The sequence below is a fragment of the Urocampus carinirostris genome, chromosome 7, assembly GCF_059441175.1.
Source record: "Urocampus carinirostris isolate Australia breed hairy pipefish chromosome 7, RoL_Ucar_1.0, whole genome shotgun sequence".
Classification (NCBI taxonomy): domain Eukaryota; kingdom Metazoa; phylum Chordata; class Actinopteri; order Syngnathiformes; family Syngnathidae; genus Urocampus; species Urocampus carinirostris.
In genome coordinates, this window is record NC_142355.1 from 35,138,481 (window position 1) to 35,715,113 (window position 576,633).

The 576,633-nt window shown below is 40.7% G+C and overlaps 21 protein-coding genes, 1 long non-coding RNA gene, 1 other non-coding gene and 1 pseudogene across 43 annotated transcripts; 15 read left to right on the top strand and 9 right to left on the bottom strand.

Annotated features, from left to right (window-relative positions):
- Positions 1-839: 839 nt before the first annotated feature.
- Positions 840-29,590, bottom strand: snx33 (sorting nexin 33). Its single transcript, XM_088340689.1, has 2 exons — positions 27,349-29,590; positions 840-4,280 (listed from the first exon to the last, which is right to left on the bottom strand). Exons 1-2 carry the CDS (start codon positions 28,769-28,771, stop codon positions 4,027-4,029), a joined length of 1,677 nt encoding a protein of 558 aa, XP_088196815.1. The 5' UTR covers positions 28,772-29,590; the 3' UTR covers positions 840-4,026.
- A 1,243-nt stretch (positions 29,591-30,833) lies between these two features.
- On the top strand, positions 30,834-39,980 carry snupn (snurportin 1). Its single transcript, XM_088340690.1, has 9 exons — positions 30,834-30,933; positions 33,095-33,271; positions 33,366-33,564; positions 33,843-33,947; positions 35,383-35,479; positions 35,546-35,643; positions 35,715-35,792; positions 35,859-35,939; positions 39,369-39,980. The coding sequence occupies exons 2-9, from the start codon at positions 33,114-33,116 to the stop codon at positions 39,672-39,674; spliced, it is 1,122 nt and encodes a 373-aa protein (XP_088196816.1). The 5' UTR covers positions 30,834-30,933; positions 33,095-33,113; the 3' UTR covers positions 39,675-39,980.
- A 3,402-nt stretch (positions 39,981-43,382) lies between these two features.
- Positions 43,383-77,927, top strand: ptpn9a (protein tyrosine phosphatase non-receptor type 9a). The gene is made up of 13 exons (XM_088340693.1): positions 43,383-43,742; positions 54,661-54,804; positions 54,883-54,972; positions 57,824-57,948; positions 59,109-59,214; positions 59,310-59,417; positions 61,744-62,060; positions 65,213-65,300; positions 65,616-65,685; positions 67,395-67,473; positions 67,542-67,692; positions 67,769-67,976; positions 73,974-77,927. Exons 1-13 carry the CDS (start codon positions 43,710-43,712, stop codon positions 74,162-74,164), a joined length of 1,710 nt encoding a protein of 569 aa, XP_088196819.1. The 5' UTR covers positions 43,383-43,709; the 3' UTR covers positions 74,165-77,927.
- Positions 77,928-89,092: 11,165 nt separating this feature from the next.
- sin3aa (SIN3 transcription regulator family member Aa) lies at positions 89,093-119,783 on the top strand. 2 transcript variants are annotated; one of them, XM_088340692.1, is made up of 21 exons: positions 89,093-89,183; positions 94,753-94,966; positions 98,672-98,845; positions 100,745-100,851; positions 100,945-101,242; positions 102,437-102,685; positions 102,757-102,909; positions 104,227-104,382; positions 104,463-104,552; positions 104,656-104,774; positions 105,604-105,814; positions 105,904-106,020; positions 106,097-106,335; positions 106,685-106,868; positions 107,304-107,892; positions 111,481-111,650; positions 111,724-111,897; positions 112,018-112,110; positions 115,077-115,171; positions 115,442-115,634; positions 117,615-119,783. In XM_088340692.1, exons 2-21 carry the CDS (start codon positions 94,781-94,783, stop codon positions 117,828-117,830), a joined length of 3,813 nt encoding a protein of 1,270 aa, XP_088196818.1. In that variant the 5' UTR covers positions 89,093-89,183; positions 94,753-94,780; the 3' UTR covers positions 117,831-119,783. The 2 variants fall into 2 exon arrangements, with proteins under 2 accessions (XP_088196818.1, XP_088196817.1); XM_088340691.1 differs by lacking the exon at positions 89,093-89,183 and adding an exon at positions 91,886-92,065.
- On the bottom strand, positions 90,156-92,794 carry LOC148363137 (uncharacterized). The gene is made up of 3 exons (XR_015850961.1): positions 92,642-92,794; positions 92,379-92,505; positions 90,156-90,580 (listed from the first exon to the last, which is right to left on the bottom strand). It is a non-coding gene; the product is annotated as an uncharacterized LOC148363137 (long non-coding RNA).
- A 9,705-nt stretch (positions 119,784-129,488) lies between the features above and the next one.
- Positions 129,489-144,267, bottom strand: crabp1a (cellular retinoic acid binding protein 1a). Its single transcript, XM_088340698.1, has 4 exons — positions 144,081-144,267; positions 142,531-142,709; positions 134,279-134,392; positions 129,489-129,655 (listed from the first exon to the last, which is right to left on the bottom strand). Exons 1-4 carry the CDS (start codon positions 144,148-144,150, stop codon positions 129,605-129,607), a joined length of 414 nt encoding a protein of 137 aa, XP_088196824.1. The 5' UTR covers positions 144,151-144,267; the 3' UTR covers positions 129,489-129,604.
- Positions 144,268-146,028: 1,761 nt separating this feature from the next.
- skic8 (SKI8 subunit of superkiller complex) lies at positions 146,029-154,290 on the top strand. Of its 3 annotated transcripts, none has more exons than XM_088340695.1 (12): positions 146,029-146,194; positions 146,438-146,480; positions 146,601-146,628; positions 147,966-148,071; positions 148,842-149,014; positions 149,090-149,238; positions 149,891-149,984; positions 150,061-150,154; positions 150,227-150,319; positions 153,109-153,187; positions 153,278-153,363; positions 153,890-154,290. In XM_088340695.1, exons 2-12 carry the CDS (start codon positions 146,469-146,471, stop codon positions 154,095-154,097), a joined length of 1,122 nt encoding a protein of 373 aa, XP_088196821.1. In that variant the 5' UTR covers positions 146,029-146,194; positions 146,438-146,468; the 3' UTR covers positions 154,098-154,290. The 3 variants fall into 3 exon arrangements, with proteins under 3 accessions (XP_088196821.1, XP_088196823.1, XP_088196822.1); XM_088340697.1 differs by lacking the exon at positions 153,890-154,290 and adding an exon at positions 153,531-153,855; XM_088340696.1 differs by lacking the exon at positions 153,890-154,290 and having other exon boundaries at positions 153,278-153,415.
- A 1,107-nt stretch (positions 154,291-155,397) lies between these two features.
- On the bottom strand, positions 155,398-164,578 carry slc25a44a (solute carrier family 25 member 44a). The gene is made up of 4 exons (XM_088340699.1): positions 164,270-164,578; positions 161,643-162,351; positions 159,263-159,390; positions 155,398-157,747 (listed from the first exon to the last, which is right to left on the bottom strand). Exons 2-4 carry the CDS (start codon positions 162,274-162,276, stop codon positions 157,556-157,558), a joined length of 954 nt encoding a protein of 317 aa, XP_088196825.1. The 5' UTR covers positions 162,277-162,351; positions 164,270-164,578; the 3' UTR covers positions 155,398-157,555.
- A 1,134-nt stretch (positions 164,579-165,712) lies between these two features.
- ireb2 (iron-responsive element binding protein 2) lies at positions 165,713-189,395 on the top strand. The gene is made up of 21 exons (XM_088340700.1): positions 165,713-165,846; positions 169,092-169,181; positions 169,253-169,418; positions 171,415-171,552; positions 171,635-171,856; positions 172,990-173,059; positions 173,123-173,306; positions 176,860-176,999; positions 177,066-177,237; positions 177,304-177,404; positions 178,292-178,408; positions 178,466-178,625; positions 179,082-179,217; positions 181,027-181,111; positions 181,179-181,460; positions 185,593-185,697; positions 185,762-185,904; positions 185,980-186,127; positions 187,492-187,614; positions 187,904-188,089; positions 188,963-189,395. Exons 1-21 carry the CDS (start codon positions 165,822-165,824, stop codon positions 189,071-189,073), a joined length of 2,904 nt encoding a protein of 967 aa, XP_088196826.1. The 5' UTR covers positions 165,713-165,821; the 3' UTR covers positions 189,074-189,395.
- A 2,823-nt stretch (positions 189,396-192,218) lies between these two features.
- Positions 192,219-209,368, bottom strand: LOC148363142 (sorting nexin-1-like). Its single transcript, XM_088340730.1, has 15 exons — positions 208,991-209,368; positions 205,121-205,955; positions 204,515-204,651; positions 204,284-204,359; positions 204,150-204,193; positions 203,940-204,081; positions 203,803-203,881; positions 203,319-203,394; positions 203,129-203,242; positions 198,153-198,246; positions 197,870-198,075; positions 195,682-195,825; positions 195,530-195,610; positions 195,396-195,467; positions 192,219-193,176 (listed from the first exon to the last, which is right to left on the bottom strand). Exons 1-15 carry the CDS (start codon positions 209,093-209,095, stop codon positions 193,126-193,128), a joined length of 2,256 nt encoding a protein of 751 aa, XP_088196856.1. The 5' UTR covers positions 209,096-209,368; the 3' UTR covers positions 192,219-193,125.
- Positions 209,280-231,482, top strand: sv2 (synaptic vesicle glycoprotein 2). 3 transcript variants are annotated; one of them, XM_088340732.1, is made up of 13 exons: positions 209,280-211,802; positions 213,185-213,283; positions 216,295-216,456; positions 217,027-217,189; positions 218,422-218,543; positions 221,485-221,648; positions 221,757-221,837; positions 223,948-224,034; positions 224,102-224,190; positions 227,619-227,746; positions 229,535-229,630; positions 229,717-229,876; positions 231,122-231,482. In XM_088340732.1, the coding sequence occupies exons 1-13, from the start codon at positions 211,718-211,720 to the stop codon at positions 231,303-231,305; spliced, it is 1,620 nt and encodes a 539-aa protein (XP_088196858.1). In that variant the 5' UTR covers positions 209,280-211,717; the 3' UTR covers positions 231,306-231,482. The 3 variants fall into 3 exon arrangements, with proteins under 3 accessions (XP_088196858.1, XP_088196857.1, XP_088196859.1); XM_088340731.1 differs by having other exon boundaries at positions 209,281-211,802; positions 223,945-224,034; XM_088340733.1 differs by having other exon boundaries at positions 209,281-211,802; positions 213,202-213,283; positions 223,945-224,034.
- A 1,740-nt stretch (positions 231,483-233,222) lies between these two features.
- ap3b2 (adaptor related protein complex 3 subunit beta 2) lies at positions 233,223-298,729 on the bottom strand. Of its 12 annotated transcripts, none has more exons than XM_088340721.1 (29): positions 298,471-298,729; positions 283,223-283,298; positions 280,951-281,025; positions 280,658-280,753; positions 278,233-278,393; positions 278,074-278,140; positions 275,287-275,469; positions 274,088-274,123; positions 272,668-272,871; positions 272,450-272,547; positions 271,760-271,814; positions 271,613-271,684; positions 271,460-271,522; positions 270,340-270,472; positions 269,959-270,245; positions 266,869-267,055; positions 266,681-266,799; positions 256,377-256,424; positions 253,126-253,240; positions 249,196-249,346; positions 248,966-249,131; positions 248,768-248,852; positions 245,478-245,587; positions 245,158-245,386; positions 242,826-242,910; positions 241,498-241,595; positions 238,888-238,908; positions 238,333-238,471; positions 233,223-236,342 (listed from the first exon to the last, which is right to left on the bottom strand). In XM_088340721.1, the coding sequence occupies exons 1-29, from the start codon at positions 298,581-298,583 to the stop codon at positions 236,183-236,185; spliced, it is 3,432 nt and encodes a 1,143-aa protein (XP_088196847.1). In that variant the 5' UTR covers positions 298,584-298,729; the 3' UTR covers positions 233,223-236,182. The 12 variants fall into 12 exon arrangements, with proteins under 12 accessions (XP_088196847.1, XP_088196842.1, XP_088196848.1 ...); XM_088340716.1 differs by lacking the exon at positions 298,471-298,729 and adding an exon at positions 292,851-293,385; XM_088340722.1 differs by lacking the exon at positions 274,088-274,123.
- Positions 298,730-299,988: 1,259 nt separating this feature from the next.
- dnai4 (dynein axonemal intermediate chain 4) lies at positions 299,989-327,147 on the top strand. The gene is made up of 17 exons (XM_088340729.1): positions 299,989-300,139; positions 300,233-300,392; positions 303,305-303,462; positions 303,531-303,634; positions 303,717-303,864; positions 305,345-305,484; positions 305,545-305,694; positions 309,064-309,249; positions 311,216-311,493; positions 311,562-311,642; positions 314,646-314,800; positions 315,798-315,958; positions 317,377-317,498; positions 317,554-317,652; positions 320,006-320,232; positions 323,912-324,065; positions 324,144-327,147. The coding sequence occupies exons 1-17, from the start codon at positions 300,111-300,113 to the stop codon at positions 324,189-324,191; spliced, it is 2,400 nt and encodes a 799-aa protein (XP_088196855.1). The 5' UTR covers positions 299,989-300,110; the 3' UTR covers positions 324,192-327,147.
- An 848-nt stretch (positions 327,148-327,995) lies between these two features.
- snx22 (sorting nexin 22) lies at positions 327,996-341,490 on the top strand. The gene is made up of 7 exons (XM_088339375.1): positions 327,996-328,234; positions 334,609-334,692; positions 334,775-334,879; positions 338,663-338,757; positions 338,831-338,863; positions 340,998-341,065; positions 341,149-341,490. The coding sequence occupies exons 1-7, from the start codon at positions 328,172-328,174 to the stop codon at positions 341,253-341,255; spliced, it is 555 nt and encodes a 184-aa protein (XP_088195501.1). The 5' UTR covers positions 327,996-328,171; the 3' UTR covers positions 341,256-341,490.
- Positions 341,491-355,828: 14,338 nt separating this feature from the next.
- Positions 355,829-376,468, top strand: adpgk (ADP dependent glucokinase). Of its 2 annotated transcripts, none has more exons than XM_088340707.1 (8): positions 355,829-356,066; positions 360,687-360,910; positions 362,834-363,059; positions 363,133-363,195; positions 365,227-365,347; positions 367,284-367,480; positions 368,815-368,913; positions 371,853-376,468. In XM_088340707.1, the coding sequence occupies exons 2-8, from the start codon at positions 360,693-360,695 to the stop codon at positions 372,414-372,416; spliced, it is 1,488 nt and encodes a 495-aa protein (XP_088196833.1). In that variant the 5' UTR covers positions 355,829-356,066; positions 360,687-360,692; the 3' UTR covers positions 372,417-376,468. The 2 variants fall into 2 exon arrangements, with proteins under 2 accessions (XP_088196833.1, XP_088196834.1); XM_088340708.1 differs by having other exon boundaries at positions 371,856-376,468.
- Positions 376,469-377,824: 1,356 nt separating this feature from the next.
- On the bottom strand, positions 377,825-390,868 carry gtse1 (G-2 and S-phase expressed 1). Of its 2 annotated transcripts, none has more exons than XM_088340705.1 (10): positions 390,476-390,868; positions 390,311-390,402; positions 388,483-389,020; positions 386,582-386,870; positions 385,058-385,387; positions 384,915-384,987; positions 383,436-383,639; positions 381,336-381,489; positions 381,144-381,263; positions 377,825-378,472 (listed from the first exon to the last, which is right to left on the bottom strand). In XM_088340705.1, the coding sequence occupies exons 2-10, from the start codon at positions 390,364-390,366 to the stop codon at positions 378,383-378,385; spliced, it is 1,854 nt and encodes a 617-aa protein (XP_088196831.1). In that variant the 5' UTR covers positions 390,367-390,402; positions 390,476-390,868; the 3' UTR covers positions 377,825-378,382. The 2 variants fall into 2 exon arrangements, with proteins under 2 accessions (XP_088196831.1, XP_088196830.1); XM_088340704.1 differs by having other exon boundaries at positions 390,351-390,402; positions 390,476-390,867.
- A 2,093-nt stretch (positions 390,869-392,961) lies between these two features.
- On the top strand, positions 392,962-434,107 carry LOC148363149 (plasma membrane calcium-transporting ATPase 1-like). The gene is made up of 21 exons (XM_088340709.1): positions 392,962-393,185; positions 396,769-397,026; positions 402,228-402,425; positions 402,491-402,748; positions 404,353-404,478; positions 404,540-404,710; positions 404,780-404,806; positions 408,182-408,328; positions 408,400-408,614; positions 410,181-410,423; positions 413,723-413,964; positions 415,384-415,618; positions 418,662-418,841; positions 418,910-418,997; positions 421,180-421,286; positions 425,024-425,215; positions 426,303-426,516; positions 428,634-428,845; positions 431,102-431,209; positions 431,270-431,458; positions 432,861-434,107. Exons 2-21 carry the CDS (start codon positions 396,837-396,839, stop codon positions 433,239-433,241), a joined length of 3,723 nt encoding a protein of 1,240 aa, XP_088196835.1. The 5' UTR covers positions 392,962-393,185; positions 396,769-396,836; the 3' UTR covers positions 433,242-434,107.
- LOC148363150 (U2 spliceosomal RNA) lies at positions 413,428-413,519 on the top strand (annotated as a pseudogene).
- A 1,130-nt stretch (positions 434,108-435,237) lies between the features above and the next one.
- Positions 435,238-435,325, bottom strand: trnay-gua (transfer RNA tyrosine (anticodon GUA)). The gene is given in 2 exon segments: positions 435,238-435,273; positions 435,289-435,325. It is a non-coding gene; the product is annotated as a tRNA-Tyr (tRNA).
- Positions 435,326-436,039: 714 nt separating this feature from the next.
- On the bottom strand, positions 436,040-454,006 carry LOC148363152 (methionine aminopeptidase 2-like; the record flags this gene model as incomplete). The annotated part of the gene is given in 12 exon segments (XM_088340603.1): positions 436,040-437,901; positions 437,904-438,081; positions 441,140-441,243; positions 441,301-441,397; positions 441,465-441,559; positions 444,111-444,292; positions 446,070-446,231; positions 446,308-446,410; positions 448,562-448,621; positions 448,692-448,873; positions 451,530-451,602; positions 453,880-454,006. Coding segments are annotated over 12 exon segments (1,617 nt in total), but the record flags the coding sequence as incomplete, so codon positions are not given.
- Positions 453,912-467,638, top strand: LOC148363153 (uncharacterized protein C3orf20-like). The gene is made up of 17 exons (XM_088340712.1): positions 453,912-454,080; positions 454,146-454,219; positions 455,773-456,107; positions 456,414-456,437; positions 456,539-456,592; positions 456,666-456,768; positions 458,355-458,555; positions 458,745-458,894; positions 458,966-459,083; positions 460,207-460,326; positions 461,086-461,251; positions 461,345-461,537; positions 463,128-463,205; positions 463,354-463,711; positions 463,779-463,895; positions 467,090-467,232; positions 467,296-467,638. The coding sequence occupies exons 1-17, from the start codon at positions 454,027-454,029 to the stop codon at positions 467,432-467,434; spliced, it is 2,427 nt and encodes an 808-aa protein (XP_088196838.1). The 5' UTR covers positions 453,912-454,026; the 3' UTR covers positions 467,435-467,638.
- Positions 467,639-468,075: 437 nt separating this feature from the next.
- Positions 468,076-507,698, top strand: LOC148363154 (FYVE, RhoGEF and PH domain-containing protein 6-like). Of its 2 annotated transcripts, XM_088340711.1 has the most exons (22): positions 468,076-468,180; positions 468,843-469,020; positions 471,072-472,707; positions 480,268-480,403; positions 483,331-483,398; positions 483,500-483,530; positions 484,188-484,339; positions 487,757-487,913; positions 489,371-489,458; positions 493,602-493,652; positions 493,721-493,779; positions 496,923-496,994; positions 497,066-497,134; positions 497,209-497,292; positions 497,366-497,445; positions 497,525-497,627; positions 499,647-499,790; positions 501,648-501,753; positions 501,826-501,914; positions 501,978-502,106; positions 503,759-503,898; positions 503,971-507,698. In XM_088340711.1, the coding sequence occupies exons 2-22, from the start codon at positions 469,008-469,010 to the stop codon at positions 504,005-504,007; spliced, it is 3,444 nt and encodes a 1,147-aa protein (XP_088196837.1). In that variant the 5' UTR covers positions 468,076-468,180; positions 468,843-469,007; the 3' UTR covers positions 504,008-507,698. The 2 variants fall into 2 exon arrangements, with proteins under 2 accessions (XP_088196837.1, XP_088196836.1); XM_088340710.1 differs by having other exon boundaries at positions 501,648-501,914.
- A 695-nt stretch (positions 507,699-508,393) lies between these two features.
- nr2c1 (nuclear receptor subfamily 2, group C, member 1) lies at positions 508,394-525,501 on the top strand. 2 transcript variants are annotated; one of them, XM_088340714.1, is made up of 14 exons: positions 508,394-508,461; positions 510,435-510,547; positions 510,615-510,848; positions 512,950-513,028; positions 513,872-514,051; positions 514,125-514,275; positions 516,374-516,470; positions 516,534-516,715; positions 519,028-519,181; positions 519,250-519,371; positions 520,475-520,620; positions 520,717-520,854; positions 520,925-521,030; positions 524,390-525,501. In XM_088340714.1, exons 2-14 carry the CDS (start codon positions 510,479-510,481, stop codon positions 524,559-524,561), a joined length of 1,830 nt encoding a protein of 609 aa, XP_088196840.1. In that variant the 5' UTR covers positions 508,394-508,461; positions 510,435-510,478; the 3' UTR covers positions 524,562-525,501. The 2 variants fall into 2 exon arrangements, with proteins under 2 accessions (XP_088196840.1, XP_088196839.1); XM_088340713.1 differs by lacking the exon at positions 508,394-508,461 and adding an exon at positions 508,559-508,810.
- An 8,541-nt stretch (positions 525,502-534,042) lies between these two features.
- LOC148363156 (transmembrane and coiled-coil domain protein 3-like) lies at positions 534,043-562,733 on the top strand. The gene is made up of 5 exons (XM_088340734.1): positions 534,043-534,255; positions 553,412-554,264; positions 554,772-554,871; positions 557,080-557,215; positions 558,034-562,733. The coding sequence occupies exons 1-5, from the start codon at positions 534,190-534,192 to the stop codon at positions 558,334-558,336; spliced, it is 1,458 nt and encodes a 485-aa protein (XP_088196860.1). The 5' UTR covers positions 534,043-534,189; the 3' UTR covers positions 558,337-562,733.
- The last annotated feature ends 13,900 nt before the right edge of the window (positions 562,734-576,633 follow it).

The window sequence follows — 576,633 nt, forward strand, 5'->3', positions numbered from 1 at the left end:
CAGGCTGGCATTGGCTAAAACGGTGAAACAAAGCCTGCAATTGGCCGAAAAAGATGAATGTGTATAGCACGTGGCTGACGGCATAGAGAAAGCATTTTTTTCTATTCTGTATTTGTAAATATTTTATTCTCCTGGATTTACTACCCTCACGGATATAAGAGGACATTGGCTGCACATTATTATGAACACAACGACTTCGGTGAGCTACTCCGGGTTTTATATTGTCCCTGTATCTTGTTTCAGACTGAACTCGATGTTTCTGTGATAATGGATGGAATGGGGTGTCTATTTTTAAATTAAACTCAATTCCAAGTGTTTATTGTCATATGCACAGTAAAGTTGCGAGCGAAAAAGAAAATACAAACTAAGGAAAGGTTGGCATTTCTTTAATCCCAAGACTTTAACCTTCCGAATGATGGAACGATGCATTTGAGTGACATCGTACGGACACCGCATTCGCACGTGTTCTTGACACGTATTTGCGTCTTTGCAAGCTTTAGGAATGTTAAGGGGGTAAGAAGTTTGACTGAACTATCTGACAGTTTTGTCGACGTTCCTATTGTAGCGTCTTATAATCCGGTGCGTCTTATGTATGTCAAAAATAGGACCAAAAACGATTTTTTCGGGGTGCGCCCTATAACCCGGTGAGCCTTATAATAATAATAATTTCCTTGTATTGTCATTCTGTGTAACAATGTACACAGAACGAAATGTCGATTGCACCTGACCCGTTGTAGCGAGCCGATGCAGCCGCAGCCAACAGAGGGCGCCGCCGACCACTTTTTAAGTCTTAGGAATGACTCGGCCGGGGCGCGAACCCGAACCTCCCAGTCATAGTGCGGAAAATACGGTAAGAATTATAAACATTGCTGAATAAGTGCGCCCGTGATTAAAATCCTTTATTGACAACTTAAGACAACAAAGAGTTCTTGCCTTTGTTGTGCTTTCTTGCGTTTATTCATCTATTTCGGGACGACTTTCAGTTTTCCCCATTCTCGGACTTTTGTCTGTTAGTGTAAATAAAACTAGTTGTCACGATTACTGACTAGCTTTACCTGTGCCCGCTCATAGGGCACCAGCCGCTGATTGGTTCCCTGTCCTGTTTTAAGTACAGTCCTTTCACTCTCCGGTTGTCAGTCCGTCAGCGAACCTCTGTTGTTACAAGGCAAGCATTTTGACCCTGACTCCCGCCTGTCCCGTTTTTGCACTTGTTTTTCCATCTGACCGTTCCTGATCTCCCTGTTTGTCTCCGGCTACGACCTGTTTTTGACCCCGACCACGTCTGCTCTCCCGTCCCGGCTTACGACCCGTTTTTGATCTCGACCATGTTTTTACTCTCCTGTCCTGGCTATCAACCTGTTTTTCCGTCCTTGATACCGCCATTTCCCACTACGGAAAAAACACTTCCGTATTCGGATCAAGATCCTCTTTCTATCAATAAAACTTGTGGTTAACAAATGCCTTTTCATAGCTGGTGGTCTAATGGTTAGGATACAGCACTCTCACTGAAGCGACCTGGTTTTAATTCCCATACTATGTTTTGTAATTGATAGATCCGACAGCGCTGTATTCAGCCAATCAGAAGGCGAGGCAGACGACAGCCCTGCCCCTTTTGTATCACACACAATGAATGCCATACTAGTGGCTTCACCAACTCAACGTGCAAAGGATCGATGGGTTCCACAAAAAGTGTTTTATTTTTATGACGCTGCTGTTGTTGTCAGTGAGAGAAGTTTGTAAGTTACTGCGGACGCTTCACTTGCACTCTCTTTGGGTAATTAAAGTAAAACTTGTAAATTATGGGATAGAGGCGATGTGCAGTTCGTGATCCGGTGTATCGAATTTGTGAGGCTTTGGATGTAGTTTCCATTTGTTCCTCACTGGAGACTCGGAACAGATGGGGATGGTGCAGCTCATTTTGGGAATTTGATGTTCTGCGTCACTCATTTGTATATCCTCTTTAAACCATTATTCCTCACAAATTTGAATCAAATTCTTTGTGTGGTAGGTACAGGGGTTCTGACTTCCTCATAGTTTGCCAACATTTTGCATCCACCCTTAAAAGATTGTTAGCGTCCTTGGACACCTTGATGCCATGAATATAACTCTGTATATAATAATAGAGACCCTTTTCTACTGTCTTTTAAGATAAATTAGCTCAACAAGGAAGAAATTATACGGCTATGCTATTAGCAATAGCGACTAAACAGTTGCTCGCTGTTGTTTCCGCCACTCTATTTGCTCCTCGTGTAATACATGGATACGTAACTTCGGTAAGGGTGGCTTACCGCCCTCTGTCTCTGTTGTTATTAGCGACTGATCAGTCATTGCACAAATTCGGTACACGGATAAATAGGGTAATTGAATGACTAATGATTTAGTTTTTACATGGCCTTAATACTTACCCCCCCTTAATAACTCCCTCTGTCAATGAACTTTGGTTTGGTTCCCCGATGATACAGGACTTAAACTGGATATCTATTGGAAAACTTTCAGGCACTCAAGCAATTTTGGATGAAAAATCAGAAACAGAAATTAATCCATTTTTAAACGGTATATTTTGAGTTCATTTTGATTGGTTGAAAAAGAAGACATTCTTGTTGTATTTCTTTACCTGATAACAAAAAGGGGAGAACCCAACCCATTTGATGGCTTTAGTGCAGGGGTGGGCAAACTACGACCCGGGAGCCACATCCTGGGCTGTTAGGCTTCTTAACAAGGCCTCCCAAATGAAGATGGTTACAAATAACATGAAAATATCGTTAAAGGTTGAAAAAAGGTACTAGAAAATTAAATTTTGTGGACACTCTTGTCCCCAGTTTGCCTTAAAGTGGGTCTACCATCCATATCAATATATATCTTTTACATGAAACATTTTTCTGTACTTTTTTTGATAACTTACTTTAATCCCTCACTACTTTGCCCTTTGTCCTCTGCAGACTTAGTGCATTGCGGGCTGGAAAATATCCCACGATTCATTTTCCCCTATTGCATTGTACTACGAACGGTGGCCAGTAGGCAGCAATTTTGTCGCGTCTGATGTTTGCTTTTGCTGTCCTGTCCCCCAGAAAGTAACCTGCACTCTTAAGCCAGCTATCCATTATCCCTGATTGCATAATGCTGCGAGTGCGGACATGCAAAGCGCACTTTTGTCACGGCCAGCGTGCTGTTATGTCCACTGAAAAAGAATTGCGTTAATGCAACCGAGATCCAATATCCCCAATCCCATTTGCTGCAAGAGAGGACCGGCATAAGGCACTTTTGTTGGCAGGGTTTAGACAGCAAGTTTGTCAGGCCGCTCTTTCCATTTGTCCCGCCTTAAATGAGCAGTGCATGTGAAGCTGCGATCCATTATCCCCAGTCAACTATTGCTGTGAGCAAGGACAGGCGGAGTGCAAGTTATGCATGTGGGAGGGGCTTCTTCACGATTTTTTGCGTATTGCAGAGGGGTTCTGGTCCCCATTTACTGCAGTAAACGAGGGGTTACAGTATTTATTTTATTATGTAAAAAACTGTTGTAAACTAGCCTATTGCATCTGGAGTTTTTCAATTCATCTTAGGAAAGTTAGTACTTAAAAAGGGACATATTATATAACTTTGCTTTTATCCTGAATGTTTAAAAACATTTTGATTACGTTTTCTATTTCTAAAAAAAATATTCAAAATGTCTGCAAGAATAGAGGCTAGCAGCAACCATAGCCTGCGGCCAAGCAGCTAACATGAGTGGCTAGAGAAGGAAACATTAGAACATTCGATAGAATGATATAATTTTTCTTCCCTCGAGTATTGCAGAGGCATCGTAATTGAGACTCTATCAGCAGATCATCAGAATTTAATCTTTTTTAACCCAATGTGGCCCGATACGCGAAAAATCGTCCCACCCCTGCTTTTGTGCGAACAATCCACTTCAAAAATGGTTAAGAACTATAAAACCTAAGCACGGTGTAATAAATCTTAAATTACATAAAAAACAATCCATGGTTCATTACAGAGAGCCGTGAATGGTCAGTTTTCCCGGCCCCAGCCCTAAAGACACTCATACATGCGCAAGGTACGCTCCAGTTGTTGGACCACGCGCTGGTAGAAGGCGATCTGTTCCCTGAGGTACGCCTGCATCATGTCCCTGAAGTCCACCTCGCGTTGGCGATGAAAATGGCTCATCTCGGCCTGCAGAGCGAAGCCGACCGTCCGGCAGCGCTTTCGGATGCCGTCCGCCTCCGATTGGTCCATTTTGCCTTCGTCCGTCATGCGCTGGCTCTCCTTCACCTTGGCAAAGGCACCTGAGGGGGCGACACCATACGGATTGAAGGACCAAATCCGGAGAAACGTTTCGATATTTGATTGACGGATTCCAAAATGGTACATAAATCCAATTTTGTGGGTCTACTGAGATTGTTTTTTGGACCAGAGTTTGCCTTTTTCTCTCTCAGAACATGAAAGTGCTAATGCATGCTTATCTCCTATGTTTCTTTGGTCTCCAGATGGCTAACAGTTAAATAAGTCAAGCATCAGGATACTGAATCACAGAACTTGGTGACATTGACTTACATGAGCACCTGTAGAAAGCGACAGACTGTAAGAAAATATAAAGAGATGCTCGTGACAAGCCATAAGCAACAGACAAGAGGCTGAAATGAGTGGCTAGAGAAAAGAAACAGTGGAAACAATTACCGTAAATTCCGGACTATAGAGCGCACCTGATTATAAGCGGCACGCACCACATTTCAAGAGGAAAACCGATTTTGTACTTACACAAGCCGCACCTGTATATACGCCGCATGCGCCCACATTAATAAAATGTAACACAAAATTAACCCAGACCCGACTTTAAGTCTCGCGATTGTAACTGAATATCCTTCATTAAAGTACGCAGTCCAAAAATCACAGCCGACTAAATGTACGTAAAATGATAACCTAAACTTCTTATATGTAATAACTTGTGAAGCCCTTAGAGACAAATAAAAATGACTTGACTTGACTTGACTACTTAAGGTTTGATGCAGACCGGCAGAGTCCGGTTCCCGTTGAAAGTAATCCAAAGAAAAAAGTGTATATTTCCAAAGGTAAGGGTGGGGAAAAATATATATCCACTATTGTCTGCCGTGTCCACAAACACTCACCTTTACCGGTCCCCACTTCCCGTCAGCCCGCGTTTGTTACGCCCCTTCTTTTTAATTCGCCCATCCAAAACATATCAGAATAAGTGTCCAAAATAAATACAAATAAATGCATTACAAAAATATAGAGTTGCAAATACATATTATACATGGTTACACATATTTACAAAAAAAGACGGTACACCGAGAGAGTTTTCAAACCTTTAATAATAATAATTTAACTTTAATCCCAAACAGTGCCTGTCACAGGTAGCAACACGCTAGCAACACGCTCGCAACACATTAAACTGGTCTGTTAAAAAACATACCGTACTTGTAAAAATCACGGTAAACCGGCCTCATCTTCCTCCTTAAAACTGAAGCCATCAAAGTCGTCTTCCTCGGTGTCGGAAAGAAACAGTGTCCTATAGACGTCGTCCCACGCTCCCGCAGCCTTACTCGCTGTCACTGTCGCTGATGTGCCCTCCTCTCCGTCACGGCTTTTCGGAACCTGTTGGTGATGGCGGATTTTTTGATGCTGCCCCACGCTGTCAGAATCCACTGGCAGACTTGCGAAAAAGGTGCCTTTCGCATGCGGCCAGTTTTAGTGAAAGATTTCTCGCCGCTAGTCAAGCCAAGAAGTTGCAGTCTTCCTTGGCGCATATGTTCCACCGGTGTAAATCTTACCTTTTGTACTCGAGCGCCGCTCGATTACATAAATTGGCCGCATCACTGAATAAGCCGCAGGGTTGAACGTTTGGGGGAAAAGTAGCAGCTTATAGTCCGGAATTTACGGTAAATGACTGATTCATGAGATTGCTGAATGTGAGTGACACTGAAACACTAGGCAGAAGCAGATAACAAAAACAATAGTAGTTAGTGGCGAGCCATTTTCTGCAGCAAAGTGGCAATCTTGATTGACTCGAGAGGGAAACAACAGAAAAATAAGTGTAAGACGCCCGAATCATGGTGCTAGGCTCCGTTTGCTCGAATGACCATAAGGGCAAGGGACACTAAAGGTTTAAGCAGGAGAAGTCAACAATAACAATAGTGGCTAGCGACAAGCCATAGCCTGCCACCAAGTGGCTGAGAGAAGTGGCTAGAGAAGGAAACATTGGGTAAAAAAAAAAATCGCCAAATACCTAAATCATGTGATTTATCCGTGGAAGCCAAGCAACACTAAAGGACAACTTAATTTACATGGAGCAACAACAATAGTGGCTAGAGGGAAGCCATAGCCTGCAGCTAAGTGGCTAACATGAGAGGATAGAGAAGGAAACCGTCGCAAAAAAAGTGTAAGATACCTGAATCATGGAGCTAGGCTACGTTTGCTCGAATGACCAGAAGGGCGAGGGACACTAAAGGTTGAAGCAGGAGAAGTCAACAATAACAATAGTGGCTAGCGACAAGCCATAGCCTGTCACCAAGTGGCTGAGAGAAGTGGCTAGAGAAGGAAGCCTTGGGTAAAAAAAAAAATCACCAAATACCTTAATCATGTGATTAATCTGTGGAAGCCAAGCGGCAGTAAAGGACAAACGATCTTAATTTACATAGAGCCACAACAATTGCAGCTACAGGTAAGCCATAGCCTGCAGCTAAGTGGGAGGATAGAGCAGGAAACAGTTGCAAAAAAATGAAATATGCCTGAATCATAGGAGTCAAATGTGGAAGGTAAGGGGCATTATGTGATGAATCAAATCAAATGGAATATATTTGTATAGTAAGTATTTGTAAAGGCGATTTACAATTTAAATTTCTGTACAACAAGACAATAAAATCCCCTCTCTCCTCCCAACCCAACAACCCGAAATACCTCATACGGACACACACAATGATTAAAATACGATATGTAATATATAATGTAATTAATTGCAAGGCACAGACTAAGCATGTGAGGAAAGGGATCTGAGGGAGGCTTATCCATACTCATAGGGATGGCAGAAAACCTTATTTACATGAAGCAGCTAACAATAGCAAAAACAGCTACAGCCAAGTGGATAACATGAGTGGCTAGAGAAGGAAATAGTTGTAAAAATAGTGGGAAAACAAGACACAGGTATTGGGCCTAGTTTTGTGCGGTAAGTGTAACTGTTACAAGCTAGCTATGTGTAATGGCCACCCAGGCTTCTGTAGTAGTAAGATGGCTGCCAATTATGTTAACTTTGTCAAGTTGTGTAATATCATTAGAAATGTCCAAGTGTAACATCATGTACACGATACAGTAAATGTTTTTTGCGAGGTAATTGAAACAATAACGTTTTATTTAACCCACTAGGGGTCTAAATAACACAAATTAGGGCTTTAAACTTGAATGAGATAAATCAGGACAGGAAAGAATGACTATTTTAAAGTTTAGCACCTAAACTGAAACTGTCTCCTTTCTTTTCTGGCATGGAATTCCAGAAAGCAAACTCCTTCATACCAAAACGTCTGTGGGCAAGTTTTCATGTCACTTTTCCACGGGCACGTCGCCACCTCACACTTCCTGATGACTATTCCAGCCTGGCCAAACGGTTGAGCGCTAACGCGAAAAAGAAGAAAAAAAACAGGACGCGAGAAACATTCAAAATGTTATGTCGCTGGCGTGCCGGGACGGGCCCCGCACCCGCGGTCGTCAGGGGCGACGGCATCTCTGGTCGATTCCTGAGCTCAGGAATTTGAGGCAAATTCCTGGCAGGCGGGTGGGAAATGGCGTGGAGGTGACCTACATTCGAGCGCTCCCTTTTCCACATGGGGGGAGAATGTGCATCATCACCAAGATTTGCCGCAGGCGTCGGGGAGGGTGCTCGCTGGAGCCTTGGTGTGGTTAGAACAGCTGTGGAATTTTTCATTTTCTTGACTTTTTTAAATCTGTTTCAATTCTTTTTTCAAATCTTCTGAGTTGGTTGTTATTTATTGATAAGTATAAAGTTTAGTACCAGCTCAGCGGCCTTGGGGGTGAGGCGCCCGCCCCGAGACTGGGAGGTTGCTGGTTCGAGCCTAAGACTTACTACATTGGTACCCATTGCCTCCCTGCTTGGCGTTCGGCATTTAGGGGTTGGAATTGGGGGATTCGGTCACCTAGTGACTCCCAACGATATGTTGCAAAACATCAGTTGGGTTGTGCGAGGGGGCTGGGAACCCCCTCCTCTGAATCAATCTCCCAGAAAGAGTCAGAGTCTAGCCACCTCCCTCAGGGGGGGATATGGCTATATAAGATACAGTTTAGTAGACACTCAAAATACGGAGAGAAGACAGCCGTGGAAACTAAACATTTAAGGAGAACCGGGAGAGAAGCCTTGAGATAGGAAAGTCCAACCTGCTTTCTTAATTCTCCTAGGTTACAAAAGCAGATCTGCCCTAAACTGCAACATGATTGGCTGATATTGACAATGATGTAATCGTAAAATAACAACAACATAAAATATCATACATTATGAATATGTAAGGACCAGAACGGAAACAGGACCAAATTGTGTTATGTTTCTCACAAGTTGAATTAAAGGAAAGAGGAAGGACTGCGCCCATGATCCGGTGTTCGCTAGGCGCGGGAAGCCGGTCGCTCTGAACGCGGAAGCGGATCGTCCGTGGCGAGCGATGGCGGTGTCGGGGATGGGAAAACAGGTCGATAGCAAAAACGTGGTCGGGTCGGAAATGGGTCGTAAGCCGGGATGGGGGAGCAGACGTAGTCGGGATCAAAACGGGTCGTAAATCGGGACGGGAGAGCAGACGTGGTCAACGCGGGTCGCAGCCGGTGACAGACGGGAGCAAAAACGGAACAGGTGGGAGTCAGGGTCGAAAAGGCTTGCCTAGTATTCACTGAGGTACACAGAAAATATTCCTGTATCAGGAAAAAAGTATATTAATAGGCTGTAAGACATACCAGCAATATTGAAATAATATTTTAGTCGATTTGTACTTCATTCTGACGGATTGTGGGCGCAGCCCTTCCTCTTTCCTTTAGTAAAACTTGTGATAAACGTAACGCAATTGGGTCCTGTTTCCGTTCTGGTAATGGCAAATTTGTATTCGTTTTACTTTTTTTGTAGTTAAATTACAAAAATATTCAAAATGAGCAAACCTGTACAATTAGTCAAATAAATGTGCTCATTTGAAGTATTGTTTTTTTTTTTTTATGTAAGTAATAAAAGAGAAGAAGTGCCATGGTTTCCATGGCGCCCAATTGGCCTGGCCCATGTGTGTCACGGTTGCCATGGTGCCCAATTGGCCTGGCCCATGTGTGTCACGGTTGCCATGGTGCCCAATTGGCCACGCCCGTGTGTGTCTCTGTTGATATGTTGCCCAATTGGCCCCGCCCGTGTGGCGCCAGCTGCGGCTCGTTGAGAGATTGGCTTTCTGTCTATATAAAGCTCAGCGCTCTCTTGCTTCCTTTGTCAGCCCGTCAAACAAACTTCTGCCCCACAAGACGTGGGTTCTGACTCGGTCCTCTCTTGCTGTTGGTATTTTAAGTCCGGTATTATTCCCGTTTATTTTTGTCCTGTTTAATTTCGGGTTCCAGTTTTGTTTCAGTCTGTTTTTGTCCTGTTTGTTAGTTTCTCCGGTTTTTGTTTCCCGTCTCGTTTCTCCTGTTCATTTTTCTTTATCCTGATTCATTATCAATCTCGTCGGTCTCTGGCTTCCCGTCTTTCCACGACAGACCGTCTGCCTAACGTGCATGACTCCCCATTTCCCGTAAAATAAAGGCTTGTGTGAGAATGTCACGCAATTGGGTCCTGTATCTGTTCTGGTTCTGACAAGAAGTATCTGCCATATCATATCATTCTGCATATTTTGTGGAATATTCATTATTTTACTTACCTGGCAAGAGAAATACGCTAATAAAGGAGAACATATTGCTTTAATTTGTTGTCAATGGTTCAGTATTTAATAAAATCGCCCCTTATTTCTCCTGCTCCTCTGAGGCTTGTGGAAAAAGAAAACTAAGCAGACGCCAAATTTGAGCCGGTATGCCGGATTGTGGTCACAGTTAATCAGACCGTCCTGCTTCTTCTGCTTCCCCGAGCGTTTCTTTGCGCACGCGCGACTGTAAAGTCCGACGCATACGCTTTGCCGGTGTTCAGACGGCAAGCCAGGGGGGGGCAACTCCTTTCTAATTCCTCGCAGACCGACTAGCAGCCGCGAGGTCATTAAACTGACACTCGGCGGCCGTAAAACATCTTGCTGCATGAGATAGGCCAAGGCGGCAAGACACGATTGAAAAGACGTATGAAATATGTGTAAAAATGTGAAAAAGACGTAAAAAAAAGTAGAAAAGAAGTCAGTGAAACCTGGTTGAAAGACATAGAAATGACAGAGGAAAAATGTAGAAAAGACATAAAAAGGATGTGAAAAAAGAGGTCACAACGAAAACCAAATTACATCAAAAAACACATAAAAAAGAAGTCAACTAGGATGAAAAGACAGAAAAGTGAACCGGAACAGGAGGAGAACCCAAATGCGTGACGTTTCTCACACAAGCTTTAATTTTACAGGAAATGGGGCAGTCAAGCACGTTAACCCAAAACGCCAGTAATTCGGCGATCGCTGGGCAAAAGAAGAAAGACAGAAGTCTGGCGTGGAACAACAGAAAGCAAGACACCAACGAGATCGATACCATTTACACGAGCCGATACCGAACAGATGATGTCGATACCGTACAGAACGAAATTGAAAGGATTGCTAACAGATATGAGGAGAGTGGAGACAGATATCAGACAGGACGAGAATGACGGGCACGATACCAGACACTGGAGACCTGAGACTGAAATCAAAACAGGACAAAACCAACGGGGTCGAAACCGGACAGGATACACAAACGGGAAACCGGACAGAGTCAAAACCCACGTCTAGCGGGTGCAGAGGTTCGTTGACGGACTGACAAAGGGTGAGTGAGAGCACTGAGCTTAAATACAAGGGACGCCAATCTGTCAAAGAGCCGCAGCTGGAGCCAATTGGGCGCCATGGCAACCGTGACAGAAAAGACGGGGAAAAGATGCGGGAGAAACATGGAAAAGAAGTTGACAAAGGACATAGAAGACATGGAAAATATGTAAAAAGGACGTGGAAAAGACATGGAAAAGATGTGGAAAAGACGTGAAATCTTATGGAAAGAATGTCAAAAAGACGTTGAAAAAACATCAAAAAGAAATCAAAAAGATGTCAAAATACTAGCAAACTCTGGTTGAAAAGAAGTAGAAAATACCTTTGAAAAAAAGTGGAAAATACATGGAAAAAATTTGTCCAAGGGTATGAAAAAGACATGGAAAAGACGTGAAAAGGACATGGCAATGACATGGAAAAGACGAGGAAAACACTTGGAAAGGATGTGGAAAAGAACACCAAAAACATGTCAAAAGGACGTATAAAAGAAGTCTAAAAGCTGTTAATACTTGAAAAATACCTTAAAGAACATAAAAAATACATGGAGAAGATGTGTAAAAAGATATGAAATAGACGAGGAAAGGAGGTTGGAACGATGTGTGAAGATGTGTAAAAAAAGTTTAAAAAAAACGCGTAGAAAAGACATGAAAAAAGAGAAAAAGACGTCAAATAGACGTGGGAAAGACATGCAACAGACATGGAAATTGGGTGAAAAAGACGTAGAAAAGACATGAAAAAAAAGAGAAAAAGGCGTCAATATGTGGTAAAGATGCTAAAAATGTCAAGACCAGAACAGAGACAGGACCCACTTGCTTTGCGTTTCTCACAAGTTTTATTGGAAGAAAGAGAAAGGATTGCGCCCACAATCCGGTGATTGCTGGACGCGGGAAGCAGGTTGCTCTGAATACGGAAGTGGATGGCGGTGTCGGGAACGGAACACAGGTCAGTAGCCGGGACAGGAGACAGGAGGGCGGGGTCGGAAGCGAGTCGGAAGCCAGGACGGGAGAGCAGACGTGGTCAAACACTTCATAGACAAACGGGAGCAAAAAGGGGACAGGTGGGAGTCAAGGTCGAAAAAGGCTTGCCTTGTATAAACAGAGGTTCACAGACAGACTGACAACAGGGGATTGACAGGACTGGGTTCAAATAAGGACAGGGAGCCAATCAGAGTCCGAGGCAGTTGGCGCCAAATGAGCGGGCACAGCTGAGTCACATCAGTAATCATGACGAAAACGTGGCGTGGATCATCATTTGGTCAAAGCAGTAAAAAGCAGTGTAATCGTAATTGTTGTGATTATCTAATAAGAGTTACGATCTGATGAGTTCATCATTTGGGCAAGCAAAAACAATAACAGAGAACTGGGAAGGAAGCATGAGAATGCAAAAGAGGCCCGCACTGAAAAACATTTGTAGCAGCCAACGTTGCACAATTTATCTCCGAGATCCGACGTGCTGCTACGGAACACTGACCCACAATACTTGCGATTCTTTTGCTTCGTTTTTTTTCTCACAGCCCGAGGAAGAAAAACAAAAACGGCTTCTCTCATCTTGGCACTGATCTCAAAGGGAAGACGGCATAGGTCATCAAAGCCTAGCCCTAACCCTTAACCCCCCCTCAACCCTTTAGGGGTCCCTTATACCGAACCCTAACCCTCTAGACTAGCCTGAAAATAACTTATTCCTCTAACCCGAGCCCTAATCGCCTAAACCAGGAGTGTCAAACACGCGGCCCGGAGGCTGGATCAGGCCCACCGAGGATTTTAATCCGGCCCGCGAGACATTGCCAAGAGAAGTGTAAGAGAAAAACGAGCTGGAGTTTGAAATATGTCCACGTGATGTCGCCGCTCCCAAAGCAACTAGATCTGTATTTCTTTCTCTCTCTCCCTCTTTTGAGTTTAGGTCACTTATTCTTTCTTTCTTTCCCTCTTATTCTATCATCTCTCTCTTTGTCTCTTCTCTTGTTCTCTTATTTTCTTTCTCTCTCTTTGTCCCTCTCTTTTTCTTTTTCGCTCTCTTTGTCTATTTCTCTATCTTTCTTTCTCTGTCTCGCTCACTTTGTCTCTTTTCGTCTCTTTTCAGTTTATTTCTTGATTTTATTCACTCTCCTTTTTTACTCTCATTCTTATTTCCCTCAATCTATATCCCTCGCTATTTCTCTAATGTTCTTTCTCTCTTTTTTTTCTCCCTCTCTCTCTCTTTGTGTCTCTCTCTATCTCTCCATTTTTGTCTCTATTTCTTTTTTTTCCTCTTTGACTGTCACTCTTCTTTTTGCTCTCTTTTTGCTCCTTTTCTCTGTTTCTCTATCCCTCTCTATCCATTTCTCTCTCACTTTATTTCTCTCTCTCCCTATTTTTCTCTTTTTTTTCTTTCTCTTTAATCCACTACTCTGACCATCGTGAGAGTTTTTCCTACTATGTGGTCTCGACCTAAAATGAGTTTGACACCGCTGCCCTAAACCCACCATAGCCCTAACTTTAACCCACCCTAAATCCTAACCCCTAGCTTAACCCCATAACCAGATCCCTAACTCCAACCCCTAACCCCTTAACCCAAAGCCCAGGCCGCTAACCCTCTAACCCTGCTAAAAACATGGATCAGGTTTCACTCAGACAATATAAGATCTTGTTTTGAAAAAATGTAAAGATTGTTAGATTCAAGCGGCTCTTCCAGTTCTTGGCCTGAAATTGGCGGTTCTTTTTTTAAATGAATAGCAATGTTATGGTGCGCTTGCTTTGTTTTAGCTGCTAGCGTCACTTTAGCACCTGAACAATTTAGCAGATAAAAACAGTTTCATGGACCTTAGCAGTCGCTAATGCTAGCATTGTGGACACGGCCGCAAGATACCAGCCAATGCTAGCGTCTTCGCAGTAATGCCTTCATTTGACACTAAATAACTGATGCTAATACTACAAAATGATATTTTCAAACTCGACGTGATTTTTACCGCGACTATTATTTTCATCTGATCTAATCCAGTCCCTGGCCTGGGTTTATCTCTTATTTTCGGGTAATTCAGTTGCTAGTCGGATTACCAAATCGCTTCACTTTGGTGACTATCCTAGCTTTAGCTGTTAGCATCATGCAACCACTTACCATTGTTGACCCGATTGAGAGATGCTAATGCTAGCTGTCAAAAAGGACAGATTGCTTAATGGTCTATACTGAATGAAGTTTTTTTTAAAGCAACGTGGTCTATGCCAAACAGCCGGACGATCCAAACATAAACAAAAACATCTGCGCACAGCTGCTATTTCCTGCGTGTGCGTGACACGGCATTTTTCTTCCTGCATCAGCAAAATTCTGCCAACCTTTTTCAATAAAACTCATAGCGTACACATGCCAAGCACCAATTTCGGGCTCTGTTTTTTCTTCCAAGTAGGACTGAAGTGAAAATTTAGTCTTTTGAATGTTTTGTAACTCTAACCTCTAGAACTCTATCCTATCTTAGTCTGTTTTTACAAAATTTAGTCCAGAAAATAGACATATAAATTTGGTTTTGTAAAACCGGGCCAACATGGACCTAAGAGTCCATAGTTATTGTTGTTTTATCTCAAGGGCCCGGTCACACAGCCGTTTGCGTCTGTATCAAGGCTGAATCACGGCCAGAAATTTCTGCCCGTGAAGCGGACGCTATTGAACGCTTTGAGATCGCCATACAGACGGGATACAGCAGTGCTTTACACGCGGTCGGAAATTCACACGCGGTTGGCAGCGCGAAAAAGTTTTGCGCTGCTCAAAACTTTAGGGCCCGGTCACACAGCCTTTCACGGGCGTATCGAGGCTGAATCACGGCCAGAAATTTCTGCCAGTGAAGCAAACGCTGTTGGACGCTTTGAGATCGCCATATAGACGAGATACAGCAGTGCTTTACTCGCGGTCGGAAATTCACACGCGGTTGGCCGCGCGAAAAAGTTTTGCGCTGCTCAAAACTTTAGACCACGTGTTAACCGCGGGCGGCACACGTGGTACACACGAGGTAATGACGCGGAAATGACGCGGAACGACGTGCTATGGCCGCGGCAAGGGCGTGGTTACACGCGGGTAGGACGCGAAATTTCAGCGGGTAATCGTGGGTGGAGCACGGTCATAGCATGTCCTGCGCCTGCATCGCGGTGTTATTACGTGAAATTAGCATTTATACGGCGTGCATTACCGTTCAATTAAATTCACAGCAAATACAAAGACGGAATGGTTTAAGTTGTATTACATTCCCAACAAATGCAAGACGAAGTGGTTTTGGTTATATGTTCGCCGTTACATTCCCTAAAAGTGAGATAAAACGAGGTAAAAGTGGTTGTAGTAGCGAGGGGATGCAAATCTCGGCAAGGATGCATTTCTCGGCATAACGCCGGCTCGGCAGCTTTTATACCCGTGGTCCACACGAGAAAATGACGCGGAAATGACGCGATGAGGAAGCGGAACAGTAGCCGGCGTCTGTTTTGCGGGCATACCACCGATGAGCGGCGGGTTGGCCAATTTTGCGCATTTTCCATCGCGGGCAAAAAAAAAAAAACGCAAAATTTTACCCGCGATACAGACGCAAACGGCTGTGTGACCGGGCCCTTATCTAGTGTGGTCCAAATGTAGCCCCCAAAAGGACGTATTTCCAACTCTTGTAACTATTACCCTAACAACCATGGCCCACTAACCCTCTAATCCTATCCCACCTTCCCTAACCCCTTACTCCAAGCCCTAATTCCTAACCCCTAACTACTAGCCTTAACCCAACCACTTTCACCTTTTTATAAACAGAACCTTAGTGTGTCAAAAACCAGAACAGGATCAGGACCCAACGTTCTCACACAAGATTTTATTTTACAGGAAATGGGAAATCATGCACGTTAGGCAGCGGTCTGGCGTGGAAAGACAGGAAGCCAGAGACCGACAAGATCAATACCAATTGCCCGAGCAGATATCGGACAGATGGGGTCGATACCTGACAGGTCGGAACAGACAGGGTTGATATAGAAACAGGATATCAAAATTAAACAGGACAAGGTAGACGGGAACGAAAACTGGAGAGAATAATAAACAGGACAAAAATAGACGGGAACAAAACTGGAAACCGATATTAAACAGGACAAAATAAACGGGAACAATACCGAACAGGAAATACCAACAGGAACAGGAAACCCAGGTCTTGCGGGGCAGAGGTTCGTTGACGAACTGACAAAGGAAGAGTGAGAGCACTGAGCTTAAATAGACGGAAAGCCAATCTGTCAACGAGCCACAGCTGGGGCCACACGGGCGGGGCCAATTGGGCGCCATGGCAACCGTGACATTTATATGGCGCTTTTCAAGTCAATGAAGACCTCCCAAAGCGCTCTTTTTCATGTATTTTTTATCTATTTAACGTTTATTTACACATATTTTACACAAACCGATAATAAACAGCACAAAATAAACAGGAAAAATACTGGACAGGAAATACCAACAGGAAACACGACCGAGTCAGAACCCACGTCTTAAGGGGCAGAGGTTCGTTGACGGACTGACCAAGGTTAAGCGAGAGCACTGAGCTTAAATAGACGGGGAGCCAATCTGTCAACGAACCGCAGCTAGCGCCAATTGGGCGCCATGGAAACTGTGACATAATGTCTTTTCAATGTATTTTCAACCTATTATAACCAATCGTACCAGTGGATTAGCTTTATGCCCAATTTCTTAAAACCTCAAATAGAAGAATGTACAAGTTCCCTCCAATTACCGTAACAATCCCAGCCGACAAAGGACGTCTGTTGGACGTCAGATCATGGCCTAAACCCAAACCTATATGACCCTGAAAAATGGGTTTTCTAAACTCTACTTTGTGGAAGGGAACCATTGGGTTATTTTCAACATTTTCCAACCAGTTTTTGTTCAATGGGTAAGCATTAAGCTAGCAACCTTCTGTAGGGCTTCATCACATTGTAGGCAACGAAATTTAAAGAAATCCGTCGCCGTTTTGAGAAACTCAAGGGCTTTCAGGTTCTCTTTCAGCGCTCCGCCAGAGCTAACACGTTATAAATCCTTTGTTGCCAGGCTCCACTGCAGTTTTTTTCACACTTATCAACAACAACCGAAACCAGAGGGTCAATTTCCTGAGTCGAAGAGTGTCACTGCAAACACGTCTGGTGTGTGGAATCTTAGAACAATAAGAAAAAGGACATTTTGGGCTTGGTCCACTGTAGCGCGCCACTGTCAAATATTAGCCCCCTGGAGAAAAACACCGCGGTTGCCGTGGACACGGTAATGACAGGAACTGATGGTTAAGTTGGTGCCGCCCACTCAGCAGTCTTGTGTTTTCTAAAAACCAGCAACATTCAAGTGAGAATTGTTATTTCTATGGTTAAAACCAGAAGTTTATATCTCTAAAAAATGTTCCTATAATGTCATACTGTGCAAACAAAAGCTGAATCTTTAAAAGAGATAGCTCGAGTGGAAAATTTTGGGACGAACGGGGAACTAAAGGAGGGGTTTGGAGTGGGTGAACTTGGAGCAAGGAGGTAACTGACGGAGGAGGTCGTGGGAGAAGAAGCTTGTAGTTTTGGCAGGAAAGTTTTCAGGAATCAAAACGAGTCAGCAACGTGAGGTGGGAGCCTGGTAGAGGGGGTCTAATTGGAAACAACTGGGGAAAGGAAAAGCCTGGGCGCCTTGGAAATGGGGTAATGCTGCCATGTTTGAAGAAGAGGGACTGCGGGCACCAAACCATGACACCGTTGCGCTTTTCATACTTTTACGGTATATATTAGTGCAATGATCGGTCAGTCGACGCAAAGCATTGTATGCAGAAGGCATCGAACCCTGGTCACGCCGGTGAGAGCACCGCAACCTAACTACTAGACTATCGGGGTCACAGATGACATATCAAAAGACATTCGATTTTATTTCATTTTTACAGTGCCAGAAACAAATGTTAAAGGACAGAAAAAACTGAAATTTTGTCCTGAAAGATTCACATAAAGGCACCACGAGGGGAAGAATCTTTGTAAGGGTTTAATGAACTCAGGATTGTCTAAACTTTATCCTACCAGGAAACATAAACATGGAAAGTATCAACGGGATAGTTCAGTAGCGGTTGATGGTGGACGCATCAGGTTAGCACTGCTCGTTCTATGCGTTTATACTGTCATTGGCGTCGGTTTTAAGAGTATTGTTAATTATTAATTTTACAATTCTAACCATTTTAACATAGTTAGAAGTAAAGCAGCCGAGTCCTGCCATGGCCGGGCATTATACCGGCGGGCGGAGACGTAACTGCGTGAGATTCTTGCTCAAAGATGTTGTGGCAATTTCAGAGGGAATGTCAAGGACGGATTTTATTAACAAGTTTGTTGAAAAGATTCTGAAGTTTAAAAAGGAGGAGGTACATGCTGTCATAAAAATGACTTCTGGCAAAGGCTTTGATGTGAGTTTTGAAACGGCAGCTCTTTATCAAGAGTTTTGGAATCGCTTTGAGGGAGTGAGGTCCCAGTTTTCAGGATTTACAGTGGAGAAGCTGACTGATAATGCTAACAAGATTGTCGTTGTTAGAATGTTTAGTGAAATAATCAGTGCTGATGACGTCTGTTATTGGTTGAGTAGATACTGCTCAGTAAAAGGCCAGGCTATGAAGGTGAGGTGTGAGAAAGGCTATTGGAATGGTGCCTGGAGGGTACCAGTCCAACTACGGCAAGATCCTCAGGGCTTTCAGGGTCTGAAACAAATTCCGTCGACTATATTCCTGGGGGAAAACCGTGGCTTTATCCACTATCAAGGGCAACCGAAACTCTGTCGCAAATGTGGTGAGCATGGGCATCTGGCTGAGGTATGTGATCAAATTTTTTGTGGAAAGTGCAGAACAATTGGACATTCCTTTGAGGAATGTAGCAATAGCAGAAAATGCAATCTCTGTGGAGAAACGAATCACCTCTTTAGAAACTGCCCGAATTCGTTTGCTAACAAATTGAAAGCTAGGAAGGCAGTTAACAAAGACAACAAAGACAATGAAATGATGTCAGACAACATAGATAATGAAATGAATAAATGTCACAAAGACAATGAAGTGAATAAAGATAACAAAGACAATGAAATTAATAAAGTCATTGAAATACAAAATGAAAATGAACAAGAAATTAATGAAGTTATAGAAATACCCAATGAAGATGAACAGGAAATGAATAAAGTTATGGAAATACCCAATGAAATTGATCAAGAAATGCACAAAGAAATTGGACAAGACAAACAAATTGAAAAAACAGATGTACCTACCAAAACCCCTGGAGCAGAGACTAGAGAATCAAAATTGAAACAGGAAGAACCTGGAAATTCTAATTCGATTTCTCATAAAATACCTGAATTTGGACATGACAAACGAATAGAAAAAGCAACTGCCACTCCGAAAACACATATTAATCAGGAAGGGCCTGGAAGAGAGTTCAAATTAGCAAATTTGTTTGCTACGCCATTGCCGGGATTTGGAGAAGACAAACAAATCGAAAAGGCGAATGACTCTGCAAAAACCCATACGGGCACTGGAAAGAGGAGTAAAAGTAAGACAAAATTGGGAGTGGTGAAAAAACCAGAAACAAAGATAAGAGATTTAGAAGAAAGCCGATTGCCGGTGAATAAGCCCACAAGGGAACTGTATGAAGTTGAGACGGAGGAAGTCGGGGAGGGAAAAAATCTGACCCTTAGTGGGCAAGGAAGTAAGAGACCCCTTGATAGGTCCTCTGGCTCACCCCCTAACCCAGAAAAAAGGGGAAGACCTGGAACCACAGACAGAGAGTCAGAGGGTCCCAGAGTTTTCCCCGGTGAGTCTCAAAATGAGGTACTACTCTTAAGTGATGTGTCTGACACAGGTGACACTCTCGATGATCTCGATGATCACCAAAGAATGGACTCAGATCCCCCGGTTTTGTCTAACTAGTTTAAATACTTTAACAACTATTATGAACATTACATTCTCTACTATCAATGTGAGAAGTGTGAGATCAAAGGTTAAGGCTCACATTGTTTTATCGTTCTTAAAAACTATCAGAACAGATGTGTTTTTACTACAGGAATGCTGCATCCCCTTTCTAAAAAATTATAAACAGTGGGAAGAGATTTGGCCATATCCGTCATTATGGAGTGGCTCGAATGAAAACCGTAACGATGGGGTAGCCATTTTAATAAACAACCCTCAACTCATCATAAAGGGGAGTACTGTGATGAGAGACGGACGCGCAATCTTAGCAAGACTTTCTTATATAGGGAATGATTTTAACCTCATTAACATATACGGCCATGCCGACAGACAACTCAGGTACGAACTTTTAGAGGACATCCAGTCGCATATGCTAGGCCATCAACCACTAATCGTGGGAGGAGATTTTAATTGCATCCTAAGTAGGAAGGATAGAAAGAGGAACGATGAGGAGTTTAAAGTAGATAAAACATCAACTTTATTACAAGACATGTGCCGGACATTTAAACTGGTGGACTGTTTCAAATCCATACATCCAGGAGAGGAGGGCTTCACCTGGTTCAGTAGTGACAATGCCAGAGCCTCTCGAATAGACTACATATTTACGAGGGGTTTAGCACAGAGTGATGCAAGATTAATTCCAGTTTTTTTTTCGGATCACTTGCTACTGTCCTGCTCTTTCTCATTTCCTTCAGGTATGACTGTTGGGAAGGGTTTGTGGAAGTTAAACTGCTCCCTGCTGGAGGATGAGGCTCTAGCCGCACAATACAGGGAGCTGTACAAAGACTGGCAGACCCTTCAAGACTCGTATGATTCACGAGCACAATGGTGGGAAATGACAAAGAAACGAACACAGACCTTTTTTAAAAATGCAGGGAAAAACAAGAAACTCAAAGAGATGAAACGCATGTCGGGACTACAAAGAAGACTCCAACGCTATTTCATCCTAACAGAAAAGGGGATGGACTTTAATGATGAAATCAAAGAGACCAAACAAGAACTAAACGCTTTGGCGGAAATAAAGAGCAAAGGCATCATAATAAGAAGCAGAGAAAGAGAAATAGAAGAAGGGGAAAAATGTACACGCTACTTTTTAAAAAAAATTATGGGCAAAAATGAGGGGATTTTTAAACTTCAAAACGAAAACGGGCAAATAACAAAGGAAAGTAGTGAAATAACCAGATTGGTCGAAGACTACTACAAAAAATTATTTGAAAAGAAAGAAACATATGAGAATGAAATGGGGCATGTATTAGATCATATTTCAAGATCAGTGCGTCAAGACCCCTTTTTAACATCGGACTTTACCCAAGACCAACTGAATGATTGCATAAAGACTATGAAAAAAGGCAAATCACCCGGGGAGGACGGACTCAACCTCGAATTTTACCGGACTTTTTGGGATATTTTAGCACCAGATCTGTTAACTGTTTTTAACGAATTTTCCAGTCGAGACCATATGCCAGACAGTTTCAGAATCGGGATAGTTACTCTATTGCACAAAAAAGGAGACAAAATTGACTTAAAAAACTGGCGACCCATAACGCTTTTAAACGTGGACTGTAAAATTTTCAGCAAGCTTCTAGCAACACGAATGTCTGTTGTCTTGGGAGACTTGGTCGATCCAGACCAAACCTGTGCCATTGTGGGAAGGAAGATCAGCGACAGTCTCATGCTGATCCGTGACACCATTTGTTATGCAAGAGACAGAAACATGCGACTAGCGGTCCTAAACCTAGACTTTGAAAAAGCCTTAGATCGAGTCTCGCACCAATACCTCTTCAGGGTATTGCAAAAATGTGGTTTTCCCCAAAAATACATCAATTGGGTAGGACTGCTATACCGAGACATCTACAGCAAATTCATGATTAACGGGAATTTATCGGAAGCAATCGAGATCAACTGCGGTGTACGTCAAGGTTGCCCTATGTCTCCCCTTCTCTATGTTCTTTGCATTGAACCTTTGGCACAAATGTTAAGAAAAGATAGATTTGTCGAAGGCATCAATATCCCAGGAAGTGGGGGACAAATTACCAAGTGTGTTTTGTACATGGATGATTTTAATATTTTGTGTACTGACCGCGCATCTGTTGAAAGAGCCCTTGACTTGACTGACCTGTTTGGGAGGGCGTCTGGGTCAAGGCTAAATAGAGAAAAATCACAAGTGAAGTTTTATGGAATGTGGAAAGAGACAGAAAAGGCAGGACTCCCGCTGACGGTGTTAAAGACAGACCAGAAAATCCTAGGGATAAAATTCAATGCGGATGGAGGAGGCGAGACCAACTGGGATGACGTGACAAGGAAAGTTAAGCAAAAACTTGTTTTTTGGTCACTAAGAAAACTGACAATAGAGGGGAAGGTCCTAATCATCAAAGCGATCATCCTCCCAATGCTTTTGTCAATCAATTTTTGTGCCTAAAAGAAACGTGCTGTTACAACTGGACCGAGCCATCTTTCGCTTTGTCTGGGGCTCAAAGTGGGAAAGGATAAAAAGAGATACAATGAAAAAGAAAAAGGAAAAAGGGGGGAAAGGAGTGCCTGACCTCCAGCTTTTCCTGGGAAGCAAATATGTCTCTCTCCACTTCCAAAACGCTGTGGGCCCACCCAACAACCCGAAAAGTCAAGCAATGACCCGTTTTTGGATGGGCTCATATTTGCGGAAGCTAAAGCTTGTACCAGACAATCGTTTGATTCCAGTTTCGTTTAAATTGCCACCAACACATCTCTTTATTCGGGATTTTTTGAAAAAGTTTGATTTGGAAACACAAGAATGTCACACTTTACAAAACCACAGGGCCCTTATTGCTATTGTGCAAGAGCGAGCTACAGTAAGCCCTGTGCGGGGGCTTGCGTTTGGCGAATCCCCAACGGTTTGGAGCAACGTCAATCATCCTGCCCTCCCAAACAGACTACGAGACTTGTCATGGATGGTGGCTCATGAAGTTCTCCCAGTCAGAGCTGTAATGCACCACCGAGGAATGTCAGCGACTTCGACGTGCCCTCGACCTGGCTGTGGCGCCCAGGAGTCGGTGAGGCACCTTTTTTGTGAGTGCAGCGCTGCCCAGGTCTTGTGGACAATGGCCGAACAACTAGGAAAGTTCCCGGACTTGCCAGCAGGAGAGGTCCCTGATGCACAGTACGTGCTTTACGGGGTGAGTCGGTCGAGGGGGCATCGGAACGACTTTGCCAGGGACTGGCTCACTCTCGCCGCCATCAAGGACGCCATCTGGACCTCCAGAAACCTGCTGGTAGGGAGGTGCAGGCAGATCCCCCCCGTGGCTGTGCTCCAAATGGCTGCAGATACCATACAATCTGCGAGCGGCGGGCCTAGGACGCAGCCATAAAGAAGACTCGTCTGCACCCACCCGGAGGGGGGAGCCGGAGCTACACTGTGGGAGTCCCGGCAGCAACGGCCTGGGTTTTGGAACCCAGAAGGGAGAGGACCCACGCAGAAGGGAAAGGACCCACACAGAGGACTGGAAGAATGCTGCTTGGGAGGGTGGGATGGCAGAGCTATGCCCTTGCACAATAGTATTGCCTTTTACACGCTGGTTAACTACTGTTAAAAGAAAATAACTCTGAAATTGTTTAATTGATGTTGAAAATGTCAGGAAAAAATGTTAAAACGTCATATCGTCACGTCATATTGTCAAATATAAAAAAATTGTGAATATGCTTGATGGCTGTGTTTTGCTGCTGTTGGTGTCGGTGGATTTGTTCAGACCGAGGACAATCGACTTTGGCCTGGACGGATCTATTGACACTAACAAAGATGTTATATAATGAAATTGTGAATATGTTTGATTTTCGAGAAGGTTTGTTCAAACCTCACTTTGTGTTTGCTGTTAAAAACGTAATATTGGAATATAATATTGTGAATGTGCTTAATTGCTGTTGAGATTGTCATGATTGTTTTCTGTTTTTAGTGTCAATAAATTTGTTCAAACCACTTTCAATTTGGACCTTTTCAAAGAGGAAGAGGTTCACTGAACCTTATTTTCTATTTTAAATAGTTAATTTGCATTCATTAGCATGTCGTATTCAACTGTACATTAAACAAATTTATTGTTCGTATATGTAGTTTTGCGTATGCACCTTAAAGGTATTTTAGACATTGGAATATGGGCTAAATCTGCTCTTGACAGGTAGTTTTCCTCAAGAATTCTGGTTTTGAAGAACATCTTATATATTGTAAATTTATTGACATACAGACATAAACCCTAACACCCTCGACAAGCTTCTATTGTCACGACCAGAACAGAATCAGGACGCAATTGCATAACGTTTACCACAAATGTATTGAAAAAAGAGAAAAGGCTGCGACCACGATAGGGTGTTCGCTGGATGCGGGAAGCAAGTCGCTCTCGCACTCGGATTGTGATCCCAACACGGAAGTGGTTCTTCCGTAGCGAGCAATGGCGGTGTCAGGGACGGTAAAACAGGTCGGTAGCCGGGACAGAGAGAGCAAAAATGTGGTCAGGGTCGGAAACGAGTCGTAAGCCCGGATGGCAGAGTAGACGTAGTCGGGATCAAAAATGGTTCGTAAGCCGGGACGGGGGAGCAGACGTGGTCAGGATCCAAACAGGTCATAGCCGGACACAAACGGGAGCAAAAACGGGACAGGCAGGAATCAGGGACAAAAAAAGGCTTGCCTTGTATCAACAGAGGTTCGCAGACGGACTGACAGAAGGAGAGTGACAGGACTGGGTTTAAATAGGGACAGGGAGCCAATCAGTTGGCGCCAAATGAGCAGGCACAGGTGATTCACATCGGTAATCATGACATCTATGCTAGAAAACCTACAACTTAAGCTAGTCTCCAAGCACTACAACAGAAATATTTTTGCCTGTGTATCCTAACATTCTTCTTCAATCTTATTTTTCCCGTTTTAAGTCTTCCATGTTTATCCTTGAATATCACGTCTAATCCCTTTGAAAACAATGTTCACTACGTTGTTATCAATGACAGTAAAGACAATTCGAATTTTACTTCTGAAATCCTAAAAACATATAACTAGTTTGTTAGTTATTGAGTTAGAGGAGTAAATTTGACTGAGATTGTTTGATTCTTGGACAGGTAAATTGTTCACTATGTTCAGGGATGGAATTGCAGGTAATACCCCATAGTTGTCACGATTACCAATGTGATGCACCTGTGCCCGCGCCTTTGGCGCCAACTGCCTCGGACGCTGATTGGCTCCATGTCCTTAGTTAAACCCGCTCCTTTCTGTCACCTGTTGTCAGTCCGTCTGCAAACCTCAGTTAACACTAGGCAAGCCTTTTCTTGACCCTGACTCCAACCTGTTTTTTGTTCCTGTCTTTCCCCCGGCTTCGACCCGTTTTTGATCCTGATCACGTCTACTCTCCCGTCCTGGCTTTCGACCTTTTTTGTCCTCGACCACGTCTAATCTCCTTTCCTGGCTTACGATTCGCTACGACCACGTTTTTGCTCTCCTGTCCCGGCTACTAACCCGTTTTTCCGTTCCCGACACCGCTATTGCTCGCCACGGAAGTCCCACTTCCGCGTTCAGAGTGACCTGCTTCCCGTGCCCAGCGATCACCAGATCGTGTGGGCAACCCCTTCTCTTTCTTTCAATAAAACTTGTGAGAGACGCAACGCAAGTGGGTCCTGTCTCTGTTCTGGTCCTGACAGTAGTCTGATGTCAATTTTGTGGTTCTTCATCAATACTGGCCCATGTTTTTATTAGCCTCAACTTTTCCTTGTATCTACTATCTAGTCTTAGTTAGCAGATCGATTTGTACTTATATTATTATATTCTTGCCTGTTATCTAATTTGGTGTCCACTTAAAGTCACATGTCGCTCGGAAGGCTCCATAGTTGATGACATGCTCGACGTCAACCACTACTGAACAATCTGGTCTTTCAAAGTCAACTATATAGCCGCTGGAAAAGTACTTTGGGATGTAAACAGCTGCTTATGGTATGCAAAACATATTTCAGAAAAAAATGTACACCCTTATGGTTTTTCTAATCGGTTCAAGATCTTGACGGCATGTCGGGTTTAATTTTTCGTATGATGAATAATTTGAATCAGATTGTCCTGGTGTGATTTCTAGGCACATAAATGATCTCTCTCTCTCTCTCTCTCTCTCTCGCTCCCATTCTCTCTCTCTCTCTCTCTCTCTCTCGCTTTCTCTTTGTTCCTCTTTGTCCCTTTCTCTCTTTGTCTTTTTACCTTATTTTGCTCTCTCTTCCTTTTTTCCTTTCCTCTCTCTTCTCTTCTCTCTTCTTCTCTCTTTCCATTTCTCTTTGGATGTCATTCTTTCTCTCTCTTTCTTTACCCCTATATCACTAAATCACTTTTTATCTCTTCTGTTTCTCTCTCTCTCCATATATATATATATATATGTATATATATATACCGTTACACACACACACACATTATATATATTATATATTTATAATGTATATATCTTTCGCTTTCTCTCTCTTTTTCTCTATGTTCCTCTTTGTCCCTTTCTCTCTTTGTCTTTTTACCTTATTTTGTTCTCCCTCTCCCTTTTTTCCTTTCCTCTCTCTTTTTTCTCTCTTCTCTCTCTTTTGTCCCTCTCTTCTCTCTTTTCTACCCTTCTCTCTTTCCATTTCTCTTTGGAGGTCATTCTTTCTCTCTCTTTCTTTCCCTCTCTCACGATATAACTTTTTATCTCTTTTGTCTCTCTCTCTCTCTCTCTCTCTCTCTCTCTCTCATAAACATTTAAATTACTCCCTTTTTGGAAAACATATTTATCGATAAGTAAAGCCATTTCAGTTTTTGAAAAACGTTCTTCCTTTCTCAAAACCCTAACCCTAACCTACGCATCCAACAACAGAGACATGTTCAGACATTTACAAGAACCATACAAACCTCGGGTGGTTTCCTGGTTCAGCTTACACTTACCCTTCCCATAGCAACTATCTCGTATTTTAACAAAAACTTAGATTAAATGGTTCTGCAAGTCCATACTTGCATCCAAGAGTTGCATCCTTTAGAGAGCCAAGTCAAGACTTTTCAAACCCTTTCCTGTTTGCCGGTACACTAGATGATCACAAAACCACCCGCAAGATTGCTTTGAGCTAAGAACTGAACCCCTTTATTTTAATCAATCAAAGAGATGGAGGAAAACAGACTTAGTAGACTAAACTAGACTAGTAGAGGACCATACAAAATATTACTGTTCGTCAATATTTCGAAGTGACTCATACTCCTACTGCAGGTGTCCTTCTACAAAGCCGCTGCGGAGAACCAACTGGTATATGATATCAAAGTGTAGCAAAAGACAGGAAAACCTAACAAAGTCAGCAACACAGCCCAGAAAATCATCGGCTGCTCTCTGCCCAGTCTGGAGAATATTGCCAGCCACGTCTAAGCTTGTCGTCAACAATTTACACTAGGTGGTTATCAATGACCACGAAGACCATTCTATTTTATTTTAAAGGACAGAATGAGTACTCTTAAACCGTTCCTACCTTTTTGAAGATGAATAATGTCCGGGAAGTTAGCAAGCAGGCCTTGGTACAGCGACAGAGTATCCAGCATGTGGAAAAGGTCGTACTTGGGTTGCTCGGCAAACAGCTCGCCGATGTTCTCGTAGGTGCGGCCAGTGTGAGATATGGCGTTGTTGAGGGCATCGGATGAATGCGGAGGGTCCAGGGTGAACGACTGGCTGATGGATTGGAAAGAGTTGCCCAGTCGCTGGAACTCTTTCCTAAAACCCCCTAGGTGCTTGCGAACCAGCTCCGAGGCCACGTGGGTGAGCTGCAGGACGCTGTCGTCCATCTTCTTGGCGAAATTCTTAAAGGTATCTACCCTTTCCTCCACATCTTGGAGGTCCTGATGCTCGTTGGGGATCTGCAGGGTCAGCATAAAGTGCCCCCCCACCATCTCGTCCTTCTCGGCCCGCCGCTTGCCCAGCTTCCACTGCTTGTCGTCGCCGCACATCAGGAAGTGCTCGAAGCCTTCGTACTGAGAGAGCACGGGGTGGCTGGTCATGTGGTTCATCCACAGGATCAACCGCCGCTTGCGCTTCTCGATGAAGTCCTCCTCGAAGCGCCCCGTGGCCTGCTTCTCCGGCAAGTGGGGCACCGAGATGACGGTGAACTTGTGCAACAGGCGGTTGTAAAGCCAGTCGAAGTGCTTGTAGCGCCGGTACACGGGTCGGCCGGTGTGGCTCGGCGTCACGCGGTAGGATATATACGTCTTGATGCCTTTGAACTTGGTCTGCTTGGTGGGGTCTTCGATGGAACAAGAAAAAGGTTGCGGGTTCTCTTTCCATCTAGGACCGAGAGGGTTCATCTCGATGGTGTAGGATTCAGCGATCTTGGCCATCATGGGCACATCACCCAGTACAAATGCCTCCACACCGGAACGGACAAAACTGGAAAAACGATTTAGATTACGGCCCACCATGCTACCTTTCCTGTTGCCGGTCATGCTGTCTTGCCTCTCCATCGGCGGCTTTGTACGGTAGTGGACGTTGGGGTTGCCGGGCGGCAGGCTCCGAGGAGGGTGACCATTGGGGCTTCCGCCGACCACCACCTCCCCCACCACGGTGGAGCGGTCGTCCCAATCGTCCCAGTCGTCGTCATCGTCGATGTCGTAGTAAGTAGGTTGCGAGTTGATGGTGGAGGCCGAGGGCAGGTAATAGGAGTCGTTCCCCAAAGAACCCGCCGGGCTGATGGAACAGTCAGTGTGGTCGGAGTTGGAACGCGTCCGGATGACCTCCACGTAGGAGGCGGGGAAAAGACCCCGTTGACCCCTGCTGTTCTCCCCCTGGAACCACCCATCCACGGAGTTCTCGTCAAAGATTATCAGTTCCTCGTTCTCCTGGATGCTGATTTCCTCTTCGTTTTCGCTTTGGAACGTATAGAGAGCTTTGGCTTTCACCGACATTTTTACGGTATCTGGTTACACAATTATATTAGTCTACACTCAGCTTTAACAGAAGGAATCTAGGACACTTTGATGAATATTTCAACTCATCTCACATGACATGGATCAGGTGTGCAACAGCACCGGCCAGTCAAAATCTGTTTACCATACACTCTACTAACCCATTGGAGCACTTTTCCCCGAAACTTCAGGTTCACCTCCAGAATTCAACTTCCCTCTGATGAATCAGTTTCAAAACCGGTTTCAGCAACCAGTTTCAGCAACAAGGTTTTTAAAGAATCCACAACAAGAGAAACAGTACTTCTTTAGTCACATTACAGATCCCAATACCGGTCCCGGCTGTGAATAAATCCAAAAGAGACATCCACTTTGGTAGTTTGCGAAAATATCCGCGGACATTGTTGCATGGTTTGTTTCTCCTCACACGCAAACTTGCTCCGTCTGCAGGTTCCTGCGCATCTTCGCTGGAATCACAAAAGCCTTCTGCGGATAATCGCGAGCCGGTATTGTTTGCGTGTCTCGATTTCCTCGCAGTCCCGATACAAAGTAACTCTTTCCATGACGTTGGACTGAGACAATTGGAGAAGGCGAGACTGCCTGTTCTCTCTTTCAAGGCGCCTCTCCGTGGGAGAAGTGGGGGAAGGTTTCGGCTCGAGGGCGCCCTCTACATGGATGTATTGTGTCATCGCAACAACAAATATTTATTTTAAAGATGGTGTCTATGGTGGTTAAGATTTGAACCATAAATTAAAAACAACATTTAAAACACGCAGATCAAAATAAATATATCAAAACTTCCAAATAAATTACAGAACAAGCAAACAAGTGTCAAATCTATCAAAAGTAATACATATGAAACTAAGCAATCTTTTATAATGATAAAAATGCAAAATAAATTTAGAAAATGGCACCTAAAGAAAGAAACCTGTAAGAAAATGCTAAAAACATTATTCTGTGAGTTGTACACTGATTAAAAACGTCCAAAAATCGATTTAAAACCGTAAACACGTTCATTATACGCTAATTGAAAATACTGAAACAAGCGAAATTAAATAACATTGAATGTGATCATGCATCTAAAATAAAACAATTAGAGTAAAATGTATAATTGATAAACGGCAAAACATAAATTAAATACTTAAAATAGATCTATAAAATGAAGGAGCAAAAATATACCAAAATAATCATTAAAGTTTGAAACGTTGCATAATGTTCAAATGGACTTGTTGAAAAGATATATTCTCCAGTTCTAAATTATTATTATAATGATCAAGATTTCGTAAGGTGTTTTTGTATTTCATTTGTAGTTTGTTCTGTCTGCTTTTGTTTTCAAACCAGGGGCCTCAAACAGGCGGCCCGCGGGCCGATCAGGCCGCTATGGGATTGAATCCAGCCCGCGGGACAATGCTTGGAGAAGCACAAGAGAAAAACGAGCTGCAGGTTGAGATATGTCCACTTGATGTTGCCAAAGCAGGGTCCCTCTCACAAAAACTGCACTCGTCTCTCTCTCTCTCTCTTTTCTCACTCTTGATCTCTCCCTTTCTCTTTGTTCCTATTTGTCTTTTTATCTCTTTCTCTTTTTACCTTATTTTGCCCTCTCATCCTTTTCCCCTTCCCTCTCTCCTTTCTCTCTCTCTCTCTTTCTCTCTCTCTCTCTCTCTCTCCCTCTTGCTCTCTCTCTCCCATTCTCTCTTTTTGCCCTACTCTCTTTCTCTTTCTTCTCCTTCTCTTTTCTCGCCTTCTCTCTTTCCATTTCTCTTTGGATGTAATTCTTTCTCTCTCTTTCTTTCTCCCCTCTCACTATACCTCTTTTTATCTCTTTTATTTCTCTCTCTCCTTCTCTCTCTTTCTCCCTTTCTATCTTTCTTTGTCCCACCCGCTCTACTTTTCTTACCCTCTCTTTATCGTATTTCTTTCTCTCACTCTTGTTCTTTCCTTCTATCTAATCTACTAGCCCGGTCCCTGACAAAATGTTTATTCTATCGCGTGGCCCCCGAGTTAAAATGAGTTTGACACCCCTGTTTTGAACAATTTATTTCCTTCAAAAACATCATCAAAATAGCCGACAGATGGCGATCATGTAAAGTAATGGATGATAACCGCCGCTAAACACCAGAGAGAGGAAGACGTCACCGTCTTCGCCGTGGTTCTCAATGTCCTAGGTAAACTAATCAATTTCATCTTCTTTTTTTACTGTCGCTGTTCTACTGTTGGATAAATTCCACTTTTTAGCAATGACCTTTAGGAAATCTAAATATTTACATCGTATATCGTCACTGTGGTAGGCTACCGGTTGGCGCGAAGGAATGCTAGCTTCGCCTCGTTGCTAACATAAACCGGTGAGCTAATTTGCGAATCCTGAAAAAAATATGTCTTTTTTGAATGTTTAAAAATGTCATCTCGTTTGAATCTGTTCGTTGTGTCCGTGTGATACTACTTTCAAATTGATGCTGGTATGACGATTTTAGTTTGAGTTGTCCATCATAAGTAGATTTATGTTAAATACTGTCTGAGATGTCAACAATCAACATTATGGTCAGGATGCTTGAAGTGAATGTGCAAGATACGTTGTTCTGGAGTTTATTTTAAAGCAAATCAAAACAAATGTATATTCTCTCACGATCCCTTTCTTAACCTAGCAGTATTAACATTTAAAATGTTCTCTAATGACAGGTGCTTGGTTGTTTGGATCCCTTAACCATTAGGGTGATATGGGCACTACATTCAGTCTTATAGATCAGGAGAATTTTTTTTTAAAGTTCCAGCCATATTGGATTACAAGTGAAAATTGAAGTAGATGCAACTAAAAATCAATCCGCATACTTTGTAAGTTCAGAATGCCATCCATCCATTGTCTTCCGCTTATCCGGGGTCGGGTCGCGGGGGCCAGCTGTCTTAAAAGGGAAGCTCAGACATCCCTATCCCCAGCCACCACCTCCAGCTCATCCGACGGGATCTCGAGGCGTTCCCAGGCCAGCCTAGAGACATAGTCTCTCCAGCGTGTCCTGGGTCGCCCCCAGGGCCTCCCGCCGGTGGGACATGCCCAGAACACCTGCAGAGGGAGGCATCCTTATCAGAAGCCCGAGCCACCTTAACTGGCTCCTCTCAATGCGGAGTAGCAGTGGCTCTACATAGAGTCCATCCCGGATGACTGAGCTTCTCATCTTATCTCTAATGGAGAACCCAGACACCCTGCGGGGGAAACTCATTTCGGCCACTTGAATACGGGATTGTGTTCTTTCGGTCATAACCCTCATGATCATAGGTGAGGGTAGGAACGTAGTTTGACCGGTAAGTTTAGAATGGTGTTCGAAAAATGAAGAACGGTGGGATGCTGTCAAGCTGAAGGAGTCTTATCGGGCTCTCCTGGCTTCTGGGACTCTGGAAGCAGCCGGCAGGTATCAGCTGGCCAACAGGAATGCAGCTTCGGCGGTTGCCGAGGCAAAAACTCTGCATGGGAGGAGTTTGGCGAGGCCATGGAAGGCGATTTCCGAAGGGCTTTTAGAAAATTCTGGTCCACCATTTGCCGTCTTAGGGTGGTGTGCCATCGACACTGTGACTAGTGGCGATGGGGCACTGCTGACCTCAACCCAGGGACGTTGTGAATCGGTGGCCAGAGTACCTCGAAGACCTCCTCAATCCCACCAACTCTGAGGAAGCAGAGCCAGGGGACCCTGAGGTGGGCTCTCTGGGTTTGAAGTCACTGAGGTGGTTCAAAAAGTTCCTCATTGGCAAGGCCCATTGGGCTGATGAGATCCGGGCGTGTTATGGTTGGCATGCCTTTGCAACATCGCGTGGACATCGGGGACAGTGCCTCTGGACTGGCAGAAAAAGGCTGCAATGATGACTTGAGCCAGAAGATGGCTTCACTAGTACACCATTTTCAAATTCCAGACAGCACTTTTAACTTGTCAAATACATGGATTGGTTTGTAGTTGCATCTTCATCCATTTTCGCTTTCAATTAAATATGATTGGCGATTAAAAAGTCATGTGACCCTCAGTGAGAGCTGAGCACTACGTAGTTAGCTACGAGCTAACTAAAAACATGTTCATCAAGTGTTCTCAGAAACAACACAATAGGTAATCATCTGGAGGGATGAAAGCATGACCAACTTGGGTGCCGAGGTGCCTAACTTGTTTGGGTGTTTGGGCAATTGGGTTGGCCATGGTCCAAAAATGTTTGTGTTTTTTTTATGCTATTTATTTCCCTTTTATTTTCTTTGTTATTGTATGTGTGTGTCTTGCTGTCGGTCACCCCTCTTGAGGGATATGACCAAGGTAGATAGATAGATAAATGAAATCATCCATATTTTGTTTTTAGCCCACCTCCAGAGTCCGCTATGGATGACCTGACTCTCGCCCTCTCGGCCAGCTTTGCTGTGTCCAAGGAACCCAACAGTACATCTGCCCCCCACCCTCGGCTGGCCCAGTACAAGAAGAAGTTCAGCGTGCTGGAGCAGAACGAGCGACGCAGGCGCTTCCTTGAGCTGCAGAAAATGTGCGGCACTATGCGTTTTATCTGAGCTGCACACGAGTCTGTCTAACAAGAAATAACAGACACGGTCCTCATCTTAACTTTTTTTCCATCTTAGTAAAAGATTAAACTACATCGATCATGTACGGCGCCTGGCTGACGGCGACTGGACAGGGATGGACAGTGATGGAGAGCAGGACATGGATAAGCAAGAAGACGAAGAAGAGGGAAAGGGCAAACAACAGCATGAGGGGGAAGATGATGAAGAGCAAATGGAAATCGAGAGGAGAAAGCTGCCCAAGCATTACGCCAACCAGGTCAGTAAAAACAGACTAACAGACAAAATTGAAAACAAAAAGTAAGTTTGAGTTGTAGAAATTTACTCTGGGTCAAACTGCGGTTGAAATGTTTCCTGATCATTTTTGTAGTAAATACCCTGAGCCGTTAATGGTCCGCCGGGCCATAGTTTGGACACCAATTCTTTAGAAGAAAGGCCATGGATAATAATAATTAAAAGAAAACAACTTATGGTAATGTTAGCTTATGAGTAACAACGCTTTCACCGAATAAGCAACTTACCAATGTTCCCCCACAGCTCATGCTGTCTGAGTGGTTGGTGGATGTCCCAGCAGAGCTCGACTCTGATTGGCTGATGGTGGTCTGCCCAGTGGGGAAAAGGTCCCTCATCATTGCCTCTAAGGTAGGAAATTAACAGTCAAGTCATGTTTATTTGTATAGCCTTTAATCACAAAGAGTCTCAAAGGGCTTCACAGATCAAAAACTTGCAAACTGCAGACAATTATGACACCATCCCCTGATCTAAAACCTACATGAGGGCAAATAATACACAGATATTGTCAACATAAAATATAGGTTATTCATATGCTATAGAATAGAAGTGTGTTTTAAGCTTAGATTTAAACATTTCCACTGAGTTTGCAGATCGAATCTCAGGGAGAAGAGCATTCCACAGCACCGGGACTCAAATTGAGAATGCTCTTTAGCCTGCCGATCTCTTCTTGGCTCTTGGGATCACTAGTAGACCAGCGTTTTCAGGGACAGATTGGGGTCAAATATGACACCTACATTTTTGACTGAGTCACTCTGGGTGGTATTTATTACATTTGTCAATGTTCAGAGCTGTTTTTAAGGGAAAAGTCACAGCATTTAGATGGACCAATAACTAACATTTCGGTCTTCTCAAAGTTAAGGCGCAAGAAGTTGAGTGACATCCATTGTTTTATCTCAGTGAGGCAGGCCTCCAAATTTCCACAGTTTAGTGTGGCAGATTCCTCCATCGGAAGATAGAGTTGAGTGTCATCTGCGTAGCAATGAAAACTGATATGATACTTGCAAATAATATCACCTAATGGGAGCATGTAAATGCTGAAAAGAAGGGGGCCAAGTATTGAAACCTGTGGAACACCACAGGTAACACTAAAGGGCTCAGATTTCATTTCACCATATTTAACAAAGCACGTTCTATCTGAGAGGTAGGATCCGAACCATAAGAGGACGGTTCCTGAGAGACAATACATTTTTCCAACCGTTCTAGTAAGATATTGTGGTCCACAGTGTCAAAGGCAGCACTAAGGTCCAGCAGCAGCAGCAGCAGCAAGAGTGATGAAGCGCCGGAGTCCATTGCCAGTAGAAGATCATTGTTTACCTTAATCAGGGCTGTCTCAGTAGAGTGGTTAGCCTTGAATCCTGATTGCAGTCAAAATTAGAAAAATACATTTACAGTTTAAAGCTTTCTTTAGACAGAACCGCTAACATTAACAATAGTAGTTAGTGACAGGCGATAAACTCCAGCCAAGTGCTTAGCACAAGTGGTTAGAGATGAAAACAGTGGAAAAAAAGTGGAAGATGCTTAAACCAGGGGACTTGGTGACCCCTCATTTTGAGTGCACAGTTGTGGAAGCTAAGCGTGTTTTAAGGGCTTAAAGCTTAACAAGCTAACTTTTGCAAAATGATCAGTCAGGCGTTCGTGATGCTAAGACGTTGGCCTAATATGTCAGTTTTTTTTCAACTCGCGTAATATCGTTATAATTTCTAAACTTAAAATCGTGTTAATGAGATCATATATATGGAGGAGGCCTGCAACATTCATTGGTTGTGTCTAATGTTGCGTTTAGGGTTCCACCGCAGCGTACACCAAAAGTGGCTACTGCGTCAACCGTTTTCCCTCCCTGCTGCCGGGTGGAAACCGCCACAATTCAGCCAGGGGAAAAGGTAGTCGGATCCACAAATGCTTCAAAGAAAAAAACAAACTCTGACCTGCCTCTCATGACGTTTTAGATTACACCATCCTGGACTGCATTTACAGCGAGCTGGACCGGACTTTCTACATCCTGGACGTCATGTGTTGGAGAGGTCACCCGGTTTATGACTGCCCGGTGAGACTGACGAAGACTTTCCGAAAACCTCAGATTTTGCCCACTTACTTTTCTTTGTTGCTCTTTTCCAGACTGATTTCCGTTTCTACTGGCTCCAGTCCAAAGTGCAGGAGACTGAAGGCCTGGCAGAAATTGCCAAACGTAACCCTGTGAGTGACATTTTCTTTACTACATGAAAAACGTCAACCTTGAAAACCTTTTCTTCACTTGGACAGTTCCGCTTCGTGTGCCTCCAGAGCAGCGACTGCACGGCGGCGGCCATCCACGTAGCCCTGGCAGCCGACTACAGCTTCAGCGTGAGAGAAACTTTAATACTTACTAGACTTTTACAAGTATTTGTGCTTTTACTTAAGTAAAGAACGAGTACCTTACCCTACTTGGTAGAAAAATCAAGATGCTGAGAGAAGTCCTTTATAATGTTGTCAGCTTTGCTGTCGTAGCGCAAGCTGGTAATGTCCCACAAACTGGGCAGAGAAAAGCCAAATATTTTCTGGGCTGTGCTGATGACCCTCTGCTGCGGACTGGCTGACAAATAGGTCCTCTCAAAAGGGAGACTAACCGGCTCAGAGGCAGTTTCCTCCCCAGACCCATCATCACCTAATGAAGCACACAAAACGGTGATGCTGTTTTTTTTTTTTAAAACCTTCCCAAATTACCTAGGTTGTTTAAAACAACTCTCAAAAACAGGGGTATTTTGTTTGTAAAATTTAAAAAAATGTCACATAAAACCGCCCCAATTTTATTTGTACTGTTTTCATTAAAGATTAGTTCGTTTTGTTCAAAATGTTTCCCAAAAACTGGGTCCTTTTGTTTGGAACGCACAAAATTGTCTCCCTAAAACATCTCAAAGTGTTAAGATGAATGTATGAATGAAAACTTTATTTTGAACATTAGAAAATAAAAACAGAACAAAAACAATGACTCAACAACAAAAATAATGTTAACCTAACATGTTCGAAAAGGGGTAGTCAGAAGCAGACACTTATTTTCTCTACATCTTCATCTCCCCTATTAATTAAATTTTACATATAGCTCCTCTTTTGTATCTAAATATAACAAAATCTCACGGATATACATATTACATAGGTCAGATAGCAATAATTATAATAATAACAATAGTCAGATATGTTATACACTAATCATCGTAGTACCCAGCTATTAACATTATAATGCTACTAGTCACTAAATATCATTGTGACACCAATAATAATAACAACAATAGCAATAATAACAGTTTTGATATAATAGTAACAATAACAACAAGGTTAACTATAGTTGTACGCAGTATTTCCAATCTCTCGTATCACTCATACCCCATTTTCTTCGTATTTGTATTCTGCCAGTAATGCTTTTTTTTTTTAATTTAAATTTGAACACGTGAATATTTGGACTTGATCTCGTCTTGTAAATTGTTCCAAAGTTTGACTCTGCACACAGACACACACATACTTTTCCTGGTGGTTCTCACCTTTGGGATTTTGAATTTACTACAGCCCCTTAAGTTATAACTTCCCTCTTTCCGAGTAAATAATTTTTTGATGTTTTCTAGCACTATGTTTTTGTTGACCTTAAATAAATGATATATATTTGTATATAAAATAAAAAACATTGAGTCATTTAGTAATGAACACACAAAAAATTGTCTTTGTAAAACTTTCCAAATTTTTCCAATTTTTTGTGTGGATTTATTGTCTTTTTTTTTTTTTTTTTTTTTTTCAATATGAATTTTTTTTTTAAAAAGTCATGTCGGCTAAAACGACACAAAAGAACCGGGTAACTTTGAAACCACCCAATAAAACTATCATTCTAAAACCTCCCCAATTTAATGATTTTTATAAAGCTCAAAATTTGGGTAATGTCCAAAAAGAAGGGCAGCACAGTGGTTAGCGGGTCCGCAGAAAGGTTCTGACTTCATGTGATCGAATCCTCCTGTGCGGAGTTTGCATGTTCTCCCTGTGCTTGTGTGGGTTTCCTCCTGGCACTCCGGTTCCCTCCCACATTCCAAAAACATGCATGTCAGGATAATTGGCCGGTCCAAATTGTCCCTAGGTGTGAATGAGCGAGTGAGTTGTCTGTCTCTGTGTGTCCTGTCGTGTTGCTTGACGAAAGTGTGTCATTTTGGTCAACATGCAAATGGCTCACCCTAAAACATCCCAAAAATATGTGATTATTTTTTTTTCCAATTGGGTTACGTCAACTTTGCCCCCAACAAAAATGTCTTTACGTTTGGGATTTTTTAAAAATTGTCATCCTTATACCACCCCGATATATAGTATATAATCTGCAAAAATTTGGTTGTTCAAAACAACTTAAAAAGCTGGGTCAGTTTGTCCTTCTGAAACCAAAAACATGTGGTTTTGTATTAAAGCAACCCAAAAGGTTGTATCGAATCTTTTCAAGTCGAGCTTGCGAAACTATTTGGCCCCCTTGAACTTTGTGACCTTTTACCACATTTCAGACTTCAAACATAAAGATATAAAACTGTAATTTCTTGTGAAGAATCAACTATAAGTGGGACACAATAATGAAGTGGAACACACTTAATTGGTTATTTTAGACTTTCCCAAGCTTTAAACATCCCAAGGAGTACTGTGCAAGCAATAATATTGAAATGGAAGGAGTATCAGATCACTGCAAATCTAGTATCGGGCCGTCCCGTAAACTTTCAGCTCATGCAAGGAGAAAACTGATCAGAGATGCAGCCAAGAGGCCCATGATCACTCTGGATGAACTGCAGAGGTCTACAGCTGAGGTGGGAGAATCTGTCCATAGGACAACAATCAGTCGTATACTGCACAAATCTGGCCTTTAAGGAAGAGTGGCGAGAAGGAAGCCATTTCTTAAAGATATCCATAAAAAGTGTTGTTTAACGTTTGCCACAAGCCACCTGGGAAACACACCAAACATGTGGAAGAAGGTGCTCTGGTCAGATGAGACCAAAATCAAACTTTTTGGCAAAAATGCGAGACGTTATGTTTGGCGTGAAAGCAGCAAAGTTCATCACCCTCAACACTCCATCCTTACAGTCAAACATGGTGGTGGCAGCATCGTGCTTTCTTCAGCAGGGGCAGCTTAAATGGTTAAAATTGATGGGAAGGTGGATGGAGCCAAACACAGGACCATTCTAGAAGAAAACCTGATGAAGTCCGCAAAAGACCTGAGACTAAGACGGAGATTTGTCTTCCAACAAGACCATGATCCAAAACAAAGCAAAAGCTACAATGGAACGGTTCACCAAAAAAACATATCAAGGTGTTAGAATGGCCAGGTCAAAGTCCAGACCTAAATCCAATTGAAAATCTATGGAAAGAACTGAAAACTGACGCTCACAAACTCTTTCCATCCAACCTCACTGAGCTCGAGCTGTTTTGCAAGGAGGAATGGGCCAAAATATCAGTTTCTCGATGTGCAAAGCTGATAGAGCGACTTGCAGCAGTAATCGCAGCAAAAGGTGGTGCTGAAACACTTTACACACCCACTTTTTCGTTTTTTATTGGTTAAAAAGTTTAAAATACCCAATAAAGCGTGTTCCACTTCATGATTGTGTCCCACTTATTGTTGATGCTTCACAAGAAGTTACAGTTTTATATCTTTGTTTGAAGTCTGAAATGTGGCAAAAGGTCACAAAGTTCAAGGGGGCCAAATAGTTTCACAAGCCACTGTAGAGACCTGTCTGTCCGCTTCTTCAGTCCTACACCAGAACCGACCATCTTCTTACCCTCCAGGTGGACGGCCTCCTGTTCTACCACCGTCAGAGCCACTACACGCCAGGCAGCACCCCATTGGTGGGCTGGTTGCGCCCCTACATGGTATCCGACATCCTGGGTTTGGAAGTGCCCCGGGGACCCCTCACCGACAAGCCCCACTACGCCGAACACCAGCTGCAGCAGATTCGGGAGCACAAAAAGACGTCCAACGAAGTCCGACCGGCGAGCAGGGACGGCGGATACGAGCTGGAACACCTGTCCACTCCCGCGACAGAAGCCTGCCCCGAGAAAACACGCATCCTGGAAGCGCAAATGGAGGATTGATAGCATTTGTACCTAACTCATCAGAACTGTCTACGAATGGACCTTTACGAGCGTCATATAATCCAAAACATACCCTTTGAGTAAATACAAATTTTCAGTATTCCTATACTCCATGAGTAATAATTCCAAAGATCAAAAAACATGTCATATTTCCAACCCTATTTACAAAGTTTCCATTTCCGGTTCTCCTGATCAGTTGATAAACACAAGTTTTTGTTTCTAATACTCACCTGTATCACCAATTGTTCTTAGTTCTTCATTTAAATATTTTTAATCTATTACTAAATAAATTTTATTTTTAAGGGTTGCTGTTGTGCTTGCTGTCTCACATCAAATATCGCTGAGTAGACCCCAGGTTACAGTGACCCCGCCTTGCGAGGTTTTCACGTTGCGATGGGGATTCAAATATTTTTCGGCATTTTCCCTGTGATACGACATCAACCAATTATCTTGTGTGTCCAAAAATATATAAGATTAAAACGTTACGGTGTCTGTGCGTATGACATGCCTGTTGACCTTGTATAAAATGCTGGTCTGCAATTGGTTTGCGACATTTTTTCTTATTGGCTGAACTCCCTTCCCACAATGCCTTTCTCTTTGTGCGGTTCAGAATCTCGAGTTTTTGAGAGCCTATTATGAAAACTGTATTTGTGGTCCTCTATCAGCTTTATTTCCCAAAAGGGCGGCATTAGCTCAGGAGGTAGAGCGCTCGTCTTGGGATCAAAAGGTCCCAGGTTCCTGCTCCTCCGTGTTAAATGTTGAAGTTTCCTTGGGCAAGACACTGAATTCCTAATGCCCCCAATAAGCAGTAGTAGGGGCCTTGCATGGCTGATTCCCTATTGGTGTGTGAATGGGTAAGTGGGAAGCACACTGAAAAGCGCTTCGGGAGGTCTTCATTGACTTGAAAAACGCTATATAAATGCAGACCATTTACAAAGCTTGCAGTGATTCTAAAAGGGGAAGTAAAAACATGCTATGCATGAAAACGAAGCTTGAGATTAGATAGATAGATAGATAGATACTTTGTTCATCCCCGAAGGGAAATTCACATTTCCAGCAGCATCCCTGAGCTGAGAACAATCGAGAACAATCGAAAATAACACGGGAGCTGCTGGAGTGGCTGCCATTCGTGACGGCGCCGGAAGAAAAGATGTAATTTGAATCATGTACAAACAAACAAAATATTCATGTTTCAATAAGTGGAGTGTTAATAAAATGGGGGGAAAATAATTTCTGATACTGATATAACCAGGTAAAACTAATTATTAAGAAATACAAAAAATACACACACATTGCTGCTCTTGCAAAGGAATAATGCTTTACCCAATTGACATTTGGTATTATTAGGTTTGTTGTACTTTTAATAAATGTATTCTCTCCTAATTTTGCGTTTTTGCTACACTTTAAACTTAACAGGGGCAATCATCGATATAAAAGTCTTCAATTAACTCTTCAAAGGGCATGACAATCCTCGCAAGTGGAAGACTTATATTTTTCATTTGTATCCGTTGTCGTTCTCTCCATGTCCCTCTGCATCCACCCGCTGCTCCACTTTACCAGCTCTAGTCACCTCAAACCAAATGAATTCATGCATATTACAAAACGAATGGTACTTATTATAAAGAATACATTAGTTTATTACCAAAGGTTTCTATCTCCAGCCATACGGCAATTTTCACATGACAATCCTCGGAATGAATTAAGGTCGTGTAACGAAAGCAGATCATTCTAAGGATTCGCAGCCTCGAGTGAAGGAATACGACCACGCGAATGTATGACTAACCGAATTTCTGAGAATCTGCCCCAGCTCTGGCATGTCTGCAGGAATCCAGGAATTAGTCAGCACCCCCGGGAACGTCTCCTTCCAGGAAACATTGCGCTCAATTGTGGTTCAGATGATTCTACCACGCAGGAGATTAAAGACTGCAGAAATTGATGAACAGAAAATTGTGTGTAGAGAGAGAACCCGTGTTGGAATATTTCTCAACCTTTTCAGAGCCGATGTACACGTTTTTGATGATGGGAATCTCAAGGCTCTTGTTGTTTTTGGCTGTTTTTATTTGTTGCTACTAAACACAAAAGCTACAATCGTGTTCAATATGAATCAAGGTTTGTTTTTGTTTTTTATGTACTTTAATAGAATTTATTTTTATTTGATTGATTACTCATATTTTTATTTTTTATTATTCATTATTATTTATTGATTACATTTATCTTATAATTTATCAACATTTGTCTTTTGTTATTTCATTTATCATTATTTTTAAATATTTAGTCTTATATATGTTTTATATGAATCATTTTTATTTCTTTATTCAATGTATTTCATTATAATTAAATGTATAACACTATTTTCTTATTTTAAATGTATTTGTGTATTATTCATTATCTAATATTTCAACTATTTGTAAATCATTTATTTTATAGGTCGCTGGTTCGCGCCTCGGCCGAGACATACCTAATTGGTATAATGGCGGCGCCCTCTGTTGGCTGCGGCTGCATCGACTCGCTACAACGGGTCAGGTGTATCGACATTTCGTTCTGTGTACATTGTTACAAAGAATGACAATACAAAGGAAATTATTATTATTATTATTATTATATTTAATGTATTTCTTAACAATTAATTACATGAATTTATATTTATTGCTGTTTTTTATTTCTTATTTTTATATAGTATTTAGTAAATGTATTTATTAGTTTTTCCATTTTATTAGATACATGTTTTACCATTTATTTTTATTTTTTCTTATTTATTTTTGGTTATTTTATACTATTCATTATGTATCTAGTTAATGTATTTTTATTATTATTATTAATATACTTTATTTAAATTATTATGATTACAATTACTACCCAGTGTTTGTTCTTTACTATTCATTATTTGATAATTATTAATTTGTGTATATTAATTCAATTAATTTCATTAGAATCATCTTTTTTATTTTATTTATTACAAATTTTTATTTTCTTGTTTTTTTATAAATTACTATGACTAAATACACATATTTTTTTCTTATTTTTGTACAAAATAAATTGTATTTGTCGTTCAGAGCGACCTGTTTCCCGCGACCAGCGGTCACCGGAATGTGTGTGCAATCCTTTCCCTTCTTACCAATAAAACTGTGAGAAACGTTACGTGAGTGAGTCCTGTTTCCATTCTGGTCCTGACATATTTATTTTATTCTGAATTTATTATTCATTGTTTTTCTGTATCTTTGTATGGATTATGAATTATGTTTTATGTAATTGTTAAATGATAAATGGACTGCATTTCTATAGCGTTGTTCAAGTCACTGAAGACATCCCAAAGCACTTTACAATTTATTTTACGCTTACCCATTCACACACACACTCCAACACCGATAGCGGCGTCAGCCATGCAGGGCGCCTACCTGCATATCAGGGGCAATAGGGGTTCAGTGTCTTGCCCAAGGACACTTCGACACTTACCCTCAAGGAGCCGGGAATCGAACCTGCGACCTCATGGTCCCAAGACGAGGACTTTTAAAATTTAATTATTATTCATTATTTAGTCTGATTTAATTCAGTCTTCATTGTTTAGTTTTTCTGTATTTATTACAATAGTTTTGTTTTTAATTTTCTATTATATTTATGAATGAACGCCTAGTGGGCGTGGTTATTTTTTTTCCTGCAGTTTCAGCACCGACCACCAGGGGCAAGAGTCGAGCACAGGAAACAGGCAAGCATAAAAGAGACGTTCAGGGCTCTCTGGAAGGAAAAAAAAGAAAAAAAAACCTCGATGGCCGGAAGAAGTCGACAGCAATCCGCGCGGCTAGGCTAAAAAGCTAAAGCTGGGCTTGGCTGAGGAGACGGTTCCAAACCTCTCCGTGACTGGGCCCCGTTTGGATTCTATTTTACTTTTTTGGGTGGAACAAAACGCACCCAAGAACCGAACCGCTCAGTTGCCTTTTTTCATGGAACGTTCGCGGTAACGAGGAAAGCAGGACAAACGAGCCCCCCAGAAGCTTCTTCTTCCCCTGCCTCCTGTTCGGTTCTGACCGAATCTGAACCATGTCAGCGACTTTGTCAACCGAGGAAGAACAGGTAAGGCCCATTTTTGGACATATTTGTACTCCACTGAACTTAAATTCTACCTGAAAATCGAGCGGGATTGCAGTTTTGGGATTTTTCGTGGCGCATTGTTGCATCACCGACAGTCGTATGTCGAGTAATAACCCCACCTTACACCCCCTCCCCCCTACGCATGCGAATGACCCACCCGAACCCCTCTTGGGTTGGTGGAAATACGCAGCAGCTGTGAAAAACGTGTGCATAAAATGCACGAGTCGTCTCTCGAAGAAAAGTGTTTTTTCCTACCACGTTGTTGACTCTAAACGCACCATTTAGGTGCACTAAACAAGTTATTTTTTAACTGCTAAAGAGGGGAGGGTGTGTGCGTGAGTTAATGTTATGCATAATGCATCTCATATGATCGATAATCTTTGTCTATAGTGATAGTTTATCTGAAATATAGTGTACTATCATGTATTTCATCCAAAGAAAACATGCAAATAAAGTAAGAAGCGGATTATTTTTAGATTAAAAAATGCCAACACAGTATTGGGCTAAATAAAGTAATATAGTTAGCAAGTAAAATTAGCTCATTTGAAGTACTATTACTCTTTATTAAGCTTTGTACCGTGTTTGATTTTTTTCTATTTTTGTTGGAAAGCAGTCAAGTCGAAAATGTATTGTTGTATTAGGTATACTTTTATGGTTAAAAAAAATACGTACATATAACGCAGTATTTTCCATGTTAAGTACTATTTTTCTTTATTAGTGAAAAAAAGTTACAGTTACAGAAATATATAAAAATAATATAACCGGAAAAAGAACAGTAGCTCAATGTGAGTGAAAGAAATAAATCAGTCGCTCAATGCAAGCTAAAAAAAGAGCGTGAGAAAGAATAAAGAAAGGAAAAATGACTTAAAGAAAAAAGACGAGGAACAAAAAACACAAGAGTAAGTAAAAAAGGAAAGAAACGAAAAACAAGAAAGAAAAAAGAAACTAACAGTAAGAACAACAAAGAAAGTAACAAAAAAGAAGGAAGAAATGGAAGGAAGAAACAAGAAGGAAAGAAAATAACAAAGAGAAAGAAACACAAAAAGGAAAAACTATAATGTAACAAAAAAGAAAACGAGAAAAGAAAAAACAATAATGTAACATAGAAAGTAAAAAAGAAAAAGGAAACAAGATAGTAAGAAAGAAACACGACAGAGAAAAAGGAGAAAAACAAAGGCAAAAGAAAAAACTAAGAGATAGAAAGGAAGAAACAATAATGTAATGAGTCTCCTTGTGATCAAGGGCCAAACAAATACACACGACTTGACAAAGTAAGACAATTACAGAAAGGAAAAAAACAAAGATAATTAAAGGAAAAATAATAACGTAACAGAATAAAGAAAAAACAAGAAGAGGAAAAACTAATGTAAGAAAAAAAGAAAAAACAAAGTAAAAAGAAACAAGAGAGCTTTTTGAGATTTCACTTGCCCTCATGTTGGTTTTAGATCAGGGGATGGTGTCAAATAGTCTGTCTTTTGCAATAATCTGAGGTCTTTGAGTCTCCTTGTGATTAAGGGCCAAACAAATAAACGTGACTTGACAAAGTAAGAGAATTACAAGAAGAAAAACAAGAAAGGGGGGAAAAAGAAGGGGAAAACAACAAATAAAAAAAAAAGGAACTCTAGCTCAACCCAAGCAAAATGCCTTTGAAACAATACATTTTGGTACCTACTCCCAATTTGAAATGTGAAAAGTTTCTGGATCCAGGTCCACGTTTAAGATTTTTCACAAATCTTATAAAGAAAAAACATTTGTCAGACTTGAAAGGAGAATCGAGTTCAGCGAGCGCGATCATCTCAATTATGCCATTTTGGCTCGCATGTGGCCCTGACTCCGAACAATTATCTCAGATGAGTAAGAAGCAAGAAATGATGTCCGCAAACGCCCTCACAGATCTGCCTCACACATTGTTTCCAATCGGGCCTATCCTTTTATAATTCAAGTTTAAGATGTTTTCAACCTTGTACATTTTGTCGTTTTCCCATTTTCGTACGGAAAAGTAAATTAAAGTACTTCTTCCGTTTCAATAAAACACTGTTCATTTATGATTAAAAATACCCACTATGTTGGTCTACTAGTGATCCCAAGATCCAAGAAGAAATCAGCGGATTCCAGAGCGTTCTCCATTTGGGCCCTGGTGCTGTGGAATGCTCTTCCCCCTGAGATTCGATCTGCAACCTCAGTAGAAATGTTTAAATCTAAGCTTAAAACACACTTCTTCTCTATAGCATATGAATAACCTATATTTTATGCAGATAATCTGTGTATTATTTGCCCTCGTGTAGGTTTTAGATGAGGGGATGTGTCAAAATAGTCGGTAGTTTGCAATAATCTTTGATCTGTGCTTGCCATCTTTGGTTTTCTTTCCAATATTTCCTTCTCTATCCAATTGTGTTAGTCACGTGGCTACAAGTTATGAATCGCGGCTATTGTTATTGTCAGCTGCTCCGTATAAATAAATTCTGCTTCCAGGAATCCAAGTTTTTTTTTTTGTAGCTTTTTCGACTAGCCTATATCAACACGTTACATTGGGTATTTATGTATTATATTCCTTTTACTTAATTATTGTTTTATTTTCAACACAAGGATACTGCTGAAAGTGAGAATTTCCCTACGGGGATTAATAAAGTATCTATCTATCTACTAAATTTAGCCCTTTACACAGGCTTTGACCAACTCCAGCTATTGGCTTGAGAAACTCTGTTTTTGCTAGCCTTTTAGTCCCTTTTCCCTAGCTGCTAAAGGTTAGCCACTTACTCAAGTTCTGACCAACTGGGGGGTTAGCTTAAAATCATTTTTTTCAATTCCAGTCTTCACTCGCTTTTTAGTAGCTTCCCATGCTAGCTGCTAAAGATGGCTACTTACACCAGCTCTGACCTGCTAATGGCTTGACAAATTCAGTTTTTTTTTTCTTGCAACCTTTTTAGGCCTTTAGTAGGGGGTCCTGCTAGTTGCTAATGTTAGCCTCTTACCCCAGCTTTGGCCAACTCCAGTTAATGGCTTAACAAATTCTGTTTTTGCCTTGAAATCTTTTACCGGCCTTTTTTAAAAGCTTATCCCACAAAATGCTGAAGATAGCCACTTACACTAGCTCTGACCAATTCCGGTTATTCACTCTTTTCAACTGCTCCGGATGTGTCCGGCTAGCTGGGTCTTTTTACATTTTTTTGCTAGTCAAGATTGACAGCAGATTTCATGCCTGTTTCTGGCTAAAATTCAGCTTTACATGCTCAAGGGAATCTGGGAGTTTGCCACTAAATTTTGCAGGGTGGTCTCCTTTGGGCTTCCGTAGTCAATCGTAGTCTAATGCACAGGCTTTTAAAGTACAGCGATTTCTAGTGGGGAATTGTTACACGCTGTTACTTGAAAGTTTTTTGTGTATTTTTGCGTGTGTGTCTCATGGGAATCGACGCGCGTAGTATAATTTCATTCAGGCATCTGTTAAAAGCATTTCCAAGGGATTGTGTTGGAAGGGCGGGGCTTGCTGCCGCGTGCACGTTTGTGTCGATCATGTGCTTGTGTGTGTTTGTGTTCACGTGTTTTTTGGTCCCAGGAAGCAGAAAAAGTGGGGAGAAATGTCCTTCACACTTACCCATTCACACACACACACACACACACACCAATAGGTAGTCAGCCATACCTGCTTATTGGGGGCATTAGGGATTCAGTGTCTTGCCCAAGGACACTTCGACATATAACGCAGAGGAGCCAGGAATCGTGCCAGCAACCTCTTGATCCCAAGACGAGCGCTCTACCTCCTGAGCTAATGCCGCCCCAGGATGCGTGATGATTGTTTGTTTTTTTCCTGTTGTGATGGCTAAAATCCTGCTTCATCCAATTCTTTTCATTTATGCCTTTAATTTTGTCAAAATTTCCCAAAAAACTTGACACAGCTTTGGTAAACACGTCTGCAAGAAATAGACTACAGCCTACCTGAATCAATCAAATTACAATACTAAATGTTGTTTGGCGACTTCTTCTTAAAAATCAAAATTTATTCTAAAAATTGGGAGGTAGAGAGGAGAAATAACCATATTTTCTATTCCACCTATAGAAAATGAAAAATCTAATTACAGAAATATAGAGGGGGGACACAATCAAGGGTTGCTACTACTTTTTAAAAAAATCATTATATATTCAAATTCCAGAGAGGTACAGAAGAGACACGACCATTTCGTGTTAGTACTTCTATATAAATTCAAAATATATTCTCATTACAGCGAGGTCGAGGGGAGACACAACCACGTTGTGCTACTACTTATATATAATTTCAAAATATGTATATATACTTATTACAGAGAGACGGAGAGGGGTCACAACCAAGTTGTGCTACTATTTCTATAGAAATTCAAAATGGATTAATAACTGTGAGAAATAGAGAAGAAATAACCAAGTTGTGCTACTACCTCTATGGACGGTCTAAATGTATTTCAATTGCAGTGAGAGATAAGTAAGCACCACGTTGTGCTACTACTTCTAAAGAAATTGTAAATATATTTTCATTACAGAGAGGTAGAGGGGAGACACGACCAAGTTGTGCTACTACTTCTATAAAAATCAAATTTGAATTACAGTGAGATAGAGAGAAGACACAACCATGTTGTGCTACTACTTCTATATAAATTCAAAATATCTATTCTCATGACAGAGGGGGCACAACCAAGTTGTTCTACTACTTCTATAGAAAATCTATCCATCCATCCATCCATTATCTTCCGCTTATCTGAGGTCAGGTCGCGGGGCAGCAGCCTTAAAAGGGAAGCGCAGACGTCCCTATCCCAAGCCGCCTCCTCCAGCTCATCTGGCGGGATCCTGAGGTTTTCCCAAGCCAGCCAAGAGACCTAGGCTGAGTCCCATTCTTCGCACTTTCACTCGCTATGTGCCCTAGTCACTCGGTTTGCGCGTTCACGTGAAAATGGGGTGTGTCCCGATACTCTCAAGACCGAGGCAGAAGTGCCCTCAAACCATGTCGTAGCCACTTCAAGACCGAGGGGGCTCTCGACCTCCCTTGGCAGCGAAGTGACTACCCAGAAGGCTTTGCGAATTCTCAATATCAACAAACATGCCCGGAAAGGAACCGCACAAATGTAAGTAGTTTTCCACAACCACGCATGTATTTGCAACAAAATGTATTGAGATATCTTAGTTGGAAGTAAATGCAATAGAAAATCGTATTTTCGCGTTAAAACATGAACATTGCAAAATCGCTACTTTACGAAGTGCACAAATCTACCAAGGGAGCTGCCAAAAAATAATCTTCACGCTACAAACTCTAAAGTAGGATAACTGCAGAAAATCACGGTTCAGCCCATCCCTGTTTGTATCTTAAACGAGTCGTGCTTTTACATGTACATGGCCAGTCGCTAAAGGAGCATAGTCAGAATAACGTTCTGGACATACGCGCTTGTTTACTGCACACAATTTCGGGTGTCGTGTTTTATTTACAATATGATTATTTCATGTGAGATCAGAATGCATTAGTTTTCATCATGCATTATGAGTAATGTCTCCGAATTTCACGTGGAAATACAGTTGAAACAAATTACTATCACACAGTCCACTGCCTTCTCTGTAAACACATATTAAGTAAACTAATTACCTTTTCAAAATGTTGTCCAAATGTGGAGACAATTCTAAAGCATATGTGATGCTGGCCAATAGAAGGCTCTTACAGCCATAAGAATAACATGTCAATTTTGTGTATCTATTCACTATCAAATAATTATCCAGAACACATCCTATAATTTCTCACATCAACTTGTTGAGCATCCTATACACAGTTGTTTTTGTGCAATACACAAGCATTAAGTAATTCTTGTTTTTTCCACCCAACCTAAAGGCCAATGTAGAACGTCCCGTGGAAGAGCTGGCCACCATCACAGCTACCACGCCATCCACACCGACGGGCACGTCGTTGGCATCTTCTAATCCGGCGCCAAACCCCAAATCACCCAGAAAAAAAAGGAAGCACGATACACTCCTTGACTTTTTGAAAGCGGAGTCTGCCGGAGTGAGGAAAAGGCTCGAGGAAACTGTGGCCAAAACTGAGCGGTTCCCGTCCTTTTTGGGAAGCTCGTGGACAAATTTCCAGAACAGTGACATCCCTGCAATGTTTCCCTTTGTTTTATAAAAGGAAAATATTTTATTTTATTAAAAACTCAATGAAGTTCCAGTTTGTGTTTTCCAGCTTTATGGAAGTATTGGTATATTTTTGTTACAATTTGTGACATATTATTTATTTACTATTATGTATTTCGGCCCAATGTGATTTTGTTTTTCTGAAAGTAAACTATTATTTAAACTGGAGTGATTTGTAGTTGTTTTCTGTCCAACAGTCACATAGTTCACACACAGTATCTCACATCATTATGAAATAAACCACCAAGGTGTTACTCAAAATAAAGATGTTTATTGAATAGTAATGCAGAAAAGCACGGAATGCAAATGTGGGTCTGACTTCCAAAGCCTAAAACATGGCTTTTGGGCAATTTATTCCATATTAACTGTGGACAATTCTGTGTATCGTGGACCTGGGAACCCTGAAGACCCGTGACACCACACGGTAGGACAGACCGTGGGCCAGCCAGTATAGGCCCTCCAGCCATGGCCCTGTTCCCTCTTTAGCAGCTCCTGCAGGGCCCACATGACCTTCTTGCTCAACCTTAAGTCCTGAATGAGTTTTGACTTCACATCGAACCATAAGCACAGGATGGGAACATTCCTGTCCAACCTGTCCACGCTTATGGGACAGCCACTCTGGAACACAATAGATAACAGACAATTTAGACATAAATGTGGGCATAGATGATGTAAGCATCATGAAAACATGTTGAAATGAGCTTTTTTATATCCAATGACAACTCTTTTGAATTAAATTCCTTATGAACCAAGGTTTTTGGGTCGTACAGGGAAGTTTGGTGACGATATTATGTCAGCTTAAGGGTCAGGTGGACTGTTCTTGTGTTTGTTTACTTTTCATCATGTCACACACTAAAGACCCCTACTATATGTCATAAAATGGCATTAAGATACTAATAAGTAGATTGCCATTTATGTCTACACAAACATAAGGTATTATGTGAACGTGCATTGTATGTTAACTTTTACTGTATTTGACCGAACGGGTCATTTTTTTAATGAGTGTACGTACCTTGTAAAGATGAATCAGCACTACATAGCGCCGAAGCTGTCTTCAGTATAGCACATTTCTCCTCCGTTTATTGGAGACACGGAAAAGATGATGAGCTTTCAGGCAATCGGTAATAACACAGCAGTAGCGGGCATTTTTAACATTGCACGAACTCTCCAACTGACACACTACAAGTTGAGACTCGAGTTGTTTACATGTGACGTAGACCAATACGTCACTGAGGTCTACAGCCAATTAATATTACCGCCATCTCCTGGACAGGGGTGGAACCTTGCAAGTCTTGTCCAAACCTTTTCCGCTTTGCACTTCACTCGCGGAGGGCACTCCTCTATCGAGGGACCTCACTGGAGGGTCCTCAGGGCCGAGTGAGAGAAATGGGATTGGGCCATAGTCTCTCCAGCGTGTCTTGGGTCGCCCCCGGGGCCTCCTGTCGATGGGACATGCCCAGAACACCTCCCGAGGGAGGCTTCCAGAAGGCATCCTTATCAGATGCCCGAGCCACCTCAACTGGCTCTTCTCAATGCGCAGGAGCAGTGGCTCTACACAGACTCCCTCCTGGATGACTGAACTTCTCACCTTATCTCTAAGGGAGAACCCAGACACCCTGCGGAGGAAACTCATTTCGGGCCACTTGTATCTGGGATCGTGTTCTTTTGGTCATAACCCAAAGTTCATGACTATAGGTGAAGGTAGATCGTCCGGTAGATCGAGAGCTTTTCCTTTCGGCTCAGCTCCCTCTTCACCACGACGGACCGGTACAGGGTCCGAATGACTGCAGACGCTGCACCGACCTGTCTGTCCATCTCCCGTTCCATCCTACCCTCACTCGTGAACAAGACCCCAAGATACTTGAACTCCTCCACTTAAGGCAAGATCCCACCCTTTTCCGACTGAGTACCATGGTCTGGAGTTAGAGGTTCTGATCCTCATACCGGCCGCTTCACACTCTGCTGCGAATCGCTCCTGCGAGAGCTGAAGAACACTGCCTGAGGAAGCCAATAGCACCACGTCATCAGCAAATAGCAGTGACGCAATGCTGAGGCCCCTAAACCGGACTCTATCCCCACCAAGGCTGCGCCTAGAGATTCTGTCCATAAAAGTTATGAACAGAATCGGTGACAAAGGGCAGCCCTGGCGGAGTTCAACCCTCACAGGAAACAAATCAGACTTACTGCCGACAATGCGGACCAGACTCTGGCACCGGGCATACAGGGACCGCACCGCCCGGATAGGACTGTCCGGTACCCCATACTCCCGAATCACCCCCCCACAGGGCCTTCTGAGGAACCCGGTCAAATGCCTTCTCCAAGTCCACAAAACACATGTAAACCGGACAGGCAAACTTCCATGCCCCCTCAAGGACCCTGTAGAGTGTGTAGAGCTGGTCCAGTGATCCACGGCCAGGACGAAAACCACACTGTTCCTCCTGAATCCGAGATTCGACCTCCTGGCGGACCCTCCTCTCCAGTACCCCTGAATAGACTTCAAAGAAGTGTGATTCCCCTGTAGTTGGAACACACTCTCCGGCCCCCCTTCTTAAAGAGGGGAACCACCACCCCAGTCTGCCAGTCCAGAGGCACTGTCCCCGATGTCCACACGATGTTGCAGAGGCGTGTCAACCATGACACGCCCACAACATCCAGAGCCTTAATGAACTCCAGGCGTGTCTCATCGACCCCCGGGGCCCTAACACCGATGGGCTCTTTGACCACCTCGGTGACTTCAACTCCAGAGATACGAGAGCCCAACTCAGAGTCCTCCGACTCTGCTTCCCCAGAGGAAGACGTGTCGGCGGGATTGAGGAGGTCATCGAAGTACTCTGGCCACCAATTCACAACGTCCCTGGGTCAAGGTCAGCAGGGCCCCATCGGCACTATACACAGTGTCGATGGCACACAGCTTCCCCCTAAGACGCCATCAAAATTAATAAACATCTGCTTTCTTGTACAAGCAGCTCTGGAGCTGGATGCAGCCATGCGGCTCTTTGGCACTTCCTAGTGGCTCGCTGGTGCTTATTCAACAAACCACATCCCCAAGAACCACACCTAAGTTGCATGCCCGGCAACGCCAGGCCATTATGCTTGTATATTCTAATTACGAAGAGGTAAAGAGGAGACGCAAGCAAGTTGTGCTGCTGCTTCTACACAAAATCAAAATATATTCTAGTAACAGAGCGGTAGAGAGGATTCCCAAACATGGTGGAAAACCAAATTATATTCTAAAGATGAATATAAATGCTTTAAATTATTCTAACAAGTAGTAAAAGCTGGTCGCATATTTCAGCATGGCGTCTACTGATGAATTACCAGCCTTTCTTTTTGCGCTTGCTAACGGATTCCACGAGAAGATCATTAGCATATCCCGACGCAGCTGCTGGAAGCTCATTGATAAACTGGAGCAGCACACTTAAGACTCAAAAGAGGATGAAGAAGCTCACTCGTCTATGGGTTACTAAAGTAAATGAGAGTTTGAGCTAAACCATGGATTTGAAACTCCTTGGTATGCTCGCATTGTTCTACAACCGAACGGAGACCATGAGATGATGCTAGAAAAATAACAGCTTGATTTTTCTCAATTTTAAATCCAGTAGGGTTTTTTCATAGAACGCGTCCACAATCCCACTATCCTTTCACAACACCTCTCCACTCGTTCCTATCACCAACAAGAGCGCTAGCTTCAACTAGATTTAGACCACTTTCCTGCAGTGCCTCTTCAACATTCGCTCCTCAGCCATCAACATTCATTTGGACAGGTAACTTAAAATTAGTTTTACCTGGTTATATCAGTATCAGAAATTATTTTCCCCCCATTTTATTAACACTCCACTTATTGAAACATGAATATTTTGTTTGTTTGTACATGACTCAAATTGAATCTTTTCTTCCGGCGCCGTCACGAATGGCAGCCACTCCAGCAGCTCCCGTGTTATTTTCGATTGTTCTCGATTGTTCTCAGCTCAGGGATGCTGCTGGAAATGTGAATTTCCCTTCGGGGATGAACAAATTATCTATCTATCTATCCTCTCCATGTGTCCAAACCAACAGAGTACTCTTATCAACACGCTTGCTCAGTTCCACGACTACTCCAGTTCTGTCTCTCACAATTTCATTTCTCAATTTATCCAATCTCGTCACTCCTAACATACTCCTCAAACACTTCATCTCAAAAACCTTCTCAAATCTGCTTTCAGGCTCCAAGTCTCTGCACCATACAACACAGTCTGCACAATCACACTCTCATAAGGTCCCCTCTTAACATCCATACTCATACTCTTGTTGCTCATCACTCTCCTCAGAGCACCCAAAACCCTGCTTCCCTGATTCACTCTGTGCAATATCTCGCACTCCATTCCACCAAATGCAGCCACATTAAAACCCAGGTACCTAAAGCTTTCAACTTCTTCCAGCACCGTTCTAAGGGATGGGTAGCGCACCTGTATGATGCGGCAGGGGTAAACCAGTGAAAGCTGCCGGGCCCTGCTGTTGCACAGAAGTGACATGGCTGCTTTCTTGGGTCCCGTTTCATCTGGAGGGACGAAAGCATGACCAACTTGGGTGCCGAGGTGCCTAACTTGTTTGGGTATTCGGGTTGGCCATGGTCCCAAAAATATTTGTGGTTTTTTTTGCAATTTTTTCACCTTTATTTTACTAGTAGATTAAAAAAAGGGAGATAGAGGAAGAAGGGAAGAGAGTGCTTGAATTTGACCATGAAAGAGGTCTACAAGCTCTGCATTTGTCCAATTTCTTCCAGGCCATCAGACAGTTCCTGGAAGAAACCACCAAGTGGACCAACCAGCATGGAGTATCGCCGCTTTCCCGGGAACTGGCCGTCAAGTTCCTCATGGCGCGAAAGTTCGACGTTCTCAGAGCTATCGAACTGTTCCACAGTTACCGGGTAAGGGGGCGCCTTTTCCGTTTTCGTGACCTTTTGTGTTTTACATCACATTTTAGCGAAATATTACGCTTTCTCCAGGAAACGCGTCTCAAAGAAGGAATCGTCAGACTGCAGCCTCAGGAAGAACCTCTGCGGTCTGAGCTACTCAGCGGGAAATTCACCGTGCTCGTGAGTTCATGTGCCGCTTTTGAAATCATAAAAATGCAGTAGACCCCCGGAAGACAACATGAATCTGTCAGGACCAGAACGGAAACAGGACCCACTTGCGTGACGTTTACCACATGTTTTATTGAAAGAGAGAGGAAGGGCTGCGCCCACGATCCGGTGTTCCCGGGGCGCGGGAAGCAAGTCGTCCTTGTAACCGGATTGTGACCTGAACGCGGAATTGGATCTTCCGTGGCGAGCAATGGCGGTGTCAGGGGTGGAAAACTGGTCGGTAGCCGGGAAAGTGAGAGGAAGACGTGGTCGGAAACGAGTTGTAAGCCGGGACGGGAGAGCAGACGTGGTTGGGATCAAAACAGGTCGTAGCGGGATACAAACTGGAGCAAAAAACGGGACAGGCGTGAGTCAGGGTCAAAAAAGGCTTGCCTAGTATACACGGAGATTCGCAGACGGACTGACGACAGGGGATTGACAGGACAGGGTTCAAATAGTGACAGGGAGCCAATAAGAACCCGCGGCGGTTGGCGGCAAATGAGCGGGCACAGGTGAATCGCATCGGTAATCATGACAGAATCCTTTCTGAGCTGGGGATCGCCTCAGCATGAGGAAAATGAAGAAACCTTGAGAAGGAGTAGCACATGAGGTAATCCCCCTTCCAGGATGACCAGGCTGCAATGAAAAAAAATCAAACAAAATAGAATATAGAAAGTACTACATATGTGTAATAAAGTGGGACCTCGCTACTTCGTGGTTCGACGTTCGCAGGTTCAGAGCTTCGCAGGTCTAAATAAATAATAATAATAAAATGATTTAAAATTTTTTTTAAAGCATTTTTGAAGGGGCGTCGCTACTTCGCGGATTTTCACTTTTCAAGGGTGGTTTTGGTCTCCATTAACCGCGATAACCGAGGGATTACTGTATACAGGTATATGATTAAATAAATGTATAAATAAGTATATGTGTAAAGGAAAAATGAAATTTACTTTGGATGTGACAAAATTTGAGCTGGCACAGTGGAGTAGCAGGTCAATGCAGAAGGGAACTGAAAAATGAAAACTGATTTTAGAACTTCCACTTACAGGGATTGTCTTGCCCCTAAAATATGTCCTGCCTTAACGGCCTTCTATTGTTAATAACAGTCCTAATCATTGATTGGTTTCAGCTATATTCGTTATGTAGGGTTTCAATGTGTTTTGCTTCTCCCTTTAGCATCACTGCAACCTTTAGGACTCATAGACAACAAATACAGTACAAAACTTTAAGTATTTTATCACAAACTCGCAAACCCTTTACGAAACAGACATGATTCTGAACTAAATAATGTGAAAGGCTTAGTGGGAAGTAGTTCAGCCAATAGCATTTTAACATTTTCAGGTGGGTGTGACTCAAACCAATAACAGACCACATTTTTATCTGACTTCGACCAATGGCAGACGGACATCTTAGAGACGTAATTGGTCATACACATGAACAGTAAAGGGAAAAGTCACAAGTTGGTAATGCAGTGTCCCCGAAACCAACTGCTCTAATAAAATTGGAATAATAGGCATTGTTCCTTAATGTTACCTGTTAATTCAAGAACCATGCTTAAATAATCAAACAATTTCAAGTAAGGTAGAAGTGAAGCTATATTTACTCTACTTTTTGTAATACACCCCCCATCCCCTACCCCTGTCGCCAAATACTCAGCTCTTCCCTTCCCTGCTGATGCGAGCAATTGACATTGTTCATATCCTGTCTGCGGTATTTTTAGCTGCACTACCGAGCATCATAAAAGAAATCCAGTAAAAAAAATTGGACTGCCCCCATGTGGCTGATTATATTGGCAATTTTACAGTACATTCTTGCGTTCAGAACAGAAAACCCCAGTGTGTGTTATATAGTGACCCCTAGTGGTGTAAAAATACTACATTCACATGGATTCAAATCATTAGAAAAGTACATATGTACTATTTCCTACACATGTATTTAATGCTTGTAGAATTTGAACTATGTAATTATACAACACAACCTGAAGAAGCTAACATTTCTGGCTGCCATCTTGCTGCTACAGAAGCCCAAATGACCATTTTGAAATGTTAGCTTGCTCCAGTAGGTGCTTTTAGCACACAGCTGAGCACTGAACGTGATGGTCCCTGACCCATAAATCCGGCATCTTTTATTTTTTTCACACAGTTTCCTTCTCTAGCCATATGTGTTATTCACACATTTATTGGCTGCAGGCTATTACCTGCTGCTAGCAATTATTGTGAGCTGATCCTGCTTGATCCTGTATGTGTATGATTCAGGTTCCCGATTTTTGTCTTGCAATCCTTTACTGGCGGTTCTAGTAGCTCCCCCCACCTGCTGCTAAAGTTAACCACTGACATCGGTTCTGAGCAACTACATCGAGTCGCTCTTTTCAACCAACCCAGTCTTTTTTTTTAATCCATCTGCTTCCTTTTCTAGCCACTCATGTAACCCACTTGGCTGCAGGCTATAGCTGGTATAGCTGCTATTGTTTTTGTAATTGCTCCGTGTAAATATAGCTAACTTTGTCTTTCAGTTTCACTCGCCTTCCTTAGCTGCGTTCCGTGATTCAGCTTTCTGACATTTGAAAAAATTTCTGCTCGGCTCTTGCAATCGTTAGTCAGTTGCGTCTCTCACTAGAGAGTTGAGTTATCCGCTTACACCAGCTCAAGTAGGCTTCCAAATGCCAAGTGGTATCCTTCGAGCTTCCATAGTGTGTGTCTTCTTTAAACGTGTTTTCCATCTCGATTTAAAGTTATGACGACATCTTGTGGTGAAATATAACACACTGTCACTTTAAATGGAAAATATGGGAATGTGATGCAAAACGTGTTTTTGGTGATCGCAGAATGCCCGCGATCCGTCGGGGGCCTCCATCGCCTTGTACACTGCCAAACATCATCACCCGAACAAGACGGGCCACCACGTAGTTCTGCAGGCTCTTTTCTACCTCCTGGATCGTGCGGTGGAAAGGTGAGTTTCTTTAGCTTCTATGCCATCTCATTTTGTTCTTTATTGCAAGTGTAATTCAAAATCTATCAAGTTTTCGAAGTCTTGCATTTTGGAAGACCAAGGTTTGAAAGAATGGCAGATGAAACGGAAGTTTTCACTGCAATGCACAGAGGCTAAAATCTGATTGGACGAAAAAGTCAATGCAGCCATAGCTTTGCCTCTATTTAATCTCTCCCTCCTTCAACACTGCTGATGTTCTGCATAAAATGATCGATCATTATAGTACTTTTAAATGACTGTGTGTAATAATTCCCCACTAGAGTTCGTTGTAGCTTAGAACAGAGCTGAAGTGTCCTTTCAAAGAAGACAAACCGCGTAAGCCCAAAAAAATAATAAGTTTGAAACTCTTGAGCAAGGCTGGTGTTAATCCCTGCCTGAGAAAACGAAAGACTGAATGAGCATTATACACATGGACGGCTGAAAAGGGAGGACCGTTGGAGTTGCTCAGAGCTCGTGTTGAGATGCTAACTTCTGCCAAGAAGCTACCAAAAAGGGAAATACATATTGCAAGAGCAAGCTTTATTTTCATGGAGTACCTAACAATAGCGGCCTATGGCGAGCCAGCAGCCAAGTGGATGATTAGCTAGAGAAGGAAACGGTGGAAATAAAAGCATCAGATGCCTGAAATAAAGAACTCTGTGACATTTGCTTGCATGACCAGCTGAAGGTGAGTGACACTAAAGGACCAATCAGGAGCATCCGATAATAACATTAGCGGCTAGCGCGGAGCCATAGCCAGCTGCCAAATGGTGAATATAAATGGCTGTAGAAGCAAAAGGGGGACAAGACTCTGCGACAAACACAATCGGGGCTCAGCTGTTGGTGTCCCTTAAGTGCTATAGGCAGCATCGGACAAGTTATCTAGGCAAAAATTGGAATATTTGAATCTCCAGTGTTTTATTTAAGTGTATTTACATTTTACACCACTAGGGGTCGCTATATAATACACACTGCAGCTTTAAGTCGCTTGTCAATATGCTGAAGCTGTGTTGGAGGTGGGAAGACTGAAAAACAGGCAAGACTATTGTTTATCAAGAACTAGGGTCCCCTTCCCCTGTCCTAGGTCAAGACTTTAAGGATTGCAACAAAATGGATGTATAAGTATATTTTGTGTTTTGCAGTTTTGAGACCCAAAGGAACGGCCTGGTGTTTATATACGACATGGCCGGTTCCACTTTCACAAACTTCGAGCTGGACCTGAGCAAGAAGATTCTGAACACACTGAAGGTTCGTCTTTTTCCTTTTTAGCCAAATCAATAATATTAAAATGAATACCCTACGCTTTTTCCAAGTGAAAATTATTTTCCCATTTTCACCATTAGGGGGCATTCCCCGCTAGATTGAAGAAGGTGTTGATTGTTGGGGCGCCGGTTTGGTTTCGGCTGCCCTACAACCTGCTTAGCCTGTTGAAGGAGAAACTTCGGGAGCGGGTAAGTTCATAATCTTGGGATAGGAAGTTCTGATTCTGGGATCGCATTGGTGAAATTGTCATATGCCAGGGGATTAGAGGAAAGATCGGGGCTAAAAAAATCCAGCCTGACCCGACCCGTAGGTATTCAAGCCTGAACCAGACCAAACCTGAAGCTTTACTTCGTCTCCATGCATGTTTTGGCTAAAGTACCCAGTTTCGGGTTTCATTGGGGTCTAAAAAAATGACCTGAATGAGTGACATTCTAAGCTCGATTGAGTTCGGGCCAGGTCCAAGATCTTACCTCTACGGGGGATAATTGGCTAATCCTTGCAAACCCCGGTACTCCAGATAAAAGCATATTCAGGCAAAGCAAAAATAACATTTTATTTACCTTTGTTGTGACCTGACTTAAGATGGTACAGTGGGATTAGTACGTGGATGCAGAGAGAGGGAGTTGGTAGATTAAAATTGACATTGATTTTTGAACTTCCATTTGCAAAGATTGTTGTTGCCCTTAAAATACTTTTTAGCTTTAATTGCCCCTTATTCTTAATACACCCCAAAACTTGATTTTTGTAAATTTATTCATCTATTTATTCAGGTTTTTTGCTCATTTTGGTAAAAAAAAACATTGACAAATAATTATTCTTTTTTAGATTTTTTTAAAATAAATCTATAAATATTTCAAATTAACCAGGAATATAAGTTACTTTAAGGAGCTGTACGGAATTTGGAACATTTTACCTGCTGCCGCTACCTCCCAGCTTGTGTCATCCTTTTAGCCTCTGCTAAGCCTATGTCGCGCGTGCAAGTATGTGCAGATCTAAGACACACTCAAAAAACTTCCTTTTTCATGTTTTTGGGAGTTTGGGTTTGCGTTTAAACTGTACTTGAAACAGGACTGTTCTTAATTTTTCCATTTAATGTTACACTAACAAATACAGACAAAAAGACCCACAAGGATGAGCATTACATCACTCATTAGAATAAAAACAGAACAAAAACAATAACTCAACAACAAAATAATGTTACTTAATATGTTTGAAAAGGGGTAGTAAGAAGCAAATGCTTATATTCCCTACCCCTTCATCTTTCCTATGAAATACACCAATGATCCAACAACAATTGTAATAATATTAATAGTAACAGTTATGATATAACAATAGCAACAATAACACAAAGTTAACCACAGTTCTAGACACAATATTCCCAATCTTTCGTATCACTCATACCCCATTTTCTTTATCTCTGTAGTCCACCAGGAATGTTTTTTTTGTATTTAAATTTGAACAAGTGAATAGTTGGACATTGTTTGATCTCGTCTTGTAAATTATTCCAAAGTTTGACTCCACACACAGACACACGCATACTTTTCCTGGTGGTTCTCACCTTTGGGATTATGAATTTACTACAGCCCCTTAAATTATAATTTCCTTCTTTCCGAATGAATAATTTATGGATGTTTTCTGGCACTATGTTTTTGTTGACCTTAAATAGCAGTTGTGCAGCGAAAAATTTTACTTAATCCTCTAATTTTGATAATTTGGACTGCCGGAATAAAATATTAGTATGATCTCGATATCCTACCCCAATGCAGTTTACCAACATGCCAGCCCACCTGCACCTCAGGTCAGACTCAAATTTACGCTAAATCCCACAAGTGACATTTCTGAGTGTGTAGCTAAACAGACATGAAATACAATTTTATTAAAAAATGCAAGTAATAAAAGAATTCCACTAATATGTACATCTCTGGGCAGTGGGCAGGGGACACCCTGAACTGGTTGCCAGCCAGTCCCAGGGCACACAGGGATAGTCAACTCATATGCTCATTCACACCAATTTGGACCAGCCAATTAACCTGACATGCATGTTTTTGGCATGTGGGAGGAAACCGGAGTGCCCGAAGGAAACCCACGCAGGCACGGGGAGAACATGCAAACTCCACACGCGGAGGCTGCGGTAGCTGGACTTAAACCATGAATCTCTGCACCGTGCTAACCACCCGGCCACTGACTACCCATCTGCTGTGTATAATTATAATATCTATTAAAATACTATTATACTTTCAACTTCTTAAGAACACTTCGAATGACGTACCCCGCCTTTAATGGGATAAATTTTCATCCATTTCAATAACAATTAAGCTTTTTCAGTGTACATCTACTTTTCTCTGGTGATTGGGAGAGTTTAAGAGAAGGGGACAAGAAACTTGTTGTCATTTAGTGCCGTTGACTGCAATAGATGTCATTTCTCCATTTGGAAGTAAATTATATAAAGACTGAATACATATATAGGAGCTGCTATTGTTTAAAATCTGGGCTTTGTTCCAACATATCCTCCAGGTCCAAATGGTGAAGATGGCCGAGCTGCGCCAGCACCTCCCCAGAGACTGCCTCCCCGAGCACCTAGGAGGCTTGCTTCCCCTGGACGTCTTCAGCTGGAACCAGCAGCTGCTGGCCGGCCAGAACGGCAGGGTGGACCCGGTGGATGAGCTAGTGGGCATACCCCTGGAGGACTCTTCCGTTCACGTCCCCGGACCCGAGTCCATGCGGCCGCAGGAGCTGCTGACGCACCTTGGCAACCTTCAACGCTCGGGCATCCATTTGGAGTATGAGGAGCTCCGAAGAGAAGCGCCGCCCGGGACCTTCCACTGTTCACAGTGAGCTCGTTCGAATATTGATCGTCCTCACCCTATGATGTGGGATATGATGTTTTTTTGTGCATTTTCCCCATCACACAACATCAACAAAAGCTTATTCTGCGTGCCCAAAAACCTATATTTACTTTGCCGTGTTGGTGCGTATGCGGAATTAGGTTTCTAAGATGCCTGTCATTTATTAGTCAACGTCATATGAAATGCTGGTCTGCTATTAGGTTGAGTCACGGGCTCATGAAATTGTTGAAATAACATTGGCTGAACTACCTCCCACAATGCCTTTCTCTTGACTTGGTTTAAGACAATGTGTGTTCTGTAAAGACTTTGCCAGTCGGCGATACAAAATTCTATTTTTTTGTACTCTATTTATTGTCTATGGGTCTGAAGACTTGCAGTGATGTTAGAGGGAGAATCAAATACTTGATACCTATGGAAACGCAGCTTGTGACTATTAAGAAATAAGAAGACAAATGAGGCCTTACACGCGTTATTTATTCTTACAAAATAATCTTACACCATATTTATATTTTCAAATTTATTCATGTCCATAGTCAGACATTTTAAAATAGAATACAGTTTTAACAATTCGTATTTTACACTTGTTTCACTATACAGGACTGTCTCAGAAAATTAGAATATTGTGATAAAGTTCTTTATTTTCTGGAATGCAATTAAAAAAACAAAAATGTCATACATTCTGGATTCATTACTCATCAACTGAACTATTTCAAGCCTTTTATTATTTGAATATTGCTGATTTTGGCTTACTGCTGAAAAAAACTCAAAAATCCTACCTCAAAATATTAGAATACTTCCTCAGACCAAGTAAAAAATATAATTTTATAACAGCAAAACTAAATCAAACATTTGAAAATGTCCATTGATGCACTCAGTACTTGGTTGGGAGTCCTTTTGCACGGATTACTGCATCAATCCGGCGTGGCATGGAGGCAATCAGCCTGTGGCATTGCTGAGGTGTTATTGATGCCCAGGATGCTTCGATAGCGGCCTTCAGCTCATTTGCATCTGTAGGTCTGGTGTCTTTCATCTTCTTCTTAACTATACCCCAAAAATTCTCGATGGGGTTCTTGTCAGGGGAATTAGCAGGCCAATCAAGGACAGTGATGCCATGGTCAGTGCACCAGTTACTGGTGGTTTTGGCACTGTGGGCAGGTGCCAGATCATGCTGGAAAATGAAATCCTCATCTCCATAGAGCTTTTCAGCAGATGGAAGCATGTAGTGCTCTAAAATCTCTTGGTACACAGTTGCATTTACTCTGGACTTGATGAAACACAGTGGACCAACACCAGCAGCTGACATGGCTCCCCAAACCATTGCTGACTGTGGGAACTTCACACTGGATTTCAAGCAACTTGGATTTTGCTCCTCTCCAGCCTTTCTCCAGACTCTGGCGCCTTGACTTCCAAATGAAATGCAAAACTTGCTTTCGTCTGAAAAGAGGACTTTGGACCACTCTGCAACTGTCCAGTGCTTCTTCTCCATAGCCCAAGTCAGACGCTTCTTCCGTTGTCTTGAGTTCAGAAGTGGCTTGACCATGGGAATACGGCTATCGTAGCCCATTTCCCGGACACGTCTGTGAACTGTGGCTTTTGATACCTGGACTCCAGCTTCAGCCCACTGTCTTTGAAGCTCCCCCAAATTCTGGAAGCGGCTCTTCTTCACAATTTTGTTAAGGCTGCGGTCATCTCTCTTGGTTGTGCAGCGTTTCCGGCCACATTTTTCCCTTCCAACAGACTTTTTGTGGATATGCTTTGAAACTGCACTCTGTGAACAGCCTGCTCTTTGAGAAATGTCTTTTTGTGTCTTACCCTCCTGATGGAGGGTATCAATGATGGTCCTCTGGACAGCAGTCAGATCAGCAGTCTTCCCCATACTTGTGATTTAGTTTACTGAACCAAGCTGAGTGTTTTTAAGGCTCAGGAAACCCTCGCAAGGTGTTTCGAGTTAATTACATGATTCAGGTGATTAGTTGAATAGCCTACTTGTATACTTTTTCATGATATTCTAATATTTTGAGATAGGATTTTTGAGTTTTTTTCAGCTGTAAGCCAAAATCAGCAATATTCAAATAATAAAAGGCTTGAAATAGTTCAGTTGATGTGTAATGAATGTATGACATTTTTGTTTTTTTAATTGCATTACAGAAAATAAAGAACTTTATCACAATATTCTAATTTTCTGAGACAGTCCTGTATTCTTTGATACACACGAAGTACATGCTGGATGTACATTGTGTTCTGCAGCTGTGGAGGAATCCTTCGATCGATAGGTTTTTAATACATCTAGTTTTTAGCGTGGCTCTTTGTATTAAAGTGCGTCTCTAAATCATAGACACTGAGGGCAGCTATTTTCAAGGCTTTTCAGAGTCTTATTTTTTTTTTTTTTTCAAGCAACACAATACTAATTTTCCACACCTTTCTTGAAAGCTTGTATCAATCTCTTATGTCCTCTTGACATTTGCCTTTTCCTATTTTCTATTGGCTGAGCTCTTTCCCACAATGCCTTCATTTCCCTTTGTTGAGTTGTGCAACAGACTTTAATTTGTTTAGCTATGGGTCCCAAAACTTGCAGTGATGCTAAAGGGAAAAGCAAAAGAATGATAACCATGGAAAAATAGCTTGCGATTATCAAAACGAATAAGGCACACGCATCGCTACCCTTGCTAAGGAATAAATAGGGCTGTAACTAAATGTCAATCGAGACCAATATTAAGTATAGGTCACGAATCAAAGGAAGTAAATCTTGGAAGAGCAAGTTAAATCGATTCATTTTTAATATGCTGTCGTCGTCTTTTCCCCCTCTGCGTCCACCCACTAACTCTACTGTACCAGCTCATGTCACGTCACACCATAGGTAAATTAAATCACATTTCTCCTTTGAGTGTTTATGTATTTATAATGTTATGTAATCATATACACATATAACACGTAAGAAGTACCTACAATATTGTTGTGTTAATGTTTTTATCTGCGGTAACAGAGCATGGCAAAACATCAGCGAATTACCAACGGTTCCTATTCCCCATCATACTGCAATTTCACTCTATGAACCCCACCTAAGAACAGATAAATGTTGTATCCTAAAATGTTCAGCAGTTGCTAAACCTTTGTGAAATATTCTTGATATTTTACAGAGCGGTCTTCAATCTAGAGAGGAATCGATATGGAGACGTCCTTTGTCTTGATCAAACGAGAGTCCGCCTGAAACCCAGAAAGAACGAGGTTCGACACGCTCTGCTCTGAGCTAATCGACGCTGGTGATAGACTGATATCATTTTTACAAAACTAATTTTTAGTGGTTGACTAATATTTAAAGCCGATATACGCTCAGGATTTTGAATATTACAAACATATATAGTGTATAAATAATTACTTAAAATAAGAAACATTTTCTACTGATTGGTTGAAATTAAATTTTTTCCACCAACACATTGAGTGTTGGCATCAATAAACGCATTTGTTAATTATCTGTCTATCTCCAGTTGCTGTGTCGTTGAAAGTGTACAGTATAACTGATTTAATAAAATCTCCCAACAGAGATCTGACTATATCAATGCCAGCTTCATGGACGGCTATAAACAGAAGCATGCATATATTGGTACTCAAGGTATGGCAGCAGTTTTATACATGTTAGATTCATCTTCTGTATGATTGTCAATGTTGCTATCCTATTAAGGGGAGCATTGGGAATATGATTTTTGTGTTGTTTTTAATTTTTTTAATTTTATTTTTTTATATGAATTATGGATGCATTATAACTGTTTTTTTTTCTACCGATGCAGATATCCTTTTATGATTATGGGTGTGTTCATCTTGTGGAAACACGTCAATTTTAAACATACAAGTGCTCCAATAATCAATAACGGTGTCTGAAATAACGTCTGCCCGGACGCCCGGGGCGTGCATCTTTTACGTCGGACGTACAACTTACACAACGTCTCTGCCCGGGTGGCTGACAACTTTTTCAAGAAAAAAAAAACAAAAGATTTGCATACTCTGTAACCAATGAGAAGTCTGCATCGAATAATTTTGTGCTTCCGGACTTTCCCGAGCGTTATAAGGTCGCTCATTTGCTTATCATTTAGACGCACAGAGAACACAAAAAAAATCGATGAGTGGTTAGGAATCAAGCCAAAACCTCAACCCCAGAAGAAAGATTCAAAAGAAGCTAACAAAATTTATGACACTGCAAAACGTAAACCTACATTAAAAGCAGGTGGCTTGTAGCAGACGCTGCAACGCAAAGATTGCATGAATGAAGATGAGGAAATACAGGTACATACTGATGGCAGATGGAAAAAATGCAATGAATGTTATCAGTAGATTTATAATAAACTCAATTTTAAAGTGTTGTTCTGTTATGTATTCTGATTATCCTTAATACTTTGCAACAATGTTTTTTTTTTTTTTTTTTTTTTACGACTAGTCGTCTTATTGTGTTTCAAGTTGTGAAAAATGGGGCAGGCAACTTTTCAGAGTTGGCTGCCCTTGTGTCCGCTAACTTTTTGTCACGAGTTTCAGACACTGTCAATAATATTAAAAATGATCACTTATTCTTGTTAATTGGCATTAACTTAGCTGTACACATTTGTTATTATAATCAATCAGTTGAATTATCTAACCAGGCCCATCAGAGTATGTCAAAAAAGAAGCGAGTCTCAAGGTTATTTTTTAAAATAAATGCAGACCAAATGCTCTCTCTGGCCGCTAGAGGACAGTAAATGTGTAAAAGAACTAGGTCTAGAATGTGGACTAAAGGAGTCCGTACCAGGAAGCTGGAACATTTGGCCGAAAAAGGTAATGGAGGTCAATCATAGCTGTCCGCTTGATTCACATTTATTGAAGCAATAATTTGCCAAAGTATTTAAATATGTACACTACACTTTGAGAAAAAAGTACACTTTGTGTCGCGATTAAGACTCTTATTGCAGACTTTGCCTAACGATCCTTTTTACCATACAAACGTATGCAGGAGTGCGAATAAATAAAGGAAAAATAATGTTTTAAAGACATCCAATCAGCTTGAACACATGCGACTGATCATAGCCAAGCTCTCAGGTGCCTTGGGCACCTTAAGAGGAGACACAACCAAGTTGAGCTACTACTTCAACAGAAAATCAAAACATATTCTGATGTCGAATATAAATGATTCGAATCCTTCCAAAAAGTAATGTCAGCCGATTGTATATTACATCATGGCATCAGGTGACTATGTTGAGTTTGTTTTCAATCGGACTGATAACTGTTCGATAATTATTGTGCATCCTTTATTTATATGTATAGAATTGGTTTAATTTTGATTGTGTCGCCCTCTAGGTCCCCTTGAAAAGACCTACGCTGACTTTTGGAGAATGGTTTGGGAGCAAAATGTGCTTGTGGTCGTCATGACGACCAGGTAGTGCTTTTATTTTCTTGTCTATTTTCAAGTCGCACCTGTTAGAATCCCTTTCGTCCCGGTTTCAGGACTGAGGAAGGCAGTCGAAGGAAGTGCGGACAGTACTGGCCCTTGGACCAAGGTGGGCAAGAGGTTTACGGCCACATCGCTGTGGTCAACCAAAAAGTGGAGCACCACACCCACTATAACCACACCACCCTGGAGCTGCACAACACTGAGGCAAGGCAGTTTTGCTCAAATATTGCCATCCAGGGCCGGGCAATATACTGAAATAAATTCTGTATGGTCCAAGCAGACGTGCGAACAGAGACAAGTGAGTCATTTCCAGTACCTGAGCTGGCCGGACTACGGTGTCCCCACCTCGGCCGTGACTCTCATCGACTTCCTGGCGGCGGTGAAGAGACAGCAGGCCACCATGTGCAAATCATTGGGACCTCGGTGGACGGGACACCCGCAGGGACCTCCCATGGTGGTTCACTGTAGCGCAGGAATCGGGAGGACAGGTGAGATCGCGAAACTCACGTGGGTTAATTTTTTTTGGGTTAGTTTGCCATCGGCCATATTTACATAAAATTATGGGAAGCGGTGTGTTAAATGAGTTCTGTCTAGGACTGAACTACTGAGGTGGCGTAGCGCCGGGAGGAGCTAGGCAGACGTGCTAGTTGTTATCTTAAGCGACTGGAGCTTTTACCGCGTTGATTTAATGTGATCTAAAGTAAAAACCCTTAAAACGGTCTTTATGTGAACTAAAAACGATCTCCCTTATGTCACCTAAAATACGCCTATTATAAAAGAAATACAAAGCCAAAGGTACAAAAATAAGCCAGCTTCCGCATTAGCATAGTGTAGTCAGTTCAAGTCACGTTTATTTGTACAGTATAGTTGGCGCCAAAGGAGCGGGCACAGATGATTCACATTGGTAATCATGACAGTAGTGGCCTAAACCCTTTACCCTTTTGGTGTCTGATATACATGACAGAAAAAACAAGCCTTGCTACCTTTATATACGTCCAAATTTAAATGTGCCACCCCATGTGTAAAACAAGAATAACAATCAATGAAAACATACAATTTGGCTCCTACGAGGTGTATAATTTTGATGAACTCAAAACGTCCTGGAAATAATGTTGTTCTAGTATAGGTAGTGTACATTAGAGGTAAGATCGGGCCAAAAAAAAGCACCCGAGCCCGACGCAGGCCCGAGGGGTATTAAACCCGACCCGGACCGAGCCCGACTAATTAACTGGATTTGCTGGCCCGGCCCGAAAGGGGCCCGAAATTACATATTTTATTTATAAGGAGGGGTGATTTATGATAACAAATTAAACTCTGCCTTTTGTTACAACATCTAGGCCTAAGTTAAATAAAACTGTATGAACATTTACATCTTTTATATTTCTGTGTCTGCACTGCAGATGTTACATTAAGCGACAATCTGTCATTGACGGTTTTTTTTTTTTTGAGGTAGCGAAAACATTTAAGGGCGTCCGTCATTTTGACGACTTGATCATTGGGCCATAATCCACAGCAGCAGTAGTAGTACGTCCTTAAGATTTTAGCGCAGCACTTTCATTGCGTGTTGTGCCCTTTTCCGACTCCTATGCAAATCCCCCCCCCCCTGATCGTATTCTATATAAGTCGCTTATTAAAACAATAAAGCGAGCTAATTATAATAATTGGGAGATCCTAGTCTATATAACGCGTTTATTTAAACAATAAAGCGTGATTTTATTCTGCAAATTGCGTTTTTTAACGCGGATGAAAATGTCACCAACGTCAATGTACGCTTCCGACAAAAGCGATCGTATTCTATATAAAACGCTTATTAAAACAATAAAGCGAGCTAATTATAATAATTGGGAGATCCTAGTCTATATAACGCGTTTATTTAAACAATAAAGCGTGATTTTATTCTGCAAATTGCGTTTTTTAACGCGGATGAAAATGTCACCAACGTCAATGTACGCTTCCGACAAAAGCGATCGTATTCTATATAAAACGCTTATTAAAACAATAAAGCGAGCTAATTATAACAATTGGGAGATCCTAGTCTATATAACGCGTTTATTTAAACAATAAAGCGCGATCGTATTCTACAAATTGCGTTTTTTAACGCGGATGAAAATGTCACCAACGTCAATGTACGCTTCCGACAAAAGCGATCGTATTCTATATAATACGCTTTAAAACAAAATAAAGCGAGCTAATTATAATAATTGGGAGATTCTAGTCTATATAACGCGTTTATTTAAACAATAAAGCGCTATCGTATTTTACAAAATGCGTTTGTTAATGCGGATGGAAAAGTCACCAACGTCACTGTACGCTATGATTTCCGCAATCACAACTAATTGTACACAAATAATATTTATTTGATTTACTATAATATCCGTATGTAATGTCTTTTTTATTGTGAATGAAACCCTGGTTGCATTGGATCCCGCGGTGTAAACAAATTGTTGTTTTTTTCATTTAAAATCGGAGGGGGGGAGGAATTTGCATAGGAGTCGGAAAAGGGCACAACAGGGGCAGAGCGACAAAGAACAATGGCATGTGTATAATATATTATATTATTCTTGTTGGTCCGACTCCATATCGGGGATACCAGGCCAAAATCACGCGAATTTGCGGAGGGGAAGATTATTAAGAGGACAGCATTCACGTCACGTCACGTGCACAGAGCATGCTCTGGCTCCGTTAAAAGCAATTACAGCTCCTTCTCCGTTTTATCCAAATTATTTATTTTATAACAAGTATTCCTTGGTCTAGTATCCATACATAGTTTAAGTATATATTTTTAATGAACATATATTTATAATTATTAATTAATTTAAAAAAAAAAAAAAAAAAAGCAGGACCGAACCCGACACGACCCGACCGTATGACTGACATTTCAGGCCCGACCCGGCCCGAAATTGCCTCGGGTTCGGGCTCGGGCCATAAATCTTAGGTCTAGTGTACATTACTTAGAATGTTCTGTAAAGCAACAGTGTGTGTTATTTACTGCCTCCTAGTGGTAAAAATGTAAAGTACAATACAATGCGGGAGAGACTAATCGGGAAGAACGGGAGATTTCCCCATGGACTGGCTCATGTCAAGGTCGAGTTGGGCTGGCTAGATGAGAAAATTAATTTTAACAAGTATCCAACCTTATTCGTACATTCATTCTCTAATCAGGTATTTGGCCACATTCAGCGCAGCCCAAAACATCGTAGCAAATGATCTTTCTCCTCCCAAATTTAAAGTTGGTTTGGCCCACCACCATTATTCTTTTCTGTTGTGGTTAAATTAACACAGGACAGCGCGAATTATGAGTCAGGTGTAGAAAGGTGCTAGTTTGATTTTAAAAAAAGCCAGGAAAAGAAACGTGTTAAAAGACAGTTATGATTAATTTCACTCATCTTGCACGTTTTGCCTGTCTTACGTGAATTTTGTGCTATGTGTTTGCAGAATTTAGCAGTTAACTACCTTTACAGGTAGCTCCTCTTACTCAAAATATCTCGTAGTGATGGGAAGTCTGTCTGTTTTTCGAAAAGTGGCTCTTTTGGCTTGGCTCACTAAAAAGAGCAGGCCTTTTTGGCTCCCAAAATCCTCTACAGATTGTTTTTGATGCTTGTGTCCCTATATATTAAAAGTTATTATGCACTGTACTGTTACCCAATGCTAAATCTATGGTCTCCTGGACATCCCGGAAGGGGAATTACCACTTGTGAGGCCCCTTCTCAAGGTTTCTTATTTTCCTCGTTTTGAGTTTTTCCTTGCCCGCATGTTGGTTTAAGATCAGGGGGTGGTGTAAATGTAACCTGTGCATTCCTTTGCAACATCTTATGATTAAGGGCTATACAAATAAATGTATACTTGACTTTTCGGGACAAATAAAGCTCGCGGGGGTGCTGGAGCCCATCCCAGCCATCTTCGGGCATTGGGCAGGGGACACCCTGAACTGGTTGCCAGACAGTGTTAGGGCACACAGGGAAAGACAATTGGCTCGCTCATTCAAACCTAGGGGACTATTTAGACCTGCCACTTAACCTAATATGCATGTTTTTGGAACGTGGGAGGAAACAGGAGTGCCCAGAGGAAACCCACGCAAGCACGAGGAGAACATGGAAACTCCACACAGGAGACAGGAGGATCGAGCTCATGACCCCAGAACTGTGCCACACACGGGCTAACCACTGCGCCGCTGTGCTGTCCGGAAAAAATACAATTAAAGGCAAAAAGAGAAAAAAGAAGAAACAAATAAATAAATGAAAATAAAAGGAGTAAAGGCTAGAAGAATCAAAAGAACACCAGGAAAATAAGAAAAAGAAAAATCCTAGTAATCAGAAAAAAGCTTGGCAAAAACAAAAGAAGATGAAGGAAAATGAAAAATACATATAAAAGAAGAAAGAGCAGGTGAGCAGTAACTTCCTCACCGATGCCTACCATGTAATTGGACTGGCATATGAGCTTCTCTGCTTTAAAACTAGACCAAGAAGTGCACGGTCTCAGGAGCTTTTGGAGCCCTTCATGCTGACGCACCCTGAAAAGGAAATTCTCATGCCTATAGACATGACATTGTCACCAACAGTTGCAGAGACCACATCATGAGAGCTTGCTGCTGTTCCATTCAATTAAATTTCTCCTCCATAGCTAAGTGGGCCGACTTTGGGTATAAAACTCCCAGGCTAAAAAAGGGCCTCACTCCGGCCCACGTATAATATAGTAACCATCATATGAACATGCATTTTTCAAAATACTTTCAGGTCAAGAGATTAGAATTTTTAAGCCAAGTCATGTTTATTTGTATAGCACTTACAAAGAGTCTCAAAGGGCTGCACAGAACACAGATTATTGCAAACCACCCCAACTATTATTACACCATCCCCTGATCTAAAACCTTCATCCACCCACTACTCCAATTGACCAGTTAGTCATGTCACACAAAATGTAAAAGTACGTTTTCCTTCACATGTGTATTCAATTATAATTTTTTTTAATCATATTACATATAAGTTGTACTTCGGAACATCTACCTGTGAAAACAAAGTTTACATTTGTTGCTCATTTAGTAGTACATACTGTTTTTCAATTTTAATATTTTTATCCGAGAGGACCAGATGTCCAAAAGACATTAGCTAATGACCATAGGGTTTTATCACCTGTCATGCAGCAATTTAACTTTTCATTCAGGGAGCGGTTGAAGAGAGGGTGTAAGCGGAGAAGTTACTTAAATGGCCAGTAAAAGATTGAATTTGTCAAGCCAAGTCGCTAACATAATTGACTAGAGAAGGAAACAATGGAAAAGGTATGGATAACTGATGCTTGAACCACAGAACTCCGCATCGTTCACCCTCATGACAAATTTTGGACAGCAAGCGGCCTTAAAAGACTACGCATGAGCAGCGAACAATAACAATAGAGGCTAGCAGCAAGCCATAACCTGCAGCCAGTGTCTAACACGAGTGGCTAGAAATGGTTGGAAAAAAGTCAAACACGCCTGAACCAATGGACTCGGCCACCATCACATACAAGGCTTAGCTGTGGAAAGCGAGTGATACTATAGGACAAATGTGTACAACGGTGCCCACCACATTTTTTTATATGGCCCGTGTGACAATGCAAGAGAAGTATTGACTTGCAGTTGTCCACAAGCTGTCACGAACGAAGGCGCAACTTGCAAAGCACCCATTGTAGCTGTATTTTCTGACTACCATTAATCAACCAGAGAACATTGAGGAAACCCGTCCTCGTGTTATTTTATTCTAAATAAAATGTGGCTCCTTAGAGGCTTATGTGAAGCTGTTTAAAGAAGCTTCAGCTCATTTCAATAAAAAATATGAAATATAACAGAGGTTCCTATATTTACGTAAACATTTTTAATGAAAAAATTAGAAGAAGCAGAAACAGTTTGAAATATTTCAATCCACCAGATGAATAAGTGTTTGTTATGCTATTTTTGTCACTTTTCAGTTTGCATGGATTTTCGCTGAGTTAAATAAACTGCAGTGGAAATGAATTAAATTGTTACATTTGCTGTTTTCCTACAAATTCACAGTTGATAAACACCATAAGAGAGGAATACCTATTAAGGAAAAAAACCCGAATTATCATGTTATAATCAAATTTTAGATCCCTCGAAAAAGACGCCCAGCCATCCAGCTAAGGCACACTTTTTATGCCATTAACGAGTCCGACCCCCGTGAGAATGTATTTTCTATTATGTGGCCACTGAGCTAATAGACTTTGGCACCACTGCTGTAGGATGAAGCAGGACCAGCTACTGTAACAATAGTGGCTAGTGGCGAGGCACAACCTGCAGCCAAGCGGCTACAATGAGTGGCTAGAAGAGGAAACGGTGAAAAGAAAAGTTGAAGATGACAAGTGCTAGAAGGTTAAATATGTATTGGTTATTATTTGAATCAACTGTGTTTTGTCGAAATTTACACCACAGTGGCGTCGCTATATAACACACACTGAAACGCTATAAGTAAGCATCCATTTTTTTGTCTCTGCAGGGACCTTCTGTGCCTTGGACATTTGTCTATCGCAGCTTCAAGACGTGGGCTCGCTCAACGTTTGCCAGACGGTTCGCCGCATGAGGACGCAAAGGGCCTTCAGTATCCAAACCCCGGACCAGTACTACTTCTGCTACAACGCCATTTTGGAGCATGCGCAAAGGCAGGGCCTGCTCCCGGCCAATCAGTGAGCTCCGTTCCATTCCGCAACTTTCCCAATTCTGCTGCCGGCCGTGTGACGCTCGTCTTAGCTTGGCCTTTTTTCTTTTCCTGGGACCAGTTGAAAGCATGTGACCTTGTGTATGTAAGTGTGTTAAAAAGAACAAGTAAGTGGATTGTCAGTTTATGGTCTCGATGCTATCGAGCCCTAGCAGCGATTAGGGGGGGGACTGTAAACGTCCGATGTTCATTTCGTTTAACAAACATTTTTTTAAACAAATACCAAATTTATAAGAGTATAACGTGGTTTTTTTTTGTTAGTTTTTTTTTTCAACCTAAAAAAGTACTCAAAGTTCGGGCCCATGTTAGACACAAGGTTTTACAGTTGCATATTACCAAAATGATTGATCAGTAAAAAACGATTTCTGACCACAATCACAAAAAATGGATGCAACGGGAATCAAACCCGGATTGCGGCGGTTACAGCAGCAAATCCTAAACACTGGACATGCAGTGATGGTAAATGGTCTGCATTTATATAGCGCTTTTCAAGTCAATGAAGACCTCTTTACAATGTGCTTCAGACTTAGCCATTCACACACACACTCACACGCCAATAGGGAGTCAGCCATGCAAGGCGCCTACCTGCTCATTGGGGGCATTAGGGATTCAGTGTCTTGCCCAAGGACACTTGGACATATAACACGAAGGAGCGTGATATAAATGACAAACAAAAAGGCATTTGGTTTTATCTTGTTATTTTTAGTACGAGAGGCGAACGTTAAAGAAAGGAGAAAACAGAAAGTCGCCCTGAAAGATCCGAATGAACACAAACAAGCACAAGGGAAACTATTCTTGGTTTAGTCTGATGATGAACATTAAATATGTTGTATATTTTACGTTGGTATTGTGTGCATAGTTTAGTGTTAATAAATTAATCATGATCACATTTATTTGACAACATGTGTCATTTACAATGCTAAGAATAGAATCAAATTTATTGTCATTGTAACGTGAAATACACAACAAAATTAACATTCATCTCTTGTACCGTAAATCTAAAGTGATGATGAGATAATATATAATGCCTTTTCACATGTCATTTATAGTGGTCCAGTGGATAAAATTCGGCACTCTCCCCGCCGCTACTTGGGTTTGATTCCCATTGCATCCAACGCAAAGTTTAAGCTGAGTAAAAGTGAAACAAAATGTTTTAATTTAAAAAATGGGTGCGCGTTATGTAATAATAATAATAATTTCCTTTGTATTGTCATTCTTTGTAACAATGTACACAGAACGAAATGTCGATACACCTGACCCGTTGTAGCGAGCCGATGCAGCCGCAGCCAATGCTCGTATAGATACAAATTTTAAAACCATGATCAATTTTTCAAACATCTCAATTTGCGCTGCAACAAACTATTATTTTAGTTATGGATTTGCAATATAATATTTTTTCAGACAAGAAATCATAATACCCAGACAACTGACAAATAAAAAGTAGATGTTTTTAATGTACAGTAAACAGGATATGATATGAATGAAATTGCCGTATTGCAGGGGATAGAAGCCTATGGCAATTGGCTCCAGATAAAAACATTAAAATAACAAAATAGTAAATAATAAGTAGTACTTGCGTGTATTTGATTAAATGTCATTATAAATTGATAAAGATGTTAAGGAAAAAGGAAATTTTATGTACCTTTGGTGTGATGTCACTTGAGTTGGTACAATGGAGTTGGAGGGTGGATGCAGAGGGGGAAGATGACGTGGAATAAAATTAGAACTGATTTATGAACTTCCCCTTTCGAAGATTGTCTTGCACTTCTATTATTTTTTGAATCGCCTCAATTATAGTTTGAGTAGTCGTTGGTCCCATCCTGTGTATAAAAATAGTTATTTTCAGAGTAATGTAAATCGCTGGCGTTGTTTGTTTGACTATTAACTTTGCATCTGGCAAAATATAAATGTATAGTAATGTAATGTATATGTATATAAATATTAGACTTTTGGGGGGTAAAAACATAATTGCCAAATTGTGACCCATAACATTTTTATGAGTCGGCGATATTATTTACTTTTGATCAAACACAAAGTGAATCCGTATTCTTTTGTAGAAGACAATAAATGTCTAAAAATTACTTGTTAGTAGCTAAAACTGAGAAATTTTGATCCAATTTTTATTAAAATGTATTTAAAAAATTCATTTGATAACAAATATGATTTCACTTTTACTGTTGACATTATAACAAACGATCCATCTCATATGAAAGTAATCCGTTTTTTGCCTTACCACAATGAAACTAATTTGGAATTCTTCTAATGATATTTTTTGACGCGAGAGACTAACATGTTTGATTTAGCTCCTCCCCCATTTTAACGTTTCAGTTTTACACTTGAGTTCTACTTTCGTAAAACTCTTTGAAAATACCATGTTGTCTCTTGGGACATCACTCAAAGAGCACAAATAAAGAAAAGGTTGCAGGAAAATAAAATAACTGTAATAAACTAATAATGGATATCACATAGTTTATGTTGTCTTATATAGTGATCCACAAATTTTAAATATTCTTATTTGTGTGGCACTTTTTTTTTTAATGGTTTTCAAAAAACACCTCCAAACAGATGCACAACTTTCCTTAAAGAGTCAATCTAGTTGTTTTAGCACAAGTACGATTGTTAGAATTATTCTTGTCACAAGCTTCCTCCAGAGGGGGCTATACTTATGGTTGAGAGACAGACAGAGGTGGCCGGATCATCTAGCTGCAGGAGGGATGTCCTTGGCACTAAAACACTATAACACGGATCTAATTTACACTCAAATCTGATTTTGTGTAGTGGAACATGCAAAATTTTGTAAAAACATTTGTAAACTGTGAAGCGAATGTGTGCGCCACATGACCAATGCATGTCTCATTATATCAGAAAAAGAAAAACAATTTTTGCAGATGAAACTTCATAAGTGGTGCAATATTCTCCCCACACATGCACAGACACTCTCATTTGAACATTGGGCTAGGGCCCGATGTGTTTTTATCTATGTATTTCTTAAACAATCCCCCCAACCCAAGAAGTATTAGTTCAGAAACCCATATAATCACAACAGCCTGTACACATGGTAAATGGTCTGCATTTATATAGCGCTTTACAATGTGCTTCACACTTACCCATTCACTCACACACCAATAGGGAGTCAGCCGTGCAAGGCCTACCTGCTTATTGGGGGCATTAGGGATTCAGTGTCCCCCCCAAGGACACTTAAACATATAACAGCCGGGAATCGAACCTGCGACCTCTTGATCCCAAGACGCGCGTTCTGCCTCCTGAGCTAATGCCGCCCATGAGATCTCCGCTGTTCCTCGCTCAAATTATGAAGCGGTAGAGAGTTGTGTAACTACTTCTATAGAAAATCAAAATATATTCTAACGAGGAACAGAAATGCTTAGAATCTTTCCAGCAAATAGTGTTGGCTAACTAAATATTATAGTGTAGCATCAAGTAACGAATTAGCATGTTTTTTTTTTTCTAAAGGGCCGGTAACTGGGACGTCATTATCAATCCTATTTTTGACGTCTTCAAATTTAAACTGTCTCCCAGAAATATTGCAAAACCTTTGAAAAACGACAACATGAATGACCTCCTTATATTCAAACCTTACACAAACAGAATCTTAGCACTTTTTATGCACTAGAGTTCCCAAATACTAAACAGTGACAACGTTGACATGCAGGCAATAGTCCGACTGGGCTCAAAATTGTAATTTTGGAGCAATCTGAATAAATCCATCCATCCATTATCTGCATCGCTTATCCTCAGTAGGGTCGCGGGGGTGCTGGAGCCCATCCCAGCTATCTCCGGGCAGTGGGCAGGGGACACCCTGAACTGATTGCCAGACAGTCTTAGGACACACAGGGAAAGACAATTCGCTCGCTCATTCACACCTAGGGACAATTTAGACCGGCCACTTAACCTAATATGCATGTTTTTGGAACGTGGGAGGAAACCGGAGTGCCCGGAGGAAACTCACGCAAGCACGGGGAGAACATGAAAACTCCACACAGGAGGTCCGATCTCGTGACCTCAGAACTGTGCCGCACACGCGCTAACCACTGCTGCCCTTTGAATATATTACATACCTAATTACAAAAGGATAACGCCGTATACATAGTGTTTGGGATTATTACGATTACAAAGATGAAGTGAGCGCGCTATTATTTAGCAAATAGACGTTTCCAAATATAACTTTTGGCATTAAATAAAGGATTATTTTCTTAATGTACTTAACAAAAACACCAAAGTATCGTACTTGTTCGCTTCAAAAGTGTACTCCATTGCTGCGTCTCTTGTGTTTACGTGGGTTAACCAAAATAAGACACTATATATGGATGGACACAACTGTTCCCTCCACTATATATAGACTGTAAAATTTTAACCTTGAAGGCATAAAATAAAATAAAAATGTCCCAGATAAATCAACCAGGATTGTGTGTATTATTCATCTCTCTTCTAAGACTCCCATAGTGCTTTGGTGCATCAAAATACCCCACATTAAGAAAACAGCGCACAAGTCGTCAGATTAGTTCCATGCATAGAATGCACCAATACGAATGAGTCGGGCAGCACGGCGGAGCAGTGGTTGGCGCGTGTGCGGCACAGTTCTGAGGTCATGAGATCGAACCTCCTGTGTGGATTTTGCATGTTCTCCCCGTGCTTGAGTGGGTTTCCACCCACATTCCAAAAACATGCATGTTAGGTTAATTGGTCGGTCCAAATTGTCCCTAGGTGTGAATGAGCGAGCGAGTTGTCTGTCCCTGTGGCTGGCAACCAGTTCAGGGTGTCCCCTGACCACTGCCCGATGATAGCTGGGATGGGCTCCAGCACCCCTGTGACCCTTTTGAGGATAAGCGGTGCAGATAATGGATGGATGGATGGAATACTAGCTCTAGTCCGTTTCCAATCTGATTATTTCCTGCATGTACCCAGTGATGTATGTAAGAGATGATATAAACACGAACGATCCATTTCCTGAACTTGAGGGTCTCCAGAACCTAAATGTGATGCGTTTGAAATATGTGTGCTTGTTGCTTGAGTGTGATTTTCAACGTATGCTTTTATCTGTTTAAAAATATATATGTATGTACAATATCAGTGTATACTGTATAACTTGTGTACGTGTGTCATACACCATATCGTTGTCAGGTCAAGATGCTTTTTTGTGTCAACTACAGAATTCATATTGAATTTACTTGTAGTGAAACATTCATTTTACGTCTTCATGGTTTTGAGCTGGAACGTGGCCTATTTTTATTTTTCTATGCTATTGGAAAAGTTGTATTCAGGCAGGATATATAATACCGTTATCGACATTAATTTTATATTTGTTTTGTTATAACCTATTATTGTATCTTTTTTGTGAATACTGAATCAAGCTATACTGTAATAAATAAACCATGTCAATGTGTTTTGTTTGTGTCATTCTTGAGAAAGATCATATTGCAAACATTATTTTTTTGCAGAAACTTACAACACAAAATAAGAGAAAGTGGTTATTGTCAAACATTTCATAACATTAGCCTCACCTAAAGGGAGCTGACATAATTGTCCGCCATCTTCCTGCTGTGGGTACCCAAAAATCTCTAAAAGGCTTGGCGACAAATTCAAAATAAAATGGTAGGTTTTATTCACTCGGAATCGCAGTAGTTGGTATTTTTCCTTGTGCTTTTGAGCACTATTGCCGGTTGCAGTACACCATACAACGACATCTAGTGGTCAAATAAAACGCACTGTCCCTTAAAATAAATGGTTCCCAGACTTTTGCAGGCTGGTGCCCACTTAGCTCCCCAGTGTATCAATTTCGCCCACAAAACCCCCACAACCCATCAAAGCGGTTCTCGTTTGTTGACTCTGTTGAGTCCGCCATGACACTCAATGAGCTCACACGGTAGGTGTGGCATACTGTGGTGTTTGCAAACTTTGAATCGCGTTTATTGGCTTGTGCTATTATTAAAACTTGCCTCTGATCAGTGCTTTTAAAACTCAAACAGTAACAATTGTGGTTGGCCAAAACTCCATCACTCACTACAAAACCTTGAAAAAAACAGTGTTTTGCAGTTTCACAACCACACTGCGTTCAAACTTCTGACTTTGGTCTGCCGCCCCCCTACCACCTTCTTCTTCCTCACCGCCCCCCCAGACCTTTCCTCCCCCCCCCTCCTCCCCCACTTTGGGATCCACTGCTTTAAATCCATGAAAATATTAATACAATATTTACCAACCATCTATTTTGTGTGCTTACGCACCAACACGACCGCTTCACACCATAGATTACCACTTTACTCACATAAAAAAAGCTTATTTTTTTATTAAACTACCACTTATTCTAATACCAACAACTACACGCACAAACTATTGACTCAAAACTAGTATTTTGGTCACACAATGTTTTATTTTAAAGTTTGTACGTGTATAAACCTCTCTCAACAATGACATTAGGTTTTGGTCATAGTCTGCGACTTCCAGTTTCAAACAAGCACGTGTTTTGTTTTATTTTCAAATGCTCTAGAAACGAATTCTATTTTGCATGTAAAAAAGTGTGCGATTAAAATCCATGCTTTTTAATGTGAAAAACTTGGAAAATATCTAAGTGTTATATCTTCTACATGCTAAATTAATGTAAGAACTGTATGTTTTTCCCATTGGTGGTTTGATGCAGTCAAGGATCTAAACGAACTTTGTGGAATGTTCAAATACAAGAGAAATGTGTAGGGTGTGTTTTGTGACATGACAATGAGTGGATGGGTCGTTAACATCTGGATGTTAGCATGACTCGTTGGCATAACTTCTTAGCATAAATTGTTAAAATGAAGCAGTTAACATTTAGCTGTTAGCCTAATATGTTAGCATGACGCCGTTAGCATGTAGCTGTTAGCATTACACATTAGCATAATTTCTTAGCATCCAGCTATTAGCATGTAGCTGTTAGCATAACTTGTTAGCATGTAGCCGTTAGCTTAATTTGTTAGTATGTAGATGTTAGCATTTAGCTGTTAGCTTATCTTTTTAGCATGTAGCCGTTAGCATCACTTGTTAGCATGTAGAATAGAATAGAATAGAACAGGGGTCGGAAACCTTTTTGACTCAAAGAGCCATAAAAGCAAAAAATATTAACTTTATTTTGGGAAAGAGCCACACCATATATTATGAGACAAATTTACTAAATTGCTAAACCCGCGCCCCAGACAAAAGCTTAGTCTTCAGCACATTTATTTTTGATGATTTGATAAAAATTACGAAAAGAGAATAATGCCAGAGCCCCTGTCCCTAAATCAACAAAAATTCCACTTTAAACTTGTCTCTTTCTTGCAATTACTCAAGATCGGTTAAACTCCTTTTGACCATTTTTTTCATACATATTGGTTTCAAAACCAGATGCAAGCAGTTATTGTGTAAAAACGTCACAACATTCTGCAAATAGGGAGCCTGATGAGCTCACTTTTGGCGCAGACTGCGTAAGGCGAGAGATGGGAGGGAGTGCTTGCACTTTTTGCATAGCTCCACCCATCCCTCCCACTCACCCAATCAAATGACTAAGTTCTCTTCCGGTGTTTTAGCGTATTTACAGTTCTGTGGATTCATCATAAGGTATCTGAACACTGAACACAGATTATACAGTGAACTTTTATATAAAGGATTCTTTAGCGTTGTACAGCCAAAACGAGTTTTTTCCCCCCCTATTTTTGTGTGACACCTTGACTGTAAATTGTAGTGAAAAACGTGCCCTATATATACTGCGAAGTATTTCTTCGTTGTCTAGCTCTGGTTCGGCTTTGCGTGTACCTGAATAGGATAGTTCGCTCAAGTTTTGAACAAGATGGAGAAATTTTGCATGCAATCAAATTTGTCTCCGAGCCACAGATACTCATAGAAATAGCCACATATGGCTCGCGACCCGACCCCTGGAATAGAATATACCTTTATTGTCATTGTTACAAAATGGGTTACATATTGTGAGAAAGAAATTGGGCATGACACTCCAGTTTTACACATTCACAGTGAGGTATGAGCCAAGAAGATAAAGGAACAGAGAAGATAAGGTTATAAAACAAGGAGGATAAGGCTATAGTTATAATTTACATGATATTTACACAAGAAATAGATAGATAGATAGATAGATAGATACTTTGTTCATCCCCGAAGGGAAATTCACATTTCCAGCAGCATCCCTGAGCTGAGAACAATCGAGAACAATCGAAAATAACACGGGAGCTGCTGGAGTGGCTGCCATTCGTGACGGCGCCGGAAGAAAAGATTCAATTTGAATCATGTACAAACAAACAAACAATTGAATCATGTACAAACAAACAAACAAAATATTTATGTTTCAATAAGTGGAGTGTTAATAAAATGGGGGAAAATAATTTCTGATACTGATATAACCAGGTAAAACTAATTTTAAGTTACCTGTCCAAATGAATGTTGTGCCATCTCACCTTTCCCACTCTCTCTCCTCTCACCTTTCCCACTCTCTCTCCTGTAGTTGACTTGCTGCTGCTCGCTCCTGAAACTAATACTTAGTGAGGTTGCCACAATCTCTATTGGATGCAAATGTTGTGTATCCTCAGGTAAAACACTAAAATTAGTAACTTTGAGCCAGATTATAATAATCTAGCTGTCTATTTTATTTGGGACCTCAAAAACAAATTAATCATTTATTTCAGACGAGTGTAAAAAAATAAAAAATAATAATTAAAAAAAAAAAAAAAAAACAATCACAACAAGAACCACCCCCACCCCGAAGCACTATTTAAAGTAAAAGCAAAGATAATTACAAATCATAAAAAAATATAAAATGATTAGAAAAACACAATAATATTCATATAAAATATATGGATGGATATAAGGGTGTATACACTCTTCCCAAAATCATTCTTACCCTCATAAGCAGATTTTTTAATTGAACTCACTTTGTATAAATTACTTTCAGAAGCATCGTCCCTGAGTACCAAAAGGAAATAAAATGTGTTTGTTTGTATTATTTGAAAAAACATTTTTTCTAAAGGCTTTAGCACTGCTGATCAGAGAGTATTAAGCCTCTGAGGATGATTTGAGTCTTCTTTCCAGTAATTGAGAGCTTGTGGGCGGGCCCCGAGTCACCAAATTCGAGTGATCACGACAACGGAAATATCGGGATATTAGAGGTATCATTAACGCAAAAAAAAGGACCATAGGGAGAGTTCTGCTTGAAATGCATGATTTCAGAAATACACACTTTTGACAAAAGTTTTTTTTTTTTTTGGAAACTAATATTTTCAAGAAAGCAATGTTTGAACATTGTTTAGCTGTAAAAGCTAGAAACATCCTTTTTTTGCTGATACAAAATGAGGGTTCAAGCATTCTTTTGATATGTACTACAGCTAGAGAACTAAATTCCCGTAGGCCTTCAATTTGAGAAAAAATGTCAAAAATTGACTGGCACCCCGCAATTCCCATTTGAGAGAAATGTCTGTCATTAATTTAGTTAAAATCAGCAAATTATTTTCCTAATGTGTACGTAATATTAGTTATTTATATCTGATTGTATTCAGTATCAGCAGGGAAAAACAGTTGTGATTCATTTAAGTAAATAAATTGATTAATACATGTATATATATATATATATATATATATATATATATATATATATATGCATGTCAGATGTCAGCATGTGGGATGTTACATACAGTGTTATTGTGATACCGTTGGTATCGTAAGGGTTGTGCAATATTGCATTTGGTGCAAAGTCATCATAGTGCAAAAAAATAGTCAGAATATGCATTGGTGCAAACATAGACATCATAGTGCAGAAAAAGGAAATGGTCAGACATTGTGCAAGGTGAGCAGTAAACGTAGCGCAGTCGACATGTGCAAGAACATAGACATGAGTACCATTATATTCGTATGAGGTAGTGTTGGCACGAGTTTTCAGTTTTTTTGTGCGGTGTGTTTTGAGCAGTGAACAAACATAGTGCAGTCAGCATGTACGTGAGTACCATTTTACATTATAGCCGTTATAATAACTCATTAGCACGTTGCCGTTAGCATAATTTGTTAAGTCAAGTCAAGTGATGTTTATTTGTTTAGCCCTTAATCACAAAAAGTCTCAAAGGGCTGCAGAGAGACTATTGCAAACTACAGACTATTATGACACCGTCCCCTCATCTAAAACATACATGAGGGCAAATAATACACATATTATCAACATAAATAAAATAGGTTATTCATATCCTATGGAGTAGAAGTGTGTTTTAAGCTTAGATTTAAACATTTCCACTGAGGTTGCAGATCGAATTTTAGGGGGAAGAGCATTCTACAGCACCGTTAGCATTAGCATAATCTTTTAGCATGTAGCAGTTAGCATTGGGCCATTAGCATCACTTTTTAGCATGTAGCCATTATCATAACTCATTGGCATGTAGCTGTTAGCATAATTGGTTAACATGTAGCCATTAGCATGAGCATACTTTTTTAGCATGAAGCAGTTAGCATTTAGATGTTAGCATCACTTTTGAGCATGTATCCAATAGCATAACTTATTAGTATGTAAACGTTAGCATAAGTTGTAAACACGTAGTTATGTGTGTGTGAATGGGTAAGTGTGAAGCACATTGTAAAGCGCTTTGGGAGGTCTTCAGTGACTTGAAAAGCGCTACATAAATGCAGACCATTAACCGTTTACCATGTATTTCTAAGTAGTGTTACCTGGTGAGTGAAGGCCAGAGCGAGAACCTCACTTGTGACACAGCCTTCAGAAATGGTGAGCGCATGGCATAAACCCTAGTCAAGTAATATACAGTATATATATATATATATATATATATACTGGACTGTCTCAGAAAATTTGAATATTGTGATAAAGTTCTTTATTTTCTGTAATGCAATTAAAAAAACAAAAATGTCATACATTCTGGATTCATTACACATCAACTGAACTATTTCAAGCCTTTTATTATTTGAATATTGCTGATTTTGGCTTACAGCTGAAAAAAACTCAAAAATCCTATCTCAAAATATTAGAATACTTCCTCAGACCAAGTAAAAAAATAATTTTATAACAGCAAAACTAAATCAAACATTTGAAAATGTCCATTGATGCACTCAGTACTTGGTTGGGAATCCTTTTGCACGGATTACTGCATCAATCCGGCGTGGCATGGAGGCAATCAGCCTGTGGCATTGCTGAGGTGTTATTGATGCCCAGGATGCTTCGATAGCGGCCTTCAGCTCATTTGCATTTGTAGGTCTGGTGTCTTTCATCTTCTTCTTAACTATACCCCACAAATTCTCAATGGGGTTCAGGTCAGGGGAATTAGCAGGCCAATCAAGGACAGTGATGCCATGGTCAGTGCACCAGTTACTGGTGGTTTTGGCACTGTGGGCAGGTGCCAGATCATGCTGGAAAATGAAATCCTCATCTCCATAGAGCTTTACAGTAGATGAAAGCATGTAGTGCTCTAAAATCTCTTGGTACACAGTTGCATTTACTCTGGACTTGATGAAACACAGTGGACCAACACCAGCAGCTGACATGGCTCCCCAAACCATTGCTGACTGTGGGAACTTCACACTGGATTTCAAGCAACTTGGATTTTGCTCCTCTCCAGCCTTTCTCCAGACTCTGGCGCCTTGACTTCCAAATTAAATGCAAAACTTGCTTTCGTCTGAAAAGAGGACTTTGGACCACTCTGCAACTGTCCAGTGCTTCTTCTCCATAGCCCAAGTCAGACGCTTCTTCCGTTGTCTTGAGTTCAGAAGTGGCTTGACCATGGGAATACGGCTATTGTAGCCCATTTCCCGGACACGTCTGTGAACTGTGGCTTTTGATACCTGGACTCCAGCTTCAGCCCACTGTCTTTGAAGCTCCCCCAAATTCTGGAAGCGGCTTTTCTTCACAATTTTGTTAAGGCTGCGGTCATCTCTCTTGGTTGTGCAGCGTTTCCGGCCACATTTTTCCCTTCCAACAGACTTTTTGTGGATATGCTTTGAAACTGCACTCTGTGAACAGCCTGCTTTTTGAGGAATCTCTTTTTGTGTCTTACCCTCCTGATGGAGGGTATCAATGATGGTCCTCTGGACAGCAGTCAGATCAGCAGTCTTCCCCATACTTGTGATTTAGTTTACTGAACCAAGCTGAGTGTTTTTAAGGCTCAGGAAACCCTCGCAAGGTGTTTCGAGTTAATTAGATGATTCAGGTGATTAGTTGAATAGCCTACTTGTATACTTTTTCATGATATTCTAATATTTTGAGATAGGATTTTTGAGTTTTCTTAAGCTGTAAGCCAAATTCAGCAATATTCAAATAATAAAAGGCTTGAAATAGTTCAGTTGATGTGTAATGAATCCAGAATGTATGACATTTTTGTTTTTTTAATTGCATTACAGAAAATAAAGAACTTTATCACAATATTCTAATTTTCTGAGACAGTCCAGTATATATATATATATATTATATATATATATATATATATATATATATTACTGGGGTAAACACTCATCCAGCATGGCTTCCACTACTCGAGTTGCCCAGATTTTGTTCACATGGTTAGGGAATTACAATAGGCTAGTACTTCTCAATTATTTTCTGCAATGCCTCCCCTCTGAAGAAAAAATCCTATCGCGGTCTGCAAACTTTGTCTCAAGAAGTGAATGGAGCAAAATCAACCAATCCCAAGCAGCATTTAGAGTCCAGGCACCAGGTACACTTGTTCGAGCTAGTCAGCAAGGGAAGAATGGCGAACAATCCAGGAGTTGCTGCTTGAAAATTGAATATATGTGAGGTTTACACATGAGTCACGACATAAAAATAAGACAGTGTAAATTGGAAGCGAAGCAAAATGTCATGATTACTGATGCGAGGCACCTGAGCTCCTTTGGCCCCAACTGCCTCGGACGCTGATTGGCTTCCTGTCACTTTTTAAATCCCCGTCTTGCTGTCACCAGTTGTCGGTTTGTGAACCTCAGCTTACGCTAGGCAAGCCTTTCGACCCTGACTCTCTCCTGTTCTGGTTCCCGTCTGATTCTCGGCTCCGACCCTTTTTCTGATCTCGACCACGATTTTTGCTCCCCCGTCCCGGCTACTGACCTGTTTTTTCCGCTCTCGACACCGCCATCGCTCGCCACGGAAATACCACTTCCACGTCTGAGCAACCTGCTCCCCGCGACCAGCGATCTATGGATCGTGTGTACTATCCTTTCCCTTTTTCCCCAATAAAACTAAGAGAAACGCACACAAGTGGGTCCTGTCCCCGTACTGGTCTTGACACAAAGAGACATTTATCTGCTCAACTGCTGTATTTATTTTAATGGTTTGTGTTAACTTTAGTTATTTTTCTTCATCTGTGCACTTAGTTCAATTCTGTACTTTATTACTGAAAAGTTGAGTCAAAGACCTTCCGACATATTACCTCACCTGTGCATTGTTCCTCAAAAGGCTGAAATCCTGCACTGTTGCAATTGTTTTAATAAAAAGAACAGATGTTAAGTTAAGGATTTCTTGATTATTTCTTGACTTGATTAATTGACCATTAAATTGCTCTTCTTTACTTTGGTGTACAGTACCGTATATTCCGCACTATAAGGCGCACCTAAAAGCCTTTATTTTTTTCAAAAGCTGACCATGCGCCTTATAATACAGTGCGCCTTATATATGGATCAATATTAAGTCGCTAGGTCTTGTAACTAATGCAAGCAGCCGCCGACTAGATTATCCCCCGAACGCGAAGTAGTCCGCAGTGTATGCTGGGATTTATATATCGGCGTTTCATTGGCTGACCAATGTGTCAATCATCATTTGAATCGATCACTATTGGCTAAAGTTATTAGGAGGTAAAGGGGGCGGATCCTTTATATCATTTACAGTCTCGCATAGGCTAAAGGGGCAAAACAAAGCCTGCAATGGGCCGAAAAAGATGTGTCAATCATCAGTTGAATCGATCACTATTGGCTGAAGTTATTCGGAGGTAAAGGGGGCGGATCCTTTTTATCATTTACAGGCTTGCATAGGCTAAAGGGGCAAAACAAAGCCTGCAATTGGCCGAAAAAGATGAATGTGAATAGCATGTTAGGTAAAACTACGGCATAGAGGAAACAGTATTTTACTATTCTGTACTGTATTTGTAAATATTTTACTCTCCTGGATTTACTACACTCACGGATATAAGAGAACCATGGTTGCACATTATTATTGAACACAACGACTTAGGTGAGCTACTCCGGCTATATATTTTCCCAGTATCTTGTTTTCAGACTGAACTCTGTGATAAGCGGTGCAGATAATGGATGGAATGGAGTGTCTATTTTTAAATTAAACTCAATTCCAAGTGTTTATTGTCATATGCACAGTAAAGTTGCGAGTGAAAAAGAAAATAAAAACTAAGGAATGGTTGGCATTTCTTGAATCCCAAGTCTTTAACCTTCCGAATGATATTTGGAACTTTGAGTGACATCGTACAGACACTGTTTCCGTACATGTCTGAGACACGTATTTGCTTCTTTGCAAGCTTTGGGGATGTTAAGGGGGTAATAAGTTTGACTGAACTATCTGACTGTTTTTGACGTTCCCATTGTAGCGCCTTATAATACGGTGCACCATATGTATGTCAAATTTAGGACCAACAACTATTTTTTCGGGGTGCGCCCTATAACTCGGTGCGCCCTATAGTGCGGAAAATACAGTATATGTAATATTAATTTTATATTATCATGGTAGCATATACTGTAAAGCAGAGGGGAAAACATTGGCGATATATTCATCAAACGCGATAACTTGTCTGACAATGATCGTCTCCATAAAGTCCTAATGGTGACAGCCCTAGATATATGTTTACGTTTAACTTCAATGTCTTGTGCGCACATTTCGCGGGTGCGCTTCAAACTCAATGACGCGTTTTGCGACGTGCGCCAATGGTGAAGAAGAAGGGGGCGGGGTGGAGTTCGAGGGGGCGTGTCCGAAGTATTTTGTTCCAAACACGAATCTCTTTAGGAGTACGTGGTATCAATCTTCGTAACACCTGCCGGGTATGTAACTATAAAACCGAGCGTTTCATGACAATCACGATCACTTTTGACGGCTTTTTGTGATGAATGAGTCAATGCTTTGGCGAGTGTTTGTGTCGGTCAGGCGATTGCATGCGTCGATGTTTTTTTTTAATGCACAAACGGCATGTGTAATGTACTACATAGTGATGTATCATTTAATTTAATATTTCGTTTTAGAGAAAGTAAACACTACGCGGAGTATTTCAGCTTTATTTTGACGGTCAGTCGAGCATGTTTGCGAATGAGCGGAGGGGACGTGTGTGGAGAAGGGATGGTCAACGTTTTTGAGGATTTAGAGTCCGAGAAATGAAAAAACAAGATTGGTTATGGTTTTATTCATCTGAGACGTTGCTGCAGGACTTCAGCTTTGTTCTATCGGGATGGAAGCCCCTTTTGTTCGGCGCGTCCATCGTGCGTCGTTTCATAACAAAACGACAAAATGTGCGCCCATTCTCTTCGACAGGGCGTGTTTATTTAATAACAAATCAGTACGTTTCGAGTCATTTGCTGTTTATATCTTTGTGTGTCGTGAAATACAAGGAGAAAAAAACAGAAGCCGAGAACAGAGGAGGAATCCCGGGCTGGCGTTTGAAGCTCCGCCTATCGTGGGCGATGCTTTAGCAGCGAGAGTGCGATGTGATTGGCTGATGCTTTTCCCAAAAGTGGGCGGAGTATAACCCGGAAAAGGTTGACCGACGAGCTGGTCAAGTGTCAAACAAAAAAAGTACAGAGTGTTTTATGATCGCACTTTCTGCACGAATTGTTTTCTTTATGAATTGAGTACAGTACACCCTGGGCTGGGGATACGACATGAGTATATTCCGAAGTGTGGATCGCAAGAAGAAATTGTCGTATGACAGGGAATATAAACCTATGGTAATAAACTTAATAAGCGACAACAAACCTTACAAACACAAGGCACTATTTATTTACTCACAGCAAGACGGACAATGATAATTTGTGTAAACAAATTTATTTTATCTACCAAATTAAAAAAGAAAAAAATATTTTTGTATCTTTCTTAGTTCTTTCCCCACTCTCAATAAATTAAGTGTTGCTTATAATTGCAGAAGTAAATGGAAGGAGACCAAGAGGAAGGCCGCGATTGACGTGGATGCATAGGGTTATGAGTGCACTGCAGGAAAGAGGTCTAAATCTAGTAGAAGCTAGAGTTCTTGTTGGTGATAGGAATGAGTGGGGAGGTATTGTAAAAGGATAGTGGGATGTTTGGGTGCGTTCTAAGGGATGGGCAGGGCACCTGTATGATGCGGCAGGGGTAAACCAGCGCAAGCTGTCGGGTCCTGCTGTTGAACAGAAGAGTGTGTTGTGTCACCCTGACCCGAGTGACATGGCCGCTTCCTTGTGTCCCGTATCATCTGGAGGGAAGAAAGCAAGACCAACTTAGGTGCCGAGGTGCCTAACTTGTTTGGGTGTTTGGGCATTTGGGTTGGTTTGTCTGTGTTTTCTGCTATTTCTTTCCCTTTATTTTTAATTTTCTTTGTTATTGTATGTGTTTGTCTTGCTGTCGATCTTGAGGGATAATAATGCTAAATGTAATTCACCCTGGAAGGGGGGTACCACTTGTGAGGTCCCTTCTCAAGGTTTCTCTTTTTCCTCACGCTGAGGTTTTGAGTTGTTCCGTTCCCGCATGTTGGTTTAAGATCAGGTAATTGTGTCATTGTAATCCTGTGCAGTCCTTTGAGACATATTTGTGATTAAGGGCTATATAAATGAGTTTGACTTGGCTTGACTTGATATGACCAAGGTAGATAGATAGATTCTTCTTATTTCTTGATAACTGCATGCTTTGTTCCCATTGTTATACAGTATATAAAACTACCATATTGTTTTGCCAACGTTCAGTCAAAGCACATACTGAACTGAATTAAAAGCAAGGTATTGTGGGATCTAGTTCAGCCAATAGCATAGCGGCATCTTTATTAACGGCATCTTTGAGCCATACGTAGCGAACAACGAAAGAGATTGAATTTTGTATGTTATCAATCCATCCATTATCTGCACCGCTTATCCTCAGTAGGGTCGCGGGGGTGCTGGAGCCCATCCCAGCCGTCTTCGGGCAGTGGGCAGGGGACACCCTGAACTGGTTGCCAACCAGTCGCAGGGCATTTTGTAATTTTTGAGGCAAGCAAAGTAATTTGCTGTTGATGTCAACAAAATATCGTAAAGAGTGGGCCGAAAAACATCATATTCCATATTGGAAAGGGAAAACCTCGTAAGGTGGGGACGCCATACCTCGGGGGTTCTATTTTATACCTTACTTACAACGTTACTTTCCTGCTTAGCACTCGGCATTAGGGGTTGGATCAACTAATGACTAGTGAAAAAATCGGGAGGGGAGGGGGACAAATATATAAATACACTTTTTTTTATTGTATATTGATTACATATACAACTGAACCGCGTTATAGCGAGGGTTCACAGTATTTTGTTTCATAGCTCATCACTCCCGTGGTCGCGCTTCCCAGTCAAAATGGGAGACCTCTCTCGGTAATCGAGAGACAGCACTAACAGCCAATCAGCATGAGCTACTAAGCCCCCTTTCCAAGAACGATCCAATAGCAACGTCCCGAGGAGGCGTCGTTATACAGTATACTCATACAACCCCGCCCACCATCCTAACGGAGATTGTTTTCCTCTGTCGGGGAAGAGTTACTCCCCCCGCCCCCTTCCACTTGAGAGCTACACATCTCTTGTTTTTATTTGTCTTTTATTTATTTTCTCTACGATCTGCAACGCCGAACTAGTTGCGTTTGACATACATGCTCCGGAACGCACCCCAGTTAGAGGCATCGCAGTTAAACCGGATTACAATAGCACCGTCGGCGAACTTAAAAGAGGGGGTGAGTTCAGCTTGGAAATTCATTCAGCAAGCTAATGCGGCTAATCTAATCGACTAAATCTGTAAAAATCAATAATCAATAAACGCAAAGAAATGTCACCGATTGTAATTATATTCGTCACCCAAATTGCTAAATTAAGACATGCTAATAGTTAGCCGCATGTGCTTCTATGTTCGTCCCCTCATGTTGTTTACATTAGCTAGGAGCTAATACCGACAAACACTTTTCCCTACTTCTGCTACGATTCAAATGGTGATTAATAAATCCAACGCATTGAAAAAAATGAGTCGTTATTTTTCTATGTTTATGTTACCTCCATTCGACTTGCGGCGTTTCGTGTCCCTCCCGCCGCACAGGCTCCACCAAATGGCGGTCACGTATGGAAATCGAGCTCGGTGCTTGAAGGCCTTTGCGTAAAGTGGGGGCGAGGGGCTGCCACGCTGGGGAGATCATTCATTACACATACGTTACAAATAAAAAACGGTTATGTTTTGTCTGCTTATTTTGGTGAATATTATAAAACTGTAATTATGTATTCCACTTCCTCATGTCGCAGTCGAGGGATGCTATGCTAACCTCGGTTAGCTCCCGCCCCTGAAGTTGCTTCTTAACATGTCAAGGCATGCCTGCGTCTTTTTTGAATTAAGTTTTGTATTCACAGTTAAACCTGTACAAATGGCGGTCTCATTTTCGAGCAAGAATTGCAAAACTTTGGCAGAGTTGGTAATGACAAGAGCGACTCTTACACGTTTGTTGCTTCGGTGACGTTGCTGGACGCGAGTTGTGATTGGTCACAGACATATTTTGAGTGTTTACTCTTTTTCTATTTCTATTTTTGTATTCGAATTAAACGAGTGGATTTGTATCCTTGAACAATAAACAATTTCCGAGAATATATTTGTATACACTAGACCCCTGTGACACAAAATGAATCAGTTATAAAGGGGATCTCTAAGCGAAATTGCCGTATAGCGGGGGATAGAAACTCAGATAAAACGATTAAATAACAAAGTAGTATCCAGTAAGTATTGCCTAAATAACAATATAAATCAATATACATCTTATGGGAAACTGAAATTGTACTTTAGTGTACAGCGACTTGATCTTGTCAAGTTGAGTAGCAGAAGAATGCACAAGGGTGAGGGGACACCAAACATTTATCTGATTTTAAAACGTCTTCTTGCAAAGATTGCCATACCGTTATTTTTTTTTTTAATTCAATAAATCTATTTATTCTTAATATCTGTCATGATCTTCAGCTGGTTTCACCAATTTCATAGCGAGGATATTTATGCATGTGTCTTCTTTATGTCAAGCTTTCTTTCCATTGTTAACATCTTTTGCACCCCTCCAAACATTGGGACTAGTTAAGAATCTTACCTTTTTAATTGTTGGTGTCGTATAGAGGAGGGGGGGGCTGCAAAGAGGTCCTAAAAAACATTTTTTCCATCTCGTGAAGTGAAAACGTCTAAAGGTGGGGACGTCGTATCCCAGGGCTCTAATGTACTGCAAACTAAGGCTGGCAGGCCACATGTGGTTTGTCTGATGTTAAAATATGATGAAATGTATAAAATGGTCAAACAAAAAGTACTACTAATATAAATGTTCTGATTTGGTGACACTCTTCTGCCCTGTGTTCTCAACATTCAAAAATCTGCGTACATTTTTCCATACATAATAAAAGAAAAATAGCAAGTGTTCATTTTAACGATCAAAAGATTTCATGCAAAAACACTTCTTAGCTACTCGTATTACATTTGGAGGATTTCAATGCTTGTGATGGAATATGGTGCTTTCAAAAAGGGATGTACTCTGCCCTCTGAGATTTGATCTGCAACCTCAGTGGAATTTGAAGTCCCTTCTCAAGGTTTCTTCATTTTCCCAATGCTTAGGTTTTTGAGTATTTCCTCGCCCTCGTGTAGGTTTTAGATCAGATTGTTTAATAATAGCCTGTAGTTTGCAATAGTCTGTGATCTGTGCAACCCTTTGTGATTAAGGGCCATACAAATAAACATGACTTGACACGTACCATATGACATTGAATATATTCAGAGTGTTTAGAATTGAATTTGATGAAATGGTCTATTGGTAAAAACAAAATATTAAATGCAGATGTCTACAAGTTTATTTATTCATGTATTTAATCTTTGCTGCTATTACAAAAAATGTCTTAATTTTAGTGTAATTTCCTATTTATTGCATTGGTTGTGATTTTACAATGAAAAAATGCTTAAACATATAGATATGTTTCTTTTAATACTTTACATGAGATGGTATGAGAAATTGGGTAGGTCTACCAAGCAATACATGTATTTAATCATTTGGAGTACAACAATGTGGCTAAATAAAATGACTAATATAAGTTATAAATGATAAAATCCTTTTCATTTTATTTACCATTTTTTTGGGAAATGTATTTTTGTAAAGCCCCTCCCCTTTTTGATCACTTCATTGAACATAAAGTATATTCTTACTAGTTTTAGCAACTTGTCAAATCAATACTGCTTTTTATAGAGAAACACAATGTTTTGCTGATTGGGGGTCACTGTCCACTATATATTCTGTTTCTCATGTCTCCCACCTGAAAAAATAATTGCCCACCGCTGTCTTAAAGGAAGGGCTTAAGTGCCACATGTAAAGAAAGGAAGGCGCTTCTCACTGAAATGTTTTCATTATGTCCATGGCAGGTCTCTCTGAACCGTCGAGCATGAGTTCATGATGAAGCGACGACTGGAAGATCAGGAAACCATTTTTGCGTCCCAGCAGCGGCGCCTCCCGGGCAACGCGGAGCCTTTCCAGCCCCGCGCCTTGGCACCGGCTCCGCCAACGGTGTACGAGGCCACTGCCGAAAACATGCAGCCCAACTCCGGCGTCCAGTACTCTGTCCCGCAGGGATACCAGGTATGCACAAATTCTGTATTTTATGGACTATAAGCCACACCCAAAAACCCTTTGATTGCCATAATCTCAGATTTCCTTTAAATGTGTCCTTTATAAGCTGGTGCACTTTATATGCGTACGTAATTGAAAATTTGTTCCCATGTTGGTGCAATTATATATACTGTAAATTTCGGACTATAGAGCGCACCTGATCATAAGCCGCACCCACCACATTTTAAGAGGAAAACCGATTTTGTACTTACACAAGCCGCACGCACCCACATTAAAAAATGTAACACAAACACAAAATTAACCCAAACCCGACTAAGTCCCGCTATTGAAACTGAATGTCCTTCATAAAAGTACACCGTCCAAAAATCAAAGCCGGCAAAATGAACGGAAAATAATACCAGTACTTAAGGTTTGATGCAGACCTGCAGAGTCCGGGTCCCGTTGAAAGTAATCCAAGGAAAAAAGTGTATATTTCCAAAGGTAACGGTGGCAAGAATATATATCCACTATTGTCTGCCGCGTCCACAAACACCTTTACCGGTTGCCACTTCCCGTCAGCCCGCGCCTTTTCTGCCCCTTCTTTTTTATTCGCCCGTGGGAAACATATCAGAATAAGTGACTGAAATTAAGACATTACAAAAATATACAGTTGCAAATACATATTATACATGGTTACACACATTTACAAAGAAAGACGGTACACTGAAAGTTTTCAAAGCTTAATAATAACTTTCATCCCAAACGGTGCCTGTGACAGGTAGCAACACAGTAAACGGGTCTGTTAAAAAAAACATACCGTACTTGTAAAAATCACGGTAAACCGTCCTCATCTTCCTCCTTAGAACTGAAGCCATCGAAAAGCAACTTTGTCATATGGACGTCGCCCCACGCTCCCTTATTCCAAAACACGCTAGCAACACGCTCGCAACACAGTAAACGGGTCTGGTAAAAAAAAACCATACTGTACTTGTAAAAATCATGGTAAACCGTCCTCATCTTCCTCCTTAGAACTGAAGCCGTCAAAGTCGTCTTCCTTAGTGTCGGAAAGAAACGTCATCATATAGACGTCGTCCCATGCTCCCTTATTCCAAAACACGCTGGCAACACGCTCGCTCCTTCTCTATCGGACTGCTCAATTGCTTTTAGCTTGAAAGCTGCGTCATGTGCGTTTCTTTTTGCATTTTGCATGATGAGGGTATGTTCACGCTAATTTAATTTACTGTATGCACAAGCCAAGAAGTTGCAGTCTTCCTCGGCGCATATATTCCACCGGTCTAAATCTTACCTTTTGTACTCGAGCGCCGCTGGAGGCCGTTAGAAAAATTACATAAATTGGCCGCATCACTGAATAAGCCGCAGGGTTGAACGTTTGGGAAAAAAGTAGCGGCTTATAGTCCGGAATTTACGGTACATTTAATCGCTGACCACAATTACATAGCATTGGAGGCCATCAGGATCGAAAAGGATAGCAATAGTAACAATGCTGATTTCCAACCACCAAGCTGCTCGTTATCACACTATTTTTACTGATGGTACCAGATATACAGGACTGTCTCAGAAAATTAGAATATTGTGATAAAGTTCTTTATTTTCTGTAATGCAATTAAAAAAACAAAAATGTCATACATTCTGGATTCATTACACATCAATTGAACTATTTCAAGCCTTTTATTATTTTAATATTGCTGAATTTGGCTTACAGCTTAAGAAAACTCAAAAATCCTATCTCAAAATATTAGAATATCATGAAAAAGTATACAAGTAGGCTTATTCAACTAATCACCTGAATCATCTAATTAACTCGAAACACCTTGCGAGGGTTTCCTGAGCCTTAAAAACACTCAACTTGGTTCAGTAAACTAAATCACAAGTATGGGGAAGACTGCTGATCTGACTGCTGTCCAGAGGACCATCATTGATACCCTCCATCAGGAGGGTAAGACACAAAAAGAAATTTCTCAAAGAGCAGGCTGTTCACAGAGTGCAGTTTCAAAGCATATCCACAAAAAGTCTGTTGGAAGGGAAAATGTGGCCGGAAACGCTGCACAACCAAGAGAGATGACCGCAGCCTTAACAAAATTGTGAAGAAGAGCCGCTTCCAGAATTTGGGGGAGCTTCAAAGACAGTGGGCTGAAGCTGGAGTCCAGGTATCAAAAGCCACAGTTCACAGACGTGTCCGGGAAATGGGCTACAATAGCCGTATTCCCATGGTCAAGCCACTTCTGAACTCAAGACAACGGAAGAAGCGTCTGACTTGGGCTATGGAGAAGAAGCACTGGACAGTTGCAGAGTGGTCCAAAGTCCTCTTTTCAGACGAAAGCAAGTTTTGCATTTCATTTGGAAGTCAAGGCGCCAGAGTCTGGAGAAAGGCTGGAGAGGAGCAAAATCCAAGTTGCTTGAAATCCAGTGTGAAGTTCCCACAGTCAGCAATGGTTTGGGGAGCCATGTCAGCTGCTGGTGTTGGTCCACTGTGTTTCATCAAGTCCAGAGTAAATGCAACTGTGTACCAAGAGATTTTAGAGCACCACATGCTTCCATCTGCTGAAAAGCTCTATGGAGATGAGGATTTCATTTTCCAGCATGATCTGGCACCTGCCCACAGTGCCAAAACCACGAGTAACTGGTGCACTGACCATGGCATCACTGTCCTTGATTGGCCTGCTAATTCCCCTGACCTGAACCCCATCGAGAATTTGTGGGGTATAGTTAAGAAGAAGATGAAAGACACCAGACCTACAAATGCAAATGAGCTGAAGGCCGCTATCGAAGCATCCTGGGCATCAATAACACCTCAGCAATGCCACAGGCTGATTGCCTCCATGCCACGCCGGATTGATGCAGTAATCCGTGCAAAAGGATTCCCAACCAAGTACTGAGTGCATCAATGGACATTTTCAAATGTTTGATTTAGTTTTGCTGTTATAAAATTATTTTTTTACTTGGTCTGAGGAAGTATTCTAATATTTTGAGATAGGATTTTTGAGTTTTTTTCAGCTGTAAGCCAAAATCAGCAATATTCAAATAATAAAAGGCTTGAAATAGTTCAGTTGATGTGTAATGAATCCAGAATGTATGACATTTTAGTTTTTTTAATTGCATTACAGAAAATAAAGAACTTTATCACAATATTCTAATTTTCTGAGACAGTCCTGTATTAGAGTAGAGAGGTTGTTTCACTTTTTCTCAGCTCAAACTAAACATTGTAAGTCACAAAAGTTTTGATTATATGCAACGGTGCATTTGTTTGTATTTTTTCAGGATGACCAAATTACCTCCCACAATGCCTTTATCATCATTTAATTCCGTAACTCATGCGCTTCTTTAAAAATTTGCAATTCGGCTGTACCGCAGACCAATTTAATGTCTGACAATATTCTCGCGGCCTGGCTGATAAAAACATTAACAATTACGCACCGTGACTAAAATAATGTGATGATTGGATCAGACCCAATGCCTCTTCATGTGTCATCTGCATCTCTTGGCGTCTAGTGGATGATATTCTAAGCAGTGATCTGGGTTCAATTACAGTTGCATTCAAAATTGTGTAATTGTGTTCAAATGTGATCAGTAATATAGATTGACGGATCAATAGATGCGCAAAACACGGCACCTTTTTGTTTTTTGTGCAACCTAACCTGGTGCGCCTTATAATGTGATAAATACGGTACTTGAAAGGACTGACACAGTCAAGCAACACTTGTGGTTTTTGTGCAGGTTCCCACTGTGGCTCAAAGCAGTGGGCATGCGCCCAGCCCGGCTGTCCATGGGGCAGCCCATCACCACAGCCCCGCCGCCGTCCAATCTCACGGAGCCTCGGTGATGCCCGCACATAGCCACGCGGCTGCGCCTCTTGCTTCGGCGCAGGGTCAGCAGTTTCAGAGGCTCAAGGTCAGTGCATGCTCATCAGCTTTTGTAAACATGTCCCCGAAAAGAAGTGTTGGAGTGACTAGATCTTGGCTCTATCATTAGATCTATCAATACTTACTTTGTTTGTTGGTATTAACTATATTGACATGGTAATGTTATGTGCACTATAACACTGACATATATATTGCAGAAAGTGCAAATACTTATGTGTGTTAATGTGAAAAAACATCACTTCTTAACATTAGACAATTGCTCCAATACTGGTTGTCACACATTCCTCAGCTAAGAAAAATAGAACAACCGTTCTTATCAAAGGGCACTATCTTAGCTGCACATGTTAGTAGCAATAATAAATACAGCATTTTCCGGACTATAGAGTAGTGAAATGCTTCTATGGTTGAACAACTGAAGTCTGTAGAAACGCTCTGGATTCCCTTTATCTTTGGAATAAATATTGTTCTAAAATAAAAATGAATAAGCACATTATCTAACCTCCTTATTTCACATTTTCACTTGTTGCATAAGCACAAACATAATAATAATAATAATAATAATTTCCTTTGTATTGTCATTCTTTGTAACAATGTACACAGAACGAAATGTCGATACACCTGACCCGTTGTAGCGAGTCGGTGCAGCCGCAGCCAGAGGGCGCCGCCATTATACCAATTAGGTATGTCTCGGTCGAGGCGCGAACCAGCGACCTCCCAGTCTCAAAGCCGGCACACTACCATCTAGGCTGCTGAGCTGGTTAGACAAAGTAACACAAAACAATTCATATATTTTCTAGTATTCTGAGCATGATTTACAATCCATAATTTTTATTGCATGCAGTATACAATTTTCTATCCCCATAAAGGCATAAACCAGGAAATTTATCATCTTGAAGCCCCTATGTGTGTTTGTATTTCCTTGCAGGCCTTGACTACTTTGTGGGGCTTCATTGCCATCACTACAAGTATAAGGCACACCTTAACACTCCGAACTGGCCATAAATTTGAACGCCTTATATACTGGAAAGTAAAGGCTGAATAACATTGAAAATGAATAGTTAAATAAATGATACTGTATAGGGGAACTGTTCTGCCTTTGAGAAACAATTAAAGTTTTTTTTTGATTGCCCTCTTGTGGTTAGCGTGTTAATTATACAAACATGCTTGTGATATTTCAACCAATTATTAAAAGAGTTCTTATAATAACCAAAACAATTTTTTGTTGCCCGCTTTGTCAATTATTTGAGAGTTTTTCATCCAACAGTTTGTATGTTTTTTTTAAATATTTGTGTTTATTCAAATACATATGAATAATGTTTGGTTTAAACCAACTTGTGGCAGTGTGTGGTCATTGTTCTGCCATTAAGAAACATGGAGTGGTTTTGGGATGTACCTTTTGGTAAACATGCTAATTGTTGCTAAAAAGTAACTTTGACTGAAGCACAAACACTGACTTTCAAATGCTCATTGCAAATCCTTTTTTGTTGTCGCATGCCGTTCACTAGCTGGCAAAAAAGGGATACTTCGGATTGAGGACGGCACAGTAACCATTTATGAATTAATTAAGTTTAGTGGTGAAAGCAGATGTGATCATGTTAAAGTATGTCCTATGAAACATATTCTTATCATTTATATGCATTTATTTATATTTTATGCAACCCTTTTTTCCTGCAGTTTAAATTTCATGCGCCTTATTTATGAAAATATCACAAAATACTATTTTGTCTAGTGTGCCTTATGGTCCTTTGTACCTTCAAGTGCGGAAAATATGTTAAATAAGAATACAAATGCTAATGGACGGTGGGGAAACTATACTATAACTAGAGGTCCTTCTAGTAAATACTGCAAAATCCCGCTTGTTAGTAATGTTTTAGTTAATTTTCCAAGTTCAGCCAATCTTTTACCCTTTTATCCTTGTCTCCTACAGGTGGAGGATGCACTGTCATACTTGGACCAAGTCAAGTTGCAGTTTGGCAACCATCCTCAGGTTTACAACGACTTCCTGGACATTATGAAAGAGTTCAAGTCTCAAAGGTGAGCGCAGAAGGACGTACATCATCCAAATGACATTTTTTTTAACAGCGTTAATAATAACATCCTGACAACCGAGCTCACTTGCGTTCGCAGCATTGACACCCCCGGCGTCATCAGCCGCGTTTCTCAGCTCTTTAAAGGACACCCGGACCTCATCATGGGCTTCAACACCTTCCTGCCGCCCGGCTACAAGATCGAAGTGCAGACCAACGATCTGGTTAACGTTACAACACCCGGCCAGATTCACCACATCACCCCGCACGGCATTTCAGTGCAAAATATCCCCATCACGGGCGCGCCCGGCCCCCCACATTTAGCTCAGATGCCGCCCGTCACAACCACAAGCACGCCAGTCCTTTCCATGCAACCTGTCCCAGCCAAGATGAGCAAAGTGAGTTCCTATTATGATTTCTGCTGCGGTCCATGCATTATTCCATGCTTTGTTATGCAAATACAGTAGACTCCACGACGCAAATCCGTTCTTAGGTGGAAATAGCAAAGTAAATTTGTCTCTTAGCGGGCGATAAAAGCCTAGGCTAATTAGCTAATGCGTTCTTAAGAGACAGATAAATACATTGAAATAACAAAATATTATATTAGGTACTAATTTGTGTAATATAAGTGTTTTTGATTCAATAACATTATAACTAAATATATATGTAAAAGGAAAAATGAAATATTATTTTGGTGTGACGTGGCCTCCTTATTTTGAAGAATTATCCAGAATGTTGATTAGTTATGGCCATGTAGGGTGGCAATTCGCATGCTTTCTTTGTATTTATTGATAATCACAAGCTTTGTTTCCATGGTTATCATGTTTTTGCTTCTCCATTTGGCATCACTGCAGATTTTGGCAACTCCAGCTGAATTAAACTTTCTCACACAAGATTCTAAATATACTAAGATACAAAAAAGGCACTGTAGGAGCTACTTCAGCCAATCTGTATTTTCTTGATGCCGCGAAGCAAACCAATAGCAGAAAGGAATCTAATAGACATAACTATTCATATGCACAAACACTGCAGTTTGAATGTTTGGGCAAGCAAAATTATTTCATATAGTAGGGAAAAAGCTGTAGTGAGGGTGCTGAAAAAAATCCTCGTATTCAAGAGTAATAGAGTGAAAATATTGATGGGGATGTTATATCCCGGGGGCCTACCGAACATCAACAGATCAATAATGGAACAAGCCCACTGTGAACAGTGGAAACAAATGATAATAAACATTCGGTATTGTAAAGGGCTGTGTAAGCTCCGACATCATCTCCAAAATTATTTCATAATATTTCTTTACGTTGACTACCTCCTCATCGGATCATTCTAAGAATAACTCTCAAATGCCACAACCCGAAGATGCAAAAATATTAGTCTGCTGATGACTGGAAGGCCGCCTAGATACGCAACAAAAGCGTTTTGTTCACCAATCTTAAGACTCTTGTTACTAATAAATGAAATACGACAATTTAATATGGCACATCGAATGATGTATCATGGCAGACTAGTGTGCCATGGTATGAGAAGTATGAGCCACTGCTGTAGCACACAGAAACATTTTCTAATTGCTCGCCATGCTGTCGTCCTTGCAGCCCCCGCAGCCGCAGGCGCCGACACCTAGCGGCCAGAGCAACCCGTCCATCCCGGCATACGGGGCGCCCCGCTCCCCACCCGTGCCCCTCCTTCCGCCACCTGGTGGGATGCCTGCCGGCCTTCCGGCGCAGAACAACCAGCCGGTGGAGTTCAACCACGCCATCAACTACGTCAACAAGATCAAGAACCGCTTCCAGGGTCAGCCCAACATCTACAAAGCCTTCTTGGAAATTTTGCACACGTACCAGGTCAGCATGAGTAGCTCACTGGCATAATAACGGGGAGATTTTGAACTTTCTCAACGTATGTTATCCCGTAGAAGGAACAGCGGAATGCAAAGGAAGCTGGGGGAAACTACACCCCAGCCCTGACGGAGCAAGAGGTCTACGCTCAGGTTGCTCGACTCTTCAAAAACCAAGAGGACTTGCTCTCGGAGTTTGGACAGTTTCTTCCAGATGCTAATAGCTCAGTGGTTAGCCAACACTTGAAATTTTTTCTCTGCTAACATGCAACTGGCCATATCGCAATTTATGTTTTTCTCGCTCATGTTGTGAAGTTTAAACTTTCGTAGACACTCTAAAAAGGCAAGAAGACATCAATGGATTTTGAACTTGCAAGTAGAACCGTGAGTGGGGCTTTTAGATAAGAGAATTTCATCCCATTCCAAAGCCCTTCTCCGAGCCCGCTCTTTTTAATAAAATCTTCAAGGTTACAAAAAAAAACAGATCAGCCCTAAAGGGGAGTGGAAATCAAAAACAACAACATGACTGGCCGATAGCGACAATGATATAATAGTCAAAACAACAGACAACAGTGACTTAAAATAAGGATCTGTCATCTCATGAAATCTCCTTTGCATTTGTCAAATGTTAAAAATAAAATGACCACATGTAAAACAAAAACATAGAGTAGTCCCCGCAGGAATACAACATTTATTCATTCTAAGGTGGGAGTCGTAAATTGCCTTATGGTGTGGGTTGGAAACCTATGGTAAAAAGCTAATGAGTTCCAATTCTGGAATAATTAATATAAAAGACAAAGTAGTATATATTAAGTAATTCTTATATGTTAAGGATTTGTAGACAATTAAATGACATAAATGACATAATTGATTAATATGTGTGGGGTGGGATGGTATAGTTGTGTAGTGGGTGGATGCAGAGATTGATGATAGCAGAATTAGAAGTTTTAGAAGATTTCTATCCTTTAATTGACTCCTTATTCTTAATAATATTCCAGACCTGTGATTTACAGCCATACACCTTGGTGAGAATAAAGTTCTGTATGCCTTTATTTTGTATTTCTTGGTAAACATAAGCTCAGTTTCAATGGTTATTATGTTTTGGCTTAAGTGGAAATTTTAGGGCCCATGGCTAAACAAATTCAATGTTGTCAGAAGAGATCTCTTCTTTGGGTAGGGATTGCTAGCAATAACATATTATGAAGCCGTGATGCAAACCAATAGCATACTTACATCTTATATGACCTCGACCATAAGCAGACAGGCGTCTTAGAAACGTTTCAAGCATTCGACTCGCACAGTCATACCCACAAACACTATAAAGTTTGGATTTTCTATGTTTTTGGTCATGTCAAGAATTTGTTGTTGACATGGTATAGTTGTGGAAAATGTCGTCTGATCTTACAGTGAGAACATCTTAAGGCGCTCTATGTTTTTCAATTTTTACCCTTTTTTTACTTTTTTGCATTTATGGAAAATAAAACATTGTGTGTATTACATAGACTTTGCCCTCAGTGTACTTGATTCAGGCTTTTCTATTCCAATTAGATGTTGAGCAAGACGACAGCCGAAAAAGCAGAGTCAGTACGGAACGATCACGGCGGCACCGCCAAGAAGCTTCAGCTCATTAACAAGCAGCGACCCAATCAGAACGGTTGCCAGATCCGCCGGCATCCTCTTCCTGGAGCCACTCCGCCCCTCAAGGTATGCAAAACGCAACTAGAATTGGAACCGGGTCTTCTATGGATATAGTTTCATTTTTTTCTCTTTTTTCACAAAAATAGAAAAAGCCCAAGTTACTTAATTTGAAAGAGTCACCCATGGCCGATCCCAGTAAGCATGGAGTTGGAACCGAGTCGCTTTTCTTTGAGAAGGTACGTTTGGATTCATGTTTCTTTTGTTGGATTCCTCCTGTCACATTCATGAATGTGTTTGTTTGGGTCATGTGTAAATCGGAAAATATGTTTCTTATAAAAGGTGCGAAAAGCCTTACGGAGTCCCGAGGCCTACGACAACTTCCTCCGATGTCTGGTCATCTTCAATCAGGAAGTGATCTCCCGGGCTGAGCTGATACAGCTGGTGCTACCATTCTTGGGGTTAGTACTTGAGTGGTCTATAAATAAAATGCTGTAAAAGCAGGACAATAGGCTGCTACTCTTTCATATAGGTTTTGTTCTATGCAGCTTATGATGATGTGGCGAATTTATGGATCAATTAGGGCGTTGTATAAAGTCCAAAAGAACAGCAACAACATAAACTGATCGTAATATATATCATTTAAAAATGTTAATAACGGTTATATATTTGCCAATGAACAAGAAAAGAAATATAATTGGGTAGGGAAATTAAAGCATTTTTCCAAAAAAACATTTATACCCGTCCAAAAAAATACCCTTTATAAATGCAATGTGATAAACAAATCGTCCACCGGAGGGCGCTCTCATTGCACAACAGTCATTCCCGCTTTTGAAACAATGTGGAAAGGCCGCGTTTATTGCCATGTTCATTTCACTTCTTTATTTCACTCTTTAATGTGAAAGAAAATAAGAGGACTAAAAGAGGTAAAAACTTGTGGTATTCACTCCTAATCCACATTAATAAAAGACAACTGTCAAAATATGTACATACATACCTACAGTGACGATTCTACACTAAATTACTCCCTGGGCAAGACCCCCTCCAAGCGCTCCCTTGCTGCAAGCCTCACCCACGCCTAAAACCGCCACTGCATCCGTTGAATAAAAAACATATATATATATATATATATATATATATATATATATATATATAACATAGCTTTGTCTATACAAAATGTTTTTTGTTTACAAAGGTAATGGGTGCAGCTTATGATCGGGTGCACCTTATAGTCAGGTTTCTATTACAAATACAGATTCATAGCAGTTATTTTCCCACTCTTCACTAAAGGAAATTCCCAGAACTGTTCATCTGGTTCAAAAACTTCCTGGGGTACCGGGAAATGTCCCACATCGAGCCGTACCACAAGGAGCGGGCCACCGAAGGCATCGCCATGGAGATTGACTATGCTTCCTGCAAAAGGCTTGGCTCCAGTTACAGAGCCCTGCCCAAAAGCTACCAGCAGCCCAAATGCACTGGAAGAACGCCACTTTGTAAAGAGGTATGAAGGAGACAGTTTAGTTCAGTGTCCGAAATGTAATGATTGTACTACCTTTAATATTCTTTTACCATTTTTTTTCTCGGTTTCAGGTACTAAACGACACCTGGGTGTCCTTACCCTCTTGGTCTGAAGACTCCACCTTTGTCAGTTCTAAGAAGACTCAATACGAGGAGAACATCTACAGGTGTGAAGACGAACGATTTGAGGTGAGTTCTATCCGGTGGTGTTTCATCATCTAGGACTATACTTGAGCTAACCGAATGTGTGTTGTCCTCTTTCCAGTTGGACGTGGTGCTGGAAACCAACTTGGCAACCATCCGAGTTCTAGAGTCAGTCCAGCGGAAAATCTCGCGGATGTCGGCGGAGGAGCAGGCCAAATTCCGATTGGACAACACACTGGGCGGTTCCTCGGAGGTTGTCCATCGAAAAGCTATCCAGAGGATATACAGCGATAAAGCCCAGGATATTATCGATGGCCTGAAGAAGAATCCTGCTGTTTCCGTCCCTATCGTTTTAAAAAGGTGCGTGCCTATTTAAATATATGATCGAATCTTCCAAAATTATTTTGAAATTAGCCTATTATTACACATTTCTTTTATACAAGGAAGAAGTCTTAGTGGTTGACTGATCCCGTTTTGACCCTACTTATATTACTTACAACCTGGTAACAGAATCATAACATAGTAAACAACATAGTTATAAAATAAGTTAGAGTTATCAGGGGATGTTGTAATGTAGTCTTTTGAGACTTTTTGTGAATAAGAGCTCTACAAATAAATGTGACTTGAAATGCATAGCAAACCGTTTTTTGGCGCATTGAAGCTCTCAGATTTGGTGGCCCCTGTCATAACGTTTCCCACTTTCACTTAGGCTAAAAACCAAGGAGGAGGAGTGGAGGGAAGCCCAGCGAGGTTTCAATAAGATTTGGCGAGAGCAGAATGAGAAGTATTACCTCAAGTCCTTAGACCACCAGGGCATCAACTTCAAGCAGAACGACACAAAAGTGCTGCGCTCCAAGTCATTACTCAATGAAATCGAAAGCATCTATGATGAAGTAAGCACTCTATACTTTTTCTATTTGGCATCTTACACTCCAATTCTATTTGCACTATATTACGGAAGACCCCAGAATACAACATTGATCCTTTTGTGTGATGTGAGTTGAGCTGGTACAGCAGAGTAACAGGAATATGCAAAGGTGTGATATCCAATAGCATGTCGGCATTTTCATGTCGTGCCGCAAACCAATAGCAGACCCGCATTTTATATGACGTTGACCAATAGCAGAAAGGCGTCTTAGAAAAGAAAGTCCTGGATGCATGAACACCACAAAGTTTGAATTGTATTAGTTTTTGGGCATGTAAAATCATTTGTTGTTGCTGTCGTAACGGGGAAAATGTAAAAAGATCTTTTTCAAGAGTACAAACATTATAAGGTGGGGACGCCATATTCCTGGGGTTTACTGAATCCTTTTTAATCATCTTTGCAGCGTCAAGAGCAAGCATCTGAGGAAAATGGGGGCCCGCCAGCTGGTCCCCACTTGACCCGGATGTACGAGGACCGGCAGATCCTAGAGGACGCGGCGTCCCTCATCATCCATCACGTCAAGCGCCAGACCAGCATCCAGAAGGACGACAAGTACAAGATCAAGCAGATCATGTACCACTTTGTCCCCGACTTGCTCTTCGCCCAGCGTGGAGAGCTCTCCGACGTGGAGGAGGAAGAAGAGGAGGAGGACGAGGAAATGGATGTGGAGGAGGGAGTTCCTTCCAAGAAGCAGAACGGCATCCCTGGCGGTGGTGGAAGCCCTTCTAAGTCAAAGCTGCTCTTCAGCAACACAGCTGCCCAGAAGTTCCGCGGCATCGACGACGCTTACAATCTTTTTTATGTCAACAACAACTGGTACATCTTCCTGAGGTTGCACCACACGCTTTGCTCGCGCCTGCTGCGTCTCTACTGGCAGGCCGAGCGGCAGATCGAGGAGGATTTGCGAGAGCGGGAATGGGAGCGGGAGGTTCTTGGACTAAAAAAAGAGAAGAACGACAATCCTGCCATCCAGCTCAGACTCAAGGAACCCAGTAAGTGGAAAAAGTTGTTTCTCAATATCATTTTTCTTCTTTTTCTTCACATCAAATATCGATTTTATCACGATTTTCTTTAAACCTGTTTTATTACAATAATTAGCTATTTTTTAATTGTATTTTTATGTTAAACTAAATGAAATGCTAAATTGTACCAAATGTCAAGTCAAGTCACGTTTATTTGTGACGCCCTTAATCACAGAGTCTCAAAGGGCTGCACAGATTAAAGACTATTGCAAACTAGACTATTATGACACCATCCCCTGTTCTAAAACCTACATGAGGGCATATAATACACATATTATCAATATAGAATATAGGTTATTCATATGCTATACAGTAGAAGTGTGTTTCAAGCTTAGATTTAAACATTTCCACTGAGGTTCTAGATCGAATCTCAGGGGGAAGAGCATTCCACAGCACCGGGGCCTGAATGGAGAACGCTCTCGAACCTGCGGATCTCTTCTTGGCTCTTGGGATCACTAGTAAATGAAATGCTAAATTATACCAAATGGAGTTCAAGCAAAACACCCAAGGAGAACAAATATACTGGTACACTATTCTACTCAGCGCTAGTATACATATGCTCAGCCTCCCTCCCTCTGGATATTCATCCATCCATCCATTATCTTCCGCTTATCCGGGGTCGGGTCGCGGGGGCAGCAGCCTTAAAAGGGAAGCCCAGACGTCCACCTCCTCCAGCTCATCCGACGGGATCCTGAGGCATTCCAAGTCAGCAGAGAGACATAGTCTCTCCAGCCTGTCCTGGGCCGTCCTCGGGGCCTCCTCCCGGTGGGACATGCCCGGAACACGTCCAGAGGGAGGCGTCCAGGAGGCATCCTTATCAGATGCCCGGATAAGTGTGTGCGGTACCCCATACTCCCGAAGCACCCCCCACAGAGCTTCCCGAGGAACACGGTCGAATGCCTTCTCCAAGTCTACAAATCACATGTAGGCAAACTCCCATACACCCTCAAAGACCCTGCAGAGTGTGTAGAGCTGGTCCAGTGTTCCACGGCCAGGACGAAAACCACACTGTTCCTCCCGAATCCATAATTCGACCTCCTGGCGGACCCTCCAGTACCCATGAATAGACTTTACCAGGGAGGCTGAGAAGTGTGATTCTCCTGTAGTTGGAACACACTCTCCAGTCTCCCTTCTTAAAGAGGGGAACCGTCACCCCAGTCTGCCAGTCCAGAGGCACTGTCCCTGATGTCCACGCAATGTTGCAGAGGCGTGTTATCATGACACGCTCACAACATCCAGAGCCTTAATGAACTCCGGGCGGATCTCATCAACCCCCGGGGCCCTGCCACCGAGGAGCTTTTTGACCACCTCGGTGACTTCAACTCCAGAGATGCAAGAGCCCAACTCAGAGTCCTCCGGCTCTGCTTCCCCAGAGGAAGACGTGTTGGCGGGATTGAGGAGGTCTTCGAAGTACTCCGCCCACCGATTCACAACGTCCCGGGTCGAGGTCAGCAGCGCCCCATCGGCACTATAAACAGGGTCGATGGCACACTGCTTCCCCCCCTAAGACGCCGGATGGTGGACCAGAATTTCCTCGAAGCCGTTCGGAAGTCGGTTTCCATGGCCTCCCCAAACTCCTCCCATGCCCAAGTTTTTGCCTCAGCAACCGCCGAAGCCGCATTCCGCTTGGCCAGCCGATACCTGCCAGCTGCTTCCAGAGTCCTACAGGCCAGGAAGGCCCGATAAGACTTCTTAGCTTGACGGCATCCCTCACCACCGGTGACCACCAACGGGTCTGAGGGTTGCCGCCGCGGCAGGCACCGACTACCTTACGGCCACAACTCCGATCAGCCGCTTCGACAATGGAGGCGCGGAACATGGTCCATTCGGACTCAATGTCCAAACCATGACGGGCACAGAAGTCCAATAACAAAACACCACTCGGGTTCAGGTCAGGGGGGCCGTTCTTCCCAATCACGTCCCTCCAGGTCTCACTGTCAGTCTCACTGTCAGTCTCCCAGCAGTACGAGGGAGTCCCTAGGGGGTGCGCTCTCAAGCACACCCTCTAAGGACTCCAAGAAGGGTGGGTACTCTGAACTGCTATTTGGTGCATAAGCACAAACAAAAGTCAGGACCCTTCCCCCCACCCGAAGGCGGAGGGAGGCTACCCTCTCGTCTACTGTGGTGAACCCCAACGTACAGGCGCCGAGCTGTGGAGCAACTAATATGCCCACACCGACTCTGCGCCTCTCACCACAGGCAACTCCAGAGTGGAAGAGAGTCCAACCCCTCTTGAGAGGACTGGTACCAGAGCCCAAGCTGTGCGTGGAGGTGAGTCCGACTATATATATAGTCAGAATTTCTCAACCTCACACACCAACTCGGGCTCCTTCCCTGCCAGAGAGGTAACGTTCCATGTCCCAAAAGTCAGTACCCTTTTGGCCCCTCCTACAGGTGGTGAGCCCATGGGAAGAGGGTCCCACATCGTCCCTTCGGGCTGTGCCCGGCCGGACCCCGTGGGTAAAGGTCCGGGCACCAGGCGCTCGCCAGCGGACCCTACCTCCAGGCCCCGGTAACACGCGTCCGGGCGGGGGAAATTGAGGACCAATGGTTTTTGTCGTCATAAGGGGTCTTCTGATCTGCGTTTTGTCTGGCCACTCACCTAGAACCTGTTTGCCATGGGTGACCCTACCAGGGGCTTAAAGCCCCCGACAACATAGCTCCTAGGATCATTGGGACACATACTCCTCCACCACGATAAGGTAGCAGATCAAGGAGGAGCCTCTGGATATCATATGTCACAATTGATGATAACATTTCTAATATGAATAATGTAATGAAATGACTGGAAAAGAGCATTGAAACCCCAAAAAGTGAATGAATGAATAAATCAATGATACTTTATTCATTGAAATAGAACACTATTGATTCTATAAGAAGCAAAAACACATGTGCTATCTCTTAAAGACTTGTAGGATTTTGTAATGATATTACTAACTTAAAGAAGCTGACGTGTGTGGCCACCATCTTGTTTAAATGGATTACCTCATGTGCAGTCCCTTTTCAAGGTTTCTTCATTTTCCTCATGTTGAGGTTTTTGAGTTTTTCCTTGCCTTCATGTAGGTTTTAGATCTGGGGATGGTGTCATAATAGTCTGTAGTTTGCAATAATCTGTGGTCTGTGCAGCCCCTTGAGACTTCTCGTGAATAAGGGCGTCACAAATAAACTTCACTTGACTTGTCCTATGAAAGCCCAAATGACCATTTTGCCAAGGTAGGTGGTTCCAGTGGTGCTTTTAACACCTAAAGGCCTTTTACTGCACACATCAGAGCGCTGCATGTGATGGTCGCCAAGTCCCGTCATTCATGCATCGTATGTGTGACTTTTTCACGACTGTTTCCTTCTTTAGCCACTCATGTTGGCCATTTGACTGAAGGCTATGGCCCACTGCTATTGTTTTTGTTAGCTGCTTTGTGTAAATAAAACCTGCTTATTTATTTTACTCTGTCACGGTCACGCACTTAACAATCAAATGGTGTCAGAGGGAAGCAGCAATATAACAAGCCAAAATGCTGACGTCGACTGAAAATCTCGATTTTGCTGTTACTTTCCCTGCAGTGGACATCGACGTGGAGATGTACTACTCGGCTTTCTTGGAGATGGTCCGTAACCTCCTCGACGGCAACATGGAGGTGTCTCAGTACGAGGACTCGCTGAGGGAAATGTTCACCATCCACGCCTACATCGCCTTCACCATGGACAAGCTCATACAAAGCATCGTCCGGCAGGTGGGGTTTAGTTTCCTTACGTTCACATTTGTGACGCTGAAGTCGTTGTTAAATTGTTGCATCTTCTCTGCAGCTCCAGCACATCGTGAGCGACGAGATCTGCATACAAGTGACGGACCTCTACCTAGCAGAAAGCGGGAACGGCGCTTGTGGCGGATCCATGTCCACACTTTCGTCACGAAGCGCTCCGGAGGCGGCCTACCAGCGTAAAGCGGAACAGCTCATGTCGGATGAGAACTGCTTTAAGGTAAAGTCAAGTAAGATCAAACGGAGTATACTTTGTTGTGAGCGATGATAATTTTTGTGTTGAGGTTCAGACAATAAATGTTTGACATCGGCGTCACCTTTGCATTTGATACCTCCCTAGGTGATGTTTGCCAGGAACAGAGGTCTGGTGCAGCTGACACTGGAGCTGCTCGACACAGAAGAGGAGAATTCTGACGAGACCATGGAAGCAGAGGTAAGAGGAACTGGGTCTGGATTTTTGAAAGTGCAACCATTGGGGGTGGGACAATAAGTGTTGTTCACTATTCGATTGTATCACGATGGCAGTGTCAGGGACGGAAAAACTGGTCGGTACCCGGAACTGGGAGAGCAAAGCGTGGTAGGGGTCGGAAACGAGTCGTAAGCCAGGACGAGAGAGTAGACGTATTCAGGATAAAAAAGTGGGTCGTAAGCCAGGACGGGAGAGCGGACGTGGTCGGGATCTAAACAGGTAGTAGCCGGAGACAAACGGTAGCAAAAACGGGACAGGCGGGAGTCAGGGTCAAAAAAGGCTTGCCTTGTATAAACAGAGGTTCGCAGAGGGACTGACAACAGGGGATTGACAGGACTGGGTATAAATAGGTACAGGGAGCCCATCAGAGCCCGCAGCGATTGGCGCCAAATGAGCGGGCACAGGTGATTCACATCGGTAATCATGACAACTACTAAAGTACTACTATGGAAATACTATAAAAATACTACAGAAATACTAAAACATACTGCTATGGAAATACTTACGTACCTGATATGACGTCACAAAAATTGCTTTCAGTGAGAAACGTCAATTTCACCAAAAATAAAATCACAATATATACATGAATCGATGTTTTTTCCCCACCCTTAGCAACCCATCTATCCTTCCATTATCTGTACCGCTTATCCTCAGTAGGGTTGCGGGGGTGGGGGGGTGTCTTGGTGCTTTAGCCCATCCCAGCTATCTTCAGGCAGTGGGCAGGGGACACCCTGAACTGGTTGCCAGCCAGTTGTGGGGCACACAGGGACAGACAATTCGCTCGCTCATTCACACCTTTGGACAATTTGGACCGGCCAATTAACCTAACATGTACCATAAATTCCGGACTATAAGCAGCTACTTTTTTCCCAAACTTTCAACCCTGCGGCTTATTCAGTGATGCAGCCAATTTATGTAATTTTTCTGACGACATGACGCAACTTTTAAGTTAAACGCAATCGGGCAGTCTGATATAGAAGGAAACCGAGCTGCCGCATGTAATCTTTACTACGTGAGCGTGATGAAGTGAGAGCGTGGGACAGCGTCTATATGACAAAGTCTCTTTCCCATACTGATGGAAGACGACTTTGATGACGTCAGTTATAAGGAGGAAGATGAGGACGGTTTACCGTGATTACTACAAGCACGGTATGTTTTTTTAACAGAGCTGTTTACTGTGTTGCGAGCGTGTTGCTAGTAGCATTTTGCTACCCTTCACAGTCACGGTTTGGGATGAAAGTTATAATATTATTATTAAAGCTTTGAAAACTCTCGGTGTACCGTCTTTCTTTGTAAATATGTGCAACCATGTATAATATGTATTTGCAACTGTATATTTTTGTAATGTATTTATTTTAGAAACTTATTCTGATATGTTTTGAACGAGCAAATGAGAAAGAAGGGGCGGGGCAAACGCGGGCTGACGGGAAGTGGAGTAAAGGTGAGACGTGTTTGTAGACGCGGCCGACAATAGTGGATATATATTTTTCCCACCCTTACCTTTGGAAATATACACTTTTTTCCTTGGATTACTTTCAACGGGCACCTGGACTCTGCAGGTCTGCATTAAATCTTAAGTACCGGTAACATTTTCCGTTTATTTTGCCAGCTGTGTTTGTTGGACTGTATCGGGTGTGGGTTAATTTCGTGTTTGTATTGCGTTTTTTCAATGTGGGCGCATGCGGCTAATATACAGGTGCGGCTTGTGTGTGTACAAAATTGATTTTCCTCCCAAAATGTGGTGGGTGCGGCTTATAGTCAGGTGCACTCTATAGTCCGGGATTTACGGTATGTTCTTGAAATGTAGGAGGAAACCCACGCAAGCACGGGGAGAACATGCAAACTCCACACAGGAGGTTCGACCTCATGACCTCAGAACTGTGCCGCACACGCGCTGACCACTGCCCCGCCATGCTGCCCCCCTTAGAAACCATATAGTTATTATCTAATTAACCTATTAAAGGACAAACATGCCTTCTCACTATGTGTCCCTCAAAACAGAGAGTGACTTTGCCCCTGCCTACAAAACTAGACATTTTCTTGGAAAGGAAACAATATTAACACCTGATCAATCATCTTTATCTCAGCCACAAGAGCACACTGAAACATTATTCCAAAAATATTTTTGACTGCATCTCCACAAAAATCCGAATTAATTATGATAAATCTAAGCCACCATATAATCTTTTAGTTCATCAAACCAAACACAAGTCAATATAATAAAACAAACAAAATAACATGTAAATTATAACGGCCATTCCACACCATTTTGTGAGATATAACGTTTATTTTATTATGTTTTATTTGAACTTTTTTCTCTCATTCTGTGAAGTTTGGCAATTTAATGAACTATATAATTTGCAAGCCAGTGCCCCAGGTATGAGTCTCTTACGTTGTCAATTATCATATAATGTTCTTTTTGTTGTCAGAGTGTCAATTGTGGTTTGCAAATGAGTTGTTTTTTTTACTCAAATTGGAATTAAAAACTGTAAGTGAGTAAAGTTCTACTGCATTATGTTCAGCCCCGAGACTTAGTCGCGCTATTTTGTCCACCAAGGAAAAAGTACAGAACAATGACATGTGTGTCGTGAATTCACAGATCCATGGAAGAACACTTTTTTATGATTTAACTCGCGGAACTACCAGGGTATTGCATACACCTGGATTTCAATATCATGTAGCTAACAATACTTACATTTAATCACACGACAGGAAGGTTTTTTTTTAAATTAAGCGAGAGAGAAACTTGATTGACATTATAGGCCCTACTCGGCCCGAATTTTGTGTATTTTTCGGGTCGGGCTCTGCCCTAAGATCTTAAATCTAGAAGCGGTGTCCTGTCCTAAATAGTACATATAAGCCAAAAAGCTCCCGTCCTTAATGAGTGTAAAGACAAATTAAGTCATACCTTTTTTATTCTGTGTCTGCAGAGGTGGTCTGATTACGTCGGACGTTACTTGAACCCGGACACCACCACCCCTGAGCTGAGGGAACATCTGGCCCAGAAGCCAGTTTTTCTTCCCAGGTGAGGTGCACACTGCTTTTATTTGAACCTTCCAGGCCATTGGTCTAAGAAATATGAAAAAAGGGTCCTTGTATATGTGAAATCCGGAAATATACAATCTATCTTGAGAGCTCACAGTTTATATTGTATAGCGACCCGTTGCAATGTTATCATACTTTATTGAACCTTGTAGAACCCATGGGTCACCATTTACTAGGACGAAAAGGGTTCTTTGGTTCTCCGGGATTAGATCAACTATTGATTCAAATACTAAGCAAAGAATCTGGGCAGGAATCTGCGACGCATCCGAAAGTACCAGAAGTGTCGCGAGCAGCTGGACAAAGAGGCTGGCGAGGGAGGAAAGAAGCCTTTGGATAAAGAGAAGATGGAGTGCATGTTCAAGCTGAATTCCTACAAAATGGTTTATGTCTTCAAGTCCGAGGACTACATGTACCGGCGCACCGCGCTGATGCGAGCACACCAGGTTCGAAACCTCTTGTTACTAAGAAAAGCTGAAGCACCTTTCTGGTGTTCAATACATTTGAGCCACCGGTTTATAACATCTTTCAGAAGTGATACTGATACTGAGATCCTGAATTAATTTTATTTTTATTCCGAAGAGTTTGACTCGATTTATCTGTCTTTTTTAACCCAGCACTATTGATTAAGAGCATTCCTATGTAGTCCTTATTTTCCTTTTACTCTAGACCCCTGGGATACGACATAAATCTGTCTTGAGGTGGGACTTTCCCTATATTGGAGGATAGAAACCTCAGTAATTAGCGAAGAGTGTAGGTTTTGTCTTGGTTCAGGGACATAGCACTTTTTTTTTCTAACTGATCACATAATTTTGGTTGGGACAAAAAAACGATTGCTTGATATTAGTGGGTACATAGGGCTTTTTTTTTTTAAAGTGATCACATAATATTGGTGTTGGTGTGGGCAAAACAATGATTGCTTGATTTTTTTGGGGGGGCATGTACCCTCCGATCATGCCAAAACTACAGCTTTCTAATTAGTTAATACCTTCCTAACCCACGCTGCCAAAGATAAAAACATTGAATTATTCGATTGGTTCCGGCCATACATCTTACAGATGCCATCTTTGTATTTCTTGATAACCGTGAGCTTTGTTCCCATGGTTTGCATCTTCTTGCTTATCCCTTTAACATCACTCCAAGCTTAAATACAGTACAAAATAATATAGTATTTTACCACCAACTCGCAAAGTCTTATGTAGCATATGAGATTCTGAAACATATGAAGAGAAAGATTTGTTGGAAGGAGCAGTGTCTGAAACTAATGACAAAAAGTTAGCTGACACCAGGGCAGACAACTCTGAAAAGTTGCCTGCCCCACTTTTCACAACTTGAAAAACAATGAGAACAACAACACTTGACAACACTTAAAAATTACGTTTATTATAAATCCTCTTATAACATTCATTGCATGTATATGACATCGCTGTTTTCCATCTGCCATTAGTATGTACCTGTATTTACTCATCTTCATTCATGCAATGTTTGAATGTTTTCATTCATGCAATGTTGCTACAAGCCACATGAACTTCTCTTTCCACGATGCTGTTAATGTACGTTTACGTTGTGTAGCGTCATAAATTTAGTTAGCTTCTTTTGAATCTTTCTTCTGGGGCTGAGGTTTAGGCTTGATTCCTAACCACTTATCCATTTTCTTTTTGTTCTCTGTGCGCCTACTTTGGAAAATAAAATGCAAATCCACACCCTTATAAGGCTCGGGAAAGTCCTGAATCAAGTTATTCAATGCAGGCTTCTGATCGGCTGCCGGGTATGCAAATTGCCAAAATAACCGAAATTTCCAAACTGAACGAAGATTTCGAAATCGGAATAAAGCAAACGTTTGATTTGCAAAAAAAGTCTTTCGTTTTTTTCTCTTGATAAAGTTGTCGGCCACCAGGGCGGAGACGTTTTGTAAGTTGTACGCCAGACGTGAAAGATGCACGCCCCGGGCGTCCGGGCAGACGTTATTTCAGACACTGGGAAGTAGTTCTGTTAATACGGTATCGACATTTTAATGTGACCGTCCACAAACCAATAGCAGAACAGCATGTTGTATGACGTTGACCAATGGCAGACAGGCATCTTGGAGATGTAACTCGCCATACGCTCGAAAACCGCAAAGTTTGAATTCTGTATATTTTGTGCAGACTGTAATTTCTGTTTGATGGCATGTTATAGTCTGGGCAATGTCCCATATATTGTTATGGTGCAGTATATTCCATTCACTGTTCTTGGGAAAGGAAAGTGCACTTACAACTAAGACCAGTCTCCAAGCACCGTCTTTTAAATAGTTTTCCCCCTTTCATTTTTACGTTTTTGTCTGTATTCCATGTTTCTCCTGGAGTGTCATGTTTAATCTTGTTGCAAAGAATGTTGTGTCTATGTTGTTATTAATGAAAATAAAGACTGTTCTGTTCTGTTTACAGTCCCACGAACGCGTGAGCACGTGCCTCCACAAGCGCTTCCAGGCATGGCTTGCCGCATGGGCCAAGGAGCATGTCAGCCCTGAAATGGGCGCCCAAACCGAAAAGTGGCTAATGGGTGAGGGCCGCGATGGTTTTTTACCCTGCAGCACCGCTCGCCATCCCGAGGTCCTCCACTTCCGCCACGTCAGCAAATATCGCGTCACGTATGACTCGTAGCCAGGTCAGGATGGAATTTTGCTCCAGGGGCGGCAGGATTAAGTCCCGCGCTCACCTAGCACCGACCCCCTGAGGAATTGGGCATTTTACGCCTACGGCTGCAGAACGTTTTCAGCGGCACCGTTTTCTGATCTCCTCCAAGTTGTTTACGTCACATGTTTTCAGATTATGTCACCATTCAAAATAGTGACTACCACATAGTCCAATGAGCACAAACTTACCATATTATCAGGACTATAAGGCACACCTAAAACCCCCATATTGCCCAGAAATTTGAACGTGCGGCTTATAATTCGCTGTACACAAAATTGGAAATGCGTTAACCTTGTTTATGCAATCATTAAACAATCGATACATTTTATCGTTGACCCACCGTATAGTAATTGTAAGAACATGGATTTTTAAAAACCGGGCTGCTAGGGTGGATAGTTGTTGCATAACATTGAATGCAAGGAAAATTAAACCCGGAACGCGGCTGGGGGAGTGCAGAACTCAGCTACTAGACCACTAGGGATACAAACCTATTGTCACACTATTTTAGTAACGCTACCATATATGTTGGAGTAGAGAGAATGTTTCACTTTTTCTAAGTTCAAAGTAAGTATTGAAAGTGTTAAACATTTTGACTACATGCGGCAATGCGTTCATTTATATATTTCAGGACAACAAAATTACTTCCCAAAATGCTTTTCTTTTCATTAAGTTCAGAAGGACGGAATTACTTCCGGCAATGCCCTTTTTGTCTTTCAGTTCAGAATCTTGTGCGCTTCCTTACGACTTTGTGAGTCTTTTGTACAATGGACCAGTAATAACATGAACAATTTGGTAGCGTGACTGAAAATAGTGTGGTGATGAGATAACATTTATTGCCTTTTCATGTGTCGTTTGTTTCCCTAGGATCCGACACACTCCAAGCCATGTTCTTGGTTGCATTCCCATAGTTTTTATTCTATACGCCTTACGTATGAAAAAAATATCCCCCAAGACTATTTTTGGGTGGTGTGCCTAAATGTGCGAAAAATACGGTACTTATGCGCTGAAAGAAAATGCGAATGGCAGCTGCATCGCGTCATTTGCCCTTGTTTTTCCTACCAAAACTCTGGAATGGTTTGATGCCGCTCACCAGCACTCAGTACATGACCATCCTGCCGTCCACACGTTCCGAACATTTAATTTTTTTAAGCCAGCCCAGTCCTGCTGGACAAGTGCACTTATTCGGGGGTTTGGGGGAGAACGGCTTCCCAGATTTTCGGCTGCCGATCACAAATCACTTCCTGATCCGGGCTGAGCTTTGTGTCGTCGGGTGACAAGCTACAAGCCTCACAACACTGTTTCAACTCAGCATTGTAAAGCTACCTACATCTTGTAAATATATACATATGAAATATAGATTATATATAACGCACACAATCCTCGCCGCCCAGGGAGACAACTTTTTTAAATACAAATATGACAAAAGCCGACACACACACACACACAGTCTTTTGTAAATACACTGTAAATAGTCCGAGACTTTTTAAGAACGTGTTGTTCTGTTTGTAGAACTTTCCGAGCTAACTTGTTAGAACGTTAAGTTAAAGAAGAGGAGATGATTTAGTACCGTTTTTACCAAAGGGACTTGATACCAAGTATGCTGTTTTTGTCGCACTTAACACCCCTTTTTTGTGTCCTTTAATGTTTTCTTTTTCTTTGTGTCCCTAAAAATGGACAAGTAGAAACGTTTCTTTGTTTTGTGTGGTTTTATTAATGACAAGCAAAAGTGAAAAGCACTGCGACCATCCGACTTTTACCCCGTTCAGTCTCTTTCTCCGCCCTGGTTTTATTTCTGCTGACCCCTTCTCTTTTTTCAGTTGTATTTTTGATATTGCAAAAAGTCCCGCCAGCATATCTTTTGTCCGTTTATTTAGACATTATTTAAAGTAAAAATAAAACTGAATTTGTAGCCTACAATTATTTAACGTCTCTTGGCTTTTATTCGTGTTCGTCTTTTTTTTCTTTTTAGGGAAAATTATACATGCCAGATATTATTTAGGTTCCCTTTTTGAGCCAAGCTTTTTTTAGGGATAATTGATTTCTTCTTCCTCTGTATTTACATTTGTAATACTTCTCACTGACAGTTTGTGGGCTTCTAGATTGGGTAAGTAGTTAATTTTCCAAACTTGAATCTAGTATGCATATTTGGGGAGTGTGGGATGTAAAAACTGGAATTTGCAGAGTAATAATTCCATACAAGGTTGCTGACGTGATGATGAACGTGAAACCTCAGGGCTGTGGCACCAACTTGGTAACCTATTACCTAGAATGCTTCACTTTGTTTTGATATTTTTTGTCATGAATTATTTTCCCATAAAGGTATTTTGTGTATTATTTTGTAACTCCATAGTGATAACAAAAACTCAACTCAAAACACTCATTTCAATAATAATCAAAGAACCTCCATCCATCCATTATCTGCACCACTTATCCTCAGTAGGGTCCCGGGGGTGCTGGAGCCTTCCCAGCTGTCTTTGGGCAGTGGGCAGGCGACACCCTGAACTGGTTGCCAGCCGGTCGCAGGGCACACAGGGACAGACTATTCGCTTGCTCATTCACACCCAGGGACAATTTGTACCGGCATATTAACCTGACATGCATGTTTTTGGAATCTGGGAGGAAACCAGAGTGCCCGGAGGAAACCCAAGCAAGCATGGGGAGAACATGCAAACACCACACAGGAAGGTTCGATAATTAATGAACCTGTAGAGTATTTTTATTCTTTTATGTTATTTATTGTTCAAGAAATGTATCGTGTTAGATTTTAAAAAAAAATTATATTCTTTATTTTGTTTCATTTTTGATTATTAAAAAAACAAAATATCGCATCAGATCAGCCAAAAAAAAGAGGAAAATCAGATTTTTTCAAACTTTTTTCTTCATGTTTTTTTTGTGCAGAATTGATTTTTTTTTTTGTACTTATTTTTTTCTAGTCCAATTCTGTTTTTTTAGTTTTTTTTGGGAAAATTCTGTGATCACAAAAAATGAAAGGAAAAAAAACTTGTTTTATTTTTAGTCTTGAGATTATTTTTAAACAATTTTCTTTCAATTTCATTCATTTATTGTTATTTTTATTCAAAGCAAATTATCAAAAATAGCAAATGAAAGGAAAAAAATATATATTTATAATTGTTTTGATTCTTATTCGTTAATTATATGTGCATTCCTTTATTTTTGTCATATATATATATATATATATATACTGGACTGTCTCAGAAAATTAGAATATTGTGATAAAGTTCTTTATTTTCTGTAATGCAATTAAAAAAACAAAAATGTCATACATTCTGGATTCATTACACATCAACTGAACTATTTCAAGCCTTTTATTATTTTAATATTTCTGAATTTGGCTTACAGCTTAAGAAAACTCAAAAATCCTATCTCAAAATATTAGAATATCATGAAAAAGTATACAAGTAGGCTATTCAACTAATCACCTGAATCATCTAATTAACTCGAAACACCTTGCGAGGGTTTCCTGAGCCTTAAAAACACTCAGCTTGGTTCAGTAAATCACAAGTATGGGGAAGACTGCTGATCTGACTGCTGTCCAGAGGACCATCATTGATACCCTCCATCAGGAGGGTAAGACACAAAAAGAAATTTCTCAAAGAGCAGGCTGTTAGTGCAGTTTCAAAGCATACCCACAAAAAGTCTGTTGGAAGGGAAAAATGTGGCCGGAAACGCTGCACAAGCAAGAGAGATGACCGCAGCCTTAACAAAATTGTGAAGAAGAGCCGCTTCCAGAATTTGGGGGAGCTTCAAAGACAGTGGGCTGAAGCTGGAATCCAGGTATCAAAAGCCACAGTTCACAGACGTGTCCGGGAAATGGGCTACACTAGCCGTATTCCCATGGTCAAGCCACTTCTGAACTCAAGACAACGGAAGAAGTGTCTGACTTGGGCTATGGAGAAGAAGCACTGGACAGTTGCAGAGTGGTCCAAAGTCCTCTTTTCAGACGAAAGCAAGTTTTGCATTTCATTTGGAAGTCAAGGCGCCAGAGTCTGGAGAAAGGCTGGAGAGGAGCAAAATCCAAGTTGCTTGAAATCCAGTGTGAAGTTCCCACAGTCAGCAATGGTTTGGGGAGCCATGTCAGCTGCTGGTGTTGGTCCACTGTGTTTCATCAAGTCCAGAGTAAATGCAACTGTGTACCAAGAGATTTTAGAGCACCACATGCTTCCATCTGCTGAAAAGCTCTATGGAGATGAGTATTTCATTTTCCAGCATGATCTGGCACCTGCCCACAGTGCCAAAACCACCAGTAACTGGTTCACTGACCATGGCATCACTGTCCTTGATTGGCCTGCTAATTCCCCTGACCTGAACCCCATCGAGAATTTGTGGGGTATAGTTAAGAAGAAGATGAAAGACACCAGACCTACAAATGCAAATGAGCTGAAAGCCGCTCTCGAAGCATCCTGGGCATCAATAACACCTCAGCAATGCCACAGGCTGATTGCCTTCATGCCACGCCGGATTAATGCAGTAATCCGTGCAAAAGGATTCCCAACCAAGTACTGAGTGCATCAATGGACATTTTCAAATGTTTGATTTAGTTTTGCTGTTATAAAATTATTTTTTTACTTGGTCTGAGGAAGTATTCTAATATTTTGAGATAGGATTTTTGAGTTTTTTTTCAGCTGTAAGTCAAAATCAGCAATATTCAAATAATAAAAGGCTTGAAATAGTTCAGTTGACGTGTAATGAATCCAGAATTTATGACATTTTAGTTTTTTTAATTGCATTACAGAAAATAAAGAACTTTATCACAATATTCTAATTTTCTGAGACAGTCCAGTATATATATATATATTTAAAAAATGTTATCTAAATCAAGCAACTGTCAAAAAACCCTGAATGTTTGTTTGATTCCGACAAGCTACCGAAAGGGGGCGACAAAGTAATCAAAATTAAGTCGTGAATCAGCAACCCCATGCAACTAGCATAATAATCTTCCAGGTATGAATCTTATTTTGACAGTGTGCATCCAAATTTTGCTACTAAAACCAAGAAAAGATATGAACGATCTATTTTTGATAGAAAGCTTTGTCCTCCGCAGGTGTCGGCAAAATACAACTCCAAAGGAAATCCTTCTGGGACAGCGGAGTCTCAAAGCATGCTGGGTAATTCAATGTGACAGCGTCTCACGCGTTTCCACACATTTGGCAGAATGTGACCTTTCTCTTGCGTGCTCTCCCTCTCTTTGCAATATGACTGATGGCAGAAACATGTTGCACTGAGGAGTACGCTTTAGTGTTTTTAGACAATATGGTCGGTAGGACTTAATCCATATTACAATTTATCCCTCAGACTAGAGATCAGCAACCCAAAATGTTGAAAGAACCATAACGGCCCAAAGAAAACAAATGGGTGATATTGAGAATTTTTTTTCCCCATGTTTATGTTAATCGTCTGCATTTCAAGTCAATGAAGACCTCCCACAGCGCGTTACAATGTGCTTCACACTTTCCCTTTTACATACACTCACCAACCGATAGCAGCGTCAGCCATGCAAGGCAACGTCCGGCTCATCGGGGGCATTAGGGAATCAACATGACACGGAGGAGCCGGGAATCGAACCTGCAACAATGCCGCCCATATTTCATGTTTTAATGACTTTTAGTACAACACTAATGTGTCCAGCATTAAGAAATACATAGTGGTCAAGCTCAGGGATGGATAGAATTACAATATTGGATTTTTTTCTTAAACAGTGTCTCTGTCATGATTACTCATGTGATTCAGTTGTGCCCGCTCCTTTGTCACCAACTGCCGCGGGTTCTGATTGGCTCCGGATCAGTATTTGAACCCAGTCCTGTCTGTCCCCTTTTGTCAGTCCGTCTGCGAACCTTAGTTAACACTAGGCAAGCCTTTTTTGACCCAGACTCCCACCTATCCAGTTTTTTGCTCCTGTCTGTCCCTGGCTTCGACCAGTTTTTGATCCTGACCATGTCTGCTCTCCCATCCTGGCTTCCGACCTCTTTTTGTCCCCGACTACGTCTTCTCTCCTTTTCTGGCTTACGACTCGCTTGCGACCGACCACGTTTTTGCTTTCCTGCTTTTCCTGCACAATCCGAGGAGCGACCTGCTTCCCGCGGATCGTGGGCGCAGCCCTTTCTCTTTCTTCCACTAAAAACTTGTGAGAAACGCAATGCAACTGGGTCCTGTCTTCGTTCTGGTCCTGACACTGATTGTTTTCCACCCCGCTATTTCTTAACAAACATGGAATCCGTTTATAGACAAAGCTCATTTTTTATAATTATTTTGATCACAAACGTACATCTTTACGAAATTAAATTAAGATTATTATTACTATGATGTTAATAATAAATGACAATATTATTATTATCACCCCCGAACCTAGTTTTGTTAGGTCCCCAACTCCATCAGAGTGCCGTGATTCAGGTATCATTGACTGTTTTTTCACTGTTTCCCTCTCTATTCACTCATTTTAGCCATTTGGCTGTCGGATCTAGCCAGCAGCTATAATTGTTAGCTGCTTCTGCTTTCACCTGTTGTGACACTCCCCTCCCACCGCTGGTCGTGCAAGGGAACGTTGCACAGTTACATGATTAAGGCATGTTTGACCTTTGTTCCATTTTTCCCTCTTTAGCCAATCATGTTAGCTATTTGGCTCTAGGCTATAGCTAGCACCTATTGTTGTTAACTACTCCTGCTGTGTTTGTCAGTGTCACCTTCCCCAGCTTGTCATGCAAGTGAACATTGCAGAGTTTCTTGATCCGGGCATCCTTGATTTCCCCCCCCCCCCCCCTGTTTCCAACTTTAGTCTCTTATGTTGGCCATTCGGCTGCATGCTATGGTTAACCTCTATTGTTATTGCTAGCTGGTCATGTAGTGAACGTTAGAGTTAGATGATTCAGGGATCTGCCTCTTGATCATCATTGTCTCCATTGCTTTCCTTCTCTATCCACTCATGTCGCTGAGTTTTTCTCGATTTAATATTTTTTCTCTTTTTAAAAAAAAAACTTTTTTTTTTATTTCCCCCATCTTTTTTTCCTGTATTTGTTTCTTCGAATTCAGCGGATTTTGCCCCAGGACTTCTTTGACTCTTCAATTTGTTTTCCATTCTTTAGCTACTCATTTTGCTGACTTTTTCCTGCTTTCTTCTTTTAGTCTTTTTTAAAAAAATTCTCTCTCTCTCTCTCTCTCTCTCTCTCTCTCTCGCTCTCTCTCTCTCTCGTTTTTCCCTTTTTCTGTTTCATCACACGTCCCTCAGTTCTGTGATTCAGGCGTCTACCACATGGTCATCTTTACGTTTTTTTTTTCCTTTTTTTTCTTCATTAGCCACTCAGGTTGCTGAGTTCCACAATTCATGACCCCGAGGTTTGGTTTTGCAATCCTTTAATGGCCTATTATTTTCTTCTTGCAAGAAAATACTTAAGTAGGCTTCCGAATTCTGCCAAGTGGTATCCTTCAAGCTTCCGTACTTTGTCTAAGCTACAATGACCTCAGTGGTGGATTATTACACTCTGCCACTTAAAATATATATATATATATATATATATATATATATATATATATATATATATATATATATTGAAGAAAATAAGTCTTTGAAAACCTGCCATTTTGCTATTTCTCCCACTTAGAAATCATGGAGGGGTCTGACATTTTCATCGTAGGTGCATGTCCACTGTGAGAGAGATAAACTAAAAAGAAAATTCCAGAAATCAAAATGCATATTTTTTTAGGAATTTATTTGTTTGATACAGCTGCTAATAGGTATTTGAACACCTGTGTATCATTTAGAATTCTGACCCTGGAAGACCTGTTAGTCCCCCATTAGAAGTCCACCTGCACTCCATGTATCATCCTCAATCAGATATCTTTGGAGGGAGCTCTAACTTCGTGTTTCTCAGCGACAGCCCAGAAACCTGACTGATCTAGAAAAGATCTGTGTGGAGAAGTGGGCCAAGATCCCTCCTGCAGTGTGTGCAAACCTGGTGAAAAACTCAAGGAAACATTTGACCTCTGTAATAGCAAACAAATGCCACAGTACCAAAGATTAACATTCATTTTCTAAGGTGTTAAAATACTTATTTGCAGCTATATCACACATAAAAATTGTTAAAAAAATCATGCATTGTGATCACTGGATTTTTCTTTTTAGATTATCTCTCTCACAGTGGACATGCACAAACGATGAAAAATTCAGACCCCTCCATGATTTCTAAGTGAGAGAAACAGCGAGATAGCAGGGTGTTCAAATACTTTTTTTATTTACTGTATATATTTCTATCAAGCTTTTTTTCCCGCATGACTCCATCAGACACTTTTTGTCCTTTTCTGCCTCCCAACATCAAAGCCCAGCAGGCAGGCGCACTGAGCCCACAGAGACTCCACTGTTTGATGCCCAACTCTAAAGCTGGCGAGGGGGGGGACGCTAGGGGCACCATTTGCCCCCCTTTGCCCCATGCTAACACAAAAACAAAAGAATGCCCTCATTAAGTGGCGCTGAGCTGCCATCCCGACCAAATTGACTCACCGGCAGGCCACAGGGCGCCTCACCAAGCCCGCTTCTTTTTAGATTCCCACAGGGATGGGGCCCCCGGGAGAAAAAATCATTGTGTGGGGGAGCAAGCGGGTGAAACGTCAGCAAGCAAACTTATTTGTTTCTGAGGGTGAGACGACCCCCACCACAGGCGGCGACCAAAGCTTTGAAAAGAAAAAGTTGGCAGTGAAACAGACACGTTTTGCTCTACGCCTTTTGACACTGTGCCCCCTTTTCTTTTGGGGTCCTCCGTAGACTTTAGTGGGGGTGCACCTGCGAGCGGGCAACATTTATTTGGGGAACTATTTGTCAATGAGCTGACTGACTTGGTGGTCTGAAATTTGTGGGAAGTTGGAGAAGTCGTTCTCAAAGCAGCATAGATGAAAATGTATGTATTATTTTTAAGTATTTTATTATATTTTTACCTCAAATTAAACTTTAAAAATCAGATAAACTCATGAATATAACTTTATATTCACCCGAAAAACTCACCGTCTTAAAATTTCTTAAAAAAAGTAATTCATGGGCTTTGTTAGAAAATACTTTTTAAACACAATCCAGTTTGGATTACAAATATTTAGTTTGTTCCATGTAGCAGGATATTTGATTTTATTCTCTGGAACTATATCGGATGTTTGTAAAACCGCATATGTCATGATTACCGATGTGAATCACCTGTGCCTGCTCATTTGGCGCCAACCGCCACAGATTCTGATTGGCTCCCTGTCACTATTTGAACCGTGTCCTGTTTGTCCCCGAATAAGTCTACTCTCTTTCGTGTTCAGATCAAAGTCAGAGAACGAGAGCGACTTGCTTCCCGCATCCAGCGAACATCGGATCGCGGGTGCCGCCCTTCCTCTTTCTTTCAATAAAATTGTGAGAAAACGTTACGCGATTGGGTCTCCCCTGTTTGCTGGTTGTGATAGTATCTGTCTTTAATTTTATTAGAATTACATTGATTTTGCAGTGAATTTCTAATTTCTGGAAAATTTGTCAATTTTCAGTGGGGGGGGGGGTGTTCCCATCAACAAAAAAAGTTTTTCATTTCATTACAATAATAACAAATGTATTTGCAGCCAAAAAATATTTGTTGAAAAGTTGACTTATTCCTGTAGAGAAAAATAGATTTTTTTCAGATGAATTTGCTGGTAATCAATTAAAGAGTATAAATAAATTAATTAAATCAAATTATTTAATTATTTCTTACTAAAAGAATGCAGCAGTTTTTTCCTCAAAATAGTTTTATTTTTGAAATATATTTTCATTTGGGGATTTCTGGGTGTAATATTGGGTATTTACCACAAGTTTCATTGAAGGAAAGAGGAAAGGCAACACCCACGATCCGGTGTTCGCTGGATGCAGGAAGCAAGTCGCTCTTGTATTTTGATTGTGATCCGAACACGTAAGTGGATCTTCCGTAGCGAGCGATAGCAGTGTCAGGGATGGAAAAAATGGTCGGTAGCCGGGACTGGGAGAGCAAGACGTGGTCGGGGTCGGAAATGAGTCATAAGCCAGAACGGGAGGGTAGACGTAGTCGTGGACAAACGAGGTTGTAAGCCGGGACGGAAGAGCAGACGTGGTCAGGAGCAAAACAGGTCGTAGCCGGAGACAGACGGGAGCAAAAAACTGGACAGGTGGAAGTCCGGGTCGAAAGAGGCTTCTTGGGGAGGCAGCGTCAAGAAGAAGGATGCCTCTCGTCTCAATAAACTGGCTAGGAAAGCGAGCTCAGTTGTGGGCAAAGAGCTGGACAGCCTAACAACAGTAGCTGAGAGACGAGCACTGAAAAAGCTGAGGTCAATCATGGACAATCCATCGCATCCACTACACAACATTATCTCCAGACAGAAGAGCAGTTTCAGCGACAGACTGCTGTCACTGTCTTGTACTACGGACAGACTGAAGAGATCTTTTCTTCCTCATGCCATGAGGCTCTTTAACTCCACCCGGCAGAGTAAAGGCCCACATTAAACCACACCACCTACATTGGATATTACCGAATCTTACTGCAATATGTATTCTGTGTAGCACTATTTAGTTACTCTATATAACACGCTACAGTGGGCATTTGCACGTCACACTGGGTATTTGTATATTGTATTATTTTGGCTTTATTATTGTACTGTTCTCAGCTCAGGGAAGCTGCTGGAAATGTGAATTTCCCTTAGGGGATGAATAAAGTATCTATCTATCTATCTATCTAGTATACACTGAGGTTGGCATACGGACTGACAACAGGGGACAGACAGGACTGGGTTCAAATAGTGACAGGGAGCCAATCGGAACCCGCGGCGGTTGGTGCCAAATGAGTGGGCACAGCTGGGTCACATCAGTAATCATGACAGTTTCCTAAAGAGAATATTATAAAAGTCTTTATATATATTTTTTATTTTTTAAAATATATTTTCTTTAGTGAAATTACTGTTTTACATTCTATTCCACACTTTTGCAGTAAATTAATTGATCTGACAGCGCTGTTTTAAGCCAATAGGAACGCGAGGCAGATGACAGCCCTGCCTCTTTTTGTATTACACACAATACATGCCATATTAGCAGCTTCACCAACTCAACATGCATGGGATTGATGAGAACCAAAACAAAGTTATTTACTCTACAGAAAGTGTTTTATTTTTATGACGCTGCCGTTGGGTCAATGAGAGAAGTTTGTAAGTTACAGCGGCCACTTAGCTTGCACTTTCTTTGAGTATATTACTGTGCCCTCGTTAGCATACCTCGTTAGCATATGACAAAAACAAATATTAGAGTAGGTGGCGTTTTCGTAGTTAAAGAGAAACTTTTAAATTATGGGATCGATAGGATGTGCAGTTCATGATCCGGTGTATCGGGTTTGTGACGCTTGCGATGCAGTTTTTATATGTTCCTCACCGGAGACTCGGAACGGATGGAGATGGCGCAGCTCATTTTGGGAATTGATGTGCTGGGTCACTCTTTTGTATATCCTCCTTTTACCATTGTCGCTCACAAATTTGAATCTATTTCTATGTGTAGTTGGTACGGGGCTTCTGACTTCCTCATAGATTGCCAAAAGTGGCTTAGCGATCTCTGTCCAATTTATTCGTTCAGATTCAGTGACACAATGAGACATGTTTTTTTTTCTTTTCCAGTTTTATTGTATGTTGCGGTTGAACATCAGCATCAAAGAATGGACGAACTGGATCGGATTTGTGTAACATAGTATTGATATAGGTTCTCCTGTGTAGGCTGAGCTTCATTCCCGTACGTAAATGCGAGTGCACAACACGTCATCTGCCCCGAAAACCTGACAAAACATTGAAAACACGTACATTAAAAAAGCCCCCTATAATAATGACACAAATGTTTTTGACATTGTTTTCCACTGTAAACTGATTAGAATGGACATGCAAATGATATGTAAATGTGTCCCACTTGTTTGCACAATCAGCTTTTTCTTTGCCTACTAAGCTGTCGGTGTTCTTTTGTTTTTACTTGTCCGTTTTTCAGGGAAATCTGTTTTTTTCAGTTGCGATGATCAGTTTCAAAATAGTTGTTTATATATATATATATATATATATATATATACAAAACTCAATTCCAATGAAGTTGGGAAAGTGTGTTAATTGCAAATAAAAATTGATCCAAGTAAATTGCAAATTCTTTTCAACCCATATTTAAATGAATGCACAGCAAAGACAACATATTTATTGTCTTCACTCATAAACTTTATTGTTTTGGGAGAAAATCATCAACTCTGTAATTTGATGACAGCAACACGTGCCAAAATAGTTGGGACAGGTGTCAATAACTACTCAGAAAGTGGATGAATGGAAATCAACCAACTATTTGCAGGTGAACAGATGAATTAGCAACAGGTGAGAGTTGTTACTGGGTATAAAAAAGGGAGACCCGAACAAGCTAAGTCATTCACATGCAAGGATGGGGCGAGGTTCACCTCTTTGTGAACAACTGCGTGAGCAAATTGTTGAACAGTTTAAAAACAACATTCCTCAAAGTACAATTGCAAGGAATTTAGGGATATCATCATCTACAGTCCATAATATTGTGAAAAGGTTCAGGGAATCTGGAGAAATCACTGTGCGTAAACGGCATGGCCGTAAACCATTATTGAATGCCCGTGACCTCCGAGCCCTCAAGCGGTACTGCATTAAGAACCGACATCAATGTGTAAAGGACATCACCACATGGGCTCAGGAACACTTTGGAAAACCACTGTCAGTCAATACAGTTCGACGCTATATCCGTAAGTGTGGGTTAAAACTTTATGTTGCAAAGCGTAAGCCATTCATCAACAACATCCAGAAACGCCGCAGGGTTCTCTGGGCCCGAGCCCATCTAAAATGGACTGATACAAAGTGGAAAAGTGTTCTGTGGTCTGATGAGTCAGTTTTCCAAATTGTGTTTGGAAATTGTGGACGTCGTGTCCTCCGGTCCAAAGAAGAACAGAACCACCCAGACTGTTATGCACGCAAAGTGCAAAAGCCAGCATCTGTGATGGTATGGGGGTGCATGAGTGGCCAAGGAATGGGTAACCTGCACATCTGTGAAGGCACCATTAATGCAGAAAAGTACATTCAGGTTTTGGAACAAAGTATGTTGCCATCCAAACAGAATCTTTACCATGGGCGCCCTTGCTTCTTCCAGCAGGATAATGCCAAGCCACACACTGCACGTCTCACGACAGCGTGGCTTCGTAGTAAGAGGGTGCGGGTGCTTGACTGGCCTGCCTGCAGTCCTGACCTGTCTCCCATTGAAAATGTGTGGCGCATTATAAAGCGCAGAATAAGACAAAGGAGACCCCGGACTGTTGAACAGCTGAAGCTGTACATAAAGCAAGAATGGGAAAGGATTCCACTATCAACGATTCAACAACTAGTCTCCTCACTTCCTAAACGTTTATTGAGTGTTATTAAAAGGAAAGGTGATGTAACACAATGGTAAAGAAGCCCCTTTCCCAACTACTTTGGCACTTGTTGCAATTATAAAATTCTAAGTTTATCATTATTTGCTTATGGAAATAAAGTTTATGAGTTTGAACATGGATAATCTTGTCTTTGTGGTGTATTCATTTAAATATGGGTTAGAAAAGGTTTGCAAGTCATTCTATTCTAATTTTACTGACATTTTAAACTTTTTCCCAACTTCAATGGAATTGACTTTTGTATATATATATTTATATATATATAATTTGTGATTCCTCTAAAATATTAAAAAATATTATAGGTTACACGTTATATGATATGTTATTACTGTATACTGTTATGTTGGCAGACATTTTTTGTTAGGGAGGCATCTTTATTAAATGCCCAAGCCATCTCAATTTGCTCTTTTCAATGCGGAGGAGCAGTAGCTTTACACTGAGTTTCTTCCAGATGCTTGAGCTTCTCACCTTATCTCTTGGGGAGATCATAACCTAGGTGAGGGTGGGAATGTAGATTGACTGGTGCATCAAGAGTTTTGCTCTTAGGCTCACCACAATGGACCGGGACAGGGTCCGCGAGATGGCAGATGCTGCCGACTGTTGATCTCCCGTTCCATCCTTCCCTCACTTGTGAACAAGACCCAGGGATACTTAAACTCCACTTGGAGAAGTATCTCATCCCAGACCCAGACAGAGCATGCCACCCTTTTCTGGCTGAGAACCATGGTCTTGGACTTTGAGGTGTTTATTCTTATCCCGATTGCTTCACACTCAGTTGCGAACTGCCCCAGTGAGAGCGGATGATCACGGCTTTAGGAAGCCAATGGCACCACATCCTGTGCAAAAAGCAGAATTGAAATGCTGAGGCCTACAAGCCGGATTATATCCCTGCCAAGGCTGCTCCTAGAAATTCTGTCCATCAAAGTTATGCACAGAATCGGTGACAAAGGGCAACCCTGGCGGAGTCTAACTCCTACTGGAAACGAATACGACTTACTGCCGGCAATGCGAATGGTGGACCAGAATTTCCTCATAGCCGTTCGGAAGTCGCTTTCCCTGTCCAAACCCCTCCCATGACCGAGTTTTAGCCTCAGCCATTGCTGAAGCTGTATTCCGCTTGGCCCGCCTATACCTGCCAGCTGCTTCCAGAGTTCCACAGGCTAGGAAGGCCTTCTTTAGTTCGACGGCATCCCTTACCGTCGGTGACTACCGACGGGTCAAAGGGTTGCAGCCACGGCAGACACCGACTACCTTTCAGCCACGGCTCCGAAGACGGAAGCACAGAACATGGTCCACTCAGACCCAATGTCTCCCGCCTTCCTCGGGACATAGGCAAAGATCTGCCAGAGGTGTGAATTGAAACTTTGACAGGGGAATCCTCTGGAGCTTCCCAACGATCCTCGCAACACGCTCGGGTCTGCCGGGTCGGATCGGCATCTTCCCCAACATCTGGAGCCAACTCACTACCAGGTGGTGATCAGTTGACAGCTCTGCCCCTCTTTCACCAAAGTGAACAAAACATGCGGCCGCGAGGCCGATGAAACGACTACAAAGTCGATCATCGAACTGCGGCCTAGGGTGTCTTGGTGACAGGTGCACATGTGGAAACCATCATGTTTGAACATGGTGTTTGTTATGGACAGAAGTCCAATAAAACTCCTCTGCTTCAGATCAAGGGGGACGTTCCTCCCAATCACGCCCCTCCAGGTCTCACTGTTGTTGCCCCTGTGAGCTGTTATGTCCCACAGCAGTACAAGGGAGTCCCTAGATAGTGTGCTCTTTAGCACACCCTCCAAGGACTCCAAGAAGGGTGGGTACTATGAATGCTGTTAGGTGTGTAAGCACACACAACAGTCAGGACCTGTCCCCCCACCTGAAGGTTACCCTCTCGTGAACCCCAGAGTACTAGCGCTAGGCCGTGGGGCATCAAATATGCCCACACCAGCTCTGGACGTCTCGCCCCGGGCAACTCCATAGGGGAAAAGAGTCCAACCCCTCCCGTGAGTCTGACTATATCCAGTCGGAACCTCTCAACCTTACACACCAGCTTGGGCTTCTTCCCCTCCTTGGAGGGGACAAAAGCCAGTTTCTGTAGCCAGGGATCGGTGCCCCTCCTTTGGCTGCTACCTGGATCTCTACGCACCCAACCTCTTTCATCTAATGGATTGTTTAATTGATATGTATTATTATATCATCTTTAATTTCATTAAATATGTATAATATATAGTCAGTTATACTTTAAATAATATAATAACTAGTTTAGTATACATTATTATTTTGTTATGTATTATCATTATGTTTTATATATTATTATGTGTTAACGATTCTAAAGAGGCAAAATAGGAACGTGTATAGTTGAAATAAGCAAAATCTTCTTAACAAGTAGATGGAAAATCGTTTTGCTCATTTAATAATATGTTTCCTAAAGCCGTTTTCTGTCACGGTTGCCATGGCGCACAATTGGCCCCGCCCGTGTGACGCCAGCTGCGGCTCATTGAGCCAAACTGCTGCCTAACGTGCATGACTCCCATTTCCCGTAAAATAAAAGGCTTGTGTAAAAAACGCCATGCATTTGGGTCCTGATCATGTTCTGGTTCATGACAGTTTTGCTTATTTTGATGGTGTTTTTAAGTCATTCTTTTAGACTATCTTTTTACAAAAAAAATTAAATTAAACCTAAAAGAACCAAAATGTTCTCACGTTTTATTTTTTAATTGTTGTACTCATCTTTCTGGGCTAGAATTTTGACTTAATTTGCCTTAGAGATTGGTTAAACAAATTATTGAATAAAAATAGTATCAAAAAACCTTCACCGCTCACCAGATTTGTCCTTGCCCAGGAAGATGTGCAGTCATTGAAGTCCCTCAGATCTTTTTATTTATTTTTCAATCCCCTCTGGGTGGCTTGTTCGGCACATTTTTGCTTTTACCACCCAGAGGTGATGACGGCCAAGCATCGTGTGGCACTAAAAAAAGCTCTGCTCACCAAAGTCAGCTCATCACCGTTGAGTTCTCGGGTCCAGAAGGTTTTTGGCCCATCCCCGTTCACTTGAGTCTGCTGACAGTGAAGCTTGTTGTCCGACTCCCAGGTAACTAAACTCTGCAGGGAAAAAAACGAGTTTTATTTTGTGTCTTTTTTGTATTTTTTTCTGGAAAGGAACTCATGAGTTAGCCTTTAAGCCTCTCATTTCCTGCCTGCTCAAGTTGGATTTCTCCAAACATTGGCCTCAAAGCTGAACGTAATACTTTCTCACACGGCCTCCCACCGTCTGTCCTGAAGGTGTCTTAAAAATGAAGTGCAAAGTGGCATATAGGCTTTATAACATACTCTTTTTTTTTATGTTGTTGACGATATAGTGATGATTTAAGTACTACAATGTCAGGACCAAAACGGAAACAGGACCCAATTGCAACACCTTTCTCACAAGTTTTATTGGAAGAAACAGAAATGGCTGCGCCCACTATCCGCTAGGCACGGGAAGCAAGTCGCTCTCGTACTCTGATTGTGATCCGTACACGGAAGTGGATCTTCCGTAGCGAGCCATGGAGGTGTCAAGGACGGAGAAACACATCAATAGCCGGGACAGGAGAGCAAAAACGTGTTCGGGGTCAGAAACGGGTCGTAAGCCGGGACGGGAGAGCAGACGTGGTCGGGATCAAAATGGGTCGTAGCCCGAGACAGACGGGTAGCAAAAACGGGACATGTGGGAGTCAGGGTCGAAAAGGGCTTGCCTAGTATACACTGAGTTTAACAGATGGACTGACAACAGGGGACAGGCAGGACTGGGTTCAAATAGTGACAGGGATCCAATCACAACCCGCGGCAGTTGGCGCCAAATAAGCGGGCACACCTGAGTCACCTCAGCAATCATGACATACACCGCCACCATGATTTAAAACCCATTGTTTAATATTTGACCACTAGATTTCATTGTATAGTCTAATGCAAATGCAAACGAGTGCCAATTCGCACAGCGTAGCTGCAAGGTGCCAGACAAACATGGCGGCAAACTTTAGCTTGGATTCCACTATGAAACGAGGACAGCAGAGAAAATAATTGGGACTACACTTCCCTCCATTCAGGACATTGGCCAGAAGCGCTGCCTATCCCATGCTAAGAACATTACCGGGGACCCCTCTCACCCCCATCATGGACTGTTCACACTGCTAGCCTCTGGGAAGAGGTTCTGCAGTGTGCGGTGCAGCCAGGCTCCGCAATAGTCTAGTCCCACTGGCCATTAGACTGTTAAATGGTCAATCTAACATATAGTTAACTTAAATCTAAGCGGCTGCTAATCTGACTTTTTGCACTACTGGCAGTTTTTTATAGCTTGCCACTCATTGCACATTGCTCTCTGCACTATGGTAATTACAGCGTTATTGTTACAGTGTTAATGTTACTGTGTACCTGACTTGTTAACCTGACTGCCCATTTTGCACATCTGGTTAGCTACTCTTCTTGTACTATCGGCACTATGGTAAAATACTATACGTAGCCAATTACAATACGACTTTATTTATATCTGTACATTCAAGGAAACTGTGGGGGTCAGATGCATCGACATTTCGTTCTGTATACACGTGTACTAGAATGACAATAAAGTAGATCTGAATCTGAATCTGAATCTGAATCTGAAAAAGAAATCCAAATTTTTTTGACCCATGATTTTTTTATTTTTTTATAAAGGATTACATTGGTGTGATAGTTCATGTATTTTTGCTTGGTATTCAAATAAGCGTTTGTTTTTTACTGAATTAAAGTTTCTTTGTACCACTATAGGGAAACTTAATATTACACTGTCCCTTTAAGGGAGGGTGTCAAAATCAAATAGACAGAGGGCAAAATAAAAAGTGTGGCTGAAAGCCGACAGCTGGACTGATGGAATGTTGAAAATGGTGCTAAGTGAAAAGCTAACAAATATATTTTTATGTGATCAGATATATAAATCAATGTTTTCCCAGGGTTCCATCAGTAATCTTGACTTTTCCACAAAAGACATTTCCTCGATATAGAAATCCCCATAACATGATTAAGTTATGGGGATTTCTATATCAAAAATCGTTTTTACCTTAGGCGGTAAAAATAAATCAAATTTGCTCTCTCTGCCCCTGCTCGCAGCAATAGTTGTCTGAAAATAATGGATTGCAGCCGCACAGGCGCTGTTTATTATAGTCGAAAAGACCAGAAAAAAAAAAAAAAAATTGATATCTCTGTTCTGTCATTGCCCTCACCTGTGCCCGCTCGTTTGGCCCCAGCTGCTGCTCGTGGCCTGATTGATTCACCTCCTATTTAAGCTAAGTACTCCAGTCACTACTTGTCAGTCCGTCAGCGAACTTCCGCATATGCAAGGCAAGAACTTTGACTCTGGCTCCCGTCGCTCCCGTCTTCATCCGTATCTTACTCCTCTGTTCCTGATTTCCTGTTTGTCTCCGGCTATTGACCTGTTTTTGCCCATCGACCGCGCTCTGATCTCCCGCTCCGGCTATCGACCCGCTTTTGCCCATTTGACCACGCCAATCTCCCACCCCGGCAAATTTACTCACTGCCTCATTCCGATTACGCTCCAATCCCGTGAGATGCGTTTGTTTCCTCAATATCCTAATAAACTTTTGTGTAAAACGTCACGCCTTTGGGTCTACCATTTGTTCTGGTTCTGACAGGTTCCTGCTCTATACAATAGTCAACTGAGGATAAAGGATCGCGAGCTGAGACAGCACACTTCGTTTCAGGCGGGCCCCAATGGCACACTTCACCGGCCCGGACCAAAAGAAATAATGCACTCTGCCGGCCCCTGTTCTCAGAAATAGTTGACTGGGGTAATGGATCACAGCCACAACCACGCATTTCATTTTAGGCGGGCCAGGACGACACGCCTACCGACAAAAGTGCCCTCCCGCTTGCAGCATTATGGGATCAGGGATAATGGATATGGCCACATGTGTGCAGTCCATTTCAGGTGAAAATAACAGCCAAAAAAAGCTTCCAGTGTGCTCAGCCTGCAGCAAAAGGCTACTAGGGGTTATGCATGGGTGCAGTTCATTTAGTGGGAATAATGGAAAGAAAAAATGGTGCCAGGCATGACATAAATTTGCTCTCTCGCCACTGCTCTCAACGATAGGATATTGGATCGCAGCCTTAGATTGAAGTTTTTCTAAGGCGGGCCACAATGGCCATTTCATTTTCTGCCCCGGTGGCGGAAATGTCAATTGTATGCAGCCATATATTCTGTAAGTCCATGCTTTTGGCAAGCCACGTACAAGCACAACTTGTAAACAGACGCAATCTTTTGTAGCATAGAAGCACGATACCTATCCTTAAAATGTTTTGGGGGAGTTGGCTGAGTCTATTTAATAATATTTTTAATAATTGACCAGATAGTAACCTAGTAACAACATAGGAATAACATGACAGGTTGTTATTTTAGGAATTTAAATAAATAACATTTCATGGTCTTCATGGACAAAAAAAAATATTTTATATATTGATTAATATTTTTAAGCAATTAAGTAAAATGAAAGTCTATGTATTATTCATCGATGTTATTGATCTATTTTACAGGAACTACAACATACCAAATTCCAATTTATGGATTGTATAAAGCAAATGATAAAAACGTTTTTTTTTTTAGCTAGCTATCTGACTTTCTTTTTAACTTTGTAGCTAGGTATCTTCCTACTATTTTAGCTAGCTTTTGACATTTGTTCCATGCTATCTAGCTAACATTTTACCCTTTTGTGCTAGTTTCTAAGCTAAATTTTGGCTATCTTTCCAGCTAGCGATCTAGCTCTATTTTTAGCTTTCTATCCAGCTATCATTCAGCTTTTTACTTTTTTAGCCAGCTATCTGGCTCCATTTTATTTTTTTCCTGTTTACCTTTCCAAGTTACGATCAAGCTACCCTTTTAGCTATTAGCAAGGCATCTAGCTAAGTTGCTATTTCAGAAATTCATATCAAACCGGGTGCCCTTTGCGCTAATTAGTAACAAAAGGTAGCGCTCAGCTCGAAAAAGGTTGGAAGCCACTGCTTTAAATGATTTTAAAACTTAAATATGTCTATTTGCGAGAAAATGTCGCTTGTGCTTAAAATGATTTATTTGATTAAAATCTAATTCAAGCATTGGCCCCTGCAGGGCTTTCTATAAAGAGATCCCGCCTGACATTCTCTGTCCAATTCAATTACTTTTTTTCGCAATGTCTCAAAAAAATGCTTTCTCGCTCATTCCCAGGGCCGAGCATTTTCGAACTAAGCCAAAGCGGCAAACTGAATGGATTTTGGTAGGGATTTTTCGACTTTACTAACTGACACAGTTCAAATTTTGGTTAAATCCAACCAAGTATTTTACTCAATTTGCTACGGTTACCCAACTATTTTTGGGCTGAATAGGGAATTAGGTCCGTTGCAACAATACTTCCTTGACACTCATAACAAATTTGTTTCATGCCGATTTGTTAGAACATCATGACCAAAAGTGCAATTTCGGTTTTGGTCGAAAGAGAAAATAAAACGGCAAAAGGTTTACGACCTTGCCACGGTGTCACGGTGAAGCAAACCATGTGAAGCTGGCTATCACTCGGTGCGGAGTTTGTATTTGACGCAACCGCTAATTTTTCTTTTGGCACACGGGACAAAGGAGGTGGAGGTCAAAGTTGGAGCTCTTTTAGGTTTTTACCTCCATTTTGTTTGCCCGATGTTTTAATATTCAAATACGTCACTGCCTATATTTAGTCGTGATGTTTTCATTTCTTCATTTATAACTTCTGCATTACTTCATTCGTCTAGTCGAAGCCAGTTTATTTGTCAATTTCTCAGATGTGCTTAATGTTCAAGGAATCAAAATACGAGACATTGCGAGACATTTATGACTTCTCTATTTATTTAGACGTAATTATGTAACTTCAGTTGTGTTTGGTTCGTAGTCAGAAGTGGCCTTGAGCATGATCATATAAGTACTTGTAAGAATGTGTTTGGACAAAGGCTCATTCCTTAAGTTTAGTTTTCCTTTGTGGACCGCCCTATCAGTATAAGAATGATTATAAGCCATTTTCCTCTTTGTACTCTCTGCTTCTATTTTCTGTGACTCATGAGTTTCCAGAATATTCTGTAATAAAATAATTTGATGGATCTGCTCATGCTTCCAGCTTTGATCTCTATAACACCTTCTCGCTACCTAGGACTCAAAAAACATGTGGAATAAGAAAACAACAACACCTTCCAACACCGCGTTTTTGTTAGCTGCTAGCTGGACTTTGGCTAATGTTTATGTCTACACGACCGAGATAATTTACTAAAGTTAAGCAATTTTCATTCGTAAACACGTACTTTCATTTGGCGCCAACCGCTGCGGGTTCTGATTGGCTCCCCGTCAATATTTAATCCCTGTCCTGTCAATCCCCTGTTGTCAGTCTGTCTGCGAATCTCCGTGTATACCAGGCAAGCCTTTTTTGATCCTGACTCATGCCTGTCCCTTTTTTTGCTCCTGTTTGTTTCCCGCTACAACCTGTTTTGATCCCGATCACGTCTGCTCTACCGTCCTGGCTTACAACTCGTTTCCGACCCCGACCACGTCTTGCTCTCCCAGTCCCGGCTAGAGACCAGTTTTCCGCCCCTGACACCGCCGTCGCTCGCTACGGAAGATCCACTCTCGCGTTTGGATCACAGCCGAGTACAAGAGCGACTTGCTTCCTGTGCCCAGTGAACACTGGATCGTGGGCGCAGCCCTTCCTCTCTCTTTCAATAAAACTTCTGGTAAACATCAAGCAAGTGGGTCCTGCTTCCGTTCTGGTCCTGACAGCCAAGGTGTGTCCGAGGAGAGTTTTATTTCAATTTTTTATTGTTTTACAATAGAAAATGTGCAAATGTGACTCGTTTGTTGCTCAGATTGCGCCAACAGTCATCAATTCCCTCCTACTCTGGTTTTCTTGTCACTGTTCACTCTCCTGTCCATGAAAGCTAAAATAGACCAAGCATATATGCTAGTTCCATTTTAAGTTAATCAAAAGAATTGATTTAAATGTTTTTATAATGTTGTGGGGCCAATTTGTTTCAATGTCGCCATTCTCGTTTTTCGGCTAACACATTTTTTTTCAGTTTATGCCCAAATTTCCGTTTTTGATGCAAGAAACAGTACGCATAGGACATGTGGAACACAGTTTTAGGTGCAATATCCCAGTTGTGTATATTTGTCATTTTAGATGTGAATACTTTACATTTTTTTCTATTTATTTATTTTAGATTTGTATATTTTTCCGACTGGAGGACAACTCCAGTAGCAACACAATGCAGTGATTCTGATAATTATTTAAAAGGGAGAATTAAGTCCATTTTCTGGCGAAAGAGGAAAAGAAAGTGAGTTGAATAGCTCATCAGAATCCGCCCTCGGGCCCACAGAATAATTCCCACCTATCTCAAGGATCACGACGGCCCTTGATCCCTACTCACATACGTGAGCTTGCTAACAATTTATCGAGGCTGCCGCATCATTTCCATCCCTCAAAAGATTCAAAGCCTTGAGCGCTAAGGTCCTCCACTTTGCATCCCAAGGATGGAAGATTTGCAAGGTCCATTGCAATTCCTCAAGTTGCCTTCTTATTCTTCTCTGATGGTTTTGCAGAATAAAGGATCCCAAAAAGCCTGCAAAATCCCCCATTTTGGTGTACGTGTCCTTTTTTGCGCTATGCTGCCTATTTCTGAGGTTTCCTAAATAGCAGTTTTTTTAGATAGATAGATAGATAGATAGATAGATAGATAGATAGATACTTTGTTCATCCCCGAAGGGAAATTCACATTTCCAGCAGCATCCCTGAGCTGAGAACAATCGAGAACAATCGAAAATAACACTGGAGCTGCTGGAGTGGCTGCCATTCGTGACGGCGCCGGAAGAAAAGATTCAATTTGAATCATGTACAAACAAACAAACAATTGAATCATGTACAAACAAACAAACAAACAAAATATTCATGTTTCAATAAGTGGAGTGTTAATAAAATGGGGGGAAAATAATTTCTGATACTGATATAACCAGGTAAAACTAATTTTAAGTTACCTGTTATTGCTATTTGAGTTCGATCTGGAGGTTTCTTCTGATACTGCTAACCATGAAAATGAGTACAATCTGTTTCATGTGGGGAAGCAAACCCCAACCCAAAAACTGGCTTGAAGTGGAATGGGGGCCGGCAGGCAGTACTTGCCCAAGACACACCACATTAAGTGGTGTCCCAATGACCCAGGCATTGAAGTATATACATCCATCGGAACTAACGACGGTCCTGCCCTTAAGAAGGCCGACGTAGGATTTGCCATGGTAACGCATTGGGGACACTAGCAGGTAATGCTAGCTTTTCAGAGTTAATGCTAGCTTTTCAGACTTAATACTAGCGTCACACACTTACCTGTATGCTAGTAATCATGCTATTAAAAACGGCGACGAGCAGCCATTCATCCATCCATTATATGCACCGCTTATCCTCAGTAGGGTCGCGGGGGTGCTGGAGCCCATCCCAGCTATCTGCGGGCAGTGGGAAGGGGACACCCTGGACTGGTTGCCAGCCAGTCGCAGGTCACATAGGGATAGACAACTCTTCTCACTTGTTCACACCTAGGGACAATTTGGACCGGCCAATTAACCTGACATGCATGTTTTTTAAATGTGGGAGGAAACCGGAGTGCCTGGAGGAACCCCACGCAGGCACGGGGAGAACATGCAAACTCTGCACAGGAAGGTTGGTAGCTGGATTTAAACCCATGACTAACAACAACTATATATATATATATATATATATATATATATATATATATATATATATATATATATATATATACTTGGCAGCAAGGCGGCGCAGTGGTTAGCGCGTGTGCAGCACAGTTCTGAGGTCATGAGATTGAACCCACCTGTGTTGCATGTTCTCTCCATGCTTGCGTGGGTTTCCTCTGGGCACTCCGGTTTCCTCCCACATTCCAAAAAATGCATGTCAGGTTAATTGGCCGGTCCAAATTGTCCCTAGGTGTGAATGAGCGAGCGAATTGTCTGTCCCTGTGTGCCCCACAACTGGCTGGCAACCAGTTCAGGGTTTCCCCTGCCCATTGCCCGAAGATGGCTGGGATGGGCTCCAGCACCCCGCGACCCTACTGAGGATAAGCGTTGCAGATAATGGATGGATGGATATACTTTATATATTTTTTTCTAGCAAGATATTTTTGACGCTAAATCTAATCCCTCAACCCCCCACAGATGTCTTCACCTTGCACTTCCTGCCGTCGACTGTCTCCTCGTCGAACTCTTCTCCGACGTGGAAGTCGATTTCGGTTGTTCTCACGCTGGTGGAGGTTTTGATGTAGAAGCGTTCGCCGTCCTGCCGGATTTCCACGTGGGGGGTGGAGGCCGCCACCACCGCCACTTTCCTCAGCATGGCGTTCACGCCTGGAAGGAGCACAATGAAATAAAGTGAGTTCGGGCAAAAACCGGCTACTCTATTGGTCCAACCTGTTGTCTTGGCAACGGGTTTGTTTTACAGTTTAGAATAAATAGACGTCAGTCATCATCTGACAGCTGGGGGGAGGCAAGGAAATTCCAGTGCAGAGGGGGCCGCCACTTCCCATTAGAATCTCCCTAATAATGCAGCCACTGGAACATTACCCCTGTACTCACATACCGGAGTTTACTTAAGGAGAACTACAGTTAGTTGAGTAAATATAGGTATTACAGAGTAAATGTTGAGTTCAATAAAAAAAGTCTCTCTCAGAAGTTGAGTATATTTATTCACCAGTAATAATTTTAACACCCTGGGGTCAGAGATTTACGCCATGCATTCCATGGTGCGTTGAGATGCGAGCATGGTCTTGAGATTTCTCACCCTTGTATCTCAAAGCAACGAATAAAGCGACATTCACACTTTGAATAGATGTGAATTTCCATGGGAATTTACTCATCTATCTAGCTTCTACTTTCTATTTTTCCTTCTCTCTTTTTTATCTTTGTCACTCTCTCTTTCACTCTTTCTCCATCCATCTATCTATCTACTGTTATATGTTCATGCATCTATCTATCTATCTATCTATCTATCTGTCTCTCTGTCTGTCTGCCTGTCTATCTTGGAGTTTTGCATGTTCTCCCCGTGCTTGCGTCGGTTTCCTCTGGGTAACCCGGTTTCCTCCCGCATTCCAAAAACATGCATGTCAGGTTAATTGGCCGGTCCAAATTGTCCCTAGGTGTGAATGAGCAAGCGAATTGTCTGTCCCAGTGTGCCCTGCGACCGTCTGGCAACCAGTTCAGGGTGTCGCCTGCCCACTGCCCGAAGACAGCTGGGATGGGCTCCAGCACCCCCGGGACCCTACTGAGGATAAGCGGTGCAGATAATGGATGGATATCTCTTTAAAAGTAAAAAATAATTCCGCAGCTCATTCCCAGTCCCTAAAATAGTGCCCTCTGTGAAGTCCCCCAGATTTGGGTCCACTCCTCAGCCCTCCCTCTTCACCCTGATCCCTCCGCCAGCACAATCGAATGACCCACTTAGTGCGTCCCAAAGCGCAAGCGGCGGCAGCCGTCACTTAAGACTATTAAAGGGTGAAGACGACGCAACACATGCTCGTCCCACTTTTAAAAAGCGCCAACGTCAACAATGGTGCGCTTGTGCCTACCCATGGAATTCACTCTGTTTTTTTTTTTTAAACATCTGTCGTCATCATCAGCATCAGCATCCTTTCCCAGGAGACGAACAATGACGCCTTGTTTTCCAGTGCCTAATCTTTTTTTATTTGTTTGTTGCTGTGGCAAATAACAAAACGTACTCACCTAAAGCTTTGAGAAGTTCTTCAAAATTCTCACTGCGCTTCATCTTCCAGGTGCCGGTAAAGTTGCTCATGATTGCTGATGGACGCGCTGTGTGAATGAGGAGGAAAACCTGTTCCACTTTCGCTCCCTCTCCTATCCCTTTCCTCCTCCTCTTTTTATCCGTTCTCACCCTCCTCCTCCTCTGCAGGGGCTCGTCTGTTGGAAAGTGTTCCATCAGCACAAGGTCAGAAATTTGGGTGCTGGCGAGCCCATGTTATGGGAATTGACACTGGCCCTGTGTCAAATAAAACTTAAAGTGACAGTATTTGTTATATGGTGAGCCCTAGTAGTGTAGAAATACAGTGGCTTGCCACCTCAGCTGTAGACCTCTGCAGTTCATCCAGAGTGATCATGGGCCTCTTGGCTGCATCTCTGATCAGTTTTCTCCTTGTTTGAGCTGAAAGTTTACAGGGACGGTCCGATCTTGGTAGATTTGCAGTAGTCTGATACTCCTTCCATTTCAATATTATTGCTTGCACAGTGCTCCTTGGGGTGTTTAAAGCTTGGGAATTATTTTTGTATCCAAATCCAGCTTTAAACTTCTCCACAACAGTATCTCGGACATGCCTGGTGTGTTCCTTGTTCTTCATGATGCTCTCAGCGCTTTAAACAGACCTCTGAGTCTATCACAGTGCAGGTGCATTTATACAGAGACTTGATTACACACAGGTGGATTCAATTTATCATTGTTAGTCATTTAGATCAACATTGAATCATTCAGAGATCCTCACTGAACTTCTGGACAGAGTTTGCAGCACTGAAAGTAAAGGGGCTGAATCGTTTTGCACACCCACTTTTCGTTTTTATTTGTTAAAAAATATTCAATAAAGTGTGCTCCACTTCATGATTGTGTCCCACTTTTTGTTAATGCTTCACAGGAAATGACAGTTTATATCTTTGTTTGAAGTCTGAAATGTGGTAAAGGGTCACAAAGTTCAAGGGGGTCAAATAGTTTCGCAAGCCACTGTACCTATTTCTTATAAACAAAACACTATTGATTAAAAAAAATAGGCGAAAACACATGTACCATCTCATAAACATGATTTTTTTTTTTTACTCATACGCAAATCATATTAGACAACTTGAGACACCCATTGAAGAGGCTGCCATTATGGAAGCTCAAATGACCATTTTGCAAAGCTAGCTTGTCCCGGTCGTGCGTTTAGCACTTAACAATCACTCATCCCGCACAACTTTCAGGTATTTTTCTACATTTATTTCCATTGTTTCCTTCTCTATTCACTCATTGATTACAGGCTATGGCTTACTGTTATTGTTAGCCTCTCATGCTTCGTCCTTCAGTGTCACTCGCCTTCCACAGCTGGTCATGCAAGAGAATGTTGCTGAGTCTGATGATTGAGGCATCTTCAACTTTTTTACACTCTTCCTTCCACTTGGCTGCAGGCTACGGATTGCAACTAGCCGCTATTGTTATTGTTAGCTGTTTTCGTCTTTCAGTGTCACGTGTGTTCAACAGCTGGTCTCGCAAGCGAATGTCGCAAAATCTAGTAATTAAGGCACCTCCAACTTTTTCTACTGTTTCTTTTTCTAGCCACTTATGTTAGCCCCTTGGTTGAAGACTAAGGGTCAACACTATCCACTATTGTTTATGTTAGCTGCTCATGCTTCGTTCTTCACTGTCACTTATGTTACTTCAGCTTATCTTATTAGTGTCAGTTGTCTTAATGTGTGTTTCATCGTCGATAGATATTTTTTTTTAATCTGGTGCTCAAATGAAGTGTTATCTTCTGGAAAACGAACATTTGCCACAAACTAGTTTTGATTCAAATTTTTAAGTTGTATTAACTTTAAGACCGTTTTTAAGTTGTTTTCGACAAGCCCGATTCGGTTCCTACATGTTTTTCAAACAAAAAATGTACAAGTGTGCATCCTGTCATGTCTGACCATTCTCCCATAGTGCCACAGGGAACACTAATGAGCAAAAAAGCTTTACAAGTTAAGCCATATAGGACACGAAGAAGAAATTGCGGTGCCAATGTTGTCATGGCTCCTCGCGTGTAATTAAATTGTTTAATCATCTAAATTATCTTAATACTCGTAGCTGACTCCATAAGGTAAGAACTGTGTTTGCAGGTATTTAAAATTTGAATATCAGACATAAATTTTCCATGCTATATTTACTTAAATTTATTTATATAGTTTTTGAGTTAGCATTAGCATTCCGGTGGCGTTAAACTACAGTTCCCAAGCTAATATCCCGTGGAGATAAACATCATTGTTGATATTATTCAATTTAAAATGAAATTCATACATTTCCCCCTTTTCTGCTTTGGTTTTGTCTGTATGTTTGTGTTTAGGTCGCTGCAATTGAACTCACTGTGAATCAAAATGTCCACCCAGGTAAGCAACAATTGCACACGTTTATTCTGTAATATTTACAATCATAATCCACCACACACACACACAACAACAACAAAACCGTCGTAATAATGAGAAAATGTGCCTATTTTTCAATTTCAGTACAGCATCCTTTTCAAACAGGAGCATGGTGAGTACTGATACGAGGATTTGGAATGTGTTCAAATAGTAATCCAATTATATTTTTTATCTCTTAGAAGCATTTTTAGCGGTTTTCTACCATGTGATAAAATATGAAAAGCAAAACCAAATCTTGCTGACTGGGGCGCTGTGTGTATGAGAAGAGGAACATGTTCCACTTTCTCTCACCTTCTTCCTCTCCTAATCCGCCTCTGTTCTAAAGATTTCCTCCAACCCAAAGGCTATTTAAACGAATAATATTTGTAAACATTTTGGTATCTCTATGTAACTCGTGCGTCCTTCCCTGACATATTTATTTATTTTTCTCTGTATTTATTTTGTTTTAAAGTTGATTAAAAGTTTTGCAATGTTGCAATGCAGTTTTTGTAGGGAAGTATGGATGTTGTGATAGATAAAGCATTAGTAATTCCAAAATCTTGACCGGAAAAGGGGGCTGAAAAGTTCTCACAAAGTTCATCATTCGTTCATGCATTAGTTCAATGTCCTTGCAATAAAATGTTATTTTGCAAGCAAAACACGTCTAACAGATTATTATTCCGTTGATTTTCTTCACTGTGTATGCTTACGTGCGGGCAATATTCTGATTGGAACGAGTACCAGTATTTTGATGATGTAAAGCCAGTTTCATTTTCAATATTTTCATATTCAATTACGGTCATAGTTCAACTGCAAGTATTGCAATTGCAATGTTTGGGTTAGTCCTTTCAGTTCCTATTCGAGTAATTAGATTGCTTTTGCTCACATGCTATTTGTGTATTTTCATGCACAAGAGCACTGTGGGACAAAGACGAATGAAACACGCAATAACGGGCTTACTTGCTAAAAAACAAAAAACAAAAAAAAACTACCGGTGTATTTATTGATATCTCTGAGACATTTCAGTTTTATTTTCTGCCCCCAAAGGGAAAATGCAACCAAATTTGTGTTTGTTAATTTAAGAGTTGTAGCAAACTATATATAGTGTATTAAGCTTGTTACATAGTTGAATTTAATGAGTGACATGAATTAAATCCTCCTTTATTTCATGCCAAAAGTTTAATGCGGAAAGAAAGTCTATTTCCAGCATGACCCTGTGTAAACTAAATACTCTTAAACAATCATCCGTTTATCTCCAAGCATGTAAACAATTCAATTGGATTGCTCCAAATATTCCCTTTCCAATCTGAATTGTAGTCTTTGACAGAATACTATCATTTTTTATCAGATTGTTAGTTGTTTAAGGTGAGACACCAAATGAAAATGCAGACTTTTATTTTCTCTCACCCAATACTGCAAAGTCAAAAGAACTCCCTTTGGTAATTCCAACAAATCATCTCATCTGTGCAGCACACGACGATGCAATCTGGACAGCAGCGTGGGGTAAAAGTGAGGCTGATGGTTCAGAAACAATCGTCACCGGCTCCCTTGACGACATGGTCAAAGTGTGGAAATGGTAAGTGATCCTGTGCATGAATGCGCAATTCTTCTCTAGTATTGATTGGTAACCTTGGCAACTGGGATGTGATTGGTACAGTTGACTATTTTTTTTTTCCGGTTACCTTCTTCACAGTGCTGCAGTATTTAATGGCATAAATTATGCAATATTTCTTTTTTACCCATTAAAGGAGAAATATTTGTTATGGGCAAATATGTACTTATTTTATCTTGACGTAAATTCCTCACACATAACTTCGGGGTAATAGCTGTGTTTGCTTTTCTTAAATGTGCATGTCTATGTCAAACTCTGAAACAAACTAGAGCAGAACCCGTTTGTCGTGAAATTATACTTCCATCTAGTGGCCGTTTGCAAAAATAACGGCGAATAAAAAAGAAAAAAAAGTGAACCCTCGTTTATTGCGGGGTTGACTCTCCTAAATAACCCGCGATTAGGCAAATCCCTAAATAAAAAAACTTTTTTTTTTTAAATTACACAATGAAATACTTAATTATACACCAAAACCATAAAACAAACCATTTTGTAGGCTCAATCATTTAACAAATAAAGTACTGTATAAACCTTTTTTATCAATAACTACTGTACTGTCAAATCATATTTTTCAGGGATAGAAGAAGAGAGACTGATAAGCCAGTCAGAATGCAGAAAAAAATTAATAATGCAATACAATGAAATTGCGATACTGTGAAAAGTTAAGTGTTATAGCGAGGGTTCGGTGTATTTTTGAACAAAAAAAGGTGACCTACAAAGTCATTTTGCCCACAAAGGTCGGATGAAAAACTGGAGCTGCAGTGGACACTGGAGGGCCATCAGCTTGGAATCGTGTCTGTAGATATCAGCCACAATGCTGCCATTGCCGCCTCCAGCTCGCTGGACGCGCACATCCGACTCTGGGATTTGGAATCCGGGAAACAGATCAGGTTTATGGATGCTGGACCAGGTAATGCCAGGCACTTTTGTATGCTTCATTATTTCTACTTTCAAATCGACATTATATATTTTGTCTCCACTCCAGTGGACGCTTGGGCAGTGGCCTTTTCGCCTGACTCCAAACACATTGCCACGGGAAGCCACCTAGGCAAGGTCAACATCTTTGGTGTGGAAAGCGGAAAGAAGGAATACTCCCTGGACACTCGAGGGAAATTCATCCTGAGCATCGCTTATGTAAGGAAATACTGGGTGCATGATAAGTTTTCCTCGTACGATAAGAGAGGAGACACGACAAAGTTGTATTACTACTTCATAGAAATCAAAACCTATTCTAATTGGGGAGAAGTTAAGAGGAGACACGACCAAGGTGTGTTACTACTTTATCAAAATCATCCATCCATCATCTGCACCGCTTATCCTCAGTAGGGTCGCGGGGGTGCTGGAGCCAATCCCAGCTATCTTTGGGCAGAGGGCAGGGGACACCCTGAACTGGTTGCCAGCCAGTCGCAGGGCACACGGAGAGAGACAACTCACTCGCTCGGTGTGAATGCGCGTGAGTGTGTTACTACTTCTTTAGAAAGTAAAAATATATTCTAATTCCAGAGAGGTACAGAGGAGACACGACCAAGCTGTGCAACAATTTCTATAGAAAACACAAATATTTACTTATAAAGAACAAAAATGCATTAAATATTTGTAACAAGTACAGACTGCTGATTGAATATTCCAGCATGACGTCAAGTAGAAAATTATTTGGTCTTTTTTTTCTTTTGGGCCGGTAACAGGGACATTATATTTGTCCGTTATTGTGCATCCCTTTAAGAAATGCAGCATCAAACAATTGACCATGATCATTTGTTATATTTTGATTTTTGTTTCTCCTTAGAGTCCTGATGGCAAATACTTGGCCAGTGGTGCAATTGACGGAATCATCAACATCTTTGACATTGCCACTGGGAAACTTCTCCACACACTTGAAGGTAGGGTCAAAGAAAAATACAAAATTGAAGTCTGTGCTAGAAAATGTAAGAACGCGTTTCCGTCTCCCACCTCTAGGACACGCCATGCCCATTCGCTCGCTCACCTTCTCCCCCGACTCTCAATTGCTTGTCACGGCATCTGACGACGGCTACATTAAGATTTATGACGTGTAGGTTTTTTATCTTAATTTTAGCATTTATTTAAAAAAATAACCAGTGCAGGTGTCTCGTTGTTTTTGCAGGCAACATGCTAACCTGGCTGCCACACTGAGTGGACACGGATCCTGGGTGCTCAACGTTGCTTTCTCGCCGGACAACACGCACTTTGTGTCCAGGTAAGCTTTCATTTCAGCTAAAGCAAAAAGCACGGAAAAACAGCTATGGTTTGAAAATATGATCATGATTAGAAACAATTTGCATATTTTAGCATAGAAGTCCCCAATCTTTTTGGAGATACTTGGTTGTCACTGATTAGCTTGCAGTGCTACAAGTTTAATATTAATTTCTGAAATAGATACAAAGATAGATAGATAGATAGATACTTAATTCATCCCCATAGGGAAATTCACACTTCCAGCAGTATCCTTGTGTTGAAAAATAAAAGACATAGAATACAGAAATACCCGATATAACGCGTTGATATAGAGTATTTAAATAGTGCTACATAAAATACACACTGTGAAATAAAAGGGTAATATGCAAATGTAGGGGTGGGGTTTAATACGAGCTTTTACTCTCCCGGGTGGAATTAAAGAGCCTCATGGCACGAGGAAGAAATGATCTCCTCAGTCTGTCAGTGGAACAAGACTGTGACAGCAGTCTGTCGTTGAAGCTGCTCTTCCGTTTGGAGATAATGCTGTGTAGTGGATGTGATGAATTGTCCATGATTGACCGCAGCTTTTTCAATGCCCGTCTCTCAGCTACAGTTATCAGGCTGTCCAGCTCTGTGCCCACAACAGAGCCCGCTTTCCTCACCAGTTTATTAGACGAGAATATCAAGTATCAAATATCAAGTAATCCTGTTATTACTATGTTATTCCCAGGTTGTTCGGATTAGAATTAGAGATAAAATAGGCTCATTCATCCACTAGAACATTGCCCGTGGTAATATATTTTAATTATAGGCCATAAAAAAAACAATTGTAAGAATTGATGACTTTAAAGACGCTCATGTCAATGATCATGCAGACCAGTTAGAAATCAAAATTCCTAGAGAACCACAATGATCCATCCATCCATTATCTGCACCGCTTATCCTCAGTAGGGTCGCGGGGGTGCTGGAGCCCATCCCAGCCATCTTCGGGCAGTGGGTACCTGAACTGGTTGCCAGCCAGTCGCAGGGCACACAGGGACAGACAATTCTCTTGCTCATTTACAACTAGGGACAATTTGGACCGGCCAATTAACCTGACATGCATGTTTTTGGAATGTGGGAGGAAACCGGAGTGCCCGGAGGAAACCCATGCAAGCACGGGGAGAACATGCAAACTTCACACAAGGGGTTTGATCTCATGACCTCAGAACTGTCGCACAACCGCTAACCACTGTGCCGCCGTGCTGCCCACAATGACCCATCACTGGTAAACTATTTCCAAAACCAGGCTAGTCAGGTGTTAAAGGGGCCACCTGGTTTCCGAAAGCACCATGTTGGGGGTCTCTGTTTTAGCAGGATGAAATAAATACATTGATCAAATGAAATAAAATGGAAAGCATGTGTGCACATTATATCAAATAAAGCAGTTATTTTTTGCAAAAACAATTTTTGACGGTGTCGAATTACAAACTTAAACATGTGTATTAGTGTATCCATTACCTCCTTGTTTTAGTTATTTCCATCCTTCAATGGTTTATTAAAGAGTTATAATAAAGAAAAAATGTTATTGAGTCTGTAGATATCAAATGTTACATTGCTTTCAAGTAAAAAATATCTTCCACTATTCGTTTTTTGGGGGAATAAGTGTTTTTTTTTTTCTTATGTTCCTGGAAAATAAAAATTGGAGGCTTTTTTTGTACGCGACAGCAACAGTTGTGTTTGAAAGCATTTTTAAAATACAAAATATTACAGCAATTTGAGTTGAAATTTGTTGTCTTTAAAGTGTTATACAAGTACATTTTGACTTGATAAGATTATTAATTGTTCTGATTATTTGAAATAAATTGTCTTTGTGGTTAGCACACAGCCCCACAATGCAGAGGTTCAGGGTTCAAGTCCAGCAACCGCAGCCTCTCTGTGTGGAGTTGGCATGCTCTGCCCGTGCCTGCGTGGGTTTTCTCCCACGTTCCAAAAACATGCATGTCAGGTTAATCGGCCGGTCCAAATTGTCCCTACGCGTGAATGAGCGTGTGAGTTGTCTGTTTGCCCAGCCACTGGCTGGCAACCAGTTCAGGGTGTCCCCTGCCCACTGCTGGGATTGGCTCCAGAAACCCCGCGACCCCACTGAGGGTAAGCGGTCCAGATAATGGATGGATGGATGGAATGGAATTGTCTTTGATAACAACGTACGGTACATTGCTTGTAATGAGATTATATAAACACATACTAAAAACAGTCTAAAAGAATGTCAGGATAGTCAAAAATATTTACAAGGTAGTGCTCGGAGACTGGCACCCACCCTTCCATTATCTGCACCGCTTATCCTCAGTAGGGTTGCGGGGGAGCTGGAGCCCATCCCAGCTATCTTCGGGCAGTGGGCAGGGAACAACCCTGAATTTGTTGCCAGTCAGTCGCAGGACACACAGGGACAGACAATGCGCTCGCTCATTCACACCTAGGGACAATTTGGACCGGGCAATTAACCTGACATGCATGTTTTTGGAATGTGGGAGGAAACCGGAGTGCCTGGAGGAAACCCACGCAAGCACGGGGAAAACATGCAAACTCCACACAGAAAGGTTTGATCTCATGACCTCGGAACTGTGCTGCACACACGCTATGGAGACTGGCACAAGTTGTAATAATAGTGCAATGAAAAACTAGTGCATCAATACAATAGTGCAAAACATTTTGCAGCAACGAAAATTCCCAAATAAGTTTTTACAGGCCTCTATATATGTTTCTGAAAAATGATCAAACAAGCTGAAATTAAATGCATATGGTTGTGTTTTCTCTTTCTCCTTTCTGTAGTTCCTCCGACAAGAGCGTGAAAGTTTGGGACGCCGGTTCTCGAGCGTGCATCAACACATTTTTCGACCATCAAGACCAGGTAAGACCTCAAAGGCCGTTGTTCTGGTCAAAATACATTAGTTTTTTTGTAGGAATTACCAAGTACAAATAGAGTTGTGTACTTCCTCAGGTGTGGAGCGTTAAGTACAACAACAACGGCTCCAAAATTATCTCGGCCGGCGACGACCGAGCCATCCATATTTACGACTGTCCCATGTGAGTTTTGTACTGGCTGTTGACAGTGCAATAAAGTTTTTACTTTCTTTTATTTTTTTTAAGACAAATGTTCTGCTTGGCTTTGCTTTTTACAACTGTTATCAGTATATCTCTAATAGGATATCAATTTATTTTTTTTCCCACCCGCGTTCATGGAAACTGTGAAGGTAAATTTAGAATGCCCTTTGAGACTCTTTGTGATTAAGGGCTATACAAATAAACATGATTTGACTGTACAAATAAATAAATATATGTACTCATTGACCCCGCGACCCTACTGAGGATAAGCGGTGCAGCTAATGAGATGTACTCATTGACTACAAAAAGGTTCGTAGAGTTTATAGCAATCTGCTGCCCAAAATACGTAGGCTCGATTTTTGTCACTCATCCTAAGTGATGTTTTAAACTTGATTAAAACGAATCAGCCCCCCTCCAACAAAAGCATTGTCACTGTCATTTGCAAATAATAATAATAATAATAATAATAATTTCCTTGTATTGTCATTCTGTGTAACAATGTACACAGAACGAAATGTCGATTGCACCTGACCCGTTGTAGCGAGCCGATGCAGCCGCAGCCAACAGAGGGCGCCGCCGACCACTTTTTAAGTCTTAGGAATGACTCGGCCGGGGCGCGAACCACCGACCTCCCAGTCTCAAAGCGGGCGCCTTACCATCTAGGCTATTTGACAAATATGTTATATATATTAAAAAATATATTTAGAGAAAGTTAGACCAGTTCAAACAAATATCCGGTCCAAAAACCCTTGAAAAGGGTTATTTTTAACGTTATTTACAGACTAAAACCGCACCTTTTGTCACCCAATTTCCAAACCTAAGACGTATCAGAGATGCAGCCAAATGGGATGTTTTTTTTCTAATTAACATAAACTGACCATCATGGAAAATAAATGTTGACGCAATCAAGCCTTTCTCCTTTTTTTGGGGGGGGGGGTAAAAATATCACGTTTCAACCTCCCTGTGTTGTTTGCATGTTCTTCCCGTGCCGGCGTGGGTGCCGTCCCACATTCCCCAAAAACATTCATGTCAGGTTAATTGGGTGGTCCAAATTGTTCCTAGGTGTGAATGAGCGAGTGAGTTGTCTCTTTGTGTACCCTGCGAGTGGCTAGCAACCAGTTCAGGGTGTCACCTGCCCGCTGCCTGAACATAGCTGGGATAGGCTCCAGCACCCCTGCAACCCGACTGAGGATAAGTGGTGCGGATGATGGATGTACAAAAATGTGTTTTACATAAAAATGTAGTGGGTACGGCTGATGGTCAAGTGCAGGTTATATAGTCTGGAAATTACAGTAAATCGGTTTCATCACAAATTTAATCTTTTTACCCTTTTTTTCTGGAAGCTCAGGGTATGTTATCAATTATTTATCACTATTGCGCCCTTTTGTATTTGTTTTAAATTAATGCAAATTTCAGAGCCTGTAGAAAAACAAACCAATTTATAGCTTGTGCGTAACCACTAATTAATATGTAAATTTTGTAAAATAACAGGGGCAGCACGGTAGCACAGTGGTTAGTGCATGTGCGGCACAGTTCTGAGGTCATGAGATCGAACCTCCTGTGTGGAGTTTGCATGTTCTCCGCGTGCTTGCGTGGGTTTCCTCCGGGAGCTGAAATTGATATATAACTGGAATGAAAAATTGACACCTCAGTGTTTTTCTTGAATACATGTCCAATTCTTCCAAAATTCTCTTTAATATTTGCCTATATTTATTATTAAAAAAATACTCAGTGCGATTGAACAATGCAGCTGTTTCATTGGTTAACTGAGCCTATTTAAACCTTCTAATAAATACGACCTGGTTATAACATAAAAACATAGAAATAACAATATCAAATGGGTAGTCATTTGCACCAATCAGTAACATAAATGCTCAGCTTCAAAAATGTTCACCCCAGATTAAGCATATTTTGAAATTGTCAATAAATAAAATGGCGAAATAATCATATTTGATGGACTTTAAACCAGCTGTGGTCTTTTCTTCTTCCCACTTCAAAATAAAACACAAAACTCGGTTTAGTTTTAAGAGTAGAGCATTACTCTTGATCAGATTTATTTAATCCGAATAATTAATAAATCCAGTATGTTCACACCCTCTAATCGAGACTTTTGACAGGTGCTTGTGTGCATCTTTATTAAAGTCTTGTTGATTTTTTTTTTCCAAATAGATTTTTGTGCCACAAATACGCACACATGATTAGGTACCAAAAACAATAAGACAACGCAAGCTCACCTGTGACTAGAATTAAGGAAGTGTTGCACATTAAAGTGACAAAAGTATGTCCTGGAACATTCATGAGTGGCCATCTTTTCATTAAATCAATCTCTTTCACTTGTGCACTTTGGAAGCTCACACTATACACACTTTGCTCCACTTGGCCCACAAAAATATAATTACTATAAGAGAGCAGAACCCCCAAAGAGGTCACAACAAACACCATATATGTAGACTCAGGAAATCAATTTTTTGTTAATTTTGACGCCAAGACAGAAAGCAAACCGAGATCTTGTTGCAACGTCAGAATAAAAATAAATGAGCATTACAAAAAAACATGTAATAGCCTTCACCTATAATCTCAAATGATTATGACTAGAACGTTAAAAAAATCTTCTGGAATGAGGCGCTTAGTGATGTGCTCTTAACAATCAAAGAGTGCTGAAAATCCCATTTCTGATATTCAAGTGGTGAGTGCCAAAACAAACGCATTTTTGGACACTAAAATAGTGCGTCTGAAAGTATTATTTTATGTCAAAATATTGTGGTTAATTTTTTTTCCCTGTCAAAAGATAATATTATTTTCTTGGATTTAATTTAATGTGATTTTCTTTTTTGAATTTGTACTATTTTGGGGGGCATCGTTTTTTTTTTGTAGTTTTTTATATATATATATATATATATATATATATATGAAATCACTTTTTTTTACATAGCTCGTAACCATCATTTAGTGAGTTAATCTAGTCAAAATATCTTAAAATCAATACATTTAGAAAGTAAAATACCAGTTTTGTTAAAAAAATTGCTTTCCTGCATTTCATGATTTAGCATGTTTTAAAATTGTCGAGCATTGAAAAGGTGGATAAATCTACTTGATTTATCGTCTTCAGACCAGGCTTTGTTCTATTAAGTGCCCAATTTGGTATTTTCTTAATGCTAGTACCCAGTAATGAAACATTATAAAAGGGTTTATTCTTAAGAGTAAATAGTCACATTTAGTCGGGTACAAACGTGGTGTCCTATTAGAGATAGGGCTAAATGCTGATATTAAGTATTTCAGGTCATAGAAGGATTTTAAGGCAAAGTTAAAATTATTTTCTTAATTTGTTTTAGTGTATAATCAAAGTGTTTTTATCTTTTGACCTTAGTTACTATCATATAAAGCACCAAATGAAATACCTGCTTTGAGTTAATTTCTCAAAAGACTGAACAAGCATAATTATGATATAGAGGGAAGCCATTGTTGAGGATTAAATTTGTGAATTATTCAATTTGATTTCTCGTCTTTAGACCAACTGAACTGCCCAAGTTATAAACGTTATAAAAAACAATATTCATTTTATTTCCAATAAATAATCACTCTTAAACGGGTGGACACTCTAAAATGCAGGAAGTATTTTACGTCAAAGATCAGTGCTACCAAATTTTACCAACCTTTAATAGTTTATTACACCAATTTATAGCAAATTAGTCATATAAGCATTTTCTATGAAAACTACCAAATATTTTGTATTGACTTTGATTGTTCCTTATTTATGGCACATTATCGGCATCTGCTGTAAATTTGCGGTAACAGCGGATTTCTATTAAAGCGTTAACATTGTCTAAGAACCAAATTCGACTGAAAATGCTACTAAAAAATCCGAAAATTCTCTTCATTCTTAAATGTTTCTCAATGTTTTTCAATCTTGCATGATTTTCTTACATCAATATCAAAAAGAATACGTCATAATTTTTCTTTTAGTAAATTTCTGTCTCTTTGGGGGTCCTGCCATAAGCATAAACTATCTACTTCTAAAAGCAAAGTCGCTTTTATTACAACAAGTCTCTCTTAACATCATAATCATTGACAGCTTTTTGGCAGTATGATTTATCATTTGTGTGGTGATCAAAGCAGTTCAACAGGCAAACTCCTTGAGGTATAATTCCAATGTTAGGCTTATAGTCCCGGTCTGCTACCAGTGTCTGGACTGCACCAGGTGGTCCTTCAGGCTGAGCCTCTTGAGGGTCTCGTAGCCCACCACGATGAGCACAGAGGTGGGCGTGGAAGACACGATTCGGGCAGAAAGACCCTTAGTGATGGCCCCAAGGCCTTCCTCCGCCAGGAGCTGCTTGAAGGTCTCAACCACTGATGAGCGGCCCTCCACCTGCAGAGGCAACAGCCAATTAAAGGGACAGTGCGTAATAATCCATCTGTAAATTCATCATAACTGATGTCACACTACCTAGATTGGTCAAGCTGCGTTACAACCATTGTTGGTCAACTGTACCATATTTTTGGGTGTCCTTAAAGTGACCGTGTTTGATAACTCACCACTAGAGGTCGTTGTAGCTTAGAATGGAGGCAAAGAGTATGAATTGGAAAAAGATGCACTACGGAAACCCAAAAGGACACCACTTGGTAAACTTTGGTCACCTTAGTCTGTATTTTCTTATGAGCTAAGATGAATTTTAGTGAATGACAGGACATGAAAACTGGTGACAATAAAAGTTAGGTACACCCGGAGCAGCTGAAAAGAACCAGTAGCTGAAGTTGGTCTAGCTTATGCAAGTTTGCAATGGTAGCTTAGTATTTAATGTATTGTTGATCTGCTTTTCAACCAACTACACTTACCCACCCATAGCTGATTTGTCAGCTTGCAAGCTAATGTTAGCGCAGTATTTTTGTCTTTTAAATAAAACGACCTTCTCGATCTTTGCTGATTTGTCAGTTAGCTAGCTAATGCAAGTCCACAAATGCTAGCTCTGTACTTGTGGTGTTCATGTGTTTTTTAACAAACCAGACTTGCTCAATATTTGCTGATTTGTAGGATAGCTAGCTCATACCAGTTTGCTAATGCTATCTCTGTAGATTTGGTGTTCATCTGCTTTTTAACAAACCAGACTTAAGCTTCGCTAATTTGTTAGCTAGCTACCTAATGCTAGTCCACAAGTAATAGTTCAGTACTTGTGTTTCTCATATTTTTACCAACCAGACTTACTTAATCTTTAGGTACTTGTCAGCTAGGTAGCTAACGCTAGTCCAAAATTGCTAGCTCTGTACTTGTGTTTTTCATCTGCTTTTTAAGAGTCCAGACTTCGAGTTGGCGTGAGCAGGGAACAGGAGAGGTTGCTCAAAAGACCATTAAAAGATTAAATACGCAGGTATAAGGAGCCTGAATCACAGAACCGCAATATGTTCAGCTGTGGAAGACAAGTGCCACTGAAAGCCTAAGAAGGAGCAGCTATCGATAACCACAAGCCATAGCCTGCAGCCATGTCACCAACATGAGTGGCTAGAGAAGAACAGGGTTGTAAAAAGCAGCAGATTCCTGAATAACAGTGACCATCAAATTTGGGGCTGAGCTGTGTTCGGTAAGTGGCTGTTCGGTGCTAAAGGCATCACCGGGACAAGCTACCTTCACTAAATTGTCATTTCAGCTTTCATAATAGTAAAATGGCCGCCAAACATCTCAGCTTCTTCAAGTTGTGTGATATCATTACACATTTGTAAACCTATAAGTCTTTAAAAAAAAACAACCCTGAACTAGTACATGTGTTTTTACTTATTATTGAACCAATATTGTTTGATTTAAAACTGTTTTTACACCACTAAGGGTTGCTACATAATACACACTGGTCTTAAAGGTGAGGGAACGGTTCTGACTGAGGAGCCAACGTACCTGCACTCTGGCCCGGACCACATCCATGGGATTGGTGATGGTGGAGGCAGTGGCGGCGGCCATGGGCCCGGCCAGGGCCTGGAGAATGAGGTGGGGGCACTCGCTAGGTGCCATTAGGGACAGCTTCTCTATGGACGGAAAAAAGGACACATGTACCCCTTTAGTAAGTGCTGAACATAATAGTAATGTGGGACAGCATTGAACAAGTGAGACAATAGCTTGAAGCCTTACCTGGTACCTTGTCAAATTTGATCCATTTGAAAAACTAACCATTGTACATTTACACATTTTTCTAAGGATAGGTAGAAGCATTTCCAAAAGTGGCCATTTGGAGATGACAAGTTTACAGCTATTAAAAACTCTGCAACAGTGTATTTTACTTTATTTTTAAACATTTGGTAAGAGTTGTAAATGTTTGACTTCTCTTGCCAGATGTCAATCAATTATTCTGCACACTTGTGCGTACAAATGGATCACAAGTGGTGTTGCGCACGTTTATCTTGGTATCAGCTAATATCTGTGTATCGTTCGATTCAGAATTTTATTGGCTAACCGATGTGTCAATCATCATTTGAATCGGTTACTATTGGCTAAAGATATTTGTAGCTAAAGAAGGCACCCCGTTTTATCAATAAAGGCTCATATAGGCTAATGTGGACTGTGAAACAAAACCTTTTATTGGCCGGGAGTGATGTTAATCAAAGTTCAGAGGCTAACGGCCATATTGGAAATAGTTTTTCAAGTCTGTTTATTTGTAAACTAACTATGTGGCGAAACAAGATTGCAACAAGGAATGTCCGATTATGGAAAAATGCTTTTGGGCAGATTTTCTCTTTAATCTGTCAGCATTACCGTGTTTTTGAGTAAGTAGTTTGCACGATCTGATTCCCTGGACGGGCCTGGATGCAACGACTCCAAATGAGTTGCAGATGTTCAACTCATTTGATAACTGCCAGGGGGCACAATTGGTACTGATCGTGATGTGTCTTTGGTTAGTACATTTTGAAAGGCTTTCCAATGATATGTGGCGTGATGTATTGTAACTGGTGACACTATACAGACAGGTAATTGTTTATCAACAGTACGCCCGCCCGCCAGCTCCTTGTTCTTGACATTTGTCTTTTCTGCCAAATGGTTACGGCCCTATTCCTTAAGGGAGGATAACGATCAGTGTTTCAAAGTATTTTTCGTAACCGCAAGTTTTGTTTCCCTTTAGCATCACTGCAAGCCTTGGGGCCCATAATGAATAAACAAAGTCTCAAAAATAGAGTATTGTATGATCACAAACTGAAGATTCTGAACTGATGAGAGACATGAGTATTGTGGGACATAGTTCAGTCATTTTTTCAGTCTTTCATGATGCCGTGATGCAAACCAATTGACCAGCATTTTAGCCGGCCAGGAATCTTGAAGATGAGAATTACCAATTTTATGAGCTTGCAAAATAATTTGTTGTTTTGTTTAGTGAGGAAGTTCCCCTAAAGAGACCCCCGGAAAATGTCTTTAGCCACCAATCAAGTGAAAACCTCCACAGGCGCAGTCGCCATATCGCGGGGCTACTGAATATGATGGAATGAAAGTTTTTGGGCACGCAAAATAATGAGGTTAATAGTGGGGGAACTGACTTAAAGAGGGACAAAAAACCCCCACCTTATTCTACACCACAATGTGAATGCCATTGAGACTGGGAGGTCGGTGGTTCGCGCCCCGGCCGAGTCATTCCTAAGACTTAAAAAGTGGTCGGCGGCGCCCTCTGTTGGCTGCGGCTGCATCGGCTCGCTACAACGGGTCAGGTGCAATCGACATTTCGTTCTGTGTACATTGTTACACAGAATGACAATACAAGGAAATTATTATTATTATTATTATTATTATAAGGCGGGGCTGCTGTAACCCGGGGTCTACTGTACTCACACTCGCCACGATGGGCAGTTTACTACGTATACAGCTTATATAAGAGCATATATCGTATTTTGAATTGGTTTTCTGTCTTTCGCAATGTTATTGATGCACAGGCGAATAAGTGGAGAAACTGTTTAACCAATCAGAATTCAGAAAAAAATGCACCATGCCAGTGTAACTGACACTGTGAGTAAAAATGTGATCATGAGATAAGCTCTGTCTTTTCAGATTTCATTGTACAACTGATGGTCTGGTGGTAAAATGTCCGTGTCCTCACTGCCACGATCCTGGTTTGAATCCTCTTTCATGCAATGTATTGCTATGATTTAGTACCGTAAAACCTTGTGTAGCAACACACCCCTATAAACACTATGCATTTCCAATCGTATCCACCGGACACTTTAGAAGGCGCACGTGCAAATGTCAGGCCTGTCGGTTTTTTAGGTACGCCGAATCGATGACAAGAAGTTGGATTTACCTGCGTAAAAGTGATAAAAAGGCCACCAGAGGGCGCTGTTGGGGATGTAGGTGAGCAGTGACGCCACGTATCCCCTGTAGAATCCCCTAAAGCCATCCGCAGCGAAAATCTGCACAGAAATATCCCGCGTTTGTCCGAAAGTGAGCCGACTCTTGCTGGATGCCAGCATCATCTTGGGCTTGGCCTTAAAACGGCTGCTGTGCTCTCCCTGGCCCTGCATCATGAGGTGTTGCGACACCACGTCGATGGGCACGGTGATGGTCTGCGCCACCAGCGAGGCCGCCCCGCCCGCCACTACCGACTTCAGGGTATTACTCGAAGAGTATCGCGACACCTGCCGGCGCGCTAGCTCGTAAGTGGTGATGTAGGCTTGTCCCGACACCAACGTGAAGGTGTTGATCAGGAAGCCGCGGTAAAGCCCCCGGACACCCTCTGCCCGCAGGATCTTGCAGAAAGCATCCACTGTTCCAGAGTAAAGCGCTTTGCCCTTTTGCACCTGCAGACGGGTGCGAATGAGGCTGGCGGGGTAAACAGTGGCCCGGGTGCCTAAAGTCATGAGCACCCCCAGGGAGTAGAACTTTCGCTTGTCCAGGTCCTCCCACTCGATGATCTGGATGGCACCTTTCTGCTGCATGGCGGGGGCGCAGTCGCTAAAGTTTCCACTCTGGAGTCTTGTGCTGCTGTTGTTGTCCCTCAGGCACCATTGCAACTGGTTAGAAAATAAATATTAGCTACTTGACAGTGACATTCCACTGAATCTACAAATTAGGAATTTGATGTTTTTAATAGGAGGGTGTTTAATAGTGCCTTTTACAGGTAGAAAAAAAACTTCATTCAGTAAAAAAAACTATTGATATGAATAATAGGCAAAATTACATTAACTATCATACCTGTCATTTTTTATAAACATTTACAGGTCAAAAAGTTTTTTTTTTTTTTTTTACATTGTGCTGTTCTGCAGGCTTCAGTAATTGCCCCCCTTCTTTTCAGCATTTACATGCTTCCATTAGGTGATATTATTCGTAAGTATAATATCAGTTTTCATTGCTATGCAGATGAAACTCAACTATATCTGGATGGAGGAATCTGCCACACTAAACTGTGGAAATTTGGAGGCCTGCCTCACTGGGATTAAAAAATGGATGTCACTGAACTTCTTGCGCCTTAGCTCTGAAAAGACCGCAATGCTAGTTATTGGTCCATCTAAATGCTGTGGCTTCTCAAAAACAGCTCTGAACATATTACATTTGTAATATCACCCAGAGTGACTTAGTCAAAAATGTAGGTGTCATATCTGACCCCGATCTGTCCTTTCAAACACACGTTAAGAATATTACTGGAACAGTTTTTTTCTATCCTCGCAACATTGCTAAAATTCGCCCTATCCTGTCTCAGTCGGATGCGGAGATTATAATTCATGCGATTGTTAACTCCCGTCTCGATGACTGTAATGCACAACTCACCGGTCTCATGAAGTCCAAAATCAAGAGCCTTTCAGATGATACAAAATGCTGCAGCGAGGCTTTTAATTAAGACAAGAAAGTTTGATCACATGACCCCAATTTTAGCTAACCTGCATTGGCTCCCTGTTAGCTTGAGATGTGATTTTAAGGTTCTGTTGGTATTATACAAAATCATGCAAGGACTTGCTCCCTCATATCTTTCAGATTTCATTTCCCCCATATGTTCCGGTCCGGAGCCTTCGCTTTAAAAATGCTGGTCTACTAGTGATCCCAAGAGCCAAGAAGAAATCCGCAGATTGGAGAGCGTTCTGCATTTGGGCCCCGGTGCTTTAAATCTAAGCTTAAAACACACTTCTATTCTAAGCATATGAATAACCTATATATTTTATGTTGACAATATCCGTGTATTATTTGCCCTCAAGTAGGTTTTAGATCAGATGATGGTGTAATAACACTCTGTGGTTAACAATAATCTGTGGTCTGTGCAGCCCTTTGAGACTCTTCGTGATCAAGGGCTATAAAAATAAACATGACTTTACATTGTGGAATCCCTACGTAGAGGTCGCCGCCATATCTGTCTGGAATCTTGCTGCCACGCTGTACCCTGTGGCACTGGTTTTCGTCAGGCAACAGTGACATCTCGTAGTCAAATCACACACTGGGGCTTTAAAGGTACATTACATATCGCACTTTATTACTTCACGGGTTTTGCCTACTACGGGACCTTTGTGGAACGTTACTCCGTGAAAAGCAAACGATTACTGTATACTATTTTGATACGTTAATGTTTTATCCGGGTTTCGGAACGCATTAGCTAATTACCGTAGGTTTCTAACCTTCGTTATACGGCAATTTTGCTTGTCGTATCCCGGGGTCGTGTTGTGTCGTGTGCGCGTGTGTGAAGCGCCGCATTGTTGGAAGTTCACATCCAGGAAACGTCCAAAAATTACACATTATACCTCGATCATTGTTTTATTCCTGCAGATCATTGACAATTTATAAAGAAATATAAGCACTGGGCCATTTTTTCACCCACCACTCAATTTCCAGGCCCGTGTTAATGTGATCCTCGAACCTGTTAGCTTAGCATGCTGCTAACGACAATAACAACCAACGGGTTCGAATTTCTACGTGGTGCAAATGCACGATGTGGCTAGAACGAACCTGATTAGAGGCCCATTGATGTGTGAACTCGGTTCCGATCACTGGTACCGATTGTCTTGCTCTTTCATTCGGTTTTTGTCTCCGAGACGAAATGGGTCACGTCTTCCGTCCATGACTGGAACGCAACCGAAGGTGAAAGGCCGTGTCAGATGATTTGGGTTCCTAGCACGGTTTTGCATTAAACATAAAATAAAAGTACGTGAAACAATATTGAATGGTGTTGGAAGAATCACATAAAAAATGTAAAAGTTATTATTTTGTAATTTTTAACTTTCTGGACAGCGTGTTCGAGTTGACGCTAGTGTTGCGTTCAAGTCCAACAGAAATCCCGCACCTTGGTAATTTATTTGTTTAGTGTTTCTCAAAACGGACATTAGTGTGACTAAATACAATAACAATATAAATTTACAATATTGTTTTAACATAAATTGAACGACTGCACAGTTGCATGTATAATTTAAAGTATTAACAAGAAAGGCCCGCGACCCCACTGAGGATAAGCAGTGTAGCTAATGAGATGAGAACAAGAAAGGATTTACAATAGTCGGACGGTTTGTGAAGACAACGAGTAATTGTTTTATGCTTAAAAAATACTGTTATTTTTAAAATCCTTTTTTACAAACAATATCATAACAAATAATATACTACTACAGTAATACTTCAATGTAGAAATACGACTACAAAAATAATACTATGGGAATACTGCGAAACCCTACTTCGGAAATATTGCAAAAAACCTACAATGGAAATACAAAAATGCCACTACAGAAATACAACTACTGTAATACTACAAAATACGTCAGAAATACAACAGAATTATACACTGGAAATACCTAAAAATGCTAATAACAAAGTACAAAGTACAAAATGCAGTACACTACTACTGCAAACCACTGAAAAACACTACTAGAAATAAATTAGTACAGACATACTACAAAATACTACTACAATAGTACTACAAAACAAAATATCAAGTGAGTGCCTAAAAGAGTGACCTGGTATATTAGCTTGCTTTCATTAAAAAAATGGCTTACAACAGAAATAAAAAAACAGAAATACCATTACCGAAGTGCTCAAAACAGGCACATACAATATTTTCTTTAATTAACAGTGTTTTGAAACCAATTTGAACAAACAAATCAAAATTAAAACGAATATAACAAGTAGATGTCTACATCTATTTTTTAATTAAGGAGGAAAAACTGGATAGGTTTCCTGGTCCGGCCCCTTGGCCACATTTTTTAACCATCTGCAGCCCGCGAGAAAGGTTTGCCCACCCCTATTTTACGTGAATAGTTGATTGCTGGGATGGGCTCCAGCACCCCCGCGACCCTACTGAGGATAAGCGGTGCAGCTAATGAGATGAGATGAGTTTTCGGCATATTTTCTTCAAATACTCTTATTTTGACGGTCTGGCATTTCCGTCCACACTTTTACCCTGAAGGCGACTAAGCTTGTAGGCGGAACCGCACCCTCCCTCGCCTTCTGATTGGTCTGTTGCTTGTCCCCACCGGTCTCCTGAGTTTGGGTCGTGATGATTTCATAAGTCATCATGGCGCTCTCGTCCATGGGCAAAGGTACAGAACTGTATTGTTAATCTTATCTCCATTTTCTTTTGTCAACAGGTCGCATTCCTTATCAAGCACACAGCTACATTTGACGTTTCTTTCTAACCATTGAATTCCTCTTAACGGAGAGTTGAAAGCACGGACAGCTTGCTTGTACATCCAAACCGAGACAGTATTGAAATGACACAATACCGCTGTTTAACTTTACCCCAACTTAGTTCATGGCGTCATGTTTTGAGTTAATTTTACGTCTAAATGCTTTTCAAGTTTGCAATTTTATCGCCCCTGCCAGTTGTCCAACCAGCCATGCGATAAGTACTTGGCAAATATAGTCATTGATAAGGCTAAGCTAACATTAGCCGCCGCCTACACTGTGTTTTCAACTAAGGGTCGTTTCCTTATTTTCTACGGGAAAATGGTCGGATATACATCGAAATAACGTTAGAATTTAACCAAAGTCTCCAACAAAAGAAGCTTTTATTGGTCTGAAAGTTGTATAAACGTCGTTTTCGAGACGTCGAAAGGACGGCGGCTACATTTGGGCCAAATTTGTTGAAGTAAACACGTTTACAATTGTTGCCAAAGTTCAGTCGTAGGAGACGTGTTTATTCTTGTTTATATGATTGTATGGCGAAAGTCGAAAAAAGCAATCCGTATTTTTCAAGATGTCAAAAAGACCGCTTTTTGTGGATACATTTAGTCCACATAAGACAAAATAAACTATATTTTGACCACATCTTCCGCCAAAGTTCTGTTCAAAAGACGTCTTAGTTTAATATTAGTTATTTATGTGGTTGAAAAGTAAAATTTGAATCGACCGGGTCCCAATAAGGACTACAGTACATGAAACAAGGCCGATTACTTTGGGTTAAAGAAACCTGACTGTTTTGTTGACGTTCCCACTGTAGCTCCTTGTAGTCCTGTGCGCTTTATTCATGGAAAATATATGACAAAAGCCATTTTGGAGGAGTGCACTTTATAACCCGGTGCATCTTGTCGTCGTGAAAATACGGTACATTAAACCCTATGCTGATTATTTTGGGTCGATAAGTGAAAGTAGAATAAACGTCTTTTTTAGATTTGGAAAAGACAACTTTTCGATGGCTACATTTGATCCACATTGAGGTAAAGACAATTCGGACCACAATTGTTGCCAAAGTTCAGTCGTAAGAGATGTGTTTATTATTTATATGGTTGTATGGTGGAAGTCGAAAAAAGCAAAACGTAATTTTAAAGATGTCAGAAAGACCCCTTCCTTGTGGATACAATTAGTCCAAATAAGTCAAAATAAACAACTATAGTTTGACTACTTTTTGTGTCATAGTTCTGTTCAAAAGACGTCTTGGTTTAGATAGATAGATAGATAGATAGATAGATAGATAGATACTTTATTCATCCCCGAAGGGAAATTCACTTTTCCAGCAGCATCCCTAAGCTGAGAACAATCGAAAATAACACGGGAGCTGCTGGAATTATTAGTTATTCATGTGGTTGAAAACTTGAGTAGACTGGGGCCAAATAAGGACTATATTAAACACAAGGCCGATTATTTTGGGTTGATAAGTGAAAGTAGAATAAACGTCTTTTTGAGACTCGGAAAAAAACACTTTTCGGTCGATACATTTGGACCACTCTATTATTTCTATGGTTGTAAGGTGAAAGTCCAATAAGTCTGATTCTAGATGTCGAAAAAGCGCTATTTGGTGAGGTTAAATTTAGTCCACATACGACCAAATAAACACAACTATGATTGGACTACATTTGGTGCCAAAGTTCAGTCCAAAAGACATCTTTATTCTGATTTGTATGGTAAAAGTTGAAAAAACTAAATTTTGAAATAAACCAATTTTTTAAGACTTAAAAAGTATGACGTTTTGGTAACTACATTTAGACCACATTAGACAAAATAAACACCAACACCTAGTGAAAGCCAGCCCCGGACATCTTAATTTACTTCTGATGATACGTCATCACTACATTCTGGGGTTTTTTTGACATCCTTTTGCTTTTTTTTTCTTTCTTTCATCCAAAAAACAAAAATGCACTACTGGTGTTTTTTTTTTTTTTTTTTGCCAAACATATTTTGATTTTATTTTTCCCTTGTGGAGATAAACGAAAATGCATTTTGGTCATTTTCGGCTACGTTTTTTTCGTTGCATCTCCATACCTGTCAACCTCCACGGCTCCATGCCCTTACAAACTGTCGTATTTTCCCTTAAAGAATACAAAGTAATCTTACACCATATTTCTTTTTCAAATGTGTTTGTTTATGTAGTTTAATATGTTGTATAGTACATGTGTTTCGTTATAGAATATATATTGTTAACATTTTGTTGTGAGATACTGAGTTGCTCGACATGAATGAGGCTTATTATAAAAAAAGTTCAAAAATTAAGTCGCTTGGACGTTCACTGTAGAAGGAGAAAATACATGCAAATATAATTAAGTAGAATAATACATTTTCTTATTCAAATTATGAATTCATTTTCTGCATTAAATTATTGTTGGTAATATACTGATTAAAGGGATAACCACAAACCTGTCCTTTTTCATTTTCTCCTTTTATACTTCCTTTTTTTCTTAACTTCTTTATACAACATGATAATTCGTAATATAATGCATCAAAGCAAGTGAGCCATTGGAGAGCCGTCTCTCTTTAATGAGTTGAGCCGAAAAAGCCGGTTCTCTAAACAGAGACGGACTTCCTTTCACTACACAACTACCACATGAAATCCGATGTTTTTTTAAGACCACATGTATTTCAAATTTACTCAATCATCCCCGCCTGTTGTTTTGAGATCAGAATGACTTACTGCGTTTTAATTCAGGTTCGGCCATTGCGACTTGATGATTGTATCCAAAGAAAATTCAAAGCTGTGTTGTAATGTAGGCCTACTGCTCTGCTTTTGCTTTGTTCACGTGTGATCGAAATGATGCATGATGGGAAATCACCAGGCGGCAGACGCATGCGCACAGTAGCATCAAACCGCTCGCTTTGTTTGCAACGGAAAAAAAACCCGATACCGAGAAAGAGGCTACCGCGGCGAACTCGTTTGACTTGATTGATTTGCCGTTTCGTGGTAGTCGGTGTATACTGATAGTACCCATAATTGACAAATTTGCGTTTTTCCAGACAGATTTTCCCTGTACGTCATACACGTCTTAAAATGCATGATAAACGTACTTTGTACTGAAAAAAACGTACAGGTTGACAGGTATGCATCTCTAATCGACACTAACTTTTTTTTCTGAAGAGCATCCATATCGCTATTTAATCGACCCGTTGCCAGATGACCAAAGCCTCAAGTTTTACAACCCGCTCAAATTAAATGATCCGAGATATGGTAAGTTTAAATAAAGCAATATTTATTGTGTGAAGAACAGATGGTCAAAAGGTACTTTGTTGTTTTTTTAGTCAAGCTCCCTGTGTCCATCCGCATCTTGCTTGAGGCGGCCATCCGAAAGTGCGATGGATTTTATGTTACAGAGGAAGATGTCGCAAATATTTTGGATTGGGAGAAGCAGCAAGCCTGCACCGAGGTGCCGTTTTTGCCAGCGAGGGTTCTCCTGCAGGATTTCACGTGAGTTAACCACAAAGATGGCTACTTCTTCCATTCAAAAGAAAACCAATAATATATGTATACACACACACATAGACGTTTGCAAAAGTTATCACCCCCGATCATTTTCAAGATTTTCCTTTATAAAGCTTTGGTTGTTCGGATCAGCAATTTCAGTTAAATATATCATATAGCAGACAAACACAGTGATATCCGAGAAGTGAAATCAAGTTCATAGGATTTCCAGAAAATGTGCAATAAATGTTTACACAAAAGTGCGCAGGTGCATAAATTTGGGCACCCCAACAGAAAAATGACATCAATATTTAATAGATCCTCCTTTTCCAGAAATAACAGCCTCTAAACGCTTCCTATAGCTTCCAATGAGTGTCTGAAGTGGTAATTTACCAAGATATATCCTTTCCCTAGCATTGGTCAACAGTACACACAACATAGTAAACATCAACAAAATAAAACAATAGGTAATATGTTAAAATTTGTCTATTATTATTTATTATATATATATATATATATATATATATATATATATAAAATTTGTGAATTTCCCTGCGGGGATGAATAAAGTATCTATCTATCTATCTAGAAAGTGCATGACAGCATCAGCGCATCAAGCCTGTAAAATAGTCTAAAAGGTCCATGACAGCAACAGTACAGGAACGGAAATGCAGGACAACCATCTAAAGAACTCATTTTACCCCTCTGCCATCAGACTCTTAAACGGCTGCTGATCGAACAATACACTGCAGATACGTTCAGCACACTAAAGACACTTCATTACACTACAGACACTTTAAACTGGACCATACTTTAACTCTTGGTGCACTACAGTTACTTTCAAATGTGTTTTATCTTTATTTTTATTTCATTGCCTTAACTCATCTTGCGTTGATCTTATGTTTTCACCTTTTAATATGCTTAATATTCTTTAATGGATACATGTACAAAGTTTCTGAGTTTCTATATTTACGCTGGCAACAGTGTGTACAGCAAAGTAAGAATTTCATTGTGCAGGGAAATGTGGTTCTTTACTGTGCATATAACAATAAACACTTTCAACTGAATTTGAAAGTAATATTTGGATGGCTCGCCGACAGGCCGCGAGACTTTTGATCAACAAATGCGTGTCTGTACAATATCACCAGTCACTGAAATATGTCACATATCATTGGAAAGCTGAAACTCTAGAGATTCAATATATGATAACCATTTCAAAATATACTTATCACAGAAACATTGCGATCAGTATGAACCCGAAAAGTATAAAGCCGAGGTAACTCATCATTACATCCACTGACCGTCTTCAACTTCTTTGAGTGTCCAGGAAAATGGCTTTTTTAAATCAAGGACAATCCATAGAACCCAACCGTGTAAAATATTCACACCAAAAAACACGATAATGCCTACAGATAAATAGGAATTCACTTTAAAGATGTCTGCCTTGTTGGACATTGCTTCTTGTAATCCGTTCGTTTCGCCACATAATTTCAGTTTACAAATAAACACACTCGTAAAATTATTCTCAATACGGTAGTGAGGGCTTCCCTTTCATTTGACACCTTTTCCATGATGAGGGTTTGTTCATGCTCGTTTTATTTATGCACAAAGCGCGACGTTACATTAAACTTGTGTCTTTCTGGACACATATATTCTACCAGTCTTTTTTTTTGTTTTGTTTTTTGTATGTGGCCTTTATTCCTCAAGTCAAGTCATGTTTATTTTTAAAGGACTGCACAGAACACATATAATTTCAAACTACAGACTATTATGACATTTCACTGAAAACAACTCCAATTTCCATTTGTCTTGGAAGCGCCAGCCCTCACAGTCAACTTTCCTTTTTCTAGTCATACCAAGAAGACGAAATTAGTCTCCGATAATGAGGATATTGGTTTTTAGAGTAGAAAAATACGCTAGTTTTCAAAAAAAATACTCTTCTTTTTTCCCAGTGAATGCCTGGACATTATGTATTCTAAGCTTTCCTTCTCTATTGGATTAGGGGTATCCCCGCCATGGTGGATCTGGCAGCCATGAGGGACGCTGTTGCCAAACATGGTGTGGACCCCGGGCTGGTCAACCCCAAATGCCCCACAGACCTTATTGTGGATCACTGCCTGCAAAAAGATTTTAGCAAGAGGTTAGCTTGCAACTCATGTTCCTGAAAATATCAGAAAGGAGGTCCATGTTTTCACTTTTTGTCTCATTCACTGGGCCACTAGCACTACGCAGAATGCCCCAAACCCTGGCGGAGGGGACACGGGGATTCGGCAAGCCCCCCTCAAGCCTCTGCCACGCGGAGGTTCCCACTGCGGGGGCCAGCGAGGCTCGTGCAGTAAAACGGCCTGCAACGACCCGCCCTTGTCAGCAGGGGGCCGAACTTCGATTCAGCAGATCGAGAACACGCCAATTCTTTGCCCCTTTCACCTCAAACCCGTTTCTGAGTGAGTTTATTGTCACTCATCAACCATATTTTCTGCACTATAAGGTTTAGCGGATTATAAGGTATAATTGTATTGTCATATATTTTTCATATACATGGTACACTGGACTACAAGGCGAATGGAACAGTAAGAGCTACCATATTTATTCGTTTTTAACCATTTTATATACTTACGCCATATATTAGTGCAATGATTGCTCATAAGCCCGTGCGACATGACAAAAACTGTTTCCACGGTAAAATATTTATCGTTCAATCTCGTTAATTATCACATCTTTTTTCCTTTTACATTTTAACTCTTAATTTTTGCACCCTAGTAAAAGTTGAAACAAAAACAGATGCTTCTTTAACACATCTTTATTGTCAGAATAGAGACACATGGTGACAAACTTCTACGCAGCAATTCACAAATATGAGGAGTATTGAATAAATAGTTAACAAAATAAGGTAATCAAAACAGAGAACATTGGACCTAATCTGAGGTATACCTGCACTCCCCAAAAAATAAATAACCATGAATACACCAACTCATTTAAATTTACATTCAGCAACATGTTAAAGACTTGTGCATAAAGCTCTTTGAATATCCCCTAGCACTCATTTGGGACTGAATTGTTTTTTCTTCAGTTTAAAATGGTGGACTATGTTTGTCATGTTGCCCGACTTGGTCGGCACATGTTGTCTGCAAAATTTGCAGTGCCGCTTTTTAAAAAAATAATTCGGGCTCTAAGTAACCAGAATACCTTCAAACACCCTGAGTGAACCATTTTACCGCTATTCCTGAGAAATTAATAGCTGGTCCTCGTCACCTTGTTTGTCTCCTAAAAGTTGGCATGACCATGGTTCAATTCCCCTTGCATACATTACTTGCGATTATGGTCATGTTTTTTGATTGATGAATTATTGCACAAATACGGTAGTGTTCTGTTAAACTTTGTCGTAATGCACACGTATAAATACTGTATGCATTTCCAATTGTTTCCACTGTATTTTGCGCAAATTTACGTAAAGCACATCGAGTTGTAAGACTCACTTTGGCCAATTTGCGTTTTTTAGATGCACCTTATAGTCTGGAAATTATGGTAGTTTATTTAAATTTTTAAGTGCTTCTAAGTAAATTGTTGTTCACTGCAGAGGCGACACGTCTGTGAGAAATCAGGAAATGGAGCTGAGCCGAAACAAAGAAAGACTTCAATTCTTTAAGGTAAGGCGATTGGTCGGAATGTTCTCCAACAGAAAACAACATTCCGCGTTTTTCTTCACCCAGTGGTGCTCAAGGGCCTTCAAGAACGTCAACGTGGTCCCCCCGGACGTTGGTGCTGTCCACCAGGTCAATCTGGAGTACCTTTCCCGAGTTGTGCAAGTGGACGGCGGCTTTATTTACCCGGACAGCGTGGTGGGAACAGACTCGCACACCACTATGATCAACGGCCTGGGCATCCTTGGATGGGGTAAGTTCACACCATTACCCAGAAGGATTCCCAGTGGTTTGCCAAATTATGATTGACTACTCCCTTTGGTGACAAGGGGAAGGAGGAACAGTTACATGGGGAAGAGGGGAGAAGGAACAAGATAAAGACATTTTCTATCTCCATTAATCAATAGGGATGCACGGTAACTGTTTTTGTCCTACCCATAACCGATGCAATCCTGGTTCTTATGACAGAAAACTGATGTTTTTTTTAAGCTGCATTAGAAGAAAAATAAGGAAAATCTGAGTGCCCTATTGTTTGAAGTCATACAAGCCTTGGCTAAGAAAATTATATCACTTTCTTTTCAAGTGCCATTCTCGTAGCTGTACACATTAGCAGCAATAATAGATGAAAATGAATGTGCAAATGCTGATATATAGAGGGAAGCCTCAAATGTAACAGTGCAAATTACTTCTGTAGAGGTCTCACAGCAACGCACTTGAAAAATTTTCACGGCAACACATTTTTGCTCAGGGAATATTGTACAAAACATTAAAATACATACACTACACTTGAGTAGGTAGAAAAGGAGACACAACCAAGTTGTGCTACTCGAAAATGAAAACATATTTTAACGGGGAACATAAGAGTTTCGACTTGTTCTAACACACTTCTATTCTATAGCATATGAATAACCTATATTTTATGTTGACAATATCTGTGTATTATTTGCCCTCATGTAGGTTTTAGATCAGGGGATGGCGTCATAATAATCTGCAGTGTTCATCTTTCCTCTGAAAAGTGATGGGTCCCTGGGACTCGCATGCTCAAAAATCTATGGGTCCCAACAGAGATCTATGGGTCCCCAAAATGTAGTGTGCTCCATGCCCTTACAAACTGTCGTATTTTCCCTTACAAAATACAAAAACATTTTTTTTTCCAAACATGTTTATTTATGTAGTTTAACATGTTATATTGTACATGTGTTTCCCTGTATCATATATATTGTTAATGAACATTTTGTTGTGAGACACTGAGTTGCTCGACATGAATGAGGTTTATTATAAAAATAAGTTCAAAAATGAAGTCGCTTGGACGTTCACTGTAGAAGGAAAAAATACATGCAAATATACAGGGATCAGAATTTTCCGCGGATCCGCGGATTTCCGCTGTTTTTGAACCCCAAAGGCATTCCGACTTTTTCACTTTTTCTCTTGCGTAGCAAACAAATTCAAAATCCGACTGTCTCACTCTTTCCTTTATTGCTCTGGCGCACCCTGGCGGCCGTTAGAAAAATTGGCTGCATTGTTGGGGTTGGCTCCGCCCTGCTTTATTCCTGGACCCTGCCTATTTCAGCTGAAAATGAAAATCTCCATTCTGATCCCTGAATATAATTAAGTACAATAATAAATTTTCTTGTTCAAATTATTAATTCATTTTCTGCATTAAATTATTGTTGGTAATATACTGATTAAAAGAGATCACTACAAACCTGTCTTTTTTCATTCTCTCCTTTTATACTTCCTTTTTTCTTAACTTCTTTATACAACATAATCATTCGTAATATAATGCGTCAAAGCAAGTGAGCCGTTTTAGAGCCGGCTCTCTTTAATGAGTTGAGCTGAAAAAGCCGGTTCTCTAAAAAGAAACGGACTTTCACTACACAACTCGAACTGGAGATCAGCGTGCAGACGAAAACTCGAACCGCGAGACCAAAACAACAATGGCGGATCTGCCTCACGAAAAGTTTGGAGTGCGGTAAATCTTTGTTAAAAAATGATAATGACAATTTCGTGTCAAAAAAAGTTGTCTCCCGGGGACGCACGTTGATTTGACACTATGTGTCCCCAGCAAAAATAATGCGTCTAGGAGGCAGGGAGGCAGGCAAATGAGAACACTAATCTGTGGTCTGTGCAGCTCTTTGAGACTCTTTGTGTGATTAGAGGCTATATAAATAAACATGACTTGACTCGACTAGGCTGGTTGAATGTTGTAGCGTGGCGTCAAGTGACAATTGTTTTTTTTATTCTATTAGGCTCATAACTGTGACATCATATTTAGTCGTTATTAGTCCAACATCTTCCCATTATAATTATTGTGCATCTCTATTTGTTAACCTTTAACCGTTTTCTACCAATATATCAATGATACATTTGGCATCGACAATATAGTTGAATTTTAAAAACAAAAGTCTGTTTCTTGGATGGATCAGTCGAAAGAGAATATTGCTGACCACAATCGCTAAACATTAATTGCAATCACATCTCTCGACCCACAATACCCTTACAGTCTATTGTTAGTAATATTTTCTAAATCACATGCGTGGACAATTTATAACAAATATGGTAATTCTTAATGGCTGGTGTGCAGAAGCGAGGTTCCTTTTCATTTCTTTCCTTGTTTCACCCACACTGAAATGTGAGTTAGAGCATTACTGTTTTGGGCAATTACTTATAACTAGAGTTATAAAGTGTTATTTTTTTTTATTCTATATTGGTACCCGTTAGATGGCAACTCAGGCTGCAATTTGCCAAACATGCTGAATTTCACAGTACCGAGACAAATGTCAGAGAATGGAGAAAACCAAAAGTCATCCTGAAATATATAAAACCTAAAAAAGCGCGATGAAGGAAAGGACTCTTTGGTGTATCTACTGAGGAATTGGACTTTGAAGGGCATTAAATAAATATTGCACATACTATTTCGGCCTTCTGTTCATACTTTATTATTTTTATCATGGCCACACGTATTAAACAACGATTCACTTGCAATGCTTAGTTTGAGCTAAGAAATAAAGTGAAACAAAAGATTTGTAATAAAAAAAAAAAATACGGGGGCGTGTTGTAAATGGATTGCATTTATATAGCGCTTTAACCAGTCACTGGGGACCTCCAAAGCGCTTAACAGTGCACTTCAAACTTCACACTTCACTCATTTACACACTCACGCCTGCTTATTGGGGGCATTAGGGGATCAGTGCCTTGCCCAAGGACACTTCGACATTTAACTCCAAGGAGTCCGGAATCGAACCTGCAACTTCTTTGGTCTGAAGATGCCAGCTCTATCTCCTGAGCAACTGCCTCACATGTGTGAATAAATACAGTAACTTGGTCTTGAATGGGTTCAAACACAAAGCCACCGCATGCGTATTAACCCCAAGTCAAGTCAAATCATGTTTATTTGTATAGCCCTTGATCACAAAGAGTCTCAAAGGGCTCCACAGACCACAGATTATTGCAAACCACGGACTATTATGACAGCATCCCCTGATCTAAAACTTTCATGAGGGCAAGGAAAAACTCAAACCTCAACATGAGGAAAATGTAGAAACCTTGAGAAGGGACCGCACATGAGGTAATCCCCCTTCCAGGATGACCAGGCTGCAATGGATGTTGCAATAACAAATAATACAAAATAGCATGTGGGTGTTTTCTATGAATATTGATTTGGTAAGATAGGTTGAAACTGGTAACAACAGTCATCTTAACTTTTACCATTTAGTACAGAGCTCTTTCAAATATTCTACATTTCTTAAAAAATAGTGTTCACTGGCACAGAATGGCCTAAGAAATCTTGCTCCCTTCCCGGCCAGGGGTGGGCGGTATCGAGTCTGAAGCGGTGATGCTGGGCCAGCCCGTGTCCCTTCCCCTCCCTCGGGTAGTGGGCTGCAAACTGGTGGGATGCATCAACCCCCTCAGCACCTCAATTGACGTCGTCCTCGGTATAACCAAGGTACGGAACACGCTTCTAATCATCTCCCTCCCAAGGGCTCACGTTTTTCTATTTTTTGCCTTGCAGCACTTGCGCCAAGCCGCCATTGACGGCAAATTTGTAGAGTTTTTCGGACCCGGATGTTTGCATTTGTCGGCGCCGGACCGGACCACCATTGCCAACATGTGCCCAGAGTATAACGCTACCATCAGCTTCTTCCCTGTAGACCAGGTCACCATTAGGCACTTTCAAAAGACACGTGAGTATCAGACCGTGTTTGAAGACAATGCTGGGTCAAAGACACTTACAATATTTTTGGTTTTAGACTTTTCCCCAGAAAAGCTCAAGCTAATAGAGTCTTACTCCAAAGCTGTTAAGCTCTTTAGAAGCTATGAAGATTCTGCAGAAGATCCTCACTATTCGGAGGTACGGTTTAACAAGCAACAGATGTGTGCTCTTTGAAAGTTATTCCACATTTGGTCATTTCAAGTATTATTTATTTTTTTATTTTTTGGGGAATTATTGGTACCAAGTGGTTATCTAATTTGAATTTTACATAAACCAAAGTAAACTAATTTTGCTAAAAATAATTCTTAAATCAAAAATTACACAGAGTATTCAAAAAGAGAAAGTATCTATTTTAAATATTAACCATATTAGTTTATTATTAAATTATATTCAAGTGATTACATTTTTTTGCAATTTTTATCCTAAAAATCTTAAATCGTGAATTTAAAAAAAGTAATGAGGACAAAGGATCTGTGTTTTTATGATTTATTGAGACAAAAAAATAAAATGCAAACTTATTTTTTCCCACGATCTAACATATTTAAATATTTATTTATAGGAATTAATTGCTTGTATTTCGTTTCCACATTCTACTATAAATTACGTTAAGTATTTGAAAACTCTTAATATTTTAAGGTTTTATGTGAATTTATTTAAATATCTATATCCATGTATTTTTCATTCTAAAAATTTTTCAAAAATTCCAAAATGTAGTTCAAATGAGGACAAATTATCTGCCTTTTTGTGTATTTTCTAATTTTGTTTTCGTAAAATTTCAAAAATATTCTTTAAAGTAATTTATCTACCAGTAGAACTCATTTTATTTTTATGATTTATTGAAATAATTATTCGTAGCAAATTATTTTCAAATGTTTTCCCTCATTCTACTAAAAATAAATCTTAGATTAACAAACTAAACTGAGTATTTAAAATGAGATAAATAGGCACTTTATTTTTCATATAGTTAAATAAATATGCCACATAATAATTCAATTTATGCAGCTAACGTTTCTGGTAAAACTCAGGTGATCGAAATCGACTTGAGCTCCATGGTGCCACACGTCAGTGGACCCAAGAGGCCGCAGGACCGCGTGGCCGTCTGCAGCATGAAGGAAGGATTCCAGAGTTGCCTCGACGAGAAGGTAAAAAAATATAAACTTTTCCATCATTCGTGTCTATGTCGCTCTCTCCTCCTCCAGCTGGGCCCCAAAGGCTTCAACATCTCCAAAGACAAGCAGGACGTGCGAGTTCCTTTCTTGCACGCTGGCCAGGAGTACCATTTGGCGCACGGCTCGGTGGTCATCGCCGCCGTCATCAGCTGCACCAACAACTGCAACCCGGCTGTCATGCTGACGGCAGGTGAGCCATGAAGAAAACTCCGGACCAGCTCTGGTGACGTCCAGTAAAATTTGTGTAAAATCCCAGTCAAAGATGTACCCAAAGTAAATGGAATGCTGTTCCTAAACCATTTTAAGAATATGGATGTGTTGGTCTCTTTTTGAAAGATAACACTCCTAAATTTAAATAATCACTGCAGGTGCTAGTAACATTGAACAATCTAGTTAGGAACACACAGAAATAGAATGTGTTTTATTGTCGCCTGTTTTTTATTTTTGTGATGTTTCTGTGATGAGTACATTTTTAAAATGGTCATCATATTATATCTTGAATCCCAAGATTCGAAGCTTTCCAATGATATGGGGCATGACTTATTTCAATGACAGGTGAAATCGTGAAGACATGACTTTGTTTATCAACAGTCTGACGGCCTGCCTATAGAACCTTAAGGGGTTAACTTTTGGGTTTGCATTTCAGGTCTCCTAGCCAAGAAGGCGGTAGAGGTGGGGCTTGTGGTCAAGCCGTACATCCGGACTAGCCTGGCGCCAGGCAGTGGCATGGCCACTCACTACCTCAATGCCAGCGGGGTACTACCCTACTTCAGTCGCCTCGGGTAAGCTTTTGTTGTTATCATGCATTTCCTAGCTCAGTGGTTGATAAAAGGCGGCTCTGGAGGCCCATGCAGCTCTTCGGCGCACCCTAGAGGCTCCCATGACCTTTTTCAAAAATGTTTCATTATGGAAACTGGTATAGTTTCTGTAGGAGGATAAACATAATACAAACATTCCTAATGTTTTCTAATGGTTATAAATTAATTATATACAATATGTGTTGCCTTCCTTATAGGGCTCATATAGCACTGAGCTCGCTCTTTGCATAATCAAATTATATAAGGTACATTGAGAGTAAGATATTTTTTAGATAACTCACAAAAGAGCATCTAAACATGAAACGAATTCATGTTGAAATTAGGTTACCATAAAACAGGAGGCATGTATTTTAAAAAACAAAGGGTAAAGGAAATAATAAACATAGTCATTTACCTTTCTGACGGTCGTTTCTTGAAAAACGGATTCAATGACGTCTGCTTTACCAGCTTTTGACAATTTGTTGGAAATGCGCGATGCAGACATAGTGATAGCCCGACTTAACACTTAAAGCGCTCGTCTTGGGATCAAGAGATTGCAAGTTCCATTATGTTTAAGTGTCCTTGGGCAAGACATTGAACCCCCAATGCCCCCGATAAGTAGGTAGTTGCCGCTGCTATCGGTATGTGTGTGTGCTATGTGAATGGGTAAGTGTGAAGCGCATTGGGAGGTCTTCAGTGACTTGAAAAGCACTATATAAAGGCAGACCATCCATCCATCCATAAAAATACATTATATCTCCATGGACAGTGTTATTTACCTTTTTCTTTAAGCCATTTCTCTTCTAAAATTAGAAGAAATGGTTGCTTTCATTTTCTTGCTTCAGAAAACAATTCTTTATACGTTGTTAGGAATAAACCTATAAATTGTTAGGGAAAAAACTATACCCACCTCGTCTGACCGGTGCATCACGAAGCCCCCCCGGCCCCCATGGGGTGGGTCGGGGTGCCAGCCTCACCTCCTCACCGAAAAGCCAATACGCCGCCATGTCTGAAGGGCTCACAAACAAGAAAGTTTATCAGCTCCAAGCAATGCCAAAAACAAGGCCTAATTCCCTCGTCAGTGCCCCGCTATCAAATTTCCCCAGCCAAAACACTACACTTCGAACGGCGCGACCTTCAGCCTTCTGTGAAAAATCCCTACTGCATTCAACAAAATTTAATTTGTATTATACTAAATCCCTTATAGTCAATTAAATAAAATGGAAAATCCTTCAACGTTCAAAATAGATTCCATCTTACTAATTACAAAATTTTGATCACTTTTATGGATTCTTTTATCTTGTTCAGTTGAAAAAGAAGTTCAGAAAACAGTGAATCAAAAAAAATCTTACCTAAAATGAGTGTTATTTCTGGTATAAAAGATGTGCAAATAAATATTTAAACATTTAGATTAAAAAATATATCCTAAATGATTAGCAATATCGTTCTAACTTTGATTTAACATTTTATTAAAGTATAAAAAATAGGCAATTGTAAATTAAATAAATTGGCGCAATAAAAATCCAAATTATATATTTTATATATATATGTATATATATATATATATATATATATATATTTAATGAAAATAAAGGAAAATAAAAAAATAAATATATTGAAATAATTAAATACATTTTTTTAAAGAGCTATTTTCTGCTTATGGCAAACTGTAGTTCCTCTGACAGAAGTTTCACGTTTCCTTTGGTACAAAAATGGGAAAAATACTTAAGCGGAGGAAAATTATTTCTTTTATTGTCTCCTGTCGAATAATTTTTTGTATCTTTTACTTCAAAGCTTTGAGGTGATCGGCTACGGCTGCGCCACCTGCGTGGGGAACACGGCGCCCCTGCCGGAAAGCGTGGTGGCCGCCATCAAACAGGTGACTCCTGTTCCCCAATTCTATTGTTTTTTTTTGTTTTTTTCTCTTTAACCCGTCGTTTTTCCAGGGCGACCTGGTAGCATGCGGCGTCCTGTCTGGCAACCGGCACTTCGAGGGGCGCCTCTGCGACTGCGTACGAGCCAACTACTTGGCCTCTCCACCCTTGGTGGTGGCATATGCCATCGCGGGCACAGTGGGCATTGACTTTGACAAAGAAGCACTCGGCGTGGCCTCGGACGGAAAGGAGGTGTATCTGCGAGACATCTGGCCTACCAGGGAGGAGGTGCAGCGGACCGAAGAGGATGCTGTCATCTCCACAGTCTTCAAGGACCTCAAGGCCAGGATGGAGGTAAAGTCATATCAGATACATATTTTTTAATGGCCAAAACCAAAAATGTAAAAAAAAGGTAACGGTCTTTATTGTCATTGATAACAACGTCAAGAGATTAGGCATTGATAAACACGTAACGAAGCTGCCCGATGAACCCAAATCTAATCGATATTGTGATAGTGTTATTGTGTAATTGCAAGACACTGCAGTTTTTTTTAAGGATTTATTGTTCCATGTTTGTTCCCCCCCCCCCTTTTTTTTTTATTTGAGTGATTGAGTGTTTGGCCAACCAGAATTGTCAGTGTTCAGGTTTAATGGCACCAGCCAATCAGAGGCAAGTTTTAAGGCGACCGCAAAGTTTGCACGCAGCAGGCTATGTCACACACCCTCGTGCGAGCAGACAGCAACCCTAACAAAGCTCCCCAGAAGAGGGTGCTGTTTGACAAAGGTGAAAGCATGTCACTCTGATTAGGTACTCACAAAAAAAAAACTAGCAGAGAAATTGCACTTTTCTTTTAAAATCGAAGATTTCATTAAAAATGCAATTCGGATCTGAAAATTTCCCCTAAAAAATGTCAGAATAAAAAGGCAAACATCTTTACAAGGTAGTGTTTGGATACTAATATTAATAATAATAATAATAATTTCCTTTGTATTGTCATTCTTTGTAACAATGTACACAGAACGAAATGTCGATACACCTGACCCATTGTAGCGAGTCGGTGCAGCCGCAGCCAGAGGGCGCCGCCATTATACCAATTAGGTATGTGTCGGTCGAGGCGCGAACCAGCGACCTCCCAGTCTCAAAGCCGGCACACTACCATCTAGGCTACTGAGCTGGTACTGGCCTAAATTGTAAGTTTCTTTTGTAAAAATAAAGCATCAAGAGTCATTAAAAAGCAGTGCAATAACATTTAGGGGCAAACAAACTAAAAGCTAAGGAGACCACAAGGCCGTTCACTCTAAAGAGCTTAATGCTCAATTTCGATTTTTGGGTGAAATCAATTGTTTTTGGGAGAACGTTCACGTTTCCAACTAAATGCAACTTGTATGCCATCCCTTTTGACTTTTATGCATCTCTTGTTTGATTGGCATCATATCCCGCTAGTGCCGTCACACGCAATCCATTGTTAGCGGAAGCACTCATGTATGCTAATGCTGTAGCTAATGTAGCAGTTTGAAAGTCAATGCTACTGAAAGCTGATGAGAGTTGTCACTCTAAATATTAATTCAATCTAAAACCTCACATTCCTTCCATTGAATGCTTTCCGTGTTTTTGTCTGCCATGGCGTGTTCATTTTTGCGCTACGCGAAATATCATGGAAACCAAGCATGTGCAATAGAAGTGAAGATTAATAAATTGAAGGAAGTTGAAAAACGAACTCCGACTTGTTTTTATCCGTGTTTTGTACTTTGTAATCAATACTTAAATGAACCATAACCAAACTAAGGCTTGCTACTGCTGTATTTTTAAACACACACACTTGTATGCTTGTCTGTTGTTGTGAGCATGAAATGCCCCCCCTCGAACAAATCTTACTAAAACGTTTTCATATCTAATTTTGGAGGAAATGTAATGGAACAGTAAGGGATGGGGCATTGGCATCTTATTTGCGCGAGGGAGGGACCTTTTATGCACGGGGGGGGTTGACATTTTTCAGAAGAACAGCAGCTCCAGCAGATGGACTCGTGCCCTATTGTGGGTTGCACCCTGTGTTGCGTTAAATACAGAAATAGATCCAGCTACGGAGAGTATGCCCTATGGTCGTGGAAATGCTGTACTATATTGAAAGTAATACAGTGGCTGCTTATAATAAAAAATGTGTAGTTTGTAGTACTTTTTCCCCTAAATGGTCAGGAGAGTGTAGATCAGGGGTCGGCAACCTATGACACGCGTGCCTTGCAAAGGAGGAAAGATCTGTGTTTTAACCCTCCAACAGAAACACCGGCGCGCGATTAACAGGGATGTGATTTTTCCGACTATAGTCGGAATTCCGACTTTTTCACTTGCGTAGCAAACAAATCCGACTGTCTCACTCTTTCCTTTATTGCTCTGGCGCACCCTGGTGGCCGTTAGAAAAATTGCATAAATTGGCCGCATCGTTGCACAAGCTGCAGGGTCTGAACTACATTTGAACTGACCTTGCAGTATTTACAAAAAAAATCAGGTATGTGGGCAAATTATTTTGTTATTTAAATCTTCTAAAGATGTTAAATTATTAATTTAAGCATGGTTTTGGACAAGTAAATTGCTTAAAACCCAGGAGCTTTGGGGGGGCATCGCCCCCCCAGTGCCCCCCCCCACTGGGCTCTGCCCTGGGCCCCCGAACCCCCGGCTAGGTTTCAGACTTTTTCTCCTCACCTCAATCACATCCCTGGATTAATGAACGAATCACGACAGCTCCCCCAGCGAAAAAATCTCGTTCTTTTAAGCCAGCAAGGACAGATGAGGGGCTTTGTGCAATAAATGACCGTGCTGTTTTGTGCATTATACCTCGAGAGCGTTGTACCTTGTACGTCAAGTGTTAAACGTCATTACGAGACAAAACATGAACATGAATTCAAGGAAGAGTCTGAAAAGGTGGATACATCAAAATGCGCTGTGTCCAGGATACGTAGTAGTGCCTAGATCCGACTCCCCAGCAAAATCCTCCCCCCCTCGCGTGAATGCGCATTCTGCTGCGCTTCGACAAATGCGGTCGTATTCTATATAACAAGTTTATTAAAACAATAAAGCGACCTAATTAAAACAATTAAGTGATCATAGTCTATATAACACGTTTATTAAAACAATAAAGCGCCATCGTATGGTACAAAATGCGTTTGTTAATGCGGAACAAAAAGTCACCAACACCATAGACGAAACAATTATATCCACGATCAACTAATTGTACACAAATTGCCTTAGTTTGATGTACTATAATAGCTATATGTAATCTATTTTTATTGTGAATGAAATCCTGGTTGCATTGGATCCTGCGGTGTAAACAAATCGTTTTTTTTTTTGTTTGTTTTTTAAATCGGACTTCTCTGCCTATACTGTTTGCAAAGTAAGACACACTTTAAACCTATGTTTTTTGGCTTTGGGATCCAACAACAGAGGAATACCTCCACTTTGTGATGTGTTACTGAATAGGTGTTCGACAAATCTAGTTCCTTTTATTACTACTATTATTATTATTAATAAACGTCTGAAACTCTTCAAAATCACAGTGCTGGCATATTTGTCACAGAAGGTTACCCTAGAAGTCACAAGTCTGTATCTCAAACAGGGTCCATTTTAGCAGGGGAGTCAGATTTTGACAGGTAAAATGCCTGCCAAACTAGCTGTCTATATCACTTCTTTTTTTGATAGTAGTTCATTGTTGATGAAGAATGGTTTAAGTCATGGATGTCAACAGGCCTTTCCACATGTTGCTCACATTCATTTTTTTAGTTTGTTGATGAACAAGAATAGTGGAAGATAAAATTGGTCAGTTATACGATTTCAATGTATATCCATGTTGTATATTTGGACTGGTATAAAATGACAGCTCTGTTGGATATAAAAAAAATGTTGTGCGAGGGATTAATCTTGGTGTGGCACACTGATTTACAAGGAAATTTGAAAGTGGCACTCCACACCGAAAAGGTTGCTGACCCCTGTCAATCTATGACAGGAAAACAGGAAGGAATTGAGAATGGTGCAATTTTATGCAACATGCGAGTCACTGTGAGATATTTGCCGTAGTAAAAACAAAAATGACTGGTGCTAAGTTAAGTACAGCAAATCCACTTTGGACACAAATGGACCGACGTTTCACAAAAAGTAAATGCTAAATAATTAAATATCATCAGTGTAGTGTAAGCATGTGAACATTAGCCAAAAGTCACATGAACTTTTGAGAAAATGTCTTGTTGGTAAAAGCTCGGCAGAGCTCCAGTCTCCATCTCCGTTTCCTCCCCTGAGGTGTGCAAATAAAAAATAAGCAACTGTCATGCACCAACTCTACCCTTAAATGAAAGGCAGCTTCACAGGGCTCGCCTTACTTTAGGTGTGACGTAGGCACATCACTACTCTTTCAGGAGCCTTTTTTCCTTTTGGTTAAAACTAAAAATGCATTATTTGTAATTGTTTGCTACAAAGTCCACTGTTTTGCCCCCCTCCCAGAAAGGAAACACGTTCTGGAACAGCGTTGAGTGTGCCGAGTCAGTGGTCTTCCCGTGGGACGCCAAATCTACGTACATCCGTTGTCCGCCCTTCTTCAACAAATTGGTGAGTTCAGGAGCCGTCAATTGAAAAAACACAACTGACACTTGTGCTTTATTTGCGTGCGAAGAGCAAAGAAGCCATGCCACTTGCGTCCATCGACAACGCCCACGCATTGCTCTTCCTGGGTGATAAGGTGACGACCGACCACATCTCGCCTGCGGGCAGCATCGCTCGGGTCAGCTCCGCAGCCAAGTACCTGATCAGCAAAAGGTTACCGTCACGACGACACTGCAATTTTGATACAAATAGACTTGGAATTTTATATATCTGGTACATAAACGACAGGCTGACCCCCCGGGAATTCAACTCGTACGGTTCTCGGCGGGGCAACGACGCCGTCATGACCAGGGGGACGTTTGCTAGCATCAAGTTGCAAAACCGACTGCTGGGCAAGGCCGGGCCCAAAACGCTTCACGTTCCTTCGGGACAAACGGTCAGTCCACAAATCCACGAAGAAATTAACGAATGCTCCGTATGCTAAGACGCACCGGATATCAACACACACCCTTTAAGAATTCGTTTTTTGTCATACCAAAGGGGCACTGGACTATAACAGGGTTCTCGCTGATCCTTGAAAAGTCCTAAAAGGAATTGAATCTATTATTCTATAATAAAGGCCTTCAATGTCTTAAATCCAATTTTCAAAAGTGAACACTTTAATAAGATTTATTTGTTTGAACTAAAATGATTTAGTAACATTTATCAATTGTCTTTTTTAATAATTCACCCATTTAATTCCATGGAAACATCGCATAAACACAATAATGGAACGATCAAAACGGTGGTGTGGTTTCAGTCGGGCCTTTTAGTGTAGATGCATGTCTTAACTCCACCCACAATATACACAGCAACTTCGAACAGAGACAACCATGAGAAAATGTCAATTCAATAAGAACTGGCTGTCCGACGAATGTTTTGTGCCAGGTCAAGTGTATGAAGCACGATGTATTCTGTGCAAGAAATAGTTGTCTTTTGTTTCAATTGTTTTTTGTCAACTTGGGTCTTAAATTTGATTTAACAAGCATTACAAAAAGTCTTGAACTGAACTTGCCTTAAGCTGTAGGAACCCTGTATAAGGCACGTGGAATTAAAACTACAGTAAGGAACTACTATATTATTCTATTTGTTTCCTACATAAAGGTATAAAGTAGTGCATTGATAAAGGACCAATATCGCTAAACATTTACACCGGCAATCCAACCTGGGTCGCGCCGATGAAGGCGCTAAAATCCTATCACTAGTGATACAGATGACATACAAAAAGGTATTAGATTTGGTCTCATTATCCTACTATTTTAGGGTATCAGAAAGGAATTTTAGTGAATGTAGAAGTCCTGAAAAATAGAAATAAACAAAAAGCATGACAAGGAAAAGAACTTTCCATTCACTAAGCTTTGTTTCCGGCATTGTTAAAATAGTGTGATGATGAAATGGAATGGAATGCCTCTATGTATGTCATGAGTATCACTGACGTTCAGTGGTTAAGTGTCTGCACTTTGACCACCGCACCTGGGGTTCGTTTCCCGTTGTATGCGATGTTCTTCGGTTTTATATTGTGAAACCTTTTATGGTAACGCACACAACTGAATTTACAATCTCATCTGTCGTATTCGAAGTATATAAGGTGCACCGGGGGGATAAGGCGCTCTTAATTTTGTGGCCCATTTGAGGTTTTCAGGTGCACCTCATAATACGGTCATTAAAAAAAAAAAGAGATCCACATAATTTCCTATCTAAATTGATGGAATTGGACACAAATAGCGCTTTTTCAAATCATCAGTTTTTTGTTCTTCCCAGTTGGACGTGTTTGAGGCGGCCGATCGCTATCAGAAGGACAGCGTTCCGCTCGTCATCCTGGCCGGAAAGGATTACGGCTCGGGAAACTCCCGGGATTGGGTGGCCAAAGGACCTTACTTACTGGTAAGAAAATGGAGAGGGGGCGGAGTTTGGGTCAAACGGGTATGCACCCAACAATATGCTGATAAAGTCATGCAATTGTTGGATTGTTTTAAACATATTGAGCCAATTTTAGCTTATATAAACAAATGGTAGATAGGATAGAGATTTCTTCTTGGCTCTTGGGATCACTAGTAGACCAGCGTTTTCAGAGCGAAGGGTCCGGACTGAAACATAGGGGGGAATTAAATCTAAAAGATATGAGGGAGCAAGTCTGCGAAGTCCAGAATCTACGATATTGTTGTGATTGCAGGGCGTCTGTGCGGTGATCGCCGAGAGCTTCGAGCGTCTGCACAAAAAGCAGCTCGTGGGCGTCGGCATCTTGCCCCTTTGCTTCCAAAACGGACAAAACGCCGACACGTTGGAGATCACCGGCATCGAAAGATTCAGCATCAGCCTGCCGGAACGCCTTTCGCCCGGCCAGCAGCTCACAGTAAAGGTAAGCTGCATTTCGTGAAGAACCGTAGAAACCTAGGATATTACGTTTGCACTTTATGGCATGGAATCAAATATTCATCTTTAGCCTCTCTTTATGGCGTTTTCTCCTGAAATGGTAAATGGTCTGCATTTATATAGCGCTTTAAGTCAATGAAGAACTCCCAAAGCGCCTTACAATGTGCTCCACACTTACCCATTCACACACACACTCACACACCAATAGGGAGTCAGCCATCCAAGACGCTTACCTGCTAATTGGGGGCATTAGGGATTCAGTGTCTTGCCCAAGTACACTTCGACACGTCAACGAATAATTTTTGCATGTCCGACAACTTATCAAATTCCGACTTTCCAGTGTAAGGGGATGTCATATAAAATATTGATTTGCTCATGATTTGTGTTGCCACTGTCACTTCCAGAAACAATGTGTCATGTGACCAAGTTAAACCAATCGACACTTAACGCCCCAAAACCTTTAAACTTAGCATTTATGAAGGGTTATATCTAAGATATCTGTCCGATATTGGCACGATTACCTCCCAACTTTGCGAGTCAGTAATATATTCTGTGTTTTGTGTTTAATCGCTGTAAGTCTTGAAGTTTGCAGTGATGCTAAAGAAAGAAGTAAAACATGATGCTTGCAATGATTGTTACTCACCAAGCTCCATGGACGCCACCAACAGGAAGTCATTAAATTTAGGAAATCTAAGGTCATGACTACTTTTGCAAGCGGAAGTTAGCAAATCAGTTTTAATTAGCCAATTACCAGAGGTGTCTATTCCCCGCTTTACAGCAATTTCACGTTGCGATCTCGGCACTTAGTATAGAATTTTGATGAGTTTGCCATTGCGCTGACTACGACCCGTTTTTTCAGACGAGCGACGGCAAAAGTTTCGCAGTGACAGCCCAGTTGGACAACGAACTGGACGTCATTTTCTTCCAACACGGAGGACACCTGAGATACGTGGCCCGGACTATGTTTTGAAACGGATGTCCGAGTATTTTTGGGGGCGACGTGTGTTGTCATGGCAACAGACTTCAAACACTGGCCATTCATTCTTTTCACTGGCTGAATATGAAACAGTTTGGATTTCCTTGAACAGTCAACGGCGATGAAACGCTGTGGAACTTCCTCGCGGATAGCTTTTTAATTGTGTCGATGTAAACCAGAAGTTATTTGTTGTGTTTGAATCATGCAAGTGTCTTATTCTCTCATTTTCCTCACCGTCCCGAATGATTTTTACGTTCGACATTGTCGTTTTGAAGCAGTTTTGAATGATTTGGAAAATAAAGTCTACTCGCTATTGGTCTGGTTTTGCTCATTTGAGTTACTATCATCATATTTGTATCTTGTACCAACCAGACGACCGATCCCGGGATACAGTAACCCCACCTTTAGACGTTTTAGTTTACAATGTAGAGGATCACGTTCTTCCAGCCACATTACCTATTTCTTCCAACTAAATGACATCAATAAACAAGACCTCTTTCTTACTCCCTAGGTATTTGACTTAAACGTAGCAGTTTTTTATTCTTTCTAATGGAGTACAATCAGCAACGCTAAAACTCAGAATTATCGCAAAATTACCTTCGACTGATGGTACAATACGAGAGTGAGCATGCATACGTGCGTGAATACCGTAGTCAACAAACATTGCTAGAAAGCTACAAGAAACACGCAGCTACGTCAAAAAAACAGCGATTTAAAAGCAACGAGAGTCAAACGAGACTAAAAATGAAAGTACCTCTTTCAATAACTCAATGTCGCTTTCAAAGACGCTTCACGTCTCGGTGGGTAGGAAGGAAATGAAAACCCGTTGACTTTACAGCGCATGCGCATATAAACAGTGGCGTCGTCATAGATACCAGTAAACAAATGCAAAAGTCGTCCGTCTCTCAAAAGAGCGTAAAATAAGACCGTAGCGTAAATAGAGAAACAACAACCGGTACTTGATGATTCGCCTTTTCCATTTTTCCTTGCTTTGTATGGTTTAATATGCAATTTTGAATCAAGATGAGCGAACAAAATGCCAAACTCGACACTCCCTCTACAGCGCATGCGCGAAAATAAATCATGTCTTTTTGTTTGGCCCTTAATCCACAAGGAGTCTCAAAGGGCAACACAGACTATTACACACCAGACTATTATGACACCATCCCCTGGTCCAAAAAACCTACACGAGGGCAAGGAAAAACTCAAAAACCTCAGCGCCGGGAAAATGAAGATACCTTGAGAAATAAGACCGTGAACGCCTCACACATACAATAGCTAGATCAAGATTCGTCACTGAACACAAGTGCCAAACTCGTCCGTCTCTCAGAGCGTTGAAGACCTAGAGGTAAGGTTCAGCCCGACTCTACCAGAGTCGTGGGTGAATCAACCCGAACCCGCCAAAACGTGACGTATGAACTTCATTTGATAACTGAGCCCGAAATAAACCTGACACTTTAATTTTCTGCCAAAATAACTACAAAGTGTGCTTCATCACCAGACCGAGCGTTTTGGCTGAACGATGCAGCTTTGGTTTTACAAGTGTGCATTGCATATGCAGCGCCTAAATGAACGATTTGGCGGTGAAGTGCAGCGAACGAAAGTGAAACTGGACAAAATAGCGGCGAAAAGAAAATAATTTTCTGCAGATTACAAGCTGCTAACAGTGAAATATTTGGCCAAAAAACTGAACGAACGTTTGTAAAGCATGTAAGCTACTGGCAAGAATCAGAACTGATGTTTGACGTGAGGGAGGTGGAAGGAGGAAGCCGCACATCTTTTACCCCAACTCAGAGGAGGATCATTTCTTTGGAATTAAGTGGTTTGAAGTTAAACTGATGGAGTGGTAAGCAAGTTCTTCATCCAAATAATTATTTGAGTAAAAGTGTGCTGGGAGAAAAAAAATGACAAGAAACAAGCCCAACCAGCCTGACTAAATGATCGACATTTTAAGCCCAGGCCCAAGGTCTTACCTCTAATAAGACCGCAGTGTAGCCAAAAAAATACAATCGACAAACTTTTTCCTTGCTCCGTATGGTTTAAATCTAAAATGTTGAAGTATTGTCAGTAAACAAAACGCAATCAACGATACAAAAGCAAAACAAGATTTGCATAACGAGGTCACAACGGCAGAAGTGCGAGAAAATAAAACACATGAGCCTTTCATTTAGGAAGTGTAAACAGTGCAACGTTTATTTCTTTCCCACGTGGATTTTCATGACAAAGACAGTAACATCTCGTTTTTGATTTCACGTTGTAGTACTTCTACTGTGATATTGTCACAGATTGGAGTAGAAGTCTGGTAACCTGAATCAATATAGCGTACGTGAGACTTGTGAAGAAAAAGAAAACAATTAGAAGTGTAGACATTTATATATATATATATATATATATATATATATGTATATTTTATAGTGTCAACAGTATGTGACATCACAGAATTGACGTTTGTTTTTCTGTTTTTAAGTATGAAAAAAAAAAAACGACCATCGCTGACAAACTGACTTCACACAAGAGTATAGGAAGAAAGCCAATAGAATGGCGTTTGATAAGAGAAAAAAAGCATAGTAATGTGCATGTTTTTATGATATGAGGACATATGTCGTTTTTGGGCTGGGGGAAATCTGGTGCCACTTATTTTTATTGTTTTTGTTTCAATCCCCCCCCCCCCAAAATTCTGAATCCTCACTTTGAGACCAAAAAAATGAGGAAAAACCTCAAGGATGCTCAATAAAAATACCCTACTTTTATTAATTGTATTATGCAAGGTAGAATATCATTATTATTATCAATTTTTCGTTTAGGAATAAGTGTATTCGAGACAAAAATGCTATATTAATTTGAATATAGTTTTGGTGCAACTTATTTCATCGTTGAATCCCCCAAATAAAAACTAAAAAAAAGTCAGATGTTTTAGTATTTGCAGCCACTTAAGAATTAGAATAAGCAGTCGCCCTCAAAAGAATATCATCAGGTTTGTCTTCCGCTTTGTCATAAATCAGTAACATCTGTAACGGTTTTTTTGTAATCAGTAGAAAAACATAAAAGGTGTTCGTTTGTTGACGCTTTCGGAACGTTTTGAGTTTTTTTGGGAAAGGATGTCGTTGGGCGTCGCCCCAAAATATACGCAGACAAAATATGGCAGAGGGAACGTTCTTTATTCAGCAACATTCATCCAAGTCCGTCCGAGAGACGCTAGGCTTTTTATACTGTGTTCTTGTGATTTTGCTTTTATCTGAACCGAAAAGTATTCTTTCTCGGTATTTTTCCGGCCCCGACTTTGCTCTTGTGATTTCTTGTATCCATTGTTTCATAATATCCTGCCAGATGTTTGTTATCAAGCTGATTTACAGTTAATCCACAACAGTTTTTGCTCAGGTTCCATTTTTAAATTTATTTTTCTTTGAATACAAACAAAAAATTGGGTGCGTTTCCCGCCCGTGTCGCTTGCATCGAAATTCTAAGTAATTAAACAAAAAAAATGTTGGGGTTTAACCTTCTCCCAAAAAATGGATCAGGGAGAAAAGGTAGCTATGAACAAAACTACACGAATTGCATTTTTCAAGTTTTCTTTGCGATTAACCGGTAAACTTTGCGATAACTCGATTTTTAGTGTACTGCAAATTCTCCTTCGTACAGAGAATAAACTGCGGCTGTCATTTGTAACCTGAACATTTCATTGCGTCCTCCATTTTGTACAAGGCACACATATGGGATTCGTTTTTTGTATATATATAAAGACGCGAGTGACGACCATGCAATCTTGCTCCTTAAGACGTTTAACCAAAAAAAGAAATGACACCGGTACTACAGATTTTTCTAAGCCAAACAAAAAGTCTTCTTCTTTATCCCTTTGGAGTCGTTTTTTTCCGGACGCCTACGCCGTGAACGACAAACACGGAAGGAAGCGGTGGCGCGTCTTGCCTTTTGTAAGAAAATCATTTGTCGGTAAAGACGTGGCAATTGGAAAGCGAGGAGCGGCTTGATTGTAAACGGGTTTTTTGAGTCCTTCCTTGGTCTTCGAACCGGGGGAGGACGGGCTCCGCTCAGGCGATGGCTTTGGCTTCAGGTAAGAAAGCCTCCCAGTACTTGATCAGCTGCGTAGAGAACACAAAATCTGAGAGGGAAGGAAGCTCCAGGGTTCCTACACCTTTTTCATAGCAAATTCAAGCACTTTCACGGCCAATTTTTCACTTTATCCAGAACCTTCAAAGGAAAAAGTCCTTTGTTCCTATCTATGATATTTAGGTGTCAATGGGCTGCGATAAACTGACACAAATTCTGCCATTCTGCATCAACAACTCAAACGCCGATTGGCTACGTCGCACTCGTCTACAAACCCAGAAAAGGGCTCTATAGGTGTTGGGTTCAATAAGGAAGACAAAGAAAATAGAAATGACTATGTATAAAAAGAAGAAAAATGAGCCTAATTTGGATTTATTTTAAAATGGTAAAATGGTAGATGGTCTGCATTTATATAGCACTTTTCTAGTCACTGAATACCTCCCAAAGCGCTTTACAATGTGCTTCACACTCACCCATTCACACACACACACCTATAGGGAGTCAGCCACGCAAGGCGCCTACCTGCTTTTTGGGGGCATAAGGGATTCAGTGTCTTGCCCAAGGACACTTCGACATATAACACTGAGGAGCCGGGACTCGAACCTGCGACTCCTTGACTGCTGTTCTTTTGCTCTTTGGTTTACGTGTGTGTTTTTCAAAAAATATCAGTGTAAATTGTTTAAAATAATTGTAACTAGTTATTTTTATCAATTATTTATAGCATTGAAGAGGTAATATTTTTAATCTATATTCAATTGTTTTGCATTTTCAGGGATTTTGTATTGTCGTTCGATTTTGAATTTGCTCAGTGTGTCAAAAGCGAGAATTGTCTTTTGTGTTTTACAAAAAAAAAATAGCTATGTGAATATTTCAATTTCTATTTCATGTGTTCTGCAATGACCCCCAGCAAAACATATGAAATCACTAATTACTAAATGATTTGGTGAATAATGTTTTATACTGTTTGGGAGCCGAAAGCTGTTCTCAGTGAGCTGAGCCAAAAGAGACGGAATTCTAATTAGAGTTGTCCTCTTGGCTGCGACCAGTAGGGGGCCGTGACGCTTCACATGACGCCATAATGACGAGCAACCAGAGCAGCCGTGTTGGTGTCATTTTCACGCACACAAAATTCAAACATTTTCCTGACCTTAAAAACACATTAAAACTCAAGGATTTCAAGAACCTGTATGAACCTTGAATCTTTGAGAAAAAAATCCCAAAAAAGGAAGACAATGGGCTAGATAATTCAGGATTTCTTTGAGATAAGCGTTTGTAAAAAATAACCACTAGAGGTCGTTGTAGATTAGAATGCAGCTCAAGCCTTGATTGCTTTGAAAGAAAACACTACGGAAGCTCAGAGGACACCACTCAAGCAAAATTCTGAAACCTACTTCCATATTTCCATGCGTGGGCAAAGATGAATTTCAATTAGCTACAGAACAAGCAGCTTTTGTTTAGCAGCATGTGAAAAAACTCAAAAGGCCAGTAAAAGATGTGTCATGCGTCAAGACCCAGAATTACAGTACTGAGCGATAAAAGTGGCTAGAGAAGGAAGCATTGGAAATAAAACAGATGCCTGAATAACAGAATTCGGCGACGTTTGCGTGCAGCTGTGGAAGGCTAGTAAGACCAAAGGACAAAGCTAGAGCAGCTAAAACAATAGTGGCTAATCATAGCATGCAGCAAAGTGGCTAACATATCTAGCTAGAGAAGGTAACAGTGGAAATAAAAGCGTCGGATGCCTGAATCACGGTTTAATTCAAGTATTTTCATACCATGGAATTGTATAATGCATCCAATAATGCTTTAATTGTATTCATCTTATTGTTTCTTCTATTTTGTGTGAGTCTGTATCTGGTGTTTCAGGTTAGTGGGTGGGGAAAAAGGATGAAATGATCTGCATTTATATAGCGTTTTTCAAGTCAATGAAGTCTTCCCAAAGTGCTTTACAATGTGCTTCACATTTACCTGTTCACACACACACACACACACTCACACACCAATAGCGGCTGTGCAGCCATGCAAGGCGCCAACCTGCTTATTGGGGGCATTAGGGGTTCAGTGTCTTACCCTAGGACACTTCAACATGTAACACGGAGCTGGGATTCGAACATGCGATCTCTTAATCCCAGGAAGAGCGCTTTACCTCCTGAGCTAATGCCGATGGGATTTGAATTCCTTATTGAACACTAAATTTTTTGAGTCAATTCAAATTTGGATTGGATTAATGTAAAAAGTGTGCCAAACTCACCTGTTGCTGAGACTTGAGCACATTCTCCAGGTATTTGACAATCTGCCTTTTGAAATTCCTGGCCTTTTCTTTCTGTTGAGAGACGGATTTCACGAGGGCCGTGTCCGAAAAGGGCCTGCGTCGAAGGCACGTACCTCGAATCTGGTGACTTCCTTGCGCACGGTGGCCGAGACGCGGTCGAAATCTCGCTCGAACTGCGTCACTTTGGCTTCCCACTGCGGACGCAGAGAGAAGAGAGTCAAGGACGGCACGCTGGTGAGAGGGATTTCTTTTGGTTCGTTCTCACTTCGGCGATCTCCTCTTTGGCCAGCTGCAGCTTGTCGGGCTTGTTGGCCCATTGGAGTTTGGCTTCGGCCTCGCGCTTTTTCTGCAGCGTGCCTTGTGCGTCCTGCCAGCGCTGCCACGCCTTCATGCGATGGTCGAATGAACCCTGAGCACACGGAGAAGCGCCGTTCACTGGCCAGGGAGGTTTTTGCGGCAGTGTTTTGGGAAATTTGCAGTCAATTCTAGTTTTATCTAGAGGCAGTGTCTGAAATAACGTCTGCCCAGACGCCCGGGGCATGCATCTTTTACGTCAGGCGTACAACTTACAAAACATTTTCGCCCCGGTGGCTGACAACATTTTCAAGGGAAAAAATAAATAGATAAATAAACAAAACCCCAAATGATTTTTTTTTTTTTTTCAACTCAAACGTTTGCTTCATTCTGATTTTGAAATCTCCGTTCGGTTTGGAAATTTCGGCGTTTCGGTTCGTTTGGCAATTTGCATACTCGGCAGCCAATCAGAAGCCCGCATCGAATAACTTCGTGCTTCCGGACATTCCCGAGCGTTATAAGGTCGCTCATTTGCATATCATTTTCCAAAGTAGACGCACAGAGAACACAAGAAAAATGGAGAAGTGGTTAGGAATCAGGACAAAACCTCAGCCCCTAGAAGAAAGATTCAAAAGAACCTAACAACATTTATGACGCTCCAAAACGTAAACGTACATTAAAAGCATCGTGGAAGAGGAGTTCACGTAACTTGTAGCAGACGACGCAACGCAAACATTGCACGAACGAAGACGAGTAAATACAGGTACATACTGATAGCAGATGGAAAACAGCGATGTCATATACATGCAATGAATGTGATCGGTAGATTTATATTAAACTTAATTTTAAAGTGTTCTGTTATATATTGTGATTATCAATCCCTAATACTTTGCAACAATGTGTTGTTTTTGGTGTTGGTCTTTTTTTTGCGATTAGTCGTCTTATTGCGTTTCAAGTTGTGAAAAATGTGGCCGGCAACTTTATGGCTGGGCAGGCAACATTTCAGAGTTGTCTGCCCTGGTGTCTAGTAATTTTTTGTCATCAGTTTCAGACACTGCTAGAGGTCAGCAATAAGGTAAAAACACTAGTCAAGTCAAGTCATATTTATTTGTTTGTTTGGCCCTTAATCACGTTTTCTCTTTGAATGAAAAAAAGCATTATAATGTACACAATATGTACCTGATGCCATGAGGATTAAACTACCATAAAAATGAAGTCATTCACGTCCACACCTGGCACCAACCGCGAGATAATTTTGCCGTTGACGCTTTTGGTTGCAGAATGCCAACGGCCGCGGCATTTTTAGTTCTGCTCCAAGTTGTTTACATCACGTGTTTTCGGATCATCGTAACGATGACAAACACAAGCACATATTTACCACACGGCAAAAGAAAGCGCAAATGAGGGTTGTGTTGCGTAAAATGTGAGCCCTATATTTTAAGACAACTCCATACGTGGAGAATAGTGCCAGATTGCATCACACGTCTGTTTGTGTTGTTGTCATTGGCAGGAGCCACGGTAATGGACCAAATCGCATTTGCTTGTGATTGTTCCTAAAGGATTAAAAGAATACTTCAGGGACCTGACATTGACGCTGATCATATGGAAAGAGAAGTGTAGCGTTTTTGGATAGATCACTTCCACTGATGTTCAATATTATATGAAGACAGATCTTCCTGCTGTCGCATTCAACTTCCCACTGTTGATTCATTTATGTCAAGTTTACGGGCAGCAGCTCGATTTCCTTCTTCAACTTAAGGAGTGATCGCCTTAAACTTAAATACTGCATCAAACGCTTTTTTTGTAGTAGTTGCCATGTTGATGAGGGTTACTACGAGTGACTGTTTTACATTAACGGTAGTTGTTAATCATGCAACTCTGAACTACTCTTTAAGTGTATTGGTTTACAGTTGCTGCGCAAAATACGGGGAAAAAAGCCGCAATGTTCAAAATGTAGCAAAAAGTAGCAGCTGGTAGTCCGGAATGTATGATATATCTCTTTGCGACCCTACCTCAGGTTAGATTATAGTCGTATTCAGAAGGTCTACAACATTGTGATTTGGGTTTCAATATTTTATTAAATTGCTTTGGGCCAGAGGAAATTCAGACTGGGTTAAAAAAAATAAAGGTCCATCAACTAAATTTAAAAACAGACGTACCCTGACGGCCCCGAGCAGCCGGATGAAATCGGCAATGAGCTCAGCAAAACAAAAGGTGTCGTTGGCCGCCTGGTCCTGATGCAGCTGCTCCATCTTGTCCTCCACCTCCGCCAATTGTGAGAGGGCGCGGGACAGAGCAGTGTTGTCCTCCGCGCTGCCCAGCATGGCGGTGCTTTTGGCAAAGCTCGCAGTGTTCATGGAAAGCTCTGAAGAAGGCAAGCCATCTTTCAAACTTCAAGCTACAAGTTGGAGCTTTATTCCAAAAGGTTAAAGAGATGATCACCTTTCCTGTGCATGACCAGCGACTCCACCAGAACGTGAAGCTTCCGGAACTGTTGGTCTGCAGCCTCCACTTCCTGCAGTTTTTCCTCAAACCACTGTGTCACAAGAAACATGGTGGTTGGATAGAGCTAAGCATGCTAACATTTACTAATTGGTCCAAAGCAAAAATGTTTCTCATGGGAAAAAAAAAAACAGATGCATGAGATTTATCGCCCCAAAAGTTAAAGAAGGCAAATCATTGCTGCCATAAATCAGCTTCAACCACTGCCATGAGAAACCTCAAAATGATAACTAATAAAACATTCCTTGAGCCTAATGTATATGTCATATTTTAATTATAGCTGCAAATATGTACAATTTAGTTATATACTATTTTATACACTTTTTTATTCCACTTATACTCAAAAATACTTTTCATACATTTGATCTCAGCCTTGAGTGCATTTCTTAAGAAGGGTGTCTAAACCCCTTTGCTTTGGAATGTGTCTTTGATTTCCGTCTGTGCAGATAAGTCATTGCCTAAGGGGGTTAGAATGTGTGTGTCGTGCCCCATTCTGTCCGGAGGGCGATGACCTATCACCCTTCTCCCAAGCTTCAAAGAACTATTGGGAAATTTGCATCGACACGGCACGGACCAATGAGCCAGAAGCTTGGTCATGGGGCGTGAACATTTCATCGGCATGGATTATAACATGGGAAGATCCTGAAACCCTGTTGTCTCGACGATACAAATACACGATTGCATTTGGAAAGGAAGAAAGATCCGATGTGTTTAACTCTTTGATTCGGCTAATAAATCAATATGTGGACTTTACTTGGCTCAATAACTTCTCCGAGTTCTGTCTTCGGAGTCAGATTTCAGTTTAAGAAATGTTAAAAAAAACAACGATGCCACTGGATAGGAATGGCTGATACATTTTAAGTATGGGAGTACTACAAGTGGCTTGTTTTCACATAAACTAATGCAGTGTGTGCAATATGTATATGACAGTGTTATTGTGCTCATAACAACATCTTGTAATTGAAGTTAACCACCATAATCTAAAAAATTGATTGGTTGATTGACATAGTCAAGCTCCAGTCACTATTTTGGAGACATTTTTATATATATATCAGGGATGTGATTTGACCAAAGTGAAATTATCTGAAAATTAGCCGGGGGTCTGGGGGCCGTGGGCACCCAGCTAGGTCCAGGGCAGTGCCCTGGTGGAGGGACAAGTGGGGCGAAGCCCCCCGGAGCTCATGGGTTTTCCGTGTTTTTAAGTACTTTCAATGCACTCAGATGACAAAGAAATGGACAAAACAACAGCATAAATTTTCAATGTATATTGAACTATCCCATATAAAATTACAGTGTAAGTCAACTCAAAATCAGTCACATTAAAAAACATTGGACTGCCTTTGCTTTTAAAAACTATCACTGAGAATATCATCATATCTAACTCATGTGATTACTAAGTTAACACATAAATCATGTTGAAGAGTTCAAATTTCATGAACAAATAATTGTATCATGACCAAATGAAAAGTAACTCATATTAGAACATACCACAAATGTCTTTGTTATAGCAGAAGATGTTATCTGTCGGAGTCATGTGCATACACAATGAACTACTAAATCACTGGCCATGCAGAAACATGAAATTCATTCAAAGTTCTGAAATTTATATTTTCTGTCACATTCTAGATGAATTATAACATCACTTAATATCACAAATATTGTTTTCTATGTTCTACTCATTAAAACATTCAACATATTTACAGGAATATACAAGTGTTCATTCTTGAGCACAATCCATTCGCATGACACAAACACTACTTCCTCCTAGACTTCATTGCTTTGGAATGGGGCTTTCTAGCCTGCTTCTGTGCAGCTTTGATGGTTCTTCTTGATGCAGCCTTGCTCATTTGGGTGTCCTGTTTCACAGCAAGTTCTGTTCCTTTTGCAGACAACATAGCTGCTTCTTTATCCTTCTCCTCCCTGTACCTTTTGGAGGATGTCCTCAGATTTAGGCACAGTTTGGACTGCACAGGATCCATCAGAATGTCTTTCCTTCCAAAATGGCTGACAGAGGTGGTCTTTCTTGCTCTTAGGGCATATTTCACAGTCTGGATAGAACTGTATGTGGCTATGTCCATTCTGCATGTTTTGGGGTTCATGGTAGAATATCATACAAGTACTTAATTTAAAAAATATAAATACTGACAATAATTTTTATTACTTATAGGCTTAATAATATTTTTAAATTTCCTAAATCATATTTTAAATGTTATAATTTATTCTTTTTAATAGCAGCGTATCGGAATATTTGATAAATGAAAATACAATAATTATAGGCCCTAAAGTAAAGTGTTGGTGTAATGTACACATGAAAATCTATTATTGTAATTGTTAAATATTTATGGCCATTTTTATTACGTTATAATATTTTCAAAAAAAAGGGGAAAACTGTCAAATAAATTTGAAAAGTTTACCACCTACCTCAAAATTCACGACTCTATCAGCAACTGGTACAGGTTGTTGGGGTGGATCACGTCTCTCTATTACCGCTTCCGATTGTGATGTCAATAAGGGATGGAGGCCGTAAAGTTTTGGAGTTTTCGTTTGGGCACCGAAACTTCCAGCGATGGAATAATTTGTTCTTCTTGACTGGAGTTCTTTCACGTGTTTTTTTGCTCTTTGCGTGACTTTCAAGAGCTTTGAAACCTCTCCCACCATAGTCAATGGTATCATAGCACCAAATGCAAAGCGCTTTCCCGGCACGATCGATCTTCCGAATAAAGTCACTGAACAAATTCGTCACAGTCTTCTTTCCAACATTTGTAGATAAGTCCTTCTCTAACCAGTCCCATCGAAACTTGTTTTTTACGATCTTATCAATTTCTTTAACTCGCGGAGCATCTTTGCGTTCGATCACGGACATCTTTCTTTAAACACCCGGCAAAAACGTGTGAGAAATGAACAATGGCATATTCCTATGCCTTTATAACCAGCGCGTTTATTGGTCAACACGGAGACTTCAACCAATCAGTTACGGAAACACTAAAATGGAATGCTGTAGAGACGAAATCGGATTTTTTACCACTTAAAAAATCGGAAATTTTAAATTTTTATTTTTGGAGATAAAAAAAGCGGAATTCCGCGAATTAGCGGAAAAATCACATCCCTGATATATATATATATATATATATATATATATATACTGGACTGTCTCAGAAAATTAGAATATTGTGATAAAGTTCTTTATTTTCTGTAATGCAATTTAAACAAAAAACAAAAATGTCATACATTCTGGATTCATTACACATGAACTGAACTATTTCAAGCCTTTTATGATTTGAATATTGCTGAATTTGGCTTACAGCTTAAGAAAACTCAAAAATCCTATCTCAAAATATTAGAATATCATGAAAAAGTATACAAGTAGGCTATTCAACTAATCACCTGAATCATCTAATTAACTCGAAACACCTTGCGAGGGTTTCCTGAGCCTTAAAAACACTCAGCTTGGTTCAGTAAACTAAATCACTGCTGATCTGACTGCTGTCCAGAGGACCATCATTGATACCCTCCTGATGGAGGGTAAGACATTTCTCAAAGAGCAGGCTGTTCACAGAGTGCAGTTTCAAAGCATATCCACAAAAAGTCTGTTGGAAGGGAAAAATGTGGCCGGAAACGCTGCACAACCAAGAGAGATGACCGCAGCCTTAACAAAATTGTGAAGAAGAGCCGCTTCCAGAATTTGAGGGAGCTTCAAAGACAGTGGGCTGAAGCTGGAGTCTAGGTATCAAAAGCCACAGTTCACAGACGTGTCCGGGAAATGGGCTACAATAGCCGTATTCCCATGGTCAAGCCACTTCTGAACTCAAGACAACGGAAGAAGCGTCTGACTTGGGCTATGGAGAAGAAGCACTGGACAGTTGCAGAGTGGTCCAAAGTCCTCTTTTCAGACTAAAGCAAGTTTTGCATTTCATTTGGAAGTCAAGGCGCCAGAGTCTGGAGAAAGGCTGGAGAGGAGCAAAATCCAAGTTGCTTGAAATCCAGTGTGAAGTTCCCACAGTCAGCAATGGTTTGGGGAGCCATGTCAGCTGCTGGTGTTGGTCCACTGTGTTTCATCAAGTCCAGAGTAAATGCAACTGTGTACCAAGAGATTTTAGAGCACTACATGCTTCCATCTGCTGAAAAGCTCTATGGAGATGAGTATTTCATTTTCCAGCATGATCTGGCACCTGCCCACAGTGCCAAAACCACCAGTAACTGGTGCACTGACCATGGCATCACTGTCCTTGATTGGCCTGCTAATTCCCCTGACCTGAACCCCATCGAGAATTTGTGGGGTATAGTTAAGAAGAAGATGAAAGACACCAGATCTACAAATGCAAATGAGCTGAAGGCCGCTATCGAAGCATCCTGGGCATCAATAACACCTCAGCAATGCCACAGGCTGATTGCCTCCATGCCACGCCGGATTGATGCAGTAATCCGTGCAAAAGGATTCCCAACCAAGTACTGAGTGCATCAATGGACATTTTCAAATGTTAGATTTAGTTTTGCTGTTATAAAATTATTTTTTTTACTTGGTCTGAGGAAGTATTCTAATATTTTGAGATAGGATTTTTGAGTTTTTTTCAGCTGTAAGCCAAAATCAGCAATATTCAAATAATAAAAGGCTTGAAATAGTTCAGTTGATGTGTAATGAATCCAGAATGTATGACATTTTTGTTTTTTTAATTGCATTACAGAAAATAAAGAACTTTATCACAATATTCTAATTTTCTGAGACAGTCCAGTATATGAGACACATATGGAGACATATCCGCCGTTTTTCCCCCTCTAAATTAAGCTTGAAGTTAAAAAAGTTATCGGTTATCCGTGTCCAGAAGTAGATTCGGATCAGTTCCTCCGTATGACAAATAAGTAATCGTGCGTGCTTAAACAAACTAACGAAATCTGGCGCGAGCAGCCTTCAGACTCACCACGTCCGACTCGTTCATCTTGATGGTCATTTTGCTGACGGCGTCAGTTGCTTTGTTGATCATTTTGAGGAATCCGGCGCCGCTCAGAGCCTGTGTGCTCACAGCTCTTGGCAACTGGACACGCAAAATGTTGCTTGGGATAAAAAGTCCTCAAGTTTCAATAAACGAGAAGCACAAAATTGGACCTGACCTCGTCTCTCTCCAGGAACTCTCGCACGTCGGGGTCTTGGATAAGAGACGGGTGCGTGACTACTCGTTGAAGGTACCTGGTCAAAGAAAAACATAAAACTTTTTTTTTTTAAATAAAATTTAAAAAAAAAAAAAAAAAAAAAAAAAAAAAAAGTTTTATACAAATTAGATATCAAAACATGCTAACATTTCTGAATATGAATTGAAAAATAACAAGTTTATCTGCCAGTGGAACAAGAACATTATAGTCAGAAAGGTGATTATTTTGATGCACGAAAATATCAAATCGATGTAAAAACAATTTTAAGCAGTAATGAAGGCGGCAGGTCCATTTGTTAGCTAACAATTTCACAATTCTCCTTTCCATTCGTTTTTGGAAAACTCCTGCTTTGTAGTTTTGCATGTATAAATTCTATATGTTGCAAATTCAATCAATGACTCTTCAAAATTAATTTCAGACAAAAGCTTTCAGTCTCATCCTTCACCTCTCAAGCGCGCCTCTCCTCCTCTCCAAAAAGTCTGCAGACGACGAGTCCTCCTTTCCCACCTTCACCTTGGTCATACCTGCAGCACACGAATTGAGAAGAGCGCCCTCCTGTGTCAGCAGTAGTGGCCAACCTACCCAGGATGCTCTTTTCCGGGGGCGGGGGCACAATGAATCCATTCGGTCCGTGCTTCTCAGAGAGCTTCTCATAGAGGCCCAGGAAGTCGCTGAAGCGTCGGCGCACCGTGAAGGTTTTGTTGCGGAACATTGGCAGCGTGGTCTGGAACCATATATTTTTAAATGGATGAAAATGACACGTGTGGCCCGTATATACAAAACTAGCTTTACCTGAGTGGACACTTTGTAGGCCATGTAGGCAGTCATTCCATCCCCTGCACATCGTAAGAATAATTACAACAAAGGTTAAATACTTTGGAAAATTTGCAAAGTAGGACGTTGAAAAAAATAAAAACAAAAAATACCTATTTTTTCTGGGTCTGTAATAGAGACAACTATGTCGAATTTGTCTTCCAGTTCTGACTCTTCCACTTCTTCAAGCTGCAATTAATGGAGAGGCAAAGTGCAAAATAATAACCACTACTGTGAAACTAACTAATGACCCAAGAGGGTTTTAGGATCCAAATATTTCCTAACATTACTTAAAATGTTATTTGTCTAACATGACGTTGCATTAATAATAATAAGAGAATTACCTCCTCCAGCACAGCAGACTGTGCCTTGACCACACAAGAGGAGCTCGGAACAGTGGAAGCTGGCGTGGAAGGTTTAGCAACATCAATCTTCTTCCTTTCACTCTGAGGACTGTCCAGGGAAAGCTCCACTGTGGCTTCTGTTTGTGGGAAGACACGATGCTAACTTTACAATCATGAGCTTCATTTCAGACACAATTTAAAGTGGGGTGCATCGTTTGAGGTGGCCTCAAAGTCTATTACTTATGTGTTGACAAAGCCTAAGTGAGTTCAAAGAGCCCTTGTACTTCAGTTTCCACTGTGCCCATCTGCTTTTTTCTTGATTTTAGCAAATCTGTTCGGGGTGAAACACATTTGAAAAAAAAAGCACATTTAAGAGCTGCGCATACTTTGACGCACATAATGAACAACCAACTAAGGCTGCAATACGACTTAATGGAAATGGCAGTGGCGAGTAAAAAGTTTTCAATTCTGTTCACCTCTTTTAAAGACAATTTTGTGTGACTGATTTAATTACCTATTAGTTGCTTAAATTATATCAAAATGTTCCAATACTGTGGAAAAAGACAAGGAATGCAGATAAAATCCGTCATCATTTGAAAAGTGCACCTGCAAATATATCTGTACCCTCCACATGAACGCCATTGGTCCTGGCACCGAGGTGGGATTGGAGGCCCGGGGAAACGGCTTCCTCTGCGAAGATGTCAGCATCGTTTTTCTCCGCCGGGTGGCCGCCGTCATCTTTTGGCGACTCGTTTGCCAGAGGCTTGTCCGGCAGTTTGTCAAATGCGGGCGTCTTCTTGGCCCCCAGCGGCTCGGAAAACAGATCTTCGTCGGGGTCGCCGAAAAGCGTCTTCTGAACCGGCTTGGGGGCTTTGGTCTTTTGCGGGTCGGCAAACGGGTCGCCGCCTTCGTCTCCGAAGAGGTCTGTGCCGGCGCTCGGCTTCAGGGGCAGAGCCTCTTGGAAAATGTCCGCCAACGGGTCGACTAGTTTGCTGGGTGGAGGCGGTTCTAGGTCCAAGCCAATATCCAAAAGCGGCGCAGTTTCTTTGACTTCTTGTTTCGCGGCGTTGACGTCATCCGAAAGACTTTCTCTGGGCCCAACTTCCTGTAAACGCGCTTCGGTTTCGTTTCCCAGTATGTCTTCAAAATCATCGTCGAGGGGGTTCCGGTTTCCTTCCGGGGCGGCCGGAGTCATCCAGTTGCCTTCCAGGTCGTCAAACTCGTCAGAAGGCTCGCTCGGAGTTTTGGATTCCGATCCGCTGCTGATGGGATCGCTGGTGGCCTCGCTGGGCGGAGACATCAGGTTTTCGCTCGAAGTTTTAGAACCGAGGCCGCTACTGAGGAGATCGCTGGTCAGCTCAACGGTGCCGTCGCTTGGGGGGCTGGCCAAATCCTCGCTTGGGTGACTTAAGGTTGGAGTTTCACTGAGTGAAGAATTGTTCTGGAAACAAGTGCAGCAGATTCAGTATTATTCATTTTATTTTTTGCAATTCCAACTGTGCAGTCCAACCAAAAGTAAGATCTCATTTTACTTCCTAGTGGGTAAAAAATATTTACTCACAGTAGTTTTTTCTGTGTTTAATATTGGACGCAGCAAAGGAGATAGCATTGGATGCCAATTTGTTGTTTTGACTAATGTTGTGCACTGATGGTTTACATCAATGTCATTATCAGCCATCGTGTTGCTGTTATTTCAGTTCCACACCCTTTAGAGCAGCTCTGCTTTTATAACCTAAACCTAGTAAATTTAATAAAATGAAAGGTCTTGGGGAGGGTGGTACTTCAGAACTGATTGGAATCGCCCATCTGAGGTCTAGGCTCTCCCTCTGTTCTTGTGAGTTGAAAATCCATTGATGTCTCCTCCCCGAATTTTTAGGGTATACTAATCGTTAAACGTATCAATATATAACTCAAAACAAATATCGGTGCGCTTCTTTGTCACCACTTCCAAATATGGGCATGATATACACTTAAAAAATGAAGAACGGTGGATTTTGTGCACAAATAGAAATGATTTTTGGTGAGTAAAATGTGGATATATTCATAAACAATAGTGACATTTTAGGTTGTTATTGGTATTTTTTATATGTGTCACAGCCATAGCTGCAGTGAATGTTTATACATGTCACTGTGTTTTCAGATTTACAATGATTTCCTGTTCCATTGCTCAATAAACAACAAAGAAGCCTTTTTTGCACTTTATTTAAAATTGATTAGCATATATCAAGTGTATAGCCAATGTCTAAAATGACGTCTGCCCGGACGCACGGGGAGCGCATCTTTTACATCGGGCGTACAACTTACAAAACGTCTCCGCCCGGGTGGCCGACAACTTTTTTAAGGGAAAAAAAAAAGAAAAAAAGAAAAAGAAAAAATGAACACTAAAAAGGTATAAGTGATTAGGAATCAAGCCAAAACCTCACCCCCAATAAAGTCAAAACCTCAGCCCCAGGGGAACTATTCAAAAGAAGCAAACAACATTTATGACGCTACAAAACGTAAACGCACATTAAAAGCATCGTGGAAAGAGGAGTTCACGTGGCTTGTAGCAGACGGCACAACGCAAACATTGCATGAATGAAGATACAGGTTCATGCTGATGGCAGATGACTGAAAACAGCGATGTCATATACATTCAATGAATGGTATAAGTAGATTTATAATAAACTTAATTTTTAAGTGTTGTTCTGTTATATATTCTGATTAGGGTTAGTAATTGTATTCATATTTAGTTTATTTTGTCATTTATTAGCATATTTGGTATTGGAGTAGTCCAAAAGTAATTGAAAGTAATCAAGTTAAAGTAACCCTACCCAACCCTGTCTATGCAGCCCTTTGAGACTCCTCGTGATAAAGGGCTATACAAATAAATATGGCTCGACATGAAACATGCTTATAAGAATCTGATTAATCGATCATCAAAATGATTGTTAGTTGCAGCCCTACTACCGACTATCAAGAAATACAAGAAGGGACACAAATCCTTACTCTCGCAGTTACATAATAATAATAATAATAATAATAATAATAGGGCAGCACGGCGGCGCAGTGGTTAGCGCTTGTGCTGCACAGTTCATGTCATGGGAACCTGTCGTGGGTTCAAATCCAGCTCCAGACTTTCTGTGCGGAGTTTGTATGTTCTCCCCGTGCTTGCGTGGGTTTCCTCCGGGCACTCCGGTTTCCTCCCACATTCCAAAAACATGCATTTCAGGTGAATTGGCCGGTCCAGATTGTCCCTAGGTGTGAATGAGCGAATGAGTTGTCTGTCCCCGTGTGCCCTGCGATTGGCTGGCAACCAGTTCAGGGTGTCCCCTGCCCACTGCCCGAAGATGGCTGGGATGGGCTCCAGCCCCCCCGCGACCCTAATGAGGATAAGCGGTACGGCTAATGAGATGAGATAATAATAATAATTTCCTTTGTATTGTCATTCTTTGTAACAATGTACACAGAACGAAATGTCGATACACCTGACCCGTTGTAGCGGGTCGATGCAGCCGCAGCCAGAGGGCGCCGCCATTATACCAATTAGGTATGTCTCGGTCGAGGCGCGAACCAGCGACCTCCCAGTCTCAAAGCACATGGCTGTAACCAATCGAAAATCGGGACAATTATTAAAAATAAGTAAGTGATTAAAGCAAGGAAGTCTAATGGCATGACAATCTTCAGAAGTGGAAATTTAAATTAGTCCACCGTCTCTCCCGGCTTCTGCATCCACCCACTCGCTCCACTCAACCAGCTCAAGTAAATTCTAACCAAAAGGTAAAGAAATGTTTTTTCCTCTGAATTTTCATTTATGAATAATATTGTTCAAAAATATGCATGAATAGTACACACAAGTTGAATGCTTTTATCTGGGGTACCAGGGCTTCGGAAGGCATGATCTCATCACGATAGGTTCCTATCCCTCGCTATATGACTGTTTCACTTTGCGATTCCACATCAGTGTCGTACCCCGAGGTTCCACTGTAATTACAAATGCAAAGCCAGGTCTGACCAGAAAAGAAAAGCAAGCTTGCACATTTACGATGCGTAAAACTGCTGACTTTTCTTTTTTTACCCCTTTTGAACTTTGAGGCGAAAACATCCGGGTTCTAACCACGTGACCGCCTCACTCTCACATGACCACTCTGCACGGGACATTTTTTTATCGCAATTCAAATTCAAATTAAAAGTACGTAAAATATGAAACCTTTCTGTATTCTCGAACAGATTGACGCAAATTGTCTATATGAGTTCTTAACGTAAAGGCTGTAAGTGTTGAAATGACGATAACAAGCATATAAAAGTCCCACTAATTGACACCTTTTACTCAAGCTTTTAGATACAATTTGTAACTTTAAAACAAAGGAGAAAGTGGCGTCTTTAGCACTTTTCCCCCCTCGCCCACGCACATTGCTATAGCTAAGCTACGACAAGAGTTTAACCGAATAGACCTAAGAAGTCGCCCGTTAACGTGGTCCATCTCGGGGGACCCACCACACTCGCGAAGAGGTCGTCGCCGTCTTCTTCGTCACTGCCTCGGCCGACGGAGTCTCCGGCGTCGGGGAACGGAGGAGGATTGCGCTCCGAGCTCGAGGCCATCTTCAAAATTGACAAAACTTGATAAGCTTTTTCAACGGTTAATCGAGACTTCCTCCGCTAGCCCGCGCGAGCGACCGCAAACCGGCGGTGGAAAGTGACGCCTGGGGGACGGTGGAAGTGCTCCAAAAGTGACAGGGAAGTTGGAGTGAGTGAAGGGGGAGAGGGAGGGCGGAGTGGGGGGCGCGACGCCAATAACCCGCTGCTGTCACTTTTTTTACTTCCTGGTTAGCTTAGCGAGCTAACGTGCTTTAGGCTAAACCCAAACGGCTTCACTTCCTGTTAAAAGTCACAATCACTTGATGGAGCAACCAATCATATCGCGTTTTTGAAAATTCCACCGCCAATCATATTATTATAGGCGCGTCTTTTCCTTAAATGCAGGAGGATGTTAGCTTAGCGTGTTAGCACGCTTATATTTGCCTAATCATTTGGCGGTAATTTTGAACAATACTATATTTTTTAACCTGTTTTACTAGATTTTAAACTCGTTTTTCTATACAAATATCAAAAAAAGAATACTAAAAACCAGCAAAGGCTGTCGCCCAGTGGAACTTTTATGACTACCTTTTTTCTTTTTTTAGTAAAACAATTATATAATTAAAATCATGTGCAGGAATTTACTTTATTTGATGCATTTATTTAGCAGTGCAACCTTGAACAGCTTTTTAAAACAAAATGAGTCACCAAATATATTTCCCTGTACTAGTGAGCAGATGATTAGTTATCAAAAAGAAAAAAAATGTAGTCTGCTGCCACCTACTGATATAGGTGAACGTTATTGTTACCAGCTGATCACCAATTTACTAATCAATGGCATGTTTTTTTTTTTGCAAATATAAAATTGGGAGATTTTCTGCAGAACCCGAGATAAGGCCCCGGCACACTCGTTTAAAAAACACTGACATAAACAATCAAGACCTGTCAATAACAGAAGTAGGATTTTAGTTTAACGAACGAAAACCAGTGCCCCCGCAAGCAACAAGACGGCAGACATACATGGCGGCCACCTGAGGTATGGATTCCACTATGTACAAGAAACACAAATTTCTCAACCGATATTTTTTTTTTATAAACATTGGTATTACAGTTGGTTGGCACTATTTCCTGTGGTGTGTCTTGGGCAAGTACAGCCTGGTGGCACCCATCCCTCTCCAGGCCAACATACTATATGTTTCCTTTTGCGTGTTAGGCAAATGTGATAACCATTACGGAAACGCAACAAATAGTCTAGTACAGAAATACTTCAAAAATACTTCTACAAAATACCACTAGAGTGATAATTTAATACAAAAATACATAAATATTAAAACTGAAAAACTACAAAAATACTTCTACAGAATTATTACAACAGATACCAAAACAACACAACTACAGTAATACTACAAAAATACTACTGTAGAACTACAACAAAAGTACAAAATAAAAGTCCCAAAATACGACACAAATACAACCAAAATGGGACTGTAGTAATACTACAAAAATAATACAAAAGAGTGGGGCTAGGGATCAAATGGACTGAACCATTCCAAGTGTCCAAGTGTTCCAAGTGTCTAGCCAAGTGTGTGAACATGAACCTGTACCACACAAATACATCATAGTTGCTGGATTTTTTCCTTTTGAAACGAACGAAAGTTTTTTGCACCTCCTAGGAGGCACTAAATATTACACACTATCACTTTAACGGAAGAAGAAATTGAAATTGACTGTTAGGTGGCACTGTATTGTCTAATGCGAATGTAAACCAGTGTCAAATGGGCACAGCGTAGCAGCAAGATGCCAGTCAAACATGGCGGCGACTACTGGGTATGGTACTACCATGTAAAAGAAAAACAAAATTATCGACCTGTGAATATTTATAAAAAATATTAATGTTATGATAGTTCCTATATTTCTGCATATTATTCAGATCAAGGTTATTTTTTACTCATTGGAAGTTTTTTGTACCGCTAGGAGACACTAAATATTACAGAATGTAACCAAAAAAACCTCTGTTCAGTAAAAATAAAACATTGATTTGAATGAAGGCAAAAACATGAACTATCATACCAATGTTATTTTTTATCCAAAAAGAAAAATCATAGGTTGAGTAATCTGTATTTATTTTACAAAGTGGAATCCCTACCTAGAAATAGACGCCATGTTTGTCTGGCATCTTGCTGCAAATGGCAGTTTTCTGTTCGCATTTGTGCCATCTAGCGGTCAAATATTACACAGTGGGGCTTTATCTACCGTTCTATACTATTCCGTTCTGTTCTATTTCAGTTTAGCAAACAAGAGCAAGCTTCACTTCCTGTTTTTTTTAGTCCAGTGGACATAAATGCAGGACGCGCCTTGCTTTTGTGTGATTGGGCAGTTGTATCTTAGTGGGCGTGACAGAACGCGCAGATTGATATGACAACCAATTGTATTTCGGTTTCTCGAATCCCACCGCCAATCATATCTTTGTAGGCGTGTCCTGCTTATAACACGAGTGGGATTTCTCGCCCGCTTGCCCTGCCAACTCATCAGCAAGCTAGCCGATCTTTTTCTTTTTTTTTGTCACGAGATACTGAAAAATGGTTCCGAGGAAGCTAAGCGGGTCGGAGCGGAAATCCTGACGGCAAATGTTCGCCCATTTCGGGTATGAAGAGTGACGATTTTACCGGAGACCAGGAGCCTCTCATTTCAGGAAAACGGCGCTTCTCTCACGAGTCGGATTCAAATGAAGGTAACACAAATACAAAAAATTAAATAACTACGAATTATTTTTAAAAACGACAATTAAGAAAACTAAGCTCGAAGTTTTCTTACATTTTGTAATAGTTAAATGACGATTTTTTTCTACATGCTAATTACTTTGTGGAGTCCAAACAAAATAACTCATTTTATTTATTATTTTCAACTTTGAATACATTTTTTACTGTTAAATGTTGCGCTTTTTCAAGATGCTAACTACTTTGTGGAGTCCAAACAAAATAACTCTCACTTGTTGTTTTTCTTTTCTTTACAACGGATTTATTGAGCAATCGGCAACTATTTCAAAACGCGTTACATTTTACGGTACACCTGATATAGAAGTACCCAGTCAGGGTGTTAAAGGGACAGTGTGTAAATAATTAGCGCCTCCCAGGGGTAAAAAAAATAATGCTATTGAATTGAATTAAATGCAAAAAAACATATGAACAATCGTACATGAGGGAGCTAATATTTATGGCCACCATCTTGCTGCTACGAGTACCCAAAAGCCTGTTTTTTCTTCCATTTCTTTCCCCCTTTCCCCTTCTCTTCTTCTCTCTATCTTTTCCTTTATTTTTCTGATTTTCTTTGTTTTATTTATTTCCCCCCTTTCACTTTTTTGTTTTCCCCATTTTGCCATGCCCCCCCACTTTTCACCATTGTTTCACTTCTTTTTTTCCTTTAGTTCCCATTTTCTTTCTTTTCTATGTTATTTTATTAGTTTGTTTTTCATCTTTCCCTTTTTTATCCACCACTTCTTTTCTATTTTTCTTTTTCTTTCCATTTTTTTCTCTTCCTATTTTCTTTATCTTTCCCTTTTCCTTTCTCCCGTTTTCATTCTTCTACCCCCTTTTACCTTACTTTGTGAAAGAATGGACAAAAAAATGTTGATTAAAAAATATCTACCGATATTTTGTTCAGAATAAAAATAATTGAACTAAAGAATTGTACGGCTATTGATAAAAAAATACACCATCTTATAGGGTAGTATTTTAAATATATTATAAATGTGAAAATTATTTTTAAAAAACTGTTTAGAATATAATTTCTTTTGTATTTGTTATATATGTGTATTTTTATTTATTTTTAATTTAATACGTGGAAATTTCTTAAGTTTGTTGTGCTCCGCTTCTCAAGAGCAGTAACAGAATATGTGTTACCAACTTCATTCAATTTTTGTATCCAATGCAGCACGGTCATCCTGGGAAAGGGGATTACCTCATGTTTTTGAGTTTTCCTGCCCTCATGTAGTTTTTAGATCAGGGGATGGTGTCATAATAGACTGTATTCTGTGCAGCCTTTTGAGACTCCTTGTGATTAAGGGCGTCACAAATAAACATGACTTGACTTGTATTTATTCCTTTTTCTTCTGAGATGAAACCTTGTTTCAGAGGGCAACGCCACTCGCCCTGGAAGACACCGGCGAGGGCGCAAGCACCCGATTGTCATATGAGGAAGCCGTGGAGGCCGCCGGTAAAAATCTTAAATTATAAAGTAAAATATAAAATGGTAAAATGGTAAATGGTCTGCATTTATATAGGGCTTTTCAAGTCAATGAAGACCTCCCAACGCGCTTTACAATGTGCTTCACACTTACCCATTCACACACACACTCACACACCAATAGGGAGTATGCCATGCAAGGCGCCTACCTGCTGGGGGAGTTAGGGATTCAGTGTCTTGCCCAAGGACACTTCAACATATAACACAGAGGAGCCGGGAATCAAACCTGCGACCTGTTAATCCCAAGAGGAGCGCTCTACCTCCTGAGCTAATGCCGCCCCAAACACATCGTCATAAGAAAAATATGTAGAAAAGATAGTTGAATTGGTTAAGGGAATTTTCACTCAAGGAAGCAGCACTTCAAGTACTCTCCTGCCTTATCGCCTGCTAACTTAGATCGGTTAGCTGAGGTGACACAGGGGGCGCCACGCCCCTGTGTGTTTGCGTATGATAATGCTTTTTTTGGCAACAACATATTTGGATGAGGGCAGCACGGCGGCGCAGTGGTTAGCGTGTGTGCGGCACAGTTCTGTCATGAGATCGAACCTTCCTGCGTGGAGTTTGCATGTTCTCCCCGTGCTTGCATGGGTTTCCTCCGGGCACTCCGGTTTCCTCCCACATTCCAAAAACGTGCATATCAGAACAATTGGCCGGTCCAAATTGTCCCTAGGTGCGAATGAGCGAGCGAATTGTCTGTCCCTGTGTGCCCTGCGACTGGCTGTCAACCAGTTGAGGCTGTCCCCTGCTCACTGCCTGAAGAAAGCTGGGATGGGCTCCAGCACCCCCGCGACCCTACTGAGGATTAGCGGTGCAGATAGAGCCAGATTTACACAGTATCGGGGCATTTTCGGAGGCACAATCATGTCTGACAGCATCCAGGTAGAAATCGATCACAATTTTTCGTTTCACCTTAAAGTGACCGTCGACAGTGTGTTTTTTAGCGCCTCCTATTTAAAAAAATAAAACTCCTTTTCATAAAAACAACAATATTGTCACTGCTGTCACTGTCTTGTACTACGGACAGACTGAAGAGATCTTTTCTTCCTCATGCCATGAGGCTCTTTAACTCCACCCGGCAGAGTAAAGGCCCACATTAAACCACACCACCTACATTGGATATTACTGAATCTTACTGCATTATGTGTTCTGTGTAGCACTATTTGGTTACTCTATATAACATGCTAAAGTGGGCATTTGCACGTCACACTGGGTATTTGTATATTGTATTCTTTTGGCTTTATTATTGTACTGTTCTCAGCTCAGGGATGCTGCTGGAAATGTGAATTTCCCTTAGGGGATGAATAAAGTATCTATCTATCTATCTATATTGATTTGAATAATAAGCAAAAGTATATGATCTATCATATAAACATGAATTTTTTTAAATACTCGTTGAGATATTGGCATTTATTTGACATAAATTGAAGCTCACCTAGAGCTGATATCATTGTCTGCCATCTTGCTGCTACGGGTACCCCAAAAACCCAAAACCTGGGCAATGAAATGAGAAGGAAAAATGTCATGGTTTGGTCGTTAGTCTTCATAGTTTGTATTCTTGTTTGTGCTTTGCAGCACTTGTTTGAGTTGCACTATTCAATACAGCATCATCTTGTGGTCAAATATTAACAAAGGGGCATCATTTATTAGTTTAAATCAATTTTGTGGGGTTCAAAACCACTTAAATTGGCCTGTCAATAAAATTATATCAAATCAATTAGAAAATGAAATAAAATTTGTACATGTAGAATTTTTTTATGTACACGCATTAATACTGTAAATGCATATTACAAAATATATATTCATAAATAATATTATTTTATAATTTATTTTTATTATAACTATTAGGAAAATAATCAAATTCAAATGTTTTTGCCCATTTATCCTGACAGTTTTCCCTTTAAAGTCTTGATTATGTGTTTGGCCTGGAGTGCCACGTCTAATCTCGTCGCACATAATGTTCTCTACGTGGTTTTCAACAGTAGAGGGCGCATTACTGAAAAACAGTAATTGGTTAGAGTTACTAGTTACTACATTTAAAATTTGACTCTGTTACCACCCAGATTACTGACACCAAACAGTAGGGCATTTCTCCAGAAGTTATAATTAAGTTACAAATTACAGTATATACTTGCTTAGAAGCCAACCACCTAAAAATATTTTAAAAGACCCACAAAATAAAAGAAAAAGATGTCTTTACTGGCTTGTGGAAGCAGTGAAGTCTTCATATTTCTTGGCTTGTGCAATCTTGAGGGTTTATGAACGAACACTAAGCTGAGACACTCCATATCCATTTTGTCTCGGGTGTAAACCACCCCAAGAACTCCTGCATTTCCGGGTACTGTACAAGACGTTTTATTTTTTTTCTCTAGGCACAGTGTATTGCAAAAAATAATTCTTTAAATAACAACATTTTTCTTGCACTCTTTTAACATAAGTTCTGTGTTCACGTTGGCCCCACTCATATAGTTGTTCCTGTTTCAGCCACGCAGCCTACCATTCGGGCCTGGTGACCCACAACCAAATAGGTGCATATAAACTGACTCCCTAATATTGAAAATGGCTTGGATGTGAGTGTTTAAAGTAGGGAGAATATAGTTAGGATAAATTACACAACCTCGTGCTCTGTGCTTGAGACAGTGCCACAATAACTGTCTTCGCTTGTACTTTGTAGGTACATATAAACATGACCACGTATTGTCTAGGTTGAGGGTTGTATGTGACAATGTGAGTGGAGCAGAATTATCTGGCATTTGGGGAACATCGCTATTCATTATCTGTGTTTGATGAGTACTGCAGTTACACTTTATACAATAATGACAGTGGAGATACATTATATTAATAACATGTTACAGTAGTCATTCCTGAGAAGTAATGGTCCCAACACTGGTTCTCAATGACACTTAAGACCATTTAATAGTAGTGCACATCCCATTTCGGACCTGGAACTTAATTCTTTTATATATATTACCCGTTTTTTACAGGCTTTGGCTTATTCCACTGGCTGCTACTGCTGGTGTGTGGCTGGGCTAACGCTAGCGATGCGGTGGAGATCCTTTGCGTGTCTTTCCTGCTGCCTACCGCCCGTTGCGACCTCCTGCTCAGCTCCTCAGACATGGGCCTGCTCACCGCCTCCATTTTCCTCGGTGGGTGCTCCTACTGTACTTTTTCATCGTTTGAATACATAGATAATTCAAATTGGGGTAGGATAAAATACAAGAGGTGAAGTTATTACCTGGACAGAGAGAATCATGTATTTTGCAGAGCCACAACTATAAGTGTTAGATAAAAATGGTAGTAATTGATTTTTTTGCATAGCCCAAAAAATTTCTTTGATTTATACGTTATCCTTGCAGTAATACACATTTCATAGTACCCTGTTAAGGTATAACGTGTACTTGAACTCATGGGCGTTACATGTAGGGGGAGACGACGCTTTATAGGATAATGCCGTACAAACTAATGCTAGCCGCCGTGTATTACGAGGGAAGAAGAAATGCAGCGGGGAAAGTAAAGCCACCAGAGAGCAGCGTCAGCATCATTTTTAAGCAGTTATTGTGTAACATGGCAACACTTGTAAGCATTTCCAAGCACCTCACCCCAAATTCAGTAACTTTTCAAATCACATTAAAATGGAAGCGTTTTCAAGGATTTCAAGCTCTTGTATGGACCCTGTCAAATTAACTGTGACCCTTTTCATGCCCCCCTCCCCTCAGGCATGATGGTAGGCGGCTACGTGTGGGGGTACCTGGCAGACCGCAGGGGGCGCCGCAGGGTCCTGGTGGTCTCCTTGTCGGTCAACGGTGTTTTTGGGGGCCTGGCTAGCACGGCACCGTGGTTCTGGTTGTTTTTGCTGCTCAGGTTCATCAGTGGTGTCGGGTGAGGACCATGTTCCCTCTAAGCTGCGCGTGTGCGCAATTGCGCACTACCCAGAGCTTTTCCGCGCACAAGAAAATCTTGCCAGCTCACAAAAATGAGGGCTCGAAATTGCTAATTAAAAAGCGAATTAAGTCAAAGTTACAGTGCATGAAGGTAAAAATACACAGGTTCCCCTGACGCTGTGTTCTAAATGCGGTATTTTGAAGTCAATGTCGAAGTAGAACGAAGTTGAATAAAGTCAGTAGAGTTTTTCGAGAACCGGCTTCTTTGGCTCGGCTCACTAATAACAACCGGCTCTTTCGGGTCCCAAACGGCTTTTCAGGTTGTTTTTGCCTTTTAATCCCTCCACGACCAAATATTATGTAAAATTGTGCACAAAATGACTTAAAGGAAGGGGGGGGGGAATAGAACAAAAACGAAAAAAATACCAAAATGAAAAAGTAGTGAAAAGCTGAGAAAAAAACGAAACAAAAGGAGAGAAAAAGAGAAAAAAAAGAGCAGGAAAAATTCTGAAAAAAGCCGGAAGAAAAGAAAGAAGCAAATAAAGGGAGAAAAAGGTAATAGAGAACAAAAAAGCAAGAAAAAAGTAACAGCTAGGAAAAAATAAACGCAATGAGATTTTTTTTTTTAAAAAAGGAGAGAAAGAACAGGGAAAAAGTGGAAAAAGTTTGTGTTGTATTCAAATAATTTCCAATTATATCAAGTTAATCTTGTTGCCAACATTGTACTTCCACTAAAAATGTAATTAAATACAGTTGTGTATCGTGCAACGGACTAAATAAGCCCCCAAAAAGGTTAGTATTATGCGACAAAAGATACCAGGAATAAAATAAATGGAAATCTTGTGAAAGAATTGTAAAAACAAATGACGTTTGTAGGCCCTGCAACCTTTGCAATCGTACATTAGTCAATTCATTCAAAAGTGAAAAATAATTTTGCATTGCCGGAAACTCAGCAAAATGTAACGTGATGTTTTGGACATGTTTGATAATGATTTAGTTGCTACACTTGGGGTTGCTGTTGCTCACTGTTGTTTCATGCATTGCTCACCGACTTTGTGTCAACGGTCAGACCCGAGGAAAATTAGAGCGAACATTGGTGAGGACATAAAGTGCTTAGATAAAGTATTGCCCTGCCCCCGCCCCAATGACTTTTAGGCATTTGCCACATTTTACTACTCATGGTTTATTTATAATGCACTAAAATATTATTTTTTTTAAATTCTTCTTCAGGGTTGGCGGGTCCATTCCGGTCATCTTTTCCTACTTCTCGGAGTTCATGCCCAGAGTGAGGCGAGGCATGATGATCAGCGCTCTAGCCACGTTTTGGATGGCAGGCAATATTCTGGCAGCAGGTGTCGAGACCACACACGACGCGCTGCAATAGAATTTAAATAGTATTCAAGATTATTTATTTATGATTGTATTATTTTCTTATATACAAGTCAAGTTTATTTATAAAGCACTGATAGGGCTGCAGGAGCCACAATTACAACATCCTGTCAGGACCAGAACGGAAACAGGACCCACTGGCTTAACGTTTCTCAAGTTTTATTAGAAGAAAGGGAGGGGGTTGCGCCCACGATCCGGGGATTGCTGGACGCCGGAAGCAGGTCGCTCTCAAGTGGGACCTCCGTGGCCAGCGATGGCGGTGTCGGGAAAGGAAAAAAACGGGTCAGTAACCGGGATAGAAGAGCAAAACTTGGTCGGGATCGGAAACAAGTCGAAAGCCATGAGAGGAGAGTTGACGTGGTCGAGATAAAAACAGGTCGTAATTCGGGACGGGAGAGCAGACGTGGTCGAGATCAAAACAGATCGTAGCGGGAGACAAACAGGAGCAAAAAACAGGACAGGTGAAAAAGGGCTTGCCATGTAAAAACAGATTCGCAGACGGACCGACGAAAGGGGACTGACAGGACAGAGTTTGAATACTGACAGGGACCCAATCTGTCAACAAGCTGCAGCTGGCCTACACGGGCGGGGCCAATTGGACGGCATGGCAACCATGACACATCCCCTATATTAGAAAAGTAGTTCTTGAAATTGTTCTTAAAGTGAGAAAAAATTAGTATTTTAATGTTTTAAAATATATATACCTTTTTGAAATATTTTAAGATATTTAAAAATGCTGCAACGGAACAGAAAAAATATTCATATTATTAATTCATGATTGTATTACTTTTCTTAAATTACTAAAAAAATCTTAGAATTAAATGTAAATTTAAAAAAATATATACATTTTTTCTTCCCAAAATATATTTAGTTAAATAGTATGTTTAGTTTTTGTTATTTAAAAACAGAAAAAAATATTCATTCATGAGTATTTTATTACTAAAATAATTGAGTCGTGAAATAATTTTAAAAAAGCTTGTTTTTTTTATTTATATGACTTTTAATATATATATATATATATATATATATATACAGGGCAGCACTGCGACACAGTGGTTAGCGCATGTGCAGCACAGTTCATGTCTTGGGAACCTCCTGCGGTTTCCTCCGGTTTCCTCCCACATTCCAAAAACATGCATTTCAGGTGAATTGGCCGGTCCAAATTGTCCCTAGGTGTGAATGAGCGAGCGAGTGAGTTGTCTGTCCCAGTGTGCCCTGCGATTGGCTGGCAAACAGTTCAGGGTGTCCCCTGTCCATTGCCCTGAGATGGCTGGGATGGGCTCCAGCCCCCCGCGACCCTAATAAGGATAAGTGGTACAGCTAATGAGATGAGATATAGATATATAGCTTTTAAAATATTTCAAAATTAGAGAAGTTATATTCCAAAATAAAGATGATCAATCAGGATTATTTATTCAATTATAGTATTATTATTATTACATTACCAAAACAAGTCTTCAAAAATATTTGATTCTGTTTTAAAAATGATTTAATTCATATGCATAATGAATTTATACAATTTATTTTATTTACTTAATTAGTAGTTAATACATAGTTCCAAAAAAATTAAAAATGTTTTTCTTTTCTTGGAAAATAAATATCAATCAGGATTATTTATTTATGCAATCACAGTATCATTTTTAGGACATTACCTACATAATTATTCGAAAATTAGTAAAATAGAAAATATAAATATGTTGTTATTTTAAAAAGGTAATTAACTTAATGATACATTTTATTATATTTTTCAAAATATAAACTTAAAAGTAAAGTGTGTATGTGTGTGTTTTATATATTTTTAAATGAGATTATCTGATAAGAGGTAATCATTCAGGATTATGTATTTATAGAATTATTGTATTATTTTTCTTATTTGAGTCAAATGTATTCTGTAAATAAATTATTCTTGAAATACAATGTTTTTGTTTTTTTATATATTGAAAAAGATTATTCCACAAAAATATAGCTCCAATAAATAATTATAAGATGATAGGAGAAAAAATACTGAATTGCATCCAAAGAACAACATTCCCACTGTTAAGCATGGGGGTGGAAACATCACGCACGGGGCTGTTTTTCTGCAAAGGGACCAGGATGACTGATCTGTGTAAAGGAAAGAACGAATGGGGCCATGCATGGAGGCATTTTGAGAGAAAATCTTCCATCAGCTAGGGCATTGAATATTAGATGTGGCTAGTTCTGTCTGTGTATTATTTGCCCTCATGTAGGTTTTAGATCAGGGGATGGTGTCATAATAGTAGTTTGCAATAGTCTGTGGTCTCTGCAGCCCTTTGAGTCTCATTGGAATTAAGGGTGTCACAAACAAACATGACTTGACTTGAGGTCTTTAGTTTTTTCCTTGCCCTCATATAGGTTTTAGATGAGGGGATAGTGTCATAATAGTCTGTAGATTGCAATAGTCTTTGATCTGTGCAGCCCTTAGAGACTCTTTGTGATTAAGGGCTATACAAATAAAAATGACTTGACTTAATCTGGTATATTGAATTATTGGAGATCGTTTTGTTGTACAAAATTATAACAATAAAAAAAACATTTACGATTCTTATTCATTAATTGTTTTAATAATATTTTTCATGTTACATAGGAAAAGTTTGCAATAGTGTAAAATAAAAAATATTAAAAAAAAATTGTCTTCTAACATATCAATGTTTTTTCTGCATTGCAACTACTTATTCATTAGCAATATTTGATTTTCCTCATTTTAATACAATACAGAGTCTACTTATAACTCTTGTCAAATACTAATACCATGGGTGAATTTGATCCATGAAATTGAGGGGGGTCCTTATTCATGGATAATTAAGAAAAGGTTCTTTACATCTCACTATAGCAGACAAGAAAAATCTTTTGGAATTCAGATCATTTTTTTGTTTTCAATTTCAGGCCTGGCCTGGCTGGTGATCCCCCGAACCTGGCTGCATTTTTCGGCGGGATCCCTGGAATTTCAGAGCTGGCGATTATTCGTCGCGCTCTGCTCTGTTCCCAGCATCACTTCGGCCGTCATCTTCAAGCTGCTCATGCCCGAGAGCCCAAAGTTCCTCATGGAGGTCTGAAGAATGATACCACGAGTATCACACGTGATGAACATGCAAAGCATTTGCAAATAAGGTTCTTTAAAACGACAAAGAAAAGGAACGAGTCTTTCTCGTTTTCAGGCCGGCCGAGAGAGAGAGGCCCTCCGAGTCTTTCGTCAGATGTTTCGATTGAACGTGCGAGGCAAAGGGGGCACTTTTCCCGTACGTATCTGTAATGTCATGGGCTTGCTAATTGGATTTACCCCATAGAATGATGTTACGCTGCAAAAAAAACAGAAGATTCGGCATGGTTACCTTATACCAGTGTCTGAAACTTATGACAAAAAGTTACAGGACACCAGGGCAGACAACTCTGATAAGTCTCATGCCCAGCCATAAAGTTGCCTGCCCTATTTTTCACAACTTGAAATACATTAAGACGACTCATCGCAAAAAAAAAAACATTGTTGCAAAGTATTAAGGATTGCTAATCAGAATATATAACAGAAAGACACTTTAAAATGAAGTTTATTATAAATCTACTTACAACATTCATTGCATGTATATGACATTGCTGTTTTCCATCTGCCATCAGTATGTACCTGTATTTACTCATCTTCATTCATGCAATGTTTGCGTTGCGTCGTCTGCTACAAGCCACGTGAACTCCTCTTTCCACAATGCTTTTAATGTACGTTCACGTTTTGTAGCGTCATCAATTTTGTTAGCTTCTTTTGAATCTTTCTTCTAGGGCTGAGGTTTTGACTTGATTCCTAACCCATCCATCCATTATCTGCACCGCTTATCCTCAATCAGGTCGCAGGGGTGCTGAAGCCCATCCTAGCTATCTTCGGGCAGTGGGCGGGGGACACCCTGAACTGGTTACCAGCCAGTCACAGGGCACACAGAGAGACAACTCACTCGCTCGCTCATTCACACCTAGGGACAATTCGGACCGGCCAATTAACCTGACATGCATGTCTTTGGAATGTGGGAGGAAACCGGAGTTCCCGGAGGAAACCCACGCATGCACGGGGAGAACATGCAAACTCCACACAGGAGGTTTGATCTCATGACCTCAGAACTGTGCCGCACACGCACTAACCACTGCGCCACTGTGGTGCCCTGATTCCTAACCACTTCTCCATTTTTCTTTTGTTCTCAGTGGGTCTACTTTAGAAAATGACATGCAAATGCATGACCATATAAGGCTCGGGAAAGTCCGGAAGCACAAAGTTATTCGATGCAGGCTTCTGATTGGCTGCCGAGTATGCAAATTACCAAACGAACTGAAATTCCGAAATTTCCAAACTGAAAGAAGATTTCAAAATCTGAATAAAGCAAACGTTTGATTTGGAAAAAAAATCTTTCAATTTGTTTTTTTTTTTCTCCCCTTGAAAAAGTTGTGCGCCCGACGTAAAAGATGAACGACCCGGGCGGACGTTATTTCAGACACTGGTTATACTGGTTTCTTATTCAAAGATGTTCGAGCTCGTTTCTCTCGTAAAATGATACATTACGCAGGGGTCTTAAACCCACGCTGGATGACAGTTAAAGGGACAGTGTGTAGTATTTGACCACTACTTGTCGTAGTATTCTGTGGTGCAACCTAAAACAAGTGTTACAAATCACAAGAATGAAAATTACAGACTCAAAGTGACCATAAAACATGTATTTTTTGGGTACCCATAGCAGCAAGATGGCAGACCGTTATATCTGCTCGTGTTATATGAGATGAATGCTTATATCTCAACCTAAAAGTATTTGGAAAAGTACATCTTTATGAAATGACATGTATTTTTGCTAATTATTTAAAATATTATATATATTTTTTTAAATAAGTGATATTTATACCTCTAGGGGGCACTGAATAATACACACTGTCCCTTTAAGTGCAGCCTAAGTGTGTTATTTTAGAATAGAAAATTTTAAAAATCTTTAGATCTTACTTTGTGTAGGAAACTAGAAAAATATATATATATATATTCGAAAACAGTAATGTTTCTATCCGAACTTTTTGAGAAAAACCCGATTTGGCCCAACCATACCCAGACCCTAGCTCGGGCGGCCCTCTGGTTAATTGAGTTTGAGACCCCTGACATACACCTAAATGAAAAAGAATTATTGGTTTACATCTATAAAAGTAGTATTTAACAAAAACAAACTAAACCATTTAACCAGTTTTTATCCTGTCATAGATATGAAGAACGTCATTTTCTCAATATATTTCTATAAATTGATATTGGATGAAATAGAAAGCTCGTGGAATTTGGAAAAACTCATCCTGAAATATTTGTTTGAATATGCGAGTCTGCTTTTGTTTTTAAAGAAGGTATCATTGCACGTGAACGTCAAGGAAATGGCTCACGAGACGGAAGCTCCACAGCCGTGCGGCCGATTTCCTTCTGTTCTAAAAAAGGTGAACCTCAATTGAAGACTTTAAGTAACGTAGCGCGTGTGACATTTTTTTTGAAATTTTTCGACAGTGTGTGCTGCCGGTCCGGCAGATGTTTGACGTCGATCTGAGGTCTAGAAGCACTGTCCTGCTCATCATTTTCTACTGCATTTCATTTGGGTGAGATGTTTACTGGTCCAGCGAGTTTCCCATTGTAATCGTAACTTCCATCCATTATCTGCACCGCTTATCCTCAGTAGGGTCACAGGGGTGCTGAAGCCCATCCTCGGGCAGTGGGCAGGGGACACCCTGAACTGGTTGCCAGCCAGTCGCAGGGCACACAGAGACAGAAGACACACTCGCTCATTCATACCTAGGGATGATATGGACCGTCCAATTAACCTGACATGCATGTTTTTGGAATGTGGGAGGAAACCGGAGTGCCCGGAGGAAATCCACGCAAGCACGGGAAGAACATGCAAACTCCACACAGGAGGTGCCCTTCATCACAAAATGTCTCATCGGGTAACAATGACACCATCCCCTGATCTTAAACCAACATCCGGGCAAGGAAAAACTCAAAAACCTCAGCATGAGGAAAATGAGAAACCTTGAGAAAGGGGCCTCAAAAGTTGTAATCCCCCTTCCAGTATGACCAGGAGACCATAAATTTAGCATTTGGTAACAATGCACAAAACATGGTGAACAGGAAGAAGAAAAATAGCCAGCGACAGTGAGAACAAGCTCAGAGCGGCTGAAGAGAGCTAATAGCTGGAGTTGGTCAAAACCTCTGTTATTGGCTAACTTTGGCATCTATCAGGTGAAGCTACTATAGAAGCAAGAACTATAATTTGTCAAGCATCTGGACCCTTGATGACAACTACAGCCAAGTTGCTAACATAATTGGCTAAAGGAGGAAACATTGGAGGAAAAGCACCAAAATCACAGGACTCTGGGACCGTCATATGCAGCTATGGAAGGCGAGTGACACTGAAGGATTATGTAGTAGCAGCTACTATAATATTAATAGAGGCTAATGGCAAGATATAGCTTGCCGCTAAGTGGCTAGAATGAGTGTCTAGAGAAGGAAACCTGGGGGGGAAAGCGCCTCAATCAAGGGACTTGACTACCATCATTTGTTGAAGTGGGAGGCAAATGACACTGAATTACGAACCAGTAGCAGCTAACGATAACAACAGCGGCTTGCAGTGAGCCATAGCCTGCAGACTAGTGGCTAACATGAGTGGCTAGAGAAGAAAACGTGTGAAAAAGGCACCAAGATGCTTTGATCATGGGACTCTTGACACCATCGCACGCAGCTGTGGCAGGCCATGACACTGAAGGACGAAGCAGGAGCAGTTGACAATAACAATAGGTGAGACATAGCTTGTGGCTAGAGAAGGAAACAGTTGGTAAAAGTGCCAAGGTGCCCGAATCACGGGAATCTGCGACCATCACAAGTGGTTGTGGAAGGCGGGGAACACCAAAGGACTAAGCTGGAGCAGCTAACGATAGCGGCTAGCAGCGAGACACAACTTGCAGCCAAGTGCGGTTGTGGAAGCCGAGTGACAATGAAGGAAGAAGCAAGCTTGATTTACACTGAGCACCTAACAATAAAAATAGTGGCTAGCCTTAGCCTGCAGCCAAAAGGGCTAACATGGGTCACTAGAGAAGGAAACAGTGAAAAAAATAAGTGAAAGTGCCTGAAATAACAGGACCCTGCGACTATCACATGCAGGGCTCAACCGTGTGGGTAAGTGTGAAAAAGAACCACTGGGACAAGCAACCTTTGTGAAATGGTCATTCGGGCTTCCGTAGTTGTGAGATGGCCGCCTAAACAAAACCTGAAATCATGTTTTTGAGATATTACATGTGTTGATCCTATTATTTGAATCAATAGTGTATATCTACTCCACTAGGGGTTGCTACGTAATACAGGGAGTGCAGAATTATTAGGCAAGTTGTATTTTTGAGGATTAATTTTATTATTGAACAACAACCATGTTCTTAATGAACCCCAAAGTCTCATTAATATCAAAGCTGAATATTTTGGAAGTTGGAGTGGGGCTTTTTTAGTTTTAGCTATTTTAGGAGGATATCTGTGTGTGCAGGTGACTATTACTGTGCATAATTATTAGGCAACTTAACAAAAAACAAATGTATACCCATTTCAATTATTTATTTTCATCAGGGAAACCAATATAACAGCTCAACATTCACAAATATACATTTCTGACATTCAAAAACAAAACAAAAACAAATCATTGACCAATATAGCCACCTTTCTTTGCAAGGACACTCAAAAGCCTGCCATCCATGGATTCTGTCAGTGCTTTGATCTGTTCACGATCAACATTGCGTGCAGCAGCAACCACAGCCTCCCAGACACTGTTCAGAGAGGTGTACTGTTTTCCCTCCTTGTAAATCTCACATTTGATGAGGGACCACAGGTTCTCTATGGGGTTCAGATCAGGTGAACAAGGAGGCCATGTCATTAGTTTTTCTTCTTTTAGACCCTTTCTTGCCAGCCACGCTGTGGAGTACTTGGATGCGTGTGATGGAGCGTTGTCCTGCATGAAAATCATGTTTTTCTTGAAGGATGCGGACTTCTTCCTGTACCACTGCTTGGAGAAGGTGTCTTCCAGAAACTGGCAGTAGGACTGGGAGTTGAGCTTGAGTCCATCCTCAACCCGTAAAGGCCCCACAAGCTCATCTTTGATGATACCAGCCCATACCAGTACCCCACCTCCACCTTGCTGGCGTCTGAGGCGGACTGGAGCTCTCTGCCCTTTACCGATCCAGCCACGGGCCCATCCATCTGGCCCATCAAGACTCACTCTCATTTCATCAGTCCATAAAACCTTAGAAAAATCCGTCTTGAGATTTTTCTTGGCCCAGTCTTGACGTTTCAGCTTGTGTGTCTTGTTCAGTGGTGGTCGTTTTTCAGCCTTTCTTACCTTGGCCATGTCTCTGAGTATTGCACACCTTGTGCTTTTGGGCACTCCAGTGATGTTGCAGCTCTGAAATATGGCAAAACTGGTGGCAAGTGGCATCTTGGCAGCTGTACGCTTGACTTTTCTCAGTTCACGGGCAGTTATTTTGCGCCTTGGTTTTTCTACACGCTTCTTGCGACCCTGTTGACTATTTTGAATGTAACGCTTGATTGTTCGATGATCACGCTTCAGAAGCTTGGCAATTTTAAGAGTGCTGCATCCCTCTGCAAGATATCTCACTATTTTTGACTTTTCAGAGCCTGTCAAGTCCCTCTTCTGACCCATTTTGCCAAAGGAAAGGAAGTTGCCTAATGATTATGCACACCTGATATAGGGTGTTGATGTCATTAGACCACACCCCTTCTCATTACAGAGATGCACATCACCTGATATGCTTAATTGGTAGTAGGCTTTCGAGCCTATACAGCTTGGAGTAAGACAACATGCATAAAGAGGATGATGTGGTCAAAATACTCATTTGCCTAATAATTCTGCACTCCCTGTACAAAACAACCCAATTAAAACATGGAAAGGTTGAAAAATGCATACATTAAAAAATAAAAGAGGAAAATTACACTCGACTACATTGATTAAAACAGACCAATTTTTGTGCAGCTATTACGGGTTGTGGATGTGGTTCCCTGAGCTTCTTTCCCGAATGGAGGCTGGCAACTCACCATGCGCCAACATTTCCGCCTCGGCAGAGAATCGCGACCATGACTGCTACCCGGTCAACACTGCTGGTGAGTGATTGTCGCTTGGTGGTACAAACTACAATCGTCTGAATTTGTTGAAGTCTTGAACATAGCAAAAAATAAGCTAATAAAAAGTACTTTTTTTCCCAACCAAAAATGTGCCATTTTGGAAAAACCTCAAACTGGTACCTTAAATTCCGGACTACAAGCCGCTACATTTCGGCTCACAATACAATGCAAGTTCTTCCTTTTTTTTACGAGGCGGACGGTCGCAAGAGTGTCAGCGGCGACTTTGCCTGCTTAGAACTGCAGTTGACCAGGAAAATCAGACCGTCTATTTCCGACAAAGCATCGCTTGGGCTTGATGACCCAATGTGATTTCTGCCAAGTGCTCTGAATGTCAAAGTAAAGAAATGTAATAAAGTCTGGGTAAACGGCGGGCGTAACTATGACTTTCTTCGGTAGCCAGATGCCTTGTATTCTAATTAGTGGAATTCATGAATGGATGAAGGAGATTCCCATTGTCCCTTTGGAGTAAGATTACAATTTTGGCAGAATCAGCGGGGAAATGTCTAGTACAGAAAAGTAACACGTTATGCTGTGTGTAAGACGCTCGTTTACATCTGTGAATCTCAATCAACTTGCGCTGCAGTCAATATATATTACATTGGTATTGACATGTACTATATTACAGAATATATTATTATTTTTCACCCGACTGTGCTATCAAATTGAATTTTTTTTAGATAAATCTTAAGGGTTCCAATAGATCCTTGAAAAGTCTTAAAAGGCATTGATTTAATTATTCTTAAAAGAAGGCCTTCATTGGCATTAAAATGTCTTAAAAATCATTTTTTTGAAAGTCTTAAAAATATGAACACATTAACCAGATTCATCTTTGTTTAAACTAAAAGATTTGGTAACATTTATCAGTTGTCTTTTTTAAATAATTGATTTACTTTGGTGGCATCATGATGCGACTTGTAGGAATGTTTCGAGCTTTAATTTTGAAAATCGTTAGGATTGAAAGAAATTATTCTTTACTGCAATCGGTAAACAAATTTGCGTCTAGTTGTTGATTGTGCTCCACCATAAATCTTTTTTTTTCTCTGAAGGATGCTAGAATTTTCTACACTGATAAAAATATTAAATTACGTTATTACTTTGAGTTCATATATAAATTACTAATCCCAAGAAAATGGAATCAATGAACCAGGCCGTTTGAAATAGAACACGCAATTTATTAACACAGATAATTATTGATAGGGAAAAAAGAGAAGGGGAAGCACCAGAGATTATGGGAGTTTGACCGCTGAAAGTCTGGAAGTTACGAGCAAAAAAAGAACGTTTCCGCTATAATGCTAACCGATTTTGGGAAATTCCCTTGTACAGAAAAAAAAGGCTCATTCCCAAGAACCAGCAAACATGGAGTTAAATCTAAAACTTACTTGTTGTTGTGGAGAGATTTGGTCTTGGCTCCGAATGGTCGCAACATGTGGCACACGTGCTGAACTCAAGGCCGCAGTGCAGGCTTGCACGTCTGCGCCAAGCGGCTGAGTCAGTCAGGTAGGAGAAAAAGAGCATAGCTATCGCTCAGCCAATTCTTTTTATGTGGACCAGTGACGCTCGACCAGATCATGCCTCTATGGCCCTGGTTTCAGATATCTGATACACTCAGTTTCGGGTGACGGTGCTTGAAATTTCTAAACTTGTTAGAAAGCCAAAGAAATGAGAAATTCGCGTAATGTTCTGTACTTGAGAATAGGGGCTTAAACATTGGTAATGACCTTCATCTCGCCATCTTGCTTTAAAACTGAAATTCGCTATTCACGACAGTATACGAGGAGGGCTTCTACATCGCGGCCGCCAACCTTCCTGGCAACGTCTTCACCATCCTGATAATGGACAGCGCTGGAGGGAAGCTGCTCCTCTGTGAGGAAGGCGCGAATGTCGCCGCGATTTGATTCGGGGTCGCTCACGTCATCGATTTTGTGTTTGTTTTGCTTTTTTGTCGTTAGCGGTCAGCTTGCTGCTGTCCAGCCTAAGCGTCTTCCTCATCTACGTTGTGCGCAGCAAAAGCCAAAGTTTGCTCTTGTCCTGCTTGTTTAGCGGGGTGTCTGTCATCGCCTGGAACGCTCTGGACGTGGTGGGCACCGAGCTCTACCCCACGCAGCTACGGTACTTACTGTCTGATTGGAGGAATAGAGAAAGAGAGAGAGAGAGGTGGGGAAGGCGGGGTAGTGGATTAGGTAGAGAGACAGGTCGTGAGAAGGAAAAGGTGGGGAGAGAAGACACAAATGAAGTGGGAGAGGTGGAGTGAGAAAACGAAAGGTAGAAAGGTCAAGTAAGGTAAAGGGGTGAGGGGGGAAAAGATACGGGCGAGGAGAGAGAGGTAGAAGAGTGGAAAAAGTCAGAAGAGACAGAAAGGAAGAGTGGGGTGAAAGAGAAAGTCAAAGAGAAAATGGATAGGTTGAGGAAGTGATAGAAAGCAAGAGGTAGAAGAATTTAAAATAAGTGGAGAAAGGTCAACAAAGGTGGAGAGAGACATAAAGGAAGAGGTGAGGAAAAGATACAGGTGTAGGTGGCGAGAGAAGATGGAGAGAGCGAACAAGGTTGAGAAAGATGTGGAGGGATATGGAAAAGGAGGGAGAGGTGGAAAGGGAAAGTCAGAGAAAGAAGAGCGAGGTTTAGGAAGAGAGAGAGAGAGGAGAGAGGACACAGATGACGGTAGAGAGAGTGAAGATGGAGAGAGAGATCGAGAAAAGTCGAGAAAGACGTGAAGAGATACAGAAAAAAGAAAAAACGAAGAAGTAGTGAGGGAGAGATTGAGAGAATACAGGTGAAGGAGAGAAAGATAGGTAGAGAGGTCTGAAAAGAGTTGAAAAAGTGAGAGAAGATAGGTTGAGGGAGAGGAAGAGAGGTGAAGAAGGATATGGAGAAGATAAAGGTGGAGAGTGAAAGTGTTTAGAGAATGGACAGGTGGGAAGAGAGAAGTGGAGAAAAATAGATGGAGAAAGCGAAGGGGAGAGAGGTTCAGAAAGGGAAAGAAAGAGATATGGATGGAGGGAGCAAGTGTGGGAGAGATATTTGGAGAGGGAAAGGTAGAAAGTCAGAGCGAGAAGAGACATTTGGAGAGAGGGAGAGATCATGGAAAAGGGGAAAGGGACGACAGGTTGATGTAGAGCGAAAGAGGGGTGTAAAATAGGCTAGAGAATGAGAGGTGAAGAATGTTGGGGACGAAGAGACCTAGAGAAAAGACGGAGAGAGAATAGTTTTGTCCATTTGTAGATTACAGTGGAAATTACACAAGTATTTAATGATCCCAACACTCTGTTCTATCTGCTTTGTCGTCAATGACAGATGGCAAAAAAAAAACCTAACCTAATACTTAATGAGCTTTTCAATCCCGTTTCCGTCTTTCAGTTCATCCGCGTTGGGCTTCTTCACGGGCGTGGGCCGAGTGGCGGCCATCGCGGGGAACGTGGTCTTCGGCACCATGGTGGACTCGGGCTGCACCGTGCCTGTCCTGACGGTGGCGGCCATGTTGCTCACCGCCGGCGTGGCCGCGTGCTTCCTTCCGCAGACAAAACAGGCCGAACTCACCTGAGATCTACCTTTACGTTCTAAATTCTTTTTTTTTTTTTTTTTAACAAACATTCCATTGCAGTAAATGTCTTCACACCCCTATCCCAGAGTGTTCATTCTAAGATGTAGCTTAAACTAGAACGGGGTGAAACCATTTGCATGTCTTTTTCCAAAAACTGCTGAGTCAGTGAACGAAAAATGAGTCATTTTCTTTCCCAGGTGCATTTTCACCTGTAGCGTGACATACCTGGTTGTTGGTTTCTGGCCGGGGAAAGTAGAAAGTCTTTCTGGAAAAGCTGCCGAGTCACCGAAACTAAAAAGGCAAAGTCATTTTTATTTGGGAAGTTCTCACATCCGGGGTGACCTACCTTGACTGCCTGTAAAAGATGGTGTTGATATTCAATGTCGTTCTGATTTGGGGCTATAGGGGAAAAATGCTGAGTCGGCTTTTTAGGCATTTTCCACATCTAGGGTCACCTGAGTGCCTGTGAAATGCTCATATCTGAACTCCTCTACACAAAAAATGGCAGTTCCTCACTTTTTTACGTTGCTCAACATTAACAATACATGTTTATTATATTCAAACAAAGGATTTTTACAAATATTTGTACTTTTTTAATGCACATTGCTAACTATTGTAAACCTTTCCAATTTTTTGCTTTCCAAAAGCTCAAAAAAATAGAGGAACTGTGTGAGATAATCTTACTTTAGTGGCAGAAGTTACTAAAATCTGTCCTGAATCACGGTACTCTGCAACATTCACTTCTACAACTAGTTGTGAGAGGCAAATGACACCACAGCCAAGTGGCTAATATAAGTGGCTAGAGAAGGAAATAGTGGAAAAAGTTTAAAAGATCTGAATCAATCATTAGACTTAACAATACATGATAGGCTTTGGAAGGTGATCGACATTGAAAGCTGGAGCAGCAAAGGATAACCATAGCAAAAAGCCATAATCTGCAGCCAGGTGGCTCGAGATGCAAACAATGGGGGAAGAAAAGAAGATGCCTGAAAGACACGGCACCCATCACGTGTAGAGAAGCTACAAAAGATTGAAAAAGCAGCTAACAATAATATTAACAACTAGCAGCGAGCCATACTCTGCAGCCAAAATGCTAACACAACTGGCTAGAGAAGGAAACAGTGGAGGACAAAGGTGAAAGTTTCCAAAATTACTGGACTCGAAGACCACTGTGTGAGGTAAGTGGCTTTCAAGAGGGAAAAGCACCACCTTTCCTAAATAGTCATTCAGGCTTCCGTGGTTACAAGATGGCAGATAAACTTTAGCGGACGTCTCAATTTTTGTAATGTGTATACCAGGTGTGTCAAACAGGCAGCCCACGGGCCAGATCAGGCCTTCTAAGGGATTGAATCCGGCCCGCGAGACAACACTGAGGGAAGCGCAAGAGAAAAACGAGCTGCAGGTTGAAATATACCCACTTGATGTTGCCAAAGCCAGGTGCCTCTCACAAACGCTTGTATTTCTTTCTCTCTCACTCTCTCTCTTTTTCTTTGTTACTCTGTCTTTTTCTCTCTGTGTCTTTTTACTTTCTTTTGCTCTCTCTTCCTTTCCCCTTCTTTTTCTCTCCTCTTTTCTCCCCTTCTCTTTCTATTTCACTTTGGATTTCTTTCTTTCCCCCTCTCTCACTATTTCTCTTTTTGTCTTGTTTCTCTCTCTCTCTCATTTTTTCCCTCTCTCTTTTTCTTTCTCTCGAATCTACAAGTCCGGCCCGAGAGAGAATGCTTGTTTCTATCGTGTGCCCCCCGAGTTAAAATGAGTATGACACCCCTGGTCTAAACCTCTCCAAGTCTTTCACATTTATGAGACAATACAAGTGTTTTTGATTAACATTTGAATCAATAGTTTATTTACTCCACTAGGGGTCGCTGCATAACACAATGACCTTAAGTCATTTAGACCCAGAAGTGAGGAAAAAAAAACGTTTTGACAATTTTATTCCACTTTAAGGCTGAAAGGGAAAACATTGAATATACAATAAAGTCATTAACAGAACATGTAACAACAATGCTACTACTTGAGTGTGTCAAGAAAAAAATAATAAAAGCGGCTCGCTTTATACATATATAAATATAGAGTGCGTTGTATAACACAAGCAAACATACTTTACAGACAGTGGCTTGCTATTTGGCCCCCTTGAATTTTGTAACCTTTTGCCACATTTCAGACTTCAAACAAAGATATAAAACTGTCATTTCTTGTGAAGGATCAACAATAAGTGGGACACAATCATGGAGTGGAACACACTTTTTGGATATTTCAAACTTTTTTAACAAATACAAAAAGGAAAAAGTGGGTGTGCAAAATGATTCAGCCCCATTGAGTTCATTCTTTGTAGCGCCACCTTTTGCTGCGATGACACCTGCAAGTCACTCGGGGTATGTCTCTATCAGTTTTGCACATCTAGAAACTAATATTTTGGCCTATTCCTCCTCGCAAAACAGCTCGAGCTCAGTGAGGTTGGATGGAAAGCGCTTGTGAACAGAAGTTTTCAGTTCTTTCCACAGATTCTCAGATGGTTTGAGGTCTGAACTTTGACTTGGCCATTCTAACACCTTGATACGTCTTTTGGTGAACCGTTCCATTGTAGCTTTTGCTTTATTTTTTGGGTCATGTTCTTGTTGGAAGATAAATATCTGTCTCAGGTCTTTTGCGGACTCCATCAGATTTTCTTCCAGAATGGTCCTGTATTTGGCTCCATCCATATTCCCATCAATTTTAACCATCTTCCCTGTCCCTGCTGAAGAAAAGCAGGCCCTTTTTGTGTCCAAATCTATCTTTAAACTTCTCCAGAACAGTATCTCGGACTTGCTTAGTGTGTTCCTCGTTCTTCATGATGCTCTCTGCGCTTTAAACGGACACCTGAGACTATTACCGTGTAGGTGCATTTATACAGAGACACACAGGTGGATTCCATTTATTATCGTTAGTCATTTAGATCAACATTGAATCATTCAGAGATCCTCACTGAACTTCTGGACAGAGTTTGCTGCACTGAAGGTAAAAGGTCTGAATAAGTTTGCATACCCATTTTTTTTATTTATTTGTTTAAAAAGTTTAAAATATCCAATAAAGTGTGTTCCACTTCATGATTGTGTTCCACTTATTGCTGATGCTTCACAAGAAATGACGGTTTTATATCTTTATGTTTGAAGTCTGAAATGTGGCAAAAGGTCACGAAGTTCAAGGGGGCCAAATAGTTTCGCAAGCCGCTGTAACATACACGGCAACATGGTCAAATGTTAAGTCCCAGTATTGTCGTGCTTCAAGTCTTGATATATTTTTCAATTATCCATAATTACATCATAAATAATGGGTGGAAAAATGGACACTTTTTTTGGGTTAAGATAATTATGAACGGCAGCAAAAACAAACTCATTTGAATATATAAATACGTCCTAATTATTTCGTCATTTCTAATTGAAATTTTTTTTTAAAGATCTGAAATGTCTTTATATAACGGCAATTTTTTTCATAAAAAATACAGTAAATAGTTTTGAGAACCAGGATACTGTATTAAATTAATTGTACATTCTCAGTACAGATAAAAACAACTGCGGTACTGGTAATAGAGGAGGGATTTGGTGGCAATATCTTTTTAATGATACATAAAACAATATTTAAAAAAAAAATCTGATGCGATTTGTAAATGTAAATCATATTAAGAAAATTATATGGAATTTGGGAGATCTTTGTAGACTCCTGATATTGAATTGAATGCAAATTTATAATAAAGATAGAAAACAACTATTATCAGTGTCTGAAACTCGTGACAAAAAGTTAGCGGACACCAGGGCAGACAACTCTGAAAAGTTGCCTGCCCAGCCAGAAAGTGGCCTGCCCCATTTTTCAAAACTTGAAACACAATAAGACAACTAATCGTGAAAAAAAAACCATTGTTGCAAAGTATTAAGGATTGATGATCAAAATATAAAACAGAACAACACTTTAAAATAAAGTTTATTAAAAATCTACTTATAACATTCATTGCATGTATATGACATCGCTGTTTTCCATCTGCCATTAGTATGTACCTGTATTTACTCATCTTCATTCATGCAATGTTTGCGTTGTGTCGTCTTATACAAGCCACGTGAACTCCTCTTTCCACGATGCTTTTAATGTACGTTTACGTTTTGTAGCATCATCAATTTTGTTAGCTTCTTTTGAATCTTTCCTCTGGGGCTGAGGTTTTGGCTTGATTCCTAACCACTTATCGATTTGTCGTGTGTTCTCTGTGCCTCTACTTTGGAAAATGATGTGCAAATGCACGACCTTGTAATGCTCGGGAGAGTCCGGAAGCACGAAGTTATCCGATGCAGGCTTCTGATTGGCTGCTGAGTATGCAAATTGCCAAACGACCCCGAAATTCCGAAACTGAATGAAGACTTTGAAATCGGAATAAAGCAGACGTTTGATTTGATAGAAAAATCTGTCTGTTTTTTTTTTTCCTTGAAAATGTTGTCAGCCAACCGCGCGGAGACATTTTGTAAGTTGTACGCCCGACGTAGAAGATGCACGCCCCGGGCGTCTGGGCAGACGTTATTTCAGACACTGATTATATACATATATGTATATATATATATATATATATATATATATATATAATTTATAAATAAAATTACTTAATTTTTGAGACTCTTTGTCATTAAAGGCTTTACAAATAAATATGACTTGACTTAAACAAGGAAATGGGCCGAAACAACAGAAAAATACTAATGTCATTTAACCCCCTTGACTATTGTGTAATTTGCTCAAAATAAATTGGATAATTAAAAACGGCTGCGAAAATAATGAGCTAGTTGTTCTGATGCTGTAGCAGTAGCGCCGATACGTTGTCATGGGAATGCTTCGTCAGAGTGCAGGACCTGGCACTGGTTTTACTGGTTTGACTGGGTGAGCGCCAGTAGCACGTCCTTGACCAGCATGGTGCCGATGACCATCTTGTCGCAATTGAGCGTTAAACGGGCGGCGCCGTCTTCCTCGCTGGCGACCGTCACCAGCACCAAACTGCCGCCGCTTACCGTCCTGCCGGCAAACCTGAGCGGTGCAAGCGGGAAGGAGGAAAAAACGAGTGGCGGACTAAAGTCAGAGCAAGAAAAGCGAAAGTCGAAGCAAAAAGGTTGCAGAGTGAAGGAGATGTGAAGGAGAGTTTAGCACAATTTGTTACGTGGAAACGTCCAACAAATGCGATCAATATCGGATCAAATCATCCTGTCAACATAAATATGGAAAATACAGTCAGCTAATACAGTGCTGTTCAAAATAATAGCAGTGTAATGTGACCACCGTATTTTCCGCACTATAAGGCGCACCTAAAAGTCTTCATTTTTTTCAAAAGCTGACCATGCGCCTTATAATACAGTGCGCCTTATATATGGATCAATATTAAGTCGCAAAGTTTTGCAACTAATGAAAGCAGACGCCGACTAGATTTTCCCCCGAACGCAAAAGTAGTCCGCGGTGTATGCTGGGATTTATATACCGGCGTTTCATTGGCTAACCAATGTGTCAATCATCATTTGAATCCATCACTATTGGCTAAAGTTATTCAGAGGTAAAGGCTAAAGGGGCAAAACAAAGCCTGCAATTGGCCGAAAAAGATATGTCAATCATCAGTTGAATCGATCCTTATTGGCTAAAGTTATCGGAGGTAAAGGGGGCGGATACTTTTTATCATTTACAGGCTGGCATAGGCTAAAGGGGCAAAACAAAGCCTGCAATTGGCCGAAAAAGATGAATGTGAATAGCATGTTGGGTTGACGGCATAGAGAAAACAGTATTTTACTTTTCTGTGCTGTATTTGTAAATATTTTACTCTCCTGGATTTACTACACTCACGGATATAAGAGGACCATGGTTGCACATTATTATTGAACACAACGACTTCGGTAAGCTACTCCGGCTATATATTTTCCCAGTATCTTGTTTCAGAGTGATATCGATGTTTCTGTGATGGGTCTTTTTTTAAAGTAAACTCAGTTCCAAGTGTTTATTGTCATATGCACAGTAAAGTTGCGAGCGAAAAAGAAAATAGAAACTAAGGAATGGTTGGCATTTCTTGAATCGCAAGACTTTAACCTTCGGATTGATATTTGGAACGATGCATTTAAGTGACATCGTACAGACACCGCATCCGCACGTGTCTGCGACACGTATTTGCTTCTTTGCAAGCTTTCGGAATGTTAAGGGGGTAATAAGTTTGACTGAACTATCTGACTGTTTTGTCGACGTTCCCATTGTAGCGCCTTATAAACCGGTGCGCCTTATGTATGGAAGATATAGGACCAAAAATTATTTTTTGGGGGTGCGCCCTATAACCCGGTGCGCCCTATAGTGCGGAAAATACGTTAACCAGAATATCTCAGGTTTTAGTTTATTTGTAATTGCTACGTGCAAAACAAGTTACCAGTAGGTACAGTAGATTCTCAGAAAACAAACCAGACCCAGTATTCATAATAAGCACGCCTTGAAGGCTGTGCAATTGGGAAAATAGTTCAAAGGGGTGTGTTCGAAAAAATACCAGTGTCTGCTGTTGACTGTACTAACTCAAAACAATTTTGTATTTCCAAAGGAAAGGTAGGATTTAGCAATCCGAATAGAATCAGCTTTCCCACGCTTTTTGGTCATATCACATTAACTGGTCCATAAAAATGTTTTATAGGACACTAATAAGTTTAGTTTGTTTTAATATTGGACAACTGCAAAGGAGATTGGTTATTTCAACTATTTTACCTCACTGTGTTTCTTATTTGAATATTATGCACTATTTACATCATTTTCACTCTCGTCCAATCATGTTTCTGTTCTCTGATCCCCGCACTCTTAAGGGGGGATTTGCTTTTGTAACCTAGGGGATTTCATCAAATAAAAACTCAGGGGGGCGCTTTTAGACCAAGTAAGAATTATCTGAGGTTTGAGTGTTCTCCTTGCAGATTCAAAATCCATAGATGTCTTCTCTTCTTAATTTGAGTGTCTACCAAAATTTAGACTTCTCAGGCACATTAAACTACCAGAAAAGAGCTTCTACCTGCACTCCTTGTCAGAACCGCAAGGCACCCTGCTGAGGTTGGCAGCTGCAGTCACCCTCTGGACGATGGCATGTTCGTTTCGGCACTTTTCATGCAGCTTTAGCTTCTCCGTGATCTCGTTCATGCCCATCAGCTGACCTGGTGGGGCACAGAAGCAAAATGTCACTTTTCAAACATCTGCCACGCCCTTTTGAGCATATTTCAGGTGCCCCAGAGGTCTTTTCAGACTAATGAACGGATAAAAAGGGAAGTTAAGTGAGGATACAGGGGGTGGCCTAGATCCTTTGAGCTGGTGCACCGGATGGGGGGTTTCAGCCCCACATCAGAAGAAAAACAAGAGGGCTTGGTTATAATCATTGGGTCAGAACCTTCTGGATTGTTTTCAAATGTTTCAATTAACACAACAGAATCCACAAAATCCATGAAGTTGAGCAGTCCCCGCTGCGGATTGCTGCTGATAAGGGGCTGAAGACTGGTGTGTGTGGTCCTGGGTTAGAGTTTTGAAAAGCTTTGGGTTGGGGTGCAGCAAAAGCAGTAGACGGAAGGCAACTCACCCAGACGCTGTAGGAGCATTTCTATGGAGAATGGTGCACAATTGAGCAAGTAAGTTAGTCACCGATGTATTCCAACCAAAAAGAACCATAAGTCAACAATTGGAATACTTGGGGTTTGACACAATTTGCCAACTTTTTGGGTTAAAAAAGTCAGTTTATTTATCTGCACCGCTTATCCTCAGTAGGGTCGCGGGGGTGCTGGAGCCCAACCCAGATATCTTTGGGCAGTGAGCAGAGGACACCCTGAACTGGTGGCCAGACAGTCGCAGGGCACACAGGGACAGACAATTCGCTCAATCCCACCTAGGGACAATGTGGACAGGAAAATTAACCTGACATGCATGTTTTAGGAATGGGGGAGGAAACTGGAGTGCCCAGAGGAAACCCACACAAGCACAGTGAGAACATGCAAACTCCACACAGGAGGTTTGATCTCATGACCTCAGAACAGTGCCGCACACGCGCTAACCAATGCGTCGCCGTGCTGCCCCCAGTTTATTTATCCATCCATCCATTATCTGCACTGCTTATCCTCAGTAGGGTCGCGGGGGTGCTGGAGCCCATCCCAGCCATCCCTGGACAGTGGCAAGGGACACCCTGAACTGGTTGCCAACCAGTCGGAGGGAACACAGAGACAGACAACTCACTCGCTCATTCACACCTAGGGACAATTTGGACCGGCCAATTAACACGCATGTTTTTGGAATGTGGGAGGAAACTGGAGTGCCCGGAGGAAACTCACACAAACACGGGGAGACCATGCAAACTCCACACAGGAGGTTTGATCTCATCACCTCAGAACTGTGCCGCACACGCGCTAACCACTGCGGCGCCGTGCTGCCCTCAGTTTATTTATGTTTATTCAAAAATAATTGGATTCAGAAAGTAATTAAAAGTTCAACGCACTAAAATGAATATATTTCTATATTTTAAGAATTTGCTTAGGTGGACAAACATTATATAGTGAACTATCTAAGCCAGGGGTCGGGAACTTGTGGTTCGCTAGCCATTAATTACTCTTTTCATGATTATAAATGACTCGGGGATAGAATAGAACTTGCCCAATAATTTAGCGCACAGTTAAATGCGCAGCTGCTTGTTGTATGTGCCAAGCCAGGGTATTACTGACCATAAGGAGGGTTTAGTCCAGTATATGTAGGACACAATTGAAATTATACCAACAGACCTTGTTTTGGCTGTAAATATCGAAACAATCCTGAATATCGAAGCTTACTAAGAATTTTATGTTTATTGTTTCAGCAATTCATAATTAAAAGACCTACAACAAACTTTAAATACCCAAAAGCTCTAGAGAAGCACCGATAGCAATTGGATTGGGTGAGTAGTAGGAATGGGCGGAGTTATACACAGGACAGAACACACGCACCCCTTTCTCCCCCAGCGCCGTCTGCACTGAAGGTAAATACGTTGGTCTCCTTGTTTGCAGTATTTTGTGACATTTTTACGCAAAAACTTTGCTTGCACCTTGTTTTAAAACCATTATCTATGACAAAAGTGACACTCTAAATGAGTTTCAACACTCTTGAGTAACTGCGGGAGGGAGACAGATTTTAAGTGATATATTTATATTGATATATTATTATTTCATAGATTTGATCAAATCATCCAACTGTCACGGTTGCCATGGCACCCAATTGGCCCCGCCCGTGTGGCGCCAGCTGCGGCTCGTTAACAGATTGGCTTTCTGTCTATTTTAAGATCAGCGCTGTCACGCTTCCTTTGTCAGCCCGTCAACGAACTTCTGCCCCGCAAGACATGGGTATATATATATATATATATATATATATATATATATATATATATATATGTATATGTGTGTGTGCGTGTGTATGTATTATATACATTCCTGATACCTGTCTAAATGGTTTTAATTTCTAATTGAAACAAGTCAATTCATTCATTCCAGACTCAAACATTCTCTCAACTTTGTTATCTTAAAGTTATCACTTCAAAAAATATTATGCAAATACTTAAACAGTGAGGTAAAATTTGAAACATGAAAAACGTGAAATGTATCATGTAGAAACCTAAAATAAAAAATGAAAAATAAAATTAACAAGTAAAGATGTGAAACGTATGCATAAAAAGGCAGTAACTTAACTTAAATTTAGGAAACATTTTGTAAATACATGAAATTATGTAAAAATTTAAATAAATAATCATTTTTATTTTATACAATTGTGACATTGTCGGCAATAAAAATAAATATCTACTATGTCGTAAGAAAAAAAAAATTACTTAAAAGGGACACTGTGCAATATTTGACCACTAAATGATGTTTTATCGTGTTGTGCCACTGAAAACATGTATGCTACAAAGCACAAGGTAGAATAAATGTACAAAAAGTTAAAGTGACCAGAAACCGCACCATATGTCTTCTCAGTTTTTTGCCCAGCCTTTCACAAGGCTTTTAGGGGTACCCGCGGCAGCAAGATGGCAGACAATCATGTCATCTCTCTCTCGATGAACCTAATGTTATGTGAAATATTCCAATCTCTCTTGTATTTTGAATAATACACAATGTTCCTTTAAAGACGATGAACTTCATCGTTTGTACTGTATCTCTTTTCCAGGTGATTTTTCGCTCACCTTGCTCCTTTTTAAACTCGTTCTCGGTCATGAAAACGGGCTTCATCAGCTCTCCGACCGGCGGCTGGATGGACACAAAAAACTTCCTGCTGTTGGTGCTGCAACAACAACAACAAAAATTGGGATTAGACTCAAGAATTGTCCACAAGATCTCTATGGGGTTTAAGTCAGGGGATTAACCCTAATTCTATCCTGATTCAGCCATTCCATTACCACTTTTGTTGTGTGTTTGGGGTCATTGTCCTGTTGGAAAACCCAACTGCGCCCAGAACCCAATCTTCGGGCTGATGACTTTAGGTTATCTTGAAGAATTTTATCCCGTTTACTCTCTGTAAAGCAGCAAAGTTCCATTTGCAGCAAAACAGCTCCACAGCATAATCCAACCACCACCATGTTTGACGGTAGGCATGGTGTACTTGGGGTTAAAGGCTTCACCTTATTCTTGGGCATTGTGGCCAAATAGCTCAATTTTTGTTTCGTCTGACCACAGAACTTTCCTCCAGAAGGTCTTATCTTTGTCCATGTGATCAGCAGCAAACTTCTGTCGAGCCTTGAGGTGCCGCTTTTGGAGCAAGGGCTTCCTTGTTGCACGGCAGCCTCTCAATCCATGGAGATGCAAAACACGCTTGACTGTGGACACTGACACCTGTGTTCCAGCAGCATCTAATTCTTGGCAGATCTGCTTTTTGTAAATTCTCAGTTGAATCTTCACCCTCCTGACGAATTTTCTCTCAGCAGCAGGTAATAACTTGCGTTTTCTTCCTGATCGTGGCAGTGACAAAACGGTACCATGCACTTTATACTTATAAACAATTGTTAGCACTGTTGCTCTTGGGACCTGCAATTGCTTTGAAATGGCTCCAAGTGACTTTCCTGACTTGTTCAAGTCAATGATTCGCTTTTTCAGATCCACGCTGAGCTCCTTTGACTCTCCCATTGTAGCATTTGCATCCAATGAGCCCCATTTAGTCAGCCTCAGAGAAGTCACAAGCTATAGTCATTCATACTCACTCACAAGAAGTCAAGAGGCCGTGCAATGAAGCTCGTTTCACTGACAACAATCTAAGTCACCAAAATTGCTAATTCAAGCTGCTGTAAGTATTTTTTTGACCCAGCAGATTTCATCACTCTTTCTGTTAACCCATAACAAAGTCATAAAAGAACCAAACCTCATGAATGTTTGTGCGACATAGAACTATCTGTTCCAATCACTCTATTAGAGAAAAGTCACAGAGTTGTAGAAATAACTGTAAAATCAAGAGAGCCATTACATTATGTTTGTGCTTTATATTTTGCATGCAGAATCAATAGAAGCCAATCATTCTTACCACAGCTGAAAATTTGCCGCTTGTGTCGAATCGCAGAAGTCAATGCCCATCACGGCGACAGCCGTCTCTCCCGGAGGAAGTGACTCTGAATACAGGAGGCGAGAAAATATTTAGATATAGTATAGAGTTTTGAATTGAATTCGATTGATTTAAATCACGGAGTCTTTGAATAAAGTGCATTTCAATTTTCTGCAACAAAGCACCACTGTCGTGTGAAAATAACGAATCTATGAGAATTGCTTCTGTTTGTCCATTATCTAACTCGACTCTTAATGGTTTATCAAAAAGTTATTTAAATGGATAGTGGGTAATAATTAACAACTAGAGGTCATTGTTACTTAAAAAAAAGCTGAAGCCTGTGCATTCGAAGAAGACACACTATGGAAGCCGGAGGGTTAACGCTTTGCAAAATCCAAAGGCATACTTCCATTCATTGTCAAGTTAGCATGGATAATTTTCAGCTAACCATAGGACAGAAAAGCTGCTGTTAATCCCCGCCAGCGACGACAAATGAGCGTGCAAGCTGAACGCACGGAGCGACTGAAAAGAGCGAATAGCTGGGGTTGGTCAGAGCTTGTGGAAGTGGTTAGTGGGAGAAGCTACTAAAAACGACAGTAAAACGAAGAAAACGTAGCGAACAATAATAATAGTGACGAGCAGCCGGCCATACCTTGCAGCCGAAATGCTAACATACGTGGCTAGAGAAGGAAACAGTGGAGGACAAAAGTTTCCAAAATCAATGGACTCTGCGATCATAACATTTGTGGCTCAACCATGTGAGGTAAGTGGCCGTAAAGAGCTAAAAGCAACACAGGGACAAGCTACCTCCACAAAATTCTTATTTGGGCTTTTGCGGTAATAAGATGGCAGCCAAACATGTCAGCTTCTTAAGAATTGTGTACAATAATTACATTTTTGAACCATAAGTCATGTTTAGGAGATAGCACGTATGTTTTTGCTTATAATTTGAATCAACACACCATCCCCACAGTCAAACATGGTGGTGGTAGCATCATGGTTTGGGCCTGCTTTTCTTCAGTAGGGACAGGGAAGATAGTTAAAATTGATGGTAAGATGGATGGAGCCAAATACAGGACCATTCTGGAAGAAAACCTGATGGAGTCTGCAAAAGACCTGAGACTGAATCAATAGTGTTTTATATAAATCAGGGTTCCTACACATTTTTCACAGCCAAATACAGGCACTTTTCAGGAATTTCCAAACCTTTTTTTTTTTTCAAATTCTCCAGTACCATGAAAAGAAAAGAAATGAGTGTGAAGTATGTATTTTCCCTATCCACAAACATATCTATGATTTACATATACTATTTTTAATCCTGCGTGTGCTTTTATCAAGACATTTGATTTTTAGATCTTGATTAAATTACGAATATATTTGTGGATCTGAACAATACGTGTGTAAAGATTTTCTAGACAAATCTTTCTTTTATAGGTGTTGGGTAAAAATTAAAGAAATATGTAGCTTACATTTTCAGTTGCAGGAAAATCTTCCCATTACAATTTACCACCGGGAAACCTTTTTTTTTTAATGGCGAATAACAAATGTTCATAATTGATATCCTTGCACTAATACATGTAAATGATGCTTCGTAGGACAATGCCATACAAACTAATGCCAGTTGCCGTTAATCACAAGGGAAAAATAAATTGTTAGATGATTAAAATAGGTCACTGGGTATGTTGTCACCATAACATGAGTGTTCCAGCTATATCAAGTTTATTATATAATCATCACATCATTACTTTGATAATTACATTACATTAATCATTTTGGTTGTAAATGCACATGATATTTATCCACAAATTTACTTGCTGAAGGTATTCTTTCATATCAGTGTACTTCTCAGCAATGGTCTTATCAGACAACCTTGAACATTTTTTACTATAAGAGAGGGGCAAAGACATTCTTGCTTGCCTTTTGGTGGGAGAACGCTTCTCCATTCATTGGTCCTGAGTGCACTCTGACTTTATCTTTATTTTAAAACTTTGTAATAAATGTCCTGAATTTCTTCTCTCCAGCTCTATATTTCCAAGGTCCTAATACTCGGTCTAGTTCCGGAAAAGAACACGCGGCGAGACATCAGAATGTCCTTTGCCTTCAAAATTCAATGGCAAAGAGAAGCCACAAGAAAGCAGTGTCGGCGTCATTTTTAAGCTTAATACCTTTAAAACTTGTTGTAAAACCTGGCAACAATTATAATCATTTACAAGCACTTCACCCAAAATTCAAGTACTTTTTACCCTTGAAATGAAAACATTGAAATCCAAATGTTCTCAAGGATTTCAAGCACCCATACAAACCCCTGACTCACCAATCTCCAGGAACTCCTTGACCCTCATGCCAGACTGCAGCTTGACGTCCTCGATGTGCAAGTTCTTGACTTCAGAGCCGGCACTGTTGGCGAACTGCATCTGCACCGCCACCATGTTGGCGTCCGGACCGAACGTCTGGCGGCTGAAGCAGTACTCCACCGATAGGCCCTCGCCAGTAATGCGGTGCAGCAGCTCGTAGCTTTTCTGCGCGCCTGATGGCGAGATGGCCTGTGTCGTGGAAAAAGAAGGATTCTGTACTCCCCGATTGTGAATAACTCCTCTCCTATTTCCTGTAAATCCAATCAAAGTATGCCATCACCGTGGGAGAGAGGACCGAGTCGGATAAAGACAAGCCCTCCAGGTCTGTCACCAGGCTGCTAGACAGTACGGAGTTGACGGGCGTCACTTGAGACGAAGGTGCCGGTTCGACTAAAGAGGTGGAAACACAAAGGGGGCCATTATTCCATTGCAACATGGCCGATTAGAAAATTAAAAATGATTTGGTTTATAAAAAAACAAACTAATATTTTGTTTCACTGCCATATAATTTGGCTCATTGTAAATCTATCCATCCATTATCTGCACCGCTTATCCTCAGTAGGGTCATGGGGTTGCTGGAGCCCATCCAGGCAGTGGGCAGGGCACACCCTGAACCGGTTTCCAGACAATTCACTCGCTCATTCAGACCTGGGGACAATTTGGACTGGCCAATTAACCTGATATGCATGTTTTTTGCAATGTGGGAGAAAACCCATGCAAGCACGGGGAGAACATGCAAACTCCACACAGGAAGGTTCGATCTCATGACCTCAGAACTGTGCCACATACGAGCTAACTACTGCGCCGCCGTGCTTCTCATTGTAAATGATTTTTTTTATAAGAATAATTTTTAGAAAGGTATTATGCACCATAGCAGATAATATAGAGTTTAATTGTTATTTTATTAGAAATATAATTTTAAAACATAATTAAAAAAGAAACTGTGCAAGGCATATGGCCAATGGGCTTGGCAAGAACATATAATCTAAAAGTATATAAATGAAAAGAAAACTATATAGAAGGAAACAGTTGGTTGGATGCCTTAACCACCCGAGTTGTAGGGGCACCATTTCTTGGGAAAGTACAGCCTGGAGGTGCCCATCGCTCTCCAGGCCAACATATGTTTCCTCCCAGTCTTAAACAGAGACCTTTTGCGTGTTAGGGGAATTTGCTAACTTCACTACGGAAAGCTTCTTGCTGTACATGCTCAAGACACACCACAGGAAATTATGCCCCTACGACCAAAGTGGTTAAGGGATCCGACCAACCAATAGAAGGAAATAAAATAGTAATCATGATGTTGGGAAAGATAATTAAAAAATAAATAAAAACATTTAAGTAAGAAAAAAGGAAACAAATGAAAATAAAACTGAATAAGAAAATATAAAGTAAATAAAATAAAGTAAATAAATAAGTGATGTTCATTCATCAACATTATAGTATGAAAAACAAGAAAAGGAAATAAATGAAAACAAAACGAGTGGAATAAAATCAAATAATAAACAAAATAATCATAATAGAGGAATAAATGATGTTTTATTAATTAACTTAAAAAGGAGGAGTAAATAAATGAAAAGAAAACTGAATATATGGAAATAAAAATAATGATTTTCTATGTATAAATAAATAGATGAACAAATTATTTAATAAACTTATATCTCATCTCATTATTATTTATTATTATCTCATTAGCCGTACCGCTTATCCGCATTAGGGTCGCGGGGGGGCTGGAGCCCATCCCGGCCATCTCCGGGCAGTGGGCAGGGGACACCCTGAACTGGTTGCCAGCCAATCGCAGGGCACACAGGGACAGACAACTCATCCACTCATTCACACCTATGGACAATTTGGACCGGCCAATTCACCTGAAATGCATGTTTTTGGAACGTGGGAGGAAACCGGAGTGCCCGGAGGAAACCCACGCAAGCACGGGAAGAACATACAAACTCCGCACAGGAAGTCTGGAGCTGGATTTGAACCCACGACAGGTTCCCATGACATGAACTGTGCCGCACAAGCGCTAACCACTGCGCCGCCCTGCTGCCCAATAAACTTTTATATTGATGATTAAATAAATAAATAAACTAATTAGGAAACATATAGAACAGAGGTGTCCAAACTTTTCAGTAAGCAGGCCAGATTTGGTAAGATCAAAATGTGTGAGGGGCGACTATTCAGCCTGGTTTACTTTAAACTGTCTTTCATAAATTCACCCTCAGTGCTTGGCGATTACCGTGGCAACCTCGTCACTCGCTTATGTATTATTTTCATCTGACTTGCAAGCTCCTGTAAAAAAGCGCTGCGGTGCCATAAAAACAGCTTCCAGTAGCTTCACCTTTCCACAGCGTTTGTTTCCTGTTAGCTTTTTGTAGTCAGTATGTTTCATCTGGCAGTGTCTCTTTATATTATATTCTTTGAAAATAGCCAAACTCTTGGCAAATTAGGGAGACAATTGTTTCAGATTTTGGTGAAAAAATACTAAAATTTCCACTTGTCCTGGAAGCGGCGGCCCTCACAGTGAACTTCCCTATTTTTCATTTACAGTCGCCATGTCGGAAATGGGGTGGGCTAAAAGTTCTTGCGGAAAGCCAAGGGCAAGTTGGCCAAAGGGCCATCATCTGGTGAAATGTAGAATTTTCTTGTTTTGTACACATTTACTTTATACTCCAGACAACATTACTGGCGGGTCACATATTAATATGTAATGAAAGAGGCCGCAGGCCAGTAAGGATTTTATCAAGGCCCTTAATTGGCTGCCGGGCCGGACCCTTGGATATGTCTGATTTTGACGAATAAACGGATAAATGAATATAATAAAGCGAATTGTTACTTGATTTGTACACATTTCTAATACTATGCTTTCAAACCTTTATTTAAATACAGACAACAATTCAGACTTTTTCAGGGTAAGCTCTGAATATTGCATAATTTGATATACTTATTAATATGTCATAATTACTGATGTGACTCACCTCGTCCGGTTCATTTGGCGCCAACCGCCACGAGTTCTGACTGGCTCCCTGTCACTATTTGAACCTAGTCCTGTCTGTTCCCTGTTGTCAGTCCATCTGTGAACCTCAGTGTACACTAGGCAAGCCTTTTTCGACCCTGACTCCCACCTGTCCTGTTTTTTTCTCCCGTCTGTTTCCAGCTACGACATGTTTTGCTCCTGGCGACGTCTGTTCTCCCGTCCCGGTTTACGACCTCTTCTTTTCTCCCGTTCTGGCTTACGACTCGTTTCCGACCCCGACCACGCCTTACTCTCCCAGTCCCGGCTACCGACCAGTTTTTCCATCCCTGACAACGCCATCGCTCGTTTTCGGATCCCAGTCCGAATCCGAGAGCGACTTGCTTCCCGCATCCAGCGAACTCCGGTTCATGGGTGCAGCCCTTCCTCTTTCTTTCAATAAAGCTTGTGGTAAATGTCACGCAACTGGGTCCTGTTTCCGTTCTGATCCTGACACAATACCTAAAATGTGCTAAATTAACTGCCAACAAATTCTTACACAGGGGATGTATACCAATTGCGATGCAATAAATACATAATGAAATAATTAGTAAGTAACTCACAGTCATCAAGGTCAAGCAGTGACATTTCTTTCTTTTCCTTCTTGTCTTTGGTGACAGGCTTGGGTGGTGCTTTTGAGTGGACTGGCTGAAAAAAATAAGCAGACCATTTTTAGTTTTTAAACCTGGCTCACCGCAGTTTAGTTGTATTTAGGCTCAAATTAAGAACAAAATCAATGTTTATCTTCATATATCATTTACTTTTTTCTTGTTTTTGACATCCGAGTCCGATTCCGATTCTTCCGATTCCGAAGGGCTGCTTTCCGAACTGCTCTCCTCGTCTTGGTCCGACTCAGATTCTGATTCGCTCTTGGGTCGTTTACTTTTCCTGGCGCTCTTCCGCTCGTCCTCGTCGCTGCTCTGCTCACTGATACATAATCATGAATAAATAGAATTCCTATCATGGCTCAGAAACCATAAAACAATCTCACCTTTCCCTTCTTCGCACAGCCTTTTTGAGTTCTTTTTTCTTCTTGTCTTCCTCGTCCGAGTCAGAAGATTCCTCGCTTTCTTCGCTCTCAGATGCGGAGGCGCTCCCGGCGCTCCCGCTTCCGCTTCCGGAGCCGCTGGAGGAATAGGACTCTGCAGGGAAAAATGTTGAATCTTATTGATTTGGAAATTGATTGCTTTTACTCTGCCAATAGGCAAAGTTCAACAGTTAAAGTGACACTGTGAAATTCACCATTAAAGGTCATTTTAACTTAAAATGGAGCTCAAGTGTGAGCGTTCGAAGAAGACGCAATCCGGAAGCACACTTGGAAAAATCCGGAAGTATAATTCTATATTTCCTATGCGAGTAACGGAATTTCAGTCACTGACAAGACATGAAAGCTGATGTTAATCCCAGAGAAGCATAACAGATGATTTTATGAGTTAAATACAACAGGAGCGGCTGAAAAGAGCAAATAGCTGGAGTTGGTCAGAGCTGATGTAAGTTGCTAACTTTATAATTCAGCACTATAACCTACTAAAAATGCCTGTAACCAGTATTTGTCAAGCATTAGGATGCTGAATTACAAAATTTAGGGACATTTGCTCTTATGTGCAGTTGTGAAAGGCGAGTGACATCAAAAGACGACGCAGGAGCAGCTAACAATAACAAGTGGTGAGCCATAGCTTCAGCAAAGTAGGTAATATCACTGACTAGAAAGGAAAACAGTGGTAAAAGATGAAAATTCCTAAATCATAACACTCAGCAACGTTCAGCTGTTAAAGATGAGTGACAATGAAGGGCAAAACAGAAGCAGCTAACAATAACAATAGCAGCTAGCAGTGAGTTATAGCCTGCACCCAAGTGGCTAACATGACCCTAGAGAGGGAAAGTGTGGAAGAAAGGTCAAATATCCTTGAATCATGGAACTAAAAACATTCACTTGCATGACCAGCTGTGCAGGACAAACCAGGACAAGCTAACAATAACGGCGAGTCATAGCCTGCAGCCAAGTGCCTACCATGGGTAGCTAGAGAAGGAAAAAGTGGAAAGATGACTGAATTATAGGACTCCATGATATGTAGGGCCAATGTTCCCTCTAATTTTCCACGGGTCTGAACAGTCACACAAAGTCGGTGAGCAATGCTTGAAAAAACAGTGAGCAACAGCAATCCCAAGTATGGCAACTAAGTCATTAGTAGTACGATACACAACTGTATTTAATCACATTTTTTAGTGGAAGTACAATGTTGGCAACAAGATTGACTTGATATCATTGGAAATTATTTGAATGCAACACAAACTTTTTCTTCTTTTTCCGTTTTTTTTCCATTTTTTTAATACCTTTAAAAATATCATTGTGTTTATTTTTTTCCTAGTTGTTACTTTTTTCTTTTTGTTCTCTATTTACTTTTTTCCTTTGTTTCTTTCTTTTCTTTTTTCCTGGCTTTTTCTGAATTTTTCTTTCTTTTTTCTCTTCCTTATGTTTCTTTTTTTTCTCAGCTTTTCACTACTTTTTCATTTTGGTATTTTTTTCTTTTTTGTTGTATTCCCCCTTCCTTTAAGTCATTCTGTGCATAATTTTACATAATATTTGGTCATATAGGGATGAAAGAAGCAAAAACAACCTGAAGAGCCGTTTAGGACCCGAAAGAGCCGGTTCCTTTTAGTGAGCCGAGCCGGTTCTCGGAAATTTCTACTGACTTTACTCAACTTCGTTCTACTTCGTACTAGACTTCCAAATCCCTCATTAAGAACACAATGTCAGGGGAACCCTTGTATTTTTACCTTCATGCACTGTAACTTTGACTTAATTCGCTTCTTAATTAGCAATTTTGAGCCCTGATTTTTGTGAGCTGGCTAGATTTTCTTGTGCGTGGAAAAGCTCTGGGTAGTGCGCATTTTAGATTTTCTTGTGCGCTGAGAATTGCGGGCAGTGCGCGATTGCGCACGCGCGCAGCTTAGAGGGAACATTGTGTAGGGCTCAGCTATGGAAGGTAGAGGGGGCTTTATGTGCTAAAAGCACCACCTGGTACAGGCTACTATTGCAAAATGGTCATTCGGGCTTCCTTAGTAGTAGGATAGCGACCAAACATGTGAATTTCTTTAGGTCATGTTATACAAAGTTCGAAACCTGCGAGTCTTTAAAAATATAATGATTATTGTGTTTTCGTATACTCCTTTAATTATCTATGTTTTATTTGAACAAATGCCGTCTTTCTACACCACTGGAGCTAAAAAAAAATCTTGGCCCACTCCTCCACACAGATCTTCTCTAGATCAGTGAGGTTTCTGGGCTGTCTCTGAGAAACACAGAGTTTGAGCTCCCTCCTAAGATTTTAAATTGGGTTCACGTCTGGAGACTGGAAAACCTTGATATGCTTCTTACGTAGCCACTCTTGGTTTTCCTGGCTGTGTGCTTGGGTTGTTGTCGTGTTGGAAGACCCAGCCACCACCCATTTTCAATGCTCTGACTGAAGCAAGGAGGTTGTTCCCCGAAATCTCACAATACACGGCCCCAGTCATCCTCTCTTTAATTCAGTGCACTCGTCCCATCCCATGTGCAGAAAAACACTCCCAAAGCATGATGCTACCACCCCCATGCTTCAAAGTAGGGATGGTGTTCTTCTGCATTCTTTTTCCTCCAAACACGCTTAGTGGAATTATGACCAAAAAGCTCTATTTTTGGTCTCAACTTTCTCCTATGATCCTCTGTATCATCCAAATGGTCATATGCAAACTTAAGACTGGCCTTGACATGTGCTTGTTTAAACAGTGTAAAGTAGATCATATTTAGTTAATTGTGTATTTCTCTGTGTTCTATGTTACAAATAATCCTGATGAATTTAACTCACATTTTAACTTGTATTTTCCTATTTGTATTTACTATTTTTGTATTTTAAACGTATAAACAATCATTAAAACACACACACATAGTCTGATTTTAATATACACAGTTATTTTTCGTTGTATGTATGGAAAGACGTATTTGTGACGTCATTGATGATTTCTGCGCATGCGCGAACCTTGAATAAAATCCGTTCGCTGCGTAGGAACGGTGTGAGACTCCACTTTTACGGTTCTCTCCTCACTGCGCAGTGAATGATTAAAACTACATTTGCCTCTCTTCCTGATCACCCCAGCTTTTAACGCTTTGAGAACATATTACCTTTAACAACTGGGGGAACCTTTCGTGCCATGCATGATTTCAAACAAAGATATCTTAGTGTTTTACCTACAGTAACCTTGGAAACGGTGGTCACAGCTCATTTCAGATCATTGACTAACTCCTGCCGTCTAGTTCCGGGCTGATTCCTCACCTTTCTTAGAATTGTTTGGACCCCACAAGGTAATATCTTGCATGGGGCTCCACTCCGATTGAGATTGACCGTCATGTTCATTGCTTCCATTTTCTAATGATTGCTCCAACAGTGGACCTTTTTTCACCAAGCTGCTTGGCAATTCCTCCGTAGCCCTTTGCGGCCTTGTACAATTTTGTCTCTGGTGTCTTTGGACAGCTCTTTGGTTTTAGCCATTTTACAAGTTAAAGTCTTTCTGATTGTATAGGGTGGACAGGTGTCTTTATGCAGCCAACGACCTCAAACACGTGCATCTGATTCAGGATGATACATGGAGTGCAGGTGGACTTCTATTGGGCGGACTAACAGGTCTTTCTGGGTCAGAATTCTAGATGATACACAGGTGTTCAAATACTTATTAGCAGCTGTATCACACAAATAAATCGTTAAAAAATCGTGCATTGTGATTTCTGGATTTTTCTTTTTAGTTTATCTCTCTCACAGTGGACATGCACCTATGATGAAAATTTAGGACCCCTTCATGATTTCTAAGTGGGAGAAATAGCAAAATAGGGTGTTCAAATACTTATTTACTTCACTGTATATATTTATATATAAATATTTGAACTTACCACTGTCTGCAGACTCGGTTGGCCCGGACTCGCCCTCGGAATCGGAATAAAATGGCTTCTCAACTTTTTTCTCCTTCCTCTTCTCTCGGCTGCTGCACTTGGTCCACTCGGGCACCTGCCGGGCGCAAAAAAGGTGAGAAAATATTTTTGAAATCAACAACCATCGACTGGAATCAAGCAGCGAGCAACGCGGGCTGAAAACGGCAACAGCTGCACGGAAGCCTCGGCCTTCAGAGCGATGCGGACGGATCAAGCCAGCCTGCCCTATTTGCCCATGTCTAGCTACAAAAGTCAACCCAGAATATTCGTAAAGATAGACATAAGCATCAGGTATTAGCTTTAGTGCATATTCTTTTAAACTTATATAGCGAACCCATTAAGAGAAGTGATGTCATTTAGGAGTGACTCTGGTAGGATGACAAAAAAATGCAAAATAATCATGTGAAAAAAGATTGTAGAATCTCTTATACGGCATGTGTATACAGTGGCTTGCGAAACTATTTGCCCCCTTTGAACTTTCTGACCTTTTGCCACATTTCAGACTTCAATCATAAAGATATAAAACTGTAATTTCTTGTGAAGCATCAATTATAAGTGGGAAACAATCCTGAAGTGGTACACACTTTATTGGATATGTTAAACTTTTTTAAAAAATAAAAAATGAAAAAGTTGGTGCGCAAAATTATTCAGCCCATTCGTATACAGCACAAATACGGCCTTTATGGAAGAGTGGCCAGAAGGAAGCCATTTTTTAAAGATATGCATAAAAAGTGTTGTTTAAGGTTTGCCACAAGCCAACTGGGAGACACACCAAACATGTGGAAGAAGGTGCTGATCAGATGATACCAAAATCAAACTTTTTGGCAATAATGCAAGACATTATGTTTGTCAAACATGGTAGTGGCAGAATCATGGTTTGGGCCTGATTTTCTTCAACAGGGACAGGGAAGATGGTTAAAATCAATGGGAGATGGATGGAGCCAAATTCAGGACCATTCTGGAAGAAAACCTGACGGAGTCCGCAAAAGACCTGGGACTGGGACGGAGATTTGTCTTCCAACAAGACAATGATCCAAAACATAAAGCAAAAGCTGCAATGGAGTGGTTCACCCAAAAACATATCAAGGTGTTAGAATGGCCAAGTCAAAGTTCAGACCTCGATCCAATTGAGAATCTGTGGAAAGAACTGGAAACTGCTGTTCACAAACGCTTTCCATCCAACCTCACTCAGCTAGAGCTGTTTTGCAAGGAGGAATGGGCAAAAATATCACTTTCTCAATGTGCAAAACTGATAGAGACATACGCCAAGCGACTTGCAGCTGTTTTGTGATTTCTTAAAAAAGTTTAAAATATCCCAAAAAAGTGTGTTCCACTTCATGATTGCGTCCCACTTGTTGTTGATACTTGACAAGAAATTACAGTTTTAAATCTTTATGTTTGAAGTCTGAAATGTGGCAAAAGGTCACAAAGTTCAAGAGGGCCAAATGGTTTCGCAAGCTGGAAATATGGCCGAAGGGCTTGTCATGGACAGGTGTCTATTCATTCATTTTATAAATGTTACTTGTCCTACTAATTTTAATGAAATTCTTTTTACAAAAGTACAATATTATCTACCACATGTGTCCCCAACCTTTTTGAAGCTAAGGGCTACTATCTGTTACGGATTCGCTTGAAGGGCTACCAGTTGGATACACATTGCTAAAACAACTTATGTTATTACTATGTTGTTAGCCCATGTACACCGGCTGAGACGCATTTGACTGATTGATTTTTGGAGTACTTAAACGCGTTCCTTTTAACTGTGCTGGGCTGGAGCGTTTGTTATACTTGTTAAACTTTGTGAACCTTCCGTGAGATTTCTGCAAGTTCTGTTTGACTCTGAGAAATGCCTAGTCTGTAAATTTGCCAGCGTTTGATCCGGTTTTGTTTTTGGTCTGATCCGTTTGTTTTTGGACATTCTTTTTCTTTTGAGTGGATTTCATCAATTCCCGGATCGATTGTGCACCCTCCTCCTCTTTCCCCAATAAATTGTGAGTATGTCTACGCGAATGGGTCCTTATTTCCTGTTACCCGCTCCGCTATGTGACACAGCTATTTTCGGGCAGTGGGCAGGGGACACCCTGAACTGGTTGCCAGCCAGTCGCAGGGCACACAGAGACGGACAACTTTATTAAAAAACTCACCCATAACAGATATTACAACTATTTTTCAAATTTAATTGTTCTCCTTATTGGACTAAAAATGGGACTAAATTGTCAAAACTTCTGAGTAGGGACACTATTAACACTTTAGACGCATTATTGCATTATTTAAGCATCTGCTTCTGACTACCCCTTTTCGAACATGTTATGTGACATTATTTTGTTGTTGACTCATTGCTTTTGTCCTGTTTTTATTTTAATGTTCGAAATAAAAGTTTTCATTCATTCATTCATTGATGGCTACAGTGGTCAGACCACTATTTTCTATTTCAGTGGGCAGGCAGTAAACAAGTATTATTAAAACTAAGGACGCCAATTGGAGCAACAATCATCGCGAGTTTGAAAATCGGTTTGATTTGTATTCAGCCCTTTCCGTCTACTTCCCCCATTGCATCCATAGCTACTCCACTTACCAGCTCAAGTGACATCACACAAAAGGTAAAATTTCTCCTTGAGTTTTACATTTCTAATGTTGTTTAATCATACACATGTATATTACACAAAGTATAACTTAGCATTTGCTATTTTAATTTAATGTTTTTATCTGGAGTACCAAGGGTTCCGACCTAATTAGTATAGGTGTCTATCCCCTGCCATAGGGCAATTTTACTTTGTGATCCCCACCCCAGAACGGACTCATATCCTATCCTAGGGGTTTACTATACTAGAATCTGAGGAAAACCAACATTTCTAAGTTAAAGTGTAAACTGGAAGGAGCTTCAATCAATCCATATAAATAACGACTAGCTAATATTGATTTCGGATGAATCTGCCTACCACTCACAATCATCTACACACACCAAATTCTTCTTGCCTCTCGAAAAGAATCACTTCTCTAATGGCAGACATTGGGGGAAAAAAGGGATAGAAGACGAGGGGCCACGGTGGGTTGTCTTGTGTTTTAGGAGGGGCTGAGAGCTAAAAGCACAGAACAGCGACCACTTCAGGCAAAGGAGCAGGGGTGTTCAGGTGGGGTGAAGCAAGAGATCATCGGGCAGCAGGGTAGGGGTAGTGTGGGCCATGAAGCCGCTACGATGCTAACTGACTCACGCTGGTCAACGTTGTGACTCGCTCAAGCAGCGAAAATACCTGGCAAGACTGAAGGGGGGAGGGCAGGAGGAGGAGAAAAGAAAGATGGGAATGGAGGTGAGATGGTTGGAAAATTCCAGAGAGTAAATTTCAAATTAAAACAAACAAAAAAAAAACATCGCGGGACAAAGCACAGGAAGGTTTCTGGATCTAGAAGGGGGGAACTTTGGCAAAAGATGAATACAGACAAAAAATGGGACGCAAAAGTCGGATAATAGAATAAAAAGAAAGTAAAACCTTTTTTATTTAGTACTCAGCAAAAGAAACCGTTTGTATCTGCCGGAAATGTTTGGGTGCGCGTTATACATGAGGTTTTACCATATTATCACAAAACATTGGGATTCGAAAAAGGGCTTAAGAGAGCAAAACCTTTAGCATTGGGCCACCAGTTACATAGATGACAGTTGAAAAGGCATTCGGTGTCATATCATTATCACACTAACTGAGGAAGTATAAGAGTTGGAAGTCGGGAGGTATATTGGCTAGCCCACACTAAGCATCACTCTGACCAATGTACACTTATTGGACACTATCATGGATTATGTTAGCCTACTCTGGACAACCTTAAGGACTGTCACAGCCTCTTCAACCTGATGAGTCTCAGAGCCAGGACCAGCAGGCTCAAGGACAGCTTCTTCCATCAGGCTGTCAGGCCTCTTAACGCCCCCCTGCTCTACCCCCTCCTACCCCTCTGCCTTCTGCAAAATAAATGGAAAACAGCTTTATTTAGATTCGGGCTATATGTTGCACATTGTTTTATTCGAAACCTTATGTACGTTTTTTTTATATGCATAAATGTTTTTCTTTTCTTTGACCCTGCTGCTATTTGTTATTTGGATTGTGTACTCATTGCATGAACGGGGAGAACATGCAGACTCTGCACAGGAAGGCTGGCAGCTCATTTTGAACCTATGACCTCAGAACTGTGCATGCAAACTCTGCAAAGGAAGGCTGGCAGCTCGATTTGAACCCATACCCCAGAACTGTGCTGCAGCCACAATAACAGCTCAGCTGCCGTGCCGCCATGCATATAGAATATTTGACAATAAAGTTGAAGCGATTTCATCTCATCTCATCTCATTGGCTGCACCAGCTCAGTAGCCTAGATGGTAAGGCGCCCGCTTTGAGACTGGGAGGTTCGGGTTCGCGCCCCGGCCGAGTCATTCCTAAGACTTAAAAAGTGGTCGGCGGCGCCCTCTCTTGGCTGCGGCTGCATCGGGTCAGATGCAATCGACATTTCGTTCTGTGTACATTGTTACACAGAATGACAATACAAGGAAATTATTATTATATATTATTATCCTCAGTAGGGTCACGGGGTGCTGGAGCCCATCCCAGCAATCATCGGGCAGTGGGCAGGGGACACCCTGAACTGGTTGCCAGCCAATCACAGGGCACACGGGGACAGACAATTCACTCGCTCATTCGCACCTAGGGACAATTTGGATGATATCTACTGCCGTTTTGTATGTCATCTATATTACTGGTGGTCCAGTGGTTCGAATGTTTTTGTTCTTCCTGCCGAGATCCGGGTTTAATCCCTGTTGGAACTAACAAAAAAATTTGAGTTAAGACAAAGTGAAACAAAATAATACACCTGACTTCTAATACAAAAAATAGGGGCGAGTGTTAAACACAAGTGTACATTATACATGAATAAATACAGTATATTAGGCGACGGACATTTTGGTACTTGACTCCATTGAGTATGACATCATCCCTGTTCTCCAACAGGTGAAAAGTCCCCGGTTTGAGACCGGGTGTAAACATATGTTGGCCTGGAGAGGGATGGGTGCCACCAGGCTGTACTTGCCCAGACGCACCACAGGAAATGGTGTCCCTACGACCCTAGTGGTTAAGGGATCCAACCAACCAATCAATAACGTATCACAGTTTACCTGCTTTCTGATTGGTCCATGAGCAACAGCGATTTCATCATCAGTAAATTTCGAAATGGTCAAAGTTTTTTCACCTGTCAGTGACATTTTATAGAACACGAATCGAAAAAAGAGCTAAATCCCCTTATTTTATCCACCTATTAAATATTATATTTTTGATTATCTCAATAAACAAGACTTACACTGTTTATCATTACTTTTTGCACAGAGCTAAGAGAAAAATACATCATATACGCACACAACAGTGTCTGAAAGTCATGACAAAAAGTTAGCGGACACCAGATCAGACAACTCTGAAAAGTTGCCTGCCCAGCCATAAAGTGGCCTGCCCCATTTTTCACAATTTGAAACCCAATAAGACGACTAATTGCAAAACAAAAAACATTATTGCAAAGTATTAAGGATTGATAATCAGAATATATAACAGAAAAACACTCAAGTTTATTATAAATCTACTTATAACATTCATTGCATGTGTATGACATCGCTGTTTTCCATCTGCCATCAGTAAGTACCTGCATTTACTCATCTTCATCAATGCTATGTTTGCGTTGCGTCGTCTGCTACAAGCCACGTGAACTCCTCTTTCCACGATGCTTTTAAAGTACGTTTACATTTTGTAGCGTCATAAATGTTGTTAGCTTCTTTTGAATCTTTCTTCTAGGGGCTGAGGTTCTGGATTGATTCCGAACCACTTCTCCATTTTTCTTGTGTTCTCTGTGCGTCTACTGTGGAAAACGATATGCAAATGCACGACCTTACAACGCTCGGGAGAGTCCAGAAGCAGGAAGTTATTCGATGCAGGCTTCTGATTGGCTGCCTAGTATGCAACTTGCCAAACCGACCAAAATTCCGAAATTTCCAAACCGAACGAAGATTTCGAAATCGGAATAAACCAAACGTTCGATTTGGGAAAAAAAAAACGAAAGATTATTTTCTTTTTTTTTTTCTTGAAAAAGTTGTCGGCCACCCGGGCGGAGACGTTTTGTAAGTTGTACGCCCGACGTAAAAGATGCACGCCCCGGGCGTCCGGGCAGACATTATTTCAGACACTAGCACATACCATTAAAAGTATAATCAACTAAGAAAAATGAGCTGAAAGATGACACAAAAGTCAGAGGATAAAACAAATGTGACCATTATGTTTCATGTGCCTTACGTAAAAATGACAACAACAATATTAGGAGTGGACACAGAAGGGAAAGTTGTCACAAGCTAGGACAGAAAGATCACATCACTCCACTCAGACAACATTCAAGAGTGACGTCAAAAATGGCATGCAAAGGAAAAGGATGCAAAGGAGGAAAGAGTGAGGTGGCTTGTCGTTTTGTTCCTTGCTTCCTTTTCATTGCCAGAAAAAACATTAAAGAATCCATATTATGTTTAACTAGTCCAGTTTTGGTTCGTCATTTGGATTTTCTGTAGAAACTGTAACATGGTCGTGTCTCCTCTTTACCTTTCCGTAATACGCACAGGATCAGTCACATAATCAGCATCAGCTTTCTATCATTTAAATTGAACCCATAAGTTCCTTTAAGTGTTTTCACTACCTAGCAAGTGTTCAAATTTTAGATTTATAAAATGATTATTGAACCTTGTCATGATTACTGATGTGACTCAGCTGTGCCCGCTCATTTGGCGCCAACCGCCGCAGGTTCTGATTGGCTCCCTGTCACTATTTGAACCCAGTCCTGTCCGTCCCCTTTTGTCAGTCCGTCTGCGAACCTCAGTGTATACTAGGCAAGCCTTTTTCGACCCGGACTCCCATCTGACCCGTTTTTGCTCCAGTCTGTCCCCGGCTACGACCTGTTTTAATCCAGACCACGTCTACTCTCCCGTCCCGGCTTTCGACCCTTTTTGTCCCCGACTATGTCTACTCTCCCGTTCTGGCTTACGACTCGTTTCCAACCCCAACCACGCCTTGCTCTCCCAGTCCCGGCTACTGACAAGTTTTTCCGTCCCTGACACTGCCATCGCTCGCTACAGTAGATCCACTTCCGTGTTCGGATCACAATCCGAGTACAAGAGCGAATTGCTTCCCGCGTCCAGCGAACACCGGATCGTGGGTACAGCCCTTCCTCTTTCCTTCGATAAAACTTGTGGTAAACGTTACGCAATTGGGTACTGTTAGGTTTTGTGTATGGGTGATTTTGAAGGAAAATATTAAAAATAACGCATTATCTGCCTTGGTGAGCTATTGACGTCAATGGCAGTGAATGAGTTAGATAAAAAGGTTTGAAGTTTTGAAAATTAAGGGGATTTTTAGCTGAGCCTTGGACAAAATTTTGAAGAAAATATTAACATAAATTTATTCACTGCCTCTGAAGGCTAAGGAAATCATGGGTAATGATTTATGGTGTCATAATAGTCTGTAATTTGCAATAATCTGTGGTCTGTGCAGCCCTTTGAGACTCCTTGCGATTTACAAATAAGCCTGACTTGACTTGATATACTGTACAGCTAAAAGAATGCCACTTGATAACAATGAGTTATATATTGTATGTACATCAATATGCCTGCCCCATTTTTCACAACTTGAAACACAATAAGACGACTAATCGTAAAAAAAAAAAAACATTGTTGCAAAGTATTAGGGATTGATGATCGGAATTTACATCATCGCTATTTTCCATCTGCCATCAGTATGTACCTGTATTTACTCATCTTCATTCATGCAATGTTTGCGTTGTGTGGTCTCCTACAAGTCCTGGGAACTCCTCTTTCCACGATGCTTTTAATGTACGTTTACGTTTTAAATGCTGTTAGCTTCTTTTGAATCTTTCTTCAAGGGGCTGAGGTTATGGCTTGATTCCTAACCACTTCTCAATTTTTCTCGTGTTCTCTGTGCGTCTACTTTGGAAAATGATATGCAAATGCACGACCTTGTAACGCTCCGGAGAATCCAGAAGCACGAAGTTATTCGATGCAGGTTTCTGATTGGCTGCCGAGTATGCAATTTTCTAAACCGGCCCAAATTCCGAAATTTCCAAACCGAACGAAGATTTCAAAATCGGAATAAAGCAAACGTTTGATTTGAAAAAAAATCTTTCGCCTTTTTCTTTTTTTTTCTTGAAAAAGTTGTCGGCCACCCGGGCGGAGCCCTTTTGTAAGTTGTACACCCGACGTAAAAGATGCACGCCCCGGTCGGCCGGGCAGACATTATTTCAGACACTGCTTTCAGCATTGGAGCACTTCTCTAATGTTTACAAATTATGTATTTTCACATAAAGAACTCTATTATATTCCCGTTCTGCATGTTTTTGTCCGTGTTATGGTGCTAATACCATTATCTTGTCAATAAGGTGATTACTGTAAGGGAAATTATAGTTTGATTGTAGTTGGAATGTGCCTTTGTATGAAGTTATCCTTAAAAGTACCTTAACGAAGCCAAAGATTATATCCAGGCTGTGTGTATTCTTGCAACAATTATATCCTCTTCGGGCCCGCTAACTATTAATAAAGATGGCCTTGGCTTTGGTGCTGGGAAGTCCAGGGAAGAGCTTACAATTGTATCCTCTTGGCACCCGTCAACTATTAATCAAGATGGCCTTCGATTTGATGCTGGGAAGTGCCGGTAGGCCTGCTCCCTACATTCATTTTTCTTTTCCTTACTGCTAATTTACTATGCTCACACGCCATTTAGCGACCAGCGTTATTCACTTCCTTAAAAGACTTGTTTTCTGTCCAAACTAATCAGATTATTTTTTTGTATTCATAAAACCTCGCTTAAGCCAATAAAATGTATTGTTCTATGCCTGTGCTTTCCAGTAAATGAGCCTCTAGCCATAGGCGGGACGTGATTTCTTCCTGATCCGATCCTAGAAGCACGATCCCCCTGATGGAAGGGGTATCAAAAACCTAAATCTCCGACTCAGAGTGTGTTCTTTTCTTCATCCTAATACAATCTCAAGTTTTAACCTTGACAATTACCTACAAATTGAGTAATATTGATTGATTGATTGATTAAGTCAAGCTCTAGTCTGTCACGGTTGCCATGGCGCCCAATTGGCCCCGCCCGCATGGGGCCAGCTGCGGCTCATTAACAGGTTGGCTTTCCGTCTTTTTAAGCTCAGTGCGCTCTCTCTTACTTTGTCGGTCCGTCATCGAACCTCTGCCCCGCAAGACGTGTGTTCTGACTCGGTCCTGTTTTCCTGTTGGATTTTCCTGTCTGGTATTGTTCCTGTTTATTTTGTCCTAGTTAATTTTGGCTTCCAGTTTTGTTTAAGTCTTTTTTGTTCCTGTTTATGATTTCCTCCAGTTTTCGTTCCCATCGAGTTTCTCCTGTTTATTTTCGATATCCTGATTCATTATCTATCCTGTCTGTCCTGTCCGGTATCGACCCCATCTGTCCGATATCATCTCGGGCAATTCGTCAGTCTCTGGCTTCCTGTCTTTCCACGCCAGACCGCTGCCTAACGTGCATGACTCACCATTTCCGGTAAAATAAAAGGCTTGTGTGAGAATGTCACGCGTTTGGGTCCTGATCCTGTTCTGGTTCCTGACATAGTCTCCCCAAAACTATTTTTTGGAGACATGTGTACTGAAGCTCTATACTGTTATTGTAATTCTAGGCATAAATAAAGACACTAAATAATCCCCCAAAAATGATTGTGTGTGTTTTTTTTCTTTTTTGAATATAGCATGTAGTAACGAAAAAGTACCCGTATCAATGTCTAGAGGCAAGATTTTGTCCGTTTTTAGCCTCAGTGGGAAAAACAGTTCTCGTGCATTTATGCTTTTTAGAATTATTTACCATACTTCCGAGTCTCTTGTCAGTCAAGTCAAGTCATGTTTATTTGTTTGTCCCTTAATCACAAGGAGTCTCAAAGGGCTTCAAAGACCACAGATGATTGCAAACTACGGACTATTATTAAGCCATCCCCTGATCTGGAACCTACACGAGGACAAAGAAAAACTCCAAAAAACCTCAACATGAGGAAAATGAAGAAAACTTGAGAAGGGACCGCACATAAATTACTTCCCCTTCCTTTAAGTGAAAAAGAAAGTTAAAGAAAGAGAGCCGTGAAACACATACAGCAAACAATCAATGCACTCCCAAATCCGACCTCTCGCCAGTCTCCCAGCAGGCCAATTCGCCCCTCGCCAGTAGTTATGACTTCCTCAGTCTGGGGGGAGGTAGGAAAACCTTTCAGAGTAAATCTTCACTTTTAAGTTTTTGTTATTTTTTTAAAATCTTGAGTCGATTCCTAACATGGAATCATGACAAACCGCCACCCTCTCTCATCTCTACAGGATAAGAGCGGGTCATGGGAGGAAAAGAAATCGGTCAAAATGCTTCATAAAAGATAAACATGACAATATACACGGTGTCCATAAAGTCTCTTCACCATTTCAAAAATGTTTTAAAAATGCAATTGATTATATATTGAAGTTATATACTATTTTATACACTGTTTTATTCCACTTATACTCAAAATACTTGTCCTAAGTTTGACCTCAGCCTTGAGTGCAACTTTTTAGAAGGATGTCGTACAACGCCTGTGCTTTGGAATGTTTTCTTTGGTTTCAGTCTGTGCATATAACAACGACTTATCACCTCGCGTGGTGGGGTAAGAATGTGTGTGTCGCGCCGTATTATGTCCGGAGGGCGATGACCTATCACCCTTCTCCCAAGCTTAGCAAGGACTATTGGGAAATTTGCATCAACAACGGCGCGGACCAATCATCCAGAGGCTTCGTCATGGGGCGAGAACATTTCATTGTCATGTGTGATAAAAGTGGGCAACCCGGAAGCCCCCGTCGTCTCCTGCACACGATTGTAAAATTGGCACAGGCAGAGACCTGATTTGTTCAACTCTTTGATTCGGCTAAAAAAATTAATATGTGGACTATATTCGGCGCTCGGCTCAATAATTCCGCTGACTTTAGAACATGCTCCAAATGCAAGGGATTACACATACACGTGAAGTGTCTTCGGAGTCAGATTTCAGTTTAGTAAATGTTAAAACCTTACAATATTTATTCAGATTTGTTCTATTATAGTCACAGTGTATTTGTGTGTTTCAGGGATTCTGTTCGCAAAAGTGATCTTGAATGAATCCCTCAAGAGAAGGCACAATGTGTTTCATGGTTTATTGAAATAAAATCGGCAGACTCAGTAAAACTACAGAACTAAGTATGGAAGAGATCCAATTTGCACATGGCACAAGAAATTTAAAAAACTTACGGAGGATTAACACGGCCCAAAAGATCACCGGTCACCCATAGCCCAGCCTGCAGGATATTGCCAGCTCTCGCTAACTCAGCAGAGCTGAACATATCCTGAGAGACCCATCCCACCCCAGCAACCATCTTTTAAAACTGCTACCATCAGGCCGACGGTTCAGATCCCACAAGGCCCGAACGAATAGACTGAGGGAATGCTATCAACACACTAAACCACAGTTTTAAAGTGCAATGTCCCGGCTCTAAGTGCAATACCAGAGTTTAAAGTGCACTTTCCCAGCGGTGTGTAGTTTTAATTTAAGATGTAAATACCAAATGAGAAACCAAGAGATACTGCTTAAAAGAAAATGATTACTGCTGCCATTACCAAAATTAATGACAAGAAATCCAGTACCATCTTCTTCGAGCAACTATTGGTGCTTGTGTAAAAGTGTGTTTAAAGAGGTTAAAATATCCTGTAATAAACTCTTAATACATTAGAGAAAGCCAAAATGAAATATCTAAAAAATTGCACTTTTTATACATTTCGAAATAGCAACGAGACTTAATGGAGGAACTGTAAATCTAAACTTGATGACGCTTGTAAATCAAGAGGGGGAAATTCGTGTTGCACCTCGATTGAGCGCTCAAGTTTGGATTTTAAGACACATTATTAGTGATGAGGAACCAATAGCACCTTGACAAGTTGGAATTATAAAACTTGGCTTTGAATAAGCCAGTAAAATTGAATATTATGATTATCATTATTATTCAATCATTTTCAGTAGTTGAATTTAAAAAGTGAAACTCATATTGTGGTTAATCGCAAATCGCGAACTGGCTAACTAGAGATAAGATCTTGGGCCCGAACTTGGCCCAAAATTTGGCATACTTCAGCTGAAGAAAGGCACTTCGCGCCTAAATGCAAATCAGGTTAATCGGTCGGGTTCGGGTCAGGCTGGATTATTTTAGGCCCGAATTTACCCCTATGCCTACCGCTGTTGGGGCATGTAAATATATAACGTTAGGATAATGAGGTGGAGACTGATAAGGTACAGGCGGGCACTCTCCAGCCACTCCACCCAGGTTTGCGTCGTCTAGGGCAATGTTGTCAAACTCATTTTAGCTCGGGGGCCACATAGTAGAAAAAACATTCTTTTGAGACTCTGTCATGTTCCTGTTGGTATTTCCTGTCCAGTATTGTTCCCGTTTTTTTCGTCCTGTTTAATTTCGGTTTCCAGTTTTCGTTTCATCTATTTTTGTCCTGTTTATTATTTTCTCCTGTTTTCATTCCCGTCTAGTTTGTCCTGTTTATTTTCGATATCCTGTTTCATGAACTATCCTGTCTGTCCCGTCCTGTCCCTTATCGACCCCATCTGCCCGATATCAACCTGGGCAATTGGTATCGATCTCGTGGGCCTCTGGCTTCCTATCATTTCACGCCAGACATGCCTAACGTGCATGATTCCCCATTTCCCGTAAAATAAAAGATTTGTGTGAGTAACATCACGCGTTTGGGTCCTGATCCCGTTCTGGTTCATGAAATAAACTTATTATTGAGGTTTTTTGTTCTTTAATATGTGTTTCTCCTTCACACAACTAGCAGACATACACTAATCTAAGTGATTAATTTAATGATTTAAATGTCTTTCTACTTTTAATGTTTTTAATGACAAGTTCCCATATTCAGGGATAGGCTAACTGTTAGATTTCATATTTATAATAGATAATAGCTAAAGCTTCTTTAAACTTTCTTTAGACTTTCATTTTTTTCAACATGGGATAGGTTTCCTCAATGTTTTTGGTTGATTTATAGTAGAAGATAGCAACTAGAGCTATATTTGGTGCTTTGGCACCAGGCTTTGGGCACATCTAGTGGACATAGTTAAAACTGAAAACCATTGTTTGACACGATGCAGCAAATTTTCCTCTTGTGCTTCTGTTAGCATTGTTTCGCGGGGGTGAATGGTGTGCCAGGTCCTGACAGTTTTGCTGCAATCTTTCAAAGAAGCCTTAAAGAAATAGTCGGTCATGTGCTATTGGCTAAAACATGGGTGACAAGACAACAGGTATGGGGAGCGAGTGAGCTGCAAATAGAGTCAATAATTGGCAACGTCAGGTAAGCAATCCTCACTCTCTCCCCCTCCTGATTCAATGGGAATCTACGTTACTGAATGCCACTGCACGCACAGACTCCTTCACCTCCACGTTGCGCACGGAGGGATCTGGGGCAGCTTCCGGCCAGTCGGGCAACTCCTGATAGCCGCCGGCCTTGGCGTTCAGTAGGTGGGATAACGAGCCCAATTGGAAGTGGTCGCGGTCTACAAACCAGGGAAAGGAGATGAGGTGCATAGACTTCCAAGTGCACCTTGGTTCTCCCTGTACTGTACCTTTAAATGGCGATTCGAGGACAGGCGCAGGCTTGAGGGCTAGGAAGAGTTTCTTGGCGTACTTGCTGAGAGCGCCGCTTTTCTCGGTGGGCACGATGAGCTGGCGGATGAAGCGTGCCCGATCCCGGATGTCGTAGTTCTGGTCGTACTTGGCCAGGTTGAGGACGTATTGTGTCAACAGTTTTGTCTGTGGGAGGCAAGAGTGACGAGAATTTGCTAAATGTTCACTCAGTTCAAGATTTCCCAAATATTATGAATTATTTTTCACGTAAAAAAAAGCTCATGGAACAAAGGAAACATTGAATCTCAAACGGTTGATGAACAAATTAATTTTAGGGTTAAAAGATGGGTGTTAAAGGTAAGAATAAGGGCAGGGTTGAAAGAATGAATGAAAACTTCATTTTAAACATAATAAAATAAAAACACGACAAAAGCAATGACTCAATAAAGAAATATTGTTAACATAACATGTTGGAAAAGGGGTAGTCAGAAGCAGACGCTTATTTACCCTATCCCTTCATCTTCCCTATTAATTACATTTTATAGATAGCTCCTCTTTTGTGTCTAAATATAACACTATCTCACGGATGTACATATTACATAGGTAAGATATCAATAATTATAATAATGACAATAGTCACATATTTTATATATTAATCATCATAGTACCCATCTATTAACGTTATAATGCTACGAGTCACTAAATATTATTGTGACACCAATGATAATAACAACAATAGCAATAATTACAGTTATGATATAATTATAGTAACAATAACAACAACTATAGTTGTAAACGCAGTATTTCCAATCTCTAGTATCACTCATACCCCATTTTCTTCATCTCTGTATTCTGCCAGTAATGTTTTTAGTATTTAAATTTGAACACGTGAATAGTTGGACAATGTTTGATCTCTTCTTGTAAATTGTTCCAAAGTTTGACTCCGCACACAGACACACACATACTTTTCCTGGTAGTTCTCCCCTTTGGGATTTTGAATTTACTGCAGCCCCTTAAGTTATAACGTCCCTCTTTCCGAGTGAATCATTTTTGGATGTTTTCTGGCACTATGTTTTTGTTGACCTTAAATAGGAATTGTGAAGTGAAATATTTTACTAAATCATCCAATTTTAATCATTTGGACTGCAGGAAGAAAATATGAGTATGATCTCGATATCCTACCCTGTGTGTGGTTCTAATTGCACGTTTTTGGAGGATAAATTGGGGCTGTAGTGAACTTTTGTAATTATTGCCCCAGACTTCTGCACAATATGTTAAATATGGCAGAACTAGAGAACAATATAATAAAAACAATGTATTTTAATTTAAAAGAAATTTGGCTTTATTAATTATAGAAATGCTTTTAGATACCTTAGTTTGTATGTGTCTGATGTGTGTTTTCCAGTTTAATTTATTGCCCATTATGACCCCTAAAAACGTAATTTCTGATACAGTGTCTATTGCAGCACCATCCATTTTTACTTCTAAATCTTGATTTGCCTTGCGATTGCCAAATAATATTACTTTGGTTTTATTTAAATTTAAAGATAATTCATCCATATCCATCCATACTTTTAGGTTAATTAATTCATGATTAATGTAGGTTACCAAATCAATATAATAATAATAATAATAATAATTTCCTTTGTATTGTCATTCTTTGTAAGAACGAAATGTCGATACACCTGACCCGTTGTAGCGAGCCGATGCAGCCGCAGCCAACAGAGGGCGCCGCCAATATAGTTATCATTTAAAAAGAAAAGGTTAGTGTTAGGGTTGGGAAGGGGTGTAAGACCGGGTTTGGGAACCTCCTGCTTTAGCCGCTTTTAAAAAAAAAATGTATAATGTAAAAATATAGGGTTTCAGTCGTAGGCCAACCATGACACAAATATTCTTAAAGTTTCCAATGAAAATAGACATGTACAGTATGTGTTGCCTTGCTTATAAGGCTTGTATTAAGTTTTTAATTTTTGTGGCTCCAGGCATACGTTTTTGTTTTTGGTCCAATATGATTTTAACATATTCGGCCGCCAACCCCTGGTTTAGGTTTAGGGGTTAAGACTAGTGGTTACGGATAAAATTAAACGTTCGCTTGCACAGATTTTTAACAAAACTAAGTTAAACTGAAGTTTTTACGATAAAAGGATACAAACTTTCTAACTAGCTTAAGTACATCCCTCAAAAACGTACCTTGATTCATGCATCTTCCACTTTCCACCGTTTCCTTCTCTAGCCGCTCATAATAGGCAGTGTACTGCATGCTATGGCTAGCTTGACAAATTCTGCTTTGGTCTTGCAATTTTTGACTTGCCTTTTAGAAACTTCTCCCTATTACCGCTAAAGTGAGCAACACCAGCTCTGACCAACGACAGCTTTTTGCTCTTTTCAGCTGCTTCGGGTGTATCCAGCTTGCTTGACTTTTGTTGTCGCTGGCAAAGATTAGCACTATCCTTCATGTTCTGTCACTAGCTGAAACTGATCCTATCTCATGCAAAAAAACATGGAAGTAGGCTAGTGTAATTAGCCAAGTGGTATCCTTTTATCAGAATACACACACTTCACTGTATATAATGCTTTTTAAGTCACTGAAGACCTCGCAAAGCACTTTACAATGTACTTCACACTTACCCTGTAACACACGCTCACACACAGATAGGGAGTCAGCCTTCTAAGGCGCCTACCTGCTTATCGGGGGCATTAGGGGTTATTTAAAGTAACCGTGTGTAATATTTAGTGCCTCCTAGTGGTACAAAAATTCAGTAAAAAAAGGCACTGCAGTGTAAAATAATAAATCAAAGTCTCACAACCTGCGACAACTGGTCAAGTAGAAATAAGCAACTGCACTTCAAATATTTTGGTTGCAACAAAAGTTAACAGTAAAACAATACAAAGTGATATATCCAATCCCTCTCTGTACCCCTCTCACTCTCCCCCCTCCCCTTCAGATCCATTTCAAGCTACAACGAGCTGTGGTGGTAAATTACATACGGTCACTTTGAGGTAAAAATGACTCGTGATTTTTTCCTATAACTACCTTTGTGTTTTCCTATTCAAGTAGAGGAAAAAAAGCCCCCCACAAAATGTCTTACTTGTTTGGAGTTGGTGAGATAGAGCTTTGCAGCCAGATTAAGTATCTGCAGTTTAACAATGTCCTCCTCATTGGTGAAGGACTTTGCCATTTTCCTCAGGACATCCGGGGCGATCTTGGGCACGTGCTCGCAGTATTCGCCGATCAGCCACAGGATGCTGGCCCGCGCCATCGGCACCTGGATGTTGTCCGTCAGCTTGGCCATGTGTTTGATGATGTCACTGTGCTTCTCGGGCTGCATCTGCAGCAGCTTCTTGATCACCACCACCGACTCGGCCACCACTAACTCTGTGAGCAAGAGACAAATGTTTAGAAGACGCTCCTCACTTGAACCTGGGGAGTATCCATGAAAACTTGGGGAAAGAGGATCCAGCAAACTCACCGTCTCTGTTGGACAACAGCTGAACTAGGCCATTCAGACACGTGTCCCTCACTTCTCCAATGTTGGTGGCACACCGACCGATGGCTTGGATGGTGGCGGCCACAAAATCTTTATCCATGCTTTTGATGTACGTCTGCTCGGAGAAGAGGGAAAAACATCATCTACCTGGTCAGACCCCCGGGACCCCCCTTACGATGTTTTTTTACTTTACAGAGTGGAATAAGATGTTTTTTGGCCTCTTTTTACTGCCTTTTCTGCACTATAAGACACTGAATCCCTAACGCCCCCAATAAGCAGGTTGGCGCCTTGCATGGCTGCATGGCCACTATTGGAGTGTGAGTGTGTGTTTGAGTGTGTGTGTGAATGGGTAAGTGTGAAGCACATTGTAAAGCGCTTTGGGAGGTCTTAATTGACTTGAAAAGCGCTGTATTTTGTTTGTATGTTTCAATTTTACTCTTTTTGGAATAAAGAGGAGCTTGAACGCTAATTCTTGACTCACACCTTTTTCTCAGAGGAGTTAAACTGCTGCTAAAATTGTGTACCAAACAAGGCAAGAAGGACAGAAAAATACTGTATATTTTGAATTGTATTTATTCAATTAGGTTCCAAAAGCTTGCAGTAATACTAAAGGAGAAGTAAAAACATGATAACAATGGAAACTAAGCTCATCGAGAAATAAGAGAAAGACTGACTAATTGCTACCAGAACGAATCGATGATCAGAATAAATATCAAGTATAAGAAAGGAATTTAAACAAGGAACTCTTCTGAGGACATGAAAATCCTCACTTGGAGTAGCATTCACCTGCTGCTCCACTCACCCAGCTCAAGTCACGTCGAACCAAGGATATATACAATCTCATTTTTACTCTATATTTATATTTGTTTATAATGCTATTTAATGTTATGCACGTTGGATGGTTGGTTGGATCCCTTAACCACTAGCTAATTGTTTTTTATCTTGGTACCAGGGTTCAGAGCTAATTATTATAGGTTCTTATCCCCCGCGATACGACCATTTCACTTTGCAATCCCCAACTTCATACGGATTCATGTCGTATGAAGGTCCACTGTATTTAGTTGCCAAAAGAAGCTTGTCAAATTGGTTCCAAAATGTATACCTGAAACTCTCTAAGAATAGTGGAGATGTTGGTCTCATTGGCAAGATTGGTGAGAACCTCCAGCTGGGTAAAAAACAAAAGCAGAACATACGTTAGCATCTTTTACACGTGTGTCTTCAATAACATTTAAATTGTATGAATGGAGAAAATAACCTTAAGAATTTTTATTTGTGTGGGGTCTGTGGAGCGGATATAGAAACTTTTCAGGTAGGGTTCAAACATCCCCTGTGGGGAGGAAAAGAATCAGATATTCACAGTCGTTTATGAACAGACAAATCAAGAGTCTAAATTAGAACTCACCCTTCTTTTGATGGTCATAGTGGCCACATTTTGAAGAACGACATACTGGACTTCACTGGTGAAAAGTAGAAAAACGAGAGCTAAACGAAATGAGGAACAACTGCAAAAAGTCCAGTTGAAAATACCAATGCTAAAATAGATATTTGAAAAATAGATTGTCCTACCTACCCCCTAAAAATGCCAATTAAGCTCAAGTCAAGTCAAGTCACGTTTATTTGTATAGCCCTTAATCACAAAAATGTCTCAAAGGACTGCACAGGATTACAATGACACCATCGCCTGATCTTAAACCAACATGCGGGCAAGGAAAAACTCAAAACCACCCATTATCATCTGCACCGCTTATCCTCAGTAGGGTCGCGGGGGTGCTGGAGCTCATCCCAGCCATCTTTGGGCAGTGGGCAGGGGATACCCTGAACTGGTTGCCAGCCAGTCGCAGGGCACACAGAGAGAGACAACTCACTCGCTCATTCACACCTAGGGACAATTCGGACCGGCCAACTAACCTGACATGCATCTTTTTTTAATGTGGGAGGAAACCCATGCAAGCACGGGAAAAACATGCAAACTCTACACAGGAGGTTCGACCTCATGACCTCAGAACTGTGCCGCACACGTGCTAACCCCTGCGCCGCCGACAAGAAAACTATCTTTTTAATTTTCTTTTTTGGGGGGAGTGTTCAAGCTTACCTGTGACTCCTTAAAAGACGCACCAAAGCTTTAGCAATCACCCCAACCTCCGCTTTAGGGGCCAGATGGAAGTAGAGCTGAGCAACAGCCATCACTACCTGTTGCACGGGAAGGGGAAAACATCACCAAAGTGTCCAGCCGCGATTATATTAATGAACTATGTTATTTTCTCAGAGAAAGTGTCTGGTTTTAAGGCACGGGTTAATATTTTGACTAACAGCTGCGTTGCGACTCTGCAGGAGAGGCTTGGTGTTCCTCAGCAGCAGCCGGTGGTCTGGATCCATCACGTAAGGCTTCCTTTTAGCTAGGGCGGCCGCCTCTGCCTTTTTCTCTTTGTCTTCCTCATCCTCATCGTCCTCGTCGTTTCCATCGGAACCGTAGAATTTCTTGTCCCCGCCACCGTCCTCCTCCAGAAGAGATTCCTAAGAAAGAATGAAGGTTGGGTTGTTCCTCGGGTGATATGATTAGTGACATCCTCTCTGTTGGCCTTTGTGCTAGTCAGATAATACCAAATTACTATAACTGGTTTATGGAATTATTCGAACACTTACAAGGGTCACTTTGAAATATTTTAAATGTCTATGACTACCACTACTGCACTGGTTTTACATGGAGTTTTTCTAGATTACCGTAAATTCCGGACTACAAAGCGCACCTGATTAAAAGACACGTGCTAAAATCCAAGAACAAAACTCAATTTTGTCTTTGTAGGAGCCAGACTGGAGTTTAAGCCCCAGGCCTGACGGCGTTGTCAGATGCATCAATTTTAGTTATGCTCCAAGTTGGTTACATCACCTGTTTTAGGATCATGTGACCATTCAAGATGGTGATTACAAAGACCAGCACATATTTACTAGTGCACCGAAAGAAAACGCAAATGAGAGCTGCATCGCATAAAATGTCAGCCCTGTATTTCTAGAAGACAGTGTCAGGGCAACCACACTGTGGAGAATAGTGCCAGATTGTAACACACGCATGTCTTTTTGTGTTGTCATTGGTGGTTGCTGTGATAATGTACTATATTCTATTCGCCTGTTATCATTCGTCGAGGATTAAAGGAAATTTCAGCGACATGACAGTGACGCGGGTGATACAGAAACGGATGTGTAGAATTTTTGTTAACTTCAATTCGGATGATACAATGAGGACTTGATTTGTGGATGAAAAAGTTGAAATATTGTGAGCAGGTTGTAAATAATGAACAACGTACTGTCAAATATCTCCAGTTATGTACTGTATCAATAAGTTGGCAAAAACATAGACTCATTTCTCTAGAGGGGAGTCATACATTTTCCAGACGTCATTTCGGAGTTTTGTATTTAGAGCGTATGCGTTATGGAAAAGAGCAGCTTGCCGTTTTCCTCTGCGCTGCCACAAAAAACAAAGAATAAGCCAAACCGTATCTAAAACCGCAATTTTTGAAATGTAACAAAAAGTATTGTCTTATAATCTGGAATTTACAGTAACTGAGACGCTAAAAAAATATATACAAGGGAAATAATACACATCTGGTCATAACACTTCTAAAAACATAAATAAAAATCAGTGACAGCAGCAGCGGGAAACGTGACTGTGCCTTCTAAAGTTATTGTCATTCTTACTGACCAGTACATGGACAGCTGTATTCTAGTGGCATACCTTAAAAAATGCTCGATGTTTTGACTGGTCATCAAGCTGTTCTTAAAAGAAATACACATCATTAAAATGATAAAGGATATAACTGTTATTAATAAATGTAAAAGCAGTGTCTGAAACTCATGACAAAAAGTTAGCGGACACCAGGGCAGACAACCCTTAAAAGTTGCCTGCCCAGCCATAAAGTTGCCTGCCCCATTTTTCACAACTTGAAACGCAATAAGACGACTAGTCGCAAAAAAACAAAACAAAAAAAAACATTATTGCAAAGTATTAAGGATTGATAATCAGAATGTATAACAGAACAACACGTTAAATTAAGTTTATTTCAAATCTACTTGTAACATTCATTGCATGTACTGTATATGATATTGCTGTTTTCCATCTGCCATCAGTATGTACCTGTATTTACTCATCTTCATTCATGCAATGTTTGCTACAAGCCACGTGAACTCCTCTTTCCACGATGCTTTTATTGTACGTTTACGTTTTGTAGCGTCATAAATTTTGTTCGCTTCTTTTGAATCTTTCTTCAGGGGCTGAAGTTTTGGCTTGATTCCTCATCACTCATCCATTTTCTTGTGTTTTCTGTGCGTCTACTTTGGAAACTGATATGCAAATGCACGACCTTACAACGCTCGGGAAAGTCCGGAAGCACAAAGTTATTCGATGCAGGCTTTTGATTGGCTGCCAAGTATGCAAATTGCTAAACGAACCGAAATTTCCAAAACGAACGAAGATTTCGAAATCGGAAGAAAGCAAACGTTTGATTTGAAAAGAAATCTGTTGCCTCTTTTTTTCCTTGAAAAAGTTGTCGGCCACCGGGGCAAACATCATTGTGTAAGTTGTACACCCGACGTAAAAGATGCACGCCCCGGGCGTCCGGACAGACGTTATTTCAAACACTGGTAAAAGGCATATGTCCACAGGGCGTGGCAAGGACAGTTTTTTCAGTTATTTAATGTGAAAACCAAGTAATTCTTTGCCAATTTATGTCAAGTCAAGTAACATTTATTTGTATAGTCTCAAAGGACTGCACAAGTCACAATTGCACCATCCCCTTATCTAAAACCTACATGCAGGCAAGGTAAAACTCAGAACCTCAACGTGAATAAATTAAAACATCAACTTAGCAATATTTATTTTAAATCCATTGTGCATGTGAGGCAAAAACTGAAACGCAAGGACAATGTGCGACTCACGTTGATGTTGGGGTTGAGGAACTGCGTCCTGGCGTAGCGCGTTAGCATGTTGATGATGACGACTTGGCCCCACTCTTCCACATCGATCAGGAGGTTGCACAACTTCCTGTAGTTTTTGTGGATCAGGTCGATGCGCTCGGGACAAACCTCCTCGAAAGCCATGACCACGCTGCCGGCCACCAGCTGTTCAGCCAAAAATGTCATTCAAACAATGCTCAACACTCACCAAGCTAATCCAGAACTATTTGCGAAACTAAAAAAAATAAAGGATGTAAATAAGACAAACTATATCGAGGGAAATGTCAACAGTTTTCACCCAAATACTTATTTTCTTTATGTATGATAATGATGCCCAACATTATTTTGAAAATATATAAAACTCGCACAAATCGATGAGTACAAGTTTATATTTTGTGGGCGGTTTGTAATGTATTTATTTAGGGAGACTTTTTCCCCCTGTTACATTGATCCCACCCCCCTCTGGATTGGTTTAAACCAGTCGACAACCTCCACGAACCAATTATTAGTAATGACGACAATAATATTAATTAACCTAAATCCACTGTGTATTCAGTAGCCCACTGCAGTTTTAGATGACATGAAAAAAATGCATTCGTTTATATTTCATCATCACACTATTTTTTTCACACGGTAAAACGGTTTACAACGTTGTTCAGCTTTTTCCCATAATTTTTCATTACAACAGTGTAAAACACGATACTGTAAGTAAAAATCGTTTGATGATGAGATAAAATCTAAAGCCTTTTCCTCGGTCACCCAGTGGACTAAAGGATTTGGCTGTCAGGACCGGAACGGAAACAGGACCCAATCGCGTAACGTTTTCTCATAATTTTATTGAAAGAAAGAGGAAGGGCAGCGCCCAAGATCCGAAGCTCACTGGACACGGCAAGCAAGCCGCTCTCGTACTTGGATTGAGATCCGAACACGGGAGTGGATCTTCCGTAGCGAGCGATGGCGGTGTCAGGGATGGAAAAACGGGTCGGTAGCCGGGACTGGGGGAGCAAGGCGTTGTCGAAAATGAGTCGTAAGCCAGAATGGGAGAATTGAATTAGTCAGGGAAAAAAAAGGTCGTAAGTCGGGACGGGAGAGCAGATGTGGTCAGGATCAAAACAGGTCGTAGCCGGAGACAGACGGGAGCAAAAATGGGACAGGTGGGAATCAGGGTCGAAAAAGGCTTGCCTAGTATACACTGAGGTTCGCAGACGGACTGACCACAGGGGATTGACATGACTGGGTTCAAATAGTGACAGGGAGCCAATCAGAACCCGCGGCGGTTGGCGCCAAATGAGCAGGCACATCTGAGTCACATCAGTAATCGTGACATTGGCGCGCTCTCCGCCGCGATCCAGGTTTGATTCCCATTGCACCCAATGCTGGTCAGCGGCCATATGTCGATGGATCAATCAAACAAAAACTAAAATGTTGAGGGTATTTTGGAGGGGGTTAAAAAAAAGCATTTTAAACACAAATAAATACGGGATAAGCACAAAATAAGGCATTTTTTTTCCTTTTTGCGTCGCCTAGTACAAAAGAATCCACGGCCCGGTACCGGTCCGCAACCCGGCAGTTGTCGACCACTAGTTAAAACTACAAAATGGAAGTTCACAGAAACACTTCGTGATCATTATGTGTATCATTTCTGAGAATTTTGCTCATCGACAACCACAGGTAAGTACATTTAGGGTTTTAAATCGTGTTATATTTTCATGTTTCATTTATTGGAGTTTGTTTTTTGCTTTTAAAATATCCCATTAGAAACACCTTTTCTTTTGAGTTGAAACGATATCTTGTTATATGATTTTGTCACGATCCTGTCAGTTGCCTGCTGATTGCCCTCACCTGCGCTCACTCCTTGAGCCCCAGCTGCCACTCGTTTCCTAATTATCCCTCTGCCTATTTAAGCGCTTCCTTTCTGGTCACTCTTGGTCAGTCAGTGAACGTCAGCACATGCAAAACAAGCACTTTTGACTCTGGCTCCTGTTTTGATTCCCACCGATTTCTGCATCCTGCGACCTGCCTGCCCACATCGTCTTCCTGCCTGATTTCTTCCCCTGATTCCTGCTATCGATCTCCTGCCCCTGGATTTCCGATCGTCTCCGGTTCCCTTACTTGCTTCCGATCCCCGACCACGCTTCAGTCTCCTGTCCCGACTACCTGACATGTTCCCGATCCCACGCCACGCATAGTTCTCCTGTCACGGCAACCCGACTTGCTCCCGATCCCCAAACACGCTTCGTTCTCCTGTCCCAGCTACCCGACTTGCTCCCGATCCCCGGCCACGCTCTGCTCTCCGGACCAGGCTGTCCGCCTTGCCACCTGTCACCGGTTGCGAGGGCTTCCTGTTCCACCTGCCCAGAGAGCACCAGATCGCAGTTTTTTTCCCTCTCTCCCTGATCCCCCCGATTCCTTAAGTAAAGTGTTGTGTGAAACGTTACGCATTTGGGTCCACTGTTTGTTCCGGTCGTGAGAGATTTGCTTGACAAAAGTTCACATGTGACCTCTGAAAAAAACAGAAAGCTTGTGACGGACCACAATAGAACCACAACAGACTGTTTCCGTTCTGGATACAGTGTTCATTAGGTGTATCTAGTTTCTCATTATTGTTTTTTTAAATTTGGCATAACAAAAACTATGAATAAACCTCCTTATTTATGCTGCAGTCGGTAAAGGACAAGAGCAAAAAAAAATTGCTCACTGTCTATATTGTGGCCATGTGTTTTGCTGGATTAATTTGAAACAAAGAAAAATGAAAAATGTCCCACTCACTGTGGTTTTGTCAGCAAGGAGTTTCTCAATGACTTCAATCAGCTGGTCCTTCTGTTCTGGATCCAGACTAAGGACACACAAAGATCAATGGCAACAACAATAATGACTAAAGGCTATGTATTTTTCTACCCAAAGCAGGTCTATGACCAGGAAACGCACCTGTAAAGTTTGGGAATGGCGTGGGCAGCGGTTTTTCGAACGTACGGGGACATGTCGGAAGCAGCCTCCTTAATGGCCAGCATCATGATGGGAACGATGATGGTGACTCGAATACTGGAAAGAACCCGGAGCGCGCTGGCTCTGATCAGCTGATTGGGATCCTGTACACATAAACGGTGTAAAGGCTTTATGCTTGGATATAAACACGTATTTTTTTCTTCAGTATTTTAGTATTACCATTTTTTTTAAATCGGATATTGTTTTTACCATATATAAGGTTGTGTGTGATATGATGCGCCAGCCATACCCTGCAGCCAAGTGGCTAAAGTGAGTGGCTAGAGAAGGAAACTGTTGATAAAGTGGAAGATGCCACTGACTATCTCATGCAGGGGCTAAACTGTGTCCTTTAAGTCAGCTTTTCTGAAGAATTACACACTTCTAAGTCTACGAGTCCTTGGAAAAAAAAGCAGTTTTATGAGATGTGTGTTTGCCTATTTTCAGTGTCTGAAAGTCATGACAAAAAGTTAGTGGACACCAGGGCAGACAACTCTGAAAAGATGCCTGCCCAGCCGTAAAGTTGCCTGCCCCATTTTTCACAACTTGAAACACAATAAGACAACTAATCGCAAAAAAAAAAAACATTGTTGCAAAGTATTAAGGATTGATGATCAAAATATAAAACAGAACAACACTTTAAAATTACGTTTATTATAAATCCACTTATAACATTCATTGCATGTACAGTGGGACCTCGGTTATCGCAGTTAATTATTGACCAAAACCACCCGCGATAAGTGAAAATACGCGAAAGAGCAGCGCACCTTAACAAAAAAAACAACAACAAAAAAAATAATATTTATTTATTTATTTATTATCTTATTATTATTATTTTTTTAGACCCGGTTAATGGGGACCAAAACCACTCGCCAAAAGTGAAAATCTGCGAAGTAGCGACGCCCCTTCAAAAATGCTTAAAAAAAAAAAAAAAAAAAAAAAGTAATTATTTTATTTTATTACTATTTTTTTTTTAGACCTGCGAAGCTCTGAACCCGCGAACATGGAACCACGGAGTAGCGACGCCCTTTCAAAAATGCTCAAAAAAAAATAAAAAATGAATGAATGAAATGAATTTCTTCTTTTTTTTTCAATTATTCTATTTCATTATTATTATTTTTTAGGCCCGCGAAGCTCTGAATCCGCGAACGTCGAAGCGCGAAGTAGCGAGGTCCCACTGTATATGACATTGTTGTTTTCCATCTGTCATCAGTATGTACCTGTATTTACTCATCCTCATTCATGCAATATTTGCTACAAGCCACGTGAACTCGTCTTTTCACGATGCTTTTAATGTACGTTTACGTTTGTAGCGTCATCAATTTAGTTAGCTTCTTTTGAATCTTTCTTCTGGGGCGGATGTTTTGGCTCAATTCCTAACCACTTATTTGTTTTCTTGTTTTCTCTGTGCGTCTACTTTGGAAAATGAAACGCAAATGTACGACCATGTAATCCAGAAGCACGAAGTTATTCGATGCAGGCTTTGATTGGCTGCCGAGTAAGCAAATTGCAAAACAAACCGAAATTCTGAAATTTCCAAACCGAGCAAAGATTTCGAACTCGGAATAAAGCAAACGTTTGATCTCAATTTTTTTTTTTTTTTTAAACTTAAAAAAAAAAATTTTTCTTTGTTGAAAAAGTTGTCGTCCACGTTTTATAAGTTGTACGCCCGACGTAAAAGATGCACGCCCCGTGCGTCCGGGCAGACCTTATTTCAAACACTGCTATTATTTAAATCAATATTGTGTAACTTAAATGAATGAAGTATTTTTGCACAGCTAGGTGTCACTATATAATACACACTGGGGCTTTTTGACCCTAATACGTTGTAACTTGTTCTGATAACAATAAATGTATTCAATTTCTGAGCTGCATGTAATTCAAATCGTAATACATAAAAACAAAAAGAAAATAGTACCTTTAAGTAAGGATTTAATACAACGAATTACAGAGGAAAAACAAGGCAAAATTTGTTTGTAGCTTTTAAAATAAAAAATGTCAATTGATATTATTAGCACGGCGAGGCGGTGGTTAGCGCGTGTGCAGCACAGTTCTGAGGTCTTGGGAACCTCCTGTGTGGGTTCAAATCCAGCTAATGGACTTTGTATGTTCTCCCCGTGCTTGCGTGGGTTTCCTCCGGGCACTCCCGCAACCCTACTGAGGATAAGCGGTGCAGCAAATGAGAGATGAAATCTTTAATATAACATTGCTTTTTTTTTTCCTTATTTTAAGTCATTTAGACGCACTGTATCTCCGTATTCAATCCATCTAATACGATGCATGCAATATTAGTGCAATGCCTAGATCTACAGTTTTTTTAATAAAAAATGTCTTTTCTAGATTTTTTTCCATTTGCAACCACTTCATGTACCTTCAAGCCTCGCTGGAATGTGGAGATGGAGAGCAGGGCGAGGTCTTGCTGCTCTTCGGCATAGCGTACCAAGTACACGTACACTAGCTTTTTGACCTGCGAGCGCAATACAAAAGAAAACTGCAATTATTTCCATTTCAAGTGAGGCGAGGAGCAAAACGGTAATGAAATGCACAACGAAGGGAACCAAATTGCTATTTCCTCCAGGTGCGATAAACTCGAACCGCAAGAGGCTGTGTAAATATGATAAGCATAAATTACAGAGAGGATGTGATTGGGTGGATGTTGCGTACCTCGATATTTTTACAAGCCACGTTTTTCACCACCGCAGGGAAGAGGTCCGACGCGTTTTTACCTCGAGCGATCATCTGTGGGGAACAAAGGAGTAAGAACCAAAGATTTTCACACGCAGGGAATCAGGAGTTCTGCAGAACAGTAGACTCCCCCAGGAAACGAGATGAGATTGTCCTGAACATGGGTTTCGCAAAGGGAAATTGCTGTTGTAAGGTTTTCAGATTAGCCTGAAATCTGACTCAGAAGACACTTCACGTGTCTTGTCTAAGCCCTTACAGTTGGAGCATGTTAAGAAGCTGGAGAAATTATTGAGCCGAGCGACCAGTATAGTCCACATATTAATTTGTTTAGCCTAATCAAAGAGTTGAACAGATCAAGTCTTTCTGCCGTGCCAAATTACAATCGTGTGTAGAAGACGAGGGGGTTCCAGGGTTTTCCCATGTTATAACACATGCCGATGAAATGTTCACGCCCCATGACCAAGCTGCTGCCGATTGGTCCATGCTGTTGCCGATGCAGATTTCCCAATCCTCTTTCGAAAAATGGGAGGAGGGGTGACAGGTCATCACCCTCGGGACAGAATGGGGCAAGACACACACTTCAACCCCTCAGGCGAGGTGATAACAATAACTTATCTGCACAGAATGGAACAAAAGGCACATTCCAACGCAAAGCGTGGTTTACGACACCCTTCTTCCATAGTTCGCACTCGAACACTGAAGTCAGATTTTAGGACAAGTATATTTGACTTTACGTAAGCTAAAACAGTGCATAAAATAGTAAATAACTTCTTTGTATAGCGAGGCATAGAAATGCGTTCCGAACCCCCAGGGCCAAAACATGAAAACAATAAAATACTGTACTGTACTTCTTAGGTGTAATATTTGTGCATGTGGTTAAATCAATAAAAATAAATAAATTACATAATTTCCAGACTATTAGCCGCATCTAACTATAAGCCGCACCCCATTGATTTTTAAAGGAAAAACGATAAAAACATACACGCCGCATGTGCCCACATTGAAACATGAGATAATCGAAAAGAAAGACAGTACACCATTTTTCAAGTTTTAATAACAAACACACAAAAAATGCACTAAGACGCAGCAACACAAGTAACAGCAACTTTGCACTTTCCACGATGAAGATCAGTTTATGCTATTTTTATTTATGAACAAAGCAAGTTACTGTACGTCAAACCTCTTCCTCTATGATGCTTTTTGCCGGTTTTGACTTATGTCTTTCTCGGCACCACCTGTCTCACCTTTTCTGCTCAAGCACTCCAGGCGGCCATTAGAAGAAAATACATCTCTGTATAAGGCCGCAGGGTTGAAATTGTGTGACAAATGTGGCAGCTTATAGTACTCAAATTACAGACATGTCAAGAAAAAATGAAATTTGATTTATCTTTTGATGTGATATGACTTGACCTGGTCAAATGGAGTAGCGGGTTGATGGAAACTGCGACGGAGGATTAAAATGAACCTGATTTTAAATCATGTGCAGATTGTCTTTCCCTTAAAGGATTTCCCTGCTTTACTTCTCTCTTTATTTTTAATGATAGTCCTGGTCAATATTCTGTGTACTTTCTACGTATTTATTGTTAATTGCAACCTTCCATTCCCTGGTTGCCATGCTTTTGATTCTCCCTTCAGCATCACTTTTAGCCTTGGGGCCCATTACCAATAAATACAGTAGAAAATGAAACAATATTTCATTGCTGAATCACAGTCTTTACAATACACATAGGATTCTGAACTGAATGATGAGAAAGGCATTGTGGGAGGGAGTTTAGGCAATAACATATCGACATTTTCATGACACCATTAGGTGAACCAATAGAAGACCAGCAGTTGATATGATATTGACCGATAGCAACGAGGCATCTTAGAGGCATAACACACAAACACCACAAGTTGGAATTATACAAGCATTTCGGTACGCAAAATAATTTATGTGGAGAAAACACTGTAAAGAGGGACCAAAAAATATCTTATTCCACACTATAAAGTGAAACTGTCATAAAGTGGGGACGACGTATCCCAGAGGTCTACTGTACATCGCTTTGCAAAACTCACTCATGGGGTATAAAGCAGCACAGTTATGAATATTGAACAGCCGACTGTATCTTTGACTCTGCAGTTTATGCATCAAAAGACTTTTACCCCCAAAAGTTTTTTGAATATTAACTGCAGTAAAGTGAGGAGCTGGTCTTCCGTGCCTTGCCCCAGTTTTTTTATGTAAAATACCAGGGAGAAAACGATTACTCACCGCCACGATGCGTTTCATGGCCTCCAGCTTCAAAGAGTCTTTGTTGCTGTCCAGCATCTCCTTCAGGTCGTCATGTCTGTGAAAAAAAAAAACAAGTTAGCTCAAGCTCTCACCTTGCAAAGTTGAGCGTTTCGTCTTTTTTAGTGCACCATCAAACTTTTGTCGCCGTGCTTTGCCCACACGAAATGAAAAATAATCTCATTAGGTACAATTTAGTGCTGTTCATTTGTCGAATGTGGCCCTGAGGCAGGGTACTGAAAAACAGAAGGAACTGCTACTGGAAGACACAGAGGGATATCTATCTATCGATCTACACTGGTCATATCCCTCGAGAGGGGTGACCGACAGCAAGACAATTACATACACAAAACAAAGAAATGAAAAAAGGGAAAAAGTAGCAAAAAACACACACAACATTTTTTGGACCATGTCCCAAATGCCCAAGTAAAGCACCTCGGCACCAAAGTCGGTCAAGCTTTCATCCCTCCAGATAAAACGGGACACAAAAAAGCGTCCATGTCACTCGGGTCAGGATGACACAACACACTCTTCTGTTCAACAACAGGGCCCGACAGCTTTCACTGGTTTACCCCTGACGCATCATATAGGTGCCCTGTCCATCCCTTAGAACGCGTCCAAACATCCCACTATCCTTTTACAACACCTCTCCACTCATTCCTATCACCAACAAGAGCACTACCTTCCACTAGATTTAAACCTCTTTCCTGCAGTGCACTCATAACACAATCCATCCACGTCAATCTTGGAACTTCTGCTCTGTATATCCTCTTCAACATTCGCTCCTCATCCATCCTCTCCATGTGTCCAAACCAACCGAGTGCTCACATATCCGCACGCTTGCTCAGATCTGCTCAGATCTGCTACTACCACTCCTCTCTATCTCCCTATGGGGCCCGTTACACAGACATTTGCGGCTAAATCACGGCCAGAGATTTCTGCCTGTGAGGCGGACGCTATTGGACGCTTTGAGATCGCCATACAGACGAGATACAGCGGTGCTTAACACACAGTCGGAAACCTTTCACGAGCGTATCGAGGCTGAACCATGGCCAGAAATTTCTGGCCGTGAAGCAGACACTGTTGGGCGCTGTTGGACGTTTAGAGACCGCCATATAGACGAGATACAGCAGTGCTTTACTCCCGGTCAGAAATTCACACGCGGTTGGCCGCGCAAAAAAGTTTTGAGCTGCTCAAAAGTTTGAGCACGTGTTAAACCGCGTGCCGCACACGTGGTCAACACGAGGTAATGACGCGGAAATGACGCGGAACAACGTGCTCTGGCCGCGGCCAGGGCGTGGTTACACATGGGTAGGACGGGAAATTTCAGCGGGTAATCGTGGGTGGAGCATGGTAATAGCATGTTCTGCGCCTGTATCGCGGTGTTATTACGTGAAACTAGCGTGTTACGCGTGTGACAGTCAAACGCCTTTCTCCGCGTATATACAGCGCGATTTGCCGAGCACACGTCAGTTGTGCTCGAGACGTCAAGGGGGTGAACATGGATCCCCGTCAGCGTAGTGACCTCGTCTTAATCCATTTTTATTTCTTGACATTTCTTTTCAAGATAATAAAATAAAAATGATGCCATAGCGGGCAGCACGGCGGCGCAGTGGTTAGCGCTTGTGCGGCACAGTTCATGTCATGGGAACCTGTCGTGGGTTCAAATCCAGCTCCAGACTTCCTGTGTGGAGTTTGTATGTTCTCCCCGTGCTTGCGTGGGTTTCCTCCGGGCACTCCGGTTTCCTCCCACGTTCCAAAAACATGCATTTCAGGTGAATTGGCCGGTCCAAATTGTCCCTAGGTGTGAATGAGCGAATGAGTTGTCTGTCCCTGTGTGCCCTGCGATTGGCTGGCAACCAGTTCAGGGTGTCCCCTGCCCACTGCCCGGAGATGGCTGGGATGGGCTCCAGCCCCCTCCGCGACCCTAATGAGGATAAGCGGTTCGGCTAATGAGATGAGATGAGATGATGCCATAGCTTGAAATCTTGATCTTCACGGGACTGTGTCTTGAGTGGTTATGATTTCTACAGCCCGGTGTTATCCGAGAAATGCATCCCTGCCGAGATTTGCATCCCCTCGCTACTACAACCACTTTTACCTCGTTTTATCTCACGTTTAGGGAATGTAATGGCGAACATATAACCAAAACCACTACGTCTTGCATTTGTTGGAAATGTAATACAACTTAAACCATTCCGTCTTTGTTTTTGTTGTGAACGTAATCGAACGGTAAATCCTCCCCCCCTCGCGTGAACGCGCATTCTGCTGCGCTTCCAACAAAAGCGATCGTATTCTATATAAAACGCTTATTAAAACAATAAAGCGAGTTAATTATAACAATTGAGAGATCCTAGTCTATATAACACGTTTATTTAAACTATAAAGTGCGATCGTATTCGACAAAATGCGTTTGTTAACGCGGATGAAAAAGTCAAAAGCGATCGCAGCAGAATGTGCGTTCACGCGAGGGGGTGGGGGGTGGGGGTGTTGCGTAGGAGTCGGATTTGGGCACAACACCGGCTCGGGAGCTTTTATACCCGTGGTCCACACGAGAAAATGACGCAGAAATGACGCGATGAGGAAGCGGAACAGTCGCTGTTTTGCGGGCATACCACCGATGAACAGCGGGTTGGCCAATTTTGCGCATTTTCCATCGCGGGCAACCACGGGCAAAAAAAAACGCAAAATTTTAGCCGTGATTCAGCCGCAAACGGCTGTGTGACCGGCCCCTAAGAGACAGCGAGGCAGAGAAAGGGGGACGGGAGATCGAAAGGTCCCGCAAACCCTAATTATAGGGTCAGTAAAAGTGAGGATGAGGAAGTAAAGCGACTGAGTGGAAGAAAGAGGAGATTGAAAGGAAGATGACTAAAAGAAAGGTTGATGTGTTAGCCTTGTGTGAAACAGAAGGATATACCTGACGCAAATAAATAATAGGAACTCGTTGAACTAGGGCTGAGGAGGAATTTAAACCTTTTTATAAAAACTAATTTGGGAATTTTTGTTGATGATAAATGTCCTTGCACTACTTTTCATTGCACTAGTGTTACAACCTAGGCCAGTCTATGCACAACCTTTTAAATATACTTTGCTCCTTTATAATGAAATCTTTTTTTTCTTAATTTTCTCGTTTAAATCTTTACTACGCATTCATCCAGGAGTGCCATGTCTAATCTCGTGGCAAACAATGTTCACTACATTATGAAGATAAAAACAATTCAATTCAAATAATCTAATTAAGAATGTCACATTGGCAGATAAATGTGCTAATTTTTAATTATTTGTCCTGATTAAATATTCTTAACTAATATAATGTAATTTTGAGTAAAAGAACATGAATAGTGCATTCATTATTTGTATTATTTATTATATGTTTATTATATATTATAATAAGTATCGGTTGTTTTCAAGTACTCACCTCATTTATTATAGTTTGTAAGATGAAACAAATGCTTGAAATCAAATAATATTGTATACAACCAATGACTTTTGAATAATGTCCTAACATGAGAAATTAAGATAAGGAAAAAAACAGGGCAATTAATCAAAATTATCTACTTGTCCTAATTAACTATATTTTGAAATTATTATTTCAAATAAAAAAATTAAAAAGTAAATCTATTTTTTCGTCATTATATACAATATGTATGCTTATTCCTTATTATATCATATTTATTGTACATTATAATATGTATTCATTTATTTTATCATTAAGAAGTCCTCTCATTTATTATATTTTTTCTAAACAAGGATTAAGAAAATGTCATGATTACTGATGTGAAACATCTGTGCCTGCTCATCTGGCGCCAACCGCTGCGGGCTCTGATTGGCTCCCTGTCCCTATTCAAACCCAGTCCTGTCACTCTCCTGTTGTCAGTCTGTCTGCAAACCTCTGTTGATACAAGGAAAGCCTTTTTGACCCTGACTCCCGCCTGTCCCGTTTTTGCTCCAGTTTGTCTCTGGCTACGACCTGTTTTGATCCCGACTACGGCTACTCTCCCGTTCTAGCTTACGACTCGTTTCCGACCCTGACCACGTTTTTGCTATCCCTGTCCCGGCTACCGACCTGTTTTTCTGTCCCTGACACTGCCATCGCTCGCCACGGAAGATCCTCTTCCGCATTCAGATCACAATCCGAGAGCAAGAGCAACTTGCTTCCCGCGTCCAGCGAACACCGGATCGTGGGCGCAACCGTTCCTCTTTCTTTCAATAAAACTGGTGGTAAACGTTACGCATATAATACATTTTTATATGTTCAAGCAAGGAACAATTCCTGAAACTTTTTCTCAATGAGAGATATTAAGAAATAATTTTTGTAAAATACAAAGATAATACTATAAAACAAGAAAATACACCATTGTACATGGGTCCAAATTGATTGCCATGAAGACATATTTCTTTAATATGTTGTTCTTCAAATAACCCCAAAAATGGAAAAAGAGACCCCCAAGTGCTAATCTTAAACCAAATCAAGATTATATTTTTGTTGAAAAAAGCTTTTAAAGAGACCTTCCCTGATCCTCAATTGTCAAAAAAGTCTCTGAACATTGAAAAATGTAATATCACCCAGGGTGACTCAGTCAAAAATTTAGGTGTCATATTTGACCCCCATCTGTCCTTTCAAACACACGTGAAGAATATTACTAGAACAGCTTTCTCCCATTTTCGCAACATTGCTAAAATTCGTCCTCCAGTCTCCCGAAGTCCAAAATCAAGAGTCTTCAGCTGGTACAAAATGCTGCAGCGAGGCTTTTAACAAAGACAAAAAAGTTTGATCACATGACCCCGATTTTAGCTAACCTGCATTGGGTCCCAGTTAGCGTGAAATGTGATTTTAAGGTTCTGTTGGTAGTATACAAAATCATGAATGGACTAGCTCCCTTATATCTTTCAGATTTAATTACCCCCTATGCTCCGGTCCGGAGCCTTCGCTCTGAAAATGCTGGTCTACCAAGGGCCAATAATGGATCCGCAGGCTCGAAAGCATTCTCCTTTCGGGCCCTGGTGCTGTGGAATGCTCTTCCCCCTGAGATTCGATCTGCAACCTCAGTGGAAATGTTGAAATCTAAGCTTAAAAGACACTTCTATTCTATAGCATACGAATAGCCTATATTGTATGTTGACAATATCTGTGTATTATTTGCCCTCATGTAGGTTTTAGATCAGGGGATGGTGTCATAATTGTCTGTAATAATAGTTTGCAATAGTCTTTGATCTGTGCAGCCCTTTGAGACTCTTTGTGATTAAGGGCATCACAAATAAACATGACTTGACTTGACTACTTTCTTTTAAACCAATCTTGTCTCAATTTCTATATCGTTACAATAACACCAAGTGCGACATGGTAACACAATGATAGTCGTCGTGATACAATATAAAAAGAGTGTAACAACACACAAGCCCGAATTGTTGTGTAAAAGCTGCACAAAGCCCATTTAATTGCATTCCACAAAGCAGTTTCCACAGCAACCAGATGTGCACAAAAACAATTTTCAATTGCCCGGCCATCCGTGGATGGAAAACGACACTGTCATAAAGCTCATTTGTATAATAGCTCCCCCTAATTTACTCACAACCATGATTGGACTTCCTATCGTCATTTAACCGTGCAGAAAAACTGGTTTTAATTCAAACAAGAAGAGCTGCAGAGTCACGCACGAGTTGCGTTTTTATGGCGGTTGCACGGCTTGAGAATGTAGCGCCGATTATTGCATGGATAGTCCAGGGAGACGTTGCGGTGGTGGAGGCAGAGTGATGCTGCGGGGCGCCGCTTCCATCACTGAGAAAATGAGGCTTGTCATCATTGAGGTGAACCTCATGCAGAGACATATGGCAGGGATGATATGTAACCAGAGTTCTGATCATCAGAACATAACATTAAAGGGAGGCGGTACAGTATTTGCTTGATTTAGTTGTTAATCCGTTCTATAAACACACATATTAGGTGAATTTCTGCAACATAGGAAACATATACAGAACACACACACACACCTTTGTCAGTCAGTCAACAAACCTCTGCCCCGCAAGACGTGGGTTTTGACTCGGTCCTGTTCCTGTTGGTATTTCCTGTCCGGTATTGTTCCCATTTATTTTGTCCTGTTTAATTTCGGTTTCCAGTTTTGTTGTCTATTGTTGTCCTGTGTATTGTTTTCCCCAGTTTTTGTTCCCGTCTAGTTTGTCCTGTTTATTTTCAATATTCTGTTTCATTATCTAGCCTGTCTGTCCCGTCCTGTCCGTTATCCACCCCATCCGACCGATATCAACTCGGGCAATTGGTATCGATCTCGTCGGCCTCTGGCTTCCTATCATTTCACGCCAGACGTCTGCCTAACGTGCATGATCCCCCATTTCCCGTGCTTGTATGAGTACGTCACGCGTTTGGGTCCTGATCCTGTTCTGGTTCTTGACAAAAACACAACCTGCTCTGTGGCTGGATCCAGACTTTCTGTTCTGAGGGGGGCCAAATCAGTAAAAGAAAACTCCAAATATTTAGCTTTTTTTTCAGTATTATGATTTTATTATTTACCCTACATGAGTAACCCACCTTAAGTATTCTCATCACTGATGACAGGGAATATTTTCCAAACACGAACAATGGTGAAAAAGTATTTTGAGAGAATGCAGTTTTACACCAGAAACAACTCACCACGCTATAGAAACAACACTGACCTCCAGCGGTCAGATCGATGATTTGGTTTGCATTTATTTAAAAAAGATAAAAACTTTTGACAGAAAATACCTAGAAATGTGTTTATTTTTTTTTGACATACTAAGAAATGTATGGAGGTCAACATTTAATCATCCAGATTCAGCCCGTGGGTCGTATTTTTGTAATGCTTGACATAATACAATTAATCCGTGCATTACTACAGCTATACGGTTAAATATGACTTGACATTACATTTTTGTTATATTTTTTTGGGTTTCATGTCTTAAATTGCTTTTTATAGGATTTGTTGTTTGGAATTTTACATAAAATATGAAATGCGTTTAAAAAATGTTACTTAAAATGTTCTAAAAACATGTACTGAATATAAATAACATTTCAAGAAATGTTTGTTTTTTAATACACTCCATTATATAGAAAATGAATGGACCTAAAATGCTTATTTGAGGAACACGAATTAAAATTGTGACAATATTATACTGTTTTCTCTTCATTATTGTAGATAATCCATTCCATAACCCTGCGTATTAAGTAAATTTTTTGCTGAGTACCCCTGCGATCCTACTGAGGATAAGCGGAGCGGAGAATGAATGGATGGATGTGTTTGTTTGTGGAACCAATGAAAAAAAAGATGGAAGAAAGAAAGATAGAAAGAAAAATATATGTGAGGATGCTAAAGTCGAACCGCAAAATGGCGTGAAGCAGAGCTTTAACAATCCAATTCCTTTAAAATGCTTCCTACACCCACGTTGCCCCCTATTGGCTACATAACAATGACAAATTGAAATCGAATTGCAATTTAGGAAAGAAAATCTCACTTTCCAAAAGCATTAGCATACTAGCATAAACTCGACACCAATCTTGCTTCTGTATCAACAAAGAGCTCTCAATTATTCAACCACGACAACATCCCCGGGTCTCTGGTTACCTGAAAAAGGAACTCAAAACCTGGAACCTCGGCACGACAAAAGGATGACTCTTTGTTGCACAGGAAATCAGCAAATATTAAAATGTATTTGCATGACTCGGATGACGTAATCAAAGTTTCTTCGATTTGAAATATACTCAAATGAGGCCGAAACGTGCATTGTTGTGCTTGGGGATATTACGCAGGTCGTCAAAGCTAACAGATCATCAGCGTACATTATTAATGAAGCTAACAGCTCCTAACAGCCCGAACAATAATAACTTGTGAGTTGAAAAAGAGAAATATCCATATGAACTTTGCAATGTTTTGGGTGAAGTTTACAACTGTAAATTTAAAACATAGAACTATAACCAAACCTGAAGAAATTATACAACACAAGGCAAAAAGAAATAAACAATAAAATTGCATTCTATGGCAGATAAAATAGAGTAAGAGCAAATCATTTGTTAAAAGACAGGGTATATAGGTTTCTACTTTTCCAGTATCCACTGTCTTTATAGTACTTAAAAAAACTGAAGACAAATCCTAATATAATATGCATATTTTCAATTTAAAATAACTAAATAAAACAATTTGGTAAAACTGCCTCCATAGTACTTAATAATTCTAAAAATATACCATGCATATCTATTATGTCATGAACCAGAACAGGATAAGGACCCAAACGCGTGACGTTTCTCACACAAGCCTTTTATTTTACAGGAAATGGGGAGTCACATTAGGCAGCAGTCCGGGCGTGAAATGATAGGAAGCCAGAGGCCGACGAGATCGGTACCAATTGCCCGAGTAGATATCGGGCAGATGGTGTCGATACCGGACAGGATGGGACAGTCAGGATTGATAATGAAACAGGATATCGAAATAACACAGGACGCACTAGAAAGGAACGAAAACTGGAGAGAATAATAAACAGGACAAAAATAAACGGGAAAAATACTGGACAGGAAATGCCACCAGGCAACAGGACCGAGTCAAAACCCACGTCTTGCGGGCCAGAGGTTTGTTGACAAAAGGAGAGTGACAGGACTGGGTTTAAATAGCAGGGAAGACAATCTGTCAATAAGCCGCAGCTGGCGCCACACGGGCGGGCCAAATAGGCGCCATGGCAAACGTGACATATTATTTAAGTAAGTCATCAAATTAAAACAATAAAAAAAATTGTTAGAATAACTTTCAAATTTCCTGATTTATTTAAGGAGTTAAATATTTAACTAACAATAAATAAACTATTTTATTGTATAATACCTAAAATTTACAAATTAAATCAATTTCATATTAAATATTAAAGTATTTTAAAATAATAGTGTTCTTATTTGAAGGTGTATTATAAAATAATAATTAAAATGAGCATAATTATCTGTGATTTAAACAAGGATAAAACAAAATTCAGCAGACACCAGTTGAGTAGCAGGAATTAATCCGTTATCTATTAAGCTTGCTTCATTAATTGGATAATTGTGTATAATAATTGAAAAATACTCTATTTACTGTAATTTTGTGTATAACACACAATCCTGTATCCCTATTTTTTGATTAAAAATCCGTAAAAAAATGTTTTATTTTTTTCTAAAAATAACTTTGCGGTTGGATGGAATGGGAATCAAACCTGAGTTGCAGCTGTTAGAGCGCCAGATCCTACTCACTACCAGTAGTATAGATGACATATGAAAAGGCATGGGATTTTATCTCATTGTCACACTATTTTTGGTTTTGGTGACAAATTATTTTTTTCTTTTCTTTTCTAAGCAAGTGACACATATATTGTCATTGTAACATGTGAAATGCACAACAAAATTGACTTTTGTGGTACTGTGACTAAAAATAGTGTGATAATGAGATAAAACATTTCAAATGTCATCTAGATCACTGGTGGTCTAGTGGTAAGGATTTTTAGAAAACGGATTGACTTCACAATGTTCAACAATCCGTCATGACGACTCACTGAGTACCAAATTCATCAACAACCGAGTTACAACTCAGCATCCATCACATTGAGGCTTTTGTGGCCCCCCTACCGCAAAGGTTGACTTTGGGAACTCCCGTTCCCACTGCCACCTTCCTCCAGTGGCGCTCGTTCCTCCTGATGTTTTCCTCCATCACCTCCTCCGGCGCTCCCAGAGCGGAGGTGGCGCAATTCGTCGGGCCTCACGGCACTGTACCAAGTCTGCTGGCCGGCATCAGGGGTCAGAACCGGGCTCTTGTCCTCCTCGTGGCCCTGAACCTGACTCTGCACAGTCTTCACCATGTTCACCGCATTCACCGGCAACTGTAGCAGCCTCTGCATGGTGGTATCTTACGATGTTATTTTCCCCACTGAAACTTTACGGGATCCCCGCCGAAGCCGGTAGCTCTTCTCCTCTCGAGCGGTTAGAGAGTCACAATTTTCCGGTCGGGTGTCCACATCTCACGACGCAACAAGGCACTCGGAAAGTGCTCCGATTCCTGCAGAGGACACGTCGCCGTGGAGACGGGCACACAGAAATCCGATGACCAAGGGGATCCTTTCCGTTTCGGTTCCTGCTTTTGTTGCCGCTGCGTTTGCCATCGGATACTGAGTGAAAAGGATGCTCGTCACAGAGGGGTGTGGAGTCCGTGGAGACCCCTCCCTCGCATGCTCGCTGTTGCAGAGCTCTTCTTTTCCATCAGCACACACGCAGACATAGGAGAGTGCCCCACCCATTGCAATCATCACCAGTCTCAACAGCTTTTTTTTAATTCCCTCATTCCCCAGCCCAGCTTTAATGCATTTTTTTTCTCTTTTCATCGAACGTGACTCAGCAGCCTCCTTGGCAGTCCCCCATCGCCGCAACCCCCCCAGAAGGATAAAAGTGGGACATCTAAAATGACGTGGCAAAGCTCAGTCAGATTTTACAGAAAGCAAATACCGGATAGCCTCCTGGCATGTGGTATGCTAAATGTACAGCAGCTGAGAGGACAAGCATACAGGGTGTCATCAACATAGCCCAGGCAATCATCAGCTGCTCTCTTCCCAGTCTGATGGACATTGCCGACAACATATTTAATGACTACCCTCCCCAGCCACCAACTCTCTGCCCTGCTGCCCTCTTACAGACCATACAAATCTCTCCAAACAGTGGTCCACGAACCGATTCAATGTCTGACAATACTCTCGCAACTTGGCCCAATAATTTGTAATAATAACAATAATCAAAGTAATACTAATACAAAACTTAAATCCACTATGTATTTACAAGACCACTAGGGACTAGATGACATAGGAAAACGCATTCGATTTTATCTCATCATACTAATTGTACTTACAGTAAAACATTGTGAAATACTTTATTGAAAATGTAAACTATGAACACAATACTAAAGGAAAAAATGTACAATGTAAAAGATTTTAATTATGGCCCTGAGTATTTATTAAACAATGTGGTACCATAATTTAAAATAGTGTGACGTTGAGATAAAATGTAGTCCCTTTGCCTAATGTGTGTCTTCTACAGGTTGTCTAGTGGTTATGGTTTGGCACTCTCACCGCCGTGATCTGGATTAAATTCCTGTTGCATCAGTAATATTTATCAATTGATCATTTGTTGCGCAAATACATTAATATACGTTATAAGCAGTGTTCCCTCTAAGCTGCGCGCGTGCGCAATTGCGCACTGCTCACACATTCTCAGCGCACAAGAAAATCTAGCCAGCGCACAAAAATGAGGGCTCGAAATTACTAATTAAGAAGCGACTTAAGTCAAAGTTACAGTGCATGAAGGTAAAAATACACAGGTTCCCCTGACGTTGTGTACTAAATGCGGTATTTTGAAGTCGAGTCGAAGTAGAGCGAAGTTGAGTAAAGTTAGTAGAGTTTGTCGAGAACCGGCTTCTTCGGCTCGGCTCACTAAAAGGAACCGGCTCTTTCGGGTCCTAAACGGCTCTTCAGGTTGTTTTTGCTTCTTTAATCCCAACATGACCAAATATTATGTAAAATTATGCACAAAATGATTTAAAAGAAAGGGGGAATAGATCAAAAAAGAAAAAAAAATCCAAAATGAAAAAGTAGTGAAAAGCTGAGAAAAAAAGAAACAAAAAGAAGAGAAAAAAGAAGGAAAAACTTAGAAAGAATTTAGAAAAAAAAGCCAGAAAAAAGAAAAGAAAGAAATTTAGGAAAAAGAGTAAATAGAGAACAAAAAGAAAAAAGTAACAGCTCGGAAAAAATAAACACAATAAGATTTTTTTTAAAGGAATTTTTAAAAAAGTAGAAAAAAAAACACGGAAAAAGGAAGAAAAAGTTTGTGTTGCATTCAAATAATTTCCAATTATATCAAGTGAATCTTGTTGCCAACATCGTACTTCTACTAAAAATGTGATTAAGTACAGTTCTGTATCTTACAACCGACTAAAAAAGCCCCCCAAAATGTTAATATTATGCGACAAAATATATCTGGAAGTAAAAAGAAATGGATATCTTGTGAAAGAATTGTAAGAACAAACGACATTTGTAGGCCGTACAACCTTTGCAATAGTACACGACTCAATTCATTCAAATGAGAAAAATAATTTTGCATTGCCGGAAACTCAGCAAAATGTAACTTAATGTCAAGTTTTGGACATGTTTGATAATTAATTATCTTGCCACATTTGGGATTATGGTTTCTGACTGTTGTTTCAGGCGTTGCTCACCGACTTTGTGTGAACGCTCAGACCCGTGGAAAATTAGAGGGAACATTGGTTATAGGTAAAAAATAAAGCTCAGTTCACACAGCATCCTAAGAGCCATTATTCAGAGCCATAAGCTACAATCCTAAACAAGGCATGGACTCCCTCTATTGGTCGACAAAAAAACCATCAAACCATTTTCTAAACTTCACATCTCTTTCAGGATCCAAAAATGGGCTGCAGCCAATTTCCACCTGACATTTGAAAGTGGGAATCAGTAATTGCAAAATATTGAGACTCACAAATGCACCCCTACCCATGAGAAATATAAGATGCATGTGTTTAGAACAATGACTAAATAAATTAAGGAATAATGAATGAAAGGGCTTACACATGCCAAATCCACACTGGTGACTTGTACACTATCTAACACTAATAATACACAAAAGTTAGTGATTTTGATTAATAAAAAGACAGTCATTTCTTTTCTACTGTTTCTGAAGGAGGAATCTATCCAATGCTTTTCCTCCCATTGCGTTTTACGTAATACAAAGCCATCTCGGACAGAAACGTTAAATAGTATTCGATACATTTTTTTTTAAAGCATTGACATTATTTGTGTCATATATGTCCTAAAGACAATATCAACCATTCAGTAGACCCTAGGATACAGCAACTCTACATTACAACGGTTTGTTTTTTTTGTCACTGCATTATTACAATGACGATATGCTACTGCAAGACGACAATTATTAGGAATAAGGAAGCAATAATTCAAGGAAATTTTATGAAGGCAGAACAATCCTTGTAAGTGGAATTTTTTATCTTAATGTGCCATCTCCTCAAACCTTTGCATGCACCAGCTACTCCACTTAACCAGCACAAGTCATGTCACAACAAAAGTAAAATTTACATTTTCCCTCTACATGCATTTACTGATAATACTATTTAATCATACACAAGTATATTACTCATAAGTATTAAGTTATATAAACGATTTTGTTATTTTACTATTTAACTATTTTTTCATACCGAGGGTTAAGAACTCAATAGCTGATTACTGTAAGTTTCTATGTCAAGTCAAGTCATGTTTATTGTGACGCCCTTAATCACAATGAGTCTCAAAGGGCCTCAAAGACCACAGATTATTGCAAACTACAGACTATTATTAAACCATCCCCTGATCTAAAACCTACATGAGGGCAAGGAAAAACTCAAAACCTCAACATGAGGAAAATGAAGAAACCTTTAGAAGGGACCGCACATTTTCTCTCTCTTTATTTCTATATTTTTTTCTGTATCTATTTCTTTCCCTCAATTTTCTCAGTTTTTTTCTCCTTTTCCCGCTTTCTCGCTTATTCTTGTCTCCTTCTTTATTTGTTTTTCTCATTTTTCCTTCTATTTTGCTCCCACACTCTTTCCTTCTCTCTTTTTTCCACCCCTGTTTGTAACAGTGTCGATCTCATTTTAATCATTGCGGAGATCTGCTGCTATTCAACGAGACCTGTCAATTTCACTTTGCAATCCCAGCCTCAGAACGGAATCGTGTCGTATCCATAGTAACCCAATTGTGTAATGTTAGCCTAGAATTAATCCACAATTGGACATCTCTGGACTGGGCGCTACTCCCTCTTTTAGCCCGGCCAGCCATAAGAATTCCTGGAGAGAGTGGGGTGGTAAGAGAAGAGGTTGCTGTCTGTGTCCTGGCACTCTAAAGTAGTAGTTGTGGCAAAAACTGCAATTTTGCACAATGTAAATAAATTATCGCCAGGATGACAGCTGGTTTGTGTAGGTCTTAGGGAAAACGTGTGTGCATGTATGCATTTGCTATTTCATAGTTCGGTGAGAATTCAGTAGGAAAGCAGTTCGTTATAAGGTAATTTCTCGAAGTGCAATTAGAATGACGTTTTTAATTTTATTGTAGTGTGCATGGAAAACTCACATTGCATGGTGAAGTTTTGAAGTAATTTGGTTGATATTCTGTTCAAGCAACATCTTGGAGGATCTTGTTTATTTTTAGGTTTATGTTAAGTGAGAGACCAGTTATCAGTTTGTTTAAGTGTTCGTAAGCACATGCATGAACACGTTTCATCAGAGTCAATATTTTGGATATTTTACAGTGAGAAAAATACTCCATTGACAGAATTATTTCCTGATTTTAAGTCTTTTTTTCTGATTTTACTGTAATTTCAATTTGTTTTCCTTGAAAATGATAAAACGGGCAAAATCAGATTTTGGAATCAATGTTTTTTTTCTCTTCTTAAGACCTATTTCTTAGTAATAAATCCAATTCTTAAAATAAGCAAAATTGTCCGGTACCTTACATATCAGACTACTTATTGAACCTATCATTTTACAAGAAATATGTGAAAGATACAGAAAAGTAACAATAAAATACAATCAAAATGAGCAATTTTTTTCAAGTCCACTTAAAAAAACAATTATTTTCAATTCTGTACAAAGTTGCTGCCCACCAGATTGGGGGATCAGTATTTTCAATGTCATGGCTGTGCTTAAAATCCTTGGAAATGATGTAGTCTGCAGTTTGCAATAATCTGTGGTCTGTGCAGCCCTTTGAGACTCCTTGTGATAAAGGGTTGTACAAATAACCATGACTTGACCTGACTTGACAATTTGTTTTAAATCGCGAATGCCGAACCGCGAGAATACGAATGTTTTACGTAAATGTGTGACGAATAACGGGGGCGCTGTCCAATAGGGAAGGTGCTGAATAAAATGAAGTCGAGGCCTGCTAAATTTTGTTTTTAAACACACTTTTCGTTCGTTTATGGATTAATTGAACCCACACTCTTCATATGACGATAAACTACCATTTACTAGTCCCGTTTTTTTAGACATCATACGTAGGGTCACAAATCACGCCAACCCGGATGGAGGACATTCAAGCTAGCAAGCTCAAATCGGGAGGGATGTTGACATTGAAAAAAAGAAAATAAAATACACTAGAAAATATTAAATAAAATCAATGTATGGTCCAAAGAGAGCATAATATACCTTTTATAGTCCGAAGAAAAAATGCCGCCACTCGCCGGGTCGTGGCCATATTCGGGCTCCCCGACGCTGGACGAGCCCCCTTTCTCGTCGTTGAAGGCCGAGCTGGCGGACATGGCGCTGCCGTTTCAGCCTCTTCGACCTCCCGCCGAGGTGACGGAGAATTTTGCTGCGGGGTATAGAGGTTGGTTTTCGGTTACTGGAGGCAGACAACCACCGTGTAATCCCTGGGAGGATAGATGAAGGATAATAGTTGGGGGGAGATGAGGGATTGAGAAGAGGGGGGTGGGTGATGATGCACTGGTCACGTGATAACAGATGGCGTGGACCCGGAAGTGTTTGGCTCAGATTGGGTGGTAATTTCAGGGTTAAACAATGACCAAATTTATATTATTGTAAATATTTTTAAATATAAAATAGTGTGGAAGTTCAAATAACCGCAAGAAAATCATGAGGATCAAATGATTAAAATACATACATTACTGTTCAAAAGTTTGAGGTCGCTTATAATTTGACAAAGCAACAGCTTAAAAGATACTTTTTTTTTTCAAGTCAAAAATATTTCTTTCTAACTTTCTCAATGTCACGACTATATTCATTTTGAATTTGATTTGATTGATAGAAAAAGTTTTGACTTTTCATGGAAAACACACTGTCTTGGTGACCTCAAACTGTTAAACGGTAGAGAATATTTGATTTGGAAATATTCCATAAGAAAAAATAAGGCAGAAGAACTCTATAAATTAGATAATCATATCCAATTTTAAGATTAAGGAAATATCAATTATAATAATTTTCACTTTTTCAAATATAATACAATAAAAACAACACTGACTTACCGGAGCTGAACATCGTACGTATGGCACCGTGAACCCGGGCAATATTTTTTTGTTTACCCATTTAATTTCAGTAAAACGTTTTTTTTTTTTTAATGAGCTTTTTCTTCTTTCTTCTTCCTATTATCATATATATATATATATATATATATATATATATATATATATATATATATATATATATATATATATATATATATATATATATATATTGTTGACAACATTTACAAAAAAGGGTCTATATTTTTAAATATTTTTTCATACATACAAGTCCAGAGGATCAATTTTTTTGAACGTTTCAGCTGTACTTCATATAACTAAAAACGAAATCATAAAGTTTAAAAATAATTTTTAAATTACCCTCAAGAAAGTATAGGACATCAATGACAATATAGACGGGTGTTATTCTATTTATTTTAATTTTTATATGATTTTTTTTAAAAATCGGTCCTCGAGCTGAAGTACTACGCATGCGCAATGTTGTCCTGGCAGCGAGTTTTAAAAGGCACTCTGCGTCCCAAATCTGGCGATTAACTTGCAATTCTACTTGAATCCTAATTTTCAGCATCATAAAATGAAATAAAAAATATAAATCGATATACAATAGTTCAACATTAACTTCGAATTGAATCCTATTGAGCTGGACATACTACGCATGCGCACTTGTGTCATGGCAACAGGAGTAACAAGTGTCTCAAAAGTAAAACAGAAGCCCTCCGCGTATGCAAATTAACGAGAAATTTAAAAAGTATATTCTATTGTTATATTTCAACAACGCAAACCAAAACCAAAACATAAGAACGAAACATGAAGCGAAATAGTTCAACTCTTACTGCGTATGTATTGTTTTGACACCACGTATTTAACCTTGCACCAACATGGCCAAACTTTCTCCTTTCTTTTTGTGTTATTCTTATTTTGTCTTGCAGCTCCTCTCGGGCGATGAGGAGATCCACTTCAGCGATGCAGAGAGGCCTCCACAGCTCCAAGTTCACGGGGAGCTTCACGGGATTTCACAGCCGGAGGGGGTCCCGGATGCTATCGGACAGTAAAATGGGAAGAAACTTCGCTCAGCGGAAACCTATTAGGGTAAGTTCAGTGGATTTTCAACGGGCTACAGAAAAAGAGGTATCTCATCTCATCTCATTAGCTGCACCGCTTATCCTCAGTAGGGTCGCGGGGTGCTGGAGCCCATCCCAGCAATCATCGGGCAGTGGACAGGGGACACCCTGAACTGGTTGCCAGCCAATTGCAGGGCACACAAGGACAGACAACTTGCTTGCTCATTCACACCTAGGGTCATTCTGAATTTGAATCCACCTGAAATGCATGTCTTTGGAATGTGGGAGGAAACCAGAGTGCCCAAAAAGAGGTATAATTAAACAAATAAATAAAGTTGAGACGAATAAAATTGCATGCAAGAATGTAAAGAAAATATATTATGGAATTATTCAAAACAATTATATAGCGACCCTTAGTGGTGTAAAATACAAAATTGAAATAAAACCCTTTTGGTTCAAAGAATAAGCAAAAGCACATGCACTCAAACATGATTTTAGGGTTAGAAATGTAAAATTAGATGACACAACTTGAGTAAGCCAATATGTTAGGCCGCGCCAGCTTACTACTGCAAATGACCATTTTGCAAAGCTAGCTTGTGTCATGATTACCGATGTGCTTCACCTGTGCCCGCTGCTTTGGCGCCAACTGCCTCGGACTCCGATTGGCTCCCGGTCATTATTTAAACCCACGTCTATCCGTCACCTGTTGTCAGTCCGTCTGCGAACCTCAGTTTACTCTAGGCAAGCTTTTCGACCCTGACTTACTCCTGTTTTGGCTCCCGTCTGTTTCCTGGCCTCGACCCATTTTTTTGATCTTGACCACGTCTACTCTCCTGTCCTGGCTTTCGACTCGTTGCTGATCTCGTTTTTTGCTCTCCTGTCCCGGTTAGTGACCTATTTTTTCTGCCCCCGACACCGCCATCGCTCGCCACAGAAGTGCCACTTCCGCGTTCAGAGCGACCTGCTCCCTGCAACCAGCGATCACCGGATCGTGTGTGCAATCCTTTCCCTTCTTCCCAATAAAACTGAGAGAAACGTTCACAAGTGGGTCCTGTCTCTGTTCTGGTCCTGACAGCTTGTACTGTTGGTGCTTTTAGCACTCAGAGGCAACTTACCATACACATTTAAGCCTTGCACGTCATTATGGCTAATTCCCATCATTTTTCCACTTTTTCCTTCTCCGGTCACTTCTGTTAGCCAATTGGCTGCAGGTTATGGCTCATGGCTAGCTGCTATTGTTATTGTTAGTTGCTCCTGTTTCGTCCATCAACGTCACTTGCCTTCCACAGCTGGTTATGTAAGCAAACTTCGCTGAGTCCTATATTTCAGGTATCTGGTGCTTTTTCACATAGTTTTCTTCTTTAGCCACTTGTTTTAGCTACTTGGCTGCAGGCTATGGCTCCCAGTTAGCCGCTGTAGTGATTGTTAGCTGCTCGTTCTGCTTCCTTCAGCGTCACTCGACTTCCACAGCTGCTCATGCGAGCAAATGTCAATGCATTTTGTGATTCAGTTTGTCGATGTTGGCTCCTGCAATCTTTTACTAGCCTTTTTAGTAGTTTCTCCCACCAACCGATAAAGTTTGTCACTTACACCTAATCTGACCAACTACAGCTTTGGCTTTTTCAGCTGCTCCAAGTGTATCCAGTTCACTCAGTCTTTTGTTGTTGCTAAAGCGGATAAGAAACAGCTTTCCTGTCCCGTCGCTGGTTTAGTAGTTTCTCCCACCAACCGATAAAGTTTGTCACTTACACCTAATCTGACCAACTACAGCTTTGGCTTTTTCAGCTGCTCCAAGTGCATCCAGTTCACTCAGTCTTTTGTTGTTGCTAAAGCGGATAAGAAACAGCTTTCCTGTCCCGTCGCTGGTTGATTCCTTCTTGCTCACGCAAGAACATATGGAAGTAGGATTGCAAGCACCAGTCAACAGTTAACACCCTACTTTTATATAAATATTGAGTTCGGATGATGTGCAGGCGTTAAGATTTATCAGGCACAGGTGGGCATTCTCCAGCCACTCCTCCTATGTTGGTGCCCTCTAGAGGGGAAATGATGTGCAAGAGCCTGACAAAATCACCAAAATTGGATTAATTTAATTTAATGTAATTAATTTTTAGAATTGCCAGGTTGAAAATTAGCTAAATATTCTCTCCTAGACTGAGATCATTTCTTCCTCATGCCATGAGGCTCTTTAACTCCACCCGGGGGAGTAAAAGCCCACATTAAACCCCACCCCCACATTTGCATGTTACCCTATTTTTATTACAGTGTGTATTTTCTGTAGCACTATTTAAATACTCTATATCGATATATTGGGTATTTTGTACTCTATATCTTTCACTTTATTATTTTATTTTTCAACACAAGGATACTGCTATCTATCTATCTATCTATCTATCTATCTATCTATCTATCTATCTATCTATCTATCTATCTATCTATCTATCTATCTATCTATCTATCTATCTATCTATCTATCTATCTATCTATCTATCTATCTATCTATCTATCTATCTATCTATCTATCTATCTATCTTTCTATCTATCTATCTATCTATCTATCTATCTATCTATCTATCTATCTATCTATCTATCTATCTATCTATCTATCTATCTATCTATCTATCTATCTATCTATCTATCTATCTATCTATCTATCTATCTATCTATCTATCTATCTATCTATCTATCTATCTATCTATCTATCTATCTATCTATCTAAATGATCAAATCAATGATTTTTAAGGCAAAGTATGGAAGAAAATATGGAAGTATGGTCTGTTTTTTTCCAAGTGGTATCCATCTAGCTAAATCCATATTGTCACTTAAAAGAATAACAATTCTTTGTCAGATTCTCATTAGTGTAGAAGAAGTTGGTACCTGCTACAAAATGAAAAAATCAGATATCTCCTCTGATCTCCACTTGCCTTTTTCAATTACCAGGTGCTAGATGATGAAGGCAACGATGTCACCCCGAAGCCCCTGTACGAACCTGAGCACAAAGACCCCCACGCCAAACCACAGAGGAACTTTTTTGAGGATTATTACTCCAGATGGGACACTTCCAAATCCTCCTCCTTCTCAATGGTGCCCTCCTCGGGGTAACTAAATATAAAAGTACATAAGATGATCACATTGGCTCATTTTTATTGTTTCTTTTTGTTTCCAGGTCCTGCAGGTGGAGCAGCAGTCTGCCTAGTGTATCAAACAAAGTCATACTTGGCTCACAAAGTGGACATCACTTTATCAAGTTGGACACCGGCCCACCACTTGGTCTTTGTTTTTTCACAATTTAACTTCAGGAATTTTATGACAAAAGGCGCTCTTACTCGTACATTCTTCGCTCCCTCCCCAGATTCGGCCAGACAACCTCAACAGACACCAGATGAGATTTCTCTGGACGAGGTGTTGAACATTTACTTGACTGAGACAGACACTATCGTTCTTCTGGATCTGCCGAGCACGTGCATGTCCGAGGAGGCTGAAAATGCTCAAGCTGTTAAGTAAGTAATAGTGGATATTGGGGTCAATTGTTCATTTGAGTAAATAATTTATGTATTATTTAATCTGAAGAGACAAATTTAATCTTTATTTTCATCTCACCATGCCTCACATGGGGCGGCATATAATGAGAACGGTTGAAAGACCTCACATTTATCAGAAAGTGGTTCATGTTACGCCACACCATCGACCCTCTGCAGTATGCCTACCAGGAGAAGGTGGGAGCGGAGGATGCTATAGTCTACATGCTACACCGATCCCTCTCTCACCTGGACAGGGGCAGGGGTGCTGCGAGGATTACTTTTCTGGACTTCTCCAGTGCCTTCAATACAATACAGCCTCTGCTACTTAGTCGTAAACTGACAGAGATGGGAGTAAGCTCACACCTTGTAGCATGGATTACGGACTATCTGACAGGCAGACCCAAGTATGTGAAACAGGGGGACTGTACATCTTACTCTGTGATCAGGAGCACGGGAGCGCCGCAGGGGACCGTGCTCTCTTCGGTCCTATTCACCCTGTATACGTCGGACTTTCATTACTACTCTGAGTCTGGTCACATGCAGAAGTTTGCTGATGAGACTGGTATCGTGGGATGTATCAGAAGTGGGCAGAAGGAGGAGTATAGAATATTGATCCAGGACTTTGTCCAATGCAGTGGCGCTAACCACCTGCACATGAACACCACCAAGACCAGGGAGATGGTGGTGGACTTCAGGAGGACTACACCTCAGACGGAACCCGTAACTATCAAAGGAGAGTGTGTAGAGTTTGTCCAAACCTACTAATACCTGGGTGAAGCTGGACAGTAAACTGGACTGGACAGCCAACACAGAAGCTCTGTGCAGGAAAGGACAAAGCCGACTGTACTTCCTCAACATCTGCAAAAAGCTCCTGCAAATGTTCTATCAGACTGTTGTGGCAATCGCCCTCTTCTATGTGGCAGTGTGTTGGAGAGGCAGCGCTAAGAATAAGGATGCCTATCATTTTAATGAACTGGTGAGGAATGCGGGCTCTGTTGTTGGCATAGAGCTGGACAGCCTGACAACTGTAGCTAAGAGACGGGCAGTAAACAAGCTGCGGTCAATCATGGACAATTTATCACATCCACTACACAGCATCATCTCCAAACAGAAGAGCAACTTCAGAGACAGACTGCTGTCAAAGTCTTGTTCCACGGACAGACTGAGGAGATCATTACTTCCTCCTGCCATGAGGCTCTTTCACTTCACCCGGGGGAGTAAAAACCCACATTAAACCCCACCCCCACATTTGCATATTACCCTATTTTTATTACAGTGTTTATTTTCCGTAGCACTATTTAAATACTATCTGTCTGTCTGTCTGTCTGTCTGTCTGTCTGTCTGTCCGTCCGTCCGTCCGTCCGTCCGTCCGTCCGTCCGTCCGTCCGTCTGTCTAATAAAACATTTTTATCTTGTCTTGATTACCTTACCCAACCTTTATTGTAATTTTTGTCTTTAGAGAGAGCAACATTCTCTATATTGAGCTCTGCAACAACAGACTGGGAAACGACAAGTACGTGGAGCGAGCCATGCAGACTTTCGTGGGCGCCGCCAAGCACAAGAAAGTCCAGAGCGAGAAAATCGTCATGCACGATCAAGGTGAGGTAGACGAAAACGTGCCTCATCGCTCACTCCATTCAAACTGAAATTCTGCCAAAGGCACCATGGCCACCATCTGGGAGATTTTCGACTCCTTCCAAAACGAGGGCCCCAAAGCGGAGAAGGCCACCTTATCGGAACACAATCTGGACCTGAGTGAAGGTCCCAAGAGGATGGACAGCTTCAGCAGTATCAGCACGGTCGGCACTGGTAAAGAGAAAATGCACAAATACAAAAACAAACCTCATCACTGTTTTGATATTTTCATAGACCTGCTAACTAAATATGTTTGATATATTGGCATTTTTTTATTCATTTAATTAAATTAATTTATAGATTATAGCCTTAAAATTATACTTGTCACAGTATGCAATGTTTTTTTAGGGGGTAAATGTTTTGAAGCCAATAATGGAATAACTGTCATGGTTGCTGATGCGAGGCACCTGAGCCTGCTCCTTTGGCGCCAACTACCTCGGACGCTGATTGGCTACCTGTCACCTTTTATATCCCCGTCTTCCTGTCACAGGGTGTCAGTCCGTCTGCGAACCTCAGCTTACGCTAGGCAAACTTTTCGCGCCTGACTCTCTCCTGTTCTGGCTCCTGTCTGTTTCCCGGCTTCTACCCATTTTTTTATCCCGACCACGATTTTTGCTCCCCCGTGCCGGTTACTGACCTGTTTTTTCCGCTCTCGACACCGCCATTGCTCGCCACGGAAATACCATTTTCACGTCTGAGCAACCTGCTCCCGGCGACCAGCAATCTCCGGATCGTGTGTACAATCCATTTCCTTCTTCCCAATAAAACTAAGAGAAACACAAGCAAGTGGGTCCTGTCTCTGTTCTGGTCCTGACAATAACAGTTAATACAGTTTTCTGTCATTTTATTTTGGTGAGCTTTGTCATCTTGCGTTTTTTTTTTATAAAGTTACGTTTTATTGAATCCCTTTTTTCTTTTTCTCAAAATGTTTTTTCTGTATTTTTTTCCTGTTTTTCAGAATAATTTTCTTCCCATTTTTCCGAAATATAATTTTACTGGTTCTAAGAATTTTTTAAGTCTTAACACATCAAGAAATAAAACTACCCCCCAAAATGAAGACATGAAACAAAAGATTCTGATTTAAAAAATGCATAACAACTAAATTACTCAGCAAAAAAGCAATTCAGAATAATAATATACATATTTGCCTGCAAAATAGTGTCATGGTTGCCATGGCGCCCAATTGGCCTTGCCCGTGTGGCGCCAGCTGCGGCTAGTTGACGGATTGTTTTGCCTTCTATTTAAGCTCAGTGCTCCCACTCTTCCTTTGTCAGTCCGTCAACAAAACTCTGCCCCGCAAGACGTGGGTTTCGACTCGGTCCTGTTTCCTGTTAGTATTTCCTGTCCGGTATTGTTCCTGTTTATTTTTGTCCTGTTTAATATCGGTTTCCAGTTTCGTTCCCGTCCAGTTTGTCCTGTTTAATTTCAATATCCTGTTTTAATATAAATCCTGTCTGTCCCGTCCTGTCCGGTATCGAGGCTATCTGTCCGATGTCTGCTCGGGCAATTGATATCGATCTCGTCGGCCTCTGGCTTCCTATCATTCCACACCAGACTGCTGCCTAACGTGCATGACTCCCCATTTCCCGTAAAATAAAAGGCTTGTGTGAGAAATGTCACATTTGGGTCCTGATCCTGTTTTGGTTCATGACAAATAGAAAACTACCCCCCAAACAATCAAGAAAATGGGAAAGAAATATTCCAAAGAACTGTTAACCTAAAAAATATATTCTCAAATCAGAAAACAATTCCAAAAAACTACCAAGAAAGACATTCAGAAGAAAAATTATTTACCAAAAATTACCCAATCTTATGTTCTGCAAAACAGATTAAAAAAATATATCACTCAAAAATGTATCACTCAAAAACTAAGAAAAATCCCTGAAACTACCTTGTATAAGATTCCAAGAGGCTGAAAACGGTATTTGAAAGAAAACGGCACAAATGTGTTAAAAAACTGAACAATTTTTTAAAGAAGCAGAAAAAAAAAATTGGAAAAGAGATTCCGAAAATATAACAAAGAACAGAAAGATATATACCATTCAACAAAAACTTTTTTTTTTTCTGAAAACAGAAAACAATTAGAAAAAAAAACTACCAATAAAGACATTCAGAAGAAAAATTGTCAGGACCCTAACCGAAACGGGACCCAATTGCGTAATGTTTACCAATGTTTATTGAAGAAAAGAGGAAGGGCTGCGCCCACGATTAGGTGTTCGCTAGACGCGGGAAGCAAGTCAATCTCGTACTCAGATTGTGATCCGAACACGGAAGTGGATCTTCCGTAGCGAGCGATGGTGGTGTTAGGGACGGAAAAACTGGTCAGTAGCTGGGACTGGGAGAGCAAAGCGTAGTCGGGGTCGGAAACGAGTCGTAAGCCAGGACGGGAGAGTAGACGTAGTCAGGAACAAAAATGGGTCGTAAGCCGGGACGGGAGAGCAGACGTGGTCGGGATCAAAACACGCCGCAGCCGGAGACAAATAGGAGCTTGCCTTGTATACACAGAGGTTTGCAGATGGACTGACAAAGGGGGATGGACAGGACAGGGTTTAAATAGGGAGAGGGAGCCAATCAGAACCCACGGCGGTTGGTGCCAAATGAGCGGGCACAGATGAGTCACATCAGTAATCATGACAAAAATAATTTCCAAGTCATGACCCAATCTTTTCTTCTGCAAAACAGGAAAAAAATCTGAAAAATTACCCCCCAAAGTATCACTCAAAAACAAAGAAAAATTACTTACCTTAAATAGGATTCAAAAAACAGAAAACTAGTATTTGAATAAAACTACACAAATGATTTTCCAAACAAACTGTTTTTTAAAGAAGCAGGAAAAAATGAAACACAGAAAAAGAGATTCCCAAAATATAACAAAAAACAGAAGAAATATACCGTTCAACAAAAAAAATGTTTTCCTGAAAAACAGAAAACAGTTATTCAGCAAAACAGAACTGTCATGACCAGAACGGAATCAGGACCCAAATGCGTAACGTTAACCACAAGTTTTATTGATAGAAAGATGAAGGGCAGCGCCCGCGATCCGGTGCTCGCTGAACGCGGGAAGCAAGTCGCTCACACAATCAGATCATGTTTCGAATACGGAAGTGGATGTTCCAGAGCGAGAGATGGCTGTGTCGAGGACGAAAAAAACAGGTCGATAGCCGGGAAAGGAGAGCAAAAACGTGGTCGGGGTCAAAAACAGGTCGTAGCCGGAGACAAACAGGGAGATCAGGAAAGGACGAGTGGAAAAATGGGTGCAAAAAGCAGGATCAACAGTAGTCAGGGTCAAAATGCTAGCCTTGTGACAACAGAGGTTCGCTGACGGACTGACAACTGGAGATTGACAGGATTGGGTTTAAAAAGGAACAGGGAACCAATCAGGTAGCCCGCAGCGGCTGGCGCCAAATGAGCGGGCACAGATGAAGCTAGTCAGCGATCATGACAAGAACAATATAATATCACATCGTGCTGTGTTTTTACAATTGATACAGCGGAATAAATGTAGACTGAATCAAATGTATTTTTCTGACTTTATGTGCCCAGCCAGCACGGGAAGCTCCCTGTTTGCTTTCAAAATGCAAGGTGGCGACATGAGCGACAAGCCGGAGCTCGAGCTCATCTTCGAATCGGACGCTTTCCAACGCAACTTGCTCATCATGGAACGATGTCTCGTCGCCAACATCTTTCAACCCAAATTGGCCTCTTACAGGAACCTTCCCGAGATCAAAGGTAAAGCACCTTCCACAGTATGTCACAAAAGTGAGCCTAGTGTCACATCCATCCATTACCTGCACCGCTTATCCTCAGTAGGGTCGCGGGGGTGCTGGAGCCCTTCCCAGCTATCTTCGGGCAGTGGGCAGGGGACACCCTCAACTGGTTGCCAGCCAGTCGCAGGGCACACAGAGACAGACAACTCACTTGCTCATTTATACCTAGGGACGATTTGGACCGGCCAACTAACCTGACATGCATGTTTTTGGAATGTGGGAGGAAACTCAAGCAAGCACGGGGAGAACATGCAAACTCCACACAGGAAGGTTCGATCTCATGACCTCAGATTTGGAAGAACATTCCAGTGGAAATTTGTGAGGCTATAAATATTTTGAGTTTTTTGAGGAGGGGAAATATATTTACACTGCTCTATAAGCTTTACACAAATTACCTTTTTATTGTGTCAAAGCATTTTTCCAGTGTTGTTCGATTAAGCATTATGATGAAATCTCTGAAAAAATGTGAGGGGTGTGCTCACTTTGGTGACATACTTTATAGTACCATCAGTTATGTATTTCTGTATATGAAATGAAATTTGGGATTCCCCAAGGTTCAATCATAGGCCCAGCACGTTTTAATTGTGACATTCTTTCCCATGGGGATGTCCTCAGGAGACACAGGCTCTGTTTCCATAGTTACGGTGATGACGCAAAGCTGTACTTTGCCGTGGTGAAACAAGTCCTATTGATACCCTTTTAGAATATATTTCAAATATAGTAATTGATGGCAGAGAGCTTCCTAAATCACAAGCATAGATCTTAATCATCTGTGCAGAAAGACAGAGAGATGAACTTTTTAGACCTTCACAATCTGTTAAGATCCAAGGGGTCATGTTTAACTCTGAGCCTAATTTCATTCCACATATCAAAAACAAGGCAGCACGGCGGCGCAGTGGTTAGCGCGTGTGCTGCACAGTTCTGAGGTCGTGAGATCAAACCTCCTGTGTGGAGTTTGTATGTTCTCCCCGTGCTTGCGTGGGTTTCTTCCGGGCACTCCGGTTTCCTCCCACATTCCAAAAACAAGAATCAGATTAATTGGCCGGGCCAAATTGTCCCTAAGTATTAATGAGCGAGCGAATTGTCTGTGTCTCTGTGTGCCCTGCGACTGTCTGGCAACCAGTTCAGGGTGTCCCCTGCCCACTGCCTGAAGATAGCTGGGATGGGCTCCAGCACACCCAAGACCCTGATGAGGATAAGTGGGACAGATGATGGGTGGATGGATGGATATCAAAAACATAATTTAGATTGCTTTTTTTAATCATTTGAATAAAATGGCACTTTTTTTACTAGTTTGGCTGCTCGTTGAGGGTGGTGACGGCCCTGGGGAAAAAACTGTCTCTGACCCTGTTAGTCCTTGTTTTAAGGGACCCGTAGTGCCTACCTCTCTCAGGCAAACACGGAGGTGCTGATGCATGCTTGTGTCTTCTCTTATTGAATTATAATCCCCTGCTTCCTGGACTCCCCCAAAAGAATGTCACCAGCGATTATTTTTTATCATTTGAAGAATATAGCCGTATTTTCTCAGGCAAAGACAGAGGTGTTGATGCTTGCTTTTATCTCCTGCCATTTTGATGATTGTAATTCCCTGCACTCTTGGTTCCCCCAAAATAATGTCACAAGCATTTGGTTTCTATGATTTGAAGTATAAAATTAGAATCCGCCAAGTCCTCCCTCTGGCAAACACGGAGGTGCTGATGCATCATTTCTGGCTTTCCATCAATTTCAGGATCGATTTGAAAGTGCTTATACTAGTTTTTGAATATCTTATCGGTCTTGGGCCTCGTCTTATCCTGATGATCTCACCCATTGCGTTAGTTTATTTTCTTGATCTACATTGAATGTCTTTATACAGCACCTTGAGTTGAATTTCATTGTCTGAACAGTCCTATAAAAATACATTTTGATTTGATCAACTGTGTTTAAAGAGCCCTCCTATGAGACGGAACCCGAACCTGAGCTCCCCAAGGAGGACGAGCAGAAAGAGGAGGAAGAGGAAGAAGATGTGGAAGAGGTGGGGAACGAAGTGCAGGAAGTAAAGAAGGAAGAGCCGGTGATGGAAGAGGAAGCCAAGGAGGAGGAGCAAGAGGAAGAAGTTGAGGAAGAGGAAGAGCCAAATCCATCTCTGGAACTTCTCTGGACCTTCAGTTGTGAGCTTACTAAAGGGTGGAACATCACGTGCTTAACTTGGAACAAGCAGAACCCTGTAGGGAAGAAATCTAAAGCTAAAATGTATACAGTATATATTTTGATATAAAATCTCTTTTTTCCTAGGATCTACTGGCAGTAGGCTACGGCGACTTCAGACCTGGGAAAAAAGGCATGATCTGCTGCTGGTCGATAAAGAACCTGAGCGTATGTAACCCATTTTATATATTTAGATGCTCTGCTAAGTCATTTTTCAAAGTTGGAATTTTTTATAATTTCACTTCGAGCAGCACGGCCGCGCAGTGGTTAGCGCGTGTGCGGCACAGTTCTGAGGTCATGAGATCAAACCTCCCTGTGTGAAGTTTACATGTTCTCCCCGTGCTCGCGTGGGTTTCCTCTGGGAACTCCGGTTTCCTCCCACAGTCCAAAAACATGCATGTTAGGTTGATTGGCCGGTCCAAATTGTGCCTTGGTGTGAATGAGCGAGTGAATTGTCTTTCCCTGTGTGCCGTGCGCCTGGCTGGCAACCAGTTCAGGGTGTCCCCTGCCCACTGCCCAAAGATAGCTGGGATGGGCTCCAGCACCCCCGCGACCCTACTGAGGATAAGCGCTGCAGTTAATGAATGGATGGATGGGTTTTCACTTCAAATCTAATATTGATTAATTCATGTCACTACATCTATGAAAGAGTTTGTGCAAATTGTGTTTTTATTTGTTAATGGCAGTGAATGTGTAAATATAATAATATTTAGGAAAGTTTTCCCTCAAAATCGTTTTTAGACGTATAACTTTCATACTGAAACATCAATAACTCTTATATCGTCAGAATAAGAAAGCTGTAAATCTCCAAATAACCCTCAAACAAACTAATCAGGGATCATTTAGTTTACCAGACAAAATACATTTTGAAGAATTTTTTACATGACAGTGAGAATATTATACACAAATATATATATATATATATATATATATATATATATATATATATATATATATATATATATATATATATATATATATATATATATGTATATATGTATATATATATATATGTATATATATATATATATATGTGTATATATACACATATGTATGTATACACATATGTATGTATGTAATATGTTTAAATCTAGATAGATAGAATTATACATTAATATATGAATAAAATATAATACATATATGTAAATATAGTAAAATAAAAAAATGGAATATGAATAAAAATACATGGTCCGAAAATAATCTTGTAGAATATATGTATACGACAATCAATTCATATTTTTATCAACCACTTTTGTCTAACCCAGTCCTAAAATTCCGAATAATATCGTCACAAATCATGTTTTATGTTGACATATTTCTGTTTGAAATTGATTTGTGTTGCGATAATGGTTTCACCATTTCTTTCATAATTGTTCAATTTCCATTCGTCCTTGGTGCGTTTTAATTGAATTGTTCTGCTTTTGTCAAGGTTGATGTTTTTCCTGCATTATGTTTCCTGATTTGTCGTCTTGAATTCTTTTTTCTACGTTTTTTTTCGATTTGAATAATGTTTTTTGTGTTTGTTTGTGGCTTTTTATTCAAAGACTGCACACAAAAAAACTGCATAGATCATTAATCAACAAAAGGAAACTATTTGCTCACAAACAGCTGTAGAATACAATACTACAGTACTTAAATGTGTGCACACAGGGTGAAGGCTGAAGCTTTTAAATGCCTACCCCTGTTCCATTTGTTTTCCCTTGCAGGGACACATATTCAAAATCAAAACGAGAAAACTGAACTTTAACCCCACAAAGCAAAATTAGAAAACAGAGAAATTACATTGCAATGTTTCAAGTCAGATTTATTTGTATAGCCCTTAATCACAAGAAGTCTTAAAGGGCTGTACAGTCTTTTATTACAGCATCCCTTGATCAAAACCAACACGAGGGCAAGGAAAAAAACTCAAAAACCTCAGCATGAGGAAATTAAGAAACCTTGAAAATGGGCTGCACTTGAGGTAAGCCCTCTTCCAGAATGACCAGGCTGCAATAGATGGTCCAAGGGCATCAACAGACAAGACACAGACATCATCAACATAAAATATAAGTCATTCAGGAGCTATAGAATATACGGGTGTTTTTGGCCTAAATTCAAAAGGTTCCACTGAAGTTGCAGACAATTCCACGGCACAAGGGCCCAAATGGAGAATGCTCTCTATTTCTTCTGGACTCCTCGGATCATTAGTAGCAATGTCTGAAACTCATGACAAATTGTTAGCAAACTCTGAAAAGTTGCCTGCCCAGCCATAAAGTTGCCTGCCACATTTTTCACAACTTGAAAAACAATAACAAGACGAATCGCAAAAAAAACCCGTTGTTGCAAAGTATTAAGGATTGATAATCAGAATATATAACAGAATACCACTTTAAAATTAAATTTATTATAAATCTACTTATAACATTCATTGCATGTATCTGACATTGCTGTTTTCCATCTGCCATCAGTTATGTACCTGTATTTACTATGCAATGTTTGCGTTGCGTCGTCTGCTACAAGCCACGTGAACTTCTTTTTCCGCGGTGCTTTTAATGTACTCTTACGTTTTGTAGCATCATAAATGTTGTTAGCTTCTTTTGAATCTTTCTTCTGGGGCTAAGATTTTGGATTGATTCCTAACCACTTCTCCATTTTTTTTGTGTTCTCTGTGCGTCTACTGTGGAAAATGATATGCAAATGCATGACCTTATAACGCTCGGGGAAAGTCCGGAAGCACGAAGCTGCCGAGTATGCAAATTGCCAACCGAACCGAAATTTCCAAACCGAAAGAAGATTTCGAAACCGGAATAAAGCAAACATTTGATTTGGAAAAAAAACAACAACAAAAAAACTTTTCTTGAATAAGTTGTCGGCCACCCGGTCAGAGACGTTTTGCAAGTTGTACGTCCGACGTAAAAGATGCACACCCCGGGCAGACGTTATTTCAGACACTGTTAGTAGTCAAGATTTTCTGAGCAAATGCTCAGAGCAGAAAGATAAGGCAAAATAAAATCTGAAAGACATGAGGGGGCAAGTCCTTGCATAAGTTTTTTTTTTGACTCGAATCACATTTATAGAATCATGTTTCTCATTTTTTGAGACTTATAAAATTTAAATTGATTGGCGTTATTGTTTTTCTGCTTGTCTCATGTTTGTTCCCAAGTCTCACATTTGTCTGATTGACCCCTTTAGTGGCCGGAGCGCGTTTATCACTGCCATAGCGGCATCACGGCATTGGATTTCTCTACAAACAACCCGGACAAGTTGGCGGTGGGGATGCATGACGGCACCGTCGCCATCTTCAGCGTGCGGAATCGGGAAAGTCGCAACTTCCTCACCAGCAGCATGTGCGGGAAAATACACTTACATTAGACCCCGGGATACGGCAACCCCGCCTTATGACCGTTTCAGCAAACGGTTTTGGATAAGATGTTTTTCAGCCCCTATTTACGGCATCATGACATCATATTTTTGCGTACCCCAAAACGTATTTGAGTTGCCTGTGGGTACGACGGCTCAATTCTCGAAGATGCTTGTTTGATATCATTTGATGTCATATAAAATGCTGGTCTGCCATTGGTTTGCGTTAAGGCATCATAAAAATGCTGATATGTTATTGGCTGAAATACTTCCCACAATGACTTTCTCTTCCATTTACAAAATACAAGAAATCTCTCGCTATAACGCAGTTTATGCTTCACATGTTTACAACTTCAGGGATTTGCATTGTCCATTGTGTCTTCTGATTGGCTAAACAGTCTCTTAGCTTATTGTTTTTTGAATCAAACGTTTATCACGGTTCACGGATTCGTTGACCAATGAGGTCGTAGGGGCACCACTTTCTGTGGTGTGTCTTGGGCAAGTACAGCCTGGCAGTGCCTATCCCTCTCTAAGCTGTTTTTGGGGTAGGAGTTGAAACGGATAGTACTGTTTTCCATGTTTACCAGTAGCAGGAGAAGCCTCCTGATCTGACCATGTTTATCATAGAAATGAAGCTCGCGATTTTCAAAAAAATGAAGGAGGCCAACCAATCAGTGACAGGGACTATTATTAAAGATAAGGCCATTAAAGTCTTCCGAGGGCCAAATGAAACATTTAAAATTAGTTTTCATTTGATCTGCCGTTTCCTCACCCTTTGCATCCACCCTCGACTCCACTGTACCATCTCAAGGCGTTCGGAATGTATTAGCTAATTTCCATAGGTTTTCTAAATTGCCATATGGCAATTTCACTTTTTGATCCCACTTCAGATTCATGTCGTATCCTGGGGGTCTAGTTTATATTAATTAAGCAATATAGAAATATTTCACATAGACAAATAATACATTTGTATTTCTTGTGAAGAGATTGCAAAAAGCGTCACGTTCATCCGGTGTGGTACGTGACTTGGGTGAAGCAGGAGATGACGCTCTCCGAGGAGGACGTTGTGGAATCCGTTGTGTCCGTTTCGGAGGATGGACGTGTCCTCAAGTGGCTCCTGTCCAGCCATGGACTCGATGGCATCGGTAGGAAACGACTCGATTGCAGCAAAATTGCCAATATTAGATGATGTCATGAGATCGAACCTTCCTGTGTGGAGTTTGCATGTTCTCCCCGTGCCTGCGTGGGCTGGAGACTGGAGGCTCGATAGGGCTTGGGCGCTGGCCCAGCAAGGTTCTCTAGTTGCTTGTTAAGCTGGCTCCGGAGAACTTTTTTTGCCATTTGTCAGCTCGCTGGCTTCTTTTAAACTGGATTGCAGTTTCTCGGGCGTCCTGACTCACGCCTCCGGTCTGGCCGGCCCCTGGAGGGGAGTCCACACGGCGACCTTTGATTTGCACATGCGAGATAATGCCCCACAAACCCACATTCATCCAGTATCTGCCGGATAGTTATATCAATGTGATTGAGTTACAACACAGTATTGAATTCTCATGTTTTCACATTTTTGATCATTTTCTGACGTTGCAAAACGGAATCCTGACCCAACGTCAAATGCGCTACAAAAGTATTATTTTATTACTTGTTTTTTAGGTTAATTAAGAACTTTATTCTTAAAACAAGCAAATCTACTTTTTATGGGAATATTACTAATTTCAAGAATTGTTTTTTAACTGAAATGTGAATAAATAATACATAAACTTCTGCCATTTTATCTGAAACTATAGTTTTATTGATTTAACTCTTTTTTTACATAACAAAAAAAGAAAATATAACTAATTTTGTGCAATTTATCTCCTTTTAATGGGAAAATATATTAATTCTAATTTAAAGCAGTAATATCAGTTGTCCTTTGCAGAGGATAAAAATTTACAAATGTTGTGTCCTATGTCATGAACCGGAACAGGATGAGAATCCAGATGCGTGACGTTTCTCACACAAGCTTTTATTTTACGGGAAATGGGGCAGTCATGCGCGTTAATCCCAAATGCCAGTGATTCGGCGACCGTTGGGCGGAAGACGTAAGCCAGCAGTCTGGAGTGGAATGACAGGAAGCCAGAGGCCGACGAGATCGATACCAATTGCACGAGCAAATATCGGACAGATGGGGTCGATACTGGACAGGACAGACAGGGTTGATATCAAACACTGGAGATCGAAATTAAACAGGACAAACTAGACGGGAACTAAACTGTAGATCGATATTAAACAGGACAAAATAGACGGGAACAATACTGGAAAGGAAACACAAGCAGGAAACCAGACGGAGTCAAAACCCACCTCTTGCGGGTGCAGAGGTTCGTTGACAGTCTGACAAAAGCTGAGTGAGAGCACTGAGCTTAAACAGGAGGATAGCCAATCTGTCAACGAGCTGGTGTCACGCGGGCAGGGCCAATTGGGCGCCATGGCAATCATGACATCCCGTGAGAAAAACATACCTCCGAAATGATTGTTTTTTTATGATTGAAATTGTCCCTCAGTTATTTAAAGACTTATGGGTTATCAGGCATGCTGGAGCTGAGGAGAATCCAAGACGGTATCAAGAAAGCCGAAGGCAACAAAACAAAGCGGGAGGGCATCCTGGTTTCCACGGCAACGCCGGGCCTCTGCTTGGATTTTCAACCCACAGTAAGTCAAAAAATTGCGGCAAAGTCACCTTCTTTAAAATTTGATTTTTTTGTAGGATTCGAGCATCTACTTGGCCGGCACTTCCGAGGGCGTCATCCACAAATGCTCCGTGTCCAACCATCACCATTATTTGGCCCTTTATCAGAAACACCTGGTAAGTCTAATGCCAAGTCCCCATAAAAGGGGTCTGGAACTCAATGGACTTAGCAAGGGTCAGTTGAGGTCAGGCCAAATTTGTTTTCCCACAAGAAAAGGTCTGAGAAAAAAACATTATACTATTCTCAAATATTCATTCATTCATTGATTATCTGCACCGTTTATCCTCAGTAGGGTCGCAGGGGTGCTGGAGCCCATCGCAGTTATCTTCGAGCAGAGGGCAGGGGATATATATGCGGCACAGTTCTGAGGTTGTGGGATCAAACCTCCTGTGTGGAGTTTGCATGTTCTCCCCATGCTTGCGTGGGCACTCCGGTTTCCTCCCAGATTCCAAAAACATGCATGTCAGGTTAATTGGCCGGGCCAAATTGTCCCTAGGTGTGAATGAGCGAGCGATTTGTCTGTCCCTGTGTGCCCTGTGATTGGCTGGCAACAGATTCAGGGTGTCCCCTGCCCACTGGATAGCTGGGATGGGCTCCAGCACCCCCGTGACCCTACTGAGGATAAGCGGTGCAGATAATGGATGGATGAATGTTACACAAAGCAGGATCTTAAAAAAAAATCATAAATTGATGTAGAAAAGAGATAATAAGTACTTTCATGAAAGGGACAGTGCATAGGATTTGACCACTATATGTTGCTGTATTGTGTCGAGCAACCGAAAACAAATCCTAAAAAACTTTAAGGAATAGTACAAACTACGGAGACTCAAAGTGAACAAAAAAAACAAAACATTTCCCTATCTTATTTTGCCTAGCCTTACATGAAGTGAAAGAAAAAGGCGTAAAGGAAGGACGGACGGACGGAAAAGGAATTTCAGGAAAACAGTAAAAAGCAAGAAAAACAAGAAAAGAAAGAAAAGCAAAGTAAAAATAAACAATAAGATGGAAGCAAGAAAAGAAAAAAACAGAAGTGGACTAAATCAAAAGAACTAAAGAGATTAAAGTAAAGAAAGAGAGAGAAAAAAAGAGGACTAAATAAACATAGCTCAAAAGATTAAAGTAAAAAAACAAGAAAAGAAAATGAACTAAAGAAAAAGGAAAGAAAAAGACAGAAAGAACAGAAAAAAGCAAACAAAAAGAAAAAAATAATAAAATAAAAAGAAAGGTGTCAAGAGACCGGACCAGAACGAAGGCAAGGCAGGAAGGGTGAACCCCTTTTTCGTTGACGATCAGAACTTTTATTTAGCAAAATAAAAGTCGTCCAACTCTCAGGGACAAAACAAAACAAAAACAGGCTTACAGGCAAACAGGAACTTAGACTAGGAATACTAACAAAACAAGCTTTTACTCAAAACGTGCAAACACAGGTTTCCTCCGACTCAAACAAAACAGGACAGAGCAAAACAGAACAGAAAATGTAAATGAACCAGCACCCGCAATGCACACGACAAAAGGAAAATATTAAAGTGGGGGGAAAAAAAAGGAGAAAAAAAGGGTTAAGATTAAAAAAAAAGAAAAAAGATTACAGTGAGAAAAAAAAAGTGTCAAGACCAGAACGGAGAAAGGACCCACTTCCGTTACATTTCTGTCAGTTTTATTGGAAGAAAGAGAAAGGGAACGCGGAAGTGGGACTTTAGTGGCGAGCGATGGCGATGTTGGAATCGGAAAAACGGGTCAGTAGCTGGGACAGGAGATCAAAAACGTGGTCGGGGTCGGAAACGAGTCGTAAGCCAAGAGAAGAGAGTAGACGTGGTCAGGATCAAAAACGGGTCAAAGCCGGGAACAGACAAGAGCAAAAAACAGGTGGGAGTCAGGGTCGAAAAAGACATGCCTAGTGTAAACTGAGGTTCGCAGACGGACTGACAGCAGGTGACAGAAAGAAGTGGGTTTAAATAGGGACAGGGAGCCGCCAATCAGAGTCCGAGGCAGTTGGTGCCAAAGGAGCGGGCACAGGTGCATCACATCAGTAATCATGACAAAATGCATGCTAAAAATGGGATTGAAAAAAGAAGAAAAAGATTAAAGCAAGCAAAAAGAAGAAGTGTTTAAATAAAAAAGGAAGAAGACAAAGAATATTAAAGTAAGAAAAAAGAAAAAAAGAATTAAAAAAGAAAAAGAATAGAAAGAAAAAAAGAGTTTTTTTTTTACCTGTAGCAGCAAGATGGTTGATTATCATGTTGGAGAGGGGAAGCTAAATAAATTTGATTATTTATTTTAAAACATGCACTTTTACATGATCCTGTATGGTTGCTCATTTTTGAATCAAAATTGTTTTTCTATTGAGTGATTTTTTGACCACTAGGAGGCACTTAACACACACTGTCCCTATAAACGTTCACATATGAAGATGGGGCAGGGGCCTCAAGTTTGAGACGCCGTGATCGGTCAAGGGGTCTCCTCTTTTGGCAGTGCCCCGTCAATCACGTGCAGTGGTCCCCGTTCAGCCCCGACGTCTTCCTGAGCGGTTCGGCCGATTGGACCATTCAGTTGTGGAAGGACGACTGCCTGACCCCGGCCATGGGCTTCTGCTCCATCCAGAGTCCGGTCCTGTCCGTCAGGTGGTCTCCGCTTTGGCCTTCGGTTTTTGCCGCCATCAACTGCGAGCAGCTGGAGATCTGGGACCTCAACGCTTCCCTGTGAGTTCCTTGTTTACCGTAGCCGTCCTCCTGGGGTTTATGTTCTCAAGTGAAGGCCATAAATCTAAATGGGAGGTTTGAGGGAGCAGACCTTCTCTACTACAGAATTAAGAGTTGGCGCCCCCACCTGAAATGTATGGGGATTCATTGAATGATTGTGTTGATGAATGCTGAATAATTGAATTGAATTGTCTTTATTGTCATTGATATCAACGTTGTGAAATGTCGTGAGTCAAGTCAAGTCATGTTTATTTGTATAGCCCTTAATCACAAAGACTCTCAGAGGCTGACTATTATGACACCATCCCCTGATCTAAAACCTACATGAGGGCAAGGAAAAACTCAAAAACCTCAACATGAGGTAAACGAAGAAACGGCCACGTTCTATTTTTAGCTACTGTAAAAAAACTGGAAAATCATAAAAGAAGAATTGCTTAAATTTTCCGCCATTTTGAAAAATATTACATTCGAAAAAACTTTCTTCATCCCCAAAAACCAAAACAGTGATTAAAGTATGTGCTAAAAAATAAATTAAATAAAAAACATTTTATTTTTTGTTCAAACGTAACTGTAAATTAGACTATCCCTTTAACTGTAAAAACATTTGAATGACATCACACCCAAAAAAGAAAATACAACTTTCAAGGCAATTATTTCAAGGGTTCATTAGAGCGTGAACGTGGACCGGACTAGTCGGGTTGCCAGACGGGAGAACGAAGCATGATCGTGGATCGGAACAAGTCGGGTAGCAGGGATGGCAGAACGAAGCGTGGTCGAGGACCGATACAGGAAACGGGGGACGGAATCAGGCAGGTTACAGGTAGCTGGGACAGGAAAACGGACCCTGGTTCGGGGATCGATACAGGAAACAGGGGACGGAATCAGGCAGGATACGGGTAGCCGAGACAGGAGAACGGAGCGCGGATCTGGGATCGATACAGGAAACGGGGGACAGAATCAGGCAGGATACGGGTAGCCGGGACAGGAGAACAGAGCCTGAGGCGTGTTCAGGAGAGTGAGTGATTGCTATCGCGAGCTATCGCTAGCTTCTGAACGGCCAGTGATTATTGAGCGCTCGCGTGCCCGAGTAATCACGGGAGAAAGACCGCTTACTTTGATTTCCAACATGGCGTCGACAGTGCAGAAGATGGAGGATCTCACCCTGACGAGTGCTGTTGGCGATGTAATATATCGTCTTACATTGCCTGGTAATGTTTGTGAACAATGCAAGACAGGTATGACCCTTCCACTGCGTTTAGGATAACCTTAACTGTGTCAATATGCGAACTGTCGCTCATATCAGCCAACTCGCTCAAAGCAAGCTGTAGAACGAAATCCATTGTACTGTCGTCGGCCATTTTGGATCAGTAAGGCAATCACAGTGAGCGATTACAACCGTTCAGCAGTGCGCGGCAAGCGATCAACAAGAGACTACATGTCTGATCACTCTCCTGAACACGCCTCTGGATTGATACAGGAAACAGGGGACGGAATCAGGCAAGATTAATTTAATATTTGTGTCAATTATTGCAGATTAGTACAATGATTATGGCAATTTGTGCAGATTGAGTGATAATTGTGCCGAATAAAGCGGAATATTCTGATGATTGCATAGATTCATGCATATTATCTAGATGACGTGCTGACTAATGTGGACTAATATTAATTATTTTTATTGCAGATTTGTTCTGATGATTGTGTTGATTAATACAGATTATAGGGATGATTTTGTCAGTTAATGCAGATTAATTTTATAATTGTGTGGATTTATTTTATGATTGTGTCGATTGATGCAGATACATTTGTTGATTATGTAGATTAATGCAGATTAATTTGATCATTGTGTCAACTCAATTAGATTAATTTATTAATCGGTCAACTAAAGCAGATTTATCTGATGATTGTGTTGATTAATGCATATTCATTTTATTATGTGCCGATTGATGTGGGGAATTGTGTCAATTATTGCAAATTTATTTTATAATTGTGTTGATTCATTCAGATTAATTTGACAATTGGGTCGATTAATGCAGATTAATTTGATAATTATCTGTATTCATTTGATGATTGTGTCGATTGATGAAGATACATTTGTTGACAAGGTTGATTAATGCAGATTAATTTAATAATTTTATCACTCCACTCAGATTATTTGATTAATTGTGTTGATTAAAGCAGATTAACTTGTTGAGTGTATTAAGTCAGCATACTCTGAGGATAGTGTTGATTATGCAGATGATTTTGATTGTTGTGTCACTGCAGATTGATTTTATTGTCATTAATGCTAATGCGTTTGATTAATTTGTTGATTAAGGCAGATTATTTTGATGATTGTGTCAATTCATTTGGATTAATTTATTAATTGTGTCAATTAATGCAGATTAATTCATTAGTTGTGTTGATTAATGCAGATTAAACCGATGATTTTGTTGATTAATAAAGATTAATTTGATGATTGTGCTGATAAATGCAGATTCGTTTGAAGATGTTGTCAAATCATGTAGATTAATTAGAGTATTATGACAATTTATGCAGATGATAGCATTGATTATTGCATATTAATTTGATTATGTGCCGATTGATGTGGGGAATTGTGTCAATTATTGCCAATTTATTTGATAATTGTGTTGATTATTGCAGATTAATTTGACCATTGGGTCGATTAATGAAGATTAATTTGATAATTATCTGTATTCATTTGATGATTGTGTCGATTGATGAAGATACATTTGTTGACAAGGTTGATTAATGCAAATTAATTTCATAACTTTATCACTTCACGCAGATTATTTTATTAATTGTGTTGATAAAAGCAGATTAACTTGTTAGTTGAGTGTATTAATTCAGCATAACCTGAGGATAGCGTCGATTAATGCAGATACATTTGACGATTGTATCAAGTTATGCGGATTAAATTATTAGTTGCGTTGATTAATACAGATTAAACTGATGATATTGTTGATTAATAGAGATTATTTTGATGATTCTGATGATTACTGCAGATTAATTTGAAGATGATGTCAATTAATACAGAAAATTTTGAATATTATTACAATTTATGCAGAATAATTTGACGATTGAGTCAAAAATTAATTGTATAAATTTCTCAGAACCAGAACAGAAACAGTACCCAATTGCGTTACATTTCTCATACGTTTTATCAAAGGAAAGAAGAAAGGCTGTGCCCACGATCCGGTGTTCGCTAGGCACGAGAAGCAGTTCGCTCTGAACGCGGAAGCGGATCTTCCGTGGCGAGCGATGGCGGTGTTGGGAGCGGAAAACAGGTCAGTAGGACAGGAAAGCAAAAACGTGATCTAGGACGCAAGCTAAGAAACAAGAGTAGAAAAACGGGTCGAAGCCGGGGGACAGACAGGAGCAAAAAACAGGTGGGAGTGAGGGTCGAAAAAGGCTTGCCTAGTGTTAACTGAGGTTCGCAGGCGGACAGACAACAGGTGACAGAAAGGAGTGGGTTTAAATGGTGACAGGGAGCCAATCAGAGTCCAAGGCAGTTGGAGCCAAAAGAGCGGGCACAGGTGATTCGCATCGGTAATCACGACATCAATTAATCACTTGGTTCTTGCCCGTGTAGTAGTTTCACTTCTTTGGTTTCTATTTTAGTGACTGTACACGATATGAAAAATGCATCCATTAAAACCAGTCCTGCTGGAATCTTTTTCAGACTGGACCCGGTTATCGTAGAACCGGCACCACAGGGGATCCAATTGACGTCCATGCTGTTTGCCAAGGGCTCGGATTGCATCCTGGCCGGTGACTCCAGTGGACAGGTCAAGTTCTACAAAATTAATCATCTCAGCGTCGGGCCAGGCAAACCAGTAAGGAAAGTTTTTGCCTGAAATGTTGGTGTTATTATCGACTCTAAATATATATATATATATTTTTTTTGTTTCCAGGTGCCAACTTTGGAGGAACTGGTTCACTTTCCTTCTAGTAGTTCATAGTTTTCACAAAATAAACATTTTTATGGAAGTGTGAGTACCACTCGCATCATAGGATCATGAAAATGGTGATATGTGATTGGTTGAAGAATTTCCCACAATGCCTTTCTCGTCGGTCAGTTCAGAATCTCAGGTGTTAGTCAAAGACTTAGTGAGTTAGTGAAGTATAAAACTGTATTGTACTATATTTATTCACTATAATTCCTAAGATTTGCAATAATGCTAAAGGGAAAAGCAAAAATATGATAACCATGGAAACAAAGCTTGACATACCCATTATCAAGAGACAAAAAGGAGACGATTAACGTAGGAAAATGTTATAAGACTCGCCCCGGGGGGCAGTTATGGTCCTAGATCAAATTTTAACTGGCCCACACACTCTTGTTAAAAAATTAATAATATGTGGCTCGCCACTGATGTTGACCGCAGTCTAAAATAAATCTGTACAAAAAATAATAAACAACCATTTCACCAGAAGATGGTAGCCCTTTGACCGCCTGGCCCTTGGCCTTCTGTGAAAATTTTAGCCCACCCTATTTCCGACATGGGGACCGTAGATTAAAAAAAAGGAAAGTTGACTTTGAGGGTTGCCGCTTCTAAACTGGTGAGGAAGGCGGGCTCTGTTGTGGGCACAGAGCTGGACAGCCTGACAACTGTGGCTGGGGGACGCACACTGAACAAGCTGCGGTCAATCATGGACAATTCATCACATCCACTACACAGCATCATCTCCAAACGGAATTAGCACCTTCAGTGACAGACTGCTGCACAGTCTTGTTCCACGGACAGACTGAGGAGATCATTTATTTCTTCTTTAACTCCACCCGGGGGAGTAAAAGCCCACATTAAACCCCACCCCACATTTGCATATTTCCCTATTTTTACTACAGTGTGTATTTTCTGTGGCACTATTTAAATACTCTATAGCAAAACGTTATATTGGGTATTTTTGTATTCTATATCATTATTTTATTTTTCAACACAAGGATACTATCTATCTATCTATCTATCTATCTATCTATCTATCTATCTATCTATCTATCTATCTATCCATCTATCTATCTTCTAGGACAATGGGAAATTTTAGTATTTGACCATAATCTGAAACAACTGCGTCTACTTAGTGTGCGAAGAGACAGTGGCTGTTTTCAAAGAATATAATATCAAGAAGCATTGCCAGACCAAGTGTGAAGACTACAAAAACTGGAAACAAACGCTGTGAAAAGGTGAACCAATGGGAAGCTGTTTTAACAGCACAGCAGCGCTTTTTTACGTGACCCTGCAAGTCAAATGAAAACGCTACAAAGGCAAGCTGCGAGAGCGCGACGCTGATCGCCAATCACTGCAAACCTTTCACGGAGTTTGAATTTATTAAAAACTGTTTGAAGAATGCCAGGCTGAATAGTCGGCCCTCACACATTTTCAGCGAACCAAATCTGGCCCGCTTTCTGAAATGTTTGGACACCCCTATTTTAAGAGCATGGTAATCCTCTCAAGTGGAAGTTTTAAAATCAGTTTTAATCCGAAATCTCTTTTTCCGCCCCCCTTTGCATCCATCCACTAACTCCACCTTACCAGTTCGAGTCCTGTCACACCAATGGTAGATAAAATGGCAAGGGAAAACCCTTACATTACATTAAAATTATGTTATTTACTCACATACAAGTATATAACACATAAGTAAGTATAATTATTTTGTTATATTAACTTTTTACATGGAAAACTGTGGGTTCGGAATGCATTCACAAATAACCATAGGCAGGTTTTTTTTACAAATACTGACGCTCAGCCATTACACTGTAGTTTGTTGAATCACTTTGTAAACAACGGGGCAACAAATAAGAGTCCGAAGCAGACTTTGTCCAGGAATGCGTCGGCTAACGCGGTTATTAACGGTTGACAGCGCTTCCTTTCACTCAGACCGGAGCAGCCGCACAGCTGCCATGTCCAAACATGTGAATGAGCGGCCTCGCATTCCTTCTTGCCCAAAACAAAAATAGATGCACCTGCTCATGTTAGCTTAACTATTTAATGTCATGTTCTGTACTGTGGACTGTGATTGCTCATCGCGGTCGTGCCTTCATCTCGATATTTTACGGTCTCGACATCATGGCACTCTTGTTATTGTTCTGTCAAAGTGTGGGTAGATGTCCTGTGTACTTTAATGTTTTGTTTACTTTGAGCTAATTCGTGTTTTAACATGTACTGAATTGTACAATTAAGTTTTTGTTAACTTGTAGTTGAGGTGAGTGTGCCTGCATTATTTTTAATGGTCCTGTTATTGCTCTGTCCCTGTGTATGAATGTTTCTTGTGTCGCCTGAATTTCATGTTTTGTTCTTGTAGAGCTACTCAGCGTTTCAACATATCCTATGAAGTCATACGTTGATGTTTTTGTTTCCTGACAGCTTGTTAGTGTACCTGCATTATATTTTATGGTCTCTGTATTGTTCTGCCCCCATATGGGAATGTTTTTGTGCCTTTCATGTTTTGTTCTGTTGGAGCTAGTTTGAAGTCTTACTCTCATGTTTTTGATTTATAACATCATTTTAGTGGGGCAGCATTATATTCCATGGTCTTGTTATTGTTGTGCTCCCATTTGGGGATGTTTTTTGTGTTGTCTGACTTTCATGTTCTGTTTGAACTGGTTTGTTTTGGAGCATTATCTAGTTCTATCCATGCATGAGTATGTTCCCTGCATCATTTTCATTTCTTGTTATGTCCAGTTAGAACAAGCTGGCAGTCTGATATATCCCGTGTCGTCTTAACTTTCACATTTTGTTCAGTCACAGCAAGTTAATGTTCCAACATATCCTGTTTTGTCTAGCTTTCATGTTTTTGCTCAGTTAAAGCTTTTTAGTGGTCCTGTTACAAAACTTGTCGTTTCGTCCACGTGCAACAATGTTTCAACGTGTTTTACAACGTTGATATCAATGACAATAAAGACAATTCCAATTGTCATTCTTTTGTCGTCTGACTTTTATATTTTGTTCTGGAGCTGGTGGGTGTTGGAACATTATGCAGTTGTTCTATCCATACGAGAGTATGTTCACTGCATCCTCCCCTTTCTTGTTTTGTTAAGTAAGAACCACTTGGCATTCAAGTACATCCTGTATCCTCTTTTTTCAATGTTTTGTTCAGTGCAAGCTAGTTTATGTCAGAATTTGATTTTTTTATTGCCATTGGTAAGAACGTAGTGAACATTGTTTACAATGGCATTAAATGTGATTCTTCAGAGTAAATATGTAACAAAAACCTGTAAAAAAATTTAGATCTCGGACTTTTTCTTAAAAGAAAGTAAATCGGATACAAAAAGGATGTTATAATGTTTTATGCATTTTTGTACTCTCAAGTGTTTTACATTTAAATTGTTAATTCACCGCAACTTGAAAGAGTGTGTTAACAATCTAAAAGTGTCTATAGGTGCACATCCCATTTCGAAACCAAACCTGGGAAGTGAAACCCCCCAAATTGGACTGAGAGGGTTTGCATATCACACACAGTTATACATGGATCATATGTTTACAGGACTGTTTCAGAAAATGTGACTTTTGTTCTTTATTTTCTGTTACGAAATTAAAAGAAATGTCCTACACTCTGGATTCATTACATATCATCTAATTGTCATATTCTTATTGCCAAAATCCATCTAAAAAAATTGTAAACTCATGAGAATATGAAATGTAGGCTGGAGGTCCGTCCGTCCGTCCGTCTTTCCGTCCGTGTTTATTTTTCATCCTGTACGGTCGACCGCACCTTCAAGTTCCCGGATGTACCCCACTGTCCAATTAGTGCAGAGGCGGGGCATAAGACAACTGTTGTCCACGCCCCTTTTTTGGAGCTCACAGACCAGACAGATCCACAGCAACTGCGGATCTTCCAACCGAACTCGCCACAACTTCTGGACCGGACCCAAAAGGGAAATCCAAAATTATAAAGATCAACTGCTGCTCCAAATGATTTGGGTGAAAGTTGTTGAAAAGCGATGCTACAAGTGACGATTCCATCCACGGAGAGGGAAGTGGACGAGATGGGGAAGTCCAAAAAGGTGAGTGTTTTTTAATCCCCCCTTTTTTGCTTTTTCCTTTCTTTCTTTTTTATTTAAGTCACTTTTCGCTTTTGTTTTTGTGTGGTGTGCTCGCCATTTCAGAACGCATGCTAAAATAAAAACGGAAGTGAAAGGTGTGTAAGCACCTGGGTGAGCAAGTTGTCTCATGTCGTGATGCGTTCAAGAGAAGGGAAAAAATACACCCTATTTACTGAACAGTGGTCCCTCTTGTTTGGGGGAGGTTGGAATAGGTGGGCCCACGATTAACGCATCTCCATAATTAACGCCGATACTTATCATTACAGTGTGCCTGGGGGACAAGTTGTTTTCTACACCACTCGTCCTATGAAATACCTCCAGGTTTTGAGTGCAATACGCATGCTTCTAATAAATATATATGCACTGATATAAAGGTTAAATAAAATAATCGTGACCGTTTGTTTTTATAAGATGCAATTGCTGTCAAGTTACAAGCTTTTCTACTTTATTTAATCGTTTTCATGCCGTTTTTTGTACAACAATAAAGAAAAAAATGCTCATTGATAAACATGTAATAAAAAGACGTTAAAGAAAAAAATGATAAAGAATATGAGTATATTCACAAGGTAGTACTTGTAGACTGGGTTAAGTGCATAAGAGAGTAGTGCAATGACTGTCGAAGCAACATTGTGCAAAAATAAGACGAAAAATAAATAAAAGATGAATATATTTGTTTCTTATCCTGTACATAGTCAAGATATTTGTAGTATTTTTATGTTTTTATTGATTAAGGTAAAATAAGAAATGCGTGTTCTTATTCAAAAAGGTAAAGTTTTTGTTTGAACATGGCAGCGCGCATGGATGCTGCGGCTAGTTGCTCTCCAGCTAATCTTCTATTTATTGCTGTTCTCTTGTCTTTTTTGCTTTTATTTTTGGACACATGTGTGGCCAAAAATACTTACAGTAGGGACAAACTTATTCCGTTGGGTGCGCGTCTAAATTTGCACTTTTTACACCGCCCATGATATACCGAGCGAACTTCAAAGAGATCCGGCATCCTTGTGGACAACTATTCCTCCTAATAAACGACGACAACGGTGCCGTAAAGACAGAAAACAGAAGCGTGGTTGCTGTGCGGGTAGATGTGTAAAGCGTGCGAAGTCTAAGGAGCAAGAAGGACGCGAGGATGTGACTAATTCCACCATTCATTCCTCGCCGGACAACCGACGCTTTACACTCAACGCTCACGAACGGCCCCAACGGCGACATCTTTTGACGATCTCTACAAAGACTACAAAGACTTCAGCTAAGTCAAATGATTCAGCAGAGCTAAAATTTGGTCTTTTAAATATTAGATCGCTTGCTCCTAAAGCTTTACTTGTTGATAACATTATTCGTGATTATAAACTTAACTGTATGGGTCTTTGTGAAACTTGGTTACGCCCGGATGAGTATTTAGCGCTAAATTATGCTTCACCCCCTGACTACGCGAATAGCCATGTAGCACGCACGTTGAAAAAGGGTGGCGGTGTCGTGCTCATTTCTGAAAAATCGCTCAAATTTAATCCTTGTACCTCTAATAATTACAAGGCGTTTGAAGCTCTTGTGATGCGGTCCTCTCTATTGTCAATTTATGTAATAAGTATCTATCGCGCACCTGGGCCATACACAACTTTCTTAGACGAATTTGCTGAACTTTTGTCTGAACTAGTAACCTATGCAGACAAAATTATAATTATGGGGGACTTTAACATTCATATGAACTCCCCACTTAGTTCACTTACTATTGCGTTTAGGTCTCTAATTGATGCATTTGGTTTTAATCAACTGGTTGATTTGCCAACCCATAAAGATGGAAACACGCTAGACTTGGTCCTGACTCGAGGAGTTTTAACCTCAAACATTATGGTGTTACCGTGTACTACCGTTATCTCGGATCATTATTTAGTTACATTTGAGGTGCTAGCTAAATGTAGTGTTAAAACAGCTGAAGGATTTAGCGGACGCAATATAAGCACTGGCACAGTTTCTGAGCTCTTTGAACTCCTTCCTGGAGCAGTTGCGTCCTTTCCTTCATACAATGGCTCGATTGACTCACTCATGAATGAGTTCAATACTACCCTGACTAGTGTCCTGGATTCAATAGCGCCCTTAAAGCTAAAATCACGTCCTAAAAGACGCACGCCTTGGTTTACTGATGAAACTAGAACCCTTAAACAAGAATGCAGGAAATTGGAAAGAAAATGGCACGCTACCAAGCTTGAGGTTTTCCATCAAACCTGGTGTGACAGCTTGTTAAAGTATAAAGCGGCCCTTGCCTCTGCAAAATCGGCCTACCTTTCGAAGGTGATTGCGTCTCAAGAGAACAATCCCAAAGTCCTTTTTGACACTGTAGCATCGCAGATAGTTCGACGCACTCTGCTCATGACCTAATGGTCTTCTTTATTAAGAAGATTCAATGCATACAGGAAGAAATTGCTAAAGACATTATTAATACCACACATATTAAAGGGCTGAAATCTACAGATCCACGACAGGGTGGCTGTCCAGGGAAATTGTCCAGTTTTAGTGAACTGTCACTTGATGATCTCAAACAGGTGGTGAATGCGGCCAAACCGACAACTTGCCAGTTCGACCCGCTCCCAGGTTCACTTATTAAAAGTCTTTTTGGCGTCCTTGGACCTTCAGTTCTAAATATTATAAACATATCACTCTCCTCAGGTGTAGTTCCAGCAGCTTTTAAGTCCGCCGTTATTAAACCCACACTGAAACGACCCAACCTTGATCCAGAAATCTTGAGGAATTATAGACCTGTGTCAAACCTACCTTTCCTTTCTAAAGTACTTGAAAAAGTAGTGGCACAGCAGCTGAATGATTTCATATCCGAGAATAACCTTTTTGAATCCATGCAATCAGGATTCAGGGCTAACCACTCTACTGAGACAGCTCTGATCAAGGTAACAAATGATCTCCTACTGGCAATGGATTCTGGCGCTTCATCACTTTTGCTGCTGCTGGATCTTAGTGCTGCTTTTGACACAGTGCGCCACAATTTCCTACTAGAACGGTTGGAAAAATGGATTGGTCTCTCAGGAACCGTCCTCTCGTGGTTCAGATCCTACCTCTCAGATAGGACGCACTGTGTTAAATATGGTGAAATGACATCTGAGCCCTTTAATGTTACCTGTGGTGTTCTGCAGGGTTCAGTGCTTGCCCCCCTTCTTTTCAGCATTTAGATATGCTTCCATTAGGTGATATTATTCGCAAGTACAATATCAGCTTCCACTGCTATGCAGACGACACTCAACTATATCTTCCGTTGGAGGTATCTCCCACACTAAATTGTGGAAATTTGGAGGCCTGCCTCATTGAGATAAAAGAGTGGATGTCACTCAATTTCTTGCGTCTTAACTCTGAAAAGACCGAAATGTTAGTCATTGGTCCATCTAAATGCCGTGACTTATTCTCAAAAACTGCTGTGAACATTGACAAATGTCACATCACACAGAGTGACTCAGTTAAAAATTTAGGTGTCATATTTGACCCTGATCTATCCTTTGAAATGCATGTAAAGAAAATTACTAGAACCGCTTTCTTCCATCTTCGTAACATTGCTAAAATCCGTTCAGTACTGTCTCAGTCGGATGCGGAAATTATAATTCATGCGTTTGTTACCTCCCGTCTTGATTACTGTAATGCACTACTCTCTGGTCTCCCGAAGTCTAGAATCAAGTCTCTTCAGCTGGTACAAAATGCCGCAGCGAGGCTTCTAACTACGACAAAAAAGTACGATCACATAACACCGATTTTGGCTAACCTGCATTGGCTCCAAGTTAGCCTTAGATGTGATTTCAAGGTTCTCTTAGTATTATACAAAATCATACATGGACTTGCTCCCTCTTATCTTTCAGATCTGATTTGCCCCTATGTCCCGGTCCGAAGCCTACGATCTGAGAGTGCCGGTCTTCTGGTGATCCCAAGAGCAAAGAAGTGTTCTGCTGGTTCGAGAGCGTTCTCCATCCGGGCACCGGTGCTGTGGAATGCTCTTCCCCCTGAGATCCGATCTGCAACCTCAGTGGAAATGTTTAAATCTAAGCTTAAAACTCACTTCTACTCCATAGCATATGAATAACCTACTCTTCTCGTCGGCTGAAAAATAGTCTGTGTAATATAGTGTAATAATCTGTGAAGCCCTTTGAGACTCTTCGTGATTTAGGGCTATACAAATAAAAATGACTTGACTTGACTTGTTTTTTTTTAAATAGTTTCAGTTCAATTCCATGACTAACTACAGTTAGCATTGTGTCAGCACCAGAACGGAAACAGGACCCAATTGCGTTACGTTTCTCACAAGTTTTATTGAAGGAAAGAGGAAGGGCTGCGCCCACGATCCAGTGTCCGCTAGGCGCGGGAAGCAAATCGCTCTCGTATTGTGATCCGAACACGGAAGTGGATCATCTGTAGAGAACGGTGGCGGTGTCAGGAACGGGAAAAACAGGTCGATAGCCGAGACAGGAGAGAAAAAATGTGGTCAGGGTCAGAAACGGGTCGCAGCCGGAGACAGACTGGAGCAAAAATGGGACAGGTGGGAATCAGGGTGGAAAAAGGCTTGCCTAGTATACACTGAGGTTCGCAGACGGACTGATAATAGGGGATGGACAGGACAGGGTTCAAATACTGACAGGGACCCAATCAGAACCTGCGGCAGTTGGCACCAAATGAGCGGGCACAGCTGAGTCACATCAGTAATCATGACACATTGAATATATTAATATATTTCTAAATAAAACCAACAAGCACACAAAACTGATATCATGTCTAGGTATATCAAAATTATATGAATATATTATAATCTCTATTCTTTTTTTGCACAATATTGCTTCTAATGTAATTTCCTTACTGTATTTTAATCACACTATTTTTATGATGCACTTATAACTTAAGTCTGTCTGGAAGCACTACCTCAAAAATATTTCCCACCTATTCTATTATTCTTTTTTGATCATATTTGTTTCCGCTTATGTTTTTTACTACATGTGACACATCTAATCTCGTTTCAAACAATTTAGACTAATCACTAACAATAAAGACAATTCTTATTTTATAAATGTGTAAAAAGGTGCATTGAAGATATAAAAGACATAAAGTAGTAAAGCTTGTAATTTAGCAACAATTAAATCTTAACCAGATTATATCAAAATTCAACATCTATTTCTACAATGTCACCCAGTGGTCACTTAATGCAGTGTTTTTCAACCAGTGTGCCGGGGCACATGGGTATTCATCAATTAGTAGGTGGCAGCGGACTAGAAATTTTTTTTTCTTTATGTACCGATTACCTGCTCATGAGGTAGAACAGGGAAATATATTTATTTACCTATTTTGCTTCAAGAAGATGTTTAAGATTGCACTGAAAAAAAAATATGAATACAATTATTGAAATAAATAAAATGTTCACATATATTTTTTTTAATTTTCTTGTATTGTTATTTTACAGGATAACAAAAATTGGAAAAAGTCAAATTGTGATTTGAGCTGGTCAAACAGAGTAGCAGGTGGATGCAGAGTTGGAAGGAAACAGCAAAAGATGTGCCACTGGCAGACATTTTTTGCTTGTTTTAAGTATTATGTTTGGTTAGTTTCATAGAACTCCAAAAACTTTACACTGTCAATTTACGCAACATGATAATTTAAGCTATATAAAAAAAGAAAACATTAAACTGGTGCCAGTAAATCATTTTGAAACATCGTCAAATGTGCTTTGAGCTTTTTTATTGAAAATTATCATGATTACTGATGTGATGCACCTGTGCCCGCTCCTTAGGCGCCAACTGCCTCGGACTCTGATTGGCTCCCTGTCCCTGTAAACCCACTCCTTTCTGTCACCTGTTGTCAGTCCTTCTACGAACCTCAGTGTACTCTAGGCAAGCTTTTTCGACCCTGACTCCCACCTGTTTTTGCTCCCGTCTGTTTCCTGGCTTCGACCCGTTTTTGATCCTGACCACGTCGACTCTCCTCCAATGGCTTTCAACTTGTTTCCGATCCCGACCACGTTTTTTTGCTCTCCTGACCCGTTTTTTCTGTTCCCGACACCGCCATCGCTTACCACAGAAGTTCCGCGTGCAGAGCAACCTGCCTCCTGCGTCCAGCGATCACCGGATCGTGGGTGCAAGCCTTTCCTTTCTTCCAATAAAACTGATAGAAACGTAACGCAAGTGGGTCTTGTCTCCGTTCTGGTCTTGACAGAAAATAAGTGCCTCGTCTCATAAAAGGTTGGGAACCACTGACTTAATGGTCAGGCTGTGGTCAGGCTTGCAATGATATACTGCAAAAAAAATGCTCTTATGTTTTGAATCGTTGCACACAGGAATGTTTTTGCACGTTTCTTCACACAGCTCTTCAGAGTTGAAGTGCTCTTTAACGAGAGGAAACATTTCGTGTTGAGGAAGAGTGGCGAATTTCATACCCTGCACAGAAAAGTGAGTCCACTCCGTGTGACCCCTCACACTCTCTTAATGAGGTCTTGTTCACCGACGAGTCTCTGTGATTTTGTGATTTCAGCTCCGAAAGATCATCCAAACTCCGGATTTCCCTAGTAAAAGAAACCCTCATCTTAGGACCAAACCTCTGGAGCAGAGGAGGCAAGAGTTGGAGGATTATATACAGGTATTGCAGAAAAATGGGACATACTATTGACACATTTTCAGGACGACGGAGGTTTTAGAACCAAACTATTTAATGCATTTGATGTTTGGGTCTTTGTTATTGCAATTCCAGTACAGTAAACCCCAGGGATATAACATAAATCATTTATTAAGTGGGAATTGCAAATTACAGCAGGGGATACAAACCTATGGTAATTAGCTAATGAGTTCCAAACACCCGATACCCCAGATACGAACATTAGAACAAAAAAATATATGTATTATATGTACCTATGATAACATTATAAATGAAGAGACATGTAAAGAAAAAGTCCATAATTGTGATTTGAGCTGGTCAAACAGAGTAGTGGGTGGATGCAAAGTGGGAAGGAGACCGCAAAAGAAACAGATTTTAAAACAGTATTCAGTGGATTGGCATTCCCCTAAAGAAGATGTCTTACTTTAGGGCCTGGTCACACAGCCGTTTGCGTCTGAATCACGGCCAGAAATTTCTGCCTGTGAAGCAGACGCTGTTGGACGCTTTGAGATCGCCATACAGACGCGATACAGTGGTGCTTTACACGCGGTCGGAAATTCACACGCGGTTGGCAGCGCGAAAAGGTTTTGCGCTGCTCCAAACTTTAGACCACGTGTTTACCGACGCAGAAATGACGCGGAACGACGTGCTCTGGCCGCGGCCAGGGCGTGGTTACACATGGGTAGGATGCGAAATTTCAGCGGGTAATCGTGGGTGGAGCACGGTCATAGCATGTTCTGCGCCTGCATCGCGGTGTTATTATGTGAAATTAGCGTGTTACGCGTGTGACGGTCAAACGCCTTTCTCCGCGTATATACAGCGCGATTTGCCGAGCACACGTTAGTTGTGCTCGAGACGTCAAGGAGTGGACGTGGATCCCCGTCACCGTAGTGACCTCGTCTTAATCCATTTTTATTTCTTGACATTTCTTTTCATTTCATAACAAGATAATAAAATAAAAATGAAAAACTATTACAATAATAACATATTGGCTTCTTCGGTGCCATAGCTTGAAATCTTGATCTTTACGGAACTGTGCCTTGAGCGGTTAAGATTTCTACAGCCCGGTGTTATGCCGAGAAATGCATCCCTGCCGAGATTTGCATCCCCTCGCTACTACAACCACTTTTACCTCGTTTTATCTCACTTTTATATCACTTTTAGGGAATGTAATGGCGAACAAATAACCAAATCCACTTCATCTTGCATTTGTTGGGAATGTAATACAACATAAACCATTCCGTCTTTGTTTTTGTTGTGAACGTAATCGAACGGTAATGCACACCGTATATAAATGACTTTTGAGAACTGTTATGCACTCTACCGTAAAGTTTATTATGCAGAAATAAGCTTTATAGTAGAGTACATAAGTTTCAATACGAGCGATTTGAATAGAAAAAGGCAAAATAAACATGTTACCTGCTCAAAAGTGATTTGTATACGGCGTGCATTACCGTTCGATTACATTCACAACAAATACAAAGACGGAATGGTTTAAGTTGTATTACATTCCCAACAAATGCAAGAAGAAGTGGTTTTGGTTATATGTTCGCCATTAAATTCCCTAAAAGTGATATAAAAGTGAGATAAAACGAGGTAAAAGTGGTTGTAGTAGCGAGGGGATGCAGATCTCGGCAGGGATGCATTTCTCGGCATAACGCCGGCTCGGCAGCTTTTATACCCGTGGTCCACACGAGAAAATGACGCAGAAATGACGCGATGAGGAAGCGGAACAGTCGCCGGCGTCTGTTTTGCGGGCATACCACCGATGAACAGCGGGTTGGCCAATTTTGCGCATTTTCCATCGCGGGCAACCACGGGCAAAAAAAACCCGCAAAATTTTACCCGCGATACAGACGCAAACAGCTGTGTGACCGGGCCCTTAGATATTTCCTTTTTTTAATAATCAGTGTTGGAAATATTGGGTTGTATATAACGCTGTTGCATAACGGTGTTATTTTTTTCAGTGACGGGGTCATCTAACTAATTAGTGTTTTGTCCGTTAAAATGCTGTTATCTTTATTCAAGGTCAAAAGTTACTTTGGCTGCTGAACGCCAGCAGCGGCCTGTCCCCGCACACCTGACACTGTTTTCAAAAGATTGTATTTTTTTGCTCTCAGAGTTGTTTATATCACGTCTTTTTGGGATCATGTCGTCATTCTAAATAGCGTCTACCATATAGTTAGATAGCTGTTGCCAATACAGTATTTACTAATCCTACGAAAGAAAAGGCGAATTGGTAAATGCATTAAACTGACTTGTGTCATTCGCGAACGAAGCGGCTCTTGGGAGTGGGTGCCGGCTACCAACCAATCGAAAGCCGGTCCCCTTCGAGACGCTATTTCTTTTCTTGTATTTTTGGGGGGATTCTGTGACTTTGAATTTGTTGAGTATAAAAAAGGTTGAAATTGTTTTGTATTTTATCTTCTAGATGGATTAATAGTATTTTAATTTCTTGAGTTTTTCAGAGTTAACGGGGGAGGGGGTTTGTCAATTTTCTTTGTTTTTTATAATAATACATGATAACTGGTAATAAATTGATCAAACAATAAAAAACAACCTGAAGAGCCATCTGGGAACCAAAAGAGTCGACCCCTTAGTGAGCCAAGCCGAAAAATCCAGTTCTCTAAAAAAAAGAGTCGGAATTCCCATCTCTACAACAGACCATTCGAGGATTTACTTTATATTGTTTACTGCTGCTATTGTTTACTGTTTCTTTTTGTTGCACTTCAAGTGTAGGATAAATCTGTTGTTAGTGAGGTGCAATAAAAACGACAAGGATCTGTAACACAACTACCTATCTGTTCTTGTCTATAACTGACTCGAATACTGCTCAAAAGAATTTGAATTCCTTGACAATACAACAACTTCTTTTTACAGTAACGGAAATAGTTGCTTTCCCAGGTGACTAGTTACTTTTACTATAGAGTAATTCAGTGACTAACTCAGTTACTTTTTGGAAGAATTAGTGAGTAACCATTACTAATTACTTTTTAAAGTAGCGTTCCCAACACTGTTTATAACAGTCTTGATTATCAATTGGTTACAGCCATCCAACTTAGCAAGGGTAGCGATTCGGGTGCCTCCTCCGTATTTCTTGATGATCCAACGCTTTGTTTCCATGGTAATCATGTATTTGCTTCTCCCTTTAGCATCACTGCAAGTCTTGGGACCTATAGCTAATAAATACTGTAGAAAAATACAGTATTGTACCCTTGACTTGCAGAGACTTTATGTGGAATGGATTCTTTAACAAACGGAGAAAAAAGCATTGTGGGGGTGGCTCAGCCAACGGCATATCGGCAATCCCATGATTCCTTAACTCCAACCAATTGAAAGACAGGCATCCTAAAGACACAACTCGTCATTTCCACTAACACCACTCAAGTTTTTGGACACCCGAAAGTCTCATGTGGGGATGCTGTAAAATGGGCCGAAAAACACTTCCAGGATGCATGGGGCCCGTACATTTCAATGGGTCACCATGGTGACCAGGGAAGTTTCCAGGGATGGCCCTAGTGGGTCACTGTCCCACATGAAATTTAACCTATAGGCAAATGGTGGATGCTAACGAGTGGATGACTCGTTAGCATGTTGCTGTTAGCATGTGGCCATTAGCATGACTCGTTAGCATGTAGCCGTTAGCATTACACGTTAGAAGTAAGAAGAGAGTCACTGTATCTTAGGATACCATTTAACCTATTTAATGTGTGGTTCCCGTTTACTTTCGCATTTCCAGATACTGTTATGCGATTGTTTCTCGTCCAGGAGATCATCTATCAATATGAAGATGTGCCACAGGAGCTGCTGGATTTCCTGCATCTCAAACATTATCACACTGGCAACAAGATCAGCAGCATGGAGTGAGAATACTCGATGGAATTGTTTGATGGGAGTGATTGTTATTTTTATTGACGAAGAAGGAATGTATTTCAGATCACTCGATGACCCGGAAAATCAGAATTACAGGTAATTGTCATTAAAGTTCAAATGTTCAAAAATGGAATGAAATAAATAGAAAGGTATAAGTGTGCAACTCTAATATAAACTAGACAATTCTCGTGGCAATTGTGAGAGTTGGTGCTGGATTTGGAAAATGTTGGCATAAAACTGGCAGCATCAAGTTGTTAGCATGTTACCGTAAGCATGTAGTCGTTAGCCATCAGGAGATGCCTTCAGGGACGGTATTAAAAAATCACCTCCATAGTAATAGCATGGTAATACCACTGTTATTACTCTGTGTAATAGTGTTTTCAATGGGCCCGTTCATAATGAATGGCCCAACATTGAATGGGCCCATCCGGAATGCATGGGGTCCATACATTTTAATGGGTCACCATGGTACCCAGGGAAGTTTCCAAGGATGGCCCAAGTGGGTCACTGTCCCACATGAAATTTTACCTATAGGCAAATGGTGGATGCTAACGAGTGGATGACTCATTAGCGTGTAGCTGTTAGCATGTGGCCATTAGCATGACTCATTATCATGTAGTGGTTAGCATAATTTGTTAGCATGTAGCTGTTAGCATGTGGCCATTAGCAAAACTCGTTAGCATGTAGCTGTTGGTAAATGTAAATGGTCTGCATGGTAGGGCGCCCGCTCTGAGACTGGGAGGTCGCTGGTTCAAGCCTCGGCCGAGTCATACCTAAGACTTACAACATTGGTACTCATTGCCTCCCTGCCTGGCGCTCAGCATTAAGGGTTGGAATTGGGGGGTTTGGTCACCTAATGACTAAAATGGCTGCGCCCTGTTTGGCTGCGGCTGCATCGGCTCGCTACAGTTTAACTGTACGGGTCAGGTGTATCGACATTTCGTTCTGTGTGCATTGTTACAAAAAAATGACAATAAAAGTAAATTCTATTCTATTCTTCTTCTTCTATACTATTTATATAGTGCTTTTCAAGTCAATGAATACCTCCCAAAGCGCTTTACAATGTGCTTCACACTTTTCCCTTTTACACACTAACCGATAGCAGCATCAGCCATGCAAGGGAACTACCTGCTATCGGGGGAATTAGGGATTCAGCGTCTCGCCCAAGGACACTTCGACATATAACACAAGAGGAGCTGGGAATCGAACCTGCGACCTCTTGATCCCAAGACGAGCGCTTTACTTGAGCCAATGATAGGCTTATTTTAAAAATAAATTAGAAGGATTGATGAGGGATTTAAAGGTAGGGTGCTTAGTTTTAGGTGTCCTTAAAAGGCTAAAGGTTGAAAATGTTCTCTATTAAGTGTGTGTGACTAAGTATGACTAGTTAGCATGTACCCGTCAGCATCATTTTTTATCATGAAGCCCAACTCATCGCCGACAGTGTTTACAGCTAGCCTGAGCTAATATTTGGGCTGGTTTTGCCATCTCAACACTTTTCCACTGTGCTTACACCATTGTTGGCAATGAGTTAGCATAGCATTAGCCAGCCCCAACTACTATTTGGGCTGCTTTTGCCAGCCCAACACATCGCCAACAGTGTTTACATCTAGCTTCGCCAACACAACTCATTGCCACTGTGCTTACAGAACTGGTGGTAATGAGTTGAGCTGTTGAAGCCAGAACCAACTAAATATTCACATCTAAAATATAAACGATACACAACCAGGATATTGCATTTAGAACCTGGATATTGCACTGTAAAATTCAACAAAGTCCACAAAGCCAATGTTGTTGTCTATCGAAATGGTGCCAGTTTAAGTTCTCAATTTCTAGTTGTCTTTGTTTTATTTTCTTGTTATTGACTTGTGTTCTATTCAAGCTTCTTCAGTAGATGATTAGTAAAGGAGTAGTCTATAAATCCAAAAGTGTGTGCTTTTTGATTTAAGTGTATTAAACTATCAAAAACGGTAAATCACCTAAAGTGTGTGTAGCTACTCTTCAGAATAACTAAACAAGGTATTTCATCCGATTTCCTGACATCATGATCTAGAGACGTATGTGGTGCTCGAAAAAGGCGAGACGAGTTTAGAAAAGAATAAACTTGGCTCTTTAATTTAATTGGTCAACAAATTGTTAGAATGATTTATTTCACACCAATATTTTCTACATTTGTTTAAAAGCAGAATGTTGTCCCCAAAGTTGAATTCCACACACATGTTTCCTTTAGTATTCAATACCAGAATCAACGAGTGATGGCATTTTCCCGGGATCCGTTTGTGTCCGAATGCAAATCGGGTAAGCTTTTCATGTTTGCGAAAGCATCCGACTTCAAGTTTTTCCAATTTTTGTTTTGTTACCTATCGCTACGTGTCTTTCAGGTCTGCCCGATGTGGTTTTGGCTGGAGTCCTTCAGGGTTTCTACCGGCGGGACGTCCGCGTTAGCTTCACTGCTCCCAACAAGCCTGAAGCCAAAGTTCTCAAATGAGTGCAATCAACACCGAATTCAGTGGTTTTAGCTCGTGATGAGCTCTTACGTGCTCTATGCCATTTTTCTGAATCCTCCTATCGTTTTAGTGTCTTATTAATTGTGGAAATGTGACAAATATTGCTATTTTTTAATATATATTTGCTTTTACTTAGAGTTGAGTTCTCTTTTTTAAAATTGTCTCTTTTCCAATATTTTTCATGATAATAAAGAGACAGACTGTCCCAAACACTGATTTTAAAGTCTCGATGTGCATTATATAGCGGCCCCTAGTGGTGTAAAAATATTTCATTCATTTAATAAACACTTTTGATTCAGATTTTAGGTAGAAACACATGTAACGTCTCATGGACATGATTATTTTTTAGAAATGTGTATTACTAAAATTCCTTGAAAAAGTTGACATATTTGGATGCCATCTTGCCACTACGAAAGCCCAAATGACCATTTTGCCAAAGTAGCTTGTCTCAGTGATGGTTTTAGCAGCCTATTACTGCAAACATCTGAGCCCTTGCATGTGATTTGCGCTGAGTCACGTTATGCTGGCATCTTCGTTTTTCCCCCCACAGTTTTCTTCTCCAGCCACTTTTGATAGCCACTGTGTTATAGGCTATTACTGGCCGCTATTGTTGTTTGCTGCTCTCATTTCCTTCAGTGCAGTTGCCTTTAAATGCTGAATGTCGCTGGGTTTCTTGATTTTGGCATTCTCCACTTTTTACCCACTATTTTCTTCTCTAGCCACATCTATTAGCCACTTGGCATCAAGCTATGGCTTTGCACTAGCTGCTATTGTTGCTGTTAGCTGCAATTAAATCAAACACTGTTGATTCAAATAATAAGTAACCACATATACTATCTCATAAACATGATTTTGTGATTATATTTCAGAATTTGAGATGCCTTTTGAGGAAGCTGATATGCTTGGGTGACATCTTACTACTACGGAAGCCCGACAGACCCTTTTGCAAAGGTTGCTTGTCAGGCAATTATCGCACACCGCATGTAATGCTGAGAGTCACACGTTTCTGACATCTTGCACTTTTTCCCACTGTTTCCGACTCTAGACACTCTTGTTAGCCGCTTGGCTGCAGGCTAGGTCTCGCCGCTAGCCGCTTTTGTAGGCTGCTCTTCGTAAATAAAGCTTGCTTTGTCCTTTAATGTCACTCGCCTTCCACTGTCGTCTTGGCACCTTATTTCCTACTGTTTCCTTCTCTATCCACTCGTGATAGCCACTTGGCTGCAGGCTATAGGGCCCGCCTCTACCCGTTACTGTTATTGTTAGATGCTCCGGGCATGTAAAAACAAAGATTTCTATCTGCTGCCGTGATGTCGAACTTTTGGCTGTAAGTCTTCGTCCCTATTACATGCCCAGAGAGTTCGGACACGCCATTGCTGTCATTGTTTACATCCCACCGCGCGCTGATGCGGAAGTAGCGTGTGACGTCTTCCACTCCGCGGTGGCAAAACTTCAGACACAACACCCGGAAGCTGCAATGTTAATCTCTGGGGACTTCAACCACGTGACTCTTGATAAGACACTGCCCTCTTTCGTCCAGTATGTGAACTGCAAGACCAGGGGAAATAGGACTATTGACCTTCTGTATGCGAATATAAAAAATGCATACAGCGCTAAACCACTGCCTGCCCTTGGAAAAGGAGACCACAACCTCATTCTGCTTAAACCACAGTACAAACCAAAAGTGAGGAGGCTACCAACAACCACACGCTCATTTAGAAAATGGTCCACCGAGGCAGAGCAGGCTCTGAGAGACTGCTTTGGATGTACGGACTGGGATGTCCTGCTAGGGTCCAGCAGTGGGGACATTGAGGAGATGGCAAACTGCACTACTGACTACATTAAGTTCTGCATGGACAATGTTGTTCCTATAAAGACTGTACGCTGCTATGCCAACAACAAGCCCTGGATCACGAGCGACATCAAGTGCCTTCTGAACCAAAAGAAGAGGGCCTTTAAAAATGGTGATCATCAGGAGCTAAAACGAGTACAGAAGGAGCTCAAAGTCCAGCTCCGGAAAGGAAAGGAGCAGTACAGGAGGAAGTTGGAGAAAAAGCTGCAGAACAACAACATAAAGGAGGTGTGGGAAGGGATGAAAACAATTACTGGCTGCAGCACCAAGCAGGGTGTGGATGTGGATATAGATGTGGGGCGAGTCAACCAGTTGAACAACTTTTTCAACAGGTTTGACCACTCCGCCTCATCCTCACCCCTGAGTAATGCAGCTGTCCTTCCCCCTCCCCCTCTGGACACTAGCATGGAAGACATCCCCCCACTAAAAATAACTTCAGCCCAGGTGTGTGGAGAGCTGAGAAGGCTACGAACCAGCAAGGCAGCTGGTCCGGATGGAGTATCCCCCCGACTGCTGAAAGCCTGTGCGTCTGAGCTGGGAGACCCTCTACAGCGCATCTTCAACCTGAGCCTTGAACAGGGGAGGGTCCCTCAGCTGTGGAAAACATCCTGCATCATCCCAGTCCCAAAGAAATCAAGACCTGAGGAACTCAACGACTTCAGGCCGGTCGCCCTGACATCACATGTGATGAAGACCATGGAGCGGCTGCTGCTGCACCACCTGAGGCTACAGGTCCGTCACGCCATCGACCCACTGCAATTTGCTTACCAGGAGAAGGTGGGAGTGGAGGATGCTATAGTATACATGTTACACCGATCCCTCTCTCACCTGGATAGGGCGAAGGGGGCTGTGAGGATTAGATTTTTGGACTTCTCCAGTGCCTTCAATACCATACAGCCTCTGCTACTGAGTAGGAAACTGACAGAGATGGGAGTTAGCTCACACCTTGTAGAATGGATTACTGACTACCTGACAGGCAGACCCCAGTATGTGAAACAGGGGGGCTGTACATCGGACACTGTGGTTAGCAGCACAGGATCTCCTCAGGGGACCGTTCTCTCTCCGTTCCTATTCACTCTATATACATCCGACTTTAAGTACAACTCTGAGTCCTGCCATGTGCAAAAGTTTGCCGACGACACTGCGATCGTGGGATGTATCAGAAACGGGCAGGAGGAGGAGTACAGGAAATTGATTCAGGACTTTGTCCGATGGAGCGACGCAAACCACCTGCACCTAACCACCAACCAAGACCAGAGAGATGGTGGTGGACTTCAGGAGAACCAGAACTCACCCGGTTCCTGTAACCATCAAGGGAGAATGTGTAGAATTTGTCCAGACCTACAAATACCTGGGTGTGCAGCTGGACAACAAACTGGACTGGACTGCCAACACAGAAGCTCTATGTAGGAAAGGGCAAAGCCGACTTTACTTCCTCAGAAGGCTGGCCTCCTTCAACATCTGCAAAAAGCTCCTGAAAATATTCTATGAGACAGTAGTGGCAAGCGCCCTCTTCTATGCGGCAGCGTGTTGGGGAGGCAGCGTCGAGAAGAAGGATGCCTCTCGTCTCAATAAACTGGCTAGGAAAGCGAGCTCTGTTGTGGGCAAAGAGCTGGACAGCCTAACAACAGTAGCTGAGAGACGAGCACTGAAAAAACTGAGGTCAATCATGGACAATCCATCGCATCCACTACACAGCATTATCTCCAGACAGAAGAGCAGTTTCAGCGACAGACTGCTGTCACTGTCTTGTACTACGGACAGACTGAAGAGATCTTTTCTTCCTCATGCCATGAGGCTCTTTAACTCCAGCCGGCAGAGTAAAGGCCCACATTAAACCACACCACCTACATTGGATATTAACTCCCCACACAGTTCACTTACTATTGCGTTTAGTTCTCTAATTGATGCATTTGGTTTTACTCAACTGGTTGACTTGCCAACCCATAAAAATGGGAACACGCTAGACTTGATTCTGACTCGAGGAGTTTTAACCTCAAACATTATGGTTCTACCGTGTACTACTGTTGTCTCTGATCATTATTTAGTGACATTTGAGGTGCTAACTAAATGTAGACTTAATAAAGCTGAGGGATTTAGCGGACGCAATATAAGCACTGGCACAGTTTCTGAGCTCTTTGAACTCCTTCCTGGAGCAGTTGCGTCCTTTCCTAAATACAATGGCTCGATTGACTCACTCATGAATGAGTTCAATACCACCCTGACTAGTGTGCTGGATTCAATAGCGCCCATAAAACTAAAATCACGTCCTAAAAGACGCACACCTTGGTTTACTGATGACACTAGAGCCCTTAAAAAAGAATGCAGGAAATGGGAGAGAAAATGGCGCGCTACCAAGCTTGAGGTTTTCCATCAAACCTGGTGTGACAGCTTGTTAAAGTATAAAGCGGCCCTTGCCTCTGCAAAATCGGCCTACCTTTCGAAGGTGATTGCGTCTCAAAAGAACAACCCCAAAGCCCTTTTTGACACTGTAGCATCGCTTACAAGGCAACAGGCTATCGCAGACAGTTCGACACACTCTGCTCAGGACTTAATGGTCTTCTTCACTAAGAAGATTCAATGCATACAGGAAGAAATTGCAAAAGATATTGTTAGTACCACACGTATTAAAGGACTGAAATTTACAGATGCACGACAGGGTGGCTGCCCTGGGAAAATGGCCGGTTTTAGTGAACTGTCACTTGATGATCTCAAACAAGTGGTGAATGCGGCCAAACCGACAACTTGCCAGTTCGACCCTCTCCCAGGTTCACTTATTAAAAGTCTTTTTAGCGTCCTTGGGCCTTCAGTTCTAAATATTATAAATACATCACTCTCCTCAGGTGTAGTTCCAGCAGCTTTTAAGTCCGCCGTTATTAAACCCACACTGAAACGACCCAACCTTGATCCAGAAATATTAAGTAATTACAGACCTGTGTCAAACCTACCTTTCCTCTCTAAAGTACTCGAAAGAGTAGTGGCACAGCAGCTGAATGCTTTCATATCGGAGAATAACCTTTTTGAATCCATGCAATCTGGATTCAGGGCTAACCACTCTACTGAGACAGCTCTGATCAAGGTAACAAATGATCTCCTAATGTCAATGGATTCTGGCGCTTCATCACTTTTGCTGCTACTGGATCTTAGTGCTGCTTTTGACACAGTGCGCCACAATATCCTACTAGAACGGTTGGAAAAATGGATTGGTCTCTCAGGAGCCGTCCTCTCGTGGTTCAAATCTTACCTCTCAGATAGGACGCACTGTGTTAAATATGGTGAAACGACATCTGAGCCCTTTAATGTTACCTGCGGTGTTCCGCAGGGTTCAGTGCTCGGCCCCCTACTTTTCAACATTTACATGCTTCCATTAGGCGATATTATTCGCAAGTACAATATCAGCTTCCACTGCTACGCAGACGACACTCAACTATATCTTCCGTTGGAGGAATCTTCCACACTAAACTGTGGAAATTTGGAGGCCTGTCTCACTGAGATAAAAGAGTGGATGTCACTCAATTTCTTGCGTCTTAACTCTGAAAAGACCGAAATGTTAGTCATTGGTCCTTCTAAATGCCGGGACTTATTCGCAAAAACTGCTGTGAACATTGACAAATGTCACATCACACAGAGTGACTCAGTTAAAAATTTAGGTGTCATATTTGACCCTGATCTATCCTTTGAGATGCATGTAAAGCAAATTACTAGAACTGCCTTCTTCCATCTTCGCAACATTGCTAAAATCCGTTCAATACTGTCTCAGTCTGATGCGGAAACAATAATTCATGCATTTGTTACCTCCCGTCTCGATTACTGCAATGCACTACTCTCCGGTCTCCCGAAGTCCAGAATCAAGTCTCTTCAGCTAGTACAAAATGCCGCAGCGAGGCTTTTAACTAGGACAAAAAAGTACGATCACATAACACCGATTATGGCTAACCTACATTGGCTCCCAGTTAGCCAAAGATGTGACTTCAAAGTTCTCTTAGTATTGTACAAAATCATACATGGACTTGCTCCCTCTTATCTTTCAGATCTGATCTGCCACTATGTCCCGGTCCGAAGCCTACGATCTGAGAGTGCTGGTCTTCTGATGATCCCGAGAGCAAAGAAGTCTTCTGCTGGTTCGAGAGCGTTCTCCATCCGGGCACCGGTGCTGTGGAATGCTCTTCCCCCTGAGATTCGATCTGCAACCTCAGTGGAAATGTTTAAATCTAAACTTAAAACTCACTTCTACTCCATTGCATACGAATAACCTACTCCTCTTGTCGGTTGAAAATAGTTTGTGTAATATAGTGTAACAATCTGTGAAGCCCTTTGAGACTCTTCGTGATTTAGGGCTATACAAATAAAAATGACTTGACTTGACTTGACTTGACTTACTGCAATATGTATTCTGTGTAGCACTATTTAGTTACTCTATATAACACGCTACAGTGGGCATTTGCACGTCACACTGGGTATTTGTATATTGTATTCTTTTGGCTTTATTATTGTACTGTTCTCAGCTCAGGGATGCTGCTGGAAATGTGAATTTCCCTTAGGGGATGAATAAAGTATCTATCTATCTATCTATCTATCTTCCAATTCGACCTTCAGTGTCACTCCCCTATCACAGCTGGTTATGCAAACAAATGTCACTGAGTTCTGTAATTCAGGGTCCTGACGTTTGACAATCTTTTACTGGTCTTTTTTAGCAGCTTCTGCCTCTAATTTCACTTAGCAACTCCCGCTATTGGCTCTTTCCAGCTCCTCTGGGTGTATCCAGCTTTCTCAGTCTTTTGTTGTTACTTTACTATATTCAAGAAAAAGAATGTATCACTATTTTTTAGAGGAAAACTTATTGGAATCACCTTGACTTAGTCACAAGGTACCGTAAATTCCAGACTTTAAACCGGGACTATTTTCACAAGCTTTCAACCCTGCGGCTTATGCAAAGATGCGGCTAAAGAGTTAGACACATGGAATATATGTGTTAAGAAGGATCAGGTTCAATGTAACTTTGCGCTTTGCGCATGAATGAAAACTAGCATGAATAGACTGTCAACATGCCAAAATTGTCAATCAAAAGGGGAGCCCTAACTACCATATTGGGAATAATTTCACGAGTGTTTATTTGTAAATGGAAATAATATGGCGAAACAAACGGATTACAAGAAGCAACGCCCAATGAAGCAGAAAATTTGTATGCGGTTTTCTATTTATCTGTCGGGATTATCGTGTGGAGTCATTGGCTGCGTACCATTCTTCTCACTTTCACTCGCTATTTGCCCTAGTCACTCTGTTTTGCGTGTTCACGTGGAAATGGGATGTGTCCCAATACTTTCAAGACCGAGGGACAAGTGCCCTCAACCCATGACATAACCACTTCAGATCGAGGGAAGTCGGTACCTCTCTTGGAGCGAAGTGACTACCCAGAAGACTTTGCGAATTCTCACCAACATGGCTGAAAAGGAACCGCACAAATGTAAGTCATATTCCACAACTACGCATGTATTTGCAATGAAACAATTTGAGATATCTTAGACATAAATGCAATAGAAAATCATATTTTCGCGTTAAAACATGAACATTGCAAAATCGCTACTTTATACAGTGCACAAATCTAGCGAGGGAGCCGCAAAAAACTTCACACTCGAAACCGTAGAGTTGGTTAACTGCAGAAAATCACGGTTCAGCCTATCCCTGTTTTTATCTTAAACGAGTCGCGTTTTTACTTCTACATGGCCAGTCGCTAAAGCAGCATAGTCACAATAACGTTCTGGATATATGCGCTTGTTTACTGCACACAATTTCGAGTGTCGTCAAGTCACATTTATCTATATAGCCCTTAATCACAACAAAGTCTCAAAGGACTGCACAGGATTACAATGACACAATTACCTGAACAACTCAAAACCTCAGTGTGAGTAAAAAGAGAAACATTGAGAAGGGACCTCACAAGTGGTAATCCCCCTTTCAGGATGACCAGGGTAAATTAGATTTAGCATTACAATACACAAACATAATAAACACTAGGTAACATGTTGAAAATTTGTCTGGAAAGTGCATGACAGCAACGACGCCCCCAGCCTGCAAACTAGTCCGGAAAGTCAATGACGGCCACGACGTAACTTCCCATCTCTGCCAGCAGGTCCATGCAGCAGTTGACATGCTTCAAGTCAAACGCTGTTCCGCTGACTCATCTCAAATCGTCCTTCTCCGTCGTATCACCACCAGGCAGGCAGTCGGAAAAAGACAGGACAATACAGAATATGAGGTGGGCATCAATCATAAGCTTTGGAATAGAAGTGTGTCTTCAGCCTCGATTTAAAAACTTCCATTGAGGTTGCAGATCTTATCTCCGGAGGCAGGGCATTCCATAGCACCGGGGCCCGGATGGAGAACGCTCTCAAGCCTGCAGACTTCTTGGCTCTCGGAGTCACAAGTAGACCGGCATTTTCCGAGCGCAGATTCCGTGCAGGAACATAGGGGAAAATCAAATCAGAGAGATAAGAGGGTGAAAGTCCGTGCAAACATTTGTATGTTTTATTTACAATATGATTCTTTCATGTGAGATCAGAATGCATTAGTTTTCATCATGCATCCGAATTTCACGTGGAAATACAGTTGAAACAAATAACTATCACATAGTCCACTGCCTTCTCTGTAAACCCATATTAAATAAACTAATTACCTTCTCAAAATGTTGTCCAAATGTGGAGACAATTCTAAAGCAAATGTGATGCTGGCCAATTGAAGGCTCTTACATAACAAAACATGTCATGTATATGTATCTATTCACTATCAAATAATTATCCAGAACACATCCTATAATTTCCTGTCTCACATCAACTTGTTCAGCATCCTATACACAGCTGTTTTTGTACAAAACAGCAGCATTAGGCAATTCTTGTTTTTTCCACCCAACCTAAAGGCCAATAGTAGAACGTCCCGTCGAAGAGCTGGCCACCATCACAGCTACTACACCATCCACACCACCGGGCATGTCGTCGGCATCTTCCACTCCGGCGCCAAACCCCAAATCACCCAGAAAAAAAAGGAAGCACGATCTACTCCTTGACTTTTTGAAAGCGGAGTCTGCCGGAGCGAGGAAAAGGCTCGAAGAAACTGTGGCCAAAACTGAGTGGTTCCTGATCCTTTTTGGGAAGCTCGTGGACAAATTTCCAGAACAGTGACATCTCTGCAATGTTTCCCTTTGTTTTATAAAAGGAAAATATTTTATTTTATTAAGTCAAGTCAAGTCATTTTTATTTGTATAGCCCTAAATCACGAAGAGTCTCAAAGGGCTTTACAGATTATTACACTATATTACACAGACTATTTTTTCAGCCGACGAGAAGAGTAGGTTATTCATATGCTATGGAGTAGAAGTGAGTTTTAAGTTTAGATTTAAACATTTCCACTGAGGTTGCAGATTGGATCTCAGGGGGAAGAGCATTCCACAGCACCGGTGCCCGGATGGAGAACGCTCTCGAACCAGCAGAACACTTCTTTGCTCTTGGGATCACCAGAAGACCGGCACTCTCAGATCGTAGGCTTCGGACCGGGACGTAGGGGCAAATCAGATCTGAAAGATAAGAGGGAACAAGTCCATGTATGATTTTGTACAATACTAAGAGAACCTTGAAATCACATCTATGACTAACTGGGAGCCAATGCAGGTTAGCCAAAATCGGTGTTATGTGATCGTACTTTTTTGTCCTAGTTAAAAGCCTCGCTGCGACATTTTGTACTAGCTGAAGAGACTTGATCCTGGACTTCGGGAGACCGGACAGTAGTGCATTACAGTAATCGAGACGGGAGGTAACAAATGCATGAATTATAGTTTCCGCATCAGACTGAGACAGTATTGAACGGATTTTGGCAATGTTACGAAGATGGAAGAAAGCGGTTCTAGTAATTTTCTTTACATGCATCTCAAAGGATAGATCAGGGTCAAATATGACACCTAAATTTTTAACTGAGTCACTCTGTGTGATGTGACATTTGTCAATGTTCACAGCAGTTTTTGAGAATATATCACGGCATTTAGATGGACCAATGACTAACATTTCGGTCTTTTCAGAGTTAAGACGCAAGAAATTGAGTGACATCCACTCTTTTATCTCAATGAGGCAGGCCTCCAAATTTCCACAGTTTAGTGTGTGAGATTCCTCCAACGGAAGATATAGTTGAGTGTCGTCTGCGTAGCAGTGGAAGCTGATATTGTACTTGCGAATAATATCACCTAATGGAAGCATGTAAATACTGAAAAGAAGGGGGCCAAGCACTGAACCCTGCGGAACACCGCAGGTAACATTAAAGGGCTCAGATGTCATTTCACCATATTTAACACAGTGCGTCCTATCTGTGAGGTAGGATCTGAACCACGAGAGGACGGTTCCTGAGAGACCAATCCATTTTTCCAACCGTTCTAGTAGGAAATTGTGGCGCACTGTGTCAAAAGCAGCACTAAGATCCAGCAGCAGCAAAAGTGATGAAGCGCCAGAATCCATTGCCAGTAGGAGATCATTTGTTACCTTGATCAGAGCTGTCTCAGTAGAGTGGTTAGCCCTGAATCCTGATTGCATGGATTCAAAAAGGTTATTCTCGGATATGAAAACATTTAGCTGCTGTGCCACTACTTTTTCAAGTACATTAGAGAGGAAAGGTAGGTTTGACACAGGTCTATAATTACTTAAGATTTCTGGATCAAGGTTGGGTCTTTTCAGTGTGGGTTTAATAACGGCGGATTTAAAAGCTGCTGGAACTACACCTGAGGAGAGTGATATTTAGAACTGAAGGTCCAAGGACGCCAAAAAGACTTTTAATAAGTGAACCTGGGAGCGGGTCGAACTGGCAAGTTGTCGGTTTGGCCGCATTCACCACCTGTTTGAGATCATCATGTGACAGTTCACTAAAACGGGACAATTTCCCAGGACAGCCACCCTGTCGTGCATCTGTAGATTTCAGCCCTTTAGTATGTGTGGTATTAATAATTTCTTTAGCAATTTTTTCCTGTATGCATTGAATCTTCTTAGTAAAGAAGACCATTAAGTCATGAGCAGAGTGTGTCGAACTATCTGCAGTAGTCTGTTGCCTTGTAAGCGATGCTACAGTTTCAAAAAGTGCTTTGGGATTGTTCTTTTGAGACGCAATCACCTTCGAAAGATAGGCCGATTTTGCAGAGGCAAGGGCCGCTTTATACTTTAACAAGCTGTCACACCATGTTTGATGGAAAACCTCAAGCTTGGTAGTGCGCCATTTTCTTTCCAATTTCCTGCATTCTTGTTTAAGGGTTCTAGTTTCATCAGTAAACCAAGGCGTGCGTCTTTTAGGACGTGATTTTAGCTTCATGGGCGCTATTGAATCAAGTTCCAGTTTGAGTTTTCCAGTTTTATAGAACTATTGGTATATTTTTGTTACATTTTGTGACACATTATTTATTTACTATTATGTATTTTGGCCCAATGTGAGTTTTTTTTTTAATAAACTATTACTTAACCCAGAGTGATTTGTAGTTGTTTTCTGTCCAACAGTCACACACAGTATCTCACATCATTATGAAATGAACCACCAAGGTGTTACTCTAAATAGACGTTTATTGAATAGTAATGCAGAAAAGCACAGGATGCAAATGTGGGTCTGACTTCCAGAGCCTGAAACATGGCTTTTGGGCAATTTATTCCATTTTAACTGTGGACAATTCTGTGTACGGTGGACCTGGGAACACAGAAGACCCGTGACACCACACGGTAGGACAGACCGTGGGCCAGCCAGTACACGTAGATCAGGACCTCCAGCCATGGTCCTGTTCCCTCTTCAGCAGCTCCTGCAGGGCCCACATGGCCTTCTTGCTCAACCTTAAGTCCTGAATGAGTTCTGACTCCACAGCGAACCATAAGCACAGGATGGGAACATTCCTGTCCAACCTGTCCATGCTTATGGGACGACCACTATGGAACACAACAGATAAGATACACAATTTAGACATAAACGTGGGAATAGAAAAGAAAAAGGCAGCTTTTACTGTGACGTATGCATCATGAAAGAAATGTTTTTTTTTATATATATCTAATGACAACTCTTTTGAATTAAATTCCTTATGAACTAAGGTTTTTGGGTCGTACAGGGAAGTTTGGTGACGATATTATGTCAGCTTAAGGGTCAGGTGGACTGTTCTTGTGTTTGTTTACTTTTCATCGTGTCACACATTAAAGACCCCTACTATATGTCATAAAATGGCATTAAGATACTAATAAGTAGGTTTTCATTTATGTCTACACAAACATAGGGTATTATGTGAAGGTGCGTTGTACGTTAACCCTTACTGTATTTGACAGAACGTGTCATTTTTTTTAATGAGTGGACGTACCTTGTAAAGATGAATCCGTGCTACATACCGCCAAAGCCGTTTTCAATATCGTGCATTTCTCCTCCGTTGATTGGAGACACGGAAAAGGTGATGAGCTTCCAGGCAATCGGTAATAACACAGCTGTAGCGGGCATTTTCAAAGTTGCACGGACTCTCCAATTGCCACACCACAGGTTGAGACTCGAATTTTTTACATGTGACGTAGGCCAATACGTCACTGAGGTCTACAGCCAATTCGTATTACGTCCATCTACTGGACTGGGGTGGAACCTTGCAAGTCCCGTCCAATTTCTTAGGGGACAATCTTCACTTTGCACTCCACTCACTGAGGGGACTTCCCTATGGAGGGACCTCACTGGAGGGTTCTCAGGGCAAAGTGAGAGGAATGGGATTGGGCCAATATTTTGAACAGTTGGATTCTATGAGGGCAGCGCGGTGTACTGTATAAGTGGTTAGAATAGATAGATAGATGGATAGATAGATAGATACGTTATTCATCCATGCAGGGAAATTCACATTGGTTAGCGCATCTGTGGGACAGTTCTGAGGTCATGGGATCAAATCCAGCGACCAGACTTTCTGTGCGGAGTTTGCATGTTCTCCCCATGCTTCCTCCAGGCACTCCGGTTTCCTCCCACATTCCAAAAACATGCATGTCAGGTTAATTGGCCCTAGGTGTAAATGAGCAAGTGAGTTGTCTGTCCCTGTTTGCCCTGCGACTGGCTGGCAACCAGTTCAGGGTGTCCCCTGCCCACTGCCCAAAGATAGCTGGGATGGGCTCCAGCACCTCCGTGACCCTAGTGATGATAAGCGGTGCAGATAATGGATGAATGGATGGATTCTATAAATTGTCCTTGATATAACAAAGCCATTTTCGTGGACATTCAAAGTAGTTGAAGAAGGCCAGGGGACGTAATGGTGAGTTACGTCGGCTTTACAGTTTTCGGGTATCATGTTTCAGACTGATAGTGATGTTTCTCTGAAATGGTCATCATATCTTGAATCCGAAGAGTTGAAGCCTTCCAGTTATATGTGACATGACGTACTTCAGTGACTGGTGACATCGTACGGACACACATTCGTTTATGAACCCTCCATCGGCCCAATGGTGGGCTGTCGGAATGTCAAGGGGTTAAGGTACCATTTATTGTTAAAACTCTTTCAGTGCGACCGTCCTTTTTTTTCAAATATCTCATGTTTCAATGCGGGCACATGAGGCTTATAGGCAGGTGCGGCTTATGGATCTACAAGGTGTTTTTTTCCTTTAAAAACTTACTGGGTGCGGTTTGAAATCAGGTGCTCTCTATAGTCCGAAATTTACGGTATATATTCATGAAACTATCAACATATAACTTGTAACTTCCAATAAAATCACATATAAATTGATAAATTGTAGTTTGACACAGTTTTAACACAACTACAAAATAACTGTATTTGTTCATGTAGACACAGCACAACATTTTTTTATTTACTTTAGTTATTTTTGGAAACGGCTTTTGCATGTGTGCACGTGGTGTTCTATTATTCTAGGATGAAAATGGTGAAAGTAAGAAACGGTTTATTTTTAACAAAAATATGACTGTTACAAGTGATGCAATGTGTAATGTTATTCCCTTTATGTCATGTTGATGATGTCTGTCTGTTGTCGGTTGATGCCCTATCCTTTGCAGGCTGGACAGGCCCATCTCAAGGTTTCTGCATTTCCTCATGTTAAGGTGTTTGAGCTTTTCCTCTTGTAGGTTTTACACTAGGGGAGGGTGTAATAGTAGGCTGTGCAGTAGTTACCACATTCGCCTAACATGCGATGGGTACCTGGTTCGAGACGTGTTGGAGACGCATGTTGGCCTGGAGATGGATGGGTGCCACCAGGCTGTACTTGCCCAAGATACACTGCAAGAAATGGTGCCCCTAAAATCATAGTGGTTAAGGGATCCAACCAACCCAACTCAATGAGACTTCTTATAATTAAGGGCTTTACAAATATACATGACTTGACTTCCAAAAACAGTCCAAATGCAAAACTAAACCCCAAAAAGAGGAAAAAAATGAGTATTCGAGTGCATCTAAATGAGTTGCGTACTTGCACGCACAAAACTAGCGGTTTGTCAGTGGCTGTAACGATAATTTCATTTTGACGTTGTGGACACCGCCTTTAAGTCTATTATACATAATTTGTACATTGAGATTGTTTATCACATTAAAAGATTATACCAAAAATATATATGATTTTGAGTGTTTTTTGGCTGCGTGACGGTCGTGATAAAAATAGCTTGTGCGCATGCGTCAAGCGAAAGGCCGGAACTGTAACTAACATCGGCTGCGTGCTGACAAATCGTGACTGTTTAAACCAACAGTAACTGCGCATGCGTGAACCGGGAAGCCGGAAGTCTGATTTGTCGGTCCTTGGCTTCATGCTGACGAACCGTGACGGTCGGCTCCAGTCTCACTGTCGGAGCGCGCTTGGCCCGTTCGATGACGCCGACCTTGGCTTTACCCACCACGGGCAGCACAGAGAGATCTAACTGCCCTTGACGCGTCTTTACGGGCAACGACAACACGCTTAAAGGCAGCGAACCATCCCTATCACTGGTATGTTCTAGCAGCGCTCTTGACAACCACGAAGCGTTTTATCTATTTAAGTGATTCAAAGTTTGCGTGGAGGAATTTCAATGGTGAGGTTATCTCGTAAGGAGATTACTTGCTTTACCAAAGATAGTTACTTTGTTTATTAGTTTTGAACAGCACGTTTTAAATGGCTGAAAATACTTGCTAGCGTTAGCATAAATATAACACTACATTGCCAGAATTCTTAAAAGTTGGCGAAATGCAATATGTTTAAGGAAAACTTTTTGTTCAAAACAATCTTAACGGGCAATTGGGTTTACCTGAATCCAATATACCCCCGGAATACAAAATTAGGTGGGCAAAGCAAAATAAAAGGCTCTATGTTGGATGGAAACTCATAGAATAGAATATACCTTTATTGTCATTGTTACAAAATGAGTTAACATATTGTGACAACGAAATTGGGGTAATTATTTTGGTAATTATTTAATGCAAACCCCTGTTACTCCGGTAAAAGCATTGACATAAGTACCTCTTGTTTGAAATACATTCGTGTGCATGTGTTCAGATAACGTTGTAAAATATGTACATTTAAAGCTGAATTGAGATTTAATTTATCTTTGATGTACTGTGACCTGAGCTGGTGCATTAGAGTAGCAGGTAGACGCAGAGAGGGAAAGAGACAGCGGATTCAAATGAAAACTTTCAAACTTCTGCTCAGGCCCTTGGAATACTTCCTTGCTTTAAACGCTTCCTTATTTTTAGTCCAGATCATTGTTTGGTTAACTTAGTTTGGGTAGATTCCTGCACCCTCTGCATAATTTAAAATCATCAAAATCTGTGTTTCCATGATTGTAATTTTTTTTCTTCATCCTGTAGCATCACTGCTAGCTTCTGCACCCATAGTGAATAGAAGCTGTACAAAAAAAAAACAGTATTACATCGCAGACTCACTAAGTCTTTACGAAGCACAGGAGATGCCCCTGATAAGCAGGTCGCCCAATTGGTGTGTGAGTGTGTGTGTGAATGGGAGTGAAGAATATTGTAAATCACTTTTGGAGGTCTTCATTGACTTGAAAAGCGCTTTATAAATGCACACCACAAGAGATTCCGAACTGAATAAGGAGGAATGCATTGTGGGAGGTAATTCAGCCCAAAGTATATTGGCTATTTTACGATCCTGTGATGCAAACCCATAACAAAACATCTTTTTGTCGAAGCGATAACCGACAGGTATCTTCGAATATTTAGACACACAAAACAATTTGTTTTTGGTGTTGTATAGTGGGGATAATGCTGTAAAAAGGGGCAGAAAAAACGTCTTGTTCCACGACGTAAAGTGAAAACGACGCAAGGCCGGGACACCATATCCCGAATGTCTACTGCACATACGAGTCTTTGTTTAATACTCAAACAATTTAGTAGATTGTGGACAACTGAAACTTCAAGCAGGTTATTCTACTTAACGTTACTAATAACTGATAAAATGAATTAATCTGTAAAGTAAACTATCACGTTGCCTTAATTTGCACTAGGAAAATTTGCATAACCTAAGACTGAAAAACAGTCCCTGAAGCCATCGTGGAAAGTTAAAGCTCTTCATCTCTTAAAGCAATATTTGAACACAAAAAACACACTTTAAGACATAATGAAGTGTAATATTATCTTTATTGCAAGGGAATTTGACTGTCTTAAATTTATAATGATATAATAACCATGTTTTTTTTTATGTACCAGTCAAAAATTAGAAATAAAAATATTATAAACCTGTCCCGTTTTCAAAGGGTTTTGCTTGTTATTTTCTTTAAATCATCATTTTCAATTTTGTTCTTTTCAAAATATGACTATATTTTAACTGACTCTTATAGTAATGTAGAAGATTCAGACAGTGTTATTATTCTTTGTAGAGATAAACAATAAAATTATCAGATAAAATATAAACCTGTCTGGTGACTGGAATGACTTTGCTTATTGTTTTTTTAAAACTGTTTTACAATTTACTTTTTTAAAACGTTTCTTAAGTATATATTTCACAGATGTTGTAGTAGTAAACACAAGTAATATATTTTCAACTTTTTTTTCTTGAAAAATGAGGAAAGATAATCCTTACAATGGAAATTTAATCTTAAATTTAAATAATATGACTTTATACCTGTCTCGATTGTAAATTATTTGTCTCATTAGTTTTTATTAATTTACATTTTAGATACCTTTTGTATTACAAATTTCAAATGTTTACTGTATTTTGACGTATTTTTATAATATTAAAAAAAACATTCAATTATACTATATTTGTAACGTTATTTTCTAGCTAAAAATGGGGGAAATCATTTTAAAATTAACCTTTACTTTTACAAAATAAGTATGCTATGAAACGTTTTTAAAAATATGCAAAATGATCTGATTGAAAATTAGTTCAAGCATTATTTCCTTTTTTTTTACTCATCATATTTTTTAACTTTGGTTAAAGTTGTTTTATTTGAGCTTAAAAACTAATTAAAATGTATTAAAATTTGTAACTAAATCCTCAAAAATATTTGATTATTTTTAAAGTAAATTCTATATACATTGTTCATTTTTCTTCATTTTTCAGTAAAATAAGGAATCCAGAAAACCGAGGAAAATAATATTTAAAATGAGCCAAAATAATCTGCCAAAGAATTTGTTTTTGCGGTACATGAAACGAACGCACCCCCCTCCCGACCGCTTTTTCATATCAGTTACTGTTTGGAGTGCCTTAAACTGTGTTCTCGTTTGCCCGTGTCCCCGCGTCCTAGACGCATCATTTTTACTGGGGACGCATAGTGTCAAATCAACGTGCGTCCTGGGGACTCAACTTTTTTTTTTTTTTTACACAAAATCGTCATTATTATCCGATTACTTTTTTTTTTTTAACAAAGATTTACCGCACTACAAACTTTTTGTCAGGCAGATCCGCCATTGTTGTTTTGGTCTCACAGTTGGCGTTTTCGTCTGCACGCTGATCTCAGCAAACGAGATCTCGTTGCTTCGAGATTACGTCATTGTTGTGGTGCTTGTCGTCGAGGGAAGGTGAAGGCTAAGTATGCCTACGAAAAAACAGTATTTGGTGAAAATCAACACAAAATTGGTAATTTCTTCAGCGTCAATAATAAGTAGAAACATGATGCAGAAACTGATAACAAAGGCAATAATTCCGTCTTGAAAAAACTGCGGAGAAATTTTTCGGAAGATCGCGGAGGCAGGAAAACACGTGTGATGAAGCGAATTATTCGACGAAAGAAAATAAACAAAAGGATACTCCTAGCAAGAAAAGGACTTTTCTGCCAAAATGGACAAAATTATATTCCTGGTTATGCTCTGAGGAGGATGAAAATGGATTGGACCTTGAGAAGGCATTACAACTGTGACAGGACAGCAAACCACGAAGAATATATGAACTGAAAAATCTGAAGTAATAACTGCTTCCTATTACCAATTAACTGATGATTAAAATTGCATAAATATATAGATTAATATTTCAGCAATATTATTTTGTATAATGTACAATATTGTGATCTGACAAATCTGAGGTGATAACTGCCTTGTATTACCAATTAACTGTAATGATTAAAACTGAATGAAAATATAGATTAATATAATTATTTTAGCAATATGTTTTTGTATAATGTACAATATTGTTGTGAACTGAAAAATCTTGAAGTGATAACTGATTTGTATTACCAATAAACTGTGATGATTAAAACTGAATAAATATAATAAATAGATTTATATTATATATTTGTCGCCGATTTAAATTTTCAACCCCGATAACACTAAATTTTGGGGACCCATGGATCTCTGTTGGGACCCATAGATTTTTGAGCATGCGAGTCCCCGGGACCAATCACTTTTCAGAGGTAAAATGAACACTGCTTAAAACACCCCTGTTTAAGTTCGAATTTTGTTTTTTTGGTTTAATTGTGAATTATTCCTCTGGTGTTTGCATCTGCAGTTGGGCTATAATAAATTATTTTTAAATATTCAGTTCATAGATGAATTTTATCAAATAAAATATTTATATTTTAAAGGATAACATTACTTGGAATTCACATTGTTCAAAATATAGATTAAAAAGGCTACAAAAATGTTGCTTATTATTTTTCCTAAGTAAATCGAAACTATCCATCCATCCATTATCTGCACCGCTTATCCTCAGTAGGATCGCGGGGGTGCTGGAGCCCATCTCAGCCGTCTTCGGGCAGTGGGCACCCGGAACTGATTGCCAGCCAGTTACAGGGGACACAGAGACAGACAACCATTCACACATAGGGACAGTTTGGACCGGCCAATTAACCCGACAAGCATGTTTTTGGAATGAGGAATGAAACCGGAATGCCTGGAGGAAACCCATGCAGGCACGGGGAGAACATGCAAACGCCACACAGGGTGGTTGTGGTAGCCACCCAGCCGCCGTGCCGCCCTAGATCAAAACTACTTGTATCGCAACAAAAGCTTCTCAATAAACACTTTTGTGGGGAATACACCAGGTATGAGACCAAAAAGTGGGTTGTTTGGTCTAAATTTCCAATCCAAATGGTATCTAACGAATCAATCATTAACAGTTAGCATTTTTTTAGATAATCGTTCATTCAAATAATGAATTCTTACATTATTATTCTTTAGTGCATCATGTGGAGGAAGGCGTCCGTTGCTGCCCTGCTGGCCCTGGCGGTGGGCTACTTCTACCACGGTTGCCCCGAGCTGCCCGAACAGCTTCTGCAGTACATCAGGTCTGACGACTTCCCGTGGAGCCCGCAAAAACAAAGTCCCCTAGAGCAAGTCATTTCCGACGCTTGGGACTCGCTCATCACGTTACCCACGCGACAATGGAGCCGGGTGGCCGTCGGGTAGGTTTGGATATTATTGGTGATAAGGCTACACGATTCTGGAAAACAAACAAGTAAAATGCAAATTCGATGCGATTTTAAAAGAAAAAGGCATTTTGTGTTTTTTTTTTCTGGTTAGTAGCCTTTCTCAGGGTTTCTTCATTTTGCCTCATACTAAGATTTTTTAGATTTCCCTTACCCTCATGTAGGTTTTAGATCAGGAGTTGTTGTAATGGTGGTCTGTGTTGCCTTTTGAATGTTTTTGAGATTAGGGCCTATACAAATAAACATGACTTGACCGACATGCTTTAACCTTAGGGAAACAGCGCCCTCTTTGAGATTTGTAAGGGTTGCTGTATGCTCACTCAACAATCACACGAGGCTGTTTTTGGCATAGTGTGCTGCTTGCAAACTTTGCCTTGTTTTGATCAGGTCTATATACCTGTATCCCCCTAGTGGGGGTTGGCTAGAGTCAAGAACACATTCACCTTTTTGACTCTTTCTGGGAGATTGATACAGAGGAAGGTATTCCCAGCCCCCTCGCTCAGCCCAACTGATGTGTTGCAATATCTCGTTGGAAGTCATTAGGTGACCAAACCCCCCTAATGCCGAGCCCCAAGCAGGGAGGGAATGGGTACCAATGTTGTAAGTCGTATGACCCGGCCGAGGCTCGAACCAGCAACCTCCCAGTCTCGGGCCGCTACCCCCAAGGCTACCGAGCTGGTTTATTAGATAGTGCCGTTAAAACTTGCCTCTGATTGTCCGGCTTCGTTAAAACCCGAACTGTGACAATTCTGGTTGGCCAAACTCTCAAACACTCCATCACTCACAAGCAGAGAACTATAAATCCTTGAAAAAAAACGCTGTGGCTATACAATCTCACTACGTCACATTGCAATGTCGATTAGATTTCAGTTAATTGTGCTGCTCTAATTGGTGATTCCATTTTTTGGGCCTGGTGTAAGTGGTTGTTTGAAACCCAGATTTTAAATTAAAATTACTGAAAGTACGAGTGTTCCCTGTCCTGTAATGCCAAGGGGGCGTGGCTAGACAGAAGCCAAGGTGCCCCTGACCTATCTCCGATAAAGGAGTCTTGTGTCCTCCACTCTTCCCTTTCACCTACGCTTGGCGGTGGAATGGCATAATCTTCACAAATAATTACTAACTACTTAATTGTGGCAAATAAGCACTTTGATAGAGTAAGGGATCTAATTAAGGTGAAAGAGGGTAATATATTTGAACCCAGCTCTTCCCTGCTAATAGAAAGAAGCCTTCGGTCATATATCTTTGCCACTGTACTGTTTCCTGTACTGTTTGGAGTGCTTCCTCCTGTTTGGCAATGCCAAGGAGGCGCGGCTAGTGAGAAACTAAGACACTTCTGACTTATCTTTTTGAAAGGAGGCATGTATCCCTTTTCCTACAATTTGTGGAGTAATGGGACAACCTCCACCTTGTAAACGAGCTTTGCTGGAGTAGAGATACAATTGAGGGGAAGGGGAAGTATTCGGATTGAGCCTATAGGTCTTCCCTGAAGAGAAAGAGAGAAAGTTTGGGTCATATTTTTTTCCCCTTAGTGATGAATACAATTTTATAAATGAAAAGTAGTCTAAGTATATATGTTCCTCTACTGTTGAGAGTGCCTCCAGCTGGTCGAGTATGCCAAGGGGGCGTGGCTAGAGAGGTTAGTGAGAATATAGGACCTTCCTGAGCTATGTTTGTGAAGCAAGACCTGTTTCCCTTATCCTCCCCTAGGCGTTGTGGAGGAATGGGACAATCTTGGCCTCCTCATAAACATGTTTTTTAACAGTAACGCGTAAAGTTGAGGGGAAGGGGGTGTAAGTGGATTGAACTTAGGTCTTCCCTGTTTAGAAAAAGAAGCTTTGGGTCATATTCTTCCCCTAGTGTGATGACATTTTATGAATGTGTTTTCTGTCCTCTGTTTAGAGTAAACGCCTGCGTGGATGTGGTGGTGTCGGGAGTAGGTCTTCTGCAGGCGCTTGCCCTGGATCCAGGTAGTGGTTTGGATCACGAGGTCCTGCACTCTAAAGAGGACCTGAGAGAGGCCTTTGTGCATTACATGGAACGGGGGGCGGCCGCCGAGCGCTTCTTCAGCAATGGAGAGGTCTTTCGCAGGATCGCTCGGGCAGCGGCCGAGTATCCCGGCGCCAAGGTAACACCCGCCCTGCCCACATTCCCTCGGATTGTAACCCACACCTGAATCGTGAACTCTTTGTGCTTTCCAGCTGTATGTCGGAGGGAACGCGGCCCTCATAGGTCAGAAGCTGGCTTCGTATCCTGAGATCATGGTAAGAAACAGGAAGTGGTAGACTTATTCGAATGCTCAAATTCTTAATGTCACACGTGCCTTGACTTCGAAAAAAAGATATCACATATTCATCTCATCTCATTTGCTGCAACGCTTATCCTCTGTAGGGTCGGGGGGGTGCTGGAGCCCGTCCCAGCAATCATCGGGCAGTGGGCAGGGGACACCCTGAACTGGTTGCCAGCCAATCGCAGGGCACACAGGGACAACTCGCTCGCTCATTCACACCTAGGGACAATTTGGACTGGCCAATCCACCTGAAATGCATGTCTTTGGAATGTGGGAGGAAACCGGAGTGCCCGGAGGAAACCCACGCAAGCACGGGGAGAACATACAAACTCCGCACAGTAAGTCCGGTAGCTGGATTTGAACCCACAGAGGAGGTTCCCAAGACCTTAGAACTGTGCCGCACACGCGCTAACCACTGCGCCGCCGTGCTGCCCTCACATATTCATATTAAGTAGCATTTTCCTAGCTGTACGCATTAGGGCTGCTCAATTAACAGAAATCTAACTTACATTGCGATGTGACGTAGTGCGATTGTGGAATCGCAAGACACTGCGGTTTTTTTTTTTTCAAGGGTTTATAGATGGCAATCTGAACACTGCTCACCAACATGGGGTGCCATTTATTTCAGATTACAGATTTTAATAACTGTCAAATTCACCTAAAATCTCAATCCAAGACGTACCCAAAGAAGTTTTGTCCCCATTTGAAATAATGACTGCAAATGCTACTAACATTGAACAATCTAAATTGAAACAGACGGAAATAGTAGGCTTTTATTCTCGCCTGAATTATTTCTTGCAATCACATGCAAGATGAGTGTAGCGCGGGCATTTTAGCTGGAAAACAGCTGGGACAAATCCACCATCTGGTCCCAGGTCAAATTTGACCACAATCAGGAAAACTAAACATTAGTATTTTGCACAATTTTCTAAGGGTATGTCTAAGTGTTTCCTAAAGTGGCCATTTGGAGACTCCAAAAGGACCAGAGACTCGTGACACATCTTTGCTTCTCAACAGTTTTACGGTTTGCAGTACAGGACATTACTGTAGTGATTCTTTCTGCCGCTACCGGCGTGTGGTGGCGCTGTGAGAGGTCACCCAGCATCCACCCCGAAGAAGAAATCCAGCTTCTACTTCCTAGTTCTTGTGTAAACATACAGTACTACGTGTACTGAATCTCCAGCGTGCTAAGAACTTTGTTGTTTTTATTTTTTAATATCTCGTGCATCCATTTAATTTATTTGTTGTAAAGTATAAGGAAGAGGGTAGCCGTTTCTTTTGAAATTAAAATGGAATAAGAAAGCTTGATTGAGAAAATGGTTGGATCACTTTTTTTTGGCCACTTTCTACCACGGAGGAGGAAGTCGCCTAACTCTCGTCCGGAACCTCTTTCGTAAGTAGGGCAGCGTCTGTATACTGTATCTCCAGCGCTTAGTATAAGAAAGCTTGATGCGGTTGAGAAAATGGTTGTATGGCTTTTGTTGGCCACTTTTTACCACGGAGGATGACCTCTTGAAGCACATGTTCTAAAAGTAAGCTAAGCTTTACTTTATTTATCTTTATAGAGCATATTATTTTATTAAATGTTTATTTTTTAGTACAAAACAATACAGGTTACTTATATAAACCTTAAACATTCTTCTATAAACCTTAAACAAACAAAATATAGTACTGAAGCAACTTACGAACAAATTCAACTTAAGAACGATCGTCCGGAATCTCGTTCGTAAGTAGGGCAGCGTCTGTACTTGCAAAACAAAACTAGCACAGAAATTGTACTTTCCTTTTAAAATAGAAAATTGGATCGAAATTGCAATACTGGTCTGTAAAATCGTAATTAGGTTCTTTCCCAAAATTGTGTAGCCCTAGTACACGTTTGTAGATGTATTAAATAAATATACAAAATGCTGATTTATAAGGGGAAATTACATCGGGCAAATGAACTGTTCAGCTAAATACAGATTCATTATTTATGCTACATTTTTCAACTTTGTTAATGTCGCAGGTTTTGTTATGCGGGCCAGTAGGACCTCAACTTCATGAGATGCTCGATGAGCAAATTGTTGTCCCGCCGGGATCGCTGCAGGAGACAGACGAATATCACCTCATCCTGGAGTACAAAGCCGGTAAAATATGTGAACTTTTTTTTTTTCAATGTTTTTTCACTGGACTAATAAAAGTAGATAATGGATTTAAAGGGCCGGATTGATCTAAAGTCTATGGCTATATCAATAGTCTGTTTATTGTTCTTAATTCCATAATGGGAAAAAAACGTTATTTGCTGATTTAGAAAAGTCATACTTGTACTCTATTATTTTTAAAGGTTCTTTATTTTTTCATGTAAGTGGTTTGATTTAACTGGAGGATAATTGGTTATTTATTTTATTTTCTTTGTTGTGCTTCAAGCAGCGGAGTTATTTTTTTATTACTGCTTGTTTCAAAAAGGCTACCGTGTTGTTGGGCATTTCTGAGATAGATAGATGGATGGCTAGATAGATACTTTATTCATCCGCGCACAGAAATTCACATTTCCAGCAGTATCTTTGTGTTAAAAATAAAATAGGAGATATAGAGTACAGAAATACCCAGTGTAATAAAGAGCATTTAAATAATGTTCCAAAAAATACACACTGTAATAAAAATATTAAAAACTGAAAACTAGTAGAATCGCATTTTGAATGTGAATGCGCTAATCAGTTCCAAGCCCCGCAAAAGTACAGTATTTATTTAATGAATCGTGAAAGATTATCAGAACACATAACAAATACTTGGTAGAATTGGAATACTGTACAATAAACATAAAACAAGAGGCACATAATGTTAAAAAACAATAAATAATGGAGATAAATAATTCTTTACCTTTTTGCCTTGCGTTTTTTTAAAAAACTGATCCATTGACGTCTGCTTTTTCCAGCCTTTGCAAATGCGCGAAGGCACAGTTCATCACCATTTCCAAGAGATTCCTTTCTACAAATAACAAGACTTCATGAAATTTTCCTAAAATGTCTTTCATTTGGGCTGATGGGATGATTGCTGCATCCTCCTCCACGCTTTCTTGTTGGAACCTCCTCGTTGTCTCTGAACTCTAATGGTGACACGAAGAGCATGCTGGGTGCACACATACACACCGGGTTGGATTTTAAACGATGGCCAGTTTGTTTACGCTTGGCAAACTGAGACCAGCTAACAGCTACGTGTACTGTACTGTATTTTTGACTTCGTATCCTGAAATGCCTTTGTAACTAGAGGCAATTTTTTCCCAGTAAGGTACTTCGTAGGTAAAGGTACTACTGTACTAGGCTGTAATTATTAGACATAGGGTAGAATGGGCTTAGTCAACCACTTCAACATGCTTTGTAAAAGGCTTCTGAGTGATAAACATGTACAAATTCATTTAAAAATAATTTTGGGACAGATTGATCATGTTTTAAAGACATGTTAATTATTCATTATGTCAGTTTGCATAAAAATCTCAATGACGCATCATTGGTAGGCAATTTTTAGAAAATAAAATTTGTGTACATCAATAGAGAAATTTTGGGACAACAAAATGAGTATTCTGTGCGTCTCACTTCACAATCTCATTGTATTGCAGGTTGAAAAATATTCCGTGATCCATTATCTCGTCAGAGCGAATCTTTGTCAGGCATGACGTCACGGCCTCTCTTTCCACCAAGAAGTTAACAGCACTTGTGCTGCCACATTTCATTATCCCCAATTCCATATTGTTGCTACCGGGGACCAGCAGAAGCCATATTTGTCGGGATGAGTGCCGTTCTGACCGCCTAAAATGAGCTAGACTGTTTAGGTCACGATCCAGTTGACTATGGCTGAAAGCAAATTTGTGTTATGAGTGGTGGACAGAACCTGTGCAGCCGCGATCCATTATCCCAAGTGGACTATTGCAGCGAGTGGGGGCCGTCACAGTGCAAATTAACTATTTTGGGGTGCATGCAGCTATTCTTTTTTTAATCTTGGCTTATCGTGGATGGTTCCAGCCCCCATTAGCTGCGATAAATGAGGGAATACTGTATATAAATGTGTTGAATTTGTGTGACCCAGGGGAGCAGTGGGGACCGACACGAGCCCCTCAAGCCAACCGCTTCATCTTCTCGCACGACGTGTCCAACGGAGAGATGAGTTCGCTGGAGACGTTTGTGGCCAGTCTGGAAGATTTCCAGCCCGACTTGGTGGTTCTCTCCGGGCTGCACATGATGGAAGGTCAAGGTCGGCAGCTGTGGGAGGAGCGCCTCAAAGAGGTATGTCAACAACTTTAGTTCAAGCAGGAATGAGGCTTCTTTAATCTATTACTACATTTTTATGGCATTGCAAAAAAAATGTCAGGTCCTGTACTAAATAACTAATGAATTTGGGTGAAGTGCTTGAAAATGCTTGAAATTGTTGTCATTGCAATGTTTCTTAGTAGTCTGACGCCGTAGGCCAAGCATTAAATGAAGAAAAATAAAAATAAGTGTGTGAAAATTATGCTGACACGCCCCCTTACCGGTTGCACCTAACTGGGCAGCTCTATTTAGAAAACCGCCTCTTTAGACTCGGCTCACTGAGAAGAGCCAGCTCTTTCAGCTTCCAAGCGGCTTCTCTGATTTTTTTTTTTTAAATCATATATTATCAATAATAATAAAACGTGCACCAAATTATTGAAGAGCAATTTATTATGTTTTGCAGGAGATCCCTGCAAAACACATGAAATGTAATTTATAATATTTACAGATCTACAAAAAAACTTGTAAACTATAAAAACAAATTTGCTTTTTAAACACTAAACAGATTTAAAGTCGAACAACAATACAAAATCACTGAAAACGCTAAAACAATCAAATAAAAAGTTAGTGCTATAAATAATTGATAAAATGCAAAAAATAACTATTTGCAATTCTATTTTAACCAATTTAGAGACAGATTTTTTGAAAATACACAAACAATATAAATCGAAATAAGTGAAACAAAAAGCAAAAGATCAGCAGTCTCTAAGATTGGAAAAATTGAATGCACTCTGCTTCAGAGCAATCAATATCATTACAATGAGTCCAAACTAGGCTCATGCTTCTGCTTTTTATTCATACAGTACTTTCTTTTTTTGTCTTCCTTTTAGAACTCAATTATGACCCAACACATATTGAGCCCTTTTCGTGTTTGTAAACAAGAGTGATGTAAACTCCTGTTTTGATGGTGGTCTCCTTCTCCTTCCTCCTGATATGCAAAAGAAAATTATCAGCCACCCAGTGAAAGCCAGCTTCACTAGGCTCGCCTCACTTCAGACATGTAATTTCAATATTGTTCCTTCGGAAGCCAGTTCTTGGTTATAGTTTTTGGTGCATCCCTGCTAAATGTGCATTTCTTAGTCCTATCACATTACGTGCAGAATTTAATGAGATCCAAATAGAGCTATTATTGCATTTCTGGTCTTAAACTAAAAATTAGTTTGTACCAGAATGAACCATTGTTTGATACAGTTTGTGTATCTGCAGGTGCAACTTGTTTGATTAGCCTAACCATCAACACATAGATTGACCTGATATTTAAGGTATTAAACAAATGTAAACATGCGGCATTGTTGCCTATCGACCCACAGGCGGTGTCAGCCATATCGGACATTCGCAAGGACATCCCCATCCATCTAGAGTTGGCGAGCATGACGGACCGAGACTACATGAACAGCATCATGCAAGAGGTACATGCCGGAAACATGAAAGAGAATTGCGCAGAATTTAATTTACCTTTTTATTTTTTTTCAAACTCTGGACTATTACCGTACATTGTTAAAGCCCCAGTGTGTAATATATAGCGACCTTAGTGGTGTAACTACACTTCATTCATGGAAATAAAACCACATTGATTCAAAGAATAAGCAACAAACAAGCAAACATGATTTTAGGTTTAGAAATTTGTAATTGCACCACACACCTTCAAAAAGATGACAACTTTGGTTACGATTTTGTTACTGCGGAAGCCATGATTACCATTTTGCGAACGTAGCTTGTCCCAGTGGGTCTTTTAGCACAGCCACTTACCGCACACAGCTGAGCCCTTCATGTGATGGGCATCGAGTCCGGTTGTTCAAGCGTATTCCCATTTTTTTTTCCACTGTTTGCTTCTTTAGTCTATTCTGTCAGCCACTTGGATGCAGACTATGGCGTGCTGCTATTGTTCGCTGATGCTGCTTCGTCCTTTAGTGTAATTCACCTCCAAAACGTTGCTAAGTTCCGTGATTCCGGCATCTTCCACTTTTTTCCCTCCACTGTTTTCTTCTTCAGTCACTCAATTCAGCCTCTTGGCTGCAAGCTATGGCTTGCCGCTAGTTGCTTTTGTTACTGGTAACTTCTCTGGTTCATCCTTCAGTGTCACAGCTGGTCATGCAAGCTAATTATGCTGAGTTTTGTGATCCTGGGTCCCGCTTCTTGTCAAATTCAGTTTTTACTGGCCTTTTTAGCCAAACTTGCCACTAAAGTTAGTCACTTAGACCAGCACTGACCAACTCTAGCTGTTGGCTCTTATCAGCTGCTTCGGCTGTATCCAGCCCACTTGGTGATTTGGATTATCACCATCTTTTTTTTGACTTTCCGCTGGCCTAAATTTCTCCTTGTTAGCGCAAGAAAATCGGGAAGTCACTTTTTTGCCTTTCGGGCTTCTGTAGTTTGTCTTCTTCCAATGCAAACACCTTGGTTCAGTTCGAAGCAGCCTCTAGTGGTAAATTATTTTATGCTGTCAATTCAATCAATTTAGATAATGTATATTATCACACATTTTTATTCATTTAACAATACATTCTTTGCCAAATGTTCAGGCAACAATTATTTCAATCAGTTTAAATGCAAAGCATTTGCAAAGAAAAAAAATCCACTCGTTGGCTTGCTTGATTACTTTTTGATAATCAGAACCAACTTTGAATAATTCACATTTTTAAATTCCCTCTCAAAGTAAGAATTAAACTATTTAATCAGATAGTTTAAAGATCCAACAGATGGCGCTATATCACGGCCACCATAGTTACGGTGTCAAGAATGACAAGCAGATCAAATATGGCAGCCAGACCAGCAACAGCGAGCTACTCTTTAGTTGCTATTCCTGATGGCCTAGCCAAATATTTTTTTCCTTATTAGGCTAACTTCTCTCAAAATACAGTAGAAAGGGGTCTCACTTGTTTTATCTTCATTGCTTCACGGTGTGCAAAGACGCCTATAACCTTATAAGAGTGAATGCAAAATGTTGGCAATCTACGAGGAAGTCCCTTACCAACGACACATAATTCAGATTTGTCGGCTCTGACGGACTCTTACTGCAAAATAAAGCAGGGTGCGTACGCTTTGTTTTTCCTTCTAACAGACCGTAGTGAGTTTTAGATATGTCACTTCATTCTTATTTTTGGCGCATCTAATGCTATAAAAATAATTTTCTGTAGGCTGTCTTTGCAGATAATTTTATAACCTATGACATAACAAACCAGGTTGTAGATTTTTTTAATGTGTGTCCAGGTTACTTTCTCTCGGTAATATACCCAAAAAACTGTGACGTCAAGAAGCTCTCAGTACCATATTCCCTCACTGACCACTAACGTACTCAACAGCAGCGTAAACTTCAATTTATTAAAAATAAAGCACTTACCGTAGAACAAAATACTTTCTTCCGGTTCCCATCAATCCTTTGCGCATTGAGTTGATGGTGAGGGCGCCCGCATGCCTTTATCCATTTCAAACACTTGTCTAAATTTGTTTTTGACTGAGGAAAAGGGACAAACCTCACCCATACCAATTGTTCCAGATACCTCTGATTACATTACTTGTACCCCTGACACCTTGTCGAAACAATTTTAATACAAAAAAAGTCTAGTCAAGTCGTGTTTATTTGTAGATCAGAGTATGAAAGGGCTGCACAGACCACAGATGATTCCAAACCACAAATGCATGATTTTGTATACTACCAACAGAACCTTAAAATTACATCTTAAGCTCAAAGGGAGCCAATGCAGGTTAGCTAAAATCGGGGTAATGTGGTCAAACTCGAGACGCGAGGTAACAAACGCATGAATTATAATCTCTGCCTCCGACTGAGACAGCATAGGGCGAATTTAACATTAACTATCATTTCGGTCTTTTCAGAGTTCAGGCGCAAGAAGTTGAGTGACATCCATTCTTTTATCTCAGTGAGACAGGCCTCCAAATTTCCATCAGAAGATATAGTTGAGTGTCATCTGCGTAGCAATGGAAACTGATATTGTACTTGCGAATAATATCACCTAATGGAAGCATGTAAATGCTGAAAAGGGGGCCAAGTACTGAACCCTGCGGAACATCACAGGTAACACTAAAGGGCTCAGATGACATTTCACCATATTTAACACAATGCATCCATTACTCTACAAATATTCCCGGTTACAAAGCTACTCCCAGAACAAAATAAATTCGTAAGTAGAGGTATCACTGGACCAGTGTGTGGATCACTTGTGATACCAAGATGGGCGACGTAAATCGGCAGCCACCGGCTATCGTCTGCCCCATGTTCCGATTGGCTGAGAACAAGCGCCGTCAGATTTATGAATTGCACAGCTCTGGTGGGTTCCCTTTAAAAGTTGACTTATAGTGTTCCACCTTGTCTTTTGTGCCTTCATGTTAGCAGGTCATGCCCATCGTGAGCTCCATCGGTCTAAATGAGCAGGAGCTGCTGTTCCTTTCTCAGGCCGGTGGTGGCCCCCACGCTCACTTGGGGGCCTGGAACGGGGTGCCTGACGTGGGCCAGGTCAGCGACATCCTCCTCTGGATCCTGATGCACCACGGCCGCACCGAGCCTTCGTCCGAGGCCGAGCTCACCCGTGTGCATTTTCACACGTTAGCCTACCACGTGCTAGCCACCGTGGACGGCTATTGGGCCAATCAGGTGGCGGCGGTAGCGGCAGGGGCCCGTGTGGCGAGTAGCCAAGCGTGCGGGATCCACGTTGTGGATACCGCAAAGGTAGAGTTGAAGGCTCCGCTTCGATTCTACAGTTCCGATTCGGAGGCGAGAGAGATGCTGCTCTTGGACCCGGAATCCCCCGTCACGGTCTGGCGCCTGGGCAACGTGACCTTCCACATGACGCCGGTGCTGGTGTGCAAGCGGCCATTGAGAACGGTCGGGTTGGGGGACGCCATTTCGGCGGAAGGATTGATTTACTCGGAGTTCAAAGGCGGGAAGAACTTTTGACCAAGTCTTTTACTTTGAAAGTCTGCACGTGAACATGTCCCCTGCTACTGCTCACAACTGGGGTCGGATTCTATGCACGGGGCGATTGTTTTTTTTTCCTTTTTATGTTCAAGTTTTCTTTTGTTGTAATCTCACAAAATCAAGCTCGGAAGACTTTCCTTACAGGACATAAACCAGGGGTCCAACCTTTTGCAAACTAAGAGCTTTTTTGTTACTAGGTAGCACAAAAGGCACCCAGTTCGATATACATTTCTTGAATTACAACTTATGTTACTACCATATTACAGGGTTCGTATTCGAAATAGTTAAGCCCCAGTGTGTAATATTAAACCACTAGATAGCACTGTTGTCTAATGCAAATGAAAACCTGTGCCACAGAGCGCAGTGTTGCAGCAAGATCCCAGACAAGCATGGCACCAACCTCTAGGGAGGAATTCCAATGTCCCGACCGTTGCTTTTTTTAATTTTATTTATGTGAACTAACATTGACCAAAAATTCATGTATTTTTGCCTACTATTCAAATCAGTTTTTTTAATGGAAGTTTTTTGTACCACGAGGAGGCATTAAATATTACACACTGTCCCTTTAAAAATACTCATCCATTAAAAGAATTGTTTTACTAAAATGATAACAATGACTCAGTGCTGGTGAGCTCTTTTTAAAATGGGTCTGCAGGCACCTCAGTTTCCCTTAGGGGGGCACCACAGTGACACAGTGTTTGGGGCATTGCTAAAAAACTGCAGTGGGATGCTTTTGGAATCAAACCCAGGACGCGGTGGTGAACGGGTCAAATCATAGCCACTGGACTACCAGGGAGGTACATGACTCATGAAAATTCATTGGATTTCACCTCGTCACAGTATTTTTACTCACAGTACCAGAAACGGATGGCACTGTGAATGAGAATGGTGTGATCATGAGAAAGTGTCATTTTCGTTTGTATCACAAGTGGTTAGGGTTCCGCAAACCGCCGCAACCTGTGTTCGATTCTTGTTGCCAACAATGTTTTGTGATTGTGGTCAGCGATATATTTTCAACTGATTAATCATTGGACAAATATGTTAGAGCTTTGTCTATAACGTGCACGCAGACTGAGTTCTTTTTGGGGGAATCAATAAATACGGTAGTTACACTTACTAGTTCAGGTGTCACCAACCTTTTTGATAATGAGAGCTACTTTTTAGTTATTGATTAGCACTAAAGGCTACCAGTTTGATATACATTTCTAAATCCGATTACTGTTTTGTTAATACGTTGATACTACTTTGTAATTAGCTGAGTTTAAAACGGGCTCAGTCAACCAGTAAATCTCATGACAGTAATCACATTTCCTATAAAAATACCAATGACTGTCTGAAATAACGTCAGTCCGGACACCCGGGGTGTGCATCTTTTGAGTCGGGCGTACAATTTACAAAACGTCTCTGCCCGGGTGGCCGACGACTTTTTCAAGGAAAAAAAACACTTTTTTTCCCCAAATCAAACGTTGCTTTATTCCGATTTCGAAATCTTTGTTCGGTTTGGAAATTTTGGTTCGTTTGGCAGTTTGCATACTTGGCAGCCAATCAGAAGCCTGCATCAAAAGACTTAGTGCTTCCGGACTTTCCCGAGCGCTATATGGTCGTGCATTTGCATATCATTTTCCATAGTAAACGCACAAAGAACACAGGAAAAATGGATAAGTGGTTAGGAATCAAGCCAAAACCTCAGCCCTAGAAGAAAGATTCAAAAGAAGCTAACAAAATGTATAACGCTACAAAACGTAAGTGTACAATAAAAGCATCGTGGAAAGAGAAGTTCACGTGGCTTGTAGCAAACATTGCATGAATGAAGATGAGTAAATACAGGTACCGTATTTTCCGCACTATAAGGCGCACTTAAAAGCCTTTATTTTTTTCAAAAGCTGACCATGCGCCTTATAATACAGTGCGCCTTATTTATGGATCAATTTTAAAGTTGCAAAGTTTCCCAACTAACTTGCAGCCGCCGACTAGATTTTCCCCCGAAAGCCAAGTAGTACGCGGTGTATGCTGGGATTTATTTACCGGCGTTTCATTGGCTAACCAATGTGTCAGTCATCATTTGAATCGATCACTATTAGCTAAAGTTGTTCGGAGGTCAAGGGGCGGATCCTTTTTATCATTTACAAGCTGCCATTGGCTTAAACGGCAAACAAAGCCTGCAATTGCCCGAAAAAGATGTGTCAATCATCAGTTGAATCGATCACTATTGGCTAAAGTTGTTCGGAGGTCAAGGGGCAGATCCTTTTTATCATTTACAGGCTGCCATTGGCTTAAACGGCGAAACAAAGCCTGCAATTGGCCGAAAAAGATGAATGCGTATAGCATGTAGCTGACGGCATAGAGAAAGCATTTTTTTCTATTCTGTATTTGTAAATATTGTATTCTCCTGGATTTACTACCCTCACGGATATAAGAGGACATTGCCTGCACATTATTATGAACACAACGACTTCGGTGAGCTATTCCGGGTTTTATATTGTCCCTGTATCTTGTTTCAGACTGAACTCGATGTTTCTGTGATAAGCGGTGCAGATAATAATAATAATAATAATTTCCTTTGTATTGTCATTCTTTGTAAGAACGAAATGTCGATACACCTGACCCGTTGTAGCGAGCCGATGCAGCCGCAGCCAACAGAGGGCGCCGCCATTTTACCAATGTCATAAGTCTTAGGTATGACTCGGCCGAGGCGCGAACCAGCGACCTCTAATGGATGGAATGGAGTGTCTATTTTTAAATTAAACTCAATTCCAAGTGTTTATTGTCTTATGCACAGTAAAGTCGCGAGCAAAAAAGAAAATAGATACTAAGGAATGGTTATCATTTCTTGAATCCCAAGACTTTAACCTTCCGAATGATGGAACGATGCATTTGAGTGACATCTTACGGACACCGCATCCGCACGTGTTCTCGACACGTATTTGCGTCCTTGCAAGCTTTCGGAATGTTAAGTGGGTAATAAGTTGGACTGAACTATCTGACTGTTATGTCCACGTTCCCATTGTAGCGCCTTATAATCCGATGCGTCTTATGTATGTCAAAAATAGGACCAAAAACTATTTTTTCGGGGCGCGCCCTATAACCCTGTGCGCCTTATAGTGCGGAAAATACGGTACATACTGATGGCAGATGGAAAACAGCGATGTCATATACAGTACATGCAATGAATGTTATAAGTAGATTTTTTTGAATAAACCTCATTTTAAAGAGTTGTCCTGTTATATATTCTGATTATCAATCCTTAATACTTTGCAACAATTTTTTGCGATGAGTCGTCATATTGTTTTTCAAGTTGGGAAAATGGGGCAGGCAACTTTAGGGCCTGGTGTTAGCCAACTTTTTGTCGTGAGTTTCAGACACTTCCAATGACCACTGAAATATTTTCATAACTAATCCACTATCTACCTTGTGTCCTCGTTGGAGACCCCATGTATTAGTTTATTTAAAATGTAACTCAGTTGTCCCATCGGATTGCTGACACCAAAAAGTAACAAAATACAGTTTATATACTAAAACTGCTTTCAAATGGCAACATAATAACAGAAATAACATGTTAGATATCAAATTAGTAGCCCTACACACTAGTCACAAAATGGTAGCTCTCGGCTTACAAAAGGTTGTGCCTCCTTTTTTGTCATCAAAGTTGCAATTCTCATTGATGCAAATATTATGGATTGAACATTTTTTTCATGTATATGGCAACCCACAAACCTGTATTAGATAGAGGGCACTGGAGCTTTTTGTTTTTATAAAAATTGATTTTTTTAAGCAAAGCACAAAAGATATTGTGACCGTCCGAAGTGGAAATGACCGATCTCTTTTGACTTCCATGTTGTTCTTTGTGTTCATTGTTGAATTTTTCATTTTTGACCAAGGCAAAAACAGCTGTGTTATTAAGCTAAATCTGTGAATTACTTCGTTTTTAAAGACTGAATATTATACAAAGCAGTCCCTTCCAATAGTGGTCAATCATGTTTATCATTGTTAATATAAAAGCAGGAAATGGCCAAATGCAAATCAAAACAAGACTTGTTTGACAAATGTGTTTTTTTGTGGGGATGGGATGTGTGTGAATTTTTGTTTTCATCCATTATCTGCACCACTTATCCTCTTTAGGGTTATGGGGGTGCTGGAGCCCATTCCAGCTATCTTCGGGCAGGGGGCAGGGGACACCCTGAACTAGTTGCCAGTCACTTGCAGGGCACACAGAGACAGACAACTCGCTCGCTCATTCAAACCTAGGGACAATTTAGACCTGACAGGCATGTTTTTGGAATGTGGGAGGAAACCGGAGTGCCTGGAGGAAACCCACGAACATGCAAACTCCACACAGGAGGTTCAATCTCATGACCTCAGAATTGCGCCGCCGTGCTGCCCTTTTTTGTTTTCAGTTACCTCCCAGCGGCACACCATTTAAACAAGTCAGTTTTTTTTTTAAAAATAGGCTAAATATTATATGGAACTTTGCAGTGATGCTAAAGGGAGAAGCGAAACCATGGAAACGCATCTAAGATCAAGAAATACGACGAGGGCAACATTTTTCCGTTACTGTGTGGAATAAGATTTGGGGGCCCTCGTTACTGCATTTCCCCACTATATGATATCAAATGGTAAATGGTCTGCATTTCCATAGCGCTTTTCAAGTCAAGACATCCCAAATCGCTTTACACTTACCCATTCACACACACACTAGCAGCATCAGCCATGCAAGGCACCTACATAATTCTTCTATGAATATGCAAAATAATCCAGAGAAAAATCTGAGACTGTAGCAACCTGGAATAGAACATCAATCTGTCCTGTGGTGGGGAACGGAATACTAGGCAAAAGAAGTGCAAAATAACTTAATGAAATGATCTGCATTTATATGGCACTTTTCAAGTCAATGAAGACTTCCCAAAGCGCTTTACAATGTGCTTCACATTTACCCATTCACCCACACGCACCAATAGCAACGTCAGCCATGCAAGGCGCCTACCTGCTATCGGGGGCATTAGGGATTCAGTGTCTTGCCCAAGGAAATTTCGACATATAACACAGAGGAGCCAGGAATCGGACCTGCGACCTGATTCTAAGACGGGCGAGCGCTCTATCTCCTAATGAATTTCCTTTTTTTGACTGAATCCTTCTAGGTTTTTCAGCTGCCCCAAAATGCTTTTAACATGTTTTGTCATACATATTGTTTTATGCTTGTTACCCAAGCTGACCAGCAAAGTCTTATTCTTTGACCACATGGGACTCTTTGCACTATTTGTTACGGCCCGGGGAATGTATAGTCTGAATAACAAGTACAATCTAGAGAGTTACTGTACGTCAAGTATTTTTGGAGCTAGCATTATTGGTAGAATGAAAAACATCAGTAGTGTGTAAAGACAATAGCCACGTGTACTATGCAGTTTTATTTTTCCAATGGACATTCAAGACAGAATTATACGATGCAAACATTAAATACATGTCGACAAGCCATACATTGCTTACAACCAAGTGGCTAACATGAGTGGCTAGAAGAGATACCTGGAGAAAAAAAGTGGAAAATGACTGAACGACTCACCTAAGCAACCTTTGGTTTGTACAACCTGCTGTGGAAGGCGAGCGACACTGAAGAATCAAACAGGAACAGCAAAAAACGGTAGCGACAAACTGTAACCAAGGGAAGAGAGGGAAAGGAAACAGTGGAATAAAGAAACCTAATTGAGAGAATTGGTGACCAGCATATTTGGGGCTCAGCTGTGTGCGGTAGGTGTTCGTTAAGTGCAAGTAGCAGAACTGGAAAGAGCTAGCTTCGCAAAAGGATCATTTAGGCTTCCGGAGTTGCAAGATGGTGGGCAAACAGTTTTGTAGTAAGAGGCAATCAATTCACAATATTTATTGAGAAACACAAACTAAAATCATACGGACAAACGAAGGCTTATTTGTTGCGTGCATTGTTTTTTTTTTCCTTTTCAGAAGGACAAATTGATGAGGGGAGCCTTGTTTTCCTTCTTGTCTTCCGGACTCCACTTGATAAGCGGCGAACTTAAGTCGATCAGCGGCTGCAACACAAACACACACAAAAAACCTTGATTTCATGTAGGTGGGGAAAAATACGGCACCTGGGCCAGACCAGGCCCGTAAACATTTCACCCGACCTGCTAAAAGATCCTGAGAGAAGCACAACAGAAGAATGAGCCGCAAAACTTCATATTAAATATGTACACTGGATGGCGCCAAAGATTGGCACCACTCGCAGAGAGAACCCACTGTTGCTGTGTTAATTAACCAGAGAACATTTGAGGAAATATCCCGATGTTATTTGACTTAAAAAGAAGTCCGCTAATTGTACACCCTTTTCATGGCCAAATTCAAGCACTTTCAAGGCCAATTTTTCAATGTTTCCAGTACATTCAAAGGAAGAAATCCAGCATCAATCAAAAGAACCTTTTGACTTTGATGACTAAAATAATAAAGTCGCTATCTTGCTGCTAGCACATCCTCCGTTCTATTTGGCGCAATCTTATCTGTGATCTACATTCTTTGTGTGTCAAACTGCTATAAACTGACAATAATTCTGCCGCTCTGCTTCAACAAAGCACGCACCGCTTAGCTACATCACACTTGTTTACTAACACCAGGGATGTGATTGAAGTGAGGAGATAAAGTCTGAAACCTAGCCGGGGGTTTGGGGGCCGCAGGCCCCCCGGGGTGTCCAGGGCAAAGCCAATTTACTTGTCCAAACCATGCTTAAATTAATAATTTAAGTAACATCTTTAGAAGTTTTAACTAACAAAATAATTTGCCCACATACCTGATTATTTTGTAAATACTGCAAGGTCAGTTCAAATGCAGTTCAGACCCTGCAGCTTGTGCAACGATGCGGCCAATTTATGCAATTTTTCTAACGCCCGCCAGGATGCGCCAGAGCAATAAAGTTAAGAGTGAGACAGTCGGATTTTTAATTTGTTTGCTACGCAAGTGAAAAAGTGAAAGTGAAAAAGTCGGGATTCCGACTATAGTCGGAAAAAAATCACATCCCTGTAACACAGAAAGGAATCTATAGGTGTTGGTTAATAATCGAGATCGGTGCGGAAAACAGAGAGAAAAGAAAGTACTTTATGTATAAAAAGCAGAAAAATTTGCCAAATTTGGACTTATTTTAATGATATTGATTGAATGCACTCTGCTTTGGAGCAATCTTAGAAACTGCGCATCTTTTTCTTTTACTTATTCGAATGTATATTTGTGTTTTTCAAAGGATCCGAGTCTAAATTGGTTAAAAAAGAATTATAAATGATTATTCTTGTCATTTATCATTTATAGCATTGAGTGTTCTTATTTTTAATTCTTATTTCTTTTGCACTCTGAGATTTTGTGTTGTTTTATATTTAACAATTTTTTGGGGAGAGATCCTTTTTTAATTTATGTTTTTCAGGTTTTCTCCCCAAACATATGAAATTACTAATTACTCAATTCGGTGGACAATGTTTTAGTATAATTGATAACATATTATAGGTAGGCTTGAACGTATTCGCTCAAGGTGTGTATTTCTAATTGGTTGATGTTCCTTTTGGCCGTCTCTTAGTCTTGCTGTCTTTGTTTAAAGGTGTCGGTACTTTTCCATGGTGGTGGTTTTTTGTCTCTGTTTAAACATACCAGTACTTTTCCTGTCTTGTGGTTTCACTAAAAAATGGAGGCAGACAGGGGGTGACTGGAGTGGGAGTGGGAGTGTGACTGGTGAGCCGAGAGCGAGCAAATTGTCTGCACTCCCCCCGCTGCAGCTGGTCAAAAACTTAACAAGTCTTTGCCTGATGTTTTTTCTCCTGTTGGCCAATTTATAGCTCTCCCACACATCAGTGGTCTGATTCTTAGAACCTACACATATTACAAAATAAAATCTGCGTAGCGGTTCGGTAGCCCAGAAAAAAACGGTTTTCTAAATAGAGCTGTCCTCTTGCGTGTGACCAGTAGGGGGCGGTGATGCTTCAACAACACCATGACAAGCCATCGGAACAGGCCTGTCAGTGTCATTTTCACGCACCCTTTCAAAAAAATAAAAAAAATAAAAAAATAAATAAATTATATGTGTGTGTGTGTATATATATATATATATATATATATATATATATATATATATATATATAATCTTCATTTATTGCATGGTCTATGGAGTCAGACTCCCAAGAAACACGGCAATGGCAAACATTTAGGCATTTAAGAAGCATTTAAAATTGTCAAGCACTAGTGGAGACCCTGATTTAACAATGTTAATCACTTACAATGCTTAAAACAGAATGGCGTGTCATTGTAAAGTGAAATGCATAACGTAATTAACATTCATCTCTGGTACTTTGAATAAAAATTGGATATAGTCACTGGGGGGTCCAGTGTTTAAAAATCGGCAGAGTGCCAGGTTCAACACCGGTTGTATCGAACTGCAAAGTTTGAACTGAGAAATAGTGAAAACGTTTTAAAACTGATTATTAATCAAAAATTAGGGGTGAGTGTTCTACTCTTAGGTGTGGCGAGCCGTGTGCAGCTGGCCCTCTCAACAATGTAGCTGCTTACTTTTCATTCTATGTTTAAGACGGAAAGAGAGGACACTGTCAAAAATCAACAACACGGTTTCCCAAAAGTTTGTGTTTCCCTCTGCTTTCAAGTTTGTTGACTTGGCTAATGCTAACATGGTAACACTACAGCACTTATTTACTACAGTCTGGTGGGTTTTACCTGTCCAGCCGCCAAGTCCTTGGCGTTGCTGTCCCGGATCAAGTCCGGAGTGTTGCTGAGGTCGATGAGCGGTTTTGCGTGGGTGGGGGCGGCTGGCACAGGAAGGTCCAGCAAAATAACCTAAAAATGCCAAAGCGTAGAGAAATTCAATAACCGCATCGAGTGATCCAAAGTGGTCAAAAAGAACCAAACCTCTCGTTTGGCTTCGTCCAGGTGAATGAGGTCTTTCCCCGACGTGGAGGTCTTCGGGCACTGTGATTGGTCGGGCTCAGTGGGAGGCTCCTCCTCCTCTAGATGAAAAGGTTGCACGGCTACAAGCTCTGCCCTGCTCTCAATGTGGGCGGGGCTACACATTGAAAAGAAATGTTAGTACAATGGAAAAGTGTGCCTCAGTTATAGGGTTAGCGCCCTCTTTTCATGGACAAAATCAAGCACTTAAAAGGACTTTCAATGTCAATTTTTCAATTTCCTTCTGGTATGATTTATGTTTATCTGCAATTTACATTGAACATTTTTAATCTTCAATCCGTAGGAGGCAATAACGATTTATAGGACATGCCGTAGTAGCTAATGCCAACTCCTGTTAATCCCAAGGAAAGAAATGCAAGGTCAAAGCGAAGCCGCCAGAGAGCAGGGTCGGCGTCATTTTTAAGCAGACTTGTTGCAAAAACGGGCAACAAATTTAAGCAATTACAAGCACTTCGCCCAAAATTCAAGCACTTTTCAATCCTTGAAAACATGACATCAAGAATTACAAGAGGTAAGAGGCCCAAGAAAATCCAGCCAGACCCAGCCCAAGCCCGACAATCACTTGATTTGCAGGATCGAGCCCTAATCAAACATGATTTTTTATATTTGTGAGAACTTGGGAGGAGGAGGTGATTTATAATAAGTAAAGCCAGCTTTTGTAAAAAAAAAAAATAAATAAGTTCAACCAGACTGTAAAACCATGATATTTTTGTTTTTCGGTGTCTGCAGAAATTATGTAAACCGACAAATTTCCATCATTGACGGATAGTTTTAAGAGTTGAGAGGAAAATTTTAAGGCCGTCCGTTGAAAATTGGGCCTTAAACCACCGCAGAAGTACGTCCTTAAGAAACTAGCGTCGCACTTAAGAGAGATTAAGAAGAACGATGACAGGTGTATAATAGAGACAGAAAGTAGTTCTTTGAATGGACGTTGCAAAAGTTTAGCACAGTAAGTGAGGCGACTTCAGTTTTTTGCAGACCACCGTCCTCAGAGACAAAACCTTTTTTTCTTAATTTTTTTAAAAAAAATGCATTTTTGTTTGTTTAGCACCTCCACATCGTTTTAGTATAAATTTTTATCTCCCGCGAGCAAAGAGGGTGATGAGGTTTTCATCTGGGATCTGACTATGTATATATCTGTTTGGGGGGGAGAAGTTTAGATACACCCAACATGTTTAACAGGAAGTCAGGTAGGTTATGAAATGAAATGAAATGAAATGAAGTGATCTGCATTTATATAGCGCTTTTCAAGTCAATGACCTCCCAAAGCGCTTTACATTGTGCTTCACATTTCCCAATAGCGGCCATGATCTGTGCAGCCATGTAAGGCGCTAACCTGCTAATTGGGGGTATTGGGGGTTCAGTGTCTTACCCAAGGACACTTCGGCATGTAACACGGACAAGCTGGGATTTGAACTGGGATCCCTTAATCCTAAAACGATCGCTCTACCTCCTGAGCTACTGCCGCCCCAAGGTTACCCCAAGATGTGAAAAATGCCACAAAAAAGCTGACTTGGCACTTTAAGTTTGGTTGACTGCATTTGTTTTCCCAGTGTGACATTCTACTCTGCATTCAATGCATCTCAACATTGAAAATAAACATTTTTTACAGGTAGTGAGGTAGGTTACCCAAAATGTCAAAAATGACAAAAAAAGCTAACTGCACTTTTGGATTTGTTGACTCAGCATCTTTCCAGGAAAGACATTCCATTCTCCCAGTGTTGTTGAATGTGGATAATAACCAATGATAAGTATGTAGGCATGGGGTGAAGGTCGTGGGATGGCGTTATTGCAAGAGGTCACAAGCTGATATGCTGAGGAAGTGGACAACCTTCATGAGGTATCTTAACTTTATTTGTGAACACTATAAAAGCAAATGTTGAACGTCTGGAACTTTAAACGTATCTCGAATGCAATAAAGAGTGTTCCTTTTTGCCATATCTACCCTCTGCGTCTCAACGGGGGTGATGCTCTAATGAAATTTTGGTCGGGCCTTTACTCGGGCTTGAGATGTTACCTCTAGCCAAATCGCTACCCATTTACCTGAAGCAGGCCTTAAGGGGGAAGTCCGAGTCAGAGGCGGTCTGAGTCCTGGCAGGTCGGGCCTGGCTCCCTGGCGTGTGAATTGTCGACACCCGGCGCCGAACCGGAGTGGGGAGCCCGGAGGTATGATGGGAACGCACCTGCAGGGGCTTGCTCACTCCTGCAGGGGGCGTCAGTAGGCCACTGGGTGCCTTTTGGCGGAAGCTACGAATGAAGAAGAGTGTGATGTCATCAGTATGTGAAAACAAGATCAGAGTCATGCTACAGGGAGCTATACTAAACTCCAATAGCAGAGATTTTCCAACAGTTAGGATTTCTTGCGCAATAGAACCCCAGGATACAGCGACCCCGCCTTACCATGTTTTCACTTTACATAGTGATGTTAAGGGACACCCTTTATTGAACTTTCCCTACTACAACAAATAATTTCGTGTTCCCCAAAAAGTTTCGGTGGTTGTGCATATGAAGAGCTACATCTCCAAGATGCATGTCTGTTATTGGTTGACATCATCAACGATGCTGGCCTGCTAGGTCAGCTAGCAGTGGGCAGTTGCCTGCAACCAAGCAGAGTGGCTAGAAAAGGTAACAGTGGTGAAAAGTGGAAAATGCCCGAAACACAGAACTCAGTAATGTAAAACTGTTGAAGAAGAGTGACACGAAAGGACGGAGCAGGAGCAACTAAGAATTAAAGTAGCAACTTGCAGCCAAAAGGTAATAGAATGGCTAGCGAAAGAAACAATGGAAAAAAGTCACGGAACTCAACAATGTCCGCCTGCACGTTTTGACGTTAAAGGTGAGTGACAATGAAGCACTATTTGCTTGAGTCACGGCATCATGAAGATGCTGATATGCTTTTAGCTGAGAAACTTGTCACAAAAATTTAGTCTGTATCCTGTTTATAATCTCGTGTTCTTTGATTAGACTTTGCACATCATTGAGTTAACAAGTGGAGCTGAAGACGTTTTCAAAACTGTGATTGTTTTCTAGCCCAAATACAGCTACAGTAGACCCCCAGGATACGGCATAACTGCCTTGACCCCCTTTAACGGTTAGGCCCCTCCTTACCACAATTACCCCACTAAACTTCACCAATAAAAAATGATTTGGTGTGCCAAAACATTACATTCAAACTCTGCTGTGTTTGTTTTTTAGATACAGATTTGCTATTGGTTTGCGACAGCATCATAAAAATGCCAAAACACAATGCCTTAGATACCTCCCACAATGGCTTTGTTCAGAATTTGTAAAGACACCATTACAATACTGTATTTTGTGTACTGTATTTGATTGCTATGGGTCCCAAGGCTTGCAGCCACGCTAAGGGTAGAGGCAAAAACATGATAAACGTGAAATCCTGCACATTAACGTCATATTTCTGGAGTCTACTGCAAGTCATTTTATTTCGCTCTGCAAAAGTATGCTAATTACCCATATCTAACAGTGAGCATTTCAAGCTATTACAGTTATAAACAGACTCACATGTTGTCCATACTGCTGACCGACGCAGGTCTCTTTGGTTTGAGCACCTTGGAAACATCCGGAGAAAAAAAACCTTCCAAAAAATTAAACAATCAAAACATTTTAGCCCCAAAGTTAGCATGTCCATTGCCATCTTTCCTGACCTTGTTTCGCTGCAGTTTTCCCAAAAGCTACAGGTTTTTCTCTGGTCTTCAGTCCACTTTGAGGCTGAGCGGCGGCTGAAGTCGATGTTCTTTGCGTGGGTGTGGTCTGAAAGGGAGGCGTGGCGCAGGTCCTAGCGGGCCTGGCAGTCTTGGCACTTTCTGGCAAATTTCTCGCTTGGCTCGTGCTGCAACGACGGCCCGCGGCAGTAGATGGCGCTACCGTAGAGACCCCGCCCATGCCGGAACGACGTCTGTTTTGACTGACGTTAACGGGGAGCACTGGGCCCGTGGTAGAGCTTAGGCGGCGGTTTTGAGAGGCGGTCTTCTTTCCTGAGAGCAAAATCAGGAAATCAGCAAAGATGCTAACTGATGGCGGTTAGCTGCTTGTTCGCAACCATTTGCTTATTCCGCCTGCACTTTTGCACGGAAGGTTAGCAGTTAGCATAAATGTTGGGACTAAAGCGTTACAAAGGAATACGTTACTGGAATGCAGTTACTATTCTCAGTAACGAGTACTGTAATGTGTCATTATTAAAAAAATGTCCTGCCTCGAACACTGAATACAAGGTCGCAGAATTTCTCCTAATGGAGATATTCGCCCAACTATACACTTGCATCTGAACTGAACATACCAACCGAAAATCAATAGGAAAACATAAGCAAGGTTAAGGTTTGCTGAAATTTGGCCATTTTATTTGTAAGATTATTTTTGAAATACAATTTCATGAAGAAAAAAACCCATGTCTTTCACAGTATCCAGAAATGGAAAAGGATATCATGGAGGTGTTTGAAGCTAAAATGGATATGGAGGGTCTCGGCTAAGTGTTTTTTGCAAGTTCTCAACGTTGAACAAACCAAGAAGTATGAAAAGGTTAATCGCTTAGACAAGTTGGTCTACTCGCTTTCCTTCCATAAAATTGAGAAAATTATTATGGGTGTATTATAAGCTGATTTAAGGGGCCAGCTTCTATGCAAGTAAAGACAGTATTTTGTAACTACAGATTTACTTTCAGAGAAACGCGTTGGTGTAAGTAATCTGGGGAAAAATCAATTACGTTTTAAATGATGTAACTAGTAACTGTAACTACTGTGCAAGCTGGCTAGAGATGAAAGAAAGCTTAGTTGACTTGGCCCAAGTGAGGTAAAAGGAGATTTCACATCAAATTCATTCCGGAGTCTAAGCAAAATCATCTCTCAGAAAAGATGTGTTTTTAGGGAATATTCAGATAATGACCGTTTGGTTGTACCTTTTAAATTAACACGCTACTTTGTGGTGTCAGCAATCTGGAAGGTAACAATTATCTCAAAAATTACTTTATAAATGAAGTAACTAGTAATGCTGTTTTCCAGTAACGCGCCCAACACCCGCTTCAACCCATTATCTCCTTTTTCCTTTCAGGTGATTTGTTTATTTCGTGATGCGACATTTGTTGCAACAAGGTTGAAAAGAAATGAGAAATACAAATGTTAGCAATCTCATGTTAATTTTGCCTTCTATGCAGATTGAACTAGCAGTTAGCATACCTCTGACAGGGGACGTGGACAGACTGGAGTTGAAGCTGGACACGGAGGACGAAGACGAGGACGTGTTGCGTCTTTCCGACGGCTTCCTGCTTTCTAGCGGTGTCGTCTTGACGCCGGAGCGCCTCCTTGTGGTGGGAGGGGCCAATGCTAGCTTACTCTTCACTGTACTGAAGGTAATGGAGGAATCGCTAACATCGGACGCTACGCTAGCCGTGTCCGAGAGGAGGTCCTCACAGGATCCGGATCGGGCCACGCCGGCGCTTGGGTTCTGTTTACAAGCCGCCGGTAGCTGGATGGAACCGATACATGAGCGTGATGTAACAAATAGGGCTGCAACAATTAGTCGATGTCGACAAAAGTAGTCTATTCATTGTCGACTATCATCTTCAGATGCGTTTTTCCGATAGAGTAAAGCATCTCTACATGGACATTATCCCTGATCAGTGTGGCTCATGTGCAATAGCGTTTCTATTTCAGGTGGTAACATACAGAAACTACACGTATCAGAACTTGGAAAGTTTGGGAGAATTTTACCCTAGTACAGTGAATAAAGACTACTCGATTTGCACACGGCCCAAAAATATATTTTTTAAAATGTTTCTTATACATAAAGCACACCAGACTATAGGGCTCATGAAAGTGAGACTACAGTAAGAGCTACCATCTTAATTTGCTTGTCACTCGTGCAATGATTAATCCGTAGGTATCGCCGATTAAAACCTCAAAACATTGTTTGCAACCGGAATTGAACCCGGATCCCTGCACAGACACTTTGCCACTAGACCCCCGGCGGTAGATGACACACAAAAAGACATTAAAGCTCGTCTCATCACACTGATTTGCATAGTGAATCCTAATGGGTTTAACAGTATCTCCACTTACCAATAACTTGCCAATAACCTTTAAGTTTAATATGTAAAGTATAAAAACGTTTGTGCAGTAAAGTGTTGAAAGACTTTCCGTTTCAGTCTTTCGCAACATTATCGACGTACAGGTAAGAACGCACTATGCAAATCGGTGTTTGTGGCACCGTGAGTAAATATAGTGATAATGAGATAAAATCCAGTGCCTTTTTATTAGTAATCTGTACTAGTGTTGGTTTAGTGGTGTTGCTGCCCTCACCGCCACAATTAAGACCTGGGTTGAATCCTGTTGCATTCAATGTATTGCTATTCGAGCCAGCGATGATTATCGGTAGATTGGTACCTTGTAGTAACCCACACCGTACTGTATACATCTAAAATCCTATCCACCGTCTAAGGCGCACTGGTTTATCAGACGCGCTTTCAAGTTTATGGCCAATCTGGGGTATTTAGGTTCGCCTTATAGTGCCGAAAATACGGTACTTATATTGTTTGCGATGCAGAACTTTTATATCATGGCCGTACCTTGTTGATGCACCAACATTTAAAACAAGCTGAATGAGAAAAAAAAAAAAAAAAAAAGAGTCTGACTCGCCTCTGTAAGATTCAAATAACATTTAGGCTAATACGGTTTTGGTGACATTCACTGCACATTTTATATGGTTTACGAAAATAAAAATGTTTTCTCGATTATAATTTAGTTTTTATTTGCCTGTCCCCAATAATATGGGCAGAGGTTTATGTATGAATTGATGTCTTTACCAAATGTGCACTGTGCCCAATTAGTTTTAGGTAGGGCATCTTTATTTGATTTTTGTATGGATCAATAAATAATTATTTTTCTTAGTATTATTTTTTCTTGTGTTTATTATAATTTGCCTTCATACTTAAATCAACTTTATGCTAAATTAAAAAAATAATAATAATCCTAGGATTTGACTAATCATTTATTATTCGGTGGTTTGTGGACTATGACAATACTCTGAACTGGCAGCTCTAGTCATAAAACAGAAAGGAGGGCAATTCTTAAGAACAAACCTTGCCAGAAGGTTGCGGTCTAGTTTTCTGAACGGTTCCTGAAGAGGAAGTCCTGGGGGCCACCGGTTTACTGGGCAGGACGACGCCCAAGCCAGCTTTGCCCCGGAATGCCGCCCTGGTCTTAACGCCGCCTGCTGGGCTGGAACCGATGAGACTTTTGTTTCCAGCCTTCAGTTTTTGCGAGATAACTGGGGGCAGGTCTTTCATGGGGCTGTCCTCCACCAGGAATGTCTGACGTCTGACAGGGGCTAAGATGCTAGGGGGCTCCACTAGCACGCTTAGTTTGGCAGAGGTACCCTGGATGAAGTGCTCCTTGTCTTCTGGGGCAGGGTTCAAAGGGTCAGGGTCTTTTTTCTCCTTCAGCCGCTGTACCAACAAGGTGGCCTCTTGGAACACCAGGTCCCACTTTTCCTCTGAAAGCGGACTCACAGTAGTCTGTGCAGTACCGGTTCCGTTCTCCTGCTGGGAAACCGAGTCAGCGGCTTGGCCAGGGGGAAGGACCACAAAGACGTCATTTTCTGCTTCGTCACAACTGGAGCTGCAGACGGAGATGATTACAAAACTGATTGTTTTCCAGCACAATTGCAACTACAGTAGACCCATAGATACAGCGCCCACAGACTAGGACTTTTTCTCTTTATTTTGTGGAATAAGAGGACTATTTTTTGCCCCCTCTTTGCAGCATTTTCCCAAGTTAACGCTCTTTGTTTCTAGGATTATAATCTACATTTGCTTTGCATCACAGCTCATAAAAATGCACATGTGCTATTAGCTGAAGTATCTCACACAATGCTTATTCCTTTCCACTTTTCAATATATTTTAAGCTTCGTAAAGACACCTATATAATACTGTATTGATAAGTTTAAAAAAACTGTGAAAATAAGGAGAAATTGAACAGAATAGAAGACCCAACCCTCCGATAAGAAATTCCAACCTGTTAAGTGTCCGCACCAGTCTTTTCTTTTTATTGAATATCCTTACTTACATGAGAGACAGCCCCAAAGGGTGTGGAAATCAAAGAGTAGCTATATGATTGGAAAATGATGCAAATAGCGCATAATAGTCAAAACAACAAACGTGCGAAATAACCGCCAGTTGGCCAAAATAACCTCTACTTGCTTATTATTCTGAATTAACAGTACGTTTACACGAACAACACACTTTATACGGTGCACTCTCGATCAGAGGGATAGAGCCCAAAGTAATCCCGCTTCAGGTTCACTTTGTCTCGGTCCCTCAAATCAAATTATTCGGCCAGGTCTCAGGCTGGTTCAGGCTTTTATACCTGTAGGCCGGACTGAATTTATTTTATACCTGATCTTACCTCTACTCCACACCAAAGGTAAATATTTTTTTTCCCACTTTTCCTTTGCATGTATATTTCTATTGTTAATTTATATGTATGGATATTAAGAATAAGTAGTACTTACTATATATTTTAATGTTTTACTTGGGGTATCGAGCGAACAAGCTGCACATTACCCGTGTTGTCCATCCCACTATACAGCAATTTCACTTTGCGTTCCCCAGCTCAGAACCAATTAATGTCGTATCCTGGGGGTTTACTGTAATTGTGAACATAGGTGTTTAAGATTTTGCTCTGGAGAGACATGTATGGCTCCGTTTCACAAATCCAACCTTTATCTTAATTTACAAAGGTCATGCAGGACTCCTCAGTTTAATTTAGGGAGATCTTCAGAAATATTAACTGGCATTGTTAAACAGAAGCACATTTTGCATGCACGTAAGATGATTTTTGAACAACTATGTATTGGGAGGATACAGTTTACATCGTGCTTGGGTTATATGATCAAAAATTGGGAGTACCTATACTTGAGTGCTGCCTGACGTAAAACAAGATTATTACCCTGTGAGAGACACATCGAAGTCGAACTTTTCCTCCAGCAGGCTGATAAAATCTGTGACGATAAATCAATAAAATACATGAATGAATTTGCAAAATACTGAGCTCAAAACATTTTGCAGACTAACCGCTGCCTTCTCGACGCTCCATCTCGCTGCTGGTTGCAGGTATCTCAACAAAAACGAAAAAAAAAGCAAACCAATCCACTCCGATTTCGTACTTTTACCGATACGAATTTGGATCAACTTGCAGCCGGAAGCCCCACCGAATTCCAATCTGACCTATGTTAGCTTGTTAGCATAGAATGACTAGCGTCTAAAATAGAAAAACGACACGAAATTCAACGTTTACAAGTTTAGTAGTTTCCATTCCGCGGAGAAAGAAAACTTTGTTGTTTCATTTCGACGACATCAAACAAAAACATTCGTTTTGTTTGAGTCTAATCGCGACACGAATAACCAATTCAAATTTGCTGCACCTGGGGTCACGCGTTACTCTCGCGCTCAGTCATTGGTTGCAAACGGCCGACGTCAGCGTCATAGGAATTGTGGGTAATGAAGTATGTCAACAGGTTATGAAATTAGATTTCGTCGTATTACCAACCAAACTTTTAATAATTCAAATTCAATGGTATTTATCACACAATATTGTTATAATTTAAATATTGGGTCAAATGTTTGAAAATACAACTTAAAACATAATTTTTAAAAAGTATACCAAAGTAAAAAAAAAAATAGTAATGTGTTAGTCTTTTTTACTCATGTTTAATATAAAATTGATTGACTACTGGATCAAGACGACGATCCTGTTTTGAGCTAGAGCTTTTGAAGCTTGTTGGTGTTTACAACCTCCCGGAAACTTTTAAACGCTTGACATCCCTGTAGACCTTAGCAACTCATCTGTAGACCTACATCCTAAATGGGTCTGAACAAGTATTCTGTATTGAGCTAAACCCTTTGAAGCTTGTGATGGCATCCTCCCTGTCGATTTTGAGCCATTCTGTTGTGACTACTGTGAAATCAGGACCTTGGAATCCCTGTAGACCTTGGCCACCCATCTGTAGACCTACATCCCGACTAGGTTTAAACAAAGATGATGTGTTAAGCTAGAGCCTTTAAAACTCGTTGCCGTTGACAACCTCCTGGAAGCTTTTCAACCTTTCCGTTGTGAATCCTCTGAACCAGGACCTTGGCATCCCGGTAGACCTTTGCAACCAATTTGTAGACCTACAACCCAACTGGGTTTAGACAAATATTCTGTATTTAGCTAGACCTTCCAAGCTTGTTGGTAATGACATCCTCCCTGTAGTTCTTGACCCTTGCCGTTGTGACTCTGGTGAAATCGGGACCTTGGAATCCCTCTAGACCTCTGCAATTAATCTTTAGACCTACATCCCTACTGGGTCTGGACGAAGATTCTGTTTTGAGCCACAACCTTTAAAGCTTGTTCGTGTTGACAACCTCCCGGAAGCTTTCCCACCTTTCCATTGTGAATCCTCTGAACCAGGACATTGGCATCTCTGTAGACCTTTGCAACCCATCTGTAGACCTACATCCCAACTGGGTCAAGACAAGTATTCTGTATTGAGCTAGACCCTTTAGAGCCTGTTGGTGATGAAATCCCCCATGTAGTCCTTGAGACTTTCTGCTGTGACTCCGGTGAAATCAGGGCCTTAGAATCCCTGTATACCTTGGCCACCCATTTGCAGACCTACATCCAGACTAGGTCTAAACATAGATCACGTGTTGAGCTAAAGCCTTTAGAACTTGTTGGTGTTGACAACCTCCCTGTAGCTTTTAAACCTTTCTGTTGTGAATCCTCTGAACCAGGACTTTGGCATCCCTGTAAACCTTTGCTGCCCATCTGTAAACCTACATCCCAACTGGGTCTAGGCAAGTATTCTGGATTGAGTTAGACCCTTTAAAACCTGTTGGTGATGACATCCTCCCTGTAGTTTGTGAGGCTTTCTGTTGGGACTCAGTTGAAATCAGGACTTTGGAATCTCTGTAGACCTTGGCAACCCATCTATAGACCTACATCCCTACTGGATTTAGACGACAATCCTGTTGTGAGCTAGAGCTTTTAAAGCTTGGTGGTGCTGACAACCTCCCGCAAGCTTTTAAACTCTTGGCATCCCTGTAGACCTTTGCAACCCATCTGTAGACCTACATCCTAACTGGGCCTGAACAAGTATTCTGTATTGAGCTAAACCCTTTAAAGCTCGTTAGTGATGGCATCCTCCCTGTCAATTTTGAGCCATTCTGTTGTGACTCTGGTGAAATCAGGACCTTGGAACCCCTGTAGACCTTGGCAACCCTTTTGTAGACCTACATCCCAACAGGATCTGGACAACGATCCTGTTTTGAGCTAGAGCCTTTAATAACTGTTGGTGATGAAGACCTCCCTGTAGCTCTTGAGCCTTTCCACTGTTCTCCTTGGAGACCAGGACCTTGTCTTCAGATCCCTCTGGACCAGGTTTACTAATGCCGGTGTGTCCGAATGCATGGGGGCGTTTCCCTCGGCAGCAATTGGGCGGCGCCTGAGCGTCATGGTTGACTGAGGCCACAGATTGTCTAATTAGATTAAGCAAGGCTTTCGTCAGATAATCATTGGGCCTACTGGGGCTCCCGTTTTTTTCCTTTTGTCCAACCATGGAGAGCAGTCGGAAGGGAGCTTGCTGAAGGTCGAATTTTCTTTCTGGTTCATCGGGTTCTGGTTCTGGTAATCTGAGGAGCACTGGGCGGGTGATGGGCGCTTGCATGGTGCACTACACCGATCCCTGGAAATCGCTACGCCGATAATTCCTGACGCTCAACCCAGGCTATGGGGGGTATTTGTGTAAGTAGAAAATTCCTTCGTTAAATGTAATTTGATTTAAAAATGTTTGTGTGTCACTTGGGGGCACTAGCGTAACGGTTTCTCGTGTTTAGAATTCTCCTTTCTGTGTCTTCAGAGAAGTTTTTCTTTTTCAAAATAAAAGTTGTAACAAAGGATCAATAATATACTGTATGATGTAACTCGTATTTATTATTTTTCATCGATTTAGGTGATTTACTCTCAATTCAATTTTTTAAATATAAGGAGAAAAAAAAACAAGAATTGAGGGACAATCATTGATTTGTTTTTATTTGTATTTTATATTTATTCATTGTATTGTTTATATTTTTGTTCAATTCAATTGTTATATTTTTGTTCAAGGTCAAATTGAAGAGTACAATTATTTTTATCTACAAAAAAATCAGGAAACTTTACTGTAATTGTAAAATATGTTGCTAAATAAGGTGTCCTAAAAATAAAATTATATATATATATATATATATATATATATATATATATATATATATATATATATATATATATATATATATATATATATATATATATAGGGCAGCACGGCGGCGCAGTTGTTAGCGCTTGTGCGGCACAGTTCATGTCATGGGAACCTGTTGTGGGTTCAAATTCAGCTCCAGACTTCCTGTGCGGAGTTTGTATGTTCTCCCCGTGCTTGCGTGGGTTTCCTCCGGGCACTCCGGTTTCCTCCCACATTCCAAAAACATGCATTTCAGGTGAATTGGCCGGTCCAAATTGTCCCTAGGTGTGAATGAGCGAATGAGTTGTCTGTCCCTGTGTGCCCTGCGATTGGCTGGCAACCAGTTCAGGGTGTCCCCTGCCCACTGCCCGGAGATGGCTGGGATGGGCTCCAGCCCCCCGCGACCCTGATGAGGATAAGCGGTACGGCTGATGAGATGATATATATATATATATATATATATATATATATATATATATATATATATATATATATATATATATATATATATATATATATATATGTATATATATATATATATATATGTATATATATATATATATATATATATATATATATATATATATATGTATGTATACATATATTATATATGTATATATATGACTGACTGAGGAAATCATTTCTTCCTCATGCCATGAGGCTCTTTAACTCCACCCAGGGGAATAAAAGCCCACATTAAACCCCAATGCAACATTTGCATATTACCCTATTTTTATTACGGTGTGTATTTTCCGTAGCACTATTTAAATATTCTATAGCAAAACGTTCTATTGGGTATTTGTGTTTTCAATATCTTTATTCTATTATTTTATTTTTCAACACAATGATACTGCTGGAAGTGTCAATTTCCCTACAGGGATGAATAAAGTATAGATAGACAGATGGATAGATAGATAGATAGATAGATAGATAGATAGATAGATAGAAAGTTAGATAGATAGATAGATACTTTATTCATGAAAAATAGAATAAAGATATCGAATGCAAAATCCCAATATAACGTGTTGATATAGGGTAATATGCAAATGTGGGCGTGGGGTTTAATGTAGTCTTTTACTCCCCCGGGTGGAGTTAAAGAGCCTCATGGCACGAAATAATCAAAGGTTTGGAGTTCTCATATGAAATCAAATAACATATATTTTCAAATTGTTCATTTTTTTAACTTTATGTAATATTTATGAAAGAATTTTGGGCTTTTTAATAGAATTAACTAATTTCTGGGATTATTTTAACTCACCCAGAGCCAGAGGCATATCTTCACGTCATTTGGATTTTTCTATAATTTAATTTTTACATTTTTTTTGTGTGTGTATGATCGCAAATACATTTTTTTTCCTGGCAAAAGAAAAACATATTGAAGTCTACGTATTTACTTTAAATTCTACCTTTTTATTTTGAATTATTTTATAATTCCTGTTTTTAGCATCATTTGCTTTCTTTTATCTGTTGTTTGGTGAACTTAAGTGTCACTAAATTCATAGAATTATTATTTATCATCGGGTCTTTGCCTTATAATACGTCATTACCCACAATTCCTTAAAGTGTGTGTTGCGGGTGTCAGAAAAGTATTAGAAAATATTTATTATTGCACTATGAAAAAATAGATAAATAAAAGATGTAAAAGAGATGAATATAATAAAAACATTTGGGGACATGAACCAAACTGCATCGTCAAGTAGAAAATGACTGTCTAAAGAGATAGGCTTTTTTCCACATGACAACATGGCCGCCCGGAGCGCTTGTCGGCGTGCCGTGACTTACCTATGTTTTCTGTGCAATGGGATTAAAAGGCTGACTGATTGACACAGATTACACGCAGGTCACGGGTGCCAAACCCGTTCCCAAACCGATCACACGTGTACTTTTAGGACGTTATCAAACAAAAGTATCTGTAAAATTGGATTGGGCTGCTTGAAAGTTCGGGGTCGGGAACTGCAGTAACCAATTTTGCCGCCAAAGGCCGGTAGAGATCCCATGAAAGCAGACTACATCAAAGTAACGATTTGGTCGGTATTTACTGGGGGTGCCCTGACACAAAACCTAGCTAAAGACACTCGGGGAAGCCCAAAGTACAACTGTGTACATTTTTACGAAAATCAGTTCAGCTGTTTTGGAGCCTATAAGTCACATACAAACACACGCACACAAATAAGGATTTAGAAAGTAATTTGGATAGCAAATCCATGTTTTTGTTTTTTTGTTTGCGTATCCGATTTTCTTTTTTGTTCTTCAAAATATTTATTTTCCCGTTATTTGGGAAGATGTCTTTTCCTTTTCAGTTTCAAATTATTTTTCGGAATATAGTTCACAATTTGCATGAGATTATTTTTTTTAGTTTTATTTTCCCCATTTTTGGGATTGTTTTATTGTTTATCTGAAAGTGTCCTTTTTTCCCAGTTTTTCTTTTTGTTTTTCTGTTAACCAGGATATACTTTCTTTGTTCCTTAAATGTTTTTCGTTTGTTTGTTTGGAATGTTTTCCATTTACAATTGATTTTTTATTGTACCGGTATTTACGAATATTGTTTTGACGATAAGACTTTTTGTTTTTGCTTTGGGAATATTTTCTTTACAGATTTTCTGATTTTATTTCTTTATTCATTTTTTTTTAATTTTCTTGTATTTTTTTACTCCTAACTTTATTCAATTTATTATTTATTTCCGTTTTTCTTTATTGTTTTTGGATTTTAAAAAACTGTTCATCGGCATGTTATTTTTTTTTTGTTTATAAGAATATTTTATTCTTGCTTTTTGAATTTGTTTTCAGGAACATCTAAACTAATTTATAAATCCAGATTTGTGTGTGTGTTTGTATGGGACTTATAGGCTCCGAAACGGCTAAACCGGTTTTCATGAAAATTTTCACAGTTGTACTGTAGGCCTCTAAGAGTCTCTGTAGCTAGGTTTCATGTCAAGACATCATCAACCAAAAATGATCAACATCCGTTTTCATGGGGTCTCTAACGCCTTCTGGTGGACAAATTGAGTGTTGCAGCTCCTGACCACCAACCACTCCAAGTAGCCCAATCCAATCTTCTATCGGCAATATTGGGCAATTTCGCTTGTAGCTAAACAATGACATGTTTTCCAGGAGGCCCACTTGTGAGCGCCACCTTCGACTTTGAGCTCCAAGAAGGCTGCGGGCCGGGCCGGGCCAAGATGGCCGCCGGCTCATTCCGCAAGCGGGGCCGTCGAGGCTCCGCCTACTTGGAGGCGGAGTTTAGCTGCTCCCTCCAAGAGTTGCGCTCGCTCATGGAGCTTCGAGGCGACGACGCCCGAGAAAAGATCCGACTCAGTTACCAGGACGTGGACGGACTCTGTGCCAGACTTCGGACATCTGCCCTACAAGGTCTGTCTTACCTGGAAACTGGCATTTACGTGATAACGCTAAACGCAACGTTGTCATTGCAAAGTTCTAACATGTTATACCGGAATATTACGGAAGCATATTATATTAACTTGAGTAATACTTTTATTTTTCGTTTTTCAAAAAGTCAAGTCACATTTATTTGTATATCCGTTAATCACAAAATGTCTTGAAGGACTGCACAGGTTACAATTTCACTGTCCCTTGATCTTAAACCAGCATGCCAGCAAGGAAAACCTCAAAAACCTCAACATGAGGAAAACAAGAAAACCTTCACAAAGGGCCTCACAACTGGTAATCTACCTTCCAGGATGACCGGAGTGCAATGGATTTAGCATTGAGTAATAGTACACAAACATCGTGAACATCAATAAAAGACAACAATAGGTAACTGTCAAGACCAGAACCGAGACAGGAACCACTTGCGTTGCCACTTGCTTTTTATTGGAAAAAAGAGAAAGGGTTGCGCCCACGATCCAGTGATTGCTGGACGCGGGAAACAGGTCGCTCTGAACGCGGAAGTGGATCCTCCGTGGCAAGCGATGGCGGTGTCGGGAACAGAAAAAAGGTCAGTAGCAGGGACAGGAGAGCAAAAACATGGTCGGGGTCGTAAGCGAGTCGTAAGCCAGGACAGGAGAGTAGACGTGGTCGCGGACAAAAAGAGGTTGAAAGCCGGGACGGGAGAGTAGACGTGGTCAGGATTAAAAACGTGTCCAAGCCGGTGGATAGACGGTAGCAAAAAACAGGTGGGAGTCAGGGTCGAAAAAGGCTCGCCAATCATAGTCCGAGGCAGTTGACGCCAAAGGAGTGGGCACAGGTGATTCACATCGGTAATCATGACAGCAACATGTTGAAATTTGTCCAAACAGTTCATAAGAGCAACGACGCAGCTTCCCATCTCTGCCATGCTCACGTTGAAATGCTTCAGGTCCAGGTGCTGGTTTGCTGACTCATCTCAAATCGTCCTTCTCCTACGTATCACGAACAGCCAGGCAGTCGGAAAAAGACAGGAAAAGACAAGTATGGGGTGGGCATCAATCTTAAGCTATTGAATAGAAGTCGGTCTTAAGTCTCGATTAAAAAACTTCTACTGAGGTTGCAGATCTTATCCCTTGAGGCAGAAAATTCCACAGCACCGGGGCTCGAATGGAGAACTCTCTTGAGCCTTCAGATTTCTTCTTGGCTTTTGGAGTCACAAGTAGACAGGCATTTTTCCAAACGGAGGCTGTGCAGGAACATAGGGGGATACCAAATCTGACAGACAAGAGGGCACAAATCCATGCAAACATTTCTCTGTTAGTAAAAGAACCTTAAAGTCAAATCTTAAGTGGACTGGGAGCCAGTGCAAGTTTTCCAATACAGAAGTAATATGCTCAAACTTTCTTGTCTTAGTCAAAAGCCTCGCTGCAGCATTTTGTACCAGCTGAAGGCTCTTCATTTTGGACTTTTGGGAGACCAGAGTAATACAGCAATACAGTAATCAAGCCGAAAAGTAATAATCCTATGAAGTATAATCTTAACATCTGATTGAGACAGCATCGGGTGAATATTCGCAATATTACAGAGGTGGAAGACAGCTATTCTAGTAGTATTTTGTTGTTTTAATAAGTTTATTTGTCTAATATTTTTTTTTAATCATTTTTAGGTCTTGTTTATTGAGAGAGTTTTAGGTTTGTTGGAATTTGTTTTTCTGCTTTTCAGTAGAATGTTTTACTTTTTGGTTTTGTTTTTGCTAAGCATTTTATGGTATTTTTGGTAATATTTAATTTCAATTAATGGGTTACTTTTTTATGTTTTTTGAAAAATTTTCTTTCATTTCATTGCAGTAATGTTTTTCTTGTTTTTCATTTTCTTTTTTTTTTTGGAGGAGGCGCATCAGGCAAGAATGCCCAGCAGGAAAACTACCATCCTGTATTTCCATTTGTCCTAAGGAATAACTTTTTTATGAATGTATTATATATATATATATATATATATATATATATATATATATATATATATATATATATATATTGGCCAGAAACAGACCAGGATCAGGACCCAAACGCGTGACATTTCTCACACAAGCCTTTTATTTTATGGGAAATGGGGAGTCAAGCATGTGAGGCAGCAGTCTGACTTGAAATGATAGGATGCCAGAGGCCGACGAGATCGATACCAATTGCTTGAGTTGATATCGGACAGATCGGGTCGATACCGTACAGGACGGGACAGACAAGATTGATAATGAAACAGGATATCGAAATTAAACAGGACAAACAAGACGGGAGCGAAAACTAGAGAGAATAATAAACAGGACAAACATAGACGGGGACGAAACTTGAAACCGATATTAAACAGGACAACATAAACGGGAACAATACCGGACAGGAATTACCAACAGGAAAACAGGAGTGAGTCAGAACCCATGTCTTGCGGGGCAGAGGTTCTTTGAAGTACTGACAAACGAAGAGTGAGAGGACTGAGCTTAAATAGACGGAAATCCAACCTGTCAATGAGCCGCAGCTGGCGCCACACGGGCGGGGCCAATTGGACGCCATGGCAACCGTGACATATATATATATATATATATATATATATATATATATATATATATATATATATATATATATATATATATATATATATATATATATAGTAAACTATATATACTAAACTATATATATATATACAGTATAACGATATATATATCTTTATAATGAATTGGCCTGGAGATGAATGGGCACGACCAGGCTGTACTTGCCCAAGACACACCACAGGCAATGGTGGCCCCTACAACCCTAGTGGTGTTAAGAAAACCAACCAACCACCCAACAAACCGTATAAAAATATGTAAATATATCTTTGAAGTTTTTTGGCATACCTGTACATTATTTTTGTGCATTTTTTTGTTTTTCTGTTTTACTTTCTATATTTTTCAACAGAATATTGTATACATTTTTGTGTTTATGATTACATTTTCTTTTTCTTTTTTTTTCTTTTTTAAATCTTTTTGTGGGAATATTTTTTTCCTTATCTGAAATGTTATTTTGTTTTTCTGAGTATTTTGGCACCTTCTTCTGAGCACTGTTTTCTGTATCTAATGGGTAATCAACATTTAAATGCCAAGCTAGGGAATAATGGATCTCCCCCAAAAGCATCAGGTCCTTGCATCTGTAGACAAGGCGTAAGGTCGTTTGTCATCATGCTGCATGAAGCCCGTGCAGGAACGTTGGTGGTGACATTTGCCCGTCGGCCGCCATCATTAATTCATGCTCGTAGATCTCGCACCCGCTCAGTCAACACCTCACGCTAAAATGTCAGCAACAGCTTGAAAAATCCATCAGACGCGACACCTCACTTCCTTCGTTTGTTCACATACACTATGCGTAATAAGTAGCTAACTAACTGACTGACCAAACCAGCAAACCAACCAAAACGCTCTATTAGGGGTTACAAAGTAAATACCAGACTAAAATGACCTAAAAACTCCTACTAACCAGTTGTATTTGTAATTAGTTCCTAATCAACCAAACCCACCAACACACCTAACTAACTCACTGATTGATTGACAAACCAACTCTGGAATAACTAAAGCTGGTTAGTTATTTATACAACCAGAGCGGATTAGTTCTCAAGATATTTAGTAAATGAATTCACTAACTAGTTGACTAACTAATCAATCAGTTGTAATTGATTTTTTCGCAACTAAAAAACATACTGGATCCATCAACTGGCCAAACCAACCAGCATTTCTATTTGTGATTTGCTAAAATGACCTTAAAAACCAGCTATATTTGTGATTAGTTACAAAATAACTAAACCCACCAACCTACTGACCTACCTACTACCAGCCTATTGAACTAGCACCACTAGACCTTGTTATTTATTTATGTACTATATTTATTTAGTCTCAAATAAACTAACACAACCAGAGCGTGTTAGCTGGTTAACTAATGGAATAGAAAACTAAATAACTAGCTGTGATTTAATTTCTTGTGACTAATCAAGTAATCAACTAACTAGCCCACTAGTTCATTTTGTGATTTGTCGCTATGTAACCATATAAGACATATAAACCCACTAATTAACTAGGTTTTTGATTTATAACCAACTAACTTACTAAAATGACTGTGAAACTAACCATAGAAAAATAATTACAAAATCACTCACAAAGATTACTCACTCACTCACTCACTCACTCACTCACTCACTCACTCACTCACTCACTCACTCACTCACTCACTCACTCACTCACTCACTCACTCACTCACTCACTCACTCACTCACTCACTCACTCACTAAAATGACTGAAAAACTCACTCGTTGACTAAATGAAATAACTTACAAAGTTGCTACTGTACTAAAATGACTTGACTTACTAACCAAGAAACCCACCATAATAAATAAACGGACAACATGACCATGACATAGAGTGACATATAAACTCATCACCCAGCAACACTCTATATCACTAACTAGTGTTGGGAATTATCTATCAAAATGTACCGTTTACCAAATTGTTCGAATTACTTATCTGACTCCATTAACCAAACACAACCCACATTCATTCAACAATTATGCGCGCTCGTTTTTTGAGAGAGAAATGACCAGAAGGATCACACGGGGGTGGATGTTTATTGTTCCTAACAGAAGACCTGAGTGTATCAACAGGAGACCACGCGTCCCCCTCCCAGTTGCCCCGGATCATTTATACATTTCACAAACAAAGAAAAGACATCCCATTGGCTATGTGCTATGTGTTATCTGTTGTCAACGTTAGCTTTCTCTTATTGGTCTTCCCCTCGCATGAGGGCGTGTCGGCTGGGCTCCGCAATCTTCGCATACCAGCAGCGCCGGACTTCTGCCCTTCTACGTCTGGCCTTCTCCGTCAGCACTCACAGGAATTCTGTTATCAGAAATACGTCTGATGCATTCCACACAGCCTAACCTTCTAATGTACCTTGAATAAAAACACAGTCAGTGAATATCTCTACTGCATCAAACTGAATACATGTACCTGTACTTCATAGTCAAATGTATAAAATCCTTTACCAGAGTACATTTTGTGGACTATCTAGCAGACTAGTGAGCTAGCTAACCAAGGCACTGAACAGGATTCCTGTGTGGTGGCCTTTTCATTGCAGGGTGGGCAGGATCAACCGCATGAAAAGAGCTCTCACATGCGATTCTTTGTTTTGGAGGTCTGGACGGTTCGCAGGAGGACCTGGATGGGCGGCGGCAGGTTTTCGGCCCCAACGTGATCCCCCCCAAGAAGCCAAAAACCTTTTTGCAGTTAGTATGGGAGGCGCTGCAGGACGTGACTCTCATCATCCTGGAAGTGGCCGCCATCATCTCCCTCGGCCTTTCTTTCTACCAACCGCCGCACTCCGACAGGGACAGTGAGTCAGAACCGGCCGGTTTTGCAGATGGTCCATTTGCCGCAAGTCCGCCGAACCTTCCGCAGGTTGCGGGGACGCGGCGGGCGGCGTCCACGACGAGGACGAAGCAGAAACCGGCTGGATGGAGGGCGCCGCCATCCTGCTGTCGGTGGTTTGCGTGGTGCTGGTGACGGCCTTCAACGACTGGAGCAAAGAGAAGCAGTTCCGAGGCCTCCAGAGTCGTATTGAGCAGGAGCAGAAGTTCAGCGTCCTGCGCGGTGGACAGCTAGCGCATGTAAAAGTGTCTGACATCGTCGTGGGCGACGTGGCGCTCGTCAAGTATGGTCAGTGCATACTGACCGAAAGATGAACTGTTAAAATAGACTTATCTAACTTAACCAAATGACAAACGGGCCTACTGTCAGAAAGGGTAGCTTGGTAGCTCGGTAGATCTAAGTACCTAATCAACCTCTTGACCAACCAACAATAAACCGACAAGTATCTTACACAGAGTAAATGACTGTGAGTCCTTACTGATGAACTGGCCAACTAAACTAACCAAGTCCCAACCACCTTATAAAGACTGCAAGCCCACAGACCTACCGATGAATCAGGCTAACTTTTTATAGAATGTACAACTCAGCTGTTGACTCTGTGACTCAGCTGTTGACGCTCGTGAATCCTAATTGATGAACTGACTAGCGTTTCAATAACTTCTAACGACAAAAACAAAAAAACAACTGTCACACACAAACTAACTGTTAGACTGACCAAGTAAACTACACACGTGATAACATTCACCTAATAAAAGCTTACTAAAGGACCAACATACCTACCAATCACTCATTTAACTACTTGGCTAACTTTTAATATTGTGCAAGACTGAGCTCTTGATCGACAAATAGCTAATAGACAAACAGCCACTTATAATTGTCTCATAAATTACCTACCGACCTATCGACCTACTTACCAAACACTGGACCTACCTACCTACCACTGGAAGAACTTACCTACCTACCTATCGACCTATGGACCTACCTACCAACCAATGGTAGAACTTACCTACCTACCAACCTACCAACCTACCTACCACTGGACCTACCTACCTACCTACCTACCTACCTACCTACCTACCTACCTACCTACCTACCTACCTACCTACCAATCACTGTACCAACTTACCTACCTACCTACCTACCAATCACTGTACCAACTTACCTACCTACCTAACTACCTACCTACCTACCTACCTACCTACCTACCTACCTACCTACCTACCTACCTACCTACCTACCTTTCCTGCCCACTTACCTAATTAAGTAACTGAACAACCTTAGGACCACCCAACAAGCAACCAGCAACTATTTTACACAAAGTAACCAAAGTGTGAATTATCACTAATTGACTGACCAACTAAACTACCTACCAGATAAACAGCTACCTAATAAATTTTGCATTGACTCTAGGCCAATTAGTTTCTAACTGGTAACTGGTTCTAAATTGAACCTAACTACTAACAAATTAGCGGCAACTAACTGACAACTAACATCCAAGAACTGTAATACGAAGGCCAAAACTAAATTGCAGATTAACCAGTTGGCATCGACTCTAGACCGATTAGAGTGCTTCTGGATTCTTACTGGAACTGAACTGAAAGACCAATTAGTGACAACTGACTGATACTAACGGACTCAGGGACTGGCTGGATGGCCGACTGCTCAGCCAACCGTCTGAGAACTGTAATACCAAGCACACAAATGGACTTACTTATTAACCAATCGGCATCGACTTTAGACTAATTAGTTTCAGTAGCTGAGTGTCTCCTAGATTGAAACTAAACATATGCAAATAGATTATTTTGGCAACCATCTTCAGACCTGCAAACCAACGAGTGAGTATGATGGTTCCTAGCATAACCGTTCCCTGCTGTCGTGGCAACATTTCGCAGGTGACCTCCTCCCCGCTGACGGCGTCCTTATCCAAAGCAACGACCTGAAGATCGACGAGAGCTCGCTAACCGGGGAGTCAGACCACGTCAAAAAGAGCGTGGACAAAGACCCCATGTTGCTCTCAGGTACCCCACCGATCCGGATCTGTTTTTTGTTCAATTTTTGTTGACGTTTGGGCTGGTCCAGGCACTCACGTAATGGAGGGCTCGGGCAAGATGGTGGTAACGGCGGTGGGCATCAACTCCCAGACGGGCATCATCTTTGCGCTGCTAGGCGCAAGTGAGGAAGACGGTGAAGAGGCAGACAAGAAAAAGAAGAAGCAAGAGCGCAAGAAGAGGGAGAAAAAGGAGAAGAAAAGTAAGACCGCCGCATTCCTTGATACCATTTTGATCTTTTGACATCTAAGTCTGTTCCCCTCCTTTACAGGTAAAAAGGACGGAAAAGGCAAAAAAGGTAAGAAGGCCCGGGATGTATCTTAAACCAGAAACATGGCCTGCCTTTTGACAAGATAAAAAATCTCCTTCCAAACTGAGTCAACTAAGCATTCTCTTATCTCCAGCCAGCTTGTCATATGTCCTTCAGGGGCCTTCTGACAAATCTTTATTGTGCTTGACTATACTCTACCCTTGCAACTGGCAAGGGTACCGGTTGAAACCAAATCAAACCGCTTTTGTTGGAATAAAACTTCGTTCTGCTTCTAACAAGTTTATGAGCTTTTAGGTCTTGGTTCAGACTTGTGCATGTGGTCCTGGTGGTTTCTTTTGGTCTTTGTCTTCTTTGGTCTACCTTTGACTGGTTCTGGTTTTGGAGCTTCCAGGTCATTCAACATTTATCCCAATGATTCTATCTGGTTCTGTCACGTTGACCATTCTTGGAACTTAACTTACTTTTGCAAGACCCAATCAGAAGACCATTATCTGTCCAGGCTGTTGCACCTGACTGCAATATTTTTAGAATGCAGTGGGTGGGCGTTTGTAGTTGTGGTACTGGCAGTTTGGGCTTTTTGGTTCCACCTTGCCTAATGGGGGTGAACAAAGTTCATTTTTAAGCTCCGGCTGGTTCTGTGGTGGAAAGTTATTAATTCATCATTTTCTAAGGTCAAACTTTGTTTAACTCCACTCATCTAGGGGGTTTTTGATGACATTTGTTGGTCATGTTGTGTTGTCTTTGTTTTATGTGTAATTCTGGTTGGTTGGGAACCAAATTTTCTGCTTCTGATATTGTCATGATGACTGATTAATTTCACCTGTGCCCGCTCGTTTGATGCCAGCCGCTGCTGGCTTCCTCATTGGTTCCCCGTCTTACTTAAGCTCAATCCTTTCACTTAGCTGTGGTCAGTCCGTCAGCGAACCTCTGTTTCTACAAGGCAAGCACTTTGACTTTGACTCCAATCGGTCCAGCTTTTTGCACCTTTTTTCCACCCGTTCGTTCCTGATTTTCCCCGTTTGTCTCTGGCTACGACCTGTTTTTTGACCCCGACCACGTTTTGACCTCCCGTCCCGGCTTACGACTTGTTTTTTTAACCCGACCACGTTTTGCTCTCCTGTCCCGGCTATCGACCTGTTTTTCCGTCTACCACACTACGATCTCCCGCTCCGGAAGATGCACGTCAGCATTTGGAACACGTTTCGATTCTGTGATCGGCTTGCTTCCCGCGTCCAGCGAGCACCAGATCGCGGGCACTGCCTTTCCTCTTTGTCTCTATAAACTTGTGGTTAACGTCACGCATCTGGGTCCTAATTCCGTTCTGGCAGTGACAGATATTTCAATCAATTAGTCCACCAATTAGCCTTTTGGCTTCTCAATCATTTTAAAGCCCACACTTTGTTGAACTGAACTCATTTGAGGAGTTTTTGAAGGCGTTGGTTCGTCTTGTTTAGATGCTTGTGAATTGTGTGCCATTCTGGTGTGTTGTTTGTTTGTTTGTTTAGTTAGTAACCCAACATTCTCCAAAGGGTAATCCAATCATTCAGACCACCAAGAAGTCTTTTGACTTGTCTATTTTTTTAACTTGAAGTAGTTATCTTTGTACTATGATTATAATTGTTGTATTTGGTTGGTTGGTTGGTTGGTTTTATTTGTGACCAAACATAATCCATCTGGCAATCCTGGTAGGTTAGTTTGCTGGTCCAAAAATGTTTGGTTACCAACCACCTGGTAATTGGTTGATTTGATGGTTGGTTGCTTGGCTACCAAACATTCTCCATCTGGTATTCATGCAATGCTGGTTGGTTGGTTTATTTGTTGATCAGTTGGAGAAAGTTTGGTTACCAACCATCTGGAAATTGTGCAATTCATAATGGTTGGTTGGTCGGTTGGTATCCAAACATTCTCCTACTGCTAATCTGGTTATTTGATTGGTTTGTTGGTCAGGTGATTGGTAACCAAACATTCTCCATCAGGTAATCCAATAAGTCCACCAGGTAGTCTTTTAGCATCTAAATTCAGTAGACCCTCGCTGCCCTGTATCAAAACCACGAGATGTTGTCTGCGTACAAGGTCATGGACATGTTCCAAATCAGGTTCTTGGCCAGGTTCCTGAATAGAGGGAAAGCCCATGCCATTGGTTAACCCCGGTCATTCAAGAACCGCACACCCTGCCCATCCCCCAACAGCAGGTGCTCCTGAAACTGTTGATGGTGATTAGCTGCCAAGCAGATTAGCGCGCTTAAGCTTCGTAGCTTCTTTCCTTACCGAGGACCGACCTGTTGCTGTTGCTTCTACTTCTTCGGAACTACTAAGATCCTATAGGGATCAAGACACACACGCACGCACACAAACACACTCTTACACAACAGCTTTTCATGCCACACCTGGTTAGCTAGTGTTCAAATAGCTTCAGCATGGGCCACTTGAAAAACACACTGACCTGCAGTGTTTCCGATATAATAGACCCGGAATACATTAATTTCATTTGAGGTGGGGACCGCAAAGTGAAATTTCTGTACAGTGGGGGTTACAAATCTATGGTAATGTGTAACTATTGTACTCCGAACTCCGGTTTCCAAGATAAAAACATTCAAATAACAAAATAGTATATAGTAGGTACTACTTAAAGGATTAAAAAACGTAAAAATATATGCATGTAAAGGAAAAATGACATTTCATTTACCATTGGTGTGACATTCCTTGAGCTGGTTGAGTGGAGTAGCGGGAGAATGCAGAGTGGGAGGGAAGTCAGAGATAGTGGATTAAATACTGAAGCTGATTTTAAAACTTCCATTTGCGAATATTGTTATACCTTTAAAATATTTCCTTTGTTTGATCGCTTCATTTTTAAGAATTGTCCCAATTATCGATTGTTTAGGGCCTTATACCTTAGCGAGGGCAATGATGCGTGAGCCTATTTTGAATTTCTTGATAATTGCAGGCTTTATTTAAATATTTGTCATGTTTTTGCATCTCCTTTTATCATCACTGCCAGTCTTGGGACACATACCACGCAAATACAGTACAAAAATACAGTATTTTTTGGCTGACCCGCTAAGTCTTTTTGAACCACAGGATATTCTGAACCCTATGAAGAGAGCGAGAAAGGCATTGTGGGAGGTAGTGCAGTCAAGACCATATCGGCAATTTTGTGATGCAAATCAAGTGCAGAACAGCCTTGCATACGACATCAACCAGTAGCAGGCGTATTACTTCTTACACACAAACACTGCAAAGTTAGAATTTGGTATGTTTTGGGTCATAGTGTGGAAAAATTTAAAAAAGCGAAAATAATTGTATTCAAAACTGTAAGATAAAAATATTGTGAGGCTGGGTTCCTTTTTTTTCATTGTTTCGTGTTTCCAAATATCTCATCTCCCATCTCTTTTTTACCGACAGGGAAGAGCAAAGACGGCGCGGCTGTGGAGATGGAACCGCTCAACCAGGAAGTGGAACCAGAGAAGAAAAAAAGCAACCTGAGAAAGAAGGAGAAGTCTGTTCTTCAAGGGAAGCTCACCAAGCTGGCTATGCAGATTGGCAAAGCAGGTACGGATCAGGATGTCTAAAATAAAGCGTTTTGGTTTCAAGATGGACATTTCGGACTTTCTTCTCGCCAGGCTTGTTCATGTCCACGCTGACGGTCATCATCCTCATCGTCCGCTTTGTAGTGGACACATTCTGCATCCAGGGGGTTCCCTGGACTGCAGAGTGCGTGCCCATCTACATGAAGTTCCTTGTCAAGTTCTTCATCATAGGGGTGACTGTGCTGGTGGTGGCCGTCCCAGAAGGGCTTCCCCTGGCGGTCACCATCTCCCTGGCCTATTCTGTCAAGGTTTGTGATGTTCAAGGCTCAGGAAAAATGGGAATAAGCAAATGAGTGTCTTGGGCGCCTGCTCTTTTTTTCCATTCTTTAAACATAAAATGAACTCGGCTCATGCAGCTGCAATCCATTATCCCCAATAACATATTACTGTGAGCGAGGACTGGTAGAAAGCACTTCTGCCGGGATGCATGCCGTTTTGGTCCACCAACAATAAATTGCACTGTTGTAGTTGCATCCATTATCCCTGTTTGACTATTCTGAGAGAAGGGTTTGCGAGAGTGCATTTGTTTTCTTCAGGCCAACAAAGTGTGCCATTGTAGCCTGTCTAAAATGAACAGCACTGTGTGGCCACGATCCAGTTTCCCTGGTTGACTCTTGCTAAGAGAGAAAATTTGAGTAATGTTTGGCAGTTCCTTATTTCCACTCTCTCCACCTAAAATAAACCACACTTACGCAGCCACAATCCATTATCCCTGATCCCTTATTTCTCCGAGTGGGGACTGGGATAGGGCACTTTCATTGGGATACATGCCGTCCTATCCTGTCTAAAACGAAATGCACGTTTGTGGTTGCGATCCATTATCCCAGGTAGATTATTGTGAGAGCAGGGTCTGGCAGAGCAAGTTTTTTACCCTTTTCCTGCTGCTGAGGCATGCCATTGTGGCCCACCTAAAATGAACTGTACTGTGTAGTGACAATCCATTTTGCAAGTTGACTAGTGTTGAGAACGGGGGCTGAAAGTATACCTCTTTTTTCCATTATTTACAACTACAATTAACAGCTCGTGAGGCTATGATCTATTATCCCCATTCGACTATAGCTGAGAGCGGGGCCCAAAAGTAAAATTGTGTAAGGTGTGGCGGCTCTTTTTCTCCGTTCTTTTCGCTTAGAATGAACGTGGCCCTGACCTATTTTCCCTAGACACATATTGCGTCGTGAGTGTCGCTTTTTTAGCTGTTATTTCAGCCCTAAAACTAACTGCAGTCATGCCACCACAATCCATTACTCCCAGTTCTATATTGCTGCGAGTGGGGACTGGCAGAAGTCACTTTTGGAATCAGGACTACTGTTCTGGCCTACCTCAAATCAACAGCACTGTTTTGGCTGCAATCCATTATCCCTTTTTGACTACTGCTGAGAGAGGAGAAACAGAGCAGATTTGTGTCATGCGTGGAATCCTTTTACACCCAAAATGATTAGCACCTATGGTACCGCGATCTATTATGCCCCGTCGACTATTGCTGAGAGCGCACTCTAATCGGGCATTGCAATATTAAGTTTGATTGTTTAGGCTTGGCGAAATTTAAACAAATGCTATTCTATTATTCCTTATTGTTGTTTAATGATAAGATAGACTTTTTGGGTTTTGTTTTGTTTATTGTTTATATCATGTACCCCAAAAAGTAAAAGTTTGTTTGTTAAAAATGCAGTGAGGCGCTACTTAATAGACTTTTGTATATCGTGGGTTGTTCTGGTCCCCATTAACGGAGCTAAACGAGGAATCACCACAAGAATATCGGTATCTATGTTTTCCTGCTGTGAAGTTCCTCAGGGGTTCCTTTGGTCTTCCTTTAGAAAATGATGAAGGACAACAACCTGGTGCGCCACCTGGACGCCTGCGAGACGATGGGCAATGCTACGGCCATCTGCTCCGACAAGACTGGCACGTTGACCATGAACCGCATGACGGTGGTCCAGGCCTACCTGGGCGGCTGTTACCACAAGAAGGTCCCCGAGGCCAGTCTTGTTCCCGCCAAGATCCTGGACCTGCTGGTGCTCGGGATCGGGGTCAACTGCGCCTACACCACCAAGATTATGGTGAGAGTTTCCATTCAAGTTCTTGAGCTAAATTGAGGTTGGATGGATGCCACACAGGTTCAGAGTCTGATTCTCTAAAGCAGGGGTCAGCAACCTTTTCGGTGCGGAGTGCCACTTTCAAATGTCCTTGTAAATCAGTGTGCCACACCAAGATTAATGACTCGCACAATACTTGTTTTAACATCCAACAGAGCTGTCATTTTACACCAGTCCAAATATACAACATGGATAGACATTTTAATCGTATAACTCAGTGTTTTTCAAGCCTTTTTGAACCAAGGTACACTTTTATTTATAAAAAGGTTCTGTGGCACACCGTCCGTAAAAAATGTTTGAAAGTGAAGTTATGTCAAATATTTTACCGTACTACCTCATAAGCAGATAATTACTATATAAAAAGAAGAAAATAATACTTAAGATAAAAAATAATGATGTGCTTTACGTTTTTATTTTTTTACAGTGCAATCTTAAACCGCTTTGTTAAACAAATTAAGTTATTAAATGTACTGTGCTACCCCAAGAGCAGATAATTAGTATATAAAAAGTATATAAAAATCTACTGCAACCTACTGATTTGGATGACTATTACAGTTCCTCGTCTGAAGAGTGCAAAAATACTGAACAATGATTGAAATAACACTAGTAAAACTGACCTATTTATTTCCACTATTCTTGTTCATCAATTAACTAAAATATGAATGTGAACAACATGTGGAAAGGCCTGTAGCCATTCTGACTTCAACTTTTTACCAAAAGAATTAACCAGAATCAACCATTCTTCATCAACTATAAACTACAATCAAAAACAAGTAATATGGTCAGCTACTATACCATTCATCAATGATATCTTGTTGCAGAAAATATCAAAACTTGAAATAACAGCAGCAATGCAGAAGGCAAGCGTGCACACACGCACTCACGCGCGTGCACACACACACACACACACACACACACACGCTTCTTTAAATATTCGCCATCAGTAAATGATTGACAATTCGTTCATTTATCGCGCGCGTGTTTCGTTGGCTGGGTTAAGACACGGAGCTCTCCTATGCGAGGCGCCGCCCAAACACGCGCTGACACACGGAGGGGCGCTAACGTAAATGGTCTGCATTTATATAGTGGTTTCCAGGTGAAGCTTCTAAATAACACGGTGCGCAACTGAAAATGTCTAAATTTCAGGTAAATGCGCTTTAAAAAAAAATTATCATTTTGCCGTTCACTAATGTGTCACTGGTTAACCCCTCGCGTGCCACTGCTGGCACGCGTGTCATAGGTTGCCGACCCCTGCTCTAAAGGGTTCGTGTCCTGCATTGACTTACTCTTTGAATGCTAATGCTACTCTAAGAGTTTATGCTACTATGCTATCCAGATACACGGGGATGCCATGTTTTGATGGCAAGCCACTATTACAGTAGACCTCCAACATAGAGAAATCCCGTCTTACACTCTGACTGCGTTCACCCACACTTCACAAAAGCAATTGTTAAGTTGGCCAACAACACTACAGTAGACCCTCGGGATACGCCGACCCGCCTTACGACATTTTTAGTTGACGGTTTTGAAAATTAACTTTTTTGGGCCCCTCCTTACGGAATTTCCCCCACTATACCACGTAAACAACAAATTATTTTGGGTGGCCTAAAACTAAAATTTTATTTTGCAATGTTCGTGTGCAGGATGAATTAGGTGCCAGTCTGTGGTTGGTTGGCGTCATATAGGATTAGGGTCTGGTATTGGTTTGCGTAATGAAAGTTCCGTTATTCTACTGGCTAAATCACTTCCCACAATGCCTTTCTCTTCATTCAGTCTTGTTTGCAATAAATGTATTTTGTTTTTACTATTTACAATTCGCTTTGGGTCTTAAAACTTGAAGTGATGCTAAAGGGAGAAGTAAAAACATGATAAGCATTTATTTAACCATTAATTTATTTTTTATTTTATATTTGTTTGATTGTATTTTCCCCCCTCATTTCCATTATCTGCACCGCTTATCCTCAGTGGGGTCGCGGGGGTGCTGGAGCCCATCCCAGCTATCTTCGGGCAGTGGGCAGGGGACACCCTGAACTGGTTGCCAGCCAGTTGCAGGGGACACAGAGACAGACACTCACTTGCTCATTCACACCAAGGGACATTTTGGACTGGCCAGTTGACCTGAAATGCATGTTTTGGGAAGGTGGGAGGAAATCGGAATGCTCGGAGGAAACCCACGCAAGCACGGGGAGAACATGCAAACTCCACAGGGGGGGTGCGGTAGCTGGAATTGAATCCTGGACCTCGGCACCGTGGGGCTGCATGCTAACCATCCAGCCGCTATGCCAGCTATTTTGTTTATTTTATCTTCAATCAAATGATTTATATCTTTTATCTTGTTTCTCAGAAAAAACATTTTAGAGATAAGCAAATAAATATATTAACCAGCAGGTGTTATATACTGGTAATTTTAATCATTAAAAAAGTTCAAGTCATAAAAGTCATAAAAAAAGACAAAAAGTTTTCTACCAATAAACAAACGTTAAAATTAGCTAAAAAAATGATAATCATTGAAACTGAGCTTGCGATTATCAAGAAATATGAAGAAGGCACGCAAATTGCTACCCTGGCTAAGTTGCATGACCGTAAACAATCGACTATTATTAGAAATGAGGAGATTAAAGCAAGGACATCTTCTAAGGGCATGAGAATCATCAGAAGTAGAAGTTGCCCACACTCCTCTGCATCCACCCACTACTCCACTATATCAGCTCGGGTCACATCACACCAGTAAACAAAAAATAATTGTGTATATACACACTTATATCACTCAAATAATACTTACGGGTTACTATTTTGGTCATTGGATTTTTGGGGCGTGTACCGGGGGTTTATAATGCATTAGCTAATAACTATAGCAATTTCTCAATTTTACGGCGATCTTCACCTCAGAACAGAATCGCAGTTATTTACTGTACTGTGGTTCTGAATTAATTTACAGCATTTCAAATTGTGTCGGCATGCGTCGGAAAGTTTGATTTTTGCAATCCGGAGATGGAATAAGAGCTTGCTCTGTCCACTCCACGCATCGGCCCGGTATTGCAGTACTTCCGGGAACGGTGCATTTGCACTGATCGCTGCATGGCTCTGTGGCTAGGACCTTGACTCGGCCTCTTGGCTGAGAGCAAGTGTCTAGGCCCCTTGGCTTTGTAGCGTATTATGATTTGACCGATAACGGATAATGGATAATTGATAATTGATAAAGAATATAGAATAATAAACCTTACAAAATCCCCCCACCTACCACTTGTTTGTTTTTTTCGTAGCCACCCGACAAGGAGGGCGGCCTCCCTCGCCAGGTAGGCAACAAGACGGAATGTGCCTTATTGGGCCTGACTTTGGACCTTCGGCGAGACTACCAGAGCGTTCGCAACGAGATCCCAGAGGAAAAACTCTTCAAGGTCTACACCTTCAACTCGGTACGCAAGTCCATGAGCACCGTACTCAGGAACCCCGACGGCAGCTACCGCATGTTCAGCAAGGGGGCCTCCGAGATCCTGCTCAGGAAGTACGTAGTCTTTACCATTTCTTTGATTCTTCTATGAATCTGCAAAATAATCCAGAGACAAATCAGAGACCGTAGAAACCTAGGATAGAACATCAATATATCCTTTGGTGGGGAACGTAATACTAGGCAAAAGAAGTGCAAAATAACTTAATGGTCAAATATTTTTCTATCACCTTTTTGCTTCTCCCTTTAGCATCACTCCCATTCTTGGGACCCTTAGTGAATAAATATAGTACAAAAATCACAGTATTGTATTGCCTGGACTGACTGAAAAGAAGGGCATTATGGTACGTAGTTCTGCCAATAACATATTGGCATTTTCATAATGCAAACCATTTGCAGACCAATATGTCAATTATTCTTTGAATTATTTTAGTTTAGTTATGTTGTCAACTAAGCTTGTATAAAATGTTATTTTCTGAATTAATTTGGATTAATTAGTCAATTCAATTTTTAATTCATTATGCTGAATTTATTGATTTTTTTAAAATTGTCTATCTAATTTATCCATCAATCTATTTCGTCAAATAACGTACATTATTCTTCCAAATATGTTTTCATTTATTTGAATAAATCAGTCAATTATTTGATTTATTGAATTCTGTGAATCAAAACATTAATTTGTTGTGTCGATCATTTTTGGATTATTCTGTCAGTTATTTTGTTGATTAATTTGGATCGATGTATCAATTATTTTGTTGATTAGTTTTGATTACTACATCAACTATATTGTCAATTAATTTGTATTAAATCTTCAAATATTTTGTTGATTAGTTTTGATTAATCAGTCGATTTTTTTTCCTCCAATTAACTTTGATTAATCTGTCAATTATGTAGTAAATTCATTTAGATTTATCTGACAATTATTTTGTAGATTTATTTGAATGGATCTATTAGTCGTTTTATTGGAAATATTCTAATAATTATTTATAAGATTTATTGAAATTAATCCGTTAGTTTGTTGATTAATTTTGATTAATACATCAACTATATTGACAACTAATTTGTATTAAATTTTCAAATATTTTGTTGATTAATTTTGAGTCTTAATGTAAAATAACTCTGAATGTATTCACAATTCACAAAACATACAGTTGCATTGAACAAAATGTAGGTACACATACAGGTTATAATGTGTTAGTAGTACACTGAATATAACAAAAATTACAATTTCACACTTTGGCATTTATTCAGAAACACTGGTGTGTTCTGCAGGTAGTTGGCCGACAGGCATTGTGGGAAATGCAGTTTTTGGTCGAAGCACTCTCTTAGCTTTTTAAACGCTCTGACAGTTTCAGCTCTCTCCCGCCACACAAAATGATTTGCCCTGTGGGCCTTCAGTTAAAGTGAAAACGTCGTAAGGTGGGGTCGCTGCATCCTGGAGGTCTACTGTATTGAAAGAATGTTTCATCCTGGAAGGTGCTGCAAGATCCTGACGGAGAACGGCGTGGCCAAAGCCTTCAAACCCCGCGACCGGGACAAACTGATGAAGACCGTGATCGAGCCGATGGCGTCGGAGGGACTGAGGACCATCTGCTTGGCGTACCGAGACTTCGCCGCGTCCGAACAGCTCGATTGGGAGGACGAGGCCGACATTTTGGCGGGACTCACTTGCATCGCAGTTGTCGGTATCGAGGACCCAGTCAGACCGGAGGTGTGGCAAGATATTTCCTACCAAAGAAATATTGTGGTATCTTGGATTCCAGACAACTTTCTGATTTGTTTTCTGCAAATAGGCAGAAATGTCTGCGATTGTTTAGTTGAGGACTACAATTTTTTTTTATTTTGAGTACCGTAAATTTTGGACTACTGATAGAAGTACCATGCTCAAATTTGAGAACAAAACTCAATTTTGTCTTTGTACGGACCACATCAGATTTTGAGCTGCAGGCTGTCGGGACCAGAACGGAGACAGGACCCACTTGCGTCACGTTTCTCTCAGAATTTATTAGGAAAAAAGGAAAGGATTGCACACAAGATCCGGTGATCGCTGGTTGCGGGAAGCAGATCGCGTTGAACATGGAAGAAGCACTTCCGTGTTCAAAGCGATGGCGGTGTCGGGAACGGAAAAAACGGGTCAGTAGCCGACAGGAGAGCAAAAAACGTGGTTGGGATCAGCAACGAGTCAAAAGCCAGGGGAAGAGAGTAGACGTGGTCACGATCAAAAAACGGGTCGAAGCCGGGGGACAGACAGAAGCAAAAATAGGAGTGAGTCAGGGTCGAAAAGCGGGGAAGCGGGGACATGTCTAGTACAGAAAAGTAACACATTGTGCCACAATTAAAACACTTGTTTGCGTACTGTGCCTGCAGCTTTCGATCTTGATCAATTTTTTGTACTGACTAAAATTCAGAAGGCCGTACATTCACTACAGCCTGTACACATTACTGATCTTAAGCATATATAAATATAATATATATATATATATATATATATATATATATATATATATATATATATCATTTGATTAATTTGGATTTTTCAGATGATCGTGGTGTACATTTGTTTGTTAATAATGTTTGTCTAAATTCGTTTTGAATTATCTGTTGCTTATTTTTTTAATCTATTGATTTCTGTCGATCAATTTTTATTTAACAAGATACTATTTTCTTTCTTTCAGTAATCCGTCAATTCTTCAATTTATTAATTTTGATTAATCACTTGATTTTTGTTGATTAAATTGGATTTATTAGTGTATTAGTTCATTGATTTTGATAAATGTTATTTTCTTGTTTTAAATCAATTATTCTTTTGATTAATTTGGATACATCTATTAACTAGTTTGTAGATTAATTATGATAAATCTGTGGGTTATGATTTGGATTTTTTGTGATCCATTGATCTTGCTTAATTTTGATTGATATGTCTATTATTGGGCAGCAAGGCGGCGCAGTGATTGGCGTTTGTGCGGCACAGTTCTGAGGTCATGTGGAGTTTGCATGTTCTCCCCGTGCTTGCGTGAGTTTCCTCCGGGCACTCCAGTTTCCTCCCACATTCCAAAAACATGCATGTCAGGTTAATTGGCCAGTCCAAATTGTGCCTAGGTGTGAATGAGCGAGTGAATTGTCTGTCCTGTCCCTGTGTGCCCTGCGACTGGCTGGCAACCAGTTCAGGGTGTCCCCTTGCCCACTGCCCAAAGATAGCCGGGATGGGCTCCAGCACCCCCTGCAACCCTACTGAGGATAAGCGATGCAGATGATGGATGAATGGATGGATGTCTATTATTTATTAGATTCATTTTTATCAAACTTTCAATTATTTTGTCATTTAATTTTTTTTAATCTGTCAACTATTCCAAAGATTATTTTTGATTAATATGTTAATCATTTCATAAAGTAATTATAAACATATGGATTTGGTTCTTGATTAGTTTTGATTAAAGTACTGAATTCTGTTGATTTATTTCGTTCAGTTGATAATTCTGTTGAATGATATTGATAATTCATTCAATAATTTTTGATTAATCCATCAGTTCTTTTGTCCATTCATTTTGCTTTGTCGACTAATTTTGATTAAACCATCTATTTTGTCGATTAACTTTGATGGTTTAATATTTATGATTATTTTGATCAATCTTTAAATCTTTATTCATTCATATTAATCCATCAATTGCTCTGTTGATGTATTTTGATTAACTTGTCAATTATTCTGACAATTAATTTTGTATAATATCTCACAATTTCAGTAGATTAATTTAGATTAATCTTTTGCCTCTGTGGTCGACTGTTTTGATAATCACTCTTGAACAATTACATTTTTATTTAACCCCCTAGTTAAGAACAACAGGGTACGATTTCTGGGGCGTTATTTTACACTAAAGCACTCCATTTCTGCCCAGTTCTTTTGTTTGAAAAAAGTGACCTATTAAGCGGAATACCAAATACTGTCAGGACCAGAACGGAAACAGGACCCAATTGTGTGACGTTTACCACAAGTTTTATTGTAGGAAAGAGGAAGGGCTGCGCCCTCGATCTGGTGTTTGCTGGACGCGGGAAGCAGGTCGCTCTCGCACTTTTACTGTGATCCGAATACGGCAGTGGATCTTCCGTAGCGAGCGATGGCGGTGTCAGGGGCGGAAAAACTGGCTGGTAGCCGGGCCTGGGAGAGCAAAAGCGTGGTCGGGGTCGTAAGCCAGGACGGGAGAGTAGACATAGTCGGGATCAAAAATAGGTCATAAGCCGGGACGGGAGAGCAGACGTGGTCGGGATCAAAACAGGTTATAGTCGGAGACAAATGGGAGCAAAAATGGGACAGGCGGGAGTCAGGGTCAAAAAAGGCTTGCCTTAGATAAACAGAGGTTCGCAGACGGACTGACATCAGGGGATTGACAGGACTGGGTTCAAATAAGGACAGGGAGCCAATCAGAACAGTTGACGCCAAATGAGCGGGCACAGGTGATTCACATCGTTAATCATGACAGCCATGTTGTCTTAAAGTTTCTATTTTTATTTTTTTGCACAGTATGACACATTTTTAGGGTCTGTTCTTATTTTGGTGTTGCTTTTAAAATATACTAGATATTCCTTAAATTATTCCTACCGTTTTTTCTAGTTTTGAACCAATTTTTTGAAAAACAGTTTAATTTTAGCAGTTTTTCCCAAAAAAAGAAAGAAAATAATTTAATTTAATTAGTATATTGACCCAACAGCATGTATTTTACATGAAATCCTTCAGCCAAATGTGATTTTTTTGGGTTTAGGTACCGGACGCCATCAGGAAATGCCAGCGCGCGGGCATCACGGTACGCATGGTGACGGGCGACAACATCAACACGGCTCGAGCCATCGCCAGCAAGTGCGGCATCCTGCATCCCGGCGATGACTTCCTTTGCCTGGAAGGGAAAGAATTCAACCGCCGCATTCGCAACCAGATGGGCGAGGTCCGAAAGCATCGCTGCCAAACGCGGGAAAAGACGTCTTAACATTTGTTTTTCTACCCTTTCTGCAGATCGAGCAGGAGCGCATCGACAAGATCTGGCCAAAACTTCGAGTCCTGGCCCGATCCTCGCCCACTGATAAACATACACTCGTCAAAGGTGGGGAAAAAAATATTTACTATTATTATCAGTTTTAGTTATAACTGTTATAAACAACGTCGTCAAGTAAACTGTTATTCTTTAAATATTGAATTTTTCCGCTGTTACATTACCGTTATCGGTACTGATTGTCAAAAGTGGAGCTGACTGTTGTTTACGTCACATCTTTTCGGATCATGTAGCCATTCCAAATAGCGACTACCATGTAGTTAGATAGCGATTACAAATACAGTATTTACAATTGTGCCGAAAGAGAAGGGATATGAAGCTTCGTCAAGAAATATTGGAGCCGGATATTTAAAAGCGGCAGTGCTGTTGTTAGTGGTGGACGCCTCGGCAACTGACGTCTCTATGAGCCAACTCTTGGAAGTGAATGAAGGGAACTGGCTCCCTACCAATCAAGAGCTGGTTCCCTGAGAGAAACCCTTTTTTGAGATGAGATGAGATGAGATTGGTCAGTATGCATTTTCGGGGGGTTCGGTGTTGTTCACTCTAAATTTGTTAAGCTTAAATCATGCTAAAAATGTTTTATATTTTATCTTTTTTTTTTTTTGTAGATTTCCTTTTAGTCATCATCTGTCCGATGTCCTCTTTCTTCCACTCAGTCAATTTACTTCCACATCCTCTCACATTTACTGACCCTATAACTATGGTTTGCGAGACCTTTCGGTCTCCCCCCCTTTCTTTGCCTTGCAGTCTCTTAGGGAGTCGGTTACCCCTTTTAAGGGATTTGACCAAGGTAGATAGATAGTTAGAATAAATATTGAAATATTATATCCTGTGTTTTTCAGTGTCAATGTGTTTATCTAACGATACAAAGTATTTTTATGTCTTTTTTCCCTAGTCTTTTTGTATTTAGCTTTCTTGTTGATTTTTCTTTCATTTCATTTATTAATTTCATTTTCTATTGTTTACTGACGGTTGTTATTTTCTTATATTGTTTGCCGTTTATGTTTGTTGCACCCCAAGTGGTGGATAAATCTGTTGCTGGTGAGGTGTAGGATTCTATTACACAACTACCTGTCTGTTTTTTTCTATTCAACTGACTCAAATACTGCTCAGAAAATTTCAAATTGTCTTATGTGCAACTTATTTTTAAAGTAATGGAAATATTTACAATCCCTGGTAACCAGTTACTTTTACAATCACCAGTATTTCATCTATTAATTTAGTTACTTTACTTAGTGACAAGTTACCTTAGCGACATGATTACTTTTTTAAAGTAACATTCCCATCACTGATTATTTTCATTGATCAATAGTGATAATATCGTCACTGTCATGTGTGGAAATTTATCTGTAAAACTCATTTCTGTTGATTATCTAAATCATCCTGTCATTATTACGGCTGTGACTTAGCTGTGCCCGCTCATTTGGCACCAACCGCCGTGGGTTCTAATTGGCTGCCTGTCACTATTTGAACCCAGTCCTGTCTGTCCCCTGTTGTCAGTCCGTCTGCGAACCTCATTGTATACTAGGGAAGCCTTTTTCGACCCTGACTCCCACCTGTCCCGTTTTTGCTCCCGTCTGTCTCCGGCTACGACCTGTTTCGATCCCGACCACATCTGCTCTCCCATCCCGGCTTACGACCTCTTTTTGTCCCCGACTACGTCTACTCTCCCGTTCTGGCTTACGAGTCGTTTCTGATCCCGACCACGCCTTGCTCTCCCAGTCCCGGCTACCGACCAGTTTTTCCCGTTCCTGACACCGCCATCGCTCGCTACGGAAGATCCACTTCCGTGTTTTCGGTTCACAATCCGTGTACGAGAGCGACTTGCCTCCCGTGTCCAGCGAACACCATATCGTAGGCGCAATCCTTCCTCTGTCCTTCAATAAAACTTGTGAGAAATGTAACTCAACTGGGTCCTGACACATCTGTTTATTTAAAAGAGTAATTGTTTTCCAAATATGTCAAAATTAAATATATCAATGCTTGAAAAGAATAGAAATGCATATATACATATTTTTATAATAATATTATACATTTAACTCTGAATATTGCAATTTGTCTGCTATATAAAAAACACTTATCCCCGATGTTATAAAATATTAATTCCCCTCCCCAAAAATGAATGAATAATAGTATGAATTTTATTTTTGTTATGTCTCAGATTGTCACCTCCATTATCAGGCTATTAAATATATCTATTGGTCAATTTCTTCCCCACATTTTTTATCTCCAGGCATCATCGACAGTTCAGTGCTGGAGCAACGGCAGGTTGTCGCCGTAACCGGAGACGGAACCAACGACGGTCCTGCCCTTAAGAAGGCCGACGTGGGATTCGCCATGGTAACGCATTGGGGACACTAGCAGATAATGCTAGCTTTTCAGACTTAACTTAATACTAGCGTCACACTCTTAGCTGTATGCTACCACTCGTGCTATTAAAAACGGCGACGAGCTGTTAATGCGGCCGTTTATCCGTTTTTGCAACGAAAAGCGAACTGCACTCTTGCGACGGTGAATTATTATCCCACATCGCATATTGCCGGTGATTGGCAGAGCATACTTCTGTCAGGCCTTTTTTCCTGTTCTGTGAACAGAAAACTCGAGCAGCCACGATCCATTATCTCTTATCGCATATTGCTGCGAGCAGGGACTGAAAGATCACTGGCTTGGTGTCTCTTTTTTGCTGTTTTTTCACCCTGAAATGAATTGCACTCTTGCAACTGTGATCCATTATCCCCAATCCCACAATGCTGTGAGTCGGGACCGACACAGAGTACTTTTGTCGGGAAGTGTTCTGGCCCCCTTTTAGTTATGTGTGGTTTTTGTTGTGGTCCATTATCCCCGGTCAACTATTGCCGAAAGCAAGCCCCAACAGACTGTATTTTTTTATTTTTATTTGAGCCGCTGAAGTGTACCAATGTCGCCCTCTAAAATAACTGCACAGTTTTGCCCATGATCCGTTATCCCCAGTTGACTGCTTTTCATGGAGGTCGTGAGAGAGCAAATTTGTGTCTTCCGTTGTAGCACCTTGTTTCTGTTCTTTCTGACGAAAATGAACAGCACCCATTCAACAATGATCTATTATCTCCAATTGACTATTGCTGAGAACACAGGCTGGCAGAGCGCACATTTTTCGGTTCGGGCTGCTGAAACATTTCTGTGTAGCCGCCTCAAATTAAGTTTACTGTTTTGGCCAATATCCATAATCCCCATTTGACTACTTCCTGAAAACAAGGGCAATGAATACATTTATTTCAAGCATTGTGGCTCTCTATTACTCATTTTTCTATTTTTCCAATATGCTGGTGTTTTTCTCTCACTAAAATGAACCGCACTTATGCAGCTGTGATCCATTGTGCACGGCTGATAATTGCTAAGAGCAAGGGTTAATAGGGCACTAGTCGGTGGCCTTGGGGTAGGGCGCCTGGTCCTAGACTGGGAGGTCACTGGTTCGCGTTTCGTCGGAGTCATACCTCAAGACTTGTAACGTTGGTACACGTTGTCTCCCTGCTCGGCATTAGGGGTTGGAACTGGGGATCCCATCGACAGGTGTTGCGACACATCGGTTGTGTAGAACTATCGTCGCATCATTTTCTGTAGACAGTCCCACGTGTGTGTACAGGAGCCGACCCCTGATTGATCGGGGTAGGGACGAGGAAAAAGAAAAGGGCAGATAGAGCAAATTTGTGACATGCGAGGCAATTTTTTCCCCCGTTCTTTATGCCTAGTATTATCAGCACTAGATAGATAGATAGATAGATACTTTATTCATCCTCGCAGGGAAATTCACACACTAGTGTGGCTATGATCACTTATCCCTGGCCGACTGTTGCTGAGAGCAGTGTCCAAGAGAGCAAATTTGTGTCGTGCAGGGCGGCTTTTTTCCACATAAAATGAATTGCACTGGTGCGGTCAGGGTCCATTATCCCTGGTTGACTATTAGGGGCCGACAGAGAGCATTTCAATCAGGCCTGGCAAAATCAAGTTATTTTTATTTGTATAGCCCTTAATCGCAAGAAGTTTTAAAGGGCTGTACAAACAATACAAGTTCATCATGTATTGTACATAAAATATAGGTTGACAGCTTCCTGAGGTCACCATCATTCATAAGCTATTGAATATAAGTGTTTTCTAAACCTAGATTTAAACACTTCCACTGAGGTTGAAGCTCGAATCTTGGAGGGCAGAGCATTCCGCAGCACCAGGGCCGAATGGAGAAAGCTCTCAAACCTACAGATTTCTTCTTGGCTCTTGGGATCTCTAGTAGACTCGCATTTTTGAGCAAGATTGTTTTATTAGGCTAGGCTGAGCAAAAAACATGACAATTTTATTAGTACATAAAGTTGTGTCATGATATAATTGGTATCACATTTGTGCCCCAAAATGGTGAACGGATTTTTGCATATAGCAGGGGGTTCTGGTTCCCTTGAACTATGATAAATGAGGGGATCACTGCGAGCACTGCCTGGCAAAGCTCATGTTTTAAACTGGGGAGCTACTTTGCAAATTTTCACAAAAATCTGGGTTTCTGGTCTCTTTTAACTTCGAATAATGAAATATTACAGTAAACTTTTATAAAGCATTTAATAATGCCATCCTGGTAATGAATACTATTGTATTAATGACAGATATTTTAGACATGCACATCAAATTATCTTGAAATAGGCAAACCTTAGACCAAGGGTCCAACCTTTTTCAAGCCAAGAGCGATGTTTTGCTACTTATTAGTGCAAAGTACAACTAGTTTGAGATACATTCCAAAAATAATAACTTATCTTGTACTACTTACTATGTTGTTACTATGTTATTACCAGGGTAATTATTGAAAGTACGGAGAGAGAGAGAGAGAGAGAGAGAGAGAGAGAGAGAGAGAGAGAGAGAGAGAGAGAGAGAGAGAGAGAGAGAGAGAGAGAGAGAGAGAGAGAGAGAGAGGAGAGAGATGAGAGAGAGAGAGAGAGAGAGAGAGATGAGAGAAGAGAGAGAGAGAGAGAGAGAGAGAGAGAGAGAGAGAGAAGAGAGAGAGAGAGAGAAGAGAGAGAGAGAGGAGAGAGAGAGAGAGAGAGAGAGAGAGAGAGAAGAGAGAGAGAGAGAGAGAGAGAGAGAGATTAAATGAACGAAAATATAAAAATAGAGACAGGAAGGTAAACAGAAACATTAAAAAAAAAAAAAAGAAATGATAAAACAATTGTCATGAACAGGAGGAGAACCCAAATGAGTGACGTTTCTCACACAAGCTTTTATTTTACGGGAAATGGGGCTGCAATGCACGTTAGTCCAAACGCCAGTGATTCGGCTATAGTTGGGCGGAAGACGTAAGGCAGCAGTCTGGCGTGGAATGACAGGAAGCCAGCAGCCGACGAGATTGATACCAATTGCACAAGTAGATATCGGACGGGACAGACAGGATTGATATTAAAACTGGATATCGAAATGAAACAGGACAAACTAGAAGGGAACGAAACTGAAGATCGATATTAAACAGGACAAAATAGACGGGAAAAATACCGGACAGGAAACCAGAAGGAAACTGGACGGAGTCAGAAACCTACGTCTTGTGGGTGCAAAGGTTCGTTGACGGACTGACAAAGGGAGAGTGAAAGCACTGAGCTTAAATAGAAGGGAAGCCAATCTGTCAACGAGCCGCAGCTAGTGCCACGCGGGCGGGGCCAATTGGGTGCCATGGCAACTGTGACAACGATGGAACGGGAAAGAAAGCAAAAGAAAGAGTGAAAGATGAAAGAAAGAGATAGAAATGAAGAATAAAAGAGAGAAAGAAAGAGAAGGAGATATGTTGGAAGTAAGGTTAATCCGTCTCAATCAACAACAACAAAAAGTCATTTAACTAGAAAATCACCAGCACTGGTAGGGTATTTTCAAAACAGGTCCCTTTGGAGTGAACGTCGTTGGGCGTCACCCCAAAAAATACACAGAGAGGAGATATGGCGAAAAGGGAATGCGCTTATCAGCAGTTATTATCCACATTCTACAACAGTCCGCGGGCACCTCAGCTGTCCTCAGAGGGCACCCGGGTGCCCGCGGGCCCGGCGTCAGAGACTAACGTACTGCCAACTTCACAGGGCATCGCAGGCACGGACGTGGCCAAGGAGGCTTCGGACATCATCCTGACGGACGACAACTTCAGCAGCATCGTGAAGGCCGTCATGTGGGGGCGCAACGTCTACGACAGCATCTCCAAGTTCTTGCAGTTCCAGCTAACCGTCAACGTGGTGGCCGTCATCGTGGCCTTCACCGGGGCCTGCGTGACCCAGGTGAGGCCCGGTCGTACCTGAGGGGGCGTGGACGCACCAAATCCGCACTCTTCAGGGGCAAAATGTTCCTCTCTACTGCCACTGTGAATATGCACATACTTACTAACAGGCTTGTAACGGCGTTACGTAATGAGTATACCGAAAAACGTGTAATTGGGTGCGTAACTATTTGTAGTCGGGGGCCGTATCGGGTTAAGAAATTTGGTCAAGGGGCCCATCCTTGAGACCAGTCCAATTTCTTTCATTTAGGAATTAATGCAAACGTGATATTGTCAGGACCAGAATGGAAACAGGACCAAATTGTGTTATGTTTACCACAAGTTTTATTGAAAGAAAGAAGGGCTGCGCCCACGATCCGGTGATCGCTGGAGGTGGGAAGCAAGTCGCTATCGCACTCGGACTGTGATCCAAACACGGAAGTGGATCTCCCGTAGCGAGTGATTGCAGATTGTGACGGAAAAACTGGTCGATAGCCGGGACTGGGAGAGCAAAAACGTGGTCGGGTCGGAAACGAGTCGTAAGCCAGGACGGGAGAGTCGACATAGTCGGGATTAAAAAGAGGTCGTAAGCTGGGATAGGAGAGCAGACGTGGTCGGGATCAAAACGAGACGTGCCAGAGACATACGGGAGCAAAAAGGGGACAAGTATTTGCTTAGTAGAAACTGTTGTAGTATATCTGTAGTATTTTTGTAATATTAATATAAGTGTATTTTTGTTGTGACATTTTTGTAGTAGTATTTTAGTAATATAGTACTACTGTTGTGGTGTTTTATAGTATTCTAGCAGAAGTGTTTATGAAGTACTTCAATAGGAGTGTTTTGTATTATTTTTGTAGTATTTTTTGTGGTCATATTTTTCCAATATAATATAGCTGAAGTAGTATTTTTGGAGTATTTTTGTAGTTATGTTGTATTTTAAAAATATTTGCATAGTAGAAACTCTTGAAGTATTTCCGTTTGCTGGTCCGGGTGCAAAAGCCTGGGGTGGCTACATGTGGCCCTCGGGCTGTAGTTTGCTCACCTTTGTGTTGGAGTTTCAGTAAACATTGCACATTTTTACATGAATTCATTAATTCCATTGGTTTTAGGACTCTCCCCTGAAGGCAGTACAGATGCTGTGGGTCAACCTGATCATGGACACCTTCGCCTCCCTGGCCCTGGCCACGGAGCCCCCCACCGAAGCCCTCCTTCTTCGTAGCCCCTACGGAAGAAGCAAGCCCCTGGTCTCCAGGACCATGATGAAGAACATCCTCGGACACGCAGTCTACCAGCTCTCTGTCGTTTTCACGCTTCTCTTTGCCGGTAACAATGACAGTTTCAGTTTTTTTTTATATCCAACATGACTTATTTTTGATCCTTAACTTAAAGTTATTTCAAATTGTGTTATATCCTATTCTATTCTACAAAAATAAACTAAAGTAAATTGAGAAAAAAAAACACAACAAAATCGATGGAAATAAAGAATGAATCAACTTTACAAACAAAACTGTCACGACCAGAACAGAATCAGGACCCAGGTAACGTAACGTTAACCACAAGTTTATTGAGAGAAAAAGGAAGGGCAGCGCCCGCGATCCGGTGCTCGCTGGACATGGGAAGTAAGCCACTCACAGAATCGGATCGTGTTCTGAATGCGGAAGTGGATCTTCCGGAGCGGGAGATCGTGGTGTCGAAGACGGAAAAAACAGGTCAATAGCCAGGACAGGAGAGTAAAAACGTGGTCGGGATCAAAAACGTGTCGTAAGACGGGATGGGAGAGCAAAACGTAGTCGGGGTCAAAACACAGGTCGTAGCCGGAGACAAATGGGGAAATCAGGAACGGACGGGTGGAAGACGGGTGCAAAAAGCGGGACCGACGGGACTCAGAGTCAAAGTGCTTACCTTGTAGAAACAGAGGTTTGCTGACGGACTGACAACAGGCGAATGAAAGGACTGAGCTTAAGTAGGACGGGGAACCAATCGGGAAGCCCGCAGCGGCTGGCGCCAAACGAGCGGGCACAGGTGGAACTAATCAGCCATCATAAACAAAAATAGGAATACAAATGACAAAAATTGATTGAAATTAACTAATAATGCAACTTAAGTTAAAAAGCAAAGTGCAAATACAGTTATAATATTAAATAAAAAAAAACAAAAGAGTTGTGAAGATCACATTAAAATCAAAGGGATAAAGGAATAAATTAATCAAAAATCAAATAAGAATAAAAATGACAAAGTTTCATTTTTTGAGTAACATAAAATAATAATGTAGCTTGAATTGAAAGAAAAACTAGAGAAAAGTTCAAATGGATTAATAAAACTAAATACAAAAAGAAACAAACAATTGTGGGGGAAATCATTCTAAATAAAAGGAAAAAACAATGAATATGTCAGGTTAGCGCGTGTGCGGCACAGTTCTGAGGTCGTGGGAACCTCCTGCGTGGGTTCAAATCCAGCTACCGGCCTTACTGTGTGGAGTTTGTATGTTCTCCCCGTGCTTGTGTGGGTTTCCTCCGGGCACTCCGGTTTCCTCCCACATCCCAAAGACATGCATTTCAGGTGAATTGGCCGGTCCAAATTGTCCCTTGGTGTGACTGAGCGAGTGAGTTGTCTGTCCCCGTGTGCCCTGCGATTGGCTGGTAACCAGTTCAGGGTGTCCCCTGCCCACTGCCCGGAGATGGTTGGGATGGGCTCCAGCCCCCCGGCGACCCTAATAAGGATAAGCGGTACGGCTGATGAGATGAGATGAGATGTCAGGACCAGAATGGAAACAGGACCCAATTGCGTAGCGTTTACCAAAAGTTTTATTGAAGGGAAGATGAAGGGCTGCGCCCACGATCCGGTGTTTGCTGGACGCGGGAAGCAAGTTGCTCTCTGATTCGGACTGGGATCCGAACACGGAAGTGGATCTTCCGTAGCAAATGAAGAAACCTTGAAGGGACCGCAGGGGTGCTCAAAACAATGATATGATTTATTAACAAAATCTGGACTAAAGTAACAAGTGAACAAGGGGGAACAAACAAATGGCATGTTCAAAATAACCTGGCAAAGTCCAAATAGGGACAAACATCAAAGTTGGAAATGGAAACTGCAATAAACAAGGTAACAAAGAAAACCAATGAAACCAATGGAATGAAATAACAATGACCTGACAAAGTTTCCTGGATCAAGTTGTCCTTTTAAAGGGTTCAGTATTATTGGGCCCAGGTGTGTAATAATTTGCCAAATGTGTGCCCAGTTCAAGCCCCGGTTGGGGCCTTCTGGTGGTAGGAGGTATTTCTGACCCTAAAAGTGTCAAAGGACAATCATTTTTTATCCTAACATTTTTTTTGGAGCCTTTATTACGTGTTCACCCTGGAGTGTCATGTCTAACCTCATTGCAAATAACATTCACTTTGTTGTTATCAATGACAATTCGATTCAAGTAATTTTGTTCATAGGCGAGCTCCTGCTGGACGTGGACTGCGGGCGCAACGCTCCTCTTCAGGCGCCTCCGACGGAGCACTACACTATCGTCTTCAACACTTTTGTGCTGATGCAGATCTTCAACGAGCTCAATGCCCGAAAGATCCATGGCGAGAGGAACGTCTTTGACGGCGTCCTGGACAACCCCATCTTCTGCTCCATCGTGGTCAGCACATTCGTGGTGCAGGTGACTCCTCCTCACTTCTCGGTCTTGCATCTCCTTTCTCTCTCCACCCCACTGACTGTTGACCCACAACACATACGCAAAAGTTTGCCGACTACTCTAAGGTAGACCCCCGGGATACGGCCTACCCAACTTACGACACTTTCACTTTATGGCGTGGAATGAGATGTTTTTTCGGCCTCTCTGTACAGCATTTCCCGCACTATACAAAATCTTGACAAATTATTTTCCTTGTCCAACTTCAATTTTTGCAGTGTTCGCTCCTATGAAGAGTTACTTCTCTAAGATGGTAGACATCATATAAAATCCGAGTTCATCAAATTGACCATATGCTATTGGCAGAATTACCTCCCATGATGCCTTTCCTTCTTTCAGTCCAGAATTGCAAATGGTGTTACAATACTGTATTTTTCATACTGAATTTACTTACTGTAAAATAGGCTTAAACGTATTTGCTCATGGTGTGTATTTCTAATCAGTTTGATGTTCCTTTTGGCCATCTCCTAGTCTTCCTGTCTTTGTTTAAAGGTGTTGGTACTTTTCCAGGGGGGTGGTCTTTTGTTTTTGTCTCAACATACCAGTACTTTTCCATGTCTTGTGATTTCAATAAAACACAGAGGCAGACGGGGAGTGACCCAGAGGGAGTGCGACCAGCGAGCTGAGAGCGAGTAAATTGTCCGCTCCTTCCCCCACTTCCCTCCAGCTGCAGTTGTTTAAAACTAAACAAGTCTTTGCCTGAATTTTCTTCTACCATTAGCCGAGTTATAGCTCTCCCACACGTCTGTGGTCTACCTTTTAGACCCCACATTTTTTATGGGTCCTAAAGCTTGCAATTATTTTTTTGCCACACCCCCCTCGGAAGAAGAAATCCTCTCGCGATTTGACGTGCATGCTCGCGGTTTTCTTTTATTCTAGGAAGAAATACAGTCAAAATGTCAATCCAAAACCGAAAAAGATTAAAAAATGAAGTTTATTCGAGCGTGTCTAAGAAAGTCACCGTACTTGCACACACGGAGGCTGCAATGATCTTTTCAGCAAGAAGATGGCGTCAGCAAGTAGAATTTTGAAGTAACGGACCCCACAGGTATAATCATTTTTTATTAATTTTAGGATATTTTATCTGGTTTCTCAAACAAAAAAAAGAGGAATTACCTTTGATTTTGTTAAAAACAAAGATGTTATAGAAAAAATACAAATAGTCAAAAACATGACAACCATGCAAACGAAGCTTGCAATTATTAAGAAATGAAAAACAAGGCGCAGAAATCGCTACCTTTGCTAAGTTATATGGCCGTAACCAATTGACGATTTGGGACTTCTGTTAAAATAAGGAGAGAGGTTAAGCAAAAAAAGCTTCTAAGGGCATGAAAATCCTTGCAATTGGAATTTTTAAAATCAGTTTGAATTTGAATCCGCCCTCTCGTCCCCTCGCTGCATCCACCTGCTACCCCGCTGTACCACTTCAGGTCAGGTCTCACAAAGTTTCACTTTTCCTTAACATACCGTAAATAAATAACAACAACAGCAACAACTGTATGTATTTATTTAGAATAATGATCATTTCTACATAAATTATACATGATTAGTGCTTTATATATGCTATTTTGTTGCTTTAATGTTTTTATATACGGTACAGAGAATTTGTAAGTCAGTAGCTCGTTATCATAGGTACAGTTTCTATCCCCCAGCTATAAGGCAATTTCTGTCATGATTACCGATGTGAATCACCTGTGCGCGTTCCTTTGGCGCCAACTGCCTTGGACAATGATTGGCTCCCTGTCCCTATTTAAACCCACTCCGATCTGTCCCCTTTTGTCAGTCCGTCTGCGAACCTCAGTTAACAGTAGGCAAGCCTTTTTCGACCCTGACTCCCACCCGTTTTTTGCTCCCATCTGTCCCCCGGCTTCGATCCATTTTTTATCCTGACCACGTCTACTCTCCTGTCCCGGCTTTCGACCTCTTTTTGTCCCTGACCATGTCTACTCTCCTTTCCTGGCATACGACTCACTTCCGACCCTGACCACCTTTTGCTTTCCAGTTTTTCCGTTCCCGACACCGCCGTTCTGGTCTTGACAATTTCACTTTAGAATCACTACCTCAGAACGGATACACTTAGACTCCTGGGGGTCTACTGTACTTATTTGTAACTAATTTTTCCTCTTAAGTTGATGACTACATGTTCATCCTAGAGTGTCCCATAAAGAAAATGCATTTTATCAATGACCGTAAAGTCAATTTTTCTTTATTTTTGGACGCCAGGTGATTATTGTGCAGTTTGGCGGAAAGCCCTTCAGTTGCGTCAGCCTCAACATTGAGCAATGGCTCTGGTGTGTCTTCCTGGGCTTCGGCAGCCTCCTCTGGGGACAGGTGAGACCTTTCTTAACACAAGGGCCAATCAGACTCCTTGACGGCCTTTGCCCTGCCTAGCTGGTGTCCAGCGTGCCCACCCGTTGGCTGAAATTCTTGAAGACTGCGGGGCACGGCACCAAGCAGGAAGAGATCCCAGAGGAAGAACTGGAGGAGATGAAGGACCCCGACGAGATCGACCACGCTGAGATGGAGCTCAGGAGGGGTCAAGTGCTCTGGTGCCGGGGGCTGCAACGCATTCAGACGCAGGTAACGCCCACAACGCCTGCCTTTTTTCACTCCAAAGGAAGGATTCTGTCCCATTTTGGGCTTTTAAATAATAAATATAAATTAAATTTAAAGTGTCAAATCAAAGAAAATTTTTTTAAACCGGCTGTCATTTTACCTCTAGTTTGCAGATTGCAGCAAATGCGCAACTATTTTGGCAGCCAGCTTTTGCTGAGGACGTCCTTGGGCGTCGACCCAAAATATACCCAGACGAAATATGGCAGAGAGGGAACGCCCTTTATTCAGCATTCATTCAGCAACATACAAGCCACATTCAAAGTCTGTCTGAGAGACGCTTGGCTTTTTATGCTGTGTTCTCGTGATTATGTTTTTCTCTGAACCGAAAGTATTCTCTCTCTGAATCAACAGTGTTTTTTCCGGCCCCGACTTGCTCAGTCAACATCTTGTGATTTTTGTATCAACATTGTTTCATAACATCCTGCCAGATGTTTGTCATCAGGTCTGTTGTCAGCTCCAAAGCTGCTGATTTACAGTTAATCCACAACACAGCCTGTGCGGGAAATTACCAGTACACTCAATACAGTAATTAAATGCCATCTTGACAGTAGATGGCACCAATGTAATGGATTTTTCCAGTACATGATTATTATTGTTTTTTTCATTTATATGTCTGGCACCAAAGTGTGGAACAGCCCAGAAATGTGTTAGACTATAGTGATAGGTACGGGAATCTACCACTACGCTTAGTAAAGTAACTAAATACCATCTCAGCAGCAGATTGCGCCATCATAATGGATTTTGCCAGCAGATTTTTAATAAAATGTCTCGCACCACATCGCGTAGCAGCCCGCCAACGCCTTTGACAATTTTGGCTGCTATCTAGCACAGGAATCTACCACTACCCATAATACAGTAACTAAATCCCGTCTTGACTGCACATGGCGCCATTTTTCCTGCAGATCCTCCTGTATGACCATTTTGGCACAGAAAATCCACCACTAAACTTAGTAAAGAAACTAAATCCCGTCTTGGCACCATTCTATTGGATTTTCCCAGTAGACTGTCATTTTTTAGCTTCAGTGTGTAGCAGCCCGGCAACCCGTTTAACTAGTTTCGCAACCACCCGGCACAGAAATTTAGCAATACACTCACTACAGTGACTAGATACTGTTTTCGCATCAGATTTTTCCGTCAGAAGTTTTTAGATCAATGTCTGGCATCGAAGTGTAGGAGCCCGGCAACAGGTTTGACTATTTTTACAGTCAGCCAGCACGAAATCTACCACTGCACTTTACATACAGATGGTGCCATTGGAATGGATTTGCGACCGATCCCGGATGTTACCCGTTTATGTCCAACTATGTTTTCGAACTCAACAACTGTTTGTGTATTAACGAGACGTGTATTGGGGTTTTTGTCTCAGATCCGCGTGGTGAACGCCTTCCGGGACAGCGTGTCCCCGTACGAGAACCTGGAGACGCCCGAATCTCGCAGCTCCATCCACAACTTCATGACCCATCCTGAATTCCGCATCGATGACTCAGAGCCGCAAATCCCGCTCATTGACGAACTTGAGGGCGAAGACGAAGCCCCCACTAAACGCAACTCGGTCCTGGGACCCGTCCCCAACAACACGCCGGCCCCTGTCAAGCCCCCCGAGTCGGAGCGCCCCCTGCTGCTGCAGTCGACCCTCAAGGACCAGCAGACCCTCCTAGCCAGGGCCGCGGCTTTGGCGGCCGTCAATTCCGGGGCTCTGCCCCCCTGTCCCGGCAGCCCCCTGCACAGCTTGGAAACGTCACTCTAAAAATTTGAGGCACCTGATTGGTTGACAACCAGGAAGTTACATTTTTGTCAAACGATAATTAGATGTTAAATTGATGGATCTGTGATTATGTGTTTGTACGATAGATAGCCAGCTTGGTTTCATTGGATGTTTTGTGCTTTTTGTAAAAAAAAAAAAAAAAAGAATGAAATGTCGGGTTTTAGATGAAGTATTTGTTTAAAAACACTCGAAAATTGAAAAATCAAATATAAAACAGGATTTTTCTTTTTCATCATCAAACTCACATAACATATATTTACTGCCCTTTACTGTTATTTTTTATATATGCAATGTCCAAATTATAACGTTTTTTTTCTGTCAATTAAAAATTCAAATGGAACCTTTTAATGCATATGTTATTCTTTCACTGGGCGTTGGGTTTTAGATAAATATGAAACTCAATATATTCATGTCACGGTTACCATGGAGCTTAATTGGCCCCGCCCGTGTGGCGCCAGCTGCGGCTCGTTGACAGATTGGCTACCCTGCTATTTAAACACAGTCCTGTCATGCTTCCTTTGTCAGTCCGTCAACGAGCTTCTGCCCCGCAAGACGTGGGTTTCGACTCGGTTCTGTCCCTGTTGGTATTTCCTGTAAGGTATTGTTTCCGTTTATTTTGTCCTGTTTAATATCGGTTTTCAGTTTAGTTTCCGTTTAGTTTGTCCTGTTTAGTTTTGATATCTTGATTCATTATCTGTCCTGTCCGGTATGGACCCCATCTGTCTGATATCAACTCGGGCACTTGGAATCGATCTCGTCGGTCTCTGGTTTCCTGTCTTTCCACGCCAGACCGCTGCCTAACATGCATGACTCCCCAATTCCCGTAAAATAAAAAGCATGTGTGAGAACGTCACGCGTTTGAGTCCTGATCCTGTTCTTCTTCTTGACAATTCATTAATCTTCAAAGTTATTATTTTTTATATATAAAATGTCCAAATTATGGCAATAAAAAAAGCCAAATTTAATATTTTCAGTTTTTTGTTGTTTTTGTTTTTAATTCACTGGACGTTGGGTTTTAAATAGTTTTGTGTTTTCATTCAATGTGATTTCAAAATATGAATTGTAGATTTTTTAATTTAAAATATCAGTCAATTTGTCGAAAGACAAGCTGTGGGCCTTACTGGGAGTTTCTATCATGAATTTTTAAAACGTTACATTTTTAAAATGTAAAACGATTTTAATATCTTTTATTTCGACTTTCACTGGTTTACCCCTGCTGCATCATTCAGGTGCCCTGCCCATCCCTTAGAACGCATCCAAACATCCCACTATCCCTTTACAACAGTTCTACCGCATTAGAACAAATAAATTGATTTAAATACTGTGTAACAACCCAAACACATATATTTTGATTTGTTACATTACTGTATTCATATTTATGTAGTGTTTCCTAAGCACTCTAAATTCAAAAAAATCATAAAATAAGACTTTAATTTAATAAACAAAAACGGAAATACATTTGTCAGATGGCTTTTTAAATACAATGAAAGTAAAAAAATGAAGATATCTAAAGTTTAATTGTTAAAATAAAAACAACAACCAACAAAAAAGAATAAAACCCAACGCTTCATCTTTTTCGGTTACTTTCTTTTTCCTCGTTGGTGCCGCATTGAACTTTGGGATTGTAGTAATGATACTGACACTTGCTAACCATGGATGATTTGAATATTTACATTTCTCGGGGAAATTCTTTTTCTTCCGCAGTACACTTTTAAACACGCAAGAAAGGGAAACGGGTTCTTCGTTGATTGTAGTAAGTGGCATTAATAAAGTAGTAATATATGTGACATGTCGTTTTTCACACACTGCCAACTGTGCTTGAAATGCACACGGCAATCTACCGCTGCACTTTACATACAGTCTCAGCTGTATAAAAAATATTGCCAAAAAGATGAATAACATTTTAAAAAAAAACAATTATTGGGTATTCTTGCCATACCTGCTTCAAATGTATTAAATTCAAGTAAAACCAAAAAAGTCCTTCGAGCCGGATTTGAACCAGCGACCTAAGGATTCCCGCAAAGTGCCTCTACAGTCCTCCGCTCTACCAACTGAGCTATCGAAGGGATACAAATTCACTGCTGATGTCTTATTATGTCATACCACGTATGACATTCTAACTCCCTTCGCTCATTATACTTTTCACGTTTGAGTAAGGTTTGTAACCACAAAACTGTCAAAAGTTATAATATTGCGTCTTAAATAAGTAAAAGCTCTTTATAGCTCGTTTTAGCTTCGCATTCAAAAGGGCATGCTCGGACGCTAGCTAGCTAGCTAACTACATATTTTATTTAAGGCAAATTCCAGCTAAAGCACCACTAAAATTATTTTGTTTTACATTAGCAATGATTTCAACTAGCGACATGAATTTTTATTTTATTTTTTTAAATGCACTTTTATTATACGTACTAAAACAAGACTAAATGAACAGGTAGGGGGCAGCATTACATTCTCAAAAGGTAATTAGATACGATTTATTGGCCAAATACACTAGTAGTACTTAAAAAAGAAATACATTGTTCTGACTTTACTTACCTTAAAGGGGCAGTTAAGTTACTGTCTCTTATTGGTCAAAAACGAAATTATAAAGCAATATTGATTAAAAAACATGAACTATAATATGAAAGTGCAATTAAAAAAAAAACTCCAAGGTGGATAAATTAGCATTGATTTGAGAGTCACCTAAAGGAAGCTGACATCATTGTCCGCCATCTTGCTACCACGGGTACTTGAAAAATCAAAAGGCTGGGCAAAAAATAAGAGATAAAACCATCTTTTGAGTTTCTGTATTCTTCCTTGTGTTTATTAGCACTCGCTTTCAGTTGCACATCAAAATACAGCGACATGTAGTGATCAAATACACACTAGCCTTTTAAACAGGAAACATGATCTGTAAATGTTCAAGAAGATTTGACTTGGAAAGCACATGTTAGGTAATTTGCACAATTCTAACTATTTAAGTTATACATTTTCTTCATTGACTAGAATTAACAAGATAGAATATATTCAAACAAGAAAAAGAAAACGAAAATGAGAAAAGTCATTTTTTTTGCAGTGTGTGGACTATATAGTAAAAAAAAAGCTCTGCTAACTAATTTGTATTTATTTTAACAGAGATCGGCAGATTAGTTTGACATAGCAACACAAAGAGGTTGCGATATGTTTGGACCAAAATAAATAAATAAATACATTTACATTGACGTTCTGGAAGCTTGTTCCCTAACATTTAGAGTAGGGGTCTGAAACTCAATTTACCTGGGGGGCCCTGGAGCTAAGGTCTGTTTGAAGTCGGACCAAATCGAATTCTGGACATAAAAGTTCCTGGAAAAATGTCCTCTAATTACTTACACCAGGCATTTCTATAGTTCGATCTTTCTGTACTGGCCCCCGGCCTCTGTCATAAAATTGATCATCTTTTGCCCGCCAGTAATGTTTGTACCAAAAAAATAAATAAATCACAATTTCGCCGAATGATGACAATAGCCCTTTGGCCACCTTGCCCTTGGCTTTCTGTGAGAATTTTAGCCCACCTCATTTCTGACATTACGACTCAAATTTAAAAAAGGAAAGTCGACTGTAAGGGCTGCCGCTCATGGTTCACAGTAGGGATGGTGTTCTTCGGATTGTACTCTTCATTCTTCTTCCTCTAAACACGCTCAGTGGAATTATGACCAAAAAGTTATATTTTGTTCTCATCTGACCACAAAACTTTCTCCCATGACTCCTCTGTATCATGCGAATGGTCATATGCAAACCACTCCGATTGAGATTGACCGCCATGTTTAGCTTCTTCCATTTTTTAATGATTGCTCCAACAGTAGACCTTTTTTCACCAAACCTTTTGGAAATTGCTCTGTAGCCTTTTCCAGCCTTGTGGAGGTGTACAATTTTGTCTCTGGTGTCTTTGGACAGCTCTTTGGTCTTCGCCATGTTACGAGTTGAAGTCTTCCTGATTGTTTGGGGTGGACAGGTGTCTTTATGCAGCTAACCACCTCAAACAGGTGCATCTGATTCAGGATGATACGTGGAGTGCAGGTGGACTTCTAATAGGCGGAGTTACAGGTCTTTCAGGGTCAGAATTCTAGATGATACACAGGTCTTCAAATACTTATTTGCAGCTTTTTTTTTTAGTTTATCTATCTCACAGTGGACATGCACCTATGATGAAAATTTCAGACCCCTCCATGATTTCTAAGTGGGAGAAATAGCAAAATAGTAGGGTGTTTAAATACTTATTTTCTTTACTGTAAGATGTTATTTGTAAAAAGGACTGTGACTCACAAGACAGCAACCTCACCGCACGCCATTGAAACAAACAAACCTTTGTGTAAAGTCATCTAAAATTCCCTTAAATTCATATAATTTAATGTAATGAATTGTTTTCTTCTCTAGTAGTCGCATCCCCGACTGACCACCTCCTTGCAGGTGGGCCTGAGGAGGAGGGTGTGCTCGTACTGCGCCGTGTAGCTTCCCTTGATGTCACAGAGGGGCGGGTACGGGTCCACGATCCCCAGGTCGCACAAATTCTTCAGCGCCAGAAGGTATTTGCTCTCCCCCGAACGGTCCAGCCAGCGGCGGCAGAACGCAAGCGTGCCGAAGTTTTCGTTGATCACGTTCAGGAGGTGCTTGCTCCTCGGCAATCTGCGAGGCGCAAATGCTTGGATTTGTCTCGTGGAGTGTTTAAGAACGAGAATTCAAAGTCGAACCTTATGGGGACGTTCCCCACGTTGAAGTTTTTCATGTAATGCGAACATTCCATGTCCTCGTAGACGGCACCGCGGCCCGTGCTGCCGAATGTCTCGATGGCGTAAACTTCGCCTTCCTGAAAAGAACATCATATATATATATATATATATATATATATATATATATATATATATATGGGGCAGCACGGCACAGTGCTGAGGTCGTGGGAACCTCCTGCGTGGGTTCAAATCCAGCTACCGGCCTTACTGTGCCGAGTTTGTATGTTCTCCCCGTGCTTGCGTGGGTTTCCTCCGACAACTCCGGTTTCCTCCCACACTCCAAAGACATGCATTTCAGGTGAATTGGCCGGTCCAAATTGTCCCTAGGTGTGACTGAGCGAGTGAGTTGTCTGTCCACGTGTGCCCTGCGATTGTCTGGCAACCAGTTCAGGGTGTCCCCTGCCCACTGGAGATGGCTGGGATGAGATTTCTGATTCTCTTCAGTGTATTAACCTGTGACATGTATTTTATATATTATATATAGTTAATCTTGTCATGTACTAGAACAGGATCAGGACCCAAACGCGTGTCGCTCTTACACAAGCCTTTTATTTTACGGGAAATGGGGAGCCATGCACGTTAGGCAGCGGTCTGGCGAAAGACAGGAAGCCAAAGACCGACGAGATCGATTCCAATTGCCCGATGGGGTCGATACTGGACAGGACAGGACAGACAGGATAGATAATGAATCAGGATATGGAAAATAAACGGGACAAACTAGATGGGAATGAAAACTGGAGAGAATAATAAACAGGACAAAAATAGACAGACGAAACTGGAAACCAATAATAAACAGGTCAAAAATAAACGGGAACAATTCTGGACTGGAAATACCAACAGGAAAAAAGGACCGAGTCAGAACCCAAGTCTTGCAGGGCAGAGGTTCGTTGACGGACTGACAAAGTAAGAGAGAGCGCACTGAGCTTGAAAAGACAGAAAGCCAATCTGTTAATCAGCTGCAGCTGGCGCTACACGGGCAGGGCCAATTGGGCGCCATGGCAACCGTGACTAATCTAAAGTAGTATCAGTTATATGATCTAGTATTATGATATGATGTAGTATAATATTTGACATTCATTTATATCAAGAGGGTAGGAATAAAAAAAGAAGAACTTATAAGTTGTCTGTCTCTGTGCCCTGCGACAGGCTGGCAACCAGTCGAGGGTGTCCGCTGCCCACTGCCCAAAGATAGCTGTGATGGGCTCTAGTACCCCCGTGGCCCTACTAAGGATAATGGATTGATGCTCTTTTTGATTCACTATCTGATAGTGCTACCCTTACTCGCGACCACAAGCTAGTAGAAACATTTTTTTTGTCCAGCAGATGCTCTTTTGTTTCCTTTTGTTACCCGCACTGCAGCGGGTAGCAGCCCAGCAACCTGCACCACAATTTTGGTAGCCAGCCGGCACGACAATCCAATAACTAGATACTGTCGCAACCGCAGATGGCGCCATCATAAAGGATTTTCAACTGGTCAGTTGGAACAAATCCTGGCCGTCGTTAAGATATTACCTCTCTATCTACTCTCGGGACAACTGTGCTATAGACACACATCACAAATATTTTAGTGAAGTTACTTTTGTTTGCTATGTTGAGAAAAAATAGCTAAAAACTGGATGATAGCCGATGGGACTTTGGGGTTATCTGCTGCCACATATTTGTAAATGAGAAATGGTGAGCTGATAAAACAGACTTTGGCTATCTAACTCCTCGCAGCCCCCTGGCACACCCAACACGACCAGCACACAGAAACAAAACACACAATTAGCTAACAAAGTCGACCCCGTCGAAAATTGCTGCATCAGCGGGATCGTCGTCCTGGTCGGTCAGCTACACGCTTAAGGTCGAGAAGTTTGACGCTGCACTTTTCCAATTTAAATTATTTGTGTACGGATAAAGTCACCCCCAGCTGTCATACTGCAGCAAAAGTACATGCTGCTAATGCTAGCTTTGTGGACATGAAGACTAGCCGCTAATCGTAGGGTCCTAGATGTGGTAGCTTTCTCCCAAATTTTAACATGGATGCTAGCACTTAAAGCTCTGCTTTCAGACTGAACCTTTTGCTTCTAACACTTGTGTTGGAGACAGTAGTCACGAATACTAGCTGTTAGTCGGCAATGCTAGGGTGGAGCATGTGACCGATAGCCGCTAATGCTTGCTTTATAGACACTTGTAGCTAATGCTTGGCTTTCAGACTTGACCCCTTGCTACTATTGCTACCCTAGCAGACAGTAGTCACCTCAACTAGCTGTTGGTCGCTAATATTAGGGTGGAAGGTGTGGTTACTACACGCTAATGCTTGCATCATGAAGATTAGCGGCTAATCCTAGCCTTTCTTACTTGACCGATTGCTACCAATGCTATCCTTGTGGGCATAGAGAGTTGCAGCTAGATGCTAATGCCAAGGGTCCAATCCATTGTTGAAATTGTGTGACAAAGTTGTGGCTTATAGTCCAGAAATGACGGTACCTAAGACAGGCAAAATTTCAGGTAAGATTTTTTTGCAGCCTTAATAATTTTACACTTTATGTCCTACCAGGACGAATTATCGACAATGTTTTCATTCTGACGTTCAACCCAAAATATGACTCTGTTGGAGGATGCTGTGTCGTTGCTGTTATGGACTTTTTATACAAATTTCAAAATGTTATCTATTGTTCTCCTTTATTAATGTTTAGTATGTTTGTGTACTGTTACCCAATGCTAAATCTATTCCACATTGGTCATCCTGGATGAGGGATTACCACTTGTAAGGCCCCTTTTCAAGGTTTCTTATTTTCTTCTGCTGAGGTTTTGAGTTTTTCCTTGCCCGCATGTTGATTTAAGATCAGGCGATGGTGTCATTGTAAACCTGTGCAGTCCTTTGATACATTTTGTGATTAAGGGCTATACAAATAAATGAAATGACTTGACCTGACTCCAAAGATGTGGATATTTCCTTCCTTCCTTCCTTCCTTCCTTTCTAGATTTCCTTCCTTCCTTTCTAGATTTCCTTCCTTCCTTTCTAGATTTCCTTCCTTCCTTTCTGTCTTTCAAGATTTGTCTCAATTCTGATGCTTATTTTAACAAAGGAATATTTGCCTTAAATAAAACATGTTCAAAATGCCCAATTGGCTACATTTGTAATTTACACACCTCCATCCTTGTAGCTTCTCCGCCTTTGACGATGGGAACGGTTTTTCCCGCATGTATCCTGTAGCGCCCGATGGAATGACCGTTAAGGTTCCTGATTGGCTTCACTGAAAAAAAACAATGTTAGCGTGTCAGTGATAAGCCTTTCCCATGACTCTCATCACCTTGATAGTTTTTTCCATCTATTTCCACTTCGTAGGACTCCATCACCTCCTGAATGGTTTCGCCGATATCACACAGACGCACGTCGATACCTGCGCACTAGGTGTATGTTTTAATTGTTTTTATTTCAAACCTGAATAGCGTTGGTGTTGCGGTGTCACCTTACTTTGATGCCAGTGTTCGTGGCATCCCTCACAGCCTCCAGCAGACAGTCATATTTTGGGTTAAATGTCAGGGTGAAAGCACAGTCGATAATTCGTCCTGGTAGGAAATAAAATGTAAAATTCTTAAGGCTGCAAAATCTTACCTCATTGGCTGAAAATTTTCCGTTCTTATGTACTGTCATTTCTGGACTATAAGTCACAACTTTGTCACACAATTTCGACAATGCAGTTTACGCAGAGATGCCGCTAAGGTAAGTAAAGTCAAGTCATGTTTATTTGTGACGCCTAAGGAGTCTCAAAGGGCTGAACAGACCACAGATTATTGCAAACTACAAGTCAAGTCGAGTCATTTTTATTTGTATAGCCCTTAATCACAAAGTACACAACAACAGACTATTATGCCACCATCCCCTGATCTAAAACCTACATGAGGGAAATGAAAAACTCAAAAACCTCAACATGAGGAAATTGAAGATTCTAGCTAATCCCATCCATCCATTATCTGCACCGCTTATCCTTAGTAGGGTCGCGGGGTGCTGGAGCCCATCCCAGCTATCTTCGGGCAGTGGGCAGGGGACACCCTCAACTGGTTGCCAGCCAGTCGCAGGGAACACAGAGACAGACAACTTACTTGCTCATTCACACCTAGGGACATTTTGGACCGGCCAATTAACCTGAAATGCATGTTTTTGGAATGTGGGAGGAAACCGGAGTGCCCGGAGGAAACCCCCGCAAGCACGGGGAGAACATGCAAACTCCACAAAAGTTGTAGCTCACAACCTCAGAACTGTGCCGCATATGCGCTAACCACTGCGCCGCTCTTCTAGCTAATCTCAGATTATCTTAATTTCAATCAAAATGCATGACAAATTTGTTATTATAAAAAGCTAAACTATAGGATGCAATGGTATATTTGCATGGTCTTCATTTCCTAATGCCCGCCAGAGTCCCTTGAGCAGATAAGACAAGAGCGAAACAAGTGGTCTTGGGAAAGATGCAAGTCACAACAGTCAATGAAAAAAGTTAAACGCAAGTGTCACAACCAGAACGGGGACAGGACCCACTTGCCCGTTGAGTTTTATTGGAAGAAAGAGAAAGGGTTGCGCCCACGATCCGGTGATTGCTGGACGCGGAAAACAGGTCGCTCTGATCGCGGAAGTGGATCTTCCGTGGCGAGCGATGGCGGTGTCGGGAACGGAAAAACGGGTCAATAGAGCAAAAACGTGGTCGGGGTCCGAAGCGAGTCGTAAGACAGGAAAGGAGAGTAGACGTTGTCGGGAACAAAAAGAGGTCGAAGCCGGGGGACAGACTGTAGCAAAAAACGGGACAGGTGGGAGTCAGGGTCGAAAAAGGGTTGCCTTGTATACACAGAGTTTCGCAGACGGACTGACAACAGGGGACGGATAGGACTGGGTTTAAATAGTGACAGGAAGCCAATCAAATCGTGGCGGTTGGCGCCAAATGAGCGGGCACAGCTGAGTCACATCAGTAATCATGACAGCAAGTTATAGTGCATTGTACATGAATCAAACTACCATAAACTGATCCTCATGATACAAAATTCAATATGATACAGCTGTAAAGTTTAAAGCAATCGAATTGGCCGATAAAGAAGGAAATAGGGCTGCTGCATGTAAACTTGATGAATTTGTAGTAAGATGCTGGAAATGGCAGATTAAAAAAAAGCTTATAGGGATAACAAAAGCAGGTGGCCCCGAACTCATTCTTAAAGGATAGTTGAACACACGTGGAGCAGGTAGTCAAGGTGTTTCCACTGTGGGTAGCTGGGCACAGGCGTTTATAGTTGGGTTCAGAGTATGTATGTACGAAATGTGTTTTCTCTTTTGAAAATGTTTTGGGTGGGACTTATGGTCAGGCGGCTCTTATTTGCTTTTTTGCCAAGGCTTCCACGCCAAATTCCCCAGGTGGTGGACGCCAGGTGTGCATCAGGTTTACCATGTGTCATGATTACTGATGCGAGGCACCTGAGCCCGCTCCTTTGGCGCCAACTGCCCCGGGCACCGATTGGCTACCTGTCACTTTTTATACCCCTGTCTTCCTGTCACCGGTGGTCATTCTGTCTGCAAACCTCAGCTTACGCTAGGCAAGCTTCTCGACCCTGACTTTCTCCTGTTCTGATTTACGTCTGTTTCCTGGCTCCGACCCCTTTTTCGATCTCGACCACGATTTTTGCTCCCCCGTCCCGGCTACTGACCTGTTTTTTCCGCTCTCGACACCGCCATCCCTCGCCACGGAAATATCACTTCCGCGTCTGAGCAACCTGCTCCCCGCGACCAGCGATCTACGGATCGTGCGTACTATCCGTTCCCTTTTTCCTAATAAAACTAAGAGAAACGCACGCAAGTGGGTCCTGTCTCCGTTCTGGTCTTGACACAATGTAAGAAATGAGCGTGAATGAGTTCCTTTTGATGACTTTTTAAGCTTGAAATTCTGGCGTTGCTGGTACGAAGACAAAATTGATTTTCTCTCTTATATTTGACTTTGAATCAGGTGCGCTCTGTAGTTTGGAAATTACGGTAATCAAAATGAGCATATTTTTCTGCCAATGGAGTCACTCGATTTTGCATGGTCGTCAGAATGATGTCGGTTGATGGAAGTCACGTGGTCCCTGTCCGCGTGCGCTTTACCGTTGATGTGAGTGCCGAAATCAATTTTGCAGACGTCGTCGTATTGCAGCCTGGTGGGGTCCCCCGCGTTGGGGGTGTAGTGGGCGGCACAGTGGTTGATGGAGCAACCGGTGGGGAAGGCCAAGCCCGCTCTCAGCCCATTCTCCTTAATCAGCTTCCTGGAGCAATCTTCCAGCTTCTCACTTGCGGATGAATTAGAATTAAGCATTTGGAGCAGGGGGCTTGAACTCAATTGAGTTGGGGGCCGTCAGATCTCGGGCCTGGGTGAAGTTGGGTCAAAATAAGGGCCCACCCCCTCCAAAAAAATCCACTGTTCTTAAATATCTTTACAAAGAATTCCATACAAATTAAAATCAATGTTGAGGAACAAATTAATCCATAATTCATGTAAAGTTTAAAGGGACAGTGTGTATTATTTTGTGCGTCAAAATACATAAGCGTGAATTTTTTTGAGAAATTTGATTTGATATAGCATGAGGCTCACCTACAGGGAGCTTACAATATTGTCAGCCATCTTGCTGCTATGGGTACCCAAAAAAATACAGGAACTATTTTCTTTTTTGCTCTTTTGTTTCATTCTTTTTCTGTTTTTCTTTTCTTAGTTTTTTCTCTTTTTGTTTTTTTTTCTTCTTTTTTTTCCTTTCCACCAAATTTTTCTTTTGTTCCAGTTTTCTTTTCTTTTTTGTTCTTTTACCTTTGCTTTTGTTCTTTTTCTCTTTATTCTTTATTTTTTCTTCTTTTTTAACTTTTTTCCTCCCATTTCTTTGTGTCCCTTCTTTCCCCCTTTTCTTTTCTTTCTTCTCAAAAGGAAAGAATGGAGAGAAAATGTTTTCCTTCTTGTTCACTTTAAGTCTCCGTAGTTTGTTTTCTATGTTTGTCACGGTTGCCACGGCGCCCAATTGGCCCCGCCCATTGACAGATTGGCTTTCCGTCTATTTAACCCTACCTCCGACTTATCTCCTTCTCTTTCTTCCTCTCTTTTATTCTTTCTTTCTCTCTTTTATTATTTCTTTCTTTCTTTCTTTCATCTTTCACTCTTCTTTTGCTTTCTTTCTCATTCTATCTTTGTCACGGTTGCCAGGGCGCCCAATTGGCCCCGCCCGTGTGGCACCAGCTGCGGCTCGTTGACAAATTGGCTTCCCTTATATTTTAGCTCAGTGCTCTCAAGCTTCCTTTGTCAGCCTGTCAACGAACCTCTGCCCCGCAAGACGTGGGTTTTGACTCGGTCCTGTTTCCTGTTTGTATTTCCTGTCCGGTATTGTCCCCGTTTATTTTGTCCTGTTTAATATCGGTTTACAGTTTCGTTCCCGTCCAGTTTGTCCAGTTTAATTTTGATATCCTGTTTTGATATTAATCTGTCCCATCCTGTCCGGTATCGACCAGATCTGTCCGATATCTGCTCGGGCAATTTGTATCGATCTCGTCGGCCTTTGGCTTCCTGTCATTCCACGCCAGACTGCTGCCTAACATGCATGACTCCCCATTTCCCGTAAAATAAAAGGCTTGTGTGAGAAACGTCACGCATTTGGGTCCTGTTCCGGTTCATGACAGAGCGTCTGTATTTGTTTTTCAAAATGTGGGGATACACACACATTGACAACCTTGTGCTGTTTATTACTCGTTTTTGGTTGCACTGCATGACACAGCAACATCTAGTGGTGAAATAATACACACTGTCCCTTTTATGTAAGTGCAGGTCATGCAAATGATAATTTCATTTATTACTGTTTAATTTATTTTCATATTAATCGTTAATGTGCTTTATTTTTTGATCTTATGTGTAGAAAAGTTTTAAAAATATATTTGAGAATGGTCGAATGTTTTTCTCCAGCTTTTTTTGCAGAAAACGCAATTTGGGCCAACATCAACCAGACCCTAGTTCCTGCGGATCCCAAGTCAATTAAGTTTAAGACCCCTGATTTAGGGTCCAGGGGATGAAGGCGGGGCTTAAGGTCTCACCAGATATCAATCATGGTCATGCCCGGTTTGATCCAGGTCCTCACGTACGAGCGAACTTGGCGGTGAGCCTCGGCCGCCTGTCTGAATTCGTTCCACATTTCCCGGTTGGCCGAGTCAAGAGCTCGCTTCTCCTCGCTGGACGTCCGCCAGGCCGCACTGCGCCTGAAGGACAAAAAGGACACGATCGCAATTGTGATTAGTGCCAAAAATGTGTAAAGGTGTAGCGGGGTGAATGTACCCGTCTTTGGAAGGTGGATATTCGCTCTCCTCTCCTTTGGGGAAGTCTCCTCGGGGGTAAAGCTGGCAAATAGGGACGGAGGGAGGGTCTGTCTGACCCTTCGCTTTGGCCCACAAAAAAAGAAAGAAATGTGCTCAGAAACTGGACTAAAGGATTTTTAGAATTTGATAATTATGCAATGCAATTATTTCTTCAATAAAACAAGAAAAATAATCCCTAAATTTATCAAATTAATTATCCATCCATCCATCCATCATCTGCACCACTTATCCTCAGTAGGTTCGCGGGGGTGCTGGAGCCCATCCCAGCTATCTTCGGGCCGGGGACACCCTGAACTGCTTGCCAGCCAGTCGCAGGGCACACAACTCACTTGCTTATTCACACTGAGGGACAATTTGGACCCGCCAATTAACCTTCTTGGAATGTGGCAGAAAACCGGAGTACCCGGAGGAAACCCATGCAAGCACGGTGAGAACATGCAAACTCCACACTGGAAGACAGGTAGCTGGATTCGATCCCATGTCCTCAAAACTGTGCCACGGATGCACTAACTATTCAGCTGCTGTGCCGCCCTCAATTTAATTATTTATTACAAAACTATACACAATAAAACAAAATAAAATATAAGTAACCCAAATAATAAAAACAATTATTAAATTGAGCAAACTCTTCTGTAATAAAATAAGAAAATTATCCTTCAATTGAAACAAAATATATATTTTTTTCTCTACTATGGTAAAAAAAAATCCTTAAATTGAGCTATACTATAATGAAATCAGAAATATAATCCTTAAATTAAAATATCATTTTTATTATTTCTCTAATAAGAAGAAAAAAATGATTATCGTTATATTGAGTGATTCAATCCTAATCTAAAGTATTAAGATTAAAGAAGAAATACGTTCTCAAGCTGAGCAATATTGTCTGTATTAAAACGTGAAGAATAATCCTAAAATTGAAAGACATATTTTTCTTAATTCCTCTCTAAAATAGGGGAAATTATAGTTTGATGATAGTTTAAATGTGCCTTTGTATGATTTTATCCTTATTAGTACCTTAACAAAGCCAAAGATTATATCTAGGTGCTGTTTGTTTTCTTGCAACAATTGTATCCCCTTTGGGCCCGCTAACTATTAATCAAGATGGCCTTTGCTCTGGTGCTGGGAAGTCCGGGGAAGAGCTTACAATTGTATCCTCTTGGAGTCCGCGAACTATGAATCAAGATTGCCTCTGCTTTGGTGCTGGGAAGTGCAGGGAAGAGCTTTCCTCCTACATTCCTTTCACAGTGCATTGTAAATTTTGTGTGACAAAGTTTCGCTTTCCTTACTGATCGGTTATTATGCTCACACGCCATCTAGCGACCAGCATTATTCACTTCATTTAAATATGCGTTTTCTGTCTTAACCAATCAGATTTGTTTCATGTATTAACGTGATCAGATGTGTTGTTTTATGTCTGTGTTCCCAAATAAATTAGTCTCTAGCCATTGGGGGAGTGTTATGGCCTGTAATCAAACTTTTAAAAAATCAAATCAAATGAAATTAATAATATGTGGCCCGCCAGTACTGTCTACCACAGTATGCACCGGTAATAGATTTTTGTGAGAATTTTAGCCCACCCCCAATTCTGACACGCCGACTGTAACTAAAAAAAGGAAAGTTGACTGTGAGGGTCGCCTTTTCCAGGAAGTGGAAATCAGAGTATTTTTTCACCAAATTCCGAAACGACTGCATCTGCCAAATTTGCCAAAAGACTGGCTATTTCCAAAGAATATAATATCAAGAGTCACTGGCAGCCGAAACATGCAGACTACAAAAATCTAACTGGAAACGAACGCAATGAAAAGGTGAGGCAACTTGAAGCTGTTTTAACAGTACAGCAGCTCTTTATCACGAGACCCTGCGAGTCAAATAAAAATGCTACAAAGGCGAGCTACGAGGTCGCAACGCTGATTGCCGAATACTGCAAACCTTTCACGGAGGGTGAATTCATTTAAACTGTTCGAAGAATTTCAGGCTGAATAGTTGGCCTTTATTCATTTTCTGCTTACCAAATCTTTTAATTTTTCTGGAAAGTTTGGACAGATCTGACCAATGGGGTCATACTTTTATTTTCTGCAGGGTATTTGATAATAAAATACATTCTTGCACTCAAAAATATACGATGGGATAATTTCTCAAATCAAAAACAAAACAAAAAACACAATATATTGAAGCACAAAGTAACACAACTCTAAACATTAAGGACAACTCACATCCTTTTTTATTTTTCCTCTTTTTCTTCTTCTTGGCAGCAACGTCGTCTCCATCGTAATCTGCCAACAGTGAAGACCCGAGTCAGCGATTTTGGGTTTTGTTATATCGCCATGACGACGGGGACTACACCTTTATCTTGACCGTCCTCATCCGGTTCGTCTTTGTCCTCCAGCGTGACGCTCGCCAGCCGTTGGACCACTTCCGACACTTTTGCGGCCTGACCCTCTTCGCCGTCTGTGTCGTTTGACGCCGCGCCTGCAAAGCCGAGGTAGGAGCTCGAGCCTGAATCCAAGCCCGACCCGAATTTTGGCCTGGTGTCAATCATTACGTTCTGGTTGGACTTCTCTCTTGCTGATTTTTTTTATTTTTTTTTTTATCCATCCGTCAATGTTTTTGTTTGTCTCTCAGCCTCTCTCTCTCTCTCTCTCTCTCTCTCTTGAAATGTTGCACTAGATTTTTAAGGACGCACTGTTGCTGTGGTTTATGGCCCAATTTTTAACCTGTCAAAATGACGGTCTTAAAATTTTTCTGTCAAATCTTAATAAAAACTTTCATTGATGGAAAATTGCTGCTTGATGTAACCTCTGCAGACACAGAAATAATCTTAATGGTTTATACAGTCTTGTTTGACATAGATGTGGTTACAAAAGACAGGCTTTAATTTGTTATTATAAATCACCTTTCCTCCTCTTCCTTAGTCCTCACAGGTAAATTATGAAATTTCTGGTTGGCTTCAGGCTCTGTAAAGTGAATTGGTCGGGCTTGGGCTGAGTCAGGCTTTATTGCCTGCGAGCCTGGGTCAGGATGTATTTCTTTCAGGTCCGATCTTGCCTCTACTGTTTGACCCAAACAGTCAAGAACACACTCACATTCACCAAACATTCATTCCACTTCGCTCTTCCCAACCTGAAACCTAACATTATGCCCACAGCACAACAAGGGGTGAGTTGCTGTGCAAATCAACCCTTCATCAGCATAGAGGCCCAACAGCATACCCTGGTTTACCCCCTCTGCATCACATGCGTCGATATCAGTCATTCTTAACTATCCTACTTAACCCTCTGCACACACTTTTGCATTCATAAATGGACTGACCTCACATCCAGAGCATGTTTCACCCTATCCATCCAACCATATTTGGGCCTTCCTCTCTTATATTTCCCACCACTTCTGCACTACATACTCTTTTAGTCAAACAGCCTTCATCCATCTCATCTCATCAGCTGCACCACTTATCCTCAGTAGGGTCGCGGGGACAGCCTTCATCCATTCTTTCAAAATGTCCAAGTCATTTCAAAACATTTTCATCAACCCCCTCAGCAAGCTCTTTCACCACACCAGTTCGTCTCCTTACTTCCTCCTAAATAATGTCCTAAATAATGGTTTCAAAACAAGGTGCAAGGTTTTCAAACGACAGTGGGACCTTTATAAGAGCAACTATAAATACAATAATTTCAGTATACGAGGTTTTCTGGAACAAAAACCGTAAAACGAGCAAATCGGGCTTTGAGCACAAACCCGGAATGAAATAAGCTTGCATGTACTTTACTAAGTTTGGGGGATTTTCCCTTCAGAAAAAATATTTTCATCCAGAAAATGATTTTTAGCAAAATATCTTCCTTTTTCTCATGGAACTGAATTTTTTATTTGTATTTTTTTAGGGAATTTCAATCATTTTTTCGACCCCTGACTCCCGCCTGTCCCGTTTGTCTCCAGCTACAACCTGTTTTGATCCTGACCACGTCTGCTCTCCCGTCCCAGCTATCGACCTGTTTTTCAGTCATTGACACCGCCATCGCTCGCTACGGAAGATCCACTTCCGTGTTCCGATCACAATCCGGGTACGAGAGCGACTTGCTTCCCGTGCCCAGCAAACACCGGATAGTGGGCACATCCCTTCCTCTATCTTTTAATAAAACTTGTGGAATACGTCACGCTAGTGGGTCCTGTTTCCGTTCTGGTCCTGACATTTCATTGCATTTAAATTTCTTATTTTCGATAATTAATTTTAAAGTTTTTTTTTTTTACTTGAATGCTTTGTAAATATACTTTTTCTGATAATAAAATAGTCATTTAATCTATCTATTTTTTATCTATTTATACATCTATCAAAAAACATAGGCAAAGGCTAAACATTTACTGTTTTATGAAAATGAATTGTATTTAAATCTTATTATCCCTGCATAATTTTATCTTGTATTTTTTGTAGGTTTCTTACTACTTTATAATTATATATTTTCCTTAAACTAAAGTAATTCAAGAGTATTTGTCATGGTTGTCATGGCGCCCAATTGGCCCCACCCGTGTGACGCCAGCTGCAGCTTGTTGACAGATTGGCTCCCTGTCAGTATTTAAATTCTGTCCTGTCAGTCCCCTTTTGTCGGTCTGTCTGCAAATCTCCGTTTTTACACGGCAAGCCCTTTTTTGCCTGCCTTGTGTTTTTGCTACTGTTTTTGCTCCCGCTACGATCTGTTTGATTTCGACCACGTATACTCTCCTCTCCTGGTTTTTTACTTTTTTCCGTTCCCGACACCGCCATCGATTGCCACGGAAGTCCCACTTCTACGTCTGAGCAACCTTCTCCCTGCGACCAGCGATCTCCGGATCGTGTGTGCACTCCTTTCAATTCTTCTCAATAAAACTGCGAGAAACATTACGCGAGTGGGTCCTGTCTCCATTCTGGTCCTGACACTATTTTACAATGGAATTGAAACAAGTTTCGAATAACAAATTTAAATCATTACTGAAAACTGGGGTGGAAAAAGGCCCAAAAATTATGTCAGAAAAGAAAGAGTTCACAAATAATTTTCCTTGCTTTTCAACATTATATTTTTGGGGTTTTCTTTTTTGAAAATTCCAATGGTTTTCTTCAGTTTTTCTCACCACTCTTTGCAAAAACGTTTTTCTTTAGCAAACACGTATTTGAAAATGAATAAAGTAACAACCGTCAGGTCGGACATCGCTTACCTTGATGTATCTTCCTTCTCCTCCTCCTCTTCCTCTTCAGCTCCTCGGTGGAATTCCCGCCCAAGGTTTCCGTCTGCAAAAGTTGAAGATCCGCCATTAGCGCTCTGACTCAAATGAAGCCAGCGAAAGAGTGAGGGTGGGAGGTGAAGGGAAAAAGGGGGGGTGATAAAGGGGTAGCATATGTGTGTGTAAGGCTTATTGAGCGTACTCAAGCTTCAAACGGTGAGATGCCTACCATTTGGGTCTTCCCCTGGTGTGTCTTGGGCAAGTACAGTCTGTCAGTGCCCAACCCTTCCCAATTCCATAGAGGTTTGCTCCCCCACATAAAACAGATAGTACTGGATTCCATGGCAGGAGAATCCTCCAGATCTGACTCAGTACAGCACCTTCCTCATCTGGTCACTGTTCTTTTTCGGTCTAAAGCATCATCCCACTCTTTAAACCAGGGGTCTCCAACGTGTTGCCCGCGGGCAACAGCGTGCCCCCTAAGAACAGCTAAGGTGCCTGTGAACCTGCTCTCAAAATTGCCCACCAGTGCTGGGTCATTGTGATTTTCTTGTAAAAGGATTTTCTTTAGTCGTTTGCTGCGTCTATTTAACCCTAATCTCAACAATTAACCTGGTAATAACAGACTAACAACGTAGTAATAACATGATAAGTTGTTATTATAGAAATTCATATCAAACTGGGTGTAGTTTGCACTAATTAGTAAAAGGCCGGACACCGCTGTTTTAGAGATTCCAGATCTTAAATCACTGGGTAAAAAAATTTGGTTCCCAAATTTCGAGTAAGCTGGTTTCGTGCACTTTTACGCACTACACCACTCACGTTTTTGTTTGTTTTTTCAGGAGACGCTAAAGAATTCACAATATCCTTTAAAGGTTTTTTTTAGCACCTATATCGTGCAAGAGAATATCAATATAACAAGGGATGTGGCTGACTGTTCGGAATTCAAATTCCAAAGGTTATAGTGTCAAGAACCGGAACAGGATCAAGACCCAAACGCGTGATGTTCTCAAACAAGCCTTTTATTTTACAGGAAATGGGGAGTCATGCACTTTATGCAGCAGTGTGGCGTGAAATGATAGGAAGCCAGAGGCCGATGAGATCGATACCAATTGCCCGAGTAGATATCGGACAGAGGGGGTCAATACCGGACAGGACGGGACAGACAGACAGGATTGATAATGAAACGGGATATCGAAATAAAACAGGACAAACTAGACAGGAACGAAAACTAGAGCGAATGATAAACAGGACAAAAATAGACGGGAACGGAACTGGAAACCGATATTAAACAGGACAAAAATAAATGGGAACAAAACCGGACAGGAAATACCAACAGGAAACAGGACCGAGTCAAAACCCACATCTTGCGGGGCAGAAGTTCGTTGACGGGCTGACAAAGGAAGAATGAGAGCACTGAGCTTAAATAGACGGAAAGCCAATCTGTCAATGAGCCGCAGCTGGCGCCACACGGGCAGGGCCAATTGGGCGCCATGGCAACCGTGACATATAGTGTCAAACTGTGATCATTTACACAAGAATAAGGTTAAATCCACTCTATTGGCATGATTGTCTGCCATCTTGCTGCTAAAGGGTACCCTGAAAAAATAAAAGCCTTGTAATAGAAATGCAGAAATAAAATATCATAAAAATATAAAAAAATAGAAGGAAATGTTTGGTCACTGTAGTTTCTATTTTTTGCTGTGCTTTTTAGTACTCGTTTTTGGTTGCACAAAACAATACAGCGACATTTAGTGGGCAAGAATTACACATTGTCCCTTTAATATCATGTTATCGAACCGATATTTATCAAACAGGAAAAACTGCCTTTGTCAAAACACCTGGATTCTCCTTCTGTCTGGCTATGGCAAAATTCGTATACAGTATTCGGGTTTTTCATCCGTTGTAAAATCTTAAATATGTACACCTTATAACTGTCTTTGCTTCTTTTTATTCTTTAAAGCCATTTGAAATGTAGCCGTGCTTTTAAATATTTATTTTAGCAAAACGTTTCTAATTATGGTTGTGCATAGGGTAATTGTTGCAAGGCAGACTTAAAATTCTGGACTTTATGTTTTACTGCAGCGTCCCCTGTTGACTTGAAGCAGAACTGTTTTTGGACGAGAGTAGCATTTGGCGCAACCGTGGCACTCGGCCACAAAAGTTTTGTGTCGGTATTCTCGAAGCCTTTTAAAATATATTACTGTTTTAAAGTACTTATTAAGCAGTTTTTAGCGAACGTTTCTTAATTATCTGCACACATAATTGTTGCTAGGCAAAATTAAAGTCTAAGACTGTACGTTCTTCTGAAAAGTTCTTAGTCGATATTCTCGAAGCCACTTACGTCCAATTTGTGGCCGCAGGTAGCAAAAAGTGCCATGACGATACCCGCTTTGTGTCGCATGGTGACGGGTGCGACGCGGCTCGGACGCACTCGCGAGCGAAGCCGGCGTCGTCGTCCAAAACTCGGCTTACATTCCGCCTCCTCCACATGACTTCGTTGACGACGCTCTTGTCCCCTTACCCCATTTATTTCTTCGACCAGGTGGGCCACCATTTTATCCAGTTTCCCAAGTTTGACTTGAATGATGACTTGGACTCTTTTCGCAGCCAGCGCCACTGCGAAGTAAGAAGGGCAGAGCTGTCAATTTGGGGAAGCCTAGAGAGGAAAAGAAGGAGAAAAGGTACTTGTTAGAACCGTCAATCCTTGATAAAAAAAATATCATTTCCACAAAATTTCACCTGTGATTATTTTAGTTTTTGTTTATTAAAATTAATGGCCTGGTAAAAATTGACCGGAAGTTCCCTTGTCACTCCGATATAATGTGTCAACTTGATCAATAAAAACATTAAAAAATTAAAAAAATTACTTTTCCCTTTAACTCATATAATCTGTAAAAATGATAACATCGAATACATGTTGACCGGATGTTCTATGTTTTCGTTGTCACGCCATCTCAATGTTTCTACCTTAATTAGTATGACAGATATACTAAAATTGCAATTAGACTTTCGAAATGCCATCAACAAGAAACATTTTCTGGACATTGTTTTATCTCAATACACGTCTTTTACATAAATATATAATCTGGAAGAATGATAGGACGGAATAAAAATTGACAGGAAGTTGCATGTTCCATTGTCACTCCAATGTCCAATTAATGTTGAAGACGAATTTACAAAATTAAAAATGATAAATGAATAAAAATTTAATTGAATGGAAATTATGTTACTTCGTATGTTTTCTTCACAAGTATAATTACTATATTGTTTTTTTACTTAATGGGTAATCTTGATCATTTGGATTCAATCTCTTCCTCTTTTAGTAGCCAAATTGTATTTACACAAAGTAATAAATTCAAAGTCTCTTGCAATTTTTCCTGTATTTCTGTCAATATATTTATCATATAATCTTGTCTACACACCCGTCAATATGCAGGAGGCATTTAAATGACATCAAAATCATCAAAACACAGTTTCTTTTTTTGAATTGCGTTAGTAGTTGACAAAGATAACTACTACAGGTCCAATTTTTGTTTTTACCATAGATTTTATTCTAAACAAGTTTTAAGTGCAAAGCAGCCATACATTTACCAAAATATCCATTAGAAATCAATTATTTTTCTGGTTTTCTTCTAATTACTGTATTATACCTGTATTAAATCTATAGTAGAATTATATTCAGGCACTAATCCGATTGGAAACCGACAACTGCCAGCATTACGATTATGTAAAGCCATTTAAACGCGCACACTAATCTCAGTCGGATTGCATTTTCTATTTACTCGTACATGTATATGTTTTCAAGCAATCCGATTGCTGGAACCCATGTGAAATTTTCTTTAAAGCACCGTGGGACTACAGAGATGAATGATTCTAACAAGCTATGTCTTACCTGCTAAAAAAGCCTCATGTGTATTAGTTGATTTCTTCGGTATATCCCTGTTTTATTTTCTGCCCATCGATACATAATATATGCTACCGTTGTATCCGTCCATGTATAGTGTAAGTCTATGCTTTCGGCGCACCACGCACGACCAAATCTTGCAAACATACAAGACATGTTTAGAGTTATTTGTTTGTCGTTAGATATGTAAACAATGCATTTGGATTGCTCCAGATGTCCAATATTCCGTTATCAGTCGTCTCTGTTTCTCCCGTTTTCCATACATTTCAGCTTTTATACTGGAACATTAGATGTACTAATCTGTCCAATTCACGTTTTTTTCTGCTTCAGCAAGTCCGAAAATGGCAAACAATTGAAACTTTTGAAAAAAATCAAAAGCGACGATTTTCCCGAGACTTCCACCAAGGAGGAAACATGCGAAGATGACTCGGCGGAAGATGAGAACGAGGACCCGTTGGCCAGCCAGAAGCGGGCTGCCCCTAAACTGCTGAACGAACTTGGCCGCCTACTCCACCGCAACCGGGGCTTTGCCGTGCAGGCGGGAGATATCCTTAACTACACGGCCGACGCCGCGCTTAAGTTGCGCAAGACCGATAAAGACGCGGCCCGGCTCAAGGCGGCCAGGAGGAATAAGGCTCAGAAGAAGGCCAACCGAGACAACATAGGTCAGGACGGTTTTGTTATTTGGATTTTCGGGGCCAATCATAAATTGCCAACTTTTCGTGAACCCATAACTGATGCGATCATAATGCAATATGTGTAATATATAAATGCGTAATATTGTTGCTATTGTGTGAAAAATTATATATACACATGTATATATTTATAAATTATATATATTTGAAGACTGTTATTATTGCATGTTTTACATTAAAAGTTCAATAATTTTTTCTCATTTAATACCCAAAGTCTCATTTTCATGTCATTTCCATTTTCTTTTTTTTTTCAACCATTTTACTTTTCTTCCTCAGATGATACTTCTATTGATGATTCTGGTGAGTACGCATGAGCTTTATTCATCTATCAATTTATTCAACCGTCCATTCATCAACACTTTACGTGGTTGTTTGGATTTCATTCACCTGTTCTCTTTTAGCTGTCAGCCCCACAAACCTCGATGAGATGATGTCCAGCAGCAATCAAGATCCTGGTCAGTGACAGAGCCATATTTATACAAAATAAGGTCTTAAATCTACTTGAGATGGTCATTTTGGTGTGTGCAGATTGGTATGCTATGCCACTTCAGGCTTTGGGTGAACACACGCCTCCTCCCAGAGGTTTGTGCCAGTGGGTGGTGGAGAGACTCAAGGCCAGCGCAAGTCCACAGTCAGTTTCTTGTTATTTCCTGTCATTTTATGTTAAATTATTTTTTTTTACATTTTTTTAATAATGTGGTGTTATCACATATGTCTATTCTGAATCACTCAAATGTGCAAAAGTCAAGCAAAGGAAATTTATTTTACACCAAAAATAATGTATATGCAGTATATACATAAGGCTGTGCAATTTGGCAAATTGTTTAAAGGTTTGTGTTCAAAAAATAGCAGTGTTCATAAATTTCGGGAAAGAAAAAAAAGAAAAACAGGTCTGAATCGGATGGTGCCTATTCAAGGATGGTAAAGCCAGCACAGGTTTAACATGCATTTGAGGAGAATGTCGTTCAAGACACTGCTCCGAAGAACGGCATTCTTTGATAAAAAGTTGATTGGAGACAGAGAACCTATAAAGTGGTACAGAGCTTCAAATAAACTAGACCAAATTATATGTGCAAGGACCTTTTGCACATAAAGTCCACACAATTACGTTAAACAATATCAAATTTGAAGTGATTGTCATGATTACGCATTACATTCACCTGTGCCAGCTGTTTCTGGCTACCTGATTGGTTCCCTGTCCTACTTAAGCTCAGTCCTTTCACTTGCCTGTTGCCAGTCTGTCAGTGAACCTGTGTTTTCACAAGGCAAACATTTTTGACTCTGACTGCCGTCGGTCCCGTTTTGTCACCCATTTTCCACTTGTCCGTTCCTGATTTCCCCGTTTGTCTCCTGCTATAACTGCCATGACCCGTTTTTTGATCCCGACCACGTTCTGATCTCCCGTCCCGGCTAACGACCTATTTTTCCGTCTTACTACGCTACGATCTCCCGCTCCGGAAGATCCACTTTCGCATTCGGAACACGCTCTGATCCGTGAGCGGCTTGCTTCCCGTGTCCAGCGAGCACCAAATCGTTGGCCTTGATTTTTCCTCTGTATCTCAATAAACTTTTGAGAAACGTTACGTGATTGGGTCTACCATTTGTTCTACTTCTCACAGTGATACAGTAAACTTGGCAAAGCCAGAAATCCTTTTCGGACTGCAGTGACATAAAGTTGTCTTTTAACGACACAGCATGTTTAAGAGCAGGGAAATCGGCTCAGTAGGCCCTAAATGTAAATTAACCAATTATATATAACATATATATATATATATATATATATATATATATAGCATGTGTGCGGCACAGTTCTGAGGTCATGGGTTCAAATCCAGCTACCAACCTTCCTGTGCGGAGTTTGCATGTTCTCTACGTGCTTGCGTGGGTTTCCTCCGGGCACTCCTGTTTCCTCCCACATTCCAAAAACATGCATGTCAGGTTAATTGGCCGGTCCAAATTGTCCCTAGGTGTGAATGAGCGAGCGAATTGTCTGTCCCTGTGTGCCCTGCGACTGGCTGACAACCAGTTCAGGGTGTCCCCTGCCCACTGCCCCAAGATGGCTGAGATGGGCTCCAGCACCCCCGCGACCCTACTGAGGATAAGCGGTGCAGATAATGGATGGATGGATATAAATATGAAAATTATTGGTTATTAAAATATAATTCAAGCAAGTTTAATAGGAATTTTGAACAGGAGACATCTTTTTCTATCCTGCAGCATCAAACCTCGGGTTTTGGATCAGGTGCCCAGTTCTCCCATTCTGCGACATTACGTGGATGCAAAAGCTGGAATCAAAACCAAAAGCCTTCTAAGTGTGGCTAGTGAAGCCGACAGCATCTTGGATGATTTTGCTCCCCAGCGAGCGCCGCCGCTCAAGAGACTTCATTGCAGGGTGGCTAATGGGACATCTTTCATCTAGTATCCTTTTGTCATGTATTCCAAAACCATTGAAATATATTTAAATAATTAACATAGAATAGGCAATGTTAAAAGTGTGGCTCTGAACAACAAATAATAAGACAGGAAATGGCTGACATATTGAAAAAAAAGACGTTTTATGAGTTCTGCACCTTGTGCAGCTGTTTCCTCTTAACGTCCTACACCCAGCTACCCGTCAGGCAACATGGCCGTGTGCCACAGCCCTTCAGGCCTTCCAACAGGAGGTTTCTGCACCAACATCTTCACTGACAGCTACACCCCAGTAGTCCTGGCCACCATCACCATGTTTGGTCATGGGTCTGTTTCTCATCCCGTCAGGTGAACTCACGGCTCCACTTCCCTAGCGTGGCGGCATTTGTTAAATTCGGGTAAAAACGGTGCTCTTGCAGCACCGTGGTGACGGCCTTGTGGGACCAGCACGGCGGATTCATGTGCGACCGTGACGGCAACCTCAAGAAGGAGTGGTGCTGGAAGACTGACCAAGATCAGGAGAAGATTATGATCAAGGTGAGCCCTCTAATTCCACTGACTTATTCTATTGTACCCAACAGCTTGGACTCTGACACTGTAATACTACTTTAATTTTATACTGGATTAGGGGTCTATTTCATGGTGCCCACAGACACCCAGTAGCCCTTCAATAACACCTGGGTAGCCTGCGGACTGGTCATTGTGATCAGTGTCAATTTTTCCAAAATATTTTTAAGACTAATCTACAATGTACTACTGTATGTGAATAACACAGTGCCTCTAGCGATTTTATATTGAGTTCGGAATTAAATCGTTTTTTTTCAAGACCAAAAACGGAAACAGGACCCAATTGCGTTATGTATCTCACAAATTTTATTAAAGGAAAGAGGAAGCGCTGCGACCACGTTTCGGTGTTCGCTAGGCGCGGGAGGCAAGTCGCTCTCGTACTTGGATTGTGATCCGAACACGGAAGTGGATCTTCCATAGCGAGTGATGACGGTGTCAAGGACGGAAAAACTGAGGTTCGCAGACGAAATGACCTCAGTTAACACTAGGCAAGCCTTTTTCGACCCGGACTCCCACCTGTTTTTTGCTCTCGTCTGTCCCCCGGCTTCGACCCGTTTTTTGATCCTGACCACGTCTACTCTCCTGTCCCGGCTTTCGACCTATTTGTCCCAGACCATGTCTACTCTCCTTTCCTGGCTTATGACTCGCTTCCGACCCCGACCACGTTCTTGCGCTCCTGTCCCGGCTACTGACCCGTTTTTCCGTTCCCGACACCACCATCGCTCGCCACGGAAGATCCACTTCCGCGTTCAGAGCGACCTGCTTCCCGCGTCCAGCAATCACCGGATCGTGGGCGCAACCCTTTCTCTTTCTTCCAATAAAACTTGTGAGAAACGCAACGCAAGTGGGTCCTGTCTCCGTTCTGGTCTTGACAAATAACATAATAATAACATAGAAAGAACATTCTAAATTGTTATTTTAGAAAAACATTTCAAAATGGTAGCCTTTTGCTCTTATCAGTTACAAAATAGTAGCTCTTAGCTTAAAAAAGGTTGATGACACTAAATTAAGGACGTGAAATTGACTTTTTTTTCACCTTTTTTGTGTGTAAAAGAAGGTTTTAGAGTGTGTGTGTGCTCGTTTTTGTTTGTAGCTGGCAAAGGGCATCTCAGTGCGTCTGCTCAGCGGCACATCCGCTCTCCTGTGCTTCAAGTGCGAAGACAACAAAGTACAGCTTCCACTTACCTTCGGGCCGTTCTCCACAAAAGAAGCGGTGAGACTCAAAGCATTTGTTTTACATTCTATTGTGTAAGTATATTTTGGGGGAATTCGTCAGGTCAATATAATTTTACTGTTATTTTTTTTCTCAAAGTTGTCAATACTGGATACTTTATTAAGAATTCTTTTTTTTCCTATTTTTACCGGTTTAAACTCTGAGAGCGATAATCGATGACTTTGGTTTGATTGTTTTGGTTTCCCAAGTGATTCTTGTTTTTCTTTCTATTGTTGTCTTTTTTACGATTACGCGTTTGAAAAAAAAAAAATATATATATATATATACATATATATATATATATATATATATATATATATATATAAAATCTGGCAGCACGGCGGTGCAGTGGTTAGCGCGTGTGCGGCACAGTTCTGAGGTCATGAGATCGAACCTCCTGTGTGGAGTTTGCATGTTCTCCCTGTGCTTGCGTGGGTTTCCTCTAGACACTCCGGTTTCCTCCCACATTCCAAAAATATGCATGTCAGGTTAATTGGCCGGTCAAAGTTGTCCCTAGATGTGGATGAGCGAGCAAATTGTCTGACTCTGTGTGCCCTGCGACTTACTGGCAATCAGTTGAGGGTGTCCCCTGCCTACTGCCTAACGTTGGCTTGGATGGGCTCCAGAACCCCCGCGACCCTACTGAGGATAAGCGGTGCAGATAATGGATGGGTGGATGGATGGATATATATATCTTCTTCTTTATGTTTTTCAGCATGAGATTGACTTCCTTTTTGCGTTTGTAATACAAAACAATAGAGCCCCCCCGCCGAAGAGGCCGACCAGCCACTCCTAGAGGTGGAAGAAGGTACTTTGGCATCCCGCTGGAAAAAAGGATGTCAGGTGATGGCCGAGGTGCCCAAAGTTCGCAAGAAAGTGAAAGACATCCTAGACGCCTGGCTGGACTTTTATCGCGTCGCCACCGGTATTTATTCGCTGCTCACAAACGAGCAACCAACTGGAAACAGATCTCAGGATGTCTTCTGTAAAATGATGTGTTCTGTGTGTCCATGTTCAGGTATCCGACGCAACGAGAAGAAACCAAAGACTCCCAAAGGCAAGCACAAGAAACGAGCACACGGCTCATCGCTAGCCTCCAAGAAGTCGCCTGAGCGACTCCACGCCAAGCTAGCCAGGGCCAGAGAGAAACTATCCGAGAAACTTGATCCCCATGCTAAGAAAACACAGCGGGAAGCTCCAACCAAGACCAGGTGAAGTCATGGGAAACAATATCAAAGTCACGTGTGCTTTGATGTGTGCTTGATAATTGGTCAATATAAGCATGATCTTTCTCCAGCCAAACATCTTTAAAAATATATATATACTAGCAAATTGTCATGAACCGGAACAGGAACAGGACCCAAATGCATGACGTTGAGCTTAAGTAGAAGGAAAGCCAATCTGTCAACGAGCCGCAGCTGGCGCCACAGGGGCAGGGCCAATTGGCCGCCATGGCAACCGTGCCACAAACTATTTTGGGGTAAACGAAATTTCATTATTTGTCGAATTTGTTTTGTCCAATTATGGCAATTCATATATTTGATATACAATACATTTACCTTAGTTATTTGACTAAAATGTCTCTCCATAATATCCACAGATTTCTTGTGCTATCACAGTTGCTCTCAAATCTGTAATGAGGCATCACTTTTTTTGATAGCGTTCTGTTCAACTTGGGACGAGCATCAAATGCTTCATTCCCTCTGAAAAATTACCTCATTTTATCCCATAGACGGCTTTATACGTCAAAGATCCCTTCTAGGGAGGCTGCCATTGACGGTTACAGACGTCCAAGATTTATTTAAGATAGGCTGTTTGATACAGCTGTAGTTGTCAATGATCATTTAAGCCTGGCATGGGTAGCTATTAACATCCAATATCCATTTTAGCTAGGCTGCTATAGCCTGCTAGAGAAATGAATGAACGAATGAATGAATAAATGAAACTTTTATAGACATTGTCACGGTTGCCATGGCACCCAATTGGCCACGCCTGTATGTCACGGTTGCCATGGCGCCCAATTGGCCCTGCTCGTGTGGCGCCAGCAGCAGCTTGTTGACAGATTGGCTCCCTGCCAGTATTTAAACTCTGTCCTGTCAGTCCCCTTTTGTCGGTCCGTCTGCGAATCTCCGTTTTTACATAGCAAGTCCTTTTTCGCCTGTCCTGTTTTTTGCTCCTGTTAGTCTCCCGTTACGATCAGTTTTGAGCAAGACCACGTCTGCTCTCCCGTCCCGAATTATGACTTGTTTTTGATCTCGACCACGTCTGTTCTCCCGCCCCGAATCCGTTTTTTTTTTTTAATCTCGACCACGTCTACTCTCCTCTCCTGGCTTTCGACTTGTTTCCGATCCCGATCACGTTTTTGCTCTTCAGTCCCGGCTACTGACCCGTTTTTTCCGTTCCGGACACCGTCATCGCTCGCCACGGAAGTCCCACTTCCGCATCTGAGCAACCTACTCCCTGCGACTAGCAATCTCCGGATCGTGTGTGCGCTCCTTTCCCTTCTTCCCAATAAAACTGTGATAAACATTACGCAAATGGGTCCTGTCTCCGTTCTCGTCCTGACAGACATCACAGATCAATTTGAGCCAGGCTGTCATAGACTAAGACAAAGATTAATTTTCACCAGGGTGGCAGTAAATCATTTAAAAAATGTAAATACCATGAAAACACGGCACCGAGGGGCTTATTAAAAAAAAGAAAATTTAATTATTTAAATTAGGGCAGTTTTTTAAAAAAAATGTATTTTTATATTATGTTGCTCAGTGTAAATTCTATGTGTTGCATGCTGAATGGTTCAGGGTACCTGCAAAGAACACAAAGGAGCACAGCATGATACAGATCGGACCACTACGTATCCACGGCAACATCAAACAAGAGTAAGATTGACTGTGTTTGGTGTCACTCTCTAGTACAGCTCAAATCTGCAGGTTACATCTGTGCACTATGTGAACTGTTGAGATAAACTCATTAAAAAGGCTAATTCAGAAAACCTTTGAAAAATCAACAATCGGACCCCCACTCTAGGTTAGTGGTCCTCCCAGACCACCCCGACTCACGTCTGTGCAGCCTTCCCCGCTTCCCCGTGCCGTCCCAGCTTGTGCCCTCGGTGCCCCTCACTGTGTGCCCGATGCTGCTCCGGGCGGCCCTGCTGGAGCAGTTTCACGGTCACGTGCCACGAAGATGTTGCTGCGGCACATCACTGATGCCTGTCCTGCTGGACGCCGAATACGACGCCTTCATCACCGGCCAGCCGCGACACAGCCAGCAGATCCTGGTGGTGGTTGTGACGTTGCCCGTCAAAGCGGGTGTCACACTGGAACACGATGCCATCCAGCAGCTCTACCGCAGGAGCAACAGGAAGAGGACCATGCCTTGCTCTCAGGTGACTCTGGAGGAGGGGCTCTTCGGACTGGTTACGGTAAATCATAAAACGCTCTTTTGCCTTCCAGTGTCAGATGGACTCCTTTCGTCTGTTGAGATACGAAGTGTCCACGGGGGCTTTGGGATGTCCAGTGGACAACATCCTCTTGCAGCATCGACACAACGTCGCTGCCGGCATGATCCTGGTCAGTAGGAGAACGTCATTCGTCATTCGAGTCAAAGTATTTATTAGCACAAATCAAGTAAACAGATAATACAATACTCAGAGGATCAACTCTCTTGTGTTACTTTAAGGATGTGTTTTACTGACCTCTAGTTGCCAGGTTCCATGTGACAGAAATAGCCAATTTCTGATTCTTGGCATTAGCGACACTTCTAAATTTGTAAGGTTTTCCATGCAAATTTTGCCACGTTAGAAATTTAGAAAGAAGGTACTCTATTCTGGGCAGCACAGCAGAGCAGTGGTTAGCGCATGTGCGGCACAGTTCTGAGGTCATGAGATCGAACCTCCTGTGTGGAGTTTGCATGTTCTCCCCGTGCTTTTGTGGATTTCCTCCGGGCATTAAGGTTTCCTCCCACATTCCTAAAACATGCATGTCAGGGTGATTGCCCAGTTGTCTGGGTCTCTGTGCCCTGTGATTGGCTGGCAACCTGTTCGGGGTGTCCCCTGCCCACTGCCGAAGATAGCTGGGATGGGCTCCAGCACCCCCGCGACCCTACTGAGGATAAGCGGTGCAGATAATGGATGGATGGATGTTTTATTTTTGTTAAATTCCTAAGACTTTTTCTTTCCCACACCCTATTTTTACAAATTGTACACTTTGTAAAGTAACCATTAAGTGACCGTATTTCACAAATGTGTCAGGTGTTTTAGTGCCAATTTTACACTTTTTAAAGTTGAAAATTAGTCAGGTCATGTTTATTTATTACACCCTTCATCACAAGGAGTCTCAAAGGGCTGCACAGATCAGATTATTGCAAACCACAGACTATTATAACACCATCCCCTGATCTAAAACCTACGTGAGGATGAGAAAAAATTCAAAAACCTCAACATGAGGAAAATGAGGAAACCTTGAGAAGGGACTGCACATGAGGTAAGCCCCCTTCCAGGATGCTCAGGCTGCAATGGATGTTGCAATAACAAATAATATACATATATTGTCAACATAAAATATAGGTTATTTATATGCTATAGAGTAGAAGTGTGTTTTAAGCTTGGTTAAACATTTCCACTGAGGTTGCAGATCGAATCTCAGGGGGAAGAGAATTCCACAGAACCGGGGCCCTGATGGAGAAAGCTCTCGAACCTGCGGATATCTTCTTGGATCTTGGGATCACTAGTAGACCAGCATTTTCAGAGCGAAGGCTCCGGACTGGAATATAGAGGGAAATTAAATCTGAAAGATATGAGGGAGCGGGTCCATGCATGATTTTGTATACTACCAACAGAACCTTAAAATCACATCTTAAGCTAACAGGGAGCCAATGCAGGTTAGCTAAAATCGGGGTCATGTGATCAAACTTTCTTGTCTTAGTTAAAAGCCTCACTGCAGCATTTGTACCAGCTGAAGGCTCTTGATTTTGGACTTAGGGAGACCGGAGAGTAGTGCATTACTTGCTGTTTACGTTCCACCAGATGCTAACGTTCCACCGGATGCTAACGTTAGCATAGCGCTAAATCTCCTGCCCGCTGCTATCAATAAACAGCAGCGGTGCGGCACAAGTAAAAACCCTGTCGTGAATTTGTCTCCGATTGTCCCTGGCGGACGTAAAATCGCCCAGCTTTACGACTCTTAGCGGTGGATCACTCGGCTCGTGCGTCGATGAAGAAAGCAGCTAGCTGCGAGAACTAATGTGATTTGCAGCTGCGATTGGCTGGCAACCAGTTCAGGGTGTCCCCTGCCCACTGCTGGAGATGGCTGGGATGGGCTCCAGCCCCAATTAACCGGGTCTAAAAAAAAAAAAATATATATTATTATTATTATTATTATTTTGAAGGTGCGCTGCTACTTCGCGGATTTTCACTTATCGCGGGTGGTTTTTGGTCCCCATTAACCGCGATAACCGAGGTCCCACTGTAAATAGTTGTCATGATTAATGATGTGACTCACCTGTGCCCACTCATTAGGCGCCAACCGCCGCGGATTCTGATTGGCTCCCTGTCACTATTTGAACCCAGTACTGTCTTTCCCCTGTTGTCAGTCCGTCTGCAAACCTTAGTGTATATTAGGAAAGCCTTTTTTGACCCTGACTCCCACCTGTCCCGATTTTGCTCCCATCTGTCTCCGGCAATGACCTGTTTTGTTCCTGACCTCGTCTGTTCTCCCGTCCCGGCTTACGACCTCTTTTTGTCCCTGTCTACATCTACTCTCCCCTTCTGGCTTACGACTCGGTTCCAACCCCGACCACGCCTTGCTCTCCCAGTCCCGGCTACCGAACAGTTTTTCCCATCCCTGACACTGCTATCGCTCGCTACAGAAAATCCACTTCCGTGTTCGGATAGCAGTCTAAATCCGAGAGCGACTTGCTTCCCGCGTCCAGCGAACACCGGATCGTGGGTGCAGCCCTTCCTCTTTCTTTCAACAAAACTTGGTAAACGTCACGCAATTGAGTCCTGTTTCCGTTCTGGTCCTGACAATAATTTAATTATTTAAAAAAAAGAAAATTGTTATGTTGTTTCTTATCTTTATTTTAGGTCAATTTTGAATTTTTGCCTGACTGGATGTCTACGGTGAAAATGTCACAACCAGAAAGGAAGTAGGACCCAGATGCGTAACGTTAATCACAACTTTATTGAGATTCAGAAGAAAGGCAGTGCCCGCGATCTGGTGCTTGCTGGACGCGGGAAACAAGCCGCTCACAGAATTGGAACATGTTCCGAATGCGAAAGTGGATCTTCCGGAGCGAGAAATCGTAGCGTAGTAGACGGAAGAACAGGTCGTTAGTCGGGACGGGAGATCAAAACGTGGTCGGGGTCAAAAAGCGGGTTGTAGCAGGAGACAAATGGAGAAATCAAGAACAGACGGGTGAAAAACGGGGCAGACGGGAGTCAGAGTCATAAATGCTTGCCTTGTGAAAACAGAGGTTCGCTGACGGACTGACAACAGGCGATTGAAAGGACTGAGCTTAAGTAGGATGGGGAACCAATCAGGTAACCAGCAGCAGCTGGCGCCAAACGAGCAGGCGCAAGTGAATGTAATCAGTCATCATGACATAGAAAAAATCTAATTGCAAAAAAACAAAATAAAAATTGAAAAAGAATGGAGATGAGTCTCTTTTAAATAGCATCTATGATATGCAACATTAAAACTGGAAAAAAAATCCTCATTTTTTTATTCTTAAAAAAATTCAGTCGGTGGTTTTGTCAATACACTAGATGTACATCCAAGGACGTCTGATGTTTTTGGGCTACGTCTCCAGCGCTCGCACCTTCTCCATCCTGGACCTTCAAAAGCAAATTCTGAAGACCAGGGAAGACTACAGGAGGGGTGTCAGTCTCCCTCCTGATTACAAATTCAGGTAGGACATCCCTGATGTTGCAGAAGTCATCTTGAGGGAATAAATGTCCTCTTTACGTTGCAGCGAGAGCGCCAAGCACAGCGTCGGGGCCTCGGAAATCTCCAACGCGAATAAAATAGACGAGTCGGCCGTCGCTCTGACCAATGAGGTTGCATTGACTCACTCGCCGGAAAAGGAATACGTCACCGAGACGTGCAACTGAATCAGAGGAGGTGAAATCCCATCAATGGAAGGTTTTTTCATCAGCTTTGGCGTGTATAATATTCCCACATAGAATAAAGCCTGGGAAATGCGTTTGAACTTCTTAGAGAAGAACAAGAAGGCTGGTGACTTCCAAATATTGTTCCTGACTGTTTAATGGGTCATGTTATTTAATTTTTGTGAGTAAATAAATGTATTTTGTTAATGTTTTCTTTCTCTGGTTACACATTGAACAAACTTGCTTTTCGGGGCAAGGAAAGGAGGTTGGAATTTAGGGATCTGTAATTGATCTGCATTTTTGGTGAGTATAAAAAGTTTTCTGTTTTGCTCATTTTGCTCAGACACTATAACTTTAAAGTGTGGAATAAGATGTTTTTTCAACTTGTCTTTACGGCATTTTCACCACTACAAAACTTTACAACAAATTATTTTTCATGCACAAATCTTTCCAGTTTTCGTGCATATGTGTTGTTACGACTCTAAGATGCCTGTCTGCTATTGGTTGACAAATAAAATTCCGGTCCTCTATTGGTTCGAAGATATGCTACCTCCCTTAATTCCTCTGTATGCAGCTCAGAATGTCGTGTGCTTCACAAAGGTTGCAAGTTACTAATACAATACTGTACATTTTGTATTGTATTAATTTGCCATACGTCCCAAAGTTTGGAGTGATGCTAATAGAAGATGCAAAATACATGATGACCATGGAAACGAAACTATCTTGAAGGACGACCACTTTACAAATTTGTGAGCACATTTCCTTTCCTTTCTCTTCTTTTCTTTTTGCTTTTATTTTCCCTTCCTTTCCTTTTCCTTTACCTTTTCCTTTTTTTTGCTCCGTTTATGCATTCTTGCAATCTACACATACTTTATTAAAAGACTCATATTTGCGGCCCTGGAACCGAAAGCTCATTGTTTTCTTTCTCAAAAGTCAATCCCTTTTTAACACTTCAGCACCTGCTAAAGTTTCACAGGTTTCTTATCTTTATTTTGACATTTTATCAAAATGCCAATCTTCCTTGCTGTCACAAGATTGCCTTTACTGGGAAAGTGAAACAATTCTGAAAACGAAGTTTTACTTTGTAAACTTTTTTTTAAAAAACATATTTGCCTAGATTTTACATGCGAGGCAAATTTTGCTGAGAGTTGTGATCAAAATAATGGTTTTACTTCCTTAATTTCCAGCAAACTGATATAAAAATTGCAACACTCTGGCATTACTTCTAGGTGTTCTTAAAATAGAAACATGTGTAATGTTAAGGATTGCACAATTTTGGTAGAATCGAAATAATTACACTTTAAAAAAAAAGAAATAAGCCGTTCTGAAGCTTATGCTTGTTTCATATTATGTAATAGCTATTAAAAGCAATTTCCTGCTTTAACAACAAACTGAAGAATATGCGTTCTAGCGTCCTCTAGGTGTTGTTGCTGTTCCTACAAACAGGAAGCTGCCTTGAAATTAAATCCAGTCACACGACGTCAGTCAGCCGAGAGCCCAGCAGAAATGGCAGAACCGGACAAGTTATATTGACGGGATTTTGGAACCGACTAGGATATGAATTTGGGCTGAAAGGATGATGAAAACAGGTGAGGAATCCAAAAACTTTGCTTGATTGCAAAAAACATTTGTTGAAATTTCAGTTGAGTGAACAAGCTTAACCCTGACTTATTTGTTTGTTTTCGAGTGTTGCAACCTTGACACCATGGTTTCTTTTTTTTGTGCGTTTCCCCCCCCGGTCTTGCTTGGTTTGTTTCTTCACCTTTATTGCATCTGTATTTCAAAGTTCTGAAAGAATATTTAGGACAATATTTAAAAAAAGACTTACTCAGTGTATTGTTCCCTAAAAATCTTGTTTAAAAACACGACTTGATTTTAATCAATGACCCCTGAAAGGTTTTTCTAGTTTTGCAGGTGGTCTACTAGTTTTGCCTGTCGTGCCAGTTTGTGCGACTCCCTATCCAAATACCCCCTCCCCAAAAGGAAAGAAAAATACTCTGCATGATGTAGGACCATTTAGCATTTTCCTCATTATAAATCATCTTTTCAGAGCTTAAACTGGAATTCAATAAGGATCTCTCAACCACCCCACTGGGGCACCATCTGGTGTCCCCCTAAAACACAATATGAACATTCTGAAAATAAATTTTGAACATTAAAAATCCACCACAATCATTTTATCCCTTTTTATTTTTTTCTAATTAATCACCAACAATCTGAAAATAGATAATAAATATGGCTTAACCAGGGATGGGCAAACTTAAGCCCCTTGTCCATCAGTGGCCAATCAGACTTTTTAATTTGTCTTGGCCCGTTTAAAAAAAATAAAATTATGTATTACCAATAGAGCAGCACGGCGGTCCAGTGGTTAGCGCGTGTGCAGCACAGTTCTGAGGTCATGAGATCGAACCTCCTGTGTGGAGTTTGCATGTTCTCCTCGTGCTTGCGTGGGTTTCCTCCTGGCACTCTGGTTTCCTCCCACGTTCAAAAAACATGCGTGTCCGGTCAATTGGGTGGTCCAAATTGTCCCTAGGTGTGAATGAGCGAGCAAATTGTCTGTCCCTGTGTGCCCTGCGACTGGCTGACAACCAGTTCAGGGTGTCCCCTGCCCACTGCCCGTGGATAGCTGGGATGGTCTCCAGCACCCCCGCGACCCTACTGAGGATAAGCGGTGCAGATAATAATAATGAATTAAACTGTTTACATTTGGTTGTGACATTAGTTCATCCGGTCGAGTGGCTTAGCGGGGGTTATGGTGTGTGTGACTTCTTCGTATTTGTTGATAATCGCAATCTTTGTTTTCATGGTTATCATGGTTTTGCTTTTCCCTTTAGCTACAAGCCTTAGGACCCACAGCAAATAAATACTGTATTTTATATCACTAACTTGCAAAGTATATACAAAGCACATGAGATTCTAAACAGTATAAAGAGAGGATTCTCTGGTATTTTATAGGAAAATTGGTATTCACATTTTATTAACGTTTTTGGAATTTGTGACTACTAATTGTCAGTGCACTACCTTTTACTGCACTATTGTAACAACGCACTATTTTTACGAAAGAAAATTGCACTTACAATTTAGGGCAGTCTTTAAGCGCTACCTTGTAAATAGTATTGCCTCTTCGACATTGTTCTATTTCTTTTTTCTCCATTAATTCTTTTTATGACATGCTTTCCTTGTTTGTCCTGGAGTGCCATGTCTAATCTCGTTGCAAACAATGTTTACTACGTTGTCATCAAGGACAATAAACATAATTATATTCTATTTCATAGTTCTGGTTCTTCCAATAGCAACCTGTATTTTCAGGATTCCGTGCCAATGGCAAACCAGCATTTCATATGAAATTGACCAATAGCAGAGAGGCATTTTCAGAGATGTGACTCTCCAAATGCAATTACACTATAAAGTTTGAATTTTATTCATTTTGGACACCCAAAATAATTTGTTGATGTCGTATAGTGGGGGAAATGTTGCAAAGCGGAACAAAAACCCATCCTCTTCCATGGCGTAAAGTGAAAACGTAGGGTGCGGTTACTGAGGTCTATTGTAATTGAAATTACATTTCACGCTTACATTTCAAATGTGAATGTTGGAGATGTCGAACGGTATTTATTGGTGTTTGTTTGTGTCTTGTCAGGCATGCAGAAGCCACCCCTGGCCCCCAAACCTAATCTATCCCAGACACAACCTGTCTCATGGTCTCCTTCCACGCCCAGAAAAAATGTCTTGGCCCCACCGTCCACAGACTCTCAGAGGAAGATGAAACCGAAGCTGGCCCCCAAACCTAACAGCTCCAAGTTGAACGCCAAACCTGCTGGATCCAAGGTCCATGTGAATGCTCCAGCCAAAACCCCGCAGATGGTGGGAATCCTCAACACTCAGAATGGAACGCGGCAGGATGACAAAAAGCCAAACTGGGATTATATTATCCCTATTTGTTTGTGTAGCCAGAAAAACTGCCGCTGCATTCGGGACAGTCACATAGACAAAACAGAACAAGACTCTGAGACTCTGGAAGTAAATGGAGCTAAGGACCATGGTTTAAAAGAAGAAGTCCAAACTACCAATGGACATCTCCAAAACCATAATCCGCCCCAAGATACGGAAACCCACCTTTACACGAACTTGAATACCTCCAAGCCTCCAGTGAAACTAGGGCAGCTTCTTCTCAGAACTCTTAACTCAAACACGATAACCTGGGATGGTCCAAAGCAAAACACAGAAGTCTCCAAGCAAAAACAGCCAGTGACCCCCATCAAGTCAGTCCCTGTCCCGGTACCGCGAAAACCGAAGATAACCTGTCAGGAAAAGCTTGAGGAGGAAAGGGAGGAGTTCCTCATCGAGGAAGGGAGGACCGCCAAAGAGTGGACAGTGTTGTCTGAAGGGAAAGGCAGCCTATCCTCGTCTGTCACCGAGTACTCGGCGTCTGCCAAAAAACCTGCCCCAACGCCCAGGAGGAAGCCTCACCTCACTGCAGCTGGTCCTGATCCATCAACACTCCAAAACGATGTAGATGAGGAAGACTTGGGCTGGGACGACAACACATATGAAAAGGAGCTATCTGTCGACAAGGATGATGGGGAGGTGGAGTTAGAGAGCCAAGGAAGGCTTGATCAGGAGGTGACCAACAAGAACCACACACAATCCACGTTCTTCTCCACTCCAGAAAGCCACCACGGAAAGCTCAAGCAAGTTCTGAAGAAATACAACAACAGCCCCATGGCGTGGATGAAGAAAACAGACTCTCCGGATGTTAGCGAAGCTCCGAAATCAGAAGTTCCTTTTAAAAATCAAAAGACCATGTTGCCGGAGCTTCCTTTACCACTGCCAAAAATGATGAGGACCCCCCAGGGTAGTCCGAAGACTAACTCCACCAAGCAAAGACGCAGGTCCTTCTCGGGTACCGACTTAGTGCGATCCGAAGGAAGGAGGAGTTCTTTTCGGAAGCTTCTAGATCTCAAGCTCTCCGTCATGATGCTGCCCAAGATCATGACCAAAGGATCCCAGATCGTCAATGAGCCAAATGAGCGCGAAGTGACCCAAAACGCGTACTCCAGCCCCGTGATGGGCATGGAGCAAAGTGTGGACGACGAAGACCAGGATGGGAACTACGAGGACATTTGCTACTATGAGGAAATATCAGATTACGAGAACATATACTTGGGTGGCTCTGATGGTTCCAGTGCTACCTGGCATAGTGTTTACGATGATGACGGCATCTATGAAGAACCTGAGTCGTACTTACCCCTGGATAAAAGCGCTGACTGTGACAGGTGTGTGCATATTCTTTCAAATTCTGTATTATTCTTGTCGGGCCTTCACAAAGGAGTTCTTACCGACACATCAAAAATCTGTCAGAAGTGTTGCAATCTATCACTAACTTCCACCAATCCGGTACATTAACTAAAAAATATGTATCATCTTGCGGTATTATAAAAAATATTATTTCACTCTATTTTTAACATGGTTTTCTTTAGTAAAATAAGAAAAATGACATGCCGTCTTCCATATCAGATCGTTTAGCTCATTTTAATGATAGTCTTTCTAATTTCATTTTTTTTTTAAATCAACTCATTTACTACTGCCATTGACTGCCTTACTCCTGAGTTCTGATTTCTAGTAACTGCAACCGTTGAAGTTGAAATTTAGTAAAACAATTGAGTAAGATGGGCAGCACGGCGGCGCAGTGGTTAGCGCGTGTGCGGCACAGTTCTGATGTCATGAGATCGAACCTCCTGTGTGGAGTTTGCCTGTTCTCCCCGTGCTTGCTTGGATTTGCTCCGGGCACTCCAGTTTCCTCCCACCTTCCAAAGATATGCATGTCAGGTTAATTGGCGTAAACGAATTGTCCCTTGGTGTGAATAAGTAAACAAATTGTCTGTCTCTGTGTGCCCTGCGACTGGCTGGCGACCAGTTCAGGGTTCCCTTGCCCACTGCCCGAAGATAGCTGGAATGGGCTCCAGCACCCCTGCGACACTACTGAGGATAAGCGGTGCAGATAATGGATGGATGGAATTTTTAAGATACTTTCATTATTTTTTTTTTTTTTAATCAAAGCATTTTAAAGTAAAATAATAACAATACTCCATTCTATAGTCTACAGTATAATACTTTGTGAAGTTTGAAATAATGCGTTTTTTTATTTAAATAGTAACACAACTTAACAAAGTAAAATTAATTTATAAAGTGATTGATTTTATTCATGAAAATATTTAATGGTAAGTCAAGTCAATTTATATTTATTTGTTTTGCCCTCAATCACAAGAAGTCTAAAAGGGCTAAACAGTTAACAAACTAAATTAATAAAAAAATACAAAATAAATCGGGCATTTTTCACATCTAGGGTAACTTACTTAATGGCCTGTAAAATATGGTGTCGCTGTTCAATGACATTCGGGTCGAGAAGAGTATAATGTCTTTCTGGGGAAAATGCTGAGTCATCAAAACCAAATGTGCTGAGTCAGCATTTTGGGGGCATTTTTTACATCTGAGGTAACCTACCTACGTCCGAGGGAACCTACCTGACTGCCTGTGAAAGATGGTCATGCTCAAAATGTGTTCTTATTTCACTAAAAATAACTATAAAACAAAATATAGTATAATCATTCTATAATAAAGTTCATTTTTACTAATTTAACAACAAAAACATTTTAAAATAAAACCAAACAATAAAAATGATACTTAATTCTTTTTTTTACTATATACATTCAATTTATAATAAATATTTTCTTATTTTGGTAGAAAAAACTTTTAAAAGGATGCAATATTTTGGGGTGTAAATAATACATTTAAGTATTTAATTAATTTATTTATTTGCAGTATAATGCCAGACCAGTTTCTTTCAGTTTTCACCAGTTACTCCATTCCATCACACTATTTTAAAATCTCATTTTCACACAGAGCTAAACCTTATGTGCACTTGGGGGCTGATACATTTTCGCAAAAAAATATATATTTGGCTTAGTTGTATTTGAATATGTCTATCACAAGTCAAAATGCTATTTGGTCAAAAAGAAAGAAAAGAAACATCGACAGCTAGCTCCTGTTTGGTAAGTTTGTTACTTTTGCCTCAGGCGTGGCGTGGACGTCCTTTAGGCGTTCCCTAAGATGATTTTTAAAATGTTAATCACTTCAAAAGGCCAATGACGGCAATTACTGTTGCTGCAACCAGACGGCAAAACGTTTTAGTTGCAGGTTGCTACCTGAACCTCACAGCGTCATCCCGGCACTTAAACAATTAGACAGACATACGACAAATATTACATAAACTTGAAAGATCTGAGGCTGGTCTTAACCATTGGGTCTGGTAGTTGGTGAAAGAAAATGCTACAAATTCAATGGAGTAGTTTTGGTTTAGTTGGTAATGGAGATTAGAAGAGTGTGTGATAGGCGTAAGTTATGTGTGAATGTTGGCAAGAGTAAGGTGATGAAGTGTTCACGTGATGGAGTGGGCATGGTGTTAGAAATAAGGTTGCATGGACAGGTGCTGGAAGAAGTTGAAGGCTTTAGGTACTTGGGTTGTGATGTGGCTGCTGTTGCAGGGATGGAGTGCAAGGTATTGCACAGAGTGAATCAAGGAAGCAAGGTTTTGGGTGCTCTGAGGAGAGTGATGAGCAACAAGAGTATGAGTATGGATGTTAAGAGGGGACTGTTCGAGAGTGTGATTGTGCCGACTGAATTGTATGGTGCAGAGACTATGAGCCTGAACGCAGATTTGAGAAGGAAATCAAATGTTTTTTGATAAAAAGTGTTTGAGGAGTATGTTAGGAATGACCAGATTGGATGGATTGAGAAATAAAATTGTGAGAGCCAGAACTGGAGTAGTAATGGAACTGAGCAAGCGTGTGGATTAGAGAGTACTCGGTTGGTTTGGACACATGGAGAGGATGGCTGAGGAGCGAATGTTGAAGAGGATCTACAGAGCAGAAATAAATGGAAGGAGAACAAGAGGAAGGCCGCGATTGACGTGGATGGATGGTTTTATGAGTGAACTGCAGGAAAGCGGTCTAAATATAGTGGAGGCTAGAGCTCTTGTTGGTGATAGGAATGAGTGTGGAGGTGTTGTAAAATGATATAGGGATGTTTAGACACGTTCTAAGGGATGGGTAATCAATATTCAACCTAAAGATAAACAAATAAAGTGCAGTGACTTTCAGATTTCAGATCTTCTAACGACTTTTGTTGTAAAAGGATAGTGGAATGTTTGGACCCGTTCTAAGGGATGGGCAAGGCACCTGTATGACGTGGCAGGGGTAAACCAGTGAAAGCTGTCAGGCCCTGCTGTTGAACAAAAGAGTGTGTTGTGTCACCCTGACCCGAGTGACAAGGCCGCTTTCTTGTGTCCCGTTTCATCTGGAGAGACGAAAGCATGACCGACTTGGATGCCGAGGTGCTTAACTTGTTTTGGTGTTTGGGCATTTGGGTTGGCCATGGTCCAAAAATGTTTGTGTGTGTTTTTTGCTACTTTTTCCCTTTTTAAATTTTCTTTGTTTTTGTATGTGTTTGTCTTGCTGTCGGTCACCCCTCGCGAGGGATATGACCAGATTAGATAGATAGATAGATAGTTTTGGTTTAGCTAAGGGAATAGTTTCCCCTCCTTTATCTAGAACTCATTGTTTTGTCCCCACCAATATTAATGTGATCACTGATAATCTGCAATGTCCCCGCCAATGCTAAGAAAAAACCTATGCCCTTGCTAAAATTACAAGGTGTTAGACTTTTGACATTATTTTTCACTCTTATCTTGGTTTTATTCTACGGATCAAAAATATAATCCAAGATTTTTTTACCTTTGAAGTATTTATCCAAACCGTGCACATTTCATTTATAATATCGTATTTCCTTGCTGTCATACTGGACTAGTATAATTGTGCCAAATTCCCTATCCAATATGAATTTCTATCACTTTAAGAAGACTGTATATCAAGAGCACACATTTGGTCTAGAGCAGGGGTGGCAAACACGTGGCTCTAGAGCCGCATGCGGCTCTTGGCCAATAAGAATGCGGCTCTTTGCCTCATCATATTTTCTGTATACTGTGGCTCTTTACCTTGTTTCATGTTTATGTTTTTATTTTTGTGTGTATTGAGGGTGGACACTTTCCTTGAAATCAACACAAGTACGATACTTGTTGTATTGTAAGGAGAGGAATGTGTTATGGGAAATAATATGTTTTTAATTGTGTGTGTTTGTGCGTATCTGTCTGTCATGGCAGGTCAGTGCGTGGTGTGGCTCTTTGACTCTCGGTTAAAAATTTCGCCTCTTTGTGTCAAACTTGTTTGCCACCCCTGGTCTAGAGTATTGTAATGCCTTACTCTCGGGACTTTCCAAAAATCAAATACATGCCGGAGTAATATACATCCAACTAATTCCTGCCAATTTTGAGGATTGCCAACTTTCAAATATAGTCTTAAGATTTGTTTTTATCATTTTAACAATAGATCCTAGATCCGCACATTTCATCTGTATATTTGTAATTCCTTGCTCCTCTGACTCTCCAAAAATCAAATTTCAAATGCCATGCTTCTTATTTTTCCACTGAATTCCCAATTCTTATTTGTTTTCTATCAGTTGAATAATATATAAAGAGTCCCCACATTTTGTTTAGGTTATTGTAATACCTTGCACTCCGGATTCTCCACAAAAATCAAATGTTATGTTTGATTGTAATATTTCCACCAAATTCCTGAAATACCAAATTTCAAATATAATTTCAAGATTTAATTCTACAATTTGAACAATTATAGCCAGGATCTCATATACAGACTCCCTGAGTTTTGTTAACATTTTTGTTAAGGGCTATACAAATAAGCATGACTGACCTGACTTAATTCCTTGCTCTCTGGACTCTGCAAAAATCCAATATACAGTATGACGGACTGTGACTTTTCCGATGGTTTTTTTTTCATTTTATTTTCCGATCTTAAGAATTGCTAAATTTCACGTCAGCTTTCAAACATGCCAGGAGAATTACGCCGTGCAAGTCCACGCTTTCTCTGGCGGCTTAGATTGCCTTAGCTTAGCGTGCCATGGCTTCAAAGCCGTCCGCGGTCACATGCAATCAAACACGTTGAGCAGCTCGTAAATACGAATGACTCACAACCGAGACTTGTTTTCTACACTTTGACTTTTGTGTGGTCAAAATACAAGTTGTGCACTATGAGACCTTCAAAATCTAAAAGTTTGTTAGAGGAGACAAGTTTTCACTGACAATGACGTTACTTCCTTGGAAAACTGACAATTTTTCACATTGTATAGCATTTTCCTTTTTTGTTTTGCTTTTGTAATTCTTATGCCTCAAATGCTTTAGATTAATTTTATAAATGAGATAATTTACCACCATGCCATCATGCAAGTCAGATTACTTTGAAATGTTTTATGCATCTATTGAATCATTTTTTTTTGTCAGGTAAGACGCAAGCATTCATCGTTAAAAATGCAACATTTGCGGCAGATGTAGAGCATGTAAACTTAAGCCATTTCAAAATTGTAACCATTTTTTTCTGGTGAAAAACAAGTTAACTGTCAGGACCAGAACGGAAACAGGACCCAATTGCGTTACGTTTCTCACAAGTTTCATTAAAGGAAAGAGGAAGGGCTGTAGGAGGAAAGTTGCTCTCGACGCGGAAGTGGATCTTCCGTGGCGAGAGATGGCGGTGTCGGGAACGAAAAACAGGTCGATAGTTGGGGCAGGAGAGCAAAAACGTGGTCGGGGTCAGAAACGGGTCGTAAGTCGGGACAGGAGAGCAGACGTGGTAATATACAAATCAAAAACGGGTCGTAACCGGAGATAGACAGGAGTAAAACAGGTGGGAGTCAGGGTCGCAGACGAACTGACAACAGTGGACAGATAGGAGTGGGTTTGAATAGGGACAGGAAGCCAATCAGAGTCCGAGGCAGTTGGCGCCAAAGGAGCGGGCACCGGTGATTCACATCGCAAATCATGAGATTAACTCATTTACTGCCATTGAGGGCTATTCGCATCAAAGTTCCAATGTTTACTACAATCGGAATGACCGTTAATTAAGTTGAATTGTTGTATTATATAATACAAGAACATTTTCAATTCTATATTATTTTCTATTATAAATAATTCAATACATTTTAATGAATACTACTATACAGTTGGATATATTTATTGTTGTTGTTCGACTAAAAAAGGCAAAGAATATGATGTATTTCTCATCTCATCTCATCAGCTGCACCGCTTATCCTCAGTAGGGTCGCGGGGATGCTGGAGCCCATCCCAGCAATCATCGGGCAGTGGGCAGGGGACACCCTGGACTGGTTGCCAGCCAATCGCAGGGCACACGGGGACAGACAACTCATTCACTCAGTCACACCTAGGGACAATTTGGACCGGCCAATTCACCTGAAATGCATGTTTTTGGAATGTGGGAGGAAACCGGAGTGCCCGGAGGAAACCCACGCAAGCACGGGGAGAACATACAAACTCCGCACAGTAAGGCCGGGAGCTGGATTTGAACCCACTCAGGAGGTTCCCACGACCTCAGAACTGTGCCGCACACGCGCTAACCACTGCGCCGCCGTGCTGCCCTATGATGTATTTGTAATTAAATAATTAATGTAATGATTTTATAATTCATATTGAGATTAAGGGATGGGACCAAGATTTTCCCATCAACCACTTTTTAATTTTCATATAAAATGTCTAGTTTATTTACTGTGTTTTGAATTATTTTGTAGTGAAATGAAATCAAAGGAGGGTACAATTAGGTATGCAAATCTCACGACCAGCACAAAGGGTAGACACAATCGTGTAACGTTTCTCACAAGTTTATTGAGATAAAAAGGAAAAGCAGAGCCCGTGATCCGGTGCTTGCGGGAAGCAAGCCGCTCACAGAAGCGGCTCGTGATCGGAATGCGGAAGTGGATCTTGCGGAGCGGGAGATCGCGGTGTCGAAGACGGAAAAAACAGGTCGATAGCCGTGATGGGAGAGAAAAACGTGGTCGGCGTCAAAAAACAGGTGGTAGCCAAAGACAAACGGGGAAATCAGGAAGGGACGGGTAGAAAACGTGTGAAAAAAGCGGGACCGACAGGAGTCAAAGTGCTGGTCTTGTAGAAACAGAGGCTCGTTGACGGACTGACAACAGGAGAGTGAAAGTACTGAGCTTAAATAGGACGGGGAACCAATCAGGAAGCCCGCAGTGGCTGGCGCCAAACGAGCGGGCACAGGTGAAAGTCATGAGCCATCATGACAGCAAATCATTTAAAAAGTCAAATATTTTCAAATACTTTTTAAGAACAGTCATAATAAAAATGCGAACAAGCAAATGAGTACATAAATCAAAAGAAAATGTCAAATGCATATTTTAAATATTATTTTATTGAAATATAATTATTGTGAAAAATTGCTATTGACTTTTCAATATTTTTTTCAATCGCTATCCTCCATCTAAACTCTCAAGACTTTTGGGTTTTGGCATTTACTTCTTATGCCACAAATGTTAATGATTAGTTCTTAAATTTGAGAAACTTCACCTGTCACCATGCATATGAGATTGTTTTGCAATTGATATTTTTTTATTTATTATTTGTTTATTTACTAGTTTGGAAATTATATATGGCGTAAAATGCAAATTCTCCTGTTTTTGTTTTTTATTTTAAAACTGAGCACGCAGCTGCAGATTATCCTGGCTTGCGCTTCCCCATCTGTGTTGATGAATCTGCAGGAATTCTGATTGCAGCTGCAAACATCAGCTGAGCAAATCGTTTCATCTCCTCTAAATAAAACCAATGACTCATTCCTCCGCACGTGTCATCACTGTTCTGCTAAATGTGCACTTTGTTTTCTGGTTGTTTCTTGGAGTAGAAGTTCATTTGAAGACGAAGCGGATGATGCAGTTTCCGACGAAGATGACTTCATGCAGCCTTTTTCCGATGACGAGGAAGAAGATGATAGCTCCCTCTCTAGTAAAGGAGACACAGAGCAAGCGGAGGAAAGTGGGGTGAGGAAAGTGGGGTGAGGAAAGTGGCGCTTTGAGATATGAGTGAAGTTTGTCGTTTGGCCGCACTCAACCCAAAAATCTTTGAATGGGCCCCCATAACTCCACATAAGTCCACGTTTTTTTTTTTATCTCATTCGTGATTGTTTTGCCAGCTGCTCCACCCCCCCCAAAAAACCCAATCATTAATATATTTCTTTGTTATTTGATTTTTTTTTTTTATAATGATTCAATTATTTGCTCTGTTTATCTCATCTCATCTCATTAGCCGTACCGCTTATCCTCATTAGGGTCGCGGGGGGGCTGGAGCCCATCCCAGCCATCTCCGGGCAGTGGGCAGGGGACACCCTGAACTGGTTGCCAGCCAATCGCAGGGCACACAGGGACAGACAACTCATTCGCTCATTCACACCTAGGGACAATTTGGACCGGCCAATCCACCTGAAATGCATGTTTTTGGAACGTGGGAGGAAACCGGAGTGCCCGGAGGAAACCCACGCAAGCACGGGGAGAACATACAAACTCCGCACAGGAAGTCTGGAGCTGGATTTGAACCCACGACAGGTTCCCATGACATGAACTGTGCCGCACAAGCGCTAACCACTGGGCCGCCGTGCTGCCCTGCTCTGTTTATTTTTATTTTTATTTATGGGTAATTTGATAATGATTAATCAAATGATTGTTTAACAGATTATTAATTTGATTAATTATTATAATTAATTAGTCCTTTAATTTTTGGGGGCAGCTGGATGATTGTAAAAGTAACTAAATAGCAAACTATATTACTTAATTTATATGTTTTGTCTTTTAAATAATTCATTAGTTCGTAATGTATCGTTCACATAAATAACTGATTGAATAATGATAATGTTAGCCAGAACAGGAGGAGGACCCAGATGCGTAACGTTTCTCACACAAGCTTTATTTTACGGGAAATGAGGCAGTCATGAACGTTAACACAAATGCCAGTGGTTCGGCGATTGGTGGGCGGAAGACGTACAGCAGCAGTCTAGCGTGGAACAACTGGAAGCCAGAGGCTGACGAGATCGATATCAGTTACACAAGCAGATACCGGACAGATGGGGTCGATACCGGACAGACAGGATTGATATCAGATTCAGGAGACTGGAGACAGATATCAGACAGGACGATATTGACGGGATAGATACCAGACAATGAAGACTGAAGTACGATATCACACAGTACGAGATAGACGGGAACGATACCCGATCCTTGAGATTTTAGCAAGGTAACAAGCAGGATGAGATAGACGGGAACGATACCAGACACTGGGGATCGATAACGAACTTGATAAAATAGACGGGAATGAAACCAGACACTGGAGATCGATATCAAACAGGAAGAAATAGACGGGAACGATACCGAACAGGATACACCAGCAGGAAACCGGACAGGGTCAAAACACGCAACTTGCGGGTGCAGAGGTTCGTTGACGGACTAACAAAGGGTGAGTGAGAGCACTGAGCTTAAATAGGAGGGAAGCCAATCGGTCAACGAGCCGCAGCTGGTGCCAAACTGGCCGGGCCAATTGGCAACCGTGACAAATAAACGTATTCTATCATTGTTTTTGTAAATAATTTGTTTTTTAACTAAATCAATAGATTAATTACCTGGTTATTAATTTGATAAAATAGTTACCTGATTGGTTAGTTAATAAATTGAATAATAATTCATGTTTTGATTGGTTAGGGTGACTAATACATTTAGTTGGAAAATTGATGGATTAATTGTAGTTTTTTTGATGAAATAGTTTACTGATTAAGTGAATGAGTGTTTATTTAATTCATTTTATTATTGTATATAATTCAATTATTAGTTATTTGATTACTCAATCAATTAACTGATTATTTATTTGATCAACTAATGGATTAGATTGTCATGATTACCGATGTGAATCACCTTTGGCGCCAACTGCCTCGGACTCTGATTGGCTCCCTGTCACTATTTGAACCCTCGTCTATCTATCACCTGTTGTCAGTCCGTCTGCGAACCTTAGTTTACGCTAGGCAAGCTTTTTGACCCTGACTCACTCCTGTCCCGTTTTTGTTCCCGTCTGTCTCCGGCTACGACCCATTTTGATCTTGACCACGTCTGCCCTCCCGTCCCGACTTACGACCCGTTTTTGATCCCGACCACGTCTGCTCTCCCGTCCCGGCTTACGACTCGTTTCTGACTCCGACCACGTTTTTGTTCTCCTGGCCCGGCTATTGACCCGTTTTTCCTTCCTTGACACCGCCATCGCTCGCTACGGAAGATCCACTTCCGTGTTCGGATCACAATCTGAGTACAAAAGCGACTTGCTTCCCGCGCCTAGCCAACACCGGATCGTGGGCGCAGCCCTTCCTCTTTCCTTTAATAAAACTTGTGAGAAACGTAACGCAATTGGGTCCTGTTTCTGTTCTGGTCCTGACATAGATATTCAAATGAAACCAGGTGCAGCACGGCGGCGCAGTGGTTTGCGTGCGTGCGGCACAGTTCTGAGGTCGTGTGGAGTTTGCATGTTCTCCCCGTGCTTGCTTGGGTTTCCTCCGGGCACTCCGGTTTCCTCCCACATTCCAAAAACATGCATGTCAGGTTTATTGGCCGGTCCATATTGTCCCTAAGTGTGAATGAGCGAGTGAATTGTCTGACTCTGTGTGCCCTGCGACTGGCTGGCAACTGGTTCAGGGTGTCCCCTGCCCACTGCCCGAAAATAGCTGAGATGGGCTCCAGCACCCCCGCGACCCTACTGAGGATTAAGCGGTGCAGATAATGGATGGATGGATGGATGAAACAAGGTCATTGCACCCCACCCTAGCATTTTATTGATTGATTGATTCATTCATTTATTCATTCATTCATTAATTCCAGACCCATTGGAAAGCTTTTAACTCACATTAATCACTTTTTCGTTTTTGGTCCTGTCTTAGATGCAAAGTGGCCCCCGAAAGAGTAAGATCCATCACATTGCCACGGAAATTATGACTTCTGAGAAAGTGTAAGACCCTTTCTGTATAATGCTTTCTTACTATAGTAAAAATAATTATTTGACCAAGTTCAATGTTTAAATGTTCTGCCTTTTTTTGTTTCTTTTTCTAGGTTTGTTGACGTCCTGAAGCTGCTTCATGTGGTAAGTCTTAAATACACATTTTGCTAATCAATTATATTTATAAGAACATAACAATTGGCGTAAAGAGGTTGGTAATCCAACAAGTTAACTCAATGTACAACTGTGTTTTAGAAATTGAATTTAATAGACCACATCACCTAAATGCTCAGAAACAATCCCAGGCAGGATAATTCAATGTTGTGTCTTCAAAGCCCAGTTTGCTGTTTGATTCCAACCTCTAAATTGAATGCAGATGTATAAAAAAATGGGGAATTTTTAGGGGGGGTGTACACATTGTTTAAAGGTAGCTTTTTTGTCACATGAGCCGATCTCAATGCAGCCCACAGACGGGAAGTAGCTGGGGAAGAATTCAGTCCAAGTGATGATGACAAACGATCATCATGAGCCGGGAAGAACGTCAGTAATAGGACATTCCATGCACCTGCTGCTCACGTGCAATGGGAAGACCTTCAAGCGGGCCATAAAATTGTCATCAAAACTATATTTCCTCATCTGAAATGTTTTTTTCTCTTTTTGTTAATGTTGGCTTGTCTTTATAGTGGTCTCACTATAATCCAGTATGTAATCATATTAGGGATGCTCAATAACTATTTTTGTCCCTATGGCTATTTTCTCTCATTCCCATTAATACTGCATTATTTAATACAAAAACGGCAGGATTTCCGCGAAGCGGTGGCCAATGCATCCCGGGAAAACGGCAAAGCCGTCATTGAGGAGGGCCTGCTAAACCGGATCCTCTACTACTTGCCACAACTCTACGAACTCAACCACGACCTGCTGCAGGAGCTGCAGAACCGACTGGACAAATGGTAGCACAATGCAAAACTTCCAGAAACAAAAAATTGGGCAAAGCAAAATTATTCTTTATCATTTTTTTTCTTTTTTTGCCTATTGGCGTACTTAAAAAGATCCAGCTCGAAATGCTGGCAAATGATTATTATAAATTGGAAAAAAAATATAGCGAAACACCTGAAATAATATTTTCTTCCAAGTATTTTGTTTAATTGGCAAATAAAAATTGGCTTTTTTGTTTTTCCTCTTTTCTTTTTGTAATATGGAGATTCAAGCAACTGGTACAAAGTCCGTTTTTTTTTTTTTAGATACAGTCATATATTTAAAAAGATCATCTTTTTTAAGTATTTTGTTCTATTGACGAATAATCGTGCTCCTATTTTAGTATTTAGTTAGTTATCTTTTTTCAATATGTAGATTTAAACAAAGTCTAGTTAAAAAGATACAGTAAAATATCTACCGGTAAAACAATATTTTTCTTGCTCTGTTAGTAAATATTTTTTCGCCCAAAATTGTTGTATGGACGTGGGTTTTGACTTGGTCCTGTTTCCTGTTGGTATTTCCTGTCTGGTATTGTTCCCGTTTATTTTTGTCCTGTTTAATATTGGTTTCCAGGTTTGTTCCCGTATATTTTTGTCCTGTTTATTATTCTCTCCAGTTTTTGTTCCCGTCTGTTTCATTTCAAGCAGGTTAGCGTCTTACATGGCTGCAATACAAGGCCGCTATTGGGAAATGTGAAGCACACTGTAAAGCGCTTTGGAAAGTCGTTGACTTGAAAAGCGCTATATAAATGCAGATCATTTTCAATATCCTGTTTTAATATCAATCCTGTCTGTCCTGTTTAGTCCGGTATCGACCCCATCTGTGAGATATCTGCTCAGGCAATTGGGATCAATCTTGTCGGCCTCTGGCTTCCCATCATTCCACGCCAGACTGGCTGCCTAACATGCACGACTCCCCATTTCCCGTAAAATAAAAGGCTTGTGTGAGAAACTTCACGCATTTGGGTCCTGTTCCAGTTCATGACAGGAGCGTCTGTATTTGTTTTTCGAAATGGGGGGCTACACACACATTGTACAAAGCCCAATTTTAACAAATGAAAGAAAATAAATGAAGTTAAACATCTTAAGTAATCATAAAATTATAGAATAATCTTTCCCAGTTATTTTTTTTTGTTTATGTTGATTTTATTTACTTATTTACTATTTATTTATTTTTGGTGTGTTTGTTTATCTATTCATTTTTATTTTAATTTTTTTCAAGACGTTTGGGGAAATATAGTAAAATGAAAAATAATAATTAAGAAAAATATGAAAAAAATGAGAATAAAAATAATACAATACATAAGAAATAATAATAACAAAACTTTATAAGCAACTCAAATTTGAAGTCTAAGATAATGTCTGTATTATTAATTCAATAAATCCATTTTTTAATGACCAAAATATGGTTAAAAAAATAAAATTACAAGCAACATGATCTACAAGCAGAACAAGACTATCGATTTCACAATATTTACTGGACTTTCCAATTTCTTCAAGCAGCATCAATTAAATCAAATTGATGAATTGATTTGATTGTAGGTATCATACAAGCACATTTGACATGTCCTCAATCAGTTTGCAACTATTGAGTCTTATTGGACTATTTTTCTTGTAAATGGTAAATGGTCTGCGTTTATATAGTGCTTTTCAAGTCAATGAAGACCTCCCATTACACTAACCCATTCACACACACACACACACACACACACACACCAATGGGGAGTCAGCCATGCAAGGCACCTACCTGCTTATTGGGGGCATTCGGGATTCAGTGTCTTGTCCAAGGACACTTTGACATATAACCCGGAGGAGCCGGAAATTGAACCAGGGACCTCATAATCCTAAAACGAGCGCTCCACCTCCAGAATTTTTGTTGTTGTCTCTCATGCAAAAAAAATCTAACAGCTCATCCGCACGAGGAAACAACAACTTCCGCTCAGGCCTGGAATGCGACGCTGTCAGTTTATCAGTCCAGTTGCATTCCGGCTTGCAGAGATTTGTGTCAGCCTTGAAAATTTGAGCTGGCGATGACTCACAAATGAGCAAGCGAGTCTTCTCATATCAGCCGTGGTTTGTTAGAGATCGTCTGTAAGAATGTCGCCGGATTGGGATGACGCGCTTAAAATATTTAGGAATGCTTCAAGGGTTCTGGTTAAGTTATTTGATTAAATCATTTTAAACGAATCAAGATTGGACAGTGCTGACAATATTTCTCAAGGCAAGCCTAAACAAACCAAATGTGTTTACTTAAATAAAAAGGCCTTGCTAAAGAAAGAGGCAAACTCATGATAACCATGGAAACAAAGCTTGCGATTATTAATAAATGCGAAGAAGGCTCACAAAATGCTAAGTTTCTTGGGGGTAACTAATTGACAACGTGTACTGTTATTAAAATTAAGGAGGAGATTTAAGCAAGGAAATTTTCTTAGGACATGACGACCCTTGCTGGTGAAAGTTTTAAAATCCATCCATCCATTATCTGCACCGCTTATCCTCAGTAGGGTCGCGGGGTGCTGGAGCCTATCACAGCCATGTTTGGACAGTGGGCAGGGGACACCCTGAACTTGTTGCCAGCCAGTCACAGGGCACACGGAGACAGACAATTCGCTCGCTTATTCACACCTAGGGACAATTTGGACCCGCCAATCTACCTGACATGCATGTTTTGGAGGGAAACCCGAGTGCCAGGAGGAAACCCACTTAAGCACGGGGAGCACATGCAAACTCTGCACAGGAAGGCTGGTAGCTGGTTTTGAACCCCTTACCTCAGAATATAGTTATTATATATAGTTAATACATTGTTCTTAAATGAATTATCCCTTTGCAAATTTGTAGCTTTTAAAATTGTTTTGTTAAGCTGTTGTTTAATGACAATTAAGGCTATTAATTCATTCATCCACCCACTACTCCACCTGACCAGCCTGTAAATGTGCATTTATTTATAAAGTTAATTCCCGCTATAGACATACATTACTCATTAGTAGCACTTACTATAACCTTTTTTGTTATTTTAATGTTTTTATCTGGGTTTCCATGGTTTGGGACACATTAGTTTCTATCCTCCGCCATAAAGCAATTTCTACGTTCTCCAGCTCGGAATCAATTTATGTCATATCTCGGGGATTTCCCTCTATATTGTCTTGTGCATATGCAAAGGCTGCAATTACAAAATTTCACTCTGTCATTTGCTGTAACTTGTTTTGACTGCGGCAAACTCTTGACTTTTAAAGCCACACACACTCCACGTCAAAGATATGGTGGTATGTGAGAACAGTAGGACCACATTTGAATGCATTCTCATTGATTTTTTTTTTTAATCCATACAATACTTTCAAATACCAGCTATTTGCTTAATTTTTACCCTGACGTCATATTATTGTTCTCCAACAGGGACGAAAACCAGCAAGTTGCCGACATCTTTTTGAAGAAAGGCCCCTACCTGAAAATGTACTCCACGTATATCCGAGAGTTTGACAAGAATGTGGCTCTTCTGGAAGAGCAGACAAAGAAGAATTCGCCATTCGGGGCTGTCGTGAGGGAATTTGAGGTAAATCTGTCTTACACAAAATTCTGCTTAAATAGCTTTTGGTGAAGATTTACACTGGCTTGCGAAACTATTTGGTCCCCTTGAACTTTGTGACATTTTGCCACATTTGAGACTACAAACATATAGATATAAAACTGTAATTTCTTGTGAAGTATTGACAATAAGTGGGACACAATCATGACATGGAACACACTATTGGATATTTGAAACTTTTATAACAAATAAAAAACGAAAAAGTGGGTGTGCAAAATGATTCGGCCCCATTGAGTTCATACTTTGTAGCGCCACCTTTTGCTGCAATGACAGCCGCAAGTCGCCTGGGGTTTGTCTCTATCAGTTTTGCACATCGAGAAAGTGATATTTTGGCCCATTCCTCCTCGCAAAACAGCTCGAGCTCGGTGAGGTTGGATGGAAAGCGTTTGTAAACGGCAGTTTTAGTTCTTTCCACAGATTCTCATTTGGATTGAGGTCTGGACTTTGACTTGGCCATTCTAACACCTTGATATGTTTTTTGGTAAACCATTCCACTGTAGCTTTTGCTTTATGTTTTGGATCATGGTCTTGTTGGAAGACAAATCTCCGTCCTACTTTCAGGTCTTTTGCGGACTGTATCTGGTTTTCTTCCAGAATTGTCCTGTATTTGGGTCCATCCATCTTCCCATCGATTTTAACCATCTTCCCTGTCCCTGCTGAAGAAAAGCAGGCCCAAACCATGATGCTGCCACCACCATGTTTGACTGTGGGGATGGTGTGTAGAGGCTGATGAGCTGTGCTGCTTTTACGCCAAACATAACGTCTCGCATTGTTGCCAAAAAGTTGGATTTTGGTCTCATCTGACCAGAGCACCTGAGACTATCACAGTGCAGGGGCATTCATACAGAGACTTGATTAACCAGAGGTAGATTCTATTTATCATTGTTAGTCATTTAGATCAACATTGAATCATTCAGAGATTCTCACTGAACTTCTGGACAGAGTTTGCTGCACTGATAATAAAGGGGCTGAATCATTTTGCACACCCACTTTTTCGTTTTTTATTTGTTAGTAAAGTTTAAAATATCCAATAAAGTGTGCTCCTTTTCATGATTGTGTCCCACATATTGTTGATGCTTCACAAGAAATGGGGCAAAAAGTCACAATGTTCAAGGGGGCCAAATAGTTATGCAAGCCACTGTAATAGAATACATTTTGACTTCAAATTTTGTATTTCTGTTTTAACTTCAAATGTACGCGGATATTTCAAATTGTTCAAATTTAGCTTCAGTTTTACTTTTGGTGCACCTTATGAGGCGTTCAGGTAAGACTACCAGGTGACCTGCAACGGGAAGAAACTGAGAAAATCAATTTCCTGGTTTAAGTACATTACATTAAAATGAAAATGCAGTGGTTATATTTTTGCAGTCACCTAAAACTGCCTTTTATTTATTCTTCCTGTGTGTTTTTATTGCCGTTGTCAGGCAAACCCCCGTTGTGCTAACCTGGCGCTGAAGCACTACCTCCTCAAACCTGTACAAAGGATTCCGCAGTACCAGCTTCTGCTCAGAGGTAAATTAAAACAGTCGGATGCTTCATCACTGGCGCCCTGCTGCCCTCTAGTGTCTGTAAATGCAAACTTTTTTTTTATGAAGGCTTGATCCGTTTTTACTATATTAGGGGTTACCAGCTTGTAGCCTCCTAAATTTTGAGAATAACTCAACAGTGATGGCTCATTGGGATTTTCTAGGAAATTGTATTACTAAGTGGCGTAGATTTTCTTAGTGGTGGACTGAGCTCATTTTAACCCTATTCCTAATAATTACAATCTGGTAATAACATAAGGACATAGTAATAACATGCTATTTTAGAAATGCATAACGAACTAGTAGCCTTTTGCACTAATCAGTTACAAAAAAAGTAGCCCTCAGCTTCAAAAAGGTGCGTGACACCTGTTCTATATTTTCGTTGGTATTGTTTTTCCTCCAGGATGAGCAAGAGTGCCAAAATGCAATAACAAGCAATTGTGTATTATGGCTACTCGTTAGGAAAAAAATAGGGTCATTATTATGAAAGAGTTACTGTAGTCTAAAATATATAAAGAGTAGAGAATTAAGAATGTCCCATTTGTTGTGTTAGCAACCCAGAAGTCAAAAAGTAGGGTAAATAAGAAAACATTTTTTAAATTGTCAAAACTCGTAAGACATTTTAATGTTTGCTCTATTTTTATTGTTTTTTTTTTCGCGTTTTGCAACTTGTAAACATTTTGTAATGTTCACATCTATATACTTTGCTACTATGGAAGCCCAAGAATGTCAAAATGTAATATATCAAAACAACCTTTGGAACTGAAAAAAAAAACACAATATGACATGCAGTTAGGTACTTCAGTAAAAAATAATTTTCTTTTCTGTAAAATCATGCACATTTCTAGAAACTGACCTATGATGTTCTTAAAAATGGAAATTATAATTTGTTAAATTATGATTTTTTTAAAAGTGGTTTTAGAGAACTTATATAATTTATTTCATTTATATGAAACCCTATTCAAGAAATAAATAACCATATAGTGCAGTGTCTGAAACTCATGACAAAAGTTAGCGGACACCAGGGCAGACAACTCTGAAAGGTTTCCTGCCCAGCCATAAAGTTGCCTGCCCCATATTTCACAACTTAAAACACAATAAGACGACTCGTCGCAAAAACAAAAAAAACAAATGTTGCAAAGTATTAGGGATTGATAATCAGAATATATAACAAACAACACTTTAAAATTAAGTTTATTATAATTCTACTTAGAACATTCACTGCATGTATATGACATCGCTGTTTTCTATCTGCCTGTATTGACTCATCTTTATTCATGCAATGTTTGCGTTGCGTCGTCTGCTACAAGCCACGTGAACTCCTCTTTCCACCATTCTTTTAATGTGCGTTTATGTTTTGTAGCATCATCAATTTTGTTAGCTTCTTTTGAATATGTGTTCCGGGGCTGAGGGTTTTGGCTTGATTCCTAACCACTTCTCCATTTTTCTTGTGTTCTTTGTGCGTCTACTCCGGAAAAATGTATGCAAATGCATGACCTTATAACGCTCAGGGAAAGTCCGGAAGCACGAAGTTATTCGATGCAGGCGTCTGATTGGCTGCCGAGTACGCAAATTGGCAAACGAACCGAAATTCAGAAATTTCCAAACCGAACGAAAATTTCGAAATCGGAATAAAGCAAAAGTTTGATTTGGAAAAAAAACAACAACAAAAAACAAAGATTTTTTTCTTGAAATACAAAAGTCAATTCCATTGAAGTTGGGAAAAAGTTTAAAATGTCAGTAAAATTAGAATAGAATGACTTGCAAACCTTTTCTAACCCATATTTAAATGAATACACCACAAAGACAAGATTATCCATGTTCAAACTCATAAACTTTATTTCCATAAGCAAATAATGATAAACTTAGAATTTTATAATTGCAACAAGTGCCAAAGTAGTTGGGAAAGGGGCTTCTTCACCATTGTGTTACATCACCTTTCCTTTTAATAACACTCAATAAACGTTTAGGAAGTGAGGAGACTAGTTGTTGAATCGTTGATAGTGGAATCCTTTCCCATTCTTGCTTTATGTACAGCTTCAGCTGTTCAACAGTCCGGGGTCTCCTTTGTCTTATTCTGCGCTTTATAATGCGCCACACATTTTCAATGGGAGACAGGTCAGGACTGCAGGCAGGCCAGTCAAGCACCCGCACCCTCTTACTACGAAGCCACGCTGTCGTGAGACGTGCAGTGTGTGGCTTGGCATTATCCTGCTGGAAGAAGCAAGGGCGCCCATGGTAAAGATTCTGTTTGGATGGCAACATACTTTGTTCCAAAACCTGAATGTACTTTTCTGCATTAATGGTGCCTTCACAGATGTGCAGGTTACCCATTCCTTGGCCACTCATGCACCCCCATACCATCACAGATGCTGGCTTTTGCACTTTGCGTGCATAACAGTCTGGGTGGTTCTGTTCTTCTTTGGACCGGAGGACACGACGTCCACAATTTCCAAACACAATTTGGAAAACTGACTCATCAGACCACAGAACACTTTTCCACTTTGTATCAGTCCATTTTAGATGGGCTCGGGCCCAGAGAACCCTGCGGCGTTTCTGGATGTTGTTGATGAATGGCTTACGCTTTGCAACATAAAGTTTTAACCCACACTTACGGATATAGCGTCGAACTGTATTGACTGACAGTGGTTTTCCAAAGTGTTCCTGAGCCCATGTGGTGATGTCCTTTACACATTGATGTCGGTTCTTAATGCAGTACCGCTTGAGGGCTCGGAGGTCACGGGCATTCAATAATGGTTTACGGCCATGCCGTTTACGCACAGTGATTTCTCCAGATTCCCTGAACCTTTTCACAATATTATGGACTGTAGATGATGATATCCCTAAATTCCTTGCAATTGTACTTTGAGGAATGTTGTTTTTAAACTGTTCAACAATTTGCTCACGCAGTTGTTCACAAAGAGGTGAACCTCGCCCCATCCTTGCATGTGAATGACTTAGCTTGTTCGGGTCTCCCTTTTTTATACCCAGTAACAACTCTCACCTGTTGCTAATTCATCTGTTCACCTGCAAATAGTTGGTTGATTTCCATTCATCCACTTTCTGAGTAGTTATTGACACCTGTCCCAACTATTTTGGCACGTGTTGCTGTCATCAAATTACAGAGTTGATGATTTTCTCCCAAAACAATAAAGTTTATGAGTGAAGACAATAAATATGTTGTCTTTGCTGTGCATTCATTTAAATATGGGTTGAAAAGAATTTGCAATTTACTTGGATCAATTTTTATTTGCAATTAACACACTTTCCCAACTTCATTGGAATTGAGTTTTGTAGTTGTTTGTCACCCGGGTGGAGAAGTTTTGCAAGTTGTACGCCCGAAGTAAAAGATGCACGCCCCGGATGTCTGGACAGACGTTATTTTAGACCCTGATATAGCGTATTGCCTGTTATTTTGATAATTGATTTTTTTTTTTTACATTTTATTTTATTTATTGTGTTTTGGAACTCTTGGGCTTCCATAGTTGCTAAACATTGTATTCACTGAAAAAAAAAACGGTTAAAAATGGAGTGGCATTTAAATGCCAAACATGTTTTACGAAGTAAAAAAAAAAGATCATTTTTTTGTCAGGTCCTCAGTATTATTTTGTTTTTTTTGGTAGATTTTTCTTGCTTTTATAGTTCAAATATCCTAGGTAGCCATTTGAAGGGTTAGGGTTGGACGTTTTTGCTTGTTTTTAAATATTAAATAAACAATTGTCTATTAACTACTCATGATTTAACATTTCATGGTTTAAAAAATGCCCTTTTTAAGTCAATACCCAATAAAACCTAGACCTTTTCTGACGTCATGGCTGCCTTTTTGTGCCAGTGTTTTGGGCAAAATGTTGTCTGGAATTCCAGTATAAACACAGTAATAGGATTTTTCAATCCAAATCGGATTAACGTGAGCTTTCTAACTGAAAGAGCTTATTTTGGCGGAGTCGTACAGCGTGTATCTGCTGGGAAAATGTGAAGAATGTGTGTGGTGTAATTGCCCTTGAAGTACTGTCAGAGTCTGCAGTGCAGACGTTTTTTTGGGGGGATTAAAATGTAAGATTACATATGAAGAATTTACTCCGAGCTCTTAATGTTGTGCCCCAGACGACTTAACTGTTTGTTTTTGCAGACTATTTGAAAAACCTGTCCAAAGACTCAGCTGATTACAAAGACACGCAAGGTAAACAAAAAGTCTTGTACTGGTGCCGCAAGGCTACAATGATTACATTCCCTTCTGCTCCCCTTCAGACGCTCTCGCCATTGTTAAAGAAGTGGCCAATCACGCCAATGACATCATGAAACAAGGGGTAAGTGTCAGAACCCGAATAGGAGGAGGACCCAGATGCGTAACGTTTTCACACAAGCTTTATTTTACGGGAATGGGGCAGTCATGCGCGTGAACACAAACGCCAGGGATGTGGTGGTTGCTAGGCGGAAGAAGTGAAACCGAGAAGTCAGAGGCAGACGAGATCGAGGCCGGACAGAACAGATGGGATCGATACAGGACACACAGGTAGATACCGGACGGGACAGTCGGGATCGATACTGGAGACTGGAGCAAGATACCGGGCAGGAGGAGACAGACGAGATCAATATCCGATACTGGAGACTGGAGCTAGATACCGGACAGGAGGTGACAGACGAGATCTATATCGGATACTGGAGACTCGAGAAAGATACCGGACAGGAGGAGAAAGACGGTATCGATACTGGAGACGGGAGCAAGATACCGGACAGGATGAGACAGGCGGGATCGATATCGGATACTGGAGACTTGAGCAAGATACCAGGAAGGAGACAGACGGGATCGATACCGGATACTGGAGCAAGATATCGGACAGGACGAGACAGACCGGGTCGATACCGGACACTGGAGCAAGATACCGGACAGGACGAGACAGGCGTGATCGATATCGGATTCTGGAGACTGGAGCAAGATCCTGGGCAGGAGGAGACAGACGAGATCGATATTAAGTACTGAATACACGAGCAGGAAACAGAGTCAAAACACAAGTTTTGCAAGTGCAGAGGTTCATTGTCGGACTGATAAAGAGTGTATTACAGCACTGAGATTCAATAGGAGGGAAGCCAATCAGGCAACGAGCCGCAGCTGGCACCAGACGGCCCGGGCCAAGTGAGGGCAATGGGCAACCGTGACAGTAAGAGGAAATCGTAGCGACATAGTAAATGGTCTGCATTTCTGTAGCGCCTTTCAAGTCACTGAAGACCTCCCAAAAGTGCTTTACAATGTGCTTCACACTTATATACACACACACACTCACACACCAATCATGATTATTGATCAATGTAATTTTCCTCTTGTGCATGTATTTTCATTGTATCACCATTTTCTATTTCTTTTCTTTTCTTGTAGATTTGTTTAGATGTACCTGTATATATGTAAGGAGGGGTTTAAATATTATTGTGCCCTTCATTGCATTTCTTGATAATCGCAAGCTTTGTTTTCATGGTTATCACGTTTTGCTCCTCCCTTTAGCATCCCTGCAAGCCTTCTAACCCGTAGTGAATTAATACAGTACTGTATTGCACTAACTTGAGAGGTTTTTACAAAGCACATGAGATTCTGAACTGAACTAAAAGAAAGGAATTGTGGGAAGAAGGGCCTATATTGGCATCTTATGATGCCTGTCGCAAACCAATAGCAGACCAGCATCTTTTACTAAATTTCAACTCAAATATGGTTGCAGTTACTAGAAATCAGAACTCTGGAGTATGTGGCAGTCAATGGCAGTTTAAAATAGTCTTACTGATTTCATTTTTTTCTATCACTAAAATGAGCTAAACGATCTGATATGGAAGATTGCACCATTTTGCTCAGAGTTCATTCTAACTTTAGATAAAACCATGTTAAAAATTAAGTGAAATAAGACTTTTTTTAATAATACCGCAAGATTATTATTATTTTTATTCAATGTACCAGATTGGTGCAAGTTAGTGATAGGTTGCAATACATTCTGACGTTTTTTTTTCATATGTCGGTAGTAATAAACATTATTTCTGAAATGCTTTCAAACTTATAGCCCTTTCGCACTATGTGCACTCTGAATAAACCAGTGTTTGCATAGTAACAACATAGCAATAATATAATTTAGTTCAGAAATGCATTCAAACTGGTAGCCCTTCGCACCATGCACTCCTCGTAACATTGTAATTACATAGTAAAAACATAATACTAAAATGATAGTTTAGTTCAGAAATGCATTCAAACTGGTTGGCCTTTGCACAACGCACACTCCTAGTAAGTAACATTTTAATGACATAGCAACAACATAGCAATTACATGGTAATGGCATGAAGTTATTTCAGAAATCCATATCTAACTGGTGGCCCTTCGCACTCTGCACATAATAACCTAGTAATAATCTAGTAGCAAGTCAGTGATAATATAAGTTATTTATTTATTGCAGTAATTTATTTTTTCCTTTTGGAATATTTTTTTTCTTTTTGTAAATGTTTTGGGTCTATTTTATTTTTTAAATCCTTTTTCTATTCTTTTCTATTTAGTTTTTTTTGTGTTTTGTTTTTTCCTTTTTCTTTTTCTTTGTAAGTAATTGAGTGATTTAGTTTTAGGTCCTTAAGCTTTTAAAATTATTTTTTGGGCCGTTTTTTTTTCTTTTTTTTTTTTTTTTTTTTTTCCTCCGTAATGATATAGTAATAACATGATAAGTCGTGGGCCAGGGGCTGATTAATTCCTATTTTTGTTGATATATATAATATTACTTTTTCATAATATTTTTTTCTTTTTAGTAGTTTATTAATTGTTTTTGTAGTATTTGTTTGTTTTTAGTAATATTTTGGTCATTATTTTTTTTATCATTATTTTAGATTATTTTTTTCATTTGTATTCTTTCTTTTCATTTTATTTTATTCTGTTTTTTTGTTTAGCATTTTTTTGTAATTAATTTTTATTTTTAGATAATTGTAAAGTGATTTCTTAAGTTTTTTGTATTCAACTTTTTTGAATTCATTTTAATTTTTGTATTTTTTAATGCCTTTTTCAATTATTTTAGTAATGACATAGTATTAAAATGATAGGTCATTTGCATAAATTGATATGAAACTAGTAGCCGTTTCCACTATGCACGCTCCTGAAAATACAAGCATAGTAATAACATAGTAACAACATAGTTACGACATAGTAATAATCCGATACATTTTAGAGTTTCATTTCAAATTGATAACCCTTCTGACTATGCACACTCGTAATAAAGCTGTTTCCAATATGCACGCTCCTAAAAATATAAGACTTGTAATAACATAGTAACGATAAAGTAATAACCTGACAAAATAAATCAGAATATGCATACTCCTAATAGAAGCAACCTGGTATTAATATTGTAACGACATACAAATACCATGAAGCAGATGCAGAGGCCATCATATCCAAAATACTGGTTGTGATTACTTGTGTTCTGTTTCCCAATGCAAGGACAATTTCCAGAAGCTGATCCAGGTTCAGTGCAGCCTGAATGGCCACCATGAGATCGTCCAGCCTGGAAGGGTGAGACACTTATTAAAAATATAAAAAGGAGTCTCAATTGCATTTTAAATATCATTTGTTTCACTTTCTAGATATTCCTGAAGGAAGGCATTCTTAATAAGCTGTCAAGGAAGGTCATGCAGCCAAGGATGTTTTTCTTGGTACAATACATTTAAAAAAAAAAAACTTGAATTGTACCACTATTTATGTTCTAATTAAGTTATTTTTCCTTCAGTTTAACGACACCTTGCTGTACACAACTCCCGTTCAGTCGGGCCAGTACAAATTCAACAACATGCTGTCGCTGGCAGGGATGCGGGTAAGAATTCCCTGTCCTTATTTTACTTTAACCTCCTTTAGCTCCGGATATTGAACCCTCTTTTATTCAACAGGTGAGCAGACCGAGTCAGGAAGCGTGCCAAAACGAGTTCCTCATCGAGAGCGTGGAACGCTCCTTTATTCTTTCTGCCAGGTCATTTTGCTGTTTTTTTGTCCTTGTTTTTTTTATTAAATTGCAGTCAAGTAAACTTGAATTCTTTTTATCGTGGCAGTTCTGCGTCGGAGAGAGACGAGTGGTTGGAGGCTATTTCCAGGGCGATTAGTGATTTCACCAAAAAAAAGATCACGTTCATATCTGGAAAGTCTTTTGATGAGGTAGTGTTGCTGCTCCATCTGACAGAAACAGAAGTTTAACAACGTAGTGTGTCTTAGGCAAACACGTAATAAAGACTTTAAAGCAGGGGTCAGCAACCTTTTTGGTGTGGAGTGCCACTTTCAAATTTCCTTGTAAATCAGTGTGCCACACCAAGGTTAATGACTTCCACAACATTTTTTTTAATATCCAACAGAGCTGTCATTTTACACTAGTCCAAATCTACAACATGGATATACATTTAATCGTATAACTGACCAATTCATATTTTACTATTGTTTTTCATCAATCAACTAAAAAATGATTGTGAATAACAAGTGGAAAAGCCTGTAGCCATTCATGACTTCAACTTTTTGCCACAAGAATTAACCAGAATCAACCACTCTTCATCAACAATGAACTACTATCAAAAAAGTGCTATGGTCGGCTACCATACTATTCATCAATGATATCTTGTTGCAGAAAATATCAAAACTTAAAATAACAGCAGCAAGGGGTGGAGGGGGTGCTAACGTTAAGCCTCTAAATAACCCGGCGCGCAACTGAAAATATCTAAATTTCAGGTAAAAATGCGCATTTTAAAAATATAATCATTATTATTTTGCCGTGCGCTTGCGGGCCACTGGTTAACTCCACGCGTGCCACTGCTGTCATAGGTTGCCGACCCCTGCTTTAAAGAGATAAGTTGCTACAGTGCAGTGAAAAAGTATTTGCTCCCTGAACCTAATAGCAAGTTGAGCCACCTTGGGCAGCGATAACAGAAATAAAACTTACGATAATTGGAAATGAGTCTTTCACAACGCTGTGGGGGGATTTTGGTCCGTTCCTCTTTACAGAATTGTTTAAAATCTGCCATCTTATAGGGTTTTCTAGCATGAACTCCCCGTTTAAGGTCACGCCACAGCAGCTCAATTGTATTTAAATCAGGACTTAACTTAGTCACTCCAGTACCTTCATTTTGTTTTTTTGAGCCATCCTTGCTGGTGTGTTTCGGATTGTTCTCCTGCTGCATGATTCAAGAGCACTTAAGATTGAGGGCACAAACTGGTGGCAGGCGTTCTCCTGGATCTTCTGGTAAATACCAGAATCATTATTCCGTCAACTGCCACCACTATGCTTTACTGTTTGCATCATGTTTTTTTTGTAAAATGCGGAGCCATTTTTATACCAAAACCTTAACTTTTTGCCTCATCAGTTTACGGAATGTTTCTTTAACAGTCTTGAGGATAATCAAGATGCTTTTTTGCAAACGTGAGACAACTGTGTTCTTTTGTGACTGCAGGGGTTTTCACCTGGGAACTCTCCCATGGATGTCATTTTTGGCCAGTGTCTTTCATATAGTGGAGTCATGAACAGTTATCTTTACTTAAGCTAGCGAGGCCCCCAGTTCTAGGGAGTTCTCTTGTAATCTCTTGGATGAGCCATCATCACACTCTTGGAGTAATCTTAGTTGGTCGACCACTCCTGGGTAAGTTTGCCACAATTTCCAGTTTTTTTCATTTGTAAATAATCGCTCTGACAGTGGTTTGCTGGATCCCTACAGCCTTGGAAATGGCTATGTGACCTTTTCAGGAATGATGCATTTCTATCACTTTTTTCCTAATTTCTTGTGGATTTTTTTAAGATTGTGGCATGTCAATTGTGTTCTTGAGATTTTGTAGACTATTTCACTTTGTCCAACAGATTCAATATTTCTTGATTCAACCTAGGTGGTGGCCCTTGCAATTGAACTCAGCTTTACAGAAACTGTGGTTAGTCACAGTTGCTCTGTGATTTAACACCTACTTTTTTTAAATTGGACCAGATAGGCCTTAATAAATTGGTTTGATGATCTGAAATCTTTGTTAGTGATAAATATGCAAAAACACAGAAATCAGGAAGAGGACGAATCCTTTTTTAGCGACACTGTATTTTAAAAATTCATATAAACTGTTAGCCCTTGATGCTAATCAGTAACAAAAAAGCAAGAAGGTTGGTGACTCCTTAGATAACTTTGACTTTTTGTTTTGGGGACGGTTCAGGGCCAAATGAGCAACGGAGACAGCGACTCTTTGGGCAGCAAAGCTCCGATTTGGATCCCGGACCCTCGTGCAACAATGTGCATGATCTGCACATGCGAGTTCACGCTCACATGGAGGCGACACCACTGTCGAGCCTGCGGAAAGGTGAGACGCATCTTTTCAAAAACAGGAATGTTTTTGATTTTATTTATGAATAGTCAAATTTTAAACATTCTTTTTTATTTCATTTTATGTTCATTTTGATTTGGTATCCAGTGACAAGATTGGATAGATTGAGAAATGAAGTTGTGAGAGACAGATTGGGAGTTGTGGTGGAACTGAGCAAGCGTGTGGATAAGAGAGTACTCTGTTGGTTTGGACACATAGAGAGGATGGATGAGGAGCGAATGTTGAAGAAGATCTACAGAGCAGAAGTAAATGGAAGGAGACCAAGAGGAAGGCCGCGATTGACGTGGATGGATGTTATGAGTGTACTGCAGGAAAGAGGTTTAAATGTAGTGGAAGCTAGAGCTCTTGTTGGTGATAGGAATGAGTGGAGAGGTGTTGTGACAGGATAGTGGGATGTTTAGACGCGTTCTAAAGGATGGACAGGGCACCTGTATGATGCGGCAGGGGTAAACCAGTGAAAGCTGTCGGGCCCTGCTGTTGAACAGAAGAGTGTGTCGTGTCACCCTGACCCGAGTGACTGACCCGAGTGACATGGCCGCTTTCTTGTGTCACGTTTCATCTGTAGGGACGAAAGCATGACCAACTTAGGTGCCGAGGTGCCTAACTTGTTTGGGTGTTTGGGCATTTGGGTTGGCCATGGTCCAAAATATTTTGTGTTTTTTGCTATTTTTCCCTTTTTATTTTCTTTTTATTTTCTTTTTAGTTTATTTTCCTTGTTATTGTATGTGTTTGTCTTGCTGTCGGTCACCCCTCTTGAAGGATATGGCCAAGATAGATAGATAGATAGACAGATAGACAGATAAATAGATTTGGTATTTTGGGGAATTTAATTTATTTATTTTTCTTGTTATCTATTTTTATTCTATTTTTTGTATTTTCTTTTATACTTTTTTTTTGGTAAAATATTTTTTTTTCCTTTTTGGAGTAATTTATATATAATTTTTTTTGTCATTTTTCCTTTTTATGTATCTTTTAAAATTGTATTACATTATTATTCTTTATATTTTTTCTGTATTTTCTTATGAATATTTATCATTCTTTTTTTAGTATTTTTAGAAGAATTTGCAATGGTCTAATTCGGTTTTTTTAACTTGTAATTATTTTATCATCTTGTAATATTTTGTAAATTTCTTTGAAAAGAAAATTGTTTTTGTTTTTTAGTGCATCGCATATTCATTTGTATTTGTTTAATTTCTAGAAGATTGAAGTTTAATTTTAGTTGTTTATATTAAGTTTTGAAATGTTTATTTTACATATTTTATTTTTAAACTATTTTTTGTATGTTATTTAAATAAAACATATTTTATTCTCTTTTTTAGTAATTCATTCATTTTATTATTATTTTTTCCTTTTTTTAGAGTAATCTATTTTTAGTCATGTAAACTTTTTTAATTTTTTAAAGTGTTATTTTTCTATTATCATTATTGTTATTTTTGTGAAAAAGGTTTTGTTTTTTTGGTAGTATTGTTTCTTTTATTCTTTTTTGATAATTATTTTCTTATGTTTTATTTTTGTTATTTCTTTGTAAATTTAATAATTTTTGGTCATTTTTGAAGTAATTCCTTTTAGTTTCTTTTAATTCTTTTTTTGTAATTTCCTTTTTTTTATCAATTACATATGTATTTTTCTTTTAAGTAATCTTCCCAGTAATTTCCTTTATTCTTTTTTAGGTTTTGAATAGAAATTTGTTATATGTATTTTTATCATTTTTCTTAATTTCAGAATATGAACGTGCAATGAGTTTCGGATAAATATTTTAATGACAGCCAAGATATGTCTCTTTTAAAGAATCTTCTGTTGTAAGACCAATTGTAATCCTTTTTTGTCCACTAGGTCGTGTGCCAGTCCTGTTCGTCCAACAAGCAAAGTTTAGAGTACCTTAAGAACCAGTTAGCCAGAGTGTGCGACCAGTGTTACCTTGCACTGCGCCATCACCAGAGTACATCTTGCATTATTTATACCTTTAGCTTCTATGCTTTTAAAAATCGCATCATGATTTTTGTTTGTCCAGGTGAAGAAGATCTCTCTGCAGCTGCCATTCCTAAAGCCTCTTTCGCCTTCTCCCGCAAACACAAGCGGATACCAGCGGCCCTCAAAGAGGTGAGTCTCACCTCTTTTCTTCTGTAATCGTATCTTTGATTAATTCGAGTTTGATGATCTAAGGTGTCGGCCAGCACGGATAACTCGTCCATGAGCGGCTATTTGCTGAGGTCCAAAGGCAAAAAGAAGCAAGGCAAGCGCTTGTGGTTCGTCATCAAAGACAAAGTTCTCTACACTTACGCGGCCAGTGAGGTAGGCGCCACTCAAAGAGCAGAAAAAAAGGCTGGATTGATTATTATTGACACTTCGTCTATATCGAGATATGTGAGGCTATTTTTGCCTTAAATCAGACTTGTAGTAAGTCATCCTGGCCATTAGGTGGTGGTAGTTGGTGCAGGGGTGTTCAAACTACGGTCTGGATTCCATTTACAAACCCCATGACCCTATTTTAGCAGCCCTCAGTACATTGTAAAAATTGGAACTTAAATAAAAAAGAAAACCTGGCAAAAATAGACATTATAAAACATAAAAGCTTACCAAAATCGGACACGAGAAAAAAAATGAAGACTGTCCCATTGTCATGATTACTGATGTCATTCAGATGTGCCCGCTCATTTGTCTCCAACCGCCGCGAGTTCCGATTGGCTTCCTGTCACTATTTGAACCCAGTCCTGTCAATTCTCTGCTGTCAGTCCGTCTGTGAATCTCCGTGTAAACAAGGCAAGACTTTTTCTACCCTGACCCTCGCCTGTCCCGTTTTGCTCTCGTTTGTCTCCGGCTACAACCCGTTTTGATCCCGATCACGTCTGCTCTCCCGTCTTGGCTGACGACTCGCTTCCGACCCCGACCACGTTTTTGCTCTCCTGTCCCGACTACCGACCTGTTTTTTCTGTCACTGACACCGCCATCGCTCGCCACAGAAGATCCACTTCTGTGTTCGGATCACAACCGAGTACGAGAGCGAACACAGGATCGTTGGCCCTTCCTCGTTCCTTCAATAAAACTTACGCAAGTGGGTTCTGTTCTGACACCCATAATCTGACTCAGGGAAATGAAAATTGTGTCCCACGATTGGACATTGGGGAAAAAAATGAAAACTAAAATTCTGTCCTGAAATGAGACACTAGAAATTCGTTTTGAAGGCTGGCCCTGAATTAGACATTAAAAATAAACTAGAAAAATAATAAACCGAAAATTTGACATTAGGTAATGAGAAGGAAAAGGCCGCACCAAAATTGTTAATTGGAAACGAATTATAATTAAAGGGCAGCACGGCGGTGCAGTGGTTAGCGCGTGTGCAGCACAGTTCTGAGGTCATGAGATCGACCCTCCTGTTTGGAGTTTGCAAGGTTCTCCCCGTGCTTGCGTGGAGGAAAGGGAAAGGCCGTACCAAAATTGTTCATTGGAAAAATAAGGAAACAAATAATAATTAAAGGGTAGCACGGCGGCACAGTGGTTAGCGCGTGTGCGGCACAGTTCTGAGGTCATAAGATCGAACTTCCTGTGTGAAGTTTGCATGTTCTCCCTGTGCTTGCGTAGGTTTCCTCCAGGCACTCCAGTTTCCTTTCACATCCAAAAAAACATCCATGTCAGGTTAATTGGCCGGTCCAAAATGTCCCAAGATGTGAACGAGTGAGTGAGTTGTTTGTGTCTGTGTGCCCTGCGACTGGCTGGCAACCAGTTCAGGGTGTCCCCTGCCCACTGCCCGAAGATAGCTGGGATGGGCTCCTGCACCCTTGCGAACCTACCGAGGATAAGTGGTGCAGACGAGGGATGGATAAAAAGTCACATTTTTATTATTCCAAAAATAGGACATTGCAAATAAACCAGTCTCTTGGACTGGTAGTGTCAATCCAGCCCATGTTTTGCTAAGTACACAGAAGAGCATCTATCCCCTCATGCAGGACGTCGCCGCCTTGGAGAGTCAACCCCTTTTGGGCTTCGTCCTCAAAATGGACTCGTCCCAAAAGAGTCAATTCAAGCTTTACCACAAAAATACCCTCTACTACAATTTTAAAGCAGACGATGTCCAAACAGCCCAAAGGTAGTAAACTGTCACTTTATTGATAAAAGTGAATTGTATGCATACTGTATATTTTGTCATTTTCCTTTGTAGGTGGGTCAAATCGTTCCGAGAATCAGCCGTGCTGTAGAATTTTCAGACTCGGCGCTCGATGTTGACATTTCATATCTGGACTGGAAGGTTTTTACCTCGGTTTCCATCTGCAGGCACGACCCGAAGTCAAAGAAAATTGTGTGAATGCGCGATCTACTCTAGTGAAACTTTGTTAAGTGTTTTGCGCTACAGTATACAGTAGACCTCTGGATATGACATTAATCCGTTCTGAGGTTGGGGTTGTAAGGGGAAAATGCCATATGGAGGGGGATAGAAACCTAGGCTAATGTGTTCCGAACCCCCGGTACCCCAAATACAAAAATCAAAATGACTAAATGGAAGATATAGTAGTACCAATTATGTAAAATACAAATTTTTACAATTACATGACATTACAAATAGAAACAATTAAAATCTATTTCACAAATGGTATTTGTGACATAGCTTGAGGTGGTCCAGTGGAGTAGCAGGTGGATCCAGAGGGGGAAGGAAATGGCAGATTAAACTGATCACACTTGTCAAGATTGTCATGCCCTAAGAAACTTATTTTCATAATCATACCAATCGTCAAGTCAAGCCATTTTTATTTGTATAGCCCTTAATCACAAATAGTCTCTAAGGGCTTCACAAGTTATTACATATAAGAAGTTTAGGTTATTCGTATGCTATAGAGTAGAAGTGAGTTTTAAGCTTAGATTTAAACATTTCCACTGAGGTTGCAGATCGGATCTCAGGGGGAAGAGCATTCCACAACACCGGTGCCCGGATGGAGAACGCTCTCGAACCAGCGGAACACTTCTTGGCTCTTGGGATCACCAGGAGACCGGCGCTCTCGGAACGAAGGCTTCGGGCCGGGACATTGGGGGAAATCAGATCTGAAAGGAATGAGGGGGAAAGTCCATGTATGATTTTGTATAGTAATAGGAGAACCTTAAAATCGCATCTTGGGCTAACAGGGAGCCAATGCAGCTTAGCCAAAATTGGGGTGATGTGATCGTACTTTTTTGTCCTTGTTAAAAGCCTCGCTGCAGCATTTTGTACCAGCTGAAGACTCTTGAGTCTGGTCATCGGAAGACCGGAAAGTAGTGCATTACAGTAGTCGAGACGGGAGGTAACAAACGCGTGAATTATGATTTCCGCATCCGACTGAGAAAGTATAGGACGAATTTTAGCAACGTTAAGGAGATGGAAGAGAGCGGTTCTAGTAATTTTCTTCGAATGTGTTTGAAAGGACAGATTGGGGTCGAAAATGACACCTAAATTTTTAAGTGAGTCGCTCTGTGTGATGTGGCAATTGTCTATGTTCACAGTGGTTTTAGAGAATAAGTCACGGGACTTAGATGGACCAATAACTAACATTTCAGTCTTTTCAGAGTTAAGGCGCAAGAAATTGAGTGACATCCACTCTTTTATCTCAGTGAGACAGGCCTCCAAATTTCCACAGTTTAGTGTGGCAGATTCCTCCATCGGGAGATAGTTGAGTGTCATCTGCGTAGCAATGGAAACTGATATTATACTTGCGAATAATATCACCTAGTGGAAGCATATAAATGCTGAAGGGGGCCAAGCACTGAACCCTGCGGAACACCACAAGTAACACTAAATGGCTCAGATGTCAATTCGCCATATTTAACGCAGGGGGTCCTATCGGAGAGGTAGGATCTGAACCGTAAGAGGACGTTTCCTGAGAGACCAATCCATTTTTCCAACCGTTCTAGCAAGATATTATGGTCCACTGTGTCAAAAGCAGCACTAAGATCAGCAGCAGCAAAAGTGATGAAGCGCCAGAATCCATTGCCAGTAGGAGATCATTTGTTACCTTGATCAGAGCTGTCTCAGTAGAGTGGTTAGCCCTGAATCCTCATTGCATGGATTCAAAAAGGTTATTCTCGGACATGAAATCATTCAGCTGCTGTGCCACTACTTTATCAAGTATTTTAGAAAGAAACGGTAGGTTTGACACAGGTCTATAATTACATAAGTTTTCTGGATCAAGGTTGGGTCGTTTCAGTGTGGGTTTGATGACGGCGGACTTAAAAGCCGCTGGAACTACACCTGAGGAGAGTGATATGTTTCAAATATTTAGAACTGAAGGTGCAAGAACGCCAAAGAGACCTTTAATAAGTGAACCTGGAAGTGGGTCGAACTGGCAAGTCGTCGGTTTGGCCGTATTCACCATCTGTTTAAGATTATCGAGTGACAGTTCACTAAAACGGGACAAAATCCCTGGACAGCCACCATGTCGTGCATCTATAGATTTGAGTGCTTTAGTATGTGTTGAATTAATACTGTCTTTAGCAATTTCTTCCTGTATGCTTTGGATCTTCTTAGTAAAGACCATTATGTCGTAGGCAGAATGAGTGGAGCTATCTGGGATAGTCTGTTGCCTTGTGAGCGATGCTACAATGTCGAAAAGGACCTTGGGATTGTTCTTTTGTGACGCAATCACCTTCGAAAGGTAGGCTGATTTTGCAGAGGCCAGGGCCACTTTATACTTCAACAAACTATCACACCAGATTTGATGGAAAACTTCAAGCTTGGTAGCGCACCATTTTCTTTCAGATTTCCTGCATTCTCGTTTAAGGGATCTAGTTTCATCATTAAACCAAGGTGTGCGTCTTTTAGGTCGTGATTTAAGCTGGATGGGCGCTACTGAATCCAGGGCACTAGCCAGGGTAGCATTGAATTCATTTAGGAGTGGTTCGATAGAGCCTATGTAGGAAGGAAAGGACGCAACTGCTCCTGGAAGAATATCAGAGAGCTCAGAAACTGTGCCCGTGCTTATATTGCGTCCAGTAAATCCTTCAGTTTTTTTGGTACTACATTTAGCTAGCACCTCAAATGTAACTAAATAATGATCCGAGATAACTGTAGTACACGATAGCACCGTCATGTTTGAGGTTGAAACTCCTCGAGTCAGAACCAATTTGTTACGTCCGTGCAACCTGGCAAGAGTAGCGAGTTGTGTGCCTTCTTTGTTTTTCTTGTTAATCACATGCTCTGTTTGCATGGTTATCATATTTTTGCCATCACTGCAAGCCTTGGGACCCATATCGGATAAATACAATACAAAAATACACTATAGTATAACAACCTGCAAAGTCTTTATGAAACACAATTCTGAGCTGAATGAAGAAAGGGGCATTGTGGGAGGTAGTTCAGCCAATAGCCTATCGGAATTTTCATTACGCAGTGACCGGCATGCACGACATTGACCAACAGCAGACAAGTATCTTAGGAACATCACTCCATACAAACAAAATGTTTGTTGTTGTAGTGGTGAAATGTTGTAAAGAGGTGCACCCCCCCTAAAAAAAATATCTTACTGCCCATCGTAAAATGAAAACGTTGTAAGGAGGGGCACCGTATCCCGGGGTTCCATTTTATTTTCATACTTAATGTGAACATGAGTGTAGCAATGTACACATTTGATCTGATTCACCCTTTTTAGGATCGCCTCTTGAAAAAGAACCCTTTTGTCTTCATTTCCAGTTTTATTATAATTTTGGTGCATTTACAAAGGATTCACCGTTGCACGTTTTTTAATTCCTAATATACTTTTATTAAGTTATTATTTTTAACAGACGTGTGTTGGTGCAACATAAACCTAGCCCTTGTATTTGTTGTCACTCAAATGTGTAAAAAGCTGTATAAATATTAACAATCATAGAGAATTTGTAATTAAATTGAATGAGAATCTTGTTTCTGTAATAAACTCAATTGTTTTAGCATGCTGTCCACTGTGTTTTTTTTTTACTTCATGTTATAAAATTATACTATGTATGTACAATGTATTAGTATAGTTCTAATCTTGTTATAAACAATATTCAATTCATTGTTTATCAATGACATAAGACAATTGTAGTATTTCTTCCTCATGCCATTAGGCTCTTTAACTCCACCCGGGGGAGTAAAAGCCCACATTAAACCCCACCCCCACATTTGCATATTAGCCTATTGTTATTACAGTGTGTATTTTCCGTAGCACTATTTAAATACTCTATAGCAACATGTTATATTGGGTATTTTTGTATTCAAAATCTTAATTTTTCAACACAAGGATACTGCTGTAAGTGTGAATTTCCCTACGCGGATGAATAAAGTCATGCCCTTGCGAAAAAAAGAATACATGTTGTATGTAACCTTTAAGTCTCCTTTTAAAACTAAATATTGTTTCAAATTAGTAAAAGGAATTTTAAAAGTATAAACCCAAACAAAAATTAACAGGGTTTACCAACTGTGCCCCAAGTAACTTTCAAAAATTAGAATTTATTCGCAAAATAAAAAGAAACGAGTCCATATTATAACCAGATGTCCTAAAGTTGTAATAAAATATAACCAAAAACAAACGCTACTCAAGCGTATTAATGCACATGCGCACGGTTCCCTAAAATTTCAGGGTTCACGAACTCCGACCCAACAGCAACAACCCTTGAAAAAACAAATAGAACATTTATTCGGATACTACTATCCAGAATTCTTCTCAAAGAGGTAAAATTAATTTTTAAAATATTTATAGGCGGGGGGGGCAAAAATTGCTTAATCGGGCTAATTTAGCACTACTTTGTCATTAATGCGCTTGCGCACATTTCCCAAACGGAAAAAACAGGGGTCACGAACTCTGACCTGGCAACCTTTGAAACATAAATATATTTATTTGAATATTAAAAATATACAAAACGAGTCGCAGCCAATGGATAGTTAAGGAAATATGGCCTTTTTACACCGAGGCTTAGCTTTGCCGATTGTGCGCTGACATCCGCAGGGAGGGCTCTGGCAAACGAACACTCGCTTCCTAGTAGCAAGCAAGCTAACAGCTAGCGCGTTAGCACCACGCCGAGTAAGTATTAACGCTTGAACTAATCCTTTCTCGAGCGTTAGGGTTTTTCTTTGTTTTTTTAATGACTTTAGGCTAGTTATAAATTAAACGCATGAACAAATAACATATTTGATAACGAGCCTAACTAGCTAGCTGCTACATAGTAGACGTTAGCTTAAGTGCTAATGACGCTAGTCCTTACTGTGCGAAACAAACGTTGAATTCAATAGTAGAAATGATTCTCGCTCGTATTCTTATTTTTCTTGCAATTTCTTTTTCATGGGTGATAAAATGTTCACATGTTTTCTCCCGTCCTCTCTGTGTTCTTCTACGTTTCCGCTCTCTTCATATAGCATACTTGAACCTTCAAAGTTGACCTTTCACCGACAGGAAAAGAAATACCTTTATCTTCCGTATCGATTTTTTTTCCACCCGCAAGGTGAAAAATATATACGTTTTAATCGGATGACAGACACATGGGTCTTGGGTTCTTGCACAAATTGCAATTTAATGCAAATTGCATTTAATTGTCGGGAGCGAGTTGCTAACGAAGGCCACGGACGTCTGTTGATCGTAGTTATTGCAAAGATTTCGTCAATTTCTTAAACTCCCTGATCAGTAAATATCTGAGAATAGTTATTATTTATTTTATGTTGATCTAAATAAAATCAATTCCGAACTTGTGTCTTATTTTTCTAAGTCTTTAATGACTTGTTTAGACGTGTAATCTCGTAAACAATGCACACTACCTTGAAGTTGATGACACTGAAAACAATTCTAATTTTAACAGACTGAAAAATATATCAAATCAAGACTACGCAGGACATTTTTTATAATACTCTTGAATATACAAAAGTGAAAGGGAAAAGGACTATAATCAGCTCCATCTTTTTTCCCATCATCCCCTTTTTTCCTTTCATTTTATATTTCACTCGTATTGCAAAGTTGTGTATTGGAATGCGGCAAAGCAGGTGAGTGGTTACCGTGTCACCGGCCCAGTTCTCAGGTCATGGGTTCAAATCCAGCTACCAGCCTTCTTGTGCAGAGTTTGCATGTTCTCCCTGTGCTTGTGTGGGTTTTTCTCCAAACACGCCGGTATCCTCCCACATTCCAAAAACGTGCATGTTAGGTTAATTGGCTGGTTCAAATTGTCCCTAGGTGTGAATGAGCGAGTCAGTTATCTGTCTCTGTGTGCCCTGCGACTGGCTGGCAACCAGTTCACGGCATTTCCTGCTCACTGCACGAAAATAGCTGGGTTGGGCTCCAGCACCCCCGCGACTTTACTGAGGATGAGCGGTGCAGCTAACGGATGGATGGATGTAACCTTGCATCTGAAGAGTAAAATAAGCATTTTTTCCCCTCTTCAATACAGGACCCCTTCTGGTTTGTCGGGGCACCGCTTTCTTTAGTGGGTCTTGGGCAAGTACAGCTTGGTGGCACCCATTCCTCTCCAGGTCAACTTTTTGGGTTGGGGTTTACTTCTCATATGGAAACGGATAGAACTAGTTTTTCATGGTTACCAGCAACAGGAAATACCTCCTAATCTGACCCAGCTTTTGACTCAATGATGTCATTTTTTGTCCCCATTTGGAATTTGCATCATATATTTTTTTACTCAATAAAATTATTCTTTCTCTCTCTCTAGGTGCAAATACTTGCTGGGGCATTGAGGCAAGGCTCAGTGGGAGTATGGATGGGCAGACTCACAAGATACAGCTTGTGTCAGCAGATAGCATGTCAATGGGACACAGAATACAGGTACATGATTTTTGTTTTTTTATGGCGCACCATATCCACACTTTCTGAATTGGTATCTATTTTCCAGATTGTCACCGATCCCCAGACAGGCCAGAAAATTCAGATCGTCACCGCCCTGGAGCCGGCTTCTCCCGGCAAGCAGCAGTTTATCTTGGCCAATGCTGATTATTCCGCTGGCGGGAAAGTGATCCTGGCCAAGCAGGACCCCTCCACCAACAAGGTCATCCTCGCCGCTCCAGACAGCTCCGGGGTTAACCAGCTGCTCTTTGCCTCTCCTGATCTATCTGGGTCACAGATTCAGGTATAATGCCTTTTGAAAATAATGGTTTGATTTTATAAGCAGTGTAAGGCCCGTAACTACAAAACAGTAATTAATTATAGTTACTAATTACTTAATTTCTCACTCTTCCCCCAGATTACTGACACTAAGAAGTAGCACGTTACTCTGAACATAACTATCTAGTTACAAATTACCGTATAATATGGGCTTAAAAGCTGACCTTCTGATTTCAGTGTTTTATTTCATCATTGTAAAGTTGGCTTGAATGAGAGTATATACGGTTAGGAGAATATCTCCATGAGTTTCCCCCGGGCACTCCGGTCTCCTCCCACATTCCAAAAACATGCATTTCAGGTGAATTGGCCTGTCCAAATTGTCCCTAGGTGTGAATGAGCAAGTGAGTTGTCCGTCCCTGTGTGCCCTGCGATTGGCTGGCAACCAGTTCAGGGTGTCCCCTGCCCACTGCCCGATGATTGCTGGGATGGGCTCCAGCACCCCCGCAACCCTACTGAGGATAAGCGGTGTAGCTAATGAGATGAGAATATGCTATAGAGTAGAAGTGTGTTTTAAGCTAAGATTTAAACATTTCCACTGAGGTTTTAGATCAAATCTCAGGGGGAAGAGCATTCCACAGCACCGGGGCCCGGATAGAGAACGCTCTTGAACCTGCGGATCTCTTCTTGGCTTCTTGGAGTAGTGCATTGCAGTAATCGAGACGGGAAGTAACAAACGCGTGAATTATATTTTTCTCATCTGACTGAGACAGCATAGGACGAATTTTAGCAATGTTGCGAAGATGGAAGAAAGCTGTTCTAGTAATATTCTTCACGCGTGTTTGAAAGGACAGATCGGGGTCAAATATGACACCTAAATTTTCAACTGAGTCACTCTGGGTGATATTACATTTATCATTTTTCAGAGCAGTTTTTGGGAACAAGTCACAGCATTTAGATGTACCAATAACTAACATTTCGGTCTTTTCAGAGTTAAGGCGCAAGATGTTGAGTGACATCCATTCTTTTATCTAGGTGAGGCAGGTCTCCAAATATCCACAATTTAGTGTGGCAGATTCCTCCATTGGAAGATATAGTTGAGTGTCATCTGCGTAGCAATGGAAACTGATATTATACTTGCGCATAATATCACCCAATGGAAGCATGTAAATGCTAAAAAGAAGGGTTCCAAGTACTGAACCCTGCGGATCAACACAGGTAACACTAAAGCGCTCAGATGTCATTTCACCATATTTAACACAGTGCTTCCTATCTGAGAGGTAGGATCAGTGGATGGCGGTTTGTATGTGGCAATATAACAGTATAACGAAGCAGTCTGTGAACATCGCTATTATTTGCAATTATGTTTCATGCCACGTGCTTGCATTGGGGATGCAAGCACGTGTTAATGATAGCATTGGCAATGCTAGCATCAGCATCTTGTTTGCTTAACCAGGCTTTCTTCAATTTGGTTATTTTTTTGGCCGGGGATACAATTGTATTTGTTTTTTTTATTTACTATATAAAAATAATATTGCTTTTGTTTTCATGACTTAATAACTTTAGACATTTCTTAATATTGGATGTGCAAGCCTTAGGGTATAAACATTATGATGTAAAATTTTCACTATATGAATTGAAAACATGTTTAGAGAAAGACTCATAGGTTTAAAATGTCATCGTTAAGGTCTTAGCTTAACATGAAAGCTAAATCCTTACGAATGTGTCTACATTTAAAAAAAAAATCCTTACTTAGTTTTTTTGCGAAAATAATTCAAGTTCTATTTTTGCCATATTGCAAGCTCCTAGTGCCACATAGAAATCAAAATCAAATCCAAGAAAAATTAAATCAATAAAGAATACATAATTAGCTCAAGGCAAGGTTGTTTTGAATTTAGCAAATACAATTTCATGTCATTTTCTAAGTCGTGTTTTGAGCTTACCTACTGCACAAAAATGCATCCAAATTGTGTTTTTTACTACTTTAAATGTGTAGGAAGGATAAAGTTATAAAAGTTAAGAAGTTCTCTCCCCACGATCTTTTTATATCACTCATAGTGACTTATGAAATGAGTTGAAAATATACAATACTAAATGAAGGTGTTTACTCTTTCTGTACTTTTTGTCAGTTTGTAACAGAGAACTCAGACCAGTCCATCGCCAAACCTGTCGTGGAGTACTGTGTCGTGTGCGGAGACAAGGCCTCAGGTTGGAATCCGATTTATTTCATCATTTGGAATGCCGTATAACAGTTTTTTTCCCTACCCAAACCGTTTACTGATCAAATCCATCTTCTCTAGAAAATCGAAATGTATTCTCATTATGGAGAGATAGAGAAGGGACATGAAAAAATTGTGCTCATACTTTTACAGATAATTAAAATATATAATATATTGAATGGATTTTTTGGCAGTGCAGTGGTAAGCGCGCGTGTGGCACAATTCTGAGGTCATGAGATCAAAGCTCCTGTGTGAAGTTTTCATGTTCTCCCCGTGCTTGCGTGGGTTTTCTACGGGCACTCCGGTTTCCTCCCACATTCCAAAAACATGCATGTTAGGTTCATTGGCCGGTCCGAATTGTCCCTAGGTTTGAATGAGTGAGTAAGTTGTCTGACTCTGTGTGCCCTGCGACTGGCTGGCAACCAGTTCAGGGTGTCCTCTTGCCCACTGCCCGTAGATAGCTGGGACGGGCTCCAGCACCCCCGCGACCCTACTGAGCAAATAATGAATGAATGGAGGTAGGCCTTATAAACAATTGCGCGTTATACACAAATAAATTCAGTAGTTCATCTTTATGGCTGTTTAAGCCTATGGCTTTAAATCCGGTGTGCCATGTACATGGCCAGAATTATGTTTTATTCTTAAATTTAAGCATGCAGTTTCTAATCAGGTGCACTCTGTAGTCCGGAATTGAGGGTAATTATCATGTCTCTTTTTTTTTTCTATCAAGCCGATAACTTTGCTGTTGTTTTTCTCATTTAACAACAATCTGTCAGATAATTATCGTGCATCATTATTTCATATATCATAACCTTGTTCCCTCCTCCGGCAGGAAGGCACTATGGAGCCGTGAGCTGCGAGGGCTGCAAGGGCTTCTTCAAGCGCAGCATTCGCAAGAATCTAGTCTACACCTGCAGAGGGGTTGGCGAGTGCGCCATCAACAAGATCCACCGCAACCGCTGCCAGTATTGCCGGCTGCAACGCTGCATGGCCGCGGGCATGAAACAGGATTGTACGGGCATGTCGGGTGCACTCAAACGTGTCACGGCGGTTCTTATTCTCACTGGCGTGTTAATGTGTTGTAGCCGTGCAGTGTGAGAGGAGGCCGATGGACGCGCCAGTAAGGGAGAAACCTGTAAACTGCGCAGCCTCCACAGAGAAGATCTACATTCGGAAGAACCTGTGTAGCCCTCTGGCTGCCACGCCCACTTTTGTGTCAGACAAGGAGACTTCCAGGTAGTTGATTCACCCTTTCAAGTCCTTAATTAGTGAAGTCTCCGGACCTAATTTCTTTAGATAGATAGATAGATAGATAGATAGATAGATACTTTATTCATCCCCGTAGGGAAATTCACACTTCCAGCAGTCTATTCTGTTGTTTATTAACAGATTAACATGATGCCCTAGGGGTGCTTGTAGCGGAGTGGATGACGTCACACGCCAGTCCAAAAGTTCGAAATCCCTGCAGCAGATGGAAAACTTTTTCTCTGTGTCCAGGGATACACCACTTCGTGTTAGCGAGTCCGTCTCCTCTCCGATTCCCGTAGGCTTTTGTATCTCTGTATAGCGGCGCTGAAGCCGGATAGCTAAAATAGCTCCGGGTAGCTCCGGGTGGCTACACGTTAGCGTCCGGGGTGCTAAACGTGCAAAACACAGCAACTGCGCTCCCTGTGCTCTTCGATGTTTTCCACCAGCACTTGTTGGTCTTATTTGGTAGTAAGTTCACATTTACCATGATTACGGATGGTACCGAAGACTTATAACGCCGCTAGCCGCTTAGCTAGCTCCGGCTCTTCTTCCACCATAGGCCCCCCTCATCACGCCGGCACGAGAATTCTTCAGGGCAGGGAGTTGATTCCTCGAATAAACACATTTTTGTGCGCTAAAACCCATGTCCATAGGATAGAAAGTCATCCAAAGTGTAGTTGTCAAACGGGAAGAAAAACACCGAAGATAGGAGCAGACAATAAAACAATAAATCACAAAAAGTGAGAGATAACAGGGCAGCTGCTGGAAAAGGCGGCCGCTCGTGGCGGCACCGCTTTGATCAAATCTTTCTAAAGCATCCAGTCGGCAAGTCACGTGACTATCAAGTTGGGAATTGGTCTTGAGCTTTTTCTCTTTATGTATGAAATTTTGTATCAAATAAAACTACATGTTCCTCTTGAGTTTTTACTAAATAAAAAAAACGTTTAAAAGATATATGGAAGTAATGTTTAAGAGGTCAAAAAAACTGTGTGGGCCTACGCCATATTGCCTCACTGCATCACTACTGTTCTCCACTCACATCTTTCTGCCTATTTTAGAAAAAATAGTTTCTTTATTAATGTAAAATCTAAAAATAGAGATTTAAGAAATATCCATTATCACTCTGGATGCATTAATTTAAGGATTAAATCCGTAGACCAATGCCAATACCTGTAAATACGTTTTTTTACTACATGCTATATTTAAAATACCCTGCAAAATCCAATAATTCTCGTGTTCATTTCTGTTTATGTTTACAATTACCACATTATACAGCTTTGTTAAACATGTTTTGGACAGACTCAAGTTTCACTTTATCAATCAATACTTACATTGTCAATTTGTTATATGTCTATAAACTGTATATTTGTTATATGTTTTACACATTTTTGCCTGTGATGACAAAGGACTACAAAAAGTATGTACATTACGTATTTTTAGCATCTTTATACAGATGTCTCATACAGAAAAGTACCTCATAGTGTCATGATTAAGACACTTGTATCAGATATCCTTACCCATGCGACCAATTATGGTTTGGTTAACTGGTGCGTTGCACACATTATGAAGAGGAAGAGAGGAGACATGACCAAGTCGGCTACTCCATACTACTTTAGAAAAATCAAAACATTATAACGGGTAACATAAGTGCTTGAAATCTTTCTAAAGCATACAGTCGGCAAGTCACGTGACTATCAAGTTGGGAATTGGTCTCGAGCTTTTTCTCTTTATGTATGAAAGTAACATCTTTGAATGCACCGTGAGTGCAGCTCATATTTCAATTGTGCTTTTCCTGAATTGCTATTCGTCTGTGAAATTCGTAAAAAACACAGATGCTAATATCGGCGAATATGGTGAATATCAGTGCAGAATTTCCCGGCCCTGTTATTGGTCCATAATTAATACATAATGACCAATTCTGCATTGGAAGTATAATCAGTCATGATATGAATCTTTCAATGGTTGCTTGACTTGGCAGTATAACAACCTGCCCAAATAAAACTTTCTATTTGATGTGGTAGAATTGAATTTATTTGTATTTACTTTTCAAATATATTTTTTTTACATCATATATCTTAACCAACAGGTCAACCCATTTGCTGGAGTCAAGCATGTTGCTTAACATCCAACAATCCTTCCCCAAGCTGGAAAACACCATCTTGATCCCGGCGTCCCCGGAAAAGGTAAAGGCAATCGCTATTTTGTATTGCCTGGATTCATTGTCTTTAAACTGTTATCTCCATCAGCACGACGACTCTTCTCAAGGTGACCTCGGCACACTGGCCAACGTGGTGACCTCTCTTGCCCACTTCAACAAGGTGAGAGAGGTCAGCGAGGCCGTAAGCGAGCTGGATGGCGCCGAAATGCTCAGTAACGGAGACGACTCCGTCACCGACATGCAGGAGGACGAGCAGAGCGATATTTCCAGGTATGCAAACGGATCAGACGACTTTCTGATTCGCTGGAGATGATGTCTCTCTCTCCACGTATGTCCCCCCGGGGTTAGTACAGGTACTTGAAATCCTTGAAAATGCTTGAATTTTACTTTTGTGTTTTCAAGGTTTAATGAATTGCTTGAATTATGGGTAAAGTGCTTGTAAACGCTTGAATTTGGTGCCGTGTTTCTCGGCAGTCAGACTTGATAGACGACGCATTAAATGAAGAGAAATAAAACAAATCTGCTTTAAAGTGATGCCAACAGTGCGCTTTTTTGGCTTTGCTTTGCCATTAAATTTCTTCTCTTGTGATTAATAGCACCTGGCATTAGTTTGTATGGCGTTTTCATGCAAAGCGTCATCGCCCTACTACCCAAATTGTGTGATGCAGCCAAGCTGCGCACGCAGTGTTGAGTCTCAATGACAGAATTCATGTCAGTTTATACCTGACAGAAAAAGATTCTAAATTGTAACATCTCAAGTAAGCTCAAAGTAAGTGCAAGCAGCAAGATAGGAACTTTATTTGAGTGATCAAGTTGCCCCCAAAAACATAACATCAGATCGGTGTTACGCATAGAATGAACAATATAATTTGTGGAGCTTTTTTGTGTGACCTTTTCTGCCTCATAAGACACCGGTCCATATCGGGTAAGTAATGAGTAAAATACCTTTTTAATGACCGCAAGATAAATGGACATACACCGAGGCTCAGGTGACTAGTTCACATTTACTGTAGCTAAGTTTGATGTCATCGAGTGTTGTCTTTAAGAAAAAGAACTAGAAAATTGTATGTATCAAATTTTGTGGTTCTTTTTTCCTACAGGCAGAACTTGGTGACCTAAAACAACAGGGCTATGGTTTAGTTAATTATGGATTTCCTCTTTTAATGGTACTGGAGAATTGTCTTTGAAAGGCTTTAAAAAGTGCCATGAAAAAGTGTAGGAACCCTGTTTCTCATACCCTTCAACCTCAGCCAATTGCTTCCCTTATTGATAATTGCAATTACCCTTATTAGTGATAATAAATCTTACAGCACCCTGTGTAACACCGCAACAACATGGTTCCTGCGGATTCTTGAAAAGTCTTAAAAGGCATTGAATTCATTATTTGAAAATAAGCCCTTTATTTAAAATGTCTATAATCCAATTTTCGAAAGCCTTGAAAATGTGAACACATTGATATATTTGTTTTGAACTAAAAAGATTTAGTGACATTTATGAATTGTCTTTTTTAATAATTCACCCATTTACTTCTGTGGAAACATCCATCGCATAAACACAATAATGGAACCATCAAAATGGTGGTGTGGTTTCAGTCGGGCCTTTTAGTGTAGATGCATGTCTTAGCTCCACCCACAATACACATAGCAACTTAGAACAGAGCCGTTTACTTTGGACCATGGAAAAGTGTCAATTCAATAAGAAATGGCTGTTTGACAAACGTTTTTCGCCAAGGCTAAAAGCTGTGCCAGGTTATGTGTCAGAGGCACGATGTATTGTGTGCAAAACATATTTGTGTCACTAAAAAGTCTTGAATTGAACTTGCCTTAACACTAAACAGTATAAGCAATCTACGATGATGTTGTCGTCTACTACCAGCCACCAAGACAATCTGGATTAGCGCCGAAATGAGCAAAACAAGATTTGTCTAACAAAAAACTAATTCCAATGTTATTTGGTATACACAATTTAAAAAGATAAAATACAGGGTAAACAGCATCTGTCTTGTGTCTCTTCGCATCTCACTCTGTCTCCCTGTTCTCTCTCTCACTCTTTATCTCGCTGTCTCTCTTTTTCTCTGTCCCTCTGGTTCTCTTCTCTGTCTGACTCTTTCTCTGTATTTCCATCTTAAAATACATATTGTTCCAGAAAACTACTTTAGGGCACGGTTGGATGAACTATGGCTCGTGAGTCACATACAGTCCGATTTTCAATCGGTCCCACTCAAAAAAAAGGTTTTTCAAATGGTAATAGAAAAAATTTGGGTAATTCTGCTTGTTTCTTTTTTTAAATATTGGAAATCTGGAAAGGCTTATCGCATAGGATGCTAGTCTGTTATTTTGACTCTTAGTCATCTCTAATGTTTGTTATTTTTACTATTATGCTCTGTTTACATCTATGCCAGTACCAGACAATAATTTTGCCATACACTATAAACTTCTCAATTGTCTTAGTGCCACTCTGCCTCTTTAAAATGTGTTTCGCGAAGCATTGATCTGCACTGCATCAATATTCTAACAAAGTAAATGTCATAACATATTTTCCTGTTAATTTCAATTGTAAATCTATCACAATGTGCTATTCAGAGCCTTCGACACGTTAGCCAAAGTCCTGCACGGCGGGGAATGCTCATCGGGGAGCAACCTGGAGGGCACCATTCAGTTGATGTCGGGCGACCAATCAGGTCCGGTGGTAGAACTCGAGGGCTCGCTGCTCTCTGAAAGCCATATTCCTTTCAAAGTAAGTGCTGAGCTAGGAAACGGCCCGTAATGCATAAGCTTGATGTCTCGCAATTTTCGTCGGAACAGCTTATGATGCCCGTGCCTGTGCCTGAGTACCTCAATGTCAACTACATCTGTGAGTCAGCATCACGCCTCCTTTTTCTCTCCATGCACTGGGCGCGCTCCATACCGGCCTTTCAAACCTTAGGGTGAGTCTCAACCCCATTACTTCTTCTTCCACTTTGGTGAGGGCAAAGGAACGCAGTTCCTGCTTACCATGTCATTCCTTAGGTTGATTTTGTTGCGTTTTAACATAAATTACAATTGTTCATTTTTTTTTTAATTCTTAATTTCAATACCTTTGATACTGTAACAAAAATCGAAGTAATTCATTTGTAAATTAAATAATGTGTCAACCTTGAGTGACTTAAACGTGTAAAATTCAGGCTAAAAAAAATTTAAATACCTTATGTTCTATTTTTTCCCCAGAAATCTATTTTTGGGGGTATCTTTTATGTTTTCCAAAATATTTTGGCAAAAAAATTACATATTATATGATAAATTGTATAAGTTGACAGGTCTAAATAAGTATGCCATCATATAAGTACTATGCTTTCCTCTTGTTTTTCTTCCTCGTCTTACCTGCAGCTGCCTCACCATTTTTCCACCTATTATAAAAACAGTTGGGTCAAAACTAATATAATTTCGGGATTAAATGCAGAGAACCAATATTTGAGCATATTTGACTCAACGTTTTGTGTTGTTTTGAGAAAACACCCTTGCAATCGTGTGGTGATTTCAATTTGGGGCGATAAGAAAATATTTGTGTTTTAAGAAAAGACCCTCACAAATGGTTTCATCTTAAACTAAACAGTCTGGGTCCTGGTGTTTAGAACAACCCAAACAATTGGGTCACTCTATGTAAAATGATTCAGAAAACTAGATCTAGTTGGTGTAAACATATACGATTGGTTAATTTTCCTCCCTTGATTGCTTTGTATTTCTTCTTTATTTATTTTTTTCAATCATGTTGCAACAAACATTACATCACAAAAGGAACAAATCGCCTGAAAGTAAAAAAAAAGCTAGTCGGCTAGGGAGAGTCTAGCCCTACTTATCTCCGTGTATCCCTTACTCTTCCCTCTCCCTTTAAGTTTTGTGGAGAAATGAGACAGTCTTTGTCTCTTTGTGAACGTGCATTGCTAGAGTAAGAGGTCAAATCGAGGGATAGTGGGAGTAATGGGATTTTGGCTTTAGTCATGTATTTGCCAGAAACTTAACTGAACATTGACCTGCATGGTCCCCATCACAGCGGTCAAGAAGACAACGACATCAACCTGATGAAAGCTTGCTGGAACGAGTTGTTCGCATTGGGCTTGGCCCAGTGTTCGGACATGATGAACGTTGGAACCATTTTGAGCGCCATCATTGGCCATCTGCAGACGAGCTTGCAGGAAGGTAGGAGGACGCAGGCACCACCAATTCTTGAAGATACTGAGACAGTTGAGACCATGATCTGCTGTTTTCTGTTGTTTCTCTTCTCCCGTCCGATAGAGAAGCTCTCCCAAGAGCGCGTAAAAATTGTTATGGAGCACATCTGGCGCTTGCAGGAGTTTTGCAACAGCATGAGCAAGCTAGCTCCGGACGCTTACGAATACGCCTTCCTCAAAGCCATTGTTCTCTTCAGTCCCGGTGAGTCAGTGGCAAAAGAGTTGAACTGGTCAGGAATGAATCAACATGTTTTTTTTTCTTTGCGCTTTAGATCACCCCGGTATCGACAACACTCTACAGATAGAGCGCTTCCAACAGAAAGCCTACATGGAGCTGCAGGATCACGTCACCAGGACGTACCCAGAAGATTCCTACCGGTTTGTACTAAGGCGATATAGCATATGAATGGGATTCTTACATGCCTATATTTTGCCTTTAAAGAGAGAGGACCAATATAAAATCGGCTTTTTTCCCCTCAGCCCTTTTTTGTATTTTCCCTCCAGTGATCCAGTCAACTTGTTGTGTCTAATTAATGGTAACTCTGTTTCTAAAATGAAAGGAGACAAAGAAATTGACAGCAAAAAAAGAATAAATATTGCGGAAAACTAGTTCACCTTCTTGGGTTGGTTGAACAACTGCAAGTATGTAGGCCACAAACACGGTAAATAAATACGTAAATAAGTAAACAAATACATGACAAAATGTATTTATAAAAAAATGAGAATTGAAAATACCTACCCTGCCTACCTAAATGATAAAATAACAAACTTAGTACTAAAACAATTGTTTAAAGTAAAATAATTATATAAAAATAAGTAAAAAATAAATACTTGTTTATTTTGAATAAAAAAGGCAAAATCAATACATACAAAAGATTTAAGAAAAATAATAATTAACAAAAATTTTTAAAAAAAAACAAGTGCAAAAATTAGTATAAAAAAACACGAATATTCCAAAACAAGTACAAAATACATACATAAAAACAAAAGAACAAAAATAAATACAAAAACAAGTAAAAAAGAAATAAAACTAAAATAAATACAAATACACTAAAAATACATTAAAAAAATGCAAAATAAAGAAACAGAAAAATGCAAAAGTATATGAATGATTAAAATAAATAAACCCTAATGCCACATACAGTGGCTTGCAAAACTTTTTGGCCCCCTTGAACTTTGACCTTTTGCCACATTTCAGACTTCAAACATCAAGATATAAAACTTATTTCTTGTAAAGCATCAACAGTAAGTGGGACACAATAATGAAGTGGAACACACTCTATTGGGTATTTCAAACTTTTTTAACAAATAAAAAACGAAAAAGTGGGTGTGCAAAATTATGATTTAAACTCTGCAACAGTATCCCAGACCTGCCTGGTGTGTTCCTCGTTCTTCATGATGCTCTCTGCGCTTTAAACAGACCTCCAAGACTATCACAGTGCAGGTGCATTTATACAGAGACTTGATTACATACATGTGGATTCCATTTATCATCGTTAGTCATTTAGATCAACATTGAATCATTCGGAGATCCTCACTGAACTTTTAGACAGAGATTGCTGCACTGAAAGTAAAGTGGCTGAATCATTTTGAACATTCACTTTTTTGTTTTTTATTTGTTAAAAAAGTTTAAAATATCCAATAAAGTGTGCTCCTTTTCACGATTGTGTCCCACTTCTTGTTGATTCTTCACAAGAAATGACAGTTCTATATCTTTATGTTTGAAGTCTGATATGTGGTAAAAGGTCACAAAGTTCAAGGGGGCCAAATAGTTTCAGAAGCCACTGTACATTGGATTTTTTAAGCAGGCACTTGATTTTCTTTTTTGTTGAAGTTTTTTTTTTTTTACACATTACACCCCAAAATTTAAAGCTTTGAATGACATAGCTAGCGAGGAAACAAGGAAAACTATTTTTTCTTGTCCAAATTAGAAGCATGGGGTGCTTGCTTCAACCTATGGCTATGCTGTGAAGTAAAACTAATTCTTTATTGTTGATTTCAATTCTACCTACAGGACTGTCTCAGAAAATTAGAATATTGTGATAAAGTTCTTTATTTTCTGTAATGCAATTAAAAAAACAAAAATTTCATACATTCTGGATTCATTACACATCAACTGAACTATTTCAAGCCTTTTATTATTTGAATATTGCTGAATTTGGCTTACAGCTGAAAAAAACTCAAAAATTCTATCTCAAAATATTAGAATACTTCCTCAGACCAAATAAAAAAATAATTTTATAACAGCAAAACTAAATCAAACATTTGAAAATGTCCATTGATGCACTCAGTACTTGGTTGGGAATCCTTTTGCACGGATTACTGCATCAATCCGGCGTGGCATGGAGGCAATCAGCCTGTGGCATTGCTGAGGTGTTATTGATGCCCAGGATGCTTCGATAGCGGTCTTCAGCTCATTTGCATTTGTAGGTCTGGTGTCTTTCATCTTCTTCTTAACTATACCCCACAAATTCTTGATGGGGTTCAGGTCAGGGGAATTAGCAGGCCAATCAAGGACAGTGATGCCATGGTCAGTGCACCAGTTACTGGTGGTTTTGGCACTGTGGGCAGGTGCCAGATCATGCTGGAAAATGAAATACTCATCTCCATAGAGCTTTTCAGCAGATGGAAGCATGTGGTGCTCTAAAATCTCTTGGTACACAGTTGCATTTACTCTGGACTTGATGAAACACAGTGGACCAACACCAGCAGCTGACATGGCTCCCCAAACCATTGCTGACTGTGGGAACTTCACACTGGATTTCAAGCAACTTGGAGTTTGCTCCTCTCCAGCCTTTCTCCAGACTCTGGCGCCTTGACTTCCAAATGAAATGCAAAACTTGCTTTCGTCTGAAAAGAGGACTTTGGACCACTCTGCAACTGTCCAGTGCTTCTTCTCCATAGCCCAAGTCAGACGCTTCTTCCGTTGTCTTGAGTTCAGAAGTGGCTTGACCATGGGAATACGGCTATTGTAGCCCATTTCCCGGACACGTCTGTGAACTGTGGCTTTTGATACCTGGAGTCCAGCTTCAGCCCACTGTCTTTGAAGCTCCCCCAAATTCTGGAAGCGGCTCTTCTTCACAATTTTGTTAAGGCTGCGGTCATCTCTCTTGGTTGTGCAGCGTTTCCGGCCACATTTTTCCCTTCCAACAGACTTTTTGTGGATATGCACTCTGTGAACAGCCTGCTCTTTGAGAAATTTCTTTTTGTGTCTTACCCTCCTGATGGAGGGTATCAATGATGGTCCTCTGGACAGCAGTCAGATCAGCAGTCTTCCCCATACTTGTGATTTAGTTTACTGAACCAAGCTGAGTGTTTTTAAGGCTCAGGAAACCCTCGCAAGGTGTTTCGAGTTAATTAGATGATTCAGGTGATTAGTTGAATAGCCTACTTGTATACTTTTTCATGATATTCTAATATTTTGAGATAGGATTTTTGAGTTTTCTTAAGCTGTAAGCCAAATTCAGCAATATTAAAATAATAAAAGGCTTGAAATAGTTCAGTTGATGTGTAATGAATCCAGAATGTATGAAATTTTTGTTTTTTTAATTGCATTACAGAAAATAAAGAACTTTATCACAATATTCTTATTTTCTGAGACAGTCCTGTATAGCTAGAATTCATACAACGTTAGCCAAACATTGGGATTGATTCAAATATTTTAATGTTATGATCACGCTTTTCTGTCCATCTTAACCCACAAATCCATGAGACTTTTTCGTTTTTTTTCTCCCCAGGTTGTCCAAGCTACTGCTACGACTCCCTGCCCTGCGTCTGATCAGCGCTGCCGTTACCGAGGAGCTTTTCTTCGCTGGGCTCATCGGAAACGTGCAGATCGACAACATCATCCCGTACATCCTCAAAATGGACTCCACCGACTACAGCAGCCAATCAATAGCCGGGGTTTGACCTGATATCGTTTTTTTTGGGGAAGACGCGAGCCACGCAGCTGGTCTGTTTTAGTGCGCCGTCTTCAGGTGGGTGAGCGGAGCCGGGTCACGGAAGGTAAGAGCCAAGTGCACAATCGGGACGGATTTTACGGGACATAGTAAGAATTTGCTTTGAGGCCTTTTTGAAAGGCTGCCGAGTAAAGTGGTGAGAAGAAACTTTTTAGTTGCTCACAAAAACATTTGGATTTTTTGGGGGAAGTAAAGAACTTACAATTGATAAATGTTGTAATTCTTTGTTGATCCTGTATACCCTTCTATGCCATTATGTGACCTTTCCTTTCTTTTTTGTTTTGCGATGACGTCCAATCAGCAGGTGTGCACCAGAAACTAAACAAAATGGTTGTAGCTCATTAGGTCTTTTAAGATGACCCTGAAATATCACCTCAAAAGGGATGGGGCTAGAAGCTCGGGCACTCTCGATTTATCTTTGTGAAAGGATGCTTGTATCACCTAGACTTCCCCCTTATCCATCGCTTTGCGAAAGATTCGGACTTTATTACCGGGTAAAAATGAGGTAAAGGGGAAGTAAGGATATTGAGCTTGAATTGGTTTGTGCCATATACCAAAAACTTAACAACAAAAACAGTTGTAGCTCATCATGACTTTTAGGCTCCTCCATTAGCTCAACCACCCCAAACATTCTCCGAGCTGTAAGCGTTGTGCATTCCTTTGTTTGTTTTGAACGGACATAAAAAATGCCCACATGTAAATGTATTTGTTGATATTGTCGAAGGTTATAACCTTGTTTGATTTTTACATCGTGCATTTCTTTGCCCATCCAAAGGATTGGACCAACTATGCTGTCACTCTGTGTAAATAGAACTGTGAAAAGAATGTGGCGGACGATCACAAAAAAAAGGTCTTGTCATCTGAAAATAAAGAGTAGTCTTTATTATGTTTTTACAGCTTACAATTTGCTTATGGTGTTTGTTGATCACAGACTTAGGACTGTTGTCTTTTGTTTTCCGACTTGAAGCATTGCACAACAGTAAATATCAAATTAGAATAGACATGATTACAAATTCAAATTCTGATACTTAAAATGACTCAATATAAGATGATTGGGGAATTGGATGTTGTCTCAGAACAAAAATTGTCGATTGACATTCAAATCAAGTCAAGTCTTGTTTATTTGTATAGCCCTTAATCACAGTCTTAAAGGGCTGCACAGATCAAAGACCATTGCAAACTATTATTACAGACTATTATGACACCATTCCCTCATCTAAAACCTACATGAGGGCAAATGATACACATATTATCAACGTAAAATATAAGTTATTCATATGCTATAGAGTAGAACTGTGTTTTAAGCTTAGATTTAAACATTTCCATTGAGGTTGTAGATCAAATCTCAGGGGGAAGAGCATTCCACAGCACCGGGGCCCGGATGGAGAACGCCACAAACCTGCGGGTCTCTTCTTGGATCTTGGGCTCACTGGTAGACCAGCGTTTTCAGAGCAAAGGCTCCAGACCGGAACATAGGGGGCAATTAAATCTGAAAGATATGAGGGAGCAAGTCCATGCATGATTTTATATAATACCATCAGAACCTTAAAATCACATCTTAAGCTAACTGGAAGCCAATGCAGGTTAGCTAATATCGGCGTCATGTGATCAAACTTTCTTGTCTTAGTTAAAAGCCTCGCTGCAGCATTTTGTACCAGCTGAAGGGTCTTGATTTTGGACTTCGGGAGACCGGAGAGTAGTGCATTACAGTCATCGAGACGGGAAGTAGCAAACGCGTGAATTATAATCTCCGCATCTGACTGAGACAGCATAGGACGAAATTTAGCAATGTTGCGAAGATGGAAGAAAGCTGTTCTACTAATATTCTTCACGTGTGTTTGAAAGGACAGATCAGGGTCAAATAGGACGCCTATATTTTTGACTGTCACTCTGGGTGATATTACATTTGTCAATGTTCAGGGCAGTTTTTGACAACAAGTCACGGCATTTAGATGGACCAATAACTAACATTTCGGTCTTTCACAGTTAAGGCGCAAGAAGTTGAGTGACAGCCATTCTTTTATCTCAGTGAGGCAGGCCTCCAAATTTCCACAGTTTAGTGTGTCAGATTCCTCCATCGGAAGATATAGTTGAGTGTCATCTGCGTAGCAATGGAAACTGATATTATACTTGCAAATAATATCACCTAACGGAAGCATATAAATGCTGAAAAGAAGGGGGCCAAGTACTGAATCCTGCGGAACACCACATGTAACACTAAAAGATGTAATTTCACCAAATTTAACACAATGCGTCCTATCTGAGAGGTAGGATCTGAACCATAAGAGGACGGTTCCTGAGAGACCAATCTATTTTTCCAACCGTTCTAGTAAGTCCACAGTGTCAAAGGCAGCACTTAGGTCCAGCAGCAGCAAGACCATACGGTGCAGGTAAAAGTCTCTGATTTTCTTTAAATTGTGAGGCGCAGTCTGTTGTGCAGGGCGCCCTGTATGTGATCTAAGCGGCAAACAGCACGATGGTGCTAAAGTGTGGGCGTCTCAGCTAAAGGCTGAGGTGTGCGCGTGTGCATAAGGCTAGGTTCACACTGCGAAGGTTAATGCTCAATTCTGATTTTTGAGGCAATGTCGATTTTTATTTTTGAATGAGATCGTTCACTTTTCTAAATAGATACGACTTGTATGTGATCTCCTGTGACTTTTGAGCGTATCCTGCTTGCGCAGAAGAGGACGCGTGACCTCACACCCAAGACGCCCATTGTTTGCGGAAGTACTCATGGATGCTAACTCGGTGGGGAATCTAGAAATTTGAAAGTAATCGTGCCATCGGCTGAACAGAGTTGTTCCCCCAAATTTGAAATAAATCCAAAACATCACTTTCCCCACATTGAATGTTTTTTGGGTTTTTATCCGCCATGGTGTGTTGATTTCTACCCTAAGCGGAAGAACATGGACACAATGGGCAGCCGCAAGAGAATTGAAGATTAATGAATCGATGGTCTGCAGTTGGAGGAAGCTGAAAAACGGGCAGTGGATTATTGAGCAGAGCACAACAGTAAAATAAGACTTTTCAGAATCTGTTGTGTATATCACCACTGTGGTCGTTTTTGAAATCTTGTTTTAATTGCTTGTTTTCCTAATCAATGCTTAAATAAACCCCAACCAAGCTCAGTTTTGCTTCTGCTGTATTTTTAAATTCACACACTTCTACGCTTTTCTGTGCGCCCTGCATTTGTAGTGAATACAGAAATGGAACCAGCTACGAAGACTGCGACTTGTAACGCGGTGCACCCTATGGTCGTGAAAATACAATGTTATTGTTCAATAAAAAACATCCATCCATCCATCCATTATCTACACCGCTTATCCTCAGTAGGGTCGCGGGGATGCTGGAGCCCATCCCAGCCATCCTTGGGGAGTGGGCAGGGGACACCCTGAACTGGTTGCCAGCCAATCACAGGGCACACAGAGACAGACAACTAGCTCACTCATTCACACCGAGGGACAATTTTGACCGTCTCATTCACCTGACATACATGTTTTTGGAATGTGGGAGGAAACCGGAGTGCCCGGAGGAAACCCACGCAAGCACCGGTAGAACATGCAAACTCCACACAGGAAGGTTCGATCTCATGACCTCAGAACCGTGCTGCACACGCGCTAACCACTGCGCCGATGTGCTGCCCCGATAAAAAACAAGTATACAAAAATAATTGATCACAGAAAACAAACAATTACAGTATCTGTCCAAAAAAACAAGCAAAATAAAAACGAGATACCTATCATAAAAAGGGAACTAAGAAATCTGATGAAAAATGATGCAAAAGGAAAAAGGTGGGTCAATATACAATTTTAGGCTATGGTTAATACCCAATGAAACAAATGTATCCATGTGTCTTTTTCTTAAAATAATTGTGGAAGGAAAAAACTACAATCTTCGGCAAAAATCGGAAAACTTTGATTTCAAAAACCCCAAAATATAAATTCAATGCCTAAATATGTCATATTATGGTAAGGAAATATGACAAAGTTGTAAAAAAATTGTCAAATTGTAAATGAAATCAATAGAAATTTAGCCAGAAAGTGTTTGCATGAGGGCAGCACGGCGGAGCAGTGGTCGGTCCAAATTGTCCCTTGGTGTGAATGAGTGAGCCAATTGTCCCTGTGTGCCCTGTGACTGGCTGGCAACCAGTTCAGGGTGTCCCCTGCCCACTGCCCAGAGATGGCTGGGATGGGCTCCAGCACCCCCGCGACCCTACTGAGGATAAGCGGTGCAGATAATGGATGGATGGGTGTTTGCATGAATTGAAATCGATCTAAACCTTTTGATAAAAGAGAAAGAAAATTCCCCCAGAAATTGACACAATTTGTTGATCTAACAATGCTCCCGAGGCAATTTTCCCCCTTTCATTAGGTGGCCCTTGCTGGAAAACCTGTTTTGGTGAAACTGACTCAATTAACACATGACTGGAAATTGCACCATTTAATTGTCCTCCTCTGGGATTACGCAAACTGAAACAATTGGGTTAAGAATAAATCCAAAAGCGGGCAAATAGTCGGCACTTTGCTGTTAAATACAGTAGACCCCCGGGATACGTGGACAACGACGCATTTTATTGAGATTTGTTGAATTTTTATGCCCCTTTGCCGATAATAATGGGTCCAAAGAAAGTTTGTGGAAAACGGTGACTGCAAAAATCGAGGTAAGAAGGAAATGGTTGCGAAATACACATTGTCTATGTCTGTCTGCTATCTTCTTAAAGGTACAGTGAATGCTTTAAAATTGTTATATTTTTACCATTATTACCGGGATATTTATTATCTACACATGTAAATGACTATTATTGTTCAGGCGCACGCTTTATTAATATGTTCGGTACATTTTGTTTAGTATGCGGCTAATTTAACACAGTTTTAGGGGGTCGGCTTACATGAGAGTAGATAGGGTACCTCCCACAATGCTTTTCTCTTTCTTCATTAGGTTAAGAAAACATTTCATAAAGAGTTGGCGAAACAATACTGTATTTTTGTACTGTATTTATTTGCCGAGTCCCAAGGATTGGGATGATGCTAAAGGAAGAAGAAAAAAACTAACAATGAAAAGAAAGATGCCATGATTTCAAATTGCAAAGAAGGCACATGAATCGCTGCACTCGCTTAGTTGCATGGCCGTAACTACTACTGATTTGCGCCACGGCATCCTAGAAATGATGATATGCTCTTGGCTGAACTCTCTCCCACTATGCCTTTCCCTTCATTCAGTTTACAATCTCGTGTGGTATGCAAAACAATACTGTATTTTTGTAGTGAATTTATTTGTTTCGGGTCCCAAGACGAGGAGTGATGCTGAAGGAGAAGCAAAAATATAATAACCATGGAAACAAAGCTAGTATTTATCAATAAATACAAAGAAGGCACATAAATTGCTTCCATTTAGCCATAACTGATTGAATAAGGAGGCAATTCAAGCAAAAAAAGTGATTCAAGGGCATGACAATCTTTGCTAGTGGAAGTGTCATTTTAATCAGCTGTTTCCTCCCACTTCTGCATCCACCTGTTCACTACACCGTACCAGCTCAAGTCATGTTAAACGAAATTCAAATAACTTTTTTCATTTACATGTATATTTATTTATTATGTTATTTCATAATATATATTTGTATATTACACACTAGTTTTTCCTATAGAATATCCTGTTATTTTAATGTTTTTATCTGTGGTACAGGGGTTTTGGAGTAGATTCGCTAATCACTATAGGTTTCAATCCCCCGCTATATGGTTATTTTACTTTGTATGGGGATAAAGCTTTCATTTTCTCTATGTTCTCCTGCTTGAAGATGAAATTCTGTAGCCAGGTCATAAGTAAAACTCAATGTTTAGAAAATAATAACATTAACAAATGGGAGAATGTCATTGCATAAGTGCGCGCACCCTTTTCTCAACAAAATCATTCACGGCCTCCGGCACAAAAGTGCCTCCGCCGAACCCGAATAAAGTTTAAACTTCCGTAGACGCCAGTTTGTGTGCTAACAAAGCAAGCCCGACTAATTGCGAAGACAAAACCCCCCATCGAGTTCAAACTGGAGTTTTGTGCTGCGGTGACGCAACGCTAGGCCGGTGCGCCGGATTAGCCGGTTCCGCTGGGGCTGAATGCAGCCAGGTGGGAATGTTCCCACGCTCTCGATAGGATTTGGGATCGCCAGGGATTGCCAGAGCACCCCACAAAAGATCCATTTTGCCAGACTTACTTAATATCCTTCACATAAGACCACTTATGCAACTTTACGTGCAGGGACGGAATGCTACCCTAACTTCCAGTTCAAAGGTTTTACCTACATAATCATCATTTTTCTGCAAACAATATGGTTCTTATGATAAAATTAGTCAGATCGCAGTTTAGAATTTTGAAATGACATGTATGTATGTTTAAATAAATATAGTATTTGAACACCCTCCTATTTTGCTATTTCTCCCACTTGGAAATCATGGAGGGGTCTGAAGTTTTCATCGTAGGTGCATGTCACCTGTGACAGAAATAAAAAGAAAAATCCAGAAATCACAATGCATGATTATTTGTGTGATCCAGCTGCATATAAGTATTTGAACACCTGTGTATCATCTAGAATCCTGACCCTGAAAGACCTGTTAATCCGCCTATTAGAAATCCATCTGCACTCCATGTATCATACCTAATCAGATGCACATGTTTGAGGTCGTTGGCTTAAGTTTGCATATGACCAATTGGATGATACAGAGGAGTCATGGGACAAAGAAGAATAAAGAGTACAATCCGAAGAACACCATCCCTACTGTGAAGCATGGAGGTGGTAGTATCATGCTTTGGGGGTGTTTTTCTCCACATGGGACAGGACATGTTCACTGCATTAAAGAGAGGATGGCTGGGGCTGTGCATTGTGAGATTTTGGGTAAGAACCTCCTTCAGTCAGAGAATTGCAGATGGGCCGTGGCTGGGTCTTGTAACATAACAACGACCCGAAGCACACAGCCAGGAAAACCAAGGAGTTGCGCCGTAAGAAGCATATCAAGGTTCTAGCATGGCCCAGCCACTCACCAGACCTGCACGCAATCGAAAATCTTTGGAGGGAGCTCAAACTCTGTGTTTTTAAGCAACAGCCCAGAAACCAGACTGATCTAGAGAAGATCTGTGTGGTGAAGTATTCCAAAATCCATCCTGCAGCGTGTGCAAACCTCGTGAAAGACTCCAGGAAACGTTTGACCTCTGTAATCGCAAACAAAGGCTTTTGTACCAAACACTAACATTCATTTTCTCAGGTGTACAAATACTTATTTGCAGCTATATCACACAAATAAATCTTTAAAAAAATCATGCATTGTGATTTCTGGATTTTTCTTTTTAGTTTATCTCTCTCACAGTGGACATGCACCTTTTTTAATGTAAAATATTGTCAAATAGGCAACTCTGTCAATTTATTAGGTATGTGAGATTATTGACTGACAAGTGTTCTTTTGATTTTAATGTTTAGCTTCAGATGGTTCAACACACTGTTCGGTCACGCTGCCCCGTTGACATTTTCTTACGTAACAAAGGTCCGTTTTCATTTCGGATTTTGTCATATCAGACCACTGCTCAATATAACAGTCAGTGAGACTATGCAAATATTTATCTTGTCTTCTCATGGGCTGAGTAAAAGCCCTTTTTTTTGGGTAGTTGGATTAGAGGCTTCTAATCTCTGGTGTTACCACTGTAACATTTTTTATACTGTATTTATTTGCTATGGGTCCCAAAGTATGCAGTGATGCTAAAGGGGAAAGCGAGATAACCATGGAAAGAAAACTTGAAGAAGAACTGTGAAGAAATACGAAGTAGGCACACAAATCACTACATTGCATTGCCATACCTAATCAACAATCTTGTATAAAAATAAGGACATCTTCTAAGAGCAGGGGGATCCTCTCGAGAGGAAGGTTTTAAAATCTGTTTTAATTTCAATCTGCCATATCTTCCCCTTCTGCATCTATCCACTATTCAATTGGACAAACTCACGTCAAGTCACGCAATCAATAATTGGATCTATTATTAAAATAAATGTATAATGAATTCTTAGTTTCGTTTTTAATCCATTGTCACCTCCCATCTCTGTATCCACCCGCTACGCCATTAGACCATCTCAAGACACATCATAGCAATAGTAAATAATCAAGTCATGTCATGTGTATTTATGATGCCCTTAATCGCAAGGAGTCTCAAAGGGCTGCACAGACCAAATATTATGGAAAACTTAAATTAAGACACCATCCCCTGATCTAAAACCTACATGAGGGCAAGGAAAAGCTCAAAACCTCAACATGAGGTAAATGAAGAAACTTTGCGAAGGGATACATTTATATTCATCCTTAAATGTACATTTTTATAATGTTCATTAAGAATGACATATCATTTTATGTAGAACAGCTTTCAGTTAATTTAAATCTACGTATTGAGCTTATATGTCAGGACCAGAACGGAGACAGGACCCACTTGCGTTGAGTTTCTCACAAGTTTTATTGGAAGAAAGAGAAAGCCAGGAAAGGAGAGTAAACATAGTCGGGAACAAAAAGAGGTTGAAAGCCGGGACGGGAGAGTAGACATGGTCAGGATCAATAACAGGTTGAAGCCGGGGGACAGACAGGTGCAAAAAACAGGTGGGAGTTAGGGTCAAAAAAGGCTTGCCTAGTGTTAACCGAGGTTCGCAGATGGACTGACAAAAGGGGGAAAGATAGGAGTGGATTTTAATAGGGACAGGGAGCCAATCAGAGTCCGAGGCAGTTGGAGCCAAAGGAGCGGGCACAGGTGATTCACTTCGGTAATCATGATATTATATACATGAAACATGTGTTAAGTTACCTAACAGTTTTCATACTTACCAACTTTTTCCCAATAAAGATTTTGAAATACTTGTGTCGTTTATTTGGTAAATAAAATAAACTTGTTTGGACAAATTATCCTGGTTTTTATTCTACATTCTCTGTCTTGCTGTGAATATACAGATACTGCGTTGTGTTTGTACTGTTTATCATTGCTTAATAAGGGGAATTGCAATTAATAAGGGGAGTAATTAGCTGAGGTTGACAGGTATTTATTATACATATTTAAACTGTATGTAATCTATTTTAGCCACAGAACATAATGTGAAATGCTCTTTTTAATTGTACAATATTTTAACATTTCTAATGTACGGTTATAAGAAAAATGATTACATATTTTTGACGATTTTAGATTAATGTTATTTTTGTTTTTACTCTTTTGTAGCAAAATAGTAAATACGTTGTTATATTTTATTACTACTAAAACTATTTTAAGTCAACGAGAAATTGTTTACTTCATTAAAGAAAACACTCCGCGAGCTGACTCACGATGAGGAGGGCTCGCGCGCACTGTGTCGGAGGCGCGCACGTCGCCCCTACGAACACGCGCACGTAGAGAGGCGGGGCTTGTTTCCCCACACGCGAGTCGCCCGGCGAGAATGCTTGTTGCCTGTCACAAATTTCGACGACAGTCGCGGACATATGACTCAAAAAACACTCCTGCTTACACCGAAACGATACATTCGCCGAAAATGGAATTCTTTTAGCTAAATTGGACCTCTTTCTGGGATTATAATGCCCAGCGCCAGCGTCTCCGTGCGGAGTTTATCCGAAGTGGAGAAACATCTCAGCAGCCGAGTGGTGAGTACTAGTTATGCTAGTTAAAAGTAGAAGTTAGTTATCGTGTTAGTTGGGTTGCGGTATTTTGTGTTGGCTTTCCTATTTGTCTTCATTTTTTACACTTTGTGTCGGCTTTAGTCTGCGTTCAAAAGAGATAAGAGTCGCGGACCATGAGGCGTTCGCGGTCACGTTCAAAATGTCGGAGACTTGAGCTTTTATAGCTCAGAAGTGACGTAACTCTGAACTTGGGACAACTTTTGCAAATGTTCGATCGAGTTTGCCGCCCCAAAAAAATCCCTCAAAAATAGGATTTACGCATTTATTCGAGTTTTATAAAGTTTTAAATGACGTCACCATTCCACAAAATGAATCTTTATGTTCAAGTACAGCCTGGCACGAGATGAATATGACGGATGACGTCATCGTGTCTATATGAAAACAGATTGATAGAGGAATAGAATTCGAATTGTCTTTATTGTCATTGATATGAACGTTGCCAATGACAATAAACAGGATTAACAGAGGTAAAGTTTATTTGAAAGCTTTTTTGAAAGTGTTTTACTGCTTATCTGCGTTTTGTTTTCAAAGTGTTCAAGATAAACACTTGCTTATTTGCATGTAATTTAAATGCTATTCTCTGCTGTCTTTACACAAAGTGCATCTTTTTATTCATTTATATTACTCGTGAGGTGAGAAAGCATTTTGTCCCAAATTGTAGAGCTGAATATTACTGAATTTCTGTGGAAATAGTTCCATAATTGCAATAAGAAATGTGAATCTAGGAAGTTTTTGAATTTGTCAATAAATGTAATCTAATGTAGTGTCGTTGAACGTCTGGATTTGATTGGCAAATGTTGACTTTTTTAATATCAATATTTGGTGGTTTGGTTTAAGTGTAAGCTGGAGCTTGATGGCTACGAAGATATACGCTTTTGGACTGTCAGCTCAGAAGCAGATCCAATAAATTTAGACACGAGACGTTTTAAAGGGATTTTTTTTACAGGAAAGGAATAGTATCAGGAACAGAACATCAAAGTTTACTAGGAACTTAGAGATCAAAAATACTCCAACACAGGCTCGACTATGCATCCCTGCCATATAATTTTAAAACACAAACTAGATCTAAATGAAAAAAAACCCAAAAGACAGAGGGCATGTTGGCAAATCAACTCATTCGAACTGAACAAAACACGAAAGGAAAGAACGCACAACCAAGTAATGTTCCAACACCAACCCGCTGTAACACAACTACAGTGGGACCTCGCTACTTCGCGGTTCCACGTTCGCGGGTTCAGAGCTTCGCGTGTCTAAAAAAAAATAAAATAACAAAATAAAATAATTTTCACTTTTCGCGGGTGGTTTTGGTCCCCATTAACCGCGATAACCGAGGGGTTTCTGTATACCTAAAAGGAAGACAATACAAGAAACATTCCCACTCGTGGACATAACATAAAGAGTGCCATGACGATGAGGTTTGCCCTGCGTCTGGCTGGCAACTAGTTCAGGGTGTCCCCTGCCCACTGCCCAAGATTGCTGAAATGGGCTCCAGCACCCCTGCGACCCTAGTGAGGATAAGATGTGCAGATAATGGATGATGACAAGGTTACAAAATCCTCAATAATGTTTGAGCACATAACTGAACAAAAACATTAACACAAGACAAAGCAGAATATATTGAGGCTATATATATATATATATATATATATATATATATATATATATATATAATATGTCATGGGAACCTCCTGCGTGGGTTCAAATCCAGCTCCAGACTTCCTGTGCGGAGTTTGTATGTTCTCCCCGTGCTTGCGTGGGTTTCCTCCGGGCACTCCGGTTTCCTCCCACATTCCAAAAACATGCATTTCAGGTGAATTGGCCCGTCCAAATTGTCCCTAGGTGTGAATGAGCGAGTGAGTTGTCTGTCCCCGTGTGCCCTGCGATTGGCTGGCAACCAGTTCAGGGTGTCCCCTGCCCACTGCCCGGAGATGGCTGGGATGGGCTCCAGCCCCCTCACGACCCTACCGAGGATAAGCGGTACGGCTAATGAGATGAGATGAGATATATAATATGTATGTATGTATTAGTCATCATCAATCACATTACTGTGCATGTTGAGAGATTTGTCAGCTGTGGTTATAATGTTTAAAATTAACTTCTTTTGTGGAGCACCAAAAGATGTGTCTTACCGTTGGCAGCTGGCTCTGTAGACTGCCAACAAACCCCCCAATTCCAACCGCTAATGCCGAGCGCCAAGCAGGGAGGCAATGAGTACCAATGTTGTAAGTCTTAGGTATGACTCGGCCGAGGCTTAAACCAGCAACCTCCCAGTCTCGGAGTGGGCGCCCTACCCCCAAGGCCACCGAGCTGAGGCAATAACTAACTGAAAAAAACATTAAAAGGAAACAAAGCATGACATGTTGGGATGTTGTAATTGTGCGACTCATTGATTAATGGCTGTATAAAATGAGTATGACTTGACTTGGAACTTCACTAATTCTAACTGGATAAACAATAAAGAAAGACTGTGTAATATATTTCAAAACAGTATCCAGAGCCTACTAAATAAAATGCTAAAGACGACGCAGAACTTGTCACCAAATTTTGATAAAACAATAACAAGAGTGCCGCGATAACTAGATCATAGGATACCAAATTTACCAGAAGAAAAATCATTAAAGACAACACAGAACAATATGACTGGTTTTAACAGAACAAAACTTGAAAGGAAATGACGCAGGGAACCTACTAACACCTGGATAAAACAACTACATGTTCCAACTATAACTGTCTTTAACAGAACAAAATTGGCTGTAACGGGACAAGACATGAAAATAAGACGACACAAAATACGTTTCACACGAGGGCAGAGAGTGCCCTGACGAGATAATGAAAAAATATTTAGGCACACTAACTGTACTAGTTTAACTAGTATGTATGAAATAAAGACAATGTTGGGGCACCAACTGTAACTGGACAAAAAGAAAGACAATGCCGTGTGTGTTGCAACACTAACTCTAACTGGTCAAAAACATAGAAAGACAATGCAGAATATGTTAGGACACTAACTATAACTGAAAAAAAAACGTGAAAGGAAGAAACCGCAGGATATGTTTCACCACTAACAATTAATGGACATAAACAAGAATGAAAGACAATATAGGGTATTTTCCAACACTCACTTCTAAATCAAGGCAATGTGCTACGGGTTTGGAAACTAACATTTACTGGACGAATACAAGAAAAAAGACAACACAGGATATCTTGCAACACTAACTGAACAACATCATGAAAGCCAATGCAGAAAAGGTTAGAACAGTATGTATAACTGGATGAAACAAAGACAACGCAGGATATGATGGAACAATAACTTGAACTGAACAAAAACATATAAGGGAATAATGCATTACATGTTGGACATTAACTCTGACTGGACAAAATGAAAAAGAAGAATGGAGAGTATGTTGCAACACGAACTCTAATTTAACAAAAAATGAAACGAATGCAGACTGTCATTGGGCACTAGCTATATGTGAACAAAAATGGAAATAAAGACTTTGCATGATATGTTTGACCACGAACTGTAACTTCATATATATTAGAACACTAACTGAAAAAAACATGACAGAAAGCTATATAGGACGTATTTGAATACTAAATACTGAATACTAAAATACTGAATACTAAACATAATATAAAAAAGAAAGTAAGACAATATGTTGGGGCACTTGATAGCTCTAACTGAACAAAACATGAAAAGAGACAACTTGGGATATGTTGGAATGCTAACTATAACTGGACAAAAACGAGAAAGACAACATGTTTGGACAACTAACTCTACATAATTAAAAACATGAAGGGAGGACAACACAGTACACGATAGAACCTCAACTAGCTCTAACTGAACGAAACATTAAAGGAAACATTTCATCAACTTAAACTGGACAAAAACAAAGGAAGACAATGCAGAATATCTTCGCTTAACAACTAGCTCTAACGGAATGCAATGTGAAAGGAAGACAATGGATTACATTTTACACTAACTAGGATTTGGAAAGTTAATCTTACTTCCATACTCTCTTGTTAAGTATGCTAACGTGCCAAAGTCATTCAAGTCCACTCATTGAATTGTAGCGAAGAAGGAATAAAAAAATATTAGCAACAGCTGTCATTGTGACGCAGTGCAGTCCACTTCAATGTACACGAGTGTGCATACCAGATTGTGTTTTTTTCTCTCTCACAAAAAGAGCGACAGTTGGCTCATCGGATAAAAAAACCAGGATCAAGTTAAGCAAATTGCCAGCCTCTCAAATAACACCTCGCGTCATTTGCGTCCACTTTGCCCCCAAAAGAAAAAAAAACAAATTGTGCAGCACAAATGAGTTCCCTTTTACAGCGTTTGCCCTCGAGTGATCTTTGACAATGACATCATCGAGATGACTTGCCGGTTGGCATTGGGATGACTTGCTGGTTGGCGTTCTCGTCAGTGAAAAATAGACGCCGCTTATCGAAAGTGGAATTAGCAACGTTGTCATCGTTGAGGTTTTGGACCGTGACTTGTGAAGTCCAAACAAGGACGATACCTTTACCTCTACTGCATGCTTCAGTAAGGCAAAATTGATGAAAGAACTGTGAACGGCAACCCCGCTTGAAAGTATTTTTAGTTTAGGTTGTGGAATAATATGTCATTTTTTTTGTCACGGTATTTTCACCACTGTACAACATCAACGGCAACTTATTTCTTGTGCACAAAATCTGTCTCTGTCTCTGTCTCTCTCTCTCTCTGTCTCTCTCTCTCTCTCTCTCTGTCTCTCTGTCTCTCTGTCTCTCTGTCTCTCTGTCTCTCTCTCTGTCTCTCTCTCTCTACTTAAGGGGCTGTAGTAAATTTAAAATCCCAACGCGAGATCAAACGATGTCCAACTAAACACGTGACTACGTGTTCAAATATAAATACAAAAAAAAAATACTGGCAGAATACTGAGATGAAGAAAACGAGAGATTGTAAATATTTACAACAGTTAAACTTGTAGTTATTGTTACTATTATTATATCATAACTGTTATTATTGCTATTGTTGTTATTATCATCGATGTCACAGTGATACTTAGTGTCTGGTAGCATTATAACGTTAATAGATGGGTGATTTTGTTTTGGGGGGGTACAAATGTATTTATACTGCGGTCTACATTACTGAAGGGCCACATTTTAATAATTTTATGTCAGAGGCCGTGAGCCAGTACAAATTTTATCACGGGCTGTAACCACCCCCCGGGCTGAACATTGGACATGCCTGATGTCACAGGAACTTATGCTACAGACCCAGCACCCTGAGACTGGCCTAGGGAACATCTCATGGTATTTTGGGAAAACTGGATAAAGTGGCTAGGGAGAATTTTTCTCACAGTGGTTGGAGTTGGCCTGAATAATTATTCCCGTCCTTTAAATGCACCAAACGGAAGACTGTGTTTGCAATGAGTCACTTCGGACAAAAAGAGTTGAGGTGACACCGGATGATTAGTCATTACATCAAATTAATCAATATTCAAACTAAAGATAAACAAATAAAGTGCAGTGACTTTCAGATTTCAGATCTTCTAACGACTTTTGGAATTTTTGGACCCGTTCTAAGGGATGGGCAAGGCACCTGTATGACGTGGCAGGGGTAAACCTGCTGTTGAACAAAAGAGTGTGTTGTGTCACCCTGACTCGAGTGACATGGCCGCTCTCTTGTGTCCCGTTTCATCTGGAGGGACGAAAGCATGACCAACTTAGGTGTCGAGGTGCCTAACTTGTTTGGGTGTTTGGGCATTTGGGTTGGGCATGGTCCAAAAAATGTTTGTGTGTGTTTTTTGCTATTTTCCCATTTATTTTCTTTGTTATTGTATGTGTTTGTCTTGCTGTCGGTCACCCCTCTTGAGGGATATGACCAAGGTAGATAGATAGATGGATAGATAGATAGATAACCCAGATCTTTTAACACTATCCCTGTCTGGATCTGCTAATTTCTACCATGCTTTGGAAATCTCAATACTTGGTGCAGTTGGTGGACCTTGCCCCAGTTTTTGGGACTCAAACGCCTCAGCTTGCCGCTGTGCATTTTGAAAACATTTCAACGCCCGGGTTGCCATCTGCTTCCTGCCCGATGTTTTCATCCCCGTCTGCCGTCTCCGGCCATCCCCAAAGACCTCTTAATCCTCGGCCCCCCCCCCGTCCAGACCACAAACACCCCTGGGGAAGCGCCGGGGACGAGTTATGGAGTCCAAAAGTAGGGCAAATCTTCGGCAGGGATGCGAGCGGCCATTGTTTTCCTTCTCGAAGTGGCTAATTCGTTTAGCGCGGTCCGCGGGCTCTCAAATTGAGCTAACGCAGTCCACCAGACGCATTTGCAGAAAAACAGACCATCATGAGTTTTCAAAGAACACAGCGTTTTTATCCCCGCTGGAGAAAATTGATTTTTAGTAGTACAGACTGTGTCAACTTCTGGATTCATGGAAGATTCACATGATTCTCCTTGCTTTGTTTGATACTAACAGAGTTCATCCGAGTAGGGCTGTCGTAAATATGATATATTCATCTAATCGTGAATAATTTTTACATTCGCGATTACCGTTTTTTTCCATGCAAGCTTCCTTTAGCTGTACCAGTCTTGGAACTTGACGCAATAAACAAATACATTTGTCCGCTGCTGTTAGTGGCGTTCACTTTAGTGTTTAAATCTTAAAACTTGAAGCGAATCACAGACATTTATTTGCTCTGCTGCTCTATTCACTTTGTGTGTTTTGAAATGAGAGTATTTTTTTCTCATTTGTACACTTCATTATTGCACTTTGTTCAGTTTTGCACTTTATTACTAAAAAGTTGAATCAAAGACCCCAAGACCTGTTACCTCACCTTTGCATTGTTCCTCAAAAGTTTTTAACCTAACCGGCTGAAATCCTGCCCTGTTGCAGTTGTTTTAATAAAAGTAACAGAAGGTCAAGTTAATAATGATATTTTGATTATTTCTTGGTTTGATATCTTGACCATTAAATTGCTCTTCTTTATTCTGGTGTACTTGCCCAGAACACACCACAGAAAATGGTGCCCTGAGGATATAATTTCTTCCTCATGCCATGAGGCTCTTTAACTCCACCCATGGAGTAAAAGCCCACATTAAGCCCCACCCCCACATTTGCATATTACCCTATCTTTATTACATTGTGTATTTTCCGTGGCACTATTTAAATACTCTATATCATCACGTTATATTGGGTATTTTTGTATTCTATATGTTTAATTTTATTATTATAGCTGCCTGTTTAATATTTGGCTTGAGATTCATCATATTTTCTGGTTCTTTGTCCTACAGGCAACACTCATTGATCTCAAACGACAGGGCTATAGATTGATTCAAGTCATGTTGTTTTGTATAGCCCTTAATCACAAAGAGTCTCAAATGGCGGCACAGACCACAGGTTATTGCAAACAACAGACTATTATGACACTATCCCCTGATCTCAAACCTACATGAGGACAAGGAAAAACTCAAAAACCTCAACATGAGGAAAATGAAGAAACCTTGAGAAAGGACCGCACATGAGGTTATCCTCCTTCCAGGATGACCAGGCTACAATAGATGTTGCAATAACAAATAATAAACAGATTTTGTCAACATAAAATATAGGTTATTCATATGCTATAGAATAGAAGTGTGCTTTAAGCTTAGATTTAAACATTTCCTCTGAGGTTGCAGATCAAATCTCAGGAGCATTCCACAACACTGGGGCCTGAATGGAGAATGCTCTCGAACCTGTGGATCTCTTCTTGGCTCTTGGGATCACGACTAGACCAGCATTTTCAGAGCGAAGGCTCCGGACCGGAAAATAGGGGGAAATTAAATCTGAAAGATATGAGGGAGCAAGTCCATGCGTGATTTCGTATACTACCAACAGAACCTTAAAATCTTAAGCTAACAGGGAGCCAATGCATGTTAGCTAAAATCAGGGTAATTCACACCAGATTTTTTTCTTTGAACGTTACTGAAGAAATTTGCAAATTGTCTTTGAAAGTCTTTAAAAATGCCAGAATTTGGCTTTGAAAGAGGTGTACGAACCCAGTACAAAAGTGGATGCAGGCTGCCCCCAGTACAAAAGTGGATGCAGGCTGCCCCCATTTATTTTTGTGCCTACGGCAACCGTTCATCAGAAAACACCACCGAGTTTGATTGATTTTTAGCTCACTGGTATCTGTCTGAGCTGTCAGAGCTTTAGGAGACGAGCCTGCACACTGTCTTTGACCTTGGAACTACGACAAAAATATAGGAAACATACCCTGAGGAACTCCTTTGCTTCCACAAAAACATTTTTTTACAGTATACCCTCTAGATATTTACACAAAAGGTAGGCAGTTTCTGCTATTGGATCCAGATGTTAAGGGGACAAACAATAGTTGGCAGCCTGGAACAAAAAGAGTGTCCACTAAAAAGACATTATGTATTTTGCTTAGGTTGTATTTCAAAAATGGAAAAGTGTGACTCCGTTAATGAAGAATGTAATCTACTGATCTTTGGGCCAACTGTTCGATTTTGGCTCCGACCGATCCACTGTTCCATATTCCCTTACCTGATAAAACAAAGGCAAATGCAACCTCGGTAGACTTTTTCACAAAATTCGTTCAGGGGTAGGTATTGATAGAAACATCGTCCACCTAAAGCAGACGGTCATCTTGGAGTTGTAACTTTACATAAGCACAAACACCGCAAATTTTGAATTTGATATGTTTTGGGCATAATTTTTCATTGATGCCGCATAGTGGAGAAAATGCTGTAAACAGGGGCGACAAAATCCTTTTAATCCACACCTAAAAGGAAAAACATCGTAAGGCGAGGTTGCCGTATCCTGGGGGTCTACTGTATAGACCACGGGTGGCGAACTAGTTTGACACAAAAAGCCGTGAGAGTCAAAGAGCCCCACCACGCACTGACCTGCCATGTCAGACAGACACACTCAAACACACAAAATTAAAAACATATTATTTCCCATAACACATTACTCTCCTTACAATACAACAAGTATTGTTCTTGTGTTGATTTCAAGGAAAGTGTCCACCCTCAATACAAACACACAAAAAAACTACACATGAAACAAGGCAAAGGGCCACAGTATAGAGAAAATATGAGGCAAAAAGCCACATTCTTGTTGGCCAAGTGCCGCATGCGGCTCTAGAGCCACGTGTTCGCCACCCCTGGTATAGAGTATATACCCCGAGGACCTCCTTTGGTTCCAAAAAACCTATTTTTTTTGTGTCTGTGAAGGTGGGGGCACCCCAAGCTTAATCACCCATCCCATGCCGCCCTACATAGGCCTTAGTGTCTGTCCACCAACACGATGGCCCAATTATGAAGGTCCCACAGCATTCAAATGGGCGTCACCTTTGTGTTCTCGACCAAATAATGTTTCAGTTTTGTGTGTTGACATGCTATGTTAATCTGCCTCCCCGACTCTGTTCTAAATCTTTCAAATTTCTGTCTTTCAATTATTTGGTCAAAGCAAAAACAAACACAGAAGACGGGAAAAAAAATCCCCACCGATTCCGTATCCTGACCACCTGAGCCCGATGCTGCCTGCTGCTAGCATGCTCGGAATGCAAGCTCAGATGTGCATGTTTGTGGATTTTGCATTAGCGGGACCGGACGACCTCAAGAGACGTTTACTGCAAGGAAGTTCAGCTTTTCGCAGCTGTAATCGGGCTGTTTCGCTTTTTGGGGATTTCTGCCTACAAGAAATACTATCTATCCATCTATCTATCTATCTATCTACCTTGGGGTCATATCCCTCAAGAGGGGTGACCGACAGCAAGACAAATACATACAATGACAAAGAAAATAAAAGGGGAAAAAAAATATCCCCAAAAAAACACGCACACAAACATTTTTGGACCATGGCCAACCCAATTGCTCAAACACACAAACAAGTTAGGCACCTCGGCACCTAAGTTGGTCATGCTTTCGTCGCTCCAGATGAAACGGGACACCAGAAAGTGGCCATGTCACTCGGATCAGGGCGACACAACACACTCTTTTGTTCGACAGCAGGTTCCGACAGCTTTCACTGGTTTACCCCTGCCGCATCATACGGGTGCCCTGGCCATCCCTTAGAACGCGTCCAAAGATCCCACTATCCTTTTACAACACCTCTCCACTCATTCTTATCACCAACAATAAGAAATGAGACAAGAAAATCGAAGCAGAAGCCCATTTGAACGGTGAATTTTTCCCACTATTGAAAATTAGTTGGGATTTTATGTGATACTTTTTAAATCATCCGATGTAAGCTGTGGTCCCTTCTTTATTCATCCAATTTACTGATTGAGGCATTGCTAATAATAATAATAATAATATAAAATGGATGCAACAGTTGTATCCCCCCCATATACTTTAAGTTTCTGACTACCCCTTTTCGAACATGTAATGTGACATTATTCTGTTGTTGACTCATTGTTTTTGTCCTGTTTTTATTTTTATGTTCGAAATAAAAAATAAAAATTCATTCATTCATTCGTTCAAGTTTTTGCTTCTGGCAAGCCACATACGAGCACAACTTGTAAACAAACGGCACGCAGCAATGGTGGTTTTTGAAGCAAACAGGTGCGGCAATTTGTTTAGAATAAAATATAATTGAATAGAATATACCTTTATTATCATTGATCCAAAATGGGTGAACATATTGTGACAACGAAATTGGACTTTTTTTTAAATCACTCAATGATTATTGAGTGATTTTAATTAAATTATCCTTGAATTATGGTAAAAAGTTAAACGTGGAAACAACGTTGAGTTTCGTCATTACATTTCTCTACCTTCACACTTGTAATCTGAGTACTTGCCAACAGAGCGTTATTCCAGTGCCACTAGTCATGTAAACGATTTATTTGGACCGCTCCAATCAGTGTCCAGGAAACGGAAAGCAGTTTTCCAATTGGTTTGACTGTACTGGGGCGCTTATAGTGATGCTGAAATTTCGCGATGTACAGTACATTTATATATAATTCATATAAACTTAATTTATAACTAAAAACAATACTGTAATCGAGGGGTTGGCCCATGTGCACAAAACGAAACCCACGTCTTGCGGTGCAGAGGACTTTGTTATCAATATAAAATAAACCACAATGAAAATCGGTTTTGCTTTCGTTGTATTTTGAAATACGCGCACTTGTATGCTTGTCTATTTTGTTCTAACGCAAGCAGAGGGCTCCCTATCGTGCGGGTGCTTACTTTGTAGTGTTGAATACAAAAATAGAACCAGCTACGGAGACGGCACCTTTTCACACAGTGTGCCCTATGGTCGTTAAAATACGGTCCCTATATCTTTTAGTTCGTGGTTGTTTTAAAGCAGTTTAAGGGGGTACAGTTGAACGTAATGTAGGCTTACATGTCAATTGATCTATCTATCGATCTACCCTGGTCATATCCCTCGAGAGGGGTGACCGACAGCAAGACAAACACATACAAAAACAAAGAAAAAAAGAAAAAAAAGGGAATAGGTAGCAAAAAACACAGACCAAAATTTTGGGACCTTAGCCAACCCAAATGCCCAAACACCTGAACAAGTTAAGCACCTCGACACCCAAGTCCGTCATGCTTTCGTCCCTCCAGATGAAACGGGACGCAAGAAAGCGCCCATGTCACTCGGGTCAGGGTGACACAACACACTCTTTTGTTCAACAGCAGGGCCCGACAGCTTTCACTGGTTTACCCCTGCCGCATTATACAGGTGCCCTGTCCATCCTATAGAATGCGTCTAAACATCCCACTATCCTTTCACAACACCTCTCCACTCATTCCTATCACCAACAAGAGCTCTAGCTTCCAGTATATTTAGAACTCTTTCCTGCAGTGCACTCATAGCACCATCCATCCACGTCAATCGTGGCCTTCCTCTTGGTCTCCTTCCATTTACTTTTGTTCTGTAGATCCTCTTCAACATTCGCTCCTCATCCATCCTCTCTATGTGTCCAAACCAACCGAGTACTCTCTTATCCACACACTTGCTCAGTTCCACTACTACTCACTTATATGTGAGTATGCAAAAATACGCAGAACTCATTAATGGAAAAAAAATTTGCGATGCATTGAGTACATGAACATTGAACACACCATATGGCTAAGGAACACTATCAGATTTACAGCTGCTTATTCTCATCCTAATTGAATGATCCGTTGGTTTTTTTTGGAGGGGGGGGGGGTTGCTTAATGGGTGAATGTGATTTGTTTATGGTAGAAACTTAACTGATTTTCAAAGCTATTTTAGTTAACTTTGGGGATTTTCTCCAAACGGAAACCAGGGCTCATTCCCTTCTACCCATCTTTCATTTTACAATTCCAATCTCTGATGATGTCACCCTTCCACTTGCCAAACTTGTGAGCAAAGAATGCGTTAAAGAATTCAGTTTCGCCATAAATTGTTGTCATGGCCACATGTTCTTCCAGGCCTTCCGTTCACACTTACAAGCTCGTTCTTGTTTATCCGGAAGATGTTTTTAGGTACATGAGGAGATACGAGCGTGCCTTGAGGGGGTTTCGCCTCTGTCTCCGTCATGACGCGCCTCCACCTTTCTCCATCTGCATTTGCACAGCACAAGGCTCTTTCTGTAGCTCAGCACTCAGGATAAGGCCGACTTTGTCAGCCTCCACCTCCGGCCTAGAGCTAAGCCATCTCATGCGAGCTGACATCATCGAAACGAACTACACGAACGACCAATCGGCAACTGCCTTGTTGAACGAAGCCTGCGGGCGACATTCGTCTGAGTCCTTTCCGTCTAACCTGTTTGCTCACGTGAGGAGCCTCCTGGCTTACCTTAAACAAATAAACCCAACGCAAATAAAGGCAATCCTGTTGACAAGAGTTTGTTTATGCTAGATAAAAAGGATCAGAAGCAAATACAGTAGACGGCACCGATACGACTTGAATCTGTTCTGAGGTGGGGATCGCAAAGTGGAATTGGAATTGGTTTTATTGTCATTGATAACAATGTAGTGAACATTGTTTACATAAAGATTTGATTTGGCACTTTAGGATGAGTGTTTAATAAATCACTTAGAAAGACAAAAAAGTAGGAATAAGTTACTTTATATTGACAAGAGGCTGGCACAAGTTGTTAGTCAGTTAGTGCATCACAACAATAGTGCAATGAAAAATTGAGCAACATATTTCCAAAAAAGAGTGAAATATGAATACTAATTTTTCTATTACATTTTCATTAAAATGTTACAACTTCCAATTAGATCTTTTGTCCACTGTCTTGTGCTCTTGTTTATGGTGGTGATGGCCCTGAAGAAGAAACTGTACTTGTACTGCCCTAAAGATGGATAGATAGATACTTGATTTATCCCTTTAGGGAAATTCACACTTCCAGCAGCATCCTTTTGTTGAAAAATAAAATAATAAAATAAAGATATAGAATACAAAAATACCCAATATAACGTGTTGCTATTGAGTATTTAAATAGTGCTACGGAAAATACACACTGTAATAGAAATAGGGTAATATGCAAATGTGGGGGTGGGGTTTAATGTGGGGTTTTACTCCCTCGGGTGGAGTTAAAGAGCCTCATGGCATGAGGAAGAAATTATCTCCTCAGTCTGTCCGTGGAACAAGACTGTGACAGCAGTCTGTCGCTGAAGCTGCTCTTCTGTTTGAATATGATGCTGTGTAGTGAATGTAATGAATTGTAAAGCAGAGGATAGAAACCTATGGTAATTAGCTAATGTCTTCCTGACCCCTGCTACCCAAGATAAAATACATTAAAATAAATATTGTATATTTAGTACTATTTTTTAGTAAAATACGTGTATGGGATTAAATAAAATATAAAACAATACTTATTCGTGACGCAACTTGAGCTGAGACAGTGGAGTAGTGGCTGGATGCAGCAGTTCAAATAAAATTGATTTTAAAAGCTTCCACTTGTGAAGATTTTTCTGCCTTTGATAAACGTATTTGCTTCGAATCGTCCTTATTCTTGATAATAATCACCACTGTCGATTAATTACAGGCATGCAATTTAGCAACAGTAACGATGCATGTACCTTTGTTGTAATTCTTGATAATCACAAGCTTTGTTACCATTGTTATAATGTTTTTGCTTCTCCTTTTAGCATCAGTGCGAATTGCAAATAAAAACAGTACAAAAAAGAAAGTATTGTATCTGCAACTTGCAAAGTCTTTATGAAGCACACACATTTTGAATTGTGCGAACAAAGGCATTGTGGGAAATAAGTCAGCCAATAGCATCTTAGAATTGTAATCATCCAATGACGCAAACCAGTTGATGACAAGCTTTTTATATGACATTGAAATAGCAGACAGGTGTCTTAGAGACATAACTTGTCTTTTGGGGGCATTCAAAATAAGTGGGTGTTGATTTGATGTAGTGGTAAAATGTAAAAGAGGGGCTGAAAAAGTGAAAACGTTTTAAGGTGGGGTCACTGTATCCAGGTGGTCTACTGTACTTGATTATAGGTTGCAACTTCGATGACCATTTTTGGAACACCTCTGTTGGGTTACCAACTTGTCTAGCTTACACAATTAGCTAACGTGTGTCACTATTGTGCACGATTTGTGTAATCGAACAGTTATGTGTTGTTGGAGAAAAAAACCAAGGGCTTAAAGTCTGAGCCGTGATTCGATTTGTTTGGTAACAGGGGTGTTGTTCTAGGATTGTGGCAGCTTTGTGAGGACCGCAATAAATGTCTTATTCAACTGTGAAAGGAATTATTGGTGCAAAAGTACTCGAGTAGAAGTACAAATATTCAGGTTGAAAAAGAGGTCATAGACTTTGATTGACGATTGAGTGGGTGTGGCATCGGCACAGTGAGTCGATGAGTCATACAGCATTCAAATTGTTCATGTTTTTTTTTTTAAGAATTCAAAGTTCTTTACTGCTGTTACATAACGACAGTAGAGCTCCGGGATATGACATGAATTTGTTATGAGGTGGAGATTGTAAGTGAAATCATCGTATAGCGAGGGATTGATAGAAAACTACGGTAATCAGTAAATGCCTTCCAAACCCCAGATAAAAATATTAAAGTTAAAAAAGTATATTAATTGCTACACATGTGTATTAAATGTGCATATGATTAAATAACGCCACAGTTAAATACTCATGTACATGAAAAACAAAATGTTATTTTCATTTTGGTGTGACATGACTTAAGCTGGTCCAGTGGAGTAAAGGGTGGATGCAGTGTCTGAAATAACGCCTACCCGGACGCCCGAGGCGTGCATCTTTTACGTCGGGCGTACAACTTACAAAGTCAAGTTAAGTCAAGTCATTTTTATTTGTATGGCCCTAAATCACGAAGAGTCTCAAAGGGCTTCACAGATTATTACACTATATTACACAGACTATTTTTCAGAATATTATTATACATTCCTCTGCTCTGCAACGTCCTCCGCCCGGGTGGCCGACAACTTTTTCAAGAAAAAAAAAATTCGTTTTTATTTTTAAAATTTATTTATTTTTAAAATCAAACGTTTGCTTTATTCCAATTTTCAAATCTTTGTTTGGTTTGGAAATTTCAGAATTTCAATTTCGGTTCATTTGGTAATTTGCATACTCTGCAGCCAATCAGAAGCCTGCATTGACTTTCCCGAGGTCGTACATTTGCATATAATTTTCCAAAGTAGACGCACAAAGAACACAAGAAAAATGGATAAGTGGTTAGGAATCAAGCCAAAACCTCATCCCTAGAAGAAATATTTAAAGGAAGCTAACAAAATGTATGACGCTACAAAACGTAAACGTACAATAAAAGCATCGTGGAAAGAGGAGTTCACGTGGCTTGTAGGAGACGACACAAAGCAAACATTGCATGGATGAAGATGAGTAAATTTGAAAAATGGGGCAGGCAACTTTCTGGCTGGGCAGGCAACTTTTCGGAGTGTTCTGCCCTGGTGTCCGCTAACTTTTTTCTCATGAGTTTCAGACACTGCTGGATGCTAAGGTTAGGGGTAACTATGTCGCCAGATTAAAAGTAAACTATTTTAAAACTTACACTATCAAGGATTATCATACCCCAATTGCTTTTCTTTGTTTAATTGTCTCCTTATTCTTAATAATTGTCCCTATTGTCAATTGGTTACAGCCATGCAACTTAATAATGGTGTTTTCTTCGTATTTCTTGATAATCGCAAGCTTTGTTTTCATTGTTATCTTGTTCTTGCTTCTCCCTAGCATCGCTGCAAGCCTCGGGAACCATAGAAAATAAATACTTGAACAAAAATGTATCGAGTATTGCTTCGCCTACTCACACACGGTACTTTGAACTGAAAAAAGAGAAAGGATTTTTTGGAGGGAGTTCAGCTAATAGCTTATGTGATACATTGGCAAAAACCATTAGCAGACCAGCATTTTATGATGTCAACCAATAGCAGATAGGCATTTTGGAGATGTAACTTGTCTTACATAGAAACACACAAACACTTGAATTTCACAAGTTTTTCGTAAAAATTAGTCATTAATGACGAATAACGGTGAAAACACTTTAAAGAGGGGCCAAAAACACATCTTATTCAACATCATAGCGTGAAAACATCCTTATGGGGGTATGCCAGACATGGGACCAAGTCACACATGTGCAAGTCTCAAGTAAGTCTCAAGTCTTCACCTTCAAGTCCCAAGTAAGTCCCAAGTATTTTTTTCTTGGGCAAGTCAAGTCACAAGTCAAGTCCCGAGTCTTAGATTGCCAAGTCCAAGTCAAGTCACAAGTCATAAAAACAGCGACTCGAGTCGACTCGAGTCCAAGTCACTAAGTCTCAAGTCCCCATGTCTGGGGTATGCTGTATCCCACGGTCTGCTGTGTAAAGAAATCCTTGGTTATGTGCTACAATGTTTGTGTCAATCACCGTGAACTTAGCTGAACGCAACATTTCTCAACTTCCGCTTCGCTTTTCTGCCGCCAAGACGAGATTCTTAACATTAAACTTCATCATCATCAAGTTTCACTTCCTCAGTCTTTTGTGCTGTTCTTTTGTTCGCTCGCGGTTGCACTGCAGGGAAAAGGGAAGGCAGCGGGATTTCTCATGTCTCAACTACATGTGTCTCAACTACATGACTGCTGGCTACATCAGACACTCTCATTGATACTCAGAGCAGATATGGGAAGTTATTTATATTAATAAGAACATTAAGTTAGGCAGTGAAAAGGGATGTCCAAAGCTTTCTCGAAAAAAATGAAGTTGTGGCTTGTGAAACAAGAAAGGTCACATGATCTTAGTCGCTAATTGCCCCCCAAACAATTTTGTTGCATTAGCATATAACTTGCTTGTATTGAATATTTTATTTCTTATAATTTTGGAAATAATTAAAAGCAATTATTGGGTCAATTATTTGCTAGAATTGCAGATGACGAATTTTAAGATTTACTTGTTGGTATTTCTTATAATTTGTGAATCATTGAGGTAATTATTTTTATGTATTCTCTTTTTTTTTTTTTATTTAAAAAAAACAATGCTGGCATCTTGAATACTTATATCTATATTCTTGTATGCATTTATCTGTATATATTTTCTTTTACTAATTGCATATAGTGAAATTTCTGTGATTATCATTCTTTATTACTATTGGCAGATAATTGAGGTTAGTTTTGAAGGCGGCATTAGCTCAGGAGGTAGAGCGCTCGTCTTGGGATCAAGAGGTCGCTGGTTAGATTCCCGGCCCCTTCGTGTTATATATCGAAGTGTCTTTGGGCAAGACACTGAATCCCTAATGTCCCCGATAGCAGGTAGTTGCCTTGCATGGCTGACGCTGCTATCGGTTCGTTAGTGAGTAAAAGGGAAAAGTGTGAAGCACATTGTAAAGCGCTTTGGGAGGTTTTCATTGACTTGAAAAGCGCTATATAAATGCAGACCATTTACATGACTTTTTTCATGATTAGTTCACCTATTTTTCTACATTTTCGGACTACTTTTTCAGGTGAATCTGTACAGAATGGACTGAATTTCAAGTTATATATACTTTTAAACTTTAGATATTTTTTTCTTTTTTGGTATCGGGTAAAATAAAACATGTTAAATACAGAAATTATTTACTGCCCTGCCTTTTCCCTTTCGATATACGAACTGGGTTAGTGTTACTTACTTGTACTCATTGTGATTAAGGGCTATACAAATGACCATGACTTGACTTGACTTGACTCTTGATGGATAATGTGTTTTTTTATTTTTATTTTTTTAGAAATTGTTTTTTAAATGTAAAACATGAAAACCAGATTACACAATTTCTACTTTTTTCTGACTACTTTTTGAGTTGAACCAGTCATGTAATAAATTCAAAATTTCAAGGTATCCGCAACCCATTAAAGGGAATTATGCTATCTGCAATAGGTAGTACTCAGGGATCAGAATTTTCTGCGGATCCGCGGATTTCCGCTGTTTTTGAACCCCAAAGGCATTCCGACTTTTTCACTTTTTCTCTTGCGTAGCAAACAAATTCAAAATCCGACTGTCTCACTCTTTCCTTTATTGCTCTGGCGCACCCTGGCGGCCGTTAGAAAAATTGGCCGCATTGTCGCACAAGCTGCAGGGACTGAACTGCATTTGAACTTATCTTGCAGTATTTACAAAAAAATCAGTTATGTGGGCAAATTATTTTAATCTTCTAAATATGTTACTTAAACGATAAATATAAGCATGGTTTTGGACAAGTAAATTGCCTAAAACCCAGGTTTTTTTTTTTGGGGTCCTCCGCCCTGGTTTATTCCTGGACGCTGGCTATTTCAGCTGAAAATGAAAATCTCCATTCTGATCCCTGAGTACTGTTCTATAGAGCTCTTACACGTAGACATTTTGTGTTCCAAATGGTATTATTGCATCAATGGTCCGAGAGTTAATCCGAGACGTCTCCATTTTTAACATCATGATCTAAATGCTGTAAAATTATATCATAAAAGTTAAATCCAACCGTCCTTCTAAATGGTACCATGCTTTGAATCTGAGAGTAGCACAACATTTGAGTAGAACGAGAGGATGACGGGAACAATCTCACATTTCTACAAAGTAAAAAAGTAGGACAGATTGGGCCCTTAAAACTGGTTTTGAACACAGAATGAGCTGTAAAAAGTTATTAGAACGTTGGAAGTTATCCTAGGGTCTCTGAAATCAAGTGCTGGTCTTAAGACATGTTTTTGACCTTGCAGGATCGGAGTGCCGAGGGCAGTTTTCTCAACCTCCCGACAAACATGCGACGGGGTTCCTCAGAGAACAACCTGGATCTGGATTTGAGTGATACCCTTTCTCCTCCGTCCCTATCCTTGGAGGTCCAGCGCAGCCGTTCCTGCCTGGACAACCTGCAGCAGAAGATCTTGAAAGTGACGGAGCAGCTGAAAATCGAGCAGACGGCTCGGGACGACAATGTAGCAGAGTACCTCAAGCTGGTCAACAGTGCCGACAAGCAGCAGGTGGGTCGTATCAAGCAAGTCTTTGAGAAGAAGAACCAGAAATCGGCGCAGAACATCGCTCAGATGCAGAAGAAGCTGGAGCAGTATCACCGCAAGATGAAGGACAGCGAGCTCTACAATGTCCCTCAACAGGCGGGTAAACGCAGCACCATACCTAGGGAGTCCCGCCGGGAGCTGCTTAGGGACATAACGGGCAGCGGGCGCCACCCTACCATGGACAAAATCAAAACCATTGGGCCTGGCGTGTCACTCTCACCTCCATTTTTCTTCAGCAAACCTCGAGAGTTCGCCAATCTCATTCGGAACAAATTTGGTAGCGCGGACAACATTGCACAGATCAAGACCACTATCGAGGCGTCCAGTCCGATGCCCGACGAGGCGGCGGCGGCGGCACCAAAAGCGCTGAGTAACAGCACTTCACTAGTGGGTAAGACCAAATACCCTAGCGACGATGAGTGTTCCTCGGGCAGTGCCTCCAACTCAGCGGACAGCAACGGACCGGCAGCAGGGGCGCAGGTACAGGTCCAGCCTGTGGGGGACGATGCCCAAGCTGTCCTGGCTGCCAGTCTGGAAGAGGCCCGGGTCATTAAAGGTAATCCCAAATTCTTAAACATGCAAAATGTGAGGAAATATTATAATGCATTTTGAAGACGGCTTGTCTTTTCTTTGTCATCCTGAGCTGTGACGTCATCTGAGGAACACCAGCACCATGGCAGACCAGATGCCATGTTGTTGAAGAAGTTACTAGTTTTTAAAGCAAAACTTTGGTAGTTTTTGGTGTGAAGAATGCTAAGGTCTTTTTTGCAGGTGGATGTAGTAATGGTACAACAAAGGGCTAGCAGCTAAAAAGTGGTCACTACAATTGCGGTCTGTTTCGAGGCTGGCCTCATATTTTGTGTTAATGGGAGTTGACGTTTTGAAATGCTGTGTTCCTTCAATGACGTCACAGCTCTACAACAATTGAGCCAGATGGGTCCAACTTGAGACCTAATTTCTCAAGTCCCCCTGTGTTTTGAATATTGTGCAACATCAGTGTGGGGAAAGACACGACACGTTCTGCACCTTATTGAAAAGAAATCTGTTTGGAATACTTATTAAGATGCCCAAACCCAATTGGAGGAGGACATGGAAGAGATCAAGGCTCAGTTCAAGAGGGAGTTCGGCGCCATCAGCCAAACGCTGCAGGAAGAAAGATACAGGTTGGTGGGATTGGCAGATTTTCCTTCCAACAAGTCGACATCTTTACGATGTCTTTTAAAAAGGGACCTTACTGTTGTTAATTCATTCAAATTTAATGATCAAATGTCCGAACCTAGCTAGTCACAAGAAGGAGTCATGCAGTTAATGCAGTTTTAACAACTCTCTATTTCGGTCATCTGGTGCTGGTTCATCCACAGATGTTTTCTAGCACTGCCCTCCCTAGTTTTCAATGTACAGTTATAGGCTTTAATGTGTCTTAGCAGATGTCAACTAAGGTTTTTGTGTTTCAAAAGTTTAAGATTTAAAGTTATGTTCATTTGCATGGTATAAAGCTTAAACTCTGAGTTAGCAAAGTAAAGCTGCTCTTAGTTATATCATATTAAAAGTGAGCTATAAAGTTTTGAATCAAACGTTAAAGGTTTAGAGCTTTAACTCAGAGTTAATCATATATATATATATATATATATATATATATATTTTATATTTCAAGAGTTAAAGCCTTAAAGCTGCAATACAAATTTGTAGTAGAATTTAATGAGCTGCAAAGCTTTAATTCAAGACAAAACGAGAAGATTTACAATGTTATCTTGACAGTTAAAGCTTGAAAGCTGATTTAATGGGTTACAGCAGCTTTAAATCAGTAACTTTTCTTTAACTTCATAACTTTAATGAGTTATAGCAGATTTAAGTCAGCCTTAAAGCTTTAACTCAAGATAAAACTTGCGTACTTGAAGTTTTATCTATAGCGGTGTCTGAAACTCGTGAGAAAAAGTTCACGGACACCAGGGCAGACAACTCTGAAAAGTTGCCTGCCCAGCCAGAAAGTTGCCTGCCCCATTTTTTACAACTTGAAACACAATAAGACAACTCAACCCAAAAAAAAAAAAACAACAATTATTGCAAAGTATTAAGGGTTGATAATCAGAATATATAACAGAACAACACTTTGAAATTAAGTTTATTATAAATCTACTTATAACATTCATTGCATGTATATGACATCGCTGTTTTCCATCTGCCATCAGATGTACCTGTATTTACTCATCTTCATTTAAGCAATGTTTGCGTTGCGTCATGTGCTACAAGCCACGTGAACTCCTTTTTCCACGATGCTCTTACTGTACGTTTAAGTTTTGAAGCGTCGTAAATTGTGTTAGCTTCTTTTGAATCTTTCTTCTGGGGCTGAGGTTTTGGCTTGATTCATTGTAAGGATATGTCAGAGTCATGCGTGAGAAGATAAGCAGGACATTGTGGTTCAGCCTTTAAGCATATTTATTCCTCAACAGCAAGCAAACAACAACACGGCTCCATTCAATACAACATGGCAATCAACAATTAGAAAAACGGAAAATGGTGCATGCGTAATGATGTCGCACCATGGAAAATGTCCCACCGCAATATCAGAGTGCTATAAAATTGACAAATCTTAACAATTTCTAACCACTTATCCATGACCTTATAACACTCATGAAAGTCCGGAAGTACGAAATTATTCGATGCAGGCTACTGATTGGCTGCCGAGTATGCAAATTGCCAAACGAACCAAAATTCCGAAATTTCCAAAACTAACGAAGATTTTGGAATAAAACGTGTTATTTGTTGTATATGTAAAAAAGCAAGTTTTTTTTTCTTGAAAAAGTTGTCGGCCACCCAGGCAGAGAGGTTTTGTAAGTTGTACGCCCGAAGTAAAAGATGCACACTCCGGGTGTCCGGGCAGACGTTATTTCAGACACTGTCTATAGGAAAAGCTACTTTAAAGCTGATTTAAATATGTTATAATTCAAGAGCAAGAACTCTTGACCTATGACTCTCAAGTTAAAGCTTTAAACCTCACAACTTAAAGTAGCTTTAACTTTTGAGTCAAACCTTTAAAATATTAATTTTGTTCAGGACTAGAATGGAACTTTTTCATGAAAATTTTAATATGAAACAATAAGGAGATAGTACTGAAATTTCTATTTCAATTAAGTTAAAATCTGAATAGTGCTGAAAGTCAGTACTTAAAGCAGTTTCAACTTGGGTTTTTAAGCGTGATGTTGAGTTAAAGAGTTGAGGATCGATCTTTAACAGCATTACAATCTAACATTTTTACATTTTAGGAAAACATGATCCACTGTAGTGCATTTTAAGAGTTTTCAAGAAATAAACTATTTTAATTTTGGAGCCGAGTATTCAAAAATTTGAAGTCGGACCTTCGTTTTTTTCAGGTGCTCCCGTTTGGAGGACCAACTGAACGACCTGACGGAGCTTCACCAGCACGAGATGAGCGACCTTAAGCAAGAACTGGCCAGTATCGAGGAACGCGTTGCATACCAGGCCCACGAGCGGGCCCGAGACATTCAGGTACTCCTGCCGTTTGAACTAAAGATCATTTCAAAATTATACAAATTGGCATAGCTTAGTTATGTGCTATTATTTTGTTTTCACACATTTTTCTATGAATTTATTTTTGTTTATTTATTTACTTATTTTAATCTCCTTTTAATCTCAGGTCATTATTTAGATCAAGAAAATGCTTACCAAACTATCAGTTTAACTCCAAATCACTAAATACAAACAAATTTTCCTCCTCATTATTGGGGTATAAGATGCGTGGCTTCCTCCTTCCACCTCCCTCACGTCAGACGTCATTTCTGCTTCTTGGCAATAGCTTACAAGCTTTACAACCTTCTTTCTGCTTTTTGGCCAGATGTTTCACTGTTTGCATCTTGTAATCTGCAGAATATGAATTTGTTTTTGGTGCCATTTTGTTCAGTTTCATTTTAGCTTTCATTCGCTGCACCTCGCCAAAATGCGCACTCGGCTAAAGTAATCCCCAAGCTGCGTATTTCAGCCGAAACGCAGTTCTGCGCTAAAGTAAAGCTTCATGTTTACTTTGGCGGCCAATTAAAACTTCGGGTTTATTTCGGGCTTTGTTATAAAATCAAGTTAATCCGTCAGGTTTGGGCGGGTTCGGGTATATTCACTCGCGACTCAGGTAGGATCGGGCTTTTTAGGCCCCATCTTACCTCTCTACCAAGAATGATTTGAAATAGATCTGTACTTATTAACTTCCCCCGACTGACGCCACTTGTCTACTGATGGGCCGATGGAATGAGAACAGTTTAAGGACCCCTCAAATGACGCACTCCATCTTTAACGTGGTCGTTGGCATCCTCTAGGAGGCGCTAGAGTCTTGCCAGACTCGCATATCCAAACTGGAGCTCCAGCAACAACAGCAGCAGACGGCTCAACTGGAAAGCGGCGACGCCCGAGTCCTGCTCGGCCGCAGCATCAACATCATGCTCGCCATCATCACCGTTGTGCTTGTTTGCGTCTCCACCGCCGCCAAATTCGCCGCTCCTCTCATGCGAAGTCGTCAGCACGTGATGGCGACCCTCATGGCAACCGCCATCCTCAGCCTCTGCTGGAAGAACTGGGAACGCCTCCAACTGGTACTGGACGGACTCTTGAACACGGCGTGACTGCATAGAACCTGCAGGCAGGTGATTGGTTGTACAATCGTCTGCCGGGCTTCGCCGGGGTCGGACTGATTTCGCGTGCTGATTTTGACGTTATCTCCGTCACTTGATTTCTGAATTGGTGTACAGTTGAAGCTCTTTCTATCCTCAAACACTAGAACAATATAAAAAGAACTTCAGGAAGTATCTTGAAGCTCCTAAAAAATTCAATCGGAAGCTAAATGATAATAGCAATCGATCAGCTTTTTTTCCCATTTTTTGATGAGAAAGACTATCAGGTCTCAAGTTTTATAAAACTTTTAGAATACAAGCCAGGATTTTGTTTCTCTCGTTAAAAAAATACAAAAAATGTTGATATTGACCTAACTACAATAACAAAAAACCCGAAATGTCTTATGTTTACTATCCAAAAGGTTCAGGTAATCCATTAGCAGGTTGCCAGCATGCCAGGATTCCAATAGTTATGGACAAACATTGGGATATGTTTGAGTTTTATTTGCCTTGAAGGAAACATATAGAAAAAATAAAATTAAGGATTGTGTTCACAAACAGCAAAAAAAAAAAACCTCACAAAATTGTTAATGCGATCCATTAGCAGGTCACGAGTTCAATGCTAATGGATGCGAGGATTCAAGAGATGTGGACCATATTGAAAATATGGTTTTAAGGGGACAAATCTATTGGAAAAAATACAATAAAATGAGATGAGGAGTTTTGTTACATAAACAACCGTAAACAAACCTTATTTAAAAACACAGTTCAAAACTGACCAATTAAGTAGCAAAAAACTCATTAATATGTTAATTTTTGGACGGGTTCGTGTTTATACACCCGCGAATTGAATTTTTTTTTTAGGCCCCATCTTCCCTCTCTACCAGGAATGCTTTAAAATTGATCCGCACTTATTGAATTTCCCTCGGTTATGACGACACTGGTCTACAAATAAACATGACTTGACTTCATGATGCAAGCCTTATGGTAACGTATGCCACAATTCAGCCAAAATTCAAAAGAGTATTGTGATACATTTCATTGTTTTGTTTGTCTTTAAGGAAAAACATGGGGAAAATTAAATGAAGTATTGTGTACATAAACAACAACAAAAACTAGTTTTAAATATACAGTTGAAATATTACCCATTAACTAGCAAAAAAACTCCCGAAATGTTCATGTGAATTAGCTTAATGTTAATGTGTGGCAGGATTCATAAGAGTTGTGGATACAAATTGGGATAAATGCCACTGTTTTTATTTTTTTTGGAGTAAAAATAAATAAAATATATTTACTTACCAAAATATTCATGTGAACCATTAGCATGTTGCTAGCTTAATGCTAATGTATAAAAGGACTGAGTTTAAAAGAGTTATGGAAATATATCCGGGAAAAAAAATCACAATTTTTTTTTACCTTGAAGGGAAAAATAAGGGGGGAAAGTTGTCGATTAGGTAAATAAATTAATTTAATTCACGTGGCTTTTCCCCCTCTACATCCACCGGCTACTCCACTGTACCAGCTCAAGTCACAACACACCCAAGGTAGATAAAATGTCATTTTTTTCATCCATCCATCCATCACCTGCACCACTTTACTTTATTTTGGGGGGAAAAATATAGAAAAGATTTGCGGCGGAATGTCCACATACTACAATTACATTTATGTTTTTTTTTTTCTACAATTAATAGAAAAAAATAGGAGAAAGAAAAACAATTTCCATACTAAAATTCAATTTACATAGGTATCTCGCCAATTCAATAAGGTAATTTATTAAGGTAATTTAAATTATTTAAAAAAAATTGTATATCATGAAGTTGTACCTGGCATGCGAGTTTGCTAATGTTTATGAATTAAAAATAATAAAAAAGGAAAGAAGTAAAAAACAACAAGGAAATGATTTGTCTGATGTGGTCCAAAATTTTGTTCATTTAAAAATATTTTGGGGATTTTACTCCAGGAATAAATAAACTATTTTTAGCAAAAGCATTATGCTAGCTTTAGCATCTTACTTCCTGGCACCTTTTTTTGCTGAAATTTTTGCTGTAACATTAGTCTATAACTATAGTAAAAAATAATAAATTATTTGAGATTTCGAAAGAATCATAATAAAATAGGGCTTCACTGTATTAAATTGATCAACCAGAAAGACAAAAAAACTAGCATGAAATAAGAAAGTCCTAATTGTGACACTCATAACTTTTTTTTATTAATAACTTTGCACACAAGCACAAGTTAATGACTAAAACCAACCAGTCTTGAAGGAATTTAATATGTAAAATAAAAGGGGGGGATAGTTCTTTGTACTAGATGAAGTGAGTGAGAAGCTCTTGAAGTTACTTAAACGGAGTCAAAAGATTAGGTACACGTTCAAAGAATTGATAAAACTTTTAGAGGTTGTGTTTACAAAACCGCTCAAGTGTTGCTAACGAAAAAAACAACGAATTCAATTTTAACATGTATAACAACAGGTTTTATTAGTATTCCAGATTTTTAGGCTTGGAGTTCCACTGGGCTCAATCTCAGTCCTCTTTTACTTGTCGTTCAAAGTTGTTCTTTTATTAAAAATCGACTTAGACAATTGCAAAACTTAATAATAATTTTAAAGTAATTTGAAGAAACGCAAGATTGAGTCGTGTAGAATATAAAGAAGGATTCAATTTAGATTTGGTGTTCCCTAGGGCTCAATCCTAATACCTCTTTATTTTCTCAGCTGAAGTCGTTTGTTTCTAAAAATCAAATGACATGATTGCAAAATGTTGTCATCAGCGAGTCCATTGTAACGATGATTAAATTAATTCAGATGTTGTGTTCCACAGGGCTCAATCCTCGATCCCTAATGTCTTTTTGGCGTCTATTGCTTCGTACGATTTTGCACATATTTAAAAGCGGACTCCTGGGCGGAATGTTTTTGATTTCGGTAGCTATCGGTTTGTATAGCTGCCCCACAGGTGACGATGCAGGACTTTTGGAGGGGAGTGTGGAGTTTTTCTTTCTTTTCTTTCAGTAGTGCAATAAACATGATTAACAAGAACAATTGCAATGTCAGGATTTGGGGTAAACGGTAAAAGTTTTCCATTCACTGATTTTTTTTGTTTTCTTTTTGTGGACCGGTCGCGGCGAATAATCCGACATCGATCGGCGCTTCAGCCGTCCTGTTTGGCTCTGATAAGGTTCTCCTGGGGAGGGGGCCGAAGGTTCGTCGAACCCCTCCCTAAACACTCACAACAGTGGCTTACTTTTTATTGTTTTTAATATGACTTCTGGGTGAGGGCTTACACTGTGATTTTTTTTTGTTGTGTTTGATTATTATTAAAGCTGAAAATCTTTTAGGGATGATCAAAGCACATTACTGAAAACGTTTGATAACAAAGTGAAAAATAAATTAAAAGGAATTCTTGATAGTTATGAAAGTGAAAAACAGGAAGTACACGTAAAACAATAAAATGCAGTTTGACTTAACCAATTATTTGTTAATTTATTAATCTATGCACACACAATATGAATCATCGTTATATATCTGTATAAGATCATAATAATTACACTCTACAAATTGAACTGTTCAAAGTTCACAAACCCATCTTTATTTCCAAGTGGCTTTTTATGAAAATAATTGTAATCGATTACTTCCAGTACTACTACAACTCATTTAATCGAGTACATTAACAGAAGAAAACTGTGAAATTAACTTATCTTTAGCCAAGCCTTTTTTCCTCCAGTAATCAGTTTTTTTTTTACAAGTATGCAGTCTACTGATGAAAATACTCGAGTACAAATACTTTGTTACTTTTCTGCGATTCGTATTTCCTTTTTCGACACATTTTTTAAAAGATCATATTTCTTACAAGAATACAATTGACATCACAATGGAAGAAATACTCAATTTACGTGTTTTCTTTTGTGTGTTTTCTTTTTTATTTTTATTTTGAAGTAATCAAGTATTTCTCGTAAGTACGCAATGCACAGATGAAAATACTCAACTACAAATACTCAGTTACTGTTTTAGGTGCTATGATTATGTTTTCGAAAATGATTTCCTTTGTTTAACGTATTTCCTGTCAACGTCACAATGGGAGAAAATACTCTAGCACAAATACTTAGTTACTTTTCCAGCTGCTCCAATTCACTTTATTTTTGTAATCTCCTTCCACTGTTGGTTTGTTTACGACTGAATGTTTTGAGCGTTACCTTGAAAACCACACCTCGCGGTCAGAATATTAGGTACGGCAAACTGTCCCGTCGTATAAAACGCGCCCGTATTTTTGAAAATTTTTATGAATAATTTTAAAACATGTACCTGTGAATTAAAAGTGATATTTTCGATTGTTGGTGTGACTTACTTTTTCTTACCAATCTTGTATTTGATGTGCCTTTTTTGTGTCTTAAATTAAAATATTTTTAATCGGCAAGCGAGTCCTTTTTTTATTCTTTTGTTATTATTGTTTTGTTACACCAATTTCAAAATAAAACTACAGGAGACGTGAGAAAATAGGAATCGTGTCATCAGCGCATCTGCATCTCCCTTTTCGGCCACCAGAGAGCGCAAGCGTGGTAAGAAAAAAGACTGACAACAACACTGAAGGATGAACGTGAAAACAGGAAGTGGGTACGGTGTTAACGTTAAAATATATATAAATATATTTTGAATGTTTTCTATGTTTATACTATAAAAGTATCAAGTTTTTTGTATATGGCTCTAAAGATAGACTATTAAATTATTTCATTTACTACTATGAAGTATGGTAGATTATTTTTTATTATTACCAAATGCTTGCGTTCATTTGTGTTTTTCGATTTTTAAATGACTAAAATTACTTCAATTACTAAAAAGGTTTTCCTGAACCATATTTGTATCTATTTTGGGAGGCATTTCATTCACCTAAATATTACTTCGGTTTTAAATTCAATGCAGACAATATCAGGTCGGTGGTTCGCGCCCCGGCCGAGTCATTCCTAAGACTTAAAAAGTGGTCGGCGGCGCCCTCTGTTGGCTGCGGCTGCATCGGCTCGCTACAACGGGTCAGGTGCAATCGACATTTCGTTCTGTGTACATTGTTACACAGAATGACAATACAAGGAAATTATTATTATTATTATTATTATTATCATATCTGTCAACCTGTACGTTTTGCCGTACAAAGTACCTTTATTATGCATTTTAGGACGTGTACGACATAGAAGAAAATCTGTATGGAGAAACGCAAATTTGTCAATTATGGGTACCATCCGGTATACACCGACTATCACGAAACGGCAAATCAATCAAGTCAAACGAGTTCGCCGCGGTAGCCTCTATCTCGGTATCATTTTTTTCCTTGCAATCAAAGCGAACGGTTTGATGGTACTGTGCGCATGCGTCTGCCGCCTCAGATGTCATGTGTTAGTTATGTAGTGAAAGGAAGTCCGTCTCTTTTTAGAGAACCGGATTTTTCGGCTGAACTCATTAAAGAGAGCCGGCTCTCAAACGGCTCACTTGCTTTGATGCATTATATTACGAATTATTATGTTGTTTAAAGAAGTTAAGAAAAAAAGGAAGTATAAAAGGAGAAAATGAAAAAAGACAGGTTTGTGGCTATCCCTTTAACCAGTATATTACCAACAAAAAATGAATGCAGAAAATGAATTCTTAATTTGAATAGGAAAATGCATTATTCTACTTATTTATATGTGCATGTATTTTTTCCTTTTACGGTGAACGTCCAAACGACTTAATTTTTGAACTTTTTTTTATAATAAAACTCATTCATGTCGAGCAACTCAGTATCTCACAACAAAATGTTAATTAACGATATATATGATACTGTATAACGAAACTCATGTACAATATAGCATGTTAAACTAAATAAATAAACATGTTTGAAAAAAATATGGTGTAAGATTATTTTGCATTTTGTAAGGCAAAATACAACTGTTTGCAGTTTGAACCGTGGAGGTTGACAGGTATGCAATATTAAAGCCTTTGTGTGTAATAGTTGACCACGAGATGGCACTGTTGTCTTATGCGAACGTAAACCAGTGCCACAGCAAGCAGCAAGATGTCAGACTACAATGGTGGTGACCTAAGGTATGTGGAAGAAAATACAAAATACAAATTTCATCGGTATAACGGTTCATGTATTTTTGCCATGTTTTCAAATCATTGTTTTTTTACTACATGAAACTAAGAGGCATTAAATATTACACACTGTCCCTTTAACTAACCAGGTTGTGTCGTTCGGTGTGATTCTATCAGTAGGTAAAAGTTGCTATAAAAGTACAGTAGACCCCGGGTTGCGGCGACCCCATCTTATAACATTTTCGCTTATCGGTGTGGAATGAGATGATTTTTTTGGGGGGATCCTCTTTACAGCCTTTTTTTACTATGACATCACCAACAATTTTTTTAGGGTGCCTAAAAACTAAAACTCAAAACTTTGCTGTGTTTTGTGCATAGGATGAGTTACCTCTCCAAACCTATCTGCTGTTAGTTAAAGTCATGAAGTGGTGGTCTTCTATTTGTCGACGTCACCGCTTCAGGGAGATACTGCTATGCTATGGGCTGAACTACCTCCCTTAATGTCTTTTTCTTTGTTCGTCTGCTTCAAAAATAATTTGCGAGTTTGCAATACCATACTGTATTTTCGTACTGTATTTCTGTAGTTTCTAAAGGTAGAAGCAAAACACACTAACCAAGAAAGTTGAGCTTGAGGTGATAAAGAAATACAATTAAGGCACACAAATCACTACTTTGTTGCATGCCAAATCGACAATCGACGACTGTTATAAAAAGAAATAGGCAATTAAAGAAAGGAAAGCTCCTAGGGCAAGAAGGTTCCTCGCAAGGGGAAGGTTTAAAATCAGTTTGCATTTGAATCCACTTTCTCCTTCCCACTCTACATCCACCTGCTACTCCACTGTACCAGCTCAAGTCACAACACACCAAAGGTAGATAAAAATGTCATTTTTCCATCCATCCATTCATCCATCATCTGCACCGCTTGTCCTCACTGGGGTCACCAACTTTAGGCAGTCTGCAGGGGACACCCTGAACTCGTTGCCAGGGGAAAGCAAACCCCTACCCACCTTGCCTGGAGAGGGATGGACGCCACCAGGCTTTACTTGCCCAAGATACACCACAAGAAGTGGTGCCCCTCCAGCCCGAGTGGTTAAGGGATCCATGAGCCGTGAACTGCAGGTTCAGAACTCATTTGATTAGGTTTCTATCCCCCGCCATACAGCAATCTCACTTTGCGATCCCCACCCCACAACAGATTAATGTCGTATCCCGGGGTCTACTGTACTTACGGCTTTGATTTTTCACCACCTTTATATTTCCTGAGTGTACCCTTCGGATCACTAGGCGCTTTTTTTGATGAGCCCCTCGTTTTCTCATTGAGCTCCTCCATAGAGACGCTTGTGCGGTTGCCATGGTCACCATACAAAAGCAGGCGTCTTTTCGGGGTAACAGCAACGAGGCACTCCGTCCACATTACTTAATGTTTGTCAGTAATTATAGAGTTCTGTTTTAGTGGCAGAGAAAAGGAAAACTGTCAAAAAGGGAATATTTAGTTGACTGATTTTAACAGTTCAATAAAGTTAATGCAGTATCGCGTTGCGCCACAGAGTGCCAGGCAGCACTGAGCTCTAGTAGAAGATAACATGCAATATTTGCTAAAACGAAGAAGGCTCAAAACTACGGTTAAAATTAATTAAAAGTCTCAATGTTCAGATTTACTTGTTTTGTGATTGTCATTTCGCTATTTTCATTTTTTATTCAGAGTGCAACTCATTTAAAATGGTTGTAATTGTTACAGCGTTTATATCTGCTTACCTGTAAGGTTTTTCTATTACGTTTTAGCATTAAGCTAACATTGGTGCTAACAGAAAATCGCCATATATGGACTATCGCTGTCATGTACGGTAATTGATTGTGCCTGCGCGGCAGACGCGTTATTACGGTACACAGGGAGACCGCGTGGTATCTGGAGATATGTTTGTAAACTAGCAAAGACGCTATATCGTGTTCTGTAAATAAACAAGTTCATGTTGGGTTTAAAGAGGACTCCGTCCATCTTTTACATGGTGTCAGAAGTCTGAAAAGATCCAGATAAGGAGACAAGTCATAATGGCCAAGTTTAATCCTCCATCAAGCTTTGCTTTCGAGAAACCGTCAGAATGGCCGGACTGGAGGCAGCGTTTCAAGCGCTACATAATCGCTACGAAACTAAACAAAGACGATGGACAAGTTCAAGTAAGCTGCTTGATATACGCAATGGGAAGCGAGGCGGAGAATGTGTTCAAGTCTTTTGTTTTTGCTAATGACGGTGAAGAGGATAATTATGACGTTGTGCTGAAGAAGTTTGATGATTACTTCGTTCCGCGGAGGAATATCATCCACGAACGCGCGTGTTTTCATCAGCATTTCCAGAAACTTGGGGAGAGGGCAGAAAGCTTCATAAGGGCTTTATATGAACTATCAGAACACTGTGATTTCGGCACGAGCCGTGAGGAAAACATCCGAGACCGGATAGTTATTGGAATATTGGACAAGGAAGTGTCGCGTAAGCTTCAGTTGATGGAAGGCCTGACATTGACTCAGACTGTGCAAGTAGTTCGACAGGCGGAAGAGATTACTGCGCACGTCAACATGCAAGGAGAAGCAGTAGGGACGGTGCATGAATTTACAAGGCAGAGCTACAGATACCCAAAGTCTAAACCACAAGGTGGGGAGAAAGACAGAAAATGGGGAAATGTGAGAAATTGTCTTAAATGTGGAAAAACACAGCATAACAAAGATGAAAACTGCCCTGCTAAGAAATCTACCTGCCATATCTGTCACAAAGCCGGGCACTGGGCTAGAGTGTGCAGGAATAAAAAGCAAGTGAATGAGATTAGTGAGCGGGCAGGACAACCCGAGCAGTCAGCATACTTCCTGGGTGCTGTGTCACATGTGAAAAATGTAAAAGAACAGTGGTCAGTTGAGCTCCGGCTAAATAAAAAGCCAATTACGTTCAAAATCGACACACGGGCAGATGTGAATGTAGTCAGCGAGGCGACGTACAACACATACACTCCAGAAAGTGTGTTAGAGCCACCAGACATTCCACTGGACGGCCCAGGTGGAGAGCTAAATTGTCTAGGGAGGTTCCAGGCCACAGTAACCTACAAAGGAAAATCATATCCACTAACAGCTTATGTAGTAGAGGGGATCACTAATAATCTCTTAAGTCGCTCAATGTCAGTGAAAATGAATCTTGTGAGGAGAATAGACGAAATCAGTTTGAACATTCAGCAACACGCAGACTATGGGACATTGAAAACAGAGCCAGTGAGAATACAGCTTAAAGACAATGCCCAGCCGTATGCTGTACATACTGCACGCCGGGTACCACTCCCGATGCTCCAGAAGGTAAAAGAAGAGCTAAAGAGAATGGAGAGTAATGGCATCATTGAGCCCGTGACACAACCTACTGAGTGGTGTGCACCTACGGTCCCTGTCTCAAAGAAGAACACAGACAAAGCATATGTGTTGATCTCAAAAGACTGAATGAATCTGTCAAAAGGGAGCGATACATCCTACCTACTGTGGATGAGATAACAGCCAAGCTAAGTGGAGCAACTGTTTTTCATCACTTGATGCAGCCAGCGGGTTTTGGCAAATTCCACTGCATCCAGACAGCATCAAGCTCACAACCTTTATAACTCCATTTGGTCGGTACAGCTTCAAACGCTTGCCATTTGGAATTACTAGTGCACGTGAAATCTTCCAGAGGAAGATGATGGAGACTCTACAAGGGTTGGAAGGTGTAGAAGTCTTCATGGACAATATTTTGGTCTACGGGAGCAATATGGAGCAACACAACAGACGTCTCAACAAAGTGATGCATCGTATTCAGTCAGCTGGACTTAAACTGAATAAGGAGAAGTGCTCCATTAGGCAAAGCCAACTAAAGTTCCTGGGGCATCTCATCGACAAGTCAGGGATTCGACCTGATCCTGAGAAGGTTGCAGCAATTCGGAAAATGCCACCTCCAGGAAATGTCACTGAGCTAAAGCGAATCCAGGGAATGGTGACTTTCCTTGGCAGGTACATTTCCAACCTCTCCACTGTGGGGCAGCCGCTCCATGAGTTGCTGAAGGACAAGAATAACTGGATGTGGGGACATGCTTAACAGACAGCCTTCGAAAACATAAAGGAATTACTGACTACTGCACCGGTGCTGGCCTACTATGATGTCACCAAACCCACGGCAGTGTCAGCAGATGCTAGCAGTTTTGGACTGGGGGGTGTGCTGTTACAACTTCATGGAGAACAGTGGAAACCAGTGGCATACTGCTCCAGACGACTATCTGATGCAGAAACACGTTATGCCCAGATAGAAAAGGAGTGTCTGGCAGGTGTGTGGACATGTGAAAAGTTTTACAGATACCTAAATGGCCTTGAACGTTTCAGGTTAGTGACAGCTCACAAGCCGTTGGTACCCCTTATCAACAATCAGAGCTTGGAAAATGTTCCTCTCAGATGTCAGCGTCTACTGATGAGGCTCATGAGATTCAGCGCGGTGGCCGAGTATGCACCAGGTAAAACTCTTGTGGTAGCAGACACACTGTCACGCAGCCCACTGACATGTAGTGAAGGGGGATGTGGATTCACACAGTGATGTAGCCTGCTATGTAGCCTCAGTAGTCGGAGGAATACCAGCTTCACCAAAGAGACTTGAAAACATTAGAAACGTCACTGCAACTGACACAGAGTTACAGCTTGTCAGTAAGCTTATCAGGTCAGGGTGGCCTGAACACATAAGTAGTGTCCCTTTGGATGCGAGGGAGTTTACCAAAGTGAAGTCAGAGCTCTCCGTTGAAGGCAGCCTAGTCTTAAGAGGGTGCAGGATTGTCGTGCCACGTTCTATGAGAGCCGAAATTCTGGAGAAGCTACACCAGGGGCACCAAGGCCTGATCAAATGTAGAGAGAGAGCCAAAACATCAGTGTGGTGGCCAGGGCTGTCCAAGCAGTTAAAGGACACAGTGTTGTCATGCCAAGTGTGTTTGGAAATGAGAAGGAAACAACAAAAGGAACCTCTTATCTCCACACCACTACCTGATCGACCTTGGCAAAGAATTGCATTGGACCTGTGCGAGCACAACCACCACAACTACCTGATAATATCAGACTACTACTCTCGATTCCTGGAAATACTGCACCTGTCCTCAACCACTAGTTCACACATAATTGAGAATCTTAAAACGGTCTTCGCTAGATTTGGGGTTGTTGACCAGGCAGTTAGCGATAACGGTCCACGATTTGCGACTGCAGAGTTTCAGAATTTTGCAAAGGAGATGGATTTTGAACATATAACATCTAGTCCTTATCATCCTCAAGGCAATGGACATGCCGAAAGAGCAGTACAGGTTGCTAAGAAAATCCTGAATAAAAAAGATCCATTGCTAGCCCTGATGATCTACAGATTCACTCCATGTTCCACCACGGGCTACAGCCCAGCTAAACTGCTAATGGGAAGAAGGATCAGGACGACAGTTCCAACCTTGGAGAAGAATCTCCTGCCCAGATGGCCCAGAAGGAAAACGGTAAAAGTGAACAACGCCAAGCAGAAAGCAGTGCAAGCTCACTACTTCAACCGCCGTCACGGAGCCAGACTCCTACCTGCTCTACAACCAGGAGCAACGGTCTACACCAGGCTGGACCAAGAAAAATCATGGTCTAGACCAGCTGTGGTCTCAGGAGAGGCTGCTACAAGTAGATCCTACAATATCACCACCCAAGACGGTGCTGTTCTACGGCGGAATCGTCGTCATCTCCTGACATCGTCAGCTGTACGCCGCACTCAACCATCGTCTACAGAAAGTGATGAAGTGCAGTTACAGTCTACCATTCAAGAAGATACTGTCCCTGCAGTCCAGGCTACAGGTCCATCCGACACACCTCCACCAAGACAGATTGTGACAAGGTCTGGAAGGGTGTGTAAACCTGTTAACAGACTTGACCTGTGAATGAGTTAAAATTCATTACGGCCTTTGGGGAGAGTGGTTAAGAAATGGAAGAGACAACACACACAGGGGACTAATTGTTCTTGTTCGGATGATAATGCTGTGAAAAAAAAAAAAAGAAAAGAAAACATTGTCCCAGAAATGTGAGTTGTGACCAAATGTTATGATTGAAATGACATATTGTTTGCACATTGGATTGTAGTTGCAATTACTGCTTTGAATCCAAAACAGTGACTTGAATGCCAATTTCATTTAGCAATGTGCAATTGACCGTTGATTGTTTGATTTATTGTTAATAATTTTCCCTGTGGTAAGAAAATGTCAGATCTACCGATTATTGTTTTAGACAGCCTTGTGAGATGCTGCTATTTGTTTCTTTCAAAAGAAAAAAAAAAAGGGGGGAGATGTCATGTACGGTAATTGATTGTGCCTGCGCCATCCCTTTTTTTGAGTTACTATGTTTACTATCCTGTTACGTAGCGAAATGATTTTATATATATATATATATATATATATATATATATATATATATAATCTCATCTCATCTCATTAGCTACACCGCTTGTCCTCAGTAGGGTCGCGGGGATATATATATATATATATATATATATATATATATATATATAATATATATAATATATATGTATAATATATGTAACTGCGGTGTACCAGTCCCACCAAAGATCCACATTCACGCTGGACTGGATGATGAGGCTTTTATGACAGTTGCTGCAATGAGTGAGTCAGAACAAGACATGCATACATGTGGTTAGCACCTCTGCTGGCTTTCAAAACGTTAGCAGCGCATTGGAGACTGCTCTAAACATATCAAATAGTTTTCAGTTTACATAAAATACATTTTAGAATATCAACCATCACAATACATTCTTACATAAATTTTAACAAGATACTTTTAACAAGAGATCGTATAGATAGATAGATAGATAGATAGATAGATAGATAGATAGATACTTTATTCATCCCCGAAGGGAAATTCACTTTTCCAGCAGCATCCCTAAGCTGAGAACAATCGAAAATAACTGAGAACAATGGAAAATAACACGGGAGCTGCTGGAGTGGCTGCCATTCGTGACGGCGCCGGAGAAACGATTCAATTTGAATCATGTACAAACAAACAAACAATTGAATCATGTACAAGAAACGATTCAATCTGAATCATGTACAAACAAACAAACAATTGAATCATGTACAACAAACAAACAAAATATTTATGTTTCAATAAGTGGAGTGTTAATAAAATGGGGGGAAAATAATTTGTTCTTTTTAAACGTTTACTATGGATTCAACATATTTTCCTTTAAACTGAATTTCAACCAACATCATCCTTTTTATATATATGAGAAAAAAAGAAATAATTACAATAACGAGTGTAAAAATGGGTACAATTTGCCTGCAATGAGTCACACAAGATATCCACACATGTCGTTAGCACCTCCGCTGGCTTTCAATACTATAAGGGGAATTAGCATTTTAGCACAACGTGCAACATAAAAGGCGACAGAAACAAAACAAAAATAAATACAAACAGCTTGACAACATCAATCACATTACTGTGCATGTTGAGAGATTTGTCAGCTGTGGTTTTAATGTTTAAGATTAACTTTTTGCGGAGCACTAAAAGATCGTGGCTTACCGTTAGCAGCGAGCTGGAGACTGCTAACAACATCCGCCTTCCGATCACAAAATAAGAAGCCAAACCAAATCTTACCCCCTACCAGCAGGTGGGACTGTTGAACTCGTCATTGCAGGACGCTTATACATGAAATGAAATGATTTGCATTTCTATAGCACTTCTTAAGTCAATGACTTCCCAAAGTGCTTTACAATGTGCTCCACATTTCCCAATAGCGGCCTTGCAGCCATGTAAGGCGCTAACCTGCTTATTGGGGGTATTAGGGGTTCAGTGTCTTACCCAAGGACACATCGACATGTTACATGGACTAGCCGGGATTCGAACTGGGATCCCTTGATCCCAAGACGAGCGCTCTACCTCCTGAGCTACTGCCGCCCAAAAACATATACAAAAACTATACAAACATATAAAGTCAAGTTTAGCTGTTTTGTGTGCAAATAGTTACTTTTTGTCCTCATGTGAATTAATAATGCTTGTTTTTGTACTATGCCTTAAAAATCTACAAACACAGTTCGTTATAGTTACCTAGCTGCACGTACTACACCACAAAATCGAGTGGTTTTAATTCAGAATTAACCTTTACTCATTTCCATATGAATTCACAATAACGTTAATTTGAAAAGGAAAACAAATGATGAATGGTGTCTAAAGATAGGATTGAACTTTGAGGAAAGGAGAAAAGTGTTCTGGAAAGAAGTGAAAATAGTAAGAAACAGTGAGTCTGGAAAGGAAGAGAAAGTGAAAGATAAGAATGGTAGATTGCTGGTTAGCGGTAGTGCAGTCAGGACGTGATGAGCAGAGTATTTTGAGGAGTTGCTAAATGTGAAGGATGGGAGAGAAGTGAGAGTCGAGGCGATCGATGGTATGGAGAGAATGCCCGTGTTGGGTGATTTAAATGTGAAGCCTGTGGAAACATGGGAGGTGCAAATAAGTGAAAGAAATGAAAGGGGGGAAGGTACCTGGGTTGGATGGTTGTACTGCTGAATGCCTGAAAAAAGGTGGCACAGTTATGATTGACTGGTAAGTACGCTTGTTGAATGTATGCTTTTTAAGTGGTGTGGTTCCTGTTGATTAGTGTAGTGCATGTGCGGTGCCATTGTATAAGGGTATAGGAGATAAGTATGAATGTAGCAATTCGAGAGGTATCAGTTTGTTGTCTGTGCCGGGTAAGCTTTATGGAAGAGTCTTGATTAAGAGAGTGAGAGAAAGAACGAATGAGGTGGTGATGGAGGAGCAGAGTGGTTTCAGGAAAGGAAGAGGATGTGTGGATCAGGTATTTGCAGTACGACAGGTGTGTGAGAAATATTTTGCAAAAGGTAAGGGTGTTTATTTGGCTTTCTTGGACTTGGAAAAGGCGTATGACAGAGTTGGTGGGGATGTATGGAGTGGGTGGAAAGTCGTTGGAAGCATTGAATAGTTTTTGTATGAACAGCAGAGCATGTGTAAGAGTAGGGAGTGAGACAAGTGAGTGGTTCCCTGTGTTGACTGGTGTGAGACAGGGATGTGTGATGTCACCATGGCTGTTTAATGTGTACAAAGAGGGTGTGGTGCGAGAGGTGAATGCAAGAGTATTTGGCAGAGGTGTAGAGATGATGGACAACAGTGGAACAGTGTGGCAGGTAAGTCAGTTGTTGTTTGCAGATGACACTGCGCTTGTGGCTGATTCTGAGGAAACATTGAGAAGGTTGGTAACGGAGTTTGGAAGAGTATGTGATAGGCCTAGGTTATGTGTCAATGTTGGGAAGAGTAAGGTGATGAAGTGTTCACGTGACGGAGTGGGCATGACGTTAGAAATCAGGTTGCGTGGACAGGTGCTGGAAGAAGGTGAAAGCTTTAGGTACTTGGGTTGTGATGTGGCTGCAGTCGGTGGAATGGAGCGCGGGGTATTGCACAGAGTGAATCAAAGAAGCAAGGTTTTGGGTGCTCTGAGGAGAGTGATGAACAACAAGAGTATGAGTATGGATGTTAAGAGGGGACTGTATGAGAGTGTGATTGTGCTGACTGTGTTGTATGGTACAGAGACTTGGAGCCTGACCGCAGATTTAAGAAGGAGATTGAATGTTTTTGAGATGAAGTGTTTGAGGACTATGTTGTTATCTAGTCGTGATCGTTTTAAATGATAAAAACTTTAAGTACATATGGAGTTCGTGGAAAAAGATGAAGAACCAAGAAGAACCGTGACTCGAACACAAAACTCGCTGCAAACCACTTAAATAAAGCACAGACTGAGTAAATGTCAAGATTTATGTATCATAATAGTGCTCAAATGTGTCTAAAGGAACTTCTGAGTCCTGTTCTGTTGCTAGGCAACGTCAAGGAGCAACCAAGGGGAAGCGAGATGGACACCGCCTGCGTGACGTCATCAAATGACGACCGCATGCTGCATCTTGTTGAAGATCGACTGTCTTCGAACAGGTTTTTATCATGTCAAAAAAATAATTAAATAAAGATTAATCATCTTAGATGTTTTTCTTACTCTGGGTGTACTTACAAGAAGGTTATTTTAGCATTTTTTACATGTGTTTTTCCCTTTGCATAAGCTCGGCTCTACTATATCGCCTCTACTAGCTTCATTTGAAAAAGCACTCCTTATAACGCCCTTTCATTGAGTTACTACTCTCTATTTGTGAAAGTAATAAACAGGGTTAATACGGGTGCTTGAAATCCTTGAAAATGCTTGAATTTCAATGTCGTGTCTTCAATGATCGAAAAGCGCTTAGATCTTGGGTGAAATGCTCATGAATGCTTGAAATTGTTACCATGTTTGTCGACAAGTCTGCTCAAAAATGGGGCAGATACTGCTCTCTGGTGGCCTTGCTTTGCCGTTACATTTATTCTTCGCTTATGATTAACGGCAGCTGACTCCTTTGAGACATTTTTGTGATTAAGGGCAATAGAAATAAATGTGACTTGACTTGACTTGACAATAGTTTTTATATCGTGTGAAGAATCAACACCCCCTATGGTCACTCCCAAGAGGACACATCTAAACATCGAATAAACTATGGAATGTTTATTAATGCAATGATTTAAGGTTTAATTATGGATATTTATGCAGAAAATAAAGGTTGCGTTTCCTGGTGGTAAATTGTTATGGGAAGAACTTCCTGCAACTGAAAATGTAAGCTACATATTACCTTGATTTTTACCCAACACCTATATGGGGAGAGATTTGACTCACAAAAATTATATATTTGTGATTTACTCATACAAAAATTACACTCAAGATCAGATGGATTGATAATCGGCGGACTAACAGGTCTTTCAGGGTCAGAATTCTAGATGATACATAGGTGTTGAAATACTTATTTGCAGCTGTATCACACAAATCAAACGTTAAAAAAAATCATGCGTTGTTATTTCTGGATTTTTCTTTTTAGTTTATCTTCCTTACAGTGGACATGCACCTGCGATGAAAATTTCAGACCCCTCTATGGTTTCTAAGTGGGAGAAATAGCAAAACGGCAGGGTGTTCAAATACAGATTTTCTTCACTGTATTTGTGGCTCAGCAAAATACATGATTTATACCATAGATTTCCTTCAATAACAGTACTGGAGGAATTGGACAATTGTATTATATAGTCCTTGAAAGTGCTTAAATTTGGCCATGAAAATGGTGCAAGAACTCTGAATAAAATCACAATTTTTTAGGTCAAAATCCAAAACAATCTGAAAAATAATAAGAAAAAAACTGCAAATGCTTTTCTTTTTGTTGCATCAACACTCACATTTGTGTCCTAACATTCCTGTGGGCGTCCCTCCCATTATTTTGAAAATGTGCACACAACAAAGACGCTAGTATGAGAACGAGACCAGTCAGAGAATGTCCACTTTCTTTTCTTTATTTGGTGTGACCTCACTCCATGCCGGATGAATTTGGTTTGCTTATTTTACACGAGGCTGGAGAACATTCCACGAGCAATAGGGACTTGGGAATTTGTCAGTGAAAAATAAAGAAAACAAGGGAAAGTCATCTATGAGATACCATTTTTCACTATTCTGTGACCACTCAACACTTGGATAGACGTGCATAGTAATCAGGGTTGAATAGGGTTACTTTAACTTGATTACTTTCAATTACTTTTGGATTACTCCAATACCAAATATGCTAATAAAAGACAAAATAAACTAAATATGAATAAAATGATCACTTACAACATGTGGTAAGCTTTCTCTCCTGGCTTTGATCTCTTTGATCTCCGGCAAAACTAACATAAAATGCGACAGAAACAAAATAAAAATAAATCCAAACAGCTTGCCAACATCATTTTTGCCGTTTCATGTATTCCGTTACTCCCCAAGCCTGCACAAAATTTAGCCATTAGACATCATAGGCGCCGCCGCGAGCGGTAGCCTTTCCAGCAGCTCCGTCTTATTTCGCTCTTTTTGTGATTTATTGTTTTAAGTGTCTGCGTCTATCTTCGGTGTTTTCCGTCCCGTTTGACAACTACACTTTGGATTACTTTCTAACCTATCGTTATGCGTTTTAACATACGAAAATACGTTTATTCGAGGAATCAAGTCCTTGCCCGGAAGAATTGTCGTGCCGGCGTGATGAGGGGGGCCCTATCGTGGATGCAGAGCCGGAGCTAAGGTGAAAGCTAAGTGGCTAGCGGCGTTATAAGCCTTCGGTACCGTCCGTAAACATGGTAAATGTGAACTCTCTACC

Excerpts from the sequence above, each read along its gene's own strand:
- snx33 (XM_088340689.1), bottom strand. The coding sequence starts at position 28,771 with ATGTCGGTGAAAGCCAAAGCTCTCTATACGTTCCAAAGCGAAAACGAA. Across the intron at positions 4,281-27,348 it reads CATTATTCATCTTCAAAAAG|GTGCCTTTGCCAAGGTGAAG; the intron begins GTAGGAACGGTT and ends TCGCCCCCTCAG.
- snupn (XM_088340690.1), top strand. The coding sequence starts at position 33,114 with ATGGATGACCTGACTCTCGCCCTCTCGGCCAGCTTTGCTGTGTCCAAG. Across the intron at positions 33,948-35,382 it reads CCCTCATCATTGCCTCTAAG|GGTTCCACCGCAGCGTACAC; the intron begins GTAGGAAATTAA and ends TGTTGCGTTTAG. Across the intron at positions 35,644-35,714 it reads ACCCGGTTTATGACTGCCCG|ACTGATTTCCGTTTCTACTG; the intron begins GTGAGACTGACG and ends GCTCTTTTCCAG.
- ptpn9a (XM_088340693.1), top strand. The coding sequence starts at position 43,710 with ATGTCAGCGACTTTGTCAACCGAGGAAGAACAG. Across the intron at positions 54,805-54,882 it reads AACTGTTCCACAGTTACCGG|GAAACGCGTCTCAAAGAAGG; the intron begins GTAAGGGGGCGC and ends CGCTTTCTCCAG. Across the intron at positions 54,973-57,823 it reads GCGGGAAATTCACCGTGCTC|AATGCCCGCGATCCGTCGGG; the intron begins GTGAGTTCATGT and ends TGGTGATCGCAG.
- sin3aa (XM_088340692.1), top strand. The coding sequence starts at position 94,781 with ATGATGAAGCGACGACTGGAAGATCAGGAAACCATTTTTGCGTCCCAG. Across the intron at positions 102,910-104,226 it reads CAGATGCTAATAGCTCAGTG|ATGTTGAGCAAGACGACAGC; the intron begins GTTAGCCAACAC and ends TATTCCAATTAG. Across the intron at positions 115,172-115,441 it reads AAGCCAGTTTTTCTTCCCAG|GAATCTGCGACGCATCCGAA; the intron begins GTGAGGTGCACA and ends GAATCTGGGCAG.
- crabp1a (XM_088340698.1), bottom strand. The coding sequence starts at position 144,150 with ATGAGCAACTTTACCGGCACCTGGAAGATGAAGCGCAGTGAGAATTTT. Across the intron at positions 134,393-142,530 it reads TCGACGGCAGGAAGTGCAAG|AGTTTAGTTACCTGGGAGTC; the intron begins GTGAAGACATCT and ends TTTTCCCTGCAG. Across the intron at positions 129,656-134,278 it reads ACGGTGATGAGCTGACTTTG|GTTTTCGGGGCAGATGACGT; the intron begins GTGAGCAGAGCT and ends ATGTTTTGTCAG.
- skic8 (XM_088340695.1), top strand. Across the intron at positions 150,155-150,226 it reads TACATTAAGATTTATGACGT|GCAACATGCTAACCTGGCTG; the intron begins GTAGGTTTTTTA and ends TTGTTTTTGCAG. Across the intron at positions 150,320-153,108 it reads AACACGCACTTTGTGTCCAG|TTCCTCCGACAAGAGCGTGA; the intron begins GTAAGCTTTCAT and ends TCCTTTCTGTAG.
- slc25a44a (XM_088340699.1), bottom strand. The coding sequence starts at position 162,276 with ATGCAGCAGAAAGGTGCCATCCAGATCATCGAGTGGGAGGACCTGGAC. Across the intron at positions 159,391-161,642 it reads TTTTTATCACTTTTACGCAG|AGAAGCTGTCCCTAATGGCA; the intron begins GTAAATCCAACT and ends TTCCGTCCATAG. Across the intron at positions 157,748-159,262 it reads TGGTCCGGGCCAGAGTGCAG|GTGGAGGGCCGCTCATCAGT; the intron begins GTACGTTGGCTC and ends TTGCCTCTGCAG.
- ireb2 (XM_088340700.1), top strand. The coding sequence starts at position 165,822 with ATGGCGCTCTCGTCCATGGGCAAAG. Across the intron at positions 165,847-169,091 it reads GCTCTCGTCCATGGGCAAAG|AGCATCCATATCGCTATTTA; the intron begins GTACAGAACTGT and ends TTTTTTCTGAAG. Across the intron at positions 179,218-181,026 it reads CCCTACTTCAGTCGCCTCGG|CTTTGAGGTGATCGGCTACG; the intron begins GTAAGCTTTTGT and ends TTTACTTCAAAG.
- LOC148363142 (XM_088340730.1), bottom strand. The coding sequence starts at position 209,095 with ATGGCCTCGAGCTCGGAGCGCAATCCTCCTCCGTTCCCCGACGCCGGA. Across the intron at positions 195,826-197,869 it reads GGCTGCTCGGGGCCGTCAGG|GGTTCATTCGACCATCGCAT; the intron begins GTACGTCTGTTT and ends CCGTGTGCTCAG. Across the intron at positions 195,468-195,529 it reads AGGAAGTCACCAGATTCGAG|AAAGAAAAGGCCAGGAATTT; the intron begins GTACGTGCCTTC and ends GTCTCTCAACAG.
- sv2 (XM_088340731.1), top strand. The coding sequence starts at position 211,718 with ATGAAGAGTGACGATTTTACCGGAGACCAGGAGCCTCTCATTTCAGGA. Across the intron at positions 217,190-218,421 it reads AGGTTCATCAGTGGTGTCGG|GGTTGGCGGGTCCATTCCGG; the intron begins GTGAGGACCATG and ends ATTCTTCTTCAG. Across the intron at positions 229,631-229,716 it reads TGGAGGGAAGCTGCTCCTCT|CGGTCAGCTTGCTGCTGTCC; the intron begins GTGAGGAAGGCG and ends TTTTGTCGTTAG.
- ap3b2 (XM_088340716.1), bottom strand. The coding sequence starts at position 293,119 with ATGCAGAGGCTGCTACAGTTGCCGGTGAATGCGGTGAACATGGTGAAG. Across the intron at positions 272,872-274,087 it reads AACATCGAGCATTTTTTAAG|GAATCTCTTCTGGAGGAGGA; the intron begins GTATGCCACTAG and ends ATTCTTTCTTAG. Across the intron at positions 238,472-238,887 it reads AATGCTCCTACAGCGTCTGG|GTCAGCTGATGGGCATGAAC; the intron begins GTGAGTTGCCTT and ends GTGCCCCACCAG.
- dnai4 (XM_088340729.1), top strand. The coding sequence starts at position 300,111 with ATGAAGCGAAATAGTTCAACTCTTACTGC. Across the intron at positions 300,140-300,232 it reads AATAGTTCAACTCTTACTGC|CTCCTCTCGGGCGATGAGGA; the intron begins GTATGTATTGTT and ends TTTGTCTTGCAG. Across the intron at positions 324,066-324,143 it reads GCGTCGGGCCAGGCAAACCA|GTGCCAACTTTGGAGGAACT; the intron begins GTAAGGAAAGTT and ends TTTTGTTTCCAG.
- snx22 (XM_088339375.1), top strand. The coding sequence starts at position 328,172 with ATGCTACAAGTGACGATTCCATCCACGGAGAGGGAAGTGGACGAGATG. Across the intron at positions 338,864-340,997 it reads CCGGAAAATCAGAATTACAG|TATTCAATACCAGAATCAAC; the intron begins GTAATTGTCATT and ends TGTTTCCTTTAG. Across the intron at positions 341,066-341,148 it reads TGTGTCCGAATGCAAATCGG|GTCTGCCCGATGTGGTTTTG; the intron begins GTAAGCTTTTCA and ends CGTGTCTTTCAG.
- adpgk (XM_088340707.1), top strand. The coding sequence starts at position 360,693 with ATGTGGAGGAAGGCGTCCGTTGCTGCCCTGCTGGCCCTGGCGGTGGGC. Across the intron at positions 360,911-362,833 it reads TGGAGCCGGGTGGCCGTCGG|AGTAAACGCCTGCGTGGATG; the intron begins GTAGGTTTGGAT and ends TCCTCTGTTTAG. Across the intron at positions 367,481-368,814 it reads GGGAGGAGCGCCTCAAAGAG|GCGGTGTCAGCCATATCGGA; the intron begins GTATGTCAACAA and ends ATCGACCCACAG.
- gtse1 (XM_088340704.1), bottom strand. The coding sequence starts at position 390,497 with ATGGAGCGTCGAGAAGGCAGCG. Across the intron at positions 381,264-381,335 it reads TGGACGAAGCCAAACGAGAG|GTTATTTTGCTGGACCTTCC; the intron begins GTTTGGTTCTTT and ends TGGCATTTTTAG. Across the intron at positions 378,473-381,143 it reads AGGACTTGGCGGCTGGACAG|CCGCTGATCGACTTAAGTTC; the intron begins GTAAAACCCACC and ends TTTGTGTTGCAG.
- LOC148363149 (XM_088340709.1), top strand. The coding sequence starts at position 396,837 with ATGGCCGCCGGCTCATTCCGCAAGCGGGGCCGTCGAGGCTCCGCCTAC. Across the intron at positions 408,615-410,180 it reads CCCTGGCCTATTCTGTCAAG|AAAATGATGAAGGACAACAA; the intron begins GTTTGTGATGTT and ends GTCTTCCTTTAG. Across the intron at positions 431,459-432,860 it reads TGCAACGCATTCAGACGCAG|ATCCGCGTGGTGAACGCCTT; the intron begins GTAACGCCCACA and ends TTTTTGTCTCAG.
- LOC148363153 (XM_088340712.1), top strand. The coding sequence starts at position 454,027 with ATGACTTCGTTGACGACGCTCTTGTCCCCTTACCCCATTTATTTCTTC. Across the intron at positions 456,438-456,538 it reads TACTTCTATTGATGATTCTG|CTGTCAGCCCCACAAACCTC; the intron begins GTGAGTACGCAT and ends GTTCTCTTTTAG. Across the intron at positions 463,712-463,778 it reads GGACCATGCCTTGCTCTCAG|TGTCAGATGGACTCCTTTCG; the intron begins GTGACTCTGGAG and ends TTTGCCTTCCAG.
- LOC148363154 (XM_088340710.1), top strand. Across the intron at positions 502,107-503,758 it reads ACACTTACGCGGCCAGTGAG|GACGTCGCCGCCTTGGAGAG; the intron begins GTAGGCGCCACT and ends CCCCTCATGCAG. Across the intron at positions 503,899-503,970 it reads GATGTCCAAACAGCCCAAAG|GTGGGTCAAATCGTTCCGAG; the intron begins GTAGTAAACTGT and ends TTTCCTTTGTAG.
- nr2c1 (XM_088340714.1), top strand. The coding sequence starts at position 510,479 with ATGGATGGGCAGACTCACAAGATACAGCTTGTGTCAGCAGATAGCATG. Across the intron at positions 514,276-516,373 it reads TCAGACAAGGAGACTTCCAG|GTCAACCCATTTGCTGGAGT; the intron begins GTAGTTGATTCA and ends CTTAACCAACAG. Across the intron at positions 519,182-519,249 it reads AAAGCCATATTCCTTTCAAA|CTTATGATGCCCGTGCCTGT; the intron begins GTAAGTGCTGAG and ends TCGTCGGAACAG.
- LOC148363156 (XM_088340734.1), top strand. The coding sequence starts at position 534,190 with ATGCCCAGCGCCAGCGTCTCCGTGCGGAGTTTATCCGAAGTGGAGAAA. Across the intron at positions 534,256-553,411 it reads AACATCTCAGCAGCCGAGTG|GATCGGAGTGCCGAGGGCAG; the intron begins GTGAGTACTAGT and ends TTGACCTTGCAG. Across the intron at positions 554,265-554,771 it reads AGAGGCCCGGGTCATTAAAG|ATGCCCAAACCCAATTGGAG; the intron begins GTAATCCCAAAT and ends ATACTTATTAAG.